This window comes from Lissotriton helveticus, chromosome 1_2 (assembly GCF_964261635.1).
Source record: "Lissotriton helveticus chromosome 1_2, aLisHel1.1, whole genome shotgun sequence".
Classification (NCBI taxonomy): Eukaryota; Metazoa; Chordata; class Amphibia; order Caudata; family Salamandridae; genus Lissotriton; species Lissotriton helveticus.
The window spans coordinates 164,869,174-165,445,889 of NC_136058.1; the positions used below are offsets into that span (position 1 = coordinate 164,869,174).

The window sequence follows — 576,716 nt, forward strand, 5'->3', positions numbered from 1 at the left end:
GAGATTGCGATGGAACTGGAGACGGATTCAACTCCGAAGCCGGTAAATTTTCCGGAGATTCAAAAGGCAAGGCCTCACCTTCAGGATCCCGATCCGGTGAGGGAGTCACCATGCCCCTTCGATGCCTTCTTCCAGATGACTTAGCTTTTGAGTCCGAATCCTTCCCTGAATGATGCCTGGAACTATGTCTCCTCTTCTTATGTTTCTTCTTCGAAGACCTGGAAACATGCCCAGACGTCGACTTCGAAGCCGACCTCGAATGAGACCTCGACCTGGACTTCGAGCACCTCGACTTCGACCTCGAACTCTTCCTGGCCTCCCTACCTTTCAATTTGGCAACAAGCAGTTTGGCCTCACGTTCTCAAAGAGCCTTCGGGTTCATCTTTAAACAGGATCGACAAATCTGGACGTCGTGATCCGAACTCGGGCACCAGATGCAGTCACTATGCGGATCCGTGATGGACATCATCTTCCCGCATGCATTACAGGGCTTAAAACCGGTCTTCTTTGACGACATCTTTAGAAAAGACAGCTACACCAAAAAAGATACAGTAGAAATCCAACAGTAACAAAGTTAGCACGAATCACAACAGAAGATGCCCGAAACCGTTAGCGTCGACGACGCGGAAAAAAGGGAACTGATGTCATCATGCCAACGTAGGCCGAATAAGGAGTCAGTGACGTCAGTCGGAGTCGCGAGCGATGCCGTGCTCCTATGACGTCGTCCACGCCGGCGTGCTGCAAAAGAATTTTCCAAACGTTGCTGACGCAGGGGGATATTCACAAGGTGAGGAATACACTGGCAGATGTATCCACCAGAAATCAAATTAACTAAAAGCATTGACAGAAAACGTGTTATTTCTTTTCTTAAAGAGATTTTTACGAGTGAAGGTCTTCCTGGGTTTTTATTGACCGATAATGGGGTGCAGTTTGTTTTAGGTGAAATGGAGGAATTTTTGCAACACTGTTCCATCAGTCACAAACGCTGTTCACTTTATCATCCGGAAACCAATGGTATGGTGGAATGCTTTATTCGGGTTCTTAAAGTAACAATTTCTATGTAAAAACAAAATTGACAGGACTGGAAAGAAGAAGTGAACAAAAGGTTGACTTATATAGGATCACCCCTCATGCAACTACTGGATGTACACCTTTTGATTTACTGAAAAGGAGGCATCCTAATACACTTGTAGCACCTTTTTTGGCCAATGATGTTGAGTCTAAGAGAAAGAATGTGTCTTCACAAGATCTGTGGAGGTCCAAAGAAGCAAAAAAGGTGATTTCACGGAAACAAGGTTTTGATGCTATGAAAGCTGTTAAAACCACTGTTGTTAATGTGGGAGATCTGGTTATGATCAGGGCTCCAATGGGGCGCAAGGCTTCAGGTTTGTTTCAAAGACCTCACAAAGTTGTCAAAGTGTTAACCAATGCTATTAAGACTGAAGATTCTCATATCTGGAATCTCAATAGGGTAGTTGTCATAAAAAACAATTCTTTGTTGGATAATAGCTCAGTGATTAATCCAGCAAATGATGCCTCCTACTCTCGCAAACATTCTACCAATCTTCAGAAGGAGAGAAGTGTGAGGATTAGAATAAAACCTTCTAGGTTGAAGAACTTTGTCATGAACAATTAATGCTGTTGCTTTCATCATTTTTCCCTACTGCATTTTTAGGGATGCCAAGCTTAGAAAATCTTTTAGGTTCAGAAACTTTGTTTATAACATTTTTATGTTTTAGTTTTGTTTTATGTAGAGAGAAGATGTGTAACATTGTGCTTCTTTATTGTACAACTGTAATGTATATATCTTGCATAGCTTTGCTACCTTTTGAGTAGCACCATGGTAATGGACTCCTGGGTGCTTGAGAAGAGCCAGTTGCATCTGACTCCAGCTGCTTGATGGATGGGACTTTTCATTCTCTGGATTAAACCTACTTCTTTTACATTGCCCTCTTCAATTATTTAATTACTTAATTTTACCCTAACCCAAGACAAGTTGTTTGTTGCACTGTTTCATTCAAGAATATTATTTGTTGAGGAATAAGACCGGCTCTAAATAGTGCCTCTGTTCCCTGGACCAGCCAGTCTCTAGTACCCCAGACAGATTTTTGGTTTATGGTGTCTTTCCATAAGTTGAAACTTTGTTCAGATAACTGGGCAATAAAAGCAGCAGAATAGATCAGTTTGGTGTTTGTCAACATATTTTTCTGTGCTGGTGTAGGTGCAACTTTATAGTAATAGGAGGCTGGGTTTGATGTATTAAACCCTGAAACATATGGAAATGTTTGTACAATTGTTTTTGAACTCATTTCTGCGGTGTCGGGGATTGTTCCCATTGCCGATATGTGAAAACATTCCCAGGGTTAGCAGATTTATGCAGAAAGTAATGACTATAATGTTGATAGCAATACGTTTTCTGAAAGAAATTCTGATGTGTCTTCCAACATTTCATTATTAGAAAAAGCTGCAGATTTCTGAAAATCAGTTTCATAATCCCAATCATCGCAAAATTTACTCGAGGTAATGATATCACTCAATGATATTATAAATAAATGTGGTATTTTTAAAAGTTCAGTCAGACCAAATATATCTTCTGGCAGTCACGGCAGCTGTGGGCGATGCTTGACGAGGGCAACACGTCAGGATTATTCTTACTTGACCTCGGCGCGGTCTTCAACATGGTCTCCCACAAAATTCTTCTCCAACGTCTCGAGGAGATCGGGGTCAAGGACACGACTATCAATCAATCAATCAATCAATCATGCCATTTGTATAGCGCACTACTCACCCGGGAGGGTCTCAAGGCGCTTGGGGGCAGGGGTATGCTACTGCTCGAACAGCCAGGTCTTGAGTTGTTTCCTGAAGGCGAGATGGTCCTGGGTCAGCCGAAGGTGGATGGGGAGGGAGTTCCAAGTCTTGGCAGCCAGGTAAGAGAAGGATCTTCCTCCGGCGGTGGCTCTTCGGATGCGTGGTACGGCTGCGAGGGCGAGGCTGGTGGACCGTAGCTGGCGGGTGGGCGTGTAGCAGGTCAGGCGGTCGTTGAGGTACTTGGTGCCCAGGTCGTGGAGAGACTTGTGTGCGTGGGTGAGGAGCCGGAACGTGATCCTCTTGTCGACGGGGAGCCAGTGCAGGTTCCTCAGGTGGCTGGAGATGTGGCTGCGTCGGGGGACATTCAGGATGAGTCGGGCGGAGGCGCTCTGGATGCGCTGGAGTCTTTTCTGTAGCTTGGCTGTGGTTCCGGCGTAGAGGGCATTTCCGTAGTCCAGTCGGCTGGTGACGAGTGCCTGGGTGACAGTCTTCCTGGTCTCGGTCGGGATCCAGCGGAAGATCTTGCGAAGCATACGCAGGGTGTTGAAGCACGATGAGGAGACGGCGTTGACTTGTCTGATCATCGAGAGGGAGGGGTCCAGGATGAAGCCCAGGTTGCATGCGTGGTCGGTTGGCTTGGGTGCGGTGCCCAGGGCTGGGGGCCACCAGGAGTCGTCCCAGGCGGAGGGCGAAGATCCCAGGATGAGGACTATGGCCTGGTTTGCCTCCTTTTTATCACAACGTTCGTTCCAGGTTCACGCCCCCCCCCCCCCACTACCGGTCTAGGAACTACCCTCTCAGCTGTGGTATCCCGCAATGCTACGCTTTGAGCCCCACGTTGTTTAACGTGTATGTCCGCCCTCTGGCCCTCCTCGCTAAAGATCGAGACATTAAAATGGTATCTTACGCGGACGATACCCAGCTGGTATTTACCTTCTCGAGCAACCCTGCTCTGGATCAAGTGAAATTGTGTGCCGATGTACTTACCATCGCAGACTGGATGACAAACAGCTACCTACAGCTTAAGTCGGCAAAAACTGAGTTACTCTTGGTCGGTCGAGACACATACAAATGGGACTACCAATGGTGGCCTGCGACCCTGAGAATCCCTATTAATCTGAAAAACACAGTTAAAGACCTAGGGATCCTAATTGATTCCGCACTCTCTTTTGAGCCCCATGCAAAAAAAGTGTCTGGCACCTGTTTTGGTCTTCTACGTGGCTTAAAGCACATTCTAGGATTTTTGACGCTGCCACCCGCCAACTGATAGTTCAATCAGTCGTCCAGTCACGCCTGGACTATTGCAACGGTCTTCTGCTTAGCGTAAACAAAACAGTAATTGCAAGACTCCAAAGGGTACAGAATGCAGCTGCACGTAGTTTGTTTGCCCTCCCTAGGAAATGTCATACTACAAACCTCCTTTGTCATTTACACTGGTTGCCAATTAAACAGAGAGTTCAGTTTAAAACTCTCTGTACCACGCACAAGATCGTACATGGCCTGGGCCCCCAGATCCTGCAGGGCCTCTGCACTCCTTATACGCCTCTGCGCACTTTACGCTCCACTGATCATCATCTGTTGTGCATCCCACGTGTTCGCCGAGGCAGAGCCGGGGTCCCTCTTTTATATATCTGGCCCCAGCACTATGGAACTCCATGCCACTGGCCGCCCATTGCACCCTTGATCACTTGGCCTTCAGGAAACTGATCAAAAGATGGCTGTTTACTTCCATCTAGCTTCCTTTCCTCCACTACTGGTCCACTAGCACTGGGACGCCCTGTTGCTGGGGCAGCCATGCGCTTTACAAATCCCCCTAACATAACATATCAAAATCAACCTTGTACCATACAATACCATCAGGTATAGGAACTGCTGTAATGTTCAAGGACGACAGGTCTCTTCTACACACGATGGGATGATAGGTGCGGTTTGACAATCACATTCACTTTTTCTGCTGCAGAGCTTTCTCGAAGATATGTTCCATTAATAAGCATACTAAAAACAATTACTAGGTCTATCCAGAAAAGAAAGAAAAGTATTCCTGTAGATTCCTGGTGTTCCACCCAAGGTGATACCAGGTAAGTCTTTTTAAGAAAGATCAGGAAATCTTTAAATCGCTGAGTTTTTTAGGCTGGCGATGTTTAAGGTTCGTTTGGATCCAATGAAAAGGTGTCAATGAAATGACCAGATACAGTTCGATCAATTTTTGGTAGTTCCGCAGGTTTTGTGGAAACTGTAGCTTGCTCTTGTTGGGGCATGTTGATGTAGATATCCGTGTTTGGTCGAATTGAAACTTGTCTTTCAGTTGAGTTCTCATTTTGAACTTCAGTATCAAGAGGAACGAGTTCCATTCCATTGCTGCTTAGTCCTTCATTTCGTGCAGGTTATCCTTCAAACGTGATGAGTCTTTCTGTTTGAACTTCTTGAATAGTTGTGAGTGGAGGGTGTCTGTTACTTCAGAGTCAACGTGGCCTACTACTCAGTGTCGACCACATAGTGTGGCTTGATTAGGTCAATTGAGATACATCGTTTCTCCTTTTTACCGTCAAGAAGTGGCAGAAGTACTTTTCTTGTTCCTTCTACTGCCAGGACAGTTTGATGGCCCAAATCCAATTTTGTCTGCAATTTTTTCTCTGAACAGATCCCCGACTTTAGGGATCCAGACAGGTCTTGCCCTGACACTTTTTACTTCCCCAGTGGCGTTCTTTTTTGTATTGGCATTACTCTGTTGTGCCCTGGTTTCGTTCAGGTCCTGTAAAACAGCCAACCATTTATGGATGTCAAAAGGTTTTTTATCCACCACTGTGCCTTCACAGTCAAGATCAGGTACCCACATTCTCGTCCCAAATAGGACCTCATAAGGAGTGATATCCCCTTGAGAGCTTCTTGGCTGATTATTTAATGCCCTATGTACTCCATACCGTTATTTTACCCAATTGCCACACAAGCCTAATACTCTAGTTGTTAAAGATTGCGTTAAGTCCCGGTTTTTCTTCTCCACAACCCAATTACCCTTGGGATGGTACGGAGAGGAGTACTGCAATGCTACACCCAGACTTACCATAGCTTTCTTGTAAGCCCTAGAGCTAAACACGGACCACGGTCAGAATGAAGTGTGCTGATTGCGTATGTCCCTATAAAGACTTGCAAATCTTTTATAACAGTTCAATTGTCAGCCAAGCGCTGGGGCCACGCCCATAGGAACCTAGAGCAGGAATCCACTGCAACCATAATACACTTGTAAGCCTCATCAGATTGTAAGGGGCCGTGGTTAGAAATGGAGGTCTCTAGTTGGCAATGGCTGGTGCCAATGTCCAAATAGGGACCCTTCTTCCTAAGTCAGGGCCAGGGGGGCTACCCTCTTTGACAACCCCTGCTCAACCCTGTGGTAACCTAGCACGAGCAGTCAGAGCTATCTCAGAGGCAGTGTGTGAAGCATTTATGACCATGCATAATAAGGCAGTAATGACACCACAAAAGGACACAACTCAGGTAGGTATAGAAAAATAATATCTTTATCTAAGGTTTAACTCAAGACTCTCAAAACGTTTTAACAAATTACAATAGGGACTCAAAAAAGCAATAACGGTTTTAACAAACTACAATGCACGTAAACCAATCGGGACTCAAAAAGGCAATAACGTATTCACCTTAACGTGACACTGACTGAGTTCAAGGCTGGGGCCTATGTGACCCGGTGTGCACCAGATACCTGGCGTTGAAAGGGACATAGCATGCATTTTCTTGAAGAAGCGAATACGGTGACAGGCGGTATCCCAGGAACCACAAGTCTTGGCTGCAGGGGCCCGCAGCGTGCACCCACAATGATTTGGGCACTCGGGGACAGGCCGGCTCTCAGCTGCAGCAGCACATGGCTGCGACGGCCTGGGCTGGTGGTGGCAATGACTCGTCTTGCAGCTCCATGGTGGGCTCACAGCGGCAGCAGCTTTCTTCGCTGCGGCGGCCCATGCAATGATAGCAACAATCCTTGACACTGGTCAACAAGATGCTGGCACTCAGTGGCAGCAGCTCTATCTTAGCTGCTGGGGCCCACAGGTCAAATCCAAATGATGCAAAGCTGGCAAAAGTGAGGGCACTCAGCGGCAGCAGCTCTCTCTTAGCTACGGCAGTCCATTGGACGGCTCACGATGAGGCAAAGTAGACAAAGGTGTGGGTACTCAGCTACAGCAGCTCTCTCTTAGCTGCGGCAGCCCGCAAGAGGACTCACAATGATGCAAAGTTGACAAAGATGATGGCACTCGGCGGCAGCAGCTCTCTCTTCGCTGCGGTGGCCGGCAGGAGAAATGGTGATCTCGACCACGCTGGCACAATGGTGGGCACGCAACAGCTACAGCTCTCTCTTAGCTGCAGTGGCCCACGCAGATTCAGCGAAGGTTCTGAAGGTTCAAATTCAGGCAGGCTCTCAGCAGCATCAGCTCTCTCTTAGCTGCAGCGGCCCACACAGATTCAGCAAGGGTTTCGAAGGTTCAAATTCAGGCAGGCTCTCAGCGGTGGCAGCTCACTCTTAGCTGTAGCGGCCCACACAGATTCAGCTAGGATTTTCAGTCCGCACTCCTCACAGTAGAAGTAGAGGCTCCGGATCATTCGACGGAGGCCTCGCCTGCAAGCAGAACTCCTTGCACAGGAATTCCGACGGCTGACTGGGTGAAGTCTAATGTCCCTGAGACTTCAGCAGGAGGCGCTCTCAATTCAGGCCCTCGGGTAGTTTCTTCCGCAAGCTTGGTGAAAGTTTCAAAGTCCTTTTCTCTGTTCACTTGGACAGAGTTTCGTCTTGGCATCCAGAAGGAACACACTTGGACAAAGTTCCAGAGCAGCATTTTATACCTAAAAAGTCTTTGTTCTTTAAAGTCACAAATCACTCGATCCAGTCAGAACTAGCTCGTTGGGGTCAGGGAGTACTCGGTTTACGAGGCAACATCCTGCCCTTTTAGAATGAGAGAGTCTGCTATCATATGCCCCATGGGAGGTGGAGCCATCATTCACCTTGCCAGGCACGGCCTTGCTCAGATCAGAGTCACCCCTCCCCATGCTCTGAATACCGAGCTCTCTCTCCAGCTAGGTCTTACCCAGCTGGTCCTGCTGCTCCAAAACCAGACGGCCAATGCACATACTAGCAAAGCCTACAGCAAAGCTTAGGCAAGAAAATACCGCGTTTTCAGAAGAGGCATTTTCGAACATGAGATATATAAATGGCCCTTACTAAAAGGTGTATCTCAATGTCCTGAGCATAAATATAGAAAACTCGAAGTTCCATTCAGGTTCCTGGGGTCAGACAGAATTATAGAAGGTAATCCTCACCCTGCCCATTCTAACCTATGAGAACGGGTAGCTTCTCAATAGAAACAGTGAAATGGAGGGTAACTCGCTTTTAGAACATGCTACACAGAACAATGAAATGGAGAATAACCTGCTACTAGAACATGCTTCCCAGAACAGTGAAATGGAGGGTAACTCGCTATTAGAACATGCTACACAGAACTAGGTATTAAAGCTATCCTTATCCATACAGTCATCCTTACACAGGGAGCATTTGCGCTGTGGCACTGATTAGCAGTGGCACGGTGCCCAGAGCATCTAAATCCAGCCAATATAAAAGATAGGAAGAGAATAGAGGGAGGGAGACCCGCGGCAATGATGCCAGGTCTAATAGCCGCAATGGTCCAGATAAACACACACAAGTGGTTTGTCTGATATTGGTATTGGTGTCTGCACTGGATGTGTTACTGTGGAGCCTTTCATCTGCTGACCGATGCCGCATTTCAAGATGTAGTCTTTAGTCTGCCTTCTTAGTCCTGCCCACCAGGGGCAATAGATAACAGAGAAGCAGTAGCAGAAACTCCTGCGCGTGCAGAAAATATACCTTCATGTGCTGCTAGAATGAATCCGAACCTTCAATCCATATTTGTTATTACTCTATTCCCCACTCCAGGAATCTGAGCAAATGGAATATTGTTTGCATCTAACTTATAGGAGTACTTGAGTGGAAACCTTTTCTGTACTCCTGAGTTATTGTGTGTGGAAATAATCGCAACCATTATCGCACTGTCTATTCTCATTTTTGAACGAGTGATTGCAGCATACAGCCACCTTCGCGGCCTCGTCAGCCAATGAATTCCCTTTAAAGTGAACGGCATCACATTGATGACTGAGTGCGTGAATCCCGTGAGCCTGTTAGTTCGTTTTTTAACTCCACTAGCTGTTCTCATAGCCTTTTATGTTTAATTGTGCCACCTTTTGCATCTTTAAACCCATTCTGTCCCCAGTGATGTAAATCTTCATTGTATGACTGTACACAGTAAAAAGAATTGCACACGATGTGTGGGGAATTCTCGATCCGTATTTACCAGTGCCAGTATTAGTGCTTTTAGTTCTGCCAGCTGCGTCGTGCAGTCTCAGAGAGACTGTTTTTGTGCAATTCGGATGAAACTTTCCATCCTTTAACAATAGCACATGCGGTGCTGTATTGCTGTTTACTTCTTATGGGCAGTTGCGCAGAACCATCAGGTAAATAATGTATTCATATTTATCTAGAGGCATTATTTCATTTAGTAGAGTATATTCTTGTTCGTATTGCAGAAAAGGCTTGCGTTTTTAAATTTGGGTCGTACCTGTATTCTACATCTGTTGCAGTGAGAGAATTAGCCCATTGTATCCATCTTGGATGTAAGGCTTTAGCGTTGGGAACGCTTGCCTTTGTTCCAGCCTCTAAAGCTGGAATTGGGGTCAAGACTATTATACGTTTCCCTTGAGAGAGGGCTCTCTCTCTAACTACAGCAGACTACTGCTGTTAGAATTTTTTCTGTAGATGCGAAACGCATCTCAGCATTTGTGTACAAGTGAGATTTATATTCTATTGGTACTGTTTCAACTTCATTATATGTTAGATAGGTGTACCCTGATTTACCCACAACTATTTGGATCACCAAGTTGCGTACGTTTACGCATGTCTGTAAGTGTTTGGAAGCTATCATGTCAGCTTGTAAGGAACGAAGTGTATCTGTGTGTTCCTGTATCCATTGTCTAACTGAAAAGTCAGGTTTTATTAAATCGTAGAAAGGTTTTACGCTTTCTGCGTAATCCAAAATGTATGTTCTGCCAAAATTCAAGAATCCGAAGCTTGATTGTAAGTTTTCTAACGATTTTGGAGGTTGGAGCAGGGCACACTTTTCTAAAAAGTTAGCTGCCAGGCTTTTTCCTTCACTTGAAAGCTCATTTGCTAGAAAAAGGACGTTAAGGTGTGCAAGTTTCGATTTTTTAAAGTTGAATTTCTAACTCTCAGAGGCGAATCCCCAAATTATGGTATTTACTCTGTTCAAGATTTTCTTCAGGTCATCGTCCATTAGATAAATATCATCCACATAGGACAATGCCTCTTCATCCAGGTTCTGAAGTAATTCAGTTACTCTGGCTGAAAACAACCCCGGGCTGTTATTATACCCCTGGGGGAGTCAGCTAAATTGCAGCTGGGATCCTAGCCCTGAGAATGCTGTCAAATATCTGCTCTCAGGTGCTATATTGTGGCAAAAGAATCCATTTGAGATATCTATTGTTGTTTTGTACTTTTTCCGCACAATGTTATTCATTAATGAGACACTGTGTGCATTTTGAACTGCAAACGTCTTAGTGCAAGTGTTTAAATGTCTGTAATCTAAAACTATACAATATGAATTGTCTGGTTTTTATACTGGAAACAAAGAGTTATTCATTGGAGAGGTGCTAGTTTCAGTCACCCCTTAATATTCAAGTGATCTAAGATCTCCCTGACCTGTTTTATAGCTTCTTGCTATATAGGATACAGTCTTTGTGCAGTTGGAGTGTTTATTAGTGGAATAATATGGTGGGTTGAATCCTCATCCCATCCAACATGGTTTCTGTATAATGCTCGAACTTGGGCTACCGCCCACTCCCGCGCATTTGTATATTTTTAAATGTTTGGGAACGTGGTCAGAAAATGCTGGTAAAATTACTGTTTCTCCCCTTGGGCAATCCATGACGAATGCTGGCGGCCAATCTTGTTCAGCTAACAAAATGTCATAGCCAAACATCAGGTTCCCAAAAGAGACCTCTAACTGTCCTACATTTGTCCCCCTCTATTTGGAGCGATATTTCATACAATTTATGTGGGACACTTACCCTAGTTTCAGGTGTTTCCACCGTGATGAAATCATTTCAAGTCCGCTTTCACCAGAAATCCCATAAGGTTCTGGAGAGCTATTGTTACTTCTGCCGCACTGTTCGGCATCGTCAGAGCCCATTCCCAGTTCAATAATCGAGCCCTCAAAATTCTGGGCATGTCTGATCTTTAGACCTGCAACCTTCTTTTTGAACTGTGGTTTTGGTTTGGCTCGATCTTCTTTTTTGGAAGTATAGTCTTGAGTGTGATGCTTTTCTCTGGACTTTGTACGGTCTTCTTGTCTGTCAGACTGCCCTTCCCTCTCGGACTTTTTCAATGAACGCCCAAAGGAACGAGAGGAACGTGTATCAGTATCCGGATACCTGTCAGATTCCCTAATGTTATCCCTATTCCTGTGGAGGAGATATACCTCTGGACTGAGATCTGTTTTCTTTAATATTTACTTTTTTGTTATTGTCCCACTCCTTTTTAGAAGAATTAGGTGCCTGTTTGAAAGTCTTCTTCTCAGGACTACCCATGAGTTGTGGTTTTAATGCTTTTCCACCCTAACTGTCCCTGCATAATTCTGCATACGCATTTTCAATTATGTTGGGTAGTTTGTGCTTGTGTTGTAAAGGACTGAACTCCCTTAGGCTTGGGCGGATAGCCACTGATGCTACCTCTCCTTTAATATTTGCTAATATTATGGAGCATACCTGGGTATAGTTACCTAGTAACTTCAACAGAGCAGGCTCTGCTCCATTCTCATTTTGTATTTGTCTTAATACGTCTGGTACTACTGCTAATGACGGGATACCATGTGTTCTGGTATATATGGCAGCGAAAACTGTACCCCACAAGGTACAATACTCTAGTTGTGGTGTGATCCCCATGGGTAGGCCGATTGCTAGCATTCTGTGTTTTTAATACGGGCTAGTATTTGGTAATACTGCTTCTAGCTGTTTTATTTTCTAAGCTATTCAGAATGGCATTTGTTCATCTTTTGCGGGCATCTTACCCACTGCTGCATGTAATGTTTGTGGTGTATTTTGAACTTGAGCTGTAATTGTTGATACCATTGCTTTCTGCACAGTCAATGTCCTCATGACTTATTGCGTCACGTTTCTATAAAGGTTTATTAGTTCTTTGTGAAATATGAGTAAGTCTGGTTCTGGCATTGTTTCAATGTCAGGATGTGGTGTATAGGTTGCTAATATTGGCCATGTCGCTCCTTCTCTTCCAAGCGGACCGGATTTACTCTTCTTCTTATATGGGATAGGGCACCTTTAAACCAGTGTTCCTGGTACGTAAGTGGAACCTTAATGTCCTCAAATGGACAATATTCCACTGGTGCATCACCTTCTGTGCAGGTGTGAAATGTTTTTGTTCTTTTATCTACTGCTGGGAATGTAACCCACAAATAAAATACCTCTGTTCTGTATGATTCATGTGCCTCTATCACAAAAGCTACTATGCTACCCCTAGATGTTGAACCATGCACAAGCAATTTCAGGGTGACTGTATTTCTAAAATTTGCTGCAATCTGTATTGCGTGTGCATCTTCCTCATCTTCTGAGAGGGGCAGTGCTTGCTGTAGTGGATCTATTTACTCATCAGTCATTGTGTCTAGAACACAAAATAACTTCAAGGAAAATAAGATCAGTTGTTTTGCACAATTTTATAGAAACTTTGTGCCCTTTAAGCTTGATTAACCAACAGCCAATAGGGATTACTGAGAATAGCATGACTGAACTACTCAGATTCTACTGTTAAATAAGTACCCAACCAACGTTGGCGGAGCCATGCCGTGAAGTTCCTATAGAAAATATACAGGATGTGGCCGTTTACACATACACGGTAGGATTGGTGTCAGGCGAACTCTGATCACCCCCACTAGGTATGCTGGCCTTCTTGTACCAACTAGCTCACAGTGCCACTAGAATCTCCTCTTACCAGGCAGAGAATAGTTCTTGGCAACCATCGAACATGACAACCCCGATCCCTCAGGACCGTGGAAACAATGTACTACCTTTCGCTCAGTCACTCGTGCTTACTTAGTTTGTCTCAGAGAGATACACCGAATAAAACAAGCTGGGAGTTTTCAATAATCATTTATTGAACAGTTGTTATGCTGGTGTAGAATTGATGTGCTGCCACCACGGTTCGACAGTATAGTAGATAAATGATTAACAGTACTATGAAAGTAAAAGGATGGTATAGTTCTACTATCCTACTAAAATCATAAATACATTTGAGTATATATATATATATATATATATATATATATATATATATATATATATATATATATATATATATATATATATATATATATATATATATATATAATATAGGAATAGGGGAGTCCGCCAGGGTTGCGTCCTTGCCCCCACTCTATTTTCTTTATATGTTAATGGAGTGGTGGAACATCTTCTCAAACATCCGGCTGATGCACCTACCCTGGCTGGCAGGAAAATCCCTACTCTCCTCTTCGCAGACGACACCCTCCTGATCTCAAAAACACCTGCAGGCCTGCAACGTCTACTCACCAGCTTTAAAGACTTTTGCGACGTGAGGGGTCTCTCTATTAACGTCAGCAAAACCAAGTTTCTGGTAATGAATTCCCGGAAGAAATCTGTCACTCCACCTTTCCTGGATTCTGTTCCACTTGAAAGAGTAAAGGAATTCGACTACCTGGGCATCCGTCTCAGTGACTCAATGAGCTGGCAACCACACCAACAAAAGGCATCGTTGGCCCATAGGAAGGTGGTAGGGGCACTCATGAAAGAACAACGGGCCTCTATCCTCAAACCTATTGGTCCTGTTTTGGACATTTACAGGGCAAGGGGGGTGAGCGCAGCCCTTTACGGATCAGAACTATGGGGTTTCCAGAACACTGACATCTTAACAAGAGTGGAAAATAAATTCCACAGAGACCTCATGGGACTACCGCAGAGTACTCCTGCCCCCCCAATCCTACTTGATGCAGGTACTCGCTCGATAGGTGATCAGGCAAGGTTGCGTCCCCTTCTCCTTTGGGCAGGCATCTGGAGGGTACCCGAATTATCTAGTTATGCCGACGGGCTAAAAGAACTGCTCCTGACACCAGGCTGGACCAAAATCCGTTGGCTTAAAGAAATCAAGCGTCTTCTCATTGCACTAGGTCTCAAGGATGCATGGGATAGCAGATCAGCTCCGCCCAAACAGACACTCAAGTCATTGTATTGGTCAGGGGTGACGAATGCCAGGAATTGCAATCCCCTCCTTTGCAGAACCACTGTTGAATTTCTTTTGCTGAAGGACGTCCCTTGTTACGAATCTTACCTGGACCAGATTAGCAAACCATGGGACAGGGCACTTTACATCAAATTTAGGTTGGGCTTGTTGCCAGTGGGTAAATTGATTGCCAGTTGGAGGTCATCATTGCATTTATCCTTATTTTGCCCGTTTTGCACTAGCAGGCCAGAATCTGTGCCCCACCTTCTATTTGAGTGTCCAGCCTATATTGCCCCGCGTCGCTCCTGGCTAAAGCCTTTGTGTTGGAGTCTTGGAACTAGATCCCATCTTGAGGCTCTTTGTATTCTAAGATCTGACCCCCGCCCTTTGTTTGCTTTCTGTTTAGCCAAATTCTTAGCATGGGCTTGGCGGATCAGGTCCCTTAAACTAAAAACTGTACATAATTAGCAAATTGCACATTCTGTTTACTGCCCTCAGTAGACCCATGCAAATGATATAAAGTATGAATTTTGAATTGTTTTTATATGTACCCATCTTCTTAAATTTTACTTGTCTGTAATGCTTTTTAAGATATGTGCAAAGTATCGAAATAAAGCTTGTTTCAAATCAAATCATATATATATATATATATAAAAAACACATGATAAAGGTGCATACTCCTACTATGCCTCCCTAATTAGATGTACCTAAATGTACCTAGCATGGGTGTAGGTGTTAAGCCAAAAATTCCTCTAGGATCTATTCACCCCCATTACTTCAAGTGAGACTGTGGGACCCTGTCCTGGTCTCGAGCTGGACACCCCGTGAGGGATGTTAGACCACTGCGAGCTCGAGCGTCTGCATGCAGGAACCTCAGCATCTCTGGTCAGTGTGTCGGCCGGAGAGTCTCGGTCTCCTCTAACTATCTTAGCAAGATGTGATGTATATATACCCATGAGTCTCCCCTGGGGTCTTACCTTGCTGGGTTACTGCCGGCCTAAGGATGACACTGGGCATGAACTTTATACATAGATTTTATACAGGAGACGGCAGTCCTGCTGTGCTTCCAAGAACCCTCGTGCATAAAGTACGAGATTTCGAACAAGGGAAAACCCGCGTTCTGAATGCAGTGTAATATCTAGGTAAAAGGTCAGTCCTTGTAAACCGTGACAAGTGTAATGGAGGGAGAGAATATAGGTGAAGGGGAGAGAATATAGGTGAAGGCTAATGAGTTTACTCGTTACCCTATTATTGAACCTATACGGAACATAACACAGAAAATCCTTGCTGCACAAGGGACAAAACAAATCAAACTTTAGACAACTTGGCTTGTGGTGTAACAGTTTTACAGATGCAGCACTAGCCCACAAATGCGTCCCAACAGCAGACTTATAAAGATTTTGTAAAGGGATACCTTACTGCCAAGATGATATCAATGACCTTGCAAGGAAGGTCAAATGAGCTCAACTGCAGCCAATCTCCATGCATGGATATGCTAATTTACGAAGTCACAGCACATTATCCTGCTGCTGCGACACAAGATTCTTCCAAAATTGCAGCCGTCAGCAGAAAGATGATCATGCCCAGTAGGTCTGTGCACCAAATTTTTCTGACCCCATTCAGAGCCACTAGGATGTCTTGGGCCCAGGCATTTCAGATCTTCTTCAGAACTTGGGGAGATGTAGCGGTAGCCATGATAGGCAGAATGAGTCTTTGGAAGATGGCCTTCTTGGGAACTCCCACGAATATAAATGCTGACATTGTACATTATCAGCTTGGGCAAAAAGATTGAGTCCGGGTTCTCCCAATTGATGAAAGTTGCCCTGCACCATCTCTGGGTGTAACTGTCATTTGGAGTCAGCTAAGCGTGTGCGTTTGTCCACCTTGATGCTTAAAGTTTCCACCAGGGGCTTCAACATTAGAGAAACTCCCTGGTGGCTCAGCCACCTGCTCTCTGCTCCAGGGAAAAGCAATAAAACTGTACCATATACAGAATGGCTCAGAAGAAAGGGAAAGTCTGCGGAACTAGGTGGGACTTTGAAAGATGGCATTAGATGAAAAATAATATGAACTTTGTGTGAAAAACTGAACTACAACTACCAAGACGCTATGGGGTAATGGCGCTGTTACATGCAAGCAGTGCGTTCCTACCCACATTGACTGATAAAAGGCTCTGCTGAGCTGCCCCCAAGCTGATGAGCTTTGGAACGCCTGCACACTATGAGTAGGATTATGCCTAAGAAAATTGGCACCATGTCCAGCAACCTGTAAATAGTCTCTACTGGTGTTGGAGGAATTCCGAAACACTGATGTCTAGAGATATGATTTGGAAAGACGGCATTAGCTGAAAAATATTATGAACTTTTTTGAAAAACTGAACTACAGCTACCAAGACACTATAGGTTATCACCTCATGAAAACTTTTCAAATCAACCTTTAGTTTTGTTTTCATTTAGATTGTCCGTTGAGGCTCCTTTATCAAACTTTGAGACTGTATGCCGTATGATTTCAGCATCAAACCCACAAGCAAAGTTTGACGGGGTTAGCTTCATGCAAGTCCTCTCTGGCAGCCAATGTACAAGTTGAAGATAAAGACTGGTAATCTCGGTTTGCAGCATGATGTTGCGACTGAGCCCAGCGCTTGGTAATATCAAGTGGGTTAATGCGTCTCTCGTTTTCTTCTTTTTTTTTTCCATCCAGGTGCAAGACAAATGCAGGATGTTCATTGCGGTGAGGGGGAAGAAAGGATCAAGGTAGCTGGCAAGATAGCGTCCTGACAGCTGGGAAACAGGTAAGGGGCAGGTGAAGAGGCTAAGCGCAGGGGAGGAGTGTGGACGGTTTTTAAATAAGACAAATTATATAAGAACGTTCATAAAGGTCTTATTCTAATAGTTTGTAACAAGGAACATGTGCAGATAATTAACTTGATGAGGCTGCCTACTAGAAGGTGCTTTAGAATGTTCAGAAATGTTGCATTCTAATTGCTATTAGCAAGGAACAGGTGCAGGTGATTAATTTGATGAGGCTGTCTTGTAGAAGATGTTTTAGTATGTTCACAAAGGTCACATTCTAATTGCTTACAGCATTGAACAGGTGCACAGGATTAATTTGATGAGGGCTGTCTTTTGGAAGGTTCAACTTGAGGTCATCTATGCCGGTTGCTTGATAATTATTCTGGTGGATTTTCTGGATGTTTCTGTGGAGCCTGAAACATGATCTTGCATAAGCATGGTAAAACATTTGTAAAAGCTATTAAGCATTTTCAACAAACCAAAGACCACCAGCTGCAGCTAACTATTCAGAAGTGTTGGGAAAAATGATAAGTCATGCCGGTATACTGTTATAGTTAAAAAGTAAAGTAAAGTCCACATTTGTAAAGCGCACAATCACCCGTAAGGGTCTCTAGGCGCTGGGGGGGCCTTCGGGAAGATTAAGCGAGCTATTGCCCAGAGTCACATGGTGCTGGGCTAACCTGCCGCCGGAGCCGGGGATCGAACTGTGGTCCCCAGATTCCAGCGTCAGTCGCCCTGGCCGCGGCGCCGTTAAGAGAGATGAGCAGTGGCAGAAATCCTGATTATAGTGCCTGTGGGCCGGCAGGATGGGGATATAAAAATAAGCGTCCCGCAAGTCTAACACCACCATCCAGTCTCCGGGTTCTGCAGCAGACAGGACCTGCGCTAGTGTGAGCATCTTGAATTTGTCCTTCGGAAGGAAGGCATTGCGCAGGAACAAATATAAAATAGGACGAAGAGAGTCCTCCTTCAGCGCCAGGCAGCACTGGGATTAACACCCAGCTCCTACTCCCAATGCTGTAACTGTGTTGTTGTGTAATTGTAAATATTGTTTTGTCTTTGTATGGTCCGTTCATTGTTCAAAGTGTTTCCATAATAATTCATTAATGAACATATTTGAAAAGAAAAATTTTAATTGAATATAACAGAAATAAAATATTGACTAATCAAAAAAAAATTCCCAATCACTACGAGTGTCTCGTGTGATTGTTTGAATTAATATATTGAATGATATCAGTATTGGCATCTTAGTGGTGTTGGATTATATATTGGCTTAGCCTTACTGATTAAGGGCCAGAACACTTTTATCAATTATAAGTAATCCTCTCTATGGGCCCTTTCGCCAAAGGGACTTGCTCTTCCTGCTGCAAGATGGACAGATGGTGCTCTATCAGCACCCTGATGGTAGTGGAATGTGCAGTGGGGTGGAAAGAAATGGCAGGGTGTAGTCTCGATGTACAATTTGGAGAAAATACTTGTCTCAGGTGATGGTTTGGCACCCTTGGAGGAAACAGCACATCCTGCCTCGGACAGAATGGGTGGGTCCTGGAAAGAACTCAATAAGTGTTTTTTTGGCTGTGGATACTGGAGGAGGAGGGGACTGAGTTGCTTGTTGCCCTTGGGTGTTCTCTTTATAAACAGGGGTCTCTGTCTCGAAAGGGCTGGGAGACCTGTTGGGCTAACGGCACGGTCCGACATTGGCGGTATTGGTAACCCTTACAGTAGCCTCAAAAAAGGCAAACTTGCTGCTGGACTGTCTTGGTAGGGCAGACAGCCCAAGGAACCTGCGGTGGACCTACTTTCTCTAAAAAGTTCCAGGACAGATTACACTTCCGCGCCATCAAATGGCATGGCAATCAGTGATGTATGGCCATTCCGATAGAAGCTCAAAGATCTCATCCAGGTGTGGTGGTAAAGTGCCATACTGGTAAACATAGCCAGACCTAAGCAGCCGGTCATGTACAAGCTTGAGCAAATTACAAATTTAGCTGTGTCATCTCCATCCTGGATAGCCTGTGCCAGGGACACCCATAGGTAGTGCGGAACTGTTGGTAAGACTTGAGCCATGGTGTCCAATCAGGTATAGGGCTAGCGGCTCAAGAGGGAGCTAGCGTTGACTGACCACAGGCCAAGACTCAAGGAGGAAACATATGAGCTTGCCAAATGTCTCTATTCTGTTATACTCCCAATCAGGCAAAGTAGTGGAATTAACCTTACGGGTGCATGTTTGCACCATCAAACTCTCTGGCATGGAACATTGAGTAAGGTAGTCACGATTGCACCATCAAACTCTCTGGAGGGGAATGCTGAGTAAGGAAGTCCGGATTGGCTGGCGAAGGTCGCTGACAATGAGTGACCTGCCTACTGACTAGCAGTCCCAAACATGGTTTTGCCCAGCTATCCAAAAGGGTATCCGTGAGGGCTTAGTTGAACGGCAATACAAGTTGTTTGTGCCTGGCTAGACTGGAGCATCTCTGTCAGAACATCTGCCTTCATCTCCATAGAAGGGAGCTATAGGTCCAATACTTCTGCCACCCTGCACATAATGACAATGGAGGAGGCACCTACTTCAGTGAAAGGGCATGAAGGAGTGACAAGGCCAGTGTCTAGAGAGCTATCCAGGCCACTGGCACCTTGTAGTTCTTCATACCAATTTTCCTCATATCGGGACCAAATCATCCCCTCATCAAATTTGTCAGTATCCAAGTCAGTGCAAAAAAGAATGCGCATAATCTGGGCCCGACCGCGTGGTAAGGATCGAGTATCAGAATGGTTGCTGCGCTCCAGTTGGATTAGCGGTTCAAAAGTGGGTGGTGATGGACAGAGCATCTGAATCAATCAAACACTCACACCCAGTCAAAAGATCTGGGTTTAATCCATCACCGTTCTTTAGCCCACTCTGCCACCCCAGTTCAGACATGGCTATATGCAAATCAGTCTGACCCTGTGCCTCATGAGAACAGTCCAACCCGAACTGCCAAGCCATGCCTTCCCTGGACCGAAAACAAGCTTCCGAGGACCGGTTTCTGGCATTCTAGCCGTCTTCAGCCCGGCTTGCTTGAACCCAGTGGCAAAGTGAGCAAGGGACTCACGTCTGAGCATACCCTGCCACACTTATGGCAGCCAAAAGCGGTACAAAAGGGGGTGGTGATGGACGGAGCATCTGAATCAATCAAACACTCACACCCAGTCAAAAGATCTGGGTTTAATCCATCACCGTTCTTTAGCCCACTCTGCCACCCCAGTTCAGACATGCTATATGCAAATCAGTCTGACCCTGTGCCTCATGGGAACAGTCCAGCCCGAACTGCCAAGCCATGTCTTGCCTGGACCAGAAACAAGCTTCTGAGGACCAGTTTCTGGCATTCCAGCCGTCTTCAGCCCGGCTTGCTTGAATCCAGTGGCAGAGTGAGCAAGGGACTCACGTCTGATCTGATTGATCTGCCACGGGAACTGGACCTTCATTACGACTTCTCCAGTCACGGTGTGGAATCTTTTGATGTTTGGCGATCTACAACTTTGCATCATGGGCTCGTATGGCCTTTGGATTCATCTGGGTGCCGTTGTTACACATCCATTGTGCTCAGATTCCAGGAACCATAGTTATACTTCCTGACGGTCTGCCACAGACATCTGTTTGCAACAGTCCCTACACGGCTTGAAAGCTGCTGTATTGAGGGTTACACTTTCAGGAGCTGATATCAGCGTGCAAGGGTGGCGCATAAATGTGGATCCACTTTTCCTTTCCGGAGCAGGTGACATTGGCGCTGAGATGCAAGACACCACAAACCCACGCACAGGAGTACTGATGTAAAGTGTACGGATGCAGCCTGATACCTGGAGAAAATACACATGGTGAAGAATCTGAGGTTAGAAGTATCCACCAGAAAGGAGGCCATTATACAATTGGAAATGCAAAGCATATAGGTCTGACTTTAATGTGCTACTACAAGCATGTACCAACAGATTAAAGTGAGACCATTCAGTTTTACCCGCGCTACATTGAAAGTTATTATCTAGGTTGTGGAAACAAACAAACCAAATTAATGCATTTATAAAATTGTCATTAATTATCCTATTTACAAGGGTGGAAGAGTGCCCTTTCTTTCCTCCTTGGTACTCATCCTTTTTGTTCATATTCCATATTCTCATTTTGTCCCTTACTCTAATCCATTTCTCAATTTTCAATCTTCTGATGCTTCTCTTGTTTGATCTCCCATCCATTCTCTCCATCCTCAACCTTCTGCACCATGATACATTTTTAGGTCTCGGCAACGAGAACTATTGTCGCCGAGTAAGCTCGCAAGGGAGTACAGAGCGGTGCACGAGCCGACCAGGGTCTGTGGACGCGCACACACAAAGGCAGGCAGGCAGGCACACACCAGACACACACAGACAGACACACGCACGCACACACACACACACACACACACACCCTCCCTCTCTGCCCACTCCCTCTCTGCCGCCCCCCTCTACCCCCACTCACCGGGCTCTTTCCCTCTGCAGCGGGTCAGTCACAGCAGCAGGCAGGCTCGGTGTCTTCTCCGGCGAGCTTCAGCTGATGTGCACGCTCACGCTGCGTCTCCTGCGCGCCCACCACGCTGTTTCGCGCCCGTTGATCCTCAGCTTGTGATTACTACTCCTTCTAACCCGGATTCTAAATTACTATTTCTTGGTTCTCTAACTCCACTCTGTTGATTCGTAACAAACTGATATTCAGCACATTTCACAGTCTCGCTTTTGCTTCTCATAAATACAATAAGATTATTTTAAGCAATGTCTACCCTTCTTTTGGTTCTGTGCCTATTATGCTTCGGACTATAGAGTTTTAGAAAGTGTGGTGGAAGATTCCATGATATCAGTGGTGTGCACAGTGCAGAGTGAGTGTGCAGAGTGCAGAGGAGTGAGTGCAGAGTAGTGAGTGCAGAGTAGTGAGTGCAGAGTAGTGAGTGCAGAGTAGTGAGTGCAGAGTGAGTGGGCAGAGAGAGTGTGCAGAGTGTGCAGAGTGAGTGTGCAGAGTAGTGAGTGCACAGAGTAGTGAGTGCGCAGAGTAGTGAGTGCGCAGAGTAGTGAGTGCGCAGAGTAGTGAGTGCGCAGAGTAGTGAGTGCGCAGAGTAGTGAGTGCGCAGAGTAGTGAGTGCGCAGAGTAGTGAGTGCGCAGAGTAGTGAGTGCGCAGAGTAGTGAGTGCGCAGAGTAGTGAGTGCGCAGAGTAGTGAGTGCGCAGAGTAGTGAGTGCGCAGAGTAGTGAGCGCAGAGTAGTGAGCGCAGAGTAGTGAGCGCAGAGTAGTGAGTGCAGAGTAGTGAGTGCAGAGTAGTGAGTAGTGAGTGCAGAGTAGTGAGTGCGCAGAGTAGTGAGTGCGCAGATAGTGAGTGCGCAGAGTAGTGAGTGCAGAGTAGTGAGTGCAGAGTAGTGAGTGCAGAGTAGTGAGTGCAGAGTAGTGAGTGCAGAGTAGTGAGTGCAGAGTAGTGAGTAGTGAGTGCAGAGTAGTGAGTAGTGAGTGCAGAGTAGTGAGTAGTGAGTGCAGAGTAGTGAGTAGTGAGTAGTGAGTGCAGAGTAGTGAGTGCAGAGTAGTGAGTGCAGAGTAGTGAGTGCAGAGTAGTGAGTGCAGAGTAGTGAGTGCAGAGTAGTGAGTAGTGAGTGCAGAGTAGTGAGTGCAGAGTAGTGAGTGCAGAGTAGTGAGTAGTGAGTGCAGAGTAGTGAGTGCAGAGTAGTGAGTAGTGAGTGCAGAGTAGTGAGTGCAGAGTAGTGAGTGCAGAGTAGTGAGTGCAGAGTGCAGAGTAGTGAGTGCAGAATGCAGAGTAGTGAGTGCAGAATGCAGAGTAGTGAGTGCAGAATGCAGAGTAGTGAGTGCAGAGTAGTGAGTGCAGAGTAATGAGTGCAGAGTAATGAGTGCAGAGTAGTGAGTGCAGAGTAGTGAGTGCAGAGTAGTGAGTGCAGAGTAGTGAGTGCAGAGTAGTGAGTGCAGAGTAGTGAGTAGTGAGTGCAGAGTAGTGAGTAGTGAGTGCAGAGTAGTGAGTGCAGAGTGCAGAGTAGTGAGTAGTGAGTGCAGATTAGTGAGTAGTGAGTGCAGATTAGTGAGTAGTGAGTGCAGAGTAGTGAGTGCAGAGTAGTGAGTGCAGAGTAGTGAGTGCAGAGTAGTGAGTGCAGAGTAGTGAGTGCAGAGTAGTGAGTGCAGAGTAGTGAGTGCAGAGTAGTGAGTGCAGAGTAGTGAGTGCAGAGTAGTGAGTGCAGAGTAGTGAGTGCAGAGTAGTGAGTGCAGAGTAGTGAGTGCAGAGTAGTGAGTGCAGAGTAGTGAGTGCGCAGAGTAGTGAGTGCGCAGAGTAGTGAGTGCGCAGAGTAGTGAGTGCAGAGTAGTGAGTGCAGAGTAGTGAGTGCAGAGTAGTGAGTGCAGAGTAGTGAGTGCAGAGTGCAGAGTAGTGAGTGCAGAGTAGTGAGTGCAGAGTAGTGAGTGCAGAGTAGTGAGTAGTGAGTGCAGAGTAGTGAGTGCAGAGTAGTGAGTAGTGAGTAGTGAGTGCAGAGTAGTGAGTAGTGAGTGCAGAGTAGTGAGTAGTGAGTGCAGAGTAGTGAGTAGTGAGTGCAGAGTGCAGAGTAGTGAGTGCAGAGTGCAGAGTAGTGAGTGCAGAGTAGTGAGTGCAGAGTAGTGAGTGCAGAGTAGTGAGTGCAGAGTAGTGAGTGCAGAGTAGTGAGTGCAGAGTGCAGAGTAGTGAGCGCAGAGTGCAGAGTAGTGAGTGCAGAGTAGTGAGTGCAGAGTAGTGAGTAGTGAGCGCAGAGTAGTGAGCGCAGAGTAGTGAGCGCAGAGTAGTGAGCGCAGAGTAGTGAGCGCAGAGTAGTGAGCGCAGAGTAGTGAGCGCAGAGTAGTGAGCGCAGAGTAGTGAGCGCAGAGTAGTGAGCGCAGAGTAGTGAGCGCAGAGTAGTGAGCGCAGAGTAGTGAGCGGTGAGTAGTGAGCGGTGAGTAGTGAGTGGTGAGTAGTGAGTGCAGAGTAGTGAGTGCAGAGTAGTGAGTGCAGAGTAGTGAGTGCAGAGTAGTGAGTTCAGAGTAGTGAGTGCAGAGTAGTGAGTGCAGAGTAGTGAGTAGTGAGTGCAGAGTAGTGAGTAGTGAGTGCAGAGTAGTGAGTGCAGAGTAGTGAGTGCAGAGTAGTGAGTGCAGAGTAGTGAGTGCAGAGTAGTGAGTGCAGAGTAGTGAGTAGTGAGTGCAGAGTAGTGAGTGCAGAGTAGTGAGTGCAGAGTAGTGAGTAGTGAGTGCAGAGTAGTGAGTGCAGAGTAGTGAGTAGTGAGTGCAGAGTAGTGAGTAGTGAGTGCAGAGTAGTGAGTGCAGAGTAGTGAGTGCAGAGTAGTGAGTGCAGAGTGCAGAGTAGTGAGTGCAGAATGCAGAGTAGTGAGTGCAGAGTAGTGAGTGCAGAGTAGTGAGTGCAGAGTAGTGAGTGCAGAGTAGTGAGTGCAGAGTAATGAGTGCAGAGTAGTGAGTGCAGAGTAGTGAGTGCAGAGTAGTGAGTGCAGAGTAGTGAGTGCAGAGTAGTGAGTAGTGAGTGCAGAGTAGTGAGTAGTGAGTGCAGAGTAGTGAGTGCAGAGTGCAGAGTAGTGAGTAGTGAGTGCAGATTAGTAAGTAGTGAGTGCAGATTAGTAAGTAGTGAGTGCAGAGTAGTGAATGCAGAGTAGTGAGTAGTGAGTGCAGAGTAGTGAGTGGTGAGTAGTGAGTGCAGAGTAGTGGGTGCAGAGTAGTGTGCGCAGAGTAGTGAGTGCGCAGAGTAGTGAGTGCGCAGAGTAGTGAGTGCAGAGTAGTGAGTGCAGAGTAGTGAGTGCAGAGTAGTGAGTGCAGAGTAGTGAGTGCAGAGTGCAGAGTAGTGAGTGCAGAGTAGTGAGTGCAGAGTAGTGAGTGCAGAGTAGTGAGTAGTGAGTGCAGAGTAGTGAGTGCAGAGTAGTGAGTAGTGAGTAGTGAGTAGTGAGTGCAGAGTAGTGAGTAGTGAGTGCAGAGTAGTGAGTAGTGAGTGCAGAGTAGTGAGTAGTGAGTGCAGAGTGCAGAGTAGTGAGTGCAGAGTGCAGAGTAGTGAGTGCAGAGTAGTGAGTGCAGAGTAGTGAGTGCAGAGTAGTGAGTGCAGAGTAGTGAGTGCAGAGTGCAGAGTAGTGAGCGCAGAGTGCAGAGTAGTGAGTGCAGAGTGCAGAGTAGTGAGCGCAGAGTAGTGAGCGCAGAGTAGTGAGCGCAGAGTAGTGAGCGCAGAGTAGTGAGCGCAGAGTAGTGAGCGCAGAGTAGTGAGCGCAGAGTAGTGAGCGCAGAGTAGTGAGCGCAGAGTAGTGAGCGCAGAGTAGTGAGCGCAGAGTAGTGAGTGCTGAGTGGTGAGTAGTGAGTGGTGAGTAGTGAGTGCAGAGTAGTGAGTGCAGAGTAGTGAGTGCAGAGTAGTGAGTGCAGAGTAGTGAGTGCGCAGAGTAGTGAGTGCGCAGAGTAGTGAGTGCGCAGAGTAGTGAGTGCAGAGTAGTGAGTGCAGAGTAGTGAGTGCAGAGTAGTGAGTGCAGAGTAGTGAGTGCAGAGTAGTGAGTGCAGAGTGCAGAGTAGTGAGTGCAGAGTAGTGAGTGTAGAGTGCAGAGTAGTGAGTGTAGAGTGCAGAGTAGTGAGTGTAGAGTGCAGAGTAGTGAGTGCAGAGTAGTGAGTGCAGAGTAGTGAGTGCAGAGTAGTGAGTGCAGAGTAGTGAGTGCAGAGTAGTGAGTGCAGAGTAGTGAGTGCAGAGTAGTGAGTGCAGAGTAGTGAGTAGTGAGTGCAGAGTAGTGAGTAGTGAGTGCAGAGTAGTGAGTGCGCAGAGTAGTGAGTGCAGAGTAGTGAGTGCAGAGTAGTAAGTGCAGAGTAGTAAGTGCAGAGTAGTAAGTGCAGAGTAGTAAGTGCAGAGTAGTAAGTGCAGAGTAGTGAGTGCAGAGTAGTGAGTGCAGAGTAGTGAGTGCAGAGTGCAGAGTAGTGAGTGCAGAGTAGTGAGTGCAGAGTGCAGAGTAGTGAGTGCAGAGTGCAGAGTAGTGAGTGCAGAGTGCAGAGTAGTGAGTGCAGAGTAGTGAGTGCAGAGTAGTGAGTGCAGAGTAGTGAGTGCAGAGTAGTGAGTGCGCAGAGTTGTGAGTGCAGAGTAGTGAGTGCAGAGTAGTGAGTGCAGAGTAGTGAGTGCAGAGTAGTGAGTAGTGAGTGCAGAGTAGTGAGTAGTGAGTGCAGAGTAGTGAGTAGTGAGTGCAGAGTGCAGAGTAGTGAGTGCAGAGTAGTGAGTGTGCAGAGTTGTGAGTGCAGAGTAGTGAGTGCAGAGTAGTGAGTGCAGAGTGCAGAGTAGTGAGTGCAGAGTGCAGAGTAGTGAGTGCAGAGTGCAGAGTAGTGAGTGCAGAGTAGTGAGTGCAGAGTAGTGAGTGCAGAGTAGTGAGTGCAAAGTAGTGAGTGCAGAGTAGTGAGTGCAAAGTAGTGAGTGCAGAGTAGTGAGTGCAGAGTAGTGAGCGCAGAGTAGTGAGCGCAGAGTAGTGAGCGCAGAGTAGTGAGCGCAGAGTAGTGAGCGCAGAGTAGTGAGTGCAGAGTAGTGAGTGCAGAGTGCAGAGTAGTGAGTGCAGAGTAGTGAGTGCAGAGTAGTGAGTGCAGAGTAGTGAGTGCAAAGTAGTGAGTGCAGAGTAGTGAGCGCAGAGTAGTGAGCGCAGAGTAGTGAGCGCAGAGTAGTGAGCGCAGAGTAGTGAGCGCAGAGTAGTGAGCGCAGAGTAGTGATTGCAGAGTAGTGAGTAGTGAGTGCAGAGTAGTGAGTGCAGAGTAGTGAGTGCAGAGTAGTGAGTGCAGAGTAGTGAGTGCAGAGTAGTGAGTGCAGAGTGCAGAGTAGTGAGTGCAGAGTAGTGAGTGCAGAGTAGTGAGTGCAGAGTAGTGAGCGCAGAGTAGTGAGCGCAGAGTAGTGAGCGCAGAGTAGTGAGCGCAGAGTAGTGAGCGCAGAGTAGTGAGCGCAGAGTAGTGAGCGCAGAGTAGTGAGCGCAGAGTAGTGAGTAGTGAGTGCAGAGTAGTGAGTGCGCAGAGTAGTGAGTGCAGAGTGCAGAGTAGTGAGTGCAGAGTAGTGAGTGTAGAGTGCAGAGTAGTGAGTGCAGAGTAGTGAGTGCAGAGTAGTGAGTAGTGAGTGCAGAGTAGTGAGTAGTGAGTGCAGAGTAGTGAGTAGTGAGTGCAGAGTAGTGAGTAGTGAGTGCAGAGTAGTGAGTGCAGAGTGCAGAGTAGTGAGTGCAGAGTAGTGAGTGCAGAGTAGTGAGTGTAGAGTGCAGAGTAGTGAGTGCAGAGTAGTGAGTGCAGAGTAGTGAGTGCAGAGTAGTGAGTGCAGAGTAGTGAGTGCAGAGTAGTGAGTGCAGAGTAGTGAGTGCAGAGTGCAGAGTAGTGAGTGCAGAGTAGTGAGTGTAGAGTGCAGAGTAGTGAGTGTAGAGTGCAGAGTAGTGAGTGTAGAGTGCAGAGTAGTGAGTGCAGAGTAGTGAGTGCAGAGTAGTGAGTGCAGAGTAGTGAGTGCAGAGTAGTGAGTAGTGAGTGCAGAGTAGTGAGTAGTGAGTGCAGAGTAGTGAGTGCGCAGAGTAGTGAGTGCAGAGTAGTGAGTGCAGAGTAGTAAGTGCAGAGTAGTAAGTGCAGAGTAGTAAGTGCAGAGTAGTAAGTGCAGAGTAGTAAGTGCAGAGTAGTAAGTGCAGAGTAGTGAGTGCAGAGTAGTGAGTGCAGAGTAGTGAGTGTAGAGTGCAGAGTAGTGAGTGCAGAGTAGTGAGTGCAGAGTAGTGAGTGCAGAGTAGTGAGTGCAGAGTAGTGAGTGCAGAGTAGTGAGTGCAGAGTAGTGAGTGCAGAGTGCAGAGTAGTGAGTGCAGAGTAGTGAGTGCAGAGTGCAGAGTAGTGAGTGCAGAGTGCAGAGTAGTGAGTGCAGAGTGCAGAGTAGTGAGTGCAGAGTGCAGAGTAGTGAGTGCAGAGTAGTGAGTGCAGAGTAGTGAGTGCGCAGAGTTGTGAGTGCAGAGTAGTGAGTGCAGAGTAGTGAGTGCAGAGTAGTAAGTGCAGAGTAGTGAGTAGTGAGTGCAGAGTAGTGAGTAGTGAGTGCAGAGTAGTGAGTAGTGAGTGCAGAGTGCAGAGTAGTGAGTGCAGAGTGCAGAGTAGTGAGTGCAGAGTAGTGAGTGCGCAGAGTTGTGAGTGCAGAGTAGTGAGTGCAGAGTAGTGAGTGCAGAGTAGTGAGTGCAGAGTGCAGAGTAGTGAGTGCAGAGTGCAGAGTAGTGAGTGCAGAGTGCAGAGTAGTGAGTGCAGAGTAGTGAGTGCAGAGTAGTGAGTGCAGAGTAGTGAGTGCAGAGTAGTGAGTGCAGAGTAGTGAGTGCAGAGTAGTGAGTGCAGAGTAGTGAGCGCAGAGTAGTGAGCGCAGAGTAGTGAGCGCAGAGTAGTGAGCGCAGAGTAGTGAGCGCAGAGTAGTGAGCGCAGAGTAGTGAGCGCAGAGTAGTGAGCGCAGAGTAGTGAGCGCAGAGTAGTGAGCGCAGAGTAGTGAGCGCAGAGTAGTGAGCGCAGAGTAGTGAGCGCAGAGTAGTGATTGCAGAGTAGTGAGTAGTGAGTGCAGAGTAGTGAGTGCAGAGTAGTGAGTGCAGAGTGCAGAGTAGTGAGTGCAGAGTGCAGAGTAGTGAGTGCAGAGTAGTGAGTGTAGAGTAGTGAGTGCAGAGTAGTGAGTGCAGAGTAGTGAGTGCAGAGTAGTGAGCGCAGAGTAGTGAGCGCAGAGTAGTGAGCGCAGAGTAGTGAGCGCAGAGTAGTGAGCGCAGAGTAGTGAGCGCAGAGTAGTGAGTGCAGAGTAGTGAGTGCAGAGTAGTGAGTGCGCAGAGTAGTGAGTGCGCAGAGTAGTGAGTGCAGAGTGCAGAGTAGTGAGTGCAGAGTAGTGAGTGTAGAGTGCAGAGTAGTGAGTGCAGAGTAGTGAGTGCTGAGTAGTGAGTGCAGAGTAGTGAGTAGTGAGTGCAGAGTAGTGAGTAGTGAGTGCAGAGTAGTGAGTAGTGAGTGCAGAGTAGTGAGTAGTGAGTGCAGAGTAGTGAGTGCAGAGTAGTGAGTGCAGAGTAGTGAGTGCAGAGTAGTGAGTGCAGAGTAGTGAGTGTAGAGTGCAGAGTAGTGAGTGCAGAGTAGTGAGTGCAGAGTAGTGAGTGCAGAGTGCAGAGTAGTGAGTGCAGAGTGCAGAGTAGTGAGTGCAGAGTAGTGAGTGCGCAGAGTTGTGAGTGCAGAGTAGTGAGTGCAGAGTAGTGAGTGCAGAGTAGTGAGTGCAGAGTAGTGAGTGCAGAGTAGTGAGTGCAGAGTAGTGAGTGCAGAGTAGTGAGTGCAGAGTAGTGAGTGCAGAGTAGTGAGTGCAGAGTGCAGAGTAGTGAGTGCAGAGTAGTGAGTGCAGAGTAGTGAGTGCAGAGTAGTGAGTGCAGAGTGCAGAGTAGTGAGTGCAGAGTAGTGAGTGCAGAGTAGTGAGTGCAGAGTGCAGAGTAGTGAGTGCAGAGTGCAGAGTAGTGAGTGCAGAGTGCAGAGTAGTGAGTGCAGAGTGCAGAGTAGTGAGTGCAGAGTGCAGAGTAGTGAGTGCAGAGTAGTGAGTGCAGAGTAGTGAGTGCAGAGTAGTGAGTGCAGAGTAGTGAGTGCAGAGTAGTGAGTGCAGAGTAGTGAGTGCAGAGTAGTGAGTGCAGAGTAGTGAGTGCAGAGTAGTGAGTGCAGAGTGCAGAGTAGTGAGTGCAGAGTAGTGAGTGCAGAGTGGTGAGTGCAGAGTGGTGAGTGCAGAGTGGTGAGTGCAGAGTAGTGAGTGCAGAGTGCAGAGTAGTGAGTGCAGAGTGGTGAGTGCAGAGTAGTGAGTGCAGAGTGGTGAGTGCAGAGTAGTGAGTGCAGAGTGGTGAGTGCAGAGTAGTGAGTGCAGAGTGCAGAGTAGTGAGTGCAGAGTGCAGTGCAGGTATGTGCAGTGCAGTGCAGGTGAGTGCAGTGCAGTGCAGGTGAGTGCAGTGCAGTGCAGGTGAGTGCAGTGCAGTGCAGGTGAGTGCAGTGCAGGTGAGTGCAGTGCAGGTGAGTGCAGTGCAGGTGAGTGCAGTGCAGGTGAGTGCAGTGCAGGTGAGTGCAGTGCAGTGCAGGTGAGTGCAGTGCAGTGCAGGTGAGTGCAGTGCAGTGCAGGTGAGTGCAGTGCAGGTGAGTGCAGGTGAGTGCAGTGCAGGTGAGTGCAGTGGAGTGCAGGTGAGTGCAGTGGAGTGCAGGTGAGTGCAGGTGAGTGCAGTGGAGTGCAGTGGAGTGCAGTGGAGTGCAGTGGAGTGCAGTGGAGTGCAGTGGAGTGCAGTGCAGGTCAGAGCAGTGCAGTGCAGGTCAGAGCAGTGCAGTGCAGGTGAGTGCAGTGCAGGTGAGTGCAGTGCAGTGCAGGTGAGTGCAGTGCAGTGCAGTGCAGGTGAGTGCAGTGCAGTGCAGTGCAGGTGAGTGCAGTGCAGGTGAGTGCAGTGCAGATGAGTGCAGGTGAGTGCAGTGCAGTGCAGGTGAGTGCAGTTGAGTGCAGTGCAGGTGAGTGCAGTTGAGTGCAGTGCAGGTGAGTGCAGTTGAGTGCAGTGCAGTGGAGTGCAGTGGAGTGGAGTGCAGTGCAGTGCAGGTGAGTGCAGTGTAGGTGAGTGCAGTGCAGGTGAGTGCAGTGCAGGTGAGTGCAGTGCAGGTGAGTGCAGTGCAGGTGAGTGCAGTGCAGGTGAGTGCAGTGCAGGTGAGTGCAGTGCAGGTGAGTGCAGTGCAGGTGAGTGCAGGTGAGTGCAGTGCAGTGCAGGTGAGTGCAGTGCAGTGCAGGTGAGTGCAGTGCAGGTGAGTGCAGTGCAGGTGAGTGCAGTGCAGGTGAGTGCAGTGCAGGTGAGTGCAGTGCAGGTGAGTGCAGTGCAGGTGAGTGCAGTGCAGGTGAGTGCAGTGCAGTGCAGGTGAGTGCACTGCAGGTGAGTGCAGTGCAGGTGAGTGTAGTGCAGTGCAGGTGAGTAGTGCAGTGCAGGTGAGTGCAGTGCAGTGCAGTGCAGGTGAGTGCAGGTGTGTGCAGTGCAGGTGAGTGCAGTGCTGTGCAGGTGAGTGCAGTGCAGTGCAGGTGAGTGTAGTGCAGTGCAGGTGAGTACAGGTGAGTGGAGTGCAGTGCAGGTGAGTGCAGTACAGGTGAGTGGAGTGCAGTGCAGGTGAGTGCAGTGCAGGTGAGTGCAGTGCAGGTGAGTGCAGTGCAGGTGAGTGCAGTGCAGGTGAGTGCAGTGCAGGTGAGTGCAGTGCAGGTGAGTGCAGTGCTTGCAGTGCAGGTGAGTGCAGTGCGTGCAGTGCAGGTGAGTGCAGTGCAGTGCAGGTGAGTGCAGTGCAGGTGAGTGCAGTACAGGTGAGTGCAGTGCAGTGCAGGTGAGTGCAGTGCAGTGCAGGTGAGTGCAGTGCAGTGCAGGTGAGTGCAGTGCAGGTGAGTGCAGTGCAGGTGAGTGCAGGTGAGTGCAGTGCAGGTGAGTGCAGTGCAGGTGAGTGCAGTGCAGTGCAGGTGAGTGCAGTGCAGTGCAGGTGAGTGCAGTGCAGGTGAGTGCAGTGCAGGTGAGTGCAGTGCAGTGCAGGTGAGTGCATTGCAGTGCAGGTGAGTGCAGTGCAGGTGAGTGCAGGTGAGTGCAGTGCAGGCGAGTGCAGTGCAGGTGAGTGCAGTGCAGGCGAGTGCAGTGCAGGCGAGTGCAGTGCAGGCGAGTGCAGTGCAGGTGAGTGCAGTGCAGGTGAGTGCAGTGCAGGTGAGTGCAGTGCAGTGCAGGTGAGTGCAGTGCAGGTGAGTGCAGTGCAGTGCAGGTGAGTGCAGTGCAGGTGAGTGCAGTGCAGTGCAGGTGAGTGCAGTTGAGTGCAGTGCAGTGCAGGTGAGTGCAGTGCAGTACAGGTGAGTGCAGTTGAGTGCAGTGCAGTGCAGGTGAGTGCAGTTGAGTGCAGTGCAGTGCAGGTGAGTGCAGTTGAGTGCAGTGCAGGTGAGTGCAGGTGAGTGCAGTGCAGGTGAGTGCAGGTGAGTGCAGTGCAGTGCTGGTGAGTGCAGTTGAGTGCAGTGCAGGTGAGTGCAGTTGAGTGCAGAGTGGTGTGTATTGACAATGTAAATGACAATGCCATTTATTTATGATTTAAAGAAAAAAAAATGTCATGAGCAATGCCAATAGCTCTACCTTTAATGATGCCGAGACCATTGCATTGTAAATGCTTGTTTTTAAATGTTTTCCTTAAGACCAATAGGTTTGGCTCCACCCCAGGTCCAATGCCAAGGTATTGCTTAGCTTAGTACATTGCAAAACATGTTGCTGTTCTGATCACTATATGTACACAATGCCAACCTCTAAAGGAAGAATGGCACTTCCAACTTGGCTTGTGTGGTGTAAATACATTTTCAGTTATATGGGGGCTCTTTTTTACACTGAAAGGCAAATTGGTGATATTTACTGCATTGTATGTGGTGTTTCTATAGCACAAATCTAGCCAAGTGGCACCAGAGTACTGTACAGGGTCGAAGGCATGCACAAAGGTATACAGTGATATGAGCGGTAGCTTTTTTTCCTGGATGAGTAATGTGTTGTAATGACAAACAGGTTTATTGAAAATTATCGCTGCTTGTGAACCGATGCCCCCCAGAAACAGAATGTTCGGTTCTAACATCACTACTCTAATTCCAAGATTATAAAGCTCAAGCTCCCATGAACTAATCAATCAACTCCAATTAAAGTTTTGTGATCCTAACATTTTTTTTGTCTCTTTCACCCACAGACTCAGTCCAATACTGTACCATAACTCCTAGCAGATTCCTAACCATAGAAATTCACTCTGCCATCCTCATTATTCCCTCTCAGAGTATCTTGGAGCCCACATCCACTGATCTTTAAACAGCTACTGACCTATTCCAACAATCGTCCGATAACAAACCTTCATCACACAAACTATAATCATAGTGCGCACAGTCCAACTTACTCTTCAACAGCTTGTTCTCCATTTGCTTCCATCTCGAGTCACAACACTATCAAATTAAAATCCCGTAATAGAAATCTGCTAAAGCTCGAAGGCTCTCTACTACTTTTTGGATTCGAAATTCTGACTCAACCTCCAACCACAAACATTGTTGCTTAATCCTCATCTTTGCATCATAGTAAATATTTTACTTTAGTTGTTTCTCACATGCAATGAAACACCATTTACGCTACTCCCATGTGGTAGATAATATCGGGGTGTTTGAGGTTTGCCCTTAAACAATTGAAATTGACTCACTCCTATTCAGTAATGAGGCCGATTCATCTAAATGTATAACCTCACTCTAACCAACTGAAACCACTGCAGAATATCACACATTGTATCTGAGACATTCCTTCAACACCCAATTGAAGTTTCCACATGCGGATTATATCGTGGATTAGTATAGCTATTGAGTTAACACTACACGTCTCACAAATTCCCCCTCCTGTGCTTTAACTGCAAACCATTATATACACCTTCAGTTTTGAAAAAAACATTCCCTATCAAACCCATCCTTCTGTTTGTAGATCTTGCCTGAGCCAACGCATGCGCTGCTCTACGAGACATTTAGTAAGTGGGTTTTTAAAAGTGCTACCCCATGTTTTTGCTGGCCTAGCGCTTGCAGTCATGAGGGCAGCCGCCGGCTTTTACCGTCCGAGGCGCCATCTGGACCGCGATCAGTATCAGTTCTGTTGCTGATCACTTTCACTTTCGGGCGCACACAACTCCCATTCCCAGCTGCACATCTTGTTTTCTTTGCAAACATCCCTCAGTGGTTTTGTATGAGAATTTCACGTTCGCGTGTGCGCCCATACACAGAAATCCCGTTCCCGGCCACACGTCTTCTTTTCTTTGCAAACATTCCTCTGAGGTTTTTGTATGAGAAAAACAGGTTTTTAGGGCCCCAAGGAGTCATTTTGCTCTCTTTCCCAATCAGGAGATATACAACCTGTCAGAAAAATTCTAAAAATTCCCAAAGGCTTTTTCTTTTGAACAGTTTGTGCGTGTTTGTAAGATAATGCGAGGAAAGAAATCACTTTTCATTATATAAGTGCTACTAAACCAAACCTACAGATTAGACATCCCTGACTATGAGAGAGAGGGGGCGGGGGTGATGAGTAACTGAAAAACGTGTAACAGTTCCAAACGTTTGCCATTTTGTAATGTTTCAGACAGTAACAGCACACGGGACCCTTTAAAATAAGGAGTCTCCGAACTGTTTTGCTGATTCATTTTTTTGCTGCATCACGCGTGGTACTTCACGAGTTTCCACACTTCGCGGACGTGATTGCTCCGGGCGAGGCATGCCCAAACCATACGCGATGAAAAGGCTGCTAACCCTAGACAGTACAAGGTGGGACCCTGAGTGACAAGGAAGTAGGCCAAGTCACCAGCCTTGACCCTTGACTTAGATTCGCTGGTTAGCATGTGGAACCTCGCCTCAGGTCACTGGAGTCATGATCTTGTACTTGTGCTTTAAATATCTTCTTGCCTGCTTAACATTGGTCGAAAACCTCTATTCTGAAATCCCTGTTCTTGAAGGTTCTGGCTGTTCTTCTCAATAATGCAATTATTTCATTTATGGCGCATGTACCAATATCTTTCTTTGTTATTACAGATCTCTTTATCGGGGCTAAAAAAACTGATGACAATTTGGAAAACTGGATTTTGTTGATGGCATGGTTCAGCTATGTATTTACTAATAAGATTGAATTTACCAGGAGCCAGAACCAAGAAGTGGATTTTTTCTATCACATGTCCTCCTCACTGATACACAAGACCAGCCCTTTTATTGTACCTCATTGTCACTCAGTGGAACAATGTGACGGCTTTGGTTTTGTGATATCGATCACAAATACTGGAGTCTGGAAGAGCTATTCTTCCATCACTGCTCGAAGGGTGTGGGTAGGTGTCGCCTGCGAGGAGAACAATGCTCCGACTGGCCTTGAGTGTATAACATGGGTATCTCTACCTTTTTTACCGTAGTATAACAGTATACAATATCTGCCAAGGGACTTTGCCTTTGCCTTAAATAAGTAGTTTTGGATCTTCAACAGTAAACTTGCTGATCCAAAAAGAATGACCACATTCTCCTGAGATTCATGGTAGATCCTTGTGTAAAGAACAACATGCTTACAGAGTGTTTTTGTTTGTCTAAATCTGCTAAGATGACCTGCACGTCAATGCAAGTGAAGATTATTCCTTAGCTACATGGTGTAAAATGCTTCCTAGCCTGGCTAGGTATGTCGGGTTTGTAGCAGACCATTCCCGGAGAGGATGATTTTAGAGACCAGAAAGGAAGAGGCAGTTTAAAGCTAAGGAGCACACTTACGCTTCAGGAGGTCTCATAGAAAAGTCAAGTGTAAAGTGCTTGTGGTAGGAAAGAAGCTCGGGCTCTGCTTTTCTTGAGAGTGCAGAATTCATTTGGTGCTTTGTAAGGGCTTCAAGGGGGACGCATGATATATACAACATCTCTCTGTACGGGTTGCAGTAATAAGGTATGCTGCCTGGATGAGGGTGCAGACCTGCATCCCCAGGACTGAACTCGTCTTGTGGCTTGGCCAACAGGTGTCATTGTTCACTGAAGTCTAGGTAAGCAACATATAGATTCCCAGTCCCCTCTAAGAGCAGCCTCTTTACTCTTTCCTCTACCTCTCCCTCTCTACCCCTCTACCTCTCTCCCTTCCTCCACCCTCTCTCTACCGCTTTTCCTCTATCTCTCGTCTTCTCGCTTTACCTCTTCATCTACCTCTCCCTCTCTACCCCTCTAGATCTCTCTACCTCTCTCTCTACCCATCTCTCTCCCTCTACACACCTCTCTCCCTCTACACACCTCTCTCCCTCTACACACCTCTCTCCCTCTACACACCACCCTCTCTCTCTACACACCTCTCTCTCTACACACCTCTCTCTCTACACACCTCTCTCTCTACACACCTCTCTCTCTCTACAAACATATTCTGGTTATCGGGTGTGGCTCTATCCAGTAATCATGCGAAGTGTGTGTAGGATGTGCCACTCTTAGCCTAGTGGTCCAGCTTAAAAATATATCAGATTAGCCCATTTTGGCAGTGCGAGTGGACCACAGGGGTGAGCCATAACACTATATCTATACAGCTTGACCCATAAAGTGACTAATGACTACTGGATTGCATTTACTGATGCAGGCCTTTGCGGAACTTGGGAATGCTTCTTACAGAAACTAGAATATATTGTTTATTAAGTGCATAGCACTCTACATACACTGATGTAGTAACTGCATTCTGGAATTAACAGCAAAACAAAACATTTGGGCCAATAGCCATCTATTTATTGGAAACAGCAAACAGCACATTACAAGAAGTATTGCAACAATCCACATTTTAAAACCTAATTAGGCAGCAGCAATATGGGTTTAAGGAACAGATGATAATGTTGTAAAGTAAACAAGATGCAGTTTAGCAAACTAGTGTTTACAATAGCTACAAAACTATGAAAAATGTAAGCAGACTGAGCAAATAAGCAAAAAAATGGCACATTGAAAACATACACTTTCCTAAGAGAGAACTTGTCGCGGTTATATACATTATACAATGAATAATACAAGTAATGACCCCTTCAATGTGTCAGTTAAATACAGAAAAATGTTCTATTTAAACTTTACCAGCATGCTCATGTTTGAATGTTTGAATGCCTGCACACTGACTGAACAGCCATTTTGGTATATTAGAATTTATTAGCAATATAAAATGGCACGTAGATTGGTGGATATGTTTAGATATCTAGAATTGAATTCACGTAGAACGCACAACAAAGACATCCAAACAGCCAATTAGATAATGCAGTGCAGTGGACTCCATGTTAGATCATCATAGAGAAAAAGGACTAGCAAACAAAGGATTAATTTGCTCTTGCCCAAGATCTAGTCATAAATGTTCCTAATTAAAAGAAAACCAAAATATTTGGCACAGTTGCAGTATCAACCTTTGACACGTTACACCCAAACCCTGATTTCTACAAATCATCTAAACCTCATACCCATGGAAGCCAAATTATTACAGCCGTTACTACATGGTACATTTTCTACAATGATGAAAGCAGACAAAAGTTTTCCAAAAACAGAAAGGGCTCCCTGACCACGATTGTACAATAGGCAAACCCAGTTATTTCAAATACTCCGCAGTGAGAGTATTAAGTGAATTGCTAATCTAAAAACAAACAGATATGCCGCAGGTAAACCACTAAAAATATAAAAGATTTGCATTTAAATAAAAAGTTTAAAACAGATGCAATGTTTATGGAAGAAAGGTTTTTTTTAAACCTTGGTGCCTCAATGCTGTTTTGACACAGCACAAACGGTGGACTATGCAAAGAAAAGATCAGCGGTATGCAGCCTTTATTCTACTTTAGTCACCAGAAGAAAGCATCTGCTAGAAACTGGCCTACAGGTTTCTAAATTAGCATTACCATGTTTAGCCTATCATTTTTGAGTCCAAAGTGCAGGAGTTCACTCTCTGGGAATGAGACATGAGAGTAACAAAATGCGCCATTATGTTTAGACAAACACCACAGGATACATAATTCAAACCCAGGCAGAGTACTGAAAACCCTGAAGGTCCATTTGGCAGCACGGACTACACTTCATGAATTGCTGATAAATGGACACAATCTAAGTCTATGCCAATAATACCAAAATTGGCTACATTACATTGTTTTCATCTGGTTTCCTTTAAATGAGAAAAACTTGAATTAACATTACAATATTGTTATCGTAAATACATATATTGTGAGTTTTTCACACACACAACATATACAAAAAAGTATTACTAACTAAACATTTTATTTTTCTTGTAACAGAGAGCTTTACACTGCTATCACCCATCTTAACCAGATAACCTCCTAGTATATTATTTGTAGGTATCAGATTTGGGCCGTGTGAAACAATTAATAAATAACAGACTTTAACAATAAATAATCATATAAACAATATAATAAAGAAAACAGTGGACTCAAACAAATATAACTAGAAGAAGGTTCATAACACCAGATATATATAATTTTTTGTAACAAAAAGGAATATTCTGCAAGAAGACAGACTTGATGAATTATATTCCATATATACAAACAAATTAAATTTGAAGACCGGGAGCACAAGACTTGCCTTAGGGAGTTGTCAAAGCAATAAGTGTGTTTGCTGCAAAGACGCTCCAGATAAAACTAACATTTTCATGAATCGTTACAAATCCAGAACCTTTATTATATATGGATTTATTAACTGCAACGCTTCCTACCGTACGTATTACATTATCTGCATTTGCAGCATAGAATATGCTAGATCTACCAAAGTTCTAATAAAAGAATGTTGGTGCAATCAAAATTGGAGAAACTAAACAGGTCATTGTGTTAGTGCTCCAAGTCCATCAAACTTGAAGAATGTGCAGGGTTTGGACATCTAACATGTATCCCCGAATTAATTACAAAAGAGGCAATAAGGCACAGAAAAACAAAGACCAGAGGTCAGGAACCATGAACGGTTTTGTGACTGGTCTTAACACAGATATGTTCTATACCATGCTGTGAATTAATCTGTTATATATACCTATTTTTACTATACCATTTTTCATATTACTACTTTTCCTATTAAATGAGCCCGTAATTTTCTACAAATAGATCTAACTTGAGAAAATCACTTGTAAATCTTCATTTGTAAGGCTTTATTTATATGCTAAATCTGGGCAGTATTAAAATTGGGAGTAAAGACTGAAGAAACAATTCATTAGCAAAACTTATATTTTTGAGAGCAGAACTTACGCAGGATTTTCGGAACAACATAAAATATGTAGTCACTTAAAAGATGGTTCCTCATTTAAGGTTTGTTTCATGGCGGGTCTCTGAGGGGATTCCTTACAAAGTCTCGCTCACAATTCAAATAGCCACATTGAGGTAAAATGGGACATTACGATACAGCTAACTGCATAAGTTGGTTGCCTTTGTTTCTGCTTTATCTCTACTACCCTCTCATATAAAGCCGGGAGGCATAAAAAGTAAGAAGTGTATAACTTTTGAAAATCTAAAAACTCTTCAGAGGGTAGCCTTTAATCTGCCACCTCTTTGGAGAGGAAAACATTACACCCTGCAAAAAGAATATAGCTTTCCTGCAGAGCAATCTTATAAATTCTAACGATTGAAAAATTGTTTCTCCAAGAAACTTGACAAATCATTATAGCCACCTGTGATATCCATTGTACACGATTACCTAACAAAATGGGGTTTACAGATCTCGGACATATATAATCTGATAATTAGTGAGCTTTGCTCCAAACTGACAAAAAAAATACCTACAGGACTACTGGGCGAGGAAAAGCCAAAAGGACTTTGACAACGAAGAATGGTCAGATCTCTTAACAACACATAAGTACCTCCATGAAGCACTTCTGAAATGTAGCAATTTTAAGATCCTGCATGACTAACACTGCCCCTCCCTCCTTTAAATTATATCAGGCAAAACTCTCTTCCACCTCACACTGCTTGCAATGCACACAAGAGGGAGGTGACTCTATAAACATTTTACCTGCACTTCTATCACTGCCTTCTGGGGTGAGGTATGCCATACTTTAAAAGCAGGTTGAAAGTGTCTACTTACTGCCATCTATTTGTTTAGCAATTTTACATAATTTTGACAAGGTAGAGGACTATCCACTCATGGTAACATACAACATCCTCCTTGGCATCAGCTAACATTTGTATTATGAGAAGATGGAAATCAAAAACCTTCACAATTATAGCCAACAGGACTGAAGCAATGGGCACACTTGCTTAATTTCAATAAATGATTTATGAACTCAATGAGCAGCTATCAGACTTTGAATCCAAACAGAACCTCTTCCTCACCAACTTGACAGGACCGTAGCAGATATGATAGTGTTATGGTGCTGCAACATCAGAAATCAAGACTACTCAATGGAAGACATATATACAGATTAAACATCATACATATTTTAGATCTTTACTTTTAAGAAGAACATTCTATAGTTTCACAGTGAACGTGTCCACAGAACAAACTAAAAGATGAGTAGAGGGAATGAACATGTGATACACCCCTGCCTTTTTAAAGTTAAACACAAGTTTGCCAGTATTACCTGCACCTATTTGCTTCCACCCTACTATAGGGATATCCAGTTTTTTATTGATACAAATTTAGTTGATATTGTAAAATAAGAATATTGCAGACTGTTTTTATTTGAATATGCTCAGTTATAGAGCTGTATGCTAAAAACCCAGGAAAAATATATTTTTTTAAAAGACTAACATTTAGAATGAAATAAATATTAGGTTTATTTGCTTGAAAGATAATATGCTCTTAGAACTCAACTTTAAGGGTTTAAAAATAAATATTTGAAAGAAGGCGAGTAGCATTAAGATAATGGACATTGGTGTATTGTTTTATCATGTGCTTTTATGTACTGTACAGAAGTACCCAAGGCACTAAACACTAGTCGAGCATAATGGAAGACAATGCATTACATTGCTGATTTAGTTGGTTACATGTAGTGTTACTACTGTGCAGCAAGAAAGTACTCTACTGTTACAAATCAAAATACTACAATCCTTTCTTTCCATTAGTAGCAAAGCTCTGGACCTTGGTGGCTTATTCCGATTCATTGCTTAGAGCAAAGATGGAAATCCACTTCTCCATATTCATTTTAAAACATTTCCCTACCACTACAAAGTAGCCTGTTGATCTAGCATAAAGACACATTAAGAGAAGTAGTTCTTGGTCCACCACATTCCAACTCTAAACCAAAAGCAACACTGGATTTTCGACAGCATTTATATGTGTAACATCAAACTCTTATTTTTATTCATAAACCGCCTCATGCTCTACACTCACACACCTAACTATTAAATGCATAATTAATAAATCCTTAGTCACCATGGATTCAGAATGTCACAGCCCACTACACCTACATCTTTTTTAGCAAGTATTCAACCTTACAGGTCTCCCAGTCCCATACTTTAAATTACCTCTCACAGAAGAAGGATTCTATGGTTACCCAACTGAGACAACCCACAGGTACAAGGTTCAATCTAGCCTCATATTGATTCCAAAAGCACCTTGAGATAGTATTCTATTCAGGTGGCAGTCACTCATAGTAATGTTCAGAGATGGTAGAGCACTGGTAAAGCACAACCCAAATCATGGGCAGACATATTACTAGTCCAATACAGCCTTCCAAACTACAAACTGAAACAAACACCAAAAATCGATAGCACCTATTGGTGCAAGTCCAACCGACAAAATTAATCCAACAGCATTTCACTCAATTTTCTAGTAAATCTGAAAATTTACAGCAAGGATTAGGGAAATTCATGAACCCAAACATTGTAAGAGAGGTTTGTCTCTTAAAAATGAAAAGCAATGGTACTTGGAATTTGACGGCCCTCTGATAATCAAGACCAAAACTAATCTTGGGTAACTGCTAACCCAGACACATTAGAACATCTCAGTGTGGAACTCTTGGTATAAAACCACAAAACTGAAAGTTTCTGATGCAATGTAGAATACCCTTGCACTGTTTTTCTCCCAACCCACATCACCACCCAAAATTATACTCCCAATTATATTTTGTGCACACTTCAATAATGAAAGTGTTCTATTGCAAAAAAAGAGAAAATTCCAAACTAAACTCAGATCGGTGGGCATATGCAAGTAACAATAAATATATTAAGATACTGGCCCCACCAAATACATCATGAAAGCATTCATTAGAACAGAAGCGGCTCCAGCCCAGCTGGAATTGGAAATATTATCTCTAATGAGAAAAGGCAGCAATCATCAAATCCATTCGGTAGTCAACTGCAGCCCTATATGAAAAACATGTTTCACAAAAAGTAACCACAGAAATAAAGCATACAGAAATGAATTCACTACTCATCAATAAAGCGTAAGATGTGTAGGAGAAACTGAAAGCAACCCTGCAGCTAAAAAGACAAAATAACCTTGGCACAGACACCAACGTTAGTGCAATATTTCGAAGATAGATGTGCAATAGTAATGTAATGTAGACTACACAAACGTCTTACAGAAGCAGGATGACTCGATACACATTTGAGGCATTATATTTAATAGAGTAATACCATCCTCCTGAACCAAATTCAATCACAACACCATTGTGTCATGTTACCATGGGGTAGTCTAAACCTGGTGTATCACACAATACATGGAACAGAGAATGGTAGAGTGTCATTAAATTAAACTGATAAAGGTGTTTTCCTACACTTGTATGGGCCAATTGCTTTTTTAGTGTTCCCTTTCATGGAAACATCAACAAATATTCTGTTATTCAATCTGCCCGTGTTAGTCAGGAAGTACCAGCATTTATAAAGTAAAGAAACTTGGAGGTATATTTCATAAAATAGCCAAGCCAATTGAGTGGCAAAAATGTGCACCATCTAATCACTATACTATGGATAAGCCTCTATCTTGAAGTAACCCCTGCTGTCATCACATAGGCATCTTGAGCAACATATGATACATACAAAAGAGTACAAAAACCAACCCAACATAATAAGCCTCAATATTAACAAACATGTACACAACAAACCTATACTAAGGACGCAGACTACTTTCCATTGGATCAAATGACTAATCCTTGCAGTCTGCTAAAAGCCTGTAGCAGAAGGGCAATGGCCATCTATAGCCACAACTGATTCTCTACAGCCCAGTCTGATGTCTGTGATGAAGTCAATCTCAATCAAAATGCATATCAAGCTAATATGGAGTTTGGTTAGTGCAACTGAAACTCCACAATCTAAGACACCATAAGAGTAACGAAATGTTAAGGAAACAACTGAAACATTCCTTTACAAAATAGGCACTTGACAAATTTAGGCACATGTGCATGGGAGCACACTGAGTCTGATGCCTGTAGTACACTAGCATTGTAACTTTTAGATGATGCATTTGTCACCTTTCTTAGAGAGACTTATGAATACTTCAAAATAAAAACCTGTATGGTCTCTTTCACTAGTTCACTATGGAGGCCTATAAAACTGTACTTAAAGGGAAAGCCATAGTATATGTAAGAGGCAGCGAACAGTAGAGTGAGTACCCATGGTTGCACTAGAGAAGCAGATCTAGAGCAGAAAGTTTCCACCTCTAATGCACTAAAATTGCTTCACTGAACTGAGGCAGGCAAACTAGAGGTTAAGAACAAGGACCAGATGAGTTGAGTGACCCGGAGTCATTTACTAAGCAGGTGATAAGTCAGGCAAGCTTCTCCACTGCCGCGCCAGCAGAGGTGGCCTTGAGGACTGTCCTAAGGTACAAGACTCCGCCGGATCCATGTAAATGGCACCTCTGCTTTTACAAAATACTACTAAGATCTCTAGATGGTGCAACCATATCTCCTTGTGAAGACCCTGGTCCTTTATCAGAGGAACTGTCATTCTCTTAACAAGGACCTGCACCGCACCATCATCTGGGTCACTCTGATATTAAGACGACCGCCTGAACATTGTTCAGAAAACCAATATATATCGTTTATCAATCCAGAAGCCAAGATCTTGGCAACAATTCTAGAAAATAGGCTAGTAAAGATGATCTTATCTCTAGACCATTCACTACAAAACAGCTTCAGAGTGGTACATAATATGCGCCACTACCTAAGAACTGTAGAAGAAATGTGTGAACTCTGTCTGGGCCAGAGTTCACACATTTGCTGGTCTCAGTCGAAATAACCAACTTTGGCACCAGATTCATACCCTAAATCCAAGTTTTACGTAATTGCCCTTAGGCTCAGGTCTCGAAAAATGGTGCGTCCTCCAGGTTATTCCTGATTGAAACGTGCACTAGACAGGGTTGTACTTGCTTCCCTATGCTATTTCCCATACCTATTAATTGAGCCACTGTCTCTCTGGATACAGAGGATACAGAAGGATGGCCTTCTGCAGGAATTCCAGTGAGTGGGAGGAACTGAGAAGAGGCTTGCTATATGTGGGCAATATGCTTATTTCCAACTGCTACCCGCGATGGACAGGTCTGGAATTGCTGAACATGTTGGACATGTATGGCAAGGCCTCTGTCCAAGTAGTAAACAGAGATGAGTCAATAGTAGTCCATGCATCTGGAGAGGAAAGTACAAGGGATTTGCAGTCCCAAATAATTGTGCAGATGTACAATTACAAATACCTCAGGATTTATATTACCATAGACTATAAAATATGCTTCGATCTTAATATTACTCTGCTACTCAAAGTATGGATGGAGACATAAGGGAATAGGACAGACTTACCCTATCTAGACAGAGTACCTCATGTAAAATTATTGCACAGCCAAGGTTTATTTATCTGTTTCAGAACTATCAACACAAAATTCCAAGGAGTGGAATGGATCAAAAGGGAAGCCAAACAGGCAAGTGGCTTACCTGTGGCTAGGCTCCTGGCTGTGAAGGTCCACTAGTTTAAAACCCTGTTATCTTCTTGGCATCTCTGCACCTGTCAATGTCTGGAAGGGAAGTCACAGTCTGAGGGCCTATTAAGGGAGTTCCAATTCCACAAATCCCAATTCTTCAGGTGCTTGCAATACAGTACAACGTTTGTGGTGCTCCCAGAGTTCAAAGCCACTGAAGCGAAGATGGCGACTGCCCAACGTCTCCTTCCTCAGAACTGAGAGGGTATATCTTCTCAAATTGACAGTTTTTTTGTAGTGAAACATAAGGCTAATTTGTAGATATATGCTCTTGTAGGAGGGTGACTTGCAAATACACAAAGCAGCAATATGAATGCAGAAAGTGACTGGGTGAATTGAATCAAAAGCAGGAAACACCAGTCAGGAGGATATATAGTTGGGCATTCACGGAGATCTGAATACCAAGAATACAAGAGTACCTAAGATACCATTGTGATCAGCACTGCCATCAGGGATTGCACCTGGAATCATCTACGAATAGTGTCAAAAGTATAAGCGATAGTTATTTATGTATAGACAGGAGTCTGCTGGGAGAACATGGATGCCAAGAAGAAATAGAACAAACACCAATAGTGTTGATCTTTATAATGGCTTACAGTTTCTTGCAGAAGCATGGTTAGGCTGACTTTTATTGAAAAGGGACTAGACAAAGCAGCATAACCAAGGTGGTGTCCCTGTTACAATGAATATTTTTTTTTCTTCTAACTACTTTTTCCAATTTCACTAAATTTGATTTCTTCATAACAATGTTTTCAAAACGGACTCAACAGGGCTGCCCACCCCCCCCCCTCCTATTTTATTTGCTCTTTGTGTCAAGCCATTGGCTGTAAACATTAGTAAGGAAGAAATTCATCTACCCACTGTAGGTACGCCCAAATAAAAGCTATTTGCTGATGATATTATTCTGATATTATCCTGTATCTAAAACCAGATGAGATAAATATACAAAAAGCATTCAACTGGATTAAAGCATTTACTCATGTAGGGGATATAAGATTAATGAAAGTAAAACAGAGATGCTTCTATTTAATGTTTCAGTAGGGATCATCTGGATAGCTTACAGCAACAAGCTGGCTCACAGCGACCTAATCGATATTTGGAAATATTTGTGGCCAAAAGCTATGATCAGCTATTTCAATTAAACTGTACGATGATGCAAAAATAAATAAAAAGCACAAACACTACTGGAAAGATGGTTGTTCTTCTGTTAACTTTGACGAAGATGCCGATCTTACCACTATTTATTTTTCATGATGTACCTAAAAGAGTTAATAGCTCTTATTGTCAGGAACTGGACTCTCTCGTGAGAAGCTTTGTACTGAAGTAGAAAGCCCATAGGGTGAAGTATTCAAATTTGCAACTCGATAAGGCCCAAGGAGGTCCAGCGCTCCCCAAACTGCAAATATATTACAAGGCAGAACTGCTGGATATTTAAGTACAACTGATTGATGGCAAAGAGGTTCTCGAAACTTTTTTATTGAAGATGGTCCCGGAATCAAGACGCAAAATTGCCTAAGAAAACGCAATACAAGTCTATTCAGAAGATGTGCTGCAAGATGGATCAACTTTTTTAGAATAGTCTGATGGCAGTTGGTTATAGTTATCTCAGAATGTAGGAGTATAACTTTTTCGGGCTAAACCAATCTAGGGCAGTGATAGGAGGGTGGAACATTAAAGGAATCAAAGAGCTGAGTGGATTTGTCGTAAGGGGTAATTATATTAAATGGGAAAAGATCTTACTGCGATATGAGGGGCAGTGTAGTCCGCTTTATCTGAGTTTTGGACAGTTCATTCACTTTTTAAATACTACTGCACAATTAACAATTTTAGATCATCTAGCCTGGCAAGCTTTAATCAGGAGTAAGTTTATAGGCATTGGTAATTGGTTGAGGCTGCTCTGCAATCACCCGGCCCAGGATCTGACTGCTGATTTCAAGGGAAATTATTTTGACAAAAAGCAATGTAGGTTGTAAAAGAAGATTGGCAGTTAATAGCAGAACGGGGGCATAAATCCTGAAGAGCAGCAAACTATAAAAGGGTGTTATTTCTGTCCCACTGGATGGCATATTATACACCCCAAGCCCGGCACAAAATGTTTCCCTCAGTCCCTGAACAGTGCTTTCATTGTGATCAGGAATGGGGGGGTGGGGTGGGATTAGCTTCATACGTTCTATGCGAGCCCGAAACTGGCTAAATTATGGGAAGAGTTAATCAAAGCTATAAACAGAAGTTTGCAGTCTAGGGTTGAAATATAGGCAAGTGTAGTGCTATTTGGGACTTTTAAAGGAACCCGTAAGTTAAGTAAATACAGACAGTACTTTACCTCAATCGATTTTACAAACGTTTGCTCCTTAATATTGTAAAATTGGAGACATGGTTGGTTCCAACACTCCAGAGGTGGTGGGCAAAATTGTTTAGGACTAAGCAGTTTGAAGAAGCATATGCAAAGAGAGCGGGAGTGTTAGGAGGTATACAGCTATTTGGCAGCATTTTGGAACACTTTGAACTTGGCTGTGGCGTAAAATCTACAAGTTTATTGTGCTGTGTGTAAAGGGTTAGAGGGTTCAATGGACCATATTATTCATGAGTACACCAGCACCTGTATTCTATCTTTTTTTTCTACGAATTAAAGTACAGTTTAATTAATGATTTGCTACATCAAGGTGGCAGCATCAACCAATAGTTACAGTTGCACACTTTTCTGGACCTAGGTTTTTCGAAACATATGCACCAGCACGTTCTTGTATTACTTTAGGTACAAGTTTGTTGTTCCATTGTTATTTGTTCCATTGTTAACTATAGTATTGTGTAAGAACAAAGCACAAGCACTTTCTGGATTTAAAACACGTTTATGAATATTTATTCCATTCAATGGTACGAATTTTGCCAATTTCAACAGGTTGATTATACCCGTTGAATAAAAAATGTATTAAAAAATGTTTTCGAAATATTTTTTCAAAATACTAATCAAATTGACGCCAGTCTCATTCCCTTTTTGGCACATATGCCAATGAGTGTATGACTGGTGTTTCCTGCTTTTGATTTATTTAACCTGGTAACTTTCTGTAATGATTTCTCTTGGTCACTTGTTATATTCTTTAACCCATTTTCTAGGGACCTCTTCTTACAGCCTGCTAAGATTTCTAGTTACAAGCCAAGGTGATCTAACTATCGCTGGTGTATGTGTAATGTGCAAACTGAATCTTTGCCATAATGTAATGTCAATGTACCTAGCATACAGGGCACAGTGAAGCATGACATTGTATTAACAATATTACTTATAATTACAAACCTTTTATGGGTACATACACTATCTTTCAATGAAGTTGCTACAACATGTATAAACAGACATTAACACTATCCAGAGTGTGCCTTGAACATTGTAAAGGTTTATTACATCATGTGGCTTGTAAATTTAATTCCTTTTCAATTGTAGAATGGGGACTGCTGAAGTGGCAGACAATCCAAATGATGACACGATCCTATAGCAGACACTAGGGGGTCGATTCCGATCCGGTAAAATCCCCGTCCGTACGATTCGTATCCGGAGCCGTTTCCGTACGACTCGTACGGACGCCGTACGACCGGACGATTCCGATCCCGATCGGCCGACCTGGACGCGATTCGTACGGTACACGTCGATTCGTACGGAGAAGCGCACGATCACCTACACACCGTACGGCGCGTACCCCCCATGATCGCAGGGGTACGCGCCGTACCCCTGTGATCATGCGGGGTACGTGCCGTACACCCAGCGTACATGGGGTACGTGCCGTACACCCACCGTACATGGGGTACGGTGCGTACCCCATGTACGCTGGGTGTACGGCACGTACCCCGCATGATCACAGGGGTACGGCGCGTACCCCTGCGATCATGGGGGGTACGTGCCGTACTCGGGGGGGGGGGGGGGGGGCGTTCCGTACCTGTTTCGGCGCGAACTGTGTGTTTACGACTGTTTTCAGCTCCCGTAGGAAAAGGGTCGTACGGTGCGTACCCGATACGAATCGTACTTGCTGGGTCGTAAAAACCAGCCGCGAACCGTAGTGATGTCGCGTACAGCGGGTTCCGAGTGCGATTCGTACGGAGATTTGAGTCGTACGGAGTCCTGTACGACTCGTACGGAGTTCGGCACCTAGTACGGATCGTACTTCATCGTACGTACGGGACGTCTACGGGTACGATTCGTACGGGGAAAAAACGCGCCGTACGACGATTCGGAGCGCATTTTACCGGATCGGAATCGACCCCTAGGAGTTGAAACATCGACACCCATTGTTTTAGACATATTATAATTAGGGCAAAAAGTTTTCCATTTCTACAGATAAATACAGACAGAAAACAGTCTGTTTCCTCTCTGTATTTATTTTTAAAAGTGGAAAAATACAGAAAATCATGTTACTTTTGCATGTCTCGCCATGGTGTCCTTCATGAATTCCATTCCAACAGCTGAGCAGACAGACAGCATGGGAGCTAAAAACAGGATGAGATTTCCTTAATCACAGGCATATGTTAACTTATATTTGTATATAATGTTAATATTTATCTGTGGTTGCAGGGATTTGTTATATTTGGCTGCTTTATTTGCTAAAATGAGACTGGTATTGATGTATGAGTGTATGTTTATCAATTCAATAAATGTGGAAACATACCATTTTACGACTCCATTTATTCTCAAACCACAAAATAAATAAGGATAAATACAACCTGAATGGTCAGAACATAAATCTGGAAAATACAGATGGAAATTTGTTTTTTTTTTAAATACCATACAACCAGGCCTAATTATAATGTTTTACTCTCAGACATATGTACTGTTATAAAAGTGTCAAAGGAACAATAACACAATAAGATATGTTTTCATTATTATATATTGCTTGCTAATCATACACTGGTCACTGCACATTTGCATACACTTGGTGTGTTTTTCATTGTATGCTCCATTTGTCTCCATTTCTATTTATTGCTACTTTTCCTCTTTTTTTTTTTAAATATGGTCAATAAATCAGTATTATTCTTCACCGGCTCCTTTCTTACTTGAAGTTTCCATTTTATTTGATTGTCTTACAGATGTTTATCATGTTAAACAAACTGTCAATATAAATATATTATTCCTTTGGAAACACTAATTTTTTACATGCATAATCAAATCTCATATTGACAACTTCCAGTTAACATATATTTATCCACAGGTACTATACAGTGATATCATGCCCAAAGACCAGGGACTCTTCAACAGATCATCGATCCATAAGCACTTGAGGAGGTACACCACTCAAGACAACAGTCAATGCAGTTGTGACATTTCCATAAGGAAAAGCCACAAATATTTGGACAAAGAATTCTATTCTATTTCAGGGAATTGTCCTCCAAGAATGGTCATTGGCAAAATTGCATGCTGTAGGAACTTGAAAAAAGGAGCCAATGTTGGGACCAATTTCGGATTTTGGCTGTGGTCCCCTTCCTTTTTTTGCCATCGCTCTCAGGAATTTGCTCAGTACCATTTTGTCAGGTACAGGTCTAAGACAAGCATCCTGACCTAATAAAGGTCTATGAAAACCTGGAGACTGTAGGGTAGGGAAAACACATCTACTTTACAGACAAGGAGCCAGTGTTGGGATTCATGTCGGATATCATCAGTGGACTCCTTCCTCCAAGTGTTATGCCTTTCCTTCCTGAAATGTGACCAGTACCATTTAATTAGGTATAGGTCAAGGACAACCAACTTGAACTAATAGGTTTTGTCAAAACCTGGAGCAGTCAGGTTGTAAAAACACAATTCCGTTGACGAAAAGGAGCCAGTGTTGACAGTAAGATCCTTGATTCAGCTCTCACTCACTTCCTCCTCCTTTTGTCAAGCAACTGCCGCTCTCTCTAAAGCCACCAAGAATTCTCCTCTCTTCACTCTACTCTTTGTTTCCCTAGTTAGCAAAGTACATGCACCCACAAGAGAGATCCTGCAAAGAGACAGTTCTAAAAAAAATCAGACCCAAGCATATGCCAAGCATTGTTCTAAAATTGTAAACCTAGTAGCATACTGGTAGGGATCTCTACTCATATTAGACACTCTAAAGATGAAATACATACATTTTAGACTAAGATATTGGGATTGATGCAATTTGAGATATGGATTTCAGTTTTTTTGGCATTCTGTTTTGCAACTTGGGGGCTGGCTTGGGTCCTGCTCCTGGGGAAATGGATGGTGTTTCACTCTTGGTTGGAACAAAGAGAGATTCCAAAAAAAAAACTGAACCAGTTCTACTGTAGCTTGTGGCTTTTGTGTGTTCTGGTCTCTAACAGTAGTGAGATCACAGGTATCTAGTGACAATTTTTGATCAGATGATATGTGTCAGTGGTATTGGTTCTCATCAATGGCGGCTTGGTTTATGTGACTTTGTCCTCCGCTTGGGCAAAGTTTGAGCCATAAGGCAGAGATATGGGAAGTTCTATGGATGGCATAATCTGTGTAGACTCCTGGGATTCGGTCACCTTAAATCCAGGATGGTTGGCTCCTTAACTGTATGAAATTGGGCAAACCTCTAGTAAATATTATACATTCGTCTTCTGCAACCATTGCCGTCACCTCCTGAAGACAGAAGGGAGGCAATTAAGCAAAGTCTTTTTTGACCCTGTAGAACTAAATAGGTGACCTTCTCCTTACTATACCATACTATACAAGATGTCCAAGTCATTGGCTTGATAATGGTTTACAATTTCACTAGTAATAGTCAGGGGAAGAAGGTGACAGCTACACCACGCTTAAACATATATTTATCCTGCAACTGGTGAAAAACAGTGGCAGTTACTTAATATAGACACTCTTGGAAAAAATTCCCATCCCAAAGAATTTAATTATTCATCACCTTTAAAGGGATGAGGCAGCAGGCTTGTGTGTACAGAGAACTAGCGCCGACTCTCAACACTTGGAAAAAGGTGTTTCATAGGACAATCTTGCAACCATAACTCTCAAAATCCCATTCTTGATGTTTAAGGCAACAGACACCTCACAATACTAAAAATTATGCTAAAGGCATTATAATTAGCTCCCGAAAGTACAAAGTGAAACTCTTACAAGAATGAATTTACCAGAACAAACCGTAATAGCTGAGTGTTACCCTGGTATAGCTCCTCTCATGCAACTAAGATAACATCTCTGTTTACAACAGTGCAGCATTATTAGAAAGCTCCCAAAGTTGAACAACATCGCTATGTGCTCTCATAACAAAGGACTGTGTCTTGATGAAGCACATTCATGTATCATGAACCAAAAAAGCGCAGAAGCTGCTGAAACAAAGAAATGATCTCAATCATACAAAGTAACATCTTCATATGAGAAAATAACTCTGTGGTGGAAATCTGCAAAGAGGGTGCATATAAGATCGATGAAGTAAGATTATTAGAAAGGCCACACTAGCAAATATAATATCGGACTACTCAGCAGAAAACATCAGTTTCAACTTATGGCAATCAAATGTTACTATGGTGCAGCAGGTAAGTATTATTATTGAAACCATTTTCAGACATTTCTAAATTCTTAGTGAACTCCTTGTGACATTTAGGAACTGACACACCAACTACTTTAAAATCCATTATTTACTATTCAAGTTGGATTACCAGCCAGGTAGTACCATCCTATTTTATTCACTGTGCTTATAAGCCAAAGAAAACTTACCTACACCAGAGATGGGTCTTTTTCATCCATGCAAAAAACACACAAGGGATGTTCTGCATTCTGGATCATTCCAAACTATACAACATTTGCATTATATTTTGATGTTGGAAATCTGAGGGAATTGGGCATCCTTTCTCTGTAAAATCGATTTGCTTCCCATTTCTTTGGCATTGTTCATTATGTTCTATTTTTGTTCTATACTTCCAGTGAACACAATCTGTAACTGATATGGCGACTGTGAAAGTTGAAATGAGCACAGACTAGACCATGAGACAATGGGAAATAATAACCATAATACAGGATTCAGATAATTCGAAAATACTTTACAGTGGTCCATGAAGAGGTTAGGCTATGCTGAAAAAGTTTAGTAAACTTCCTTGAAGATGTCCAGCTGTGTTGATTACATTTTCATATTGGAAAGCGGTTTCTTTCTAAGATCTTAGAAGTGCTGTACCATACGTGCAAAACTCAAAAAGCAAAAGTGGGCACTAGCTAACAATAAGAAACGTTTTTCCTGTGTCAGAGGTTTTATTCACTTGTGCAACTTTCCCTCTGTATCAATATTGACGTTCACATAGTGATCATTTCACATAAAACATTCCAACTATAACGTCGTAAATTGTAACACTGACAATCCCTCAGATAATTACTTGTGCACAATTATTTTTCATGTTGCAACTTTTTACTGGAAGGTCTTCCATGGCGTGTAATATGTTTTTCTAAACTGTCCAAAATAGACATTACTATACGTTGAACATCGGCATCAGTATGCGGATTTTCCACGATTCGATAGAGGTGTTGCAACCCTTCTTCTTCAATTAACATACTGCAATATCTGGTCGCTGAAAGGAAGGGACAAGAGGCTGATTATAATTTGCATCACTAACAGTCACATATGTCTCCAGTAATGAAATATGCAGAAAGTAAAAGAAAGCTATCCTTGTGTGGAACTCTGTACCTTTTTCAAATTATTTTAGCATATGATATGTGGCTTATTGTCAACTATTGAAAGTACAGTAACCCCCAAAAAATAATAAAACCACTCATTAACTAGAGCATTGCTTTGTCTTGCCGAAAAACCCCTTTCTAACTGACATTAGTAAACAGAAATGCTCAACTACTGTAGTAAGGATCAGTTTTTATATCCGTTTCCTACAAGGTCTTGGTAACAGTGCTGGGCCAGGATCTTCAGTGGTGTTAGGAGCAATGTTCCCTCTAATTTTTATCCTCTGTGGGCGGCAGTTTAGAGTCTATGTGCGCTGCAGGGAAGGCTATGTGCGCCAGGAACCAGATTGCATGTGCGGATGCAGCGTGAAATATCACTCCAAATCTTTGCTTAAAAAAGTGGAAAAACTGTGCATTTCCACACATACAGCACCACGTTAAGGGTCTTAAGGCACGTTTGCAATTTGGATACACACGCCATGACATAAATTGGTTACACAGGCAAGTACACTTTGGGTTTAGAAAAGCACAAGACTCCAATGGTGGTACCATCATAAGATTTTACTGCTGTAGGTGTAATGTTACTTGTTGTATCATATATCTGAATGCAGAGACAGAAAGAAGCAGCAAAACACCAGCCAGGCGGCACTAGCTAAGCAAAGATTTCAAACGTATGTGTTACCTAAAAGAAATGCAGTAAGTCTAAAAGCTTGACGTGTAAAGCATGATGGTGCTCAGACCTCTCCAGGCGGCCCGCTCTGTCAGGGGACACAGGAGCAAAATTATTGGCCATGCCAGAGAATTATTTCTAAGCAGCCCCGGACGGCCTATGTGAGTCTCCTGGGCAAGGGAGAGTGCACTGCTGTATCATGCAGTCAGGAGACAGCAGTGAGAGGGCCGGTAGTCACAAGTGGAGAGTCAAGGTGCCGAGGGGATGAAAAAGAACTACAGAATGAACACAGTAGGTATAACCACCAGTCACTGTCAGTCACAGTATTAATAGTCACAATCAAATTGATTTAATTTTGGGAAAGAGTGCGATATTCTTTCATTAGAAGTTCCCGGCCGCCTCCTGAGGAACATCTTAAGCAAAGCTGTAAGCCATACACAGGGTATGGTAGTACGCCCGACTTATTATCGGTGATGTAAACTTTAGAACACAAGTTTGTGAATTACCTGGTGTGTACTCTAGCACCAAATGGTAACATTTCACCAAATACATTCGCCTTTGACAGAATTACTGATTAACGCGATCCACAGCAGGAACTGAGCTACAATTATGAACTAAATGGTGGGCAAATTAAAAGAAATGTTTTCTTATTGCTTGCTTCTTGGCTGCAGGCACAGAGAGAGTGTGGAATTGGTGTCATAGCGTACACTCGGGGCCAAAATAGCAATGTACTATGTTCGTGCTTACTGTACTTCACAGTTTTGTTAGCGTTGGTGAGTAAGACTATGCAGGATGTCTTACCCAAAAAGGCATTGCTGCTGCTTGGGCGGGCGGGCCCCCAAAAAATAGAACGCAAGGGGCCCTGTAAGAAGCAAAAACTGCTTTGAGTCAGAGTGAGAAACTCCTGAGGAGAACTGCCTGTGGCTCTCATGTGCTCTGACATCTTTAAATTGCAGCTATAGACTTTTTCCCTTCCTCCCCGGCTGAAGCACTAAAACAAGCTGCTCTCAGCAACTGGTGAAAAGCCGCAGTCAGGTAACTCACCTTAGGGAAAAATTAGACATTAGTTGGTATTCAAAGAGTCTGCAAAGGTGGACCTGATACTAAACAGGACTGAAAACAAAATTGAATGTATTCATTTGTAACGTGCCATTTCTGTATATGTTACTTTATATGTGTACCTTAAGTGTTAGTCGCTCATAGATCACCCCCAGAACACTTTTAAACCAGTTTTCTTTTTCATATTTGTTCTTTGTAGTACGTACAGATAAAATGTAAAAATTCCACCTTTACTTGATTTAACTTATTGTTGTACTGTCAGCAACATCAAAGTATCTGCACTGTGTTAATTTGATTTCAGCAAGATGTGCTTAGCCGTATTAAGGCGCAATAAAGTACAGAGGCATGGGAGGTATCAGATGTATTAGGATGATTTCTTTATTTTTATATCTTGTGGGCACACAAATCATACCTGCATCTTAACTTTCCATTTCATGGGTTTTAAAGCAGTTTCAAGATATTGTAGATCTTATTTTTCGAGAGGGTGTAATTTCCATTATTTATCTCTTTCCATGCACTTCATCGCTTGGTTTCATTCTCGAGAAAATGCCACACTAACTGTCAAACATCTGGCACTTGTGTCACTCTTAAGTAGACAGAAAGTTTGGAAATGTGAAATATAATATCTAAAAAAAAGAAATTAGCAGCTAATAGAGAATGTGTTCTTTTCGATGGTTTTTGGTTGTGGCCTCTGCTGGAGGTGAGATTTAAAGCTCTTGCAGCCCATACCTTCACCACTTGCAATTCCACCTTATATGTCTTTGCGGTTATCTTACAGAGCACATTTACCTTCACTCACATCCCCACTAACGGAATGCCATGCAATTTCCTGTGTTTTATAGTGGCTTTAAGATTTCTTAGAGTTTCTCGTTGCTTAAATGGGTGCAATGTCTGAAATTGTTATGTTTCCCTTGTCTTCACTGCTTGATTTTACTCGCGAGAAAGTGTCACTCCTAGCCATTGAATGCAGCTCTGCAAGTGCCATGCATTGCACGTTATACTAACGCATTTAAAGAAACGTTTCTGCATTACCGCAATGCCTGAGATTGTTGCACAATGAATGGCACTTGGCTGGGCTGTCACAACATAAGCACTGTTCCCTCTAGGCCGCGCGCGCGCGCGCGCGCACCTTCCCTGACGTCAGCGCGCACCACCTAGCGTGGAGCGCGCACACAGGCCGTCGCAAGAGATTCGCGCCGCCCGCCGCTTTTAAAAAGCGAGTGGCGCGAACATGACATGCGGCACTTTTCCAGTGGTGGCGGCGGTGCGGGCGTGAGGAGTTGCAGGTAAGGAGCGGGAGGCGGGAGGCGGGAGGCAGGAGGCAGGAGGCGGGAGGCGGGAGGCGGGAGGCGGGGGGAACTGGTGGTTATTGTGGGGATTATGGCAGTGTGGGAGCAGGAGAATTGGCTTGTCAGGGGTTTGAGTATTCTCCAGACTGCCGATAGAAAGCCTTCTTAAAAAGCCTTGTCAGAAGATTAAAAGCTTTTCAAGTTACTGTCCTCGGAAATTTGGCTGACGGAAATGACTCGAGAGCCTTGTTTTAGTGCGTGCCCCTACTGCGAGTCCTACTGTGCTTGTTTAATAAGGAAAACTAGCCATCCAGAGAGGTGTATGTTCGCCATGCTTGAGTGTCTAGCAGCAGGGGCGCGGGCGCTCTGGTGTTTTCCTTTTCTAATTCTCGCTCCACAATGCCGGTGATTGCTTTCGCCGAGAGATGCATGGGGGTTTGGAGACATTTAATTACGGGTCAGCACAAAATCTTTAGGTTCTGTTTTGCCTTCTGCCACGCCGCTTGAATTAAAAATCATTGTCTGCAAATTGGTCGGTGCGTTCATGAAAACAAGGCGCTTGGAAGACACGCCGTGTACACTTAGAATACATAATTGACTGGACTATTATTATGACCACGAATGTACCTTGGAAGAAATGATAACATACTGCAGACAAGGAAAACTTGTTTTTTTTCGGTATTCACTGACTATTATTGGCAATTGTACGCAAGCTACATATGGTAAGTTGACCGCTTTGCCGCTTAGGTGACCGAAATATTTCTGTCTAGACTAGCCCTATCTTTCACTGTTTAAGTATTGCTGTTAATCGGAGCCCGTGAGGGGGCTCTGATTGTCAGCAGTATTTAAACAAAAGGCCACAGCAGACACAAAAAACGCGTGTCACACAGGACAGGAAGGCACAAAAAACGAGTGAGGCACAGGACAGGAAGGCCCAAAAAACGAGTGAGGCATAGGACAGGAAGGCCCAAACAAGCATTTGCAATGCAATAGGTCTCGCAGTAGCAAAGTTTAAAGTTGTTGGTATTGTAAATGGCATTGCTTTTTATCTATTTTGTTTTAAAATCAATAAATATATACAACGTTAATTATAATGTTAGTATGTGGTAGTGGGGCAATTGTGTTATAGGAAATACAGTCCATGCATGTGGGATAAGACGCTATCAACAACTGCCACTCCCTATAGCCATGGATTAATATGATGTTTTGCCAAGTGTGTTTTCTGTTGCAGAACCCATACCATGATTGCCAACTGATGCTGAAAATAGTTCCCCAACAAAAAATGCTGACGACCAGCTTTCAGAATTAAATCAGTTGGATTTGTGAATCGCACAGGCGCTGCATACTGTGTTCTGTAGCTCCTTATATAAGTGGCACATGCTGCTTTCGAGAGCAAAGAGCGTGTGCTCTGACCCGACCCCCCACCCACGAAAGCCTGAGGAGCTTGCCGGGGTCACCTTAGTTGATGAAACAACTAGGACTTCATCGCCAATCACGCCACTGTGTTTGCACACAGCAGCGACACCTAGCAGCCCAGGACCCTCATCGGCAGCACAGAGACAGCTGACATGGTTAGGTGTTTCTGCTTTTATACATCATCCTACCAACGGAGGGCAGTGACAACAGTCAGTAGTTCTGCTAAACCAGCCAAAGTGGGGTAGTGGTGTCCAACCCAGCAGGACTAACAGCAGTTTTACAACCACAGCAATACCTATGCACCCACACTACCACCACAGCGCACAAAAATACTGACCGCACCAACAGAGGGAATGGGTGTGTTGTATACTGGTACACACCCACCACAGAGCACACAAAACAAACAAAATGGCAGCGCCTGCCAGAAGAAAGGCCGCTCTGCATACCAGCAGACTACCACCACATTAGCAGAACTAGGAAAGAGTCTCAGCACAAAGATGCAGGGTATCATGGGTAACCAAAAAGTGTTTATTGTATCTGCTCATAGCATTTCAACAATAAAATGTGTACCAGCAACCAGTTACATAAGAAGTTTTCTTTATATGACCTCAGAACAGGATGTAGATTCTATGGATGGTGGCATACGTGCTCACAGTGATGAACTGACCGGACACGAATCGATACGACCGCCCACAATAAACACACAACGCTATGCCGCAAAAAGGTCTGCACGTGGGTGCCACTGTCAGCTGCTGCCTAGTTAAAGCTGCCAGACTGCACACCGCACACTTCAAAGCAGATCACACGCACCACCTACGCACAATCCAGGCGTCCAGAGACCACTCATCGCTGAAGTGAGCTGCATGCAGGCTGTTTGAGGACACAGTTCATGTGAAACGAAAATGTATCGGAGGGATGCACATTTTCAGGTGTGTGTGTGGGCGGCTGTATTTCCATTTCAATCACTGCCCTAAACACGTGCCTTTCCTTCCAAAAACCGATTCGGTATGGGTATGGTTTTTTTAAAGCCATTGAGCGGTTTACTATATACCAAAAACACATTTATAGGTAGCAAACCGTGCAATTTACAAAATCATAGAGTTTGCGAACAGTAAATGTGTTATGCACCAAAGCCATCAAGTATTCAAAAGAACAACAAATTAGCTACATGTGGACAGACACCCCTTTGCAGGAAGCAGTGAAGGCAGGTCTTATGTTATAAAGAATGCGCGTGCAAAGAGTGCGCTGCCAAATGGGAATTAAGCCATGTGCTACAGGAAAAAATGCACTCTACTACCACACTGCATCTCCTCTCATATCTGAGCTGCGTACCAATATACACACACAACTCATTTTAGATGATCCCTAGCTCAGCAAGACAAAGAGCTTTGTGCGACACCGCAGAAACAGCTTCCCACCCTCTGTTTCGGCTCTGGGATTGATGTGGGGTGGCGTAACATGGGCACGCAGTAAGACAGGGAGGCATTGTGAGCGGTGTCAGGGAACTCTTAACCTTGCTCCTGGTCCCCGGGCACAGCAAGACAAAGGCGTCCACGGCCACAGAGCTGCATTCTGCACCAGGGGCGGCACGGTCAAAAAGAGTCGATGGGTCGCTGCTTGTGTACACAACAATATTCTGGCATGGCAGGGTCCAAATCAAAAGTGACGTCATCTCCCGACCACCGCCCAGACCTCGCAAAGAGTTGGGACATTATGGACAGAGAATTCACCACACGGCCACTGTGACAGAAGAAAACGTGCACGATGCTGGTAGAGAGCACACGCGTCATCTGTGCACATGACATGCTAGAGAGAATACAATCAAAACAGTGCACACCATTTGTTGTTACAGCGCACCCATCTCCGGTGCAATTCCGCGCTGCCCAGAGATCTAACGTCTCCGATATACTGTCTGCGATGTAACCGGCGTCCAATGATCGCACACGTCAAAGGTCACGCTGCCATAAATAACACATTTCTACACTACCCACCCTCAACCGGCTGAGGAAAATACACATCTCCAAGGCACTGCAATTCAGGCAGGCGGGACACGCATTGACATTGCAGGGCCTACGACGTCCCACATAATGTGCATCACTGACGCGCACAGCGAGGGGTCATAAACGACACACATTACTGATGCACCAACACCCAGGCTGCTAGAGAGAACATACAGACACTTGCAGTAACTGACAGAAAATGTGCACACATCAGAAGGCTTCACAAACAACACTGACACAAAACGCAGGTCGATATTCAGAGCCTACATCCACAATGTATGTGCACGATACACATCAGTGCAAACAGTCAATGGTAATACATATCAGAAGCGCGCGCCGCTATGCTGGCAGACAGATTACATCACAGCTGATGCACGGCTCGTGCTGCCAAAAGAAACATACATCCTCACTGCTGTGCACGTGCTGCTTGCAAGAGCGTATGTCATTGCCCTACACAACATGCTGCTGGTATTCTCATCTAACATAAATAAACCCATGCTGCCCGAGAGAACGTACTCACCACCTCGCTATATATATATAACATACATCGCACATAGAAAGGCTAATGTCCAATCACACTCCTGGAGTCAAAAACTGCACAGAACAAGGGAAAGTGAAAGAGCATCCGCGCGTTGTAGGCACGGCGTGAGCGTGCACATCGGTGTGACCTGCAGCTCATGACCGTGGCAGCGCCTGACTAAGTGTTGCTCGGCTGGTGCTGCCCAGGGAGGAGACCGCCAAAGCGCCTAAAGCAAAAAAAAACCACAACATAGTCTCTACGTGCAATACATTTGTTTACCCAGCATGTGCGAATAGCACTTCAGTAGTCTTGATGCCTCGTGACCGCCATTGCAGACGGACCCGGAAGCTCTTGGCCGGCCGGCCAATCCGCTCGCGGCCGACCGGAAGTCCCGCCTCCCCAGGTCCGCGAGCTGCCGGCGCATGGAGCGCCCTGCCGTCCGGTGTAGCCCGGGTCCCCAGGAGGGGGCCGGGGAGAAGGAGATGTGTGGCGCCTGTTGCGGGGCTCCTCTGACCTGAGGGAGCCCCGATTTAGATGGAGACGCGCCGTGAGGAGCCCCGCCGGAAGAGCGCAGTTGGTGAGTGGGGCCCAGGGCTGATGTAAAGTGCGTGCGTGCCTGTTTGTATGCGTGGGGGGGGGAGTGTGTGCGCGAGGGAACGTGTGTGCACATGCGTGACTGTGTGTGATTGAGAGAGAATGCGAGGTAGGGGATAGTGTGCCTGTATGTGTGCCTGTATGGGTGCTGTATGCCTGCGTGTGCATGCGCGCGCCTGTGTGTGTGTGTGTGCGTGCATGCAGAGAGGTGGGGACTGCCTGTGTGTGAGCAAGGGCTTTGCGCATGCGCAGCGGCTTTGCGCATGCGCAGCTACCAGACGCTCGCTCCCGAGGTCAAATCCGACGCTCGTAACACTTTGGTGTCCACTCTCCTGAAAACGGATCACATTAGTTGTCGAGCTGACAGCATTCATGCTTCGCATGAATGCTAACGTCAGCTCGACCTAAAAACGAGTGAGGCATAGGACAGGAAGGCACAAAAAACGAGTGATGCACAGGTCAGAAAGGCACAAAAAACGAGTGAGGCACAGGACAGAAAGGCACAAAAAACGAGTGAGGCACAGGACAGAAAGGCACAAAAAACGAGTGATGCACAGGTCAGAAAGGCACAAAAAACGAGTGAGACACAGGACAGAAAGGCACAAAAAACGAGTGGGGCATAGGCCAGAAGGGCAGAAAAAATGAGTGAGGCACAGGGCATAAAGGCACAAAAAACGAGTGGGGCAGAAGGGCACCAAAAACGAGTTGGACACAGGACAGAAAGGCACAACAAGCATTGGAAATGCAATAGGTCTCGCATTAGAAAAGTTGGGGCTATTGGTCTTGTAAATGACAAATATTTTATTTATGTGTTGGTTTTTAAAATAGCTAAATGGATAGCTTTGCCATTTACAATGCCAATAGTTATAACTTTCGCGAATGTGACACCTATAGCATTTGGAATGCAACATGTTTTCTATTTACGTGACTTAGATGGCAGCTCTGGTCGTTAGGCCACATCTCTAGAGAGCACGAAAGTGCAGCAGGGGAGAGAAACAGAGAGGGAGTAGAGAGTGCAGCAAGGAAGAGAAGCATGGAGAGGGAGCCCAAGAGTGAAACAAGGGTGAGATGCACGGACAGGGAGCCTGAGAGTGCAGCAGGGGACAGAAGCATGGAGAGGGAGACAGAGTGTATCAGGGGCGAGAAGTACGGACAGGGAGCCCAAGAGAGAAGCAGGAGAGGGAGTCTGAGATTATAGAAAGGGAGAGAGTTGAGCATAGAAAGGGAGAAGATGAGTTTGGGAGAGAGGCATGAGAGGTGGAAGGCAGAGCAATGGAGATAGACCAGGGAAAGGAGTAACCATGGGGGAGATGAAGATGAGAGCAACAGGGAAAAACTAGTGGTGTTGACTAATGCCGAAATGGTATAAATGATGCTGTGTTAGTGCTCATTGACAATCGTGTGTACCTTGAGGAGAGATGGGAGAGGGGAGGGGAAAGAAGGGAGAGGGAGGAAAGAGGGGAGAAAGGTAGGAGAGTGTGGTGAGAGAGGAGAGAGGGTAGAGGAGAGAGTGGTGGGAGATGGTAGAGGGGAGGGGAGAGGGGGGAGAGAGAGAGGAGAGAGAGGAGACAGGAGAGAGTAGAGTTGTGAGAGGGGAGAGTGGTGAGAGGGAGGGTAGAGTGGGGATAGAGGGGGAGGGGAAAGTGATGGGAGAGTGAAGAGTGAGGGGAAAAAGAGAAGGGAGGGGAGAGTGATGGTGAGAGGGGAGAGTGGTGAGAGTGCATACTGGTGAGGTGGGATGCGAGAAGATAGTTGTTATAGGGGAGAGTGGCGAGGGGAGAGTAACAAGACGGAGGGCATTGGTGTGGGGAGGGGGGAGGAGAAATGAGACACGGCCGCAGCGCGGGGCCGAGCGGCGAGAGTGCCATTTGGCGCCGCAGACACGCGCGGTTTGGTTCCTGGCGCACATAGCCATGGTTGCAGCGCACAGAGACCCTCCACTGCCGCACACAGAGGAAAAAAATTAGAGGGAACATTGATCACAGCATGTTAATTAAAGCAGTGTTGAGCTGCGTCTTGCGCCGTCTCGAATAAGTGGTTGCACTGTCGTGTCGCAATATGTTTGAAAGGAGCAATCCGGGTTCAAGGAGGCTCAATGGAGAATAGCCTGATGTAGCCGCTGCTTAGAGCGTATTAAGAAAGTAAGTGAGTCTGTAGGGAGACTGGCACATTCAAACAAGCATAGGCCAAACCAATACCTTATAAGTATTTGGGTCGCCTTTGGGACCTTATAAGTATTTAGCCATGAAGCACGTACATTATACTGGGAGCTGCAACATCTACTGGACTTAAATTATTTGATACATTTCACCTTCGGACGGATGGTACTGAAACTCTAACTGCATGTGAGGAGGTAAAGATAACTAATTTTGTAATATGCTGTGAAGTGTACATCTTGCTCACACAGCACCCAGGTACATATGCAGGCCTTTGACGTGGGGTCATGTGCAGTAACGGACGCTGTAGAAATAAAGGCATATAATTTTTTTTAAACTATATTATCTGAGACGGTGAAAGGAGCGGCCAGGCACGGGACATAAACGACACAGCTGCAAAAAAGACCTACAGGCACTGAGAGGGGACATTGGAGGAAGAATGGATGAAGAGAATGGAGGAGGTGAGAGTAGGAAAGAAAATAACAGAAGGGAGAGAGGCAGTGGTGAAGGAAGGAGGGGTAAGAATGGAATGACTGAGTGAAAGGAGGAGGGGAAAGGACAGGGGACACATGATGAATGGAAGAGAGCGAAAGTTGGGGATGGGGTGGGGCGAGACAAAGTAGGGAGAGGAAGATAGGGAGAAAGTGAAGGTGCAGGATGGTGCAAAGATGGGTGCGTCAGACAGTGAAGTGAAAAGAAGACACGTGGAATAGCGGAGAATGGGAGGAGAGAGGAGGCAGTAAATGGCAAAGGAAAGACGAATCGGGGACTGTGAGGAGGTGTGAGAATTGTGTGGGAGTAGAAGGGGCGAGCCAAAAGAGGAATGTAAATGCTGCCCTGCTTAGACTGGTCAGTGAATTTAAATAATATTTGCTGTTGGTAAAGAGCGCGCGTTCTTCGGTGTGCGTTATAAATGTGCATCTCACTTGCACAGTGAAGGAGACGTTTCAAACACGCAGGAACTTTTACACTGACATTAACATACAAGTGCGTGAAAGAAACCCGCAGAAGACCTGAACTTCGGGGTTTGTAGAGTCTACGGTTTACAATGCACATGGAAATGGGCGTATGCATCTGTGCGCCATGAAGAAAGCTAGCGCTGTGGGAACGACGCGCAGACACTGCAATGCGCCTCATTCAGGGGACAAATCTACATTTTATTAAATAAAACATGTGTGTTCCGTTTCAGCGAAGACTTGGCGGTGGTCTCCGCATGCAGGGCCCCAGTGCGCCCCTTCAGACCCTTTCTCAACTTAGAGACATTTTTCTGCACATTTAAATACATTCGGTTGAGCCACATTGCGACCAGATCTGTACATAAATTTCACATGCAAAACATTATCTAAAAAAACAAACTTTTCAACATATTGAAATAGGAAAAAAAAAATCCTTGAGTGATGCAAGAATTTTCGCTTTTACCTGTGCACTGTACATACGCCAATATTGTTCTTGGATGTAAAGTACCGCGAGCGAGTTGGGTTTTGTGCACTTACCCGAAGGGAAACCCAATTTTTCCAAGCGTCACACGCATCAGTCGGACAAGGGAAACAAGTGAAAAGTAAGTATTCCTGTAAATCACAGTGCCCATTATGCGCTGCAATTAATAGGAATACTTTCACCAATTCCCACAATCAGCCTGCAGCCTCTCGCCATTGAGAAAAGACATGCATCAAATCCAAAAGTATGACGTGTGCTTTACACGTCATGCTTTTGGACTTGCTGCATTTTTAATGGATCCCGGCTGCGGGCTGATTGTGGGCCTTTGTGAAAGGATTTCAGTTAATTGCAGTAGTGCTATGCGCTGCAATCTACATAAATAGTTTCATAATGGCTCTATTAGAAAAGAAATGAAGCAAGTCGGAGAGCATGACCTGGAAAGCACACGTCATGCTTTTGGACTTGATGCATGTCTTTTATGAACAGAGAGAGGCTGAGGGCTGATTGTGGGAATTTGTGAAAGTATTCCTGTTAATTGCAGCGCATAATGGGCGCTGTGATTAACAGATTTTCTTTCACCAAGGCCTCAGGCAACAGGGAAATTGCCGTTGTTTACCGCTAGTGCTTTACAAGCGGGCGGCAGCCAGAACGTGTGCGCGCTTCACAGGAGACACGGCGCGCTCGGTGCCTTATAGGTGCACTGGCGCGCAGCTTGCTGGGAACACTGGTTAGAAGTTATTTTGCTCAACTTTTTTTATAGATTGTGTCACACTGGTCAAGATACTGAACATAGGTACTAATAAAACTGAGCATGCGTGACCTGTAGTTAAATCAGATTAGAGAAAGTATTAAGCAATATTTCAGGAAGAAATGGGGGCTAGAAGTAGTGGTAAAAAAAAGTAAACAAGCATTAGAAATGCAATCGGGCTCGGATTTATTTGAGTTTGAGCTAATGGCATTGTAAATGCCAATGTATTGTTGCTATGTGTTATGGAGTGTGTTCATGTGGTGTGTACTGCCAGTGATCTCCTTGTGAGTGTGCGAATATTGCACCACTTGCCTGTGATGTCCTTCTTGTGAGTGTGAGAAGCTTGCACCTCTGCTGCCTGTGGTCTCCTTGTGAGTGTAAGAAGCTTGCACTGCTGCTGCCTGTGATGTCGTTCTTGTGAGTGGGAGAAGATTGCACCTCAGCTGCCTGTGGTCTCCTTGTGAGTGTATGCACTGTCATCGCTAGCCTGTAGATATGCACTGTCATTGCTAGCCTGTAGATATGCACTGTCATCGCTAGCCTGTAGATATGCACTGTCATCGCTAGCCTGTAGATATGCATTGGCTTCACTAGCCTGTAGATATGCACCGTCATCGCTAGCCTGTAGATATGCACTGTCATCGCTAACCTGTAGATATGCATTTGCTTCACTAGCCTGTAGTTATGCACGGTCATCGCTAGCCTGTAGATATGAGCTGTCATCGCTAGCCTGTAGATATGCTCTGTCATCGCTAGCCTGTAGATATGCACTGTCATCGCTAGCCTGTAGATATGCACTGTCATCGCTAGCCTGTAGATATGCATTGGCTTCACTAGCCTGTAGGTATGCACTGTCATCGCTGTCATCGCTAGCCTGTAGATATGCATTGCAGTGCACTACCACTCTGCACTGCCACTCTGCACTACGCATTGCCACTCTGCACTGCCACTCTGCACTGCCACTCTGCACTACGCACTACCATTACGCACTACCACTCTGCACTACGCACTACCACTCTGCACTGCCACTCTGCACTACGCACTGCCACTCTGCACTGCCACTCTGCACTACGCACTGCCACTCTGCACTGCCACTCTGCACTACGCACTGCCACTCTGCACTGCCACTCTGCACTACGCACTGCCACTCTGCACTCTGCACTGCCACTCTGCACTGCCACTCTGCACTGCCACTCTGCACTACGCCTCTGCACTACGCCTCTGCACTACACACTACGCCTCTGCACTACGCACTACGCCTCTGCACTATGCACCACGCCTCTGCACTACGCACCACGCCTCTGGCACTATGCACTACGCACTATGCCTCTGCACTACGCCTCTGCACTACGCACTACGCCTCTGCACTACGCACTACGCACTACGCCTCTGCACTACCACTCCTTACTACGCCTCTGCACTACGCACTACCACTCTGCACTACGCACTACGCCTCTGCACTACGCACTACGCCTCTGCACTATGCACTACGCCTCTGCACTACGCACTAGACACTACGCCCCTGCACTACGCACTAGACACTACGCCTCTGCACTACGCACTAGACACTACGCACAAGACACTACGCCTCTGCACTACGCCTCTGCACTACGCACTACGCCTCTGCACTACGCACTACGCCTCTGCACTACGCACTACGCCTCTGCACTACGCACTACGCCTCTGCACTACGCACTCAGCACTACGCCTCTGCACTACGCCTCTGCACTACGCACCACGCCTCTGCACTACGCACTACACCTCTGCACTACGCACTATGCCTCTGCACTACGCCTCTGCACTACGCACTACGCCTCTGCACTACGCACTATGCACTACGCCTCTGCACTACGCACTACGCCTCTGCACTACGCACTACGCCTCTGCACTACGCCTCTGCACTATGCACTGGCCTCTGCACTACGCCTCTGCACTACGCCTCTGCACTACGCCTCTGCACTACGCACTACGCCTCTGCACTACGCACTACGCCTCTGCACTACGCACTACGCCTCTGCACTACGCACTACGCCTCTGCACTACGCACTAGACACTACGCCTCTGCACTACGCACTAGACACTACGCCTCTGCACTATGCACTAGACACTACGCCTCTGCACTACGCACTAGACACTACGCCTCTGCACTACGCACTAGACACTACGCCTCTGCACTATGCACTAGACACGCCTCTGCACTACGCCTCTGCACTATGCCTCTGCACTACGCCTCTGCACTACGCCTCTGCACTACGCCTCTGCACTACGCACTACGCCTCTGCACTACGCACTACGCCTCTGCACTACGCACTACGCCTCTGCACTACGCACTACGCCTCTGCACTACGCACTACGCCTCTGCACTATGCACTACGCCTCTGCACTACGCACTAGACACTACGCCTCTGCACTACGCACTAGACACTACGCACTAGACACTACGCCTCTGCACTACGCCTCTGCACTACCACTCCTTACTACGCACTACCACTCTGCACTACGCACTACGCCTCTGCACTACGCACTACGCCTCTGCACTACGCACTACGCCTCTGCACTACGCACTAGACACTACGCCCCTGCACTACGCACTAGACACTACGCCTCTGCACTACGCACTAGACACTACGCACTAGACACTATGCCTCTGCACTACGCCTCTGCACTACGCCTCTGCACTACGCCTCTGCACTACGCACTACGCCTCTGCACTACGCACTACGCCTCTGCACTACGCACTACGCCTCTGCACTACGCACTACGCCTCTGCACTACGCACTATGCCTCTGCACTACGCACTATGCCTCTGCACTACGCCTCTGCACTACGCACTACGCCTCTGCACTACGCACTATGCACTACGCCTCTGCACTACGCACTACGCCTCTGCACTACGCCTCTGCACTACGCCTCTGCACTATGCCTCTACACTACGCACTACGCCTCTGCACTACGCACTACGCCTCTGCACTACGCACTACGCCTCTGCACTACGCACTACGCCTCTGCACTACGCACTACGCCTCTGCACTACGCACTAGACACTACGCCTCTGCACTACGCACTAGACACTACGCCTCTGCACTACGCACTAGACACTACGCCTCTGCACTAGACACGCCTCTGCACTACGCCTCTGCACTATGCCTCTGCACTACGCCTCTGCACTACGCCTCTGCACTACGCCTCTGCACTACGCACTACGCCTCTGCACTACGCACTACGCCTCTGCACTACGCACTAGACACTACGCCTCTGCACTACGCACTAGACACTACGCACTAGACACTACGCCTCTGCACTACGCCTCTGCACTACCACTCCTTACTACGCCTCTGCACTACGCACTACCACTCTGCACTACGCACTACGCCTCTGCACTACGCACTACGCCTCTGCACTATGCACTACGCCTCTGCACTACGCACTAGACACTACGCCCCTGCACTACGCACTAGACACTACGCCTCTGCACTACGCACTAGACACTACGCACTAGACACTACGCCTCTGCACTACGCCTCTGCACTACGCCTCTGCACTACGCACTACGCCTCTGCACTACGCACTACGCCTCTGCACTACGCACTACGCCTCTGCACTACGCACTACGCCTCTGCACTACGCACTACGCACTACGCCTCTGCACTACGCACTCAGCACTACGCCTCTGCACTACGCCTCTGCACTACGCACCACGCCTCTGCACTACGCACTACACCTCTGCACTACGCACTATGCCTCTGCACTACGCCTCTGCACTACGCACTACGCCTCTGCACTACGCACTATGCACTACGCCTCTGCACTACGCCTCTGCACTACGCCTCTGCACTACGCCTCTGCACTATGCACTGGCCTCTGCACTACGCCTCTGCACTACGCCTCTGCACTATGCCTCTACACTACGCACTACGCCTCTGCACTACGCACTACGCCTCTGCACTACGCACTACGCCTCTGCACTACGCACTACGCCTCTGCACTACGCACTAGACACTACGCCTCTGCACTACGCACTAGACACTACGCCTCTGCACTACGCACTAGACACTACGCCTCTGCACTACGCACTAGACACTACACCTCTGCACTACGCACTAGACACTACGCCTCTGCACTATGCACTAGACACGCCTCTGCACTACGCCTCTGCACTATGCCTCTGCACTACGCACTACGCCTCTGCACTACGCACTACGCCTCTGCACTACGCACCACGCCTCTGCACTACGCCTCTGCACTACGCACTACACCTCTGCACTACGCACTACGCCTCTGCACTACGCACTACGCCTCTGCACTACGCCTCTGCACTACGCACTACACCTCTGCACTACGCCCTACGCCCTACGCCTCTGCACTACGCCCTATGCCTCTGCACTACGCACCACGCCTCTGCACTACGCACCACGCCTCTGCACTACGCACTATGCCTCTGCACTACGCACTACGCCTCTGCACTACGCACTACGCCTCTGCACTACGCCTCTGCACTACGCCTCTGCACTCTGCACTACGCCTCTGCACTCTGCACTACGCACTACGCCTCTGCACTACCCACCACGCCTCTGCACTACGCACTACGCCTCTGCACTACGCACTACGCCTCTGCACTACGCACTACGCCTCTGCACTACGCCCCTGCACTACGCACTACGCCCTACGCCTCTGCACTACGCACTACGCCTCTGCACTCTGCACTACGCACTACGCCTCTGCACTACGCCTCTGCACTACGCACTACTCCTCTGCACTACGCCTCTGCACTACGCACTACGCCTCTGCACTCTGCACTACGTACTACGCCTCTGCACTACGCACTACGCCTCTGCACTACGCACTATGCCTCTGCACTACGCCTCTGCACTCTGCCTCTGCACTACGCACCACGCCTCTGCACTACGCACTACGCCTCTGCACTACGCACTACGCCTCTGCACTACGCACTACGCCTCTGCACTACGCACTACGCCTCTGCACTACGCACTACGCCTCTGCACTACGCCTCTGCACTACGCACCACGCCTCTGCACTACGCACCTGCACTACGCACTACGCCTCTGCACTATGCACCTGCACTACGCACCACGCCTCTGCACTACGCACTACGCCTCTGCACTACGCACTACGCCTCTGCACTACGCACTACGCCTCTGCACTACGCACTACGCCTCTGCACTACGCACTACGCCTCTGCACTACGCACTACGCCTCTGCACTACGCCTCTGCACTACGCACCTGCACTACGCACTACGCCTCTGCACTACGCACCTGCACTACGCACTACGCCTCTGCACTACGCACCTGCACTACGCACCTGCACTACGCCTCTGCACTACGCACTACGCCTCTGCACTACGCCTCTGCACTATGCACTACGCCTCTGCACTACGCACGCCTCTGCACTCTGCACTCCGCACTACGCCTCCGCACTACGCCTCTGCACTACGCACTACGCACTCTGCACTACGCACTCTGCACTACGCACTCTGCACTACGCACTCTGCACTACGCACTCTGCACTACGCCTCTGCACCACGCCTCTGCACTACGCACTACGCCTCTGCACTACGCCTCTGCACTACGCCTCTGCACTACGCACTACGCCTCTGTACTACGCACTACGCCTCTGCACTACGCCTCTGCACTACGCACTACGCCCTACGCCTCTGCACTCTGCACTACGCCTCTGCACTACGCACTACTCTGCACTACGCCTCTGCACTACGCACTACGCACTCTGCACTACGCACTCTGCACTACGCACTCTGCACCACGCCTCTGCACCACGCCTCTGCACCACGCCTCTGCACCACGCCTCTGCACCACGCCTCTGCACCACGCCTCTGCACCACGCCTCTGCACTACGCCTCTGCACTATGCACTACGCCTCTGTACTACGCACTACGCCTCTGCACTACGCACTACGCCTCTGCACTACGCCTCTGCACTACGCCTCTGCACTACGCCTCTGCACTACGCACTACGCCCTACGCCTCTGCACTCTGCACTACGCCTCTGCACTACGCACTACTCCTCTGCACTACACCTCTGCACTACGCCTCTGTACTACGCACTATGCCTCTGCACTACGCACTACGCCTCTGCACTACGCCTCTGCACTACGCACTACGCCCTACGCCTCTGCACTCTGCACTACGCCTCTGCACTACGCACTACGCCTCTGCACTCTGCACTACGCCTCTGCACTACGTACTACGCCTCTGCACTACGCACTACGCCTCTGCACTACGCACTACGCCTCTGCACTACGCACTACGCCTCTGCACTACGCACCTGCACTACGCACCTGCACTACGCACCTGCACTACGCACTACGCCTCTGCACTATGCACCTGCACTACGCACCTGCACTACGCCTCTGCACTACGCACTACGCCTCTGCACTATGCACTACGCCTCTGCACTACGCACGCCTCTGCACTCTGCACTACGCACTACGCCTCTGCACTACGCACTACGCCTCTGCACTACGCTTCTGCACCACGCCTCTGCACTACGCCTCTGCACTATGCCTCTGCACTACGCCTCTGCACTACGCACTACGCCTCTGTACTACGCCTCTGCACTACGCCTCTGCACTACGCCTCTGCACTACGCCTCTGCACTACGCCTCTGCACTACGCCTCTGCACTACGCACTACGCCTCTGCACTACGCACTACGCCTCTGCACTACGCACTACGCCTCTGCACTACACACTACGCCTCTGCACTACACACTACGCCTCTGCACTACACACTACGCCTCTGCACTACGCACTACGCCTCTGCACTACGCCTCTGCACTACGCACTACGCCTCTGCACTACGCACTACGCCTCTGCACTACGCACTACGCCTCTGCACTACGCACTACGCACTACGCCTCTGCACTACACACTACGCCTCTGCACTACACACTACGCCTCTGCACTACGCACTACGCCTCTGCACTACGCCTCTGCACTACGCACCAGATCTGATGCATGTGATTCTCTACATTGCTGCCCTGCTGTTCATGCGCGCGCCCAGAGCTGAAGGGAAAAAAACAGCAGTGCACACGCTCCCACCACCATCTGCCTTCAAATTACCGGCACCTCGGACAGCTGGTAATTGAGGATTTATGTATTCTTCTGCGCGTTTCCGAACACTTTATGCAGCGCTCTTACCATCTGGATTGCATTACACGGCCACTCTGACACGCGTAAATTACTTATAGCCTATCACGTCAACGCTACTAAATACACAGCACAGCGAAGACGAATCACTAGGCAGATGCCATAAAACACTAAGGAATGTGCCAGCCTGGACCCCTTTCTGCATTGAACACATAAGAGCTCGCAAGCTCCGCCTCCCACTTCGTGGAGGCGTAGGCCCGAGCCCTAAAAACTGGGAAAGACTTCGGAGGAGGGCCTTTCTGGTAGAACGTGTCCGTGTCCTAAATCAACAGCTGAGGTATAACAGCAAAGCATATGGGAGGGAGTTAGGGAAAATTAGGAGATTTGGCTCCATGATCCTAAAACTACACATCAAATAAAGACTGGTCAACATACACATCAAATAAAGGCAGGTCAACGCAGAAACCAAGGCCTCTTACTACATGATGACCATCTGCAATGCTTCCAAAATATCTATAAGGGAAATTAAGCACTGAGTGAATATAAGCTCAATCTCTCCACCTCATCCTCTCCACATAGATACACAGCCATCAAGAGTATCAAGGATAAGCCTGATTAGATCCCACCTACAAATTGACAAACCCAGTTGCAGACATCCCTACGCCATTCCCAGTACCCTGACAGCTAGATCTGCTGCCATCCATCACCCTCACTACTATGGATCTATCCAAGCTACTACACACCTATTCCTTTTATTATACAGTGATGTTACCTCAGCTTTGTAGTAAAGGAAATATCTGGGGAACCTCTAACCCATCTACTAAACATGGTCAAATCATTCCTCATCCAAGGCATTTTCCAGATGACCTTAATACTGGACATATCCAACCACTCATGCGAAAACTTAAATAGGACTTTGAAGATCTTGCAAACCACCGCCAGTGATGCACCTGGCAATCCTGGAAAGGATTACTGCGAAACAAAAATAAAACTCCATTATTCAGTTACCAAAGAAAAAACATTAGAGCCTCCTTTAGGATTAGTAGTCCAGAGTTTGGCCACATTACAGCATTAGAAAGAGCAACAATCCAGAAGATCAACAATGCATTTAAGATCTCTGTGAAAGAGTGATCTCGCTGCACAATGATCAAACTCTCGACAGTCTTTGACACTACTAACCACAGAATCCTACTGGAAAATGTTGTGTTTGGAATTGGCTTTGATGGCACCATTCTACCATAGCTTGAATGCCATGTTATAAGAGACCAGCTGGTCCAGATGAACACATCACGGTCAGAGACGATCTCCATAACCAGCAGCAGTACCCAAGGCACCATCCGCCCATCTATAATTTTCACCTTGTAAATGTGACCCTGGGGTGTATCTGCCCATATACCATGTCACTACATACCCATATGAAGATAAGAGATAACATAGCTATATCTCAGTGTCTCCTGAGACAAAGACATGATTAACTAAAAGACTTATGTGAGTGGGGGCAGCAGGAGAGCCGAAGTCACTGCACCACACCAACCACTGTGGACTTGGCCGGCCCCTGTCCAGGAACGACTCCTGGGATTTCCTTGGCTACCACAGTCTATCCAGTGGACTCATTAAGTTATGGTTTGTTTCGGTTTATGGCTGAGGTTTATGTTGGTTTTCTACTCACTTGCTTAGATGCACATGGGGGACCACCTTGCGCTGCCTGACTTTTCCCTCAGCGCTCCAGGCACCACAGTTCACCTCCTCGCCATCATACATGGGGCTGGTTTACACCTTTGACCTTCTGTTGTCCCTACCCACCATGAACTAAAAGTCATTACACTGAACGTGAAGGGGCTCAAAAGCCCAGTCAAATGCAAGGTGATTCTGTGCTATCTAGAGCATACGAGTGGGGATATCTGCCTACTACAGGAAACTCCCTTAAGCCCTGGTGTGAAGTTGCATCACTTCCCACACCAATACGTCTCCTCCAACCCTACAAAGACGGGGCAGGTGGGTTGCCATAGTCTTCTACTGTCCTTTACGGGGACAGCAGGGGGGCAAGGTTGCAGAATTGAGAGGGTGACTGCTTGCATACCTTGCTTCCATTTATGCTCCCAATAAGAACCAGGAGCAATTCATAACACGGGCTATAACTGACATTAAGGCACCCCCAGACTGGCTGTCCCGATAGGAGGGAACCTCAATCTTGTGATGAACAATGACCTTGATAAGTCGGGACAACGCTATATCCAATCCAGAGCACTCTCACGGGAGAACGAATGGCAGTGGGAGTTCGAACTGTGCAAACTATGGCGTCTGGCCCACCTACGCACTACAGATTAGAATTTTCACTCACATGCCCATGAGATGTATGTTCATCTTGAATTATCTCCCGGGCACCCAGGGAGTGCACACACCGATTGAGGGGTGGAGAGTGAACCCAGTGGTCACGGTCTGATCAAGCCCCATTGATCCTTATGCATCAGGTGGCCCCGGAAACCACTGGGGGTTGCGGAAAACCATACAGCACAGATACAACAGTATGCTACATCACTCGGACGATTACGGACTTCGTAGCCGTTAACGACACAAGTGGCATTCCATTGGCTATCCTATGGGAGAGGCTGAAGGTGGTGGTCTGCGGAGAGCTTATTGCTATCTCCATAGATGACAATCAGCTGCATAAGAAGAGCGGGGGAACTAGGGGGGAGGGTGAGAGAATTGGAAGCCATGCATAACAAGCATTGGCATAGCCAATAGGTCTTGCCTTTGGGAAGTGTTTAGCCATGCAGCATATTATCACCCACTGGGCAGATTTCTGTAATGGAACTAGTACTTATGTAAAGTGCTTTGATACCTTCATTCATGCTACATAATGCAAAAAATAAAAAGGAATGAAAGGAGAAGTGCTTGCAGATTTCTGAGGTGGGGCAGCGAAAAGATACACTTTAGAGTTACACTGTGCCTACCTGCTGTAGGTGTTTGGTTTTTCTCCACAACAGTTAGGATAAAATGCTGATTGCTAACGTTCTTCTGTTTTATTTAACCAGAAGCATGATCATCCGGTCAACAAATGGTTAAGCATCACAATGTAGCTATTTTATTTTTTTTTTGTTTGTTGTTTTCTCTCTGTCTGGGACACTTTTTCTCTCAATGTGTTATGTTAGTCTACTGCAGCCTACCTTAAATAAAAGCGCCGGGACACTCTTTTTGAGTAGCCGTGCTCTCTATAAAAACCATCATAACATAACATAACATAACATAACATTTACTGAAACCCCTCGAGGATTGTTTCCTTCCTCCCCAAGACATGAGTCTAAGATTAAGGAGCTTTAACTACCGTAGCAGCCGCTTGTTGCCTTCCAGGGTAGGCTTGTTGGCCAAGGCCTGCTCATTAGATGCTGCTGATGATACCGCTGAAAAGTAAGATGTCGCCGTAATTGATTTAGTTTCTGTTCCTTTGTGTTTTAGAGAAAATGAAATTGCACTCTTGTGGAGGTGGGGTGGAGGGGACGCGCCGTCTAATGAAAGCGGAAAAGTCTGGAAATGAAACCTGACCCAAAACAGATGACAGCCAGCACGCCACTGCTGCTGGCTCCTATTATATAATGCCAGTACCAAATCAGTACCAAATCAGAAAGCGAGCACAGTATAGATGACATGTAGATTGAAGGCAGTAATGCCTCGTGAAAGTGTGGCCATTTTTCCATGTCGCAGCACGACAGATATTCTCTAGAGTAACTCCAGCGAACAACGCTGTAGACGCTGCCACAGTTATTGTGGAGTGGGCCTTGACGTTCCTTACCAATGGCTTGTTAGACTTGTCATGACAGAAATGGATTGTAGAAGCTATCCATGTAGCAATTGTGGCTTTTGTGACTGCTGTTCCCAATGTAGCTTGTCCGTAAGCCACATACAGTTGATCAGATTTTGTAAAGGTTTTTGTTCTTTGTAGATAGAATTTTAAACATCTCTTGCTGTCAAGAGAATGTAAGGTTCTTTCCGCTCATGTAGTCGGCTTTGGAAAGAAAGTTCGTAACTTCATCGGTTCATTGAGGTGGAACTGTGACGGTACTTTAGGTACGAATGTAGGGTTAGTCCGGAGGGCGACATAATCCTTAGAGAAATGCAAAAATGTTTACTTTATAGTGAACGCCTGAATTTCACTTACTCTTCTAGCAGATGTTTGAGCTAGAAGCAAAGCAACTTTCCATGTCAGAAACTTGAGTTCGGCCTTGTGAATGGGTTCCAATGGGTGTTTCATTAACTGCGTGGGGACCGTGTTAAGTTCCCACTCCGGTAGAGGGGGCCTCACCGGAGGAAAAGCTCAGAAAAGACATTTCATGAATTGTTTGATTAATGAGGATGAACATAACAAAGGAAGCTTAGCATCTTTCCTAAATCTAAAGAGAGCGGCTAAATGGACTTGAACTGATGAAAAGATGAATCCACACCTAGCCAGATGTAGCAGATAAGGAGGAATTTGTTCTGCAGGAGCTTCTATCTGGAGAACCTTGTTACATTCACACCAACAGCCAAAAATCTCTTCCATTTAAGACGATAAGTCTTAATTGTTCTCTGAGCTCGTGATTTAGTTAGGATGAGGGATGTCAAGGTCCTTGAATTCTAGGAAGTCAGGAGCCATGCCTGTAAATTTAGAGACTGAGGGTCTGGGAGAAGCACCTGCCCCTTGTTCCTTGACCGCATTGTGGGTTTTGGAAGAAGACGGATCGGCCGGTGCTGGGATAGCAACAGAAGTTCTTGGAACCAGTACGTACGTGGCCACTGGGGGGCCATCAGGATGAGACGGCAGCCCTCCGACTTCATCTTAGTATTAGAGGGATTGGGGGAAAATTGTAAGCACAAATTCCTGACCATCGCATGGACAGGGCATTCCCCCTTGACCCCTGTTGTGGATATCTGCTGGCGTAATACTGGCATTTCTTGTTTTGCTTCGCTGCATACAAATCCAATGACGGTTTGCCCCAAGCCTGGAACACTCTGCTCGCCTGAGCGTGCTCTAGCTCCCACTCGTGACAGTCTGATAGGGACCTGTTGAGCGTGTCCTTCAGGGTATTGTGGAGACCTCTGACATGCTCCGCTTTGAGGGTTATGTTGTGGAGTGTAACCCATTCCCACAACTCTGGAGCCTCTCTTGACAAAGTTGCCGATCTTGTCCCTCCTTGCTTGTTCACGTAAAACATGCTGGTGGTATTGTCGGTTCGAACTAGTACCGATGAGCCCGCAATCCTTGGAAGGAAAGCTTGTAAGGATAGGAAGATTGCTCGTAATTCCAGGCTGTTGATATGTTGTCTGTACTTTTGAGACCACTTGACTTGTATTTGTAAATCTTGGAGATGACCTCCCCATCGTTCCATGGATCCATCTGTGGTCAGAATGAACTCTGGGACATCCTGCTTGAACGTGAGTCCTTCTGCCAGAATGGTTATCTGTGACCACCAATGGAGAGCATCCACCATGCGTGGTGTGACTTTGATGATGTCGCTGAAGTAACCTATAGCTTGCTGCCACTGAAGGTGCAGTTCCCCCTGTAAAGGTCTCATTCTGAGTCGTGCCAAGGGGATAAGATTTATGGCCGAAGAGCACTTTCCCAGGAGTGAGTCTAACAGAAACTGACTTTCTTTTTGAGACACGAAGTGCTAGCTTCTGAAGACGAAGCGGTCTTTCTTGAGATAAGAATGCCTTGCACTGGACCGTGTCCAGACGAGCTTCAAGGAAACCATTAATAGAAATGGGGTAGCCCAATAGGTCCAGGACCTGGGAATTAAGCAGTACTAAAAAACAATGGTCCGATGGAATAATATTTTCCAAATATCACAATTAGTTCACATTTTATAGTTTACATGATAGAATAATCTCTCAATACAACCAACAAACAAAACTAGTGGCGATTTCATTTATTTTCTACCACTTATAGACAATATAAATGTCATGAATAATACAAAAAGGGTCAAAAATGGTTGCCCCAAACGGAGCGTGCAAAGAAGAGAAAGGTTGAGTGGATTTAGTGATGGAGCAAAAGGGGGAAAATTACACAGAGTGTGACATAAAAACAACTCAATAATTCAAAACAAAGGATCAATAATCATCCTCATATTGAGACCTGTCCATAACCTAATTCAGCAATGTACTTCCGAATTTTTCAAAAGACCGTTATGATTATTAAATCATATGCACGTAAAAAAGGAGTCATATGGGTACAGGTCAATAATCTGTATTAGGCGTCGACGTTTCGACTCGACTATTGGCCAAACGGTGAGTTAAGCCTGGGCCGGGCGAGTCTTCATCAGGACTAGCTGGGCAACCATGTATCTTTGGGATGACCCTATGAAATAAACAAGATTCGTCTAAATTGGCTGTTGTTAATGGATAAACCAATACAAAAGAATTACAGGGATCCTTGGCTTACCCTGACGTTGATAGGTGATTCTATGTCGATATTTTTGTTTTAGATTCAATTAATGAAAGAACGTCCTCCTGAAAGAATATGTAAATTTTCTGTTGAGGACTTGCATTGAAATTCATCATAGAAGTTAGAGGATATTCACTAAAGAGTTATTACCTTCGTGTTTGTATGCCCTCAGGAGGAATCAAAATTGTCCGTCATTACTGTCTTCCCACTCCATTATTCTGTTTCAACATTTCACTAAAAATAATAACAACAAGTCCAAACTTAGTGTCATGGACAGGACTCGACATTATTTGCAATTAATATTGAGGACTCGGCAGTGACCCGAGTAATCTTACAACGTTTAAGGGACCAGTACTCAATGGTAATTCAATGGTAATTAGTTCTGCCCCAGGACACAACAGAATTGGTCTTCTTCTCCCAGTGAGTTTTTTCAAGGAAGGCTTTTTTCACAAGGAAAAGCTGGACACGCCAAAAAAAAAAAAAAAAAAAAGGGGGGGGGGAATGGAACTCCGTCAGGATCGTTAATTGTAAATGGAAACACACCAAGTTTCCAAAGCGTGATTACAGCGTGAATGGAACGCTTACCTGACTAGGTCTAAGTCGGTTCCTGCTTAACGTCTTCACGATCGTACCACCAGCGACAAGGCTTTCACTAAATTCCGACGGTTCGTACGATAGTAAACATAAATGATTCCCCGTGAGGTGGATTTCACCGCCATTTTGAAGTGGTGAATCATCATAGGGCGAATTGAATTTCACCGCCATATTGGAATAGTAAAAGTTGTACCGCTTGACCTCTGTTAACTCATAATCTGTGTACAGAGTATGTCAAGGGGAAAGACTGATTGCGGGGTCGATATCTAGCCAATTAATGTCGTAATGAGAAAAGTATATATTTCGAAGGGAGCAACTAATTCCAAGATTGATCTATGGCCAATTATTGTTGTTGTACATATCTGGGAAGTGGTGAGAGCAATATGGACACTTAATGAAAATTATTGGGCATATAGATGGTACCTGTTTAGGAGGAAGAAATTCCTATAAAACTTAATAGTCAAAATGTTCCTCTACATGTTGATAAAGTATAGGTAGTTCAGGCATGAGAGGCATCGTCCAATCCTCTATGTACTACCTTCTAACACAATACACAACACAATTACAAAAACACAATTACACAAAATTTACAAAAATTACAAAAATTACACAATTAAATATGATTGCAGCACAAGCATGATTCGATAATATCAGCCACACTCGATGGAGTGTGTACAATGTATTACATGGAAATTGGAAATCGTTACGGAGGACCACATTACGTAGACAATAGGTCTACGGATGCCATCCGTTTACTCAATCCTCAATAACTCATCAAAGTAGTCTTCTTTTTTCATGCAGTTGCGCCGCAACCTCAGGAATTGCCCAAATGGTAAATTATCCCTGAGGTTGCGGGGATGATGACTCGTGTATCTGAGGAAAGTATTTCTCTCACTGCACGAAAAAAGAAGACTACTTTGATGAGTCTTCTCTACTACTTAGTAGATTGCTGGAACGGGGGTACCCAATACGACTCTTAAAAAAGGCACGAAAACGTGCGTGGTATAACCATCGGGAATACCTACTTGAGACACAGCCAAAAGAACCTAAGGTGGAACGCCTAGTATGTGTGACAACATTCAATACTAAGAGTAGTGTAATAAAAAAACTGATAAATCGCCATTGGCATTTAGTCCAAGAGGAACTAGGGGGAATGCCACCTCCGCTACATGCATTCAGGAAGGGCAAAAATATTCGAGATTTTTTGGTGCAATCACTTTTGAGGTCACCACAGCAAACTGGTCAGACAACGTTGTGGGGTCTTGCACCGGTGTTGGGACACACCAAATGTGGGGGTTGCAAGGCCTGTGGATTGACGTCAGAATGTACAAGTTTCACACACAATGGGGTAACTCATACTCTAAAGAGCCGTAGTAACTGCAATACGGCAGGGGTCATTTACTCTATCAAGTGTCCGTGTGGGTTTCTATATGTTGGACAGACTGTCCAAAAGGTCAAATGCCGAATTCTCCAACACACCAGCAGAATACGCTGTAAAACACAGGGGGCCCCCCTAGTAGACCACTTCACCAGGTTCAACCATGATCCAAATAGCCTCCAATGGTGGGTGATTGAAAAGGTGATGGTCAACCCAAGAGGAGGTGATGTAAGTGCTGTCCTTAACAAGAGAGAGTGCAAATGGATATATCTTTTGGACACTGTTAAATCTGGACTCAATGAGATGGAGGAAATTAGTAGGCAAGTGTCCCTCTTGACTGTATAATCAGTATTCTTAGATCTGTTGATATACAGTATGTTGAATTATTGAGGATTGAGTAAACGGATGGCATCCGTAGACATATTGTCTACGTAATGTGGTCCTCCGTAACGATTTCCATGTAATACATTGTACACACTCCATCGAGTGTGGCTGATATTATCGAATCATGCTTGTGCTGCAATCATATTTAATTGTGTAATTTTTGTAATTTTTGTAAATTTTGAAAATTTTGTGTAATTGTGTTTTTGTAATTGTGTTGTGTATTGTGTTAGAAGGTAGTACATAGAGGATTGGACGATGCCTCTCATGCCTGAACTACCTATACTTTATCAACATGTAGAGGAACATTTTGACTATTAAGTTTTATAGGAATTTCTTCCTCCTAAACAGGTACCATCTATATGCCCAATAATTTTCATTAAGTGTCCATATTGCTCTCACCACTTCCCAGATATGTACAACAACAATAATTGGCCATAGATCAATCTTGGAATTAGTTGCTCCCTTCGAAATATATACTTTTCTCATTACGACATTAATTGGCTAGATATCGACCCCGCAATCAAGTCTTTCCCCTTGACATACTCTGTACACAGATTATGAGTTAACAGAGGTCAAGCGGTACAACTTTTACTATTCCAATAAGGCGGTGAAATTCAATTCGCCCTATGATGATTCACCACTTCAAAATGGCGGTGAAATCCACCTCACGGGGAATCATTTATGTTTACTATCGTACAAACCATCGGAATTTAGTGAAAGCCTTGTCGCTGGTGGTACGATCGTGAAGACGTTAAGCAGGAACCGACTTAGACCTAGTCAGGTAAGCGTTCCATTCACGCTGTAATCACGCTTTGGAAACTTGGTGTGTTTCCATTTACAATTAACGATCCTGACGGAGTTCCATTCCCCCCCCCTTTTTTTTTTGCGTGTCCAGCTTTTCCTTGTGAAAAAGCCTTCCTTGAAAAAACTCACTGGGAGAAGAAGACCAATTCTGTTGTGTCCTGGGGCAGAACTAATTACCATCGAGTACTGGTCCCTTAAACGTGGTAAGATTCCTCGGGTCACTGCCGAGTCCTCAATATTAATTGCAAATAATGTCGAGTCCTGTCCATGACACTAAGTTTGGACTTGTTGTTATTATTTTTAGTGAAATGTTGAAACAGAATAATGGAGTGGGAAGACAGTAATGACGGACAATTTTGATTCCTCCTGAGGGCATACAAACACGAAGGTAATAACTCTTTAGTGAATATCCTCTAACTTCTATGATGAATTTCAATGCAGGTCCTCAACAGAATATTTACATATTCTTTCAGGAGGACGTTCTTTCATTAATTGAATCTAAAACGAAAATATCGACATTAGAATCACCTATCAACGTCAGGGTATGCCAAGGATCCCTGTAATTCTTTTGTATTATTATATCCATTAACAACAGCCAATTTAGACGAATCTTGTTTATTTCATAGGGTCATCCCAAAGATACATGGTTGCCCAGCTAGTCCTGATGAAGACTCGCCCGGCCCAGGCTTAACTCACCGTTTGGCCAATAGTCGAGTCGAAACGTCGACGCCTAATACAGATTATTGACCTTTACCCATATGACTCCTTTTTTACGTGCATATGATTTAATAATCATAACGGTCTTTTGAAAAATTCGGAAGTACATTGCTGAATTAGGTTATGGACAGGTCTCAATATGAGGATGATTATTGATCCTTTGTTTTGAATTGAGTTGTTTTTATGTCACACTTTCATTTCATTTCATTTCAAAAAGCTTTATTCGATTTTCGAAAAATCATAAAAGCATACAAATAAATTTATACAAACAATTTAAAAGAGTGTTCATATTGACAAAATTTCAAAAATGAGTTTTTTCCAGGAATCATAAAAACAAGGAAATACAATTTTTACATAGCGAACTGTAAGATGTTGACAAAATTTCAGAAATGAGATTTTTCCAGGAATCATAAAAACATGGAAATACAATTTTTACATAAGGAAATGTAAGATGTTGACAAATTACAGGATTTCAAAGATAAATGAAACAGTGCTCCAAGAATTAGAGTCTATTTCAATGCTAGAACGCATGACATCATTTTACCCTAATCACAAAAGCGGCCCATGGCAATTAGCTCATGGTGTTTCTGAGTTTCATCACGGCCATTAAAAAACGAGAGACAACAAAGATAACATTCACATCTTCTAGGTGCAGTAATTTGGAAAAAGCAGCTTTACATGTTCTTATTTCCCAGCGTTTAAGTAAGGGTAAGAGGAATAATTTCCTCGGGGTAATATACAATTTACAGAAGAACATGATGTGTATGTTACTCTGTATAGAGTGGTCATCACATGGGCATATTAACTTCGATGAGGCCCAGTCATTCTGTTTTGGCAGCGTGACCAAACGAAAGAAAATCCCTAGACGCAGCCTGGTTAAAAGCATGCGAGCATAGGTTGCATTTTCAGTCCCTAGATACAATTGCAGGCCTTCAGTTGGGGTAATTTGCTGATAGGTCAGAATGTTATCATTTTGTTTCTTAGTGTCCCATCTTACACTCTCTAAGTTGATCACTAGTAGTTTTTTAAGGGCAGATCTAGTCAGGGTTTGTATAGACTCTGGGTCGTCATAAAATTCCGGATGTCCAATGTTGCAAAACATCGTTTGGACATATCGCAACCATTTGACTCTCGAAACCCCATCCAAGGCCATACAGTCTTTAATGAGGTTTCTATTCAGATTGCAATATTCTGTGGTCCAGATTTTGTGCCAGAGGAGACAGGGTGCCATTTTTATGATATCACTTAGGTATTTAACCCAGAGTTCGATGTGGGTCATGAATGTCGACATAGTTTTTGGAACACCTAATAGGTAACAAATAAAGGTGTTCTCACATGTTTGCATAGAGAGGACATTCTCGACACCCCAAATACCAGCGCCATATGTGGCCGTAGATATGCATTTTGCCTGGTAAATCTGTAACATTTCTCTGGTTGGTTTACCCCCAATTTTGACAGCAAAAGTTCTTAAGGCGCCTATAGCACGGACAAAGGCAAGTTTCCTGGCTGACACTGCGTTTTTCCACCTTCCCCACCTGTCAAACACGATACCCAGGTAGCAAAAGGAATCTGTAATTGCAATCTTCTGCTGATCTAGGTATATAGAACATGCTGGTCTATTTTTCTTTTGAGAGCAGGGCATGGAGAAGGTTTTGGATATGTTCACCTTTAAATTTCTTTTACCCATGAATGATGAAAATTCATTTACAGCCTTCTGCAGACCTACTTTAGTTCTAGACATGATGGCCGCATCATCGGCGTATAAAAGGATGGGTATGGGCCTTCCATTGACAATCGGGAAATCGCTTGACAAAGTTGTTAAAGTGTCTGCGATAGAATTTATGTACAATGTAAAAAGCAAGGGAGCAAGTATGCAACCCTGCCTGACCCCTCTGTTTATGGCGAATTTCTTTGAGCATTGCCCCTGGGTCCCAAACCTTACTCTGGCCCCTGCCTCTCTATATAATTCTTTAATGAATGTGAGAATGGTATGGTCCACCCCAATGTCTTCCAGTGTCGACCACAGCAACGCGTGATCCACGCAGTCAAATGCGGAGCTGAGGTCGACAAAGGTGACAAAAAGGTGCCCGTCTTTGGCCTGCGTGTATTTGGAGACCAGTAGGGACAAGTTTAAACATTGCTCCAATGTCCCCAGACCCCTTCGGAACCCATATTGGCAGTCCGAGATAACCCTCTTCTCCTCTTCCCAGTGTTGGATTCTCTTAAGGACTATCCTTCCAGCTATTTTCATAAGACCGTCCAATAAAGATATTGGACGGTAACAAGCCGGGTCGTCCCTATTCCCCTTTTTAAAAATGGGGACTACGATCGCATCCGACCAGGTGGGAATAAAGCCACACTTATTTCCCATGTTTAATACATTGGTTAACAAGGGGACCCAAAAATCTGGTTCTGATTTATAAACATCCACAGGTGTTAAATCCGGGCCTGGGGCTTTGCCTAGTGGGCTTTCTCTAAGAGCATCTTCCACTTCTGATATAGTAAATACTAATTCAATGGGATAAGGTGATACTGGGGAGGAGGTGGGTTTGCAGTCCTGGGTTGTACTGTCTGTGAGGGAAATCTCCTTTGGCGGTTTCAGGGGATTCACCTGTGTCTTATTTGAATAGAGATTACCATAATGTTCTTCCCAGAGCTCAGCCGTTATTGCCACCTCTACGGAGTTATCCCTATCTTTTAAATTGTACACAGATCTAATGACTTTCCAGAAGGCATTACTATCCTTAGACCTAGCTGCCTCCCCTAAAGATTCCCATGCCTCTTGCTTCAGAATCTCCTTCCGCTGATTAATTGCCAGCTTATAGTCGCGTCTCGCTTGGCGAATTTGTACCCTATCTTTCGGTTCAGCAGACAAGGCTTTCTTTAGATTTTTCAGCATAGAGGTACATCCAGAATCAAACCACCCTCGAGTCTGAGTCCCATTGGATTTACAATTTCTGGTCAAAGCATTTTTTATGTGGCGTTGAATATTAGAGAAAGCAGCCATGATGCTCTCTGCATCAGTATCTTCCTGCAAGCAAGCAAGTATGTCCATAGGGCAGGAAGATATAAGATTTTGGAGGAAGAATGCTGGATCCATTTTCTCCCACTTGATTACATACCCATTAGTTTTAGTTAGGGCAATCTCAATTTGGTATGGGGACCCACTGGATTTCTTTTCCTTGGCGTACATCAAATTTACCCCAAAGCTAATTGGATAGTGGTCAGACAAAGGGTCTTCCCCTGTTTCCCAAAAAGTTACAAAATCAGGATTGGTAGGTGATATGAGGGCAAAGTCAATTGTGGATCCACAACCTCTGCCATTAAACGTTGGGACGAAGGGGACCGGGGGGGAACATACCTGGTTAATAAAACTGAGATCAAAGGTAAAAATAACATTATTAAAAAGGGACCCCACAGTGGAATGGGAGAAGTGCAAGGGACCGTCTTCCCCTACATCTGATAGGCCGCACAAACCTAACCCAGATGACGGGCAGACGGTACAATTAAAGTCGCCCACCCACAATATTATGTGTTCCCCGGAAGCTTGATCTCTCATTTTATGAATGTGGAGGGTCATAATGTTCAAAGTGGATTCCACTTCATTGAGCGGCAAGTTGTTGTAGAAATTCACAAGAATCACCTTTTGCGAATTACCCCATATAAGTGATAAGATTTGAAAGTATCGGTTAGATATAAATATACAAAGTTTGACATCCCCCATGTTTGAGATATATGTACACAGCCCCCCCTTATTGCGCCCCTGAGCTGAGGGCGCCGCTGGCGAATGAAGGGTTCGGTAACCTAGCATGTGTAGTTCCTCCATGAGCCATGTCTCTTGAAGGCATATAATGCCATGATTCTGCACAGTTTCTAACCAAGGTTTGTGGGTGATCTTACTTGCTAGGCCCGCCACATTCCAGGAAAGGAGAGAATGCAAAGGTTTTCCAGATTCCAGAGAGTGTGGCTTTTGTCCTGTATTCCCCCTTATACCTTTCAAATCTTTTAAGTGCATGGGGTCTGCCTGCCGGATAACCTCTACAGGGGGAACGTGCAGTTTAGACGATTTTAAGTCTGCCCCTGTGTCACTAGAAATGTGATGTGGGGGGTTTGGGTTTCCGCTCAGAATGGTCTCCGCTAGGGGATTTAGAGCATTTGTTTGAAGAACAGCGGCCCTGGTTCCCAGTCAATCCACCTGGTCGAGACAGTCAAACCTGTTCCTAGTAGGCGCTCCTTCCCACCAGTTATTAATTGGTTGCCAGCCGTCCCCATATCCTTTCCCTCTGCGGTTGTGGACTACTGACCATGCACTAAACGGGTCAATGATCTGTTTTGGGGGATAAAAGAAGGTTAGGGGTCTGGTGACAATGGAATGATCAATTTCCTGGTTTTCCCATCTTGTGATATGTTGAGCTGTGTGGGGGTCTGCAAATGAAACCACTATGCAGTCCCCCGGGATGGACTTGTTAGTACGGCCCACCCATGGGACTCTCCTGACCATTAGAACCCCTGTCCTACCAGGATTAGGGGGCTGCCTATTTGTGTTGAGCCAATGGATCACCTTATTTTTTAGGGACCATTGGGTCTCCACGGAAAGCGGTTCAAGTGGTGGTACACCCGCCAATATGGCGACATAAGGGCCCGCTTCAGGAGGGAGGTCAATGTATCCCCCCCGGAAATTCTGGCGACCATAATGCTGGTTTGCTATAAGGTCAGTAGGGGGGATGATGGTCTTATTAGGCTTAAAGACCGCATTAGTGATGGATTTAGATGAGGTCTGATTTTCGGGGCATTTTAGCAATGGTTTTGGGTGCCTTGGTATTAAAGGAGGGGGAACATTTAACTTTGACCGTGGTTTGGGTATTGGGTTTGATTTTGGTGGAGGTAAAGGTAGGGGTAGGGGCAAGACCGGGGGTATTATTTGCGGGGGAAGGGAGCTCGATTTTGGTGAAGGGACCGGATGAATTCCATCATCATCAACGTGGTTAATACCCTCAGTAATGTCAGGATAAGTTGACTCCAGGTGTTTTAGGCTGAGGGTAGCCAGGGAGACTAAGGTCTTGTCCATGTCAAGTAAATTATTCTCGATGCGCGAGAGTCTCAGTTCTAGAGGTGATAGTAGCTGCTTTAATGTTGCCCAGACTTTTTTAAGAAAATCCTCGTCATCATCCCCCCTACCAGTTCCCTTTCCGATATTAGTTTGTACTCCCTCTATTAGGCTTTCGCTATGGGTATCGGAAAGGCCATTGGTGTGGTCAGGGAGCACATTTGGTTCAATGTGCACCTCGGCCTCGCCAATCGTGTTGTTATCCTGATTGGACGCTTGTGTGGTGTCCCCCACTGTTAGTAGTGTTCGTCTTTTATTGAAAAACTGGAGCCTTGCGATTTTAGCTTTTCTACGGGCATAGGCAGTTCTTTTGCGAACATAGGCAGATCTTGTGCTATTTTTCTTTTTTGGAAAAGGACCGGCTGGATGTTTAAGGTTTTCAACATGGTCAAAACAGTTGGCAAGGTTAAAGGTGGCCGGGAAATTAGTCACCGTTTCTGCTCCAGGCCCAGTGCGAGTGCCAATAGGCGCTATTCCCTCAGGAGTTTCAGGGGATGTAATGACCGGGATGGGTGTTGGCTCTATCTGGAAGTGATTAGAAGGGGGGACTGGGTGAATGTCAGCTTGGATTAATAGTGGGCGAGGGCCAGGCGGATGTTGTGGGGATACAGCCGACGCGATATTCCCTAGGGAAGATTTTTTAGAATTGGCGAAGGTCTGTGAAAGCCGGCGTGCAGCATCAAGCTCAAGTGACACCCTGGTCTGCAATTTGGAGATTTCTGTGTCGATTGCTAGATTGGTCTTTACCAGGAAATCATCCAATGTCCCGCTGGGCTTACTAAGCCCCATAGCAGTCTTACTACGACTCCCCCGAGTATTCATAATGTATTTATGTATCAATCCCAACAATGTACTTACTTAAAAGGAATGGAAAAGGAAAAGGGACGAGTCAGGGCGCACAGGCCAGGGGGGATGGGCCAGTCCAGTCCTCGGCCGTCCTCGAACGGCCTCAAACGGCCCAGTCTTTGCCCTGTCTTCGCCCGGGCTGCGTCCCGCGCTGCGGGAGTGGTATGGCGTTATGTAGTTGGTGATTGGGGCGGGGGGCGGGCCGGCGGGGAGAGCGGACCGGAAGCTCTTCCTTGGTCTCGCAGGGACTTCTGGGAAACGAAGTCCCTGCACGCTCGCAGCCCCGCCGGTACCTCGCGCCCCTTACCGCCTTGCCGCCTGGGACCTTGCCTGTACTCCCACGACGCTGCAGACAGAGTCCCTCCAACAAAGCGGCATCCGCGAAGCGGGTGCGGCGAGGAGTGAGCTGCAAGTGAAGCAGGGAGCCTCGTGAAGCAGGGAGCCTCGTGTGCAAATTCAAAGTGCGCTGGAACCTCCGTTTAAAAGTAAGTGAACCACAGAGAAGGGGTTGCAGGGACGCTTTTAAAATCCTTTGGTGGGCGGGGGGCGGGCCGGCGGGGAGAGCGGACCGGAAGCTCTTCCTTGGTCTCGCAGGGACTTCTGGGAAACGAAGTCCCTGCACGCTCGCAGCCCCGCCGGTACCTCGCGCCCCTTACCGCCTTGCCGCCTGGGACCTTGCCTGTACTCCCACGACGCTGCAGACAGAGTCCCTCCAACAAAGCGGCACCCGCGAAGCGGGTGCGGCGAGGAGTGAGCTGCAAGTGAAGCAGGGAGCCTCGTGAAGCAGGGAGCCTCGTGTGCAAATTCAAAGTGCGCTGGAACCTCCGTTTAAAAGTAAGTGAACCACAGAGAAGGGGTTGCAGGGACGCTTTTAAAATCCTTTGGTGGGCGGGGGGCGGGCCGGCGGGGAGAGCGGACCGGAAGCTCTTCCTTGGTCTCGCAGGGACTTCTGGGAAACGAAGTCCCTGCACGCTCGCAGCCCCGCCGGTACCTCGCGCCCCTTACCGCCTTGCCGCCTGGGACCTTGCCTGTACTCCCACGACGCTGCAGACAGAGTCCCTCCAACAAAGCGGCACCCGCGAAGCGGGTGCGGCGAGGAGTGAGCTGCAAGTGAAGCAGGGAGCCTCGTGAAGCAGGGAGCCTCGTGTGCAAATTCAAAGTGCGCTGGAACCTCCGTTTAAAAGTAAGTGAACCACACTGTGTAATTTTCCCCCTTTTTCTCCATCACTAAATCCACTCAACCTTTCTCTTCTTTGCACGCTCCGTTTGGGGCAACCATTTTTGACCCTTTTTGTATTATTCATGACATTTATATTGTCTATAAGTGGTAGAAAATAAATGAAATCACCACTAGTTTGGTTTGTTGGTTGTTGTATTGAGAGAATATTCTATCATGTAAACTATAAAATGTGAACTAATTGTGATATTTGGAAAATATTATTCCATCGGACCATTGTTTTTTAGTAGAGCTCCAAGGAAAGGCAGGACTTGCATCTGACGCAACTGGAATTTGCTTTTGTTCACAGTTAGCCCCAGAGGTGTGAAGAGATGGCGACACGTTGAAATGGCAGTCTTTACCGTTTGCTCCGTAGGACCTTTGATTAACCAATCGTCCAGATACGGGAATATCTGGATTCGCCAGGATCGTAACGTTGCTGCTACAGGGGCGAGGCACTTTGTGAAGATCCTTAGAGACGATTTTAGTCCAAACTGGAGCACTTTGAATTGATAATGGGCGCCAGCCACAGTGAAGCGGAGATACTTGCGATGTTTGGGATGGATTGGGATGTGGGAGTAAGCGTCTTCGATGTCAAGAGAAGCCATAAAATCTCCCTTGTTCAGGCAACTTAGAATCTCTGAGAGGGTGACCATGGGAAATCCTTGTTTTTTGAGGAATCTGTTCAGGTTGCGAAGGTCGAGGATCGGTCGCCATTCCCCTGATTTATTTTTGATTAGGTAAAAACGAGAATAGAAACCTGTAAGTTTCTGATGTACTGGGACCTTCTCTATAGCATTTTAAGGAGCATTGTACAAGCTTCTTTGAACAATAAGTGAAGACGAGGGGGAGGAGGTCCCCTGGGCAGAGTGGTAGGTGGCTTGGTGACAAATTCTAGGGTGTGTCCATTTTTCACTAGGTCTAGAACCCATTGGTCGGAGGTAATTTCTCGCCACTTGTCCACAAATGATGAAATGTTTGTGCCCACGAGGAGGGGAGGAGGTGTGATTGGCGCCCTGCTGAGATCACTGTTTTCTGCTAGAGTCTCGCCCTTGGATCGTTTTCGACCTCCCAGGAGAGAAACCAGCCGCATTGGATTGGCGGTACGATGATTGGTCATTTTGTCTATATTGGGGCCGATATTGCCTGTTCTGTTGTGTTTGGTAACCTCCTCTAGAGGAATAACCACGCCCCTTAGCGCCTCTGAATGTTCCATGCTTGATTTGCAAGGAACCCAATATCGGTCTTGATTGCTTGGAGGGCTTCGTCCATGTGTTTGCCAAACAACGATTCCCCGTCGTAGGCCAGGTCTAATATCTTTGTTTGGACTTCTGGTCGGAAGGTGGTGGCTTTAAGCAAAACCTGGCACCTGAGAACTACAGCCCCAGCCAACTGTCTGAAATTTGTATTGACAATGTCCAGAGCGCAATCGATCGTCTCAGATGCTGAGCGCTCCCCTTCTAGTAAAATCTTTCGTGCTTCCTATCTTTTCTCCTCTGGAATAAGGTCAATCATACCAGCCATATCCGACCACATTTGGCGATCGTAACGCCCTATGATCGCTAATGAATTAGCTGCCCTGATGGAAGCGGCGGCCATGGTTGAAAACTTTTTCCAAATCAGGTCAAGACGACGTCCTTCTTTGTCTGGCGGTGTAGTAATAGGCGTTGTAGGGTTCTTAGAACTTTGCTGGGCAGCGTGGGAAATGTCAGAATCCGGCCTGGGGTGTCCGATGAGGCAGGGTGGACTATTGTCCATAGCACGAGACTTTTTATCTATCCGTGGAAGCACCTCAGGCACAGACGCAGGGTTTTTCATAGTCTTGATACCCTTGTTACATATATAATCTATTATAGGAACGGCTTTGGTAACTTTTCTGGACTCCTTAAAATCGTGAAGGAAACATTCAGTTTGTTCCACCGTTACTGGAAGTTGAAACCTAGTAGCAGCCCACTGCATGAGGTTATGAAACCCACCTATATCTTCTGGTGGTGAGTCAGATGGCAGAGGAGTTGGAAGCGAAGGCATAGGGATAAAGTATGAATCCCATGGAACCAAATGAGGATTTTCTGGCAATTCACCTTCTTCAACTTCCTTATCAGAGGAAGTGTCCTGATCTTCAGGAGGTTGAGAAGGTTGGCGTTCCTGAGGAGGCTCTGTAATTGGAGACATTGGTACCGGAGCCTCAGGTGGAGGTAAAGGATCTGGAACCGCCACAGGCTGAGGTGGTGAAATAACCGGCTGCAGGGGAAACCGCTGCTTATAATCAGCCAGCATGGCTTGCAAGTCCTGGATAAGGTTAGGAGGCAGATGGCTGGTATCCGAGCGCTGAGAGTGCCTCTAGTATACTGTGTGATGAGGAACGACATTGTCCTCTTGGTAGTAGTGCTCATTGTAGTCTTCTTCATCTTCCTCTTGACATTTGATATGCAGTTCAGAAGGATGACGAGCTATCCCAAAAGGCCCTTCATCGTTATAATCATCATCCTCCTCTTGGGCATATGTGTCCAGGAGGTCAGATGGAGTAAGAGGGAAAATATTGGAACACTCATGCCTTTGAAACGATTTAAGTTGACAACTTTTTGATGAAATTGGCGTCGAATAAGCTGGGACCTCCACTAAAGCCTCAGTTGGAGCAGGAACAACCATTGTCGATGGTATGGTCGTTGACTGGATCATCTTAGATGGAATTGTCGTCGATGGACTCTTTGCGATCGTCGTGGACGGAAACATCGTCGACGGGCTCGACGTCTATGGGATCATCGTCGACAGGCTCGACATGTATGGGATCATCGTCGATGGGCTCGACGTGGACGGGACCATCGTCGAAGGGACCATCGTCGAAGGGACCATCGTCGAAGGGACCATCGTCGACGGGACCATCGTCGACGGGCTTGGATCTTCGTCGATGGGATACTTGCATCTTTGTCTACGACACTTTAGTCGACGGTGGAAGCTTCGTCGACGGTACCTTTGTCGATGAGTGTTTAGATGACGACTTTGTCGATGAGGCCTTCGTCGACAATTCTTCGACGACGGTCTTCTTAGTCATTATAGAAATCCTTGTCGACAGTATAGGAAAAGTAATAGGAGTAGTAGATATCATCGCCATCGATGAAGGAGCTGAAGACGTGACAGAAATCATCGACGATATAGGTAAAGCCATAGATTTTGAGAAGCTTTATTCACTGTTTTGGAAGATTCCTTCTTAGAGTCCTTGAGAGCTGTAGTCTGTGGAGACTGCATAGGCCCAGAGGAAGAAGAGGGAGACATCTGAAAAGGGCCAGAAGTAGAGTGGGAGGATTTAAGATGTATTCTCCCCTCACTTGAAGAACTGTCCTGTGATCTAGCTCTCTTGCTGGAAGTTGAGGCTGTGTCATCATCTTCGGCCGAAGAAGAGTTAAGCCACAACAGGACTCTTGCCTCCCTTGGAGTTTTGGAAGGGAAGGTACGGCAAATTGTACAATCTTTTGCCTCATGTTTAGGGTAGAGGCAGTAGATGCAGTCCTTATGTTGATCATCAACATGGACTCTCTTCTTGTTGCAGGTTCTGCACGGCTTGAACAAGGCCTTCTTGTCAGACATAGTGAAGAATAAACTGAGTGGCACTCAGGGAGGCTCCCTTCCACACGACGTGCGGTGAAAATCTGAGAACTGGCTCTGCAGAGAGTGTTCTAGAGGGTGCTGATAGCTGATTGGTTGGGACAAAAACTTTGATCCTTTTAGCATAATGATGTAGATAGGCTACTAGGATCTAGGCCTCAGGCCTTTTCTCTAAGGCCTACTACTATAATTTACCTTTGGCACTGCTTTTTTATTTACCGTGCGACTCCCGCCTCGGCGAAGGGGAATAATTCAGACATGTGAATCTCTGAAAGATACCCAAATACTGGATAACAGATGTTTATTGCCAACCAAATGAATATTAATTAGTCCGTCGGCCTCTAGTAGGATGAAAGGCTGAGCAGACGCGCTGGGTTCGAACCTGCGGTTGTTAGGTCAAACATAAGATTAATAGGATGCTTGCCTTAAAGTTAAGATTGCATTATATAATGCCAGTACCAAATCAGAAAGCAAGCACAGTAGAAAACATCAGGAGCCAAATTGAAAGGTGGCGAAAGTGAGTTATCCCAGTGTGCAAGTGAAGGTGGGGCTGGAGTATGCTGCATCTTGGTGCAGAGTAACATATGTTTATTGCCAACCAAATGGATGTTAATTAGTCAGTCGGCCTCTAGCACGATGAAAGGTTGGACAGACGCGCTGGGATTCGAACCTGCGGTTGTGAGGTCAAACATAAGATTAATAGGGTGCTTGCCTTAAAGTTAAGATTACATTATATAATGCCAGTACCAACTCAGAAAGCGAGCACAGTAGAAAACATCGGGAGCTGTGTGTGTAAGCAGAGGCCTCGCTACCTCTGCCGCCAGTGTCAAAACACGATTCTGCTGTCTTCATCCTTCTACAGTTCAACAGCAATTAGCCTAGCATGACAGTGAATGCACAAGTTTCTCAATGCAAACAGAGCATTGGCAGGGCTGTGTGTGTACATGTGGCATGTGAAGGGAGGGTTGGTTAAAAAGAATGTCACAAGAGAGAAGCTGGGTGAGTTAGCACAGCAGCGCGGCGAACGAGCCAATTAAAAACAGATGATGACATGACCCCGAACAGATGGCACCCCTGCTCATAACCGCAAGCTGTAGGCAGATACATTTCCTGGGAAAGGTGGTACATGCACCGGCCTTTGTCCAATTGGGGGCTGTCTTTTTAGTAGGACGCACGCAAAGCCCAATAGAAAAAAAATATATGCACACGAGCGTGTGAAAAGTCCAGAGTGATTCCAAGAGGTCATTTTCCTAGAGCAACGCATGCGTGCTGCGCTAGGCTCTAACTAAAAAGGACTGGGGCCCCGAGGATATGCGAATAGCTGGAGACGCGAGGGAACAGATTGGCAGTCTAGACCTGGATACGGCAGAATATGTGTTGCTGAGCCTGCAGCACTCCTCCTACGTAGGGAGCATAAATGCAACAGCCTCCTAGCCAACAAGCTACGAGCGAAGTGTCAGGATGAGAAGGTGGGTGCCATTCTTCAGTTGGATGGCAGCAAAGTGACAGAGGAATTGGACATTGAAGTCACCTATAGGGACTATTATAAGTCCCTCTACGAAGCACAAGACCTGCAGTCTGCGACTCATGGCCTATCTGCAAGAGGCACACACATCCGACTAACATCCCAACAGGCTGCTTCCCTGGATCAGCCCATTCTCATAGAGGAAGGCATAACCACCATCGCAAGACAGGAGTTCCTTAAACCCCAGTCCCCCCGATGGCTTTCCAGCCCTTTTCTATAAAACGTTTTGTCAGGTACTCTCTTCTATCCTCACTAGACTCTTTAATTTGCTGGTGGATACAGGCAACCTCTCGCGCTCCATACTGGAGGCAACCATTACAATTCTACCCAGACCAAGGAAGGATAGATGCCAGTGTGGTTCATATCCGCCCATTTCACATATAAACTTGGATGCCAAGCTTTTCACCAGCAAGGCTAGGACCCCTTCTGCTGGGCATAGTTAGGGTTTATCCCTCACCCCCAATGGGGCAACACAAAGCGAATCCTCCACCTAGTTTAGGACGCTCCCGCGCCGCACGGCCACCCGCTGCTGCGAGTGCCTCCCCGCCCACCTCTCTGCTCGGCCGGCTGCCGCGCTCTCCTCGTGGTCGCCTCCCGCCTTTGCCTCTGTGCGTCTGTTTGGGTGTTTATTTATTGTAAGTTGCATTTATTTTTCCTTTCTGTATTTTGTTGTTGCTTTTCTCCTTAGTTTTCTGTATTTTGTTCCTGGTTCCCCTCTTTGACTGTTTTCCCCCGTCTCCCCGCTCCCCGCTTCCCGCCACCGCCGCCAAACCCCGCCCCTTTTTACATTCTGTACCCTCCCCGCTCCCGCCTCCCAGCTGCTCCGCCCTCCCTCGCACTTCGCCATATATGGCGACCGTGCGCACGCGCAGCGTTGACGCGCAGCGGGCGCGCCGATTGTGCGCCGAAGGCGCGCCAAAGGTAAGCCCGTCTGCGCCCGTCCGCGCCTGGACCGCGCCCAGTGCCAGGACCCCTGGCCCCCACCGACGGAAGCCGACCCGACGAACCTACAACGCCGCCTAACTCATCGCACTCAACACCGGCGGCATCCCGGGTTGCCACCGAGCCACCCCGAAGCACACCCACGGACCCTTCAGCTGCCACGCCTGCAAGTTCTCCTGCGTCCGGACCTGCCCTGCACCAGCACCCGCCAGGCCGAACACCAGCAGCAACCACCTCAAGTGCATCCTGATCAACACCCGCTCCGTCCACAGACACGCCATCGAACTCTGGAACCTCCTCGACACCACAGCCCCTGACATCGCCTTCCTCACGGAGACCTGGTTGAACGCCTCCTCAGCGCCCGACATCGCCATCGCCATCCCAGAGGGCTACAAGATCACCCGGAGGGACCGCACCGCCAACCAGACGGGAGGAGGCATCGCCATCATCCACAGGGACACCATCCGCATCACGACCAACACCGACGACACCCTAACCACCGCCGAACACCTGCACTTCCAGATCCACACCGACCCGAAGACCACCCTCAGAGGCATTCTGATCTACCGACCCCCGGGACCACGCACACGATTCAGCGAGGACATCGCCGACTTCATCAGCCCGCATGCCCTCCCCTCCGCTGACTACATCCTCCTGGGGGACCTCAACTTCCACCTGGAGAACACCATCACCCTGCTCGACAACCTCGCCAACCTCGGACTCAAACAGCTGGTGTCCACCCCCACCCACCTCGCCGGACACACACTCGACGCCGTCTTCTCATCCAGCAAAGACATCGCCTTCAGCCACGCAACAGGACTCCACTGGACGGACCACAGCTGTGTCCACTTCACCTTCAAACGAACGACGATCCACCACCACCAGCAACAGGTTGCCCGAAGAAGCTGGAACAAGATCACAGCCGACCAGCTCACCGCCTCCCTGAGCCAGCACCCTCCTGCCGGCTCAACGAACCCCAGCCAGGCCGCCGACAACCTCACGAAGTGGATCAGCAACTGCGCGGACGAACTCGCCCCTCTGAGGACCCCGCCCAGCAGACCTGGCAGCAGAAAAACCCCATGGTTCACCGACGAACTCAAGAACTCCAAGAAGAACTGCCGAGCCCTCGAGAAAGTATGGAGAAGGGAACCAACAATGAACAACATGTCCACCCTCAAGCTCGCCACCCGGAAACACCACCAACTGATCCGCGCCACCAAGAAAACTGCATACAAGGACCGTCTGGACAACAACGCACACAACTGCAAGGAACTCTTCAACATCGTGAAAGAGCTCTCCAACCCCAACGCCGGAAACAACGACATCACCCCATCGCAAGACCTCTGCAACTCCCTCGCCTCCTACTTCCACAACAAGATCGCGGACATACACAACAGCTTCAGCATCCAACCAACGCACGTCAAAACCGCAGCAACGCCACCCACCACCACCCTCCGCGCCTGGACCCCGATCAGCACCGAAGACACCATCCGCACGATGAACTCCATCCACTCCGGATCTCCAACCGACCCCTGCCCTCACCACGTCTTCAACAAGGCCGACGCTGTCATCGCACCCCACCTGCGGGACATTATCAACACCTCCTTCGACACCGCCACCTTCCCTGAGAGCTGGAAGCACGCCGAACTCAGCGCTCTACTCAAGAAACCTACAGCGGACCCCACCGAACTCAAGAACTACCGTCCCATCTCGCTCCTCCCGTTCCCGGCCAAAGTCATCGAAAAGACCGTCAACAAACAGCTGGCCGCCTTCCTCGAGACGAATGGATCCCTCGACCCCTCACAGTCTGGCTTCCGAGCCAACCACAGCACCGAGACCGCCCTCATCGCCGCCACCGATGACATCCGCACCCTGATGGACAACGGAGAAACAGCGGCCCTCATCCTCCTGGACCTCTCCGCGGCATTCGACACTGTCTGCCACCGCACCCTAGTACAGCGCCTTGGCAACATCGGAATCCAGGAGAAGGCACTGGAATGGATCACCTCCTTCCTCGACGGAAGAACACAGAGAGTCCGCCTACCACCGTACAAGTCAGAGGCCACCGAAGTCATCTGCGGCGTCCCTCAAGGATCCTCGTTGAGTCCCACCCTCTTCAACGTCTACATGAGCCCCCTCGCGGCCATCGCACGCCAACACAACCTCAACATAATCTCCTACGCCGACGACACCCAACTGATCCTCTCCCTGACCAACGACCCCGCCGCCGCCAGAGCCAACCTGCACGAAGGGATGAGAGATGTAGCTGAATGGATGACGACCAGCCGCCTGAAACTGAACTCCGACAAGACGGAGGTCCTCATCCTGGGCTCCTCGCCCTCCGCCTGGGACGACTCCTGGTGGACGCCCGCCCTGGGCACCGCACCCAAACCGACGGACCACGCACGCAACCTGGGCTTCATCCTGGACTCCTCCCTCTCCATGACCAGACAAGTCAACGCTGTCTCCTCGTCATGCTTCAACATCCTGCGCATGCTACGGAAGATCTTCTGGTGGATCCCCACCGAGACCAGGAAGACTGTCACCCAGGCCCTCGTCACCAGCCGACTGGACTACGGCAACGCCCTCTACGCCGGAACCACTGCCAAGCTCCAGAAGAGACTCCAGCAGATCCAGAACGCCTCAGCCAGACTCATCCTCGACATCCCACGAAACAGCCACATCTCCGGGCACCTGAGAGACCTGCACTGGCTCCCCGTCAACAAAAGAATCACCTTCCGCCTCCTCACCCACGCACACAAAGCCCTACACGACCAAGGCCCGAGCTACCTCAACAACCGAATCAACTTCTACGCTCCCAAGCGCCACCTCAGATCAACCAGCCACGCCCTCGCCGCCGTCCCCCGCATCCGAAGAGCGACAACAGGAGGAAGGTCCTTCTCCTACCTGGCCGCCAAGACCTGGAACTCCCTCCCGACCGACCTACGCCTGACCCAGGACCACCTCTCCTTCAGGAAGAGGCTTAAGACCTGGCTGTTCGAGCAGTAAAGGCAACCCCCCCTCCTAGCGCCTTGAGACCCTACGGGTGAGTAGTGCGCTCTATAAATGTATTGATTGATTGATTGATTGAGTGGACAATGCCAATAAACTGTGGATACTTTTAGCTTTTGACGCTCAAAAAGCGTTCAACTATGTGCATTGGTCCTACCTAGAAGGAACACTGACCCATTCTGCAGTTGGAGACCGATTTTGCGATGGACCCTTAGCAGCTATGGGGCACCTAGGACAGCGTTCTCGGTGAATGGAGTGCTTTTAGCCCCCTTCCCCACTGTAAGAGGTACGAGGCAGGGCTGCCTGGTTTCGCCCCCGTTGTTTGCTCTTTATTTGGAGCCCCTGGCACACAGGGTTAGGGATGATCCGAGAATTACCAGGACGAGGTTTGGAGGTGAGGAACACACTATTAGCCTTTACACGTATGGTGTTATTGTGGTGACTGAGGACCCATTGCAGGGCCTACCGGCTTTCTTGACTGAACTTGAGCAGGGCAGGGAGGCGTCAGGCTTTCACATCAACCTCCTGGTTACTAATGCTGTATTGGACTAGCAGGTTTCTCACTATCCATTTACATAAGCAGACTCTTTGGTGACATACTTTGGAATATAAATAGGCCCCCCCATAAATGAGACAGTGGCTATCAACTGCTTGGCCCTACTCCGACATGTCTGGACGGACCTTGCACAATAGAAACACTACTGTCTTTCCTGGCTTGGAGAGTGAAGGCTCTGATAAGGACTCTCTTATGGACGGCTTTATTCCTGTTTCAGGCTCTCCCACTAACACCCCCGGTGGGCATGTTACCATCATTCCAGGCGGAAATCCATCAATTTGTTTGGGGTGGACAAGGCCTCGTATGAACCACAACCAGCTTCACTGCCTGGTCCATAAATGGGGTTTGGGTGTAAATAAGGTTTTGCACTACTACCAATCCGTGCAAAATCGGTTCCTCCTGGAATGGAGCCAAAAGAAGTCCGAGAAGTAATCAGTCCAGGGGCGGCTGACAGGAAAGGGGGGCAAGGGGAGGTAGACTATTTTGTAAGAAATAGTTAAAATTATCTGCAGTCGCGTTCCAGCCGCTGTCTCTCCTCCATCGCAGGAAGCACCCGGGCTCCAGTAAGCCAATCATAATGCTGCAATGCAGCATTGTGATTGGTCTGAGCACTGTAGTACAGCGCTCAGATGGGGTCAGGGAGCCTGTACATGTTCCTGCAAAGTGTGCAAGACCCATTTGACTGGCCCAAGAGGCCGGCAAAACAGTCATCCGCACTTAGGGAGTGAAAACCACTCCTGCCCCGTCACTTGCTCTGGCAAGCCCTGCCACTAGGAATGGAAAAATAAAAATGATAATTATCAGTTATCATTTTATTTTCCTCTGCACTGCTCTCAAAGCAGTGGGGCAATGCTCCTCCGCCTTAGCGAAGGAGCCACCATTTGAAGCAATGACGTTTTATAGATAGGTCAGTAGCAGGAGACCATCTCTAGAAAATCACTTGGCTTCGGAACAGCCAACGAGCCTTGGGTCTTATTTCATCCCTTGCAACTAGCGCAACACTCTTAAGGTGTGGGACCGGGTCACTACTTGGTGGCCTTTGCCCTTATTTCCATCACCAGTGAAACCAATTCTGGGGAACATGGAGTTTACTCCTGGCCTCCACCCCTCTGCCTTTAAAGCAAGGCAGGCAGCAGGCTGTAGATTGATTGGTGGCTCCCCCACAGCGTCGCCCCACTGCTTTTATCAGTGGGACGCAGAAACCAAAAATGATAACTTTGTGTTATTTTCATTTTAGTTCTGCCTCCTGCAGCTTTGCGGGTAGGTGAGTGGGCGGGCTGCTCTGCTCTTTAAGCAGGGCAGGGGCAGAGAGTTTGCCCACTTAAGTGCGCAATGACTGTTTGGTCAACCCTCTCTTGCCGCCTAAACCAGAATGCTCAAAACCAATCACAATGCTGCTGCAGCATTGTGATCTGTTAGGGGAGCCTGAGAGCTCACCAATTACAACGCTGCACTGCAGCGTTGTCATTGGAAAGTGCGGCCAGATTTCTGTTCCTCAATGTGCTCGAGGAGAGCAGGAGCAGAGATGTCGACCTGGGATCTGGGTTCATGTTTAAGTGATCTGCCCAGAATCTCAGGATGTTGCGCCAAAGCTGAGACCCGAAACGGATCCCCCAGCTACCGAGTCAGCAGTTCTGCCACCTGTGCCACATCCTCTCCTATACCATAGAAGACTTATGCCACAAAACAACCTGGCATTAGGTGACTCTGCTCCACAAAGTAAAACATTCTTACACAAAACAGACTTCTAAATAGTTGGCAAAGCCTTAGATTTATCCCATCTCGATGATAGTAGCCATATCTTGGTTGGCATCTCGGAGAGCCCCTTGAGACTAATGGAGACTATGCTACTCACTGCTGGAAGTCTCCTCAAAGAACAATTTACTCCAACTTTCATAGAACTGGCTCCTAAAATCAAGCTTCCATCACATTAAAGACATCGTACATCACTTACAGAGCTATAATCTTACTAAAGTTAGGTGCCAGGGTTGAAGAACTCTCGAGGATCAGAACACACCATCCTCATAAGAAAGCCATGCTTACAAGAACTGTAAAGAGAAGAAAAAGATGCCTAGATCTACGCTTCTGTATCAAGTGCCGGGAGCAATATCCTGTCCAGATTCTGCTTTGTTTCAGGAAAGAGCTTCCTCTTCTAGCAGCATCTTATGGCAACATGCTGAAGGGTACAAAACAACCTCAGATTGCACTAACCCATCACTATCTATCAAATTCAAGCCTCCTCCATGGTGCAAATACCACATGAACTCTTGTGGATAAGGGTCAATACTTCTCTTTTCTCTTTCCTTTAGCGGCTATCCAAATATTAACTTTCTACCACCTTTAAATTCCTCCCTCTTCACTAATTGTAATAGTCCCCCATTTATGTTCATTGCTACTCTGCTTTCTTTTTTTTTTTTTTTTTAATTTATTTATTAAGGTTTTTTCATAATACGAAATAACAGAAAAAACAATTCATTTATCATTGCACTTTTGTTTTACATCGTATTACGATTGTTGTAGGACATACATCTGATCTAGGTCAGTGATTCAACATGTCATCAACATTCAACCAATATAGTCCCTTCACGGTGGGGTGCATCATACGGGGGTAGCCCCTGTGTTGCGCCGTTCATACTTGTTGCCATTGTAGTTGCGGGTGCGCTTGCTAACGTTGGACTTGTGTGACCCCACTTGTAGTGTATACCTGCTTATGCCGTGCGCAATGTGTCTGTGCTTGAGTAGTGTGTTCGTGTCCCCAATAAGTGAACCGTAACTTCGTAACTTCATAACGTCTGGTGCATAACCGTACACCAATAACTGTGTGTGCTCAGATTAGACAGGGGTTGGCAGGAGGCTTGCATTGGTCGATGGAACGTATTCTGTGATACGGGTGATGACGTTGTTTCCATGTGATGTGGTCATCCCGTGATCCACTACCTAGTGCGCTGGGAGAGGGTCCGTACGCGAACCAGGTCTGAGCGAGCAGTTTCGCCTATAAGCAGGACGCGTCGATACATTGCATGCGCTGGTGTGGATCTAGGTACATTCCTACGTCCTTGAAGTGTCCGCGGTGGGCCCTATAGCGGACGCATGTGCTGTCTGGGGTTGGGGACTTGCCGGCTCGGACTCAGGGGTGGTTACATGGGTGAAGGTATGAAGTAGTTGTGCCGACTCGAGAGAGATGGGATGTTTGTGGGTACCCTTCGCATCTTCATCTCGTAAAACCTCTTCCTCCGCCCTTCCCCATTTTTTCAAAGCCCCTATCCAGGCTGCCACCGGGGGGGCTGCCGGGGCTCGCCAGTACATGGCTATTCCCCTTTTCGCTAAGAGGATGGCAAGGGATAGGAAGCGATGCTGTGTTATGTGAGTTTTCCGTCTACGGAGCACTCCAAGGGCGCACGCCTCCCAGGTGAAGAAGGTTGTGATGCTGGTTGTGGTTCTGAGTGTCTGGTGGACCTGGCCCCAGTATTCCTGAAGTGTAGGGCAGTCCCAAAACATGTGTTTGAAGTCTGCGCTCGATAGTTGACAAAGGGGGCAGGTAAAATCTGTATCTGGATAGAACTTGTGGAGCCCGTGAGGGGTAAGGTAGGCCCGATGAAGGGTGTTAAATTGGATATTACGGAAGCGAGCATTCCTCCTGGATACTTTTTTAGGAAACTCAAGGGCTATTTCCCACTCTTTATCATGTAGTGCCCGTCCTATTTCCTCTTCCCATTTCTGACATAGCGGTTGTAGGGAGGGGAGAATAAGTGTTCGTACTGCTTTGTACAGCCACGTATCCAGGAGGCGCCCTATCCCCATATGTAAAATTGTGTGAATAACCGGGTGAGTCGGTGGTTCCCCTGCTGATGGGTCCCAGTATCTACGGCTAATGTTGACCAGTTGACTGTGTAGTAAGAATTGTCCTGGAGGAAGCCCGTATTGTTCCGATAAGTGGGCGTACGTTTTAATTTGGCCATTCTCAAATAAGGCTTCCATCTCCGTGATCGCCAGGTCAGTCCAAATTTGGAGTGTGTTGGCACTGTAGTACCCGTTGTCCTTGGGGAAACCCACCAATGGGAACAAGGGTGAGTATGGGGGCCGGCCTCGGGACATACGATGGATACGCAGCATACAAGTGCAAGCTATTGACAGCTGCAGAGGCCGCGTGCGTATGGGTCTCGTACCTGGGAGTAGCAGCTGGCGGATGACTGGCAGTGGCGTGCGGCCTTCCGCGGTGACGGTCTCCCCCGTGTGCCGCTCTGCCGTCCAGTATGACAGTCACTGGAACTGTGCTGCGAGGAAGTATGCCTCAAAGGAGGGTGCTCCCAGCCCCCCCTCCGTCGTAGGGATGTATAATGTAGTCAGGGCCACCCGGTGTCGTCCCGCCCTCCCCCCATATCAGCTCAGCAAGCAAGGAGTCTAGCTCCTTAAAAAATGGCTGTGGTGGTATAACTGGGATGTTAGCAAAGTAATATAACATGCGTGGGACCATAAACATTTTGGCCAGTGCCACTCGGCCTATAGGGGCTAGAGGCAGCGATTTCCAGAACCCCACCGCAGAACGGAGACCCGCCAAGGCCCTACGGCGATTCCCATCGTACATATCCGTCAGGGAGTGGTACAGGTGCACTCCCAGATATCTGGGCGCCTCGGCATTCCATGCAAGTGATTGCATCCCTATCTGTATCTCGAATGGGGCTATGTGTGGGCTGAGTGGATACAAGGTGGATTTTTCCCAATTGACCTTCAGGCCAGAAGCCTCCGCGAAGTCATGTAGTGCTTGCCATATGGGTGTCAGGTCTTGGGTAACGTCACGGACATATATCATGTTGTCCGCATAAAGGGACACACAGTGTGTCATGCCTGCCAGTGGAATGCCCACTCCTCCCCCTCCTGGCGTAAACGTATTGCCTGGGGCTCCACCGCTAGGGCAAACAGGAGAGGGGATAATGGGCATCCCTGCCTTGTTCCCCGCTCCACAGCAAATGGTGGGGAAATATATTCATGCCCATCATAACCCTCGATGTGAGATTGGTGTATAAAAGGTTTGTATAGGCTACTAATGTGGGGCCTATGTCTACCCTGCCGAGGACCGCAAACAAGTAGGACCATAGTAATGTGTTGAAGGCCTTTTCAAGGTCCAACATGAGGCAGGCAGCCCGTGGGAATTGCATCTGTGTTTCGTCCTGTATATGGAACAGCCTTCGTAAGTTTTGTGAGGTTGTGCGCCTTGGGATGAACCCACATTGATCTGGGTGGACTAATGGTGCCAAAATTTGAGTGTATCGTTCCGCTAAGATTTTCCCTAATACCTTGCAGTCCGTATTGAGGAGGGTTATTGGGCGATATATTTAGAGGGCAGGGTGGGATCTCTGTGTGGTTTGGGGAAGGTGACTATGATTGAGTCTCGGAGGGAGCCGGGGAGTATTCCTCTGTCTAGTGCAACATTATACATTACTGCCATATGGGGGGCAATTGGGTTGCATACGCGCTGTAATATTCTACTGGGAAGCCGTTCATTCCTGGGGCTTTATTACACGCAAGCGCTCTAATTGTGTGGGTAACGTCCGTAGGCTTAATCCGTGTCTCTAATTGCTTTTTATCTTCCGGCGAGATTTGGGGAACTGGTAATGGGTCTAGGAAATTGGCTCTTGTTTGGTGACAGTCCCATGCTGGGGCCTTGTAGATGCCGGAGTAGTAGCCATAGAAGACATTTAGGATGTCCACTTGTGAGTGGCGGAGAACCCCTGTGCTATCCATCACCGCTGTAATCGGCTTGAGCTCCGTGTCTTGTTTGGCCAACCATGCCAGAAGCGCGCCTCCCCTATTACCTGTTAATTTTCTGTGGTCATCGCGCAGCAAATTGAGGTCCGAGGCCAGTTCACCAAACTTATTCTCCATGGTTATACGTGAATGTTCAATTGCTGCGAGGACTTGGTCTAATTTGGCTGACGTGCCATCCGTGCCCGGAGGTTCTTTTGTTGAGTGTGCAGGCATCTGGTTGAAGATAGTTTGCGGGTCGCCATCGGGGTAGTCGTTGCCACAGTCGCTCTCTGTCGTCCCATGACTTTCCACTGCTCCCGAATAGTACGTATGCGCCTCGGCTGCCTCCGTCTGTTTCCTGGCACGGCCTGTGAGCTGGTGCAGCACACAAAATATATTGGCGTCTTCCCCTCTGGATTTCGTCCAGGTGTGAGAGTTGTGTGGAATATCCGCCCCTCCAGGTCGGGTCAGCGATGTTAGGGAATCCGTTCCTCCGTCGTCTAGGCACCCCAGTTGTCGATGCTGTATGGCGCCACGGGAGACCCCCAGTGGTGATGTCCCCATTTCACGCGAAGGGCATGTGTCCCGTCGCTCTGCGCAACACACTCCTTGCCCTTCGGTCCTCCTGGTTTCGTGGTAGGGCCGCAGAGGGGGGGGGTTCTTCCTCGACTCTTCCTTAGATGATAGTGTATGTCCTCCCGGGGGTGTGGGTCGCTTCAGTCTCTGGGTAGATGGGACCTTCTGGGCGGACTATCCCCTCACTTTGTGGTGGCTCCCCCGCGTCTCCATGACGGACGCCGGCCTGGGGGGGTGGGGGGTGATGTTGTCCCCTCTTCTCGTTAGGGCACAATAGGAGGTTCCTCAGGGCTGGGCTGCCGCAGTGACCAGGCGCCGATAGAAGTGGCGAGGTCGGGTCTCCGTTAGGGGGCTCTGGCCCTGTACACACGGCCTATCACCCTCAAGCCGCAAGGCGGCGGGCTTCCCCAGCCGCTTCTCCCGTCACTGTCCCCGCACACCGTGAGCGTGGCCTCCTGTCAGCAAGCCCCTCTCTCCCAACGGTGATGGTGGAGGCCGAGACCTACCGGCGTGGGGGGTCACCTTGTGAGCTGCACCCCATGGGCTGTCCGCTGCTAGTAGAAGGGGCGACCCAACGACACCCACCGTGCAGGTCACAGCGCCAGGGGCCACACAGACTAGCGGTCCCACCGCGGCAGTGTCTCAGTGCATAAGCGCCGTGTGCAGATCGCGGGTCTTCTTACGCCCGCCGGGCTCGGCCGTCAGTCTACAGTGGGCGCCGCCATTTTCTCCAACGTGGTGGTGCAGAGGCGTTTGCAGCCCGTAAAGGTGTCTGTGTGATGGGCTCTTTCCCCAGATGGCAGCCACGCTGGAGGCCGTTTCCCGGGGGCCGTCCGCCGACAGCCGGATGGCACTCACCGCATAGGACGCCCGGCCGAGGCCACACAGGTCAGTGGTTGTGCGGCGTTGGGGTCTCCGGTCTCGGGTCCACGCACAGGTCCCAGGCCTCTTCACTCCCTCTGGGTCCGGCCGCTAGCGGGTGGTGGGCGTCGTCATGAGCGCAGGAAGCCTCAGAGGCGCCCGGTAGCATCCGCGTCTCGTGCAGGGGCTCCCGAAGCGGGCCGTCCCCTCCCGATGGCAGCGGAGGGGGTCAGAGGCTCACACCCGTAGAAGGTGCGGTGTAGGCCGCTCTACGAGAGAATGTCTGCCAAACTTGGGATGGGCACCCGCCTGGCACCCCCCACTTGGGTCGTCCAACCGGGGACCGCGGAACTCAGCAGCCCCTCACTATGTGCGTCCCAGGACTCGGGGGGGGGGGGGGCGGTCGCAGAACTCCGGGTCTCCTCGCTCTCGCCGGGTCCGCCCTTCACTGTGCGGTGGGCGCCGCCATTTTGATCGTAGGGCTCGGAGGCGCCTGACCGCAGCTACCTCCAGCAAGGGCGTCAGTAGCCGCGTTTTAGGCCTCACACGGCCCGCCGATTATGTCCTGCGGTTCCTGTGCTCCGGTCTCAGCAGACCCCGGGCATTATGTCGGGTTTATGGGCAGTTGGCACGGGCGGCCATGCGGAGCTCTAGGGGATTGTGTCCGCTATCTTGGCCCGCTCAGCCATGCCCCATTGCTACTCTGCTTTATAGTTGTAACCACACTTTATAAATTCCTACATAAATATACACAGAACAAGTTACTTACTTACCTTTAGAAACATTCTCTCAGAGATAAGACAGAACTCATGGATTCCTTACATTTCTCTTTGCAAGAATCAAAACAGACCTAGACATTGGTGGAGACACCCCAAGCCACTTGGTGCCATTTATGTCAGGTCTCAAACTGCATGAATTCACAGGAAGTGATGTTGCAGCCACATAACAACCACTATTTATAATAACAAGAGCAACCCATACGTCCTTGTGAGCTGGGTAAGTACATGAGTACAAAAACAATGTTCACAAGGAACTCATTTTCAAAAATAAATAACAATTTTGGCAGATTAAATAATTGCAATGCTAAATCGCACAATATATGTGATAGATGACCCTTCTATGGGTTTATGAGTCAATCAGACAGTTCATAAAGATATTTCTAGACAAGCTCACAGAAACTTTTCAATTAGTTATACCTAACTTTAACCGATGTAGGCACATTTATTTCACACAAAAGAGTAATATAGCAAACACAATTTACTGATTTTTCTAATATTTTACACATAAAAACAGATTTTGTGACCCAAAGTGTAGTGACCATAACCATATTTACAGTGAACATTAAGTGACATATTCAGACATAAAACGGTTATCAGTAGGTTTCCAAAAAGGACAAAATATGAATGTCAAAATAAAATTTTCAAGCTGTCTCTTTTCGTAATTTCGTCGACGCCGTTTCGACCCTCTCTAGATACCGGGTCTCATCAGGACAGTGTATCTGGGGACTAAACAAGGAACAATATATAACTATAGACGTGTGTAGGGTTGAAAAGAACGGAGCTTGTCATAAGTGGAGCTGATCTTACCGAAAATGTAAGTGCAGATGTGGTGGCGTATCCAACCTGCAATTATGGAAGCACTGATTTAATCTAGTGGATTGGTACAGATAATATATGTCCATTGTGCTCCCCCTGTGCTTAGTGGAAGAATATGAAAATAATGCAGACTCACGGTTTTTAGTCTTGCATCATGAGAGCGATAACGACGGGTGGGGCAATATGCTTCAAGCGTTGATTAACGCTTAATTTTCTCAACCACCTATAACGAGTGGAAAAGTTGGCAGAAATCCCGGATAAAAGCCGTAAACAGACAATTCCCTTGAAATTTTGGGAATACTTACTGAATCGCGGTACGAGTCCAGAGCATTAGCTTATCCTGGTCTGCTCGGCTGCGACGTTCGCTAGTCTCGAGTCGACCGGAAAGCAGGAAATGCCAGCTATTATTGCTAAGCACCAAAAACTACCGCAAAGACAGCCGCCATCTTATAGGGGTCTTTACACGGTCATATGTATTAAGTTATAACAAGGTACTTCATTAATCAAGTGCTTAGGGCCATGTTAATGGTACTCTATTTGAACAAGAAAGTATGACACAGACTTGTATTTACGGGCCAACTTGTTCATGTAATAAAAAGAAACACAATGGATGCAAGTTATTTTGAAATTCCACATTGAATGAATTACTACACTTTCTATATTTTATGAAATTCATGCATATTCAAAATGAGTAAATCAAAGGGTCCCAATGTATTTACACAATCATTTCCGAAGGGATAGTGGTGTAAATAATATATACAATAGGGGTCTATCTGGATGAAGAGCCTCATTCTCTCAGGAGATTAAATGGACATAATGTCAAATTATGACGTTTGTTACATATAGTTTACATGTGTATTAATCAGAATGACAGATATATAGAGAATATGTATATGCAGAGTTAAATTAGACAGAGCCCTGTCTATTTCAATGTACTAAATGGACATGTTCAGTGTAGGCTTATAAACTTGCGCCATTCCTCCAGACTGTTCAGACCCTTACGGATTGAGCCATACTTATCTATCCACTTACATTCAAGAAATTGAAGAATAAGTGACATGTCGACACCTCTAGGGGGCATTTTTGGTTTTTCAATGACTTGCCATTTGATATCGTTGGCAGAATGGCCTTTTTCTTTATAATGCTCTACTAATGGTGCATTATCAACCTCACATCGAATACGGCTTCTGTGTTGACTGATGCGCGATTTCACTGGTTGGGTAGTTTGACCTATATATATTAGGTTGCATGGGCACCACACACAATAGAGGACATTAGGTGTGGAGCAATTGGTGAAATCACGTAATTTGATTTTTACGTCACCATGTGTGAATTCTTTCGTTTCCAAGGGGAGGTCACAGGCCACACAGTTTGTACACTTATAGTGACCTGTAATGGGAGGCAAGAACCAAAGATCCTGAATGGTTCTTTTTTCTGAGTTCTTACTTGTATCAGAGTGCACCAGATTGTCCTTAATGTTCTTGCCCTTTTTGAAGGCAAACATCGGTGTTTCAAGACATGTGTTAAGTGTGCTCAGTGTGGGCCAATGTTTTTTAAAGCTTTTCTGTACTTGAGTACTCATGGGACAAAAGGTGGTAACGCACACACTTTTCTTCATGTTTTCCTTTTTTGTTTGATTAAGGAGACATTCTCGTGGGCTACACCAGGCTCTTTTCATAGATGTTCTTACTAGCCTTTTTGGATATCCACATTCCTGGAGTCTGGAACTAAGTATGTTAGCCTCTCTAAAAAAATCTTCCTTTTCGGTGCAATTACGCCTTAGTCTCAGAAATTGACCATACGGCAAACCATCTTTTAAAGCCCTAGGATGGAAGCTATTATATTGCAGTAAGGTATTCCTATCTGTTGGTTTACGATATAAGGTAACATTAAGATGATTATTTCGACATCTAAACTTCAAATCTAGGAATGGTACCATTTCCTTATCCTTTTGAAATGTAAATGTTAATGCTGATTGACAAGTGTGCAAGTACATTATAAAGTCATTTAGGCGTTCATCTGTTCCACTCCAGATGAAGAAAATGTCATCTATATATCGCCTCCAACTCCTTATGTTCATCTTGAAGGGGTTGTTGTCATTGATGTATTTATCTTCCAGGTCTGCTACATAGAGATTAGCCAGGTTGGGGGCAATATTTGCCCCCATCGATGTCCCAAAACATTGTTGGTAATAAACAGAATTGAATCTAAAATAATTCTTCATGAGGGCGATCTCTAGTAAGTCTGTAATGAATTCAGTGGGAACCCTCACTGGAGAGGGTCGTTTATCCAGGGTTGTTTTGATGACATCAATGCTTTCATGCTGTGGAATATTCGTATATAACAAAATCAATATCCATGGTAACTAAGCATTCCTCCATTGGATTATATTCCATTCCTTCTACCAAGTTGATCATGTGAGTACTGTCTCTGACATGTGGGTAGAGTGGGAACATATTCTTTGATGAAGCTATTGATGTAGTGGCCCAGTGGTTCCATGACTGAACCACATCCTGACAGTATAGGTCTTACAGGTGGGTTTTCAATGTTTTATGGACCTTTGGTAAGGTATACAAGACTGGTGTTCTCGGACATACTTTGTTCAAATAATCAAACTCTTGTTTAGTTAGGAAGCCATCATTCATACCATTTATTGTGATGGATCGTATTAGTAGTTGGATCTCCTGGAGGGGGTCTTTTGATAATTTTTTATAATGAACATTGTTGTTAATTTGCCTCAATATTTCTGCTTCATATTTAGATCTTTCTTGTATCACAATACCCCCACCTTTGTCTGCTGGTTTGAAGATAATATCCTTGTTGTTTCTTAAAATATTTAGCGCCTCCCTTTCGGGTTTTGTGATGTTATAGGGGGTGAATTTTCTCTGCTCCTTGAGTTTCATTACATCTTCTATTACGCATCTTTCAAATGCTATAATTTCCGAGGGCATCATAGCATTTGTCGGTATGAAGGTAGACTTTGGTAGCAAGGTTGTTCCAGAACTAGGTATGATTTCTTCTTTATTCTCAAAGAATATTCTCAATCTTAAAGTTCTAAAACAAATTGTAATTCAGTTTGTAATTTAAAGAAATCAGTTCTTTCTGTCAAAACAAAGGATAATCCCTTACTGAGGAGTGAGAGTTCATGGCTATTCAGAATATGCGTAGATCAATTAAATACTGGTATAGTACCTGATGTATCATCGTTGTTATCTCTCGGTCTGTTATCCAATGAGTTAGCCTCATTCACCTCCATTCTTGTAATGTCCACAACTCTTCTTGCTTCCATATTGGCCATTAGCTCTCTGGTCCCCATGTGTAATATTGGCGGCGCGTTTGTCTTTCTCCTGCAAACTGGTGCCAGACTCACCTCGGGTTCCGATTGGAGCCCCTCCCCCTCGGGCCTGTCCTAAAAAAGGTTGCTGCTGTTGTCTTTGTTGTCCACTGGTACCTTCACCTCCTTCGTCTGAAGATCCCGATTCTACTGAAGAGTCAGAGAATCCAACGAGGTTATTATTCTTGTATCTTCCCCAGGTAACACTCTTCTTGAATTGCTGGGGCTGGGTATAGAAGTCGTCTTGGAGGTACGGAAAGGCTTTTTCTTGGCTATAAGCGTTAATGTCCTGCTGGACCTTATCTGCCTTTTTCCTTAGCTCAAAAATATTAAATTCTTATATGGTCTTATTGAGTTTATCTAGTGCTAGCTTTGATTCTTCAAGGTTGTCACATCCAAAGAGTTCTTTCTCCAAGTTTTCTATTTCTAGTAGTTCTTGTTTACTATGTTCTAGGGCAGTTTCTAAACCCAAAACCATCCAATGGCGAGAGCATGTAACTGAAATATGTGAGAACCCACCTTTGAATTTCTCTGAAGATGCCCGGGACGTTTCTCACTATCAGACCTTGTGGAATGATCTTAGCTCGTAGATAATCAGTTAGCATCCAGGCGTGTAACTCAGTACGGACGGGTTTCTTTTTTTCTCTCTCTAATTTGTCTAGTAATAGAGCCCTAGGGTTAGAACTTGCTTGCTGTGTAGTAGTTAAAAAAAAGTGAGGAGCCAGCTGCGATTTGAGCAATGTATTCTTCTGTATACAGTGGGGCCTCTCTATTTGACATGCTCAAGGATTAAATTCACTTGTACACTAGACTTAATACTCTAGTTCAATGTTCTCAATACAGTAAACAACAACAACAAGGAATACAGCAAAAAAACAACCCAAGCAATGGGTGTGAGCACTATATAGAACAACGCTCTTGCAGGAAACCTGCACAATCAATATTTATAATAACAAGAGCAGCCCATACCTGTTGATCTCCAGTCCTTGTGAGCTGGGTAAGTACATGAGTACAAAAACAATGTTCACAAGGAACTCTTTTTCAAAAATCAATAACAATTTTGGCAAATTAAATAATTGCAATGCTAAATTGCACAAATAATGTGATAGATAACCCTTCTATGGGTCTATGTGTCAATCAGACAGATCATAAAGATATTTCTAGACAAGCTCACAGAAACTTTTCAATTAGTTATACCTAACTTCAACCGAAGTAGGCACATTTATTTTACACAAAAGAGTAATATAGCAAACACAATTTACTGATTTTTCTAATATTTTTTCAAATAAAAACTGATTTCGTGACCCCAAGTGTAGTGACCATAACCAAATTTACAGTGAACATTAAGTGACATATTCAGACATAAAACGGTTATCAGTAGGTTTCCAAAAAGGACATAATATGAATGTCAAAACAAAATTTTCAAGCTGTCTCTTTTCGTAATTTAGTCGACGGCGTTTCGGCCCTCTCTAGATACCGGGTCTCATCAGGACAGTGTATCTGGGGACTAAACAAGGAACAATATATAACTATAGACGTGTGTAGGGTTGATAAGAACGGAGCTTGTCATAAGTGGAGCTGATCTTACCAATAATGCAAGTGCAGATGCGGTGGCGTATCCAACCTGCAATTATGGAAGCACTGATTTAATCTAGTGGATTGGTACAGATAATATATGTCCATTGTGCTCACCCTGTGCTTAGTGGAAGGATATGAAAATAATGCAGACACACGGTTTTTAGTCTTGCATCATGAGAGCGATAACGACGGGTGGGGCAATATGCTTCGAGCATTGATTAACGCTTAATTTTCTCAACCACCTATAACGAGTGGAAAAGTTGGCAGATATCCCGGATAAAAGCCGTAAACAGACAATTCCCTTGAATTATTTGGGAATACATACTGAATCGCGGTACGAGTCCAGAGCATTAGCTTCTCCTGGTCTGCTCGGCTGCGACGTTCGCTAGTCTTGAGTCGACCGGAAAGCAGGAAAGTCCAGCTATTATTGCTAAGCAACAAAAACTACCGCAAAGACGGCCGCCATCTTATAGGGGTCTTTACACGGTCATATGTATTAAGTTATAACAAGGTACTTCATTAATCAAGTGCTTAGGGCCATGTTAATGGTACTCTATTTGAACAAGAAAGTATGACACGGACTTGTATTTACGGGCCAACTTGTTCATGTAATAAAAAGAAACACAATGGATGCAAGTTATTTTGAAATTCCACATTGAATGAATTACTCTTGGATAAACGTACACATCATAATTACAACCATTCATAGATCACAATACATAAAAACAAAATAATTATACAATAATTTAACATATTCAAGTCATATTCATGAAATATTCAGAGTAATACACTTTCTATATTTTATGAAATTCATGCATATTCAAAATGAGTAAAACAAAGGGTCCCAATGTATTTACACAATCCTTTCCGAAGGGATAGTGGTGTAAATATTATATACAATAAGGGGTCTATCTGGATGAAGAGCCTCATACTCTCGGGAGATTAGATGGACATAATGTCAAATTATGACGTTTGTTACATATAGTCTACATGTTTATTAATCAGAATGACCGATATATAGAGAATATGTATATGTAGAATTAAATTAGACAGAGCCTACACTGAACATGTCCATTTAGCACATTGAAATAGACAGGGCTCTGTCTAATTTAACTGTACATATACATATTCTCCATATATATCTGTCATTCTGATTAATATACATGATTAATGAAGTACCTTGATATAACTTAATACATATGACCGTGTAAAGTCCACTATAGGATGGCGGCTGTCTTAGCGGTAGTTCGTAAGTACTGCGATTCAGTAAGTATTCCCAAATAATTCAAGGGAATTGTCGGTTTACGTCTTTTATCCGGGATATCTGCCAACTTTTCCACTCGTTATAGGTGGTTGAGAAAATTAAGCGTTAATTAACGCTCGAAGCATATTGCCCCACCCGTCGTTATCGCTCTCATGATGCAAGACTAAAAACCGTGAGTCTGCATTATTTTCATATCCTTCCACTAAGCACAGGGTGAGCACAATGGACATAAATTATCTGTACCAATCCACTAGATTAAATCAGTGCTTCCATAATTGCAGGTTGGATATGCCACCGCATCTGCACTTACATTATTGGTAAGATAAGCTCCACTTATGACAAGCTCCGTTCTTTTCAACCCTACACACGTCTATAGTTATATATTGTTCCTTGTTTAGTCCCCAGATACACTGTCCTGATGAGACCCGGTATCTAGAGAGGGTCGAAACGCCGTCGACGAAATTAAGAAAAGAGACAGCTTGAAAATTGTATTTTGACATTCATATTTTGTCCTTTTTGGAACCCTACTGATAACCGTTTTATGTGTGAATATGTCACTTAATGTTCACTGTAAATATGGTTATGGTTACTACATTTGGGGTCACGAAATCAGTTTTTATGTGAAAAAATATTAGAAAAATCAGTAAATTGTGTTTGCTATATTACTCTTTTGTGTAAAATAAATGTGCCTACTTCGGTTGAAGTTAGGTATAACTACTTGAAAAGTTTCTGTGAGCTTGTCTAGAAATATCTTTATGAACTGTCTGATTGACTCATAGACCCATAGAAGAGTCATCTATCACATTTTTTGTGCAATTTAGCATTGTAATTACTTAATTTGCCAAAATTGTTATTGATTTTTGAAAATGATTTCCTTGCGAACATTGTTTTTGTACACATAACTCCTGGCAAAGCCAATATGATCTTGCCTTTGGGATCTATTGGCTTTGGCAATTGTTTTTAGCAATGCTGTACAGCATCAGAATGCTGTGCAACTTAGTTATAAAAAATAAATCAACAAAAAAAAAACTAGCAGAGGAGCGTATGGGGAGAGGAAAAGCACCATACGAGGGAGAAAGCACCACAGGAGTCAGGGGGTACAATCGAGAAAAATGTGAGAGGGGATCATAGGACAGATGCACATGACTGCAAAATCGAGGAACACAGGCCAGAGGGAGAACACACATGTGAGATCAACAGGGATTATAGGGGGGGTGGGCATTTGGGGTTACAAGAGTTTCAGCTATTGGCATTGTAAATAATGCCTTTTATTTATGTTTTTAAAACAAAGCAAAAAATAAAAGGCATTATTATTTGCAATGTCAATAGCTCAAACTTGCATAAAATACGAGACCTATTGCATTGCAAATACTTATTTCATACGCTGTCGGCTATCGGAGTTCCAACTGTTTTGCCGGTGTGTATCCTGAGCCGGCGTTTTACAATGATGTTAGGCCGGCTAGCTGTTGCAGTCATTTTTTGAAAAGTTTTGAATTTCTTTCTTACTTACTTTTCAATAATTTTGGCTGTGTTTATTGCTTTTTATTTAATTTACTAGCTTTAGTGGTGCTTTCCAAGATTTGTGAATCCCTGTCCACGACAGGTGACCTTATGTTGTAATTCTCTGCTTACAATATTTTAGGTAGCCTTATCAATGTGTCTACCCCTGAGACTACCAGTTTGGGTTTACTAGGTGATCTACTTAATCATCCTTCATTTTACTAATCTCCGTAGGTGTAACTGGTCTTTCTTGGCCAAGAAATATATATTTCTTCGTTTCACCAACTTTGGTGCTTCTTTAGCTGAAGCTTTCTGGAGAGCCTGGCAGTATTTTTATTCTTCTCTTTTATGTTTTCTTTTTACACTTTTGGTGATTTAAGTCTTTCTTTTCTTATATTTTTATTGGTTGCTTTCTCTTAAATCTCTTATTGATAACTGGTCCTGATGACGACCCTGGTCAAGTTTACCATAGCACATAACAAAATAAATAAGCAAACCTGAAGGTGCCTCACGTGCGTCTTAAAAGCCGTTGCAGGAAAGCATGCTGTGTCTGCAGGAGAACAAAATAATGAAAGAAAATAGAGCTCACAGACTAAATAAACATATAGTGTAACCAGACAAGTTAAAAGTCCAGTCCTCATGGGAGGTTAAAAATATAGACAAAGCATTACTAAAGAGGGCCTAACAAGCCTCTTAACGAATCAGGAGCAACCATTTAGAAAGGACAGTAAAAGGAGCCAATTGAAAAGATGGGCAGAGAGTGGGCGAAGCTTCAAGTCCATACCTGAATACAGCATGCCTCTTAGAGCAGCTCATACACTGCCCAGGCTCGACCTAACAATCCAGCTTTAAGTGCCAGGCCAGGTTCTCATTGAACCAGAATACAAGAAACGCAGGACCGGTTTCGCTCTTCTTATAGCTCATCAGCTGGGTATTTCTTGGCTCCTCTGGTACAGTGTACATGAGACCCACATCTGGGTATACCTGTCCCACTTTGGGCGACACACTCAAGTATACAAAAAGTGATGGATGGAGTCCCTGAATTAATCACAGCCACTGGTAATTACTCGCGCTGCATCCCAGTCCATTGTTATTTTGCACACAATGCTGCCTCAGTATGGAGGTGAGAGGTATGCGTGCACGCTGCAGTACACAGGCTACTATCTCAACAGTTTGGGTGGACTGCACCCCGCCAAGGTAGCTCATCAGGTTAAGATACCTGCTTTGGAGACCAGTGTGCTCATTGCACAGTATAGGCTGCAATCCTAGACAGGAGTTGCCTTTTTACACAAGCACTTCTACTCTTTTCTGAGGGCACGCTGGCCGCAGAAATTGCCAGTTAATGAATGTTTCCATCTCTCCCATCCAAAAAGGTCAATGTGTGTCAAATGGCCAAAGGTTGTTTTTGTTTTCCCCACAATGCTCTCTGCTGGAATATTCAAAGGTTACTGGAGTGGGAGAAGTGAGGCAGGGGTGACTGGGTGACAATCTTTAACTGCCCACAAAAGACTGCAGCCAAGAGAGACATCCTGTGCTTGACTAAGCCTCTCTTCCCTGTGTGTACTGAGACATCCATCCTGTGACTGTCCCAGAAGAGACCCCCAGGTAACCGACAGGACAAACAGAGTCAACACTGTGACTACCACCTACAAGAGACTCCCACCACTGGGGAGACATCCAGCCTGTGCTGTCCAAGAAGAGACCTCGCAGCAAGAGAGGAGACAGACTAAGTCCAAGATGTGACTGCCACCTAAGAGAGGCTTCCACCATTGGAGACGGCTGGAAGACATCCAACCTGGGACTGTCCCGGAAGAGAGCCCTGGCCAACAGACAGAACAAACAGAGTCCACACTGTGCCTACAAGAGACTGCCGCTACTAGAGAAGGCAGAGTAATTTCCAGTCTGTGATTGTCCCAGAAGAGACCCCTCCGCAAAAGAGAAGACAGACTGAGTTCAGACTGTGACTGCTGCCTACGAGAGGCTTCCACCACTAGAAAAGGCAGAGGAATTTCCAGTCTGTGATTGTAAGAGACCTCTCAGCAAGAGAGTGGACAGACGGAGTCCAAAGTGTGATTGCCTCTTACGAGACACCCCCGCCATTAGAGAAGACACATGAACTTCCAGTCTAACTGTGCCAGAAGAGACCGCTCAGCAAAAGAGCGGACAGGCGGAGTCACGACCATGACTGCCGCCTACAAGAGACTGCAGGCATTACAGAACACCTTCCAGTTTGTGACAGCAAAAAAATCAGACCCCTTGTGGGAACAAGAGTATCGTGCCCGCTAATACTCTGTTCCTAGATATTACAGCTGGTGTCCATACTCCTCTGCTAACCTTAACTCAAACCCAGAGCAACCAGTTCGCTAGAATTAATTCTATGGAAAATGTAAATACTTTAATTTTGAAAACAAAATTGTACTATTTAGAATCTGAAGTACAAAACACCATATAAAAGCTAATAAAACAGCAGTAGGAAATATGCATGCAAAGAGCTCCTTCAGACTGAAAATAATCTATTATGGTCCATTCACTCAGCACTCAAACTAACAGGTCTCTCCGATCTCACGTAGCCAGTATAATTGTCAAACTCAGTGGCGCTTGTTTTATTCATAATGACATCACAAAAAGCTGAGCCTTTCTGGTGGAATCTTGAGCCTGGTTGGCAGAATCAGGTCTCTGAAGCAGGCGCACAGCCCACCGACCTAGCCAACAAGTTATATGTTTGCTGTAAAGTGTAAGCTATAGCGTGCGTATAGTACCCCAGAAAATAGCATGCAACTGTACACTCTCATCAAAGACCAGAGGCAGGGGTGCTTCTGTCACACTGGACTCCAACTCACCAGGGAGACCTCCTGGCAACTCTGAAAGTGAGCACAAGAAGTTTTTTTTTTTTATTTGGCGGTTCAAGGGTGGGAAAAAGCTGAAGCAGTGGATGTCTGCATACCTGTAACCCAAGACAGGTAAAAGAGGGCCGGGCACTGTGCCAGAATCCAACCTTCATGCGTACAAGATGGCGCCACAAAGCAGTTGGACGCGTTCACTCGGGATGAGGGAGGGGTTGTGGGAGGGATGAGGGGGTTGTGAGAGACACTTGGAGGCGTGTTTTAAATTTGCATATTGTGAAGCGTTTTTTAATTAAAGAAAAAGAAAAACAAACTCTCTGTACTGGCAAACTACTCATCTCCTGCCTCGCTCCACTAGTTTAAATTAAACAACAACAGAAACAAGCATTGGCCGCACGTGCGCCTCGCGCTTAAAGTAAAAAAAACAAGCCCTGAAGTTGTGTGTGTGCGCCCACGCGCGCTAGAAGCAGGGGGGAGGAGGGGGCCTGCGCGATTTACTTGCGGGAGCGATAATTGCTACCATATGGCAGCGTTCGCTCCCACAAGTAAATCGCCTCATGTGCGCAAGTTGCCATTGAAGGCAATGGGACGCGTGCACGAGTTTGGCTGAAAAGCCATGGCGATTAGAAAAGGTATTTTTGCCTATGCAGCGCATGTGCGCTGCGTAGGAGAGCCCTAAAAAAAGGCAGAACCCTAAATGTGAGCAGTGGAAGGAAACAGAGGGAATGCTCCAGGCAGGCGAGAGTTAAACACAAGATGAACAAGGAAATACTTCGAATAGGAAGCCAAGAAATGAGAGTGACAATAAAGCTAACCAGTATTAAGCAATGGGCAGGGTGTAAGCCGCTGTAAGGTTTTGTTCAGCTCTTCAACTCTTCCAAGAGTAAAGTTTTGACATTCAGAAAGAAAGGGGTCAGAGCCAGGCAACATTTTAATTGGTTCTTGAGAAGTGCCAAGATGGGAGCAGCACATTTTATTCTTATCTGGCTAGGATCATTTCAAGCAATTGCCTAACTAAAGATCATATTAACCGTTGTAAAAGTACAGCATTGTCCCAGCCCTCCGCTATCCATAGATTGCATAGGTGCTGTGGGAAAAGGCATTTTGTACAAGATAAAAAACCCGCCTACAAGGGTTATGCCTGTGAAGGGATAGATGTCCTCGACTGGACCTTCTTTGAGATAGTATAGGGACGCATATGGTGTCCAATTTGAACTCTCTACCTTCCCCGTCCGCTCTTCAACTTGAATTTGGGTTACCCTCTACAGCCGTGTCGTTATGGCTGCTGTTCTGAGGTGGGGGAACAGTTTGATGGGAAGTGAAATGGGTTCTATTAGAGTTGCATCAAAGCACAACATTTTCCATAGTATGGAAGAAAGAAGTGCACTTTATTCTTATTACAAGAAAGAATTAGAAATGTGACATATTGTCCAGAGTGGTGATTTACCGTTCCCAAAACCTTTTTTTATAAAAGTCTGATAAAAAAAAATCATTGTACATAGTGAGTAGGAAAAGGAATATTCTTCTCAGTTCACAGCACGCAAGGACTAAGATCATAATTGACAGTAGCATCAATACAAATCCCCAACCCTAGCTCCTTGGAATCTCCCACATGGTGTATGGAGAATCATCTTTTCATTAAGGTTAAATTTGCTCCCATTACGAGTTATCACATGTATATGGGAAGGCATTCTGAAGAATGGGAAATGTTGCGGTCTCTTCCTTAACCATTTTCAATACTTAAATCATGTCATTTTTGTATGTCCATACCTTCATTCTGCACGTCGCCACTTTTAGAGACTGATCTTTATCAAATAGAACATAACTTCAGCAGTTGAGGCTCGCCAACATTTATTCGCTCCCCCAACTGAAATGGCTTGTACAAAATTGTTCAATCTTTTAAATGATCTTTTAAATGTGTTTTCATTTTCTATGCACATGTGCAATTGCTCTTCGCACGTTATTCTGATTTGAACAAAATCGCAGACTTTATTATGCAGTTGTATGTTTCATTAGCGTTGCATAAGCTGTAACCAATTCTGGGCTGTACAGTACATATACCTGTATTATTGCACTTTATTATTGGAGTAGGCTGAACTGCATATTCCTTCCTGGCAGTAATATATCCTTAAAGCATTGTATCTGTCTCAATCAGACTGTTTTGCGTATTGGCACTTATAGGTCTTCAGCACTTTATTATAGAATGTACTGAATTTTGTATTGGTTCTCCGTATTTGCACATCGTAAGAGTGAGTACTTTACTATAGAGTACATTGCGTTATGCTTGCTATTCATTCAGATTTGCTTTTCTGATGGATATGTACATGTAATTTAGGAACCTACTACTGATTAGATGAAACTGTATATTTCAATGATGTAGTCATATATGATTTTTATGACTGTGCCTTTGCTGGGAATGTTTTTATTATGTTGTAATGATAATAGTTTTAAGGACGTACTTCCTATGTGGATCTCTGTTGAGTTTCAAAACATAAGTAATAAATAATTAAACTGGTAAGCTCAGTATAAGTTTTTTGCAACCAGACAGGTAGCGCTGTCTGCGAGGCTCGACCTAAAACATGCCATGGTACCAGAGATGTTATTTATACACATCACTTTCAGAACCAAGAAAGAAAAAAACTATAATTCCTATCCTTACGATAAGTGTGGAAAAAAAGAATCTGCCGGAGATCATATTTACAATGGAAAGAACATTACCAAAGGAAAGAAAAAAGTTACTCTCCTGCCACCTAGTATTTGAAGTATTGCAATTTATTTTCTAACATGGTTAGGTCGCGCTGGTGTTAGCAGCGCATAGCGCTGCTCCAGCGAAAGACCTATTGTTGTGGGTTTGCCAGGAATGGCTGACAGGGGGTGGTTACGCGCATTACCTCACAGATTTCACCTCGAGGACGCGCTTCAGCTGGCGGGCTTGCATCACGTGTTCAGACTCTCCTGTGCGCTGCAGCTCTGGTGTTGTTAACGCGCCTAATGACTTCCGTGTATCGTTACATTTTTTGGGGGGCAAGTGACACGCGCACAGGAAACTGAACTGCAACTGATTTACATTAAATGTAAAAACACATATTGGACCCACACAGAAGAACAAGGCTTCATATGAAAATAAGTATTTATATTATAAACAGTCATAGCTAAATTGCCAAAAACGTGATACAATAGTGAAAGGTGAAGCAGCATAGTGTTAACTTGATTTTAATGAGCAAAAAGCGCTAAAAGACATCGGTGCAGCAGGTGACAAGCAATATTATTTTTTGGGGGGGGCAAGCGGCACGCGCACAGGAAACTGAACTGCGCCGTGCACATCTCCTGTTCAACATCCACCGCAAGTCAGCTTCTCGCAATCGCGCACACTCACACACACACACACACACTCACACACTCACACACACACACACACACTCACTCACTCACTCACCTGCTTCCGATATCCGCTCCTCATCGCTGCTGTTGGGGACAGTCATTTCTGGAGCGCCGGGTCCTCGGCTACCGATGGGTGGGCGGGGGATACGCGGCCAGGGACAGGACTACTTCCAGCCTGCTAACTTTCTGCTGCGGGAGCGGCGCTGTGGTGCACGGGCGGAGCAGTACGGCGGCTGCGCAGGGTTCTTAGCCCCTGCCCTTCGGCCGCCTCCGGGGCTCCGCCCTGCTAGCACGCCATTGGCTGAGCGCCCCTCAGCGCTGGTTAGACTTTACAAGCGTCTCCCTCAGACAGTGCATTTACTTCGAGTGGTGCAGGAACTAGTCATCAGAGCTCAGCTTGTAGTCACTCCCGTGAGGCAGTTACAGTCCTGCTTTAAACTGTGCTGCTGAGCTTGCCTTCAGCAAGGATCTCACAAGTAGCAGCTTTGGCCTGCAGATTTGTCTCTCGCGTATAGCAAAACGTCTAATTTTAGCCGATTTCACCGCAGCATAATTCTACCAAGGCATAAGGGATGCAAAGTGATACCACTTTACATTTGTCCTCTTGATAATATAATAAATGACACAAAACAGTTGTGTAACTTGGTACAAAATTCCACGATTTCTATGTAAACTCTGCTCCAACTATGTTATTGTTAATGGTCAAAATGAACAGCGATTTAAAGTAGCCAAATGTATATTTTCTGCACTATTTATATATCGATTACGACCAGTGGCGTAGCAGGGTGCGAAGGGACGTACTGCAATCAAGGATTAAAGCGTCCTGATGTCTAGTTGGAGTGAAATACAGCAACAATCTGTCTTCACTAGACCACTCGCGCTTCTAGCCCCTTTATTACGGTAGTTTATGTTACAGTATATTTTTTATTTCATCTAATTTTTCCACCGTGCCTCATTCTTCTGGTCTCTCTACTCTGAGAGTTCTCGCTCTTGGATATGCAAGTTATTCAAATAATATTGCACCATTTAATTTATTTCTGTACATAACGTTTGCGACTTCGCTTTAGAAATCATGTAAACAAAACTAAATATCAAACGCCCAACTAGTTAACTCATAAGGGGTCACAAAAACAGCTTAGAATGGCTGGAGTGCTTTGCTTAGTCAGCAGTAGTTAGCCGTAAGTGATGTGATGCGAAGGTGGGACCCTAGAGCGATCCTTCTTGTTCAGTGTCTGCATTTGTTTAGTTGGTGAAGACCACTGTATTCTTGCACCTTTACTATAATCCTCCCCTTGCTGTGCCAGTAGCTTTTCTTGATAGAGTAGCCTAGATTTCCCGCGGGAGTCCTGCCAATAATCAGAAGGAACTGTTGGGTAGGGATATGTAAATAGGCTGGCCCAAGGCCTTTGGTGAGGTTACTCGAACACTTAAGGGAGGGCGGAATAGATATCAGTATGTCGGCACTCCTAACATGATGCATGGTGTTGACCTGCAAAACATGTGGCGTTCCCCTCTAGGGCTTGTTGCTGGACCGGTGCAGTGTTTGATGCGTCTTTGGGGAGCGAACCTAGGAAAAAAGGCTTTTTATTTATGTTTTAATCCTGTCATCTATCACGCCGTGGCATTTTGAAGCGGTTCCCATTGCTTTTATTGTGCCTGATTAATTGTTTCATAATAAAGGTGGTGACTCAGCGTGGGATGTTTGTAGCTAGAGCACTGTTCCCGGTAATTGGTGCCAGACTAGTCGTGGCAAGACTCGTGCATTCCCACACGGTAGTGAGCATGTGCGCAAGGCTCTACCTCCCTGTGGCTTGAGGCAGGACGTACAGCATTGCCTGCTGGAGGCTCGTGGTACAGCCTGTCCATCAATCAGCACCACCACACCATCACTCAGCGCCACCACAGCACCACTCAGCGCCACCACAGCACCACTCGGCACCACCACACCATCACTCGGCACCACCACACCATCACTCAGCACCACCACACCATCACTCAGCACCACCACAGCATCACTCAGCACCACCACAGCATCACTCAGCACCACCACAGCATCACTCAGCACCACCACAGCATCACTCAGCACCACCACAGCATCACTCAGCACCACCACACCATCACTCAGCACCACCACAGCACCACTCAGCACCACCACAGCACCACTCAGCACCACCACAGCACCACTCAGCACCACCACAGCACCACCACTCAGCACCACCACATTATCACTCAGCACCACCACATCACTCAGCATCACTCAGCACCACCACAGCATCACTCAGCACCACCACAGCATCACTCAGCACCACCACAGCACCACTCAGCACCACCACAGCACCACTCAGCACCACCCCAGCACCACTCAGCGCCACCCCAGCACCACTCAGCGCCACCCCAGCATCACTCAGCGCCACCCCAGCATCACTCAGCGCCACCCCAGCATCACTCAGCGCCACCCCAGCATCACTCAGCGCCACCCCAGCATCACTCAGCGCCACCCCAGCATCACTCAGCGCCACCCCAGCATCACTCAGCGCCACTCCAGCATCACTCAGCGCCACCCCAGCATCACTCAGCGCCACCCCAGCATCACTCAGCGCCACCCCAGCATCACTCAGCGCCACCCCAGCATCACTCAGCGCCACCCCAGCATCACTCAGCGCCACCCCAGCATCACTCAGCGCCACCCCAGCATCACTCAGCGCCACCCCAGCATCACTCAGCGCCACCCCAGCATCACTCAGCGCCACCCCAGCATCACTCAGCGCCACCCCAGCATCACTCAGCGCCACCCCAGCATCACTCAGCACCACCACAGCACCACTCAGCACCACCACAGCACCACCAGAGCACCACTCAGCACCACCACATTATCACTCAGCACCACCACATTATCACTCAGCACCACTCAATACCACCACAGCACCACCACAGCACCACTCAGCACCACCACACCATCACTCAGCGCCACCACACCATCACTCAGCGCCACCACACCATCACTCAGCGCCACCCCAGCACCACTCAGCGCCACCCCAGCACCACTCAGCGCCACCCCAGCACCACTCAGCGCCACCCCAGCACCACTCAGCGCCACCCCAGCACCACTCAGCGCCACCCCAGCACCACTCAGCGCCACCCCAGCACCACTCAGCGCCACCCCAGCATCACTCAGCGCCACCCCAGCATCACTCAGCGCCACCCCAGCATCACTCAGCGCCACCCCAGCATCACTCAGCGCCACCCCAGCATCACTCAGCGCCACCCCAGCATCACTCAGCGCCAGTCACTCAGCGCCACCCCAGCATCACTCAGCACCACCACCGCATCACTCAGCACCACCACCGCATCACTCAGCACCACCACCGCATCACTCAGCACCACCACCGCATCACTCAGCACCACCACCGCATCACTCAGCACCACCACCGCATCACTCAGCACCACCACCGCATCACTCAGCACCACCACCGCATCACTCAGCGCCACCACCGCATCACTCAGCACCACCACCGCATCACTCAGCGCCACCACCGCATCACTCAGCGCCACCACCGCATCACTCAGCGCCACCACCGCATCACTCAGCGCCACCACCGCATCACTCAGCGCCACCACCGCATCACTCAGCGCCACCACCGCATCACTCAGCGCCACCACCGCATCACTCAGCGCCACCACCGCATCACTCAGCGCCACCACAGCATCACTCAGCGCCACCACAGCATCACTCAGCGCCACCACAGCATCACTCAGCGCCACCACAGCATCACTCAGCGCCACCACAGCATCACTCAGCGCCACCACAGCATCACTCAGCGCCACCACAGCATCACTCAGCGCCACCACAGCATCACTCAGCGCCACCACAGCATCACTCAGCGCCACCACAGCATCACTCAGCGCCACCCCAGCACCACTCAGCGCCACCACAGCATCACTCAGCGCCACCACAGCATCACTCAGCGCCACCACAGCATCACTCAGCGCCACCACAGCATCACTCAGCGCCACCCCAGCATCACTCAGCGCCACCCCAGCATCACTCAGCGCCACCCCAGCACCACTCAGCACCACCACAGCATCACTCAGCACCACCCCAGCATCACTACAGCACCACCCAGCACCACCACAGCACCACCCAGCACCACCACAGCACCACTCAGCACAACCACAGCACCACTCAGCACCACCACAGCATCACTCAGCACCACCACAGCATCACTCAGCACCACCACAGCATCACTCAGCACCACCACAGCATCACTCAGCACCACCACAGCATCACTCAGCACCACCACAGCATCACTCAGCACCACCACAGCATCACTCAGCACCACCACAGCATCACTCAGCACCACCCCAGCACCACTCAGCACCACCACAGCATCACTCAGCACCACCACAGCATCACTCAGCACCACCACAGCATCACTCAGCACCACCACAGCACCACTCAGCACCACTCAGCACCACTCAGCACCACCACAGCACCACTCAGCACCACCACAGCATCACTCAGCACCACCACAGCATCACTCAGCACCACCACAGCATCACTCAGCACCACCACAGCATCAGTCAGCACCACCACAGCATCAGTCAGCACCACCACAGCATCACTCAGCACCACCACAGCATCACTCAGCACCACCACAGCATCACTCAGCACCACCACAGCATCACTCAGCGCCACCACAACATCCCTCCGCATCATCACAGCATCAATCTGTGCAACCATTCAACAACAACTTTTTCAAATATGTTCTCTCAATGTTTCAAGCTTTATTACAAATGTCACAAAACGATGTTAATATTTCACTTCTGTTCTTGGATTTTCATCACAATAAAATACACTGAACATAATCTTCACAAAAGCTATTTACAAAAGTTTAAGCTATTGCCATTATACATTACAATCACTTTTATTTAAGTATTAATTATTTTAAAAAATTAAAAGCCATTGTTATTTGCAATATCAATACATCTAAGTCACGTAAATACAAAACATGTTGCATTACAAATGCTATAGGTGTCACATTTGCGAAAGTAAAACTATTGGCATTGTAAATGACAAAGCTATTAATTTAGCTATTTTCAAAACCAACACATAAATAAAAAAAATAATTTACAAGACCAATAGCTCAAAGTTTCCTAATGCGAGACCTATTGCATTGCAAATGCTTGTTTTTCTTCGGCTTTTGGTTTTCGACTCAGCCATTCTTACGTTCCACCCTGAAACGAGACTTTTTTCATAATTATCTGACTAGGTAGTGGAGTATGCCTATCTTACAATCTCTGCTGTCTGTTTTTCATCTGCTTTGTTACTGCTTCTCCACCCTTCCCAAAGAAAAAGAAGGGTCATATATAAAATGCAAGAAGCTGCCAACCGATTGTCATAACCAAGTAACATTCTCATTTTGAGCATGTATTTTGCGTATACAGGAGCTGCACACACATTGCTAAAGTTTGAGAAAGTTTTGCTCTCCCAGCAGATAAATATGACGGCTGCACAATAAAATAAAACATCTGTTCAGCCACCCGGACGCCCGAAGGCCCCCGCCTCGTCTGCTCTGGAGCCCCCTTCCCTGACCATGTCCCTGCACTGCTGTGTCTTTTATGCGAGTCGCTCATCCTGTCTGCCATCTAGGTGTTCTACCGTGCTCTTGCAACCGGCCATTCAGGATCGTGTTTGTTACAGTACTGACGTCTGTGCTATACCCTAGTAGATGCCAACAGAGCACTGACTCGATGAGCACTCTTGGAAAGCGGCATTCAGCACAAAGACGGCGAATGATGCTAATATACCCAACAGTTGCATTATCTCTTTCCACTGGTAGGATTAGCTCATGTAGCAAAGCTTGAAAACTGGTCGATTCTCCAGTCCATGGTGATTCCTAATGCCCTCCAGCAGTCAGCAGCTCAACTGGTATAATTTCCACTTTTTTCGGAATGATTGAACGCCAAAGCTGCTCGGCCAGCTTTATTTCTTTCTGTGCTTGATTGAACCTGCAGAACGGGTGCTCACTGATGTGAATCTGTTGACAGGAAAGGAAAAAGTCCCGAAAACAAAGGAGGCAAAAAACAAAATGTGTCTTGGTAATCACACAATCCTTTCTAATGAAATAGTGGAAGAGACCTTCGGTTTCTGGCTGTTAATGAGGATGTGCCAAGGCCTTCTCAGAAAAGGTGCCTGTACACACAGTGGGCAGGGCAGAGTAGGCAGCCTCACAGATCAGAGGTTTACAGCTGTCTGAAATAGTTACCTACCATTACCTGTTGGAAGAGGGTGACTATATTTGTGGAGAAGTGGTTGGTGGTCCAAGACAGGATGGCACAGGTAATAGTGGCTTCCTTTTTCAACTATCCAGTGCTTTCTTCTAGGGAAACTGGACTAAGGCAAAAATGGACTTTGAGCACATGATCTCAACAACATTAAAAAGCTGGGGACTACCAAGAGTATAATGAGGAAGAATTGAAATCAGGTTCTCCACATTCCGGGCAGAGAGCATTTCTTTTATTCGAAAACCGCAGTTTTTTGCTGGGCTTTCCCTCAAAACTGAACCGCAAGGCATACATACCTTTAGGGCACACCTTTTTTCAAAACTAAAAGGGTTAAAAAAGGGCAAAACTAGTCCTGATACTAGTAAATACTGCATAGAAATGAAATGTTTAAGTGCAACAGAACCAGGCATTGATTCCTGGTAGAAAGATGTGGAAGACTGGCCAGAAACATAGGCATCTATTTTAAGAAAATAGGTAGACATTATAGACTATATGAAGACCTTGCAAACCTTAAACTATACAAGCCTCTGGATAATATGCCCATAGATGTTGCATTAATTATCCAATTTAGCTCAGACATCCCTCAACGATAATGTGTAATTAAGAATACATTACATCACATACATCAGTGCCGATTAGTGTTGATGATGAACATCACAAGAAAGTCAAGACCACAGTGGGCTCGGCGGCGTGGCTAGCTGAGCTGCGGAATGGCCGCCTCTTAAGTGAGCTCCGCCGGCCGGGACGAGATCCTGAATTAATCCTGCTCATGACATTGCTGTGGCGGTGTAACTGGGGCGCCCTAAATTGGGGAGGCACCGGTGTATGTGGCGATCGCGGTTTCATCGCGACAAGATCTTCGCTGCTGCTGATTTGGCTGCGGGACAGAGGGGGCGGTGAGAGCGAGACGCCGACAGCAGAAGGAGGATTGACCGAGCGCCCGTGGCTTTGTAGGCCCAACCCACCAAACGGCGTGAGGACCGTACTTAAGGTGGCAGGTTAATATTGGAGGGGCTGAGGTATGCGCTGGCCCTGAGCGCCTATGAGCGGGTCCCTTGATGCTGGGATAAGCATGGTGGTGATGTGCCAAGACTTGTAGCACGGAGCGGGCAGCGCCATTTTGGAGAGAGCTACTGGCAACAGAGGCGGCCAGCGACCTGAGAGAGAGTCAGCGCTGGAGCAACCATGGCGTGGGGGGAGTGAAGGTTCGTCTCCCTGGGAGCTGATCCTTTCCTAAAAGCGAGCTGCTGCCATTGCTGCTGACGGAGCGGCGAGGTGTACTTTACGGCGGCCGGGAGGGAGGTAGCGTACTCCTGTATTGCAGCATCAACGGCACACGTCGGACACCCCGGGTCCTGGCGGCGTGAGGCTGGGAGGAGAAGCTACGGCGGCTGATGGTGGCGCCGTGGGATTCCTTGAGCCGGGCACAGAAGTGCATTTGGATCGTGACGTGGACGGCTTCGCTAACTGAAGCGGCCCGCCATTTTGCTAGCCGGATCTCTGGCGCGTTATAGGAGAGGAGCCCGACTTTGCCTTCATATATCGTAGATCCGCTGACAAGGTTTGCGGTCCGCCCATTTGACAACTGCTGGTGCTAGATTGCCAATGGCCCCGCTACTTGCAGGAGCTACATGGCCCCATGGACTCTGGGTAAGAGTGGTGTGAGGGGTAGACGTTTTGAAAAGCGTGGAGGCAGCACCAATCGTAAAGTAAATCGCAAGAGGCCAAAATTGTGAAAAAATAGATTTTTCTTTTTATTTTCGTTTTTTCAAAGTGCAAGCTGTCCTGGTGTCTTGGCGGGAAGCTCTAGAAGCCGAAATGATTATGAACTGATGCTAGCCTGTGCTGCAATGCTGCATTGCATGGAATATTTCACAATCTCGTCGTGAGTGCATGAGCTAGGTGGTTGTGGGGCACCTCCCCCTGTGCTGCAGCATAACATCTGCTCTGGTGTGCGTATTTGATGCGGGGGTGAGACTCTGAACTGCTCCTCCGGGCTGCCTGCAACACACTTGGTTTGGTTTGAGTGCAACGTAGATGATATCAGGATAAAGCTGAAAAGCGACCAGCCTAGTGGCAGCTGACATCACTTGCGATATAGTGCTTGTGTTGCTTAACAAAGACAACATGGGCAAAACCGATGCCAAGCAGCCCAAGATCACTTTTGAAAATAAGCGCTCCAACAGGCATGCTGAGCAGGATCCAGATGCGCAGGGGGCTGCGGGTCAGGACGGGAAATCGGATGACCATGGAGAAGACCTCAAGTCGTTAATGCTAGAGATGTGCTCCAGCCTGCGTAATATCGATACGAAATTAGACATTTTGACCTCACAATTAGACTCTGTTAAATGCCAGGTCACCACACATGAAACTAGGCTGGATTGCGTGGAATATAGGCACACTGAAATTCACATGTTCCAAACTGAAACAAAAGAGCAACTACTGCAAATGGATAAACTGCTGAGTATTATAAGGGCAAAGAATGATGATTTGGAGGCGCGGTCGCGGAGGAACAACCTCCGCCTTACTGGCATTCCGGAGACAACCGCTATCTCTAAAATGGAAGTGTTTGTGACAGACCACCTTCATGAGTTGTTCGACCCTCATCTGTCTCCGGTGTTTGTGGTCAAGCGAACGCACAGAGCACTGGGCCCGAAGCCACCTGTGGGAGGGACACCACGACCAATACTGGCCAAGTTGTTAAATTACCAGGACAGAGACTCTTTTTGCGCCTGGCAAGGGAAAAATGACAAATCACTCAAAGGAAATAACATCTCCTTCTATCTGGATTTCACCCCAGTGGTGCAGGCGGCACGTAGGGAGTTTCTCCCAGCAAAACGCCTTCTTATGCAAGCGAAGATCCCTTATACCCAGCAAAACTTAAAGTCTCGTATGATAGAACTGCACATTTTTTCACCGATGCTAAGTCCGCACTAAAATTTGCCAAACGTGTGCGGTAACAAGCAAAAAGCGGCTAGAGTTGGGGGGGACCACAGTGATAACCGGCTAAGTGATAATGATTGATATGTACCAAATGCATTTTATTGTCTAAGCTCTGATATGTTACAGGTGCTCTATGCTCTTTTGTCCATTGTCAGACATAATGGTCCACATACAGTTAGATGTGTTAGAGCTTTTAATGCTGTGTATTGCTCCCCTTCCCTACTGAACACATATAAACATAGGAACTCTCAGCCACACGCTATACCACTACTGGCGTGTCTGCGTTACTCCCGGCCACCCTGGTTAACGGGGAAGTATGCCGGCCTCACCACGGCCTCTCGGGGAGAATCCCTATGCTTGCTTTGTTAACTTCCACGGTTGGAATTGGGTGGGTTATGACACAACCTGATTGGGGGGTTGGACTGGGTGGGGGGTGGGGAAGGGAGTTTGATTTTTCTGTTTTGTACCAGTCTGCATATGTTATATACACTAAGAGGCTACACTGGAGCGTTCATTGTCGCTGGAGGTTGGGGATGAGCACAATCACTGCGCGGCTGTTCTAGAAGCACACACGGTCACCTTTAATATTCTTACATGGAAAGTCAAGGGACTGAATGATGGCAGAAAAGCTAGACTGGTCCACGCTTACTTAGCGAGGCATAACATTGACATATGCTTCCTGCAGGAGACACACCTTAACGTGCAACCATCACAAAGACTACGGCACACTAGATGGGCAGACAAACACTCTGCTGTTTATTCAAATTATGCTAGGGGTTTGGTCGCAAGGGTATAGACTGGAAAGGGGAAACTGCTTATGTTGATCTTGAGGGGAGATGTATCATCTTGGGTGGGCGCTTGGGGGGTAGATCTGTGGTATTGGCAGCTGTGTATGGCCCGAATGTTGATTCACCTGATTTCTTTCGCGATATTTGGTCACGGATAGTCTCCAAAGGCTGCCAGACAATAATTTGGGGAGGGGATTTTAATGCAGTGCTAAGTGATGATTTGGATAGACACAGTGCATCACGACCTCTACACCCACATGCTAGTTTGGCCTTACAAGATCTTATGTCTGAGGGTGCCTTGTTGGACATCTGGAGGGTCAGGCACCCCGGACTGAAGGAGGGGACATGCATTTCTGGTCACCACGCCGCTTGGTCCCGCTTCGATTTTTGGTTGGTGTCATCAGATGTGGCCGCATGGACACTTGAAGTCTCCCACCTGGCACGATCACTATCTGACCATGCCCCATGCCTACTTAAATTATTGGCGGATTTGCCACCACGGGCCTTCACCTGGAGGCTGCCCCCCCCATGCCCTACTAGACGAGGCCTTTAAGGAAGAGATCAGGACAGTTATCACCGATTACTTTGCTCTTAATTCTGGTTCGGTAACAACCGAAGCCTCATTGTGGGAAGCATTTAAGGTAGTAATTAGAGGGAAATGCATAGCAAGACAGGCGGGCGTGCTCAAAACCATCAGTTACAATAGCGACAATTGAGGGTCAGATTAAGGAACTTGAAGGCTGATTTTATTCTGACGCCAGCCCTGAAACGGCAGCGAAGCTGAAGGAGAAGCTTTTAGAATTTGCAGAGGAGGCGCAAAGGGAACTTAAATTCCTGGGGAAATACGCTGAAGCAAGGCGTTATGGCGAGGGGGACAGGCCGGGACGCACGCTTGCAGGGATGGTTCGTAAATCTAAATCCGCTTCATTTATACATGAGATTAAAAGGGTCGGAGAAGATACAGTTAAAGGCTAGACAGGGGTTTTAAAGGAGTTGTACGCATGTTATTCTAACTTGTATACAGCCACCCAAGCGACACACTCAGATGGCTTACAGGAGTTTTTAGATTCCATAGCATTGGTATGGTTCAATGATACAAACAGACGGTACATGGACCTCCCTATCACTGTAGAAGATGTCGCGCAGGTGATAAAGAGTTTGCCGCTGAACAAAGCCCCAGGGCCGGATGGTCTGACGACCGCGTTTTACAAAACATATGTAGAAGAACTGGCTCCAAGATTATTTTTATTAGTATATGATGAGGCATTGGAGACAGATTCTTTCGCCGTCCATGCGAGCAGCGATGATTATGACCCTGCTTAAGCCGGAAAAGGAGGAAACAGAAATAGACTCTTATCGGCCATTGTCCTTCATAAACGTAGATGTTAAAATGTATGCCAAATTGCTGGCGAACCACCTTCAGCCACTGTTCCCAATGGAAGCCCTCCCAGATCAATCGGGATTTATATCAGGGCGATCAACGTCGCATAACCTTAGAACGCTGTTTTCAGTGATACATTATCTCCACCAGAGTGTACATGCTGCAGCCATTTTTTTTTTAGACGCCACTAAAGCATTTGACTCACTTGAATGGCCATACTTATTTACTATATTGGCGCGTATGGGTGTGAGCCCTCTGTTCATTACTCGTATTAAACTGCTATATACTAATCCACTAGCCCGGGTGCGAGTCAATTGCCTGGTTTCAGAGACGTTTCCTATATCACGGGGCACGAGACAGGGCTGCCCGCTATCACCTTTATTGTTTGCGATCACCATGGAGCCCCTAGCCGCCAGGATACGTCAGCATCATACTGCAAGAGGCATAGGGTTTAGTACTCGCCGCCTCTTGATATCTCTTTATGCAGATGATGTGACCTTGTACATCATAATTCCAGCGGAAACTTTTGATCCGGTCCTCCATGAATTTATCAAATTTGGTGGCCTAGCAGGCATTTCTATTAATTGGGCAAAATCTGTAGTTTTCCCACTGACAGATGGCACCCAGGTAGTGTCATCTGAATACCCGCTACAGTGGTAGGCGGAGGGCGTTAAATATCTGGGAGTTTGGCTGAGCCGTAATTTGCAGGACATCTGGAACTTAAACTTTGAGCGAGCATACACCTGGTTAGAGAGTAAACTTGATATCTGGTCTAAATTGCCCCTATCAATCGCGGGCAGAGTGGCTCTATCTAAAATGATTATTTTTACAAAATGTTTGTATTTGTTCACTAATGTGCCAATTCCCCATACGCAACATTTTTTCAGGAATATTCCCTCTCAGATGTGGACCCTAGTGTGGGCGGGTGATCAGGCAGGAGTATCATGGGATGTCCTAACGCTACCATTACGACAAGGGGGCCTAGGAGCTCCGGACATGCAGTTATATGCGCTATGTGCGCAGGCCCAGTTTTTGCATTTTTGGGTACACCAGACACCATACCAACCCCATGTCGCAGTTGAAATCGACGCGGTTGCACCGATCCCGGTGTGGCGCTATATCAAAAAGCGCCGCACCCCAGGGAAGATGTGGATACGGTGGGCTCTTTGAGATGGGCGTGGCGAGAACTTCAAAAGACAGCTAAACTCCCAGTACTATATACGCCTTCCATACCTCTGCAGCACAAACCGATGCTGTCTTATCTGGTAGAAGGTGTCAGTAAGGCAATATCACCCCCCCTGTACCGAGGGAAGATGAACAAGAGGTGCCCTTCACAGAGAGGTTTCTGTATCACAAGTTAAAAGCTGCATGCCGTACACTTTGGGAGGGGTTTCAAGAGGAGCCCCCGACATTGCACGCTTTGGATAATATTTTAACGCAGACCTCGCCACGCAAACTGGTGACGCGCCTATATACCAATATGCAAAACAATGCCCCGATACTTCAGCCAAAATCATTGCAATTGTGGAATAGTGAATTAGGCCCTCCCATGACAGACGAACAATGTGATTTTTGTTGCAGGCAGTTGATGGAACTCTCCCTGAACTATAGATTGCGCCTTATCCATTTTAAATTTTTACACAGATTTTACAGGACACCTATTAGTCTCTACCGCATGCGTTTAAGGGAAGATGAGAGATGCTGGCGCTGCGGGTTTGAACCAGCATCCTTCTTGCACATGGCATGGGATTGCCCAAGATTAACCACATATTGGTTAGATATATTTGATGCGGTAAATCAGATCATTGAACGAACAGATGTTCCCTCGCCACTCTTGGGCTTACTGGGCTTTGTGCAAGACACTATACCCAAAAGACGCAAACTACATGCTCTCCTATTGTTATATGCGCGGAGGCAGGTCGCTATTCGCTGGGGTAGAAAGAGGGTGCCTAAGTTCAAGGAATGGTCGGCGGATGTTACATATGGCCACACGCAGCTGGGAGTATATTGGGACCTTATGCCACCAACTTCGAGGCCAAAAAACATATGGGAACCTTTTTTAGTGGGCACGCACCAGGGAAAACACTACAGCACCTGACACTGAAACGGTGGTTGCATGACATGCCTGTAGATTCAATTGGCCTGGCTTGCAGATGGGAATTGGGGTTGATCTGTTGCCCGCTGGATGTTTGAAAAAACCTGATACGCATCTGCAGTAAGTTGGTCTCCAACGTTTCAAGTCACTTAAATCACTGAACATGGGATGATAAATGCTCCAAATTTGTTGTATATGACTTTGAATCGCCCAACCTGTACATAGGTACTGTTAAATGGAATCTCTTACAGATGTGGCCACACTGTGCAGCTATTGGATATATGTTTTTTGTTTTTATATGAACACGCTGACTGGTAACTGTTTTTCGGGACCTTGTTCTTGATGTCTATGTTATTGTTTTTTCTGTAAAAAAATCAATAAACACAATTTAACAAAATAAAAAAAGACCGCAGTGGGCTCTCCTAGCACAGACATATCCGACACTTCCACAATACGCGCAGTTTGTCTTTAGCTCATGTGTCCAGATTGAACTGATAGTATATTACTGTTTTGCTTGAACACTGAATATAGATCATGTTTTCGCCAATAATTGAGAAGAATACGCTTTCAACTGCAGAAACAAAGATTTATTTTACAACAATGAACAAGGCCAAAGTTGTCAGCTTGTCTTCACCCAGTCCTAACTGAATTCCATTTGACCATAGATCAACATTCTAGGGAAGGCTCCAAAGACATAAGAAGGGAAGGAGGACAGGATTGGGAACCGTGTGAGGACAGGCTACAGATGAAAGAGTAAATCTAAACAAAGACTTGAAATATGTGCATCAAAAATATCCCTCACGGGCCTGTTCCTTTGTATTTATTCTCGGGAAGCAGTGACTTAGCGCTGTCTAGGATCCCATTACTGAACATTGCCACTCAATCCGATTGGTCGAACTGTGGATCAATTCCAATTAATACGGACGTCTCCATTACGGCCTTTGAATTTCGTTGGGACTAATTCATGTACATGGCACACCACTCATTGGTTCCCTACCAATCCACTGGGGGCCCATGCGAATTTTAACTAGGTTCCCCCCACACTCCCCCGTCCTGAGGAAGACCTGTAGCTGAGGAAATAAACTACCCTCATCGCGTCAGGGTCGAAACATCAACGAAAATCCCTCCCATATTCTGGGGCCTGCACCCTCTTGTCTCCCCCCCCCCCCCCCCCCCACCCCCCCACACACCCTGCGAGTCTGGAAAAACTTACAGTTGATATAATCACTGAAATGATAAAGTAGTAACTATGCTTTTGTTGAAATGATGTCAGGGGCTGGCCTCTCATGGCTAAGGATTGTCTACCTTGGCATGCTAAATAATTTGAAAAAACCTGTTTAGAATCTGTTCCTTCTACCTTTCTTTTGCCTCACCGCACGAGCACATTCCTTTGTACGCTTTTTCCAAAATCACCACTTGCGAGTAACCTAATAACATTTATGTATTGTTATAACCAAGAATAAACTGCCACTGGTTCTTTTGGCTTGAAACTCAACCTGTGGGTACTGCCTAATGTTTTTACATGCATTAGGCTTGTGTTTTCTCTTATTTCATTGCAGGTCATAACCGCATAGGATAACTGAACATAATGTTTGCATTTGTTGATGCTTTAAAAATAATTGTCTAGGACCATTTGTTTCCTGTACTGATTGCTACCCAGGTCCTATTGACTATTTGGGTCACCCCATTCCTATTAATGTTTGTTCCATCCAAGAGAGGCAGGGAACTTCCTTAAATGCATAACACCACTGTACCCTTATGAATGGAGACCAGTCAACCACAGTCTCTGAGCCTTAGAGGAAGGTTTTGATCTCTCTTGTAAGTGTGACTGCACATCATCCATGCTGGACTTTAAGTATGGAAAGCCTGTCCAAATGTACCATGTTTGGCCATTTTCTATCACCACAACATATTTCACTCATGCTATTCTCAAAAAGCATGAAAAGAAACTGCCTTTATTCCCCTTGCAGATACTGCCTCTATATCTGAGCCCAATACACCATTTCTGCTTTTTGACTCTATGCACCAAATCTTTTCTTGGTGTGAAAAGACATCAACTACCTCCTCACTTTCAATGCAAACAAATGTTCTGCCACAAAGCAAGATGGATGGAAGTTTAGTTCTTGGCTGCTTACTAAAGCGAAACAAAAGAAGCCACCCAAGTGATACTGTTTGGGGCAATGTGGTAAGATTACAACATATCATGGAAGACCTTTTACTATGGAAAATCTGTCATACAAGCCCTCTGAATGCACTCCTTGATCATATGAGACTCACTTTTCGCTAAACTTTTTGCTCTCGGACAATGAATAGGAGTCTTTTGGTGGCAGGTAAATAAGAAGTTTGGCTCAAAAAATGATCCAATATTAAGTCTTTCTTAACTATTGCTATGAAGGTGGAACATTCATTAGCCTGCATGGATGAACTGAATAGGAATGACTGGGCTAAAACCTCAATTATTAAGTTAGGACGTTATCTGAAAGAACTTGAGCAAAAAGGACACTGTTAAAGGTGCAGTGTTTAGGCCATATGACCAGTTAGCAATAAAGTTTAGCTGTGGGAGTGTTTTTAGAAACAAATGTTACAACAGAAGTCGTTAAAAAAAAAAAAGAACACACAGTTTGAAATGTTAGTGATCCAGGTGCATGGCTATCCTAAAGAAACAGGCATCAAAGAATAGTCCAGGGCTCATGCCCCCAGAGACGTCAATCCCCAATGATGTCCGTTATAGTGCATACTCATTGAATTTGGGGAACCTATAGATATATGTTCTTTAAGATCATGACAGTCATAGGATTCCAAAATTGTTCAAATCCATGACTATTCACACAACTCCAGTAGCTTCTTGATTTCTTTCAGACTTTATTCTTAACCATCAACATATTTCTTTTTTCAGTCTTCAGAAACATGATCTGTAAGATTATTTCAAACGCATGTTCAGGTTCACCTGCTTCCTCAGGGCTCTCAAAATATATTTCTTGGTACTAATTTGTGTTATTATTTTAATGGTTAGCATTAACCTCTTGAGCTTTGCTTTCTGGCTGGTCAATCCTTTCACTCGCCTTTCTGTATAGCACTTTTTAGCAAGCATATGATCCTTCTGACACATTCTAATTAAGGGTTTCATTTTCAGTGTCAAAGACTTCAGCAGCCTGCAACCTTTACTCATTCTGGTAGATCGGAGCATGGCTTCCTTTAATCTCTGGTGAGGTGTTCAATCAACCATTTCTGGGAAAAGTTGATTTGAATGACCCTGATGTAATTCCAGGGGTTACGGTGTCACGACCATCGACCTTTGATGTTACTCTGAAGCAGACAAATTTCAGGGGGCAGACAGCAAAATGAAAGGTGTAGGTTTCTATGAATGGGGAAAGTGTTCCTTGAATACCTCACCAAAACGCTTTGGATATCAAACTGGACCCAAATGCTGTTCCCTCAGTCAGGCTAAGAAGTAACTATGGGCCTGATTTAGATCACGGCGGATGGATTATTCGAGGCAGGTGTGTCAATGGGTAAAATTATGACAACTGGTGAAGAAAGTCTCCATAGTGGCTGTTATCCAAAGCTATAATGTCAAAAAACAATTCCCTTTGGGCGTATACCACACATCTGAATCCACACATTCAGTCAAAAACCCAAATATTAAAGTCCCAACCCTGATAGTATCCACAGTACCATATGAAAGCACCAATAACATGTTATCCAAAGCTGGCACCACAGTTAAAGTCACTACCTAAGGTGAGGTGCAGAGAAGAACGACAAACCACACCAGTATACTATCAATCAATGTAAGCACCAGGTTTCTCACAGAGAGGCATGCACGGATTCAGAAGGGTGCAGGTAAATACAGAGGCTTAGAACAGCCTTCAGCAGCAACGTGGATTTGTAGGCCGAGGTATCTAGGGTATACACTGTGCTCACAGTAGTGAAGTCTTTGCCAGGGAAATATGACGGATCCTCTAAGCGCGGACAACAGCAATAATCAGGGGCGGTGTCAACAATCATCCCTTCTAGAGCAACGGTCATCCTCCTCACTTAGTGTTGTGTTCCTCAATGCATAAGTGGAAAAATACTAAAGTTGTAGAAAGTAAGATTTGTTTCAAAGCAATGAAGATTATCAAAAGTGTCAACATAAGTACATCCATTCCTAACTGAATATTATTTGATCACTGATCAACATTCTAGGGAAGGTTCCAAAGACATACCGAGACTTGGGGGGAGTAAACATAAACACAGACATAAAAGATGCATAGAATGTAAAGTTAAGCCAATGTAATTGAGGATAGGCTAAAAGTAGCATAATGAAAATGTTCTCCCTTCTGAAGTTAAAAATCAAATTCTTTGTGCACAAGATGTTGGAAAAGACAAGTACTTACAATTTTTGCTGCACACGTGCTGTAAGGCCCAGACTGCCCAAAGTTGGACACCAGGAGTACTGAAGCAGCCAAGTAGTGGGAAAAACGGATTGAAGGACCTAAAATAAAGGCAATATTGTATACATTTGTATTTTTGCAGACAAGACTCCAGTTATGGTATGTGTAACTGCATACTTAATATAATCATCACACATCAAAGTGCTACTAATGTTACTTAACTGCAGTTTTTCATCACTGCGCTTACCAATTACCTTATAGCTGGCTGGCAAGGCTTTTTAGGGTTTAGATAGTAATTATTAAATCGTACCCTTGCACAATAACTGCATAAAACCGAAATTTGTAAAGGAAATTACACGTTAAGATATTATTTTAAAGCAACCAAAGCCCAGAAACATCACAGCTAGTTATACATTTTTACTTTAGTGGGCAGGTAAAAAGAAATTAAGATTATAAAGAATATGCTGACAACGTTCAGAATTAATCCTAAAATCACATTATGATATTTACGTTGTGTGGTAATAAGCATGAACACAGATCCTAAATTTTCTTAATTTACTGAACTGTTCTAATCCGGCTATTTCAAATGAAATTATTAAACAATTACTCAAATTAGTGTAAAATAAGGAAATATTTTACCTTCTAAGTATCATTTGAATAATCAACTTGATTTTTCTAATGCAGCTACTTCGACAAAGTAGTTGAGCGCCAAAAACAATATCATAATGGACAGGCCAATTCCAAGAAAAGCCCTCTTAACACAAACAAAGCTCAGTCAGTAACAAATTTCAATTATGTGTCCCAGAAGGCAACAGGGAAACAAGTCGCACTGAATACAAGAACCTTTTCAATCCAGAAAAGCGGAACAGTGGAAGATTAGTATTGCGTAATGTTCCCTAGTTGGTCTTGCGGTGCCACACTGGCCTCAAAGGGGGCAAAAAATGACATGCTTGAAGGCAAGGCAAAAGGAATGCTAAAGTACAGAGGCACACACAATTAAACCAGAAGGACTGGATATCTAAATATGAATTGTGCACATCAAAAAACAATCATCTATGACTTCTTTTTAGCTCTGACGAACTCATGGTATATAAGGTAAATCATTATTCAAAATAGGATGAGGAAAAAAGGCTGAAACTAGTTGCGGTACTAGCAAACACTGCATAGCAATGAAATGTTCAAGTGCAATAGAACCAGGCATTGATTCCTGGTAGAAAGATTAGTTAGAGTGGACAGAAACATAGGCATCTATATTAAGTAAATCGGTAGAGATTATAGGCTATAGGAGGAGCTTGCAAACCTTAAAATATCTATACAGGGCTCTGGATCATGTGCTGCCTTTAGATTTTGCATTAGTATGCAATTTAGCCAGACCTATCCCTCAGCGCTAAGAAATGCGTTACTTACCTGTAACTGCAGTTATCCAGTATTAGTGTCTTTCATAGATTCACATGCCTGAATCATTCCCCGTCGTCGAGACGGGAGCCTCCGGTATATAAAAAGTAATGTCCTAAAGACATACATAGAAAAGAATAGGCCCAAAGGTCTCACCTTAGTAGCCTATCCACGTCCTTTTGTAGGAAGGACCAAACAGAGCAGGCCCCAAGGGTCCCACCTTGGTGGCCTATCTGTGTCCTTTTGTAAAAAAGGACCAAATAAAGTACAACAGCCAATCAGCTACCACCTCCTTCTAGAACCTTCCTGCCAGAAGCCCAAGTCTCTCAGATTTTCGTACGCACCAAGCTAGTTAGGCGTAAACTCATTAGAGAGAAAGGTGAGCCCTGCCAGGGGAGGCGGGAGGGTGCATGTGAATTTATGAAAGACACTAATACTGGATAACTGCAGTTACAGGTAAGTAACGCATTTCTTATCCAGTATTTGGGTGTCTTTCATAGATTCACATGCCTGAATCAGAGTAGCGAGCAATACATTATGCACATTCTGTATGAAGAGCAGGTATGAACATGTAGATAAAACATATCACATGACTACAAATCACCAAATGCAATGGCATATAAATACAGTAAGAGAATGTGCATACCCGTAAAGGATGGAGGGATGTAGTAGGGCTCACCTCACTGGAATAGATGGCGAAGCACTGCTCGGCCCACTGCTGCATCCTTCATCAGCTCAGTATCCAGGCAGTAGTGCCTGGTGAAGGTGTGCGGGGACTTCCATGTCGCCGCTCTGCAGATGTCCAATATCGGCACTCCAGCGAACAGCGCCGCAGACGTGGACATGGCTCTAGTCGAATGAGCTTTGACTCGTGAGTCTAAAGGCCGTCCGGCCTTGTCGTGACAAAAGGTGATCGCAGAAGAGATCCATCTGGAGATGCTCTGCTTTGTCAGGGGCATGCCTAGTCTTGGTCTACTAAAGGCAATGAAGAGCTGGGATGACTTTCGAAAGTGTCGTGTCTTATCGATGTAGAATTTAAGGCATCTCTTTAGATCCAGAGAATGTAGAGTTTTTTCAGTTGGCGTTGTAGGATTCGGAAAGAACGATCTAAGCACCACCGGTTCATTAAGATGGAAGTCCGAAGGGACTTTTGGAATGAAGCGAGGGTTAGTCCTCAGAATGACTCTGTCCTCTCTGAATTGAAGAAAAGGATCCTGGATGGATAGAGCCTGCAATTCACTGACCCTTCTGGCAGAGGTTAGTGCCAGGAGGAGGGCCGTTTTCCATGAGAGGAACTTGATCTCAGCCTTATGGATGGGTTCGAAGGGATGCTTCATTAGTTGATGAAGAACCACATTGAGGTGCCACGATGGAGGAATAGGCCGTGGTCGTGGAAAGGACCTGAATAGACCTTTTAGGAATTGTTTGATGAGTCTGTCCGACCACAAAGATGGGCCTGTAGCCTTTCTTGTGAACCTTGAAATCGCCGCTAGATGCACTTTGATGGAGGTATGCGCAAGGCCAGACTGCGCAAGGTGTAACAGGTATGGTAGCAGCTGCTGTGGAGTGGCCTGGAAGGGGTGCAAGCCTTGATCCACACACCAGGAACAGAATCGCTTCCATTTTAGTGAGTAGGTTTTGTTAGTGCTGACAGCTCTAGCTTTCGCAAGGACATCTCTGCAATCCTGCGGGATGTTTAGATGGCTGAATTCTCGGTATTCAGGAGCCAGGCTGATAACTTCAGAGAGCTCAGGTTCGGGTGGAGAACCTGCCCTTGAGACATCGTGATCAGGGCCGGAAACTGCTGCAGGCGAAGAGGGGGCCGGGCAGAGAGGCGATGAAGCTCTGTGAACCAGTGCTGCCTCGGCCAGGACGGAGCAATGAGGATCAGAGTGCAGGGTTCCGATTTCATCTTCCTGAGAACCCTGGGAATCAGTGGGAATGGCGGAAAGGCGTACGCAAAGACGTTGCGCCATGCGATGGAAAATGCATTCCCGAGGGTTCCTGAGTGGTGATGCCTGCTTGCGAAGCTTGGGCATTTGGCGTTCTCTCTGGTGGCAAAGAGGTCTATGTTCGGGGTGCCCCACTTCTGGAAGATATGGTCCAGCACCTCCCTGTCCAGTTCCCATTCGTGGGAAGGAGACTTCTCCCTGCTCAGTGCGTCCGCCAAGACGTTGTCCTTGCCCGGGACGTACTCCGCTTTCAACACTATGCCATGTGTCAGAAGCCAGTTCCAGATTCTCTGCGATTCTCGAGATAACGAGATGGAACGCGTCCCCCCCTGTTTGTTCAGGTAGTGCATCGTCGTGGTGTTGTCCGTCCTGACGAGCACTGGGGAGTGACGAATGCGTGGAAGAAACGCCTGTAGAGCCAGGAAAACCGCCCGTAACTCCAACAGATTGATATGGAGCTTGGTTTCCTGTGTTGTCCATTTGCCGTTGATCTGGAGGTCCTGGAGGACAGCTCCCCAGCCTTCCAGGGACGCATCCGTAGTTATTACGTGTGGCTCCGCTGGGAGCAGGAACGGCAGACCCTTTGAGAGGTGGTGGAGAGATGTCCACCATTGCAAATGATTGATAATGGGTCGAGTGACTCGTATGCGGTCCTCGAAAGAACCTGTGGCTTGAGTCCATTGCTTTGTCAGTGCCTCCTGGAGTGGGCGCATTTTTAGGCGGCAGTGTGGAACGAGCAGGATGCATGAGGACATCATGCCTAGGAGAGACTTGAACGTGCGGACCGGAAGAGTCTTCCGCGAAGCCACTGCCTTGGCCAAGGAGATGAGCTTGATTTTTCTCTCCTGAGAGGGGAAAGCCTTGACACGGTCCGTGTCCAGAGTCGCTCCAAGGAATGTGATGACCTTGGTGGGTTCCAGAGTTGACTTGGCAGTGTTGAGGGTTAGTCCTAGGCGGTGGAAAATATCCAGACAGGCGCTGGAGGACGAGGCTGCGGCGGCTGCCGTCGGTGCCTTCACCAGCCAGTCGTCCAGGTATGGAAACACCTGGTGGCCTTGTTGACTAAGAAATGCCGCTACTGGTGAGAGGCATTTGGTAAAGATCCTCGGGCCGATTTGAGGCCAAATGGAAGGACCCGAAATTGGTAGTGCTGTCCTGCCACCGCAAACCTGAGGAACTTCCTGTGCCCTTTGAGAATAGGGATATGATAGTAGGCGTCCTGGAGGTCTAAGGACGTCATGTAGTCCCCTTTGTCCAGCAGCCCAAGGATTTCTTGCAGAGTCACCATACGAAACGATTGTTTCTTTAGGAACACGTTGAGTGCCCTGAGATCCAGGATTGGGCGCCATTTCTTTCCTTTTTGGTGGATTAGGAAGAAGTGAGAGTAGAAACCCTGATTCTTGTGGGCCCGTGGAACTCTCTCTATCGCTCCCTTCTGCAGCATGGAAGCTATTTCCTGAAGAAGCAATCGTAGGTGCCTGTGTTATCGCTGGCACGGTGGCGTAGTTGGGGGGATAGAGGTAAATTCTAGGGAATGTCCAAATCGAATGAGTTGGAGTACCCACCGATCCGTTGTTATAGTTTGCCAATTGCGGTGGAAGTATTTCAGTTTCCCTCCAAGTTTTAAAGAATGTAGTGGTGGAGGGGCTAGCGAGGGAGACAAGTCATTGTCTATTGCCAGCAGGTCGTTTTTGGCCTCTTCCTCGGTAATTGGACTTGCCGTAGGAAGACTGTCGGCCTTGTTGAGGTTGTCGCTGCTGAAACTGCGGCTTGGACTGTGAATATGTGTACGAAGACCTATTCTGATAGGAACCTTTGTATGCAGGTTGACCTCTTCCCCGGTTGCCACGAAAGGACTGGGTCCGGAATTGTAAAGTACCCAGAGCCTTGGCAGTATCCGTATCCTTTTTTATGGTGGTAAGGGCTGCGTCAATCTGTTCCCCAAACAGATGCTGGCCATCGTAAGGCATATCTAATATCCTGGTTTGCACCTCCTGGCGGAAAGTGGTGGCCTTGAGCCAGCCCTGTCGCCTCAGGACTGCAGCTCCTGCCAATTGCCGGAAACCAGTCATGGCGGCATCAATGGCACAATCGATGAGCTCTGAGGCTGAGGTCTGTCCTTCCAATAGAAGTGAATGTGCCTCCTCTCTGACATCCTCCGGCAGATCTGCTAGATAGGGTGCAATGTCCGCCCAGAGTTGGCGATTGTAACGTCCCAGGAGGGCTATCGAATTAGCCACTTTGACCGTCATGGCTGAAGTGGTAGTAAAGCGTTTGCCAACGGCATCCAGTTTCCTGCCCTCCTTATCAGGTGGCGTTGATAGAGGCGAGGATGGATTGCGAGAGTTCTTCTGCGCCGCTTGAGTCACCACGGAATCTGGCTTGGGGTGACCTGTCAGGCATGCCGGTGCCGTGGAGGTGGCCTTGTATTTCTTATCAAGCCTGGGCACCACCACCTGTATAGAGGCAGGCGCTTGCATGATTTGTTTGCCCTGCTTCCAAATGTAGTCAATTATGGGGATTGATCTTGAAGTCTTCCTAGTGGGCTCCTTGAAGTCATAAAGGAAGCGTTCCGTTTCCTGAGTTTCCATGGACATATGGAACCTCTTAGCCGCCCGCTCAATGATGTTGTGGAATCCACCGATGTCTGCAGGTGGAGACTCAGAGTTCTGCGGATCCGGAGAGGCTGGAGAATGTGCCACATAATCTTGATCTGCATCCGGGTCCGACTGGTCGTCATCGACTTCACCTTCCTCCTGTTCCCTCTCCTCATCGTCAGATGAGGGAGCGTCCTGAATCGGAACCTGTGTCTTCTCAATGACCAGTGGAGTTGGTCTATGGCGAGATGAAGGAGCTGGCGCCTGTGCAGCTGGAGGTGCTGACGCAGAATGTTTCTCCGGGAACCTTTCCTTATAATCCTGTATGAGGAATTGTAGGTCCGAGACAATGGATGCGGGGAGACACACCATAGGAGTAACCTGTGCCTGGGGCGGAGGCTGGTCCTGTTGTTGTGGAAGGTCTTCCTCCTCTTCAGGTTCCTCGTCCGTGGTTTGGCATTTCAGGACTAGGTCCGATGGACTAGTAGCCTGCGTAAAGGAGTCCTCGTCCGACTCTTGACCTTGTAGTATACAGGCCGGAGGAAGTTGTTGTATCCTACCGGGCGAGATCTGGTGCGGCGTAATAGGCCGTTTAGTAATTTTCACAGTGACATGGCTCACTTGCGGTGGAAAAGCATCCATGGCGTGGGAGAGGAGTGCAGACTCCTTCCAGGGTCCTGTCGACGTCGAAAGCGACGGTGCCATGGTAGATATGCTCGTCGACGGTAATTTAGTCGTCGTCGACGGTGGCTGCGACGACGATGTCTTCTTCGACGTCATTTTCGTCGACGGTAAAGTCCCCACCGTCGACGGTGTACTCGTCGTCGACGGCTTTCCCACCGTCGACGGGATGATCCTCGTCGACGAGGTAGACTTCGTCGACGGCGTTGTCCTCGTCGATGGTGTCGTCGTCGTCTTCGACGACGGTCTCGTTGTCGACGACGAGATCTTCGTCGTCCATGGAGTGACCGGGATGGTCGACGGCGTAGGTCTACTCGCCGACGATGAAGGCGTAGTCCTCGTCGACGAGGAGGAAGCCGATGAGGCCGTCGTCGTCGACGTCGAGACGGTTTTCTGTGCTGAATGCACCATCGACGCCGTCGTCGTCGTCGCCGGGACCAGTGGCTGTTTCCCTGGGACAGGCAGGTCCTTGCCAGACAGATGGCTTGCCCTCCGAGGACTTTTTAGAAGTCTTCATAGGAGGGGTGTCTGTGGGGCTAGGGGAAGAAACCCTTGGCCTCTTCAAGGAAAATTGCGACACTCCAGACACACTCTCACCTTCGGATACCAAGTCATCAGTCTTGGTCTTGAGCCTGTTGAGCCACAACAGAAGTCGACCTTCTCGGTCCTTGAGGGTCTTGTTGGAGAAGGTCCGACATGTTTTGCAGTCCTTTGCCTGGTGGTGAGGGTAAAGGCAATATAAACATTTATCATGTTTATCGTCAATGTGAAGTCTTTTCTTGCTGCAGGAGGAACAAGCCCGGAAAAGACCTTTCTTCTGACTATCAGACATAACTTTAGAGACTAATAAAAGTTGTTTTTTGAAGAAAAAGAGAAATTCCTGAGGAGAACTCAGGTGGAGACTCCCTAGCACAACGTGCGGTAGAAAATCTGAGAGACTTGGGCTTCTGGCAGGAAGGTTCTAGAAGGAGGTGGTAGCTGATTGGCTGTTGTACTTTATTTGGTCCTTTTTTACAAAAGGACACAGATAGGCCACCAAGGTGGGACCCTTGGGGCCTGCTCTGTTTGGTCCTTCCTACAAAAGGACGTGGATAGGCTACTAAGGTGAGACCTTTGGGCCTATTCTTTTCTATGTATGTCTTTAGGACATTACTTTTTATATACCGGAGACTCCCGTCTCGACGACGGGGAATGATTCAGGCATGTGAATCTATGAAAGACACCCAAATACTGGATAATGTGCATTTAAGAATGCATCACATACATCAGTGTTGATTACTGTCAATTACGAACATCACAATGAAAATACAGCATAAGGAGTAGATCTCTAGCCCTTCCACGGAGCTGTATCTGCTTACAGGGGGGGTTACTACTAAGAGATCTGGCCCTAAGATGATATGAGACTTAACAGCCAGAGCGGTCGACTTTGGAACTGGGAAACAAGGTTCAAATCTCAGCAACTGCTCAATATCCTTTGATTCTGGGAATATCAGGTAATTTCCTCTGCCTAAAAAAAGAAAACCAGCATTTGCAAAGCAATAGGTCTCGCATTAGGAAAGTTTGAGCTATTGGTATTGTAAATGACAATTTTTGTATTTATGTGTTGGTTTTGAAAATAGCTAAATTAATAGCTTTGTCATTTACAATTACAATAGTTTTAAACTTTCGCAAATGTGACACCTATAGCATTTGTAATGCAATATGTGTTGCATTTACGTGACTTAGATATATTGATAACAATGGCATTTATTTTTTATACTTAAATAAAAGTTCTTGTAATTTATAATGGCAATAGCTTAAACGTTTGTGAAGATTATGTTCAGTGTATTTTATTATGACAAAAATCCAAGAACAGAAGTGAAATATTAACATCTTTTTGTGACATTTGTAATAAAGCTTGAAACATTGAGAGAACATATTTGAACCAGTTGTTGTTAAATGGTTGCACAGATTGATGATGTGGTGGCGCAGAGTGATGTTGTGGTGGCGACGAGTGATGCTGTGGCGTTCAGTGATGCTGTGGTAGCGCACAGTGATGTTGTGGTGCCCCTGAGTGATGCTGTGGAGATGCGATAGATAGAGGGAGGGAGATCAATAGAGGGAGGGCGATCGATAGAGGGAGGGAGGGCAATAGAGAGGGGTGGAGAGAGAGGGGTGGAGAGAGAGGGGTGGAGAGAGAGGGGTGGAGAGAGATGGGTGGAGAGAGACGGGTGGAGAGAGACGGGTGGAGAGAGACGGGTGGAGAGAGACGGGTGGAGAGAGACGGGTGGAGAGAGACGGGTGGAGAGAGACGGGTGGAGAGAGAGGGGGTGGAGAGAGAGGGGGTGGAGAGAGAGGGGGTGGAGAGAGAGGGGGTGGAGAGAGAGGGGGTGGAGAGAGAGGGGGTGGAGAGAGAGGGGGTGGAGAGAGAGGGGGTGGAGAGGGAGGGGGTGGAGAGGGAGGGGGTGGAGAGAGAGGGGGTGGAGAGAGAGGGGGTGGAGAGAGAGGGGGTGGAGAGAGAGGGGGTGGAGAGAGAGGGGGTGTAGAGAGAGGGGTGTAGAGAGAAAGAGGGGTGTAGAGAGAAAGAGGGGTGTAGAGAGAAAGAGGGGTGTAGAGAGAGAGAGGGGTGTAGAGAGAGAGAGGGGTGTAGAGAGAGAGAGGGGTGTAGAGAGAGAGAGGGGTGTAGAGAGAGAGAGGGGTGTAAAGAGAGGGGTGTAAAGAGAGGGGTGTAGAGAGAGTTAAGGAGGTCCTAGAGAGAGGAGAGTAGAGAGAGAGGAGTGTAAAGAGAGAGAGGGGAGTAGAGAGAGAGGGGAGTAGAGAGAGAGGGGTGTAGAGAGAGGGGTGTAGAGAGAGGGGGGTGTAGAGAGAGAGGGGTGTGTAGAGAGAGAGGGGTGTGTAGAGAGAGGTGTAGAGAGAGAGGTGTAGAGAGAGGGGGTGTAGAGAGAGTTAAGGAGGTCCTAGAGAGAGGAGTGTGGAGAGAGAGAGAGGAGTGGAGAGAGAGAGGAGTGGAGAGAGAGAGGAGAGTAGAGAGAGAGGGGTGTAGTGTGGTAAATAAATAAATAATACCCTATTTTTGACTAGACTTATAGCATAACAGATAGCTCAATAAAATAAGAGTCAAGATTCGAGGTAGTAGGAGTTTCTGCAGGTTTATTACAGCATAAGGACAGGATCAGGACAACCTGCAAGGGAATAGGACAATAAGGCCCGGCAGCTGCCGGGGCTGGGTCTGGGATGAGCGCGCTAACTTTCAATAACAAAACACAGGCATATATACATAGCGCAAACACATAGCATTACATTGCAGTAGGCGTAACAGTAGGTGGAGCAGAAGGCGTGACGCGTAGCAGTCGCGAGAGATAACAGTAAAAGTGGGTGTAACTGGGAGTATACATAGACATGTGATGCAAACGTAACAGAATATGTCATGAATGGGCGGAAACATTGGAGGGGGCTACCTAAGGAGCCGGGACCTCTAACCTAATGGTGCGCGAAAACTGGCAATGACGTGTTACTAGGAGAAGCTGGGGGCTATGAACTCTGTGCTAGGAGCAGAGACTAGAGTCTGAAGGGTCGGAGCGACATGTACCTAAACCCTATCTGGTATCTGATGTTTAGGGAACATGTTGATATAAACTAGAAGTCATGAGGGGAAAAGCTAACTTGATTCTAAGACTGGACCATGCATTATTCTACATGTAGTGCGTGATGAAGAATACTAAATGACCATTAAATACAGTATTTCTCTAACATGGAGACGAGAAGGCTAGACAATGACGGAAACTATTGATGCAGTTCAGTAGCTTAGGAATGCAGAAGAGGAGGACTGAACTGATAACTGGAACTATAACATACTTTTGGCAGACTCAGAGGCAGAGCCAAGCTGCACCGGGCACTGCGAGGCAGGAAGTAAGTGAAGGGTCGAGGATACAGGTGGGGGCTGTATCGCTCCTCAGCGAGGCTTTCAGGAGACAGGAGCTGAATCCAGAGTCCGGGCCCTTTTGAGGCCTGGAAACGGGGACTTTATAATGGAATAACGTGCACACTGGGAAACGTGGCAACATTACTTTACATAGGCCTGATATTCGTAGTATTCACGAGGACTGGAAACTAACATACTAGAGGTGGACACAACTGTAATTGCGTCATTAATCGGACATGGGGAATAACATATGCATATTGGTCATGCACACATAACATATGATGGATGAAGCGTAGGGACACAGAACATGGCAAAATTTACTTTTCCACATTCCCTCCTTGTCACTACGTTTCCATCAGGAAACATCAATTTTCATGATACCATCTATCACTTCATACAGTATCATTTGCTCGTCTCGAATTGTCTTGGAACGGGATTTAGAACGGGGCTTGGGACTAGGAATACAAGAGGTAGCACACATGCTGCAAATCGCAGGGCCACATTGTATACAGAGGCAGCAGCTAAATATGATCGCTACTGCAATACCTAGAAAGGACAGGACTTTCCATCCCCATGCGGAAATTATATTCCAGAACCAACCGGACCATGTCCAGGTGCCTGGATCTTGATGTAACAGATGGGCAATTTTATGGAGTCTGGTTATAGCTGAATAAACAGACGGCGCGTTATTTGGAATGAAAATGCAGCAACTAGATCCGATGACTCTACAGGCCCCGCCCCTATCGGCCAGTATGACGTCAAGGACGAGACGATTTTGTAAAACAACAAATCTCATAGCAGATTGTTCTTCGGTTAGGTTACCTAGAGCAGAGGCAGTCTCATCTACTACTGCTTCAAGAGTTCTTGTTAGCCTACGGATTAGCTTACTGTTTACAACTGTGCCTAAATAAGGGAACACACCTTTATCAATATCAATGAATTGCTCTGCAGCAGTTTCAGTATAATCGACAATCGGGAGGTTTCTCTTGTGTCTGGTATGCACTAGGAAGGAATTCCTATGATAGTCAGGTGGGGCTAGGAAAACAGGTGGCAGTAGGAAGGCAATGTAACAGGTTCTCTCCCAATCGAGGGGCAGACGGACATATGCAGTTTGACCACAAATAAAATAAGAATGACGTGAAGCTTTGAAAATAGATTTCCCACTGTCACTATATTGGACAACAGTAGTACATTCACTATGACCTATGTGTACAGAACCATAACTACGGACACATAATTCGCCTTTGACTGGTAGTACTGAAATAGCAGGTAAGTCTGGAGTAGTATCAGACTGAACATTCAGGACCATGAAATTCGACGAATAATTACCTAAATTATATACTTCATTTTCTAGATCTAAACCTGTTCTGTGGGGGAGACCATGCTCGTCTGGAAAACATGTACTGTTAAGAAAAGACATATCTGTTGAGGATGACGTTAACGTGGACCATGCTCCACACGAACCATTATGTGAGAATGGATAAGGAAAAAGTGGCAGAACTCCCTTCGGTGTCTGAAAAGGGGGGAGTCGACCACACACCCAACAATTAGTAGCATTGCTGGTCTGGTGTGAATAATGTAACATACGGATGAATGTGTTATTGCGCATAGCGAGGCGGTAAGAATATTCGTGAGGAGGCAGATCACTAAACGTGTGCTCTACTGTAGCATTAGTAGACATATTTACATGAGGAACTGGAAAACACAGGAAAAGTGCGTAGCTGGTGCAGGAAATCATTATGCTGAGAAATAATATGAAACTCAGAAAAACGATACATTTGATTGAACTTTGACTGACTCTCTCACTATGGGGGTCTATTTTATACATGTCAGAAACAGTCTAACCGTTTCACCTAGGGGAGGACTTATACAATCAAACTGACTGACTTATTTTACTAGACCTGAGCTTCAACTTATACTCCTGTTGCGGAGTTTTCTCTAACAAGGGAGGGGTTGTAATAATGTCTTGTGCGGGACAGTCCTTTAAAACAATATTCTGGCAATCCTTCGAATCCTGGAAATCCTTGGAAATGTTCTTGGAGACTGATTTCAATCCTTTGAAAAGTTTTACATGAGAAAGGTGGACCCACCCCTTCCTGCCTTCCAACTTGACGGCAGTTCGGGTGGTCAAGAGGACCTGGCGTGGCTCCTTCCAACGTGGTTCCAGCGGACTTGATCTGTCAAAATTTCTGATCATCACAAGGGAGCCTGGAACGATCTCGTGCGGTGCCACCTCGGTATTGTCTGGAAATGCGGCGGCAACCTGTGAACGACATGAGTTGAGGGCAGACATCAAGGAAGCTAGGTAATCTGTCAGCATATTACATGAAACATCGGTAATACTTCGGGGTCTAGGAGTACCCCACATGTTAGGGGGGCGGCCGAATACGACCTCATACGGGGACAGACCTGATCTGGAATGTGCGACCATGCGCATATAAAACAAAGCGACTGGCAGAGCTATTAACCAGTCCACACCTTTGTCCTTACAGACTTTTGCAATGCGGATTTTCAGAGTCTGATTATGTCTCTCAACGAGACCGGCTGCTTCAGGATGGCGTACACAATGAAACTTCCACTGGTACCCTAACAAAAGGGAAACGTGCTTCATTAACTCTGAGGAGAATGGCTGACCGTTATCAGAATATACGACTCTAGGGAGTCCGTATCTAGGGAAAAATTCACGAACCAACTGCTTGGCAGTGGTCGCGGCTGTGTAATCTGGGACTGGATATGCTTCTGTCCACCTGGACAAAGCGCATACAACTACAAGGACATACTTGAAACCTCGACATCGCTCCATTTGAATATAATCCATCTGGAGGACCTCAAAAGGGTGGTCAGGGGGCTGGAAACCACCTTGTTCCACCGGGACACTTTTACCTGGATTAAACTGACAACATATCATACAGGTACGGACTTTCTGCTTGGCTGCAGCTCGTAAATGCTTATTGAACCAAATGTTCTGGATACTGTCTAACATAGCTTTTTCTCCTAAATGGGCTGGACTATGTGCGGTATTGATAATGACTTGAACCATAGAATCGGGGAGAAACCATGTGGCTCTACCCTTCGTTAACCATCCTTGATCTGTCTGAACCCCTCCTTGTTCAGACCATTTCTTGATTTCATCGGGAGTAGCATGTAACTGTATATCTATGACATCTTGTGTAGGGTCCTTAACTGTCATGCATGTAATCGGATCTGGAGTATGTGTCAGATTAACTGGAATGTCTGGAGTCTGTGCTGTAAGCTTGGCTGTGCGGTCTGCTAGATCGTTACCTTGGGAAATAATATCAGTAACTTTCGTATGTGCTTTGCATTTCATGATAGCAATAGATGTCGGTAAATGTATGGCATCTAACAGGGCTTGAATAAGGAGACCATGCTGAATCTTGGTTCCATGAGAAGTCATGAAACCTCTCTCCTGCCAGAGCACTCCGAAGTCGTGTACGACTCCGAATGCGTAACGTGAATCTGTGTAAACATTAACTTTCAGGTTCTTGGCATGTATACAGGCTTGTGTCAGAGCGACTAGCTCTGCTGCTTGAGCGGACAGGGTGTCAATACGGTGTGTCTTGATAACTTCAGTGTCAGTAGTCACTGCATACGCGGCGACTAGTTCTCCTGTACTAGTTCTCATACATGAACCATCCACATAAAGTGTCAGGTCGGGATCTGGTAACGGAATGTCTGTCAGGTCTTGTCTTGGCTTTGTCGTAATGTTAACTACTTCCACACAGTCATGTGGGTCTGGATTTGAATTAACTGATGGTAACAGAGTAGCAGGATTCAAAACGTTGCAGCGTCTAATTTCTATGTGAGGCTGGAACAGTGTCAATTCATAACCTGTTAAACGTGCAATTGTCAAGTGCTGAGTTTGTGTTCGGTTTAAAAGAACTTCTACTGAATGTGGGACTTGTACTGTCAAGGAATGTCCTAAAACTATGGAATCACTTTGTCTGATAGCTAGTGCTGTGGCTGCAACTGACTTGAGGCACGCAGGCAACGCCTGGGCGACTGGATCTAATGTGCTCGAAAAATAAGCACAGGGCTTGTATTGTCCTGCTTGATCTTGTGTGAGAACAGATAATGCTGTACCTTCCCGTTCAGTAACGAAAAGTGTAAAAGGCTTACTGTAGTTCGGTGTGGCTAGAACTTGACTGTAAATACTAGGGCTTTCCGTGAAACCTTGAGGAGCGCGTGTAAACATATAGCTCCTTCCATTTAAACAAAATCCGAAAAGAAACTGGCTGTCTGGATGAATTGGAACACTAAAAAATGCATTCTTGAGGTCTATGACAGTGAAAAACATGGCTTCGGAATCAATGGCTGTTAACAGGGAAGAGATGTCTGGAACAACTGGGTACTGAGGAATAATACATTTATTAAGCTCTCGTAAATCAATCACTAATCGATATACTGGGGGTGCATTCGGATCAGTACGTTTCATGACTGGAATGATCGGAGAATTGCATACATTGGAGTCAGTTTCTACAACTACTCCTTGAGCCATGAGCTCGTCAATAATTTTGGATAAGGCTGCTACAGCCTCAGGTGGCAATCTGTACTGTCTGATTCGGGGTAACACTACACCTGGTTTGAGAGTCACACGATGGGGTGTGATTTGCATGTAACCTACATCGGTTGGACCTTGCGCCCATAAATGCTGCGGAACTTTAGACAATCTTGAATCAAAATCTCGTAATACATAGTGACCCTTAAAGTCACGGAGGAATAGACGTATTCCCTCTGGGGAACAGCAAATAACTGCACCTAACTCTTTCAGTGTCTTAATGCCTAATAGATTTTCTGGACATGACTTAGTAAGTAACAGATCAGTAGTACGGGACAATGGACCTACTTCTAGAGTAACTGGCTTAGATATTTCATTAACTATTGGTTTTCCTGAAAATCCAAGGGAAACATTTCTTGAGCCTGAGAGCGGAGCCCCTGGAACTTCGGCATGACTAATTGTGGTCCTACTTGCCCCTGTATCGATCAGAAACTTTCTATCTTTCCCTAATACTTGACTGTGAACATAGGGACCTTCTTGATCTACAGGTATCTCGATGAGAGGCAAGCCTACCTCCCTCTCTAGGCTGTTTCATGAATATGACTGGTACTCTGGATACTCAGACTGTGCATACTGGTACATCTGTGATGTGACATGCTGTGTTGCAGCAATGGGCTGCGGTACTGTAACTGTCTGTTGTGTATTCTGTAGCTGAGGAATCTGTGAAACTTGTTCTTGTCTCGGCGGACGTGGTCTTTCTTTAGTCTTACCAGTAGCTATGTTGTGTTTCAGAACTGCACACTCGTTTATAAAATGACCTGGCTGTTTACAATAATTGCAGTTCCCTTTAACGGGAGCTGCAGGATGACTGGCTTGATTCGGACCCTTCTTCTGACTGTCTTGAGGAACAGATTGTGCAACTAGCACTTTCATTTTCGTGTCTTTCATACGTTTTCTCTCGTGTTCTTGCTCTTCTCTGATTCTATTCTGGTGGTACTGGAGCATCTGGAGCATCTGGGACGGAGTATTTGCTTGCCAGGTGCTTTCGACTTTCAAAACTCGATTTTTAATTTGCGGACTTGAATTCTCGACTAATTTAGTAACGAAAAGATGAGGGTATGACTCACTACTTGTCTTGAGACCACTGTTGATACTGAAACATTTTTCAAATCTAGAATAAAAATCACTAATGTCTTCATCTTGTTTCTGTTTACAGGCTGAGATTGCATCCCAGTCTTCTTTCCTAGTTGTCAATAATCTGGGTAAAACTTGAATCAATAATTCTGGTAAATCTTTACATTTATCTCCAAGACCGGTACCTGGTACTCGTGCCTTGTCTTCAGCTTCTAGAGCTGCCCAATCGATCTTTTTCTCTCCCACCTCCCATTCTTTTTCCTTTAACTTTTCATACACCCCTGCGGGTAACAGGACCTTTAACATTTTAATGATATCTGGGTAAGTGTATTCTCCCATACGGAGCATGTCTTTTAATTCTCTATGGAACCCTGCTGGATCTTTGTCATGACAGGGAATTAATTTCTTCATTTCAAGAAGTTCCATCTTTGATATTGGAGTGTATACAAACACTCGTTGCATTACGCCACCCGCCCCTTGGACTGGGTGGACTTCTCGTAACGGATTCTGTCTGTCTATGTAGAATGATTTACTTTCTGGGGGTGAGACATGAACAAAATGCGGGTTCAGAAACGTTCTATATTTGTGACGCTGTTCTAGAATGACACTAATTAAATCGGTACCTAGACCTCTCCATCTATACTGGAGTAACTCGTTCAGGATATCATGTAACGGACCTGGATCAGAATGTTGACCCTCGTACAGAGTAATGAGGTACTGGATCATATACATACCCACCAGTCGTTGCTCGGCTGGGGGCAGTTTCAGAAACATTTGTGCCACTATTTCGTCTGGAAAAGTGGTAGAATCAGTAATCCATCGGACTGCTGATCGGGCCAGTTCTTGTTCATGCATAGTACTTAGTTCGCTGTAACCGACTCGTGATTTCAGGATGTGATCGGTAGCTTGAAATACTTGTTCTAGAGAACCTTGTTCTGGTGCTAGATGTTGAAAAATAGACTTGGGTTCTAGACGTAAGTGGCGATCTGGAAATCTGGATTTTCCTACATACGCTATTCTGGCGGGATTCTCGTTCTCTTCCTCTTCAGGATCAGAGATACTTTCTTTCTCGCTTACTTGTGCTGCTTTACGCTGGTCGTGTAACCTTATTATTTCTTTACGAATTTTCTTGTACATACTCTCCATGGCACTGACGGTCTTGTGCTTACCCTCGGCTATATTATCACTCCACCTTGTCAGGATTCTCATTTCGGCGGGATCTTTAGACGGGTAATCTTGTTCTCTTATTAAACAATTGATCAGGAACTTTAATATCATGAGCTGAATCTCGGCTTTCCTTTGAGACATAATCTCGCCAATACTTTCTGGATCATCCCCTGTATGGATGAAACGATATATTCTGTCTAGATCTTCTTTCATATTCGGCAAGGTGACTAGATACTCGGTCACTCTCCTTACACGTAAGGAATATAAAACCATAGTATATTCGCCTGGAACTGGATCATAGACACATTCGTTAAGGGCTTGCCTGATTTCTGTGACAGACTTATTACTTTTAGGAGTACGCTGTGATGCTTGAGCATGTAATTCGAGTGCTGATAAACGCTTGTGTGGCGGCGGGGTTTGAGGAGTAGCTCCTCCTACGGCCCCTATACTAGGGTCGTCTACTGAGGCTCTACGTCCTGGCAGAGTGGGAAATGGAACTGTAGGCTGGACCGGGGGTACCGTAACAGGTACTCCGGTGTCTGGAGAAGCGGGAAGTGCCTGATTTACAGGGACTGGCGGAGCGCGGACAGGATTTGCATATTCGGGGACTGTGTCGTCCAGATAGGACGAAATAAAAATATCAGCTGCGGTCGGTTTGTGACGTAGCTTGGTCGGAATTAATGGCGGCGGGAAATTACTGGGTGCCTCTGGGGTCGCTTTTGGCACACCTTCGGCAAGAAGAGGATACATACCCTTAATGAGGGCATGCCTCTGTCTGTCTGACTGTTCGGCTTTGACTTGTTCACCTATCTCGATTAATTCTCTTTCTTGAGCTCGTTCTTGGGATTCTCTACTTAACTCTGACTTTCTGACTTCCTTTTCCGTTCTTCTATGAGCTTCCTTGCGCCATAACTCGATGGCATCTTTCTGTGACTGTCTGGCTTTCTTTTTCCATAATGCTTCTTCTACTCGCATGATACATTCGGCATCCCATGTACCCGATACGGGCCATCTATACTTTTCTTCTAACTGTTTGGTATACTCTACCCATAAATCTAGATACATTATGGCGCTTATGCCATGTTTCTGATACATAAAATGACCTGGACTGTCCCTAGGCGGGACAGGAACTGCTTCCTCTAACAGACCCTTTCTAGTTTTTAACTGACGTAACTTGGAAAAGAGCGGCATTCTAAACTTGAATCGGAACACAATACAATACACGAAAAACAATAACAATTGGGAAAACAATTCAGGCATACCACGACATTGGAAATACATTAAACAATATCATAACATAACAGTTCGAACAGAATACTACCTGAAAATACTGAAAACAGAAACAGAACAGAATTCTCGAGAACGGAACAGACTAGAGTTACTGGATGCACTGCTGTGACAGTACGGAACATACCGGTCCCATAAAGGAACGCATCAAGACCCGTATCCACCTAGGTGAACACTTCGTTTGTGGGCTTGGGTACCACCAACCCACAGACCAGGAGTCAATTTAGATTGGTCCTGTCTAGATACTACCCCAGCAATGGTACTCACCGGGCAGCACGGAACAGAAGGCCTCAAACGGGACTGGACTACGACGGGCTTCGGACTTCGGACTTCAGTTACGGGTGGGCCTCCGGGTACCTCGGACCTTGGACTCTCGGCTTGGGCTCTGGTCGGGACTCGCCGCGTTCCTCCACCGTCTCGTTTGGATGCTGGACCGCCTCCTCCGTCCCCTCCGTGGGCCTGAGGGATACTTGGAGCAGAAATATCTGCCAGTGCACGGTATGGTTCCGTCACGACTGCAGAGGGTCAGGGGGTCGGCGTGGCTTCACCGACGCGTGGGGAAAGGGCAAGTCCCTGTTCGGGCGCCATTATGTGGTAAATAAATAAATAATACCCTATTTTTGACTAGACTTATAGCATAACAGATAGCTCAATAAAATAAGAGTCAAGATTCGAGGTAGTAGGAGTTTCTGCAGGTTTATTACAGCATAAGGACAGGATCAGGACAACCTGCATGGGAATAGGACAATAAGGCCCGGCAGCTGCCGGGGCTGGGTCTGGGATGAGCGCGCTAACTTTCAATAACAAAACACAGGCATATATACATAGCGCAAACACATAGCATTACATTGCAGTAGGCGTAACAGTAGGTGGAGCAGAAGGCGTGACGCGTAGCAGTCGCGAGAGATAACAGTAAAAGTGGGTGTAACTGGGAGTATACATAGACATGTGATGCAAACGTAACAGAATATGTCATGAATGGGCGGAAACATTGGAGGGGGCTACCTAAGGAGCCGGGACCTCTAACCTAATGGTGCGCGAAAACTGGCAATGACGTGTTACTAGGAGAAGCTGGGGGCTATGAACTCTGTGCTAGGAGCAGAGACTAGAGTCTGAAGGGTCGGAGCGACATGTACCTAAACCCTATCTGGTATCTGATGTTTAGGGAACATGTTGATATAAACTAGAAGTCATGAGGGGAAAAGCTAACTTGATTCTAAGACTGGACCATGCATTATTCTACATGTAGTGCGTGATGAAGAATACTAAATGACCATTAAATACAGTATTTCTCTAACATGGAGACGAGAAGGCTAGACAATGACGGAAACTATTGATGCAGTTCAGTAGCTTAGGAATGCAGAAGAGGAGGACTGAACTGATAACTGGAACTATAACATACTTTTGGCAGACTCAGAGGCAGAGCCAAGCTGCACCGGGCACTGCGAGGCAGGAAGTAAGTGAAGGGTCGAGGATACAGGTGGGGGCTGTATCGCTCCTCAGCGAGGCTTTCAGGAGACAGGAGCTGAATCCAGAGTCCGGGCCCTTTTGAGGCCTGGAAACGGGGACTTTATAATGGAATAACGTGCACACTGGGAAACGTGGCAACATTACTTTACATAGGCCTGATATTCGTAGTATTCACGAGGACTGGAAACTAACATACTAGAGGTGGACACAACTGTAATTGCGTCATTAATCGGACATGGGGAATAACATATGCATATTGGTCATGCACACATAACATATGATGGATGAAGCGTAGGGACACAGAACATGGCAAAATTTACTTTTCCACAGTAGAGAGAGGGGGGTGTAGAGAGAGGGGGGTGTAGAGAGAGGGGGGTGTAGAGAGAGAGGGGTGTAGTGAGAGTTAAGGAGGTCCTAGAGAGAGGAGTGTAGAGAGAGAGGGGTGTAGAGAGAGTTAAGGAGGTCCTAGAGAGAGGGGTGTAGCGAGAGAGGGGTGCTTCCTTGATTATGTTCATACAGTCTGGAGGCAAGTTAAGATATCCGAATTCTAAGACTTCAGGAGCCAGATCGCTAGGTTCATCTGATTGGGATCTGGATGCCTGATTTCTCCATGGTTCTGAGTTGAATAGCTGTGGCGATAGTCGCAGTCTTTGATGGGGAACTACCGAGAGTTCTAGGAGCGTCGTGTACCATGGCTGTCTTGCCCATGTGGGAGCAACCAGGATCATTGTGAGCGACTGTTGCCTTAGTTTGCGTGCCACTAATGGAATCAGTGGGGGTGGCGGAAAAGCGTACACAAATCTGCCTGACCAGTTCATCCATATCGCATTGCCTTGTGACAACGGGTGTTGTCACAAGGCATTTTGAGTTTTCTTTTGAGGCAAAGAGATCTATTTCTGGATGTACTCACTTTTGGAAGAATGGTTGGAGAACTTGAGGGTGAATCTCCCATTTCTGTATTTGTTGGCTGTGTCTGCTTAGTAGATCTGCTATTTGATTGTCTTTCCCTGGTAGGTGTTCTGCGAAGAGAAAGATGTTTTTTGGAATTGCCCACCTCCATATGCTCTGTGCTAGGTGAGACAGCTGTGGGGAGTGTGTCCCACCTTGTTTCTGGATGTAGTACATGGCTGTCATGTTGTCCGTCCGGAATAACACAGCCTTGTTGTAAAAGTATTTCTGGAAGGCTTTCATTGCTAGAAATACTGCTAGCAATTCTAAGTGGTTTATATGAAGGGTCTTTTGCTTGACTGTCCAGAGCCCTTGGACTGTGTATTGAAGTAGGTGAGCTCCCTAACCTATCAGTGATGCGTCCGCTCTCAATACTACTTGTGGAACTGGCTCTTGGAACAGTCGCCCCTTGGAAAGGTTTTGTGGATTGCACCACTACAGAGAGTTGTAAGTGCGACTGTCGACCAACACTAGGTCTTTCAGTTGTCCTTAAGCTTGGTTCCACTGTTGTGCTAGGCATTCTAGCAATGGACGCATTTGAAGTCGGGTATGAGGGACAATGAATATGCAGGAGGCCATCATGCCTATAAGCTGCATGAACACTCGAGCTGGCAAGGAGTGTTGTGGTCGAAATTTTTGAATGAGGGTCTGTATGCTGGCTATCTTGGCTGGATTCGGATATGCCTTTGCCACCAAGGTATTTAATGTTGCTCCCAGATATTGTTGTATGTGGGAGGGTTGCAGATGTGATTTTGGGTAACTTATAGAAAATCCTAGACTGTGCAGCAACTGGATTGTCTGAGACGTATGGTTTGCACACTGTGGGTATGATTTGGCTTTTATGAGCCAATCGTCTAGGTATGGAAACACGTGGATGTGTTGCCTTCTGAGGTGTGCTGCTACTACTGCTAGGCATTTTGTGAAAACCCTTGGAGCTGTAGTTACCCCGAAGGGGAGAACTTTGAATTGGTAATGGTGACCTTCTATTGTGAACCTCAGATATTTCCTGTGAGCTGGATGTATAGGTATGTGAAAGTATGCATCTTTTAGGTCTAATGTAGCAAGGAAGTCGCCTTGCTGGAGTAACGGGAGTACCTGTTGTAGAGTGACCATATGGAAATGCTCGGAGAGTATGTATTGGTTCAGGGGTCTGAGGTCCAGTATCGGTCTGAGCGATCCGTCTTTTTTGGGGATTAGGAAGTAAAGAGAGTATACTCCTGTTCCCTGGTGTTGAAAAGGGATGTACGTCGTTACAACGCATGCTTTTACAACGCATGCTTATACGATGCAAGTTTTACAATGCAAGTCGTTACAACGACTTGCGTTGGGGGGTGCTGGATAGTGAATAGTTTAATTTACTATTCCAACTCCAGTCCCCGAGGATAGTAGGGAAGGTGTTGGATAGTACATTAAAACTATTCCCCATCCTAGAGCGCCCCCCAGCGCAAGTCGTTGTAAAAGTTGCGTTGTAATGGTTGCGTCGTAAAGGTACTTTGTTGTAAAAGTTGCATTGTAAACGCTGTTCCCAGTTGAAAAGGGACTGGTTCTATGGCTCCTTTTTAGGTCTCGACTAGTAACGCGCGAAGCGCGTTGTCGCCAGAGAACTATAGCTGTCGTCTCAGCCGACAACGAGCTGGAATGTGGCTACAAGACCTGGCCGCGCGCGCAGCATTCCCTATGGCGGCGTCGGATTCCGACGCATGCCTTTGGATCGGGTCGCGAGCGTGAGCTTCTACAGTAGACAGCTCACGTGACGTCGCGCGGCCGAATCCGAAGGCGTGCGTCGGAATCGGCTCTCGCAGTCCCGCCCCTTCTCGCCGGACCGGCACTCGCCCTGCACGTCTTGTTCTTGGTATATGGGCAAAAACATGAGTAATTTATTGTATATGCATGCTGTATAAAAAGTCTGCAAAAGCCTTCAGTGTGCATCATAGTGGCTGGTTTAACATGAGATATTCCTATCCCGCATTTGTCCGAGACAAGCCTGAAATAAATTCTCATCCTGGCTCAAATGAAACTGTACATTATGTCTGGCTTCTCCCAAGCCCTATAAACATGTCAGCGGTGCAATTAAAACAATGTTATCCTGCAGGAAGCCGCTTCGTATAGGCCATTTCTCATCAGCTCACCGCCCACAGTTAACAAACAATCCCTTTTATTGTTTGCGTTAATGCAGACATCCCTCTGGCTCGAGTTCCCAGCAGTGATCACGTATGCCGCTTTCATTGTTGGCCTCGGGGAAGCCAGGCTGTGCAGTCCAGGTCCCCAGGGCTCTGTGAAATGTGTTTTACACGTGGACTGCATCCAGTAATAAATTGACACAGTAATGTGATCGTTCTTTAAATGTGGTAGCTGATGCTTATTTGACTCATGGTGAATGTTGCATGTTTCAGCAGCCCCTGTTGCTTGGATGCTTCAAGAACGGCCTTTCTTTCCCCAGCTACTTTTGGAGAAATAGTGTATGGATATAAAATCCGAACTCTTAGCTGCTGTCTATTGTTACCTTGGTCAGTGGTACTCTTGCCATATGAACAGTCTGCCAGATTTTGTTGGAATGTGATAATGATTTGGTATTAATTGTTCCTTTGACTCGAATGTGTATGTAATGCAATTGAGATTTATAGAGCAACTAATGCTCAAAAGAGCTTCTAGGAGCTATGCCATCCAAGGTAGATGAGAATAAAAGCCTCTTCCTTCATTGCGGTCCATACATTTATTCCCCAGAGGTAATTAACACTTACCTACGGATTGTGTACTCACTTTACATTATTTTAAATAAACTGGGGTTGCATTTATGTGCATGTATTTGACCATTCTAATTCCCTCAAATGTAGCCTGGAAGCAACAGAGTGCTTTATTAAGTAATGGGGAAGGGAATGTTTCAGGTTTTCACTCATAGTTGGACGGCTAGAGCTCCGTTCATGATGCCTCCTAAGAAGGGCAGGTTGAGATGATGAATCATATTGAAGGCAGATGAGCTACTTCTGGCGCCTTTTCGAAAATACAGGCAAGACGAAGCAAGTTTAATCTGTGATAAATATAAAAAATGCACAGTTTGAGATTGTTAATATTGTTGTATTTTCCTTTTTGCACCTCTAGATTCCTATGTGCTGGCTTTTTGTGGCACTGCTTCCCGAGGGGGTGATGGTATTTGTTGCCACTACCTCGTATGACCATTTAGCAGACGTTGAAGATACAAGCCACTGTAATTCTGCTAGGGTTAGAGTGGGGTGATATAGTCTAACTTCTGTAGGTGTTTGAGGATTGAGGTGTTTTTCAGTGGAGCTAGGTTGCTGGACAGGATTGCAGACGAGCAGTCATCTGCTACATCCTCCGATTGGCAAAGGATTAAGACTTGCGCAGAGGTTCTAAGGGCCGACTACGGCAGTGTTTTTTTATTATTTTTAGGTCTCGTGGCATTTACCGCGCGAAGCGCGGTCTCGCCAGAGACCTATAGTCACCAGCTCAGCTGGTACAGGTAGGCTTTTTATTTATTTATTTGTTTTCACTTTTATATAGCGCAAACTTTACCCGCACGTATCGGAGCGCTTTAAATCAGCATGCTTATAACAAGCAAGACTAGCACTCTATATTACTGCCAACTTTGCTTCGCATAAGCAACAGCTAACCATTCACAAACAATGTTTATATACCAATTGCAAGTTTTAAAAAAAATTAATGCAAAGCATTGTCATTTACAATGCCAGTAACTCAAACTTTAATGCTGCGAGACCTATTGCATTGTAAATGCTTGTTCTATCATGGATGTGACCTCTTGGTTTAACAGTATGATGTGCTCTCTGTAGGAATTGTGTTAGTTTGCCTCCGACTGGTGTTAAGTGGTCTGGAGGGAGCGTGAACAAGTCACTGTTTGGTGGCAGCGGAGGCTCTGGTGTTGTTGCCGCCCCGTCCTCTGCCCTTGTTATTATTGCCTCTATAACCTCCTCTGTTGGAGCCTTTATTAAAAGTGCTCTGGGTATTACTTTTGAATGTAGAGGAAGTTTGGGATGTGTTGCCTCTCCATGAGCCCCTGAAGGAGGAGCGACGAAAGGAACTTCTGGATTGCTGAAACTGAAGTGCGCCCATAGACTAAGCAGTGTCAGTATCTTTTTTCTAAAATTGTATCTACTGCAGGGCCGAACAAGAAATCTTGGTTAACTGGTTGGTTGAGGATGGTTGATTGTACTTCATTTTTGAAGCCGGAAATACGCAGCCACGCATGCCGGCGTAGTAAGACGCTCGTGTTGATGGACCTAGATGCTGTGTCAGCTGCGCCAAGTGCACGTTTAATGGAAGCGTTTGTTATAAATTTGCCTTCCTGTATTAGGTCATTAGCTTTAGCTTTAAACTGTTCTGGTAGGTGTTGTAGTAAACGCCCCAGTTGGTCATAATGTGCTCTATCGTACCGTGCTAATAGAGCTTGTGTGTTTGCAATCCTCCAGGTATTTGCTGCCTGGGAGGCTACTCTTTTGCCTGAGGCTTATAACATCTTTGACTCCTTGTCAGGAGGGGGAGCATCTCCTGGGGTTAGTGAATTAGCTCGCTTTCGAACGTTTGATACGACTAGTGAGTCAAATGGCAACTGTGACCTAATATAAGTAGGGTCTGCAGGGGCAGATTTGTACTTTTTCACAATTCTGGGATTGAGGACACGCGCTCTGGCTAGGTCTTTAAATATGTCAGGCGCGTGTTTTAGTACACCTTTCAACATAGGAAGTGTACTTACACTTTTTTCTGAGGTAGGAAAAGTATCAAAAAGGATGTCCTCTTCTATTGGATCAGTGTGCATGTCTACGCCATGATATTTAGCTGCCCTATCCACTAGTTGGTTAAAAACAATGGTGTCGGCAGTAGGCGACGGCTTTGTATGATATGTAGAGGTGTAAGGGATGGGTTGTGGCTCGTATGTATCATAAGGATCATTCTGGTCATCCCATGTGTTATCCTGTACATCCTGATCCTCAGGTTCTACAAAATCATCTTGAGGATCTTCCCCCATGTTTTCTGTCTCATCATAACCTGAAGGTGTAGGAGAGTAAGGCACAATAGGCATGTTAGGAAAGAAAGGAGGAGGAGTGAAAGGCCTTGAAGGAGACGTTCCAAAGTCTTTTTTCTTTGTAGGAACAGGGGAAGAAGTGTTATTGTCTAACGGTCTTTTTTTTCTCTTGTAAACTGTTGCGTGTCCAGTTTCAGGGTCGATATGCTGTTTAGATTGTTCTGCACTCACTGGATCAGGATGGAAAAGTTCTTCCTCAACTGTCCGTGGTTTTGGCGCCAATGTTTTTGGCTTAGTCACTTCTTTGTGGTGAGTCTTTGGCTTGGGGGGCCTTCGGCTGTGGAGCTTTTTTCGGCTCGACCGCTGTTTTTGGGTCGGTGACCTTTTTTGGTTCGACGACTCTCTTTGGTTTGACGTCCTTTGTTGGCTGTATTGCCTTTTTTGGTTTGCAGACCTTTTTCGGATCGACCTTTTTTTCGGATCGTCCTTTATTGGATCGACCGTTTTTTTCGGATCAATGACTTTTTTCGGTTCCCCGTGTTTTTTGGGCTCGACGACCCCTTTCGGCTCGAGGTTTTTTGTAGACTCGACGACCTTCGGGTCGATAGTCTTTTTAGTGCGATCTGGTTTTTGTGGATCGACACTTTTTCGGCTTGACGGCCTGTTTCGGGTCAACTGTCTTTTTGGGGTCGACAACCTTCTTGGTTTCGACTCCCTTTTTGGTATCGACGAGCTTCTTCGGCTCGACAACCAATTTAGGTTGTACGGCCTTTTTGGGAATAGTATTGCTCGTCCCAGGGGTATCAGAAGGCTTGAGTTTGGTCTTCGGAGCAGAGCCAGAAGGTGGGGCCTCTGAAGGAGCATGTCGATCTCGGCTAAGGCCTTGTCTTGGGGTGGAAGCGGGGTTGGGGGCTTGGTACTCACAGTTTGCCCCGGTGTGATCTGGTCATCGTGTCCGACTTGTCCTCTACAGTGACAATTTCTAGATCGGAGTCAGCCGCTTCTGGGAGGTCATGTTCTTCTTCGAAAATGTTCTCCTGTTCCGGTGCCTGCCGCTGCATCTCTTGTCTAGCGGCTCTTCGGTTCCGGATACTTTTCTTCGACCGGAACTGAGCACAAGCTGGACAGTTTTCCTCGTTGTGCTCGGGTGATAGGCACTTGTTGCATACTGTATGTTTATTTTGGAGTGACATTGTGGGCACTTTTTAAACAGGGTCCTTTCCATCGGCAGCAGGCCCACGTGTTGTCAAAAAGGCCCAACAGCCCGCGTCGACGACCGGATCGAGATGGAAAGTAATTTCGAGTGGAGGGGTACCGAACGAGAACAATACCGTCGAGGTAGAAGGCCTTTTCGCATTAGAAAGTTGAAACGTTTCGGTTCCGAAGTTGGAGTTGAGGAATAGCATCCGAACCCAATGGCAGAAAAAAACAATCTGACGATGGAGAGGATGCCCATGCGCACTGTAGTCCAGGGGAGGAGTCACCTATCTCGTGATACTTCGAAGACTCTTCCAGGACAAGGTGCAATCATCCAGACCCAACATTAGGCGGGCGATCTATGCAAAGATATGAATTCAGCAGCCCACATGCCTCAAACACATTTTAACATTCATGCCCATCCTCTATCTGATGCCATTATTCCATTCAGAAAGCTGTGTCCTATCCCTTGTTAGATTGCCTCCACACATTTTCCACTCTTAGAGCAGAGGCAGGAACAGTATTGTCCAACCTAGTGATGAGGCACATATAGTAGGCTAGGGTCCTGTGGCTAACTCTTGCATCCATATGCTAGGGCTCTTCATGAAAACTCTCTCATTCCACCCCAACACCAATTCGGTATCTACAGTTGCAGCTTTTGTTCTCCGCACAGTTGACACCGTCAGCCACCTGTACCAAGATTTATCTGCTTATTTATTGACCATCCTAAAGTGGAAGCATACGTTTGTGTTCAGGATGGACAATAACTTTGATCATGTTGCGGAGGCATTCAGAGCTCTACTGGCTATAGAGGAGAGCACCCATTCCATATGCCTGCATATCCTCCCACAGGATTTTCTAAATACGTGAAAGGTTAGACCTTTCCCAGATTCTGCAGTCATACCTCCTAGCCCCCATTTTGCATTCAAAAAAGGTGTCTACTGATTAATCCATGTATCATAAGAGCCGTTGTAGAAGACTTTCCTTTTGACACATGGCTTCCTAAGCACTGGAACTACCTGTTCCTCGACTAGGGCCTTAACAACATTTACTTCTTCAATTCTTTTTGAAGTGTAGTGTAGCTGCCTGTTGGTAACCGTGCCACTAGGCTCTTTAGGTTGCCATGCACTTTAGAAATAAAATAATAATGTATTCACAAGCGACCTGTACATTTGTTTTGTAGTAAAAAGGATAGCTGAACCCTCAAGACACTTACACAGACCGTAATATTTCCTAATTCCCATAAATAGCCCATCATCTACACTTATATGGAGAAAGAACTGGCCAGCCTGTCCCTATTACACAACCATGTGCTATCTTGGGTCTCCCTATGCTATATGGACAGCATGTAGAGCTTTTAATCAAAGATGCTTATTCTTTTAGGGCCAAGTTCCTAATGGCCCAGCGTTAGAGGTGCTACAGAACACTTTGAAGCTTTGGGTGAAGGCAATTATCCCTCTTTTTTCAATGGGTGTTGGCATAAAGAGTTATCTATCTGTATGGAGGAGCAGTCTAATGGCACTCTTTCTAAAGAAAAGTACAAAAGCGATGTAAAATACATTTCAAATGATTGCCCTGCTGGAAATAAACTGAAAGGTTTTTACCAAATTCTTGTTTTGCACATTTGATTAATTGGCTGTCAGGATGGGATATCGTGCATTGGACTTCGGTGGACTTCAGAGAAGATTAAAAAAAACATGCTGTTGGATTGCTGCTTTATTGATTTCAGTAATGTATCTGGTAAGCTTTATTATTAATGGCTCAAAACTTTAGGTGAAGTCAAACTGCCTTGGCATGGGTGACTTGGGTTAAGCAAAAGCCATGTCAGGTATACAAGGATGTTTGGCACCTATAATAAGTTGCAGCAATGTTTTATTTTGGCTCTTAGAACCGACAGGTCTTCCTCCAAACATTTGGCATTCTCCTCTCTTGGCTGCTGAAATGAGTTATTGTTTGCATTAGGACTGTGTAAGTGGTAAATCACTTGAGCTCTCACCTTTAAACATAGTAAAATTGGTTTACACCAAATGCTCACATTCAATTTACTTAGAACCTTGCTAAGTGGTACTAAATTTACCCTGGGCCCCTGTAGATTAAATGCTACAGGTGGGCTTGCAGCACTTATTGTGCCACCCACTTAAGTAGTCCTCTAAAACATGTCTCAGGCCTGCCACTGCAGCCTGTGTGCAGTTTTAAACTGACAATTCAACGTAGTAAAATAAATCTTCAGCCAGGACTAAACCTCAGTTTAATACAAAAAAAATCACCCCTAATGAAGGCAGACCCTAAACAGCTCACAAGGCACAGTGCACTGCATTTCAAAACCTGGACATGTACGGATACGTTTTATATGTCATGGCAGTGAAAAACAAACTATTTGTTTTTGTTGGAAAACGAGGCAGCATCTGTGAGGCCTGCACAAATAACATGACTACATCTGTCCTTCACTGGGAACCAAACATCCAATTGTAGCGCCTGACTATCAGAGGATAGCTTTGCAGAGCAGTCTGAATCTTACTCAAGGGAGTAAGTGTGGGCTAGTAATCGCCATTTGCAGGTGAGCAAAAATAACACTCAATTGATTGTCTAGTCTGTACTTTGCTTTATAAAAGTAAGAGTGCATTAATTAAACACACACACTACTCAATACTATGCACCAATTTACAAATATACATAAGCTGTTGGAATTACTTTGTGACATTGCATAACATCTCCACTCCTCCCGCAGTGGGGGGTGAGGTCTAGTAACACCACTCACATGTATGCACATCCTCTTGCCGCCAATGCAGTTAGTTGATCATAACCTGGAGCGAGGGCCCTGTGCACTGGCACCACCCAGGTGGCAAACCCACCCCCTTATCTCAACAAGCATTTCAAATAGGTAACCCTGCCTTGGTGACACATAACCCGGACTGAGCATGTCCTACACGCCTCTACATCTTAAGGGCTCACAATCTGGGTTCTACACCTAAGCGCAGCAGCAAGAATACATGTTTAAGAATCACTTTAGAGTGACAGTACTCATCACATTTGTGGACCATTACAATGCATTGCAATTACAGCCCCTAAAGGCATCACAGATGAAATCACAGGATTACGCAGATCGAGACAGACACCCTAGCAGGAATGTCTGACAACATAACCTCACTTTGCTTAGGACATCACCTTACACAGGTACTTCACATTACACATGTGACTTTCAGTCCTCTAAAAGAAATAACGATAGTAAATGCATTTCTGGTGCAATTACAGCTCTTCACCTCCAGGGGATGCCCTTCTCCAGACATCCCCAACTCAGCCTTTCACTCCTTGATGCACTTCTCCATACACCTACAGCTGTAGAACGAAGGTTCAAGCCCAAGAGGTGCTAAAATGCTAGCTGAGCCCTTGAGTGGTCATTCTTTTTCAGTCCCTATGAGACTTAAGGAGGGACTTCCATTTTTCGTGCTTGGGGAAACTGCGTTCTCCTGTAGCTCCACTGCACCTTGGCACACATGTAGTGGTGACCCAACACTCCGGGAGCCACCACAAGCAGAAAAACGCTGGGTTCCCCTTTCAGCCGGTCCAGGCCTGCAAGGCATTATGGGGGCTCCCGCATATTTGATGACCGGCTCTCCCGCTATGCCGGGGAGAGCCGCGCTAGCGGTCCTCTGCCGCGTTCTTGGGCCTCAGTGGGGGGCCTGGTCCCACCTGGACCCCCAGGTGAGTGTAAGCGGCTCAAGGAGCCCAAACCCGGCCACTCTGCCGCTTTTCCTAACATTTGAGGCATTCTACGAGTTTCCAGCTATCTGACTGGTAATTGCTTCCCTCATCAGGATTGCATATTGGGCACAGACTGTGAACAGTAGGGACGTATAGTTTCTTACCTGTCGGTGTAGTTTTGCAGCTTGAAGACTTTCAAGCTGCCCCACTTACATTTCACAAGTCTGCCTCCAGCACACTCACAAAGGAACTTAACACCAGTCTTTTGTTACCCTAGACCTCTGGGAGCGTGGGCAGGGGAAGAAAGGAAAGTTACAGAAGTAGATGTGGGGTTGACTATATGTTTCCTTCACCAGGTATAAATAGTGGACTTCTTGAGATACTCATTAGCACACTCCTGGAACTGTGGACATTACAGAAGGAAGACTGCCTCATTCCCCAGAGCACTGCCTTATTGCTTGAGGCCTGTCTAGTTCCTCAGAGGATTATCCGGTTGCTTGAGGCCTGCCCTGCTCTCTGACAAGGAAGACCAGAGACCTTCCCCTAGGGCAACGTGCGTAACTCCAAGGATCAGTTGGCCGACTTCCTGTTCAGACCTACAGGGACACAACAAGCTCCAAAGGCCTCCCTGCAACTGACTAGCTGACCTGCTGCAAATGGCCCTGCCTCAGCCCTGCTGGAGTGGGCTTCTGATAGCCAACAGGTACCTCCATAAAGACTAGTAGTATATCGCTATAGGGGTAATTGAACAAGTGAGACAGTAAGATAGTTTAGGTGCAGTTTTCAATGATAAATGAAGCTGGAAGCCAAAGATAGATAAACCAAACTCACACTGTATGACAGTGAGTGGGGGTAGTCACACATTATTTTAATTCACATTGGGCTGTTTCTGGTGAATCTCAAAAAACAATTGGAGGAGACAAAGAATTATTTAGTTTTAAATACAATATGGGTTGAGCTTTAAGTGTTAGTTGCACTCAATGACTCCCTCAATGGTATGCAAGTAATTATTTGAAGCCCCATATCTTGCAAACCTTCCTATCTTTACGTACTTATCTATTTTCCCCCTCAAAAAAAGAAATGTACAGACGCTGAACATGGTAAGAGCTTTAATGAGTCTTACTTGTCGACTTCTTGGGTTGGAGAAGGAGGACCCAAAACATTTCCTTTATAGCTGTGTATCTTTTGAGGGCCTGCGTAAAGTTTAACTAAATATATTTTTTTAAACCAAACATGATTTGCAGAAAATAGAGTACACTATTATTGTTCTCCTGTTCAACTAAAGCTATGTGCAGTAAACTTGCTAAATGCATGGCTTGCACGTTTCAAAGTTTGTCTTTGATGGGGTGGAATTTTTTTTTATTTTGTATTACAAGCACTACCATTTCTTATATGACAAAACAGTTATTGATTTAATAACATTTCACCTCCTCTACCACATTGTAGTTCCAATGCAAAGGCTACCATTTCATATTGTCTCTAGTTATGAAAGAGACACCTGGGAGATTGTTTCATCTAATAGGTACAAGTATGTGAAACAGTGTCACAATCCAGGGGTCAGAGGGAGTACTGGGCAAAGCGAGTGAAGTGGTGTCTTGAGTAATGAATGGGTGCATGGTGCAGCAAAGATTGGTCCTGGAATTTTGGGGATGAATTAAACAGTGAGTGGAGGACAGACCAAACTGGCACACATGGGGTACAGATGTGATGGCACAAAATGGACTGATCATAGTTGTGAGGTAAATGTACATAAAATGGAGGGTTGACAGTGAACAGTGGATGAATGATGAAAGGATGGATGTGGATAGTCAATAGACAGTCAATGGTGAAAGACTAATTAATGGCTGGTGTACTACTAAGCTGACCAATACAATTAAGGAGACAATCCAACTTATTTAACCCCCACTACAATCCCATCTCCAGTCTTAAAAACTCTGACTTCAATATAAACAAAACACAAACTTTTTTGATGATAAGTGAAGGGACCACAAATGGCCTATTGCCATATTCTGGAGTGTATCCCCAAGAGGGAAATTAATTTTAGAAATTGAGCAGCTCTTTGCCCAAAAGAAGTAAATCGATGCACAATGAGACTTCTGCAAGGAAATCAACTTCACTACATTTAAATCTAGCATCCCTTAAGTCAATAGGTCTTCCCCTGGTAGATGGTGCAATAATTAATTTCTTCCTAAGCGTAGCGGCTACTTGCTCACAATAGAAATGTAAGTTAAAAAACATTGTATATGATTGTACTATAACAACTTTTTTTTACTTTAATGCACCCTACAAGAAAATATGACTTTCATTGGTGCAAATGACACCACATTGTTTATATTTTTAACCGTTGTCTTACATTTTTATAAGTAAAAGGCATAAATCGTATTGACAACTGTATTTAATTATTGCCATGCATGTAACATCGAATTTCTGTACTGTATGCACTTGCACTTTTATGGTCGCAATGACCGAAATAAAGTTTATATGATGATGATAATGCACTATTGGCTTTCAACACAAAGCTGCCTCAAAGTCGGAACTAAAGAAGTGTGAGCCCAAAGAGGTTATACATGTAGGCATCTCTTTCTTACCCACTGCTATTCCCACAAACCCTATGCCTAATAGCGAGAATCATGTAGAAACACTGCCTTGGGAAGCTGCTATCAACCACCAACCAAAAATCTATTGCCCTATAAATTATTATTAAAAGAGCTATATGCCTGCAAAAATGAAATACTGTATGAAGGTCTGTGGAGCCTTTGAGACGGAAATGGTATTTTACATAGCTCTGGATATTTTACGTTTTATTAAAATATGAAGATTTAAGCAGGTTGGGTTTGAGCAAGATTGCAGTCGATGGGTCTTATTAAGTGCTTCTAGGCTGGCTTTTAATTTCGGGCAGCAGTGCAATGTCAATCAATCAGCGTTTTTATATGGTACCGAAAATCCAAGGTTGAACGAAGTACTAATGGAAGGTACAATTCAGAATCACTCAGCGGTTAGGGCTTAGCACTAGGGTGAACTTTCAACTTGAGAACAGATGCTACAGCCCTGGTGGTCCTCCGCCCTCGGGCCACCTTGCAATGAAATAAAGAATTACACTCACGAGGAACGCCCAACAATCTCAGAATTTTTTTTTTGCAAATATTTGGAATCTTTTCAATAACAAGTCCATAGGCAGAAAATTGTTATTCCAAAATAAATGTTCTTCTTCTTTGATTCAACAAAATCACAGTTCTTTTCAACAAGTTCTTGTTCAACAAGTCCTTTTCTTCTTTTACTTTAAAGGTCACAGTTCATTTCCACATATATTTTAGACCAGTACATTCACAAATTCAAATCAGCCGACGCGTTTTGTCCTATGCGGACATTATCAGGTCGCCAGTATTTGATATCTAATACTGTGTTCTTAATCCACTGTAACATTACTTTCAGTATTTCTATGATGCCAATAGGTTCATTCTAAGTTTGGTTTACAGACATCTGTAGACCTTCATTTTTATGTTCTCTACTTTCGAAATTAAAAATTGTAGAGCCAAATACCTCGTGATAATAATCTCTATGTGACAAGATTCTAATATTTATTAAACTTAGTCCCAAGTCCATGTTCTACTTTTCACTTCTGAGGTCGCTTTTTATCTCCATTCTTATTCGTATTATTATTATAGTACTTCCTTCTCCTCCGGCCTGGCCCGATAAATCCTGGTCACCACTGTTACAACAGGTTGCGGCTTAAATCAAAAGGCCTGTCGCCAAATATGTGAGAACAACTAAAGCTTATGCGTACGATACATTATTCCACTGTGGATTTCTATGCACATGTTGATATTAAAGAATTGTTATGTTATGTGGTGGTAAAAGCAATTTTCAACTGGAGATTTATAAAGGTACAGATATTTATTTTCGGAAGTTCAATGAAAATTCTGACACATTATACATTGTTGAAGAATGTATAATCTATGGGTGACTTAATCTATGGGTGGCGCAAACTGTTCAAATCACAAAAATATTGTAAGTGCTGTTGTAATGTGTACAACAGTCTGCTAATTTCAGGAATATGTGTGAGATTTGTTTGCAAGCATGCCTTAACAGTGGCTAAACAACAGATCTGAAGCTGTTGACTAAAAATTCCATGTCAGATTAAGTATTTAAGTATATCACTTTAAATTAAGTAAATCGCCAAACATGCTTTTGAATGGTATTTAAGGTAATTTCAACAGAAACATTGTGTTTCTTATGTACCAGACTACCAGTTAAAAAGATCATATTCTCTACTAGACGTGGTGCTGTCACAGATATGCTTTATGTCCTGCATGTTGCAAAAGGTTAGAGAGGTGGTAGAAAATTGGGTCTGGATGTAACTAAGTAATACAATTCAGTATGAAAAGTGTATAGCAAACTATCACATTCATCGGATGATGTCATCATTGATGTCATCAATGGTGTCATATCAGTGATTTAGGTATAATTAGCTCACTGAACCTTTACTGGCAAATTTCAGTGCTGTTTTGGTTCTGAAGTATTGTAACTTATTTCAACTTAACCTTTGTTTTTTCCAGTGCAAGCACGCTATATAGCTAATTCTATGCTTTAAGACCTTGCTGGAAAAAAAATGGTAAAAGGCTTCATCACTTTCTAGCTCAGCATGGGTGGCTCTATGCTAATCCCTATGCTTAAAAACTCTACTAGAACAACAGATATCTGAGGTGAGAAGATCTAGAGTGTTGGTGGTGCTGTAGGGGTTCCAATAGGGAACTGCTCTCCACTTAAACCTTGGGAAATACCCAGTGTTTCCTGCTTCCTTTTTTGCATATATATGTTTGTTTGTTCATTTATTTTCCGGGATCCCCACACACAGAGTGGACTAGTCTACATGTATGACTTTGGTGAGAATCCCACGATGCAGAACAAATATTTTTTTACGGAGCCTTTCTTTTGAGTCTATGTAAAAACCACAATTATTCAATATTTTGCATACAATGCCACTGATGACATACTTTGGATTGCTTTGTGGGTTGCTGGGAAAGAAACTAAGGGTGGATTCTTGAAACTGCATGCTGCATGGATATATCTGCTTGGAGAATTGCATCAATAATGAAGCCATTAGAGATTCAGTTTAAGAAATTAGGCACCTAAAAACCTATAGAATCAGCAACAACCATTTAGGGATTAATTCTTGCTACTGAGGGGCAGTTATTCACCAGACAGTAGTATAACTAGGAATAATATCCATTTATATTGACACATTTTGAAAGGAATAGGAACATCCTACTATGTGATGGTCGTAGTATGTTGAAATTAAATGTTTACCAAATGGAATTTAGCCAACTCTGAGAAAAATTGTTATTGTTGCAATCTCATCCCTTTATAGACATACTGTTATTGTGAGACTTGTCTCCATATTCTAAAAAACACCCTCTGACCACACTCTATAACCACTAGCAAGGTTGTGGGAAAAGTATGTGCAGGACTTTACTTTTCCTATATTAGCAAAACCAGGGAAAGTCGGGCAGAGTGGAGGTTTTATTAATCCCAAGCGTTTCTAAATTAAGATGTTGTGATAATCTCAACGTTCTTCAACACCAGATTAAATTAGGTTCTCCAGCTACTAACTCAGTCCCACAACACTGTTTTTTTATGGTTTGTCAAAATTCAGATCACATAAAAAGAACCACAATGTAACAGCACTCCCCAATCCTAGTGGCTTTTGTTAGATCTCAAAAGCTTTTTTCAAAAGCTTTTTAACCAGTTAGACTATATGTATATCAAATTCCTATTGAGGAAATGGAAATATAACCCCATATTCCAAAAATGTTTACTTGGTAATTTTGTAGCTCCCAAAACAGGGTCTACAAGAGCGAGTCTTCTAGAGATGGTTATACCTATGATGTCCCTTCTTGTCCATAATATTCTCGCATCAATCAAACCTCTGGAGCACTGGCTAAAAGAAAAATCGATATTTAAGCTCCTGTTATTAAATGTGCATGAGAACATGATCGCCTTTTAGGTATTTGATATTATCTATTTCATGCAAGACCTGCTTAAAGATCTACCTGCAACGGTTTTTGATCAACCAGTATAAATCAGCGGGACTGAATACACTTTGTGCCTAAGCAAACTGCACCAATCTAACCCCACCCACGGGCTTACTTTTTCTTCTATTCTCTATAACTGAATATTTAGCTGTTTCCAGAATATTTTCTTTAAACTAGAAAAGTGGGTAAACTGGTACTAACTTGGTTTGGTAGGCTCCCTACCAGAAAGGTGATTTTCATTCCAGATTGTTTGTTTTACAGAGCAGTCAAATCCAAACACCGGCAAGCAATCTTGAAGGTTGAGAGTAAGCTTTAGCTATATATATGCAAAGAGCAAAAACAGGCAGTTTTTGTAGTCCACAAGAAAGGAGATTTAGTTGTACCAGATGGAGTAAGAGGTTTATTTTTTTAGAAATACCTCTAGTCTTCAACTGGAAAAATCATTTAGCAGAAAATCTGGGAAATTATCCAAAAATGAATTATACCTATGAAAGCAAGGTAGTGCACACAAATGATGTACTGCCAGCAATGCAAAATTATATTAAATATATGCAGATTCTCTGGTGAATAAAAAGTTATGTGTAATTACGTGGGAAAGGGGGCATGTCAAGACAAATAAAAACTATTACTGCAAGGAATAAACCGTAATTTTATTTCAGGTTTATAGTAAACCCTAGCATTTAAGTTATAAAAAACACATAGAAATCAGAAATGGAAATTCCAGCTTTCAAATCTGAGCAGGAACAGCTTGATCATTAATCTGCATAAAACTGCTCATAGAAGATTTGCCCCAAATGGTAATGCAAGCCTACTATGCTTGGTATTATGTTTTCTAGCACCATATATGTTAGCCGCAGACATCAAAAGTATTGTGACACACTGTAGCCCATTCCATGGAGCTGTCTTAGTATGACCTGGTATACACATTTTTTGAAGATGTTTCTCTCACCTGTGCTAATGGTTTATGTGTTATTTTATGATCCCAATAGTTAACGTTCCTTAGATGACATATTGGTGGTACTCATCACAAACCTGTTTCAAGCCACTTGTATAACTGCTTACTCGTGGAAGAACCCTACTACATTCTCTTGATGTATAATGGGAATAATATGTAATGTATTACAGAGAAGATAAATGACTATTAAGGACGTTCAGTTAACAAAATAATTACACTTTGTTCATCTGCCAATTGCTATGATTGTCGCCTACCGATATAGTAATATACCTAACTTGCCGGTCATTATGGGTGGCTCAGATTAAAAGGGCACCAACATATAGCAGGTGAATGACAGATGACATGTAGGATTGTATTTGTATGTGCTTGATTAACTAGAGTAAAAAAAATAATCAAAACTGGAAAATGCTACAGAAAGTTCACTAACTGGGCGAACAGCTAATATCAGGATTTTTACCTTGGAACTTGAGCTGTCAAAAACGATAGTGATAATAGATCGTAAGAAGTTACCTGTATGCTACCATTTCACACTCTGGAGTAGGCCAACTCAAAATTGTAGAGTGCTGGAAAAGAAGATGGTGATATTTAAGTTAAAATACACAAACTCCTAGAAAAAGCAAGAACAAACAAAACTTTCTATAACTAAAAAGGTAAGCCATTACCCTACCAATTGTTGAAGAAGGTCATCCCTCAGAGCGGCAGTAAGCGTCCAGGACTCTTCTCCCCTGGATATTAAATGAGCAATGATTCCTGCTGCAAAGTAACTGACTTCCACTTCAGCACTATGTAATAATCTACTTATGTGGTCTATAAACTCCTTCCACATTAGCTCAGAATGAAGCTCTTTCACTTCAGCAATGTTGTTCTGAAAAGAAATAAGTAATTTACTTGTAATCCTGGTACTCCATCATTAGCCTCCTTGCTGAATACATCAATACGGAGTACCTCTGCATCAGTGTGACATTCTGCAACACATTTTCAAAAGATAATTATCTTCTGCAAAGTAGTTTAATAACTATAAAAACAAAATAATGGCCATCTTTTTTGCAAGACATATCCTTTCATTTTTACAATAACAATTAAGTGATCCTGAAAATATGAGCATTTTCTCTTGCATGGATGGGGGGTGACTACCCCTCCAAGTACGAATAACATAATTTCTTTCTTAAGAAAGTGCCCGGGAGCCCAGCACTGCCCTACAGACATAATTCAAAAGAGAAAACACACAAGATGATGGACGGAATGTTGCACAATGGCAAAACATTCACCCCCAGTGACAGATCTGGGGTTAATCCATCGTTATTTTGCTCACCAAGCCACCCCAGTTTCGACATGGCCATATGCAAATCAGTCTTGACCCTGTCCCTCATGGGAACAGAACATCCCGAACTGCCAAGCCATGTCTTTCCTGGACCGGAATCAAGCATCCTAGGACTGGTTTCTGGCTATCGGGCGTTCTTCAGCCAGGATAGCTTGACTCCAGTGGCTTAGTGAGCAAGGGACCCACGTCTGGGCATACCCTTCCCGCATAGGGTGAACAGCAAAGCACACAAGATGATGGACGGAATGTTGCACAATGGCACAACATTCACCCCAGTCACAGATCTGGGTTTAATCCATCGTTAATTTGCTCACCAAGCCACCCCAGTTTCGACATGGCCATATGCAAATCAGTCTTGACCCTGTCCCTCATGGGAACAGAACAGCGAAGCCGTGTCTTTCCTGGACCGGAATCAAGCATCCTAGGACTGGTTTCTGGCTATCAGCAGTCTTCAGCCAGGATAGCTTGACTCCAGTGGCTTAGTGAGCAAGGGACCCACATCTGGGCATACCCTTCCCACATAGGGTGAACAGCAAAACACACAAGATGATGGACGGAATGTTGCACAATGGCAAAACATTCACCCCCAGTCACAGATCTGGGTTTAATCCATCATTATTTTGCTCACCAAGCCACCCCAGTTCAGACATGGCCATATGCAAATCAGTCTTGTTCTGCATTCTGTCCATCAACTGTTGTTTTTGCATTTGTCACCTCGAGTGGGACGGGTATGCTCAGACGCGAGTCCCATGCTCTCCACGCCACTGGAGTCAAGCTATCGTGGCTGATGACGGCTGGTAGCCAGAAACTGGTCCTAGGATGCTTGATTACGGTCCAGGGAAGACATGGTTTGGCAGTTCGGGCTGGACTATTCCCACGAGGCACAGGGTCAAGGCTGATTTGCATATGGCCATGTTTGAACTGGTGTGGCTTGGTGAGCAAAAAAACGATGGATTTAGGCCCAGATCTCTTTACTGGGGTGAATGTATGACATTGTTCTGCATTCTGTCCATCAACTGTTTTTGCATTTGTCACCCAGAGTGGGACGGGTATGCTCAGAAGTGAGTCCCGTGCTCTCCACGCCACTGGAGTCAAGCTATCCTGGCTGATGACGGCTGGTAGCCAGAAACCGGTCCTAGGATGCTTGATTCCGGTCCAGGGAAGACATGGCTTGGCAGTTCGGGTAGGACTGTTCCCATGAGGCACAGGGTCAAGACTGATTTGCATATGGCCATGTCTGAACTGTGGTGGCTTGCTGAGCAAAAAAACGATAGATTTAGGCCCAGATCTCTGTACTGGGGTGAATGTATGACATTGTTCTGCATTCTGTCCATCAACTGTTGTTTTTGCATTATTCAAAAGAGAGGCAGCACTGAAAAGGAAAGAGTCTCCTTTTTACAATGGTGCCCCTCGCCAAATAACTTCTGCTAGTGGATAGCGTTTGGGCCTGTAAAAGCCAAAGAGCAATCCTTCCATGAGGCACCAGTGACTGCTTTGTTTGGGGTGGCAATACATCTGGCACAAGGAACAACCCAAGACGATGAAATAGTATTTGAAGCATTTCCCTTCCACGTGAGGCTTGATTGGCGCTGGATTACCTTAATCGCCTCCTATTGGAAAGGGAATAGTGCCAATAACATCAGAGAAAATGAAAGCTGTTGTTTTTTCTCAACTGTGGTCTGTGCCTGGGGGCCTGACGGGGTAGACACCATTAGCAATTGGAGTCCCTTCCTATTTCGTAGGAGGCTCTTTTGAATGTATTCTTACACAGGAATAGTGGCAAAGTTCCTCAAAGTTCTAATTTTTTTAAAGAACAAATTATCAAGCTTCAACAAATGCATTTAAAAAAAAGCCAAAAGCAACATATAGCGATGAAAAAACAAATTCAATGACAGTATGGCACTAACACGTTCACTCTTAACATGCCAACCAACACGGATTGTCGGTTGGAAAGAACATGATGCATATTGCACACCCACAACTGTGCAAAAACATGGGCTGCAAATATTAGCAGGTGCACCTTCTGCAGCAGATCATTATTAGTGCATCCAAGAACAGGGAATCACATACAATTTGCAAAGAATGATACTTATTACTGGATGCACAATGTAGCTAAATTTTCTCCCTCGTTTGCGGATATATTTTCCTACCACAAACCGTAGGCTACAACTCCTCTGCAGGGAAAAATTTGACCCTCAATTGTAATCCTGTTTTGAAAGCACATGAGTTAGTCCCTGCAACAGTTTCTGCAATGATGATTATGTTTTTGTATGCAGATATTTATTAAATATTTTATTTATTTGTTATTACCAGTGACTTTTGGCTGTTTTGACTTTGTCTTTTATTCACAGTTTTTATCTCATTCTCACCTGCAGTGCATTCTCACTTTCCGCTCACATCACTCACACACTATCATTCACAGTATATACACATTTCTGAGTACCTCTGCACCCTACAGTATTTGCTGTTTCCTTTTTACAGAAGAAAAGAGATGCGGCATGTCAAGGTTTTATTACTTCCAGGGCCTTTAGTCAAATAATAGGAGTGGCCTCCCAAGGTGCTTGAGAAATAGAGACTAAATCGGAGGATGAGAATTATGGATCAGAGCCTGGAAGTAATATTTCCATTGCTGGAGTTTCATCAGATGGAAACTTCAAGTGAATCCGAAAGGTATGGCCATGCTGCACAGAAAGGCAGTCAATATCTAATGTCCATTATAATTCAACCTACACCACGGACACCATGGCCTAAGCACAATACAGAGTGCCTAAGGGTTCCACGCAGAGCACAGCAAGTGTTCATTTGTCAACACCTGTAATGATTTCAATCTGTAATTTCACCTTTCACAAATGCCATTTATGTAGACAATTACTATGAAAGAACACAGCTCTTCAGTGAGCTGTACAACATTGGCACTTTGGTGTTTGCGACGATTTGAAAGAACCGCAAAGGATTGCCCCACAAGCTGGATTGTAAAAAACACAAAAAAGGTCAGTGCCGTGTTTGCAACAAACTAATAGCAATGAACAGATGGGAAGGGCATGCGCTCACAACAATTCATGATGACAGCACTTCTCCTGCCCGAGTTTGGGGTAAATTGTCAGAAGAGAATAAACCCAACTTAATACCAGATTATAGCAAGAGCGGAGTTGATAAAAGTGACCACTGCTACAGCCATACGATGCAACTCATCAAACTCTCATTTGGTAAAAGAAGTTGGCTAGGCATCTGATCCATTTTGCAGCATACAATGCATTTGTTGCATGTTGTCCCGTTCTCAGAATACCACTGGAAGATAGATGTCTTCTGCAACTTTCAACTGGCTATTATGTACAGTCTCTCTGCTGTAGGTGGAGTAGCCCACATTTCATGTAGTGTGGCGATGGTACAGGACTGAATGGACAACACTTTTGTAAAAGCAATTCAGCAACAGATAGGAAAAGCCAATTTCGAAAATGCAGAGCTTGTATTTTTAGGAAAGTGCCCATTTTTTACATGGTCACCCCGTGTTTTGCCTGCCATTTGATCTGATTTTTACTGGCAACCAGGTCCCCAGTGCCAGATCTCTTTTCCAAAATTGTACAATTGTTTCCCCAATTGGCAAAACTTATAGAACTCCCTGCAAGTCCCTAGTAAACTGTACCCCTGCTGCCTAAGTCGAGAAGGCTAAAGAGGGACCTAAAGGGCTGCAGCACGAAGGGACCCCTCACCAAACGCATACAAACTACCACTGCAGGCTGCGTGTCTTGGTGCCGACAAAAGTGAAAACACAACAAGGCAAACATCCCTGTGTGCCATGCCCATAGACACTGCATGCAATATAGATATGTCACCCCTTGTGACCCCCTCCCCAAGGGAGAGGGCATTTGTTCTCGGGAGTTCAGGAACAAAGTCTGCTTAGGCAGAGGGTGTTTACAACCCCTCCAACAGGATGACCTACAGATTAGCACGTCAATGCAAGGAGCTTTAAAAAAACACCACCGTTGGTATTCAAAAGGATGCCATCCCCGCCTCACTGCCTCCCCCCCTACCCCCGACCACGGCCCATATGGCGCCTGGACAAGGCAGAAATATTAGTAGTCAAAGGCGGGTTCACCCTCAGGCTAGTTCCTAAGGTGGGCTACCTGAAGTGAACATGAAATTTCAGAGTCTGCCATCTTGGTGATGGAAATCTTAGGAACTCTGGGACAGGGATACGTCCATTTCCCATAAGAAGTGGTCATTTAGAGGCAGTAATGACCCCAGGGGAAGGTAGCCCATTGGCTACTACCCTACTGTTTCATAAAGCACCTAAATGCAGTATTTAGGGGAGCACCTGGCACCAGTAAATCATATCCTGCCAACCTGAAAGAAGATGGATGTGAAGAGTCGCAAGAAGCAAGAACAGAAGACCAGCAACTGTCTTGGCACCAACCCTGCCGGCCTGCCTGCTGTCTTTGACTTTTGTCCTGCAGCTAATCATCTCCAAAGACTGGGAGACCAGCCAGCACTTCCCCCCCAGAATCAGGAACTCTTGTGTAGCAGCAGAGCTGCTTCCCTGCATCCTGCAGACACCCCAATAGGCTTGTGAGGACTCCGGGCTGCAAAAACCTGATATCCATTTAAATCAGCATTGTGTTCCTCTGCAAAAGAAGTAACAACTCCAAGGCAAAATGGAATACTCACATGTTGATGAGAACTATCTCAAAACCATGGTCTTGGGTGATGTCTTATCTCCTTATTGAAGTTTTTGACTCCCTCCCAGCCTTAACAGTTACTGGACTCCTGTAGCAGCTGCTACTATGGAAGCTTACACGCCAGACCCATAGGCATCAGTACTTCTTGATCATGACTGGCTTCTCCGATAGTCTCGATGGAAATTCATAGACAATGACAATGTAATCTTGCATTGATCTTGCCCTACCCCAAGCTCAGCATCTTCCATGATATCCTAGTCATTCCCAATATGGCGCTGCATAAACATTGACGGTTGGCTACTTCACTAGCCACAGGCCAAGCTGTGTGTACTTCACCACTGGTGACCACCTACCCTGCGGGCCCTCCATGAATGGCAGCTTGAACTTCACTTCATAGACTATCATGAGCTTATAACATACAAACTCAATGATAAATTACACACTTTCAAGGCAGTGTTGGGTCCCTTCCTCAAGAGTGATACTGCACCCTCAATCTGAACATAACCGGTGACATCCCTCGTTTTTCACTCCCACCCCTGAGGCATCGAAACACTGAGTTTAGCAGACTACCTCCACAGCTGAGATATTAAGCGTCGCTTCTCTTACCTGACTGACATATTGACTTCTCCCTTGTATGACAACCCCTAGCAACCTGCCTACCCCCATCCTTCATTATAGCTCGGATTTTTTTGTGCACTGACTTCGAGAACTACAAGACCCTAGAAACCTGTAGTTCTCTGTGATTGGCTCAATAACACTGACGCACACAACGCTCTCCCACGCCCTTGACACAGAAGCAGGCGGTTACTTAATAAAGGGACTGGACTCGTGCGGCAGTCTATTTCCTTCCGCAGCACAATCCATGTCCAGGCTGCCTTTAATGCAAGGTACGTTTGGCAACAATTTGCCAACTTCATTTTTTACATTGGGGAACAACACGAGTGGGTTTCTCCATGCTATGGACATCACCTACTCATGACGGTTTGTGTCCACGGCGATTGTTTACTGTTAAGGAATCCATGCTGAGGGTGCTAATATGCACGCTCAGCTAGGATTTGGGAGTTCATCTGGACTAATCCCTATGGGCGAGCGCTGAATATAGTGTTGCACTCGACTGACCGTGTGTCACTTTCAGTTACTGGCAGTGCATTTGTACAATCCACTTGGTGGGCTCTGCCTGCCTGTACCTGGTGGCGATTACCCTTATAATTGTGGGTGGTCCTCTTTCTCTTAGTTGTTATTTATGTTAACAATAGTGCATGGGTACGGCTCTTTGTCTGACCTGCACTGTTTTATTTCCTACCAAAAACCTAATGATGGTGAGGGTTTAACATCACAGCTTGTGGATGGTCCTTCGCCTTTTTGTCCTTTTTCTTGACAACACCAAATGGATATGGTTTCTACAGACCGCTGAATAGACTTGGCCCATTAATACTGTGAAGGGCTTCCCAAGTCCAAATACATGATATATACACAAATATTCTCTAGGGGTTGTTGTGTTTGTGTCAACTGTGTTCTTGATTTTGTACTTTCTGTCCTCTGACATACTTATTTCCTGTGACAGCTGATACACAAGTCCTTTGATCACTGTGCGACGTTAGGCCACTTTGTGTTTGTGCCAAGGTTAAGTTGGAGATGTGTACCTGACATTTGCTTGTAAGCACATATTCTACGTTTGTCATAGCCACTTCTGAAAAACGAAATTTTTAATGCTACGTGAGTTTGCTGGTCAGTGTTAACTGCTGCAAATCTTAAAAAGTGAATGAGTACTGTGCTTAAGTGTTAGTAATTCATGCCGACTTATGTTATACCAATATATTTATTTATTTCAGATACATCAACCCGTGGATCCCAGATTAAGTGGAGCCACTTCACCAATGTTTTTTTATTTAGCAGAGCCTTAATTTTTTCGCATTGTTGCAGAAGCTTCTATTAGATCCTGAAGAAGGCAGCCACACATTGAGTGAGGGTATCCAGTTGAAACATGTTGACCTATTTTTCCACACAATGACAAGTTGGATTCCCTCCTGTTGAGGCTTAATTTTACTCCTGGCACAGAGGCGCCCCAATAAAGTTGTTTGCGCACCTTGGAGCTATATTTAGATCACAATTTTCTTGCTCTGCACCCTTCGCCACTCCCAGCTGATCCACGATATTTAGAATAACTCTCTATCAAAACATCCCTGGGCTCCTCCTTCTCAGTGAAGGGGTTATTGCCTGCTTTGAGACTAGATTTTCATTGCAAGGAGGTTACCCTATGATGAAACATGCCACCTACAGGTGAGTGAGGGAAAACTATCCTTTAAAAGGACTACTTTTATAGTACTCATTCCTTTCTGTATCAGACACAGGGGTTGCTTTGTGTGTTATTGTTTACTGAATAGGGGAATCGACCCCTGTGGGTCTTTAAAAACTTCCTCTAGCCTTTATAGTGTTGTGATTGAACCCCTAGTACCCCCAAGTACCTCTGTGCCCTGCCACCCGCTCTTCTTCTCCCAAAATACTTTCTTCTCATATTTTCTACATAAAGGTATTGCAGACTTGTTCCACTGTTCGTTCCTGGAGAGTGATGGGACCCTTTAAGGCTGCTGTTCTGGCGGTTTTGCCCTTCCCAATGCCTAGATGCTAATGTGTTGTATTACCTATTGGAATTTCAGCATTGTTTTGGCAGTTCTGTATTGTGTTGCTCCCCAAGTGTATTCTCTTGCACTGCTAATGAGAAATAAAGTAAGGTTGCAAAAAAAAAAAATTGTTATTTCCATCCTGGGATAGTGGTCTACTCAGAGTTTTTTGGAACAGAAACCCTATCACCAATTTTTTTTCTGCCAAAGGAAGGACTGGGTGTTTGTCTTGAGAGAGAGCAAACGAGAGAGAGCGAGAGAGCGAGAGAGCGAAAGAGAGAGAGAGAGAGAAAGAGAGAGAGAGTGAGCGAAAGAGAGAGAGAGCGAGAGAGAGAAAGAGAGAGAGAAAGAGAGAGAGAGCGAGAGAGAGAAAGAGAGAGAGAGAGAGAAAGAGAAAGCGAGAGAGAGAGAAAGAGAGCGAGAGCGAGAGCGAGAGCGATTTGATTTAAAAATTTATAAAGCGCAACGAATGCCCGAAGGCGTCTTGGCACGAGAGCGAAAGAGAGAGCGAAAGAGAGAGCGAAAGAGAGAGCGAAAGAGAGAGCGAAAGAGAGAGAGAGCGAAAGAGAGAGAGAGCGAAAGAGAGAGAGAGCGAAAGAGAGAGAGAGCGAAAGAGAGAGAGAGCGAAAGAGAGAGAGAGCGAAAGAGAGAGAGAGCGAAAGAGAGAGAGAGCGAAAGAGAGCGAGAGCGAGAGCGAGAGAGAGAGAGAGAGAGAGAGAGAGAGAGAGAGAGATTGATATGGATTGATTCTTGGTGAAGTAGTATCATTGAGGGATTATTCCTGCCACAGGTTGCAGAGTTGGCTCGCTGAATACTTGCAGCTTCAGTAGGAGTTGAAAGAACTGGCTGAGCGTTAGGTGATGTAAACTACTACCAAGCCAGTCCTAAGTGACACTTTCTTAGCATGTCAACAGGAGAGATCAGAGGACTGGAATGCTCATTCATTAAATACTTCTCTGGTGAGACAAAGAGGTCTCTTCGGCACAGGCATGAAAGACCCGACACTTGATGGTGAAACAAAGCATGACAAACAACTCGACATCATAGGATTTGAGTGATATTTCACAGATCTTGACAGAAAGGGCTAATGAATCAATGGAGAGCTCCTCGATGCCGAATAGTGCAATATCCAATAACTCAGTATTGTTTAGTATGGCAGCCATGTGTCATGAAATTGGAGACACAATGCATTCAAGTAGACCTTATCTCTGGAAGGCTGCACTTTGCAGTATATTAGATAAGACCTGCTATCTCGACAAACAGTAGGATACAATCTGAACATGCTCAAAGGTACCCTTCCACAACAATTCATTAGGGTATCAAAGGTCTCCCTAATCCACAGATTGACTGTGGCTTGCTTTATCATGTCCCTCATCTAGAATAATAGTACATCTGGAAATACTCAATCTTCCTGTGAGAGCTCTTGACAGTGGTAAGAATTAAGTGTGGATAAAATACAAATATCTAAGAAAAGAAACTCATCAGGTGTCCCTAGGCAGATTAGAAATGAGTACAAAATGTATTAAGTGGATGTGGGGAGCTGCGTCACAATGTTGGTGTACATGTTTTTGCCTCATGGGTCAGATGGCCTACATCAGGACCAGAAAGATCTCTATGAATTTTATATGGCTTAAGCTGAGATTGAGAATTTGTAGTAATAATGACTCAGCATGCAAACAATCATGCATACAATTTGGTCCTTTAAAAAATCTAAGGATTCAAACTTACTTTTGGTAGAGACAGTGGGCATTAGCAAGTATACTGCTAATATGGCCACCCTGCCCTGCCAAAGTCGCTCAAGGCGACACTTGAGGTCCACTACATTGTTGGCAATTTATGACCTAAAACAACCCTTTAGATTGTTATCCCACTGGTCACAGGGGGGTTTAAACAGCTGAGAGAACTGAAAGGGGTAAATCCACTTTTCAATCTTGCACCAGAATCCGATGCATAGTCGTTCAATATTTTTCGCACCAGGGCTTCATCCTTCCTGCTCACAGTATTGCAAAATGTGCCCAGAGTCTCACAACCAAGAAGAGTTTCTCTTCTAAACTGCCTACATCTCAAGAGGAGAGGATTCATTATTTTACCAGTGCAATACCAACATTCAGCAGGCTTAGAAGGAGTGACTCCTTTAGGAGTTGGGGGTGAAACTGTACAATCAAGCTCACTCCAGTTCATTTACTTCTTGCATTACAGAACCTATACCTGTTAAATATGGTTGACAAAGTTGTACAAGTCAATTTTACACGTATGACAATAGTGTGTAAAAAGATTAGGGGAGAGGATTTGTAAACACTTCCCCACAATGCTGTTTTTGCAGTGAATTGAGTACATGCTCCAAATGTTACTGACATACAAATAAGCACATTAGACCAATGTATCAAACTAAATACAAACACAGCTGCACGCTCAATACACACGAATAGGTATTCATGTCTTACCAGGAGGCCGAGTATTTTCTGTTGTATAGAGGACTCTGATGGAAAAGCCTATAAGAGTAAAACACATTATTAGTTTTTTGGTGAAAAAGTGCCATCTAAAATGGAGCAGCAAATAAAACAGAATGTGGAAAAGTACCTCTAGAACTTTCATAAAGAGCTCCAAGCCTTGGTTTTCAATAAAGTGTCTGCAGGTAGTTGGAGATTCATCTGTAAGGTTCCAAAGTGCACTTAGAGTGAATTTTAATGTTGTATCAACTAAATTCTGATTTGTCTTCTGTTTCACTATTTGAAGAAGTTGCTGGAAAGTAATAAAAAGGACAATAAAGACATAGTTGGGAATAGGTCAAAGCAACAGTAACTTAGCTCATATGCTCATTATAGTTACCAATCTGCTAAGCTTTACAGTACTGTTAGAAGACTAGATACCTGGTTCAAACGCACAAACTAGTGAATCAACACATGCCCCAGTTTAACCCTCGACTGTCTCACCCATTCCGTACCCTCTATATATTTGTCTCAATTAAATAGTTATAAAAGGTAATATCAAATTAGGAGACATGAACCAAGTCAAACCAAGTAATGTAAGTGGATGACACATAAAAGGAAAGCAATTTGATAACAAATGATTTAAAGTGTTGTGACAATATGCAACGAGCAACAGATCGAGATCATTTGTGAATTCCGATCCTACTATAATTAGAACAATGCATCACCATGTCTTTCATGATTGTTTAGCTTCATAAGGAAAAGTAATGTGAATAGCCCTGAGTGGGTTTATGATCTAAAGGAACCCAAAGGGTCCCAAGGGGGAACACACTACCATATCATGAATAACTCAGTGCCAAAGTCCACAGGAGTAACTTCTTTACATCATAATATGCAATGTATGCTGCTGCTGTTCCTTACTATGATTTGTGGCTATGACGAAAAACATTTCTTTCTTTAACCATTTATTTTTGTCTTAAATACAGTTGGGGTCTGGATTCTTGTTTCAGCCCTTTCTTCGCACTAGAGAGGAGCAGGAATATATTCCTGTGCCTGTTTTGGGGAAAGGAACATCCTCCAACACAAGCTTCTGAAGTAAGGGGTTCACTTCCTTTCAAAACAAATCCTGATGATGTTGGAAAGACTTATTTGGCGATATAAAAAGGTGGAGAAGACTTGAACTGGAGTTCATATCTATTCCAAAACATATTCAAGCCCATGTATCTCGTAATATTCTGCCTATCTTACAGAAGATTTGAGATACTTCCTCCTTCATGCCCCCCTCTCCTCCTAAAATACCCTTTCTCCCACTAGAGTGATCAATGGAGTGAAGGGAATTAACACCTCATTGCTTTGGAGGTAGGTTTTCCTGTGGCAGCCAAAGTCTGCTGGCCACCTTTGCCTTTCAAAGGTCTTCTATACTTCTATACTTATAAGGCTGACTTAGTTGCAGTTGATGTTGTGGGTGCCACCGTTCGTTGGATTTTAGGAATAACTCCGGTCACATGGCTAACTGCGTTTCCTTCATTCTTTTTCTTCCCAAGACCTACTTAGGCCTCTAAGGTGTTCATGTCAGACTTCATCCGGGACATCTTGACATCTGGGTGTGATTCGAATATTGAATTGCCAGTGAATGAGAGGTTGAAGGTTCTCTGTTGAGTTTTCTGTTTAAACCCCGTAAACATTGAACACGAATTGAGCCTAAGACAACTACTATGGCACTATCCAGGAGAAGATAAGTCTGAGGAATCTGCTGTAGTTGTAATAACCTAGCTGGACATAAGCAGTCCAACCTGGAGAATCTCTTGAAATGTTGCCTTTCCTTTCTCTGCAGTTTTTCTATAAATCTTTAGAAAGAGATCCAGAGAGATCTGCCTTAGTGGCGGAGTACGGTTGTGGCACTTGCTGCTTTCATTCATGTGGCTCCTGTACCACACACTTTCCTCCCAACTGAATCCATCTGCTTTTTTGCCTTGTGTTGAGAAACAGCAGAAAAAGCAACAATGAGATGTGAAGAAAAAGAGCATCCTTATAAGGTGCTTTGCCGCTCCCCCTTAATATCCTGTTATGGGTTGACCATGTTTCCTAAAGGTCATATGAAAACTTGACCTCTTACTGTGGCATCTAGGGTGCTTTGGAGGCGAACAAGACCTGGGAGCTCTATTGCATTATCCCTTTCATGTTAATTCTCCACACGTGCTGTTTTTGGCAATAGGGGAGTTAACCTGCAGGACCACTGGTGACTTCAGCCGATGTGGTGACACCAAAGACAGCGGAGTAGCAGGTGGTGGTGATGAGAAACGATAAGAGACTGACCTCCTTGGAGAATGAGTAAGCGACAAACTTAACAGGCGTGACCTCTCTGGTGGGAGAGAGTACACTCTAGAGTACTCTGAATCAGAAGACCATGGCACTCTTCTCCTTTTGAGGTGACAGAGCAAATCCATGGAAGATCACCTTGCTTCAGATGCAGTTTGTTTAAACATCGGTTGAGAGGGTCTCTTAGGTTTAGGATCCAGAAGATAGAAACAATATCGAAGGAGGTTTCAACATTGACTTACTGTGTCTTCTCGGTGATGAGGACTTTGACATCACAGTTGTCCCATATCTAGTCAGCAAGCATGCCGCCACAGTACCAGTTTTCAATATCAAACGGGAACATGGTCAGATCTCCTTTCTTCTGCGCTCCTTAGATCTAGCTCTTAGGTAAGTCCCTTGAGCTTGCAGAGGTAGATGGTAGAAGTTCTCATCCCTCGGAATGTCCTGAATCCGCTTGCAGCCTCACCGGCAGGCCGTGCAGTCTGATCTTCCACATGCCCTTATGCGTTCTCATGAACATCTTCTGTAAAAGTGTCCGCAGTCTTGAGTGTGGTGATCCTGTGGTGGACATGTAATACAGAGATCAAGGGGTCCTTTTTCTTGTCTCAGGGCACTTCAGAATGCATTCCCTTATTGTGAATGGAAAATCAAAAGATTTCAGTCAGAGAACACATGAAAAACAAAGGATGTTGAGTAATGTAGCTTAAACTAGATTTCAAATTATTGTTAAGTAAAAAAAAACTAAAAAAGCCCATGCTCAGTGCTCTATGATCCTGTAGTTAGCAGTCAGAAAAAACTGACATGGCATGATGGGATACAGAAGGCAGGGCAAGGCTACACAATAGACTCAGGGCCAGATGCTGGGTTTTGCTTGTGCAGCCTACTTATTAGCTTTCTCCTGCATTCCCTTTATCGTTTCTTTCTGAAAAAAGGTTTTGGCGTGATAATTTCTAGTTACTGAGTGTGGTGACTATTTTCCTATCACTGGATATCTTTAACGAAAAATATTAATTAAATCGGTCATCTCTAGCCTTTTTTTGGACGGGAAATAATAATTTTGAATGCATAAGTACACATTTTGTATCTACCAAGAGGGTCTGTCCATCCATCCATCCACCGCAGTAAGTGCTGGGACAAAACCTAAGTGTTTGTGTACACATCTGATGGGCTATTCATTTCGTATCCTACGCAAAGAGTGGTGAGAAAAACATATACTGATATGTAACACCATCTCTCCTGCCACTTTTGCTTACCATAATCTAGTTTCTTTTACTGTGCCTTCCATTACCCCATAGACCTACTATATTGCATTTTTAATGTGTAGCAATCTGTGCCATATAATGGTTGGATAACTGAGGAAACAAGGCAGAGATGTGCCACATGACAGTGTTGGCACAACATCAAGTCTTCGGTCCAAAGCCTTCATTTAACAAATTAGGGACTTCTGGAAATGAGGTTTCTCTGTTTTTTGCTTTCACCAATTTAATTTCACCAATTCATACAAAGGATTTGCAAAGGAAAGGCAATTAGTGGAAATGTGCTGTAATGGAGCTATCTGGCAACCCGAACACACAAGTGGGCAGAGGTTTGAAAAAAGATGGAAGTGGCCTGCTAGCCTGAATATTTGTAAAGGATGTCACAATTATTTCTCTAGTTTGGAGATTTTGCCCCAAAATAATGAAATGGGTATTTGCAAAACATTAGAAATAAAATGCTTTCACCGGAAAGATTGGATTACCTCCAGGGGTACCTCACACATTTCTGGACAATGACTGGAAAATCAACTTGGGTATCTGGAGATAAGACAGAATAACTACACTATTTGTCTTTCGTCACCAGTGAAAAGGTCTGAAATACAGAGTTTAAGAAGCGTGCAGAATCTGAAAAGGTACTTTTGCCAATCTCATAGCAGTTAGACATTTGAAGGACAAATAGAAAGTTTCATTTAACAGATCACAGATAAAAAAATATTTTATTACATAGGAGACAAAATATCTAAAGAATAAAAAAGGGGTAAAAAAATTCAATTAAAAAGTTGCAGGGATTTAATCAGAAGTAAAAATTCAAGACAAATTCAAAAATAAAATCTGAAAAATATAGACTTATACATGGTATAGAAAAGATTAACAGCAAGCAGAAGCAGTGTTGGAGAGAAGCATTTGAGTGAGCAAAGCCAGTGGCTTCTGAGTTTAAGCTTTCAAGATCTCTTTATGTAGATATGGACTTTTTCCCTTTCTTTTGAGAAATGGTAGACCTGTAAAATGTCAAGGACCTACTGAAACTAACCAAACAGCCTTCAAATATTAGGTGTCAATATCGATTGCAGAATGCAGCCACGGAGTTGGGAACATGGAAGCCAAAAGATATATTTCATATGAAGTTAGTGTGACAGATTCTATTTCTCCCAAAAATGTATTTGTGAGAGGAGTACTCAGAGTGCCATCTTCATCCCTGGAAGATTTTTGATCATTTACAAGACTTTTGTCACTAATCCTCCTTGCTGCAAATATGATTTTTACAGGTTTCATTCCTCTCCCTCTAAACTTGGAGATTTGTTTATAACAGCAGAGAAACGTCACAATTTCACAAGGAACGCAGGATTCAACATTGCTGTCCCCAAACATTTAAAGCTTAGAAACAGTTGCAGTGCACACCATTTTGTAGTTTACACCATCACAATTATTTGAAAGCAGAAGCATACTCTCAGTATTATGATGCAAGTTGCTAACTAGCCTCCGAAGCAAATACCCTGATCACAGCCTATGTGCAAATGGCCTAAATTGGTTGCCAAACCAAAGTTGCCTTACCTTGCTTATGCATCCATACCCACCCTAACTGGAGACACTTTGAAAGATATGAAACTTTTCCATAAGTGGATGAAATCATTAAGTGATGAATTCGCTCCACTGGAACAATTTAACAAGAAGCGTAAAGCCAAAACCCACCAAGACCCCTGGTACACGCCCACTCTTACCCAACTACATTTCCAGAACTACATCTCCAGTGTAAACAACTGGAAAGAAAGTGGAGAAGAGCATATGACCCAGTAGATCAGAACTCTTAAATTAATCAGAAAACAATACCACATACACACTAAATTAGCTAACAAAAAGTACTACTCAAACAAAATTTTGGAGGTGGACCACGATCAGAAAACCATTTTCTCAATCATAAAGTCCTTCACACACCCAAAAACATTGAGTAGAGAAAGCCCCCATCACAGACCTAATGCGACCAGATATGGGGGTTCTTTGAAGGAAAAATCTATAATATACAAAAGGAATTTACTATAATCCCCAAGCAGAATCTGGACTTGGAGCCTGACCCTGCCCACGTTGGTCCTTCATTCAAGGCCTTTGGAATATCTTCACTTGAACAGACACATGAAGCAATAACTGTCTGCAAATAGGGCTCCCCACTTGATGCCTGCCCACCTATGTTTTTTCACCTAATCATAGACATCGTCTACCCTGTGATCATCCAGAAAGTCAACTTCCTGTTAACCACAGGCAAAGTCCCAGATGAATGGAAATTGGCCATAGTTCAACCTCTGAAAAAAACAGAATATTTAACTCGCTCAAACCTCTGACCAATATCCTTACTACTCATATTGGGTAAAATCACAGAAAGACCAACAGAGAATTATCCAACTTCCTCGAAACCAATAAGTTCCTACATCCCAGTCAATCAGATTTCCGCCCTAAGCACTCTACTGAATCCGCGCTATTGGAAATAGTTGACATCTTAAAATCTACTTTAGATAAAGGCAGGAAGGCGGTTTTAATTTCACTTGATCTGTCAGCTGCCTTTGACCTCATTTCACATGACATCTTCCTCACACGGTTAAAGAATAGTGGCATTTCAAAAACAGCACTGGCATGGATCAGATCCTTCCTTACTAACCGTAGGCATGTAGTGGCCTTCGGAACGTTTCTTTCCTCCGAACGTCCCATTACATCTGGCGTCCCACAGGGCTCCTCCCTCAGCCCCTTGTTATTTAACATATACATGGCCCCTCTAGTCTCCTTGATTTCCTCTTTTGATATCGAAGTAACATCATACACTGATGACACACAGTTGATCTTAACTGTGGACAAAGATTCCAACAAGGCAGAAACTTAATTTTAAATTATGCCCAACAGAGGTCATCCAGTGGATGAAGCTTAATCACCTTAGGTGTAATACAGATAAAATGGAGATCTTCCGGATAGGAAAGGACAATCCCTTCGAGCCTAGTGTATGGTGGCTGGAAGACGCACCAGCACCCCCAAATACATTGAAGTGGCAAAAATTCGTACTACACTCTCCTTCCGACCACATGCCCTGGCGGTGGCAGGGACATGCTTCAACATCATTAAAACGCGTACAAAATTATTTGACTTTATTCCACTTCCTGCGCTGAAGACTGTTGTGGTGGCACATATCCTGTCACATTAGACTACTGTGACAGCCTACTCGCAGGAGCAAATAAACAAGTACTCAAGAGATTACAAGTGGTACAGCATGCAGCTGCTTGTCTAGTGCTAAAACTACCAAGTAGGTCTTCCGCCTCAGCTGCCTTAAAAATCCTTCATTGGCTACCCTTTCATAAGAGAATCCTATTAAAGCTTTTTAATCACTTTCAGAGCATTCAGGAATCCATACCCTACATATCTTTCGGCCAGATTCACCCCCTACACCACTGCCAGGATACTTAGATCCTCATCTGCAAACTTTCTTAAGCCCCCCTGCTTTTGGTGCAAAACCAAAGGAGACAAAACTATAGATGCATTAGAAACCAAAGCCTGGAATCTTATGCCCATGCACTTAAGGCTGATCAAAACAGAAACATAGTTCATAAAGGCCTTAAAGACCTGGATATGTGGCTCCTCAGAAGAACTTTGCTCATCGCTCATAAGGGGCCGTTCTTGTCCACCTCTTCCCCCGCATAGCGCCAGGATGCTCCTTTCGGAGTGACAGTAGCGCTCTATAAAGCCTATTCAAATTCAAAAATAGATTGGATATTGTGACTATGCAGTAAATTATAAAGTGCTTTTAGATCAGTTTGTGAATGAATTAATCAGATGTACTAAAAACTATAGATTTGGGGATTTTGTTCACCCTCTGTAACCCTCTGCATTAATATTCTAATAAGGAGCCTGATGTCCAAGTTACTTACCTTCTGTAATGATGTATCTGTAAGAGACATGGGTTAGTTATAGATTCCTTACCTTAGAATTACCTTAGAATTACCCCCAGGCGTCAGACGGGATCCATAGATTTTTCTTTAGCAGTACTCCAGTGCATCAGTAGGTGGTGTCGCATCCGATGTCGGAGTCGTGGTCGCCGGAATGACATTGCAGTGTCTGCCTGCGCGCTGTCAGTTCTGGCACGACTTTCCAAGGCAGAAGAGCAGAGCCATGCAAGATACTGACCATAGATGCAAATAACTGGCCCTGGAAGGGAGTCCATATCTCTAGAAGTCAGTTTGCCGAACGGGGAGGATGGGTGCTGCGGCAAGGAATCTATCAATAACATGTGTCTCTTGCAGATACATCGTTACTGAAGCAAACTAACTTGTTCATCTGAAAGAGACTGTAGTTATAGGCCCAAGAATCTGGCCGTAGCCCTAGAATCCTTAAAGCAATGGAGGGCCGAGTGCGCCTTTTCACCGAAAAGGCGACGGCCATCAAAGGTGATGTCCAGTAAGGTGGATTGGACATCCCCAGAGAAACCAGGCGTAGCACCTCAGGGCTACTGATGTGGAAACCGTTATGCCCAGTGAGTCTGCAGTATCCATCCCACATCTGATGAATTTGCCTGCGTCTCTACCCTCTGCCACTGCGTGTGTGAGAATGGCCCGGGCCTCCGCTGGGCACTGTGGCAGCACTTGTGCAACCGTATCCCATTATCTATGGGTATAACGGCCCCAGAGACATGCGGTATTCACTGACCGCAGCGCTAAGCTGGTGGAAGAAAACATCTTCCGAAGATGGTCCAGCTTCTTGGATTTCCTATCTGGGGGAGCAGTAGGAAATGCGCCCTTGGAGGAAGAGGCTTGGACTACCAAGCTCTCGGGGGTTAGTGTTGGGAGAGGAAAAGTGGGTCGCCCAAGGGCTGTGCGGTGGCGTTCGGCAATCATCCTGTCCGTAGGAGCCCATGTGCTGGGCTCGGACCAAGTGCCCAGAAGGATGTCCGTAAGGGCTTCATTAAAAGGAAGGGACTCCGAAGAGGCTGCCTCCGGTTGAAGCATCTCTGTCAGGATGTTAGTCCTGACTTCCACCGTAGGAAGCTCCAGGCCCAAGGACCCAGCAGCCCTACGCAACACCACTGCACATGATGCTCCCTCTTCCGTAGCCACGGTAGGGGGAGAAAGCATGCCATGGTCTGGGGAGATATCCAGACCACTGGTGTCACCCAGGTCCTCTCGCCAGTCAGGCTCATCAAGTTGGTCAGCTAAAGGGTCCACAGACCCCTCCCAGTCATCATCACCCTCCTCTGGTTGCCAGTCAGGCCTGAAAGGAACACCAGGGATGAACAGAGGCACAAAAGTGCCCTCCGGCGCTGGTGTCAATAGACGTCGGTCCGGCGCCATGTCCAAGTTGGGGTGAGGCTGGGGTCAGTGCCGATCGGGGGCACGACCAGTGGGAGGGGCATAGTTGTTGGGATCGGCACTGGGGAAGGTATCGTTAGGTTGACCGGCATCGATCCAGGTCCAGGTCTGGATCCTCGGCGGGCCTCCCGGTGCCGAAGCCACCAGCATCAAGTCCCAGGGCCCTCAGCCACGTCCATGGGGCCTGAAGGTGCACCAGTTGAGTTGGGCTGCCCAAAGATACCATGAAGCGCTTTGTAGAAAGCTCGGAGCTGGGCAGGGGATGCTCAGGCACCGGGATTAGGGGGTTGGGGGAGCTCAGAGCAGTCCCTGGAGCAGGCTCCAAAGACGGAGATGGAGAACGACGACGCTCTGGGTCACGTCGGCCGACCAACAGGGAGAAGGCGAAGAGTGACTCTGCTTCTTTGCCTTCTTGTGCTTCGACTTACCCGAAGATCTCGAAGACTTGGATGTCGAATTATGGTGGTGGCTCCCCGACAGGTCCAGAGACCTTCCTCTCGACCAGGACCTCGAGTGGCGCGGAGCTAACTGCCAGGCCTCCAACAACTTTCGGGACCGCTCCTGCAAAGAAATTGGATTTGTGCCTGACAGTCAGAGAACGACTTCGGGTCGTGGTTGCGCTCCATGCACCAGAGGCACTTGAGGTGGGGGGTCAGTGACCAACATCAGGCGGTTACAGGCCTTGCACGGCTTCAACCCAGTCCATAGATGGAACATCCCTCATACACCAGGAGTCGCTAAGACTCAAAATAATTTGACAAAAGTCGAGAAAAAGTTAGTAAAAAATTGACTGAGGCGTAGCTCTCTCCGGATCTGCGCAATGCTGGCGCGGAAAAAGAAAGAACTGACGTCAGTGCGCAGGGGTAGCGTCTAAGTAGACACCGCAACGTCATTCCAGTGACCACAACGCCAACGACGGACGTGGAGTAGACTGACGCCACTTCCGACGTCCAGGGGGTACTGTTAAAGAGAAATCCCCGGATCCAGTCTGAGCAATGGGGGTAATTCTAAAGTAAGGAATCTATAACTACAGTCTCTTTCAGATACAGTTATTTTCTCTAAAAACTACTGTTCATTATTTTCTTATAACATTCTGACATCTCTAATGTGAACATTCTGTTACTACTCAGTTGTATATTTTACAAGTAAGGGACAGCACCGCAGTGCCATCACTTTGTGCGCCTTTGCTGGCTCTTCACTCACCTCACTAGTTGTAAGAAAGCCATGTCAATCACAAAGGCTAACTCAAAGCAGGCAGGCTTGAATTGCAGTAATGTCTGTCCGTCCTAGATGCTGCCTGTCTGACTTCATTCAAGAGGTTAATGGGCCACATCCCTGTGGACGGTGTAATTTGCCTTTGATAACCCAGGGTCTCTCATAATATGACTCTGAGCCAAGTACAAACCCATGAGCCACAGACTGTCAGTGGTAGCGATGACACGCAGCTACAGACTTCTCAAGGAGGAAGTTTGGGGTTGCATCACGCTCCAAACTCAACACTCATCAAGTAGCACAGTAACTTATTGTCTAACCCAATACTTACCTTTTTAGAAGAGAAAGTACTTTAAACACTAAAAAAAGAGAGATACTACAATATACACGCACTAATGCACTAACCTGGGGCCATTGTACACAGAATGTAAAGGTCCCTCTTCTCAACCGCTTAATTCTATGTAAAGAGTGTGTGAAGGTTTCAGGCACAGGTGCCATGCTACCTCTCCGGTGTTTAGGGTTTGCGCACTTCGTTTTACAGTTAGTAGTGCCAATGTCAATCTTACCAATGCAAGCCTTAGCACTCTGCTGGTCGCAGCTGGGCCTGCAGCACAAGTCTGCTCTCTCCTCCAGGAGAACCAAGAGCTTGCAGCATCCCAGCTCGTCTTGGACACATCAGCTGCAGGGCTTCTACCATTGAACTGTCTCTTATCAGCATATGGCATCATACCCAGTCCTTGATGGTCACTGGCCCTCTTGCGGGATGGTTAGTAGGGCGGTGTCAGCGATCACTGAGCAGACGTTGGAGCTTCAATGGTGGCAGGGTGGCTTTGGCTCCACCCTCTAAGAGGACACTGTGTCTTGGATGTCCACAATCGGAGTGGTACAGTCCACTTGGGCACACTTCAGCAGTGCCATGGTCCTGCCGCTTCAGAAACACAGAGTGCAGTCTGCTTTGGGCACACTTCAGTACGGTGATGCAGCAAAGGCCATTGCAGGCAGGAAATGACGATGCTCCAAATCAGAAGCAGGTCTGTCACCCTCTCTGAAATCTCTTCTGCGAGGACGGACATACAGCTCAGAGGACACCTGCTTTTTGCTTGCCCTGGCAGTCAACACCTCCTGCAGCGTTGGCTCACTTCATCCTTCTTCACAGGCAGGTCAGCTTACATGCTCTTCAGAACAGGGAGACAGGTCTTCCATCCTGGCAGCACTCCATGTGATGTCCCCTCACCGATGGAAGGTCGACTATCAGGCAGACACCAGCTCTTGTTGCACAATAGCCCTCAGGCTTAGTAGAGGAAGCATATTCTCGGTCTGCACTTTCAGAACCGGTTTGAGCCAGTTCTCCTTTCAGGAGTGCTTTCAAAGCGGTCTTCCACACTAAGCTTTCGTGTAGATTGATGCTTCTCGTGGCATGTCCTCTCCATGTGGGAGCACCCACACATGAGGCATTCTGATGAGAGCATTCTGCACCAGGATATCAATAGCCTCACTTATCAGTGATCAGGAAGAGATACAAACATTATGGCGTCTCCTAAAGGACTCTGAACAACATTTCCACCTTTCACCCTCAACATCTTTCAAACGGCAGGGCTCAGGAAAACCCAATAACAGCTCCTGCAGCAAAAAGACCTAATTGAATTTCTAAACGGAAGTCTTCCTCCCACCAGCTTCAGGAATGTCAGCAATACATTTTTACTGCCTGGTAAAAAAAAAAGTTCACCTCCATCTTGTGCTATTTAACAAAATGGACCAAAATGGAATCAGGAGGCCGCTTTTACTCTGATTCACTCATATATGATGTATGCACAATGCAGGTCTCACACAGATATACACATAATCAAGCAAGGGGAAGTTAGTGCCAGGATGGGATTAGCATGTAGCAGTTGAGCTTCACCCAAGTGGGCCAGTAGGCCTCCACTCCCATGACAGAAAGGTCTGGTGACAACTACAGATTCACGAAACAAAGCACAAGCAGCCACCAACACGCTACATACTAAACACATGACAGGGACAGTAATCCACTGTCTAGCCAATGAGGCTACGCTTTTTGCACCAGTCCAGGACCTCTTTCGTGTCAGGCCTAGTCCTTTGTGAACATGCAGGACTAGCATGGGGCTGGGGCAAAAACCATGATACCAAGTGCTCTGTAGGCCATTTTGAGCAAGGAACCAGGATTGTACACCATTTGTGGAGACATTCCGGATTCAAAGAAATGCATGCAGATGCCGATGGGCTTTGATTAATGCAGCTGCCAAGTCTCCCGACACTTCCAAAAGTCTTCTGATAATGATTAATAGTCTATGAGGTTCAGACTATTGTTGCTTGGCCACCCCTCTGCCTCACTTGAGAGAGGCAAAAACAACAGTTGATGGACAGAATGCAGAACAATGTCATACATACACCCAAGTACAGAGATCTGGGCCTAAATCCATTGTTTTTATGCTCACCATGCCATTCCAGTTTGAACCCAGCCATATGCAAATCAGTCTTGACCCTGTGCCCCATGGGAACAGTCCAGCCCGAACTGCCAAGCCAGGTCCTCCCTGGACTGGAAACATGCATCATAGGACCGGTTTTGGGCCTCCAGCCCTCATAAGCCAGGATAAGTTGATTCCAGTGGCATGGAGAGCAAGGGACTCACGTCTGAGCATACCCGTCACACTCGGGTGATAATTGCAAAAACAACAGGTGATGGACAGAATGCAGAACAATGTCATACATTCACCCCAGTACAGAGATCTGGGCCTAAATCCATCATTTTTTTGCTCACCAAGCCACCCCTGTTCAGACATGGCAATATGTAAATCAGCCTTGACCCTGTGCCTCATGAGAACAGTCCAGCCCGAACTGCCAAGCAATGTCTTCCCTGGACCGGAATCAAGCATCCTAGGACCGGTTTCTGGCTACCAGCCATCATCAGCCAGGTTAGCTTGACTCCAGTGGCGTGGCGAGCACGGGACTCACGTCTGAGCATACCCGTCCCACTCAGGGTGACAAATGCAATTCCAGTTGTAACCCAGCCATATGCAAATCAGTCTTCACCCTGTGCCCCATGGGAACAGTCCAGCACGAACTGCCAAGCCCGGTCCTCCCCATGAGGCACAGGGTCAGACTGATTTGCATATGGCCATGTCTGAACTGGGGTGGTGGAGTGAGCTTAAGAATGATGATGGGTTAAACCCAGATCAGTTGACCTGGGGTGAGTGTTTGATTTGCTACAACGCTCCGCCCATCATCCCCTTTGGTATCACTTGATTAGCACTAAGTTGGCAGGGTATGCCCAGACATGGGTCCCTTGCTCACTTTGCCACTGGATTCAAGATAGCCTGGCTGATGAGTGTTATGAACCCGAAACCGGTCAAAGGATGGTGGTTTCTGGTCCAGGAAAGACATGGCTTGGCAGTTCAGGCTGGGCTGTTCCCATGAGGCACAGGGTCAGACTGATTTGCATATGGCCATGTCTGAACTGGGGTGGTGGAGTGAGCTAAAGAATGATGATGGATTAAACCCGGATCAGTTGACTGGGGGTGAGTGTTTGATTTGCTAAAACGCTCCATCCATCATCCCCTTTGGTATCACCTGAGAGAGGCCACAAGCATGACCGTAGAGGGAGCAGAGAGCAGCACTGAATTGAGTTTGGTTTTCTTGCATTCTGTGATTTATAGTCTCAAAAGGACTCAGAATGACAAACTCTAACTGGGTCACTTATTCATGACTGACGAAGAACAAATATTTACCACATAATAATGTATACTGCAAGTGTACATCAAAAACCACACATCAAGTCACCTCGGGAGGTCTATGACCTCATAATGGCACTTTCCCTATTGCCCCATGTTTCAATATGGAAATACATCTGCTTGGCGACTTGCTATAGCCTCATAATATACAGACACAAGGGTATATATTATCCCACTTATTGCATGTTCATACTATTATTAGAATTCTTCAATGGTAAAGAAAAAAAACCAGAATGTTGTTCTGTAAATCCGAGTAGGGCATACACTAGAGCAACAGTGCTGAAGAGGAAAGTTTAAACATGAAATGCAGCCCATTTATAGCTTGGTGTGAAGAAAGGTACTCAAGTTATGAGACTGAATGGTCCCAGCTGTCCTTATCAGACATCTAATTCTAAATTTCCCTGAAAGTGAGATTAAAAAATGCAGCATGAGTTTGAAAGAATACCGTGCATAGATAATGTACTCACCTTGACAATAAAAAGTTCAGCACCAAGTTGAGCAGTTTGCTCAGTTAACAGCTGAAAGCAAAAACAAAATGTAAAATAAGAATTGGAAAATTCAACAAATGTAATACAACTTAGAAATGATACACATCAGAATGTACCTTTGCAGCCAGGATGGAAATGATTGCTACCGCCATTCTTTGCATAGTTTGATCTTCATGATTACACAACCACTGCATAACAAGTTTGGCAGCTTCAAACCTGGAAAATAGGATTTGAAGATGAAAACGTCAAATGATCTGGAATAAGAAAAGATTACCTATGGCAGAAATATCAGTACCCCAAGCTGTTATACTGGACACAACTGGGAAAAGCATGAATCTAGTCAAGGACAGAAACTTAAATGTGGGGGTGAGAGCTGACAATGCACAATGCACCAGACCCAAGTCCAATTCCTCTTCCCTGATTTGGCTCTAGCTCTGGCAGTACATCCCTGTGTGCCTAAATTAAATTAGAACAAATCAGTCAAAGGAAAGGACTAGTAGGAGGTATTAAAAGCTTAGGAAAGGCCAAGAATTGAACAAATTGTTTGAAAGAACTATCTTGGCAAAATGCAAACCAACAGAAAGCCCAAACCGAATTAGAAAAATAATAAACAAATAACACCATAACAACAAAAACTCAATAAAGGAAACCGGAGATAAGAATGTAATTTTTTTAAAGTTGAAATAGCATCAGAAAGCACACTTCGTCAATGATGGTCAATGGTCTTTGTAGACCGGGACCAAAGGCACAATTTGAGACGGACCGCAATGGAGCATAGGAGGGATGAACTAAGCATGTTCGCCCTGGTAACAGATTTCACCTTCAGACTTAGTCCTTCACTACCCTATCCACCACAGGAGCACACTTTTAAATCTCAAAGAACCTCAAGGAAAGTACTGAGAGACTCGGGGGGTGTCAGGCAGAGTCCAACAAGAGGACGCGGTCTAGGTCCAGTTGCCACTGGTCAGCTGGGTACTTCCAGAAAAAGGCCCCTTGCAGCTTGTTGTTTGCCTGATGACACACAGGAGGTAAGCTAACTGATCCTTGGAGTCCACTTCTTTGGCATACGTACAAGAGGGAGCAGGTCCAATCGTTCAGGGATCCTCTCAAGTCACAGACAGCAGGTTCAGTCTTCTTCTAATCTTCTGCAGGTCCAGGGAGTGTTCTAAAATGGATGCCTCTAGGTGCCACATTTATGCCTTGCACTAGCTACTTGGTGGGAATGACTCGTGGGCACACCATAATCAAAGGAGTAACATTTCCTGGGGCAACCCTACCGACCGTGAGCATTTTCAAGATGGTGAAAGTCTTTGGCCACCCTAAACGTGGGCACTGAGGGGTGCAGTTGTGTCAGGAATATACTTTGGTAATCCTAGTGTCCTCCCACATCAAACACTAAAATCTAGTTTAAGGCAGCCACTGTACCCACAAAACACCCAGAGACAGAAGTCTACTAAGACAAAAGCAGAGTCATTCAGCAACCACACAGTTAAACCACGATAATTGTCTTAGCTTCCTTTTCTCTGCCCCAAGTGTTATATGTGAACCCAGCAGGCCTGTCAAGTGTATTCTCTGGAGTTCTGAGGAACAATCTCTGCCCATTCAAGTCAGCCTATTTTTCGCCCGTTGGGAGACATTTCACATCTATTCACTGACTGGGAGAAGCTGGAGAGTCAATGCAAATTAGCCTTCAGAACATCAGGAAGAGAAAAGGCCACTTCGTAAAAGTTACTTTTCCATGATTTTTATTAAAAATTCAACTTTGCATTGGATTTTTAATAACTTTTAAAAATAGTTATCTAAATATTTTCCTAGCTGGCCCCATTCCAGAGATAAAGTATTATTTTAATCTGTGATGCGATTTTCTACATGAGACAGTTATGTCTGCCACAGTGAAAATAGTTTCTAGGTACTAGTCACTGTAAAGACGTATTACTATTACATTTCCACATGTCCTAGTTTCAAATACCATTCACCCTAACTTGTGGGTTGCAAGTCCTACATTGGTGTGACTTGTTATTATCTGAAAGGAAGGGTTTGGCCTGTCAAAAAAGGGTTTATTCTGGCAGATCGAGTTTCAGTTTATACACTGCTCCAGTCAGGCTAAAATAGTAGGCCTAAAGCCATGCTTGCACTGCCACTATAGTAGATGGCACAATAGGTGCTGCAGCCCACTAACGACAACTCACAGGTGCTGGGTACTGTACTGTACAATATACTAGGGACTTAAAGGTGAATTAATTATGGCAATTAGGGCCAAAGGCCAATTTGACCATGATTAAAAGGGGGAGCACAGAAACTTTACTACTGGTTAGTAGTGGTAAAGAACAGTGTTCTAAATCCAGCAAAAATACATACAGAATCCAGCAAAAGGCAAAATAGGTGAGATGACTGACAGCTAAGATTCAATTTAAAAGATCCTTTTAAATATTCCAGAGGTTAGGTTAGGTTAGGGTAGGGTAAGGTAAGGTAGGGCAGTGTCATCTTAAGGATTTTGTAGGCCTCTGGAAAGAAATATTTTGTGAGCCACTGTTCAGAACAGCTTTGAATTCTGTTGCCAGGCTTTCTGCTAGTTGAAGCCCATATTATGACAAAACAAGCTTTGATTTCTATTACCCATTTTCTGCAAATTTAAGCCTGCATGACAAAAAACATGCAGAGTCACACAACAAATGCTGAAATCTATCTTTCCATGACCCCCCAAAATCTTTAAGATGACAGTTGGCAAATACAGACATAGTCTGAGGTAGAGACAGGAAGAGAGGAGTTGAAATTTTGCAAAAGAAAGAGGTGAAATAGAGAAACTTCACTTTCTCAGGGGGCCCATTGGAGGGTGGGCCCAGGACAACTGCCCACTTTACCCTACCCTAGAGAAGTTTTAAGGCAAGGGCAAAGGTTAGATTTATAATTGGGGTAATATGAGAGATGAGGTGGAGTCAGTCAGGCAAGACTGGTGAACATTTGCGGAATCCCCCATAAATTCAACATAATTCTGATCACAATAAACTAATCTGGATCCCAAAGCCTTGTGAGCAGTTTGTGAGACCTGCAGAACCTTGAGAAGAGTTTCTCAATTGGCCTGGAGGCGGGTCATAGCTAGCTCTCGGCTACCAAAGCCAGAGAGGGGCGCCAGGGGAAGCATGGCTTGCTCTGGTGAAGGACGGGTCCAGCTGAGCCTTCCTATGGCACAATGTGTGGCATCTGCGCTTGAAGAAGTTCCCGGGAAGGTGCTCTCAGTGTTCTTCACAGCGCGGTTGGCTTCCGGCCTGGCAATGCCACTTTGAGACTAAATAAAGTAGGGGGCCATGCATGGTGAAGCTTTTTGAGTTTCAAAAACCTTTATTACTCGCTTGTATATTACAGCATAATAGAATCTTTTAGCAATCAGCTAATTACCAAGTTACATGAACTAGATTTGTCTAAAAAATAAACCCATAGTGTATAATTCACACAGAATCCGAACAATATCGCCCGCCCAGCCCTTTAAACATACATAGTTTCAGCAATACAGACCTCCAGAAATATGGAGAAGTGCAGGGCATGGTAGCACGCAACTCCGAAGACCAAGGGTTATGATTTCACTTGTAGGTTAGCCCGTACTTACAGTTCTTGAGTGATAGGGTTAGCATAGCGTTCCTATGCAAAAATAGGCCCTTTACCCATCCGACCCAGTTCTTTCACCGCTCCACGTCTGTCAACCATCAGGGCTCCGGAGCTTTGACATCATTCTGGGAGGATCCCTTCCCCCGTCTGGGCCCCACCCACCTCCTCCCCCTGTTCCGTGTCCATGTCCACCCATTGTGCTAAGAGGTATGCAGTCAGAGGACCTCATATGTGCTACGGCCGCGATTTCAGGGGTAAAAACTCAGCAAAGCAATTCAAATCCCCCTGCCAGTTGGTCAAGTCTTGTATCCAGTCTTTAAACTTAGGGGCACGGCCCCTTCCCCCACCTAAAGGCGACTCAGCGCTTCGCAAGTAGAAGGCCCATCGCGAGGTACTTTTTGTGAACTGTAACTACATCTTGGGTGCTACGCAGGAAGGCCACCAATGGGGTTGGCCGCACTTGCACTCCTATCATGTGCCACATACCTTCAAACACCTGAGACCAGTATTCCAGCACTTGTGGACCTTGCCATGCCAAATGAAGAAAATCCGCCCCCTCCCCTCCACATCTTGCACATCTGTCATCTTCCCGCAGGCGGAATTTATGAAGTTTGACAGGAGTATAGTATAGCCGGTGTAGGAATTTAAAGTGAATGAGTCGCAGCCGGCTACTAGGTGTAACTGTTTCTGTCTGCACGCAACTAAATTCCCATTGCTCGTCCATCAGGGGCACCTCCAGATCCCTATCCCACTCCATCCGGGCAAGCGGGACATGGAAAGGCGGCACGTTCAGTATGTGTTTGTACAGCAGGGACGTGATGTGTTTGGGAGGTCCGGCGGCAATAGTGCGTGTAGAAAAAGAAAACACATTACCTCTGGCTCCTTCATAGCACTTTTTAAAATTCGTTTTAGCCACAATGCAGAGCAGCTGCGCTGCTGTACAGCATGTCTACAAAACATTGCCAGTAGTTCTCATTAGCAAAACCTATTGACTTTGCCAATGCTTGTTCTCCCTGGTTTTCCGTGCACCGAGAATGGACTTGAGCGCCAGCTCTGAGCTGTCCTCTAGGATGGGTTAGTGTGATGTCACTACTCGCTTGTAATAAGAAATGACAAGCAAGTAGCAATATAATGTTCTCACAATAAAAACATTCTGAGATGAGAATGCGAATGTAATACGTTAAACATTAGGAGCTTAGAAAAACCAGTGTCTCTCATGCATTCTATACATATGCATACATCTTTTAAAACAAGTGCTACAGAAAGATGCGTTGTACTAGCACGCACAGTTGAGCCTATTGGTACGCTCTCTGCAACATCTAAATTCAAGCCTTGGTTTTTCGACAGACACAGCGCCCAAATACGCCTCAAGGTGACAGTGCTGCACTGTACAAATGCTGTTGATTGATCGAGTGCTCATTTAGGGGTAGAAAGTCGAACTTCTTTCCCTATCCAGTGCCTATCCTCCGAATCAAGCACTGGACAAGGACCTCCCAGACCCATGGTGGACAATCTTAGTTTGAAGAAGTCGAAGATCCCTTTCAGTGGAGCGATGAAATGGGGTTAGGGCCTCGAGGGCAGAGGGCATGGTCTAAAGGGGCACATAGATTCACTTGAGTCTGAAGTAACAGTCTCAATCTATAAAGCAACACATTAAACCATAGCTCAGGAGGTTAATGTGCCGACTGTAGGAAAATATTCACCCTTTTGCGATAGATTCCAGTCCCTACAGTCTTTCGACCAAAAGAGTAAATAAAATGAGTAACATTAAAATCAAGCATCCTTAACACCTGTTGTTACAGCGATTAGACACTAGAGACAGGTTAAGGAGCTATAATAAAGACAGTCCTCTGGTGCTGTATTTTGTCCTGTGTCCACCAGTCCTTGTAGGCAGACCCTTCAGTGCAACTGGAGACTGGCCACCTGAAGGTCTGCCTGGCGCGCTCCCCCTAGCCTCGCATTAGTATTTATTCTACATATTGAATGAAATGTTATTAGCGGTCTACTGGCATAGCAATATTTATGTGGAAAGCCTTAACATGGTCCAAGAGGAAGGACCACCGGGTAAATGAGCTCCCAGCATTCATCCATCATGCCGCGTCTGGTGAGGGTGCATGCGCTGCAGTGACAGCTAATCAATCCCTGGCCCCGCATTGAGCCAGGTAAGCAGCACTGTGCAGGGGATCAACCACGGGCACCTTCTCCTGGCACTTGCGCGCACGTGGGCCTGCAGCTCGTGACACCACAGGCGCAGAACTCCCCCTCTACAGGCGAACCATTCCTCAGAGAATCACTTAGGGCCAACTAGAAACTAAGAAATGTAAAGGTATCAGGCTATTTATGAAACATGACAATTGCCTGGTTTTATGTGGTAATTATTTTGGTGACCCCTGTTCGGAACAACTTTTAACTTTATGACCCATTTTGGTAAATAAGGCCCCTGACGCCAAAAAAGAATGAATTATCTGTTCAAGGTTAAATCAGAGAACAGAAGTAAGATGGGAAAAAAGTTCCCCTTCCCACCCTGCCCCTAGGAAAGTGAAGGCCCGGCCAAACTTGGATCAGGCCAACTTGAAGCCCACCTCATTATGACAATGAAAAAACTGAAAACGTTAAGATTTGCCGAGGGTCACATCGTTTGATCTAGTGAGGAAGGCAGGGTTTAGAATCAATGAATTACGTCATATTATGAGAGTGATTCATGCCCAGGTCCCCGTACCTAGCAAACACCACATGCAACAGAAGTCTACAAAAGAGAGCATCACTTCTAGAAGTCATTTGTGTCTCATAGATACCACGAGAAACTGCACATCGTTGCAAATATTGAAAATTGTGGACGAGAAACCTTTTTAAGGATACCAGGAGCGGCGTAGTCAACTTTGTGCATAAAAAGGTTCACTTGACATTTGAACAACAACCGTAACAAGCAAAAGCACGGTGCGATGTGTGTAACCCGACCCACGAGGAATGCAGCCGCTACCCTGCGGGCGGCTCCTCGCTCCATAGAGCAAAACGCTGTGGGAGTGAACATTAAAAAAAAAAAAAAAAGAAGGTGGGACATGCACCCGCCTTTAGCCATTTGTGTGCTTTCATTACTGAAAGACACACGCAAAAGCCGATCCTATGTGTGGGAGGAGTCAGACCCACATGGAGTAGTTGTGCGTGCTTTCAAGAAGCCTCGCAGAGCAGTGCATGCGCGCTGGCTCAGGTTCGACCTAAAAAAGCAAGGTTTATGAACATTCAGCGTATGTTCATATTCCCTGCGAGACTGAAAGTTGTTTTTTACTCCAATATGGTGTTTTTTGATATGCAGCAAAACGTTTGGGACTGGGTAAGCAGGAAAAATCTGGCAGCTGATCATAGGCAGGAACGGACTCAGTTCATAACTGGGATCTTTCTAGGTTTTATAATTTGGAGTGCTGACACATGAAAGGAACACACAGCTTAAATGTTAAATTCGAAAGGACAGGGTGAGTAATCAGTTTCAGACTCTTTCAGATTACATACGAAAGCCTTAATGACAATGTCCATCTCTGGATGGTTTGGCTTTGGGATAAGATTGATTGACTTTGTCATTTATAGGTCATACCAGAACCAATGGTGCCACCCTGTTTACAGGGTGGGCTGCTCCCCACGCAGCACAGCACCAACTGCGTGTCGTTTCCCCCGAGACCCGCTGCTGCCAGTTCGAGGCCTGCCGCTCTCTGCGATCGTTTTGCCGTCTTTTGCAGTGCCCTGCCTGGTACTGTTACTATCTGTACTTCGCCCCTGTTCTGTTCTTCTGCATTTTTGTTGCACTGTTTTTCTCCTGATTTTCCCTAATTGTGCCCTTCCTGGTATTGTTATCTATCGCCACTGTTCTGTTTTTCTGTATTTTGTTGCACTGTTTTTCTCCTGATCCTCCTTGATTGTGCCCTCTTTTTGCCTTCTGTATCCCGCTTCCACCTGTCTAACGCCGCTGCGTCCCCGCCCCCGCTCACCAATTCGCCGCCCGCTCCTGCCTCCCAGCTGCTCCTCCCTCCCACCTCCCTTATTTGGTGACCGAAGGAGCGCCTAAGGCAAGCCCGTCTGCGCCCTTCCGCGCCTGGAGCGTGCCCATCGCCATGTCCCTGGCCCCCGCGAACGCCACGACGCCCGTCACAGCTACAATGCCAGCACCCTCCACGCACTCAACACCGGACCATCACACACCTATTTCCTGGCTGCCCCGAAGCGCACCCAAGGACCCTTCACCTGCCCGAACTGCAGCTTCACCAACATCTGTCAATCCACCCACTGTGAAAGAACGCTATCACCTCAGATGTATTCTACTCAACACCGGCTCTGCCCGCAAACACGCCATTGAACTCTGGGACCTACTTGACTCAACCTTCCCAGACGCTGCCTTCCTGACGGAGACCTGGATAAATCCCTCCTCGGTACCAGACATCGCCATGGCCATCCCTGATGGCTATAAGATCACCCGCAGGGACCACACCACGGAACAGAAGTAGGAATCGCCATCGGCCAGAGGAACACTATCAGAGTCTTGACCAGCACCAACAACACCCTCAGTTCTGCCAAACACCTGCAGATCCACACCGATCCCAACACCACCCTCAGAGGAACCCTCGTCTACATACCTCCCGGACCCTGGCCACAGTTCAGCGACTACATTGCCAACTTTATCCGTACACACACCCTCGCCTCCACAGACTACATCCTCCTCGGGGACCTGAACTTCCACCTAGAGAACAACACCACCACCAACCCCACCACCCTGATTGACAACCTCGCCAACCTCAGACTCAGACAGATCGTCATAACACCCACCCACTCTGCCAGCCACACGCTTGACCCCATCTTCTCCGCAAGCTCACACATCTCCTTCAGCCACATCAACGAACTCCATTGGACCGTCCATCGCTGCATTTCCTTCACCTTCCGGAAACCCACCACGCACCACCGCACTCAACAGTTCCCTTGCCGCTGCTGGAGCTAAGTCACCGAAGACCAGCTAACTGCCACCCTCACCCGGAGCCCACCTGCCGACCCAGACAATGCCGCCCGCAACCTCAGACAGTGGATCGACTACTGCGCTAACACTATCGTCCCGATCAAGAAACCCTCCAACAGACACACCAGCAAGAAAGTCAGCTGGTTCACCGAGGACTTCCAGGCCTTCAAGCAAACCTGCCGTAAACTAGAGAAGAAATGGCACAGTGAACAAACACCGGACAGTTACGCAGCCCACAAAAAAGTCACCCGCAGACACCATCACCTTATCAGATCTGCCAAAAGGGCCTCCTTCAAAGACCGCCTAGACAACAACCCACAAAACAGCAAAGAGCTCTTCAGCATCGTGAAGGAACTCTCCAACCCTAGGTCCAAAACCAACGACATCCCACCTTCGCAAGACCTGTGCGACCTTCTTCCATTGCAAGATCACAGACATGCACGACAGCTTCGACGTCATGAACGCTCCGACAGCCACCGAGACCTCTGACCCCATTGCCACCATCCACACCGATCCACTGCTCTCTAGGACCAACATAAACGACAACGACATCATCAAAATCATGAACACCATCCACTCTGGCTCTCCGTCAGACCCATGCCCACACCACATCTTCAACAAAGCCAGTACCACCATCGCACCTCATCTCCACAAAGCCATCAACATCTCCTTCGAGATAGCAACCTTCCCGGAGAGCTGGAAGCAGGCCAAGATAAACGCCTTACTCAAAATCCCAAGGCTGACCCCAAGGACCTCAAAAACTTCCGACCCATCTCCCTGCTCCCGGTGAAGGTCATCGAGAAGACCATCAACGGACAACTGACCGACTACCTCGAGGAGAACAGCATCCTGGACCGGTCCGGGTTCCGCAGCAACCGCACCACCAAAAATGCCCTCATCACCGCCACTGACGACATCAGGGCCCTGCTGGACAACGGCGAAACAGCGGCCCTCATCCTCCTGGACCCGTCAGCCGCCTTTGACACTGTCTGCCACCGCACCCTACGGACACGCCTCCACGACGCTGGGATCCGAGACAAGGCTCTGGTATGGACCACCTCCTTCCTCTCAGGCAGAACCCAAAGCGTCCGCCTCACACCTTTCCGCTCCAAGGCCACGAGATCATCTGTGGCGTACTCCAAGGCTCATCCCCCAGCCCGACATTGTTCAACATCAACATGGCACCGCTCGCCCACGTCGCCTGACTGCAAGACCTCAACATCATCTCCTACGCCGACTACACCCACCTGATCCTCTCCCTCACCATGGACCCCCTCACCGCCAAAACCAACCTCTACGGAGGAATGAAAGCCGTCGCCGAATGGATGAAGAACAGCCGGCTGAAGCTAACCTCGGACAAGACAGAAGTCCTCATCCTCAGCTCAACCCCCTCGGCCTGGGACAACTCCTGGTGGCCAACCGCACTGGGAACAGCACCAACACCCACCGACCACGCACGCAACATGGGGTTCATCTTCGACTCTACTCTTTCCATGACAAAATAGGTCAACACTGTCTCGTCGTCCAGCTTCAACACCCTCCGCATGCTTCGCAAGATCTTCGGGTGGATCTCCACCAAAACAAGAAGAGCAGTCACCCAGGCCCTCGTCAGCAGCAGGCTGATTTGCATATGGCCATGTCTGAACTGGGGTGGTGTGGAGTGCTAAAAAACGATGGATTCAGGCCCAGATCTCTGTACTGGGGTGAATGTATGACATTGTTCTGCATTCTGTCAATCAACTGCTGTTTTTGCATTTGTCACCCCGAGTGGGATGGGTATGCTCAGACGTGAGTCCCATGCTCTCCACACCACTGGAGTCAAGCTATCCTGGCTGAAGACGGCTGATAGCCAGAAACCGGTCCTAGGATGCTTGATTCCGGTCCAGGAAAGACATGGCTTGGCAGTTCGGGCTGGACTGTTCCCAGGAGGCACAGGGTCAAGGCAGATTTGCATATGGCCATGTCTGAACTGGGGTGGTGTGGAGTGCAACAAAAACGATGGATTCAGGCCCAGATCTCTGTACTGGGGTGAATGTATGACATTGTTCTGCATTCTGTCTATCAACTGTTGTTTTTGCATTTGTCACCCCGAGTGGGATGGGTATGCTCAGACGTGAGTCCCATGCTCTTCACACCACTGGAGTCAAGCTATCCTGGCTGAAGACGGCTGATAGCCAGAAACCGGTCCTAGGATGCTTGATTCCAGTCCAGGAAAGGCATGGCTTGGCAGTTCGGGCTGGACTGTTTCCATGAGGCACAGGGTCAAGGCTGATTTGCATATGCCAAGTCTGAACTGGGGAGGTGTGGAGTGCAAAAAAAAACGATGGATTTAGGCCAAGATCTCTGTACTTGGTTGAATGTATGAAATTGTTCTGCATTCTGTTCATCAACTGTTGTTTCAGCAGCAGGTTGGACTACAGAAACACCCTCTATGCAGGAGCCTCGGCCAAACTCCTGAAACGACTACAACGCATACAGAACGCCTGATCCTCGACATCCCCCGCCACATCACACTCCACATAAGAGACCTGCACTGGCTTCCCGTCAACAAGAGGATAACCTTCAAGCTCCTCACCCACGCACACAAGGCACTCCACAACACCAGACCAGCATACCTCAACAGACGACTCACCTTCTACACCCCTAACCGCCAGCTCCGCCGCCCTCGCCACCGTCCCCCACATCAGAAGAGCGACCTCCGGCGGCAGATCGTTCTCCCACCTCACCGCCAAGACCTGGAACACCCTCCCCCACCCTTCTACGGCAGACCCAGGACCTGCTAACCTTCAGAAGACTACTCAAGACCTGGCTATTCGAGCAGGAGCAGCATCCTCCCCCACCCAGCACCTTGAGACCCTCACGTGTGAGTAGCGCGCTTTACAAATGTTCTGATTGATTCATCATAGCACAACTGCGCTGTTAACTTTGACCCTATCAACGAATCTGAAGTAATAGGGCCTAATGCCCTTTCTGCTCTTCACTTGCATGTGGGTTTGAATTTATATGAATACCACTACCTCGTGATTACTAAAGAATGTAGAATTGTGCAATATAATATTCTCTCATCACAATTAGTTGTCACTGGTCTCTTATAATTTTGACAGTCGTTATGCTTATACACGTCACTTGAGACTTTGATTCCTGGTATAAAAGACTTGATTTATTTTTATTTTGCATGCCTACCCACACTATATGCATGCATTTGGTCACATTGTACGCATGCGATAAAAGTACACTTTGAGATAGTGGTGGAGGCAATTATGTTGCCTCTAACTGTATATCTTTTCATCAAACCCAATATATCTATACTGTTATTTTCTCTAATATTGGAGCCCTCATGAAGCCGAAATGCATGTTGGCTACTGTAACATTAAGCTCTGTGGATATACCAAAATAAATGACTTGTGGAGTCCAAGATTTACATTTTGACGTGTGGAGTCCAGAATTTAAAGGAAAACAACAATGGAAGAGTGAAGGATTATGATTGCAAATTATGCTTATGTACCGACTTGTATGCGCAAACTGGTTCATACAAAATGTACAGGACCCTGTAAGGGGTTCCGAATTTTGGATGTGGGGTTAACATTCTTCCCGTATGAGCACCATTCGGATTACTTTGTATTTTGTTATATTGTGTTGACTGTCAGGTGAGAGCAGAGTGATAATCCATTTGTTTACCCCTCTTGTTGATTTTAGGGATAGAGTTACGCTGACTTCAAGGCTCCAGCTAGGATAGGGTTAGAGTATGAGGTGGTGTAAAAGAAGATGTTCTGGTTTGGGTTGGATTAATGTGTGGTGTCCGCTTTGGAGCAAGGCTCTGTCAGGGTTGTGGTAAGGGATAGAGGAATAACATAAGCTTAGTGAACTTAAGATTTTAAGTAATGGCATTATAAGATTGTACAGGAGAAACCGGGCATGGGCACAGGGCTATTTCTCCCACCCCCCCACCCCCCCGCCACCCCCTCCCCCTTTCTAAAAGTGCCAGACGTGTGGTGCATGTGGAAAAATCTTAGGGTTATGGAGGATTCAAGTGTTGGGGGTTAGTGAAATTGTGCATAGAATCTAATTAACCTTTAGGATAAAACTCACCTTTAACTTCTACATTTTGTATTTTCCACAGACAATACTGTTAAACACTTTGTTTTACCTCCATTTCTTTAAACCTACATCATGGTATTCGGTTCTTTAACATGCAATCCTCAAAAGCAGAGATCAAATCAATAAAGATAACTTTTACAGCATACGTGCATAATACTGAGAAGTACATTTTGCACATAGATTATATATGCAGGTAAGGGACTGGACTCAAGAAATGCAAGCAAGTAGAGTCTTCACTCTTAGATCCATTTGTGGTTCGTTTCATTTTTTGTCATCCCAATTCATCATCTTTATTCGTAAGATGGCACCATTGAATGCCTTCTCCTAAAATATTACATAATCTTTTATTATGTGTACATCTTTTCTTAGATTAATACAGCCCTTATGGCAGAGGCTGGCTGAGTCAAAGCCTTAGTAAATGAAACACGATTACTCCATTGGATGACCTGTAGATCCTTTATACGTTGCCAAGGTTAAATTGAATCCATTTTCAATGTTTATTCTTTGGAAGAGTGCATGCAAGTCTCGCTCCATTTGACTGAAGCGTCACTACCTCATTTTTAAAAAACCTTGAACATGCTAAGCTGCATTTACACTTGCAACTCAATTACATTTTAAAATTATCTACAGATGTGCCATTTTCACTTTCTACAAATCAGTAACTTGTTTAATACAGGAGAGCATAAATCATTTAAATGCTCTACATCATGCTATTTGTGACTATATGAAAAAAAATACGTTTGGAATTTCCATGTGCACATTAGCAGTATCATACACCAATACCCATATGGTTTATACTTGTTTAAAAAAATGTAGGCGCTAAACACAAAAACAAATCAAGAGTTTGCATAAAAAGCTTTAAAAAAAGAAGAATGCAGCCCTTTACATTTGTACTCAATTAAATACCTACCTGTTAAAAGGAACATCTTGCAGTATCCGGTCGCTGCACAGTGACAAAAGGCAGTTTTTCTGAAGCTGTACGATGAAAATAAAGAAAAAATGTTGTGTTAGACAACTACAGTATGAAAAGGGAAGTCCTATAGTATAGCGTGTCAATATTTTCCTTCAAGACAAACACACTGCTATTCTTCATACAGCAGTTGTAATGATTAAAGGCAATGTTTAGAAGAAGTAAACCTCTTATGCACACACCAATGAACAAGTTGCTTACCTTCGGTAACAATATATCTGTAAGAGACATAGGTTAGTTATGGATTCCTCACCTTAGAATTACCCCCAGGCGTCAGTCTGGATCCGGAGAATTTTTTCATCAGAGATGATGTCGCGGTATCTACTTGGAACCAGCCTACAAAGAGCTGATCACCCACCCGGAATTGTTTTGTGTGATCCAGATAGAATGAAAGCGCATGTTTAGGATCCAGAAAGTGGAGCCTCTCCCCCTCTTTAGAAGGATGCAGGGGGGAAAGAAGGTGGGCAAAGTGGTGGTCTGTCCTATGTGGAAAGAGGTAATCACTTTGGGAAGGAAAGAAGGCCTAGTGCGAAGGACAACTTTGTCCGATGAACAACCAGTAAAGGAGGCTTAGAAGAAAGGGCTTGAAACTCACTCACCCTGCGAGCATAGATGATGGCAACTAGAAAAGCAGTTTTAAGAGTTAGAAGCCTGAGAGGACAGTTATGTAACAGCTCAAAGGGAGCGCACATAAGATAGGTGAGAACCAGGTTCAAGTCCCACTAGGGCATCACGAAAGGGGTTGGAGGAAACAAGTGAGTAATGCCCTGAAAGAAGCAACTTACAATAGGGGGCTTGAAAAGAGGAGGCTGGTCAGGCAGCCGAAATAAAGGCCGAAATGTAGCCTTTTAGAGTGCCCAGAGCAGAGCCCTGCTGGGCCAAAGAAAGAATGAAGAGGAGAACCTCTGAAAGGGGTGCAGAAAGGGGATCCACAGCCTTTGCTGTGCATCATGCCATCATCTTGTTCTATCTACAGGCGTATACAGTCTTAGTGGAGGGACGCCTGGTTGGCAAGATAACATTGCAGGAGGAAGGTCGAAAGCTGTCAACTGTCGCCGCTCAATCTCCAAGCAAGGAGGTGAAGGCTGGGCAGGTTCGGGGGAAGGACCGTCCCCTGCTGCTGCGACAGAAGATCCTCCCGAAGAAGCAGTCTGATCCGAGGATCGATGGCCATGAGTAATAGCTCAGGATACCAGCCACAGAATGACTAGGGCCCGGTCACGCTTGATCTTCAGTACTCTGAGCAGAAGTAACAGGATAGGAAGGCTTTTAATCAGTATAAGAACCGGGTGCACAGCCCGTATATACGCACATCAGTCTAGAATTGCTGACTATTCAGGTGCAAGACGGCGAGTGGAAAAACCTTGAACCACTCAATTGAGTAGAAAGAAAACTACCCCTACACGAACAGAATAGATTGCCGTTGCACTCAAGACAGTGTATACAATGTTAAGTAACACAATTCAACCAAGCACATGACAAAATGACAGAATTATCAAAACAAAAGAACTCTCAATGAGTAGATCTTGGAGTCTTTAATGTTGTAAACAGCCAGCCGACACGTTTTTCATCGCATTCGCGATTCCTCAGGGCTAAATGGCTGTAATCCAGTCAGAAGGTCGCTCAGCTGGTGATATTTCCAACCCAGCCGGGCCCTTGACCACAGATACTCAGATCGAGTATCCGATGTGAGAACAATTTTATTAAATGTGCATCAGTAAGTATCCGCTTGACGATCAAAATTGTAAGGGTTTCTTTATAGGTGGCCCACGGCGAGTAGGGTAATGCTCTATTGGTATACGGTATACTTTATTGCCGTGGTAGCTATCGGTGTGTCTTACGCTTCAAGCTCAATCAAGCGGAGAAGCGGCGTGTAATGCGTCCGGATCCGACGGCCGTGTTCCTGTTTTAGCCCTGAGGAATCGCGAATGCGATGAAACACGTGTCGGCTGGCTGTTTACAACATTAAAGACTCCAAGATCTACTCATTGAGAGTTCTTTTGTTTTGATAATTCTGTCATTTTGTCATGTGCTTGGTTGAATTGTGTTACTTAACATTGTATACACTGTCTTGAGTGCAACGGCAATCTATTCTCTCTGAGCAGAAGTGGTATAGGCGGAAAGGCGTACAGAAGACCGCAACTCCACTCACGACAAAAAGCGTCGCCTAGCGAGTGCCGCCATGGAAATGCCAACGCGCAGAACTGCCGACATTGCTCATTCTCTTCAGTGGCGAATAGATCTAACCAAGGCTCGCCCCACTGCTGAAAGAGTCCTTGCACCACCTCCGTGTGAAGACGCCATTCATGATCCATCATGCACCTGCGGCTGAGTTCTCCGCCCTGGCGTTCAGAGAACCTGCCAGGTGAAGAACCATCAGAGATATGCCCTGATGTTGCAGCCATGTCCAAAGGCGGAGAGCCTCTTGAAATAGGGTCCACCACCCAACCCTGCCCGTTTGTTGCAGTATCACATGGCGGTGGTGTTGGCCGTGAACACTTGCACTACTCTTCCCCGGACAGAGGGAAGGAATGCTTTTAGTGCAAGATGAATCGCCCGAAGCTCCAGAATGTTAATGTGGAGTCCGGACTCCGCCGAAGAACAGAGGCCTCTGATTTCCGCCTCTCCCATGTGGACAGCTCAGCAGTGATGTATCCGTCACCACTGTGAACTCTAGTTGGGGAAGGGAGAGGATCTGCGGTTGACCCAATCCTGGTCCGTTAGCCACCACTGCAATTGGCGTGCAGTGCCCTCCAAGAGTTGGACACAATCGGAAAGATTCCACTGATGCTGTGCCCACTGGAACTTCAGGTCCCACTGCAGAGCCCGCATATGCCACCTGGCATAGTCCACCAGCAGGATGCAGGAGGCCATGAGGCCCAGTAACCTCAGGGTTATTCTGACTGAAACCCGTGATAGAGGCTGAAAGATCAGAATCATAGCTGGAATATCCCGGACTCGCTGCTCGGGAGAAGAAGCCCAAAACTGCCCTGTATCCAGAACCGCTCCGATGAAAAGGCGCTTTTGAGAGGGAATTAGGTGTGTGTGGCGTGGTATCAATAAGGGGCCTGAGACTCGATCTAGGAAGGTAGGGTTTTATTTTGGTTAGGGTCTTTTTGTAACGGGTACTCAGTCTGTCTCTCTGAAATCCGGCGGGATCCGTCTTGCAACCGTGGCACCCTCAGGCTCTTCAGGCTCTTAGCGTAGTAGTCTTCCCAGTTGTTGGACTCAGGCACTGGGTGGTCGTCTAGCCTTCTCCTCGGGTGGGTCCCGCAGCAATGAAAGATCAAGAGAGAGCCCGTCAGGGTCGTTGTCCTATGTCTGCTAACCCAAAGGGTACCCGGGGTAGTGAGGGGGACACCAGTGAGACTGTGCTGTATAATCCGGTACCAGTGCAAGGCTCATGGGTGGGGGAATTCGTGAAGGGCTATTCACACTAGGAGGTTAAGGGTAACTATGGACATATATTACAAATAGAGCTGGACTATGGAGTTGAGGTTCCCCGTCTCCCGACCAACCCCGCAAACCGCCGCTGTACCTGCTGCAGCCATACTCCTCCCACGGGAGTGTGGCACGGCGCTCCGCGAAACCGTTGGCCTCCTGGCTTACTTTCCTCGTCCTCTCGGCTCGCCTTTTCCCGTAGTTCTCAGACCGCTCCTCTGCTCTGCCAAACACAGTCGCCTTCCTCCACCTGGGTGTCGTAGCACACCAAACACCGTGTTTCCGGCCCTTTACCCAATCCGGGGCTGGCTACGTCATCCAGGGGCGGGGCTTCTTGCTCTGGGAATCTCCAGTTAAAGGGATAGTTCTCCTGTGTCTCCGTGTCCGGCCCCCTTCGGTGTTCCACTCGCTCTGGTAACGGTGTAAAGAGGGAGGGGAATCAACGTTAGCCTTCCACCAGTCATTAAAGGGGGACTCTTCGTTGATACGGACGGGCACTTTGTTACACTGTGACTTCGGCACCTTGATGGTGAACCCCCGCGAATGCAGGCAGTCGGCCATAGTCTGGAGGTGGGAGACGAGCCCGCCTTCAACAAGCAGTTGTCGAGATTGGGGAAGACTGGACCCCTGATCTGCACAGATTAGCTGCAACCACCGCCATCACTTTCGCAAACACCATAGGGGTGCTGGTAAGGACAAAGGGGAGCACGGTAAACTGAAAGTGCTTGTGGCCTACAGTGAACCGCAGGTAAAGCCGGTGGGCCGGCAGGATGGGAATGTGAAAATAAGCGTCCTGCAAATCCAACACTACCATCCAGTCTCCAGTGTCGAGAGCAGACAGGACCTGAGCCAAGGTCAACATCTTGAACTTCTCCTTCCGGAGGAAGCGGTTGAAGTTCCCGAGATCCAAGATTGGGCACCAGAAAGTAGTGGGATTAACAACCACAACCTAGTTCTAGGCCAGGAGCGCGCTCAATGGCTCCCTTGATCAAGAGAGCCGTAACTTCCTGTTGGAGAAGGGCCAGGTGATCCCCCGACATGTGATGGAATTGAGATGACATGGATGGAGGGGTAGTCTCGAAGGGGAGGGAGTAGCCCCTTCGGACTATCTGCAAAACCCACCTATCCGACGTGATGTTGAGCCAGTGGGGGAGGTGATGGCAAAACCTGCCGCCCACTGGCAATTGATGGGCCTGAAAGGTTAGACTAGGACGCTTGGAGGCCGCTGCAGAGGGGGTGCTGGTGGACTGGCCCATCCGCTGGCCCCCCGATCCACGGCGGTGGGATACAAGTCCCTGGCCAGGCAGAGGCTGGACAGCTTGCGCAGGCCTGTGGTTCTGGGCGCAATGTGGCAGGGAACCCCCTCCGTAGCCACGAAAGGGGCGAAAAGCAGACTGCACTGGGCAGGAGGTGGAAGCGAGGCCTAAGGATCTGGCTGTAGCCCTAGAATCCTTAAAGTGCTTTAGCGCGTCGTCTGCCTTGGTGCCAAAAAGGCAATGGCCATCAAAGGGCATGTCCAAATATGTTGCTTGGACATCACCTGAAAAACCAGTGAACCTCAACCAGGCGTAGCGTCTCAGTGCTACTGACATGGAAATCATCCTGCCTAGTGAGTCGGCGTTGTCCAGCCTACACAGGATGGCAAACTTCGCTGCATCTCTCCCTTTATCAACAGCACGGGAGAGCACGGCCCGACCCGCCTCCAGACACTGTGGCAGCACCTGCGCAACCGTGTCCCACACAGAGTGGGAGTAACGGCCCAAGAGACATGCGGTGTTCACCGACCGCAATCCTAAGTTGAAGGAAGAAAACATCTTCTTCCCAAGGTGGGGCAGCTGCTTGGATTCCCTATCAGGAAGTGCATTAGGGAATGCGCCCTTGAACGTTGAGCTTGGACCAATAACATCTATGGGGTGGGGTGTTGGGAGAGGAAAAGGGGGGTCACCGATGGTCTGGCGGTGGCGTCGGGCCATCATCCTATTCACAGGAGTCCTTCTGTTGGGTTTGGACCAAGAGCCCAAAAGGACGTCCGTGGGGGCCTCATTAAACGGCTGCAGGGGCTCCGAAGAGGCCGCTGCCGGCTAAAGCACTTCAGTCAGGAGGTTAGTCCTGACTGCCACCGTAGGAAGTTCGAGGTTTAGGGCCTTGGCCGCCCTACGCACCACCACTGGGTAAGATACAACCCTCCATCGTAGCCACGGTAAGGGGAGAAAGCATGCCAAGGTCTGGGGACGTATCCGGACCACTGCCCTCCCCCAACTCCTCTCTCCAGTCCGGTTCTTCCAACTGGTCTGCTAGAGGGTCCACAGACCCCTCCCAGTCCTACTCACCCTCTTCTGGTAGCCACTCAGGGCGATAGGGAACACCAGGAGTGAACAATGGCACAAAAGTACCGGTTGGCGACGTTCCAGACGTCGGTCGACATCAGTCCTGCTCCGTGTCTACAACGAGGGGGAGGCCGGGGTCGACGTTGGCTGGGGACACAACTGGTGTCTGAGGCGGTGGAGGTGTTGTCACTGGATTCGGTGCCAGAGCAGGTGTCACGCAGTCGCCCGCGCCGATCCAGGACCAGGCCTGGATCTTTGGTGGCCCTGCAGCGCCGGAGCCGAAGCTGCTGGCATCGAAGGCTTAGAGTCCCCAACACAGTCTGTGGGGCCCGAGGGCGCACCGGCTGAGTTGGGCTGCCAGAAGATGGAATGCAAGGCTTCATAGAAGTTTCAAAGCTGGACAAGGCTCACTCCTTCTACCGGAAAGGGAGGGAAGGCCGGAGTCGACCCAAAAGGTTTCGCGGGTGGAGCCGGATGACTACCTTCTACTTCCCACGTAGGCCGACAGATGGGGATAACGCAAAGAGCGGCGGTGCTTTTTCACATTCTTTTTGTGCTTCGACATACCCGAAGATGAAGACTTGGATGAAGAATGGTGGTGACGACTCCGCAACTAGTCCCATGAACTCCCTCTTGACCGGGACCTCGAACGGCGCGGAGCTGACTGCAGGACCCAGAGAAGCGTTTGGAACCGCTCCCGCAAAGACTTTGGGTTCATGGCCTGGCAGTCAGGACACGACTTCGGGTCGTGGTCGCGCTCCAAGCACCAAAGGCACACATGGTGCAAGTCCGTAACAGTTTGTGACAAGAGTCACAAGCGTTGACGCCGGTTCAAGGACGGGACTTCCCTGTGTGCACCAGGAGTCGAAGGACTCGAAAAAACGTCTACAAAAGTTGCAAAAAGAGAGTCAAAAAGTGACTCGAGGTACCTCTCTGGATCAGCGCTGGCTGGAGTGGAAAAAGAAAGAACGAATGTCAGCACGCGAGGGCGGCGTCTGAGTAAATACTGAGACGTCATCCCGGCGACCACGACGAACACTGAGTCGATCAACGCCACCTATCGATGGTACTGGGGTACTGCAGACGAAAAAAATTCTACAGATCCAGTCTGATGCCTGGGGGTACTTCTAAGGTGAGGAATCCATAACTAATTGTCTCTTTCAGACATATTTTGTTTAAGTTTTATATTTCCTTTGAGCTTGTAGGCAGTGTCAGACACATCACTAGTGTAACTTTGGCCTTAATAATCCCCCTGCAAAATTCCACCCAAACCCACTAAGTTTATTTTTCAATTAACCACCTACCCTAAATAAAGAAAAATTATTTAACCTGCAAATTTCCTACTCCTAGTATTAGCAACCCAACAACGTCACTTGAATTTCAATTAAAGATGATGTATTACCCACATCAGGAGGGTGGTGGAGGGAGGGGCAACAGGTGTTTTATATGAGTTACAGCCAAAACTAGCTCCAACCAAATTTATTTCCAACTAGGTGTTCTCAATTTCACCGTTTTATAGGAGAAAAATGCAAATCTAATAACTCACTTAACTGCATTTAGTGGGTAATTTGTCAACTGTTTAGAGCGTCAAAACTGAAATATACTGTTTGTGGGTAGATGGGGATACAGTGGAAGAGAACACATTAGTGATGATACATTCCAGCTATTTGTCCCTCCCACAGATTGTCAGTCTGCAAGGTACTGGAGTTGAAGGCACTCTCCAGCTCACATCAGAAACCCTAGATTTGTTTTTTTTTAAGTCAAATGTCCTTAATGCTGCAGAGTTCAGCAACAATGTCATTTGATGCCTTGTTGCAGAAAATCCCAGTGTTGTAGGATGGTCCATTCATGTGGACACACTTTGCATTTGAAACAATCTCACACTAGGCCTTTACAAAGCCATGTAAACTTGCAATGTCACCCAAAAATCCTTGCTGGATTCGCAACTATACAAGACAGAAGGAGTCGTTTGTCGATTGCGTGCAAAGTTTGAGTCTGTAAGAATTTTTTGTGAACCTCACAACAGACTTCCCACAAAAAAGCACATGCTTTACTTTCTCTATAGGAAATAATTAAGAATATTACATTTGAGCTTTCCATGTAACTTCCTACACACTACACTGTAGGGTTTACTGATCATAGCCTTCAATGATTAGTTCATATAACACAGTGGGGAGAGGTGGGATGTATTTGGGTGAAATTCCCAGCTAAGCAAATTCCAGGTGTCTTGTACACATTTTCTAATACCTATACAGCTTATTAGATAAACGTGTCCTAGTAAAAAAACACAGCAACTCAATACGTAACACATGAAATTTGCTTTACTGAGAATGGATTTATAAAATGCAAAAAAGTTAAGCATTTACATAGTGCAGAAGACACTCAGTAAAATGGCTTGTCTGCATTTCATTGTCAAATTGCATTGCTGAGTATCACAATTTTGATAGAAGGTGGGTTAAATATCCTCATTTGAAGCCTTGCTATTCAGAATTGATGTAACAAACCTGTTTCACCACACTCCACCAGCTCTGGTTGTAAGGTGTAGAGTAGGTTCATAGGAGAGTTCTGTGTGCTGAGCAAATTCGGAATGATGAACCAGCGACTTTTGGATGAGGAGTGCTGAAGGCCTTAGTCATGCTGCACTTTTCTCTACCAGGCAACCCTTTAAAAACAAAGCTGAGTGCATATAACATGGAAACCAGCTTGAACAAAGACCCGTTTCACCTTCAAGGCCAGCCAACACTGAGGCCCTAATGCAATTTCATGGCTAAATTCAGATCACTGTCCTGACAGGAGTTTATATAGAGATCAGAATTATGATCTGTGTGACAAATATCACACCCTCAAAGTTTCCCTGATAAAGTTCAGCAGGTTTGACTTGCCAGAATTTACTGGGGTATAACAAGCATTTACAATGCAATGGTCTCGGCTTTATTAAAGTTAGCGCTATTGGCATTGCAAATGGCATTTTTTTCATTTTTTGTTTTTTTTAAACATAATTAAATGGTATTGTCATTTACAATGGCAATAGGTGAGCATTAGAGGGTAGTAGAGAGTATTAGCGGACACAGAGCCACACACACACACACACAGTCACACAGTCACACAGTCACACAGTCACACAGTCACACACACACAGTCACACACAGACAGAGCCACACACACAGGCAGAGCCACACACACAGACAGAGCCACACACACGCAGACAGAGCCACACACACACACAGACAGAGCCACACACACACACACACAGACAGAGCCACACACACACACACAGACAGAGCCACACACACACACACAGACAGAGCCACACAGACACACACAGAGCCACACACAAAGAGCCACACACAGACAGAGCCACACACAGACAGAGCCACACACAGACAGAGCCACACACACACACAGAGCCACACACACACAGAGCCACACACACAGACAGATCCACACACACACACACACACAGACAGATCCACACACACACACACACACACAGACAGAGCCACACACACACACACAGACAGAGAGCCACACATACACACAGAGAGCCACACACGCACAGAGCCACACACACACAGAGCCACACACAAACAGAGCCACACAAACAGAGCCACACACAAACAGAGCCACACATACACACAGAGCCACACATACACACAGAGCCACACACAGAGAGCCACACACACACACAGAGCCACACACAGAGAGCCACACACACACACACCCACAGCCACACACACACACAGCCACACACACACAGAGCCACACACACACAGAGCCACACACACACACAGAGCCACACACACACACACACACACACAGAGTCACACACACACACAGAGCCACACACACACACAGAGCCACACACACACACACAGAGTCACACACACACACACAGAGCCACACACACACACACAGAGCCACACACACACACACACACACAGAGCCACACACACACACAATTGAGAGATTAAGGAGTGCTTACTTACTGGGAATCAGCAAATAACAGTGCTTTCGCAAAGGTTTCAAAGAGAATCATCAAAAACTATGCCTTGTTGAGACGCTGCCTCATCCGCTGCAAGCCGATCGCCTGCACGCCCTCTCCCGTCTCCAGAGCTTCCAGTTCCTTAGTAACGGAGGGGGTTCACCACCCACTTGCTGAGTAACAGGTTGCTCCAGCCATTTGATGACAGTGGCTGCAGTTAGACTACCCCAAGCCATCCCCCAGAGCTGAAGCAAAGAGCCCCCGCCGTCCCCCAAGGAAGGTCAAACCATAGAAGCTCAGGCTTTATGGTAATTAATAGGGAGAAATTGAAGATTTGGAACAAGGTAGCAAGGAGGGAGGAGGTCGATGCCAAGAACTTCCGAGAGGGTCATTCTCAAAAGAATAGACCTAGGAAAAGCTCTTGATACCAGTGCCTCCATGTTGATCCTAATCATATAGTAATTAAGCACAGCCGTACTTTTGCAATTAAAGGGAGCAGCCAGGTTAGGAGCAAAAGCGGCAGCCTTATCTGTGCTCCGTGTTACAGCTGCTCAAAGAAAATCGAAAATAAGCCTCAAAACGGTTGCCACTTTCATAAGAATACTCGCTTGCATCAAACGCAATGGCAGAGATGGTATGTCTTACTTTTGAGTGGTTATTTAGGACTTTAAACCCCATTGGAACTCTACTGAAACGTTCCAATCACCTCAGCTTTTGACGACCAAAAAAGCAACGTAACGCTGTAACAAATCCTGACCAACAACAGTATACAAAAACCTTTAGCATATTAACACCATAAGACACCAAACAATATCTAGGCTAGCAAAGGATGCCTCCTTGACGCAGATGTCAGGATGTTTTTAGGCAAAGCTCTAATACACAACCAAGGTAACAAATGAAAGGGGCGGGGAGATAGAAGTAGCAATCATGTTGTACAATCCTGAATTAATCAAAATTAGCAATATAAATAAATTTGTATAAAGTAATCTAATTTTATTTTCTTCAAGATGCATGAGAAGGACATGTAGGTGTTCCATGTGACGGCACAGTGCTGACGATTAGTGACCTAAGAGTAAAGGTGCACAGCTGAATGTAAGAAGCAAACAGAATATTGACTGTTTAGAGAGTTTATTTTGGATGTACTGATTATAGTGTTTAGAGTTCACAGATTGAACGTTAAATATCCAGCCAACAAATTACGCCAACGTTTCGAACTCAGTTGTTACTTGCAAGCAGGGTCTTTATCAGTACAATAGGATAGTATTACCCTCAAGGCTCATAATTACTGCAGTCAGAAAAATGATAATGTAAATCAATAGGTATCCGTTGGCGGTGCAAAGAAATCCTACCAATCCAATACCTGTATCAGCGCCATCGCATTAGCACAAGTGGTAGATTTAATTCTAAGCACTTCCAGAAATAATTTGAAAATGTAATGCAACACCATCAGAGCACAGTACACAATTCACAGAGTTACTGAATTACACCACATTTAATAAATGCACTCACTCCAGGAGCACAGCAAATCCATTGTGTTACTAAAAAGTTTCGAAATATTTTACTGCAAGTGCTGATAGATTTGGGGGTGCACATTTAAAAATGCCATTGCGTGATGTTTTCAAAACAAAAAGATCTGCAGTTATCTAAACTGGTCTTACCCCTTTGCCACCTGTTTCAGGTATGTCTTTAGCTAATCACAGCACAACGCAATGCCATTGGGCAATGAAAGCACTCCATTCCCATTGGTTGGAAGGAAGGCCACCAGTCTCACAGCAGGTTGTGACTAGAAAAACAAGTTTGCAGCTCAAAACATGGGCCTCTTGTGTTAATAATTTATGAGCAGGACGGAGACACAGCCTTGCAATGCCCGGGCGCGTCCTTTCTTGCCGACCAAGACCCAGGTCAGAAAGCACTGGCCAGATACCGCTCCTTCCCTTTTGGAGCCTGGGTCCTACTTCTTCCCAGACCTTCCGTCTCAAGTACCTGAGGATCCAGATCTCCAATCGGGTAGAACTTGACATCCTTAAACATGTCCTCGGGGACCGTCAGCTCCTCCATGGCCTCGGCCCGCAGTTCCGTCCCCCTACCCCTGCATCAGCAGATGCTTCTTCCAGTACCCAAACACCCAGGCCCAGCGTGTTCTTTCTGCGCCACAGACTGAAGAGCCCCGCCCCCTGGAGCCACCGAACCACCAGAGCCAGTTCGCGCCTTGGCCTGTATCATTGTGCAGGCTTCCGAGGGGGAAACGGGCCATACAGCACACCTAAAGACTCACTCGGTACTGCTTTTGCTATGTAGGCACTGTATTTAACAGCGCCAAATAGCTACATATATTGCAAGTCATTTGTGGAAATTATTCATTTTGTGAATGCGTGTCTACTTTTGCGGTACAATAAATAACCCTTCTTAATGGTACGGACGGGAGGAAGATCCCCTAGACAGGAAGAGGAACAAGCGTGAACGGGCACTCTCCCGAACTTCCGGTGTCGGGATGTGCACGCTCACGTCCCGCTTATGCGCCCACGGAGTGGATGGCCGGCCCAGAGGAGCGGTGGCAGCAGAAGTCAGGAGGAGTGGCGGCTGAGGCCGCTGATGCGGTAAGTGGGGCTTGGGGGGCTTTGCACGTGTGTGTGTGTGTGTGTGTGTGTCTGTCTGTCTGCGCGTCTGTCTCTGTGTGTGTGCGTACCTTCGTAAGCGCGTCCACAGACCCTGGTAGGCTCGTGCAACGCTCTGTCTCCGTTGAGAGCGAACTCGGCGACAATAGGTCTCGATGCCGAGACCTAAAAATGTCTGGTCACACTCTCAACCCTAAAACACAGTATGTTGCCATCACTGCTCTGTGTAAGGAAGGGACTGAAGAGATCTGTCAACTATGAGGGCACCCTTGATGCACTCCTCCAGGTTACAAGGGAGGCCCTGGATAGTCAGAGGTAGGCCGAGGCCCCTGATCAGATGCTAGATTAGCATGGTGCCAGGTCTACAATAAAACACAGAATATTAGATACGTTTGGTGTTGGGCACTTAAGGCAGGGGAACAGGTCGTATGCCATATAAGGGGACATTCCCATCCCAACACCACATAAATGCATTTTTGCAACTAAAATTATTTCCATGCTCCTCCATCGAGGGAGATATTGCAGTTGACTGTACCTTTGAATCTAAAATGGATTTGTTTCACTGAAATAGGATGTTTGCTCCTACAAGTGTTTTTACGCTTCTGCTGTTAATGTTGCGGTAATGTTAAATGTTACTTTGAATCTGAAATAGATTTTTTACACTTACATGTCATTTTCAACCTAAACGTGATTTTATACCTAAATGTGTTTTTCTTGTAAATCTGTCTACTACTCCTAAAAGTGTTGCTACACTTCTGCTGATGCTGCACACCTGAATATGATTTTGCACATAAATTTGACTTGCACTTCGTCAGAAATTGCTCCATTAATTTACAATGTTTAAGTCAGATCTTAGTGAATCAATGGAAGATCCACATAATGGTTTACATCCCAAAGAGAACCAGAAAAATGTTCTTTGTGGTAAATAAGTCCCAAATCATCATGCCTGTTTCAACCTTTTCAGATCTGGTGGTCCGATTTGATGACACCTGCACCAGGAAGCCACTAGGATCTATTATGACCGCAAATATTGTGTGGAGTGTGGGGGCACCTTCTCTTTAAGTTTGCATTAAAACTAGCCCTCAAACCTCTTAAAAAGTTGGTGGAGATTTATAAAGCGAAATGTCTATCAATTCAAACGTATGTTTCTGGCCAAGGAGGAATTAAGGAGTACCTTACCATTTAAAGAATCCAGATAGGGTTTCTCAGAAAACTCTTGGCAGTCTCCACAGTATTGAAACTTATATGTGACATGCAATATTAGGACTTGATTACATTTCAAATTATATTAAGCTCTGCAAGCTCCTTTTTTGGCTGTCTATTCAGACTAAGCCAGAAACCACTTTTAATTATAAAATATTGTCATACTGTATGAAACTAGACAAGACAATGAAAATCATATGGCTATTTAACATAAAAAAACATTAGTTACTGTTTGGCTATTCCATAATTATTATAAATCCTTCTTGCAAATAAACATTAAAGACCCGTTTTCTGGCCTGGTATGGAAGTAATAGGAACCGCACCAAAAGTGTCAAACGCACCACATCGGGACGGGAGGAAGATCCCCTAGACAGGAAGAGAAACAAGCCGTGAGCGTGCACTCTCCCGAACTTCCGGTGTCGGGATGTGCACGCTCACGTCCCTCTTATGCGCCCAGGGAGTGGATGGCCGGCCCAGAGGAGCGGTGGCAGCAGAAGTCAGGAGGAGTGGCGGCTGAGGCCGCTGATGCGGTAAGTGGGGCTTGGGGGGCTTGGCACGTGTGTGTGTGTGTGTGTCTGCACGTGTGTGTGTCTGCACGTGTGTGTGTCTGCGTGTGTGTGTGTGTGTGTGTGTGTGTGTGTGTGTCTGTTTGCGCGTCTGTCTCTGTGTGTGTGCATGCCTTCGTAAGCGCGTCCACAGACCCTGGTAGGCTCGTGCACCGCTCTGTCTCCGTTGAGAGCGAACTCGGCTACAATAGGTCTCGATGCCGAGACCTAAAAAACGATCCTGCGAGGAATGCTTCATTTTCCATCTGAAAACTCAGAGTAGGAGTTATTTACCAAAGCTGGTAAGTACCTCACCCTGGAGTAATGGTATTTACCAGGTATGATAAATACCTACTCCTCCAGACTAGTAGCAAGGGCCAAGGAGGTTTTGTTCATGGGCACGATTTGAAATGAAAGCATAGAGTCCATCTTTGTTTTTCCTACTTTAAATAGTGAAGGAAATTTGAAGTGACCTACATTTCTTTAGAAAAATCGCTATTCCTGTAGAATAAACATTGAAGCTTTGAGTATTAATCCACTGAGAGGAAGAACAAGCATTTTAGCAAGGAAAATGCTATGAAATCTGAATACTTTGCAAGTTGCATAGCCTCTGTTTTTTCTAAAAGGCTGGGTCGTAAATCCATCGATGTCCTGTTGGATATCTATAAAGCTAACTGTGTTTTCATTGCCGATTATGGCAGCGAAATGTGGGGCCATACCAACCTTTCATGTAATGAAGAATATGTTTTTAAGGAGACTCCTATGCCTTCCTCAATGCTCCCCTTCATTTATTATTTAGGAGTAGCTTGGGCTAAGCTTTTTGTCTAATACCTTGTAGTTGCAGTCTTTGTTATTGTGGCTGTATGTCTGGTTTAGATTAGAAAAGAGGCTTTATCATTTGATTTTGAAGGAATGTTTGTCCTTTAATTAAGCCTATAGAATTGCAAGGGTAAATTATGCCAAAACATGTTTCGACAGATTGGGACAGCCAGCCCAGAAACCATTGTTAGTAGCGAAGTTGCCTTGAACAAGGCGGCCTTTATGGCCTTGAAATCAAGAGAGCGAGAGACTGGATTGAAATGAATAGGTCCTGAGGAACAGCCTATGCTCTGTTGAAAACCTCCCCGACTTTACAGCCTTATTTATCATTTGGTAGGCCCGATCATTGTTTTTATTGATCCGCTTCAAAACTCAATATAATTCATTATCAGTTAGTTGTACCTAAGGGGATTACTTCTAATCCTATTTCTGTACTATGTAGATGTGATTGCATTTTGACAGACATTATGCACTTCATGATGTTTTCCTCATTTTATAAAAGCTTGCAGGAGTCTTTCATTTTTCCCTTTTTTGCAGGTAACCATTTTAAACAAGTGTGACTGGCTTGGTTTTATTTGAAGCTATTGTCTGATGCACATACTTCTTTTTATCTGGTTTGTTTTTTATCAGTTGCAGTCAGACTGAAAACAATACATCAATCACATTGTAAATATTTCTTTAGAGTGGATGTCGTTAATGGCTTTAGTTTGTTGAAATCGAATAAACATTTTTTAACATAGCTGATTTTAGAGTATCGTGAGACAGGTTAGATTGACCCAACTGATTAGGTATTGTGACAAAAGTAATCCTGCAGGTCCAAACATTTGGTGTATGTGCTTGGCTGAAAAGCCAAGAAGGAAAAGCTACCATCTGTGGGATTCCAGCTGAATGCCTCCAAGTCAGAATTTCCCCTTAACCATAATGACAGAGCAGTACCGTGGAGCCTCTGCAGGCTTCAGATAGCCTGCCTCAAGGCCAGCACATAGAGCTGCTTGCTTGGTGACAGGAGTGCAGACAAAAGAGGGCAGCCTCAATCACCCTAAGTCCACCACATGTTCGTAGGGCACCAGGTGCTAAATCATTAGTAGGCAACCTAATTCTGGGTCAGGATTTCCTAAATAGCAGAGGAGCTACCTATCTAGCGCCTTGAGACCCCACGGGTGAGTAGTGCGCTCTATAAATGTCTTGATTGATTGATTGATCTGTGATCTGTTCAAAGTGATTCTCTGACCAAAGCTTTAGTCTCCATCTGTGGTTGCCTGCCCCATGTATCCCTCTGCAGGTGAAGGGAAGGTGTACGGTTCCAAGGGAGGCTGCCTCCACTACGTGTTATCTCCCCCTGCCCAGCACAACCAGGGTCAGGAATCAGGTGCATATACCCTTGGCCTGAACAGGAAGCAGCAGAGTTGCCACAAGGTAGGGAAGTAAGCCGGTCAGTGGCTCACGGAAGGTCCTTCTGAGCAATGAACTCCATGGCAAATCTGGATAGCGGTTTCCCGGATTGCCAGGTAGGGAATGACCATTTGGTTGCCGACCCGGCATCTGACCATCTGGTAGGTGGCTGGCTGACTGGTTGGGCAGAGTGCCGGACGCTTGGCCAGCCAGCGTTGCTAACTCAGATGTGTCTCTCCTCCCGGGGTCCAGCACAAACACTACATGTTCCCAGGCACTCTTGAAGGCATGTGCAAGGTGCTCATTCCCTTCTTGAGCAGGGATGAAAGCTCTGACCGGCCTCAAGCAGATTACCATTGGGCAGCCTGCAGCATCACAGAGGGCTAGGGATAGGGTCTTGTGGGCAACTGGAGGATTCCACCGGTTACAGCAGGGTGAAAAACTCTGACTGGGTCCCCATACAGAGTTGTGTCAGACCTGGCATCTTAGGCTGCAGACACGGACATCAGTATTCCAAATGAGCAAGGACATCCTGGCGCAGGCCCTGCATGTGCTTTTCATGCTCCGTTGGTGTCTTTGGCCCACGTCTTCAGGCTCAGGAAGATTTCCCTCAAACAGGGTGAGAAGCTCTGGCATTGGCTTGCGCTTAAAGCTCCTGCAGGTCACAGCCGCTGGGTTCAGCTCCATTTGCCAGACTGCAGTGTGGCAAAGTACTCCTGTTGGAATTCCACAGGTCCCAGGCCATTGCTACGGTGTGGTGAAAAGCTCTGACCAGGCCCCAGCTTACAAAGTTTAAACACATCCACAAGTTAAAGCTTGTCAGGTTTGAAATTATCTTTTTGTGTAAAAGGGCACCAGTGATAGTTCATTCTCAAGGTAGATCAAGCCAATATGCAAGTATGGGTGTGCCAACTCAGACCTGCCCATGAATCGCATGCTTTTCTTTTTTTCTTTTCCATAAAATGTCACCAGACAAGCAGAGGCAATTAACATCCCTAGTTTTAATTAAACGGCAGCAGCAAAATGATGACCACTTTCAATAAAACAGATTTGAAAGAACGTCATGTTGACCTCAACTGCCCAGCTATTCATTCATATAGAATATCATGTTAAATACAGACTGTAGCAATGATTATTGCCGATTTGTCAGTACATGGGTTCTCAAAGTGCATTGAAGTGTAGCAAAAAAAGGATTATGATATATATGTTTTAATGAAAATGTTATCCATAAAGTCACTATCAAAAAGTGTTTTAATGTTCAAAGTTGATCCTTATATTTCAGGTGGACACAGCAAATAGACTAACTATTCATTTTGTCCACTATAAGGTGCAGTGCATGTGAACATCACCTAATGAACGAAAATACCTCCACGTATTCACTGTAACCCTGCACTCAGAGTGTGGAAGAAATGGATCATTAAAAAGAAGAGGACTAAGTTGTCCATTACCTGTTGGTGATTTGGAAACTGTTCCATAGCCGCAAGGAGTAAATGGGTTACATCAGCCAACAATTTGACAGGCATCCCTGCTGCCAGATCCTGCTTGGTTAGGTTAAACACACACGCACTTGCTGCCAGCTGCACTGGTAAATTCGAGGGGTGATTTCGCATGCCAATAACCACAAGCTGAAATACAGGCATAAATGCAATAACAGTTTGCTTTTAGTCAAAGTCAGAAATACATGAACGTAAACAATTTAACTTTGTATTTAACAAACAATTATCATGAGAAATGTTTTGTTTCTCCAGAACCTCATGTTTTCCTTTTCTTGAAATAAATTCGAATTCCTGAATTCATGATGTTCTTGTGTCACTTCATGTATATTGCATGTGTTTGCATGAAAAGACATAAAAGGCGAAAACACTAAAAGATAAATAAAACACTATTGATAAATAAAAACCCATTTAGCTCTTCTATGATTTTATAATAATTGTGATATGTTAGAGCTGTATTCTAGAGCAAATTCTAAGGGCAACTGTTGAGTTGTTTCCACTCCCAAACAGGGGATAGACTCCACAGGAATGAGAGAGGAAGGATGGCAAGGCAGCATGAGACGAAGCCAAGAAGATGCAAGAAGCCTTGGGAGCCTAGTGAAGGCAAATGTAATGGTAAAGATGCCTTGAAAGCATAGTAAATGCAAATGCATGTGGGGTATCCCGTGTCGTACCCAAGCATGAGTCTTCCATTGGTAATCTTGAGAGTGATCTAGGCGCCATTGGGTACAATGCAGCAAGTAGAAACTGATGATGCATGACGTAGCATCTGATAAAGGCGGCGTTAATATCCACTCAGCTAGCTTCATTGCCTGCATAAGTCACAAAAAGGTGGCCTGAGAAAGCAGATCCCTTGATTGGTAAAGTGGAAATGCAAAGTTGGCTTGATGTCCAGACTGCTTAAGAACGCCTCAACTGAAGAGGCAAGGTTGGGGTCTGGAGAAAGATCTCGGATCTGATACAACTCTGCTGGACTTCATTATGGAAGAAGGGAGAGTTTGGGAAGCCACTAGGCGGCATATCAGGAATGGGAGAGCTGATGCAGAGCTTAGCCATATGCATATTTTTAAGGTACTCTACTGTGGCAGATACACTTAACTACGAAATGTTCCCACTAAATGCATGAGATGCAGACAGCGCAGTAAGGAAATGGAAGGCAGCACTGCTCCCAATGTACAAGCTGGGTCCTTGGAGCAAATGGTTTTTATGAGCAAAGAGGGAGTGAATAATATTTTCTGGGGGACCTAGGACTACAAGTCTCAAGACCTGAATCCCAACTGCCGGCTCTCAGCTAGGTTGTAGTGTATGGTGCTGGGAACTGTATCACTCAGGTCTCTGGACATTAGCAGCTTTTGTTCTGCAGCTTTTTTTTTACCAATGTTCTGTATGTACTTTTACAGGGCACAATCAAGGAGCAGGGTGATGTACCTTGGCCAGAAAGAAAGCCATAGCCTACAATAATGCTGCTGGTGTTGCCAGTCTCTAGGAGACACCCTCCCACTAGTTCCTTCTCTTCCCAGATTTCCCAACACTACCTCCTAGTTCATGTGGGAGGACAATCTTTACCTATCTAGGAAGTTGCCATCAACACCACACACAGTCACAGTTATAAGCAGGTGGACTGGTGGCACTGGGACAGGATTCTGAGAAACCATGACTGCCCTAGAAAAAGTGATGCCAGCTCTTGGTCGTTTAAGAAATGTCACCAGTGTCAGGGCGACTACCCCAAAGGACTGCAACTGAGTCCTAACCAGAGGAAAGCTGAACAATGGCAAGTGCCTCAATTTACTAAAATATAGGTGCCTTAGGCTGGTCGTGGGGTGGAGGGATCAGATGTTATAACTGAAAACTGGGGGGCGTGAGTCCTTCCTCCAGAGCTTTATGCGATGAGCCACTCCTGAGGAGTAGCAGAACTTTCCATCTCAACTGCCACCTGTACAGCACAAAAACTGAGCTTAGTTGTGGGAGGCTGGGAGATGTAGAGAAGGGGTCACAAGCTACTAATAATTTGGCACAAGACACTATACCGAACAACAAAGTTTACTTGACTCTTGGCAGGATAAAAATTAACAAGGACATGCAGAACAACCGAGCTTTTGGGAGGAAGAGCAGCTTCGAGGACCTAACATTTGCATTCTGAAACTTTATTCCATTGGGAGAATTTAAATTCATGCCTGGCGGGAACTATGGCAGTATTCTACCTCAGAGTGTGAAGGAAGAATAGAGAGAAGGCTCTAACACAATAAAATTAATTGTGCAGACAAACAACTAATAAAGGAATGAGAGAAAAGATTTAAAGAAAATGTGTTTTTTATATTTCATTAAATTAAATATTCCATTAGCCTACTGGTGCAATATTTCCGCAGTGGGTGTGAAGAACTGAGCATCAACATTGTAATATAATTCAAGCTGAACTGGTGATAATGGTCTTGGTAATTACCCAAGAATCATATCACTATAGAGCTTTTGAACCCAATGGTGAAAGTATTTTGGAAATGTAACTTGATTTGATATTATTCAGTGCCCTGAATTCCAAGTTTTAGGCCCTCCACCTAATGATCGTGAAGATTGATGAGACAGGCTTACCTAATCACTATGAATCTGCAATAGACTGCACATAAGAGAAACTGGACTCGCCTCCATAGGTTTCCAGTCACCACAATGAAATGATATTTGGTCCTCTGACCTACGCCCGGGGAGGAAGCCTGTATGTATGTTTTAGTACAAAGGCTCGCAAAATCACACCCTGAAGGAGAGAGATGGGCGGTGTTTAGTTTTGGTGACTGATACTGTCCCAAGCATGTAGGTGTCTGATGGATGCTACCTGGTGATGAGACTTGAAATATATCAGGCGCGGTTCGTCCATTGGGGCATAGCACCATCGCCCGCAGCTCCCTCGGCGTTTCTGAACTTAAGTAAACGGAATCAGTTTACTTAAGTTCAAAGACGCCGAGGGAGAACTGACAATCATGTCAGTCAGCATGACGTCAGACTGCCCTGAGGGGAGGGGGGGTGGAGGGGGCGGTCTGCCATCATGTTGACTGACATGATTGTCAGATGGTGACCAGGGGCAACAGGCAGCAGCACAAGTGCGCATGAGTGGGGACGGAGGGTGAACTTTTTAGCCCGTGCCCAGTCATGCTCACTTGTGTTTGCACTGGCTTGCGCATGCCCATTAGGAGCCCCTCGGTCTCCTAATGGGCATGCGGTGGGCGAAGAGTAACCTGTGCCCCAAGCCAATCCCGGCGCTGCAGCAGAGCCAGGATTGGCTGAGAGGGGTGGTCAATTCACTCGGTTGGTGAAGGCGCCAAGGGGAGCGGAGGTGGTGCGGACCGGCAACCCCCTTCCCCTCGTGACCCCCCCCCCCCTCCTGTGTTTTGAGTTATGTATTTTCCACGTTATGATTTTATGGGTCATACTTTGCTGCACAGGCATTTCCCAGTGCCGAGAGAGGTCAGCGTTTACAGGGTTCAATTACACGAGGTCCTTCTCTCAACTTAGTGGTACAACTCTCCCTGAAGCGGATTTCATCTGTTCCAATCTGAATACAAATAATATTGTGATACGATGTATATGAAAGTCCCCCAGACCTCCTCTGGCTCAAGACGCTAGTTTGTAGGTGGCCATAAGAGGTGCTAAGAGCACAGCAGCCCGAGGCTCTAAAGCAGACGTGGCTATTGATCTGCTTCCTGGTGAACCCAAGGTTAAAATATATTAGTGATCGGTGTTTAGTTTTGGTGACTGATACTGTCCCAAGCCTGTAGGTGTCTGATGGATGCTACCTGGTGATGAGACTTGAAATATATTTTTAGGATCCTTATGACGCAGGAGGAAACACATTAGCATACATATGATGACAGAGAACCCATTGTTTATTGATACATCGGACCAATCAATGCAACAACAGAGGTAAAAGCAGAAGTAATGGGGGAAGAGGGCCATCTTTTACTAGATTGTTCTGATCAAAAGGCACTCATCAAATCCAGGGCGGTACTGGACTAGTATAAAGCAGGCATGTCTCGGAGTACCCAGATTGTACCTCTTCACTGAACTGCCCTGTTGTTCACACGTGCGCAAGGATTCAGCTGTAGGCAGCGGAATGGGGAGTCATTTTGTGTGTGCTGTGAATTACTTAACCTATAAAACATAAGACAGGTCAACCTTGGGTCACACTGGTTACCTCATTCACAAATGACGAGGCGTATGCGAGACGAGTTTAGAATTTTCCTAAATTATTCAGGTAACTATGTGTTGCACAAACTAGACTGGCGTATCTTTCATATGCCTTCTAATAGCAATCACCAGCAGGGGTATTTTTAAGGAAATATGAAACTGTGGCTTATCTCTGGCTGTTACTGCTGGCCATTTGGCAGTATGAAATACTCTTGAGTATGCACTGCCCCTGAGGCTGCAGGAGGTGTGACTGGGCAGAACAGACAGCTTCTGAGGCACATTGACCTTAAGGCGCTGAGCACCGCTCGAAGGCCAATGAATGATTGTTTCAGACGCTATCCCGCATATTCATCAGAGGCAAAGGAGAAACCAGGCCACTGATTTGTGAGACGAGTCTTTGCACATGGGAGCTGTGACGTGGACGATGGACCTTCGCTGCCAAATGTTACAATAGGGCATAAAGACATTTACTGTTTAATTATGTTAATTATGGCGATATGCTTTTATAAGATGCATTGTTATCTCAAACTCCGTTATAAAGTTCTCTGGTTATACTGAATGAGTAGCTACCTACATCATTATCATAAGAAATCTCTTTATTGATGGCATAACTACACTTTCACAATTGCTTTATCACTTCTGCTTTCACAAATTTGCTTGAAAATGCACCATTAGCCCATTCTTTTCTCGAAATTTTCCAGGGGGGTGAACCCTCTCCCCGAACATCCCTTATGGCAGTAGGGCTCACCTGCTACACTCGCTCGCAACTGGCCACTCATCCTGAACATTTGCGCCTCACCAATTTCAAATGTCACCAGCCACCACTGGCTTAATTCCTCAGTAAAATTGTAGCTTTGGGTCTGTGCACCCAAATAAAGAGATGTGCTTAGCTCAACTGAGCAACGGAGTCTCCAGAACAAAAGACTGTTTCATCCTCAAAGGGACCTGCACTCCCAGTCATTTCACACACATACCCTGAACCATGACAACAGAGTCAGGCTGGAATAAGATGTTCATACTACAGAAAAAAAACTAATTTTGACGAGGTACTTTTGCTTTTACCTGGGGTTACTCGCATCACTTACAAATGCAGGTAGTCATCACTCGCTCCATGTAAGGGTACCTTGGCGAGGGATGTCTTGCTATCTAACTAGCAGAAAACAAGAATGTACTGCACCCAGTGGTCAAAAGCCTGTCTGTACTTTCTCACTTCTTCCAGATGAATTCAGAATCTATAAAGATCAATGTACCCTATTTTGCATTCACACCCAGCAGTTCCCAGGGATCTCATGTTAATGAAGGCAAGAAAAGTGCAGACATCCACCACATTATTATTCCAATAAAGAGACAGAGGTTATATTGGAAAGCTGCTGTTGGCACCATGTGCATAGTGTAACACTGGGGAGTAGGAACAAACAAGCTGTCTGAGCCCACGAAAGAGCATGAAGGAAAAGACATCATACAAATATCAAAAAAGGCTCACATGAACACAGACTGCAAAAGAAGCACAGTACAAGTCACACTACTTGCTGGTACAGAGGGACATTTTGAGGGTGTGCATAAGTGCAACAATGGGGACCTGGCATTTAGAATGAACATGCAAATGCAGTAACGTTTCACAGTGCAAATCTCCAGATTACTGCCATTAGAGAGAGTTCGCGGTTCAGCCAGTTGGTGACAGGATACAGATCTGTCAAGAACGGAACAAAACCAGTACTTGAGCGTAATACAAGTTCTCCAGGAAGAAAGCTTTTATGTTCAGCAAATAAAGGAAAAGTTGGTGAAGTTTCCAATTCTTCTCAGAAAGGAGAATTGTTTCCTGCATATCTTCAAGATTTATGTTCCAAGCACAGCAAAGGAGTGACAAACATTTGATTTACGTAGCTAAAAGCCTATTCAGAGATAGGTTTTCATGGAGTTGTAAAACAGTGTTACAACACTGAGGGTTAGACACACTAAGAAATGTTCGACTAGTTTCACGAGAAAGTCATACCCCAAGGTGACCTGGACCCAAATGGTCTAAGACGGTAATGGCGGTTATAGATCTACTTAGAGACAGAGGGGTTCAGCCTCCATTCATGTGGCGGAACAACGCACTGGTAATGATAACACTTCACATAGCAGATGACTGGGAAGGAATGACTTTATGATTGCAAAAGATAATAAATAGATAGATACATACAGACAGATACAGACAAATAGATAGATACAGATAGAAAGACACAGACAAGAAATTCCAGCACTGATCCATTTGTTAAGAACTTTCTTACAGTGATATGGATAACTGAGGGGCAGTCCCTTCTTTAGCCAGAAATATACAAACAGATATTCATGGCCCTGTCAAGGTATGTGGGCTGCATCCAGCACTAAGTCTCCTTTGACCTTCTTTGAGGCCAGTGGCAGAGCTTTGCAGAGGAAATAATTGCTCACATGAAACCAGAAAAAAAGATCATTTTAGGGGGATGATTATTGCTCCTACAGAAAGAGCAAATTATATTAATTAGGACATCTGGTCAAACACTCAGTGCCAAACAGATTAGGTGATCTGGATATCGATTCCCAAATTATTTACAAAGGGATTTTGCTCCACACTAATTCATCAATAAGATGCAGAAAAACTCTAAAGAGTTAAACAACTATAGCAAATATAGATTCCTGTGGAGAAAAAGAGGACCATACATCAAGTGTTATCTGACCTTTAACATTTCAGGGTTTGCTTTGTCCATGACATGTGTTAGACTGAAAAGATGGAACAGCGCTTCTCTCACAAAAAACGACCGTTCACTGTAGCGCCTCAACGCTTCTGCAATTTGAGTTTGATTTGCTTCACCAGACACCTTTAGGAACAAAAATATATGGAATTAGTTACATTTTTAAAAGCTCAATATTTCCATTGGCATTTGTGATAGTAAATTCACTGTGATACATTCTTGTGAACTTCACATTAAATATTTTCAAATCACAAAATCTGAAACAATTATGTTTTAATACAACCTCTCAGACTACTTAGCTATGGCAATGGACCCGTTGTCAGAGAAACGAAGAACTTAGCTGCGGGAGTGCCCCACCTCAGACTATGTTGTATCACATTTCTCCGGGCTATTGGAGCTGTCTGCCTAGGCTTTGGATTCACAGAAGAAGAAAAATGTACAGGGGTCTCGCCAACCTTTCTGTGAGCGTAGTATGCACAGATGGACAGTACGGAGACTAAGTCAAACTTCCCTGACACTCAGTAGGGTACACTCTGATATGTAAGAATTCTTACGTTGGTCTGGGGAGTAAAGACCATTACGATGATATATTTTTACTAGGATTTAGGGTACACTAACAGACTATAAAAGATGCAAGTCTACTCTAGCGAAAATAAGCCAAATATAAGCAAGGGCAAGTATTATGTGAGCAAACATTACCAAACATTTCATTAAAAACCTGCATTTAATTTTCAGCCAATCGCCTAGAAAAGTCAAATTTAAAATACATAATACATTTCCTTAAATCAGAAATGGTGAGCGCACCTGCTGAGTAACATATGTTCAGGGTTCATGAGTAGGGCACTCCGCTAAGAGGCACAGTGCTCACTGGAGATAAACGCGTCCTCCTCAAGCAACTAAAACCTTGCGGGGCTTTATACTCTGCTTGTAGAAAGCTGAGAATTGTCTTTATGTCCATCGCTAGAACTGAGCCCACTACAACCTTGTCTTTATGGCTACTTCCTTTGAGCCAGTGCATTGCATCTATTTATACATCACAGCCTTGCAGAGGTAAATGTAAATGTAAAGGTAAAAAATATATATATGTTGTCACATTATCCTTGTTCATCTTCAATAAATCATTAACACTATCTCATAAGTAGAAAAAACATTTTAACTGTCCTGATGCAGCTAAATAAAACAAGCATTGGCAAAACCAATAGGCCCCGCCATTGAAATGCATTTGTTGACTTTTTTGATTTGCCAAATCTTCTTGTCCTTGCTGAAGATCACTGGCTGTAGGAAAGTGTCCTTTTTGGGTCTCGCTGGCAATGCATCCGCAAGCGGATGCATGTGTCCAGCTGGAGACGTATAGCGATCAGTCTGGGGGGAAGGAGGACAAGAGGGTGTACGAGCTTGTACACGTCCTGCGCCACGCCGTGCACTTCCCTCCCATACTCCCAGCCTAACGTGCATGCATGCACACAGACACACACACGCACTTACACAGACACGCAGACACGCAGGCACCCAGACAGGCAACCCCCTCCCCCCCCACAGTCACACACGCATACACACAGACTCCAATACACATACACACACGCACGCTCACACACATACACAGCCCACATACAAAGACCCTCCCCCCGCCGCCGCCATCGCACACACACACTGCATACACACACGCTCACACACAGGTGCCAAGCCCCACTTACCGCCTCAACCGCCTCTCCTTACTTCTGCTGCCATCCACTCTGTGGGCACGGGCTTCTCGCAAAGTCGGAAGTCCCGCCCCACGACTGCCGTGAGCGTGCACATCCCAAGACCGGAAGTTCGGGAGAGTGCACGCTCACGGCTTGTTTTTCATCTTGTGAATATTATTTTTTCCCCTCCTCCTTTTCAGGACAGCTTTAATTTGACGCGGTGAGCTTTTGGTAACGAGGTAGGGAGGCCGGCCGGCCGGGCCGCCCCGGCCGGATTCATTAATCAATGAAAAGTCCATTAATTTACTGAATCCATCTCTGCTGCAAGTCCATTAATTTACGGAGTTGCCTTAGGATTGTGATAGACCTGTGACGAACGGCTTGCCTACAGAGCCTCGTAGCAGGTGCATTAGCCATATGAGCTGTCTTTGAGGCTCTTGTTTACTGCGCGCACCATAATAGACGCTTTACCAAACGGAAGAGGCAATTGATGTGACGTGTTGGGGCCGCTTGGCCGAGGCACCTTTTGAGCACGGGGGACTGTGGAGCTGTGATCTTTAGCTCTGGAGAAACAATCCCTTTTCACTTTTCTTTAATGCATAAAAAAGCAGCGCTGCAGTCGATTCGCCTAAGATACATTGTCTGCTTCATGTTGCTGCCAGCCCACACAGGCAGCGCATCCTTCAGCTTCTCTGCGTTTCCACGGCCTTCTAGATTCAAAGGCGCCCACTCTTTATCGCTGCGAGATTTGTGAGATGCTGTGGTCCCGAGGAAAGGGGTTAAATCCGCCAAGCTTTTACTGGGAGCAAACTGCACGTGTCGCTGCTTTATTCCGACTGACGCCATGCCAGACTGACCTCCCCTCCCCTCTGACATTCCTTCGTCCTGTATTTCCCTTCTCCCCTTCCGCCTCCTTTCTGCCATCCTCGGGTGCTTGGAATGACCAGGCCAGTAAGATAGTTCAGTGGGTTCAGAACCTTCGTCTGACAGCTGTATGTATGCCTTTCAGAGGTCGATTATACAACTGCAATCTATAGTGCAACAAAGTGTCAAGCCCTGTGATAGTGCGCCATTTACAAGTACTGCCTCGTCATGACGTTATCTTAATGATATACTTGAATGCATTCAACCATTGACAGGCATTGACATGAACACCACACTATCACGCAAGGAAACACACTGGATTAAGAGATCCGTTGCGCTTCTGGGATGCCATCTAAGTCATGTAAATACAAAACATATTGCATTACAAATGCTATAGGTATCACATTTGCGAAAGTTATAACTATTGGCATTGTAAATGACAAAGCTATTAATTTAGCTATTTAAAAAAAAAACAAATAAAAACTTTGCCATTTACAATACCAATAGCTCAAACTTTCCTAATGCGAGACCCATTGCATTGCAAATGCTTGTTTTGCATTGTTAACCCCCACTTTTTGCATGATATCTGATGCAAACTGACTTGATGCGCCCCTGGTCCCTGCCAATCAGGCTCCCAGGGACTGTGATCTTTCGCAAGACTGTACCTTTTTAGCAACATTTGGCACATCTCTGGCCACAGGTAAACCCCTTAAAAAAAGGTACCATGGGTACCAAGGGCACTGTGACCAGGGAAGGACTCGAAGGGCTGCAGCAACTGTTGTGCCACCTAAGGACTGCAGCACATATTGTGCCACCCTTAAGGCTCTGTACCTGAAACCCACACCCTTCCATTGCAGGCTGCGTATTTTAGCGCAGAGAAAAGTGAAGAGTCGACATGGCACACGTCCCTGTATGCCATGCCTGCAACCCACTGCCTAAGGCCTAGGTAAGTCACCCCTCTAGCAGGGTGCACAAGTGGCGTGAGCCCAATGCCCCTACAGTGTGCAAGTCCAGTCTTAGACATTGTAAGTGTAGTAAAGCCATAAAGAGTATATGGTCTGAGAGTTGGCCATTACGAACTCCAGAGCTCCATAATGGCTTTAATACAAACTGGTAAGTTTGGTAGCAAACATCTCAGCACATAAAACCCACACTGATGCCAGTGTGGGATTTAATGTAAAATGCATTCATGGATCATCTTAGAGATGCCCGCTAAAAATTGACCAGCCCTGGTGTGGTTCCTGAATGGCTGCCCACCATTTGCCACCACCAGACAGGTTTCTGGACCCCTGGGTAGAGAGCCTCTGCTGCCTGGGTCCAGAAACAAAGCCTATCCTGGGCAGAGGGGTCATGCCTCCTCCCCCAGGAAGGGTTGTGTCCACGTAGAGGAAGCTTCAAAGGCCTTCTGCCTTTGTAAGCGGTCTCTGCATTTTGCAGCCCCCAGAATCTAGCTCCCATTGGTTCGGACACCCACTTGGGGCAGGAGAATATACAGGAAAACCAAGTGAGAAAGAGTGGTGTGCCCGCCTTTGCCAACCCCATCCCTTAGGTGGGGGAGGCGAGGTGAAGCACACAGCTTAGTCCCCTCCATCTTGAAGATGAGGGGACCCAGCCAATTAGAGAGAGGCTCATACCCCCTCCCACTGGAGGGGGGCACAATAGTGGGTGTACTCACCCCAAGGAAGAGACCTATTGGTCCAGACCTGCACACCCCAGTAGATTATTGCAACCTACGTAGAAGGACGGAAGTCATCGCACAACAGAGGAGACTGTAGAAAAGAAATGACTTGGCCCCAGCCCTACTGGCCCATCTGCAGTTTTCAGAGAGCCTGCGCCAAAAGTAGACTTGACCTGCAGCCAGCGACCTCCAGAACTCCTGGGATGACCGACTGCCTTCAACAAAGACATGGATCTCCTGTGAGCAGCAGCTCTGTTCAAAGGAAACTCCCAAGACAGATTCTGAGCCTGCTGAGGATGAAGACACTCAACACCAGGAACAACCACTGTCCCAGTCATCTACAGACGGAGTCCAAGTGGCCCACCAGTCCCAGCGAGGTCCCCAGCACTCCAGAGTCAGTCCACCATGGTTTGACCCCTCGTAGGAACACCCGAAGTCACCTGCAGCCTCTGCACGGACCCCCCGCCTCCAACCGCGAGTGGCCCAGCAAGGTGAAATCTGACCTCAAAAGACAACTGCATCCTGCTGCCCTGCATCCTGGAGTAGCGGACGAGGTGGCACTCACGTCCCTGAGCCCCCCAACTTACCTGCCCAGCTGTTGGTTCCTCCCAGAGACTTCCTGGAGTAAGACTGCAGCCAAAATCCAAAACCGGGAACCTCAATAGGATTGCTTTGGGCTCCTGACACCTCCCCAGCACCCTGCACCCGTCTGCCAATGCACCGCTAGTGGTGTGGGCTTGGTACTAATCTGGGATCCCCTTTGCCCTGACCGTAACCCTGGGAGCTTGGCCCCCCAAAACTGAGTGGCCTGCTCGTGAGCAACCCTCATCCGAAGCCCCCCCTAGCCCTATTGGCTAGCATCGGGCCCCTGCACTCTGCATCCGGCAGCACTAGTGTCGCTGGTGGTGCAATTTGAGTGCCTAACTGGACCATGGGGAACCTTGGCCCTAACCCCAAAATCTCCTGCTCGTAAGCCGTTTACTTACCTGAGAACCATTAATCCTCTCTTTCCCATACAAACCCATGATACGAATTTTGTTACTAAACATGTGTTGACCTGCTATTTTGTATGAAAAGAAAGTAACCAAGCTTCAACTTAAGAATTGTCGTACTTCTCGGTAAGTGTCAACCTCCAGTGGATATCTCAGCATATCACCTAACATACTGAAAGTAACTGAAAAGTAATCCTAGAGTAATCAAAAGTAATTTTATTGTATTTTAAACTGTTTCAAAAGTAACACAAATCTGTAATCTATTCCAATACAATCCACTTCCGTGTACATCTTTCATTTTGAAAGTATTTCTTACTTGCCTGTGCCAAGTCCTGCTTGGTTCTACAAAATATAAGTATACCATTTTATATTATCTAATTGGTCTGGATTCTGTCTCTTGAGTGTGCGCCTTCAGCCTTGATTCAGTGAATACTATAAATACTTAACACATTCTCCTAATAAGCCTAACTGCTCGACCGCACTACTATAAATAGAGCAGTTAGTGATTATCTAATTTAGCCTCCGGTATACCTCTGGGGACTCCCTGGACTCTGTGCACACTTTGGTATAGTATATACAGAGCCAGCTTCCTACAGCGATTACATTTTCGGTGGATAGCATTGTCCATTAAAAAGGTCTGACAAAAGATCGGAACGATAACATTGTGGTAAACAAATGGATTTATAGAACTGAAACAATGTCAATTTCCAAAGTATCAATAATATATAAAACATAACGCCGCAAAATACAAGGAAGTTTGACGTATATCTGTAATAATGGTGACAGCATAGCAGCTGTTTCTAGTATTCAAGAATTCATTACCATCCCCCTTGACGTTCATTGTGTTGCGCAGCCACGTTTTTTCAGCGCCGTCTAAAGCAATGAAATAAGAACATGTTTTACAGCCCCGTTTACAATGGCACTCGCAGCAAGTCGGCTGAACTTGTTTTGATGTAAAAGCCATCAACACAACAGAGCAAAACAAGGCTATCCATTTAAAAAGGAAGCCGCCCGCAGAACAGTCGTTGCACTTACAGATACTGCAGCTATAAAGCTGGCATTTAAATAATTTGTGCAGGAATTTCCTGACCTTTTGCCAAGTTCCCCTGAAACTAGGAGGCAGCTTTGGTGAGCAAGGCATGGAGGAGATGCAAATAAGTCGTGGATGTGCGGTAGAGAAACAGTCTTTAATATGCATGAACACAATCACTGATTAAATAACTGTAATAAATAATGGCATTACAAAAACAAGCACATGCGCACAATATGACATAACAAAAAAAAAAAATACAAAAGGTTATTCACCTTGCCTTCAAGCTCCTACGAAGAACCCATCAAAAGGGAAACTTCGACAAGGCAAGCAGGAATCAAAGAAAACAAGCATTTACAATGCAATGGTCTCGGCATTGTTAAAGTTAGAGCCATTGGCATTGCTCATGACATTATTTTTATTTATGTTTTTGTTTTGAAAACATAAATAAATGACTTTGTCATTTACAATGGCAATAGCTTAATCGCTCGCAAATGCGAGACCTATTGCATTTGCACCCACACAGAGCCGCCCACACAAAGCCACCCACACACATACAGAGCCGCCCACACAAAGCCACCCACACACACATACAGAGCCACCCACACAGTCATTCACATAGAGCCACCCACACAGAGCCACCTACACACAGACAGAGCCACCCACGCACACACAGACAGAGCCACCCACGCACACACAGACCCAGACAGAGCCACCCACGCACACACAGACCCAGACAGCCACCCACGCACACATAGACAGACAGAGCCACCCACGCACACACAGACAGAGCCACCCACGCGCACACAGACAGAGCCACCCACGCGCACACAGACAGAGCCACCCACGCGCACACAGACAGAGCCACCCACGCGCACACAGACAGACAGAGACTGTGCATATCGCAGCAGGGGGAGCTGTGGCGGCCTGACGATATCGCGCCTGCGCCCGTCATTTCTACGGTACAACAAAGGAAAGGCAATGAAAGCCGGCAGAAAGCTGTGCGACACTGTCAACAACAGCGGCTCTGCAGATTATCCCAAATGTTCCGACACAGATGCGTGCGCGCGAGCACTGTCTCTTTAATAGGGAAGTTCCTCGCTGTACAGTGTCGGGGACTGCTTCGCAGTGCGACGGTAGCCTCGACCTAAAAAGGAGTGGGACCGCTATTGTCAAAGCGGCCCACGCTGACAACGTAAGTTAAGGAAGGAGCGCAGCCGCTATAGTTAAAGTAGAACGCGCTAGCAAAGTAAAGAAAGAAAGGAGTGCAGCCACTATAGTTAAAACGGACAGCGCTGCCCAAAAATGTAAATATCAATTAAAAGGTGCAGGCTGTAAATATGATACATCCTCCAATACTAAGAAAATATAAAAGCTGGCGCCATGCTGGCGCCATGCTGTATTACAGGAAAACCTGTCGTAGGTGGAATAGGAGAAATCATTCAAGAAAATAGTGTTCACAGACTAAATAAAACATACCGAGCAATAACACAAATAAAAGTTCCAGTCCTCAGGGGAGGTTACAAACATAGACAAGGCGGTACTAGAGTGGGACTAACTACTAAACCTAGGCATGATTAAAAAAACAACCATTTAGAAAGGAGAGTAACAGGAGCCAATTGAAAAGATGGGCTGAAAATGGGAGGAGCTTCAAGTCCATACCTGAATACAGCATGCCTCGCAAAGCAGTGCATGCACTGCCCAGGCTTGACCTAAAAAGACTGCTATATGATTTGATGATAAATGCATCCTTAAGGACCATGCAAAAATAACTGAGCTGTTGTCATTGTTATTCACCATGCATGTAGTGTACAATCGCCCATTAGCATGGCACCACAACGCTTTTCGTGGTCCGAGATAACTTCCAAATGGGCCAGAGATATCCATAGGAGGCTCAATAGGTTTCTGGAAATGGGACGTCAGTAGGGTAAGGAATGTGCTTCTTTTAGGGGAATGTGGCAAACTTCGACCCCTATTAGAAGTTGCCCAGTCATCCACTTTTGACTCAAAAGGTTATAATAGTGGTGTAGTGTTACAGCACAGCAGTATTCCTGGATCCTGTAATACTGCATGGAATTCTCAGCACATGACTGCTAAAAGCAAGGCTTGCATTATGGGTTACATGTGGAAATCAGTGCCGTAACATTGATTTTGTAATGTTAGTCCAAATGTACATGACTGTATGACGTATTACCTCAGTTTCTCTATTATAGCACAGAGTTGGAATTTGCAAGAAAGACAATAACGTTTAGAGTGAAAGAGGAGAGATAAAGGAAGGGAGAACAAAAATTGAGATTCAGGATGAAAGATGAGATCGTATGAAAGCTTAGCTTTAATGTGCTATGCAAAATCCAGTTTTTCTGCATGTCTTAAAACTAAGTAATCCAAGTAACCAAAGTTAACTCTCTGTATGCACTATACATTTTTGGATGGCCAAGGTGGAGGAAAGAGTGAACAGGCAAATGAGCTGCTGGGTTTCAAGTGTGGAGTTCCCAGCTTCTTGCTGACAGTCAGTGTGATCCTGAGCAAATTACTTAACCTATTTATATTAGGTTTAATCAATCGTGCAAAGTGCTTAGAATTTTCCAATTTCACATTTGAATAGCTCTAGCCTGAGATTCAGGCTTTATGCTGTTAGACGTCCTTAACAAAAGAGATAACTGTTATCTGATAGCAAAGCCTTTAAGCTAATTCTGCTGTCTGAAGAATGAGCTTTTAAGTTTGGTGTCAACTGAGAGTAGTGCGGCTAAGACCTGGCCCAGTAAGTGTACCTGGTCCCTGTTAGATATGCTATCTCTTGCCAAAGCTTTTATGTTCAGTTTCACCTGAGGGATAGTTCTGTCTAAAGCAAACCCGTGTACAATTTGTGTAACTTGTGAGACAGCGCTGCTGTCTAAAGCCAAGTTATGTGTCTCATGTGGGACGCTGTAGCCTGCCCTAAGGGCCTTCGTGAAACATGAGCTATAACTCTCCTCTCTAAAACCTAACGGCTATATGTCTATATGGTTCCATGTAACCCAGGACACAATATCACAGCTGAGATTTTCCCTCTACTAATCAGGGTATTTAACCTTTTATAATTAAATTAATGCTATTAAAGCAAACGAGGCTACAGAACTGAGGATGTAATTGATGTTCAAGTAACAGCCCACAACTGGAACACAGTGCCTCGTATGAGCTGGAGTGGTGTAGGTAAAACCTGGCTAACCTGAGAGATAGCTGTGCAGTCTAAATCATGTCCGTTAGAGCGTTGCCATTGGACTTGAAGGCTCTCTGTTGTGAAGCCAGATAACTAAGCTGTGTGTCTAGTGGGAAGGATCGTGTGTCCAAAGCATGTGTGTTATGTATCTAGTGCACTATGTCTGACGCGTGTTGCCTGCAGGTGTGACTCGCCATTTGCTGTTTGTTTATGAAGGTGTAACCGTACTGCGAACATAACTTTATTGAAATTAAATTTCTCACGCACCTGGTATTCACCACGAAACTGTATAGTGTGACGTGTGCCTTTCTTCTCTGCTGGCTATGGTAAAAAAAAAATTAAAGTTAAGTGCGCGCGCACTCGAAAACGAAACCTAGCGTGGGGGCGGGACTTCCGTCTTGTGCGCGAAGCCCGCGCCCACGGAGTTCCTGGTCCGAGGAGCAGTGGTTACGCGGGGCTCCCATGCCTGAGGGAGAGCCCCGCGGAGGCGACAGAACCCCGGATTGGCGGTAAGTGGGCCTTGGGGGGGCGTGTGTGTGGCGTGTGTGTGGCGTGTGTGTGGCGTGTGTGTGTGTGTGTGTGTGTGTGTGTGTGTGTGAGAGAGACACAGCGGCGGGGGTGTCTCTGTATGTGTGCGTGTATGTGCGCTCCTGTGTGTGTGTCTCTGTGTGCGACGGTGGGGGGGGGAAGGGAGTGTCTCTGTGTGCGTGCGTGTATGTGCGCTTGTGTGTGTGTGTGTGCGCATGCGTGCAGGGGGAGGTGTGCCTGTGTATGTTTGCGCTTCCCAGGAGACAGCCACGGCGAGCGCGGCGCTTGCCAGTTTCAAATCGCCTCCAAGGCGATGCGCGCGGCCAGGATTGTATCCTGGGAAGCAGACACGGCAACAATAGGTTCTCGGCGAGAACACGCTTCCGCGCGCTTAGCCGAGACCTAAAAAGTAGTGACCAGACACGAACACAAAAGCACAAAGTAGAGAGATACCAGTAGTTAGGCACTGCTCTGTGCGGGGAAACAAATGACAACAAGCATTTGCAATGCAATAGGTCTCACATTTGTGAGAGTTAGAGCTATTGGTGTTGTAAATGATAATGCCTTTTACCCATGTGCTTTTGCTTGGAATGTTGTTGAAGTATATGGTGTGGAGTGGAATTATGTGTGTTGGATTGAAATTGTTAGTTGTGGAATTGTTTGGGGTGGTTTTGTGTGTTGTGTTGTGTGCATAGTGGAATTTTGTGGCATGATGAATAGTTAGGGGTGAGAGGTGCAGAGAATTTATAGACCAGAAGACCGAAAGAGATAGGTAATTTGTACACAGAGTGGTGAATGAACTCCAGTTAAAGGAGCGGAAAGAGTGTGTGTGAAAGAGAGGAAGAGGAGGGAGTGGCTATATACATAAACGACACCGTAAGAAGATGAGGAAAGCGTGGGATCGAAGGCGAAGACACTGAAAAGGCACAGGGAAGATATTGTGCTTGAAGACCATAAGTGAACCATATGAGAGAGGCAGGAAGAGTGCGTGAGAGAGAGAGTGGTGAGAGATAGCATGACAGAGAGGGAGAGATAGAGGATTGGAAGCGGCACCCACGCGGTGGAGGTGAAAGGTGGACTAGTGCACAGCCTGAGAAGGGGAAACATCCTTTACAACGCAACTTTTACCACGCAATGCTTTTACATCGCAACTTTTACAACGCAAACCATTACAACGCATTGCGCTGGGGGGCGATCTAGGATAGGGAATAGATTTAATTTACTATCCAACACCTTCCCTACTATCCACGGGGACTGGAGTTGGAATAGTAAATTAAACTATTCACTATCCAGCACTCCAAAGCGCTATGCGTTGTAAAGGCATGCGTTGTAAAACTTGCGATGTAAAAGCATGTGTGGTGAAAGCATGCGTTATGTCATACATCACCTAAGAAGGTATAGGAAGGCGGCATGTGTGAACAGGCAGTATAGAAAGGAGATAGGGAGTAAGGGAGGGATGAGGGGGGCATTGGGATTGCTGGATGAGAGGGGGTAGAGGCATTGTGAGGGAGAGGGAGTGATGAGAAGGGCAGTGGGTGTGTTGTAGAGAGATGATAGGGTTGATGGTAGTGCAAGGGAGAGATGGGTTGTATTGGAATGATTTGTAGTGGAATTGTGTGTTATGGAATTGTGTGATGTGGAGTTCTGTAGTGGAAATATATTGCATGGTGTGCTGTAGAATTGTGTGGATAGTAATTACATAGTATTAAGTGTAATTGAATGATGTATTGTTAGATTGTGAGTCATAAAGTTAATTATATAGGATTTATTGTGTGTTGTGTATTGGGAAGTTGAATTATGTGATGTGCTATGAAATTTTGTCGTATGATGTGGGAATATGTGGTGTGTATTGGAGGTATGTGGTGTGAATATTGGCTGAAATATTTTTTGTAATGTAGGCTTTACCCTACATTGTGTATTTTACATGTCTGAAGTTTGTTGTGTTTTCTGCACATAGGAATTTGTGCTGGAGGATGTACAGCGAGTACAAATCTAACGCTAGGTACTACTGGCTCTCTTTTGTGCCATTGGGCAAAGCTGAACAGCATGCAGAACATAAATAATTATTGAGAGGATAAAGAAGACTTCAAGTGGGATTCTTCCACTTCCATAAATGTATACTAGAATGGTTAAATGTGTTTCCAAAGACTGGCATAGATGTTCACCAGATCAGATTTACAAATGCAGGAGTGTGCAGTGCTCACCCAGTCCTATTGCCCTAATTATGTCATACTGCCAATTAAAATTAGGTTCCTGACTTTGTCTGTTTTTCTTGTAGGCAGTCATTTAAAGGTTAAACAGCCCAGTGGGTGACGAAAAGATGTAGTGTGATAGATTTTCAAATAAGAATGCCAGCATCACAGTACTAATGAGCTAGCATTAAAACTCCTTAAACATATGAGCACGCTAAAGAGATATTTACTAGAACAATGCGGGCAGTGAAATGCGAAGTGTCTGAAGAGACACTGAGAAATAAAAACAATGGGCTGCTACCCCTCTTTCTGAGCTAAACCTTGGCCTAAAGGTTGGGGTGAATTAAGTGGAGAGCCTGAAATGGGTCCTGCGTTGAATAAGTGCAGCACATGCTGTGGGTGCTGTCCCATGAGGGCCGCCAGTGACACACAGCCACATATAATACTGCACACATGGAATGAAAACGAATAGTGGAGGGATAGAGAAGGTAACCACAGAAACACATTCTAGTGATCCCAATTATGTCACATTGCCAATTTGCTCAATTGTGATATTCTAAAATAAAATTAAGTTCCTGTCTCTTTTTTTGTAGGCAGTTAGTCAAAGGTTAAACAGCCCAGAAGGTGACAGGAAAATATATAGCCTGTTCGCTTTTTTTCCATCCGCGTTTTATAGAGAGCGAACTAGACCTGAAGGTATCAATGCACCACTTGCGTTACAGAACACATTCATTTTTGTTGGACCTTGAGAGATTAAATGATTTGCCCAGAATTACAGGATGTTGAGCATGATTGCAGAGACTCGAACCCAGTTCCCCATCTTCGAGGTCAACTGTTCTGGCCATTAGGCCACATGCTCTCCCCTCTCTTGAGAGCACCAGGCTAATCTAAATAATCAACTATAAACTGTAAAACTTGACAAACAACTATGTTCAGGTGTAGCGAACAACCAACTGTAAAGCACTTCAACGTGTCGTAAGTAGTAAGCGCTACAGAAATGCAATGATGATAGACGGGTCGCAATTAGTTAACTAAAATAGGCAGGGTACGCTCTTCTCGAAAATGTAATTGGCTTTGGCGGCCAGATGCACAATTCTGCAGCCTATTTTAATACTATAGTATGAACTTAGATTTGAATGGCAGGACGCACAGCACTACTAAGAAGTAGAGAAGGGAACTTAAGAACGCAATGAAACAACATGGATTATGTGATGTGGACATTTTGACACGGAACAGACTTTGAAGTTATTGTGTATGGACTCATAAACTTAAAGAAGCACACATAGTCTGGCTAGGCAGGCGAATTGCATCTTGAGCACGAGGGGGGCAGCCACAAGGAAACTTGATCCGGGACCTTGCACAAACGTCAGGTTATAAAGATGGGTGGTGGATGATTTAGACCAAAGAGTATTTTGGATGTGAAAAGCCAGGGACATAAGATAAGGATGCTCTTCGGATCAGTAACAGAACTTAAAACCCCATTCCTGAAGGGTAAATATAAAGACCTTCAAACCTAGAAAATGAAAGCATGGAATTGTTGGGTAACGTGCTACAAAATAACCGAAGCTAAAAATGCAATTGGTCATAACCACTGATCCGAATTCTAAAGGCGCATGCACCACTATCTAGCGTACGAGAAACAACAAAACATCTCCCAGAACTGCCATGATAAAAAACAAATGCGATAACGTGCTGCAAAATGCCAGACTGTACCTAATAGCAGGAACGATAGGACCCACTGGAAGACGGCAGCGGTCTGGAGCCTGCGGGACAGGGGGCTGTTCAAGAGGGCAAACTCGATCATCATACCGCTGGGCTCCTGTGAGGGGAGACTCCAGCTGGGGAGCACAGCTTGTGGTGCCCTTTCTTCTTCCGTGGCCAGCACCCCTCGCTGCTCCTTCGAGGAAGCACTTCCACGCAGGAGATGTACCGAAGCAGTCACACTTTCCACCCACTGCCCTTGCCATTCCGTGCGCGCCCCGAATTTCACAATTCACGCGCTGCCGGCTGGTGTAGCAACGCCCGAGGGTGTGTCTGAGAGCAAAACCGAGATTATCTTTGTTCCCTGTTTAAGGGATTCTCAGGAATACTAAAAGTTTTGACAGAATTACTTCCCCGCACAAAAAAATATTTGCAATGCTATATGTCTTGCATTTAAATGCGAGACATATACAAACGGGCGCACTGTCCCGGCTGCACTTTGAAAGGGAAAGTGGGCATGCGTGCTCAATATATGTAAGGCGTGTCCCTAGGAGAAGCTCACTAAAGGAACAAGCAAAGAAAGGACAGCAATTACATAAGCTAAAGATGTGGCTTCCTTTCTGAGACCGAGTGCAGGAGAAGCCCGTAACCCTTTTTGGGTTTAGTGTCACTATTTCCAACTCGACTTTTAGCGCTATATAAATCTTATTCTATTCTATATAAATCTTATTCTATTCTGCCCGAGAAGGGAATTAAAAAACAAAGGGCCTACACCGACTAATGAAGGAGAGAGTGTCTCGCCCCCAGTAAAACATCCAGTCCAGGTGGGCGGGGCTAAAACTGGACAGGGTGGTAACCAGGAGGGACTAAAAAGCCTCACTTACAATATGAAGCCAGCGTTTAGCATGGAGGATGACGCAAGCCAATAGAAACAGGGGTCAGAGCCTACACTCCACTTCTAAATGTGAACTATACCTCAACAGCCGCCTCAACTTCTACGCTCCCAAACGCCAGCTTCGATCGACCAGCCACGCCCTCGCCGCCATCCCCCGCATCCGAAGAGCCACCACAGGAGGAAGGTCCTTCTCCTACCTGGCCGCCAAGACTTGGAACTCCCTTCCGACCCACCTCCGCCTGACCCAAGACCACCTCGCCTTCAGGAAGCAGCTCAAGACCTGGCTGTTCGAGCAGTAGCGGACCCCCTCCCCCCAGCGCCTTGAGACCCTCCGGGTGAGTAGTGCGCTATACAAATGATTGATTGATTGATTGATTGAACTGATCACAAGAAGCCTCGCAGAGCGAGCAACGCGCATGTGCTGCAGCGCAGGTTTGCGAGACCTAAAAAGGAGGGACAAAGAGGAAAGATCAACCACTAGAAAGCAAGCCTTTTTAAAAGACAATCAAACTCACAAATAATAAGCAATAGGTGGCCTGAAAGCCCACAAAGTGTATACAATATGTCTCAAAGGGACAGTGCAAGCGCTGCCTAGCCTCAATCTAAAAAGGGAACCTCAGACCAACTCTTCAGTTCACTTTCTGGACCTGCGGAGGGACTCTCAGAGGACTTCTGGGTCTAGCACAACAAGTTGTCCACGGTTGGAGCTTTTATCTTTTAGATGTTATTTTTTACCATAAAACTTAAAATATCCATAACTCTGGTTCTGCTGATTGGATTTTTGTTGTTTTGGTGTAAAATACTTTATCACATTTACTCTATTTTTTTTAATTGGTGTGGGATTTTTGTGTTGAGTTTCCAATTTATTACGGTGTGTGTGCTAACACTTTACACATTGCCTCCAAGTTAAGCTGGACAGCTTTTTGGGCCAAGCTGCAAAGGGTTAAGCACAGGGTTAATTTAGTGCCTTTTGTGGTTCACCCTTACAGGGATTGTGGATGTTGCTTGAACAGATATCACCTCCCCCACCCCATTCAACCAACAACCCAATTTCTCACATTCACTATGTCCGCTTCTGAATTAGGAGACCAATAGTTTAGTGCAGAAAGAAAACTAATTACACCTACAGAGGAAGATTATTTCATTATGTTAGTGGAAACCAAGCTGGATATATCATGTTGGTACCTTCAACTGGGCAACTGGCCTAAGACATTGTTTCTGTGATGTACCTTAGCAAAGTGCCTAGCAAGTGAACCAAATGTTACGTGGTAGGTCCATGCCATACACAACACTGAAGCTTATGACAGCACCAAAAAAGGCACCCTAATAATGTTGCAATCTGTGAAGAAATTAGGTAGTCCAAATCAGCCACCAGCTTGCACCCTCAAAACTCAAAAATTGCCAAAATTCAAATTTTCAAAGGGATAATTTGGAAGGAGAAAACACAACCACTTAGCATTTCAAGCAACCGGTTTGGTTTTTTCGAATGGCCAAACACTGAAATGACATTTAGCAAACTGAAAAATTCCCCACAGATTAAAGGCCCGATTTGCATCTTGGCAGGTAGCTTACTCCATCACAACAGTGATGGATATCCTGTCCGCCGAAATATAAATCTCATAAATTATAATGGAATTTATATTTCGGTGGACGGGATATCTGTCACCGTTGGGACGGTATAACCCCAACCGCCAAGATCTAAATCAGGCCCCAAATCTCTATAAGCATGTATGAGGCAGAAATATTTTGACCTTTGACATGCAGATGCGATGATGAGCAATTCCTGACTAAAATTCAAATGCTCAAATGGATGATGAGAACAATTAAGACCTCATGAAGATCTTGTGAAATACAACCATCTTGAAATCACAGATCCCATGTGAGACCCACAAATATCCAAAAATAATAAAGTCATCTTCTTCTTCAACTTCCACAGGCATGCGTGAAAGGCAGCCTACATGAACATTTTTACCACCTGGGACTTGCTTAATCTCAAACATAAATTCTTGTAAATTGGGCTCCAATCTTGTTAACCTTGCTGACAAATTGCTATTTTTGCCATTTGCAAAAAGGTGCACAAGGGGTTTTTGATCGGTCTGAAGAATAAACTTACGAACCCAAACGTACATTTTAAATTGGTCATCCTCATCGCCAATATGTAGATGGGTAAAATAGCACTGGAGCGGTAAGAATTTCAATGGATTTATTGAAGCCAAAACCCCACGCTGCTCGCAGGCATTCAGTCAGGAATCCGCCGCAGCAGGAACAGCCGTGGAACTGAACCGTAGCCTAGGAACCACTGAGGGAACTTTGAATTAATACATTCAAGGCCAAGACCGTGTGTCCTCAACAACCAACATAAAAGAAGTGTACAAATGAAAGAAATGTATATACTAGAAATGTACTCACTACACTATCTCCACGGAGAGCAGTGTTCCACGCAGTTGCCCGCTTTGTGACAAGCCACAGGAAATGCACATGCACCTGTCCTATTCTTTGCAACTTACAATGACTCCTCATCGATGCAAGAGCCCAATTTAATACCAAATGCATGACTCATAAATTCCTTCACAACTCCACTCTCTCCTACCTGGCCCGAAAACTGCAAGCCTTTGGAGCTAAAAGAAGATCAAGAAGCGCGGAGTACCTCCTGCTCACACCTCCAACTATCAGGCAAGAATGCCGCACAAAACTGACATTCTCCAGTAGTGCAACAAAGCTTTGGAACTTCCTCCCACCACCGCTTTGTGAGCTTACATTCAAAAGAGACCTCAAAATCCTTTTATTTGAGACACACTTTGGTTAAAATGGGTACTGCTGCAGCATCTCCTATGTTGACTTGCTCGGTCTTCCCTGGTAGGATAGGTTTGCTCTGTTTGCTCTCTTGGTTACAAGTTACTGATTTACTATGCTAGTAAGCTAACTATTTCTTGGAATTTCCCTGCTGGTATGAACTGTTCTCTGTTTTCCTGGTGCTATTAAGTTGTTTTATGATGTTTGCTTATTAGAACTTACTATCAGCTCTCTTTTAAAAACACTTTAATACCTTTGGGCCAAGTCTGTGCTATATAATTTTTTTTATAAATAAATAAATAAAAATAAACTTAGCCACATCATCACTGCAGACTAATCGATTACACAGCCAAGCAGGGGCAGCACCTCCATTGGGGCGGAAGGGCGTCACCCCACTGCTTTCTCACAGTGCGAGAAACAGAAACATAAAATGGTAAAACTACCATTTTTTGTTTCTGCTTCTTGCACTACGAGAAAGCAGAAGTGCCTGGTTGGGGGCTGGCGGGTGGGCGGTCCTGGCAGAGGGTAAATGTGGCTTGCCCACTGTTGTGGGCCCTGAATGTTTGGTCGGCCCCCTGGGGCAGAAGAAACCAGTCCTGCGCACTCCCCCCTTTCCTCCCTACAGGCTATGGCCTCCCTACAGGCAACCGGCTGGGCGGCGTCCGCACCAATCGCAACGCGCCCATTGCAGCGTTGTGATTGGCTTAGGTGAGGGAGGCTGCCTGTGGAAAACAGAAATGAGGCGGCGGCACATGACCCAGGGGAAGGTACTTTTTTTGTAATGTGAATTACCATTCAGTCCTCCCCAACACTTACCACCTCGTTGTAGCCGTTGGTAAAGGCCTGTTCTGAACTCCACAGAATGGGGGATTCAATGCAGAATTCTGCCAAGTAAATTTAAGTTCACACAATTATTCCCTGGTGCTTAATTAGAATAGAAAGAAATATGTGCAAAAATACTGAGCCGTAGCAGAACATTTGTCCACCTGGAATCTCCAGGCAGATTCCCTCGCCCCTTGTAAGTGGATTCATATTTGGGAAACCATCAGCAACTGAAGCTGATCAGTGGTGATCTGCCTACAACTCTTTAGCCGGGTATTACATTTTACCATGGAGGTATCATCTGCTATTTTAAGGCCAAGTAAATGTTAGATATAATTCCCTCAAAAGGTTGAGCAGCTTCTCGCCAATGAAAAACCATGTAAAGTCAATACTTGGACAACAGTCAAATGGAAAAGGTAGTTGTATGACAGTAAGCGGACTCATAATCACTGCACTTCAAACAATCTCTGTACAAGATGTATATACATACACACACACACACACACACATACTCTTTCTTACTATAACATTTAATAGGAGCTGGAAACACCTCACTTCTAGAACTCCAACCTAATTGCGCTAATGACACTTTTGTTCATATAATTGTCTTACATACAAGTACTGACCTATGTAAGAGATAGATCGGTCTCCACTATTACAATGGAGTTTTCTGGGGATAAGAAGGGAAAGTGGTAAAACGGTGACCTGAACTTCCACACGTCAGTCCATAAAGATGACATACAAGTGGGATTACACATAGCAAGACATAAATGAGAATGCTTCGACAACCAAGAACTAATTTGGTCACTGTACTTTGAACCCATGATCAAAACAATTTATAAGTAAAGGTATACCAAAAACTGAAAAACGCATTTTTTCAAGACACAACGGTCATCTGAGAATGTTAAAAAAAGGGTTTTCAAACCTTCACATTTCCATCTCCGGAAAGTAATTCAGAGTACCCAGCCTCCGTTGCGAGCAGTCCCACAAAGTGCATTCTGGGTCTCTGGTCAATGAACGCTTCAACAGCTTTGTCAGTAACATGTTTTCTACCAGAAATGTCCAATGACATCAGGTTACACAGGATGTCTTTTTGTTCAAGCAGGCGAAAGGCTATGTCGGATGTAAATTGTTTATCATCTGAAATATCAAGGTGAGTCAAATATTTGAGTTCTCGGATAACATCCAAAATTTGTGTGGTTGTCATTTTCAAGCACTTCAAGTGGTGAATGGTTAAAGATTTAAGTCGGTCCTTACAAGTCAGCAGGGCAGAGATATCAGTTACAGATGTGTTTGATATATCCAGACTTTCAAGCTTCGGCAGAGAAGCAACTTCCGCCAAGTCTTCATTGTAGAAGAGAACATTGGTAACGCTCAGTGCACGTAGGCCAGACAACTGGCTGAAGCATCTTTCATAAGGATCTTCCAAGGAAAGCGTTAAAGAGTTCAGCACTAGACATTGAAGGTTTTCCTGGATCCATTTACTACTACTGAGTCCTGTTATAATGTCTGTGATCGTAATGTCTGCATTAACACCTGTAGCATCCAACTCCACAAGCTTGTGATGACAAAATGCCTTTTTAAAGGCCACAGCAGAGATCTTTGCTTTGCGGATACATGCTCGCTTCAGGCGCATCTGGTTACCACGAAAAATTCCTACTGTTACCTCATTTAGCTGTCCTGTAAAAAAAAAATATCATTTTGTTAGATCAGTAATGAATGCTACAGCACAAACATTTTGAAACCTGCAAAAAATGTATTTGGACAATTTCCAACTCTCCACAACAGTTCTGTCTTTCGGACTACTCTAGATTGTACTGTGAAAATGTATTTCATAATATTTACAAAACATTTCAGGAGTTATGTTTTTTACGCAATACATAGTCTATAGTTGTTAGGGGGTATATAAACAGCTAGGTGTGTAACTTTTGCAGTTAATGTATCCGCATTTTGCTGTAACTTAGGTTATAAACTATGTTGGGTGCTTTGCCAAGGAAAATAAATAGTGTATTTAAGTAAATGCTGTTTTAAATCCACTATGTAAATTAAGACTACACTACACTAATGTTTGTTCCCATGCTAAACTACACCCATAATTGATTTATCTAGGTGTAGACTACACAGTCGTTACTAGTAGTAACCCTTTTTCATTTCTCATCAGTATCTTCAACCTGTTCATTTTCCTTAAAAGTACTGAACAAAATGTAATTTTATGCAAACCCCTTACTTCTGACTAGCATCCGTTCGCAGTACCTGCATTTACTTTGCCCCGAACACGGCAGCAAATCTCAGTCGCATAGCATTACTTTTCTGATCAAGGCACATGTTTAGTATGCTTGCAATTCCATTTGCAGAACATGAACAAGCAACAAAAAGAAAATAAGCACTGGCAAAGTGAGTTGGTCTCGTTTATGTAAGATCTATTGGCTTTGGCAAAGTTGTATAGCCATATTGTACAGCAGAGCTGGCTTCCGTGCAGCATGGCTAATAACTGAATGAAATAGAACTAAAACACCACTTTGGGAGAAGACTTCAAATTTCTGTGAAAAATAGAGAAAATTGAACAGACAGAAAAGATCAGTCTTTCATGTACTCTACTTCATGTGATACAAACAAATATGGCTAAAAATCCAGGTTGCAGACCTCAAGCCATAACTGTGCACTGGTTCAATTGTCAACGCCTCTTCACTAAACAGAATTTCCTCTTAAATCCTTACTACACCACAAACAAGAAAATAAAAGAAATTGAAGGTTCGGAGTCATGGTGTTTCTGTAAGCTTTAGCTGCCATTGTATGAAATTGAAAGGAAGGGCGTATGTCTTTTTAGGTCTGGCATCAGCTAAGACTTTTTGATTTTACTAAAATTATAAGTACAATATGTTTACCTAAAGCAGCTTTCAGCTCTCTTCATCCGTTGGGTCTGTTATTGTGTCATTCTCATTTTGCTTTCACAAAGCACAGCAGACAGCATGGGGTAGTGGCTCAGCCTACTTCAGCAAGTGGGCAACTTTACTTTCAGTGCAGGCATTTTGCTCTTTCACACAGAGAGCATTCACACACGGGTAACTCCATTCACAGCCAATATTTGTTTTTATTTTATTATTACGTTAGTGTTTGCATTGAGTCTGGAGCCCATTGTGATAGTAGCACACTTTCAGCCTAGCTCTTCATTTTGTATTTGATGTGAGCATATTCCAGCTTTATCACTTCCTGTATCCTGCTATTACTGTGGTAAATTCCTTTTGCTGTGGCCTTTGTTTACCCGACTGCTGTTATTTCACAGCATAACAGACTGCGTTCATTTTAAATGGTTGTTTATAACAAATAAGTAGTTCCCTTCAATGCCAAGCACTACTATGGAAATGTTTGCTTTTTGAGCACAAAAAATATTTTTGCCTTCAGCCAATTGGATTTTTTTTTAGTTTGATGAAGGCTCTGCAGCTTCCACAAAAATATGTTTTTCAAAAAAAGAACAAAACAACTGCCAAAGCCAAAAGGTTAGCACCTAACAACAGACCTACTGACTGCCAATGCATAACACATGTTAAATGTATGGTGGTATTGCTTCTTCTTCACACTCTACAAGATTAGGGTTCACGAGCTAAGCATCATGTCTAGCCCATCATTTCAGATTTAAAGTTGCAATGGATTCAATAAATATGTAAATTCTGTTTTCTAGAAGAATTCTAGGACCATACTGCAGGATGCCCTAGTGGTTAGATTGTGATAAAGGACCTTGCTTCTGTTCCTCAACAAGATCTGATCCATAATATAGCCTTAAAGTGGTTCAATAAAAAAATAAAGAAATGTCTGGAAACCAATCATAGGGCAAAACAAACAAGCATTTACAATGCAATGGTTTTGCCTTTGTTAAAGTTTGAGCTATTGGCATTGCTCTTGACAATATTTTTATTTATGTTTTTTTTAACATAAATAAATGGCATTGTCATTTACAATGCCACTAGCTTGATCTCTCGCAAATGACACACACAAACACCCACAGAGAGCCCCCCCAATACACACTCAGAGGCCTCCCCACACACACACCCACACAGAGCCCCCCACACACACACCCACACAGAGCCCCCCCCACACCCCCACAGAGCCTCCCTACACACTGCGAGCCCCCCCACACACTGCGAGCCCCCCCACACACTGCGAGCCCCCCCACACACTGCAAGCCCCCCCACACACTGCAAGCCCCCCCACACACTGCAAGCCCCCCAACACACTGCAAGACTGTCAATGACTCGAACTAGAACTAGTAAAAGAAGAGTCAGCACAAGCGCAGATTGATGCGTGTCGACTGAGAGTCTCCACGGATGGGTGGTGGTCGAAAGAAAGCGTCCACAATGTAAGTGTTCAAAGTTTATCATGTAGAAACAGCAGCCAAGCGAAATTGTCGTGCTTATAACCCTCAGTGGGTTTGAAATCGGATAAGTGCATTAGAATGAGGAAACACGTAAATTTGACTAAAATGCGTGCACCGGTATAGCACGCCATTACATGGCGGTGAAACCCAAAACAAACCGCTAATTAGACTGCATAATACGCCACGTTCGTCAACTGACATGGAAGCAATGAACGAAAGGGCAATGGCGATTGGAACAAGCGGGAGGGGGCGGGAAAGGGGGGTGGAGAGACGCAGAAGTGCCGGCAATGCCGGACGAGATTCGGGGGCGTTCAGCGAGGTGAGCACTCGCTAGGGCAGAAAAGCGCTATGAAGCGCTCTGGGTGTCTATTTTTTGGGATTTATCCGGAAGTTTGACTAGCTTTTTGACTGTAATGAAAAGATCCTTACTAGTTCATTGCTTCCATGTCAGTTGACGAACGCTGAACCAAGCGTCAATATGAAAGAATATCCTCTAATAATCTTGGTAAATGGTACTTACAATGGATTAGAGACGGATTTCATTACATCATGCCACTCCCAGAATTCTCTGGAGTCAATGACTCGAACAAGAACTAGTAAAAGAAGAGTCAGCACAAGCGCAGATTGATGCGTGTCGACTGAGAGTCTCCACGGATGGGTGGTGGTCGAAAGAAAGCGTCCACAATGTAAGTGTTCAAAGTTTATCATGTAGAAACAGCAGCCAAGCGAAATTGTCGTGCTTATAACCCTCAGTGGGTTTGAAATCGGATAAGTGCATTCGAATGAGGAAACACGTAAATTTGACTAAAATGCGTGCACCGGTATATGTTATGTTATGTTATGTTACGTTGTTTTTATATAGCGTACGGCTACTCGAACTGGAGTGTCCCGACGCTTTTTTTCCACCAACGGCTGATAAAAAGGTAACACAACACAGTAAAAACAGTAAACCACACAAAAAATAAAAGAACCATTTAATAAAGAAACAGACTAAGAGTTAAAAAGCCACGTCTTCAGGCTCCTCCTGAACTGAAGCAGATTGGGAACGCTACGTAAAGAAAGCGGAAGCGAATTCCACGCCTGGGGAGCTCGACAGCTGAAGGATCTCCCTCCAGCACGAGCCTTCCTTACCCGTGGCACCACAGCTTTAAAAAGGGATTCCGAGCGGAGAGAGCGAACTGGGTGATAAAAGTTCAACCTCCGCTGCAGGTATCCCGCCCCTGATCCATGCAGAGCTTTATGCATCAGGGTCAGGGACTTAAACAGAATCCGCTTCCTAATAGGGAGCCAATGAAGCTTCTGCAGCAGCCCCGAGGCACGGGCTCGCCTACCAAGACAGAAGATTGCCCGGGCAGCAGAGTTCTGCACCACCTGGAGGCGCTGGACCAGGTAATCGGGAAGGCCAAGAAAGAGAGCGTTGACATAGTCCAGCCTCGAACCGATCAAAGCCTGAATGGTAATCCTCCTGTGCTCTTCCGATAGTAAAGGCAAAAATTTGCGGAGCATCTTTAGGATTCCGAAACAGGTACCGGCCAGGCCAATAATGTGGGTTCGTAATGCCAACTGGTTGTCTAACTTGACGCCCAAATTTTTAGCAACCTGGGAGGACTGAGCAGGAGGATTCATGTCGGACGGCCACCAAAGCTGCCAATCCGGCTCGACGACGCAACCAAAAAATAAAATCTCAGACTTGCCCGAGTTGGCCCTCAGACTGTTCCGTTGGAACCAGTCGAAGACCAGCGCCAGGCAGTCCCGGATTCTCTCTCCATCAAACTCATGATTACATGGCGGTGAAACCCAAAACAAACCGCTAATTAGACTGCATAATACGCCACGTTCGTCAACTGACATGGAAGCAATGAACGAAAGCGCAATGGCGATTGGAACAAGCGGGAGGGGGCGGGAAAGGGGGGTGGAGAGACGCAGAAGTGCCGGCAATGCCGGACGAGATTCGGGGGCGTTCCCGGCTTTCGGCTGACGTCGCGTGACGTCGGCAAAAGCCAAAGAATCTCGGGAACGCCCCCGAATCTGGTCCGGCATTGACGGACAGGCCCCTCGTCCAATGGCTAGGCTCCATTTATGGAGCCAGCCAATGAATGACGAGGGCCGACCCAAAGCCACACTACAGTTCTCATCAGGTTTTCGCCTGCGCGAAAAAGATGCGCAGAGCGCATCTTTTCGCCAGGCAAAACCTAAAAATGTTAGTGAACAATGGAAGGGGGGGGGGGTAAAGAGGAGGGAGAGTGTGAAACTGGCTTACTGAAAACATATCAGATTTGAGGGAACCAAGAATCCTGGATGCTAAGGTGGGCCTTTCGTGTTTATTCCGTGGCAAACTGATGTATTATGTAAGATTGTCTTTAGGCCATATTCACATAGGGCTGAAGTTCCAACCAAGCTCTTTTGCAAGTCATCTGCAAAGGAAATATTGTGCGTGTTGTACTCTCAGTAGAACTTGCCCTTGCAAGGAGATCCAAAGGAGCAAGTTGCAGATAAACACATTCAGAGCCTCACCTGAGAGTATATGAGGTTCTCATCTGTTCAAATCTTTATGTAAAACGTGCTGGTAATTGTTTCCATCTGAAATTGAACGAATCACCACAGAGATCATGAAGCAAGGCAGGGTTCCAGGCAAAATAGCTTCAATACCAATCCTTTGGCCCAACAGAAGGACTACCTCGCACACCACAGATCCAGAAAAAAACCAATTGAACCGATCACAATCATATCTTTTAGAATAGTCTCTAAGAGATGGAAACAGGATATAGTGCTTTCTGTGCTACATCTAGGGTCTTGGTCAATAAAGACTGTTGGTGTGCTGCATCAGAATATGTTGTTGCTAAATCCCATGGCGGTGGATTTGAGGTTTTCAGATTAGACCAAAACAGATCACCAGGAACAGAACAGCAGGTAATCAGGGACTGCTCTGGGGAATTGGGGCTGGTCTTGCTGGGTTTGGTGAATGTTCGGACCGCCATTCCTGGCTTGAAAGAATCCACTGATCCTCAAGAGGGCCATCACTAATGCATGCCTGGTGCATTGTAGGGTTGAAGCATCACAATGCAAGACCTGAGCACACCATCATGGGTAGAAGCCTAAATAACCAGCAACCAGAGAGCAGAACAATATCAGGCATGTGGTTCACTCAAGTGGGGCTTTTGATTGCATTGCTAAGAGGGAAGCAAAGGTGCAGTGTACCCTTATTTACCAATGTACACTTTACCACCACTTCGTGAGGTCTATTCCAGGTCCATCTAGAGCACAATTAGCAGAACTTACATTTGTCGTGCAACAACAGATTGAATAGAAAGAATATAGAAAGAAATGATCCCAGCAACTATCGTCCAATCTCATAACTAACCTATCAGATAAATATAATTGAGAAATACATTAGCAAAGAAATTGTTGGCTACCTGGAAAATCACAACATTCTGGAGACTGGACAAATGGGCTTCAGGCCAGCTCATGGCACAAAATCAGCACTTGTTCTGGCATAAGATGAGCGGAGGATAATGGTGGACAGAGCTCAAACAGCAGTTCTGTGTTTTGCACAAATAATCACCAGACACTAATCTTTAGACTGAAGGAAATAGGAGTAGAACGGACATTACTGTATTGGATTGAATCCTACCGGAAAAACAGATCCCAAGCATTTTCACTCTCGCCCTTTCACTCGAAATGTAAAAGAATAGATCATGGGGTACCACAGGGATCTGCGTTGAACTATATACTCCTCAATATATATCTATGACCGCTACTAATCTTTATTAAATCTTCTGGGCTCTCGTTTGTAAACTATGCAGACGATCGCAGCCAAATCTGGCCTAGATGAAGATAATCACACTCCAGCAGAAGGGCTACGCAGATGTCTTAATGAGATGGTAAGATAAATGAAACAGAACTCCTTCAAATTCAATGGAGGACAAACTGAATTTTTTGGTTGTTCTCCCTCCTAAGAGCTGCACTGTCTCCCGAAGGATTTTTGGCCTTGGACTAGCACTGACAACCTTAAAGTAGCCCAGGTAGTGCACAATCTAGGAATATACATAGATGAGAAATTAACTATGGAAACACACATCAACAAAACGGCAGGTACTTGTTTCGGTCTTCTGTGGAACCTCAGGAAGATTGTTCCACTATTGACCCAACAAGCAAGAAAGCTAGAAGTCCAGAGTATAATTCTAAATTGAATTGTCTACTATAATGCACTTAGGGACTCTAAAGTACCTGACAAAAAGGCCATACACAGCACAAACAATTGTGGCAAAGCTTGCACTAAACAAATCCAGATATGATTAATCTTTTTGCACCTTAGGAGAGCTACATTGGCTTCCAGTCAGAGAGGATAATTTTTAAAAATCGATGGATGTGGTCTACAAGGCTCTAAACAGGACAGGCCCACTATCTCTACATAGACCTTTAGACGATATAGTCCTCAGAGGACTCTACGATCTGCCTCTGCCAATTTAGTCTGTGTACCGACATTCAGGAGAGTTAGGTTGGGAGGAAGAACTTTCCAGGTAAAGGATGCTCAACTGTGGATTATGCTTCCCGCTCCCCTTCAAGCTAGGTCGATCCTTTCCGGATTTCGGAAGGGCTTGAAAAAGTGTGTCTTTCCAAAATAGTTGGTGGGGCTATAGCTAGTTTACTCTGAGTATATTGATGCAGAAGAGAGACAACTGCACTGTTGGAACTGCAAGGGTTGATAGCGCCAAGATACCAGTCAGGTGAACTTTGCGCTTTAACAAATTTCTGTTACTTACTTACTTACTTATAATAGGATAAGCTTGGCTTCCAGAGCCATGCATGCGTGGCCGTATAGGAGACGAATCTGTGTGTGCATCCTTAAGCAGATACCCATCAGAAGGTGAGCAGCATGCATATTTGCTCCAGGACACATCCACGGTCAACTGAAACCTAGGTAGAAGGGTTATCAATCTACTCTGAGAACCACATTTCAACATTTTACATTTACAATTTATAGTTAATAATATTGCAGAATTACTCTGAAATGCCATTGTCTGTAGAAGTCGGTCAGCCACTTCCTGTGGAAAGATCGTTGGCTCTTGGAAGCAAAACGTGCCATCTGGTCTTTCCGAGCAAAACTGTTCTAGGTTTGCACTCAAAAATTGTAGGCAGATGTCAAGCAAAGACCTTGGTGATGACTCCTCCTGTTGAGAAACAAAATACAATGGAGCCAATTAAAAGGAGGGTCAAATTAGGTTTCAAATGGAATTTAGCTGCTCTATAATTGATATGGTTAAACAAACAAAAATAAGAATAGTATCACAAATATAAGTAAAAAGGTACAAAAAAGTCAAATGCATCTTTAAGAAAACGGCAATGCCTTCATGTTACACAAGTCCTATAGGTGTCTGTCGGTATAGCATGTACATTTGACATGAACAGGTTTCTCATTAGCTCAATTAAATAAGTTGGGTATTGTATCCGAAGGCTTTATCATTGTAAATATTCTTTTCACTGTTGACAGCCTTAATTGCTGCCTATATGCACATAATAATAATACATTAGTGTGCACAAACTGCCATATTATTGATATTTTACCATATAAACAGAAACAAGTAGTACAATAAACCAGTAAGGTATGGATGTAATTTAATGCCATTACACGGTCTGAAATAAACATTTTCGATTACTAAACTGATTAGATGTAACTGTGGTTTAAGCCGTAGTACTCTATGTACAGATTTTTTTACAGGAGACTACGGAAGATCTGAAAATACCATGGGACCAGTTACCAACATTAAAAATAGAAGTCCTGAAAAAGAGACTTGAGTTTTAAAATTATTACAAAACAAAGATTGCTCCCTTACAGCTCTACCCAGTACCACAGAGTCCAACTTAATCTTTGTAATCCACTCAGCCACTTGGCCACAAAAGGCAAAAAATGAGAAGGGCGGCCGGGGACAAGGTAAACAAGCATTGGCACAGCCAACAGGTCTCGCCTTTCAGACCTTATAAGTGTTTAGCCAGTGCGATTGGTCTTGACAATGTCTTTAAGCTATGTTGTAGAGCATAGTGGCTGCTGTGCAGCATGTTGAAAAGTTATAATAGTAACTTTTATAAGCATTTTTGGTCCCGTATATATAACCAAGACAACATTATGTTCAACTGAACGACACTATTAAAAAAATAATTAACTTAAAAATATCTTCAAGTTTTTTTTGTCCTTACAATGCTGGCAACTTCCTCCTTCCTGTTCTAATGCTGGTTTGTTATAGTTGTTTTTGTTTTTGGGGGGTGGGGACATAAACAACGAGGAGCTGGAGGTTGTGAAAAGGTACCTGAATTACAACACTAGCAGCAGATGGAAACTAGGGCAGAATCAACAGATGCCAGATTCTGAAGGAAGACCGAGGTGGTGCTGAGTGATTGTGAGGTGGTGGTGTGGTGGTGCAGAGGTGATGCTGAGTGATACTGCTGTGATACCTAGGTGGTGCCGAGTTATGCTGTGTGCTGCGTTAAGCTGAGATGGTGCTTGGTGGTGCTGAGCTGGTGCTCAAGAGGTGCTGAGTGATGAGGAGGTTGTGCTGCTGCATTGGTGCTGAACTGCTGCTGAGGTATGGCTGTGGTGGTGATGGTGCAATAATGTGATGGTGGTGCTGTACTGATGCAAGGATGGAGCTGTGCTGGTGCTGAGGTGAGGCTGTACTAGTGTTGGTCCACTAATGAGGAGGTGGTACTGTGCTGGTGCTAAGGTGGTGCTGCACTGGTTCTAAGGTGGTGCACTGATATGGAGGTGTTCATGTGTTGAGATAATGCTGTGGTGGTGCTGTGCTGATACTGAAGGTCGGAGTAGAGCGATGAGGAGGCGGTGCAGAGATATGCGGAGGTGGTGGTGCTGTGCTGGTGCTCAGATTGTGCTGAGTGATGTTGAATTGGTACTGCGATGGTGATGGTGCATTGATGAGGAGGTGATACTGTGCTGATGCTGAGATAGTACTGTGCTGATGCGGAGGTGGTGGTCTGGTGCTGAGTTGGTGCAGTGGTGATGTGCTGATGCGGAGGTGGTGCTTTTCCGTCTTTCTCTTCCTCCCTCTTTCCTTCGGTCGCTCTCTGGAAAAGTCTGAAAAGGAGAATAAAGTGCCAGTGCCCCCCACCAGCTCAAATTAACCAATGGCAGCATTTAATAGTGGCCAGTGCTTGAAGCTGCACCAGTGGACAGTGTAAAAAGCATCTACTAGTGACCAGCGCAAAGAGTTGCACTAGTGGACAGTGCAACAAAAGGGCATTAGTGAGCAGTGTAAAATGTAATCAGCGTGAGGAACTGACAAATTAATTGGTACTGGTGGGCAAACTTAAGCGTACATGTCCAGGGTTCTAAATAAGGCAAGTGTAGGCATATTAGGCATACCCCCAATCCTTCATAGCACCTAGCTGTGATTCTTTTACTGTTGGCACTACAGAAGAACACCAGATTATTCACAGGGTCCGGCCAGGCATCAGCCCGCCTCTCCAGAAGCCATAGCTGACTGCTGAGGACCAGGGCCTTGACGATCAGGAGAGTTTAAAGAGCTCGAAACGAATGGGGAGCTTCTCAGCTTCTGTTTATAGAGCACGAAGGAGAGAGGGTGAGCCATGGGCAGGACTCGGAGATGAGATACAGCTACGAGCCCTGTGTACCCCGGAACCCCAGGCCCTCTCAGCAGGCAGACACAAGAGCTGCCAACACCTTGCAGGGACAGCTTCTACAGATGACTAACCCTGGGGGTGGGGGTAAGAGGGCGTCCCCTGCTTTATGTGCCCTCTCGGAGAACCCAGAGTGGGAAACGTCATTCACAGTGAGAAGAATTCTTTAAGCTGAACTATGTTTTTTTATATTTACAAAATGAAAAAAAAAAACTATAGCTTCAATACCTCCAAATTTCACTAATGCAAGACCTATTGCATTGCAAATGATTGTTTATACCTGGGCAATGTGTAGTCACAGTGCGACTTGCCATAGCAGCTGCATTGAAATGTATTTTTCGTTGCCGGATTTAACCAAGGCAGAAAGGTTTTCACTGGTCGTTCCCTGGAGTCTAGGATGGGATGAGTGCCTGCATTTACGTGTGATCTCTAAAGAAGGTGCAGAAGAGGACCTCTTCAGTTGAATTTTGGAGAACATTTACTATGGCACCTGCATTCAGGAACTCAGATCATCTATTTTGTTGTTATTTTTTTATTTTAAATATAACACGGCAGGAACCCAGCAAATCCAGAAAAAACCGCTCCTTTTTAGAAATTGTGGCAAGCAGTGCCTTATTTGTGCTGGTGTTTACCGCAAATTATGTTTATTGCAAGATTAAAGCGAATGGGAGAAGGTAGGTATGAACAAGTATCTGCAACAGTTTGTTTAAGAGACAGGAAGGGTAAGGTGGTTGGAGAAAGAGGTGTGGCACTCAAAGTGCTTGACTACCGACCCATCCCTGTTTCACCAGTCCACTGTTGCCACTGGGTAGTACCTAATTGTGTCCCGGCTATTTGCCTTTAACTTTTCCCAAGCTTTTCCTCCATTGATAGAGACCTTCTATAGTATATGCCGCACCTCAGTCCCCTCGACCCACCTTGCACCGGTGTGGGCGCGCTGGGGAAGGGGGTAGAAGGAGCAGGGAGTGCTCAGTAACTCCCAACTCTCTCCTCCCCCATCCACCGGTGAGGTGCCTGCACACCCACCCCAGTCAGAAGAGGGCCGAGGGATGCTCCTCACCACAGCCAAGTTATGTTGGCAACCCAAGCCTGTGATAACCCTTCTGCTTTGTTTAACCACTTGGTCCAAACCTGGCTGTGTGTACCGCTTCCCCCAAGAGGCTATGGTACTTGCTATAGAGTTTGCCATCTACTCAGCATTTATAAGGTGACCAGCTACCAGTAATGGACAATGCAACTGCTGTGCCGATCCAAAATTCTGTACAGTCTGATCTCCTACGTCACTGTTAAATCATCAACGTACAGCAGGTTCATGTTTTGTGTTCCAACTTGAATGTGCTCCCTGGACCGCATGTATAACCTGCTGATCTGCACTCCATATGCAGGATGTACACTTAAAGAGCCATCGGAACCACTGCCTTTGCCAGTGGTTATTAGCTATCTACCATAATCACTTGAAAGAATATTTTTTTGTAAATTATTTACTTGGGAAATGCCGTACTTATGCACTTGTCAGTGGTACTCAACCTTTGAGGGCTTTGAAAGGGGTAGTGGCTTTATAGTGTCCCAATCACTCCATTGTGTTCACTCAATGTGCAACATATGTGGCATTTTCTTGCTATAGCTCCCCCTTCAGCATACCCTTTTTTTCACTTTCTCCTGAATGTTATTTATTTTTATATTTCCTTTCCTATTTCCTTCACTCCATGAAATACGCTACACACCAACTTACATGTTATGTGCCTTCCCATTCTCTATATTATTTTAACTTTGTATACCTCCGTCCAATACATTTGCACGAAAAACACCATTGCAACTGAAATGCATTACCATTGCATCCCATAGAGAAAGGTATACAAAGTTCAAATAACATAGTGACATTTGAGGCTGCAGATTACAAAGTTTAGACCATACGCTAGTACTGCAGCCATTAGCAATACAAAATATGACCTAGAGATTCTGCAAGCAGCGTAGGAGATAAAAGAATAATTAAATCATGTTTATTATAACTATGAACAACAAATATTAACCCCATCGCTGGGACGGTAATTCCCCCACGACGCGGAGTCGGAGGGGTGAGCACGGGGCCGCAGAATTGATTGTAGGTTAACCTACAATCAATCCGGTCTCCACTGCTTGTCATACCTAGCTCCCACCTTAATTACCAGCCTCCTTTTGTTTGTAATCCCAAATTAGGGCACCGCGAGTTCCGACCGTGCACTGCGCAATCCAACCTGTTCCGCGCACAACCGCAATCCGGGCCCCACACGACCATCATCCCGGCCCCACACGACCATCATCCCGGCCCCACACGACCATCATCCCGGCCCCACACGACCATCATCCCGGCCCCACACGACCATCACCCCGGCCCCACACGACCATCACCCCGGCCCCACACGACCATCATCCCGGCCCCACACGACCATCATCCCGGCCCCACACGACCATCATCCCGGCCCCAAACAACCTTAAATCTCTGAGAAAGTTTTACAGCTGACCGATGCAGCGCTATAACCTCTCATGCGCAGCAGGCGGCACGGGACACATCTGCAAATCCTAAACTAAGCACCGTCAGTTCTAACAAGCATTTGCAATGCAATAGGTCTCGCATTAGGAAAGTTTGAGCTATTGGTATTGTAAATGGCAAAGTTTTTATTTATGTTTCTTTTTTTTAAATAGCTAAATTAATAGCTTCGTCATTTACAATGCCAATAGTTATAACTTTCGCAAATGTGATACCTATAGCATTTGTAATGCAATATGTTTTGTATTTACAAACCGCGAGAGGACAAAAAAAAAGCTCCGGACCACCGCCTCCTCCCAGGCCTTCAAAAGGGACCTCAAAGTTCTCCTCCTCCAGAGACACCTCCAAAAGTAATTCACGTCCTCTTGCTATTTGTGAGGAAGACTTCCCACTACTGATAATTTCTACTTTCCATGACCATGGAAGTGCCTTCCCAGTGTATGCCTGTGATTGGAGGGTCTGCCTTTTTGCAGTATTTTCCATGTACTGGTGTTCGGTGCCCTTTTGTAACATGCACACACCACTCTGCCCTTGTAACACACGGCTGCTACCTCTCACATGTCTTTACCTTTGATACTTGCACAAGTGCCACCTTGCCCATGTAACGCTTGTTCCTGAGCCTGAGTGTCTAGCACTTATTGCAGGACTATACCTCTAATTATACTCTGTTTTCTCTTATAACTGCACACTTGTCACTTTCATTTCCTCTTGTGCACTTTTGACTACCTCATGTATTTTGGTTGCTCACAATTTTTACTCAAGTATTTTGTTTGCTCACGATTGTCACTATTACCTTTACTACCTCATGTATTTTGGTTGCTCACAATTTTTCCTCTTGTGCACTTTTGACTACCTCATGTATTTTGGTTGCTCACAATTTTTACTCAAGTATTTTGTTTGCTCACGATTGTCACTATTACCTTTACTACCTCATGTATTTTGGTTGCTCACAATTTTTACTCAAGTATTTTGTTTGCTCACCATTGTCACTATTACCTTTACTACCTCATGTATTTTTGGTTGCTCATAGTTTTTACTACCTCATGTATTTTGTTTGCTCACAATTGTCACTATTACCTTATGTAAGTAACGTATGTTTTTGCAACCTGTTCTTTTGTAATGTTTCTCATTATGTTTCATTTCTGTTCCTAATGTGAAGCGCTCTGACGCCTTCGGGTAAAGTCCGCGCTATATAAAAATGCATAAATACATAAATACCGCCATCGGGTAAAGTCCGCGCTATATAAAAATGCATAAATACATAAATACCGCCTTCGGGTAAAGTCCGCGCTATATAAAAATGCATAAATAACTAAATAAATAAATACCGCAAATCACCGCCGTCACTCTGCCGGCCTGCGACCAGGAAGTCAGGCAGGCCGGCACGACAACAGGAAACAGGAAGTAGGAGGGCGGGAGCCTACCCCGCCTCCCACGGAAGAGCCGCGATTAGAGCCGTGTTTGGAGCACCGGAGCAGGCAGGAGCCTACCCTGCGCCCCGGTGCCGAAAGAGGGAAGAAGAGTCCTGCTGCCGGGCCCTGCAGCTGAGGAGAGCCGCTGCACGAAGGAAGCCGGTGAGTGGGTTGCTGAGGAGGGGGGGGGGGATGTGAGTGCGCGCACGGGGGGGGGGCCGCGGGCTGTGTAAGTGTGTGTGTGCGCGCGTGTGTGCGTGTGTGTATGTATGTGTCTTGGAGTGCGTGTGTGTGACTGTGGGGGAGGGGGTGTGTGTGTGAGCGAGTGTCTGCGCGCGCATGTGTACGGCGCGGGACGCGACGTGCGCGTTCACGCACACGAATCCAGGAGACAAAAAGCTCGTACACCCTCTTGTCCTCCTTCCCCCCAGACTGATCGCTATTGGTCTCCAGCTGGACAAATGCATCCTTGCAGGATGCATTGCCAGCGAGACCCAAAAAGGGATAGATGCCACTAATACTTACACTTCAAAAAAGTGTGCCTTCACCAAAGAATCCCAAGTGATGTTTTAAACCGTAAACTGTATTAAAAAAAATTGTGTGGAAATATACATACTTTAACCCCATGGAAACAATTAACACCATGCTGAATGCCACCATGCGCATGCCCCAATTGTGCTTAGACAGACCAAACGTAAACTAAAGACGGCCAAAATAAAAATAAATAGACTTACGGCGCTCGCAAACTTTCACATCTTTCACAATGAAATCGGCAGCATAGCCACATACTTAATCACAATTGAGCCAGCAGAATGTCCTCCAAACCTACTGGTCGTTTATAAACCCACTCGCGTAGGTGAAACCAATCCATTTAAACACCCCCTGCAGTTTAACAAAACGTGATTGTTATCTGTAAAAGCTAATCCTGAATAAACATTCAAGATTGCGTGAACAACCACTACACAATCCTCACGATTTTGGCAATGTGAAAGTCGCTCCCGAGGCTCCGTGTCCCCATTAGTCTCCAAAATGGCATTTTTCGCTATTTTGAAAAGTACCAGTGATTGGTACAGGGAAGGAGGGAGCAGGCAGAAAGAGGAATTTAGACGATATGGTATATGGGCTGGAGCTGCACTTTGATGCTGTTCGAGCCAGCAGTCTGCTAGCTTCGGGTTGTACAAAAGTCAACAAGTTAATGGGGAAAATGCAAGGCTCTTCTGAGCAGCTACGGAAGAGTAACAAATAACGAGACCTATTGCATTTTTAATGCTTGTTACACTTGTTAACACAGTCTGGGGATGAGGTGCACCTCATCATACCAGTGCAACCCCCCAAATATTGCAATAAGCAACTGAAAGATAACCAATCAACCTTTGCAAAGGGCTTTCCGCTCGGCAGAAACACGTTTCTGCGTGTTTAGTAACTTTTGAACCGTTTGAGCTAGAAACAAGAAATGGTTTCTATTAAATCTGCAGGTTATGTGGCAAAGATATAATTATGCGGAAATGGCTGCAGCAGCACAATCACTTAATTTAAGTGGCTCTGGTAATAGGTCATCCATATATAAAGGTAAAAATATGTTGCTTATGTCAAGGTTTTGTTTTAGAAAGCATTTAGCATGAAATTACAGAGAATTCTACGCTCCAGAGTTTCATGTTTGATAACAGGCCTTATGAGCGTTCTATGTTCATGTGCATTTTTTTGAGTGAGCAGGATAATATACACGAAGGCGCCCTGTTACTATTTTAACTATAAACCAAAACTAGCACCACTATTGCCACACTACTTATACCATGGATCAAGAATGATCGCTCGAATTACTGAACTGAACAGTAACTCTCGGGAGATATTTTTATCCGCAATAAATCCAACAATTTTTATTAATTTTGCATCAACAATTTCATATAAATGAACAATTTTTCTTGTTTGAATACGAACAACACATATTAAGCTCCACGTCAAATGTAAAAAAACAATTATTTACACACAAAAAGACAATTTTAAACAAGCTACAAGCTTTCATTCAAACACTCATACATAACAGCACATTGATATACACACAAATACGAATTACAATTATACAGCAATATTTACAAATTCCTGAATTAGAGAAAATAGCATTGGAAAGAGCAAATGAGAAATTTTTAAATGCTTGATAAATCAATGGAATCTTCCTAATGCTGGGTAGAGGGGGTCTACGCGTTTCGATAACCCCTTGTTGTGGGGAAATCTCATCAGGACCAAGTGCCTGTGAATGGAGAACAAGAATGAATCAACCAAGGGGAAGAAAAACCATGTCTCTGACACTTCAGTGGGGGGCGGGGAGACTAATCCTACCTCTTAGGTGCTCGGGCGTTCTCTTGCTTGGAGAAACTGAAAACAAAAATAGAGCCTCTTTAGTCTCTAGTTGGCGGGCTATTAAACTCTCTTCATACTCACACTCATACGTGAATACTCACATAATATTACGCTTGCCGCGATTTAGTCGAAATCCAAGTTTATTCGGATTGGTGGAAGTGGAGATCTAAAAGATTAGAGGGGTATGTCAGAGCACGGTAGCACTTGAGCTCGTTATTACCGTTGCTGAGGAAGGAGGAGGGACGACTTACTTGTGTTCAGCGTGTGCGTCGGTCGGGTTGTGGTTCCCGGGGCTGACGGAGAATCTTCTCGTTTCAGTGTTCTGAAACAGAGGGAAAGCTTGGGTCAGATCTCTGCCTGTTGGGCTCGTGGTTTCGATCTCTAACCGCGCCTGACGTTTAGAATTTACCTGAATGATTCTCATGTGCTGAATTCATCAGGGGGTCCACGCTCTTCGGTCTCTAGCAGCTAATGCAGGGGCCAGTTCCATCCAGTCGGTAGTGCTACTCTCGTGTCTCTTGGTTTAACTTACTTCCTGGTTCCGAGGATTGTGGGGATTGTAGTTTGATTATCAGTCGTCATGGAGACGGGGTTGTGTTTTGGTCTAGGGTGGAGTTGAATCAAGCCAATGTGCAGCCGACCTCGTAGTCTACAGCGGAGGCAGCGGACCGCATTGGACTATGTACATATTCATTGGGTTGTCAAAAGAGTGGGGTATTTACAAGCGATAAATCTCGGAAAGTTCATTCAGACCGCTTGTCGCGGTATTAAATTTGACAATTAACATGGCTTCGTTGCGAGCTAGCTTTTCTTCGATATCACCTCCCCTATAGTCTTTTTCAATTTTTAAAATCACCGTCCATTTTAGGTCCTCTAGCGTATGCTCGTGGTTTGTCCAGTGATTAACTAGAGGAGCAGTTGTAACATTCTTTTTTATTCGTGATTTGTGCTGGGTGATTCGACATCTCACCTCCTGGCTTGTTTTGCCGATGTACAACATGTCGCAGGGGCATCTTATGCCATAAATGACATATCTTGACTTACAATTTGTAAATTTTTCGTGTTTCCAGAATTGCTGCTTATGTTGAAACAAGCTCCCTTCTTCGGTACTAGAACAACAGATGCAGGATCCGCATTTATGGTGTCCTTGGATTGGTGGTAATCCTAGCATCGTGCCAATTGTCGGTATAGTCTTCTTTATTGCTGCGCGCACCAAATGGTTGGCAATGCTTTGGTCTTTCTTGAAGGCAAACAATGGCTTCTCTTTCAATGTCTCATCGATATTCTCAACCAAATGCCAATTTTGTAGGATGGTTTTTTTGAACATGTTGGAATTAGGGCAGAATGTGGAGACACATACTATCCTATTGAGTGTTGGTTTTTCTTTTTTCACTAGGAGTGTATCACGAGGAATCCACCACACTCTCTTCATTGTTCTTCTTAGTAATTTTCTGGGATAGCCTCTTGAAGCTAGATTGTCTGTCAAATTAGTGGCGTGGAACATATATTCATCCTTAAAATGGCAGTTTCTTTTGATCCGCAAATATTGTCCAAATGGGAGGTTTTCTTTTAGATTCCGCGGGTGATTGCTTTTAAAATGTAAAGCCTTGTTTCTGTCTGTCTGTTTTTTATATAATGTGGTCACCAAGCCTCCGTCTGTTGGATATACCTCTACGTCGAGGAACGGCATTTTAATTTTTGAGAAGCTCATGCTGAATTTAATTTCCTCCGTTCTTGAATTGAGCCACTCATGAAATTTTTTAAGATCTTCTTCGGTCCCTTTCCATGTCATAAAGACGTCGTCGATATATATCCACTCCAGCTGGTGATTTGTTCTACGAATGGGTTTGACTGGTACACAAATCTCTCTTCGTATAAAGCCATAAATAATACGGCCAATTCTGGGGCGAAGGGACACCCCATGGCTACTCCGCTTGTCTGGTAAAAAAATTCCCCATTGAAGTTAAAATAGTTCTTTTTTAACGCCAATGTCGCTAGCTGAATGATAAAGTCCGTTGGTACTCTAATGGGTCTGGGTCTTTTGTCCAAGAAAAACTGTATTGCGTCCAGACCGTCACTCTGAGGGATCTGGGTGTACAATGAAGAAACATCCATTGTTACTAAGAAGTCTTCATTTTGTTCGAAGGGAATGGTGGGGAGTTTGTTAATAAAATCAGTTGTGTCACGGAGAAATGATTTTACTTCGGACATAAAAGGTTTCAAAAAGAAGTCCACAAACTTGGACACCGGTTCAAATAATGACTCACAACCGGAGACAATTGGTCTTCTGGGGGGGGCGTTTATGTCCTTATGGATTTTTGGTAAGACATAAAATAACGGTATTCGTGGATTATTGCATTTGAGATATTCAAACTCTTTCTTACCGATAATTCCCTCAATCAAGCCTTTTTCCAGAATTGGGTTCAGTTGTTGTTGCAATTCTGCAGTGGGGTCTTTCGCTATTTTCCTATAGCACCTTGGGTTGTTGAGTTGACTCATCACTTCTACTATGTATTTTTCAGTGTCCCATACTACAATTGAACCTCCCTTGTCCGCTTGTTTAATTGTAACTGTTGTATCCTTTTTGAGATTCTCTAAAGCACTTTTTTCTGCTTGTGTGATGTTAAATTTTGTCCAATTACGTTTTTCTTCCATTTTTGTTATGGCCGATAGGATTATTTTTTCAAAGGTAATGATTTCTTTTGCAACTTTATTTCCTGATGGACAAAATGTTGACTTTTTCCTCAATCCTGTGACCTCCAATGGTGGGTTGTACGTTGTTAGTGCAAAGAAAGATTTTAATTTAATTTTTCGACAAAATTCAAGTGCTTCCATTTTGAGTTTCACGAAATTGGTGTGTCGCATGGGGACAAAGGAGAGACCTTTTTCCAAAATACTAGTTTCTGATGAAGTCAGAACTTTGTTTGACAAATTGAAGATCGGGGAGACTACCAGTTCTTGTAGAACTGGTAGTCTCCCCGATCTTCAATTTATTTATAGTTATTGGATGTGAGGCTTGTCCTTATTGCCAGTGAGCCCAGACCCTGTCTTGGTACTGTTACTATTTTAAAGCACTAGATCAGAACATCTCATATGCTCCTAGCTGCCCTTGTAACATACCACTTTGCAATGAAAGTCATCTGCAAAGCATTTGCGTTTCACGCGTGTGCTTAGATTAGAGTGAACCAAGGTCATCCTACACCATTACCACTAAACAACTACATAACACATAGACATCAGGCGCTTTTTCGATGCACTACAGCAAAACGGAGCACCTAGATCTTTATATTTGATGGGACTGGGGGTAAAATACATGCCGCTATCATAACAAAAGTATATTCAAACTTGTTCATCTGTAAACGTACATCTAATTGAAGGCACACACGACATACGTTATAGTAAAGAAGCAGGTAAAGCAACATCGCAAACTGCCTTCTTTTATAAGCTTCATATAGTGCTATTGCGTTTAGTTTTAAACCCTGAAGATTCGAATATTAATTTTGAATACTTGTAAATACTTTCGATAGTGTCTTGTTACACAGAAGCAACTCTATCAGCTATAATACCTTTTCCATTTTTATATACAAGCTGAAAAGACTATTGAGAAATGTCACACTAGTAAAATGCTAGATCTCACGTAAGAAACATAATAAAGGTGTTCAAGACAAAACATAGGAACTTCAAAGATTTGCACCTCAACTGTAAACCAAGTTAGGGAAAATAACGGATGTCTTTGGTTTGCCTTACTGTGCGCGTACAGAGGCAGGCAATCAAACTAAAAGAATGTAAGCATGGCCAATTTTTGGGGTTTCAGCTACGGCACCTAACCATATTAGGACAAACATACATGCGTAACATATGTCCAGACTAGGGCATCCATGCCAAGTCTCACTGCACAAGCTGAAGAAATGGAGCACTCAAAGCTTCATAGAAAGCAGGACATCCCACCCACCCACTCGCCCAAATCCACCTTTTTGTGTACTCACATGGAGTTTTTCGCCGCACCGGACTGAAAACCGTTCCTCCTGCTGTGCTTTGCTTGAGTGGGCAAGGTCTGTCCGAGCTTGAAGTTTCTGTGTCAATTTTTAGTCTCCAAATACGTGAAACAGAAACCGAAAGTAGCTCGGTTGTAGTTGCCGCAATTTGTTCCGAGTCTGTCACTCACTCGTGATGGGCGAACCCACCCTTAATTGCTGTTGTAGGGCACTCCCCAGCAACAGAAGTACTATTTCCTGGTGCAAGGGTTGTTTCCGTGCAAAACACCAAACTGTTGCCAGTCCCGGCTCGGGCCAGCTATGTGCGCCGCGAGTAGGAAGAGGAGGCGGCGCGGGGGAGGAGTTTGAAAGATGACCCGGTACAGGCGGGACGCGCAGGCCTCTTCTGTTATTGCCTCACGTATGGCCTTTAAAACAGCATTTCCGTTGCTAGGACACGCTAGGACACCAAATGCAACACGCAAAATGGTGTTGGGCTGTCCACAGTCCCTACGGACACTTGCATGCTGTTTGCTATGGACACATGGCAAGAGCAGCCATGTTTGTCCATGCAGACGCGTGCATACAAGCCCTCAGGTAAATTGATTCCAAAAGGTGCTCTCCATGGCGAGAGCAGTGCATGCGCTTCTTTCGCAAGGCGAGACATAAAAAGCACCTAGCATGATGCTAGTTCCACCTTCAGGATTCTACCCCATTAGTTAAAGATGTTCAGGATTCCAAAAAGATTTTTTTGATCCCTTTGCATTATCCTACGACAAGACACGTAATGCCAATTTGCCCAAACTGGGCCAGACGATGGTAAGATGGCATTACCGTGGGGGACACGCACACTTGTCTACCACTACCTTCCCTAGCTATGCCAATGGAGGGGAAAATGTAGTAAAAAACAACAGAATTGGTAACAAGGTCTCTAAAACAGATGCTCTGTTAAGCCACATCTAAAAAAACTAAATTTTCAGTGCCAAGAGGACTAAAATGTTGTATTGCTGCCTGCTTTGCCAGATGTCCCACAACATTCTTACTATCTCTACGGTTATCCTCCTGCGGGACACGAGCCACATGAGAAACAAAGGGACGAGGGGTTATTTTTGGGAGGGTCTGTGACACATTTCCCACTGTCTTGAATGTTTAGCTGATCCCTTACCATGGTTAGGTTTCTCATGCAGACAACTGCTACCTGTCCCTTTCTGGTCCTTCAGTGGTCCCTTAGCAATAGTATATCACACCATATAGGATATAACCATTAATAAATCTTGCAACACTAGTGTGAGCAATAGAGATCAGCTGAACCTCATCTTTGCACACTTAATAGTATCCCTCTGGTGCCTCCCCTGTCCCAGCTGAAGTATTCTGTCATTTTTTGTTTTCCATTAGACTCTAGGTGCATTGACATGGGGGGGGGCGTTAAATGTGGAAGATATGGAGTGACAGACCAGGATATGGAATGCTTTTAATGTACACAGCTTTCATATTGTTTTGTAAAAGTAGTTTTCACATTTTCAGAGGGGAATTTAGAAATAGATAATCAAAAAGCACACGTTCTAAAGAGGCTCCAGGTAGGCTCTGGTTGTGATGGGCCCCTATGGAATTGAAGGGGCTGAAGAACTGAATATGTTACAGAATGAAGCGTTATAGGCTCGCCGTAGCCTGAAAGAACGATAAGTAGGAGATGAAATTGCACAGCAATAGGGTTTAGGCACATCACTTCCTCTGCCCCTATGCACCAGTTCATGTCAGTGCACCAGGCAGTAAACTTCATAACATTACTTCACAGCCGCCTTATGAAGAGACCAAGTCCCTGCCTGCCACTGAGAGATTGAGATTGCAGGGTCTGCTTGCAATTTAGGTGTATCTTCCTCTTCACTCATCTGCAGCGATTGCTGGACGGACTTTTTTCCTTGTGATTATGGCAGAGCTTAAGTAACTGAGAAGCAGTGGGGTCTATTTATTTCTTCGTTTCTTTGAAGTGCACTTGTACACATGGGCTGGCTTGGTTTGTCAAATTACCCATGAAGTGCTGGAAGGACATACCCAAGATCACAGGCCAATATTCAACCAGTGGCCTCCTGAAACAAACATAATTGTGGGAGAGCTGTTAAAAGAATACATTGTCCTCTGAAGCACTCTTCCTGCGATTATAAAAAAAACTCAACGCTGCTCTCCCCAAGACAAACACAAATGAAAAACCACTAAAACTCAGAGACATGCAGATTTTTCCCATGTGGGCAGTGCATGGCCGCAGACCAAAAAATAAACATTTCAAAACATGCACTAACCTGAGCACCCTGACAATGGCAGGTGAATAAGAAAGGCGGCGGCTCTTTTACAGACACCTGAGACCAAGATAATTATTCATCTACTGCATAATATTTAGAGGCCAACAAAACAAGCATTTACAATGCAACGGTTTCGCCTTTGTTCGAGTATCCTCCTTGCTGAGAGCTATCTGAAGCCTAACATCAAGATGCCAAAACAAAGGAGGAAAACAAAGGCCCACAGCTTTGTTCATCCCATGTATGAGAGAGTTAAGAACACACTGTATAAACGTAAGATGTATCTATCTGCATGAGTAATTGCACTAAAGACGATTTAAATGGCACTTTTTTTCTACTCAATTTCTTTTACAGTGCTAATCATCCTAAATTTAGGTTGTTACAGCACTTTACATCGAACACAATATGCAGAGGCAATAACTCACAAAAGTGAGTAAAACAATGCACTGAAAATGTTCCATGAGACAATGAGGGTTATAAGATGCAGTAGTCGCAAATCGTCCATGCAGGTGGGCATGACAGGTTAAGAACGAATAGCCTGGAGAAACACAAACTCGGGATTTTAAAAGTAACTCTGTGGTTTGGGTTTACATTTACTAATAAGACTTTATTAGAACCCAAAGGAATCATTTTTAGCAAAGCATAGACTAATAAAACAAGAACTACAACACCACAGCTTTCCAAGGTCCATATATAGTTCACCTTTCTCAAGCAGAACAATCTACATGAAACCCTGACGCTCTCATGCTCACAACACGTGAATGCACAACACTGCACCATAGGCATACATTTGGAAAACACAGCCTACTTAACAGCACTTCCATCACCATACCAACATTCATCTTAGAACTTTTCAGGAAAAGTTGCTTTAAACATTCTAGCCCTTTACAAGAGCAACTAAGCACAACAGCTATATGCTTGGCTAGCAATGTATATTTACCAACTAAACTGCACATGCAGATCGACCACAACAGTCCATGAAAAATAACTGTAGATCTACAAATATACTAATATTTCATTCATATTTTCAACATGAACTATTAGTAAACAAGGCGTATAACAATGAAACTATATAAATACTGATCACATTACTTTTATCGCTGCAATGTATTTTTTATAATACTTGTATATTGTTTGCTGCGTATTCCTTATGTTCAGCACCCTAAGGTAGCTGTTGTACTTCTGGTCAAGAAAGAAGAAAACAATTGGGACAACCCTGCCCACACCATGCCCCAGAATAGTTTCCTTATTTAATGGCCTGTTATGCTCCTTACAGACACTGTCAATCTTGTTCCTTGTATGGGAAGGTATAAGGGGCCTTTCTAAGAAACTGATGCGATAACGCTGCCTGCACTGAAATTAATCAGTACCCTTTGTGGATGTGCAGCCTCACACCCTCTGGGGTCTTGCTCCTTCTCCTGTCTTAGGATGACTAAGTAAACCCTAACCAGGTCACTGGGGTACGAGTGGTGAGTAATACCGAATGCATAGCTGCCAAAGTTTCAGATTCCTCTGTGTGAAAGTTTCATAATTTAAGTGTAATTATGAGTGGCATTCAACGACAATGAGTGGCATTCAACGACTATGAGTGACACTTTCTTGCAAGCAAATATCGAGCAATGAAGACGAAGGAAATATATAAATATCAGAAATAACACCCATTTGAGCAACGAGAAACTCCACGAAAATTTTTACATTTCTGCAAAGCAACAGAAATGAAAGGGTGCTAACCTAGTGCCCTTGTAAGCTGATAGTACTGTTAAATAAATGTGTAGGCAATAACAACTAAACAGATCTGGAGATGAACAGGGCAGTGGCAGGATCGCTCAAGGGAAAGGGGGGCGGTGCAGATGTAGTCTGGTGGGGGCTCCTTCTCGAAGGTAAACAGAATGCGATATTGAGGGGTGCAGCCACCCCCTAGGTAGGATGAATGTATGGATCGCCTTTTCTACGGGCTCACCAGGAAACAGCTCAAGAAAGCCCTCTGCCCAGGGGCACAACCGCCATAGCTGCCCGTTACCCCAGTGACAACACTGACCCCCTAAACCAGGGGGTGCCTCCCACAAGGGCCCTCTGGCACTACACCCTGCGGCAGAAGCCGCGCACCCCCAGGCAGTACCCCGCAGCCGTTACCTGCTCCGCCGCCCGCCGGTGACACCTCCCTCCTCCCGCCGCTGCTCCCTGACAGCCGCTCTGCCTAGACGTGGCTCTTGGTTGGCGAGCGCTGTGTCCTTTCTCCTCCCCTGGAAACAACACCCCAGAACTAACCTTCACAGTCCGTGCATGGGGCAGTGTAGGGAAGGTGTGCTCCGGAACTATTAGCTAGCAAGAGTGTTTCTTACCGGAGCCCATAGAGCGTAGGACCAAACTTCCGGGTCCAGCAAGACATGGGGAGCAGGCCAAACAGAGCGAGATGACAGACATGGAAACAAACAGAGGACGCGAGTTTTAACCGAGCGACCCGCACTAACATGGCCGCCATCTTTCCACAATATACGTTATATTGTACTTTATCCTATCATCATCTAAAACTCATACAGAACCTTACAATGTTAATTTTCTTCCTAATAAATCTACCAAGAAGCAACACTAATACTTTTTGCTGTTGTGAAATTCATTATAAGTACACGTATTTAAACCTATTAAACAATATCCCGGAAAGGTTCGTAAAACATAATTTCGCCACTATGTAGAAATGTTGACTTATTTAACTAGAGCCATAGATATAACAAGTCAGGTCCCGGGCCGCGCTGTGATTGGCTGCCGGCCCGGGACACCCCCGTGACGTCAGCCAATCACAGCGCGGCCCGGGAATGACGTCACGGGGGTGTCCCGGGCCGGCAGCCAATCGCAGCGCGGCCCGGGACAAAGGGGCGGGGCTTAAAAAAAGCACCAGAAACGCCCCCGAATCGCGTTTTCGTGAGAAAGCGCGATTGACAGCCTCTGCCTCCCAATGGCTAGCCTCCATTTATGGAGCTAGCCAATTGGAAACAGAGGCTGTCCTAACCTCACTATTAAAAACAACAGATTTCGATCTGGGAGGGGCTTCGCCCCTCGCCAGGTTACGAAACCTAAAAACTGAAGGGAAGTTAATAACAAAAATGAGGCTGCCACACGTTGCCATGCAATGGCGAGCCTACCGCGAGGGTTATCTGGTCACCTTCAATTTGATGAATGTTGTATTTTATTACACTAATACTAGTGAGGTGAAAACTCTACCCAGAAAGAGGTAACGCATGTACAAATGTCAAAATAGTCCATTAATACTGCGCAAAAAAAAGTGCCACATAATGCACCGCTTCAGAACCTGCCTGGTTACCCCCTACTGATGCGTTTTATCACCAGTTTATTCTTAACCCTCACTACCTACCTTTGTCTTCATAGCACTTAGATGCTAAGGACAAGCGCCCATTCTCATCCAGTGTTTCTAATGCCTCCCGTGCCCCTGCACTATACATGTACAAAATCTACACATTACACAGTTTTGCCACCCAACTGCATCACTCATCTATCACCAGCTTCCAGGCCCTGATCGCCAAGCGCTTGGAAACCCCGTCTTTAAGCGCTACACAAATACCTTGAAAACGAACACAGGGCTGCTTGTATGCAAGCAGAACTGGATAGTCGCAAAGGGTACGTTTTCTTGAGCCAATGCCTTTAAACTCTAATAAAAAAATAAAGTACACGGTACACGAAATAAACTCAACGTTTAAAAAAGAATAAATGAACTCAGCACTGTTCTCCTAGTAAAACAGCAGATTGGTCAGGGTGAGGCACCTGGATTCAGCCCAACCGGTGCCCACATGGATCAGTGCAAGTTTTTTGTGTGTTTTATGGTTTGTTGGAAACTAATGTTTTTGTTTTTGAGCTTGTAAAGCGTCCATAGGTCTCCTGGCGCTGTATAACTCTGGGGAACCCGTCCTGGCTTTCCCTGTGGGATGGTCCCTTGCTGGGAGTCCCCAAGGTGGAGCCAGGCATCCCCGGAATTGGTGGGGCCGTTGTGGAGATTAGGCAAGCTAATGCCCAAAGTTGCCGAGTGGAACCCCTGATTAGAGTAAGCACCGAAGGTAGAATTATCGAGTCCGCTGACCAAGGTCCACGAACCTGCCGCATCGGGAATTGAACCCTGGTCCCGGGCAGACTTCTGTTCTCGGGCCTGCCGCCTCTAACCAGCGAGCTACACTACTCCACAGGCACTCTCATAGGCACAAAACGACGATCTAAGGGTGTCTTTCTGTGGAGTCAGGTCTGGCTCGGTCACTCCGACTTCCAGGGCTCCTTGTATTCTCCGTTCACACTGTAGGCACGCCGCCACCCCCCTCTGTGGACGTCTTATAAAAAGAGGACGTGGGACCCACCGGTGTACTCAGGCAGCGCCTGACCCGCTCCTGGGGGGCAGCAGGAAGAAGGTGCTAGGGTCCTTGCTGCCCGAATCCTCAGCGCCGAGCCGCAGCCGGCTCCAGAGCTGGAATGATGGCGCTGGGATCACACACTCACCTGCGCTGCTGTCTCCTAGCAGCGGCCAGCCAGGCCCTGAGCAGGTACACAGCAGGCAGCGAGAGCCAGGCGCAGCGAGAAGGTGCAGCCGCCCGGAAGGAGTCACAACGGGGAGTGGAAAGCCAGCCAGTCGAGCAGCTCGGTGCGTTAATACACCGACCGCGGTGATCTGCATCAGACTTGAAGGTCACCGGTCCCAGCCAGCAGGATGGGGTTACCTCAGAGACCGGGCACATGCCACATTATCAGAGCGCACAGCCTTGAGTGGGGGTGGGGTAGGTGGCGGGCTGCTCTTTGGGTGAACCACAACCAGTTGTGTTCTGTGCTGGAACAGAGTTAGTCAGTCGCTGACCTGATAATTTACAGGGACATAGTTATCCGTGTAGCAGGTGTAGCGATGTCGGGCAGACTGTAGAAAGGGCCAAGGCCACCGTAAAAAGGAACCTGTTGCAGGAAGTGGAGTGAGGCGCTGCTTCTAACATCCGGCCACACATTTCTCCGGCCTCTGTATGCCCGCATCCCACCCTGGAGCACCCAAGTGACATGCAGGGATGGCACGTAGGGGTGGTATGGTGCCTCTTGAAATGTTTTTTTCCTGTTTTATATTCTACAAATATGCCTCCAGTATTTTTTTTATATAATAGCGTTATTGTAAATATAATCATACTAATCAGAGGAGCTCTGGCAACCAAGTGCCCCCAACCCCCTCCCAAAAAAGAACCATTTGTGGAAAAATAGATGCCCATGATGCCTTCACGTGGTATTCTCCTTTGAATCGCTAAACTTGACCCTTTAACGTAAAAGAAATATGGAAGCACAAACCTCTAGCACAGCAAGGGTGGGGGAGGTCAAATTGACATGGTATTCATCTAACGATGTGTCCACTATATGTTCAGGTGAAGTGCTATACACGAGTTAAATGAAAAAACAACGAGTGCAGAAAAAGTCTACATCTTTAAAATCCATTCTTTAAAATCCAAGAAGCCAGCACCTGGCTCTGAGCCAAGAAAAAGTGGAAAACAAGCAGATTTAAAGAGAACAAGCATGGTCCACTTTCACTTTCGTGCGTCGCAAAAGGTTTCTTGTCTTTATGGGGCCATGTGTTTGAAACACATGGCCCCATAGAGATAAGAAACCTTTTACTCCAAAAGGAAAGCAGGCGAGCCCGTCCAAGTGGGCCATCTCAAAAAGAGAAAAGTATACATCATACAAACCTCTTTTCCAATGGCTTGGCACCGTTAAGCATAAACGGTGACGCCAGCCAATGGAGAAGAGGGGCGGGGCTTAAAGCCCTTTACTGACGCTCCTTAAAATCATAAAACCTCGCCGAGTGAGCTGCGCATGAGCGCAGCCACGCTAGGCCAGACCTTAAAAAAAAAAAAAAGGAGGGGGTGGCTGTGCCGATTGAAGTCTGCAACCGGCAGAAAGCAATACTTTATAAAAGAGTTCTGAAGAGGATATGGCATAATGGCTGGAACGCAGTTAGAACAAGTGAAATACTTGTACAGTCGCGCACTGTTCGCACGGTGATAAACACCTAAACTAATATTTCAAAGAAATTCACCACAAATTTTAGATTTGTAATCTTTAGTTCATGTGATTCTCTATATATCATGACAATCAAAACAAATATATTTGAACTTTCGTTGCTGATCAATCACAAATCATTGCTTAATATAATGATCATAGTACATTTTATATGTTTTATGCCAGTTATAAGAATCAACATAAATTCATCACATTTGTATTTCATGCCCAATGCATTTCGGTACCAATCTGGTACCTTCTTCAGGGTACAATCTGAGAAAAAAAAAAAGAAAAGATATATTTTAGGTGTTATGTTATGTTATTTATTCTTTTGTATAGCGCAACGGTGACTCAAAAAGAGTATCCCGGCGCTTTAGGTAAGGAGAACTACTTCACCATAACATAACACAGTAAAAGGAGAAAAAAACAAGACAGACACAGTAAAAAGGCTACTGAGAGGCCTACTGGGTGAACAACCAGGTTTTAAGACCTCTCCTAAAAGCAAGGAGACTGGAAGCCCCCCGAAGTGAGAGCGGAAGCGAGTTCCACATCTGTGGAGCCAGCAAGCCGAAGGAACGGCCGCCCAGGCGCGCTCTCTTCACACGTGGAACAACCGCCAGGAATAAAGATTCAGACCTCAAAGAGCGAGCCGGATGGTAAAAGGCAAGTCTCTTTTGGAGGTACTTTGCTCCCACCGCGTGGAGAGCCTTATAGGCCAAAGTCATTGCCTTAAAGGCGATCCGTTTGCGGATGGGTAGCCAGTGCAGCGTCAGCAATAGACCCGAAGCGCTAGCTCGTCTATTAAGACCAAAAATGGCCCTGGCCGCCGCATTCTGCACGACTTGGAGCCGCTGCAACAAGTACTCTGGTAGGCCCAGGTACAGAATGTTGGCATAATCTAACCTGGAGCCTATCAGAGCCTGCACGGTCAGCTTCCTGTGTTCCTCCGACAACAAAGGTAAAAACCTCCGCAGCATCTTTAGTAGGCCGAAACAGGTACCAGTCACCCCGAGGATCTGGGCCTTCATCGTCAGCCCCTTGTCCATCTTAACCCCCAAGTTCTTAGCCATGAGGGAAGAACAAGACGGGGGAAACATATCGATGGGCCACCAGGCCTGCCAGCTAGGCTCCGTGTCGCACCCGAAGAAGAGTACCTCGGACTTATCGGAATTGCACTTGAGGCTGTTCAGTTGGAACCATTTAAAAACAGCCCCAAGGCAATCCCGGATACTCTCCCCATCAAAGTCTCCCCCTCTCTTGCAGGAGAAGAGGAGCTGGGTGTCGTCGGCGTAGGATACGATCCGGGCACCAAACGACTCCGCCAACGCCGCCAAGGGGGTCATGAAGATGTTAAAAAGGGTCGGGCTCAATATAGAGCCCTGAGGGACCCCGACTCCCAAAGGCGGCATCACGGCGGTGTCAGGAGATGTCCAGACCGTTTGCCGGCGGCCAGCTAGAAAGGAGGATAACCAGCTGAGCACCGTCCCCCGAAGGCCGATCTCATAGAGTCTTGCGAGAAGGCCATCATGGGGGACGGTGTCAAAAGCCGCCGACAAGTCCAACAACACCAGCATGACTTTGCCCCCGGTATCCAACACCCCTTTGATGGTTTCAGAAACCTCAAGGAGCGCGGTCTCGGTGCTGAGATTTGAACGGAAGCCAGACTGGGTAGCAGGCAGGATCTCGTGAGTCTCCAAAAAGTTGGAGAGCACTGCCTGAACGTGCTTCTCCAGAATTTTTACGAGAGCCGGCAGCAAAGAAATAGGCCTGTAATTGGCTGGGGCCTTCGGATCAAGACCCGGCTTTTTAAGCAGCGGGATGACCATTGCCTGCTTCCAGGCCGGCGGAACCACTCCCTGACTCAACGAGAGATTCAGAAGAGGGTTCGCCAGTGGATTGATCACTTCCGCTATCTTACCCAGAAGTTTGGCAGGGCAAGGGTCCAGTGGCGACCCAGATTTCAAATTGCCTATAAGCACTAGGGAGGCAGGGGCTGACAAAGAAGGAAACACAGCCAACGTAGCGCCATGCGAGGCCAGAGGGAGCATGTCAACCTCAGATTTAAACGGCCTAGCAGGTGCTCCAGATGGAAAAGAGTCCTGTATGAGTTTTATCTTGCTTGTAAAAAAAACAAGCAAGATCCGCCGCCCAGGATCCTGAGGGCACCTCTTCAGATGTAATCGACCGAGGGGAGATGAATTCTCTCACTATAGTGAAAATCTCCTTGCAGGAGTTGGAGGCCGCTTCAATCCTCCCTGCAAGGTAGGCTTTTTTTCCAAGGCGAATGTCCCGGTGGTAGGCCTTAACCACCGCCTTGTAGGTCAACCTGTCCACACTATCATAGTGTGCCCGCCAGGCCCTATCGGCTACCCTACACTGCTGCCGCGTAGCCCACAGTGCAGGGGTAAACCAGGGGGCCGAGACCCGCTTCGATGTCAGGCGGGGGGGCAGCACCGGGGCAAGATCGTTAAGCCTATCGGAAAGCCATGCTTGCAGGGACTCCAGATCTCTCTCCAGATCACCAGAGAGAGGACAGGGATGATCCAAAGCGGCCTGAGCCAACATCTCCGGGGTCACTCTATTAAACGCTCTAAACACTCGTCCCCGCTGCTGTGGCACGGAGATGGACGACCTGGCAGTGCCTCTGATCGCAAATTTGGCAAGCTGGTGATCAGACCACAGAACCGGTAGGATCTCTTTCACCACAAGAGCGGATGTAGAGAAGACCTGGTCGAGAGTGTGCCCCTTGACATGGGTCGGCCCCTGCAGATAAGGGATAAGGCCCAGCGGAGTCGTAGCCTCAGATAGCTTAATAGCAGCCGGGTCAGACGGATCATCCATCCGAAAGTTGAAGTCCCCAGCTACTATGCAGTGTTCTGCTCTCATGGCCAGTCCCAGCAAAACCGAATCAAGATCATCAAAAAACGTTCCAGGCGGGCCGGGAGGACGATAAATTAATAATCCCTTTACTGATTGGTGCGGCGCTAGAGTGATCGAAAAAGCGAGGGACTCAGAGCCGCGAATGTCCTCCGCAGGCAGGATGGTGCACACCGTGCCCTTCTTCACCACCAGTGCCACCCCTCCTCCCCTTCCCTTGGCTCTATCCTTCCTGAAGATGTTATAATCAGGCGGGATTGCCATAGCCACATCAGGGTTAGAGGAATCTCCCCACCACGTCTCAGTCAACATTAGACAGAGTGGCTTCTCTGTATCGAGAAGCTCAAAGATGTCCATGGTGGTCTGTGTTATTGTGTGCATAATGAATGTATCAACTGCTGGTGCCAGCTGTTTCCAATAGACATACCTGTGTGAAGAAATATATCGCTCTAAGATCTAGGAAAACAAAGAATCAAGGGATTGCTAAATGTAATGTCACGTTAGAAAGCACGAAGAAATCTCAATTGTCATGATCATATGTGTATATTGAGATATATATTGCTGCCGGCTTACCAAAGTGTCCGCAGTGTAAGCAGCTGTAAAAAATGAAATGCATGCCTTAATCAGTACCGAAATCTATCATAAACCGAAGGGAGTACAGTGAGATGTCTCACTAAGGAAACACGACATACTTGTTTAAATGTGCACAAAACTTTCACTCTGTTTGGAAAAAATGCCAAAATCACCATACAGTATATTTATCAACAAACTCGCTGACAGTAACAGATTGCCAAATAAGCCACATACCTTACGTGGTCTGTGTTCGCAGAAAACCTAAAGTGCACAAAAATCCAAAAACAACTATGTAAATAGCTGGCTCAAAAAGTACACGTTGTAATAATCCTAAATGGCCCGATACTGAGGACCCAATCATACCTGTTTTGAGTAGAGAATATTCCGCGTATGAATCACCGCGTTCGCGTAAACAAACTTGAACAAGCCGCCATTAGCCGGAACGTAATATACGTGACTTACGTAAACGATAGACAACGGACTAAGCATACAAAAAACCTTTGAGCTTACGATCATTCTGTGTCCAACATCTTAAATGTGTAGAAAATTACGAACTGAATGGCAAAAAAATGTGAATGACAATAAAAATGCATTGTAATCATTATTTACATGATGTACCACTGTTTAGTGATAGAATGAGATCCATGCAGAAAAGCCGAATCGAGTACGATGACCCGGTCATGTTTAAGCTACCGTAAGAGGGTGATAACACCTAGGGAATTGCCAATTTAAATATTCCCTATCCTGGAAAGTGGACAGACCACTGAATCACTGATGAAACTGCTTCGGAAAACTTAACAAAAGGGGAAGACGATGTAGCAAAGACTTGCTATTAAAATCCCTATGAAACGCTGCTGGCATGTATGTAGTGTACGGGGTAATGCAACATGTAATGTTATTGCCTGCATGTCAATCATGTGTAACAGATGTAAATCACTGTAGAAGATATTTCTGATTAAAGTGTAACAACAATAAGCATCATAAACAAAGTTGATCATAGACAAAGCATCATTACATTTTGTGTATTTGACATGTTAGTGTACACAATGTGAGACTGTACATTATAAACCTGGTAGTTTATGAAATGCTAATTGACACTCTTATTTCTGAAACCTGATGGGAGTATCTAACTAATGTACCTGCCTACAAGTAACACGATAAATCAAACCTATCATTGAGGCCCATATGTACCATGGTATTTAACATTTTTATCCAGTATGTTTCACGTTGTAACAACTTTTGGTGATTATCAATCCCTGCTTGGATATTGACCTTTTCAATAATTAAGAATCGTAACTGTGAGATGGTGTGTTTAGTTTCATTCCAATGGGTTGCTAGAGGTGATGACATTGCTTGGTTGCGAATCCTGCTCTTATGTTCAGAAATTCTGATTTTGATCTTGCGTTCCGTTTTGCCCACATACATCTTGCCACAAGGACATTTTATTCCATAGACAACGTTCTGTGTGTTACAATCGCTTGTATGTTGTAGTTTGATCTGTTTTCCTGTGGATGGATAAGCAAATGCATCCCTGGGCATAACGTTGTTACAATGTATACAATTCTGGCATCGCATAGTTCCCTTGTATGTAATTGTTGTGGGTTTAGCGTTGGTTCGTTTTCAAAAGTTGCCTGAAATTCTTCCCTCTGGTGTAGGCGTGTACAGGGAGATCTTTAAATAGATTGTTGAAGTCTGGTTCCGTTGATAAAAGTTCCCATCTCCTATTTATTATTTGTTTAATAGCTTGGGACTGCGTAGTATATTTTGAAACAAATACCAATTTGGCGTCAGTCTCCCTGGGTTTTGTTTGCAACAGATCTTGTCGATTGAGATTATTCACTCTGTTCAAACTCGCTTGAAGTTCTTCCTGAGGATATCCTCTGGCTTTATACTTTTGCAAATGTTCATCCATTTTTTGCTGACAGGTTTGAGATTCTGAACAGATGCGTTTAATTAGGATCAATTGAGAAAATGGCAAATTCTTGATAAGACTTCTTGGATGAAAACTTGTGTAAGCCAATGCATTATTTCGGTCTGTGGGTTTTGAGTACAGTTCAGTTTGTAAGCCTGTTGGTGTTTTCAGTATCCTTACGTCCAAGAAATCAATGGATTTGGCATCGATTTTGTACGTGAATTGTATTCTTGGATTCACCATGTTTAACTCCCCGATCATTTGTTCTAGGTTACTTGTTGAATCCTGCCAAATGAGAAAAATGTAATTGATGAATCGACAATACATTTTTACTTTTGTCCACCAATGTGTGTTCATCAGGTGTTCTGACTCAAACTGAGCCATAAAAATGTTAGCATAGGTGGGTGCCCCAGAAAAACCCATGGATGTTCCAGTTAATTGGGCATAGTAGTTATCATTCCAAGTAAAGTAATTGCAATAGTAGAATCTTGTTAGTAGATAAGTCGTCCATTTGCAACAATGCCCACTCCACTGACTCTAATCCAGCTGAATGTGGAATTGACGTGTATAGGGCCACCACGTCGATGGTACACATAATCCAGTTTGGCTGAAAATCCTCCTGGGTGACTGCCAGTTTCTTGAGGAAATCAGTGGTGTCCTTTATATATGAAATCCACCCTTGCACAAACTTCTGGAGAAAGTAATCAAGAAATCGTCCGAGGGGGTCAAAAATTGACCCACACCCCGATACGATAGGTCTAACTTATTACCCTTATGTAATGGCTGGAACAGCACTTTGATGGTAGGGAACCCGGTTCGAGCCAGGTCTGATAGTTTCCGAGGGCGTGGAGGTACAAAAGTCAACAACAAAAAGTTAAGAGGGGAAAATGCAAGACTTCTGTGCAGCTGCGGTAAAGAAACAAAAAATAAAAATAAGAGGGGGTGGGGTGCCGATTGACCTACAAAGCATTTCCCTTGAGGGAGCGAGCAGGGGCACCATCTGTTTGCAAGTTAACTGCAAACAGATGTCACAAAAGCTCGCTCCCACAAGGGAATCACCAAATGTGCTCGCGTTGCCATGAAAGCAATGCAAAGCGTGCATGTTTTTGGGGCGAAAAAGCTAATCGATTTCAAGAGGTCTCCTCCTATGCATGCGCACTGCGTAGGCGAGACCTAAAAACAATAGGTGGACATGAACCAGGGAACCTTGTACTACACTTAGGTTAGGTACACTGGGGTAGAACTAGTTAGAGAACGCATCGTATGAGTACTCACATTTTGGCCTGTGTTATTTAAGTATACGAATGTGTGTCATAGCTAAAAGACAATGCTACTGCAGTATTATTTCTTTCTACTGCTTACGCTGTACATTATATATCTCGCATACCGTCTTATGATTGTAACAGCGCATATCTCTTACATGAGAAATAAGACTGTTCAATAAATACTTTTTATTGACACGCCCATCCACTCTTTCTGTGTAACTCTGCATAAACTAAGTATGCACGATTAGCTGAGTGAAACTGTTATCTATTGTTTCCACGAGTCTGAGAGTGTTCCGATTCTAAACTTGCAGGGAAACAAAGTTGTCATGTTTATGCGGTTGCCCGAAACTACTCCCTTGTTGTTTTACAAAGAGTTTCTAGTGGCCTCCGTGTTAGCTGGCACACAAAGTAATTAAGTTTAATATACTCGATGGGGGCATACAGACAGACCTCAGTCCTATTCCAAAACTATAGTGTATATTATTCCAATGCGCAGAGCCTATTAGGGAAATAGGAACTACACTACACCGCAAAGAGGGCTCGTTCTCCAGGTAGATGGTAGGTGGTGTGGAATTTAATAGGATGGGAAACTTTGTAAGTTCCACTCCAAGGAATTCAAAGGTGGAGTATTCTGCCTTACTTAAAGTGGAGAGTTGAATTCCTATTTTGTGAATTATGGCTAGTCTCCCCCCCCTTATCTTTTAGATCTGTCCTGCCTAATGATGGTGTAACCGGGTGGGGTTAGAAGGTCAAGTATAGGGGTGGCATGGCCATTAAGCCAGGATTCAGTGAGGAAAGCAATATCAATTTCTTCTCTGATAATAGATTCAGTGATATCAGTAGCGCGCTTTACTGCTGATCTACAGTTGAGCATGCAAGAGAGGGCAAGTCTTATCCTTAGAGGAAGGAAGAGTTTGAATGGTGGTGAGTTGAGCTGGTGGTCTGGGTTCAGTTATTGTAGAGGGTAATCTATTTGTGCTGACAATTACTGGGATAGTGGAGGGGGTTGGGGCGATTTAGACGGGTGTTTCGTAATGTAGGGTTCACAGAGATCAGTGGCTTCAAGATATGAAAGGGAGCGCTGGGCACGTTAGGGTCTATGGGCCAGATGAGGTAAAGGAGTGAAGGGCCAGGTGATATAATGAGAGACTGAGGTGGGCACACCAGTGAGTAGGGGTATTTTAGCACTCTCTCGGGTGTGATGTATGGGTAGATTGGTCAGTGGAGAGATGTCATGTCTTAGGTGAGCTGCGTTATTAGCCAGGGAGTCAAGTTTCTGTTCCAAGCAGGACAAGATCTGAGCGAAAGTGTTTTTGACATGATCATTAATGCACGAGGGAGGATGTCAGTCAAGTCCTTGGAGACGCTTAGTAGCCATGCTTTAATATGTGCAAGTTCCTTATCATAGGGACTAGGCTTGTGGTTATCCCTTATGGTTTAGGGTGTTGGGGAGTTCCTGTGGCTGCACTGTTTCTTCTAGCTAACCTTAATGATAACATTCACGTATTAAAAAATAAAAAGGAGGAATGGTGAGAAAATCATGTTGGGTCTGCCAATTGTATTTCCTGTTATTTTATTCCACATAACCTTGAAAAAAAGGTGACAACTAAAAGAAAGAGGTTAAAAAGAACATAAACAACAACACAATTAGTGAGTGCCTATCAATATACTAAAATAAAGGGAGAGAACTCATTTATTTAGATATTTGGAGATTTTGAGAGTAATCTCATTAAAACAGAAGTCAAACACTTCGTATTACGTAATGTAAATCAATAGTCAACCCTACTTAAAAAAAATTGATAAATGCATGTTTTGTACGAGATGTTTTTAATGGTAACACATTGTCAAGTACACTCTATAAAGAGCAAATACCTAGCAAGCTAAAATTCTAAGCTATACCAACATAATGCAGCTATGTCGCATGTACAACAGCATCCCCTTTACAAAAAATTAACTGAGATGCATTATGGTATATTCTCTTTATTGATTTCAATGAATGAATTCATACTCAAGGTATGACTGAAATAGCGTAAACCCTTCAACACTACAAAAATTGTATTAATACTATAGCCAAAACGCACATAAGCAAGAGCTCCTCCAAATATTCAGTTATCTGAAGAGAAAATAGTGTTCATGTCTTGGTTTTATTTTCTTGACATGTCAAGAAAATAAAACCAAGACATGAACACTAGACTAGTGATGACAATAATCCACTATACTCATGTCAAGAAAATAAAACCAAGACATGAACACTAGACTAGTGATGACAATAATCCACTATACTCTCGCTAAAGATATGAGAATATAGTAACGTATGATCTGGGGTTGCTAAGTGTTCGGGGTTACCAAATAGAGGGAAAACAGTTTAAACATGCGATATAAATCTAAGTGCAACTGTGAAAAAATCTGGACCTAACGATATGTATTATGATATGTTTTCTAGAAAATATTAAGCTGTGAACGAGTCCTTGAAGAAGGTGCAGAATAGAAAAAAAGCACCGAAACGCCGCGTCGACAAAGTCGTTTTTGTAACAATTTTTTGTTTTATGAATATGATTATGTAATGTTTATGTTTAAGTACCAAATTAGTGAAGTTTTAAATGTTTTTTAATTATTCCTTGAATAACCTTTTTTTAAACGTGTGAATAAAATTGTGTATATGATTTGTACATACTACTACCTAAGATTACTTATTCTAATAAATGTATGAAAATGTTTTAACTAACAAGTATGCCTCATGGTTTTAATGAAATCTTTATGGTCCATACATATTGAGTTGTAAATTTGGTAATCAGCGTAACACTGCAACCCATTCCTTTATTGCAAATCATCCCCCAGTTGGGATCTTAAGCATTATTTACTCCCAGGAGAAGGAACCCTCTTTTTGTTAGATTGTTGACCCAATCCTTTTCCTGCCAGAAAGGGTAACTCCCTATACACATTGTTGAGCCAGTGCACAATTTGCCTTACTCCTCCATTTTTACAGATCTAGTTTTTGTTAGCCTTAGGACTCTGTACTTTTTACCACTACTAACCAGTACTTGAGTCCTTGTGCTCTCCTTCAAACTGGTAAAATTGGCTTACCCCCAAATGGCATATTTAAGTTATTTCTAAGTCCCTAGTATGGTGGTACTGCATGTACCCAGGGCCTGTAAATTTAAATGGAACTACTGGTGGACCTACAGCACTTATTGTGTGACCAGCTTTAGTAGCCTTTAAACACATTCCAGGCTGCCATTGCAGCTGGTGTGTGGCACTTTTAAACTGCCTTTACAACCTGGAAAAATAAAAAGAAAGGTCTAGGTCTGGTAAAAGGTTTAAAACATATGTCACCCCTAGGGTAGGTCCTACATAGCCCATATGGTAAAGGTGCACGGTCTTTAAAACGGGGACATGTACTTTCAGGTTTTACAAGTCCTGGTAGTGAAAAACTTCTAAATAGGTAATTCACTACTGTGTGGCCTCCCTCTTCCATAGGATAACATGTTGTTCCCTTATTATATGTAATAAGTAGTAACTTTCAATTGGGGCTAGGAGGAATGTCAAGTTTGGTATCTATGGAATTGTAATCCAAAACCATCTTTAATGGTAAACAAAGATTTTAAGTCACAATTCTGAAAATGCTACTTGTAGAAAGTTGGCCTTTTCTTATCCTTACCATTTGGTGCCTGTATCCTGGGTCACATGACTAGGTGTAGCTGGCCTTCGTGTATTGCTCCCACACAGTGAGACAAAGGGCAAAAGGTATTTGCAGGACAGGCCATCTGCCTTGATGAGGGGCACCTGTTACACCTGCACATCACAAAGGTTCTGCGTGAGCACACTCACAAAAAGCTTGACATTAGACTTATGGGACTCCAGACAAGCTGGTGCTAGAGCAGGGAGGGAGAAAATTCCAAGCACCACTTGGGGTGGAAACCTCTGGAACCTTCTCCTACTTCAAAGCTAGCACCTGGTATAAATATTGGATCCTCAGACCCAACTCTTCAGTACACCTCTGGAACTGTGAAAGACTCAGAAGGGCTGCTGTCCTGCTCTGCAAGAAAGAATGCTACCCTGTTGCCCGACTAAAAGGACTGGACCTGTATCTTGATACCAGGACCACCAGAGTTACTACAAGGGCTTGTTTGCAGGCCTCCTGATCAGAGCCTGAGGGACAGAAAAGGTTACAACCACCTTGGACCCAGCACTTTGACTCCATCGTTTGCGAGCCTTAGCTCCCTTAAGTGGTGCCACCCCAACCCTGGCCCTGGTTTTGGGCCTGCCCGCTGTAGTACTGTAAGCAGAACAGATGCAGAGCAATGCATCTCCTCGCAGTCGCATCTGAACCACTGAGGTGAAAAGCATCCCGAGCGTCAGGCCTCGCATCGCAGCCCAGAGTGTCCTCTAAACCACCGCTGCATGATGCACCCTAGACATAGCTGTTCGTATTGGAAGCCCTTCGTTAACTGAATCCTCGTGGCAATGCAGGACTATGCATCACCCACCTCAGCTTCCTCGGAACTGCCAATGTATGATGCATCCACAATGCAGGATCTCACAATGTTCCGTAAACTAGGATTTAAGGCGCTTTGCTCAGCGGTCCTAATTTGTTCCTTATTTTCAGGACAAACCACATTGCAGTCGGCCTGAACTTGTGACTTTGTCCCGGTCCAGCGCAACCAGAAAACCACAGTTGGCTCTAAGCACTATTTTCACTTAAATCTTCAAAATTGCAAATCTCCTATTCTACTGATTGGATTGTTGCTGGTTTGGTCGCAAGTACTTTATTAAATGTTACTAAATGTTTCTAAGTTGGTGTGGAATAGGTCTTGTGTGTTCACTTTCTTACTGTCTGAAGCACTGCTTACATATTTTACACATTGCCTCTAAATTAAGCTGGACAATTTTAGGGCCAAGCTACCAGAGAGTCAAGCATAGGTCAATATGGGGTTTGCTTGTGTTTCACCCTGACAGAGATTGTGGCTGCTGCTCGAGTAGAGGGGTTTCACTCTACCCTCCCCAACCAGTAACCACATTTTCCACAGACACTACACAGAACTAGTCCAAAAGCTCATGGGACAGACTGTTTTCTGTAACTTCTCTATTCCTATTATTTCTCAAGAGCTCTAACACATGCAAAAATATAAACAGCGCTGGCCAATATCGTGCTGCAGCCATGCCATCTGACACCTATGTAGTAATAAATTGGCCCCAATACTTTCTTTGCAGTAGAAACCATTTGAAACATGATCCTAGATATAGCTTAAGAGATATACTGGCTTTTCACTCATGTCCCTTGTTCAATACCTTTTTATTTTGGTTGTGAAACTTGCATAGGGTTGTCCACCACATTAAAGAGGAAAATGATTCTGGTGAAAGGACCAGAAGCATTTGTTTTTAAATAAAAAAACGTCAGGATGCAAAGGAACAGCTTCCAGAGTTTCTTTTATGTTTAGCTATGACTCACAACACCCTTATGTCAGATTAAATAAAAGTGATGGCACAATTAGTCCTTAGAGGTGGCGGAGGGGGCTGGTGGGGGAGGAAGGTGGCAGAGAGGCACAATGCTTTCTCTCCAGAACTGATCTGTGTGGGACAGGTGCTGTTGGAAAGCTGGAAAGGAGACAACGCAGCACCTCTCAGAAGTGGATCTCTACTTGGGGAATCACACTGGGGCAGCAAAGAACCCGCTAGACCACCAGGGAAGGCACTTGTGGGAGCAGCATCCACTCTGAAAATTAGCAAGTGCCGGACCCACTCAAATATCTAAAAACAGTCTGTCTGGCCCACCCAAGGGGTGTCTCACCCTCCCCCCGAGTGGCTCAAAAATCCCAGCATAAGAGGAGGGATATTTTAAAATTTCAATATGTGATGGGAATGGCAAAGTCGAGGGTGGGGTGGGGGGTCTTCCTTGCTCAATGACAAGTGCTTTCCCCTCAAAAAGTAATTATGTCCCTCTGTGGGAAGTCTATTACTGCCACATTTAGTTTAAAATAAAATAAAAAAAAGAAAGGGAGGTTAGCCATCGCAGAGTGAATGTGTCCCACACTGGCATTGCACCGTGCCCCTCACCAGAACAGACTTTGCAATCTTTTTGCTTTTAGGTAGATGGGAGGGCGGAATAAATTCCTATCATCCTGCATTCCCACACTTCAACCAATAAAAAGGTACCCACCTTGTGTGGCTTCGCTCAGTGGTGGCTGCTCTGCTATGGCAGAGGAGCAAAGCCATACGGTTTTCTCGCAGTGCGAGAAGCAAAAACATAAGATGGCGGATGTGGCTGCTTTGGTTACGGAGCAACAGGGCAGGGGAGGAGTGGTTTGCCCACTCCTGAGTGCGCAATGACTGTTTGGTTGGCCCTCTCGGGCTGCCCAAAGCAGCCATGCGCACTGCCCTGTTCTCCATGCAGTCTGCAAATGCCAACCCCTCCAGCCACACAGTGCTCAGACCAAACCAAATGCATTAGAGTGTTGTGATTGGCTTAGGGTGGGCGCCTGGCTGCCTGCTTCCTGTTCCGACCTGGAGTCAGACACAGACGAGCAGGAAAGAAGACGAGGCAGCAAGGCAAGTTTTTTTTTTGTTTTTTTTTAAATGCACCACACGGTCGCAGCCCTCCCCCGCGTGCCTGCCCCCTCCCCACTACCCGCAAGCCATGCCAGCCGCCCCTGGCTGTGCCTCTGGTCCACGTCAGATACTAGCCAAACTAGGTAACATGCAAAAACCACATTAGCGTTATCTAGTCACAGTTGTGTTATGCCCTGGCAAGGGTGCAACTATATCCTAGGTGACATACCACAGTTCGGAAACTCGCACTGTATTGGCACGTTCTCAAGAGAAGAAATGATCACTCCCCAACCCTCTAATTGCTGTCAGGAATTGACAAGAAGCGCCTGCCGAAATGTAGAGACTTCAAGTCCCAGAAGGCTTAGCGGGGAAGGAGCGGATAAAATGAACTGACGCGCGCTTCCGCGCATGCGTAATTTTGTATTCTAGAATGCTTCCGGGAGTTTGCAAGAAGAGGGACGAAGACGCAGTGGGACGAAGACGCCGAGAGACGGCGTGTCAGAAGACCGTGGTTTGGGGCGAGGATTCCCCCCCAAGCAGGAGCGGTAACTCTTGAGTTTTGAACTACGATTAAGGTAGGGTGAGAAGAGTTGGGACTCTGCTTTTTCTTATGAGTCAACAGCTTTAATTTGACGTTGCACTGCAATCGGAACAGGGAGCGTTCGTGAAGCAACGGACAGTTCCTTAAGATCCATTCCCAAGGAAGGGGGATTCGCTGAGTACTCCGGACAGAGGAAGGCCGCGCTTTCATAGTTTTTAGTGCACGACATTGATCTGATTGGCGTGTTGATACCCCCGTGAGGAGGAGCGCTGATAGGGCTTGTTAATTTCCTTTAGTGATTGGGACAGCGTGTTGATAACCCCGTGAGGAGGAGCGCTGATAGGGCTTGGTATTATTTCCTTATTTTGTTTGGGACATCGTGTGATTACACAGTGAGGAGGAGCACGAAAATAACATAGGATAATTGTAGTGAATTAACTACGTGACGGCTTGCGAATTCTTGAAGTGAATTGGGGTATCTGGTTTCTGACAATTGAAGAGGCTGGATAGTTCCTCTAACTGAGGAAGGGTTCGAAATAGAACTTATTTTGTTTACCATATTTAAAGGACTGCATTGAAGGTATATATGGTTTAGTGAGATCTAAAGGAGAGTAGGAATTAGACTTGTATGGAGTGTGTTAATGGTGTCTGCTTGTGTATTTCAGATCCTTTGTCCCTGCAGTCCCCTCCCGTCCTTTATCCCCTGCCTGATCTGACTAGAACTCAGTGTCTTTCATTCTGAGTTCAGAACGATCTGGAAGGGGAACCCTTATAGCATCTACCTGATCCTGAGGAGCTTGAGGAACCTGACAATTGCCACACAACAGGAGATCCAAAATCCATGCTGTTGGGGCAGCTCATCTGTTCTTTGCTGCAGGACTCGCAAACCCACAGTGGTTTCAAGCACCAAGGATTTTCCCGAGCAATGGTACACTCATGGACTCCGGATTGTTACTGCTTCATTCTGGCATGTATGAGAATGTATTGATCTCGAGGCCATAACACTAATGTCAGCACCACCTTGGATTAACGAGAGCTATAGAGAAGGAGGAAACTTCATTGCATCCAAAATTCTAGTGGCCGGTGACATCCCTTGGCAACTGGTCACTGTGTGGGCCACCCTTTCTGTCATCTGGGGAACACCACTACTGAAGGAGCAGCATGCCTCAGAACTCAGTTACTTCCCCACGATGGGAGCTGGTTCAGAGCTCCTAGGGAGGTGGCAATTCTGGTGTACGTCTAGCCCTCAAGGCTATTTTTAAAAACAAACACTTTCTTGCAGAGTTTAGTTTTTCTACTCTATGGATAAAACAAACATTTGCCATTATTTTGGTCATTTTCCTAGATCCTTCCAAACTGTGGGAATCTTAAAAATCTGCAACATTTGGCGTAAAAAGGAAGCAAACCTGGCTCAATAGCTGTAAGACATTGGGTTAATGGTTGACTGCAACAAACACAATCCTTGTCAGAGTGGACTACAAAAGTCACTAAATTAAATTAACCCTATGGTAGTTTGGCACAAAGGCCGTACGGCTTAACTTAGAGGAAATGTGTTTAGTATTTTTGTAGTACACCAATAGCAATAAAGTGAAAGCACAACACAAGAAAAATCCCAAACCTATTTAGAAAAACAGCGTAATTAAAAAAAAAAAAAATGATACCAGAATGACAAAAAAATTCAAACAGGCGAACCACGGAATGTTCAATTTAAACGTTTTTAGAGAAGGGGGCGTGGCCGAGCCAAGCAGCAAGATAGCCGCTTGGTAGAGTGGATCTGCCGGCCAAGCAAACTACCCGGCAATTATCCTGATGAAAACTGCCTTGTCCTGGCTCCCAAGGACGAGGCACACATGCAGGGAACGGAGCGGCACGCAGCGGTGGAATTTGTGCTCTGATAGACGGCGGTTTCTTGCTGCAACAGCTGCTGAAAATTGGTGGCCTGGTACCAGCGGTTTGCACGCAGAGATCCTAGGCCGGTACGGAGCTCCCTTTCCGGAAGGACGACCGCCGTGTTCGGGTGGCAGCTTTTTGCCAGCCCGGATTGTGGAATCAAAGCGGAGCGGAACACCCACAAAAGGAGGCAAGCGGAGCAGCAGAGGGGTGCCCCAGGGACTGGACTTGCTGGGAAAACCCTGCCGCATTAACGTGGCATGAGGGGCGGACCCGCCGCTACATCGGGGCCCATTCGCTAAAGACAACTAAAGGGATTGCAGTGGCCCGCGGCAGTGGCGGGCACCACCTGTGGCGGGGAGGGCCTGTGAGGCAGTCTGTTCCCGACAGCGAACGATGGCGGAGCTGCCCTGCGGCGCTGGGTCGGGGTGACTGCTGACCCAGTGCCCCGTACATCACGCTTGACCTGGGCAATAATCACGCAACATTAAGGCTGCGCAGAGGCCTAGAATGAGAGATGGTGTGGAGTGCCCAGGACTGATCCTGCCGAATTAAGGTACTGTGCTGCGTCCATAAGGGAGCTGCTGCAAGGACTGACGGGGGCCCCTCTGCAATTAAAGATGCCTGCTACAGATGCAATATAACTGGGCACTGTGTGCATGACCTACCTCGGTACAATGATTGGTGCGCTCGCATTAGAATCTGAAGCCTGCATCCCACACCAGCAACTATAGTGGTTGGGCTCAGTGGGGATTGACTGACGAAGGGCAAGTGCATCTCAATTCATGTCATTAAAGGAGATAGCGGATTGATCCGCCCCACGAACTGACCCTGGCAGATTCGGCCGTTATTGTCCAGTGACACTGTGTACTCTACCGTTACGCCAGATAAAAGACTACGCATCTGGCTGTGGTGGCTGCTGTGACGCGACCACGGTGCGGCTGACGGAAGGAAGCGGCGCGGATCCCTACGGCTGCCCTGATTGAGGCCAAGCGACGATCCAGAGTGGGCCTGCAAAATTCGACTAGTGGGATGCACTGATCGTGCCGGTCGAGGGCATTGAAGAGGGAAAGGCTAAACAGCACTGACGTGGCCGACGGGTGTTGTCCTGCGTAAGATGCTGAAGGGAGGCGGCATAGCATCTCTGGAGTGAAGTTCGGAGGGCACCATCTTCCTTTGCCCGTGACATAGGCTTGGTGGCTGCGTTGTGGCGGCACCTTCCTCTTTCGAATCACAGCAGAAAGTCCAACTGGGATTGTGAGTAGACACTGGGGAGCAGCATTGAGTCGGGTAGCATAGTCGCTGCTCCTAGTTCGAACCCACTCAAACACGACTGGAGATTTCGCTTACCCTGAATAGTAGTACCATAGCTCAGAGCTACAATGGGGAAGGCAGAGAACAGACAGGCACAAATAACTTGAAAAATGCACCACTAGGCGGTTGGACAGTGAGTTGATGTCACAGACAATTGTCCCAGAAACGCAGCTGGAACCAGAGTAGGAGGATGACATAAAGACCATGTTGCGGGACGTGAAGGCCTGCCTGAAGGAAATAGACTCCAAGATAGATTCCCTTGCTGCGCGAATGGACCAAGTGTCGTGCGAATGGACCAAGTGTCGCACATAGTGGATAGCACGAAGCTAGACTGGACACACTAGAAACTAGGGTCTCCGACAATGATGATCGCCAGGTGGAAACGCAGAACACCTTCTCCGCATGGACAAAGTACTGGAGGTCATTAAGGCGCGCAACTAAGACCCGCTCCAGGAGGAACAATGTACGCATTACTGGTGTTCCTGAGTCCACAAATATACCAAACATGGAGAAATACGTCGACGGTCTACTGCAGGACCTTTTGGACCCGACCTGTCGAGACAGAAACTGGCTCGGTTTGGGAGGGGGGGGTTAGAGTTACAATATCAGACCAATACCAACTCACAGTCTCCTGACTTCCCCCAGGCGGTCCGAACAGCGCACCGCGAGTTCCTCCCGGCAAAGAAATTGCTACAGAAAACTAGCACCAAATACGCAATGCTGCATCCCACCTAACTCTGTGTACATACTGGCGGCAAAGCTTTGTTCTTCACAGAGGCAAATGCTACACTGAAATTCGCAGAACAACACGCACGTCAACAGGGCGATAAAATCTGTGAACTCATCGCAAAGCCAGCTAAGTGACAATGACTAGTGCATATACCACTCAATTCAGTCCCATCTGTGACTTTGTCTTATGTTTGGCTAAATATACAATTGGGACTAACCGTTATAATTTTCCATGTTCTTGATTTTGATCACAAAAGTGTTTTTAGGTAGTCCTCATGATGCTCGGCCACACTGTTGCATTGTGACAGGGCAGTATGCCGGCAACCTCACGCCCCTTCTGGGATGATTCCCTTTAGCTTCACTTCTTGTGGACTTCTGTTTATTGTGGGGTGGTTAGTTTTGGATACTCAACCTGATTTGGGGGGTTGGAGTGGGTGGTCGGTGGGCTGGGTATGTTAATGTTTGTTCTTGTTTTTTGCAGGGCATACCACATTCTTTACTGGATATTTCACGAATATGGAACACTTGTCACTGTCCAAATTTCGCCATCATGCAGCAGGAGGGACACTACAGTGAGTTTCTGAAGGTACAACTCACCAATTGGGATTCTGTTCGCTATAGAGACAAATTTTCTTTCAAGCTAAAGGTCTAAAATTGAGTTGCTTCACTTGGATCGCAGATGGCCTAAATGACCACAGAAAGTCACGGCTGGTGAAATCATATCTCACGAGACATGCTGCTGGGGTGCGCCTCCTACAAGACACCCATATTTGGGGGGGTACTACTTGCGATAGATTGAAATCTAATAAATGGAGCGAGGTATATACATCCGGCTACTCCAACTATTCCAGAGGGGTGGCAACGTTAATTAGACGGGGCCTTCCCTGCCAGACAACCAAGGTAGTCAGTGACCCTGAAGGGCGTTATCTACTATTACTGGGGACATTATTTCAAAAAAGTGTTCTCATTGCAAACATCTATGTGCCCAATGTGGATGATCCCACTTTTTTTCCAGCAGGTATGGCACCACATACAATCCATGGGAGATGCCGCATTAATCTGGGGCGGCGACTTCAACACTGTACTGTCGCTTGAGGAGGACAGGGTCGGCACGTCACGCACATAACCCACAGGCAGCCGCAGTTTTAAAGGGACTGATTGCGGACTATAGGTTAGTCGACACCATCCTGGTGTTCCATCCTAACACTAGGGAGGGCACATGTATTACGCAGCAACAGCAAGCTTGGTCACGATTGGATTCCTGGATTACATCTCAAGACCTGCATTCCTGGGTGACATAGGTGGCCCATTATGCCTGCGCCTTATTGGACCACTCACCAGTCACGCAGCACTGTCTGGTACCCCGTGTGATCACTATTGGCTCCGAGATCAATCCATTGATCCTTAGCCGCGCAGTGGTTCGCGTGTAGATAAGTTAGATTTGCTAGATAAAAAGTGGACTCAGGTCTAGTCTTCTGAGAAGCCGGAACAGGAATCTCCACTACAGAGATTTAAACAGCTTAGTGGCGTCTAGGAGCGCCGGCACGAAACCAGATTGGACCGGCCTGACGATCAATGGTAAAATGGCTGAAGCCTAGCGGCCAGCAGTTTGGCGAAAATCTTGGCGTCTAGATTGATTAATGAGTGGGCGATATGAATCACATTGTTGGGGATCCTAGTCCGGTTTTAGAAGAGTAATTATGATAGCCTCACGCATTGATCCATGAAGGATTTAAGGCTTAAAAAACCTTCAGCAAATAGGAGGATGAAGGCAAAATGTTTAAGAGAAATATCACGCCATGGATGTCAGGTCTAACGGGGTGTGGCTGAGCACGCGATGGTGGCGGACGTGCCTGGGTAGAGCTCCGTAAGAAGCTCCCCTACCACAGGCCATTTCTCCGCCAAAATCATCCGTTTTGGCCTGAAAACATCAGCGAGGGGGCCCGAAGCACCCTTCCCTCGGCTGCTGAAGTTTGGGGCTGACTGCTCCTCCCGGACCTCCTCGGCAGAGAGAGAGAGAACCTGAATGCCCCGCCTGCAGGCACTTCCGGCCGGCGCAAGTAATCACCCAGGGTCGGGCGGAGGTGTGTCTGAGTTAGACCATCCCATCGGATTGCGGAGCACAGGTACCCGAACATCGACAGATCTACTAGCTCCACAGGGGAGTTGGCGCATGAGCTGTGAAGCGGGGAGGATGAAGTGACAACCGCCAGCTGTCCTAACTAGTGAGTTGAGGGCGCTGGCTACTGCCACAGCCACGTGTGCAGTTGACGGAGAGGGCCGCTCCTCTTGGATCGCACCCCCCCTGAACTGGATCACCAGACATTTACCCGCCAACCAACTTAGAGCTCGACAAATCTGAAAAATTGTACTAGTCCTGCAGGTCTAGCAACTTGGAAAATCCCCTCGACCCAACTGCAACCTACTTGACCCCCGTCTCTGAAAACGGAGCAAAAGTGACAAGTTAACAAGATTTAATGGCATCTTTATTGCTCAGTCCTTTTGTGAGCAATAAAAGTGCCTTTAAATCTTGTTATCTTGTCACTTTTGCTCCGTTTTCACAGACCGAGGACAAAAGTTAGTTTGTCTTCCTACTCGCCGGAAAGGGCGAGTAGGACCTAAAAATAGCTCGTCCTTATCCATTCTCCCTCGCAAATGCGAGCGGGCGGATTTGTCGAGCCCTGCAACTACACCGCTAGCCCCTACTTGCGCTTGGGAAAAAGCGCGATCGGTTCAGACCTGGTGCCCCTCCCAGCCGAGACCGGTCCTCTTGTGAGCGTACCTACTGTGTGCCCGCAGGGAGTGGACGACCTATGCTCCTTCACAGTTGAACCGCGTCACCCTTGAGGCAAACCATTCTTTACAGGTTGCCTAGAGAGATTCATCAGACCATACTATTGACTGGACGCTACGGTGCCTCCCATGTCTGGGGGTCCCAAGACAAGAGCTGGAACTGGCGGCCTGCAGGTGAAGGGGAAAATGGCGAAGCAGGCCGAGCTGGACCAAACAGCCTCCAAACTGGACACGATGCTGACAGCAATGGAAAGGCTGGAGGAGTCGATGCAGCTGACCCACACCTCTTTAGAGACTAAAATTGACAGTGTGGCCATAGATCTGACACACCTTCGAGCTGATCACAAAAAAACTCTGAACGGACGACAACCCTAGAAACCACGTTGACAGATTTGTCTCCAAAGATCACTCAGATGGACAAACACGTTCAAGATCTTCTTAATAGCGTGGAATTCCTAGAAGACCGCGCAGAGGATGCGTAAGGGCGGGCGAGAAGGAACAACATCCGCATTGTGGGTCTGCCATAGAGATGGGAACCCAGAGAAGCACCGGAACACGTGGAGCGTTGGCTCATGGACATACTGCCGGAAGGTACCCTCTCACAACACTTTGTTGTGGAGCGAGCCCACCGCGTGCTGACCAGAACTCCCCCTGAATGCTCGAACCCAAGACCCATGCTCATTCGCGTCTTGAACTACCGGGATCGCAACGCCATTCTACGCGAGGCTAGGAAGCTGTCCGACATCAGGGTTGAAAATGCAAAAATCATGTTCTTTCCAGAATACACGGTATTAGTGCAACGCCAACGCCACTCTCTTCTGGCAGTGAAGCAACGACTCCGCCGCCTGGCTCTCAAATACTCCTTACTATTCCCGGCCCGCATGCGGGTGGTGGCTCAGGACAAGACACACTTTTTTAATACCCCTGAGGCAGTCGAGACTTGGCTCGACTCGGGCATTGACAAAGAACCTAGTGTGATGCCCCTGAAGATGCGCCGTGACTGGGGAGCTTGTCGGCGCAGGAGACCCTAGCCGACAAATTTGACGCGCGCGGAGACGGAAGTGGGCGCTACTCCTGAACTTATGCAAAAAGAACAGCAGGAGGCCCTCCGCATGGTGGCGGAGATCAGTGGCTCGCGGACAGCGGACTCTGCCCCGGGGGCTAGCCCTGAAGGCCTTGTGAGTGATGAGTACCGTTATGGATTGCCGGATTCCCAAGTATCAGTGGATCTCCCAGATGTTACACCACAAACTGCTGACACAGCCAACTGAACATGCCCCAGTGCAATCGACCTGCTATTTGGTTGCAAAGGGTATCTGCAACTGACGTGCTGCTGGGTTCAAGAGACGCTGAAGTGTAACTAGAAGGACCGATCTAGCGCTCAGGCGACGCTTGACTCTGATTACTGTGGGTCCGTGTGCCGAACCCAGCATTTGAGACATGTCATGCCGGTGAGCTGCGGGACTACATCAGGGGGGCGGACGTGCCCTCCAGAGGTGAGTGGCTGACTGCACCCTGCCCAGCGCTGCTGCCGACCACTTGGTTCCTGAACTGCTTGGAATGGATACATTCTGCACCGGGAACTCTTGCTGACGATGGGCTACATAACAATGGCTGCCTGTGGTGGGGGGACAACACCCTCACCCCGATTGCATGAACCCTTTGTACAACTAGAGCTAAGAACACAGTGACCCCCCCCCTTGAACTTACGGACTATTAGTGCTCACTAGAGCGTTTGGACGACAGCATGTTCCGCTGTTGACCTTTTGGAATTATGGTTATGTTTCCCATGTTTATGAGAGTGGTGGTTTTTTCCTTTTCCCCTGATGTGTGCTTGCGGGGCTGCGGACTAATGCGAACGTTTTGCTGTGATTTAAGTGGGTGTCTGATCTACTGCGCTGCTGGGCTGGGTGCTGTGGGTGGGTGGTTGGGATGGGACACGGGGAAGCGGAGAATGAAATGAAATGAAAATTGCACTTATATAGCGCATAACTACCTGGAGGCCTCGGAGATGCAATGACTACGGTTACATTTTGTACCTGGAGCGTGCGTGGTATGCACACCCCTTCACGCCATTACCAGGTTTACTCATATCTTAAACGACACCAGGTTCAAGTAGCGTTATTGCAAGAGACCCACCGACTGGCCCGGAGGTACTCACACTACGTCGCAGGTGGAGGGGGCAACTGTATGCCATGGGCTTCTCAGCATATGCGCGTGGAACTTTGGTATGGATTCGCCCTGGGGTCCCCTTTGCACTCACTCACAGTAGAATAGATGCTGAGGGCAGATATGTGATACTTCAGGGTAGGCTGGATGGACAACAGGTAGTCATAGCTTCTATCTATGCTCCTAACACTGATCAAGGGAGTTTCCTTTCGCGATTATCGACAGTGATGGCGCCGTGGCCGGGCGTGCCACTTTTGCTTGGAGGCGACTATAACTGTGTTCTGGATGTTACACTAGATCGATCGCTCCCGCCCTTGGCTAGTGCGCCGGTGGTTGGAGCATCGAAAGCGTTTGTAGACTGGGCGACACAGTGGGATCTCCATGATGCCTGGCACAGTCGCAATCCCAACACGAGAACCTATTCATACTATTCGGGTGCCTATGCGCTACATGTTAGACTAGACAGATTCATGTTGTCGAGCGATTTACTACCCCATGTCAGACACCTGCTATCTGGGTCGCACTCACTCAGACCACAACCCTCACACCCTTGACTTTCCCTGGGAGCGCCCGCACCCGCCGATCCCCACGTGGCGACTTCAGCCGGATGCCTTATAGGATGCCCCACACAGAGAGGCGCTCTCGATTCGCATTTTACAGTATTTTGAGGATAATAATGACACTGCATCCACCCCACCGGTTGAGTGGGACGCGTTTAAGGTGGTCACGCGAGGTCATTGCCTAGGCATGCAGGCGGGAATGCGACGCCAGGTGGAAAGGGACTTGACGAGAGTAGAATCCTCCTTACTGACCGGCGAACAGGAGGCAGCTGGGGGGAGACGATACGAGGTTGGTAATGGCTCGTGAACAACACACTCAACTTCTAGATAGATTGAAGAACTTAAATTATGCTGCACACTCGGCGCACACGCATCACATTGGAGATAAGCCAGTTAAGCTGTTAACTTGGCTGATACGGCGAGACACCCAAACAGCGCCAGTACTGTCCGTCCGCACCACTCAGGACACCATTGTCTACACACAGAGGGCTATATGCGAGGCTTTCACGAGTCATTACGAGAGCCTATACCGCTCCCGTTTGCGAGTCACTGTGGATGATATCTCAGGGTATTTGTCGGAGTTACCCCTACCAACGATTATCAATGCGCAGTGAGAAGAATTGGGCGCGCCACTTGTGGTGGAAGAGCTTTGGAACGTTATATTTTCCCTCTCCAATGGTAAAACCCCAGGTCCGGATGGATTACCTGCGGAGTTCTATAAGGCCTACTCTGCCATCCTCATCCCCGAACTTTTACGGATGTATGGGGCGGCCATTGAAGATGCTGCTCTCCCGCCAACCCTGAACGAGGCAAATGTGTTATATCGCTTTTGAAGCCTGGCAGGGATGTGCTCAACATGGGATCATACAGACCTCTTGCTCTCCTTAACACGGATTACAAGATCCTGGCGTCTGAGCTGGCTCAGAGGTTGGCGCCTCTGGTCCCTGCGCTGGTACATGCCGACCAGAACGGCTTTGTGCCTACCCGCAGCACGTCTTACAACATCAGACGACTATTTTGTGTACAAAGCCTGGCCGTATCCCGATGTAGTTCTCGATCTTGAGAAAGCGTTTGATTCTGTGGAATGGTGCTACCTTATGCAGGTGCTGGAGAAGTTTGGTTTGGGTGCCGCCTACCTTCAGATGGTGGAACTCCTCTACCTGGACCCTGTGGTGCGTGTACGAACAGGCAGGCTTTTCTCCGGTCCGTGTTCGCAGAGGCACTAGACAAGGGTGCCCCCTTTCCCCCTTGATTTTTGCGCTTATGATGGAACCTTTAGCGACGCAGCTGCGTGCTTCCGGTGCAGATTGGGGCATCCCGTTGGCTGACGGAGTGCACTCAGTATCACTGTATGCAGATGACCTACTGTTCTACATTAGAGACCTGAGCTGCTTCCCATGCGCGCTCACTGCCATATTTAGCAGTTTCGGTGACGTGTCGGGACTCCGCGTTAATTGGGCGAAGTCAGGCGTATATTCTTTCGCTGCAGACATGTCGGAGTGCGATATTGTAGTAATGGGCGAGCGGCTCCTCTGGTATCCAACAGTTTTTCGTTATTTGGGGATTCAGATTTATCGTGAGCCCGCTAACCTATTGGAGGGTAACCTCACGAGAACAATTTCATCACTTGCGGCGCAGGTGTCCTTCTGGAACTCCCTTCCGTTGAATGTCCCAAGTCGTATTATGCTTGCAAGGATTGTTGCACTGCCTAGGTTGCTGTACTTTTACGCAAATCTTCCGGTGTATGTACCAACCCGAATTTTCCGGGAGTTGGAAACCCTGACCAGGCGATTGATCTGGAACGCGGGGCGTCCCAGAGTTGCGTTGAAGACGCTCTATGCTGCAACGGAGAGTGGGGGGCTATCTGTTCCTAATCACGAGCTTTACTACCTGGCTGCGCAGTTGCAGTGGGTCACTTATTGGTTGAGTGGGAAGAACTTGAGTGATACTGCCTTGGACGACACAGTCATGACGGTCGCACAGATACACACGCTGTTTCACCCTTTAACTAAGGTCCGCTGCCCTGATCAATTGCACCTTGCGGTAGCGAGAAAGTGCTATGTGAGGAGTCTGAAACTTACACACTCTACCAAACCACGCCTGTTGCTGAGGAAGCAGCAGAACTTACTCACTTGGAAGACATTGACTTTTGCTATTTTGCTATTTTAACCGGCGCTCCGCTGAATTTAGCGCAGAGGCGCGCTTTTAACCTACAAACTTTTCATCTTGTCCTAAACTCCTTTCCGGATCCTGAGCACTACAGGACGCTTACCTGCTCGCTCCTCCTGAGAGCACCGGCGGCCGGCTGGGTGCTGATCGCTTCGGCGGGCTCTCAGTGGCCGGGGGCGCCATCTTGGGCTGGGTTGCTCAGGCGAGGCACCTCATCGCCACACCCCCCGAGTTCCGCCCCTATATAAACGGTCCATCATGTGTCAGCGCAGCGGACGAGCGCAGCGGGCGCGACGAAGGCGCGCCGGAGTTGCGCCTGAGTTAAGCCCGTCTGCGCCCGTCTGCGCCCGTCCGCGGCCGACCGGGACCCGGGCCCACTCCCCCTGGCCAATTTCTCAGGTATTCATCTTTGAAATTACAAACCCTGCGTTCCCATACACCCCTTGCACCTTGCCTCTATTCCTTGCCCCTGCACACATTGTCACGTATCCAACAGTTAGGTCTTTCCTCCCTCCCTTTTCCGGCGGACAATGCTCAGTCTATCTTGCCATCGAAGCCTGAGCGTCGGTCTGCATCTACAACAATTCACAATCTGTGTTGTTACTATCTTAACACCCGGTCCCCGATTAAAAACCAGGTCGACATTTTTCTATTCTTGAAGGAGGTAAAACCTGACATCCTTTTACGATCTGAAACCTGGTTAACCCCTCACTCCCTCCCCGACATTCTTGCTGCACTCCCCTCAGAATATTATATTTTGACAGCCAACCGCATATCCGGGAAGGCGGGAGGTGGCGTAGCAGCTTACATCCTTAAGTCCCTTCACTTCAGGGAATTACCCTCTCTGACCCTCCCGGACACGGAGAATCTGGTGATCAAGTTGGACACTGAAAGTGGGGCCTTTATCCTGGTCTTGATATACCGCCCCCCCCAATATATGGCCAACTATCCATCTCTTTTGGCAGAGCAGCTGGCCTCACATGTAGTCAGCTACTCTAAAACCATTCTAATTGGGGACTTAAACTATTGGTTCAATAGCATAGATACAGACACTCAAGCTGCAGAATTAAGAGACCTGTTCACAGATCTCAATTTAACCCAGCATATCTACTCACCTACCCACCAAAAAGGTCATAGCCTTGACCAAATTTGGACACACAACCTATCACTACTTAACCCTGTTATCAGTCCATGTGTTTGGTCAGACCACTTTGTCATTCAGTTCACGTTAGAAATACGAGGGAATGTTAAGGCCAGATCATTCATGGGCAAAGAATTCCGTAAATGGAAATCTATGGATCTTCCTGGATTCATTGATGTATTAAGTAGATCCATACCTTTGCCACATGACGACCTGGACTATGGCGAAAAACTATTGTCAAACTGGCTACGCCACGCAGCTGACCTTTTTGCCCCCCTGGTACAGGTCTCTAGTATTAGAGGGAACGATGCCCATAAATGGTTCACCCAAGAACTGAGAACTCAAATTAGGGGTACGACAAAAGGAACGGAAGTGGAGAGTAAACTACTCCCCACAAGACAGAGAAGTGTACTGCGCTGCTAGGAAGGAGTTTCAAAAAATCTTGCACCAACACAAAACTAACTACTTTTCTCAGAAAATTTTAACCTCATCCAATAAAACTAAAGATATATTTAACATAGTTAAGGAGCTTTGTGACGATGATAGGACAGCCCCTTCAATAGTCCCCACTCAGAAGTTGTGTGACTCTCTGAATGAATATTTCAGAGAGAAAATTGTCATGATAAAACGCAACATTGCGAGCTCCCCTACATCATCTCCCTTGGATGATATTTTTAATAACCCTGTCACGTTAGATGTCTTCCCGGCTATAGACTCTAAAACTTTTTCCGCACTCCTGGCACGTGTCAAGTCTGGTTCACCCGACGACATTTGTCCACCCTACATCTTTACAGAAATAGGGCAAACTATACCTCAAGGGATCCTTCCATTGCTAAATGATTCACTGGATCAGGGAAGGGTACCTGTAGGTTTTAAACAGGCTCTACTTATTCCCTTGATCAAAAAACCTGGCCTGGACCCCCACGATCCATCAAATTACCGTCCAATATCCTTGTTACCATTTCTTTCAAAAATCCTGGAGGCACATGCTTCTAGCTGTCTCTCTAGCTTTGTTGAATCCACAGGATATTTGGAACCTAATCAAGCCGGGTTTCGACCAGGCCATTCTACCGAGATGGTGACACTGGCGGTCCAGGATGTACTTAGATGCAATGCGGACAAGGATATTCATCAAGCACTAGTACTTCTGGACCTGTCGGCCGCGTTCGACACGGTCGACCACACCATCTTGGTCGACCGTGTCGAGCAGGCGGGCCTCAGAGGCTCGGCCTTGGGATGGCTGAAATCATTTATTTCGGACCGCACCCAGGCAGTGAGACTGGGAACCTTTACAGCCCCTAAAATTAAAAATGAATGCGGAGTCCCTCAGGGATCGTCCTTGTCCCCACTTTTATTTAATTTGTATCTACGGCCCTTGTTGTATTCGCTGAGAAAGTTTAAAGCTTTAATTTTTAACTACGCTGACGACTTGCAACTGATTTTCCGCCTGGATTCCCCTGGCGCTGCCACCGAATTTCAGGAGGCCATGGTTCACATCCAGAGATGGATGAGTCTTAATCATCTAAAACTAAACCCAGGCAAGACTGAATTGATTTTGCCTGGGAAGAGTGAACTTCACTGGGGGCCACATTTTTGGCCTCCAGAGATGGGAAATCCCCCGGCCAAGTCTCATACAGTGAAAAGCCTACGGGTCACTTTTAATGAAGATCTCTCTCTTAAAAGTCAGGTAGGGACGGTGGTATCCTCAAGCTTTTTCCAACTTCGTAAGATCAGGAAAATTGCCCACCTGTTAACTTACTCTGCTCTGATCCAAGTTGTGATCGCTCTCGTGCTGTCCCGACTGGACTACTCCAATAGCTTGTATTTGGGTCTTCCAGTCGGGCAGCTCAAGAGACTACAGCTGGTTCAGAACCAAGCGGCCAGGCTGATCTGCAAGTTACCCAAGTGGCAGTCCATCAGGCCGGGTCTTGCTAGTCTCCACTGGTTGCCAGTAGCGCAGAGAGCAACCTTTAAAGCTGGCTGCATTATCTTTAGGGCTCTACAAGGTAAGGGCCCCGGATTTATTAGCGGCCTGCTTGTTAGGTATACCCCCTCATGGGCTCTTCGCTCGGGTCACAAGAGCTTGTTAGTTGTGCCTCGCATTAGGAAACAACGTTAGGGAGGCAGCTCTTTTCACTTTCTAGCTGCCTCCCTGTGGAACTCTCTGCCACTGACACTGAGACTCCATGAAGACATTCTGGCTTTTTAGACAAGCCTTTAAAACTTGGCTTTTTAGGCAAGCTTATCCATAGTTAAATTCTGTCTTTTCTTTTGCTGTGTTATGTTTCTGCAAATCTTCCTATAGCGCCATGAAGCCTACGGGCGTACGTGCGCTTAATAAATTTTATTTAACATAACATAACATAACCATATGCCCCCAATCTACCACTGCTGGGGACGCCTTGGGAAGGAGGCTCACTTACGGAGCCTACACTAGGCAGTTGGACGGCCGTTGATTTAGATAGCCTGGGCGACTTGTTTACAGAGGGCACACTACTTTCTTTTGCGACCCTGGCGGCCAATACAGGACTACCTGCTGGACAATTCCTGACACACGCGACAGTCCTCCATACATTGACACGTGCCTGGGGAGCCCTAACAGAAGAGCCACCTACGCATCTGCTCATTCAGTTCCTGCATGTGATGGGAAACGGCTCTCACATTGTACATTGGCTCGCCCAAGCATTACACATACACACACAATTCTCATCACAACGGCTGTGAGACAAATGGGCAGTCGATAGAGATCAGGACTGGACTGATAGAGAATGGGCGCAGGTGCTAGCTGGGGCGCAGAATGTTCTGCGTAATGCTCGTTTCAAGATCATACAGTATTATGTTGTGCACCGTGCGTATGTATCGCCGGATAAACTCAATCGCTACTTTGGGCTGGACTCATCGGCATGCCCCAGATGCGGACTTGTAGACGCAAAGCTCCTGCACGTACTCTGGGCATGCCCTTCCCTGCACACTTACTGGACTTCAGTGTCAGCTACTTTGGCAAAAGCGACAGGAGGTAGCCTGCCACACACATGGGAAGTGTGCCTATTGGGCTTGTTTAAGAGGACGAAACAGACGAAGGTTCAGGCGAGGTTTTGAGACCTGGGGCTGATAACTGCAAAACGCCTCATTACCAAGCGCTGGAAGAATGGTGCACCCCCCCAGGCGATACACTGGCGTAACTCGTTTGACAATTGGGCAAGGGCGGAAACTGTAGCATTACATCGAGAGGAGACGGCGGGGCTCCGCATGTATCCCATAGCGCAAGACTGGGATGGTACCCTGGCTAATTACCACCAGGTGTGCCTGCAGAGAGGAATTATTTAGACACTCATGCCATGTTCCGCATAGTACCGGTCGAGTTTCCCTCCCCCAACCTCCTCCTCACCCCCTCCTCTTTCCCCCCCTCTCCCGCTGCATATCAGGCTAGTCGCGCTGACTGGCCCCCACTACGGACATAGCACCATACATACCTGCCCCATGAGCACCACACGTACACACACACTCATTGTTTATCACCACCCAGCCTCTTGTTCCGGAACTCTCAGGTTGTTCTTTAAATGTTTTCGTTTTGTATTAAAGATCTGGATATATATTGCATTACTGATGTACTCAATTTCCTTTGAACTGTTACCATAGCATAGCCCGTGCTCCAAACTGAACAATTCACTGGTGTGTTGCGAGGAAACAGTTGTTGTTTTTTCTTTTATTCTGCGAACTGCCACTTTTGCTCTATATTCTCTCATTGACATAACTGTAACCGATTATGGTGACATGCTGTTCCAAATACTTTGCTTTTATTTCGCTCCTTACAATCGAGTTCATTCATGTGTATGTAAAATTGAAGTGACATGTAACAAACTTTCTGTACTACGGCATGGTTAATTATCCATATGTGCAATGCTGCAAAATGACAAAAAATGCAATAAATATATTTAAAAAAAAACAAATGGATGTCAGGTCTAACAATATAGTTTGTACAAAACAAGTTATGCAAGCTTTTCTAAAATTCAAAAGAGTTGACAATGATGGAGATAGGGGCTAAGTTCTACATATGCTACAATCTTTCTTGATTCTTTCAAACCTTGCATCAAAACAATCCTCAAGGAGTTTAGGGTCTGCAAGTGCATAAAAAAATAATTTTAAACTTTGTGATGTTGCCTTCTTCTTTCTGATAATTAGTTTTAAAATGACATGTGGAAAGGACCCCTGTCCTATCATGTATACTTTTTCCAAAAAAAGATAAAATACTTGCTGTAATTGAATGGAAAAAGGCTAGATACTTAAACACAAGGGAGTGTTCCATTTCTTAGGCCCGTTAACCCCTTCGACGCTCATGACGAGCTCAGCTCGTCATGATTTACGCCTGTTGTACGCTCATGACGAGCTGAGCTCGTCATGAACCGCGGGTTTTCGCAAAAGTCAGCGCACAGCGGGAAAACCTGCAGCGCGCATGGGGTTAAATTCTAAAGGAACTTACCTTTCTTCATTCCACCATTGCTTCAAACTTGTAAACCAACATAATAAGACCACAGACCCCATCAGTAGGTGCAATATGATTTCAGGTGGTTCTTTACAATGTTCATCATATATAAATTTAAAGATGAGCAACTTCGTTATACCATTGTTCGCATTTTGCACACAAGTTGGAGACACAAGTTGTTGCTTTTCCAGTTCAAACCAATGCAGGTAGCATTTCACTAAACTGACTAATTCAGTGACCTGGTAAGTGTACTTTTATCCAGAAACTGGATGTCCTGGGACTGACATCACAACAACCATTTTACTACGAATTACATCAATTTTGTTAAGTAAAAGGTGTCTGAACACTAGTCAATTCAGCATTTTGAAACAGTTTATATTGTTGACTTTGCAGCTATACCTCGATGTAGTCACAGAGAGCCACATCTTCTGGTCCCCACAGCACACATCCAGTTTGAGACACTGTGCCCAGAGCAATGTGCCTTTTTTTAGGTCGAGCCTGGGCAGCGCATGCGCTGCTGTGCAAAGCATGCTGTATTGAGGTAGGGACTTGAAGCTCGGCTAACTCTCCTCCCACATTTTTCATTGACTTGTGTCATTGTCCACTGTAAACTGTGGCTGTTCATTGGTCAAAAGGCTCAGTAGTCCCTCCTTAGTACCGCCTTATCTCATTTTGTAACCCCCCATGGAGACACCCCCCGTTACGTGTGTAGTTGCTCAGTAGGCTTAAATTACAGCCCCCGAGGACTATTTTCTCAAATAGCTTTGTCCTGCCTGCTATTGCAGGCAGGACACGCTCTCACTTAACGCTTTTTTTTATAGCACAGATTTGCAACGCAATAGTTTTCGCATTTGCAAGAGTTTAAGCTAATGGCATTGTAAATGACAATGCTTTTTATTTATCCATTTAAAAAACAACACAAATAAAAGGCATTATTATTTACAATGCCAATAGCTCAAACTCTCAAATGCGAGACCAATTGCATTGCAAATGCTTGTTTGGTCATGGACCACGTTGTAGTCTGGTGGATTTCCATAATCTGTGACATGTCGTGCCTTTTATATTCTGTGGCAAGTTACTAGCTCACAAAGTAGTATCTCTATCATGTCACATTAAATATATTTCTCAATGTGAACTGAACCATGCCTTCAGCTTGTAATTATTCTTATTTTCATCCTGTAACACATGCAGTGGGCATGTTGCTTAGAACAAGTAACCACTGTCAATGCAGTCCAGCAATCAAAAGCGCATATTACATTTTGGTTATCATTCGAAATAATACAAACAGCTGTATTTCCTTGAATCAAATACAACAGTCAGCATAATAAACATGAAGCGATTAGGTTTTCAAAGTATAAAACCTTTTTAGGTCGAGCCTGAGCCTGAGCCAGCTGCAAGACTTTTGTACTTGAGTACGGAGGAGAAGCCAAGCCCCGTCCCTGACCATATTTTTCATTGGCTTGCCTCTTTGTCCTTCGTAAATGATGGCTACATATTCCTTAGTAGGCTTGCTAGTCCCTCCTTAGTACTGCCTTGTCTTCAATTGTAACCGCCAATGGCGACTGGCCTCTTTACTGCGGCTGTTACACGGTATGTGTTTTTAGGTCTCGCCTGTCGATGCGCATGCGCATCGAGCTTGCGAGACTATTGGGGCTTAAACAGTCTTTAACCAACTTGCAAGGAATCGTGGCGATTCCTTGCAGTGCCCGTGAAATTCAAGCTCAATGCGCATTGACATTAAAAGCGCGTGCACATGCCCCCAGCCGCCTGCCTTGCATGTCTTTTCCCTCAGCCGCACTCCTCCCACACCCCGCTCCGCCCCCTCCCCTGTCTGCCGTGTCGCATTTCTTCAGGGCACTTTCTCCACGGCCGCCAGGCCACATCAAAGGCTTCCCCAGCACTGCCCCACCCATCAATCACCATCCCACTGCCACCCCCCTCCCTCTCCATATGGTGCGCTCTGCCTCAGGCCTCTGAGCCGTCCCTACGCTCCTCACCCACCCCCATCCTTCACACCCTTTGTCATTACTTCGGCCCAAGCCTGAGCCATCCCTACGCTCCCCGCCCACCCCCCTCCTTCACACCCTTCGGCACCACTCCGGCCCCGATCCTGAGCCGTCACTTATTCACGGCCGCAGGCCATGACTCGCATGTACTTCCCCGGCTCTGCTCCCCGCCCAGCCTCCTCTCTATCCCTCACTCTCCTTGTTTTGTTCTCATTCTCGCAAGCTTTTACCAAGTCTCAAGGCCGCACTTTCAAGGCCTGTCTCTTTCACGGCCAATGCTTGTTTACTTTGTCTCCCCCTAACCCCAACACTTCGAGGTCGCTGTTATTTTTATTTTTTATTTAATTAGTCGATTCCCGTGATTTGTGTATTTAAATTAGTAGTTTAGGAGATTAACGTTGAGCCAACGCCTAGGCTCGAACTCTGGTCTCCAAGTCTCTGGTCGGTGAAACTGTTTCAGCACAACAACAGCCACGTCACAACCCACCATTTGGAGCAATGCGCTCCCGCCATGCCCCCCACAGCAGTGCCAAGAGCTTGTTAATTCTTAACTAACTGCGCAAATTGCTCTGTACCACAAACTGCTACCCCCACGCCTCAACTCTCCACGTCTGCACTTCTACTCTTCCCTACTCTCTAACACTACACCCTCTCACGCAGGCTCTCCATACTTTCACTCGCTTTCCCTGCTCCTTCACCTGTCGGACTCCTCTTCGTCCTCTCACATTTATACCTGTTTAGTCCCATCTTTCCGGCTTTCCCTTCCCATCTCCTCCCTCTGCCTCATCTCCCTGACTTGTCATTCGACGACCCCCTCACACACAGCCCAAGCCTTCCATCCATCGTACTCGCTTGCTTCCTCCCACCTTCCTCACCCTTTAACAATGTCCTACCCTCCAAGGTATCTCCCACATGCTTTACCTCTTACACTCCCCCTAACACACATGCTCTCCCCTCTTCAATCGGCTCTTCTCTCCCTGTTACTTCTTCCCTTCCAACACCTTCTCCTCCCTTACCCACTCCTTCTCTCGGCCCCATGCTCCCTTCACACTCTGCCCCCCCCATCTCTCTCTTTTTTTCTGCCTACGCTGCCTTTACTGCCCCGTCCTCGCCTTTACGAATTTACGCTGTTTACCGTGTGTCTCTTCTTTTACAACTTATTTGAGTGTTTTTTGTGTCTACACTCCAGGCTTTTGGGGTTCTGTTAACCCAGGTGCGTAACACAGGCACCTGGAGAGGGCCATAATTTGAGCCGGTGGTTACCGGTACGCACATGGGGAAATGCCATTAAAATATAACAGTTACTCCACTGTATGGTCTTAAATGTAAGGTTAGGTGGCTATGGGGGAGAGGAGTCACAAGTGCAGTGAAATAAACTTTCACTTTTAGCTTTCGTGTGGCCGCGCTTGCTAAAGCCTCCTGCCCTACCCCTTCCTTATCCCCTCTCCTTTGTGCCTCTTCCAAGAGCAAGCTGAAACGGGAGGAGATGGACTTGTTTTCGAGGTGCAAATGGGTTTTATTTAAAGGCGGTTCTGTACACTGACTGTCCAGTTGTGCAGTGGGAGAGGTGACATTGTGTACACCGTTGCATCAGCCTTGAAAGTGTGCAGTGTTGAGTGTGCATGTGTTTGTTGCATCCACCACCACCACATCCACCACCACCACATCCACCATCACCACCACATCCACCATCACCACCACATCCACCATCACCACCACATCCACCATCACCACCACATCCACCATCACCACCACATCCACCACCGCATCCACCACATCCACCACCGCATCCACCACATCCACCACCACATCCACCGCATCCACCACCACCACATCCACCGCATCCACCACCACATCCACCATCACCTCCACCACCACATCCACCATCACCTCCACCACCACATCCACCATCACCTCCACCACCACATCCACCATCACCTCCACCACCACATCCACCATCACCTCCACCACCTCCACCATCACCTCCACCACCACATCCACCACCACATCCACCATCACCTCCACTGCCACATCCACCGCCACATCCACCACCACATCCACCACACCCACCACCACTACATCCACCACCACCACCACCCCATCCACCACCGCCACCACCACCGCATCCACCGCATCCACCATCACCGCATCCACCATCACCACATCCACCGCATCCACCACCACCGCATCCACCACCACATCCACCTCCACATCCACCATCACCTCCACATCCACCATGACATCCACCGCCACATTCACCACCACCGCATCCACCACCACCGCATCCACCACCACCGCATCCACCACCGCATCCACCACCGCATCCACCACCACCGCATCCACCACCACCGCATCCACCACCACCTCCACCGCCACATCCACCACATCCACCACCGCATCCACCACCACATCCACCAGACCCACCACCACATCCACCACCACATCCACCACCACCACATCCACCACCACCACCACATCCACCGCATCCACCACCACCGCATCCACCACCGCATCCACCACCGCATCCACCACCGCATCCACCACATCCACCACCACCACCACCCCATCCACCACCACCACCGCATCCACCACTACCGCATCCACCACTACCGCATCCACCACTACCGCATCCACCACCACATCCACCATCACCACCACATCCACCACCACATCCACCACCACCACATCCACCACCACCACATCCACCACCACCACATCCACCACCACCACATCCACCACCACCACATCCACCACCACCACATCCACCACCACCACATCCACCACCACCACATCCACCACCACATCCACCACACCCACCACCACCACATCCACTACACCCACCACCACTACATCCACCACCACCACCCCATCCACCACCACCACCCCATCCACCACCGCATCCACCACATCCACCGCATCCACCACACCACATCCACCGCATCCACCACCACCACATCCACCGCATCCACCACCACCACATCCACCATCACCACCACATCCACCTCCACATCCACCATCACCTCCACATCCACCATCACCTCCACATCCACCATGACATCCAACGCCACCACCACATCCACCACCACATGCACCACCGCATCCACCACCACATCCACCACCACCACATCCACCACATGCACCACCGCATCCACCACCACCACATCCACCACCGCATCCACCACCGCATCCACCACCGCATCCACCACCACCGCATCCACCACCACCGCATCCACCACCACCGCATCCACCACCACCGCATCCACCACCACCGCATCCACCACCACCACATCCACCACCACATCCACCACCACATCCACCATCACCTCGACATCCACCATGACATCCACCGCCACATCCACCACATGCACCACCACCGCATCCACCACATGCACCACCACTGCATCCACCACCACATCCACCACACCTACCACATCCACCACCACACCCACCACCATGTCCACCACCACATCCACCGCATCCATCACATCCACCACCACCGCATCCACCACCACATCCACCACCACATCCACCACCACATCCACCACCACATCCACCACCACATCCACCACCACCACCGCATCCACCACCACCGCATCCACCAACACCGCATCCACCGCATCCACCATCACCACCACATCCACCTCCACATCCACCTCCACATCCATCACCTCCACATCCACCATGACATCCACCGCCACATCCACCACCACATCCACCACCACCACATGCACCACCGCATCCACCACCACCACATCCACCACATGCACCACCGCATCCACCACCACATCCACCACCACCACATGCACCACCACCACCACATGCACCACCACCACATGCACCACCGCATCCACCACCGCATCCACCACCGCATCCACCACCACCGCATCCACCACCACCACATCCACCACCACCACATCCACCACCACCACATCATCCACATCATCCACCACATCCTCCAACACATCCCCCACCACTTTCACCACCACCGCATCCACCACCACCACCGCATCCACCACATCCACCACATCCACCACCACATCCACCACCACATCCACTATCACTTCGACATCCACCATGACATCCACCGCCACATCCACCACATGCACCACCACCGCATCCACCACATGCACCACCACTGCATCCACCACCACATCCACCACACCCACCACCACACCCACCACACCCACCACCACATCCACCGCATCCACCACCACATCCACCACCGCATCCACCACCGCATCCACCACCACCTCCACCACCAGATCCACCACCACCACCGCATCCACCACCACCCCATCCACCACATCCGCCACCTCATCCACCACCGCATCCACCACCACCACATCCACCACCATCATTTCCACCACCACATCCACCACATCCACCATCACCACATCCACCATCACCACATCCACCATCACCACATCCACCACATCCACCACCACCACATCCACCCCCACATCCACCACCAACACCACCGCATCCCCCCCCATCACCACCACATCCACCATCACCATCACCACCACATCCACCACCACCATATCCCCCAGATCCACCACCACCACATCTATGTGTGTGTGTGTGTGTGTGTGTGTATGTCGCTCTGTGTGTGTGGAGGTGCAAATGCAAGGTTCTTGGATTTTCGTCACAATAAAATACACTGAACATAATCTTCACAAAAGATATTTACAAACGTTTAAGCTATTGCCATTATAAATTACAATACATTTTATTTAAGTAATAATTATTCACAAAATTAAAAGCCATTGTTATTTGTAATATCAATACATCTAAGTCACGTAAATCCAACACACATTGCATTACAAATGCTATAGGTGTCACATTTGCGAAAGTTAAAACTATTGACATTGTAACTGACAAAGCTATTAATTTTGCTATTTTCAAAACCAACACATAAATAAAAAAAGTCAAACTTTCCTAATGCGAGACCTATTGCATTTCCAATGCTTGTTAAGTCTCTGGACACACTCTTCTTTAACGAGTTTCTCTACGTGCGCTGCTTCAGCTGGTTGTACATTTGGAGTATCACTACTAAAGCTCTCATTACGCGGAGCCTGATACTTCTAACAGTGGTGGCAACAGGAGTTAACTAGAACATGTAAGGAGTATAATAAATTGTGCTGTACTCATGCCCGTGCTGTTAATAAGCAACGTCTCCGGGGTGTAATAACGGGAAAGAACGTGTTAAAAACGGTAGGATAAATTCACCTTCCGTCTTTAATTAAAAAATAACTCATAATTCATCAACTGAGCCCACGTGTGCCAGCCAAACGCATTGTCCGCATAATTTCCGAATTTTCTCTTGCAGTCTGATATACTTTTGCTTTTCCTGCAGATATATTTTTCACTTTTTCGACCAGCACTTTCCAGCTCACACAAGGCGGCGCAGGGGTCTAGCACTGGTGAAAAAAACGAAATGTTCGTATATCCTTTTTCCTTGAATGTGCTACAGAGAATGAAGTCTAATTAATCCATTTACCGTTTATTGGCAGAGAAACGGGCCAGTTAATCCTGCTCATCACTGCGCAGGCTGAATGGGCTCAGCTCTCCGTGACTGTCACCCGGACTGATAAACCCACGTGCATGGTTGTCCAGAGGTTCAACAAAGTATGATACTATAATGAAGAATGGAAACATTACTCATGCTAAAACCTAAGCTGCTCAAGTTGCCAAGCCCACAAGGTGAAAGGCCTGAGCCTTCTTTTTCTATAAGAAAATTCTATAAAACCGTACTATATTAGAAGCTCCAGCGCGGCAATGTCTGATCCACTTTTCCTGTAACTGAAAAGCACCATGCTGCTTTGTATTAGGCGTAACAAGGGGGTAGCAGTATCATGTTTTCAATACGTCCTTGTCTTTAACATTCTGTTAGCATGGGTGCCACCATTCTATTAACTCTTACTAAGGGAATAGGATACTGCCTTCCGATAGCCTGAATCACAAAGGGCCAAATCTACCTTTACAGCCAAAAACGACTCAGTTCATGCAGATAGGTATCCACATAAAGATACTTGGCAGGTGGATATGGTGTTTTGCCACTGTGTAATTGTACGCCACGAAAGCAGCAAATCCTGCACAATGGGTGGGAGTGGGCAGATTAAGGTATGGATTGCCTTTGGAAGAGTTTGTGAACACCCTCAAACTTTGTTTGTGGTCATTGGGAATCTCAGCATGGAAGGGGAACCGAACAAACCAAACTTCACAGAAGTTCAGGGTAAGGATTTTCCCTTCGGAGAAAAAAAAGTTTACCCTTTGGAGAAGAAACTAAAATAAACAAGCATTTGCAATGCAATAGGTCTCGCATTTATGCGAGTTTAAGCTATTGTTATGTTATGTTAAATGAGTATTTGTAAAGCGTGCAACTGCTCAATAGAGTGTCTGGGCACTGAAGGCGTGGTGACGACGTTGGCCATGTGCTATTGAAACCAGGTTGAATATTATGGCTGGAATATCCAGGTTTTCAGTGATTTCCTAAACGCAAGAAGGTCCTGCGTTAGTCTTTGTTCCAGTGGCAGAATGTTCCACAGTGGAGCCGCTTGTAACTTAAAAGAGTGTCCCCCTATCCGCGCTCAGTGATATTTGGGAGTGTGTGCCAACTGAAGCGTTGAAGACCTTAGTGTACGGAAAGAGCAGTAGAACTGGACTGTCTTCCTGATGTACACAGCACCTATGCCGTGGAGAGCCTTGAAAGCCAGGACCATTACCATAAAATGGATCCTCTTATGACCTGGGAGCCAATGTAGGGATTTCAACTGAGAAGACATCCGTGCCCTTGGGCCAAGCATGAGTATTGCTCTGGCTGCTGTGTTCTGGGCCACCTGCAGCCTTGCAAGTAGATTCTCTGGCAGCCCTAGGTACAGTAAATTTACGTAGTCCAGCCTGGAGACTATCCGTGCTTGGACTACTGTTTTCCTATGTGTAATAGGCAAGAGGGGCAGAAACTGCTTTAGAATTTTCAGCATGCCGAAACAGGATCCAACAACTGTCTGAATCTGTGCCTGCATGGAAAGTTTCTCATCCAGCTTCACTCCTAAGTTTTTCACTGTCTTTATAGAAGTTGTGGGAGGAGACATGTCTACTGGCCACCAGTTCTGCCACAAGTTCCAGGGGGGTGGCCGAAGAAGATGATCTCCGTCTTTTCAGGATTACATTTAAGTTTATTAGACTGGAGCCTGGAGAACACTTCTGATAAACAAGAGTTAATCATATCTCCTTTAAAATCCACTTCTTTATCGCAGGTGAAGAGCAGCTGCGTATCATCCGCATACAATACAATTTTAGCTCCATGACACTAGGCCAGAGTCGCTAAGGGGGCCATATATATATATATATATATATATTAAAGAGTGGGACTCAAAATTGAGCCCTTAGGATCTCCCACCTCCAAAAGGGGGTATAGGGGCAGCAAAAGGCAGGCAAAGGGCATTGCAAATAACAATCAATCAATCATTTGTAAAGCAACGCGCTATATTTATGTTTCAAAACCCAAAACATAACTAAAAAGCATTGTCATTTACAATGCCAATAGCTCAAACTTGGGTAAATGCGAGATCTGTTGCATTGCAAATGCATCTAAAGACAGCTTTAAAAGTGTGTTGCAGAACATCTTTGATTTTCATTGTTATTTAATGGCTATAGCTTGTTTAGGCCAAAAGCCTAAAGAGTGTCTCCCATTTAAGTGCAAGGATAGTGAGGTGCCCATACCCGGCAATTATTGGGCATTTGTGTTCCTAAAAGTGTTACCACATCCCTGTTGCTTTTGGACCTCCATGAGATTTGTGATCCTCAAATGTTCCAACTCTCCAGCTGATGTTGCACATTTGTAACTCAATGTGTTTTTGCTCCTAAATGTAATGCCAAAATGCTGCTTACTTTGCCAAGGATGAATTTACTTCTAAATGTGATTTATGTTCTTAAATGTTTTCCAAACTCATTCCGATGTTTCATCAAGGGTGTTCCCCCCCCCCCCCCCCCATATCATTGGTCTGTCAAACAAATGTAATGCAACAGGGATCCACACATTTTATCTTACTACCTCCTTTTCTCGCTCACTGTACTTGGAGACCTTTCACCTAAATGGGATAACACATTCCTATGACTTGCATCAAGAGTAATTTTTGCACCAAGATGTGATAGGTACGTTTTTTTCTTCTTCTTTGCTCCCAAAGGCATGCTGATAATTTACCAAATACACAAACGTTGATTAGATGAATGCTTGCAATAAGGGTAACCACTGGCAATTTCACTGGGTAGCATGCTAACCCATTGTTCTTTTGCCTACCATGCCACCACAGTTTGTACCTAGCCATATGCAAATAAGTCTTGAGCCTGATCCAATAGGTTTGAAGAGCGGTCTATAGCCAAGTGAAAAAGTGCTGAAAATACATAACAAACTTCATAAAGAAACCACCTAGGATGTGGGATAATATCATCCAACAATATAGAGACTCACCACCCAGATAGTAAGTCAACTGTTTAATTTATTATTCATAAGTCATATAAATATTATATCTTTTTATAACATTTTCTTTTCTTATTCGTATATTTCGTATTTCTTATAAGACTGATTTACAATTCATGTACATACTTTTAAAATCACAAAACAAACAACCAATTCGCATTAGACATGGCAGATGATGGAGGCAATGCCGCTTTTCAAATCAATTACTTTTTCCCTATGTATAGCAAGTGCATTATCATTATATAGGGGTCCCCTTTTTCCTAAACTGCCTGATCCAATAGGACCTTTCCAGTGTGAACTGCCAGGCCTTGTCCTCGCTGACCTGGAACACAAGTAAACCAAGACCAGTTTTGCCCTGATTGGGGCACCTTAGTCGGTTTGGTTCCAGTAACACTTTGAGCACAGGACCCACATCTAGGCATACCCTTGGCCAACTATCATGTTACATCAAACACACAAGAGGTGATGAGAGGAATGCTTGCAGAAAACCTAACCACTGGCAATCGCTCGGGATTCCCACTGGAGCAGATTCAAGACTGATTTGCATATGCCCGAGTCCAAACTGAGGTGGCATTTTGTGTAAAATAACAATGGACTGGGATGCGACCAGCAAGTAATTACCAATGGCTGAGATTAATTCAAGCATTCCATCCATCACTTTTTGTATACTTCAGTGTGACACCCTATGAGGAATAGGTATGCCCAAACGTGGGTCCTGTGCATATGCGCCACTTGTACAAGGCTATACCTGGCTGACAAGACCTCATAAGGGTGATATCAGGCCCAGGCTGCTTATGTTCTGGTTCTGGAAGAACCTGGCCTGGAGGTTCAGTCTAACCTATGCCCATTGGAGCAGGGTCAAGACTGATTTACATATGCTGGGGTCCAAACTGAGGTGGCATTGTGTGCAAAATAACGATGGACTGGGATGCGTTCCTGAGTAATTACCAGTAACTGAGATGAATTCAAGTATTCAATCCATCACTTTTTTGTATACTTCAGGATAATATACCAAAGACAAGTCTGCCTTTTCAACCAAATGTGCATCGACACTGATGCACAACTTTAACACCCAAACTGGTATCTTACTACCACAATGTGTACTGACTGATCTATTTCTCCCTGAATCCTCCGTCTCCCCATTACCACCCCAAATCCCCCCTGTCTCCCACCCTGCAAGCTGCTGCTATTTCACACTTTTGTGTGATCTTATTATGGTCACCAAACCTAAAACAAATGAGGCTTCGTATCTTAGCAGAGTTGAAGGATGCATGCAACAGGACCTCAGATCCCATTTTCCCTAGCCTATCCAACACCACAAGCTGCTACCACAAATACAAAGCCTTAATGTACAGTCTGGAAACCGATGGTGAAACATTTTCTAGAAAAAGGACATAGTGCAGAAGATTTTAAGTGGAGAATCCTAGAGAGAATACATACCCCTGATACTAAAGGCGGTACTGCGATTCGGAAAAAAAGAGAAGTCTTTTGGATTTTTATTTTTAACTCCTTCAGCCAGGGATTGAACAGCGAAATCCCATGGGAACATGCCATTCACTAATAAAATTGCCATTCATTAATAATATTGCCACTGAGAAAGTTTAGTTCGCCCGCCGAAAATGAAGCCCTTTACCAATTGCATGATGTAATGTGCATATAACATCAACCCACACAAAGAAAGGTGCAATTATGTAGACAGAATGGACATTTACTATATAAATAAATATATATGTCTTTCTGACGGATGTACAAGCCTTGCACCACTAGATAAAAATTTAATTTTACCTTTTAGCCGTTTAAGAATGTAGATTAAAATAATAAACTGATAATTCCTCCTTTTGTTTCTAGCTCCGCATCCTATAGATTTGGATGTTACGAGAATCCTAACAACACAAGGAAGATAGTCCTTTTTCTATCTTCAGTTTCGAGCCTCGCACCTCTTAGTAATGGATGCCATGGAATTCTCGAAAGAACTGAAAGAATAGTCCTATCTCTACGAAGGTCCCACCCCAAAAAAGAAAGTCCTATTTCTACTCTCAGTAAAATAAACATTTCTCCAGCTGAAATTTATTTGAACCGGAATGATTAATATAAAAACGCGGCCCTCGTAGACATATACCCATTTATCATCTCTCCCGGTCGAGACGCGAGCCTGCGCGTTACATCAAGGGAATCAGCAGCCCTGCAGCCCTGCCGTCTATCCTCGGGTAAGTCAAATCAGACCTGCCTTGCTCCTCAATTAAAACACAGCAAAAAAATTAAAATACACCTTTTTTAAAAATTCACCTCTTATTATTTTTTCAAGGCAGGGAGATCTTTTTAATAAATAGTAACTGATGTAAACCCTATTCAAGATTCGCCCACCTCCCCGACCGAGACGCGAGTCTGTGCATTTCCTCGAGGGAGTTAAGGAGCCCTGCCGTCTATCGTCGGGTAAGTCCGATTAGACCGACCTTGCTCCCCACAATTAGAACATTGCATGGCATAAACATATGCTCGTCTTAAACCTACCTCCCATGTTTCTTTAGGCAGGGAGATCTTTTAATACATTATACTTGACTCAACCCACATTCGAGATCCATCATTCCTCGCGCTCGAGACGCAAATCAGTACATCACTTCGAGAGAATCAAGGAGCCCTGCCGTCTAAGTTCGGGTAAGCTAGGTTAAACTTACCTCGCTCCCCGAAGTATATCACCACAATGACATATATGTATGCCCTTCCTAAATCTACCTCTTCAATTGTCTTTTTAGGCAGGGAGATCTTTTAATATATTGCATTTCATCCCAAGTCCAGCAAGGAACTTGAAGTTAAAAAATTTTTATTGGGGTAAGATTAACTAATTTTCCGTTGTCTACAAATAGTTTAAAGAAGAACTAGAAATAGTCTACTAGACAGATGTCAGTCTTTATGTAAATTCAGCGGTTCTGCCTTGCATATATTCTTAGTAGTAATCACGCTATTTGAATTAAACAGTCGTGTATCCTGAACAAAATGTCTCCTTTATTGAGATAACAACTAGATGTATAATAGAAAACAGTTGTCTGAAAACATTGAAACTATTTGATATGAGATTACCTCTAATACAATAACACTAAAAGTGAAACTATCGGAACGTAAGAATTTGCTCTACCTTCTAATTTTAAAAAGGAGACGATTGATTCTCCAAGGCTTCTAAGGAAAGATGTATCCATCATAAAAAATCAAATAATTGATTACAATTTTAAAATCTTTTCATTTCAAAGCTTTATCATAGCCTGCCTCAACGTTTTAAAGAGACTGTAACACGAAACCTCAGATCACAGTGTACTATCTCCATTTCACTACTACTTGTAAGTATAAATTCGATATATTTCATATCTAATAGCTATCCTCTGTCTTTCGATTACAATGACTAGAGCACCCAATAAATCATGGTAAATGATAGAACCAGGTTTGTTGATGCTCAACAACTACCTCCCATTAGATATAGGCCTATTTATTAGTTTATTTTCAATCTACCCTTGTAAATGGAGAATAGAGAAGTTCCCATACAATGAATAATAAATAACCCACTCAAGGGAACAGAATAAGTAAGGAAATGAACAAAGACTAATAGTTCTATTAAATATATGATGTTATCTAGAAAAATAGAAGGGTTCACATAATGGCTGAATTATTGATGATAAGTAGACTTATTCTTAATATGTCAAGTTATCTGCTATAAATAATTGTATTTTTGTATGACTTTTTTCTACTCTTTTAGAAATTCACGTGGCAACTCCAGAAGAAGGCGCTGGTCGCCGAAACGCGCGTAGAGAAATATTAGGCCACTCATTTTTTAATTATCTTGAAATTGTTTACATTTGTTCCCCCTTGTTTTAATTTAACCGTTTCCATATTATGTACAAATTACTGTATAAATCACTCTATGTACAATGCATTATTTATGTAATTTTACTTTGTAACATTTTTTGACTAATATACATTCAAACCTGTCTTATGTTACTGCTCATTGTGTTTTTAAATTTGAGAATAAAATTCTGCTTTTACAATAATTGACAGCCTGTGTCCCTCTACATCAATCGTTGTCCTTTACACTTTAGGTTGCCTAGGTTGTTTTTTGTCAAATGAGATTCTTTCCCTGACCTAGGAACTATATTATTATCTATGTCTTCAGGGGGTCCTTGTTAAATATACGTTGTTTCTTCCCACAGCTTGTCTGTGCAGGGCTATCACTCAGAGGGATTGATATTCATTTCTTATTCTTATTGTTCATTTCCTTATTCTTTCTATCCCTTACTTGCACTCCCTCTGCCACGCTATCAATATGGCCCTTCAAAAAACGTTCGGCTTTACTGATGCAGAATTTGAATTACTAGTAGGGACATCATCTTCATTTGTTAACACCACTGGAGACTCAAATCGGAATAATGATGATATGAAAAATCTACTAGAATTAAAGAAAAAACTAAAAAGGATTGAAGCCCACGGTGAATTTATGTTAGCCTACCTACGGCTTGGCATTATCCCGATGGGTCTGAGAGTAAGAAACATCCCTGGCCTTTTTGTCCATCATAAGCCTTCCTAGACAAATGGAGTAGGATCGCCAGTAGATGTTCTAGGGATCTAATGATGTTAATCGTCGAAACATCAAAAGAAATAGCAGCAGAGGTTAGGTCTGAAATCGAAGACTTGGAAGATAAAATCAGGAAGATGGGTAATGTAGAAGAGTCTATAAAAAAGATAGAAGACTGTAATAAAGAATTAGAATCTTTTTCCAGCTACCTAGAAAAAAGAAAAAATGATAAATTACTAAAAGATAAACGGTACGCTACAATTGAAAATACATACCCTTATTTGAAACCTGATTTCTATAAGCAAAATCATTACACAACAGAAACTGGTGAACATCCTCAACAACAACGTGTAAATACATTCTCAGAAACCTCTGACTCTGAGAACGAAACTATTTCTGATTATTACGAACCAGATCCAAACTATAACCAAAACCAAAATAGAGGTATCAAAAGACAGCCTTTTTTAGGGAATCGAGGGAGAGGCCGGGGCCGTCCCAGAGTGCATTTTCAAAGTCAGCCGAGAGGGAATTATCAACCCCAACACCACCACCAGCAGGAACAGTCGCAATTCATTCGCGAAACAAGGAACAGACAGTATTGGAAACCAGGGATGTGATTCCAATCTTTAATTTGACAAACATAAGACTAGATGAACATAGCACTAAACTACTATCGAAAGGCCCATCTTACGTCCCACATTCCACACTTAATCTTTTTGAGTTATACAGTGATATTATCTCTTTTTTTCGCAAAATTCGACTAAAAAAGTTTTTTGCTTCAAACGAAACCATGGAAGAAGTAAATTCTATTATTAAACCACTCTGCCTACCATCTACCTTCAGTCCCTCCCTCGAACAACTAGGACCCGAAGTTGCAACGTTTGAGTTAGTGGTTTTAAAGAAACTAGATCAAGCCTTAAAATTCATCCCTAAACCGATTTATAATCTAGGAAGAGAAGAACATGAGGCCCTAATATCTTTCTCAACCAATAAAGATCTCACAATTAAAGGATGTGATAAGGGAGGAGGTATCGTTATTTTAGACACATCTCAATATGAAAACAACATGCTTCAGATGCTAAACGATCCTACCTTCTACGCCCCTGTTAGAACTCATTCAACACTAAATTTATCCAAAAGAATTATGTCTCTTACTAAATCTGCTCTAGAGAATGGATTTATTACCACAAAAGAATTTGACTTTTTAAACCACAACCAAGGGAAAATAGCATGTGTATACGGTCTCCCTAAGATACACAAAAATGTTCTAGACCCTCCCTATCGTCCTATTGTCTCCACCATAGGTACAGCGACTGAACCATTATCCAAATTTGTAGACAACTATTTACAACCATACATACCAAAAATTGAATCCTACATAAGAGACACAGGAGATATGATACAGAAAACTGAAGGACTAAGTTTTAATTCAAACAATGACTTATTAGTAACTATGGATGTTGAGTCCTTATATAGCAACATCCCCTTAGCTGAAGCAATGAAGACGACCAGTTGGTTCATTGATCTTCACAATATCCCCTGCCCCAAAACTTTCTTGTTGGCCTGCCTAGAAATAGTCCTAACAGAAAATATATTTGAATTTGGAACTAATATCTATCGCCAAATCAAAGGGGTAAGCATGGGGGCTTCGGTAGCCCCTTCAATAGCCAACATCTTCATGGCCGCATTCGAAAAAGAATTTATTCAGAACGAAGTGGCCCCCTTTTTCGAATCCATCTCCCATTGGTCCAGATATATTGATGACATCTTTTTTATCTGGACCGATGGGAGAGAGACCTTAGATGAATTCATTCTATGGATCAATGCGGCAAATCCCAACCTGAACTTTACTTCTCACATCTGTAAGGAAAAAGTGGAGTTCTTAGACATCGAAATAATAAACGATGCTGGAACCCTAAAAACTGACCTACATGTGAAACCCACAGCCAGAAATACGTTGCTTCACTACCAGAGTTTCCATCCGGCTACACAGAAAGACAGTATCCCATTTTCTCAGTTCTTACGGGTCAGACGTAACTGCACGAATCTGGTGGACTTTGACCGACAAGCTCTAATAATGAGATCAAAATTTATAGAAAGAGGGTATCCTCATCGATTAGTGAGACACTAAAAAAAAAAAATACATTTACAATGCAATGGTCTCTGCATTATTAAAGGTAGAGCTATTGCCATTGCTCATGACAATTTTTTTCATTTTTTTTTTAAAAACATAAATAAATGGTATTGTCATTTACAATGGCAATAGGTGAGTATTAGAGAGTAGTAGAGCGTATTCGCGGACACAGAGCCACAAACACACACACACAGACAGAGCCGCGCGCACACACACACACACACACAGACAGAGCCGCGCGCGCACACACACAGACAGAGCAGCGCACACACACAGACAGAGCCACGCACACACACAGACAGAGCCACGCACACACACAGACAGAGCCACGCACACACACAGAGCCACGCGCACACACACACACAGAGCAGTTTGTGTGTGTGTGCGTGGTTCTGTGTCCGGGAATACTCTCTACTACTGTCTAATGCTCACCTATTGCCATTATAAATGACAATACCATTTATTTATGTTTTAAAGAAAAAGAAAATGAAAAAAAATGTCATGAGCAATGCCAATAGCTCTACCTTTAATAATGCCGAGACCATTGCATTGTAAATTCTTGTTTTTAATATCATGAAGACCCTAAAAATTCTCCATAGACTGGGGATGTTCATACTGATATCATGCCTACTAGCATCGCTCACTATGACATACATTTTTTCCACCCCCGACACAAATCAATTTCCCTAACATTATTCAAACATTCTTCAGCGAACAAAACCACACAGTATACGGTCAGCATAAATCAAAGTAGTCCGAACCATAACTTGGATCAAAGCTTCTCATTTATGGAGACAGATCGAAAAGATATATATTTAACCAGATCCTTGGTAAATTGATAATCATTGTAACAATGAATGATTTGATACTTGAAAAAAAACCTTTCTTTTTTTCCCCAAGTCACAGGAGGTTATCAAGTAAGGAGCGCAGGAAAGGGTAAAAACACAGCGGACAGAGGGAGAAGGGTTTAGTGTGGGGAAATAATTGCTCAGTTAGAGGGCATTTGTATTACTTGAGCGACCGTTTTCAAATGGAGTGCTCAGGTAAAGAAATGTCTACATTGAAAGCTCTGGGCAGACATTATCGGCAACTTGTACAGTGTCCCGACGGGAGCAAATAATAATAGGTAAGAGTTAGCTTGAAATCTAGAGGTCTTCTATTTCTACTGATATTTTGACTGCAACCCTTCGATGTCCACTTCCCTACTGGTAAATAATAAACAACAATTAGAAGCTGGGACTTCTATTTAATTTATTTTTTAATCCGTTTAATAAAATGCTCCATATGTATACAGAGATAAATGGTACTGGTAACCAATCTACATATATAAACTGAACCATTTGAACTATTTTGACTAAACACTTGATGTCGCTGGCCGTCCAGGGGCTGTAGCCCATGTGATTAAATGCCGCAGGAAGTTCTATTTACAGATAAGCACTCGTCGTTTCACAATATGCACCAAGGCGTTTTTGCTTTCGGTTACATAATAGGAGGTAGAACATGAGACAGGCTTTCCACCCCCACCCTGCCTCGTAGTGACGTCAGTTCGATCACTCGAGGGGAGAGGACTTAACCCCCAAACAAGAAAGATGGGGCACTAATACGGGGTACACAAAGGTCGATCAACGTGCATAAGAATGTGTTAGTGTCAGCGGTCTTGCTTAAGGGGTTATAGGTGTTTTTAAGTCGGGTGCAATGTTTACGACGAGTACCAACCACTCACGTTCACATATTGCACTGTTCGTACAAGAGACCGTATTTAGACCCCCCATCCCATCTCCTGCCAGCCGTGAAGTGCTGTATTACACGGGCACCCCGTGTGCACCCTCATCTCCCCCAGTTCACTCTGCTCGTCGTCGGCACTTACCATGGACTCTGCGCCGCAGCCCCCTGGGCCCGTCGCCCCACTGCCGCTGCGTAGGTGACAACGAGCGCCGCCCGGTCCGGTGTGCGGACAGCTCCCCCGTGTACCCAGGAAGCGGTGCACCGGCGAGTGACCTAGCAACAGGCGTCAGCGCATCGCAGCCTCGCGGGGAGAGGCGGAGCGCCGCGCGCGTCTCCCCGTCACGCGCAGCCAGGAAGGAACGAAGCCACAGTGCACCCGCCGCCCTTCCCGGAAGACCGGGGGATTCCCGGGAACCACTAAGGTAAACACAGGCGAGACACTGACAAACAGCTGCTCCACCGGACCTGGAAGTGATTCCTCCTCGCTCCCGGCGCAGCACCGCCCTCGCCGAGCTCTTAAAGAGGCACAGGCCAGGCACAACTGCAGCGGCGGCGGTGTACTCGGGTGCCTGGCTCAGAAGCGGGGGTTGCTGCATCCTGGCCAGAGGTTGTCACCGGTATTTATTGTGGAGGTAGTGAACAAAATAGGACAAATAAAAGCTTGTACAAAATGGGCAAATCTCAAGACTTTGTCAAACGCAGGGACAAATCACCAAAAGACCGCATTATTTGCCTTTAAAATATCAACTGAAAAAGGCAAAAGTCACTTAAGCGATTTTAAAGCAGTCTAACCGCTTCACAACGTTAAGTAAATACAGAGGATGGAAAACAAAATTCTCGTTCAAGTGCCCTGCTGCTGACCTTTACATCAGTGCTCTCAAAACTTTTTAGGTCCACAGCCCAATTTTTCAGAATGACACACTTTTGCGACCTCTAGCTTAAGGGGCATGATGATGGTGATTTTTTTTTTATGTAACTAGAGATTTGTGCTGAAAGGGTGGGCCCATTATTTCTAGACACACTGGTGGTTCTTTTTAGCACCATAAAAGTGAAAATGGGAGAAATGTTGTTAGTACACAGTTAATTAGACAATAACTCTCTGGTACATAATAATCCACGGACAACTATATAAGGTTACTCGATTTATTACAAAGCCAACAAGCATTTGCAATGCAATAGATCTCGCATTTATGCGAGTTTGAGCTACTGACATTGCAAATGAAAATGCCTTTTATTTATGCTTTATTTTTTAAAACATTAATAAAAGGCTTTGTCATTTACAATGCCAATAGCTCAAACTCACGTAAATGCGAGAGCTATTGCATTGCAAAGGCTTGTTCCTAGGATTACGCTGGGATGTCCCTACTCTGGCCCCAACATGCTCCCTCTCCTCCATTGTTGGAAGGTTCTCATGTCAAAGACAAAAGGTCCTTGTGGTGGCCCATATGAAGGGGCTTAAAAGTTGCCTCCCACTGTCACTACAGAGCTTGCCTTGTATAGCAGGATAGGGGAAAGTAAAAAAAATAATAGGAATAAGGGGCAATATAATGTTATGTCACGCAGTGTCCTTGTATAGCGTGCATAAGCACTAAATCCGCCTCGGGCGCTAAGTGACAAAACGTGGAGGAAATGAAGAAAGGAGCAAGATAACTTGTTACCACGTCTTACTGCATGCAGATGTCACAGTATACTCCAGTGACGTAACACAAAATGATGGGGCCCCAGCAGAATGTGATGAGGGGCCCTCAACTCTTACAGATCTCACGAGGGATATGACAAAAACATACCATGGGATGGGGGTGACTGCGCGGGGGACCCTGATCTGGGTCAGACCTGGGGTTCCATTCGCACTAACACACAGCAACATCGACACCGAGGGACGCTATGTCTTCATACAGGGCAGACTAGACGGGCAGCAAATTGTCATAGCCTCCATATACGCACCCAATGTGGAACAGGGGAAATTCTTCATGCGCTTGTCGGCAGTAATTGCGCCCTGGCCAGACGTACCCTTGATGGTGGGTGGGGATTACAACTGCGTACTAGATGTCTCCCTTGACCGCTCGTCCCCCCCAGCAGCAATCGCCCCAGCGCAAGCGACATCCAAGGCCCTGACCGATTGGGCGACGCAATGGAACTTGCACGATGCCTGGCGAGTCAGGAATCCCACCGCCCGGGTGTATTCCTATTACTCGGGAGCCCATTCTCTGCATGTTAGGTTGGACCGATACCTGCTGTCTCGCGACCTGCTTTCCTCCGTGACTGACGCTGACTATCTGGGACGGACACACTCGGACCATAACCCGCACACATTGGTCTATGGATGGCGGCGCCCACGTCCGCCAGTACCCACATGGCGCTTGCAGCCGGACCTCCTACTCGACCCGCCATTCCGGGAGGAGATGTCCAGGAGAATCTTACAATATTTTGAAGACAACACCGACTCGGCCTCCTCCCCGAGAATTGAGTGGGACGCCTTCAAGGCAGTCACCCGGGGAGGCTGCCTTAACGTGCAGGCGGACCTACGAAGTCAGGTGGAGAGGGATCTGATAAGGGCGGAGGAGGCGCTACTGGATAAAGAACGGGAGGCGACGGGAGACGATGATTCCCAGCTGATCTCGGCCAGGGCGGATCACGCTACGTTGATGGAGCGCCTAAAGAACATTAACTTTGCGGCCCACTCCGCACGCACTCACAACGCGGGAGACAAACCTGGCAGACTGCTGTCATGGCTGATACGGCAGGACACGCGGTCTGCGCCGGTCCTGTCGATCCGTACGACACAAGGCGTCGAGGTCTACACCCAGACACAGATCCACGAGGCGTTCACGTCACATTACAAGTCCCTGTATAGCACACGGCTGCGGGCCACCGTGGTGGAGATCGAGGACTATCTAGCGACTCTACGGCTCCCGACAGCTACTGCTGCCCACCAAGCGGAGCTAGGTGCTGCAATTACCGGTGAGGAATTACGGGACGTGATTTTCTCCCTTTCCAATAGCAAAGCGCCGGGCCCTGACGGGCTCCCGGCGGAGTTCTATAAAGCCTACTCACTGGTGGTGATACCTGAACTGTTGAGCATGTATAAGGCGGCATTGGAAGATGCTGAGCTCCCGGCGTCCCTAAACGAAGCCAACGTGGTCTCTCTGCTGAAACCAGGTAGGGAGGCGACTGACCTTGGCTCGTACCGACCATTGGCACTCCTCAACACCGATTACAAAATATTGGCCGCGACACTCGCCCGGAGACTTGCACCGTTGGTCCCCACGCTGGTGCACGCTGATCAAAATGGCTTTGTGCCCACCCGGAGCACGTCCTACAACCTACGCCGGTTTTTTAAGATCCAACGGTATGCGACCCCTACCTGGCCGCGTTCAGGGTGCATCGTGCTCGATCTGGAAAAAGCATTTGACTCGGTGGAATGGCCGTATCTCCTCCGAGTCCTCGAGAAATACGAACTAGGCGACGCCTATATCCAGATGGTGGGGCTCCTCTATCAGGCGCCCGAAGTGCGTGTCCGGACTGGGCGGTTGTTTTCCGACAGGATCCGCATTGGGCGGGGTACCAGACAGGGCTGCCCCCTCTCCCCTATGATATTCGCCCTGGCGATGGAGCCATTAGCGGAGCTGCTCCGCGCCTCCGGCGCCGCATGGGGCATCCCACTAGCGGACGGCATGCACTCGGTGTCTCTCTATGCCGATGATCTCCTACTGTATGTCAGAGATCTCACATGCATACCTGAGGCGATCGCGGGCATCTTCCGCACCTTCGGAGATATGTCGGGGCTCCATGTTAACTGGGCCAAATCGGGGACCTTCGCATTCAGTAGCGAGATGCCGCAATGTGAAGTGCGCATGATGGGGGAGACGCTCCGATGGCACCCGACGGTATTCAGGTACCTCGGGATCTTGATATATCGAGACCCCGTGGATCTCCTGGAGGGTAACCTGGTGAGGGCTATATCCTCGCTCACGGCCCAGGTCACGTTCTGGAACTCCCTCCCGCTGAATGTGCCGGCCAGAGTGGCACTGACCAAAATGATAATGCTCCCCCGGCTCCTCTATTATTATGCCAACCTGCCAGTGTATGTGCCAGCGCGCATATTCAGAGAGCTGGAAACCCTCACCAGGCGCCTTATTTGGAACAAAGGGAGACCCCGGGTAGCGTTAAAGACTCTATATGCAGCCACGGACGCTGGAGGCTTGGCCGTCCCCAACCAAGAGCTGTATTACTTGGCGGCCCAGCTACAATGGGTCGCTTACTGGCTGAGCGGCAAGAACCTGATAGACACGGCCACGACTGATACCACTCTGTCCCCCGTGCAGGTGCTCACACTCTTCCACCCCCTAACGCAGGAGCGACACCCCGCCCAAGTCCATGTGGCGATCGCGAAGCGGTGCTTTGTGCGGGCCCTCAAACTTACCAAAGGTACAGTGCCCTACGCCCCGAACCTACCTCTACTGGGAACTCCCTTGGGCACTAGCATACTGTCCTCGACTGCGCTACGCTGCTGGACGGCGGCAGACCTGGACGACCTGAGCGGCCTATATAGCGACGGAATGCTGCTGCCCTTCGGGACCCTGTCCACAGACACCGGGCTACCAGTGGGTCAATTCCTGGCACACGCCAGACTCCTACATGAACTGACGAAGGCATGGGGTGACATGGACCTGGAACCGCCCACTCATCTTCTCATCCAGTACCTACACGTGATGGGCGATGGGTCTCATATAGTGCACTGGCTAGCGCAGGCACTGCACACCCTCACTCAATTCTCCTCCCAAAGGCTGAGGGGGAAGTGGGCGACCGACCGGGGCTCCGACTGGACGGACAAACAATGGACCGCAATATTAGCGGGCGCTAGAAATGTTCCCTGCAACGCGCGATTTAAAACCATCCAATATTATATCATTCATCGAGCATATTTGTCTCCTGACAAACTGAATCGCTATTTCGGACTCACTTCATCGGCATGTCCCAGATGCGGCCTCCTAGACTCAGATTTCCTGCACGCACTCTGGAACTGCGCCCACCTCGCCTTGTACTGGTCAGCGGTCACTGACACGCTGACGGCGGCCTCGGGCGAAACTCTCCCCAAGACGTGGGAAGTATGCCTGCTGGGGCTTTACAGGAGAACCAAGCAAACCAAGCTGCGGGCGCGCTTTTGGGACTTAGGCCTCATTACGGCTAAACGCCTCATTACGAGACGGTGGAAAAACGCCAACCCACCGCGCCCTGCAGACTGGCGCCGCTCTTTTAGCAACTGGGCCAGTGCGGAGAGCGTGTCCCTACACAGAGAGGAGACCGCTGGCCTACGGACATACCCGATCGCCCGAGACTGGGACGCTGCCCGGATCGCGTACCACAGGGCATGCGCCCGGGCCGGTATAGAATGCCAACCTGACACGGACTAGAAGGGGCCCTGTCGCTTGCTGTCCATATAGAACATGGACTTTGCCCCCCCCCCTCCGCTGCCGCGTCCTCCCCCCCCCCCCACTGGTGCCCCCCCCCCCCCCTTCCCCCCCTGCCGCCAGCCCCGCCTACCGAGATCTTCCACAACGAACGATGTCCCCTGCCGCTCCCCGCCGCTCCCCTTCCCCCCCCCCCTCCGCTGCCCCCTCCCTCCCCTCCCCGCCCCCGCCCGGCGACCGCGGCGACACCACATCCTCGATCACCCACGCCCCTGCGCAGCCCACACAGGGTACACCACACACAGCCAGGATTCAAGACACACTACCACATGCATGTACACTAGTCCAGCAGTTGTTGAAATGTTTCTCCCTCCCCCTCCTCTTTTAATTCCCAGTTATACCTTTTGGTTGACGCAGAGACTGTTGATTTTGTACACGCGCTGATGCTCGACCCCCCCCCTCCCTGTTTCCGTATCATACAATGGCACCTGGGTGTTTTCATGTACAGGCAGCGGAAGCCCAGCGATCCATGTAACGGCGGGGGATACAATCCTGCTCCAGCTCGCTACTGTACTGAACAGGGAACATAACTTAATGCAATGACTGTTGGATTTCTTTCAGCACCCTGGTCCTAGCGCAGTGCCATGAGCCACAAGCGCTGCGGCACGAGACATTTACTAGCACCGCTACTTGTGAACTAATGCATTACCACTAGCTACTGTTTATTTTCACTCGCATTCAATTGGCATGTCATTATGTACTGATAGCCGAGTACCGCTTGTAGTAGTGGTTTATTGTTATGACACTATGTGACTGCTGTTTATCTTATCTGTGAAACTAAATAAAGTTTGGGACCGTTGGTCTTAAAAAAAAAAAAAAAAAAAATGGGATGGGGGTGACTGTAGGGGAAGCACAACTGCCAACCGGTTCTTCTCAGAAACACTAGAATTTAAAGCATATATTTCAAGTACTTCCAGTGTCTGAAGCTGCACTGGAACTGTCAATGTGTGCATAGTTCACCCCTCCAACAATTAAACACCCTTCGGCAGAGCATTCTTGGAAAGTAATAGCAGAAGAGATTCAAACTCCCAACGGTCTACACATTTCCACTCCTAACATAGCGCCTAGAGGGCCGCTTGCTCTCTGTCTCTGCATCTGCTAAATCCATCTCATGCTCTGTGGGTGTCCAGGGCATTTTGTTCTCCAAAAATATTTACATCTGCTCTGCTGCATTCTGGGGTCTGACTTCGGATCTCTGATCGAAGGGGGTGCCGGATCCTGTCACACAGTCACCCTAAAAAGGACACACTCCTTAGATGAACACAAACACCAACCCCCAACACCAGTGCTTAATTTGTAAAATATTAAGTCCAGGTGCTCAATTTATTTTAGGAGGCCACACCCATTTCTCCCGGCTCCACCCACCTCCTCCACTGGCACCACCCACCTACTCTATTGGCTTCACTCAACTGGCACTGCTGAAAGCCAGATGTAATACCCAATCTGAATTTCAGCAAAAGAGATTTCCTCAGGTATTTTGATAGGAGGTAACCACCCCTCCCCTGCCTCCCAGACATTTTTGGGAAAAATGAAAGCAAAAGAACAATAAAAACACAATTTTGGAATAAATTGGCGAAAATTATTATTGCCACTAATGCAAATTTTGCAAAGTAACAGAGTGGTTAGAGTTGACTTTACAATTAACAATCTATTTCTACTTAAACAAAGTCAAAGAGTGGGAAAAAAACATAACTTTCAGACCTGTACCATGCTGTTTGCATCTAGCTATTTGATGGCAGTTCACAGCGCTAGATCATGATTGTAACTAATGAACTACACTGTAACAAAAGGATTTCTGACAAAAGCACATTCCTCTGAGCATTGCACATGAAATACTATTCTGTAATCTGCACATTCTTTGCAGCAGGCATATTAACCTCTGCGCCTGCTCTGCGCTACCTTAGATGAGTCGAAACTACTAGTAGACAATACTCCATCTCTCTCCAGCAGCCAGCTGAGACTGGATAAGTCTGCCATAAAAGTGGAACAAGCAAAATCTGTAATTTTTGTTCGCCACAGAATAAAATCCAGTTTAATTTGCTGAAGAAAACCAAAACCCAAGGAATCCAAATTAGAGTATGTCCTTCAAGTAAAAAGCTAGACGGGTTTTCAGAAATTTCAGAAAATGGCGCTCTGCCTGGAGTATACGCTGGACAGTATGTGGAGATGAGTTCTTGAGTGTGGCGCGTAAAGAGCGAACGGATTAACCCAAAAACCGTTCTAAGACAATCAGAGATTACCCAAACTGTAACACAGCAATGCTCTCGCAGCCACAAAAACAGTGTAAAATTGTTTGAACAACGACAATAAGTAGCAATACAAATGAAAGAAAGCAGCAGATCTTTCTGTTCAGGTTCTTTTTCAATGAAGTTTTAATTGGATCCAAGCTCAGCCGACACGTGTTTCATCGCGTTAAAGTGGAGTCAACACGACTCTTCAGGGCTGATGAAAATAAATAAAACATATGTATAGTACATTTCAGTAGGTCACAATTTGTACATGGTTTCATGACATGTACGTGCATGAAAGTGATAGTGACGGATTGTTACGTGCCTTCGTGGTCGTTTTCGTGATAAATAAACCATGCACAACCACAAGCACATCCTGGTAACGGTGGTGAATTGTGAATAGTGTCAAAATTATACTCAGCCAGATGGCGTTTCCGTGTATTATTGGATAGAATACACAAACTCTTATAAGGTCGCATCAATTGATATCTCATGCTCACTAGAAATCCGCATTTGTGGGGTGTCAGGGTGTATGAGTGTTCAAACGCTCTAAGCAATAGGCATGCCAGTGAATATCTCATGCTGTGAGTTGGTGATATGTATCTAAAGAAAATGGCAGTTAATGCATACCTAGTGGATAGCTTCAGGCATCCACGGTTAGATGCGTGATATTCAGCGCGGTAGATGGCGTGTCTACGTTTAGAATGAAGAAAAATATACACATGAATATGTATATATATTACACGGGAGAAAAAATATAGGTGCGGGCAATTCGTGCTTTTCACAGGGTGCACAAAAAGTGGAGATTGCAAAGGCTCACCCTGATAAGATATTGGCGAGTCTGCCAATATAACTAATCGATCAAAAACCTGGTTCCGGGTTCAGGAGTATGTATGACACAGGTAAATACGAAGTAAGCACACAAATTGTTGCACGTCTGAATTCGAGGAAGACTGCATAAAAAAGAAAGAAAAACGGGCTGTTTTTCAACTAGGGCACAAACACCTTACCAGATCATGGAAGAGTAAGCAAAAAATAAAACGTGTAAGAGAAGAACCGACGTGGTACATACCTATGCACGAGTGCGTGAATAGCCGTACCGGGAGGGGACCCGACTGTTGGAGTTGCGAGTTTCAATTATAAGTATAGGTTTCTTCACGGGTAGCTTCAGACTAACTATTGAAAAAATAACATAAAAGGACTTTAGCTTAGGGTCGTCTCCGTGTACAGAAACCTTAAGAATCAAAGGGAAACGCAGGTATGCAGAGTGTTACATCTTTACCTGACAGTCGGTGTCCCTCCTCCGTTGGTTCCCGGTCGCCGTGTTCCAAGGACGGACACGTGACCGGAAGTCGGAGGGCTTGAAATAGTCTTCGCAAGTAGTTGCCTAGACTGCAATGATCGTATCTCGTGTCCCAACGAGACCGCCATCTTGGGAGTGTTAATGACGGTAGTTTAGAGCCTCAAAAGCCAACAAAAAAGGGCGCACAGAATAATGTAATAACCGAGAAAAGTTTGTAGAAGTGGGGGTGTACTTAATTTATCATTCTGGGCAAAAGATGTAACATAATAGTAGAAGCGCAAACCAGAAACTATAGTAGTATAGCCATTACTTACGCAACGATGCTAGCGTGAAGATCATAACGATGATCCCGCGTGTCATTGATGACTAAGTGAGAGTAAGTGGCAAAAGGCACTAGTAACCAAGTATATTTTATTGAGTCGTGTCACCGTTCTCGATACTCGTCACTCATAAATCGGTCAAATTTAAAAAAGGAAATTAAACTCAGTGTTTAAGTCCATTCAAGGATCTCAAACACGAGAGCTTGCCCCTTAATAATCCATAAGCGCCTAACGTAAATGAGTCATTACATGAAGTGATAAAAAATAACTGTAAAAAGATAGAAAAAAAGGGGGAACAATATTTATAACCCAAAAGGTGGTCGTGACAAAATGGTGACCTATGGCTTGAGCACCCTTGAATGACAGACACACAATCCATGCTGTGACTCGTGACATTACAATTCATGGGTGAAATCACGTCATTATGTCTGTCAGGTAGTCAGGTACAAATATAAGGGTTGATGAGGCTTCAGTTAAGAATTGCTTCATAGATGCCAAAATTACAAACATTCACAACGTAATTATAGAACACAAGAAAAGAGAAAACAGCAGTTCAAACCAAAGTAAGTTCATGTGGACATATTTACAATGAAATCGTTCATGCAGTGCCCATTGAGTCAGACGATTCCATCTCCTTACTACTGTTAAGTTTTCATATAACAAAAGTTGTCAGTCAAAGGCAACAATCTGTACATACAGTGGGAAGATTAGTTCCCTAGGAAGAACTGAAGCTCCGGGTCATAGTTAAGCCCGTGTTCCACGCATTGCAAACGCATGATCCACGTGGCCTCCCTACGCCTCAAAGTCAGTTCTCTGTTCCCACCCCTAATATTTGGGGGGATGACGTCAATCCCAAAGAAACGTACCTTTACTTCATCCTCCAATGGTTGGCAAGCTGCCACATGCAGCGCAACCGGGTATTTGGGATCCCTTTTCTGGATAGCCCTTATGTGTTCCGCTAGCCTCTCCTTAAGGGGTCTGATAGTGCTGCCCACGTATATCAAGCCACACTGGCATTCAATAATATATACAACGTACCTGGTTATGCAAGTGATATTGTGTCTGATTGTATATGTAAAACCATCATGGCCTTTGAATGTCTTGGTACCATGTTTACACCACACACATAACGAGCAGAAACCACATTTGTAAAAACCCAGACTACGTGTAGTGAGCCAGTTTGTGGCCAGAGTGTTGTGTGGAACGGTAGGGCTGAGTTTATTCTTCAGTGTGCACCCTTTCTTGTACGTAATGGCTGGTCTGTCTGGTAGCCATTCTCTTAATGTCGTGTCTTCCATTAACATTTTCCAATGTCTATTAAAACTCCTGGAGATTGTTTGATGTAATGCATTAAACTCAGTAATGAGTCTAATTTTTTGGGGAGAGGAATCATTATTGGTACGTTTCTTTAAACAATCTGGTCTCGAGGCACGGCGAACCCTTGTCTCTGCAGAATCCAGAGTCCGGAGGGGATAGCCTCTATTTAAAAATCTGTTTTTCATGTTAGTTAGACAATCGTCAAATTCTCTAGGCTCGCTACAATTGCGTTTAGCTCTTAAGTACTCACCATAAGGTATGGCCTGTATCTGGTGTGTAGGATGGGAGCTGCAGGCATGGAGAATTGAGTTACAGGAAGTGGGTTTCCTATAGAGTCTGCTGTGGAGTTTACTGTCTTTAATGTAAAATTCCAAATCTAAGAATTCCATCTTTTCTTTGCTGAATTGCATAGTAAAATGTATACCCCAAGTGTTTTCATTGAGATAACTAAAGAAAGAGTTCAAAGAGTCTATTGTACCAGACCAAAGAAGAAAGCAATCATCAATGTAGCGTCCCCAAAATAAAATGGAGTCGATATGTTCAGCACCTTTAGGGCCCCAAATGAGATCAGATTCAAGGGCCCCCATGAATAAATTTGCAAAGGAGGGAGAAAATTTCGAACCCATAGCTACCCCCTTTGTCTGTCTAAACCATTTACGGTCAAAGATAAAGTCGTTATTGTCAAGAATGATTTCCATCATCCGTAGTAACATCTTCGTGTGAGCCCACAGCGAAGCTGGACGGTTGGAGAGAATTCTCTCAATTGCCTGCATCCCTAGTTCAGGATTGATGCTGGTGTACAAAGACACCACATCCATTGTAACTATTATAGTTTCAGGTTGCCAGTCAATATCCGACATCATTTCTAAGATATGTTTCGAGTCCTGGATATAGGATGGTAAGTTTTTTACTAACGGACCTATAAAAAGGTCCACGTATTCCGCTAGTCTCTCTGTGGGACCCCCAATGCCGGAGACAATAGGTCTACCAGGCGGGAACGCTAAGTTTTTGTGTATTTTCGGAAGGGTATATAGCCAAGGATAGGTTGGTCTAAAGACTTTCAGATACAAGTATTCGTCATCGTCCAAGAGGCCAGATTGTTTCCATTCAAGCAACAGTTGATTGATAAGAATAGTCAGAGGACCCATAGGGTTCTGAGAAAGTGGTTCATAGCAAGAGGTGTCACTAAGTTGCGTATAAATCTCCTTATTGTAATCCGCCAGATTCATCACAACAACATTGCCCCCCTTGTCCGCCTCCCTAATAATAATGTCCGAATTGTCACTAAGGATAGAGAGTGCAAGACGTTCGCCTTTTGTTAAGTTATCCTTATATTTGAATTTGTCGTTTAAGCTCTTCATATTCAGTTTATCAATGTCTTCCAAAACACGTTTATGAAAATTGTCTATGACATTACCCCCAGATAGAGTAGGGGTCCACCTGGATTTGTTTTTTAGGCCACTGGTCTGACCGTAGTCTGTTTCGATATCTAGTTCTTCTAAAAGCCTCTCCATGTCATATGGACTATCTTCTCTGTCTGTTAATGTAAGAAGCAGATGGGTTGCTTGAATATCTTTAATAGTCAACATTTCTTTGTCACATACAGTAGGAGAAGGTCTAGAATCACCAGTAGCCTTAGATTTACAAGAAAAATACTTTTTCAATTTCAGTTTTCGTATGAACTTGAAAATGTCAATTTTGCTCTGACAGACATCACCAGTACTATATGGATTGAAGTTTAAACCTTTACCAAGTAAAGAGATCATGTCAGGTGTCAAAGGAAAGGATGAAAGGTTGATTACTTGAAAAGTGTCATCAGGGTCAACTAGTTCCTCTGTGTGCCTGATCTGAGTTTTCTTCGATATTCCTCGTTTGAGGCTGCGCCTACCCCTGTGGGTTTTGGGTCTGCGGCGCCCCTGGTGAGTGTTGACCTGTTGCCCTTCCTGATGCGTTCCATCTCTAAAAAAAAGGGCATATTAATGAGATTGGGGTTCTCTGTTCTTTCATTCTCTGATTCTACCAATCCTACAGAATTAACCCCACAAATGCGGATTTCTAGTGAGCATGAGATATCAATTGATGCGACCTTATAAGAGTTTGTGTATTCTATCCAATAATACACGGAAACGCCATCTGGCTGAGTATAATTTTGACACTATTCACAATTCACCACCGTTACCAGGATGTGCTTGTGGTTGTGCATGGTTTATTTATCACGAAAACGACCACGAAGGCACGTAACAATCCGTCACTATCACTTTCATGCACGTACATGTCATGAAACCATGTACAAATTGTGACCTACTGAAATGTACTATACATATGTTTTATTTATTTTCATCAGCCCTGAAGAGTCGTGTTGACTCCACTTTAACGCGATGAAACACGTGTCGGCTGAGCTTGGATCCAATTAAAACTTCATTGAAAAAGAACCTGAACAGAAAGATCTGCTGCTTTCTTTCATTTGTATTGCTACTTATTGTCGTTGTTCAAACAATTTTACACTGTTTTTGTGGCTGCGAGAGCATTGCTGTGTTATGTCCTTCAAGTACATCCCAGTCACGCTCCCTGGTGACCTCCTATAGCCGGTTAACGTCTAACTACGGAGATGCTTGCGCCCCTTACAGGTCACAGGTTCAACTCATAGAAAGATAGGTTAGTTTGTTAATGTGTGCACAGAAGAGACCTCAGTTTTACCCGTGGGGCATGGGTTGCGGTTGTGGTTTTTAGTAAGCTAGTTTAGAAAGCTCCCCCCACCTTCTGTACAGTTCAGATTTGTGTATAATTTGCAGTTTTCAGATTTGGATCCCGGCAAGGGCAAGTCACCCTTTACATTTGCAAAGATCAATAAAACGAAAACCTCACAGATGGGAAATTCCATTTAACATTAATAGCAGCCAATAACAACTCAGTTTGTGGTGCACACTGTATAGGCTGTGCTCAGTAGTATTATGGAGTACATTGTTGTAGGGAAAGGCAAACATCACATATATGGGGCACTCACCATTTTACCATGGCAACCTTTGAGCTCTGCGCTCTGAGTTTCTGGTGCTTCAAGGGTTGCCTGCTGTGTATAGGTTGCTGTCAGACATTCTCGAAAGTGCTTCAGTTTTTATGCTAGGTAATTGTATGTTGTTTAGTGTCACTGGTTTACTCATTGCTCATTCGCCCGCCTGCCTCCACCCTTCTTCTTGCCAGGGCCTGGCATGCTCTGGCTTTCCACGGGAGTGAGAGGAATGCGGCTTGAGGTACTGGAAGATCTGCCCAGATCTGACACAGAGGAGGGTGAGTGAGCGTGGGAGGGCATGGACTGTACGCATGTGCACTCCAGTTATGCATTTCTATGCCACAACTCAGCTGAGGCCTGTGGGTGAAATGAATTCCACATACTAGAGGGCCTCACAGAGGCCTTCCACGTCCCGCCCATGACACAGAAGAGATACCGGCGACAGGCTCACCGGACTGAGAGAAGATCTTAGGTTTGGTGCGGGTGAGAGCAGAAACTGTAGCACCGAAGGATGCCTAAGACCGCAAAAGCAAGCCCGACAAAGGTTAAGATATTTAGCACACTTGGCAGATGCCCCCAAAACATGATTGTGACTCATGAACCCCCACCCTGGCATAGCTGATGAGATTAAGATCCAGGCAGAGTCTAGTACTGACCTCACCCTGCGCTCAAATGTTAGACTGCCACCACTGCATGTAATGCCGCTACTTTTGCATTAAAACAAGCACTAGAATGAAATTCGGGTTTGCACTTTTCCAAGCATGCACGCACCTAAACCATTATAATCAAGACATACTTGCTTCGGTAGCGTATTTTAAACAACAAAACTGAAATAATTACTTACTGCCTTTGTTTAGTTTTATTTATAGGCCTCCTGCTTGCTCCCTTCGATGACTAGCGCTGCAGCTAAGCAATACGGTGGGGCGTGCAAAAAGTGGAGACCCTGATCTACATTTGTCCAGACAACTTTGGCGGAAGCACGTGATGATTCAACGCTAAGAAGGGAGGGCGGGGCTGACGTCACCAAGCCCAGGCAGTTTATGGCGGTGTGTGTGCCGTCCGTGTGCCTCATTAGAAGGCGGAAGGCCCCCGCATCCAAATGTAAATATTTTAAATATTTTACAGCACGGCATGCTCACTCAAGCACCACTGACCGAATCCGGGCAGGTATGGAATTACTCCCAACCGTGGCATGCAATATCACCTATTCACTGGAGAGACCGTTATAGTGTATAGACCCGGCCCTAAGAACTAAGGGCCGGTGCTAGGCACCGGAAATCACCAGCACAAATTAAGCACTGCCCAACACTATTCCAGGTGCGACGTAGATGAAGTACAAGAAGGATGAGGAGAGAGAGAAGAGGAAGAAGATGGCTACCACAGAACGGTTTGGCAACCGGAAAAATGTGCTCATGGCCACGTGTAGCCAACAATTAAAAAAATTTGAAAAATAAAATAAAACACAAGTTTAAAACAAAGCAGGCGCCTCTGTAAGAAGTCACTGTGAAATAAAAAAAAGTGATCGGGGAATTCAAGGACTGTTGAAATAAAAAATAACAAATATAAGAAAAGCTGCAGCAGAAAGTGAGAAATTGAACCCAGAAATCGAAGAGGTCCGTGGTTAAAAATCTGAATACAAAATAGTAATGTGTCTTTCCAAACTAGGCTCAGCCTTTTATCAGAAGAGGGAAGGGGCAGCTTCTATGCAAAGGGTGGATAAGGTGAATGAAACAAAGTGCTGCTGCTGAAAGTGAAAGCATGCCATGCGTGTTGTGCCTGCCTGCAGTGGGAAAAACTCATTATGACAGCCCTCAAGCAAACGATCCAGTCCGAGTGGGCGGGTCTAAAGGAGACCGGGCGGTCACCAAAAAGCCTCACTTTCAATCGGAGGCCAGTGTTTACCATAAAGATGACGCGCGCCAATCGAAAGCCTGGGAGGAGCATCCACTCCACTTCCGAATTCAACTCGATGACAATAGAAAATAACTGGACTTTAAGACACCTCAACAGGAGGGCATAGAAATACAAAGGAATTAGTATGAAGCCAAAGCTACGCATCCAATTTAAATGGTGCAGCATGAACAAAACTATTAATTCAAGGAGTAGGATATGGAGAATCAGAAAGCATGAGTCTAAATTTACCAGCATTGAGGGTTGATGAGTGAAGAGCATTAAATCTATCTCTACTCTATCGCTAAGATGACATCCCTACATAAGCATTTTCAGTGAAAAGGAAAGGTGTTAGTACATGAAGCCTTTCTAAGAAGCCTCTCCACCATCGAAATGTGTCAAGTAGCATAAAGACACTATCGTAAAGGAAAGAGCTCGTTCTGAGATGCTGTATCCAAAGGCAAGAAAGAAGTGGGCACTTTCCAACAATCAGTTATCTACTGGTAGCTTTCTCATAATGCACAGCATGCACGTAGTCCACAATGAGTACAGTCATGCAAGTACTTTTCTACTATGTTCTCCATGTAGCTTCTTTGCAACAATTTGCCCTTGGTTCTCATGACTTCTCCCATGCAAATTTGTCTCCATCCTGATAACCTCCAAACTATTTAACTGTAACTTCTCTCCTTGCCTAGCTACTAAAATAATCACATTACTTTTTCCTAATGAATGCTTCTCCACCTGGAATGCCAACCTGACAAAGAACAGATTCTACAGTGCACATGAAATTCAAACTATTAATTCTAAAGCAAGACTAATATTTTGCCTCTTTGGGTCCAAATTCTTAAACATACAAATTAGTTTTGTTATTTGACCAGATGAACATATAGGAGCCCTGACGACGTTCCCTCTGGCAAGAATTGCGAATGAAACGCGTTGGCTGTGTGCCAGTTTTAAAAAAGATGTATTGAATAAAAAGAAGTAACACTGGAACAAATCCCTGACGCTTGTGTATTGACTTCGCTACGAGTGCAACTTCCATATCCTTTCGTGCATAAGAAATTATTTCTTTAAACATTACAGATTGGCATAACTTTATTGCACTTTAACTAACACTGCTGAAGATTGCAGGAATCTGTTAGCATGAGCTGAAAGCCATTTTGTACTTGCCAGCCATTTTAATTAGCCATGTGCTTTCTCCTTTCCAGAGCCTTGCACATGCTCAGAAAGGCGTAGCTATTAGAATGCACCTGCTCCTATTAAAGAACTGTCAGGCTATTCTTACTGATGTGCTCAGTTTATTCTCTCCTCCCACTTTGTTGAGCAAGCAAATTTTGTATAGCCATATTAGTCATTTTGCATGCTGGTATGTGCCAGGAACCCTCCCTTGGTTTTATGCTGACTAATGTAACCTATGCATATATAAGGCCCTTGTTCTCTGTACTCCTTAGAATGCTTCCTACAGTGGCCTGAGGGTACTGTGTGACGCAATATCCCTCATCTGAGGTGAATAAATGCATTATTTTTATATTACAGCTTCTGTGCCAATCTCTTCTTTGTTGGTTAAAAGAACCAGGTGTATCAGTGAACCCCCTTGGGGGGTTTATATTTCTTCAAATGGCGCCCGAAACGTGGACCTCATCAGAGAAGCGGCTATCCAAGGGAGTGGTCTTGACAGGAGACAGGAATCTACTGAGGAGGACAGGAGAAAACTCTACTAAGGAGGTACCCTGCGCACGGAGATTCTCTGTCTTTGCAGCCCAGTATATTTCTGGTCTTCCTGATTTTGTTCCTCCAAATGTTTACCGCTCCTTACTGAGAACCTTTTGGCGTGAGTATTCTAAAATGACCGTTAGGTCACTCAGATCTTGGCAGTGAGAGGTTGGAGATTTGTGCTTGGTAAGGACGTTTGTTGAAACGCTTTTTGGTTTTGGAACTGTATGGAAATTGGACAATATTTGGAATTTGGATATATATGAATTGCAATTTATATAGCCAGGTAATGAGGAGACATTTCTCTACTTTTTATAAAACTTGAAAGGCACACATTGAGATAAGTACTACTTTGCATATAATATTGCATATGCTGCAATATTTTTGGCATTCCTGTTCTTAGCACACATCGTAGAATGTGTTGCTTTCTTGGAGGTACCATAATGGAACTAGAATGGAATCAGCCGGCTCCCCTAGAGGGGATACTTAAATAGTTTGAAGTATAAAAACGTTTTTCTTCCTTGGTGACTACGTACGCCATCACTCATGACATGGTCAGTGACATCACTGATGACATCTCAAATGACATCACTGATGACATCATCGATGACATCATCCAAGTGAAAATCTAATGCACCTCCTTACACCCTAATATAACCATTGCTACACCCTCTCTAAAATAGAGACTTATCATTTTTGAAACCATGACACATCAATACCAGTTACTACATACTCTCCCACTGATTCCTAAATCTACAGACACATCCACTCATTTACCTATACAGTCACTCATGCATGCAGTCACTCATTAATACAGCACTATCATATATACTGATACAGCTATACAGACACTCACTCAGTGTCACTCAGCCATAGAGGTACTCAAACACCTACTCAGTCACACAAAGAATCGATCACGCTGCCATTTACTCACCTATAGCGGACGGGGAGTAAATGGCAGTGGACTGCCGCCAGACCCTCACAGCCACCCCAGCCTCCAACACCGCCAACGTCAGCACCAGCGACACCCTAAAATGCATCCTCCTCAACGTACGCTCCGTACACAAACAAACCATGGAAATCTGGAACCTACTCGACTCTCTCTCGCCTGACATCGCTTTCTTCACAGAGACCTGGACCAACGCATCCTCAACCCCCGACATCAGCACCGCCATCCCAGATGAGGAAAGACCGCCCCAACCACCCAGGAGAGGACCTCACCATCGCCCACAAGAGCACCCTCCGCCTCACCACCTCCAGCGAAACCTTCCCCTGAACACCTGCACTTCCAGATCCACACCACCCCCAAAGCTACACTCGAGGAACCCTCGTCTAAAGATCCCCAGGCCCCTGAACACCCTTCGCCACCACTATCACCGACTTCATCGCACCCCACGCCATCGCCTCAAACTACATACTCATTGGAGACCTGAACTTCCACCTCGACAACCCCAGCAACCCCAACTCCACTATATATATCCAGTGAGCAGCCTGTGTGCGCCTGCAGTTCAAGGGCAGGAGCGGCGCTTGAAAGCAGTAAATCAAGGTTTCAGCTGTTCGAGACTGTTCGATCCACTGCCCACTGGGGTGTTAATTTTGGAACATTTGGTGACGCACACAGGCTGCTCACTGGAGTATTATTTTCTCGGCCCTACATTGACCAGCAGGCTGTGCGTGAGCTCAGCCCCGCCCACTGAGGAGAAAGTCACTTGATAAGGTGCCGGCAGGTGAGGCTTTTGTGCGCTGAACTTTCCCATGATTAAGTGCTTGAAGCAGCACGAAACGCGTCGGGAAGATGAAAATGGAGGGTCCCTGGCTCACCGCTGCAAACTGTTGCTTTCATCAATAAATGCCTAATACTTACCTCCTGCTGTGTGGTCTCCTACCTGGGACAAACTCTATGTTGGAATTTTGAGCGGCCTGCCCAGCCGCGTAGGAGACCCCGCCGCGCCAGCGGATCTGTGCAGGAGTCAATCGGCGCCTGCAGTTCAAGGGCAGGAGCGGCGCTTGAAAGCAGTAAATCAAGGTTTCAGCTGTTCGAGACTGTTCGATCCCCTGCCCACTGGAGTGTTAATTTTGGAACATTTGGTGACGCACACAGGCTGCTCACTGGAGTATTATTTTCTCGACCCTACATTGACCAGCAGGCTGTGCGTGAGCTCAGCCCCGCCCACTGAGGAGAGAGTCACTTGATAAGGTGCCGGCAGGTGAGGCTTTTGTGCGCTGAACTTTCCCATGATTAAGTGCTTGAAGCAGCACGAAACGCGTCGGGAAGATGAAAATGGAGGGTCCGCTGCAAACTGTTGCTTTCATCAATAAATGCCTAATACTTACCTCCTGCTGTGTGGTCTCCTACCTGGGATAAACTCTATGTTGGAATATATATATATATATATATATATATATATATATATATATATATATATATATATATATATATATATATCCACAAATAATTGGAATGGAGCACTCATGGGATATCTTGCAATATGTATTCACAGCAGATGCATTTCAGCACATTGCCTTTTTCAGTGCCAGTAATTTCATCAACACTCATACACAATGTTTTAAAAGTACCAGGCATCCCTCCCATTGGTTAAGGAAGTGACCAATGAGCATAGATTAGCAGCCGCCTCATCACTTATTGTTTTTATTTGGCCGCCATATTGAGGTGGCAGTTCGAACAAAAGATCTGTTTTTATTTCTCAATAGGTGTAAAACACGATGTTTAATATACCAATGTATCTCCAAATGGGCATAAGTGTAAAGTTCTTATTGGTCTTGTACTTGGCCATTCGGTTCCAGTCCCATTCCTTGAAAGGTGTGTCACTCCATGCGAATATCCCTCGTCAAACCGCAGCACTGAGAGTCTATTTGTTGGTGTCGGTCTATGATCCAACATCCATCAACATGTATTCTTCATGCCCTACTAGGTTGACAGGAAGTACTCAGCAGCGGCTGTTCCGGAAGACTGTAACACTTCATCAAAGTTCATTTCCACCAACTGCTGCCAAACTCCTGGGACGGGTGTTACCAAGAAGTGAGGGTGGACTCAGTGAATAATATCCAAAACCAAACAGAATGGCGCACTCGTTGGATATATTGCAATCTTTATTCACAGCAGACGCCTTTTGGCACATTTCCTTTGACAATGACGTTAATTTCAAAACTCATAGACCGGCATCAACGGATAGACTCTCAATTCTGTGATATATATATATGGGGCACAAGTCCTAAAAAAAGATGTGAGGGTACTAACCAATTTAGGCAGTATGCACATCATGTCAAGTGCCATCACAGTGCATGAAGTCACAATGCATGACATCGCACTTATCATCACAGGAACTGACCTCACTGGAAGTGACATCACAAGAAGTGACATCAGATATTAATACCTCACACTGTCTATCAGGTATATCATGAGTATATTTAAGTGCTGTTGGAAATTGAGTTTCTGATTGGCTAGGGTATGCATTTAAGCCAGGCAGAATCCACCACTCTAGTCAGGACTGGGGATTTACACACTGAAGATAACCCCTGCTCACCCCTTGGTAGCTTGGCAGAGCAGTCAGACGTATCCCAGTGGCAATGTGTAAAGCGTTTGCACAACACACACAGCAGTGACACACTAGGCACACCACAAAAGAAACTCCACAAAAAGTTATATAAAAATATTCTTTGTATTATCCAAACAAAAAAACATTAGATCACAATCACATACATTATTGTGCTACTAGGCACTTCTCATGACATTGCAGGGACTTGCATACATCACCTGGCCAATCGGACCACTGTCATAAACATACCATCAGCGCGCTACAGTAAATACTTGTAGAGTACACTCATTATAGTAGGATCATTGCTGGCAAAAGAACACCACAAATATATTCACATCATGGCAAAAGCTGCGCAGTAAAATACATGAATCATAAGCAGGCCTGCAAAATGAGGATCGCAAAAACAACAGTTGATGACAGAATGCAGACCAATGTCATACATTCACCCCAGTACAGAGATCTGGGCCTAAATCCATCGTTTTTTTGCTCACCAAGCCACCCCAGTTCAGACATATGCAAATCAGCCTTGACCCTGTGCCTCATGAGAACAGTCCAGCCCGAACTGCCAAGCCATGTCTTCCCTGGACCGGAATCAAGCATCCTATGACCGGTTTCTGGCTATCAGCCATCATCAGCCAGGATAGCTTGACTCCAGTGGCGTTAAGAGCACTGGACTCACGTCTGAGCATACCCGTCCCATTCGGGGAGACAAATGCAAAAACAACAGTTGATGGACAGAATGCCGAACAATGTCATACATTCACCCCAGTACAGAGATCTGGGCCTAAATCCATTGTTTTTTTGCTCACCAAGCCACCCCAGTTCAGACATGGCCATATGCAAATCAGCCTTGACCCTGTGCCTCATGGGAACAGTCCGCCCGAACTGCCAAGCCATGTCTTCCCGGGACCGGAATCAAGTATCCTAGGACCGGTTTCTGGCTATCAGCTGTCATCAGCCAGGATAGCTTCACTCCAGTGGCGTGGAGTGCACGGGACTCACGTTTGAGGATACCCGTCCCACTCGGGGTGACAAATGCCGAAACAACAGTTGATGCACAGAATGCAGAACAATGTCATACATTCACCCCAGTACAGAGATCTGGGCCTAAATCTATTGTTTTTTTGCTCACCAAGCCTACCCAGTTCAGACATGGCCATACGCAAATCAGCCTTGACCCTGTGCCTCATGGGAACAGTCCAGCCCGAACTGCCAAGCCATGTCTTTCGTGTACCGGAATCAAGCATCCTAGGCCGGGTTTCTGGCTATCAGCCGTCATCAGCCAGGATAGCTTGACTCCAGTGGCGTGGAGAGCACGGGACTCACGTCTGAGCATACATGTCCCACTCGGGGGTGACAAATGCAAAAACAACAGTTGATGGACACAATGCAGAACAATGTCATACATTTACCCCAGTACAGAGAACTGGGTCTAAATCCATTGTTTTTATGCTCACCAAGCCACCCTAGTTCAGACATGGCCATATGCAAATCAGCCTTTACCCTGTGCCTCATGGGAACAGTCCAGCACGAACTTCCAAGCCATGTCTTACCTGCACCGGATTCAAGCATCCTAGGACCGGTTTCTCGCTATCAGCCGTCGTCAGCCAGGATAGCTTGACTCTAGTGGCGTACAGAGCACGGGACTCACGTTTGAGCATAACCGTCCCACTCGGGGTGACAAATGCAAAAATAACAGTTGATGTACATAATGCAGAACAATGTCATACATTCACCCCAGTACAGAGATCTGGGCCTAAATCCATCGTTTGTTTTGCTCACCAAGCCACCCCAGTTCCGACATGGCCATATGCAAATAAGCCTTGACCCTGTGCCTCTTGGGAACAGTCCAGTCCAAACTGCCAAGCCATGTCTTCCCTGGACCGGAATCAAGCATCCTAGGAATCAAGCATCCTAGGACCGGTTTCTGGCTATCAGCCTTCGTCAGCCAGGATAGCTTGACTCCAGTGGCGTAGAGAGCACGGGACTCACGTCTGAGCATAACCGTCCCACTCGGGGTGACAAATGCAAAAACAACAGTTGATCGACAGAATGCAGAACAATGTCATACATTCACCCCAGTACTGAGATCTGGGCCTAAATCCATTGTTTGTTTTGCTCACCAAGCCACCCCAGTTCCGACATGGCCATATGCAAATCAGCCTTGACCCTGTGCCTCATGGGAACAGTCCAGTCCAAACTGCCAAGCCATGTCTTCCCTGGACCGGAATCAAGCATCCTAGGAATCAAGCATCCTAGGACCGGTTTCTGGCTATCAGCCTTCGTCAGCCAGGGTAGCTTGACTCCAGTGGCGTAGAGAGCACGGGACTCACGTCTGAGCATAACCGTCCCACTCGGGGTGACAAATGCAAAAACAACAGTTGATCGACAGAATGCAGAACAATGTCATACATTCACCCCAGTACTGAGATCTGGGCCTAAATCCATTGTTTGTTTTGCTCACCAAGCCACCCCAGTTCCGACATGGCCATATGCAAATCAGCCTTGACCCTGTGCCTCATGGGAACAGTCCAGTCCAAACTGCCAAGCCATGTCTTCCCTGGACCGGAATCAAGCATCCTAGGACCGGTTTCTGGCTATCAGCCGTCGTCAGCCAGGATAGCTTGACTCCAGTGGCGTAGAGAGCACGGGACTCACGTCTGAACATAACCGTCCCACTCGGAGTGACAAATGCAAAAATAACAGTTGATGTACATAATGCAGAACAATGTCATATATTCACCCCAGTACAGAGATCTGGGCCTAAATCCATCGTTTGTTTTGCTCACCAAGCCACCCCAGTTCCAACATGGCCATATGCAAATCAGCCTTGACCCTGTGCCTCATGGGAACAGTCCAGTCCAAACTGCCAAGCCATGTCTTCCCTGGACCGGAATCAAGCATCCTAGGAATCAAGCATCCTAGGACCGGTTTCTGGCTATCAGCCTTCGTCAGCCAGGATAGCTTGACTCCAGTGGCGTGGAGAGCACGGGACTTACGTCTGAGCATACCCGTCCCACACTCGGGGTGACAAATGCAAAAACAACAGTTGATGGACAGAACGCAGAACAATGTCATACATTCACGCCAGTTCAGAGATCTGGGCCTAAATCCATCGTTTGTTTTGCTCACCAAGCCACCCCAGTTCCGACATGGCCATATGCAAATCAGCCTTGACCCTGTGCCTCATGGGAACAGTCCAGTCCAAACTGCCAAGCCATGTCTTCCCTGGACCGGAATCAAGCATCCTAGGAATCAAGCATCATAGGACCGGTTTCTGGCTATCAGCCTTCGTCAGCCAGGATAGCTTGACTCCAGTGGCGTAGAGAGCACGGGACTCACGTCTGAGCATAACCGTCCCACTCGGGGTGACAAATGCAAAAACAACAGTTGATCGACAGAATGCAGAACAATGTCATACATTCACCCCAGTACAGAGATCTGGGCCTAAATCCATCGTTTGTTTTGCTCACCAAGCCACCCCAGTTCCGACATGGCCTTATGCAAATCAGCCTTGACCCTGTGCCTCATGGAAACATTCCAGTCCAAACTGCCAAGCCATGTCTTCCCTGGACTGGAATCAAGCATCCTAGGACTGGTTTCTGGCTATCAGCCATCGTCAGCCAGGATAGCTTGACTCCAGTGGCGTAGAGAGCACGGGACTCAAGTCTGAGCATACCCGTCCCACTCGGGGTAACAAATGCAAAAACAACAGTTGATGGACAGAATGCAGAACAATGTCATACATTCACCCCAGTAGAGAGATCTGGGCCTAAATCCATCGTTTTTTTGCTCACCAAGCCACCCCAGTTCAGACATGGCCATATGCAAATCAGCCTTGACCCTGTGCCTCATGGGAACAGTCCAGATCGAACTGCAAAGCCATGTCTTCTCTGGACCGGAAACAAGCATCCTAGGACCGGTTTCTGGCTATCAGCCAGGATAGCTTGACTCCAGTGGCGTGGAGAGCACGGGACTTACGTCTGAGCATACCCGTCCCACACTCGGGGTGACAAATGCAAAAACAACAGTTGATGGACAGAACGCAGAACAATGTCATACATTCACGCCAGTACAGATATCTGGGCCTAAATCCATCGTTTGTTTGCACACCAAGCCACTCCAGTTCAGACATGGCCATGTGCAAATCAGCCTTGACCCTGTGCCTCATGGGAACAGTCTAGCCCGAACTGCCAAGCCATGTCTTCCCTGGACCGGAATCACGCATCCTAGGACCGGTTTCTGGCTATCAGCCGTCATCAGCCAGGATAGCTTGACTCCAGTGGCGTGGAGTGCACGGGACTCACGTCTGAGCATACCCGTCCCACTCGGGGTGACAAATGCAACAAGCATTTGCAATGCAATAGGGCTCGCATTTGCGAGATTTGGAGCTATTGGGATTTTAAATTACAATGCCTTTTATTTATGTGTTGGTTTTTAAACAAATAAATAAAAGGAATTGTCATTTGCAATACCAATAGCTTAAACTCTTAAAAATGTGAGACCTATTGCATTGCAAAGGCTTGTTTCTTTTGTAAAGGAATGTCGAGCCGTGGCCCTGGGGCAGAACAGGACGCTTAATTTACAGTGGCAGAAAGTGTAGGGTGATTATTCCTCCTGTGGCCAAGAGGTATGTATTTCTAGACCAGCAGGGCAAAGAGATAAAAAAAATGCAGGAAAGGCATGAGTATTGTTTTAGAAAAGTACCGGCGTAGATAACATTCCAAGAAAAAGACACATGTTTGTTTCAGTAGCTTTTCAGCACGTTCAGGAGGCGCTGGAAGGCGTGTATCTCCTTTTAAGCGCATCTCGCCCTCGCAATAGGCGGGCACTCCCGTGCTCTTCATACTTTCACTCCTTTGCGCATCCATCTCAGCCCTACGTTAAACATGACTTGGGCTGGTTCGTTTTTAGTGCCTTTGATGTTCAGGGGGTTGTAAGACGGGGTCAGGTCACACCACACACAGAACATGTAGCACTTAGGTGGAATCACTGCCCCGCCTGTCACAAGGCACACTTCCGGCTAGATCTGGTTCCCAGAGAGATATGTACATCGTTTGTTAATTGGTTCCCTAAAGCTCCGCTCAAAACACCACCCTCAAAACAAATCGCCATTTGGAAAGGGTGAAAAACGTTTTTTGCGAATCACTGGAGAGAAATTGGCAGAAAAAGTTATAATATTGAAGGCAAGCTTATATATAAGTCAACTTTGAGAATGTTTCACATATCAATATTCAAAGCGCAGTGTGAATATTTCACTCCACAGGTCTCTGCCGCCTCCAATACTTCGCCTGAGGTCTCAAGTTTGGCAACTCTTTCCTGTCACTAAAGGTGATGGAAAACCACTGCTTCACTTTCATTTTACATAAAAAGTTTCCAGTGTAAGACTCTGTTGACTCAAAATGCGATGCTGGCCCTACTTTAATGACTTTTAATGATATATTTATAGCACAGCCAGTCGATGAGTTCACAATCAAAATATGTATTCGGTTTATACAAACAAACCTTAATAGATACAAACAAATAGCATAACATTTCATGTAGGAAATACACTTTTTCATAACTGCACTACTCCAGAAAAAATTAGACAGATAAAAACAAACCTTTGCTTCAGATAACAACAACTAATGGGTTAAATAAATACGATTTGGACCCCATTGGATTCCCGCCCTCCCACTCATATTTTAAGATTAGCATCAGCATCGATTATTACATGGTCAGCGGAAATTTGAGTAATTCAATAAAAACTGCTATAGTGCCTAGAGCTGGAAACAAGCGCTACAACTTCCTTTATTGAAGAGCCCAGCGCAGACTCCCCCATACTGAGCAGTTTTAGGCCAAGTTCTCTTCTTTTCACCCGCGCTTTAGCTTATAATGTTTACAGCTAAAGCGCGAGTGCTGTGATTGTAACAAAAGTAAGCAAATTAAAAAAAATGTCGGGCACACCTTTTTTTCAATTTGCGGACTTTTGTTACACTCGCCGCACTCGCGCTTTACCTGTAAACATCATAAGCTAAAGCACTGGTGCCGTGATTACCTTAAAGTAACGAAATAAACAACACGTTTTTTTTCTCCATTTCTTTGTTTTTGAAGTAATCTCGGCACCCGTGTTTTAGCTTAAGCTGATTAAAGCTCACTACGTTGTCATGCCATATTAATCGTGATGTGACATATTAATCATTTGTGAGGAGATATCCATCTGTATAATTGCATTGCAATTCGGAACTCTGAAAACCACATTATAGCCAGTACTGCGGTCCGCATTGTGTGTAGTTTACAATTTAAACAACATTACACTTTACAGTACAGTTGCGCTGATACAGTTAGAACGATGTGTTATAGTACTGTAGTGTTACCTCAATAAGGACCCTGCTGACCTATGGTGTATTCCTGAATGTATTGCATGAAGACAAGTTGTGATCCTGATCACAGTTTGTACGAGAATTGGGAAAGGATCAAACATGAGGGTGCTCCCATGGCCGCTTCCCTGGATGGGCAATCATACAGAGCAGCACCAGGCAGAGCAGCACATAGCCCCGTGATGGATACATGTCTCAGAGCAGGGCAAGAGCAGCACATCCTCCCAGTGCGTCTGTGCCGCTGCCAAGCAGACTCTACACCGGCCGCTCCAGTGTAGGCCACAAAGAGCGCATGCACAAGGCCCAGCCTGAGGGGGTGGGAGATGGATTTAGCTAGCATACACAAATGACAACGTACAGCCTGATTCACGGTTGCAGCAATCTTGTACTGTTCAAATGTATGTATATAATCTACAAGCATCACTAAACACAGTGAACTATTTTTTATGAAATAGAAATATCAATGTTGATGAGCATGCTTTATTTTTTCAACAAAGATACAGATGTATTTTACCCTATTAATTACAGAGATGATGCAATATGCAAAACAGGGCATGCTTGTGAAAACTGCAATATTGATTAGTCTGTAAAATTAATATTTCTTAATTAAATACTTATTTTTGCCTAAGCTTTAACTATTGAAATTTAGGTTGACCAACGGAAAGCCAGTCCCCTTCCACCATGAACTAAGTTTCCATGTTTGCAGCAGTGACTGTGAGACCATGGACAAGTGATTCATTAGACGCCATGGAGGAGAACAACGCAAATGATTCTACATTTCTCACTAAGAAGGAAATAAAAGTATTCCTGCTGCACAACGAGCGTGTGTGCACACCAGGAAGGAGGGCAGGGGCTACCAAGATGGTGCGAGAGGGAGGAGGAACGTGAAGACAATCATGGGGCAAGGAGCTGGGAGGGGGGCTGGGCACAAAGGAAGGAGAAATGCGAGTCACGGCCGGCCTGGGCAGAAATGCTTGCCTGCGGCCCTGAATAAGTGACGGCGGGGGGGCGGGGCAGCGGAAGCCTTTGATCGTAGGGATGTGGCAGCGAAGCCTTTGATGTGCCAAATGCTGCTGGCAGGGGGAAGGATCGTGCAAGCTCGTCCACGAGGAGCTTGTCACGTGATTCTATTTCTCGTGAACTGTTGGGAATCCAGCTTGAAGAGAGCCAATCAGCTGCCTGAATAGAGCCTTTGGGGAAAGAAGCAGATCAGCGACATAAGGGCTCACCCATGTTTTCTATTTCTGCTAAATAGAAAAGGGGCGAGCCCTAAAAACAACAGTTGATGGATAGAATGCAGTACAATGTCATACATTCACCCCAGTACAGAGATCTGGGCCTAAATCCATCGTTTTTTTGCTCACCAAGCCACCCCAGTTCAGGCATGGCCATATGCAAATGAGGCTTGACCCTGTGCCTCATGGGAACAGTCCAGCCCGAACTGCCAAGCCATGTCTTCCCTGGACCGGAATCAAGCATTCTAGGACCTGTTTCTGGCTATCAGCCGCCATCAGCCAGGATAGCTTGACTCCAGTGGCGTGGAGAGCACAGGACTCACATCTGAGCATACCTGTCCCACTCGGGGTGACAAATGTAAAAATAACAGTTGATGGACAGAATGCAGAACAATGTCATACATTCACCCCAGTACTGCGATCTAGGCCTGAGGATCAGCAGCAAGTAATCTGTAACCACATTTTAGGCCACCATCACATACGTCACAGTGCCACCAGGCACATATCCCACAAAAATTGCATAGGTCCCTGTGCCCCTATTATGTACAATGCGGTAATTGGGAACCCCTGTTCCTTCCACGTAGGTCCCTGGGCCCCCTGCCCACCTACAACAGGGAATACAGTAATTCCTACAGACACTCAAGTGCCCTTAAATGGCAGCCCCTCGGGACAGAGACAAGCAGGGAGTGCGATGTAAATCCACTCGGTAAGTCAGCCCTGGCTCCTCTTAAGTATTCCCAGCTAAGGGCAGCTGCAAACACGCTCTGGCTGGCCGGGTGTCCGTGCTGAGGAAAAAAGGAAACGAGATTCGCCCCCACGGCAGCTGCCCGCGATCATGCTACACTGATGCCTGCCAAATGTGGGGGAGGGTGGGGATTCCGCAGCAGCCTCGTCTGGCTGGGAGAACAATGTGAAGTGGATCACTCACCCGGCAACCCCTCACTGCAAAGGCTCTTCTCTGGCTAGCTGCTGCAGCGGGACACAGAGCGAAGTCTCAGTCGACTTCCCTTTTCTCCGCTCGGCTTTGCTACTGTGGTGTGGCCCCGCTCATAGTGACGCTGGTGTTGCTAGGCAACGCAGAGGACTCCCCGGTCCGGGAATCCTCTCTCTCTCTCTGTGCCATTGGGCAGCCTGGGGACACATAGCAGAACCCCGGCTGCACAGAAACCCTTCAAAATGCTTGGATAAAAGTGGGAAAGTGCTCCCCTTGCTTGAGCTCTCTCCTCTCCAGGTTCAACCACCGCTCTGGGGGAAATGCATCCCAATGTACGCTGCATGGCAATGCCCAGTGTACTGTACTCGCTGCAGGGTGGGCTGAGCCCACTCCTTGGACTCGGGCACTGCTGATTTCCAAGCGCTCACCACGCGCTAATGCCTCTCAAGCACAAGGGCGTAAACAGAGTGAAAGCGCCTTCCATGCGCTTCTGGGGTATAGGACACCTTGCTTAGGGCAACAGCAAAGGTTAGGCGCTCCCCAAACACTTGTAAGGGATAAATCCAGCGCCCTTCATGAGCTGGATGAGGGGGATGCACCACCTAGTCCCCTGAGAAGACTGGGGCAGAGGACAGGGTCCAGTTAGGCCAGCAGACAGGGTCACCCCGCAGAGTGGCAGTCCTTTCAGCCACCCAGCAGGCAGCAGATCAGTCCCTAACTGCGGTTGCTCCTGGCCACAGCACTCCTCTTCCTTCAGTACGGTTCCAAGCACGAGCCAGTTCAAGAAGTTCAGCAGACATGGGGTCACATCACCAATACTTATAGTCCATATGTCTTTGTTCTGCCCCCTAGCACACGTCTCTGAGCGCAGTCCAAACCAGTTCTGGGGCCACCTTAGCATATCATTACAAGTGCACCACCACCTCCATTTTTAGGTTTCGACCTGGCGAGGGGCACGCAGTGCCCCTCCCAGATCGAAAACATTTGTTTTCAGTAGGGATGTTTGGACCGCCTCTGTTTCCAATTGGCTAACTCCATAAATGGAGACTAGCCATTGGGAGGCAGAGGCTGTCAATCGCGCTTTCTCTTGAAAACGCGATTCGGGGGCGTTTCTGGTGCTTTTTTTAAGCCCCGCCCCTTTGTCCAGGGCCGCGCTGTCATTGGCTGCCGGCCCGGGACACCCCCGTGACGTCATTTCCCGGGCCGCGCTGTGATTGGCTGCCGGCCCGGGACACCCCCGTGACGTCAGCCAATCACAGCACGGCCCGGGACCTGACTTGTTTTAACAGTCACTAACCCTAAATTAAGAACCGCTGCGCTTACGCATTAAATGGATATCCCGCCCCCTTTAAGAAGCTCTATAGATGTAAGGGAGATTTGAGACACACTTCAGCCAACTGCTGCCGTTTTCTTACTGGAGTCTACTTTTAGACATTTTGAGTCTTTCTTCCATTTAAAACATTATCAAATGGCATCACAGAGAAGAGGATTGGAAAAAATAACACGATGAAAGCAACATTTTATCACGAGTAAAAAATGGCAATGGATTGATTTAAGAAAAATAATACCTCGAGTGACATTTACTTTGGGGGTGGGGGGGAGATAGCGCTATACGATGTGGCCCTTTCCGAACCCGGCACGCGCGAATCTATTCAATGAAGTTGGTATAAGGTGACTCTCTCACTCTCCTTGCGGTATTAATTGGTAGAAAGTTATCACCACTTCTGGTGAATTCCAGTCTTTACCGTGTGTCAAAGGCGAGTAAACAGTGTGCTGAACATAGAATATTACGGAACACGCTGCCCTAATTTCGTTTTTAATTTGCAGGTATATACATTCTCGCTTGTTCTGCATTGAAAATCAAATTTGTGAATGCAGGACTTCAAGCCAATCACGGCGAACGGGGCTGGTGACTCTAACCAATCAGTGGAAGGCATGGTTTTAACCAGTGACGCAACAATCATGTAGACTAATTCGAAGGATAAACAGAGTTTCATGTGCGAAGAAAGTTGCCCCGGGGTGCAGCTTGTGCATCTTCCTTGGAGCTTCCTGCAGCGGCGCCTCCTCTCCCTCGCCTGCTCCAGGGTCGGGACTCAGGTCGGAAGGGGGCGAGTCCCCTGCCTGGGGCTCCATGGCCGCTGCTCTGAGCACGGACCCCCGTCGGCCGGTGACCCTGCTGCCGCCTGAGGGCACGGACGGGCTGCCCCGCGCCTTCCTGCAGAGCCTGCGGACCCTCTTCGATATCCTGGACGACGGGTGGCGGGGCGCGGTGCACATCGCGGAGATCGAGTCCCGCTGGCAGGGGGCGGACGCGCTGGAGCTGCCCCGCGGGGTGCTGGAATGCCTGCGCCGGGCGGCGCCCCCCCAGCGGCCTGCTCACCTTCGAGCGCTTTGTGCACGGGCTTCGAAGCTCGCTCTCCAGGGCAGAGCTGGGTCAAGTCCGCGCTTCCAACGCCGGGGGCGGCGATGAGAATAGAGGGAGGCCGGTCCTGCTGCGGGTCAAACAGGGCAAGGAGAAGCAGTGGGGGGTCATCCAGCAGCTGTCCGAGGAGCCCAAGGGGGGCGTGAAGAAGCCCCCTCCGCTGGGGGTGCGCTACATGAACGGAGGCTCAGACGTCCTGCACCGGGTGGTAGACAAGCCTCCTAGCCCGCAGGAGGTGGGGCCCCTGCAGCATCGACCCCTCCCGGAGCGAAAGGGCCCGCAGTGGAACCAGAACGGAGCCACAGGTAATTACAGAGACCCTTGCATGAGCCTCAAGCACAGTGTTGTTTTCACCGCCCCTCCACACATCATTCTTATATTTATAACCCATGTAGTAACAATGTACATTTTGACCCCTGCACACAAATTCACACAGGTCTACTGTTTCATTCTTGTTTTAGGAGGATGTTACGGCTTTACAATGTGTCAGTCTTCACTTTAAAACTAGTGCATGTTTCAGTGGTCCCTCTGTGCAGTGCATGTAGAGAAGACCACCCATACCGGGAGCTCTTGGCTGCCCCCCTGTGTCAAGTGGACAGTCCCCTTCTCAAAACTTGGAATTCAAGATAGTGCTAGGAGGACAGTTTCCCCCTGTTGGGTATACAAATACTCTAGTCTAGATCTTTTAGTAGCGCATAACTGACAGTAAGGGTACCTAAGCGCTCCATAGAAAGAAAGGCTAAACTCCATCATACCAATACAATGTGTGCCCAACAGAGCCAAATACACAGGCCCAAGGAGCCCATTAAAGAGAAAAGTAAGGTTTAGCACTGGGCTAGCCAGTATTAAAATATTTTCCTGTACTTCACAGCATATGACTACCAAAGAATGCCACTTTGGGCTATCCTTCTCAATCCAGATAACTGATTAATCCACCACTCAAATTACTTTCGGGGTTGCGTGCTACTCGCCGAAAAAGCGATTCGACGCCTCGTCAGGGGCAGTAAGCGCTATACAAATGCAATTGCAATACAATACAATACCAATAATTTTTAACACTCTGGGGGTAGAGGGGGCACGTTATTACAAGGGGCACATGTCGGAGAGGGCGAAGATCAGGGACTTCTTCCAGACCCATGCCCCCCACAATCCCTAACCAAACGGTACACCCAGCCCTAGGGCGGCCTAGGCAAGAGCCCAGCAATTCACAAGCAGGCACACTTTCGGAATAAGAAAGCATCTCTCCCTCGCACCCACATCAAATACTAGTCCAATAGGGGCGTTTGGGGATGGGTGCATGGTGACATTAACCTAGCAAGACTGCCCTGGCCCATGCCGGTTACAACAGGTTGTACTTCTCTATAGAAAGGGGTCGAACAGACCAGCACACCCTTTTCTGCGCTGAAGTGGACAGGGAGGGGTGCCACCTATTATTGCTGTTCTTTGAGCCAACATAATTTACAATTCCGGGACATGTGGCACCACCACGCATACAAGGTGAAAAGCGGAACCACGAAATGCACAGTGCTTTCAAATATGAAGGCAAGACTGCAAGAGATTTATATCGGGGGCAGGGGCTCTTGGAAACGTTAAGCCTACGGGGGGGGGGGAGGGGGGTAGATGAGACTTCCGTCCAGCCATGGCCACACCTGATGCATTACCAATTGGACGGCGCCATGGTGAAACCTCTCCCCTCACATCCAGTGTCTGGGCTTGAAACGACGTACTTTTACACTAGTATTACAGGTGCGAGAAATGAGACGATGTTGTGGGCTGGCCATGGAGCATACTACCCCTTGTCTAGTGAGTAAGTAAGAAGACGTGAACAAAATGCTGCCTTAATACACTATGCAATCCTGTGCCACTATGGATCTTCTAGTATTGTCTGAGCAGTTAAGAGTGGCACATCGCAGTGTCGGGTGTCCGAGAGATGGTTTGAGCTGTTGACCCATGGGGCACGATTTGTGGAGTGAACACTCCTCGTCCCCGTAGTAATGAGCAATCCAGGAGTAAGGTTAGTGTTTGAGAAAGCAATGCTTGCAACGTCCTGCTGGGGCGCAGAGTGGGTGCTAGTTGAATACCGCCCATATATATATATATATATATCTACCATAAGGGCAGGTGGTGTGCCCCTTTAAACCTGCAGGAAGTCTGGTTAGAGAACACCTCAATCTGCCACACTGACTACTACGTAGAAGGGCTCCAGCCACAAACGAGTCTCATCCTGGGCGCCCCTTTAACACCACATTTCCACCTAGAGAGTACCTTTTTAAGCCCCCCTCTAACTTTTCCAAAGGCGAAACCGTTGCATTGTAAATGCTTGTTTGTGTAAGCCTTGGCACCAGACACACCACATGGGGGCGGAGCCAACATTGTAGAAGGCAAGCACAGCCCTATTCAGGCGCAGGTGCCACACAGTTAAAGCACATGTCCTACCTTTTACCTACACCGCACTCTGCCCATAGGGCTAGCTAGGGCCTACCTTAGTGGTGACTGACATGTAGTAAAAAGGGAGTCGCAGACGTGGTAACCCCTTTACGTGCGACGTCACAGCGGCAGTAAACTGCGCGTGCAGGCCCTGCACTGGCAGAGGCCTGAGCAGTGGCGGCTGGTGACTTTTCAAAGTGGTAGAGCGTAAAAGTTAGGGCCGAGTTTGACTAATGAAGGAAGTCCAGCTAACTCACGGGAGGTTGAGGGGCTTGTCCTTGACGAACCAGGCCTATGTTTGTAAGCAGTCATTTATAATAATTTCATGTTTACATGGTGATGACTGCTACAGCATTGCAGCTCGGTGGATTAATGTTGCTATGAATCACACTTATTACTGTCACCTAACTCTGTGATAGGCTCAGTCAGCTCACCGGAACTTTGAGTGTGATCAGGAGATGGCAAGGAGCTCTCTGCAGCAGATTCATTAACCCACCAAGCAAACTGTAGTGCCACAATAGGTGCTAATATCGAGAGATGGCATTAGAGTTTGACGAAATCAAAAGATATTAGATCAGAAGTTTGGGCCCTCGTATTGTTCACATTTTTGTTTAAAACTTACACCTTTTCTTCTGTGTGTCTCCTAAAATATGATTTTTGTCCAGACCATTTCAACAGGAAAGTACGGTCTTGATCATCAGTACATCTTTCAAAAGTTGGCTTCTATCATTTAGTGTTGCCATATCACTGATTGTTTATTCTTCCTGGACTTTTATGTTACAAACCATTACTATCTGGTACGTCAGACCATTTAATTCATTGAAAGAAGTACAACTCCCAGAATTCTTTAGGTTGTCAAGTGAAAGCCGGAATCTGGAAACATGGTGTCCTCAGGACACAGAGCTTTCTGGCAACTTTGTGGACGTTCTCACCCTCTCTATTTTCTACAAAAACCACATTCAAAGTTTCTGTGAAACACAAATTATAGTCATTAAAAGTAACAGATAAACTCAAATTGAGACTGTGTTTGATCTTGCAGCATGACCTTGCTACGCGGGGTCAAACTGCTTTAAGCTTTTTCTGAAAATGTTTATCTGGAATAACTAAATTGCACTCAGAAGAACCAGCTTCAAAGCACTAGAGATTGCTCTGCAATAGATAACACCTGTGTCTTTGGAAGAGCCTTTTACTAATAAATGTTTTAATATAAAAAAAATTTTATTGACATGCAGGACGACCTGTGCGACACTGGACGACCCATTCTCAAAGCTATTTACTGATGAGAAACCGTACGACAAAAGTGGCACCCTTTAAGCCTGTCATTTTCCCACAAAAGGAAACTTTGCAGACAAATAGGTTTTGGTGCTGTGTAATTGTACAGCTCAACTGCATTCAGTTACACAGTACAAACACTATCTCAAGGGGCACGAGCATGAGGATCAAGGCAGTCGTTCCTTTGGGAATTTATTAAGCTTGCAAACCTGTGTTTGTGACATTCATCTACTCATTTGCGAACCTGTTCTACGCTGGAAATATTCTGATATTTACTCCTGCAAATGGCTGGAGTTCCACACTACCTTCCTGCTTACCTGAACCCCCCTCTGCTGCCCTTCCTTGGGTCTCCTCCGCCGGACCAACCAGCTGCCGCAGAGCCGCCCTGTGAACCCCTTCCCGCCACAGACCTCCGCCGACCCCGCCCCCCCCTGCCCATTTGACGCCCCGCTCCCACCACCCGGCTGACCCGCCCTCCAGGCTCCTCTCTTATGACGTCCCCAGAGCGACCACGCAGCGGAAGCGCGCAGCGGGAGCACCGAATGAGCGCCGAAGGTGCGCCAAAGGTAAGCCCGTCTGCGCCTGGACCGCGCCCAGTGCCAGGACCCCTGGGCCCCGCAGCCACCAGCCCACCCGCCGAACCTACCTCGCTACCGAACTCATCGCACTCAACGACGGCCGAAGCCCGGGTTGCTACCGAGCCACCCCAAGACGCACCCACGGACCCTTCTGCTGCCACTCCTGCAAGTTCACCAGCATCCGGACCTGCACCACGCCGGCACCGACCAAGACGGACAACAGCAGCAGCCACCTGAAGTGCATCCTGCTCAACACCCGCTCCGTCCACAGACACGCCGTCGAGCTCTGGAACCTGCTCGACACCACAGCCCCAGACGTCGCCTTCATCACGGAAACCTGGATGAACGCCTCCTCAGCGCCCGACATCGCCATCGCCATCCCAGACGGATACAAGATCATCCGGAGGGACCGCATCAACCAGACTGGAGGAGGCATCGCCATCATCCACAGGAACACCATCCGCATCACGACCAACACCGACGACACCCTCAAACCCGCCGAGCACCTGCACTTCCAGATCCACATCAACCCCAAGACCACCCTCAGAGGCACCCTCATCTACAGACCCCCGGGACCACGCACACAATTCAGCGAGGACATCGCCGACTTCGTCAGCCCACACGCCCTCCCCTCCGCTGACTACATCCTCCTCGGGGACCTCAACTTCCACCTGGAGAACAACAACGACCGCAACACCACCACCCTGCTGGACAACCTCGCAAACCTCGGACTCAAGCAACTGGTGACCACCCCCACCCACTACGCCGGACACACACTCGACCCCGTCTTCTCATCCAGCAAGGACATCGCCTTCAGCCACGCCACCGGACTCCACTGGATGGACCACAGCTGCGTCCACTTCAGCTTCACAAGGACCACGACCCACCACCACCAGCAACAGGTTGCACGCAGAAGCTGGAACAAGATCACAGCCAACCAACTCGTGACTTCCCTGAGCAAGAACCCACCCACCAGCGCAACAAACCCCAGCCGAGCGGCCACCAACCGCACGAAGTGGATCAGCGACTGCGCAGACGACCTCGCCCCTCTGAAGACCCCGCCCAGCAGACCCGGCAGCAAGAAAGCCCCATGGTTTACCGACGAACTCAAGAGCTCCACGAAGAACTGCAGAACCCTCGAGAAAGACTGGCGCAGAAACCCAACACCGGACAACATGACTGCCCTCAAGCTCGCCACCGAAAACACCACCAACTGATCCGCGCCACCAAGAAAATTACATTCAAGGAACGACTGCACAACAACGCACACAACAGCAAGGAGCTTTTCAACATCGTCAAAGAGCTCTCCAACCCCAACGCTGGAATCAACGACATCACCCCTTCGCAAGACCTCTGCAACTCCCTCGCCGCCTACTTCCACAACAAGATCGCGGACATACACAACAGCTTCTGCTCTCAACCAACGCACGCCACGACCGAACCACCGCCCCCCCACCACCACCCTCCACGCCTGGACCCCGATCAGCACCGAAGACACCGTCCGCACGATGAACTCCATCCACTCCGGATCTCCGACCGACCCCTGCCCCCACCACGTCTTCAACAAGGCCGACGCTGTCATCGCACCCCACCTGCGGGACATCATCAACACCTCCTTCGACACCGCTACCTTCCCGGAGAGCTGGAAGCACGCCAAACTCAGCGCTCTACTAAAGAAGGCATCAGCCGACCCCACTGACCTCAAGAACTACCGCCCCATCTCGCTGCTCCCGTTCCCTGCAAAAGTCATCGAGAAGACCGTCAACAAACAGCTGGCCGCCTTCCTCGAGACGAACGGATCCCTCGACCTCTCGCAGTCTGGCTTCCGGGCCAACCACAGCACCGAGACCGCCCTGATCGCAGCAACCGATGACATCCGAGCCCTGCTCGACAACGGAGAAACAGCGGCCCTCATCCTCCTGGACCTCTCCGCGGCTTTCGACACTGTCTGCCACCGCACCCTAGCACAGCGCCTCAGCAACGTCGGAATCCAGGAGAAGGCACTGGAGTGGATCATCTCCTTCCTCGCCGGAAGGACACAGAGAGTCCGCCTCCCCTTTCAGATCAGAAGCCACCGAAGTCATCTGCGGCGTTCCCCAAGGCTCCTCGCTCAGCCCAACCCTCTTCAACGTCTACATGAGCCCCCTCGCAGCCATCGCACACCAGCACAACCTCAACATCATCTCCTATGCCGACGACACCCAGCTGATCCTCTCCCTCACCAACGACCCCGCCACCGCCAGAGCCAACCTACACGAAGGGATGAAAGAGGTAGCCGAATGGATGAAGGACAGCCGCCTGAAACTGAACTCGGACAAGACGGAAGTCCTCATCCTGGGGTCCTCCCCCTCCGCCTGGGACGACTCCTGGTGGCCCCCAGCCTTAGGCAGCGCACCCAAACCATCAGACCACGCATGCAACGTGGGCTTCATCCTGGACTCCTCCCTCTCCATGACCAGACAAGTCAACGCCGTCTCCTCGTCGTGCTTCAACATCCTGCGCATGCTACGGAAGATCTTCCGGTGGATCCCCACCGAGACCAGGAAGACGGTCACCCAGGCCCTCGTCATCAGCCGTCTGGACTACGGCAACTCCCTCTACGCCGGAACCACCGCCAAACTCCAGAAGAGACTCCAGCGGATCCAGAACGCCTCAGCACGACTCATCCTGGACATCCACCACCGCAACCACATCTCCAGACACCTGAGAGACCTGCACTGGCTCCCGGTCAACAAGAGAATCACCTTCCGCCTCCTCACCCACGCACACAAAGCCCTACACAACCAAGGTCCAGGTTACCTCAACAACCGCCTCAACTTCTACGCCCCCAAACGCCAGCTTCGATCGACCGGCCACGCCCTCACCGCCGTCCCCCGCATTCGAAGAGCCACCACAGGGGGAAGGTCCTTCTCCTACCTCGCCGCCAAGACTTGGAACTCCCTCCCGACACACCTCCGCCTGACCCAGGACCACCTCGTCTTCAGGAAGCAGCTCAAGACCTGGCTGTTCGAGCAGTAGCGGACCCCCCCACTTCCCCCAGCGCCTTGAGACCCTCCGGGTGAGTAGCGCGCTCTATAAATGCTGTGATTGATACCACAATCATTTGAAATCTGCTGGCTGTAACCCCCTGGGAGACTGTTGGTTCTGGCTGTAGTTCATACCGGACACTATTCTCTTGCACTGATTCCACCTGCTGGTCAGGGTAATTCTCCGCGTTGGCTCCATCCCCTACTGGCCTCTATTAAGCCAAAACAAAGACGAGAAAGATAACCCAACCCATGTCCCTGAGGTTAACACCTCATGTCTCGTCTCCATGCTCACTACAGCCAGGGTGCCCAGGACGGCACACACTGACCCTGAGAGCCCTTATGTAATGTCCTGGCCACCAGCACGGCTACACATGAAAACTGCACAAACACACAAATAGCTCCTTCCAGAGCGGTCACGGCTGGTGGATCATGGCAGTCGCAGGCAGGGGACTCACGGGTAGGTGTCACGGGGAGGGGTTTATAATAAAACTTTTTTTAAACTTAACCTTACCGGGTCCTGGGTACCGCGCCATCTCAGCTCCTGGCAGTGCCAGGGTCCCAACAGGAAGCAGCCACAGGCAGCCTCCCTCTCCTCCCCATAGCCAATCATAATGCTGCAATGGCAGTGTTGTAATTGGTGACGCGCAGCAGAGAGCGCCCTAGCCGGGCCATTTTCTCTATGTAGGATGCATGCAGCAGCCTACATAGAGAACAAGCATTTGCAATGCAATAGGTCTCGCATTAGGAACGTTTGAGCTATTGGTATTGTAAATGGCAAAGTTTTTATTTATGTTTTTTTTTTAAATACCTAAATTAATAGCTTTGTCATTTACAATGCCAATAGTTATAACTTTCGCAAATGTGATACCTATAGCATTTGTAATGCAATATGTTTTGTATTTACATGACTTAGATGTATTGATATTACAAATAACAATGGCGTTTAATTTTTTTAAATAACTAATACTTAAATAAAAGTTATTGTAATTTATAATGGCAATAGCTTAAACTTTTCTAAAGAACTTTTGTGAAATTATGTTCAGTGTATCAGAGAGCGCAATAATACGTCGCGCCGCCGGCCTGCGACCAGGAAGTCAGGCAGGCCGGGCGGGACAACCGGAAACAGGAAGTAGGAGGGCGGGAGCCTACCCCGCCTCCCACGGAAGAGCCGCGATTGTTTGGAGCACCAGAGCAGGCAGGAGCCTACCCTGCGCCCCGGTGCTGAAGAAGGGAGGAAGAGTTCTGCTGCCGGTGAGAGCCGCTGCACCAAGGAAGCCGGTGAGTGGGGTTGTTGCTGGGCTGCGAGGGCGGGGGGCATGTGTGTGTGCGCGCGTGTGCGGCGGCGGGCTGGGTGTGAGCGTGCGTGCGTGTGTGTGTGTGTATGTGTCTTGGAGTCTGTGTGTATGCGTGTGTGTGTGTGACTGTGGGGGGGTTGCCTGTGTGGGTGCCTGCGTGTCTGTGTAAGTGCGTGTGCGCCGTGTGTGTGTCTGTGTGCATGCATGCGCGCGCGAGAGGCTGACTTGCAGTGAAAGTCGGACAGGGGATGTGCACGGCGCCGGCCTGGGCGTGCGCGCCCACGAGTTCAAATCCGCGAGGGAAAGCGCGTGCACCTCCCCTGTCCCATTTACAAAGTATACTAAAGTATACTAGAGGTCCCTTCGCTATGCTCGACCTAAAAATGTGACAAGAACATTCTATCCATCTTGAAACAAAATCTGTCAAACTACATTTTGAGCCAGTGATTAGTTAAACAAAAAATTGTTGGTTTAGTGACAAATATCTCTCGATGTCGCTTTAAAGGTTTAATTAATCAACGTAACTGCTTCAGTTACAAAAAAACAACTTATGTAACTGATAGTATATACAACTCACGAGTCACCCTCTCCTTCCTTTTAATGGAGAGGTGAGCTGGCCGAGGGGGGTTTATCACGTATCTCATCTTTCTTGTTCAAGGGTACCTAGCGACCAGAGACTATCGTGACACTAACCCATGCCCACTGGGCATTCTGCAGACCAGCAGATATTTCAATACAAACATATCAAGTGTGTATAGGCTAAATATACATTCACGTCGCACCTTTCATGAGCCCCAACACTCAAAATTCAAACCAACGAAAACTAAACATTCAAACTTTCTAGACCTTTTTACTTTAGTTATCGTGCTGTATGGACGACCGTTTAAAAACAAACGCTGCAAAGTATTAGAAACATACTATTTTTTTTAAAACACATTACCCAGCCCAAAGAATGTATATTTCATTTCCAATTTTGAAAAAAACCTATTTGTTCACCTGTATCATGTGTCTGTTCTGATAAACGGTTACAGACAAAAAATGACGAGAAACAACGGTTATTTCATGTGCAGAAGTCACGTTTTTAATGGAAATAAGTGAGCGGCAGAGGAAGTGAAAGGCATTTAAATGTAAAAAAAAATAATCTGAAAACGGCCCCACGAATGACAAACCTAGAAGATTTCATTTCTCCATCAACCCAATTCACTTAACACAAAAGTATTGTGCATCTAGTTCGTAGCAGCATATGCATTCAAAACTACTTTATTTCCTGCACTGACTCATACATTTGGGGTTGGGGGCGGCGTATGTGTCACAGGTTGGGTTCGATTTCTTTCTTTGCGGGTGCAAGGCAGAGTGACACACCGCAACGTGAGAGGCTTGACGAAACATTTCTGTACACTGAGGCCGACGTTAGCATGACTGACTTCAAAGGATTAAATATTTTATGTCCTTATTTATACATGACTAACAGCTGAAAATGGGCATAGCCACAAAACCAACGACTTCAACATTCATAAGTTGGAAAACACGTATATACGACTGCTTCAAGCTTTCTTCAGTTTCCTTTGTTAGTGGGCACTAAAGCAGGCAGGGAAATAACCCCCGGACCGGTCAGTAAAGCAGGTGGGCACAAAGATGCCTACATTTACCTATCTGATACAGAAATGACAAGAGTGGTATGAAAGGGCTGATGACAAAGAACATACGCGCGCTCTGGAGGTATTGGAGTGACAAAGGCCCTGATGAAAGCTACTCGGAAGGAGACGAAATATAAAAGAGAAGTCAAAACGAAACCTAAGAGCCGCGCGCGTGAGCTTCTACCGTAGACAGCTCACGTCGCGCGGCTCTTAGGTTTCGTTTTCCAAAGCGCATGCCAGAGTCGCGCTCGCACACATGCGCGCTCACGAGGTCAAATCCGCGAGGGAAAGCGCGTGCACCTCCCCTGTCCCATTTACAAAGTATACTAAAGTATACTAGAGGTCCCTTCGCTACGCTCGACCTAAAAAGGGAGAGTGCGCATGACTGAGTTGGTCAGCCCTGGGGCCAATCAAACAGTCAGTCCACACAACGTGGGCAAGCCACTCCCCCTGCGCTCGAGAAGGACCGCCCATCCGCCCACCCCAACCAGGCACTCCAGGCACTTCTGATTTCTCGCACTGCGCAACTGCCCAACTTCTTGGCAGAGTAGAAATAGTGGTTGGACGAATGCACCTGCTTGCACCCCGACTTATATTATGGGACAACTGGGATATCAGACCCGACGATAGTGTCTGTCTTGAGAATATGCCAATGCTTGTTCATAATGGACCTCAATCTGTGTGAGTCCATGGAATATGGCGTTATTAATCGGAATTTGCCACCGTCTACACTTGGTCCACCCCTTTTGTTAAAAAGCGTCCGTTGTCCCATTGATAACTTTTAGAAAAGCTAGATCATTACGAGACCACTTGGTACACAGCCATCTTGATCCAATGGTGAAACAACCTGGGACGCTAAAGGATGCGAAAGGATTCTTCCCATGTGGGAGATGCAAGGCTTGCGCCTCCAGTAAACGCACTTTGTCATATGAAGTAAAAGGCTGTAAGGGAGGAAGGAAGATTAATAAGTTTATGTCATGTCACACCAGCCATGCAGTGTACAGCCTTAGCTGTCCATGTAATTTGAAATACATAGGCAGCACCATTAACCCTGTGAAACTCAGAATCCTCGAGCATATGCGAGCGATCATGAACAAGGATTTTCCCTATCCGGTCGCTCTTTATTTTGCTATTAAACACAACAGCGATAGGAGTTAAATATTTCTGTTTAGATCATGTTCCTGAAAATATAAGGGGAGGAAATAAATTACAGAAACTGAGGAGACTGGAGTCACGCTATATAGTGGACCTAGAGACCCAGGCGCCAGGAGGGCTTAATATCGGGGAAGAAATGGCGGCACATCTTGGTTGAATTATGTTTATACTGAGACAAAAGAATCTTCGACTGTGAAAGTATTATTCAACTTGATTTGCCCTCCAGGTACGATTCAGTGTACACCTTTGTGAACTTTTTATTCTGTGTTTTATTTAGTAATTTTCTTTCTTGAGAGAGCTCTAAAGGTGATAATCATGTGTGTAACTTTGGGAAAAGAAGGATGTTTGAAGTGAGAACCTGCATAGCACAGTGGGGCGGACTCTGCAAACATATCTCCCCAGGATTTGACTATTATATGAGGACCCAGCAGCCATTGGGCTGCAATTGCCGACCCACGGCTTAATTGAACTAACATGCACTATGTGGTGCGGTAGATTCATTAAAAGTACGGCAGTACAGAACACGCCGTACCTTTTTACTAACGTTACCTGTAATTTATAGGGGTAGACGTTGTCCTCGTATATGCTGTCAACAGGGGTAGATAGGCGGAGAACACGCACCATAAGATTTAAATTTTAGGACGTGGTATAATTATGGCAAGAGGGAGGCAACCTTGATCTGGTGGTTGCCTGTGTCGATACACGGCAGGATTAAAGCAAAAACTGTACATGAATTTGAAACAGGATGAAAATGCTTATGTTTGCGCCAAAAAACATATTCAAAGATGGCGCCCATTGACAAATGTATAGCATAGTCCCTTGTCTGTTGTTACCACGCCTTACAGGTTCTTTAAAAATGGTGCCGCGCAATACGTTCCCTTATGACACCGAGGAAGGGACGCTTTCCGAAACGCGTCTGTCTTGCAATAAAGTTTGTTGAAAAGCTGTAAGAACCCGTGAGTGCTGCTGTTTTCTTCCACCTAGATGGGATTGTGAGAAAAACTGTGGAGCAGTGATATATATATATATATATATATATATATATATATATATATATATATATATATATATATATTCACATATATCCAACAAGAAGGACGCACACTCAGGAAGTAAACCAGGTACGTATACCTAACGTGTATGTGCTTAATGTCAAAATTTGTTACATGCAGTATGTAATATAAACAAATGATAAGCGCATGTGTACCTAGTAAAGTAATTAGCCATCTGGAAAGGGACAATGTTTGATTAATATCATGCACTGCCGCCATTACACCTTGTATTATTTCTGTGTCAGGCGAGAATACGACAGTCTCATTAATGGACACAACTGATGCGTCCTAACCACTTTGGTGTACACAAAAGGCAACAACAATCTTGAGGTCTGTACATGCCTATTGCTGCTGGTCACAGTATTTAACCACTGCACTTATCATTTGTTTATATTACATACTACATGTAACAAACTTTGACATTAAGCACATACACGTTCGGTATACAATACATACCGTACCTACTTTGCCCATTTTCAAATGGCCGCCGCAGTTATACTAATTGTAACGTCATGTAAAGTCCGTCATTACTGTTGCGTAATTGTCTAAGTAATGCCTCCTCACTTACATGCTCTCTGTGTGAACAAAACAGCTTGTCGAAACACGTTGCTGATTAAACCGTACCTGGTTTACTTCCTGAGTGTGCGTCCTTCTTGTTGGATATATGTGGATTATTAATTTTGCCGGGAGGCTTCACCAGGGTGACACACCACCTGTTTACGGGCCTGAACTCTGTTTTTTGGTTTTATATCTATATATTACCTACTGGCGGTCGCCAGTTGGTAGTTATAGTTAGGACCTATTTTACATAGGAAATCCGCAACATTCTATTTGGAGTAACTTTGGCGCCGGTTGACGAATCTTTGTGAAATTGTTAAAACTGGTGGGGCGCTGTAACGCCAGGGTAATTTCTAGCCTATTCTTAGACTAATAGTGACTATAATCTACTAGTATTTCAGTCTTAGTAACATTTTCGTTCTTTAATAGGGCTTAACTATGCGCTTTGACAGGGTCTAGTGCCTTTTTCCCGTTAGTCAGGCCTGCAGGCCCGAAAACCATAGAGCAGCCATCTTGGATGGCTGCCTCATCCATTTTAGATAGCTGCCTCGTCTGTCCGAGGCGCTTGCAGAGCAAAGGTAATGTTTAGAATTCAACTTATTATTCGCTAGTGAGGAACCGGTCAAGACCGGCCCTTATCGAAAGAATGTATTTTGCTCTTTGGTGGAAGACGCAACATGCAGGTGGCCACTGCGGAAGGCGTGAGAAGCCGGAGACTGGTACAGGAATTCGGTGGGAGTCGGCCTAAGACTGGAAATTTCCGTAGAGAAAGGGAGAGATATATTATCAAAGAGCAAGTAGCAGACAGGGAGAGAGCAACGTGTGGAGCAGACAGATGAAGTTGGTCCAAGAGCTGGTGATCAATTGCTAGCTTATAACGAAGAGGAGGAAGAGATCAAGAATCCTGTAAGGTCAACATGCAGGAGTGGTAGAGACAGAGACTGAGTTCAGAAGAGGGTTCGAGTTTCGGAACCAAGGCAGCGTAGACGAGGCTTAGCGGTGCAGACGTGTATTCATGAGCCATAGTGGGAGAGCAGAGTCCCGAGCGAGTGAAGACCCGAGAGGGAGAGAGGGATCAGCTCCGCTGCTGAGATTCAAAGACGCACGTATAAGGTGAGTCGTTCTGAGTTAGTGTAGACTACATATAACCATTCATTTTCCTCCCTTTTTAGGTTGTAGATGGTGACTAATTTCAACTATGTCTAAATCGCTAATGCTATTATGTTTGATGGTAGAATAAAGATATAATGTCCAATACATATATTTGAGTGTTGTTTCCATGACAGGACTAACCTTTCTTTTTAACCAGGTGCTGATATACTAGAAGGTTGAGGGAGACCCTTCTAGCAGGTAACTGAGAAATGGAGGACTGGGTATTTTATGACAGGAGAGAACTCCCAAATGAGATAATCAGATAACTCTTCTAAATTAGGAATAGTACATATCGCCGGTGCACCTTAGGTTTACCGCCGATCCCTATAGAACACCCCACTGGGAGACAACAGGTTTACCAGCGGGAAGCGTAGGTGATATTGATCCTAAGAGTTAGGGACTAAGTCGACGGATGTAAAACAATGAATAATAATTAAATAAGTCGAAAGACAGAATAAAGATAATTAAATAAGTCGAAAGACAGAATAATGAATTAAATAAGTCGAAAGACAGAATAATTAATTAAATAAGTCGAAAGACAGAGAAGATAATTAAATAATAAGAAATAAATAAGTATAAGACAAGAGTCAAACAAGATGAGGTAAACATAGGATAAAACGTGAGAGTAGTTTTAATTGTACAGGCTTGTAAATAGCTAATAATCACCTTCTCAGGCAAGTCCTCCAAATATCTTGTAAATAGTGACCTGAGAAGAGTGTGTTTGCGTGACGACTGGGTTAGCCACGGTTGGTGGGCTACCTGTTATAAAAATCCGAGCGTTACAGGCGCTCTGGTCTGCTCATATCCTGAAAGTCTCGGGGTGATTCGTCAAGCGGGGGGCGAGAAAAAAGGGGGGCCCCAAAACGTGTTTTCCCAATGCAAATTCCCATAGGTACTTTTAGTCGCAGCTACAGCCGAACTGCTGAACGGAATTACACCAAATTTAGCAGAAAGGTAGACCTTGGTTCATAGTTGTGCCTTTTGCTTAAATGGTGTAAATCCGTTCAGTAGTTCCTGAGAAAATCACAATTAAAATCACATATATATCTATGGCCGCTCAGGATCAGCGCACCCTGCCGAGCACGAGTTGTATACTAATTGGCTGTCAACACTCCAAACCAGGAAATGTTGGCAGCCATCTTGTGCCTCAGTAGAACCAAGGCAAAGAAACCTAAGAAATAAATTTGAAAAACGCGAAACACAGGGTAGAAACACCCTGACCCCCTAGGCCTGCTCAGGGGGTGCCCCAAGGACCCCCAGGACCAAAGAAAGAATTTTTTTCAAAGACAATCGGCGATATTCGCGCACCCAGCGCGAATTTCGGACGAAATTTTAAAAAAAATGATGTGCGGGTATCCACGCTTCCCTGTTAATTAGCCCCGGGGGCATGATCAAAAAAAGTGTGTGGGGGGGCCCAATCCCCCCACACTGCCCCAGGGACCGCCTCCCCCGGGGCTTTATCATAATATAGGCGGGGGGCTCACACCCCCCGGGGCTTCTTTAAATTAGGTGGGGGGCTCTCAGGCACCCTCAGCTCCGGGGACCGCCACCCCCAGGGCTACTTTAAATTAGGTGTGTGGGGGCTCTCAGGCCATCCCAGACCCGGGGACCGCCACCCCCAGGGCTTCTTAAAATTAGGTGGGGGGCTCTCAGGACCCTCCAACCCCGGGGACCACCACCCATGGGCTTTATTTTTTTAACTACCCTGTGTGGGGGGCTCTACCCCCCACACGCCCCGGGTACCGCCACCTCCCCGGGGCACTAAAGATTCAAATTAGAGGGTCCGTGACAGACCCCCCAGCCCCGGGGACCACCTCCCCAGGGCTTTGTAAACTATGGGAGGCGCCCCCCCTCCTGGAGCCTTGTCGTGGCCCTGGGGACCACCACCCCCAGGGCCGGCTCCTGCAGTGTCCCGGGGTGCCCACCCCCGGAACACTGTACTTTTCAATGACAGGGCGGGAGCCTCGCGGCTCCCATCCTGTCATTGCAAACTGCTTTGCTTCATTAAAGCGAGAGCAGGTTTCCCTGCTCTCGCTTCAATGAAGCAAAGCAGATTGCTTTTCCATATGGGGAGCAGCATGTTAGCTGCTCCCCATGTGGAAAAGCAATGCTGGCTCCCACAGGAGGCGGAGAGCTCACTGGGACCGTGGGGGGATTGGGGAACCCCCCACAGTCCTCAACAAGAGGCCAGGCCCCCGGGGATGGGGTCCCCGGAGCCAGGAGTGGCCCGGGGCCCCCCTCCCCCCAAAAAGAAAAAAAACAAGGCAGAGCCCCGGTGGATGGGGTCCCCGGGGCTAAAAAAAAGCCTCAGTAGGGGGGCCACGCAGCCCCCCTCCTTGGAAAATAATATCAAAGTTAAGTGGCCATGCCCTCCCCAAAAGTAGAAATAATAATAAAAAAATAGAAAGGCTGGCCCCGGGGGATGGGGTCCCCGGGACAGATTAAGGCCTCGGGAGGGGGGCCACGTGGCCCCCTTCCACATTTTTTAAATGTAAAATAAAAAATTAGGGGGCAGGCCCTGGTGGATAGGGTCCCTAGGGCCAAAAAAAAAGAAAAAAAAGGGGGGCTACAAAGCACCCCTTCTTAAAAAAAAAAGTCCGGCATTGCCCTGGAAGCCACGCCCCCTCCTTTCATCACTCCGCAAACGCATCCCCTGGCGCGTTTGCAGAGGGGGAACAAATTCCCCTTGTATACTGGGGGTCCCAGGGGGCCAACCAGCCCACCAGGAACCTCCAGGATGCGCCAGGGGGCTGCGTTGCAGAGAGGTGTTCTGAGGCCATGCCCGTTTTTACACCTCTATGCAATGCAGCTATGTGGCGCTTAATGGAGGTAGCTGGTGGGCTAGTTGCACCCCAGGGGCCCTCAGTATTCAAAGGGAGTTAATCCCCCAACTTAAAACGCGCTACGGGGCACGTTTACACAGTGGTGAAGGGGCGGGGCCTGAGTTCACATGTGTGCAAACACACCCTGTGGTGCGGTTTAAGTTGGGGAATTAATTCCTTGTCAATCCTGAGGGTCCCTGGGGGCCAACTAGCCTAGAAACAGAAGGGGGGCAACAAAGCACCCCTTCTTAAAAAAAAAAAGTCTGGCATTGCGCCGGAGGCCACGCCCCCTCCTTTCATCACTCTGCAAATGCAACCCCGGCGTTTGCAGAGGGGGAACGAATTCCCCTTGAATACTGAGGGTCCCTGGGGGCCAACTAGCCCACCTGGTACCTCCAGTAAGCGCCACCAGGGCCGGCTCTAGGCTCACGGAGGCCCTGAGCAGGGAGTGTAGGTAGGGGGCCCGAGGCCGCCAAATCCCTGCCAGGGGCCACCACGCAAATATGTATCTAAGGATATATATTGGCGTGGCGGCCCCTGGGGTTTGGCGGCCCTGTGCAGGTGCACAGCTTGCACATGCTTTAGGCCGGCCCTGGCGCCACGGAGCTGCGTTGCAGAATATTGTAAAAAAGGAGCGTGGCCTCTGAACACCTCTCTGCAACGCAGCCCCCTGGCGCATACTGGAGGTACCTGGTGGGCTAGTTGGCCCCAAGGGACCCTCAGGATTGAGGAGGGATTAATTCTCCAACTTAAAATGCGCCACAGGGTGTGTTTGCAGACATGTCACCTTAGGCCACGCCCCCTTCCTTCACCACTGTGCAAACGCACCCGTGGCGCGTTGTACGTTGGGGAATTAATTCTCTTTCAATACTGAGGGCCAAATAGCCCAATAGGTATCTCCAGTATGCGCCTGGGAGCTGCGTTGCAGACAGGTGTTCAGAGGCCACGCCCCTTTTTACACCTCTCTGCAACGCAGTTCTGTGGTGCTTATTGGAGGTACCTAGTGGGGTAGTTAGACCCTTGGGACCCTTAGGATTCAAGGGGACTTAATCTCTCAACTTAGAATGGCCCCTTGGTGCGTTTACACAGTGGTGAAGGAAGAGGACGGGGCCTGAAGTGACGTATGCAAACACGCCCTGTTGCGCGTTTTAAGTTGGGGAAAAATTCCCCTTCAATCATGAGGCCTCCGGGGGGCCAACTAGCCCACCCTGTGCTTCCAGTAAGCACCACTGCGCTGCATTGCAGAGAGGTGGTCTAGGCCATGCCCCTTTTTACACGTCTCTGCAACGCAGCTATATGGCGCTTACTGGAGGTACCTGGTGGGCTAGTTGGTCCCTAGGGACCCTCAGGATTGAAGGGGAATTATTTCCCCAACTTAAAACGCGCCACAGGGCGTGTTTGCACAGTGGTGAAGGGAGGGGATGGTGTAGGTAAGCGGCTCTAAATATACTGGACCGAAGTAAAATCAGCCGAACTACGAATTCTGATTTAGTCACCTGTCATCAGGAGAGACCTCAGGGTTGCATCTTTGAGCCCAGTACTGATCCTGAAAAGTAATTCTAACCGTACTTACCAGTAACTTGAATTTCCTTCCATAGGCTAACATTGACTGGTTTCACTTGGAAATTCTTGTAAGTGTGGAGTTTTGGAACTTTATAATATTCCTCTAAAATCAGCTGAACTACAAATTCTGATTTACTCACCTGTTATCAGGAGATAACCCAGTGATGCATCTTTAAGCCCAGCACTGACCCTGAAAAGTAATTCTAACTGTACTTACCAGTAACTTGAATTTCCTTCCATAGGAATCCATTGTCTGGTTTTCACCAGAAAAGTTTCTAAGTGTCGATTTTCACAAACTACAAATATTCCTTAAAAATCGCCTGTATGACTTAAACGCATTCTTTCAACTGTTTACAGGAGATACACCAGTGCTGAATCCAGGATCCACCACTGAGTAAGAAAAAGTAACGATAACACTACTTACCTGCTAAGTGAATTTCCTCCCTCAGGATAACATTGGTTATTCTATGTGAAAAAGTTTCCAAGTGTCAACTTTTAAAATTCAATAATATTCCTTAAAAATCACTACTGTAACCAAAAAGCTTTTACTCAACTGTTTACTGGAGATGTCCCAGGACTGAATCTAGGATCCAGTCCTGTGGTTAGAAAAGTAATCCATAAATTTAACTTATTGCATTTAACTTGAAATGTCCATTGAGCACTATGTTGCATTGTGTTTGAAATTGTGTTGCCCATTGCAACAACTGTAACTACTGTACTTAAAAGTCTATTGCCTGGGGCGTGGCCAAGATGGCGGAGTGAAGAGTCGCTTCCTCCGTGAGCTCCTCCGTCCTCACCCCATATGGGCCGTTTCTCGCCGCTTCTCTCCCCCCCCAGACCTACCTACGGGGGCGCGGGACTCCAGAAACGCACCCAAGCTGCCTCAAGGAGCCGAATCTGCTGGAATCGAGCCGGGAGGCGCAGGGGGGGACCGCACAGGCAGCGGCGACGCGACCCCGGCGCGGGCTGCCGCGCCTCACCGAAGAAGAGCGGAGGCGATCCCCGCCGACATCGAGGGGACCACAGCGGTCCTGTAGCACCAGGCCGGAGGCGGCCTTACGACATGTGTCCCAGAATCAGCAGAGCGTCGGAACCCCAAGAAGACCGCAGCGGCCCCGTGGGCCCGCGCCGGGGACGGCGGAGGCGAGTTTACCAGAGGGGCCGGGACGCGCCGGTGAGTGCTGACGTCGCTGTACGGCTTAACTTGCAACCCAACGCGATCCCCCGTGCAGAGCCCCGGCCCCGACGTTGCCCAGCGGACCCCTCACACCACCTGGAGACTCCCAGGCTCCGCCCAGAACCCCTGCAGCCTGTGTCGGACCCCGAACTACCCGAGGCCGGGGACTGGGCCTACCAGTGGAGACAGTGGGACTGCGGCCTCCTAGTGTGGGCCTGAGTAGCGGCCTGGGACACCCTGCGCCCGAGACAGCTTTGCCGCAACGAAAAGTGGTACTCAGGAAGCCTGGGCCTGACGGTCAGGTCACGAAGAGCGGCCACCTCATAGACGCTGCAGAGCACCCCTCATACCTGTCGGTTCTGCGGCCACACGAGGGGTGAATCCCGAGCTCGCGCACCGAGACAGGCCCCCGGGTATAGCACACCCGAGATTGAGAGGTTGTGGGCGCGCGCCTAGGGCACCAAAGACAGCGCCGCGCCCACGCACTTCGGACACAGCAGTCCACAGGCCGGGAGACCACACAACCTGCCACCTAGTTTCCTTCCTTACTTCGCCAAGCGGGAGTGCCGACGACCCCTCCACGGGGGGAGATGCCAGATCATACTTGGGAAGCCACTAAGCCCTAACCCGCGTACTAGTCACAAGATGGCGGGCCAACGGGGAAAAAAGGGGGAACGCACTCTCCCCGAAATACTGACCAAGATTCAACCCAAAGGGGACAAAGGACAGCTATCGCCGGATGTATCCAAATTGCACCAGGAGGGCCGGGACGGAGACATGCCTATCACTAAATCATTCTTGGAATCCCTCTTCAACTCACTTCGCGAAGACTTCCACACATTGAAACACGAGGTGGCAGGGGAAGTCCAGGAGATTAGGAGAGACGTTGATGGCCTGGGCGAGCGCGAGGCCGCCATAGAAGAATCCGGCAATGCCAGGGATGAAGAGATGGAAATGCTACAACAGTAGGTGGTGCTTTTAAAAGAACAGCAAGTTGATCTCCAAGCCCACGCAGAGGACTTGGAAAATCGGTCCCGGTGGAACAACATCGGGGTCTGGGGTGTCCCACTCAAAGAAGAGGGCAAAGACATCACGGGGTTCCTACAGGAGCTATTCCGGACCGTTTTGGGTGAGCCTGCAGACTTCTCCATTAGAATCGACAGGGCGCAAGGAGTGGGCCCGCAGCGGCGGGCGGCGGCGCCACCTCCTGATATCTTGGCATTCCTCCCAAACTACCCCCTCAAGGAGCGTATCCTCAATGAAGCACGGCGACAACAAACCCTGCATTTCCTAGGCCACCGGGTGGCTCTATACCAGGATCTGTCAGCCATCACGCTCCAGAAACGGAAAGCCTTCAAGCCAGCAACTGACTTTCTACGAAGCAAAGAGGTTCCATATGCTTGGGGCCACCCCTTTCGCTTGATCTTCCGATGGAACGGCACTCTGCATCAGCTATGCTCCCTTCAGGATACATGCTCTCTATTGGGCATCAACCAGCCTGAAGATAGCACTCCGTCAATACCGCCTGGACGATCAGCCCGGGATGGATGGCAGCAGATCGTTCGATGACGTCCTGCGAGATCCGGTACCCGTCCCGATGCACAGACTATCAAAACTGAAATGGACAACGCCATCCAAGAGGTGGCCAAAGACACGGCCTCACCGAGCTGATTCGCCTCCGGGGGAGAGAACTTCAGCATCTGTCATTTTGCAGGTTCCTTTCGGGGACACGGGGGGCGAAGTGGCCAGACGCCCGCACAGGTAACACACCACAGACCTGCACAGTAAGGGAGCAGGCCTGGGACTTTGACTGGAACTATGATTTCACACAGTTGGGGTAATTGGGGGGGGGGGGGCGGGGAAGGTGGGTCTTTGGGGTGGGGGGACCAGTTGGGTTGGGTTGGGGGGGAGGGGGGAGTTGGGGGGGAGATGGCGGGAGGGTAGTTGGGACGCAGTTGGGGGGGAGGCGAAGCTTGGGTTTGGGGCCAGGGGGGGGGAGAGGGGCGGGGGGTCCTCCTTGTCCACCGATATTTGAGTTTCTTTTTCTTCCACGTGTCGGGCTCAGTGCTGTGCAGTCCCGGCTAATTACTTAGGATGACTCGCCCATTGAATATTCTCTCCCTTAATGTGAGGGGACTTAACAACCCGATCAAACGCAGGGTGATACTTTCCCTTTTGGAGCACTCTGCAGCGGACATCTGCCTCCTACAGGAGACGCATTTGATGCCGAAAGATCACCATCGTCTTAAGTCTCGAGCCTTCCCCTTGCAGTTCTTCTCGTCCGCATCTAAGAAGGTGGAGGGAGTGGCGATTCTAGTGTCCAGATCCTTTGGGGGGCAGGTTCTGCAGAGGGAGGCGGAGATCAAAGGCAGGTTGCTGATACACAGCATTCTACTTGTGGGGCAGGCAATTTTAGTGGGCACCATATAAGTACCCAATGAGGGTCAGGAAAAATTCCTACACACAGCATTAGAGACGGCCACGGCTAACACACAACCACACTTACTGCTAGGAGGCGATCTCAATTTAGTATTCCACAACACGGCGGACTGTTCCGGCCAACGTTATGGGCAGGTGGGAGCACTCTCCAGGGCGGGCCACACTCACCTCTCGGACCTGGGCCTTGTTGACCTGTGGAGGCACTTCCACCCACAAGCCACGGCATACACCCACTACTCGGCAGCCCACAAATCCTACGCGAGACTCGATTATTTTCTGTGCTCCTCACAGTTGGTGCTCCGAGCGAAAGACGTAGACATCCTCCCGACCTCCCTGTCGGACCATTCCCCGGTAATGGCCTCATTACTCTTTCCATACGCGCCTGGTCCGCAGCGACACTGGCGCTTTCGAGACGCCTTGCTTCAGAACCCTGCCATAGTAGAGCGGATTAAAGCCGCCATCACCCAGTTTCTCACCCACAACGCCAACACGGATACTACTAAGGCTACACAGTGGGCCGCACTCAAGGCGGTCCTACGGGGAGAATTCATCTCTATAGCCGCAGCCAACAACAGAGAACGCGCTCAGAAGAGGGCGGAGATAGCCCAACGTGTAGCGGAGCTGGAGCAGATGCACCAACGCACGGGGGCGGCCCGGGCGTGGTGCCAACTATGCACGGAGATGAAAATGTTGGCGGCCCTGGACCAGGATGTGGCGGAATATGCTGCCCTACGCCTCCGGCATTCGTATTATACTGGGGGTGATCGCTACGGGAAACTCTTGGCGAGTAAGCTGAGAGAGCAACGCCACAGACAGGGCATACGAACCATCCGGTCCAGTCAGGAAGACCTCGTCACCGACAATGTCCACATTGCCGCGGCTTTTGGGGACTTTTACGAAACCTTGTACACAGCGGACTCGCTTGACTTACAGGCGGGCCGCGCATACCTGGGAGGTGCACCCCTCCCGTCTTTGAACGAGGCACAAGCAGAGTTCCTTGATTGGCCTATTGGCCTGGAGGAGGTCATCTCGGCGATATCTCGCCTCAAACTGGGGAAATCACATGGCCCAGACGGCTACTCAGCGGCCTTTTATAAAACCCTTTGTCATCAGTTGGCCCCACTGCTACGGGACCTTTTTAATGCCTTCGACCAGCCCGGCGCAATTCCCGCGGACCTGCTGGTAGCAGCAATAACGGTTATACTTAAACCCGGACAGACCCCACCCGGTGTAGCTCCTATAGGCCGCTTTCACTTTTAAACATAGACCTTAAGCTCTACACGGCATTCTCGCGAACAGGCTGGCACCATATATTCAGCAGCTGGTGGAACCTGACCAAGCAGGTTTCATTCCCCAACGGCAGACCAGCGATAATACTAAACGGGTCCTCCACCTCATCGAGGCCGGGTCGCGGACGAGGCCAGACTGTATGCTGCTTACCATCGACGCCGAAAAAGCATTCAACAGGGTGCACTGGTCCTATCTGGAACTGGTGTTGCAACACTTCAGTGTGGGAGAGACCCTCTGCAACCGCATACTGAATTGCTATCACCAGCCTAACGCCACAGTCCGGGTCAATGGGCACACCTCCCCGCGCTTTCCGACCAGCAGGGGCACCAGGCAAGGGTGCCCTCTCTCAGCGATCCTTTGTGCTCTATACATGGAGCCATTAGCGCAGCGGGTCAGGCAACATAACCTCATCAAAGGCATCCCCTTTGGCGGCGACGTGCATAAGAATAGTTTATATGCGGAATATATTCTGCTCCCCCTTACGGAGCCGATGCAATCCCTCCGAGCGCTTTTTATTGAACTTCACACTTTTGCGCTGGCCTCGGGGTTTAAAATGAACGTGGAGAAATGAGAGGCCCTGAACATCTCCCTGTCGCCAGGGATACTCACCGAGGCACAAGGCGAATTTGATATGCAATGGTCCGATACCACTATCCCCTACTCAGGAGTCCTGCTGGCCCCAACCGTTCGGGCCACTGCGGAAGCAAATTACGCCAGGCTCCACTCGTGCCTTAGCGAGGAACTCAGGAGATGGAGGCGTCATTCGCTTTCCTAGCTGTGGCGGATAGCAGCCACTAAGATGACCCTGCTATCGCAAATCCTCTACGTGTTTCAGACTCTCCCTTTGCGCCCCCCAACAGGTTGGCTTCAACGGACTCAGTCCGACCTGGCACGCATTATCTGGAATGGTCGCCGTCCATGCTTCAAACATGCGATTGCAATACTCCCTCCCGCTCACAGCGGGGTTGGGGTGCCTGACCTCTCTTTATACTATCAGGCGACACAACATCGCACCTTGGTGGAGTGGCACCAGCTGGAATCGGGCAAGAACTGGCTTTTTCAAGATCAGGCTGTGGCGGGCAGGCCCCTTCAGGGGGTTCCCTTCCTACCGCGGTGCCACCGCCCCCCCCAATCTCTACGCATCACAGATCACGAGCACCGTTCTAGATGTGTGGGACCGAGTTGCGGTCCGTCACGAACTTACTTCGTTCCCTCCCCGATTACTCCGCTTTTCGATAATCCCGACTTTTCCCCGGGATTGGACCACAAGGCGTTTGCGATCTGGAGACTTTCGCCCTGCAGAGCTCTGGGGCACCTGTTCGATCTAAACAGCATCCTCCCCTTTCAGAAGGTGAAGGAGGACTATGGCATACCAGAGTCCGACCGCCTACCCAATCTGCAGGTCCGACACTGGGCCTTACAGCCGGTGATCAGACCGGGTGCACAGCGCCTCCTCACCCCGTATGAAAAGTGGTTGGTAACACGCACCTCAGATAAGAAACTGATCTCCGACTTGTACCGACACCTCCTCCTCACAAACATATACACATACAATGCGGGAAGGGCCAGATGGGAGCGGGACCTGGGGAGACAACTCACGCACAAAGAATGGGGAGGCATATACCATAGAGCCAAGCACTCGGCCTAGCACACAGGCCTCACCGAAACCCTGACCAAAGTGGCCACCTACTGGTACCATACACCGGAACGCCTTCATCACTGGGATCCTCGCATTAGTGATCGATGCTGGAGGGGGTGTGGGGAGCTTGGCACGTTAGAGCACCTACTGTGGAGTTGTGACCGTCTGCAACACTACAGGAGTTCAATCCTAGATGAAATAGACTCACATTTGGATACCCAACTTCCCAGATTCCCCGCTTATGTTCTGCTTGGACTCCCTAATGCATTGATGTACCCCTTGAAGTCCAGGAGAGGGAGGCTCATAGCGATTGCACTGGGGGCAGCCATTCAGAACATATTGGCACATTGGAGGGCCACTCAACCTCCCCCGCACACAGGTTGGCTCCACAGGCTGTGGATGATACTGGGGATGGAGAAGTTGTCATTGGCAAAGGCGGGGAAGGGAGATGAGTTTGCAGCACTTTGGCGGCCATTTTTAACTCTGCTCACAGGGGAATTTAGGGAATTGAGCTGCCCCCGCTACTTGCGCTTGCTGCGCCCAGCAGACACGCCGATCGAGGAACAAAAGGCCCAGCCGCGCAGATGCAAGATGCAAGGCTGATGATCGGCTTCCAGCCTTCCAAGGGGGGCGTGGTGATTCCCTTTTACCTTTTCCTTTGCTTTGTGGACAAGGAGGGAGGGTGGGGGGGGTTTGGACTTGGTTTCCCCGTTGCAGAGACTCTACGTGTATGGCATTGTCAGTATCTTCGTTACCGCACACTTTGGTTTGGGTCTTATAAGCAGAGATCAGCACTGTTCCATCTGAAGGGGAAATGTGGTATGTTTGTTTTTTCCTGTTTAAAAACTCAATAAAAGATTTAAACCAAAAAAGTCTATTGCCTATTTGCAAAGTGTTTAAACTAGAGTAATTCATTCCGAGAAAGTATATTTTGTAATGTAATGTATAATGTAATTATAATGTCATTTAAAAAATAAAATATCTAAAAATAAATAGTTTAAAACAACACTAAGCGACTCACCTAAAACTACCTTAAATCCATCCACCTATCGGCCGTGGAACAAACTCAATTTGGAACACTTGGAAACATAACTAACATCCATTATAAATCTGGAAACCATAAATTCTGTTCAGAATCTATATGAGTGGCTACAGGAAGCTTTTGACATCCTGATACCACTCAAAACCACACACCAGAACAAAAGAAAAAAGGCGCCTTGGAGAAAAATAGAAATAAAAGACATAAAACAACAAATTAGAAAGCTGCAACGTACCTGGCTCAAAACAAACGCCAAACAAGACAAACTTCACCTACAGAAAATTAACAGATTATACAAGTTGGCTATCAAAAATGCTAAGAAAAGGTACTATTCAGACAGAATTCAAAACGCTAAATGTGCAAACAAAGAATTCTATCAAATACTCAATGAATTTCGAAAACCAAATTGCCTAGAAGGAACTCATCCTGTTACTTAAGATTTCACAGACAAACTGGCAAATCATTACACGGACAAAACAGACACGTTAGACTCATACTTAAAACAGAAACAAAGCACCAGCACTAACCCTTGTACAAAACAACTATCAAAAAATCTTCTAATCAAGCCTCTCTGTTCCTTCCAACACATCTCACACGATGAATTTATGGACCTGGTCAAAGCAAGCAGGCCTGCCGGCAGCCCTTCTGGCCTCTGTCCGCCACAAACTTTCAAGATAATTCTTTTAACAACCTCTGCTGCCATTCCAGTAAGAAGAATCATCAACTATTCCTTAACTACTGGAATATTTCCAGAAGAACTCAAAAAGTCAGACATACGCCCTTTACTGAAGAAAACAAACTTGGACCCGCTGAACCCTGACAACTCCAGACCCATTACAAATAGACCTTTCCTGGGCAAACTGATAGAAAGAGCAGCGATCGCTCAGATGTCACAATTCATTGAAGAGAATGACATACTTTCAGATTTCCAAACAGGATTCCATCCGGGAAGAGGCACTGAATCTGCCCTCCTTGCCATCTGGGATAACCTAAAGAATACAGCTGACCGCAACGGGGTTGCTGCGCTACTCCTCTTGGACCTCTCAGCTGCCTTTGACACGGTTGACCATGACACTCTGAAACAAAACTTTATGAAGCCGGCATAGAGGGAACTGCTCTAGACTGGATCGCGTCCTACCTTCGAAACAGAACTAATGTCATCCATACCCCACCTTTCCCGTCCAAACCGTACTCCACAAAAGCAGGGGTCCCTCAAGGTTCTATAATCTCGCCCATGCTTTTCAACATCTACATGAAGTCTTTACCAGTACTGATCAATAAATTTCACCTCACGTGCTACAACTATGCAGATGACGCGCAAATACTCCTTGAACTGGAATGCCCCAAACACATTGGAAAATCACCAATTTTCAGCTGTCTCAGTGGATGACTTGGAGCCATCTCAAATTGAATGCTTCAAAAACTGAAATACTCACGTGTGGCGATTGGAAAAATTACAACCCGCTTGCCGCATGGCCTGATAAACTGGGATCACTGCCTAAAGTATCAAAGGATGTAAGAAACCTTGGAATGACCATGGACTCCAAGCTGTCGATGAATGCCCAAGTGGATAAACTAGCAAGATCAAGCATTGCTACTATAAAAACGCTGCGACAAATTTTCTCTCATTTGGGATTTCCACACAAGGTCCAAGCTACCATCTCCCTTGTTCTATCCAAACTCGATTATGCCAATAGCCTCTACCACGGATCACCTTTAACGACCATGAAAAGACTACAACGGATTCAGAACTCGGCTGCCAGACTACTCTTGCATATCAAACCGCGAGACCACATCTCCCCTGCCTTGAAAGCCTTGCATTGGTTAAGGGATGCCAGAAGATCCACGTTCAAGCTGCTTTGTATTACCCACAAAGCAATACATGGAATAGGACCACTCTTCATCGGGAATAAAATCATCAAACACATTCAACAAAGGAACCTCCGCTCTAAAGGAGCATCTCGCCTCAAAATCCCTCCATACAAGAAAAAAACCATGGGTGGCACATCCTTCTCTGTTCAAGCAGCCAAACTATGGAACTCTTTACCCCCAACATAAGATCCACCGACAACCACCTTATCTTCAGAAAACTACTCAAGATTTGGCTCTTCCCCACCACCATACGGAAACAGAAATTTACAGCATATCCCTCTGTATATAAGCATTTGTTTTCACTATAGATATGTACCTATCTTTGTGTATTACTTTATAAAACATGTAAAATAATTATGTTGTTAAGAGAAAAGATAATAATAATAATAATAATAATATTAATCAATAATTAAAAATCATCTTTGGTCTACATGTACATACTTCCATTGTGCATCTATGTACCTTCCATGTACTTCGATCTGTGTGTCTGTTACTTTTCTCCTGAAAAAGCATATCCAATGCACTACCCAATTTCTCATCCTGTGCCTCTATCAATATATTTAATCTAAATATACTTACTTCCATTATGTACCTATATACTTCCAATGTACGTATGGATCTATATATTTAACACTTTCTTCTAATTTAGCATTTCCAATGCACTAGCCTATTTCTCAGCCTATACGTCTCTCAATATATCTTCTAGCCCAACCTTCTGACTCATCTCAAACTTCTTTCTACTACTACTTCCAATGCACTACCTTATCTCTCATTCTAGTCATCTATCAATCAGTGATGTCACTGACCATGTCATGAATGATGTAATATGTGACATCATCAGCAGTGGATTGCGGGCATGCGAGTTATAGTTAGTACAACTAACTATAACGAAGGAATTTCACTGGTTTTGTACGAGTGAAATGTCCAGTTAACTATAACACCCCTAAAACCTATGGTTTTTTCATTGAATATATATATATATATATATATATGTACTCTCTTGGTTGCCCAGTGTTGAGGATGCACTCCACTTCAGGTAAGTAAATACTTTATTAAGCAAACCAGGCGGCTTCTCATCCCAACTGTAATGTCCTTCAGCCTGACGCATTTTTGAAGCATTTCCGCTTCTTCATCAAAGGCTAGCATCTGCAAACATTTGTAATGGGAACCACGTTGTTCTCTGCATACTCCTATTTTATTGGCCGCTGGTGTGCCTCACAATGATGTCTTTATCCACAAGGTACGCTGGGACACGTAGTTCATAATTATGCAAATGTGTACCCTCCGGTGGGTTTGTCTGCCAATGCACAGTACAGGACACATTTCAACCCTTCAGTGGGTCTTCTGAATGAGACTTCGCCTGTTTAATTTAAAACACCATCCATGCCTGCAAGTCAAGAGGAATTATTCCACTTGTGCAGATCCGTTTCCATTCCTCGGGCGGTGAGATCAACTCCACGGCCTGGAACCGCCGTGCTTACATGTACTCTCCTGGTTGCCCAGTTTTGAGGACGCACTCCACTTCAGGTAAGTAAACATACTTTATTGAGCAAACCAAGCGGCAGAATGCATATAGGTCTGTCCTAAATTGGGCCATCAAGTCTCAGTGATTAGTCAGCGTCATCACGCTAAATGTTCATTTCTTGGCTCAGTGTCCACTTTTTTAACATATGTTGGCCGCTGGTAAGTACGTACTTGTACTCACAACCCTTATGGTCTCCTCATTGTGGGGCTCAGGGCCCTTTTGATTTCAGTATAACCCATGAGTTATGATGGTCAATTGTCATTCTTATATTCGCAGTCAGGTCTCTTTTCGTGTCTTCTTCCCTGTATCTTGATTACTTTTTTCGCTCTCTCCATGGAATTATTTATTGATTGTATTCTTATTGATGAGTTTTTTGATTTTTCAGGATGCGCTTTGTAGGTGTATGTACAGTTCTTCATCCCCGTTAAGCCCCATTGGGTACTTGGATTTAAATCTGTTAATCAGCCTTGATTCCATACATCTAAGCTTCAAAGTCCTATTTCCTCCTCTTTCATTGGTGGGTATAGTTGCTAGGCCACTATACATCATGTCCTGCCAAGTCTTTCTCTCATGTGTTGTCATATGTTTAGCTATGGCATATGTCAAATCCTTGTTTTGGATGGCCCGTATGTGTTCAAGGATACGTTTGTTTACTGGAAAAATTGTGCTGTAAATGTAGTGTTTGCCAGAATGGCATTCCAGTATGTACACCACATGAGTGGTTTTGCATGTTATGGTGTCTTTGATGTCGAATATTTTGCCTTGTGGGTCCTTGATCATCTTCATATTTTTCCCGATTTTGCAGTCTGTACATTGGCTACGTTTCGTGAAGCCTTTTTGCATGCCCTGTAGCCATGTGCTTTGTTGTTTGATTTCAAAGTGGCTTCTGACTAATTTGTAAGATAATGATGGCGCCTTTCTATAAGTTATTTGAGGATGATTGCCCAATTCTTTTTCAATGTCTGGATCTTTACTTAAGATATTCCAATACTTCTTGAGGGTTTTGCAAATTTTGAAGCTCTCTTTGCTGTACGTTAACACCATTCTTATTGGTGCTTTTTGTTGTTTCTCCCTGTTTGTATCTTGTTTAGTTATCAATGTCTCAGCTCTAGTCAGGCTTCTTGCTTTTAACTCTCCTCGTTTGACATCATTATATTGGTAACCGCTCTGCAAAAAACGTTTCTTGGTCTCTTTGAATTTCTGATTCATCTCTTGCGTGTTTGAACAATTTCTTTTCATTCGAATAAATTCCCCTTAGGGTATGTTTTTCTTGAGTGTTTCTGGATGGGAGCTCTTTCCGTGTAGTACGCTGTTTATTGCCGTGCTCTTGCTATGAACAGTTGTTTCTATTTGGTCTTCTTTTACATATACTTTTGTATCCAGAAATACAATTTCACTCGCACTTATGGTATGTGTGAATTGCAGTCCAACATCATTGTTGTTTGATACATCAAAAAACTCTTGGAACTCCTTTTCAGTCCCATTCTAGATTAGAAAGAGGTCATCTATGAAACGTAGCCAAAGTACCACTTTGGTTAGTGATGGTCATTTTCCTCTCTCCAAGCTATGGTTTTTCCCACCAACCCATTACTAGGTTGGCGTAGCTTGGAGAGAACGAAACTCCCATAGCAGTACCACAACATTGGGAGCAGAAGTTCTTATTGAATAGAAATATATTGTTCCTTAAGCAAAGTTCTATCATTTCTATGACCATCTGACAGTGTTGACATTGTTCTATTGGCTTTTGTTTTAGAAAGTATTTGATCGATTATAAGCCTATATCATGGTTGATAGACGTATAGAGAGACACTGCGTTACCTGCAGATAGTCCTTATTCCATCCTGTATTCATAAGTATTCTTAGGAAATCCCCAGTATCATTTATATAAGATGTAAGCCTGGGTACTAATGGGGCTAGAAAATAATCCAGATAAGTGGAAATTTTTTCATAGAGTGACCCACAGCTGGAGATAATGGGTCTCCCTGGTGGTTTGATTAGCGTTTTGTGCACCTTCGGAAGGAAATAAATGGTTGGTATAATAGGATCATCGTTCTTTAGACATTGCACTTCCTGGTCACTGAATAAGCCCTTCTCCTGCCAGTTATTTAGCTTCATATTGAGATCCATGATCATGTCATTGATGGGATTTTTCTTGAGCTTTTCATAGTTATTAGTGTCATTAAGTTGACGCAGAACTTCCATGACATAATCCCCTTTGTCCATAATAACTATGTTCCCTCCTTTGTCGGCGGGTTTTATCTCTATTGAGCTATTGTTCATGAGTGACTCTAATGCCAGCCGTTCTTCCTTGCTCAAATTTTCTTAATTTGCTCCATCCTTGACATTACTCATCTTTTCCAGTTCCGTGGCTACTAAATCATAGAAAGTGTCTATCTTATTGCCAGGATAGAGTATGGGGCAGAATTTGGATTTATTTTTAAATTTGGTAGTCAGATGTTGATCTGTTCTGATTCTCATTTCTTGGAGGATTTTTGTCTCTGGGATGTTTCCTCATTTGTTTCATTTGCTAGGCCATACGCGGTCCTTAGATTTGAAATTTCCGCAATCGTGAGCTCTTGTGTCTGTTCTTCAATAGGATTGTTGATCATTTCATTTTGCGATATGCTTTGTCTCTCTTGTCTGTTGAAGAATTTTGCCAACTTGAGTTTTCGTACATATTTGCACAGATCTATTTTGGTTTCTACTATGCCAAAGTGCTTTTCAGGACAAAATGTCAGTCCTTTATTAAGTAGGCTTTCCTCAGCTCTTGTCAACACATGTTTGGAGAGGTTGATGTTTAGGTATGGAACTGTTGACTCTACATCATCTATATCTTTGTCACCCGATTGCGCAGGTGATATCCTTTTGTTTTTTCGCGTCGTTTGATTTTGTTGTCTGACAGAGTCAACAGTTCCATACCTAATCATCAACCTCTCCAAACTAGTACATCTGTACGGTCGTGTCAGTCATCTTATGTTCAGTTGACAGTTTAAATAAAGTTCAAAAGAAATATATTTTTAAGCATGTACAGTCGTGCTATTTTGTACAGCTTAATTTAATACTGCATAGAGATACAGGAATAAATGTATAGTACATTGGCCATCAAGTCATCATGTGTGTGGGGCTAAGGTATAAGAGGTTGCTTAGAGCCAATATGTTTTATATATACAGACAGATTAAACAAGCAGTAAAATCATGGCTGCCTTCTTTAAGTCTTGAAAGAGAGACAACCTCAAAGGAGACACTAAATCGCACTGTATCAATTCTCATGAAGTTTTTTTTTTCAGTGGCAGCAGGGGTTAAAGGGCTTGATAACGCCATTAAAACAAGCTAGTAGAAAAGCAGACTATAAATTACGTACGAATGATTACCATGTTGCAGTTTTTCATTTGTAACGTATTCATAGTTATAATCAGTTTTCAGTTGTTCTGTTACGAAGAATATATTTGTGTTTGTCTAAGCGCAGTATCATATTGATTAAATGACCTATTTTCAAGATGGCCGCTATGCTTGCAAAATGCTGAGAGGTCACAGGTTTTCACTTCCGGTTTGTCGGCATTCACGGCTGCATGTCCTTGGTTGTACAATCTGTTACTCTCGTTGCGTGAATCGTCTGAGGGGAGATGGCTGGGCTGGTAGATTTCCAGAACGAGGAGGAGGTGCAGGAATATTTGACCAATGTGGGCACGGAGTATAGCTACCAGTGCTACAAGGAGAAAGATCCAAATGGTGAGGCACTGGCTTGCCTGTTAATGGGAGGTGCAGGGGGTTTGGGGAGCCGAACTATCTTGGGGACTAAAATCGGATCCGTCTGGGCTACGGATTGATTTGTCGGATGGAGGAGAAGTGGTACACCTGTGTAATGGGGAGAAACTTTTTGAGTGTCAAGTTTTTTGTTTGTTTACGAACTGTCATTATTTTGTTAAAAAACTGGGCTTTTGACGGCACGTGTACTCCTGATTTGCAAGGAGGAGCGGCAGACGGGTCAAAGACCTGAAACGTTTGCTGAGGAAGACAATGTAGACGCTTGTTTTTGTACGGGAGGGAAAGTTTTGTATTCTCAGAGCGATTACGTTTCCTATGTACACTGCATCAGCGGCAGCAAGCGCTATATAAATGCAAACCTTTTCCCTCTTTTATCCCTCTACTATCCTTCTCAATCCAAATAACTGACTAACATATCCATATGTTATACATTAAACCTAGAACTATTGGCTTTTCAATGCTTGTTAATTTTTTCTCCCTTCACGTCCATTTTATGCAGCTGATTGATATATAATGTACTCAGATCATAATAACATTTGAATTTACATCAGTGAAGCAATGATGGCTGAAACACTTCACGAACAGTAAATAGGAGTAATGTGAGTCCTCTGTATATTATGCACGCACAGAGTTAGGAATGCTGTAAGATTGCAAACTTTTTTAAATTGTACTATTTTTCTAGTACATAATGAACACACATGTGCTTCAGTACACTTTCCCACCTGCCTAAATTACATTCATTAGGGTGTAAGTTAAGCATTGAAAATATTATGGCAAACACTTTCTGAAATGTTTGTTGATTCCCAAAGAATCATGTCTTTGAATGTGCAAACCAAATGAATATTGCATGTCCATAACTGCTCACCTGTAGACTGCTTTAGCAATCTGCTGCAGACAACTTAACACACCGTACTCCACAGAGCAAGCTTTCGTTCTTATATGTGCTCATGATTGGATCACTTTCTTGTCTAGCCTAGTTGGTTTCTGTTTATTGGATGGCTTTCTTTCCTATTTTTGTGTATGTCCCGTTCAGTTAGTATTTCTTCTTTACCTTTGATTTTGATCAGATAAAGTGTATTCTTCTATTGCTGATGTTGTTGAGCAACTTTTTTTTCCACACTCACTTCTTATTTAGTACTCCATGGTAATGCATGTTCTGCTTCTTCTGCTTGAGAGCACTTTTGAGCTGTTTCTCTCTTCCCTTTGCCCCGTCTCTTTCCTGCCTCTCATTACTCATCTGCGACTTGCCTCATGTTGGACATGGTGGTACCCTGGAAATTTGTCCACAGTGACAAACCTCCTCACCCCATCCCTCCCTACCCCCACCCCTCCCTCACACTCCGTTCTATTATTCTTCTGTGGCATGTCAGGTATCAGATGGGTGACCTGTAGATTCCCTTCGTGTAGTTTGTGCAAATTATCTTGTAAAGGAAAACATCTTTAAAGAGGCTTAGGGCTTGCCTATTATTTAACATTTCTTACCATGGTTTGGCTCCCACGTCATTCTTATTTCCCATTGGTCATTGCCTCCGGCTTCCTCCTTTATCTTTGTCTATGTCCCTGCCCTGGGAGCATGGAACAAGTATAGCTTCCCGTCTGCAGACTGTGTCCTTCCTTTGGCCCCAGTCTCCTTCCTTTGGCCCCAGTCTCCTGCAGGTACTCTTTTGTTATTTTTCGACATGCACTCTTATTGAGAGCATATCTGCTGTCCCTCTTCTTCATCCTGGCCCTCGGTTGTGTTCCCCCAGTCTCTGCTCCTCTCCCATTCACTGTTCTTTGTCACCCCATCTGCTCTACTCCAATTTGCCGTACTATTACACAATTCCCCCCTGCCCTCCGATGTGTTACCCACCCTCGTGTTGCATGACCCACCGCCCCTCCAGCCCATCCGTGCTGTTTTTTTCCATGTTGCACAGCAGTGCAGGCTGCTGTGCAACATAGCATAAAGGGAAAAAAGTACTATGATGCGGACAATGCTGGCTGTATCATGGTGCTTTTTAAAAAACTTAAAGCAATGTTGCATAAAAGCCTGCACTGCAAAACAAGCATTGGAAATGCAATAGGTCTCGCAGCATTAGAGTTAGTGCTTTTAGAATTGTTTATGGGTTTTTTGTTGTAAATCTTTAGCATTTTTATTTCTTGTAGCCAATGCTAAAGAATTACAAATCAAAAAAGCATTGGCATAGCCAATAGGTCTCGTATTAGGAAAGTTTGAGCTATTGGTCTTGTAAATGACAATTTTTTTATTTATGTGTTGTTTTTGAAAATTTCTAAATTAATAGTTTTGTCATTTACAATGCCAATAGTTATAACTTTCGCAAATGTGACACCTATAGCATTTGTAATGCAACAGGTTTTGTATTTATGTGACTTAGATGTATTGATATTACAAATATCAATGGCTTTTAATTTTTTTAAATAATTAATACTTACATAAAAGTGATTGTAATTTATAATGGCAATAGCTTAAACTTTTGTAACTAACTTTTGTGAAGATTATGTTCAGTGTATTTTATTGTGACGAAAATCCAAGAACAGAAGTGAAATATTAACATCTTTTTGTGATATTTGTAATAAAGCTTGAAACATTGAGAGAACATATTTGAACCAGTGATGCTGTGGTTGCGCTGAGTGATGCTGTTGTTGCGCTGAGTGATGCTGTGGTTGCGCTGAGTGATGCTGTAGTTGGGCTGAGTGATGCTGTAGTTGGGCTGAGTGATGCTGTAGTTGGGCTGAGTGATGCTGTGGTTGCACTGAGTGATGCTGTGGTTGCGCTGAGTGATGCTGTGGTTGCGCTGAGTGGTGCTGAGTGGTGCTGAGTGGTGCTGTGGTGGTGCCGAGTGGTGCTGTGGTGGTGCTGTGGTGATGCTGAGTGAGGCTGTGGTGGTGCTGAGTGGTGCTGTGGTGGTGCTGAGTGGTGCTGTGGTGGTGCTGTGGTGGTGCTGTGGTGGTGCTGAGTGATGCTGTGGTGGTGCTGAGTGGTGCTGTGGTGGTGCTGAGTGATGCTGTGGTAGTGCTGAGTGATGCTGTGGTGGTGCAGAGTGGTGCTGTGAGTAGGTACTTCTGCCCTGGCAAGTGAAGACAGAGAACGTTACCTCTTGTGTGAGAGTGAACCTCAGTACCATGTGAGTGAAACTGATGCTATGAGTTCCCTGCATGCATGAGAAACGTGCACTCTCGGCTGCCCTGGCTGCCTCCTGCGTGTAATGATTGTACAGTGCACTGCTGCGTCTGTGGACTTGAGATAGGGTTTAATTAGAGGTATGTGAGCTGTGTGTATATGGTCTTCTTGGACCCCAAGGACCGATGGAGGCACAAAGTGAAATGTTATTACATTTTCTAGGAAATATCAAAATACCCCTCAAACACTGTTGCACATGAACTATGATATGAGCTCATGTCAGTGCCAACATAGACATGCTGGATGATTGGAAGGAAGGTTGCGGGAGGGGGGTTGGATGGGGTGACAAATATTGAAGCCAGCTACATTCTGTTCTGTCACTGCCTATTTCGTTTTGTTTGTTTATTTCGTGTATGTAATGTGTGTGTGTGTGTGTGTGTGTGTGTGTATCACCTATTTACATTGCCCTGTGATTATTTATTTTTCCTTGTGCATTTCGTGTCTTTATCTTTCATTTTGTGTTTCTCATCTGTTTGCACTGATTTGTGGCTGTCCGTATTTGAGTCTGTGTTTTGTGCCTATATGAATCTCGGTGTGAGAGAGAGGGTGGGGAGGCAACGAGAGAGAGAGTGCGTGCGTGTGTCTATGTGTGTGTGTGTTTGCATGTCTCTCTTTCGGTACCCCGGAAAGATGCAAACAGTAATTGGCTGCCTTTGAAACGGAGCCTGGTTGTGGAGTGGAGGGAGGGGGTGACAGCTGGAGGTGCGAACCAGCTGTAATACGGGAGAGCTGAGGGGGAGGTGAGGGGCGTGAAAGGAGCTAGGCAGAGCATGGCGAAATGGAGAGACTACAAGATTGTTTAGCGAGGGAAAGAAAAACGCCCGAGGGGATTGGGTGGGTGTTCTGAATTCGGTTTTCATTTGAGAAACTCGGATCACTGCATGTGGTTTTAGTGTTGTGACCTGGATAAGAAGTGTGTGGGGTGGGGGCGCTCGAGCGCGGACTGTTACATAAAAAATGCTGTGGGTCTTTAATATAGCACACATCACAATCTGAATTGCCTACTAGTACTTGAGCAATGGCCGGTGCTATTTCTCCACATTACGTCACTTTTTATATTATCTTAAGAGTTAAAAGTAAGAGTCCACGCTTCAGGAAACAGGACCTGCTGCCTGTAGGTTATACATTTCTCTGAAGAAAGCGCTCAACACCATCGACATATACATACAGATTGCAACTCCACTCTTCAGACGCCTGCCGGACGCACTCGCGCACTTTATGAACACCGGTACGGTTGGAGAGTCCCCGCCACAATCTGGTAGGACAGTTGGTATGGAGGCCCTGGCGACTGACCCTACCACTCCCACCCAGTAATGGCCCCCCAAGCATGCCCTGAGGTGTGAAGATGGTCTTTGAAGGCCGTTTACAGTCTTCCACATGGTTTTCTGGTGTGAGAGCTGGCGACAACTGTTTTGGGGTGCCATAAACTCGCCCGTGAGGTGTGAGCTCCCCCTCCCTGTGGCTTTCTTTCATGGAAAGCGGACTCGCAGAATCCCTCGCCCCGTTCAAAAATATTTCTGCAATTTTTTTGGTTCTGGCTGGTGGGGCCACAGCCATAAATGAAAGATGAAGGGAGAGACTGCGGCATGGAGCGCAAGGCAGAGGGGGGCTGTAGAGGGGAGAGAGCACGCAAGGGGGGGGGGGGGGCATACAGTCAAAGAGAGAGAGACCGGCAGCAGACTCAGGAGAGAGCACGCGCACGGGAGGGGTAGAGGAGAGAGACAGTCAAAGAGAAAGAGAAGCTGAGACAGGCAGTCACAGAGAGAGGCAAGCCAGGCAGTGGTTAGTGAGAGAGGCAGAGACAGGTAGTGGAGTGAGATAGAAGCATAAAGAGAGGAGCGAGGCCAAGTAGAAAAGACAGGCAGACAGAAGGTCAATGGAAGAAAAAGAGAGACAGGTAGTCAAAGAAAGAAAGCGAGAGACATTCAGCTCAAGAAAAAAAATGTATCTGGGAGACAAAGAGGGGATTAGTGGAAGGGATGCGATGCGGGGAGACGACATTAGCATTAGTGGGCTGCAAGCACGCGCACACATCAAGATTAGGCGGGAGGGGGTTCGAATCCCGGGGATGTAATGAAGTCTTGTCTGAGGCGGAAGGTGACGTGGATGGAGGGGCTCGGAGGTGGGAGATGTAGGAGACGTGCGTTTTGGGTAGTGCGCAGTTTGGTAATGCCTCCATTGCGTAGTATAAAAACAAGTATGCAACGGATGGTAACTTGAGAGCCATGTGAAGGTTTTGAAGCATTGCAGTGGCAAGCTGGCTACTGAACTTCGAAAGTATTACAAGGAAGGACGCAGCCAGGCCCGGGGCTGTTCACGTGGGTGCAGAGGGAGGGGGTGGGCTGCCTGCTGGCGGGAGGGGGTTCGAATCCCGGGGATGTAATGAAGTCTTGTCTGAGGCGGAAGGTGACGTGGATGGAGGGGCTCGGAGGTGGGAGATGTAGGAGACGTGCGTTTTGGGTAGTGCGCAGTTTGGTAATGCCTCCATTGCGTAGTATAAAAACAAGTATGCAACGGATGGTAACTTGAGAGCCATGTGAAGGTTTTGAAGCATTGCAGTGGCAAGCTGGCTACTGAACTTCGAAAGTATTACAAGGAAGGACGCAGCCAGGCCCGGGGCTGTTCACGTGGGTGCAGAGGGAGGGGGTGGGCTGCCTGCTGGCGGGAGGGGGTTCGAATCCCGGGGATGTAATGAAGTCTTGTCTGAGGCGGAAGGTGACGTGGATGGAGGGGCTCGGAGGTGGGAGATGTAGGAGACGTGCGTTTTGGGTAGTGCGCAGTTTGGTAATGCCTCCATTGCGTAGTATAAAAACAAGTATGCAACGGATGGTAACTTGAGAGCCATGTGAAGGTTTTGAAGCATTGCAGTGGCAAGCTGGCTACTGAACTTCGAAAGTATTACAAGGAAGGACGCAGCCAGGCCCGGGGCTGTTCACGTGGGTGCAGAGGGAGGGGGTGGGCTGCCTGCTGGCGGGAGGGGGTTCGAATCCCGGGGATGTAATGAAGTCTTGTCTGAGGCGGAAGGTGACGTGGATGGAGGGGCTCGGAGGTGGGAGATGTAGGAGACGTGCGTTTTGGGTAGTGCGCAGTTTGGTAATGCCTCCATTGCGTAGTATAAAAACAAGTATGCAACGGATGGTAACTTGAGAGCCATGTGAAGGTTTTGAAGCATTGCAGTGGCAAGCTGGCTACTGAACTTCGAAAGTATTACAAGGAAGGACGCAGCCAGGCCCGGGGCTGTTCACGTGGGTGCAGAGGGAGGGGGTGGGCTGCCTGCTGGCGGGAGGGGGTTTTGGCAAGCTGGCTACTGAACTTCGAAAGTATTACAAGGAAGGACGCAGCCAGGCCCGGGGCTGTTCACGTGGGTGCAGAGGGAGGGGGTGGGCTGCCTGCTGGCGGGAGGGGGTTCGAATCCCGGGGATGTAATGAAGTCTTGTCTGAGGCGGAAGGTGACGTGGATGGAGGGGCTTGGAGGTGGGAGATGTAGGAGACGTGCGTTTTGGGTAGTGCGCAGTTTGGTAATGCCTCCATTGCGTAGTATAAAAACAAGTATGCAACGGATGGTAACTTGAGAGCCATGTGAAGGTTTTGAAGCATTGCAGTGGCAAGCTGGCTACTGAACTTCGAAAGTATTACAAGGAAGGACGCAGCCAGGCCCGGGGCTGTTCACGTGGGTGCAGAGGGAGGGGGTGGGCTGCCTGCTGGCGGGAGGGGGTTCGAATCCCGGGGATGTAATGAAGTCTTGTCTGAGGCGGAAGGTGACGTGGATGGAGGGGCTCGGAGGTGGGAGATGTAGGAGACGTGCGTTTTGGGTAGTGCGCAGTTTGGTAATGCCTCCATTGCGTAGTATAAAAACAAGTATGCAACGGATGGTAACTTGAGAGCCATGTGAAGGTTTTGAAGCATTGCAGTGGCAAGCTGGCTACTGAACTTCGAAAGTATTACAAGGAAGGACGCAGCCAGGCCCGGGGCTGTTCACGTGGGTGCAGAGGGAGGGGGTGGGCTGCCTGCTGGCGGGAGGGGGTTTTGGCAAGCTGGCTACTGAACTTCGAAAGTATTACAAGGAAGGACGCAGCCAGGCCCGGGGCTGTTCACGTGGGTGCAGAGGGAGGGGGTGGGCTGCCTGCTGGCGGGAGGGGGTTCGAATCCCGGGGATGTAATGAAGTCTTGTCTGAGGCGGAAGGTGACGTGGATGGAGGGGCTCGGAGGTGGGAGATGTAGGAGACGTGCGTTTTGGGTAGTGCGCAGTTTGGTAATGCCTCCATTGCGTAGTATAAAAACAAGTATGCAACGGATGGTAACTTGAGAGCCATGTGAAGGTTTTGAAGCATTGCAGTGGCAAGCTGGCTACTGAACTTCGAAAGTATTACAAGGAAGGACGCAGCCAGGCCCGGGGCTGTTCACGTGGGTGCAGAGGGAGGGGGTGGGCTGCCTGCTGGCGGGAGGGGGTTCGAATCCCGGGGATGTAATGAAGTCTTGTCTGAGGCGGAAGGTGACGTGGATGGAGGGGCTCGGAGGTGGGAGATGTAGGAGACGTGCGTTTTGGGTAGTGCGCAGTTTGGTAATGCCTCCATTGCGTAGTATAAAAACAAGTATGCAACGGATGGTAACTTGAGAGCCATGTGAAGGTTTTGAAGCATTGCAGTGGCAAGCTGGCTACTGAACTTCGAAAGTATTACAAGGAAGGACGCAGCCAGGCCCGGGGCTGTTCACGTGGGTGCAGAGGGAGGGGGTGGGCTGCCTGCTGGCGGGAGGGGGTTTTGGCAAGCTGGCTACTGAACTTCGAAAGTATTACAAGGAAGGACGCAGCCAGGCCCAGGGCTGTTCACGTGGGTGCAGAGGGAGGGGGTGGGCTGCCTGCTGGCGGGAGGGGGTTCGAATCCCGGGGATGTAATGAAGTCTTGTCTGAGGCGGAAGGTGACGTGGATGGAGGGGCTCGGAGGTGGGAGATGTAGGAGACGTGCGTTTTGGGTAGTGCGCAGTTTGGTAATGCCTCCATTGCGTAGTATAAAAACAAGTATGCAACGGATGGTAACTTGAGAGCCATGTGAAGGTTTTGAAGCATTGCAGTGGCAAGCTGGCTACTGAACTTCGAAAGTATTACAAGGAAGGACGCAGCCAGGCCCGGGGCTGTTCACGTGGGTGCAGAGGGAGGGGGTGGGCTGCCTGCTGGCGGGAGGGGGTTTTGGCAAGCTGGCTACTGAACTTCGAAAGTATTACAAGGAAGGACGCAGCCAGGCCCGGGGCTGTTCACGTGGGTGCAGAGGGAGGGGGTGGGCTGCCTGCTGGCGGGAGGGGGTTCGAATCCCGGGGATGTAATGAAGTCTTGTCTGAGGCGGAAGGTGACGTGGATGGAGGGGCTCGGAGGTGGGAGATGTAGGAGACGTGCGTTTTGGGTAGTGCGCAGTTTGGTAATGCCTCCATTGCGTAGTATAAAAACAAGTATGCAACGGATGGTAACTTGAGAGCCATGTGAAGGTTTTGAAGCATTGCAGTGGCAAGCTGGCTACTGAACTTCGAAAGTATTACAAGGAAGGACGCAGCCAGGCCCGGGGCTGTTCACGTGGGTGCAGAGGGAGGGGGTGGGCTGCCTGCTGGCGGGAGGGGGTTCGAATCCCGGGGATGTAATGAAGTCTTGTCTGAGGCGGAAGGTGACGTGGATGGAGGGGCTCGGAGGTGGGAGATGTAGGAGACGTGCGTTTTGGGTAGTGCGCAGTTTGGTAATGCCTCCATTGCGTAGTATAAAAACAAGTATGCAACGGATGGTAACTTGAGAGCCATGTGAAGGTTTTGAAGCATTGCAGTGGCAAGCTGGCTACTGAACTTCGAAAGTATTACAAGGAAGGACGCAGCCAGGCCCGGGGCTGTTCACGTGGGTGCAGAGGGAGGGGGTGGGCTGCCTGCTGGGAGAAGCTGGGCTGCCTTGAAGGGACAGGGGCAAGTGTGAAGTCACAAAACAAGTGAAAGCGGGATGTAAGTAGGGGGGAGGAGAAGTCTGGGCAGGCAGGATGACTCAGGGGAGGGGGCGGAGCGGGGCAGAGCGGCATGTGGGTGTGAACAAGCCGGGCCTTTGAAGTGAAGCTAAGCTTCACTTCAAAGGTGTCGGAGGAATGCGGGCGGCTGTGCACGCGCTTTTAAGCTCAATGCACATGCGCATTGAGCTTAAAAGTCACGGGCACTGCAAGGAATCGCCACGATTCCTTGCAAGTTAGATAAAGTGTGGATGAGCCCCTATAGTCTCGCTTGCTCGATGCGCATGCGCATCGACAGGCGAGACCTAAAAATGGTAAGAGGCGAAGGCTTTTGGCTTTGCCAATACTTGTTTAAAATCATCCGGCACTGGCAAACCCACAGTGTTGCTTGCAGAGCATTGGCAAAGAGAGAAGTGATGGCTGCCAATGCATGTTTTCCTCCGCCAGGACAGAGCTTTGCAGACCAGACTTGCAATTCTAGCCTAAATTAATACTTTCCCTCAATTGATCAAAACTTTGTCTGTTTTTTACAGGCTGGCAACATGGCGATGACTTAAACATGAAATATTTAGGGCACAGTCTAATGCCTTAGCATCACCAGATATAAATAAGGCAATTTGTGTAGAAAAGCAAACGGCACAGGTTTTAATCCCTTGAAGCCTGTAATGTTGTAAAACAATGCGTTCCAGGTCTGTGAAACCTGTGCCTAATGAAAAGAAACACCAGTAGGAGGAGGGTACATTCTTATGTGATTCTTGATTATATGGCATTGTGAGACTTGAGCAGAACAAAAGTCGGTTGACATGGAAGCCTTCTGTTTACTACTCCAAATGAACATGGATAAATCCAATGTTTGTGTAATATGGTAAACAGGAGAGTTCCTGTATATATTTGTTAATTACTTAGCTTATTTCTCTTCAGGTTGCCATCGACTGGCTGAGTATTTTGAAGGAATAAAGAAGAACTTTAACTCAGCAGCCAACGTTTTGAAGGCCAACTGTGAACAGAATCAGCACGGTGAAAGCTGTTACAAACTTGGAGCGTATTATATAACTGGGAAAGGTAGGTACACACAGTCCTTTCGGGGAGTGCAGGCAAGACATTGTTATGAGCCTGGCATTGTGCATATTAAGGGAAATGTACTTGATCAGTATTTATGAATTTATTTGTGGAGCCTCCTACAGTGCACACTATACTACCTTAAGGCCACATCACATGGTTTTATGCATGGTTACAGATTCACAGGAGATGCAATAGTGCAAAGCAGGGAGGGTTATAGCAAGTTGACTCGGATAATAGTAGGGGTTTTGTTTTACTTGTTCAGTTTATCTGCTGAGATGTGGTGTATGTATTAAGGAAATATGTTGGATGGTAGGGGAAGCAGAGGGTGTGCATAATGTCTGTTAGTGTGAGTCTGGCCTCACTTGCACTCTGTCTATTGGAGGCATAATTCAGCCAGATCAGGGGTCTCCAACCTTTTCTGTAATAAGAGCTACTTCTGCTCAATGAAAATCCTCCTCAGCTATAATATTAATAATGTAATAGTGACCACCCAATCCAAGATTGTCAGCGATGATCACATCATTGCTTTGGGCAGAGTTTCCAGCAGGAATGTAAACAAGGTTTTGGCAATTTGAAATTACTGTACATGGGTAATGCATAAAAGCAAAAGATGCAATACACTTGGCACCAAGGTAATATTATGAGTGATAAATCTCTTCAACTCATATAATAGCTTTAAATATGTTTTGAAAATCCAACCATTTTTCCAGGAAACATCAGCTTATGAGTTTTGAAAATATACAGATTTTCATCTTGAATAAATGTTTAATTTTTGCGTACATATTATAATTCAACCAAGCAAACCTTTTATATAAGTAGGCTGGTCTGCACACAGGAGAGCTACTCACAGATAGCTGGCGAACTACTAGTAGCTCCAAGCTACTCTTTGGAGACACCTGAACCTGATACTTTCTGAATGATTTATTTTTTATCGTGAGGTAACGGGTTTTTAGGAACCCGCTGGTGTCAGGGGATAACACCCGAAGACCTCTGAGTTCCCTTGTTCCGGACCACAGAAACACGTAGTCTTCTAGTCGCAGTCAAAGATCAAGTTTTATTGGTAGCTACCAAGTAACACGTGTCCCAGAAGTACACCACACAGAGAGTAGGTTCTTGGGAGACTGTTCGTTTTTACAGAACCAGCCGTCTCCTTATATATCAAATATATGGCTTCAAGCAAGAATTCTTGAGTTTATGGTATGGCAACACACATATTTCTACAACAATACAAAGAGCGAAGTCATGTAAGCAAGCCCATATTTTAGATGTCCAGTTTGCTGATAGATTACCCAGTTGGATCGGGAACTCCCATCAGATATAGATGAACCACCAATAAAGGAAGGTACAACCCAGCCATAAAAGGGCCATAAACAAGATACGGGGACAGGTGCGTGTTTGAAGGAAACATGGGCTGTATGTAGTGAATGGTTCGTGGAATGTTATGCGTAGATGCTATCGTATTCGGCCACTGGGCGAGGAGCTGCCTAAACAGGTTTGGCCGAAGACAGTGGAGTCAGTTGGGACAGGTCAGGGGAAAGTCACGAAAGGTGGACGTGTCTATTTGGATCAAGCTCGACCTTTAATTGACTTATCATGAGGGCAAGATGCAAGATGGATGCCGTTCACAAAATGGAGTTTAAGGGATGGGACGGAAACTGTGATTTAGGGGTGTTGGCAACCCTCGATTGTAACGCAAATACATAGGAATGATGGCTTAATCATTATCGGTTCGTAGACACCAAAATCGTCTCGGTACGTTGAGGTTTCGTGACACGGGTATTGGACCTCGATATCGGGAATAACCACAGGGTCCGGATTTTGGGAACCACAGACCCTCCTTTTGCCCTCATATAAGGCAATAACTCATGCTAATCTGAGTCCAAATCGGTATGAAGAAATTCGTGGAGATGTTGCTGGAGCATCATTCTGCTACTCAGCTCGTCCTGTGACACAGGCTTCCGTACACACGAGGTAGCACAGAGGCCACATAGTGCAGGAGCACACTGTATACACAAGCAAAACATGAACAGAAGTGCCAAGATCATCCCGATGAAAATCAAAGTTTTCCATCCCCAGGCAGTGATCAGTTCCCAGAACCACCCCAGCAGGGACCAATCCCCTTTCTCAATGTGAAGGGAACCAGATATTTCGTGTAGTTTGGAGATGGCCTGGTATACTGTTGGTGCGTTATCAGGGATGAAAATGCAGCAACTGGATTGGATGACTCTACACACACCACCACGATCGGCGAGTATAATGTCTAAGGCAATTCGGTTCTGAAGGGTCATAAGTCGATCCGACTGAAGCTCTGTTGTCAAATTGCCAAGTGCTCCGGCCGTTGTGGTCACGGCGGATTCAACTATCCTCGCTAACTGGCGAATATTCCTGCTGTTCACCATAGGCCCCCAAAATGGCAGAAAACCCTTTGCGAAGTCAGCGAATTCCTGACCCGCAGTGTCGTCTTTACTCACGACACCTCTAGCTGTCCTTGTCCGGTGGTAATCTGCTCGGGCCGTGTAGGTAGGAGGCAGCAGAAATTAAATAAAACATATACCTGAGAAATCAGGGGGCAACCACGTGTAGGCTTGGTCGTGGCAAACGAAATACGTGCCTTTAGCTGCCAAGAGTATCGGGGAAGTTCGGGAAGCAAATACATATGTTTCCGTGCAAATGCTCTTTCCTAACTGTGCTGTGGGGTTCCTACCAATACCCTGTAAGCATAAGTGACCTCGGTGGGGAACTATACAAACTGGGCGAGATTTCTGTGCTGCCTGGCTCTTGACCAGGTAAACCCCATGTTTGGTCACGTTCCAACGGGTGTAGGGACTCAGTTCATCTTTGGGGATTGTCAGATAGGTGTCGATATCCCTACTCATGTTCCTTATCCCTGCAATTAGTGCCTTGTTACTGGAGTCGCTCGCAGCGGAACGGGTCGGGTATGGTTCTAGGGCGAATAGGAACATGGTCTGGAAAGCCCACAGAGAACCATAGTAGCTAAATGGCAAAACGAAGTATGGGATACCCTTATCGGTTGTGTGTGGCATAAGTCCGCATATCCAACAGTTTGACGTGTTCATTATGGACTGGTGTTGGTGTAGAAGCTGGGTGAAAGAGTTGTTTACAAATTCGAGTCTTCGGGCAGACTCGTGTTCCGGTAAAGGGTGAAAGTAGTGTGGAGAAATAGTGGGAGGAGGTGGTGTCTGGGTGTCATTCGAAAAGGTAACTTTAAATACGAACAAGGTATAACCAATAAAAAACACAAGTATGCTACATAACATTAAAACACATAATATCAGGAATCTTCTTCTGGACAGTATCGTGCATAACTGTTTTTCGAAGTTCGTGAGTCTGACAGGTCTCTCTACCCTTGGAAACTCCATCCTCTAGTTGCTGCCCGCGGTGGTTGATTGATTCTCCCAGGGAGCGCGCTCTGCTCAGTCCGGGGTAACTCCCGTGGACCAATCAGAACCGTGGACCTAGAACTTCCCAGTTGCACTCCCCAGACTTCAACCGCGACCCTAGCAGCAGAACCGGATGGCGGTTCGAAAAATCAAAAATGAGCTAGTTCCCTTGGGACGAGAGAGCTGAAAATTCAAAAATAGTTCTTAGGGGAGAAAAGGAAATTACATTAGATCAAGCTTTTATTAGTTCTTTTGTCTAGACCGCAGGTTGTATCGTCGTTTCCCAGGTACGGTGTGATCTTCAAACAGCGTTTCAGGTTCAGTAGTGTCCAATTGCATGGATGGTGACACAAGTCCTTGCAAAATATGATCACTCTTCTTTTCGGTGCTAGTTTCTTTCAAACGGGCATCGCTGAAAGGGATGAAGCGAGGTACGGATTCTGTCTCAGAGTCAGCAAGTCCTTTGTTGACCCACCGGTCGTATGGAAGGGGTAGAGGGACCCGTTTGCAGTGGGTCCCATGTACCCAGTTCTTCTTGCCTTCATCCCGAACAGCAGATCTTGTTGAAAGGAGTACCAGGTGCGGTCCGGTCCACCTCGGTTGTCCGTTGTTGGTGCGCTGAAAATTCCGCAACAAAACCCACGAACCGGGTTCGATGAGGTGACCTGGATCGTCAGAGGCTGGTGGAGAAGAACTGTGAACCTGTTGGTGTAAAACACGCAATTTAGTTGTCAATTCGCACAAATAGTCAAGCAGTACGGGGTGCTCTATCTCGCTCAGTTTCTTGGGTCTTGGCACGCCCCAGACGTTGGCTGGGCGGCCAAACACGATTTCATGGGGGCTAAGTCCTAACCTGGAGTGGACAGTCGTCCTGGTTGACAAAAGTGCTAGAGGCAAGGCATCAGGCCATTTAAGACCTGTACTGGCTTGGATTTTGGCTAGTTTGAGTTTTAGAGTGCCATTGTAGCATTCTACTAATCCAGCCGATTGGGGGTGATTCGCAGAGTGGAATTTTTGGTGTATGCCTAGACACTCACACACTCTCTTCATCACGCATCCTACGAATTCACTTCCGTTATCACTCCAGACAATTCTAGGCATACCGAATCTAGGGAAGAACTCTTTGACAAGGGCTTTGGCAGTCGATAAGGCGGTGTTGTCCTTAAGGGGGTATGCTTCCACCCACCTTGAAAAGGCGCAAACAACAACGAGAACGTATTTCAGGTTGTTGCACCTCTCCATGTGGATGAAATCTAGCTGCAAAACCTCGAACGGGTACGTTGGAGGCGCAAAATGACCAGCTGGAGTTGGCGTTCCCCTACCGGGATTGTACTTCAAACATACCATACACTTTCTGACCACGTTTTCTGCGTACTTTGGGATATTGCTATTCTGCCATACTGGGGCCAATAGTTTACATATTCCTCTCGAATTAATGTGTGCCATTCCGTGAGCCATCGTTACCACTGCAAGTACGTATGCATTAGGTAGTAACCATCGCTGGTGTTCCGATAGTTCGACCCAACAACCATTCGCATCCAATCTACCTGTGCTTTCTCTCCATTCATTCATCTCGTTCTCAGTGGCCTCGGCTTGTATTGATTTTACGCTTTCAATGGTGTCCTCACACATTCCTACATCAGCAGTCCATCTAGCGGGACCCATGACATACATCCGATTCATTGTGTTCCTTGCAGTTCCTTTCGCAACCTCATCTGCAAATGCATTTCCGCGGCCAGCATCATCCTGAATCTTTCTGTGTGCACTACATTTTATAATGGCGACTTGTAGGGGCAAGGTGAGTGACTCAAGGAGCTCATTAACTAGCTGGCCATGTTGTATCTTTGCACCATGGGACGTAAGGAACCCACGTTCACGCCATAATCTCCCAAAACTGTGAGCCACACCAAAGGCATATTGGCTGTCAGTGTACACATTCACTCGCTTTCCTTTCGCCAGCACACATGCTCTAGTAAGCGCTATCAACTCTGCAGCTTGTGCAGAACTGTGGGGAATGCGTGCAGTCTCTACAATGGTGTGTAACGTCGTTACGGCATATGCTGTAGTCGTATCACCATTCGGCAACTTGAAACATGAACCATCAACCCATAGAGTATCATTGCATTCGGGAAGGGGAGTGTCCTGTAAGTCTACTCTCCCTTTTGTCTCTTCCTCTGTCCTGAAACAGCAGTCATGCTTGTCAATCTTGTCTGTCTCTGTCGGGATGGGTAATAACGTAGCGGGATTGAGTGTATCACACCTCTTTATATGGATGTGACTTGCTAGCAGGGTAAGTTCGTAACTGGATAGTCGAGCGCTAGTAAGGTGTTGTGTCTTTGTCCTATTTAGTAAAATGTCTACTGCATGCGGAACCATAACGATCAGAGTGTTATTCATGACTAATCCAGCAGACTGTCGAATGCAGACAGCTGCTGCGGCTGTTGCTCTTAGACAACTTGGCAGTGCCTTAGCCACTGGATCCAGAGTTGCCGAAAAATACGCGCATGGGCGCTGTTTGTCCCCAAAGAGTTGCATTAAGACTGATAATGCACAACCTTCTTTTTCGTGGACATACAATGTAAAAGGCTTACTGTAGTTGGGGTTTCCCAACACAGGAGCCGAACACAATGCATCGCGCAACTCGCGGAAACTCGTCTGACAATCTTCAGACCAAGGCATAGGTTTAGGCGTGTCTTTGCGGAGTAGTGACAGTAAGGGTTTGGCTAGTAGTGAGAAATTCGGTATCCATTGTCTACAGTACGATGTAATGCCCAAAAAAGCTCGGACACCTCTCAGTGTCCTTGGGGCACTTAGTTCTGTGATTGCCTGTATTCTTTCTGGTGTCAGTCTCCTTCCCTCCTTCGATAAGATGTGACCTAGGTAGGTTACTTCTTGTCGACAAAATTGCAGTTTTGAAAGGGAGACTTTGTGCTTCATGTCACATAGGTGACGTAATAGCGACAACGTAGCTTCCTTGCAAATCTCTTCAGTGTCTGCAGCGATCAGTAGATCGTCTACGTACTGAATCAATGTTGACCCATCTGGCAGTACAATTGTGTCTAGTTGTGTTTTCAGAGCCTGACTGAATATTGATGGACTTTCGCAGTAGCCTTGAGGAGCGCATTTGAAGCGGAAGCTTCGTCCTCCTAAATTGAAGCCGAAAAGGTCTCTACTCTCTTCGGCGATCGGGATGCTGAAGAAAGCGTTCTTCAGGTCAATCACTGAGAACCAAGCTGCTGAAGCTGGAACCATTGTCAATAAAGCAGTAATGTCGGGGACGACTGGAAACTGCGGTATAACTACCTTGTTTACTTCTCGGAGGTCAATCACAAACCTATACACAGGGGGCTGTGAAGGATCAGTACGTTTCAAGACCGGTAAAACTGGACTGTTACAAATGTTTCCTGTTGTTTCCTCGATAACATCTTTATCGACCAAATCATAAACGATCGTTAACAATGCCTGTTTGCAGTCGTTAGAAATTTTGTATTGGGGAATACGTGGCAATCTGACGTTTGCTTTCAAAGTTATGACATACGGTGCTATCTCTAAACGACCTACATCGTTGGAACCATTAGCCCATAGTATATCTGGAAGTGATGACAATTCGGTTGGGATACCTTCTTTTGACAAGTACATTGGAGAAATGACTTTTCTCCCTAAAGTAAGCTGTACTCCCGAGGGAGAACAGTACAAAGTCGCGTACAACCTCTTTAGCAAATCCAATCCTAACAAATTTTCACCGCAACCTGTTGTAAGAATGAGGGGTGCTTCTAATTCACAGGGGCCAACAGAAACGGAAACAGGACTAGAGATCGGGTTTCTAACAGGGGCGCCAGAGAAGCCTACTGAGACATTCATTTCGCCAGACAAAGGTGCGCCAGGAAGTTTTGAGTGCATAATAGAACTTTTTGTAGAACCAGTATCCAGCAGAAATGGCTCTGACACTCCTGAGGTAATTACCTCGACATAAGGTCCATCCTGATCTACTGGAACTGAAACAACTCCCTCTCTTTGTCCATGGCTGTCCTAGCGATCGTTACCCTCATTGTCGTGTTCGGTGTAATAGTCGTCAGCATAGTACTGAGCTGACTTGGACGATAAATTACCCTGTTGATCAAAGCTATTCATTGATTTCTGAGGTGGAAAAGAAGTTATATTCTGAGTGAAATTTCCACGGCCTCTACCTCTAGAGGCATGCTGAACACCTCTTTCCCTTACACCTTGTGCACCGTTTAAACGTCGGGCAAGAGCCGGACAATTATTCCTAAAATGGCCCTCTTCTTTGCAATACGCACATTGATTCGGGCCATACGTAGGACGCTGATGGGAAAGCTCGTTTCCTTGCGCGTCTCTAGAGTACTGCAGATTCTGTTGATAATTAGGCTGGCTAGCCATACGAGGCTGATAGGCCTGTTGGAGAAGAACTTTAGTTTTCAAATCTTTCGTCTTTTTGTCTGCCTTGTCTAACTCGTCTTTACGCCTATTTTCATAGTACTGGGCTGTTGCTAGAATCTGCGCTGACGTAGAGACAGCCCAAGCACTTTCTGAGTCTTTTAGTTTAGCACACAATTCAGGAAGCAAATTGTGTACAAACTTGTCTACATATGTATACAGCCTGACACCTGAATGGCTGCCAGGTCTCTAAGGTGCACAACTAGAAAGAGAATGAACTCTTACTCCATTTTAAACATTGTCATTTATAAATTGACTTGTATTATATCTGTTTTTCATTGACATATTTAACATAATCAAGTTTCAATTCATCAAAATGTCAAACAAATGAATAAATGCACAACGTCACCTCTGGCCCAGCACTGGATAGAATCAAGGCACTCAATAGCACAATTAAGATTCCAGATAGTTGAGCAAGTTCCGCAAAGACTGGGTTTTGATAATGCAAAGATCCTTCTCCAGAGGGAAGCCTACTGGATACGGAAATTACAGACCCTGGTCCCACTAGGACTGAATGACAAGATGGAGATGATATGCTTTCTATAGGTAGACATAAAGGTGGACAGTTCTGAGACACTTGGACTTCAGACCCGCGACACAGTAAAATTTGATTTAATAGCGTAACTAGTCAAAGACGCACTCATTATTAAACATATGAATTATGTTATAACATCACATGCTAGATAGACTGGAGCACGTACACATAAGATTGTAAATAGACAGGTAACCGAATGGCATTATGATAATTGTTTAGATTGTGGAACTAGTAGAACTGTTTATAGTGAACTTGATTGCAACTGGACAATATTGCTATAAGGTGTGTAGTATGTAATAGGTATGCTGATATTTTACATTTCTTTTCTTTCTTTCTTCCTCTTCTCTTTTCATTAAGTTTAAAACCTAAGAACTAATAACTTAAATAATTAATATGGCACCAATAATATTCCTAACATGTTTCAAAATGGCCGCTATATTACTAGCGCAAATCAACTAGCGTAGTCTAAGTGTAGTCCTATCACCATATCGGTAGCGAGTTGGGAGTAAAAATAGAAAATGGACCAAATGCGCGGTCTATGATCCCAGCAAACCAACGTAGCAAGCAAACCAACGTAGAACCCAGCAAAATAGACAGAGATCGAAACACTCGGTAAGATGCTTATGCAAATGGTAGCATACTAAATAAATAGACTATACATGGTGTGTGATATTCACCACAAATTGTTACTAATAGAATGTCAAACATAATTATTTCAGTTAAGAGTTTGACACAGCCACCGCGGAACCGAAGCGCCAACGTATAGGACCGCAGGTAATGATTCAATTTGCTGATAGAGCACGCCAGAGTTGATATCAGTTAAAAGGGTTCGGATACTAAATCCACACGTTTGAACTTTTAAATAGGTTGCTGGAGTCAGCAGGGTTAACGAGTGAAGAAAGCTTCATCGCATTTCTTCTAAAGGTAAACATTGGTCTCTTTTTATTCAATAAGCTGAATATTGTAGAATCGAAATCATTTTGAGTAATAGTGGTCCCTTTCTCTCGTTTTTTAGTACAGTTTAAACTATTTGGGTTGCAGAAGCGAGACCGACGCTACACGCATAGGCTCGCAGGTACCATTTATTTTGAAAATGTCTTTAACCTCAACAAGCTGCATACCATAAGTGCTTGGCATAATTATCATTTTTTCATTCCTTCTTGTTACCAGATACAATATTAAAGACCTTATGACTTCAGCAGGTATGCTAAGGCAACTCAAGCGTTTGAATAAAACGTATATGTGATTCAAAGCAACAATTTCATAAATATGACTTTTTATGTTTAACAATTAAATTTAATGGATTCTCGCTGAAAGCGTTAAAGTACGCAAGTCAACAAATTGTTTTCAAACTCCTTATAATTCTTCAAATAGTCGAATCTCATTTAATGAGAGATAAACTAAAATGTACTAAATAACACTAGCTAGCAGTAGTAGCTGAAAAACTTGTAAGCACCGAGAGTAACAAGTTTCCTTTTTCTCTTTTCTCTTGTGTTTGTCTTTTTCCTCTACTTTTCTTCATTTAGACTCCCGACGAAGGGGCCGTAAGGTCCCGAAATGCATTGGGTCATTGTATCTCATGTCATGAATTTGTTATGATCATTTAATTTCATGTTTGGTAGTACATTTATTAATTTGTTTGACATTTTGATGAATTGAAACTTGATTATGTTAAATATGTCAATGAAAAACAGATATAATACAAGTCAATTTATAAATGACAATGTTTAAAATGGAGTAAGAGTTCATTCTCTTTCTAGTTGTGCACCTTAGAGACCTGGCAGCCATTCAGGTGTCAGGCTGTATACATATGTTTGTTTAGGTGTAGCAGGCACCAATCGAAGGTAGCACACGTATCGAATAAACGATATTAAATTTGGATTACGGAGTGCAGCACCCACACACATCCATAGTTTCAAACTTGTCTACAAACAGTCTTTGGCCACCCTCGGTAGCCATATCCTGACCACTATGGTCAGTGAAGGTTTCCTCAAATCTCGTGAAGAAGTCAGACACATTCTCGTCTTTCTTCTGCTTGCACGCGGATAGCTTGTCCCAGTTTACACGTACTTCAGGCATAATTGTCTTCATGTATGCGATAATTCTACCAGGAAGTTCAGCTATTAACGGCTCAGGCTTGAAACCACCGATTTGTCTAGCATCTGTAGTCGCAATGTTTGCCCATGAGTCACCTAATTCTTGGTCATGATCTGTATGACGTATCTTACTCCATAAAGGATGTGGAACAATGTTCCCAAACAACATGTCTATATCCGCTAAATTCATTATACATGAGCTTGCAGTTTGGGACAACTCCTTATAATACCCAGTCGGGTTTTTACGGGGATCGGGTAGTGTCTGCTTGAGTGCTAGAACTTCGGATCTTTTCCAGGGGACATGTACCCATACACGCTGGAAATGAGGCAGAACCGGTGGAACTGCGTTTGCATCACCTTCCCTCCAAACCGGAGGAACCTCTCTCATAGGGTACTGTCTCGCTCTTTTCCTACTATACGTACCACTGTCAGAGGATGACCCAGAATTACCACCTGTACTTCGATGTGATAATAATATCTCTACTGCTCTTTCAACGTCGGGACCAACTATCATACCCTCCCCAAATTTAAATCGTAACCTACACAACTCCTGCAGGTTGCTCTTCTGACCATTATCTTCCAAATCCTCACACAGGAAAACACACATCTGCTCAAAGACGTATCTTTGCGTTGGTTCATCCCATTGACGGAAAACGTTCATGACAGACTCTACATTATATCTCGCTGTATCCATAGCCCAATTTCGTGCTAACTTATTCAATGTTTCCCTTTCCTGATAATCAGGCATTTGGCTTCGTAATTGTCTTCGTTCCGTGTTAGGGGTCGTTTTAGGCGACCGAAAAAGTGGTGAAGGAAAGTTAGTAACAATGCTGGCCATTTTATGCCAGACGAAAGGTGAAAGTGGAGGAATAGCTGGTAGTAGAACAGAGTCACGCAAAGCAGAAACAGAAATGTTCGTAGAACGAGTATCAGAGAGACTAGAAGGTGCGCTAGGCGAAATTTTAGAAGGAACGGTAGGAGAAATAGATGTGATCGGTGAGCCTTGAGGAGGCTGTGCCAAAGAAACAGGAGCCAGCTGAAGAGTAGCTGGTGAGTGCGGTAAAGGAGCCTGTATTACAGCTACCAAAGGTGCAACGAAAGGTTGCGGAGGTGCTGTGGCATTTTGTGCATAGGGTGGCGGAGAATTTAATAGGTGGGACATCAATGGATCTTTCTCGGATCCTTCCTGTTGACCTTTTCCTCTATTTGGCAGCATTGGGTAACATTTATCTATCGCTAGTTTCTTGCTCCTAAGCATCTGTTCGCTCTCCTGCTCTTCCTCGTTATCTCTGTATGCAACGGCAGCTTGCACCATTGACATACCTCTTTTATTCTTTTTTGCTAGTCTTATTTCTTTCTGTTTGGCTTCCTTGCGCCATAAGCGGAAAGAGTCAAACATTGCCGGCCGGGCTTTCTTCTTGAACAATTTGACCTCTAAGTTATCTAATATTTCTTGTTCGAAACTACCATATTGGGGCCATTTTAAAACACCATCCTTGCGGGTGTATTTTATCCATACCTCGTTATATGTGATAGGACCTACGCCGTGCTTCACATAGAGTTCATACATTGGAGTTCCAATTGGAGGAACCGGACAAGAATCTTCCAACTGGGAGTCCTTACTACAACCAAGACAAAACAAGTTTCCAAGTTTCCAAGTTTGCTAAAACCAGGCATCTTCGCTCACTGGTCTAGCTTCAAACTTCAAAGGATTATCTGTTACGATATTTCTCGTGAATACACGAGTCCTTCGGCTTTGGGGCTTGCAAGTTCCAAATCAAGTCGTATCTCAAGGATACCAAAAACTAAGAACAAACTAAGGACTAGGAGACGCTCCACTTATACTTAACTGAAGTATTTGAAGATCGATGACGTCGCTAGAAGACTCGTCTATCGTTTCGCTCTACCAAGGATCACTGGGTCCAAAACAAGGCGATAGTCAGGGCAGCAGTCCTTCGTAGCCATCGGGACGCGGGGAACCTCGCAGCAAAGACCTTCGGAACCACGTCGACATACAGGGGTCGCTGAAGTGGCTGGCCGTCCTCCGGAATTTTCACACGAAGCTCCTCACGAACATCTGGCTTGGACCGTCACCGCTTGATATCGCCCCACGTTGGGCGCCAACTGAGGTAACGGGTTTTTAGGAACCCGCTGGTGTCAGGGGATAACACCCGAAGACCTCTGAGTTCCCTTGTTCCGGACCACAGAAACACGTAGTCTTCTAGTCGCAGTCAAAGATCAAGTTTTATTGGTAGCTACCAAGTAACACATGTCCCAGAAGTACACCACACAGAGAGTAGGTTCTTGGGAGACTGTTCGTTTTTACAGAACCAGCCGTCTCCTTATATATCAAATATATGGCTTCAAGCAAGAATTCTTGAGTTTATGGTATGGCAACACACATATTTCTATAACAATACAAAGAGCGAAGTCATGTAAGCAAGCCCATATTTTAGATGTCCAGTTTGCTGATAGATTACCCAGTTGGATCGGGAACTCCCATCAGATATAGATGAACCACCAATCAAGGAAGGTACAACCCAGCCATAAAAGGGCCATAAACAAGATACGGGGACAGGTGCGTGTTTGAAGGAAACATGGGCTGTATGTAGTGAATGGTTCGTGGAATGTTATGCGTAGATGCTATCGTATTCGGCCACTGGGCGAGGAGCTGCCTAAACAGGTTTGGCCGAAGACAGTGGAGTCAGTTGGGACAGGTCAGGGGAAAGTCACGAAAGGTGGACGTGTCTATTTGGATCAAGCTCGACCTTTAATTGACTTATCATGAGGGCAAGATGCAAGATGGATGCCGTTCACAAAATGGAGTTTAAGGGATGGGACGGAAACTGTGATTTAGGGGTGTTGGCAACCCTCGATTGTAACGCAAATACATAGGAATGATGTCCTAATCATTATCGGTTCGTAGACACCAAAATCGTCTCGGTACGTTGAGGTTTCGTGACACGGGTATTGGACCTCGATATCGGGAATAACCACAGGGTCCGGATTTTGGGAACCACAATCGATCACTGTGTGCTTGTCTGGCTGTGCTTCCACGTGTGATTTCAGGCCATTTTGCTGTGGCCCTTGCATGTCCAAAATCTGCCCCAATAGTTCTATCATAAATTTCTATTGATGAATGGTCTACCATTTTCTCTGTGGATCCTTGCTGGTGAATGTTGTTGGACCAGCTTTTGCAGATTATCCAGTCCTTCTCTCCAAAATGTCATAATAATCGTACATCAGACCTTGAACTTTGCATGGGACTATGAGGAGTGGGACATGCAAAATTTTGAATTTTCTTGCTATGTTCATGATGGCATTCATGCCCCTTGGTACAGAAGCTTGTCCTGGCAAGACTCAAGGCTCTGGCTTTCCATTTCTTGTGATCCTTGACCTATTTTGGGAAGAACAATAATATTCTGAGGATAATCTTCAGGCATTCCAGTCACCGTTTTAGAAATGGAAACATCAACTTTGCTTTTTCCTAAAGGATTTGGATTTTACAGATGCAGCTTACTTGAGATGTAGAGTTATACAGATCTACATCCCTCCTGATGGGCGTAGATACTACGTGGGACGCTACATTGTGAACACTTTGTTATTCTTTCTCTCTCGTGCAGTAGATGGAGATGACACCTGGAGGCACCATGATCTGCTGGGCTCTGGGGCTGATGACATCCCGTATTCAGGTTGTTGTGCCTAATCTCAGCATGTGCCACACCTGGATGTAGTCACATCAGCACCATGCACAGTGGTGCTGGAGCAGTGGTTGTCAGCAAAGACTTTACAGATACGATGTTCCTTTTATCTCCCTAACCAGAGGTGTCCATAGAGTTAAAGTCTTCTTTGTCTGGCTTGACAACCTTTCTGGGTTTATTGATGAGTCAAAACATCTGGTCAGTGAAAGCCCTTTTGTGGAAGACACGGTTTTATGTGATGTACCATGAGGTTACTACCTCTGCCTCATTAGTTACCTAAATAATACCGACTAGTTTTGGAAATGTACAAATTTATATTCGACAAGAAGATCTCCTTGACTTTTTTTCTCCCGGGTGGCCTGAAGAACAGCAAGGTGGATTTTCTATTGGGAGTTCACACAAATCAAATCATTAGGTACTCTTTCACAAGTGGCGGCATCTAAGAATGGGTGGCACAATATATGTGCCATAACTTTCTGAATGAATAAAAAAAATAGACGCCTCAAAGGTACACTTTAAAGCTAGATATACCTCGCAGTAATAGGATCAGTTGGATCTGCCACTACAGAAATCACACAGGATTGCAAGGAACAGCTAGCCAGTACATTATCAACTCTAGTGATAGCACATCAGCATCAGAAAACGTGCACAGGGCAGTGCATGCACAGGAAGAATGAACGTTTACTTTTTCAATGTCTTTCCATTGCTTATAGGGGGCATCACATACAGCTCAGTGAAGGAGTTCACCTCCCAGCTTTATACAAAATGAAGAAATGTTTTTGCAGACTATCTTGGTCTGGAGGTGATAACGTGAGGTGCCAGGGTCATCAGAATAAACTATCCTCAATAACTCAACCTATTCTATTGCCTCTTTGTCAGAAGATATATGTTCATCTTGTTCATGTACAGCCTCTTTATTATGACGGTACCTCTCCTCTTCTCCGGGTACTTAATGGTGGAACTACTTTTTTTATTGATGCAATTCAAAGCTTGTGGAGACAAGCAGATGTACTGAGAGGTGAACTGGTCATCTACATTGGACGTAGAGTGTGAACGAGAGAAGCCTTGCAAGTGCTTTCTCCTTAACTGGGCCTTGCACTCCAGAGGCAGAGAACTCATTATTACGCAATACAGATTTAAAAACCTGCCATGGAGGTTCTTCCCTTATAGAAATCGTTGTCCTAACAATAGCCAATGACTGCCCTTTGTTTTACATCTTTGTTCCACCAGAAATCTGCCGCTTTGTGTCAGCCAGCAGTGGAGATGGTGTAATTTAGCAGTTCTTAAACGTTTGACATCCGAGGACCCCAACTGAATCACTAGTGGAAGCCAGGGGCCCCTGCCTAAACAATTTTTAGAACCTAAAAAAAGTACACCAAACTACAGGAACAAGTATACATCAAGCAAATACACTAATTATGATTTGTTTTCTTTCATTTACAATCAAAAATCTAAATTATAATGTTAATTGAAAGTTTGGAGCTATTCAGAATTTGGGTTTGTTTAAAAAAGGCAAAGCTACATACTATGCGCCACCATATAGCTTTAATTTGCCTTTAATGCAGCCTCTTTTTGTCAGAGCATGCTAGTGCTTCTATTGAGGACACTAATCATCCTTACTACTTGTGCTGCTCCCACGAATGAATCTACGATCTTAATAAACTTAACTCTTAGCCTTCAGTTTCAAATTCCTTAAATTTACAGAGCATTTTTAAATGTTCAATTTGTTATATATATACACACTCCATTAATCCCCCCAAAATGACATTTTCCATAGATTTACTCACCACCATCCACTAACAGTGCCCCAAACCTCTTCCTAGCCCCTCTCTCAAATTCCTTGAATTTTTGGTGATATGCCAACTTGATCAGCCGTGTCTCTGAGATGGGCATTACACACAAGGCCAAAGAATTACTGGCCTCTTTCCTGGCAAATAGCTCCCAGCTTGTGAGCCTCGGAAAGTGCAACTCCCCCTCTTTCACACTCCCATGTGGGGTGCCACAGGAATCTTCCCTCAGTCCGACACTATTATATATATATTTGTCGGACCTGGCCAAAACCATCAAAACCCATGGGATGGGGCTAACCACCTATGCCAATGACACACAACTGGTGCTAGCTATTAACAACAATGGAGGAGAAATAGCGGCCAGTTTTCAAGCAGGTATGATCGCCATGAGCTCCTGGATGGCCAAAAACTGCTTAAAATTAAACTCTGATAAGACGGAGGTCATGATCTTCGGCAACCTAAACCCCACATGGTCCCCTACATGGTGGCCTACTGAACTACCCCCCCCCCCCCCACCTCCTGTACAGACAGTAAGAAATCTTGGTGTCCTCTTCGATGATAAACTCTCCTTTGCAGCCCACAAAAATGCCATCACCTCCGCTGCTTTCTACACACTAAGAATAATAAAAAAACTGCTACCATTCCTTCCCCCCAACACAGGAAAAACCTTGATAAGCTCCCTGGTAATGTCTAAAGTAGACTACTGTAACGGATTACTCCTGAACGCACAGAAAAAGGTCATCTGCAAACTACAGCTGATACAAAACGCCACCGCCAGGATCATTACAGGCACCCCTAAACATAAACCCATTTCTGCAGTGGTGAAAAAGCTACACTGGCTCACAATTCCCAATCGCATTAAATTCAAGGCACTATGCATAGCCTACAAAGCGATCCATAACACAGGTCCCATCTATCTAAGGAGAGCACTGTCCACTCATACACCCCGTAGAAATCTACGATTCTCTTCTGCCAATCTCCTGACGATAGCCCCTACATACAAGGGCTCCTGGGGAGACAAAAGATTCACAGTAGCCACGGCAAGACTATGGAATTCGCTTCCCCCACAAATCAAAGCATGCCCAACGTTGCTCTCTTTCAGGAAGCTACTAAAGACCTGGTTATTCACTCAATAAACTGCACTCCACCTTACTACCTCTACGTCCTCCGCGCCGAGACACCCACGGGTATTTGTGGCGCTCTTCAAATTGCTTAAAATAAATAAAATAAATGTCTTAAAAAATATTGTGTATGAGTGTTTTACATCACTCACGTATATCATGCAAAGACAATGATTCGTACAAGTGTGTAAATCAATGTGTAGGCAATAAGGGCTACACTGTGTAGGAGTTTCATATCGTCATACTGGCAAGCATTAAATGTTAAGAGTGCTTGGCCTGCAGTAACACAGTCAGAATTGAAAATGTAATGCAGTGGTTGTGGTTGCTTGCCATAGTAAAAATGTTTAACACACAAAGGCACCCTTTTTAGCAATGCCGGAATAAAAAAGTATTGAAGGATTAAGAAAGCAAGTTTCTATACCAATGCCTTGATGTTTGTGTTAAGACGTTTGATGCTGGTTACTGTGCTATTAAAGAGGGATTGTACCAATACCTTATTATGTCAGCCTGACAAAAACAGGCCATGCAATAAACAATACATAATCAAGCAAACATTAAGCATTTGATAATATTTAAAAAATGATTAAATGCAAATAGAAATGTAAAAGAAGTGGCACTGCTAGAAGAGTCGGCTCCTTATTAAAAGACAGCCATTAATAAAGTGCTGGTGCATGGCTATGCAGCCATCTAGAAAAGTGCTAATATTTATGATAAGTGCTTTGACGGCAACCCAGCCGAATAACATATAGTTAATTACAAAAAAGCTACAATTAAAAGTTGTATATAAATCATCCAAAAACGAATGTTTAGGGACTCCTTGCTACTAGCATGCAAGTGCTTCTGGTTGCAGAGGTCAGGGCAAGTTTTGAATCACAAAGTGCTCCCAGAATACATAAATCACCATTTCCTGGTGCAAACAGACAACAACTACATAACAAACTTTATACAGTGTGATTACACAAACTGGTAGTGATGGATTTTTGTCAAGAACCCTGTATTTCACAGTTGACATGGTCTAGTGATCTTGCCGCTCCCCAAGCCATATATATATATATATATATATATATATATATATATATATATATATATATATATATACATATATATATATATATATATACATATATACACACACACACACAGGTTATGGGGACATTATAGTTAAGCTCAGATTCCACTCTTACAAAACCCGTGCTATTCAGCAGTTATCGTTAGCTGAGCTAACTATAACCTACACCGGGGGTGTGACCTAGCCGTTGACCAAGATGGCCGCACGGCTGAAGCTGTGGCGCTCTGTTTCACAAAAACTACAAAATCCTGTAAAATCTATCGATGGAGATGGTGTGCTAGAGCCGCCCGACACCGCGGCGACACTACCGAACTCTGCGAGGGCGGGTGAGGGCGTGTGGAGGTCCAGCCGGTCTCGGAGGCCCTGTGGCGACAAGGGCCGCGAGCGAGCCTGAGACAGGAGCTAGGGTGCTCCTCTGGGCTCCAGCTCGCTTTAAAGTGGCGCTGCTCGAGGTGCGGGGAGACGCCCCCCCCTGTGAATCGCTGCAATAGACGGCGGAGACCATTGATGCTGTGCCTTAGGCGGATCGACTGGCCGGGCTATGGTGTAGGCGTCATGGCGAGTGGGCCCGGGCAGACTGGACCCCCATTCATCTATCCTCCTGGGCGTAGCGCCACCTCCGTGAGTACCTGCACCAGCCTTGTTTTTTACAGGCCAACACCCTGTTTCACCCCCTCTAAGTTGCTGCTGAATCCCGCAAGGGTGGGCGAAGACACGTGAAGACCCAGCCGTTCTCGGAGGCCCTGCGGCGACAAGAGCCACAGGTGAGCCTGAGACTGGAATAGCAGAGCTCCGCTGGCCCCCTTGTTCACTGTAAATGCTGCTGCTGGAGGCGTGAGGAGACTCAACAAATAACGGTGGCTGTACACTGGGTGAGGCAGCCGGGCCGAGTTGCGGTGTGTACGGCCTAATGAGCCAGCCAGACCCATACTTCATCTTTCCTCCTATTGTAATCTTGGGGCATTCATTTATCCTGGTGCAAAGCACTCTGGACTCCGGAGGGAGAGGCCCTGGCATTGAAGGTGTAATCTGGCGGCATATGCTGGCTGAAATTCGAACTTTTGCATAAGGAGCTGGGTCTGAATGGGACCACTTACAAAAAAATAAATATTGGAAGCTCTCACTGCATAGCTAAAACCCGCGGAGGCAGGGGCTGAGAACAGTACAGATTTTCACCCTCTCAGTTTTCATGTTGTACCTGCAATTACTGATTACTCCTCTCTACTAGAGGTGTGCGACCCTGCGGTCTTGTAGGTGGCCCCTCGCCGCTTACTGAACAACTAAATCTCGCTCATTGCAGACCGGTGTGAATGCAGCTCGATACTCTTTCACTCTCCTGGTAGCCCCCTACACACCCGTGCAGGGGTATCACCGAGCTTACCTCCCCCCCCGTGGCAACAGTTATCCATATACCTACCTTCGGTTGGTTCGACGATCCTGCCTCATATCCCTGCTGCACCGTGGAGCTGAAGTCCGACCAGAACGCTCAGCCACCCGCCATGGAGGGCGCGGCGGCTATAATGGCAGAACTCTGTGCTGGGTTTAATGCGATTGACTCCAGATTTGACTCCCTTACCTCCTGGCTGGATAGGATGGGGGAATGTATTGATGGGCATGGCACCCAGCTCGACGAAGTGGAGCAACGTATTTCTGTACACAAGGACCCTGCTAAAGACCCTACAAGCCGGTTGGAGATAATGGAGCGGCTGCTGAAGTGCATCGCCAGTAAAAATGAAGGTTTGGAAGCTCGGTCACAAAGAAACAACATTCGTATTTTGGGCCTTGCAGAATCTACCAACACTGGGCGCCCGAGCTATTTGTCGAATCGCTTCTGGTCAGTGTTTTTGGAGCGGATAAACTGTCCAAAACTCTCATTGTGGAAAGAACGCATGGATCCCTAGGTCCTCGCCCTCCTGCTGGGGCACCTCCGCAACTGATAATCACCTGTTTGCTCAACTACAGGGACTGGGACACAATCATCTGCTTGGCCCGAGAAAATGCCCCGGTGCAATATCAAGGCTCCATACTCTTTCTATCCAGATCATATGGCCGCAGTCCAAGAAGCCCGTCGTAAATTCGCAGATGCTAAATAGCAGCTCCGCACACTTGGTCTAAAATATGCCATGCTATACCCTGCACGGTTGCGGGTCCTGGTGGGCGACAAGCCTTGTTTCTTCGATACATCAGCTGATACCCTAGCTTTCTGCAAACAACAACAGAACAACACCCGTAGGAGACCTTCTTGCTCTCTGGCCGCTCCACCCCTGATCAACAGATGGCTGCGAGCACTGAACTTTTCTCTTCAGGGTGATGCATATACGAACTATCTCACCACACTAGACCTATGTTCACCCGACCTTCAATCAATCAATCAATCATAACATTTGTATAGCGCGCTACTCACCCGGAAGGGTCTCAAGGCGCTAGGGGGAGGGGGTCCGCTACTGCTCGAACAGCCAGGTCTTGAGTTGTCTCCTGAAGGCGAGATGGTCCTGGGTCAGCCGAAGGTGGATGGGGAGGGAGTTCCATGTCTTGGCCGTCAGGTAGGAGAAGGATCTGCCTCTGGCGGTTGCTCTTCGGATGCGTGGTACGGCGGCGAGGGCGAGGCTAGTAGACCGTAGCTGGCGGGTGGGCGTATAGAGGTCAGGCGGTCGTTGAGGTACTTGGGGCCCAGGTCGTGGAGAGACTTGTGGGTGAGGAGCCTGAACGTGATCCTCTTGTTGACGGGGAGCCAGTGCAGGTCTCTCAGGTGGCCGGAGATGTGGCTGCGTCGGTTGATGTCCAGGATGAGTCGGGTGGAGGCGTCCTGGATGCGTTGGAGTCTTTTCTGTAGCTTGGCTGTGGTTCCGGCGTAGAGGGTGTTTCCGTAGTCCAATCGGCTGGTGACGAGGGCCTGCGTGACCGTCTTCCTGGTTTCGGTTGGGATCCATCGGAAGATCTTGCGAAGCATGCGTAGGGTGTGAAAGCATGATGAGGAGACGGCGTTGACTTGTCTGGTCATCGAGAGGGAGGAGTCAAGGATGAAGCCCAGGTTGCGTGCGTGGTCTGTTGGCTTGGGAGCGATGCCCAGGACTGGGGGCCACCAGGAGTCGTCCCAGGCGGAGGGCGATGGTCCCAGGATGAGGACTTCCGTCTTGTCTGAGTTCAGTTTCAGGCGGCTGTTCTTCATCCACTCGGCGACGTCTTTCATCCCTTCGTGCAGGCTGGTTCTGGCGGTGTCGGGGTCTCTGGTGAGGGAGAGGATCAGCTGGGTGTCGTCGGCGTAGGAGATGATGTTGAGGTTGTGTTGGCGTGCGATGGCGGCAAGAGGTCTCATGTAGACGTTGAAGAGGGTGGGGCTGATTGACGATCCTTGCGGAACGCCGTAGATGACTTCGGTGGCCTCGGATTGAAATGGGGGGAGGCGGACTCTGTGTTCTTCCGGCGAGGTATGAGACGATCCACTCTAGTGCCTTCTCTTGGATGCCGATGTTGCTGAGGCGCTGTATTAGGGTGCGGTGGCAGACCGTGTCGAACGCTGCGGAGAGGTCCAGGAGGATGAGTGTCGCTGTTTCCCCGTTGTCGAGCAGGGTTCGGATGTCGTCGGTTGCTGCGATGAGGGCGGTCTCGGTGCTGTGGTTGGCTCTGAAACCGGACTGCGAGGAGTTGAGGGATCCGTTCGTCTCGAGGAAGGCGGCAAGCTGTCTGTTGACGATCTTCTCGATGACTTTGGCAGGAAAAGGAAGGAGCGAGATAGGGCGGAAGTTTTTGAGGTCGGTGGGGTCCGCTGTTGGTTTCTTCAGTAGGGCGCTGAGCTCGGCATGCTTCCAGCTCTCCGGGAAGGTGGCGGTGTCGAGGGAGGTGTTGATGACGTCTCGGAGTTGGGGTGCGATGGTGGAGTTGGCCTTGTTGAAGACGTGGTGGGGGCAGGGGTCAGTCGGAGATCCGGAGTGGATGGTGTTCATCGTGCGGGCTGTGTCTTCGGTGGTCACCGTGGTCCAGGTGCGGAGGGTGGCGGTGGGGGGCGTTGGTTCGACGGTTGGGTGCGTGGGTGGTGCGCCGAAACTGTTGTGGATGTCGGCAATCTTGCGGTGGAAGAACGAGGCGAGAGAGTCGCAGAGATCCTGTGAGGGAGTGATGTTGTTGTTGCCGGTGCTGGGGTTGGAGAACTCCTTGACGATGGTGAAGAGTTCCTTGCTGTCGTGGGCGTTGTTGTCCAGTTGTTCCTTCAGTGATTTCTTCTTGGTGGTGCGGATGAGCTGGTGGTGCTTGCGGGTGGCGTGTTTGAGGGCGGTCATGTTGTCAGTGGTCTGGTCGAGGAGCCAGGCTTTCTCGAGGGTGCGGCAGGTCTTCTTGGAGTCCTTGAGTTCGTCGGTGAACCAGGGGGCCTTCTTGCTTCTGGGTCTGCTGGGAGGGTTCTTCAGTGGTGCGAGTTCGTCGGCGCAGGCGGTCAGCCACTGGGTGAAGTTGAGGGCTGCTTCGTTGGGGTCCGTTGTGCTGGTGGGTGGGTTCTGGCTGAGGGAGGTGGTGAGCTGGTCGGCGGTGATCTTGCTCCAGCTTCTGTGAGGAACCTGTTGCGGGTGGTGGTGGGTTGTGGTTTTTCTGAAGCTGAAGTGGACGCAGCTGTGGTCGGTCCAGTGGAGTCTGTTGGAGTGGCTGAAGGTGATGTGCTTGCTGGATGAGAAGACGGGATCAAGCGTGTGGCCGGCGTAGTGGGTGGGGGTGTTGACCAGTTGCTTGAGTCCGAGGTTGTCCAGCAGGGCGGCGGTGTTGCGGTCCTTGTTGTTCTCCAGGTGGAAGTTGAGGTCCCCTAGGAGGATGTAGTCGGCGGAGGGGAGGGCGTGTGGGCTGATGAAGTCCGTGATGTCTTCGCTGAATTGTTTGCGTGGTCCCGGGGGTCTGTAGATAAAGGTGCCTCTGAGGGTCGTCTTTGGGTCGGTGTGAATCTGGAAGTGGAGGTGCTCGGCGGCGGCGAAGGTGTCGTTGGAGTCGGTCGTGATGCGGATGGTGTTCTTGTGGACGATGGCGATGCCTCCTCCGGTCTGGTTGACGCGGTCCCTCCTGATGATCTTGTACCCGTCCGGGATGGCGATGGCGATGTCGGGGGCCGAGGAAGCGTTCATCCAGGTTTCCGTGAGGAAGGCGACGTCTGGTGATGTTGTGTCGAGCAGGTTCCAGAGTTCCACGGCGTGTCTGTGGACGGAGCGGGTGTTGAGCAGGATGCACTTGAGGTTGCTGCTGGTGTTAGGCTTGGCGGGGACCTTCAGCTGCCTCTCTAGGACGGCCTCACAGCGATGTCATCTCCTAATACTATTAATGTTTTTGTGATCCTCGTTTACAAGTTACATAACTTCGTGAATAGGTGCCAGACATCCGAGGTGTTGCCCGTCCCCACCGGATGATTCCGAATGGTTTGATTGTGGGACTTTTTCTTTTTGGTTTGAGATGTTGGGTATTCGCTGGATCCTTATGTTCCTGTGTGGGAGGAGGGTGGGAAATATATTTTGGGGTTTTCTTCTTTGTATATTTTTCTTTTAGGTTCCTTTCACCCTTTCTAATTCTTTTGTATTGTCTTTTTCCCTCACCATATGCAGCACACCCTTACATTACAGTGGATGTACGCTCGTCTACATTCTTCCCTATGGCGCTGAATTCTGACACGACTATGGAGGCTAAGTTGCTTACCTGGAATGTACGGAGACTTAACAATCACAGGAAATGCAAGTTCATCCTAACCTACCTCCGAAGGCACAACATCAAGATGGCGTTTTTACAAGAAACACACCTCCCCCTGCAAAATTCCCCACCTTTCGCTTCCTCCTGGTGGCTCCATAGATATTTCTCATGCTGCAGCACTTATTCTCGGGAGTCTGTCTCCTTATTCATCACACTCTCCCCTTCATGCACAAGCTCACAGTATCTGACATGCAAGGGCGATACCTCCTACTAGAAAGGCAGCTCCCTGCGTGCAGGTGCAATCGTTTCATCTGTTTCCCTGCCAGCTTCCTCTTGCTGGAAGCAGATTTATGTTTGCTCTCACTTGGTGGGAGCTGTCCGCTCCCGCCATGCGAAACTAACCTGCTATGTCCTGGGGTGGACTCCCGGGACATAGCAGGAGTTGGTCCTGGAGGGGTGGCGGTCCCACAGGCCATAATTGACTCTGGGCTGCATATGGCCCTGGCAGTGGGCCAAGCGGCCCAATGCCATGTTAAAATTTGGGATTTGGCTCTGGGGAGGTTGTGATCCCCGGAGCCGGTGATCCAAGTGGACCCCCTCCATATTTTTTAATTTAGCTCCAGGGAGGTGGTGGTTCCAGGGGTTTCAACCAGCCCCAGGAGGGGGGACCGCGCTGCCCCCTCTCTGGGCCAATTTCAGACCAGATCCCCATCCTGCGGGGCCCAGCCATGTCTCCCTGGGTGCCCTGGACCCATCCAGGGTACCCAGTGTGTATGTTGGGGACCCCGAGGGGGGCCTCTAGGCCCCTGCGGTCCCAGCCGGGTCCCTGCCTCCTGCAGGAGCCGGCATTTCCCCCACACATAGGGAGATGCTACAAATGCAGCTCCCAATGTGCAGGAGCAATTGTTTCATCTGTTTGCCTGCATGACAGCGGGCAGGGAAACAGATGAAAGCTCTGCTTCCAGCAAGCGGGAGGTGTTTTACTGCTCCCACTTGCTGAAAGTAGAGTTCGGTTTGCTCTCGTTTCGCGGGAGCGGTCGGCTCCTGCCAAGCGAAAACAAACTGATATGTCCCCGGGGGTGGGCCCCATGGCTCAAATGAGCCCATGAAAGGGTGGGTCCACATGGCCCCCTCCAATAAATGAACCAAGCCCAGTGGAGGTGGTGGTCCCCGAAGCTTAGAGAGTTTTGGGAGGGGGGGGGTGGAGGGGGAGGTGGAGGTCCCTGTGCGCTGCCCCTCTTTTTAATTTTTTTAATATAAGTATGCCTGCATTTCACCGGAACCTGGCCCACCCAGGGGCTATAGTGTAAACTGGGTTGGGAGACAGTTTTTTCTTCCAATTTTACAGAGAATTGTTCGATCCATCTGCTATTTTTTGGCAAGATTGCAAAAAATAAAGTGTTTTTAACCATCAACGGGTTCCCTGTGGGACCCCATCACCACACCTAGGGGGCCAGGGTATTCTTACCCTGCCCCCTTTAATTTATTTTGAATGTTTTTTTTGTGGGACTCGGCTGAAGCAGAGTCCCAAGATGGCTGCCAACACTTCCTGGTTGAAGTGTTGGCAACCAATCAGATTTCAGCAAGGGATTGTGAGATCTGCGTCGGATCGGTGCCCCTACATATACAAATTTGATTTTTGTTTAATATCTCTAAAACTACTGAACGGATTGACACCAAATCACAAAAGCACACTTTCCGGACCAAGAGCTAGCTTTTTGCCAAATGTGTCAATTTTGGTGTAATTTTGTTCAGCTGTTTGGGGTGCAGTCATGGTCAAAATCTCTTTGGGCATTAACATGGGGCACATGTGTTTTGGGATCCTACTTTTTTCTCGGCCCCCCATTTGACGGATCACCCCGAAACTTTCTACATAGCCGCTGGAGTGCGCCTCAAATGTTTTGGGAAAATGTTATGGATTCATAGATATAGACAAATCTAAAAACTTGGAACTCTTTTCTGATGGAAACATGGTCCTACCTATAAGTACCCACTGGCGGCTTCCAGTTGGATCAAAGCATCTCTACAGTGTCATATACCATGAGCAATTACAGATTCTATTCCCCCTCCCAAACTCGCATCAGCAGGTGGATGAATTACTTCCTCCTTTTTTACAGGCACTAGTGTATAGTTTCACCGGCAGGGTGCCTAATCTAAACACCCAATCTTTGTTTCCTATCCCCTGCAAAATGGTTTCGTACTTCTTGAAATCTGTTGGATTTATACTTTATCAACTTTACATGGAACCGTTTTATTCAGACTTTGGCTTTTGTCTTTCTCGTCTTTATTTGTGTTATTTTCTGCAGCAAGCATTTTTAATAACTGGTTAAAAAAATATTAAACTATCACCTAGATCCTCTACCATCTCTGCCCTCCCCTACCCCCAGAGTACTGGAAATCTAATCATTGCAGTGGTCATTTATACTTTCTTTAATCATTTTTTTGTGAATTTGACATAGAATTAGACTTTTCAGAGCTAGGTAAAGCCAGATATGGTTTTAAAGTGAGAATGGGTTTAAGGATCTGGAGCTGGGCTACCTTTTTCACTTTCATATTGTTGAGGATGTAGAGCCAAAACTTCTCCTTTACCATCTGGCCTCTTGCTGCGGTCATCCTTTCTGGTTTGAAACGGCATTCTGAGCAGCCAATGGCTACCATATAATTTGTACCAGGGTAGTTTGACTAGCTTGGCTTGCTCCCAGTTTCCCCAAAAAATATCCAAGTAAATCCTGAACTCTGATTTTGTCTATGTTCTTACCCATTATTGGAAGGCCGTAAATCTGCATGCTGCTCAACAGACTTTTGGCCCAGCTCATGCCTCAAAGCATCCATTGGGGTCTCCGGACCAAGGAGAGAAGTTGACATAAAAAATGGTACTCGGCCCTTGCCAAACCCTTGGTGTTTTTATAGCCCCAAAGCTCTGCTCCATAGAGTTCTGCTGCGAGGGCTTGCACTTGATATACCTCAGAGGCGGGGGCCAATTAACCAGCTGCCCTGGTATTTGTCAAAAGTGAGGACTCCACTGGTGACTGATTGCAATTTATGCAAGTAATGAAAGGATTTCTATGACAAAATCATGAATCCACCTGTTTGTTTGCTTTGCTGCAGGCACATTTACCCTCTTTGTTTTGTGATGAGTTAAAACTTCCACACTCAGACCTCTCCAGCAAGTATATCAATCACCACAGTTTTCGACACGGTGTCTCATGACACCCTGATCAGCCGTCTGGAGGGGATAGGAGTGGATGGAATGGCCCTATCATGGCTAAAAAGTTTCATTTCCAATCGCTACCAAAATGTTCGCCTGGGCTCCCATTATTCCATCTTCAGGGAGCTCACTAAGGGGGTTCCACAGGGCTCATGCCTAAGCCCCACATTATTTAATGTGTATGTGGCCCCCCTGGCGAATATTGTTAGGGAACATGGGTTCACACCTGTATCTTACGCTGATGACACCCAGCTATTATTCCCATTCCAAAATATGACCCCTGCAGTCAAAAATTATTTTGCTGCTGGAATGAGAGCGATAGCTGGATGGATGACCTCCAATTGCCTACAATGTAATGTGGGTAAGACGGAGGTCATGCTCTTTGGAAATGCCCCACTCCTTTGGTCACCTGAGTGGTGGCCTCCGGAACTGGGTACAGCTCCATGTCCAAAGGAAAGCGTAAAAAATCTGGGTGTCAAACTTGACCAGTCATTGGTGCTTAAAGACCATGCCATACAGGCCACAGGTACTTGTATGAGAGTGATTGGCCTACTCAGAAGGGTTTTCCCATACTTAGCAGATCATCACCGGAAAACACTAGTGCAGACACTAGTGATCAGCAGATTAGATTACTGCAATGGGCTATTGATATCTGCTAACGAGGAACAGATGAGGAGGCTTCAAGTAGCTCAAAATACAGCTGCTAGGCTAATTCTCAATGCCCCTGCCAGAACGCCCTCTCGCCCCCTACTAAACAAGCTACATTGGCTGCCCATTCGTTTGAGAGTACAGTTCAAGATATGTTGTACTATCCATAAATGCCTGTATGGAACTGGTCCTAGATATCTGACTGAAATCTTCAAACCTTACCAACCTGGAAGAACCCTACGATCAGAAAATCAAGCTCTGCTCCAGATCCCTGGGATCAAAAGAGAAAGACAGGGAGGTCGAGCCCTTTCATACAAGGGCCCTACTCTCTGGAATTCACTACCTATCACTCTTAGACTAAACCCCAACCTTTCTGCATTTAGGAAATGTCTGAAGACATATTTATTCTCTACTCAGTAATCCTAGCATTTCCATACAGATACTCGGTTTTGGCTCTACCATCGGAAAAACAAAGCGCGGAGATATCTCCTTGGAGATCGAATTCCTGCGCTATAGAAGAACCGAAAATAAAATAAATGAAAATAAGTTGACATTTGTATTATCCCCTGAAAGGTGCAGGTCACACAAAGAACTCTACAGCATTTGCCTTCATCCTCGTATGATCTTTTAAAGTGAAGTACCCCAGAGCTTGGGTCCCATTGCGGTGACATCGGTTCACAGCACTGGCTCAATCTATTAACATTATTGCGTTTTCCAATCTAGATAGTTGCGGACAGCGGCCACCCTGAGTAGGAGTCACGGACCCCAGGGGTCGGACGGACCACAGGTTAAGAATCACTTGTGTAATCTATTTGATCCTCGTACCCTGGCTTATACTTCTTCTGACACCGCTAGAGAGTGATGCACAACCATTAAAATCCTGTGAAACACAGACTTATTTGGTCAGTGGGGATTGTGATGCACTGAGCAGGGCCTCTCCCACAACAAGATTGATATCGACCAGCTCCCTATACAGAACCATTCACGGCCCTGGCAGTAGGTGTTACTCGTGCTGCTAATAAGTGCAATTTAAATTTCAATCTGAGAACTGCATTTTTTTCTGGTCGGACGGCTTAGTTGGTTAATGCCTTCATTTCAGATGTCCAAGTGTGTGTAACCAGAGGGTCACAGATTTTATTCTTGCTTGGGGAAGCCGAAAGTCTAAAATTCTTTTAATGCAAGCAATTCTACCTTTTCAAGTGCAAATGAAGTTCCAGCTTGTGAAGAAAGCACAGTGAATATGTAAGACATTAGTTCAAAAATGTATGAGACAATATAAGATGGACTCCGCACATTATGCATAGGCCGCTGAAGAATATTTATATTCTAAGTGCTTACAAAAGTAATGTTATGTTTTAGTAATAAGCAGACTGTATCTAGCGTAAATCATTTTTATAGGTTTCCATAAAAAGAGCACACTCCAGATTCTATTAGTTAAAGCTAATACTGGCTCCTAAGAAACCTTTAGATTTGCAGATAAACCAACTGAACACATTTGCATTTCTTTCAGGTAGCTGGCACACTGGAGACCGTGATTGTTTCTGTTTTTTTAATCTACCTCTCAGTAGAGAAGCGTCTGGTTTGTCTGCTTGGAGTCTGCAGACTTGTGCGGCACAGAGGGATAGTTGATGGAGCGCAACTTGTGAGGCCCAAGGGGATAGTCTATAGAGTGCATCTCCCAGTTTATACCCCCCCCCCCCCATTTTTAGGTCAGGCGTTAGCCAAGACCCTTTGAATTTAATTATAGAGACTTTCAACCAGCCCTCTGCATCTCTTGATTTCTGGTGTCATTCTCATTTTTCTTGTGTCTACTACAGCATTGGAAAATGGTAAACCCACTTCAGCCATTGACTAACTTCACTGTGAGTGGCGACATTGTGCTCTTTCATAAGGAGCACACACAATGTAGCTCCCTTTTGTGTCAGAGACTACTTTGGCAGTGTGTTCTTTGAGAGTACCCAAAAATATATTTTGTCATTTTATATTGGCAAGGACCCGACTGCTTCCTCAACAGTATTTTATAACCAGCATTTGCTATGCAATAGGTCTGGCATTTGTTAAAGTTAGAATTATTGCCTTTGAAAATAAGTGTTTTTTACTTTAGTTTTTTTATTTGCGGTGGAGTTTTTATATGTGCACAGCACTGTTGCCAATGGTACAAAAAAGCAAAAGTAAAAAACATTGTAATTTTCAATGCCAGCTGCTCTAACTTTAACAAATACACCTCAGTTCAGACCCAGCTCTATGCCAATCAGTCTTGACCCTGTGCCTCATGGGAACAGTCCTGCCCGAACTGTCAGGCAATGCCTTCCCTGAACCGGAAACAAGCATCCTGGGACTGGTTTCTGGGTAACACCCTTCATCAGCCAGGCTAGCTTGAATCCAGTGGCAAAGTGAGCAAGGGACCCACGTCTGGGCATACCCTGCCAACTTTGGGCAAACAAAGCAAACACAAGGAGATGTTGAACGGAGCTCCGAAACCTTTCAGACACTCAACCCCAGTAACAGATCTGGGTTGAATCCATTATCAATCTTTAGCTCACTTTGCCACCTCAGTTTAGTCCCAGCTATATGCCAATCAGTCTTGACCCAGTGCCTCATGGGAACAGTCCAGCCTGCATTGCCAAGCCAGGTCTTCCCTGAACCGTAAACAAGCATCCTGGGACTGAGTAAAGAAAGCACTGTCAGCCTTGCTTAGGACCAAGCATGTGTCCTGCCTGAATCGCTGCAAGAAAGTATGGCTCTGAGGCTGTAATTAAAACCTAGGGAGTAACAACACATGTAACGGGGGTGTCCTCATGGGAGGTTACAAGAAGGGAAAAGGCGGTACTAAGGAGGGACTACTAATTCTATTGACCAATGAAAAGCCACCATTTACAAAGGACAGGGACAGGAAACAATTAAAAAGATGGGTGTAAAGTGGGCAGAGCTTTATGCCAATATCCTGAATACAGCATGTCTTGAAGAGACAGTGCAAGTGCTGCCTAGGCGAGACCCATGAACCATTGCTAAAAAACAAGCGTTGACAAAAGATGGAAGCGAAAACGAGACCAAGTAGCTTTTCCGGTACTTGTTTTAATATAGATTCTGACTTTCATGCACGAACCTCCCCCCCCCCCCTGCGGCTTGTACTTGTTATGAACATGACCATTTTGAAGTTTATTTAGCGATGTTAACTAAATTGCACTATGTTAATTCAGCCCTGGTTGGCTTTGCAATGATATTATAGCACAGCAAAATCTGCTTAAAAAACAATTACACAATTGCTTTAAATGAAATAAAATTGATGGATCTGTCCCCACTTGTTAATATTATTTTTATTTACGAATAATAAATTGTGATAAATTAATTGTTGTTCTGTGATCCATAACATTATCAGAAAAGCATTGGACAAAGAGCACGTTTGTACTGCTTCATACATTGTTAAACTACTGACATGAGGTTTCTTATGTGATAACCTTTTAACTACAGTTTAATCTGTGAATTATGCTGTTCCTTCTAAGCATGTACCAGTTGTTAAATTTGTAATGCCGCCCTCTATTGTATTTTAACAGCAGTATATCTGTTACTTCTACCATATTGTGATGCCTATTTTGATACATGTAAAGTGATGTGTGCGTTTTGTGCTCCATTTCTTTTCCTACTGGCATATGGGATAATAATGAATTCTGTTCATTCGTTTGTTGTTTTTCATAGTGTCAACTTGCAGCTTAAGCAGAGTTGAATTTACGTTGAAAATTATGGAAATTATCTTTGCAAATGTTTTAGTTGCATACAGAGTCTGTTTTATAACTTCAGCCAACTGTGTATCCCACAACTATCCTGTGCTTTTTTCATTCTTACAGGTGGATTAGCTACAGATCTGAAAGCAGCATATGATTGCTTTTTAAAGTCCTGCAAGAAAGGCGGAAAGAAATCAATCGAGGCATGCCACAATGTTGGCCTGTTGGCACACGATGGAAGGGTATTTGATGGAAAGCCTGAGCCAGCTATTGCCAGAGACTACTATACCATGGCCTGCAATGGCAATTTTTCACCAAGCTGCTTCAATCTCAGTGCACTGTACATCCAAGGCGCTCCAGGGCTACCAAAAGACATGGCCCAGGCTCTGAATTACTCCGTTAAGGCTTGTGATTTGGGACATATGTGGGCTTGTGCAAACGCCAGCCGAATGTACAAACTCGGAGACGGCATAGATAAGAATGACGCCAAAGCAGAAGCATTGAAAAACAAAGCAAGAGACCTGCACAAAGAACAGGAAGCAACCAAAGAAATCACGTTTGGAGAGTAACACAAAAGAGACTTGTAATTTATGCACTTAATGCCAGTTCTGAAATGGAGCCCAGGGACGTTTGTAAATGACCGAACTCTTAAGAACTGCATCTCCCGAGGTTTTTACAATGATTATTTTGTGTCTTGAGGAATCTGGGATCCTGTAGCTAATTACAAAGGGAATGTACCGTTTCAGATTTAGGACCAGTTTGAGATGCACCGAGTGAATTTTCACTTTCTTTGGCATATTCGGCTCTTCCCAGGACTGTATTTGGCCAGTTGATGAGAAAGGATTGTCAATTTTATTGGCACTTAATATTTCATTGATATTCACACAACTGAACTCCTGATATTAATGTGATTTATAATTTTAAGTGATTTTTAAAAATGTAATTTAATGTAAAACGAAATCACAAATGTCTACATTATGAAAACGTACAGGACAAACACATTTTGTCACAGCAATAAAAACATGACACAAACCATCTCGATTAAACTTTTTTAAGGAGAATAAAATAAGATCTCCAATGTTATTCTTCCAAACAGGCCACTGAAATAATGTAAGGGGAAGGAGAAAGAGTGTCTCCAGGATCCATAATCCTTTTTCACAGTTGATCTTTTTCAGATTCTTGTCAAACAGTGTATCTTGCCTCTGAATGGAAGATTAACATCAGACAGGTGACACTTGAGAAAAGCGGAGTCTATTTCCCTCCATATGAAGACAATGTGGGGAAACATAGCACATTACTCTGAGCAGCCCTTCCCCCATCCATCCCGCTTTTAGATATGGCTGCTTTGGGTTGAGCGTACCAAAGGTCTTCCCCTTATGCTTCATCCCTGGAAGGTGCATGCGAGTTTCGAGGACTTTGGAGACCATCTCTTTGTTTAGTGCTTGAGGTTCTTTTCTCCTCCTCAACATTCATTGGCGTAGAATGGGTACATGTGTACTTTTCTGTCAGGAAAAAGAGGGCACGCTTCCTGGCTGCTGCTCTAGTGGCCATTTCTCTGTGCTTGAAATTTGTCAGGTTCACCAGCAGCGTTCCTGGCCCTGTTCAATTAACCATTGGGGCCCTTGATGGAAGCCTCTTGAGCCTGAGCACCATAATATGACGAGGAGTAAGTCCCGAGCACCCCATCCTGCAGGAAGGAGTGCAATTCAATGAAGGCTTGTACCCTCTGTGGTCGGAGGTGCCAAGTAATCCTCACAAATTAGCTGCTAATCACATTCTCAAGAATTCCTACTTTCAGGCTGTGCTCTTTTGTTGATGTGAGTTACATCGCCCTCAGTTGTCACCATGCGGCTCTTCATTTTCCCAGTTGCTTACTCCAGATTTTCACCTCTTTGTGGAAATTAGACTTCTGAAGATCCTGCAGCACTCCCATCATGATAGCCTGTCCTCTTGAGAAGCATACTGTACCTGAGGTCCCTTTGTGATGTTTTGTTCTTATGCCTTGAACCTTCGACCTTCGTGCCAAAAAGTCCAGTTCCTTGATAGTAGAGTTTTTGTCACCTTTAGTCCCATCTCACAGGGTCTTTCCCACTCCTTCCATGCAGGGCTCACCCGCACCACCCTGGCAGGTCACTCTCCTGTGCTTCAGCAGCTGTCCTCCTCCTGCTCCAAGGCGGATAAGCTGAGGGAGTTAAAAGCTTTCCTCTCATTTGTGCTTGTCGCTGCTCACAGAATCACTTTATAATGCAAAGCTGCCATGCTGGGCTTTCTCTTAGATACAGGCCAGCAGGGTCTCTGCTGGGCCTGCTAGTTCCATCTCGGACCCCTGAGAGTTTGGGCATGGTGTCCAGATCAGCTGCCTCTTTCACTACCTTGGACACTTCAGCATAATGACCGCTCACACGCCCAGAACTTCAGTGAAGCCACCAACATGGAGCTGCATTGAATCCCCCAAGACTCGTGGTCATTGGACCCCATCTGTACCGCTTCCTTGTGTTGATTTAGAATATGCTTCTGTGAGTGTTTTCCCAATGTCCAATAGATAAGACAGACATCTGTCTGAAGTCCCATCAAGCATTTCCATTTCTATGCCAAAGAAATGGTAATATGGCTTGAAACAGTGAGTCTACCCTGCAAACCCCCCTCGCCGGCATCTTGACTATAGACTCATGACGCAAAAAAGACAGCTTTTCACAGTAATACCTCAATCGTTAAATCACTAGATGTATACGTTGTGCATCAGTTGACTTTAACAGCGCTTCCAGTGTGTGTTGTAGGCAGTATTTCGTAAAGTATTTTGCTCAATTCTTTCACGGCCCTCTCCTTAGCAGCTGGATGAAAAGTATATCTCGGGTAAGAGAATAATAGTGCAGAAGTATAACTTGCTCACCCATTTAAGCTATTTGCAGACTGTCAAGTACACATTTCTTGTCAGTCATTCAAAAGTGTTAAGGGCAGCAGCGGGGAACGGAGAACGAGTCGACATTACCTGGACAGTTAATTGTGTTTTGTTTGTTATAAGTTTGGTCGAGTATCAATATATGCCATGTATAACTTGATGTGAACCAGTTGAGATATGCTTTTCGTACTTTTAGCAGAAAATGCATGTAAATAACAGCAAAACTGGTTCATTTGTTTTCAGGAACACTCAGAAATGACAGTTTTGATTGCTGGTCAGACTTTAGTAAAGGAGTGCATCAAGCAAGGAACAGTGAACATGGTAATAGTCATCTACTGTGCTCTCATACCAGGAGAAGACCAGTTTCTGCAGCTAGTCGAGCCAGGTTGTAGTCCTTGGGAGATTGTTACTGCTTCTGCATCCCAGCTCCCCAGCTTTCAGTTTGGAAGGTGTGATACTTTTCAGTGGGTGGCCTTCACCACCATGGTAATATGCCAGAACTTCCACCCGATGGTAATCAAAGAATGTTATGTTCAGACCTCAGGATCCATCATCCTAACAAGATCTGCAATTGCATCCCCTATAACATGATCTGGAGTCATCGTTGCTTTTTTTTGCAAAGCAGGAAAAGGTGTGTAGCGTGTTCTGTCCCAGCTCGAGTACTTGAAATATTCGGCTAGTGCCTGTTGGCAGTGCAAGCCTCCTGTTTAAGGGGTAGCTTCACAGTTGGTGCAAGCCCCTGCTTTTGGTCTCTTATCTAGCTCAACCTCTATTTAGCTCTTAAAATAGAGATTTTTAACTTTGTCTTGTTTTCTTGTACCTTTACTTCAAGAGGGTTAAAATGATATTTTAGCTGAATTGGGACGCACCTCCTGCATCAGCATTGTTGGAATGCATGTGACCAGTGGATTACGTGGAATTTATAAGGTGGGGGAGGGCGGTGTCTCTAAAAAGGAACGTCTCAATCACGTTCATTTTCCTCCACTTGTTTCTGCAGTCTCTCACTCTGTTAGACTTAGGCCCTTTTTCGCTCCACAGTTTTCTGAAATCCTGTGCCTGCATCTTATATGAGTTTTCCCTTTCCTCATCAGCACTGTCTTTTTGTTCTCTCATGGACACAATTATTCACCTGCAAGCATTGCTTTTTAGGTCTAGCTCTCGAGACCTATTGTCGCCTCTCAAGGGAGACAGACCGGTGCACGAGCCGACCGGGGGGGGGGGGGGAAAGAGAGAGAGAGAGACCCCCCCCCCACCCCCACAAGCCCCACTTGCCGCCACTGCTGACTCTGGGCCATTCACACTAGGCGGAGCACTCAGCAGCCACCCTGCATAGCAGAGTATAGGGAAAATATTGTGCCAATTCATAGCTCTGTGAGATATTCATTGTAGTTAATTCCTCATCACTGCTACCGCCACAATCTTCTTGTGAATAACTGCATTGTGTCGCAAAGTCTTTCGTGTAAGAGCATGTGTGATGTGTTGTGTGCTTTGACTGATGGTGTTCATACACGTCACAAACATTGGCACCGCTAATCTGCCTTTAATGTGGTAAAAACATGCATACCGTGTTAGGCGACGCAATTGTGTTCATACGAGTTACCACGTTAAAGTCGGACCTGTTAACTTTGCCATGATGATTGCAATTGAGACCATATATGCTGCTGCGTGTGATTTAAGGACACTTCCATAATAGAAAAAACACCAATATCAGATTTTTTTATCTACTTCAATTTTTGGATGTCTTTAAAGATAGAGGTTATATAGTGGAGCTGGATGTAAATCCTAATCCTGTGCACTAAACAGAACTGAGCTGTTGAACGCTCTCTCAATGCATTGTAATCACTATTTTTGATGCAGAGCGATGTGGTAGTGGCCTGATGTGCTGATTTCTTGGAGCTAATTACTAACCATGTGCTCTTGCGATTGTCTTTTCGCTTACTATGTGGTTAAACGTTTACTTTGGCTATGCTTCATCATGCAGCTGCAAGAAGTGCTATGCAAAACTCCTTATGGGGGTCTCACTGGTTAGTCGCTTTTTTAGGAACAGGTGCACGATCGAAGTTTTGTTTCCTATTACCATTCTCATAAGGGCAAATAAGCATTCATGTTCCAAATTTGAAGTGATAACACTTCAAGTTCAAGTTCAGTAGTATGACGTTTCGTACTTTATAATCGGTGCCACTCGAATGATGCCATTTTGTGGTAGAGTATAATTCAGCATAATTAAGGATTTGATGCATAATCCATCGTCTGCTGCATAATCTGCAAATTTCAACAACAAATTGTTTCTAGCGGATCAGAGGTAGCTAAAAATATAGCAACTTGTAATGCTGCTCACTGGAAGGCCGTTCGCAAAGATTGACTGATCACCTTTTTGTTGGCTATCGCTGCATTGCTCTGTCAAACAGGTAGTAATGAGGTGAAAGATTTGTCCACAACATTGGTGTTTGAAAAATAAAAGTTTACCAGGTAATGCTCTGACACAATTTTCCTCATATCGTCCCATAACTTGGTCCTAATCTACTACGCAATTCCAGTGGCCTCGTTTTTATTATGCTGGATTTTTTTTGTCTCTTGCCACGCAGAATCTGGCACCGAGTAGATTAGGCCCCACGCATAATATTGCAACTATTGACTGTTATGCCCAAACATTGTTTTGTTCACATATTCCCCTGTATGCCATCTTGTCAAACGAGGAGTTGCTGTTTTAATCTCCTAAGTGCATTGAGTTGGCGGCTTGGAATCTCTCCGTTGCCCAAAGGTCCTGAAAATAAGTTACTTGCATTCCCTTCAGTGACTCCAGGGAAACACTGATTTTCTTAATTGAGAGGTATACAGCAGGCGCGTTTTCTGGGCTTGCTCTTGAGTGGGTGAACACTGACTTTGCTCTGGCATCTCGCATTTGCTTAGGTAGAGCACACATTCTTTATTTTTTTTGTATTTCTTTTTTTACTGTTCAAACGTTTACACTTGTTAAACTTGTTCTTTGCCTTTGTATTCTGGAAAATAGATAGTATGAAATTCACGTTGACTCATTCGCTTGTGTGCACAATTTTCAGCCCCTGCACAGTACCTATGGAGTAAACTATGGAGTTGTGCAGATTTTGCGCTTTCACAAGTGAGCTCGCATTACAAATCAGTTTTGCTGGGAAGCTTTTGTGAATTTGTGCATTCTGGTACATACAAAGTGTAATCTCGATTATGTTCATTATATTTACCCCCAGGCCCTCCGCCCTTTTTTCTGCACTTTTTGAGGGTGTTTCAAACTCATTATTGGGCTGTGATGTGTATATAGTTCTTGAGAGCCCAAAAAGGCTGACTTAAAGTTCCGAGAAGGGACCTGGCTGAACAAAGGACTCAAGAAAGAGAAGGCATTAGGCACTGTCCTGCCAAGAAATACCGATACAGTGGACAGAGCAAGTATGTGGTATAATGCTGCACATTTTGTGGTGGTATTACTTCATTACTTTCTTTTTTATACATTTACATTTACCTCAGTAGTACCAGTTTAACACACAAATACAGCGATAAGCAACAGTAAAGTGACCAGTCAACATTTTCAAGAGACCTTCCACTCTGAAGCAAGACGTGTCGTTGCATTTTTAGTAATGTTTGGGCTCGAATCGTCTTTTTTATTAGCCCATCAGCTGTTGCATATTAAACAGATCTTACCTGGTAAATCCATTATTATGTATAAAACAAGGCGGCTGCAGAATCGCATAATTCCAGTGCCTGTTAATATGGTTCTATGTTGCCATCTTTGGGTTCTAGTGGCGATTTCAAATCGCTTTGCCTTCAATATTAGACCATATTACATGGTTGCACATTATGTATGCGTCTGTGTGTATTTACCAATTTAAGCACTGTCTAAAGGTGTCCTACCAGCAGGGAAGCTTTGTGTGGGAGAGGGGTAGGGATGGTTGAGTCAGAAATCATTCTACATAGGGTGAGGCCCATTGCAGACCAGAGAGTTCATGGAAGTGCATGTTTGCCTTTTTTAGGTCTCGCTGAACCAACGCGCATGCGTTGTTATGCGATAGTATAGTAGGCAAAATAAACTCTTGAAACCGGCGAGGATTGTCCCCAATGCATGTGAGGTACTCAAGCGCGACGCTTCCCCAGCGTTTGCTTGGCCTCACTTCTCAATCACACCCCATATGGCGATCTGTTCACTCGGTCTTGCGCCCATTACCTGCGTCCCTATGTAAACTGACTGGCTTACTTACGCGTGTTCACCCGCCTGGCCCAACAGCTGTATGGCGGTATTACGTGCACATAGCTTAGACATCAGGCCTTACAATGCTTCGCATCTGAAAGTGCCCCCACAACCAACCCATTTTGCTGGTTGTAGTCTTACTATTCACACCTGTACGCGGGGCTTTAAGTGGGATGAAAAAACTGGGGGGGGGGGGTCGTCACTCAAGGGAGCGTGGCTAATGTAATTGGTGGCGTGGCTTACAAACTTAAACTAAAAATCTGTGCTTAGCATAGTGTGCCGCCTGACTTATATTTTGCTGTTTCGGTCACTGCATCCAGATATATGATACAATAAGTAGAATCATACCTACAACAAGCCAGGACCATTGCCTTTGTCAATCGCTGTTAGTTACATGAGGTAAATAAGCAGCAACTATGGCTTGTTTTGAGGGGGTAGGGGTCTTTTTAATTTTTTTAACAGGACTGCCGGCTGCTACATAGTGCCTACGGGCCTCTCACCTCCCTTTTTGCGATACCGCACACTGTCTCTTTTATTTTTAGTTTACTCATGACTGGGGTTACACAGTGCTACATAGCTACTTCACAGCGCTTTGTCAAGATGGTGGCCGCCTTTCTTTCGTTTGTCGCTGTTGGCACACAATGCAATGCTCTCAAAAGGATGTGAAAACCAGAACTGGGGGCAGCTGTGTTGATAAGCTATCTCTGCTCAAGGGTCGGCTTGACATGCTCTCTCCAACCATGAGTGTCTGCATGAATTGCACGATCCTCTCTCCCACCGTACTTCCCTGCACCTCCCTCATGTTGCTGCTCCCAGTCTTAGAAGCCTCTCGTGTTTTCGCTCTTTTTTTGGGGGGTGCCAGGGGGGGGGTAGGAGGTTGGTAGAGTCATTTTTTTAACAGAAGTACCGGCTGCTTTGAAGTGCCTACGAGCCACTCGTGTCCCTTTTTGCACTACTGCAAACGGTGTCTTTTATTTTTAGTGTACTGGCGGGGGTCTACATAGCTCCCTGCAGCTCCTTCACAACGCTTTCTCAAGATGGAAAATCACTAAAAAGCTAGGATCAAGGCAGAGTCAGGCTAAGTGTGAGGAGGGTTCCAACACAACATTTGTCATGTACTATTACCCAGAAAAGCAAGATAAAATTAGAACCAAGAGTGATGCGCTATGAAGCACCGTTTAGAAGAGAGAGAATTATAAGTGTCAATAATTTTATGCTATTTTTCACGAGCATTTGTTGACAGGATAGGAGCACGGAACTTCTCCCTTCTGCCATTCTAATAAACAAAAATAGTACAAATCCATGCTTCAAAGCTCCGTACAAAGGTGAGTTACCACCTCGGTCTGTGTTCCAGACCCTTTTATTTGATGACCTATTTGCCTTGTAGAAGTTGAAGTCTGTGTGCTCCCATTGAAGCAATTGCACTGAGGTGCCTTTTTCCAGCAAACTGTAACAGAAAATGCCAGAAGTAACAGGTTCATAACTTCTGTTGTGTATCTAATTTTAAGTTGGTGAAGAGGGATCCACCTGGAAATGTAATTCTTAGGCCCAGGAAAAGCAAACATTTATGCTGGCATATGGATTCACAATAGTAAGTCATGTTTCAAATTACTTCGTTTAGAGAGGTCCGGCACACTGGTGCGGGAGGAGCAGCCGAGAGACGATTGGATGCTGACGATAGACATGATATAAGTAGCCTTTCTTCTGAACTTTTATTTTTGTGGCTTGGGCTCTGACAAGGCAAGAGGGAGAGAAGTATGGTTGTTGTAGAAGTGACCTGTACAAGTCACAATGGTTTGATTTTCTCCTTTACCTGCACTTCTTTATTTGTTAATTAGCGATGTTAAATTTAATTCGCTCCTGCCATTGCTGCTCCATCGCTTGTGTTAGTTCCCTTCCTCCCAGCTGTTTCTGTTTGCTTTTTTCACACCCACTGCCACACCATCCCATCCCCTGTCCTGCATTCCTCCCTTGACCCTCGCGTTCCTAGTTGTATACACGTATTTACGATTTATGTATGATGTTTTCCTATATATGAGGATAGAAAGAGAGGTAAAGCTGTCTCTAGGCCAGATCTTAAAAACAGTGTCAATTGTTCTGCTTGTCAAGAACCCGGATAATGGGCAACAATAAAGCAGATTCGAGATAACCTCTTCCACTAAGTAACTTCGAGTAAATTACAGCCACCACATTATCACTCAGCACCACCCCAGCATCACTCAGCACCACCACAGCATTACTCAGCACCACTCAGCGCCACCCCAGCATCACTCAGCACCACCACATTATCACTCAGCACCACCACATTATCCCTCAGCACCACCACATTATCACTCGGCACCACCACATTATCACTCAGCACCACCACAGTATCACTCAGCACCACCACAGTATCACTCAGCACCACCACAGTATCACTCAGCACCACCACATTATCACTCAGCACCACCACATTATCACTCTGCACCACCACAGCACCACCACCACAGCACCACTCAGCACCACCACAGCATCACTCAGCTCCACCACTCAGCTCCACCACTCAGCTCCACCACTCAGCTCCACCACTCAGCACCACCACTCAGCACCACCACATTACCACCCAGCACCACCACAGCACCACCACAGCACCACCACAGCACCACTCAGCGCCACCCCAGCATCACTCAGCGCAACCCCAGCATTACTCAGCACCACCACAGCATCACACAGCACCACCACAGCATCACTCAGCGCAACCCCAGCATTACTCAGCACCACCACAGCATCACTCAGCACCACCACATTATCACTCAGCACCACCACATTATCACTCAGCACCACCACATTATCACTCAGCACCACCACAGTATCACTCAGCACCGCCACATTATCACTCTGTACCACCACATTATCACTCTGCACCACCACAGCACCACTCTGCAGCACCACAGCATCACTCAGCACCACCACAGCACCACTCAGCACCACCACAGCACCACTCAGCACCACTCAGCACCACTCAGCACCACCACAGCACCACTCAGCACCACCACAGCACCACTCAGCACCACCATAGCATCACTCAGCACCACCACAGCATCACTCAGCACCACCACAGCATCACTCAGCACCACCACTCAGCACCACCACAGCACCACTCAGCACCACCACAGCAACACTCAGCACCACCCCAGCATCACTCAGCATAACCCCAGCATCACTCAGCACCACCACAGCATCACACAGCACCACCACAGCATCACACAGCGCAACCCCAGCATCCCTCAGCACCACCACAGCATCACTCAGCACCACCACAGCATCACTCAGCGCCACCACATCACTCAGCGCAACCCCAGCATCACTCAGCGCCACCACATCACTCGGCGCAACCCCAGCATCACTCAGCGCAACCCCAGCATCACTCAGCGCAACCCCAGCATCACTCAGCACCACCACAGCATCACTCAGCACCACCACAGCATCACTCAGCACCACCACAGCATCACTCAGCACCACCACAGCATCACTCAGCACCACCCCAGCATCACTCAGCACCACCACAGCATCACTCAGCACCACCACAGCATCACTCAGCACCACCACAGCATCACTCAGCGCCACCCCAGCATCACTCAGGATCACTCAGCGCCACCCCAGCATCACTCAGCGCCACCCCAGCATCACTCAGCGCCACCCCAGCATCACTCAGGATCACTCAGCGCCACCCCAGCATCACTCAGCGCCACCCCAGCATCACTCAGCGCCACCCCAGCATCACTCAGCGCCACCCCAGCATCACTCAGCGCCACCCCAGCATCACTCAGCGCCACCCCAGCATCACTCAGCGCCACCCCAGCATCACTCAGCGCCACCCCAGCATCACTCCGCGCCACCCCAGCATCACTCCGCGCCACCCCAGCATAACTCCGCGCCACCCCAGCATAACTCCGCGCCACCCCAGCATCACTCAGCGCCACCCCAGCATCACTCAGCGCCACCCCAGCATCACTCAGCGCCACCCCAGCATCACTCAGCGCCACCACAACATCACTCAGCGCAACCCCAGCATCACTCAACGCAACCCCTGCATCACTCAGCGCCACTACAGCATCACTCAGCGCCTCCACAACATCACTCAGCGCCTCCACAACATCACTCAGCACCACCACAGCATCACTCCGTGCAACCATTCAACAACTGGTTCAAATATGTTCTCTCAATGTTTCAAGCTTTATTACAAATGTCACAAAAAGATGTTAATACTTCACTTCTGTTCTTGGATTTTCCTTACAATAAAATACACTGAACATAATCTTCACAAAAGTTATTTACAAAAGTTTAAGCAATTGCCATTATAAATTACAATCACTTTTATTTAAGTATTAATTATTTAAAAAATTAAAAGCCATTGTTATTTGTAATATCAATACATCTAAGTCACGTAAATACAAAACATGTTGCATTACAAATGCTATAGGTGTCACATTTGCCAAAGTTATAACTATTGGCATTGTAAATGACAAAGCAATTAATTTAGCTATTTTCAAAACCAACACATAAATAAAAAAATTGTCATTTACAAGACCAATAGCTCAAACTTTCATAATGCGAGACCTATTGCATTGGAAATGCTTGTTCTCTTTGACGCTATCAGTATTTCAGCAGCGGTACAACTCCTTCACACACTTTTACATAGAATCACAAATACAATTGACACACCTGCCCATCGATGTGCAGGTAGGTCACGGACTGGATATACATGCAGTCTTAATGACTCACTGACAAGCCTTGTGAGACACTTGGTCGCCTTCAGCTCCAGAGGTCTCTATCATGCTCCGTCATAAATACCCAGCCACATTTTGAACTTTCGCAGACATCCATAGTTCACAGTATGCACTATGCAGGAGTCATAAGTGGAAAAAACACTTCAGGCTCTAAGGTTATGCACGAGGACTTGGAATATGTGAAATGAAAACGTGGACTGAATCACTGCCATTGATTTGCCAAAGAGAGTGAAAAGACAGCTGTGAAGTGGAAGGAGAAAATGTGTGAGATATGCAGACAGGGAAAAAGGGGTGCAACTGTCTAACAGTCAGGGCTCGAGTCGGGGTACCACGCGGGTGGACGGCGTCCCCCCACTTATTTTACTGGGAGCTCGATAACTGGAGCAAATGGAGCTACACATTCACTCTTTGGCCTCTCTGGGGCGCGATCCTAGCTCATTCAGAACGCTGCTCATGCGCTGGCTTCCCTGATGCAATCGCCTCTAAAGGGCGAGCGAGGGGAGGCAATGAGTCTAATGGTGTAAGCCACCTTTTGTGACTTCCTGTCGTGACATCAGCGTCCCCCCACTTCTTTTTTTAGGACTTGTGCCCTGCTAACAGTTTAAGAGACTGTACAGGGATGTGGTATGAAGGGGAGTTATTAGGACTCTCGAAGAACACTAATGTTTAATTCACAGCTTCATATTTTGAGAACAGAAACAACTTCAATCCTAATTACTCACAACAAGATCGTTGTGAATCATGGATTTGCTGCAACTGAGAAACAGTGGCAAAGCCAATAGGTCTGACTTGTTTTAGACTATTTTCGTCGTTGTGTTGTATGTCTGGATGTAAGAGTGGCACCAAAATACTGGTCAGGCTGAATGCAATGTGAAGCACAGAATCACTGGCGACCCTCGCGCAGCAGCGCCTGCAGGTCGCGCTGCGCGTGTTGACGGCAGGGCCTGTTTCAGGTGAGGTGCTTCCACCTAAATCACACAACAGCCTCTGTACTGAAACTTCAGATACTGCAGTGTCTGCTGCTTGCGTTGTTCTGTTTTTAACTCGCCCATTTGATTATCCAAGGGGTGTTAATGTTAGCCCATTAGCAGGAGATGATTGCATCTGCATTTGAAATGTTCTAGTTGCCCTCCTACCTCCTGGGCTGTTAACCCTTGATTCCCTGCACGAAAAGAGAGAGCAAGCCAGGAACTTCTTTTTATTTTGCATTTCAGACTTCACAGTTGGCGGAGACGCGCGAGCGCGTTTACCAAGATGGCCGCCGCCACCGGAGCTCCGTGATTCCCGGAGCTTTTAGCCCTAATTAACGACGATTTACCGTCCAGAACCCAGCGAAAATACCGGCGCTTGCCTCCTGAAGCCTCCACCTACCTGTGAGTTCGTTTCTGAGCTGTTTAAACGACGGATGTATTTTTCCTCTCCTCACAGACTTCTGCTTCATGCTTCTCATCGAGGTAATGCCGAGAATGTGAGCCTGGGGGCGGAGAGTCATTTAAGAAAGAGGCTGGCTTGGGCCTAGCTCCGCCTACAGTTCTGTTTAGCTGCTGCACCTGGGTTTTTTCAGTGTTATTTGACGCAATTGTCCATATTTACAATACTTTTCCTCATATTTTGAGGTTATTTGTTTCAATCTATTTTTCTTCATATTCAGACATATTTTTTCACCTCAAAATGGATTCAAAAAATCCTTCAGCTAATAAAAGGAAGCAGCAGGTTTCTCCTCCTCCCACAAAATCTAAAGTGGTGGAATCCTCAGAACCTTCTATGTCTTTGATTTTGGAGGAAATTAAAGCCTTGCGTTTGAATACTGACTCCATTGCTTCAGAGGTTAAAAATGTTCGTAAAGATATGGCTTCTATGTCCATGAAGGTGTCAGACAATACCATTAAAATCCAAGATAATAAGAATAAATTGGAGGCTTTTACGCCTTTAATGACTAGAATTATGCCAATGCATACTCAGCTGTTGGACTTAGAAAATCGCAATAGGCAATACAATTTGCGCATCTTTAATTTGCCTGAAGAAATTGAAGGGACCAATTGTCGCCTTTATCTTGAATCTCTTCTGCCTGGTCTCCTGAATATCAAGTTTGCAGAAAAATTTGAAATTGATAAAGCTCATAGAGTTCCGTCACATCGTAATCCTCGTCATTCAAAGCCAAGGCAGATGATATTTAAGGTCCTGCGCCATCATCACCTGGTCCTTATTCGGAAAGCTGTTCGTGAAATACCATCTTTGGTGGTGAATGGAACCAAAATCTTCATCCATCAGGATTTTGCTAAAGAAACTGTGGCTATTCATAAAGAATTTTCATCTCTTCGTCCGCAACTGAGGAGCCTTGGTTTCAAATATGGACTATTTGATCCTTCTATAATGCGAGTCTGGAAAGACAATGTCTCTAAATCTTTTCAACGTCCTGAAGATCTTCGTCTTTTCCTTGAACAGCAGGCTCCTCCATCAATGGATACACAAGACCCTAATTCTTGACTTCATCTCGCTGGCTTCTTGTGATAGGTCTATTACTAAATTTCTTCATGGGCTCCAACGGTAACTGGCCATGCTTGAGGAACGGGTGTGCGTTTCCTTGTCTTTATTTATGTGGCATGTTTGTACCTTACTCTCTCTTTTTTGTTTCTCCCTTTCCTATCTTTCAATCAGAGTTACTCTATTAACCTGTCTTATCCTACCTTCTTCTTGTTCCTATTCCTGTCTTTTTCTTCTCTTTTATCCTAATGGCTAACATTCATAATATAAAAATTGTTTCTCTTAATGTGAAAGGTTTACGACATCCAGTGAAACGTTTAAAATTTTTTAGATTATTTAGGTAATTCTAAGGCTGACATCTGTTTTGTCCAAGAGACTCATGTTGATGATAAAGTTTTAAGTTATATGAACAAAAAGTGGGTGGACTCTATTGTTTCTTCACCTGCTGCAGGTAAAAAGAATGGGGTCGCTATTTTCTTTGCCAAAAGGTTGCATTGTCAGGTCTTGCATAAAATCTCAGACTCTGATGGAAGATATATTATAGCTAAAGTTAAAATTCATGATTCTATTTTCTTTTTGATGAATGTTTATGGTCCTACGTCAGAGGATCCTGTTTTTTGGACAACTGTTACGTCAGAAGTTTTAAAGTTGGGAAATGCTCCATTGATTTTTGGTGGTGATTTAAATATTTTTGTAGACCCTTTGTTGGATAGATTATCTACGTCTCGATTTCGACCGTCCAAGACTTTTCATGCCTTTAAGACTTTTCTTCAAACTACTAAATTAGCTGACATTTGGCGATTACACTATCCAACTGGTAAAGAGTTCTCTTTTTTCTCCAACCCACACAACTCCCATTCCAGAATAGATTATTTTTTCCTTTCCCCTTCCCTTATTCAATTTGCAAATGATCCTATCATTGGTACCATCGACATTTCAGATCATGCTATGATTTCTTTTGTATTAAATGTATCATCTTCGTTTTCTAAGCAGTCAAGATGGCGTATGAATTCTGACATTGTCCTTAACGATACTCATAAGCCTAAGTTACTCCAGGCTATTCAGGAATATTTTACTTTTAATTCAGAAGGGTCTACCTCCATTACCACTCGATGGGATGCATTTAAAGCTTATATTAGGGGTACCACTATCTCTATTATGGCTCATGAAAATAAGAAGTTTAATTCACATATTAAATCTCTAGAAAAACAAATAGCTCATTTTGAGCGTTTATTTATTTCGTCTAGTGATCCCCAATATAAAGTAAAATTACAAAAGCTGCGGTATGAATTCAATGCTATTCTCAGTACTAGAGCTGGGATACAACTCTCTAAATCCAATGCCAAATTTTGTTTTAATACCAACAGGTCTGGTAGACTTTTGGCTAATTATCTACGTATTAAACGAGATAAAACTCAGATTACCTCCATCAAATGTCCTCAAGGTAAAATTGCTTTTTCTCATAATGAGATTGTTAATGAGTTTTTGAATTTTTATTCTACTTTATATAATAAGCCTGATTATTGTGATGTTTCTTTAATTGATTCCTTTTTACAACATTCTGATTTACCTCACATTTCTGCCTCTGATAAAATTAAATTAGATTTACCCATTACTAATGAGGAAATTCTCTCAGCCATTAAATTGCTTCCAAAGAAAAAATCCCCTGGTCCTGATGGTATCCCTGCAGAATTTTATAAAGAGTTCCAACATCATCTTTTACCTTTTTTGAACCAGATTTTTTCTCATTTTTCCTCATCAGGTACTATTTCAGGTTCTTTTTCTGAAGCCTTAATTGTTGTACTTCCCAAACCTGATAAAGACCCTACCCTTGTTGCTAATTACCGTCCCATCTCCTTAATCAATCAAGATTGTAAACTATATGCTAAAATTATCGCTTCCAGGTTAGCCCCTATCCTTCATTCAATTATTCACCCTGATCAATCTGGTTTTATGAAAAATCGATATTCTGCTAATAATACGAGAACGTTATTACATGTTATTGAGCAAAGTTCCTCTATCCTTAACCCTGCTGGTGTTATGGCATTAGATGCTGAAAAAGCTTTTGATAAAATCCATTGGCAATTTTTATTTAAAACTTTGTTATCCTTTAATTTTGGGCCTTCCTTTATTCGTATGATTTCTGCTTTATACTATGCTCCCACAGCTCGACTATTTATTAATGGCCAGATTTCTAACCAATTTTCTCTTTTCAGAGGAACTCGACAGGGTTGTCCCCTCTCCCCTCTTTTGTTTTTACTTGGTATAGAACCATTTCTTAATTACATTCGAAAATGCGAAAACATTCAAGGGATTACTGTTTGTGATATTACTGTAAAAACTCTAGCGTATGCTGATGATGTGTTATTATTTATTAGTAATCCTGTTTCCTCTGTTCCTTTTCTGCTTGATATTATTTCTAAATACTCTATTGTGTCAGGTTATAAATTAAATGTTACTAAAACGGAATTTTTTCCACTCAATATGTTGTGTACTCCTGATATGCTACCCTCACCAGACATAGTTTGGCAAAAGAGCAAATTGAAATACCTTGGTATATTATTTTCATCATCCCTTCATGCTACCCTAAAATTAAATTCTGATTTAATTCTCGAATATATTAAACAAAAAACTTCCAAATGGTCCTCCCTTCATCTTTCCTGGTGGGGGAGAATGGAATCTATTAAAATGACTATTGCACCTAAAATATTTTATTCTCTTGCAATGATCCCAACTCAATTCCCACTCAAATTTTATAAAGATGTTGACAAACTTTTATCAAAATTTTTATGGAATAATAAGCCTCCCCGTATTGCTTATAAAAATTTAAAAATTCCCAAATGTAATATTGGTTTTGCCCTACCTGATTTTCTTCTATATCATAAGGCATTTATCCTTAAACAGAGTTCGTTATGGTTTAATATAGCTCCTAAGATTAATCCCCCTATTTTGTATCATATTGAGACTTCCCTTGTTAAACCTTTTCCTTTATTATCCCTATTAACCATGTCTCCCGTATCTAAAATTGTACACTCTTCTTCCATAATTAAGTCATCAAGATTAATTTTTAACGATTTGGACTCCAATTTTGAATCCCCTTTACTTTCAACGGTACATTTGTCCTTATGGCATAGTGCCTTGTTAAAATTAAATAGGAATATTTCCTTTTGGTCTTCATGGATTGCAAAAGGTATTTTTTATCTTGGAGATGTTTTCATGGATGATGCGTTTATTCCATTTATTCAACTCCAATCAAAATTTAATCTGCCTTTAACTGATTTGTCTAAATATCAATTTCTTTGTAACTCTATTTTAGATTCTTTCCCAAATGGCATTCCTTCTAAATCGACAGCTGATTTTATGCTATATGTTAACACTGTGTCTTTATCCCCTAAAGCGGTGTCTGTATTTTATAAGAAACTCACTGTAGCCTTAGGTTCCAATATTGATACAATTTCCACCTTTTGGAACAATGAGTTATCTTTATCTCTGCCAAATGATTCCTGGTCATTAATATGGACTCTTTCTATTTCTGGTTGTTTACCAGTGTCAATTTATCAAACTAATGCTTATATTTTATTTAATTCCTTATGGACACCACTGCGTTTATTTAAAGCTCATTTATTACCATCTAATGTATGTTGGCATTGCAATTTGCATCCTGGTTCCTTACGTCATATGTTATTTGACTGTCCGCTTATTTTGAAATTTTGGTCTGAAGTATGGACTGTTATACAGAAAATTCTACCTATTTCTGATTTACCCTCTTATACTTTAATCATATGCAAATCTGTTGTGTTGAGTGTACCCCTTGATGATAATGAAGCTAAATTATTTAATTTTGTGGTATCGGCTGCATTAAAATCCATCACTTTTTGTTGGAAGGATGTTACTTCCCTTTCAGTCCATGCTTGGTGGTCTTGGATTATCTTTACAAGAAGAGGTGCTCAATTGTCACTACAAGGTGTTCATCATAATTCTTCTACTTTTCAATCTTTCTGGTCTCCTATAGATTCATATGTACAGTTATAACTATTGTTGTTCTTTCCTTAATACTGTATCGTATTGGTAACTCTACTTGTGTAAGTATTTATACTATGAAATGTATATTCCCCTTCCCTGCTCCCTTCCCCTCCTTATTTTTCTCCTTAGAATGTCAAATTTTTTCTTGCGATGTAATTTATTAATGACTGTATTTTTTATGATTAGTCTTTTTCGCTTCTTTGTACTTTAATGAATTCCTTCTTCACTTTTTTGTATGTACTTATGTGCTTCATCATTCTTAAAATTTCAATAAAGTCTTACTGAACAAAAAAAAGACTTCACAGTTGGCACTATGATATATAATCAGGGCCACTGGAATCGACCGTTTCTGCAGCTGTAGCATTTCTACACAATAGATTATACTCATTTGCCACCTAATGCACCATCCACTGCATAACTTGAAGATTTTGCAACAAAAAATGTGTTTGCTAGTTCAAACTGATGAAAAGTGCTACATATAATTCTGTGCAGTGGCAGATCATTTGCAAAGTTTAATCTGTCACCTTTCAGTTGCTGGGTGCATGTTTGGGTGTTAAACTGGTATTGGTGCAACTACTAAGTGTCTGGGCAAGGCTGCACTACCTAGTATAGCTAGCATGGTGCACTAGGCTGCAGCATGCTAGGCATACAGCTAGTAGTCTCTTCCACAAAAATTGTCATTTTTATGTATCTCACACTGTCCTCTCTTCGCACTGCTACTCTCTTGGGCTCTTTTTTTTTATTTGCCCTTTCCTAATTGCATGACCCTCTCCCTTTCTCTTCTAAAACCTCTACTTCCCTTTCTCTATCCTACTTCTCGTCCTCTCTCGCACTTTGTATTTGCACACCCATTTCTGTATTTCCTCGAATTACCTGCTCTCTATCCTCTTTTCCCTCAGTCTTGCAAGACACACTATTCTTCCCCACAGTTATCTTTCTTTTTTGATCTCATGCACACATTACTCTCATTTTCATTTGACATCTCTCCTAGTTTCTCTCCCTTCTCACACCCTTCTTTCAAAGACCCTTGTTTCTGTCCCACACACTCTTTTTACAATCCCATTTTCATTTACTTCTCTCAATCAAATCGGATTCGTAGAGTGTGGTTAGTCACCCGCTAGAGTATCCAGGCACTAGGTTATTGCTGAGATCAGTCCAAGCCGAGTTTCGAGTTTCTTTCTGAATTCCGGCAGGGAGGATGATGTACGGTGGTGAAGAGGAAGGAGAAGGATGGGCCGCCATTGTAGGTTTGGTGGGTGAGGGCGAGGGATGCGGAATGTATGTGTCTGTAGGGTTGGTGGAAGTTCAGTCGCTGGTTGATGTATGCCGGTCCTTGGTTTTGGAGAGCCGAGTAGGCATGTCAGCATTTTGAATTGGCATCTTTTCTGGATGAGGAGCCAGTCGAGGTTCCTGAGGTGAGGCATGATGTGATCCATTTGGGGAGGGTGAGGATGAGCCTAGCAGCTGAGTTCTGTATCATCTGGAGTCTCTTCAGGAGTTGGGTGGTAATTCCTGCATAGAGCGTGTTGCTATAGTCCAGCCGGCTGTTGACTAGGGCTAGGGCTTGAGTGTCTGTTTACCTGGTGCTGACGGAGAGCCATCTTATGATGAATGGCATCTCTCACAGACACAAGCACACATTCTGTTCCCTTTTTCAAATCCTTTTTCCTCGCAAACCCCTTCCTCCCTCACGTTGCGACATCTCTTGTTCCTGTCATTCTCTTTCTGAGGTCCTGTTTTTCACAAGCACTTTCACTTTTTCACTCTTTCTTACACAAACACGCTCAAGAATGGATGTGGTTTTTGTGGTCCCTATAACTGCTTTGGATATTGAAAGATCATTTGTGGAAATTATGCTGGTCAAAACAAAACTGTATCCCCTCATTTGGCAAAAACGACTTATGTGCCCTGCTGTTAAAGTCTGAAGAGAAAACCATATGCATGACTGTGGTTTTAAAAGAAACATGGCGCCTGGAAACATGGATATTTAGTTATGAAATTGGAGCAAAATGAAAGTTCAGGTTAATTTACAAATTGCTTTAGTGTGTGTTGATTGTTTGGTTTTTCACATATTGAGATGCAGCTTTTACCCTGTAGGTCAGTATTTGGAGCAGGCCTAAGTAACTACACTTTTTTTTTTTTTTTTTAAAGACTTTAGCGTAGCTTTATTAAAACCTCAGCCACAAACGTTCAGAGTCAACTGACTCAATTCCCATCAACATTCTCGAATACAGAAGGTTCACAAAGAATCATGAGACGTGTAATTTAAAGAAACTGTGGAAATAATAAGAGAAGCACAGTAACTACACTCTTGACAAAAAGATTTGAGTGTCAGCACATCAGACTCCAACCCCAGCATCTGTGCAGCACCTGTTGAGTACCCGTTCACGCACCGAATTATGTAGGCGCCACCGCTTGGGAGAAGTGTGGCTCAGTGGTAAGAGCGGCAGACCCTGATGCAGAGGTCTGGCCCGGGACCAGGGTTCAATTCCCGCCTCGGCGGCTCTTGGACTCAATTTCCCCGGACCTGATAATTCTCGCCTCGGTGCCTAGTCTAATCATGGGTCCCACTCTGTGACTCTGGGCAATAGCTTGCTTAATCTCCACAACGGCCCCAGCAGCGTCTGGATGCCTGGCTTCACCTTGAGGGTGCCCAGGAGTGGACACTTCACAGGAAAGCCAGGATGGGTTCCACAGCGGTATGAATACTAAATACTATACATAGGTAATTACGGTTCTTAAACCACATCCCTTTTACAGAATCTTCCTTTTTCATCCCACCTAACGGCTCACTTGCTAAATTGACAACAATAAACGAAAGAGGGACCCTGAGAAAATTGAATGAGTGGGGAAGACATCAGGGAAATAACAAGACTAAAACACACAAAAACTCCCCTCACATATATGTCGAACATTGGCAATAAGCCCATTAATTAAAGGCTCCCACCGACCAAGAATATTTTTATAGAAGAATTTTTAGTTCATTTATTTATCAAGATACATAAATCTTCATATTTGTCTATGCATTTTTCTTCATTTTCATATATAATGCACAAGACATCACAAACATTCATTAAAACAAGACACAAGCCCAGCACAATGATATTGTAGGGTACCTGTGAGTAAATATACATGTAACCACCCCAACCACCACATAAGGAAAAAAAACAACAATAACTAACAATAAGCTGAACAAAACAAATTATGACCAAATACAGTGCATGACAAAAACAGACAAGAAAAAGAAGCGCTGACGCGCATTTTGGAGATCCTATTTTTTTCAACAAGCTCCTTCAAGTTGGTACCGGGCTTTGACAGTAAAACATTGGCCTGTGGAAGAAAAACATGAAATTAATATTTCGAATAAGGTAATGTTGTCATTAAAAAGGGAGCAACTAACCATTCCAAGAATTCAGATAAAAAGGAAAAAAGTTTTAAGGCAAGAAATATTAACCACCACCATATAGGTGTATATACTGTCTGTCTGTATATACTGACTGTCGGGAAATGTACTAAAATTGTTTGAATCTTTTCTTCAGAATAGAACGCAAAGATTCTTGGTCAATCAATCACTCTCACCATCATGCCCTAACTCAATTGGAGTCCCTCAAGGTTCTACATTATCTCCATCACTGTTTAACCTCTACATCGAACCTCTCACAGAAATCCTTCGAAATTCCAAAATATCCTATCATATGTATGCGGATGATACGCAGATTTACATCAAGATCTCGTCCAGAGAGGACATCATGAGAATGAATAATGCCCTAAAAACATCATTACAATGGCTAACTGATAATCATCTGCAACTAAATGCGCAAAAAAACAGAATTCTTACTAATCACACCATCGAAGAAACCCACAGAAGTAAAAGAATGGACCAACTTGATCACAGCATTAAACTGCACCCCCACCCTAGTTGGATCAGCGAAATCATTAGGAATCATTCTTGATGAGAACCTAAACATGAAAGCCAACATTAAATCAATGACAAAAAGCGCACGCTATCATCTGAACTACATCAGAAAAATGAAACCATTCATATCTAAGGCGGATCTCAAATTGGCGGTACAATCACTAGTTATCGCAAGGATTGAATACGGATGCACAACGCTAGCAGGTCTTCCAAAAATTTCAACAGCACCTCTAAAGGCATGTCTCAACGCAGCGACAAGACTGATCACCGGATCGAGAAAGTTTGACCACATATCACCACACCTGAAGTCATTAAACTGGCTACCTTACGAAGCCAGAATCCAGTTAAAAATGGCATGCATAACCCACATAGCACTACACCACAATACACCAAGTTACCTTGCCCAGAAAATCAAAATATCTGGAGGAAACAGACCAGCCAGGAGTGCTAAGCAGCTAGTGTTGAGACCAGCCATCTTCAGAAAGAAAAAAACGTACGATAGAGCCTTCTCAGGAGCAGCCCCGAGGATCTGGAACTCACTTCCTCCAAACATTAGAAAAATTACGGACACAACATCCTTTAAGAGGGAAACTAAACTCTACTCAATGAGTAAGTTCCTTCCATAAGGCTTGACTCAAGAAACTAGAATACATCAACAAGGACTGAAAGATACACATGAAAAGAGACTCTTGGGAGATATTATTTCTATTCGAAAATTATATTTAGCTAGATGCTAATCTTTATCGAACACACTATATGTATTTACTGTATATCCTTTAATGTATATTATCAGTCTAGGGCTGCTATATATATATATTTTGCTATATATCCTTTAATGTATAATATCAATGTAACTACCTCAAAACATCTACCTTGAAATTGTACCTACCTACAAGGTGAGAAATCTTCCTGAAAAATACTTGTCGTTAACCATCTCATGTAATGTGAAGCGCTCTGATACCTAAGGGTCTTGTTCGCGCTATAGAAAACTCTTAAAAATAAAAAAATACAAAAAAATATACCGTGACAAGATAAAGAGGGAAAGAAGTGAAGAAATTAGAAAAAAATATTGGAAAAACATTTTTTTTCCATTTTTTTTTCCAACGATGCCTGCCCGTCAATGCTCAGAATTATGTAGGTGCCACCGCTTCGTAATTACTGTTCTTGGACTACATCCCTTTTACAGACTCTTCCTTTATCATCCCACCTAAAGGCTCACTTGTTATATTGTGCTGGCTTGATTTATTTTCGTCGCTTCCTTGCTACGGATCAAGTACATGTTCACCAGAACGCACCCGAGCCGTACATGCGTGTTTGTTAGAGATCGATATATACCCATAATTACAGCTGACATTTCAAAACATAAGCTAAGTTCAACGTTATGTAAATTGTCAAAAAATAAACCAAATGCTTGACTGTGGAACAGGCGCGCCACCATGTGGCAAGTTCCAATATTGCGCTAAAGTTTTCAACATTTTATGAGGCCGATTCACACAAGACTGTATATTAGATCATGTTGAATCTTCACCGGCTGGATCTAACCATATTATCTTCAACTTGCACTGGACACGCTCTGGAAATGTCTGAAACCGCCTGGTTGATGCATTTGAGCAAATCTTTGTGGCTTTAAAGAGGTGAGCACCTACGAAGTGTATCCAAGACGCTTGACATATGTAACTAATAGATATGATATAGAATCTCATGTTTGACAGGTGCATCAATAGTTTTGACAAAGAATTACGTAAAATCAGTTGACAGCAAGGTATTTATTCACAAATTTTGTAGATATTATCTTGCGCCTTAAACAATACAACGCTTGACTAAGTACATTTATAAGTCTCACCGGGATTGCTTGTTATTTTTGTCCTTTCCCTATAAGTTATCACGTTGCCCTCCGGACCCAAGATACCATTTAATTCTGACCAGTGTCACTAAGGGGTCTTCAGGTAAATTGCGTAGCAGCCTTGACGTGTAACAGCTAGTCAGTTACATTTTATTTTTTCAGTCAGAAAACGCCAAATGCATAGGGTCCAGGTTCAATATCCGTTTTTATTTGCTTTGCATGGGCTCAGCACTGTCAGGTCCTTGCCCACATAAACAATTAGGAGGAGACAGGATGCTATTTGGAACAGATGTGGAACAGAGCAGAAGTTGTCAATCAGTCGAAGCTAGTTGTTTTCTCACACTCCTTTGCCCCCCGTCGCTATTCATAGCAATCTGTGGGCCCTTGGAGCAATTGGCAAGCCTCAAGTCTGAAGGGGACAGCTCTCTGTTACCCCAGACTAACTCCTGTAACCCACGAGTACCATCCTTTTCTCCTCACCTGGGGTACCTACCTGTTCCCCTACATCTTGACGTATAAAGTCTGCTAGCAATCAGTTATCACTTATAGGTGCCTTGGTCACTCGCCCACGCATGCCACATGTGATGCATGGTAGGCCTTGAGGTACCAGTACATAGAATGCTGCTTATGATTGCAGGCAAACCTGTTAGACTTCTCCCTTCCATCTTCACCCACCCCACATGTGGGGCCTACAGGACTTTGGGTCCTAATAGGGAGCAGGCCAGTTAGGAGTGAAGGGAACTTTGTAGACCTCATTACACAGCCCCACACATCTCACATGTAATGTCTGCTGGGATTCAGGTCGTTGGCTGGGCCAGAGGAGAGAACAACACCGGGACGTAGCGAGGTCGTATAACAAGGTAAGTGTTTTTTTATTTAATTTTTAAAAATGTATTTTATGTATATAACGCCCTAAATCACCGACATGCATTACATTACCGTTTTAAAGTTGAGCATTTTAATTTAAAATGATAATGTAATGCATGTTGGCATGAATTTAGTTTATATACGTTTTCCCCAATTCGCCCCCCCCCCCTCCATAGCTGGCAGCTGCTACTTATACTTTTAAGTTTTACATGTCCTAGTAGTAAAACTATCAAAGTGATTTTTCACTACAAGAAGGTCTATATCTCCCATAACATTGGAATTATCTTATAACATTTCACAAGTGTAATTTCCAAATGGGAAGGATAAAACCCTCCAGCCTGGTTTAGCTGGAATCCCAATTTAAAAGCACAACTTATGGTGAAGCCCAACTTTAAATAATATTTACGAAAATGACACTTTTAGAAAGTTGGCATTTTTTTTACTTTAGCCATTTGGTGCCTACTGCCTGTCTCTGACCACATGTCTGGGGTGGGTGATAGTTGGGCTTTGTGTATTCCCGTAGACAGCCACACACAATGGGAGCTTAGATGTGACTTGATGGGCCATCCTGACTGGGTGGGAGGGAGGATGTGGATCCAGCCTCACTTACATCTGAATAGTCCAATTCCTGTCCACACACAAAGATCTGCATACCCCCTGTAGTGAGTCTGAAGCCAGGATAGGAAAGGCAGGACCTCTGTGCACTTCAAAGGCCTGTCTTTGAAGACTCCCCAACTTCAAAGGCCAAACTGGGTATAAGTACTGGACCTCTGACTCCACCACTTCAGTACACTTCTGGACCTGTAAAGACTGCCAGAAAGAAGGACTGCTTGTTGCTGAAATTATGCCACTTCTGTACTTCTGTTTTGCAGAACTCTTGTCTTGCTGTGCTGACTTGCTGCATTTCTGCTCTCTTGCCTGGGTGAGAGGACTGGACCAGCATCACTTGAATCCAGAGTGACTTCAAGAACTAGCTTGCTGACCTCCTGTTCTGACGTCTGAAGGACATACAAAACTTCCAACCAATCTTCTTCTACACCTGGTCACTGCAATCTGCAAGTTTGGTGCCAAGTGGTGCCATTTCAGTCCTGGACCCATGGAACTAGGTCTAAGGTGTTTCTTCAGTGAAACTGATGCGTCTTCTGCTGAGCGACTCGTCCCCTAGCAGAACCGACACATCTCCTCAGCTGAGCAGCACATCTTCAAGCGGAACTGATGCATTGCCTCTGTTGCGTGGATAGGAACTGTCGCAAAAGACATGCATCGCTGCTGTATCCTGCATCTGGGACCAATGAATTGCCTTCGGAACCGACCATGCGCAATGCTTTTTCTGGCGCTCAACCCTCAAATCACTCTTCAGCGGCCACTTTGACGACTACAACAAACCTACACATTGCAGCTTCAGCGCTCATTAGAGCAGAAACAATGTCTCAGCTGTGCCTCGCATCCTTGGCCCTGGCCTTTGTATCGTAAGCCCCATTGAAAGAATCCTTGATGTCGACGCATCAGGACTTCACACCTCAGCCTCATCATATCTTGGATCTGATGCTTTGCCTCTGCAGCGCAATGCATCTTCGACGCAGACTCCTGCATGCTCTGCAACTCTGATTAAGGTTCAGCAGGCCTAACTGGGTCCATGTAGTCGACTTGTGCTCCATTGTGGTCGGCTTGAACTTTTGACTTTGCCCTGGTCCAGCGCAACCAGATAACCCACATTAGCTCTTCATGTTTTTTGTGCTATTTCTTATTTTAATCTTTAAAAAATCAATTTCTCAAGTTCTACGGAGTACATTTATATAATTTGGTCTTGTTTTATTTATTACATGCAAGTCTGTTTTTCTAACCTAGTGTGGAATCTTTTCATGTGGTGTTTTCACTGCTTTACTGTTTCAAGCATTGCACAAATAGTTTATGCATTGCATCCACGTTGAGCCTGACTGCTCAGTGCCTGGCTACCAGAGGATGAGCACAGGTCAATTTAGGGTGCACTTGTACCTTAACCTGAGTAGGATTGTGGTTACTGCTTGACCAGGGTTTATACCCCAGTCAACCAGGAACCCAATTTCTAAAAATTCCCAAAGAGATAAGAAACCTCCCTTGAGTTGAACCACTTACAATTTTATAGTCGGATGTAACGTGACATTAAAACAAAATATAAATGACACAGGTGTGTACATGTGAGTATCCATGTAGTAAGACCATTTTTAATTATTATATTCAATCACTCTTTATTTCGACAATAAATTGTCATAAAAGAACACTACATTAAAACAGTATAATAATACAATGAAATAAAATCTTTAGGAACAAGACAGTAATAAAACCATTTCATAGCAATGTGTATTTCCAATGAAACAGATGACCCGGCTACCCTGTTGTTTCTGCTACCAGCCCCAGTAGAATTCTGTTATGTACATTCTATGTCCTAGTTTACAGATTAGCCACAAGTGCCCTTCTGGTGTTCCACATTGCTGCTATAAACTTTGTAACAGCAAAGACCACAACCGGAGAGAGATCAGTCTTTAAGATTCTAAACACCTGGAGGCAGTGGCTTATCCCCAAGTTTTTACATATTGGGATGATCCACCTCCGTCTCGAATTTAGATAAGCAGGACAAAAGAAGACAATATGTACCTCATTTTCTAAAGCTGCAGTACACCCTGGGCAGTTCTTCGGCGATGGTGTGCGCCAATCAGACGTAAAAGATCTGATGGGTAGCGAACCAGCTGGACCAATTGTTTTCGTGAAATGCCAGCGCAAGTATTTTCTAGGTCCAACCACATTGAAGCAAGTCCAAGGTGCTCGAGTTCCTTCCTGAAATATTTTAGCCAGGGAAGCCGGCCCGCATTAGGCAAGCCCAATACTTCCATTAACTCTTGCCTATATTCAGACAATTCTGGAGTGACCCAGAGTCTCCTCCAGAAAGTTAGAGGTCTAAGGGCCAGCTCCTCCTCAATAGGTCTGATGCCAAGGTCCAGTCTTAGCGGCACTAGTGGAGTGCTCACGGGCAGAGCTGTCAACTGCCTCAAGAATCTATTCTCAGCAACAGTAATTGCTGAGCTAGTCTTGTGGCCCCACAACTCAGCCCCGTAGGGCACTGCTGCGCGAGCCCGCAGTTTGTAAATTTCTAGTGGGGGACCAATTGGTTTGTACGAAGATTTATTCAAGAGTTTCAATATGCCCCCGGCTATCTGGGTCATTTTAAGATGCTGTTTCAATTGATATTCGACGCAGGTGAATGATTCATTGAGGGTGAGCCCGAGGTAGTCAAAGGTATGGAGCCTTTCTAATCTGACACCATCTATCATGGGGTTTGAGCGTGTTATTGTAGGGGGGTTAAAGATCATGTATTTGGTTTTTAAGATGTTAATTTCCAAACCCCGTTCTTTACGAAAAGAAACAAACCCGTCTAAGACATGCTGGAGGCCCATGGGAGTTTTAGATAGAAGCAGCGTATCATCTGCAAACATGATCGCTGCAATCAGAGACCCTGCAAGCTTTGGGGCATCACTATCATGTACAGCATCCAGATGTGCGATTACCCCATTGACATAGAGGCAGAACAGGGTGGGTGCCAAAACGCACCCCTGCCTTACCCCCCTGCCAACGGGGAATCGAGCTGTCAGGGAACCGTTGCTACCACACCTGACCTGTGCATAATTCTGGGCATGAAGTCGTATTAACATATTCAGGAGTGGGGGAGGAATACCAAGCTCCTGAAGTATAGCCCATAACTTCTGGCGTGGGACCAGATCGAAAGCCGCGCGTAGGTCTACAAAGATAGTGTATAATGACCCACCCCCAATCTTGACAGTTTTCCAATAGAGCATGTAAAGGCGGAAATTCTGGTCCGTAGTGGAATTTTTTTTCCTGAACCCTGCCAGGTAGGGGCTTAAAATGGAATACTCCTCAATCCAGTCTAAAAGACGATTTAGGATCAGGCTTGCAAAGAGTTTTTGGGGCACGTCAATGAGGCTGATTGGCCTATAATTGGCAGGGAGCGGGGGTGAGCCCTTCTTGAAGATAGGGACAATCTCTGCCCCCTGCCAAGTACTGGGTACCTCCATACCTCTCCATATAGCATTGAAAATGGCCATCAGATAAGGGGCCCATACCACCGGGTCATGCTTTAGAAGGTCGCCCGGTATTTTATCCAGGCCCGGAGCTTTACTTAAAGGAAGGTTGAGGATAGCTGTCTCCACCTCTCCCCGTGTGAACTCATACTCAGTTGTTCCTCTCTGGTTATTAAGAGCTAGACTTATCTGATTCGGTACGCCCTCAGGGGCGTCCGCCCAATAGAGAGTGCAAAAATGCTCTTCCCACACCTCGGCAGCTATGTTAGGGACCACAGCCTCAACTTGCTCTACAGACCCAGTATTTACAATTTGCCAGAATTTCCGGGCGTCTCTTCCAGCCAGACTTGATGTTAAATTGACCCAATGATCCGCCTCCCATTCTGCTTTGGCGTGGTGTATTAATTTCCTGTATGCAGCCCTTTTTTCTTTAATCAGAGCATTATTATGACTAACTTTCAATGCATTAGTGAGCTCTAATTTGGTCCTTCTGCATGCTGGGTTAAACCAGGTAAGTTTTTTGCCTGTTTTTTTCCCATTTCCCACAGGGTTCAGGATCTCAGCTACACTTTTAGTCAGTTTCTGATGGACTACACCAAGTTTGGCAAATACTGAATCAGAAGCAAAGTCCGGGGACAAGGCAATCACAGCTTCCAGTGCTGTAGTTACTTCTACGTATATACCGGCCACTATATCAGGGCGGGTTACAGCCCTGTCTCATCTGATTCTTCGCCTGTTACTAGACAAGAGGGCCCGGTTGTCTGATCCTCTCCCTCCCTTGGGACTGTCTTTAGGGCGACCCGGGCAGAACAAATCTAAAATCAAGGGATCATGATCACTTTCGGTCCTGGCTACCACCTTGAAGTCAATGACCTTATTCCATGCACAGGTTTCGACGAATATATAATCCAGTCGAGCCTCTTGGCCGAGCCGGCGCGGCCATTGCATGCCCTTATTGAGTGGTTTAGTGTCATGGCTAACATTTGTACTGCAAGTGGTGCCCATGACTTAGGCGTAGGACCCACCACAGGGGGGATTTGCCAATGGTCATCCTCTTCAAGAATAGCACCATCCATCAGATCGTTCAACGGCTCGAAGTGGGAATTAAAATCACCACCTATCACTAGGGTGGCCCGCTGGGGGATCCTAGTTAGGAACGAGGAAAGTTCCTCAATGGTTTTAGACTCCGCTGTAGGGCTGACGGGTCTGGAGTAAACGTTCACCAAGACAAGTCTGGAGGCGTCGGACCAGGTCAATAATATACTTTGTACATCCTCCGATGTTGTCTCCATAATCCTGGCACTACACCCCAGATGAGTTTTCACCCCGATTGTCAGCCCCCCGAAGGCCTTCCCCTACCCCCCCACTTTGCGGGTATAGAGAAGGATGCAAAACCGCTCCTGAGTTGCTCCCCTCTTGCCCAAGTTTCTTGGAAGAAACACGTATCGCTTGAGTCAATGAAAGTACCCCAATCTGGACAAGCCAGTTTGTTATGTAGCCCTGCAATGTTCCATGACAGGATTTTAAGCGATGTTTTACCAGCAGTAGCCTGGGTAAACGACATAGTGTGGTCCCTCTCCCCATTTAACAAAAGCACTGAGTTCGAAGTACCGTCCCCCCTATCAGGTGATACAGACATGAGCCCACACAGTTCCACCTGCGGGTCCCCCAAACCAGTATTCAACCCATTCCTTTCTACACGGGTGGACTGTAAATATTTGTGACTTAATGAGCCATCCCGTCCTCCCCGTCTTTTTCCCCAATCAAGTCAGACAACCTGGTCCAGAGAACTGAACCTGTTGCCGTGAAAATAGTTGGGGTACGTGGGTGTAGTGTAGTGGTTGTACCTGTGCCCTCCCATAAAGCTCCTAGCGCCCACCCTAGTCCACCCTTCTTCACACCAACTTGGGACTGGGTAGCTAGGAGGTGGGTAAAAGAAGGACAATGGACGAGTCTGGATTGAGGTACCGGCAGTGTCTTCCACCCAGTTGCAGATGCGTGTGACTATACCAGGGTGCCTAAAATTAACCAGGACACAATCTCCCTTTATATGTTTGGTTGATGGACCCCCCCATGGTACTCTTCTAACCATAACAATTTCGGCTGAATGATATGGTGGGGCCGGTCTGTAAATATTCAACCAACTAACCACCTTGTTTTTTAAAGATGAGAATGATTCTGGGGTAGAGCTGCTGAGCTCAGGGATGCCAGTTAGTACAATTACTAAGGGGGCCGCTTCCGGGGGCAAGTTAACTACCTTACTCCTCCTTACACGGCCCCCATCTGCTATGGGGCGCACGGGTTCCATGCGACCCGGGGCAGTGGTTCTGGGGGGTTTACCGCTAGGCACGCCTAATGGTGCCAGTGCTGTCACAGGATTATTTACTAGGGGCGGATTTGTAGTGGGCACGGGCACGACCGCTGGAAGAGCCACTCCCAACCAAGATCCTGGCCCTGCTGTACAATTGGAACTAGTTTAAGATGGTTCGTCAGCTCCCCAGTGGCCAGTTCAATAGTTGAAAGTCTACGCTCAATAGAATTTAATCTGTCCACTAGAGGATTGAGCAAAGATTGGAGGGTAGGGCACAACACAGGGATCAGATTGTCTGTCCCTGACTGCGCCCCATCCCCAAATATATATGCAGTGGGTAGGGATAACACAGGGTCCTGGTGGCATACATTGGTATCAACAGTAGTTATGTGGGTTACCTCTGTACTTTCGGCCTGTGCCAACAGCTGGTTTACTTCAGGAACCTTATCAAGTTTGGCCTTTTTCCCACCCCTTGCCTGTGCACCGTGTTTCCTTTTGGGCACAGCCCCTTCCCTCACACCCTGCGACTGTCTACATGTGAGAGACAACCCGCCCTCTGGAATCCCTGTGTTGGTGATAGCCACAGAAGGTGGTATTATTGTCACTTCAGGAGTGGTTGGTAAAGGAGCCCTAGCAGCTCCAGGACTATTTCCAAGATCTTGTAGAACATCCCTAATAGTCTGATCGATGCTATCCAATAGGACTGTGGAGGATCCCCCCTCCCTTTCTGGCGTTTTAGCACTCGCAATTAGCCCAAGAGAAGATCTCCTAAGGCTATCCATGCCTTGTGAAAGGCGACTCTCGACCACAGCAATTTCTTTGGAGAGAACAGAATCCGCTCCGATCAGAAAACTGTCCAGAGTACCTGCAATCATAGAAGTTAAAGCAATGGCCTTACTCCTTGTCTCACGACCCGCCATAGTTTGTAACCGAGTCACCCTTGATCCTGTGATGGGTATGAGTTCCTCTTTTAATCCAGGGCCAAGAGGGTAGGCCCGGTCCGGTCCTGCACGGTCTGAAACGGGCTAGAACGGGCCCGCCCGGCAACCCACCTGCGCGCGTCCCGCGTCGCGGAAGGTGATGTCGATTTTAACTGTCCTGGCAAGGGGCGTGGACACCGGGGGAAGAGGCACCAGCTGTGGGGAAGTGTGGCCTGCTGGTCCTTGCAGTCCCCCGGTGTTATGTACAACAAGCAAGCAGTCACCCGCACAGCACCCGTAGAACAGAGGCCAACAATCCCCAGTAAAGTTCAGGGCACACGTCCTTAAATGAGTCACAAATCACCTCCAGTTCGGTTTGTAGCAGCGGCCAGAAAGAAACGCTGTGAGCGGCACTTTTTTTAATTATTCACTAATGCTCAGTGTTGACTTCTTTCCTTCGCAAGCTTGTGTGTTTTGTCCCCCCTTCTCTCTAGGGGTTATCAGGAGTAGCGTGAATCTGGCTTAGGTGTCGTTAAATCACCCCCAGTTTATGGGGAGCTCAGCCCCAAGTCTTATCTCTGTGACTCCAGCAGCTCCCGGCAGGCATTTGAAAGAGCTTTTGCAAACCATCAGTGGGCCATGGAGTTCTTCTGCTCTGGTTGCAGGGCCAGGTTTGGCATAATGCCTGCCCAGATTTTCTCCTGCAGGTGGATGGCGTGGCTCTGTCATGACTGATTCAGTTGGATGCCTGACAATCGGGGATCCTGAAGAAGAAGCTGTCTCGACTGGACCATAGGTAGGTGCAGTCCCAATGGGGTCCCGGTTCAGTCAGCAGTTGTAGTGGACATCTGGGCTAACTGGATAGCTTGTGTAGCCCCCCGCTCCCACTGGGCCTTCAGCACATCAGAAGATGCAGCCTTGCTTGGCCCTCCAGCAATTTGGCGGATGTAGTCCCGCATGGGCCTTCAGCAATTCTGAAGATGAAGCCCCAGACAGGCCTCCAGCAATTTGGAAAATGGGTCTCTGCTGGCCATGCAATTACAGCCCTGACTGGGCTTTCGACAAACATAGGGTTACGGTTCCAGCAAGAAATTAAAGTGAGAGACTTCGATATTCCTTTGGCACAGTGGCTTCCTAGATAATTCTGTTTAATCTGCTTCTTCTGGGAGCCCCACAGCCACCGGTGACACCAGTAGACCATGTTCCTCCCTGGCAGTCTCTCCTCCAGCAGGGCCAGGCAGACTTCTTCCCTCTGTCAGGAGGCAGACAGGCCTCTAAGTACTTCAGGGCAGGTGCACAGATCCTCCAGTAAGAGATCCAGATTTCAGGTGGTGTCACCTCTCCTCTGGGAGGCTAGCTGTCGGGCAGATACCAACCCTGGTTGCACAGCTGCCATATGAGTACTGTTTGGAGCATTGAGGACTTTATAATGGAACAAAGTGGTGTGGTTTGGGCCCCATATTTATACACAACTTTCAAACAGAAGGTCCACCATCTCAAACTGTAGAACTGGTTTGGAATATGTAAGAAATTGGGTAATTAGTTGATTGTGGTGACAAACACAATCCTTGTCAAGATGAATCACAAGAGTCCCTAACTAAGCCTGTGCTTAACCCCCTGGTAGCTAAGCACAAATTAGTCAAGCTTAACTTGTAAAGGATTTGTTCAGTACTGAAACAGTTATTGAAAACACAACACAAAAAGAATCCCAAGCCAACTTAGAGATGTAGAGGATATTATAATAAATATAAATAAAATGATTCAAAACAACAAAAATCCAAACTGTAGAACTAGAGTTATGAGTTTTTAATGGTAAAAATAGTGCCAACTATGGATATCTTGTTATGCCGGACCGAGAGAAAGTCACAAGTTGAGGCCAACTGCAATTGAGTACAGGTTGGTTATAGGGCCAGGTGCGGCCTGCTGGGGGTTGTCCGTTTGTCCATGGTGCAGGACTGTGCGGTCTTGTAATTCTTGGCTCTGCATCGGGCCCATCAAACTGACAATCAGGTGCTGCATGGTGCTACGATCTGAGGTTCTGTGTCAGGTCTGATGAAGCTGCCTGTCAGGGGCAATGAGGTGAGGCATTTATGTCGTCCCGTGTCTGATCTAGTAAAGCCCATCAGAGGCTGACTAGTGCAGGGATGCAAGTCCCTGCCTCATTCTGTGCAGATCTGGTAAAGGCAAAAATCAGGAGTTGCGAGATTATGTGATACGAGCCCTTGTGTTGGTCTGCACCATGCTGCATTGGATCCGGTGAAACCTTCAGATGAGCAGGGAGGAGTACACCGATTCCAGTCAAGGGTCTAGAGCTCACTTCCACAAAGGCCAGCAGAAGGGACCAGGTCAGGTCCAGTTGGGTCTGGTTTTCTGTAAATTTGTTGTGTCCCTGTAGCTCAAACAGGAGGTCAACAACCTGACCCTTGGAGTCTCTTGGTGGTTCTGTGTTTCTGGTAAACAGGTCGTTTTCCTTCTTTAGGCAGCAGGGCAGTCCTTCTTCAACTTTTTAGGCCGAGGAGTATTCTGATTTCAGGTTCTGAGGGCACCTCTTTTAAACCCAGTGACAGCCTGTGGGTAGGGGCACCCGTTTGTCGTGTCCTAAAACTTGTTTGGTCAGTCCTGCCCTATTCCATTGGGTTGGCTCCAATCTGCGTAGTGGAAAAATGTAGGCAGGCATAGGTGTGAGCTGCATTTGTCAGTGACAGGATAAGCATCTTCTGATGTGGGGTAGGGGCTGGGTACAACCCGCAGGCTACTGATTGAAGCTCAGGAAGGGACTGGGTACAATCTCCAGGGGGCATCCTATTCAGGATAGGAATGCCCTTCACCCTACCCAGGTCCTTTGTGCAGTGTCTGAAAGAATTACCAGTCACACCAATGGAGAGCCATTAACCCTGTGTTAGTCTATGGAAGGTTAGCTTTGTTACAGTGAAAGATGACTTTGGAAGTTTTTCCCTGCCAGGGCATATAAAACGTGAGCACACATGTTGTGGTCCTGCTTTTTTAATACCATGCACCCTTATCTTTCAGCCTTTAGGACCTGCTTTAGAGGACCTTATAGTATTTAAATGGAAGGTCTAAACCCAGCAAAATGTTTGTTTAATAGTGCACTAAAGATTGCAATGGCAGCCTGAGACATGTTTTACTGTTCTCCATTAGTGGGTGGTACAATGAGCCCTGCAGTCTACTAATAGCATTTAATGTGCATGCCCTGGGTACATGCAGTACTATTTACTAGAGAATTATACGTACATTAAAGGTACTAATCAGCTGTAAACGATTTTACTAGGTTAGGTTAGGAAAGGATAGCACAAGCACTTTGCCTGTGGTTGGCAGGAGTAAAGTGTGCAGAGTGCTAAAACCAACAAAAATGGGTTCAGCAACAATAGGGTAGTGAAGGCAAAGCAAATTTCCAACAAACTAGGTTTTCTTTGAAGTGTATTTTCCACTCTTTTCTCCAGGCTCAGCCTTTGTGTAGAGTGATGCTACTCACAGCAAGGTCGCTCCACCCTGCAGCACCCACAAATGAGACAAAAGAATAATGAGGTTTCCACATCTGTCTGTCATCAGCCCAGCTGAGCCCAGTAATCAGAGAAAGATAAAGGGCAAGCTTCCTCACCTTTCACAACCGAGTCTGCAGTCCCACCCCTCACTCCTACCATCCAGCAAATAGCGGTGTTCAGGGACACTAACCATCAGCGCCTTGCTAACCAAAAGGTCTCATAGAATATCTAAAGGAGCCCTTTCTTTACTTTTCTCACTTCAGTGTCTAGGTCTCCTCCCTCCAGCTGGAGGAATGTAAGCAATATACTTCTTCTTGTACAAGAGTACATACCTCACCCTCCATCTTGTCAGAACTGGACTGATCCGGTCTCATCATGTCAGGCAGATGTAAATTAAGTAGGTTAGCAATCAAATTAGGTAATATTTTTGTATTGCAGTTATTCAGTGAAGGACCGGTAGGAGTCATACCTGTATGGAGGTTTCTCTGGTTTCAGTAATACTATTATCATTGCCTCTCTCATTGTAGTTGGAAGACTTCCCTGCTCTCTTGCTTCGTCATACATGTGAGAAGTTGGCCAGGCATATGCTGTCCACTATTCTAGTGGGCACCTTGCACTAGTCCAAACGACCCTTATTGATGGTAAAGTAAAGTAAAGTCCACATTTGTAAAGTAGGTTTAAAGACTATATAGAAAGCTATCCTAGTGGTAGCTGTGGAAAGCCTTGAACGAATGTAAAGCAGCTTGTTTTACCAGTCTATAATCTCATGAATGACCAAATGAAAGGAGAACCACACCAGGTATATATATAAAATATATGTATTCATTCTAAACACATCCCTCTAGTCTCTTTATGAGGTTAGAGGCAGAAGTACATTCAGCAAACTTAATTAGCACACAGTAAATTAGCACAATATACGTTGAGCCCTAGGGGCGTACCAAACCATATATTAAGCAAGTGGTATAAGAACCATGACTGACAATGTACAAGGCCTAGAGCCTTTAGAACTGCTTGGGCCACCAGGAACCACCCAAGGTAGTGACACAGGGGACCCACGGGAGACGCGTGCAGTGTCTAAACACAGCCGCGAATCACCATTAACTTCTACGGGGAAAGTCGCGGTTGGAATTTTAAATAAAAAGGACACTTGGAAGAGGATTTGGAGCAAACCCCTTTAGAACTAGGCAGTTTCTAGAGTCAATACCCACGGGAGCACCGGAGTACTCGAGTTACCTCACCCAGGGAAGCCGGGTGCATAGGTGTCTTTTGATGTTGGGTTTCGTTGTCGTTTTCAATGGTGATCAGCTGCAAAGTGCTGCTGGCGACCAAGTCGAAAGTGTCCGGGTGGATCCAAGGGTGGATCGGAGATCCAAAGAACCTGAAAGCAGAGGGCAAGAGTCTGGGTCACTTGCCGGTGACCAGGAAGGCGATGAGCCCGATGTTGGGTGATTTCAGGTGAAGAAGGTGAAGCTTGACTCTTCAGCCACGAGGAGCAGGAGGCGTCGACGATGACCAGGAGCTGGATTCGAGCTGTCCCACAAAGGATGTAGAGTGCTGCAGTGTCAGTATCCGAATTGGACCGAACAAGCCTTGGCAACAGCAACCCATGCAGAAAGCAAAGATTTGCTTCGGTGCATACTAGCAAGGTCTGAGGGACTCACCACTCGGTGGGGAGTAAGGGCCTGTCTGGAGCAAACAGGAAAGCCCAAGAAACAGAAGAGTTACCTTCGTGGGGACCCACCAGACGGCAGACCAGGGATCGCGAAGGAGCCTAGAGCGGAAATGCTAGAAGAGGGCCCACAGAACACCCCTAGAGTGTAGGCCCACAATCTTCGGTGGAAATGGTGCTCAGGGCTTGGACTACAAGTAGCCCAACGCACAACTTCGGGAAAGCTCGGGAGGTTGATGCACTTGCAAATGTGCCCGGTGTCCAGGAGTTCCGGTTCCGCGTCACTTGTGAGGGCTGCGGGTCTCAGCTTTGCTGGGATCTCGTGTCGGCCTCTGAGATGTCTGGAAGTCTGTGTCCTGAGTCACAAATCCGTCGGGATCCGGCGGGAGCCTTGGAAATGCAGACTGGCAAGATGCTTCTTTGGTGCCTGTTTGAACAGGGGAGTCACTTATTGACCCCAAGGGAGATTCTTCCATCTTCTAGTCGAGTAGCATGTCGAAGTTCCAGGATATATGTTGCAGAGTTTCGTTCTGGTGTAATCTGAAGTCTTAAGGAATGGGATCCCATACGTATACTAAGGTAGGGGGTTGAACATACTCTGGGGACCCACCTATGGGAGGGTCTGGGAAGAGGGGTGGTTACACCAATTCCCTTTGTCCAGTTTAGTGCCAGAGCAGAAGCTGAGTGCCCCTGCAACCGATTTGAACTGGGGTATGCACAGGGACACCAAGTGTGCCCCCAGCACTGTCTGAAAAGCATTCTATGAATGCACCCACCCAGCCCTAATGCACTAAAGCCTGTCTGGGAGGTGGTTAAACCTCCCTGTGACAGGAGACCTATTGTCCCGGCCTCCCCGGCCGGAGTTTTGTCCAGCAGTAGGAGGTCAGACTCGTGTTTGTGGCTGCTGCATCCATTTTGTGATGCTGGGGCTCTTTTAAACTATTACCAGTTAGGTCAGTGTGTACATGTCTTCTCCCTCTAGAAGGGTGAAATTCTAACCCCGCTGCCAGGACTAGCGGGGGTAGTATTCCAAAGTGTTTGACACCAAACACACCATTTTCCATGCAGCCCTTCCAAAGTTAGCATTTACCGCGAGGTTACAATGCACTTAAGAGTATGTGGTCTGGCTGCATCACAGAACAGCATCAGAGAATAGATTCCAAAAGCTGCAGAGGGGTCCTGCTCATGCATGGGCACCCTCTCATACAAAACCAAGCACTCCAACTTCAGTATTGATAAGGCCTGCCATAGGAGTGACTAATAGGTTTAAATGTGTCAGTGATTAAAGGTAGATACAGGTAACCTATATCTTAGTAAGGGGTGCATGCACCACCTTACCCAGGCTGCAGTAGCAGTCCTGTGGTGCCATTTTGGAAGGCTTCCCAGGGGTGGCATAATACATGCTTCAGCCCCTGGTAGGCCTCTGGGGTACCTATGCCCTTAGTACCTAAGGTACCATATACTAGGGACTCACAAGGGTAATCCAGTAACCAATCCGGAGTGTACCTTAAGTACATGCTATCAATTTTAGAGAGGAAGCAGCAAGGCTGGGGTCCTGGATAGGAGGGCCCTGGCCAGACTAAAGTCGAAAAACAGTGAAACACCAGCAAAAAGTTGGGGTAACCATAGTAAGCAGATCCTACTCTCCTACAAGACATAGCAAGGAGCTATGGCGTAAGGATGTCTATATAGTGTTTATTATATTCAGCTGAGAGGCATCAGACCCGGTGCTTTACCAGTTGGGAGCGCTCCTATCACTTTATAAATTTTGTCAGGCGTGAATGGTTGCATCAGCCATAACTTCTGTGCAACATCCTGCCAGATCAAGGCGTTATCCGCCAGGTAGTCAGCTATTTGTGATAAGCATTGTTAGTCCTAATGGTATATAAGTCTGTAAGGTATGTGGCAAAGGTATACAGTGTGTGTGCGTTGTTTTCATGGCTATTACCTTTTCGGTCATGAATCTATAGCACCAGTGTATGGTTGTATGTTAATTCAGGGATCTCCAGAGTCAGCAGCACTGGGAAATGGTCTGATAGCGTACGGGCCATATTCCTGACCTCTTTAAACCAAGCTCCCAAGTTAGGCATCACTAGCCAGGAGTCAAAATGTGACACTGCAGAATAGAATGTGCCCTCTTTTCTCGTCCGGTGCCTATGCCTCCAGTTATTGAGCAGGTTATGCGCCAATATTATGGACCACATTTGGTGTACAGTTGCGTTTTACCCTCCCACTGTTATTTTCGGTCTGTCTATATCCTTCGGCAGGGCACAAATATATCATCTCCGCCCTAAATCACTCTGCAGCACATCGTCCATCTTACAGCAAAGGTGGATGCAGTGTTTGGAGTAAGGTGGGTTTCCTGCAATAAGGCCATATTAATTTGATGTCTCTCTAGGTTGCCTACTACCTGATATATTTTACGAGGGTTAAGACCCCGAATGTTCAATGTGAGGCAGTTCAATGAGCTTGCCATGTGTTTGTCTTGTATATCAGGTGGATGCATAATGTTATGATGCCGAGTGTGCGGCTATGATTGTGTACTGTCCTGTACATGTCCTTTCAATGACTTACGCTCAAGTTCTGATATTGTCTATGCAGTATAACAACCAAAACAGATATCCCAAGCACCCCCACCCACTCCGGCAGACCAATTCAGGCCATACCCATTTGAACCCGAGAACCAACTTTCAAACCACTCAGTGTGTTGAACAGCACCGATAGGGTTCCAACAGTTATACCATGAACAGCATTACCCATGGAGGCTCCATGAGGGCAGGCGGTTACCCCAAATGAAAAGCATCAGGGGGCCAGATAAACAGTATTTGCATCCTAAATGCTCCTGGAGTATGAATGTATGGTGCAACCTCTGAGGACCATCATGCAGGTCTCATATGGTACACTGATACTTTCAGCATTAGGCGCATGCTGATGAATTTTTACAGCCACTCCTGGGCTCTACAGATCCTATATGGAGGTTGATGATAGTCACTCTGATTCATTGGGGGTGCTGTGGTGCTTGGTGAGCCCTTTTAGGTGGTTTTTCACTAAACCTAAAGCATGGCGCAGTGTGTTAGAAATATGTTGTTTTTCGTTCAGATTCACCTTTAGTCTCGCAGGGTACAGCATCGCATTGGCGTGGGATGTTTGCACAGAGTAGTTGCTTTTTCAGTAGAAGTAATTTCCATTTTGCTTCTTTGACAGCCACCATGAAGACTAGGAGGCAAGAGATGTCTTTTAACACATACAATATGCATCCTTTTTCAGGCGCCAACCTAAGGGCTGCCCCTGCTTCTAAAGTTGAGCTGGCATGCAATTATGGGACGAGCAAGGGCCCATGGGGAGAGGTCTAGCGATCATCCGTCTGTATACAATCAATCAATCAATTTATTTTATTATGATTTGGAATTCCGAAGAATTCCACATAACATTACAGTAAAACATTAATTCATAAAAAACAGTATTAAAAACCCAAGAGGTTACACCCTGTAATTATTCTACATTACACACAGTACATAATACATTTTTCATTAAACCCCTAACTTTAATTACGAATAAATGCTGTGATAAACAATTTTCCTAAAATGACCTCATCCCTAAAGGGACTAATCTCTTTTAATCATTAAGTACGTCACTCTGGGGGACTGACATCTTCTAATCATTATCTAGTAAGGAACAGTATTGGCTGACTCCCTAATTTAATGAAGCGATCTAATCTAATCTACAATTGTATTTGGGCAGCGCATGGTTAAGAAATTATGTATAGTTCATCCAATGTACGGTTAACGTTAATCTAAAATATTAATTAAAATCTTTTTTTTTTTTTTTTTTTTTTTTAAATCTTATTTTTGGGAGCTGAATTTTAAATGAAAATAGCGGCCGGTTTTTATAAAGTGCCATGTAAAGTGCCCATGCAATCTACATTGTGCTGACGTAATAAAACCTTAATCTTTATCCAGGGATTATACCTGATTCGACCCTTTTGGCTTTAGCCCAAGATTAATAAACTCAACTACATTTATACAATTGTTATCCAATATACAGGCAGCAGATTAACAAAAACAAAAGCAATTAAAACATTTCTTATGTCGAGAACAGAGAACAGTGTTAACAACAGATGATTTTGTAAAGTGCTACTGAAGGTGCAAGTATATTAAGATAAAGTGCTAGTGCATAGATGCCCTGATCATGGACAGAGCCCAGAATGATTATCTAGCATCAATATAACCAAAATAACTCGGAAGATGCACAAAACAGGATTGTTAAACACACTAATAAATAATTGTTACTTATCGTATGTTACAACGAGTTAAAAATGCTTCAGTGCTCAAAAGTGCTAAGACAAGGGAAGTTATACAAGGTACTACATAATCCACTAATCACCCTACTTATTGACTTCTAATATACATTTAAAAATTCTTTAAAAAGCAGAAAATCTTAAAAACATATCTGTTCTGACGGGGGGTGCAGAAGAAAGTTGCGTGCCTGTTCTGCTGTTGAAATATTATAATGTAAAAAACCATGCCTTAGAAATGGGCACACAATCAAAACATGATTGAAATCTTGGATACCACCATTGCATAAATCACAAAGTCTTTCATTTTTGGGGATACCCTCCCAAGCTCCTGTTACTATCCTCAACGGCAACAAATTCATTCTGAAGAGTAGAATCACTCTGCGTACACCATGTTTCAAGTTCCAAAGAACATACGGCTGAGGATTTTTAATAATTGAGCTCTCCGCTATGTAGTCCAGTCTGCCATTCCCTCTGCATATTTTCAGATCTCTTTCTCGTGAGATCACATATATGGATTTTTTAATTAATTGCTTTAATGCTATTTTGTTTAAAACTGCTGCCCCTGCTAAGTCTAAACCGAAAATGCTTAAAGCTTTTAAATAGTTTCTAAAAATTACACTTTTACATAATAAATTGCCAAAAATTTCCTTGTGCAATGCTAGCCTTAATAGATTTTCTTGACCATTTATCAAAGCGTTACACCACCTTAAAGACCCTGCCAATGACAAAACATACGTAGAGAGAAGGCCAAATTCGAGCCTAAGAGCCGCGATTAATGCAGCATGGCTCAGGTTACATATTTGACACCAAATTTTACCTTCCACTTTCTCAAACTTAGCCCACTCACATTCGTCAATTGTTTCACATGCGTAATTCAAGGTCGGCGAAATCTTTATTTTGTACACTGCAATAGTATGTGAAAAATGTCTTTTCCCGCATTGCTTATACAAGTGGTTAATTGCCGATGCTTGTGAAATAGCTTTACTTTTGCAGTGATCTAAATGTTTGTTAGCAGAGCACCTATTTGTAAAAAAAAATCCTAAATAAGGATAAAATGTCACTATTTCCATATTTTCATCCCCCAAAAACAATTTCAGATTTGATCTAACCTTACAGCCTTTCTGACTAAAAATCATCACCTTACTCTTAGAAGTATTTATTTAAAAAAAATATTCATTAGTGTACCTGACCAGCTCCGTCAGACGTCTTTGCAACCCAATTGGAGTTAGGTCCATGATGATTGCGTCGTCAGCATACAGCAAACAACTTAATTTTAGATCACCCACTTGTGGAGGGTCCCCTTTACTCTCCCCTACCCGGCTTGGAAGGTCATTTATGTAGATTGAGAAGAGTAAAGGGGCCAAGAGGCACCCCTGCTTCAACCCGTTGTGGGTGGTGATTTTCTTTGATAGGCCTTGGGTCCCCCCTAACAGAACTTGAGTCCAGGTAGAAGAGTGGAGAGCGATTATTACTCTAACCAAATTCCCTGGGATCCCCATCCTTATCAATTTCCTCCACAGCGTCCCCCGATCTACCCTATCAAACGCTGTGGAGAAGTCAATGAAAGCTGTATACAGCGGAAGCCTTCGACCCACAGGATATTTATCAATTAGGGTTTGCAGGACGGAGATGTTGTCTAAGGTGCCACTATTCTTCCGAAAACCTGACTGTTCAAGGGGAATTAGATTATTACCGAATACCCACTCTTGCAGGTGGACAAGGATGCTTTTTGCAAAAGGTTTTCCCGTTGCGTCCAAAAGGGAGATTTGTCTATAGCTTGCAGAAGAATTTTTAGGGCCTTTCTTATATAGAGGTACTATTATACTGCCCTTCCAGGAATTAGGGATATCCCCAAACTTATAACAATGGACGAACAGGGGATGTAACACCTTTGCCCAATCGCCACGGACCTTTTTTATTATGGCTACAGGGACATCATCCGGCCCCATTGCCCCGGAGTATCTCGCCCCCTTAATGTATCCCTCTAGTTCACTCATTATTGGTGCTTCTACCTCTTCTACCGAAAATGTGGACCTATTGAACCCCTCAACCCCAGCATCTATAGGATTGGGGGCGTACAATAGGGATATATAGGTAGACCATTCAGATTCAGAGATCAACATGGGCTGAGATTTTACTCTACTGTCACAGTATTTGGCAATCAATGCCCAGTACTTTCTAGTATCCCCCGAGAGTGCCACTTCCCGAAGGTTAACCCATTTTCCATCTTCAGAGGCCCTGCGATCTGCAGCTGTTTTCCTTTTCCGGACCTGTTTTAGTCTGTATATCTTTTTTTGTCTTGACGGCCATGGGGCTATAAATTGGGATCTGATCAACCCATTTATCTTATTATTAAGAGTTTTAATTTTATTAGGAAGTGTTACTTTGGGGGCGGCGCTATCACCTTTCATCTTTCTTCCCAACTTTCTGACAGCAGTCATGACTCTTTCATATCTCACGATCCGTCTGAATACTCTTTCCACTGTAAAGAGCAGTGAAAAGGCTTCTGAGCCAAAGATCGACAGAAGCAGTTTTTCAGTATAGTCCTCCATTTTGCTTTTTTTTTCTTCTGTAGCAGTTATTTTATTGCCATAAAATAAGTAGCAAAAATAACATTAAATATAGTGTCATGCAAGTACAGCATAAACCCATATTACGATACAGATGCTGTTTGATGGATTCTGATATGCCCTGTGTACAGAGGTTGGTATGCTTTGAGCATGCTTCCAAGTCCTTATTTATGGCCACTATTACATGTAGAAGTTTTTCCATGTTGAGCAATATCTCCCCATTGGTATTGCTATCCTCAACCTTCGAGATTCTCTGTACTGCCTCTTTCAGCTTGGTATCATACATCATTATCTTGTGTGTCCATTTTTCCATCAATGTAAACCAGATCATCTTGCATGGTGCACATTAGCGTCTTCAATCAACGCCCTCCTCCATCGAGTCCAATGCGGCGCCCTAGCACTCTTTGGGTTTTCTGCCCCAATGACTCTCAGCCCACGGCCAGGTTCAAACTATAGCTTCAGTTGTCTGACATGTGATTTCCCCATGTTTTGTGATCCAGGCGTGAGAGCTGACCCTTCCTGCAAAACCACAGATGCACAACACTTACCAATGAATGTCTTCTGGGGAGTTATGATGCAGCCATATCATATGGGGCCAGGTCAGCTCTTCCTCAGTATGTTGAGTTCACCTTGCTGTTCACTATGAAGATTGGTCACAGTAGCTTGTGATGAATGAGTTGCTATGAGGGAGTCGGGTTCTAGACTTTCCCTCTTGGCATGGGTGTGGATGAGGGTAACACAAGCAGCAAGATTAGCTGTAGGCGCAGCTCATCAGCAGTCTCTGTCTGTAGACGCATATAAGTATGGGGTCACCTTTACCAGGGGGACATGCAGGCCCTTTTAAAACTCTAGTGCAGCAAGTTATACTGGGACATTCATGCCCGCCATCTTGTATTGGAGGCCACGCATTCAATACCACAAGGGCTCCTTCAGTTGGGACTTACTGTGTATTTTGGAGTCTGGACCGCTACTGCTTGGAGACTATTTTCAGTGCTTCACCCAACAGTCTCTATCTGTTGTATAAAATCACTGGCTGTGTCTCTCATCCACCGCTGGGCAACTGCCGCAGCAATGCCAAATAAGCTGTGTGTCACTGTTTCATTCAGAGGCTGAAGGGGCCTCCAGCTGCCCTGCAACAATGTCCACTGTGCAGCGGGTCAGCAGTCTCACAAACGCTTTCCTCTGTGAGTGTTCATCACCAGCAGAGCCCTTCTGCTATCTTTCTACCAGGGCCCCTCTGAGCATTGGTCTCCCTTGATCACACGAGCCACTGACTTACCTCTAGAAAGTGTCAAATTTGAGTGTCGCTGGGCATGCAGATGGAAGACTCACCCGATGAGGTGGCTTGTGGCAGATTTTTTGCCCAGCTGCAAGAGCCTCACACCAGTGTGCTCATTTTGCAAATTACTCTCTGGTGCCACACACAGGAAAACAGTTCTGTGTGATCTTTTTAAATTGGGATGGGTCAGCAACACTGGGCACATTAGAATACGTTAGAGGACAATCCCTCTTCTAATCCCCTAAATGATCCTAGGCAAAACATGATCCTCCCCTACCTGGAGGAGAACCTCTGCCCCTCCAATTGTTCCTTCTCTTCCATCCTGTTGTCGCTTTTGTTTCCCTTTGCAGGGGCTCCCCACCCTCTTCACTTCACTTTCTACTGCATGTTCTGCAATTTCAAAGACCTTGGATGTAACATTCTCTTTCTTTCTTTCTTTTTAAAAGCCATGCAGAGATTGGCAACCAAGTACTCAAAGTGGCATGATGGCGTAATTTCTGGAATTTCGCATAACAAGAGTAATGCGAAATTCCCAAAATTGCGTGCATTACGTACACCAGCATAATTTAAACTTTGCCCAGGCCTAGTAATGCATCAATGTCACTACTTTTACATCCATTGATCTCTCACTTCACTGTGTGACCCTAAACACAACAATTGAATCACATCAGACTAGTTTGGTCTAGGCACTTCAAACAGATTTTGCAATTCTTCACAGCACACGTTAGGATTTTCTCGAATATTGAGTAAATGTTTCGTAATGTTCATTAAGTCAGAAGTGGTCCAAGGGACATGGGCGGTGACCCTACCTCCCGAGGTGGGTAGTCGCTCAACAGCACAAGGATATCAGTAGTGGGTGGGGCCTTCAATTTTTGCATCACTAGAATGAGGAGAGATTACTGCCCTCTCTCTCTGCATTTGGTTTCTAACCACTTGGTCAACTGATGTTCTTAAACTTTTGCTAGTTATGATAGGAAGGGGTCTCTATGGCCAGCTAAGACTGAATGCATTCCCGGACTAGAGCGCTCGACAGTAGTGGAGTCTCTGTCTTGCCTGGTTCTTTGTGCACTTCTGTTAGGTGCTCCACTGTCAGTCCTGTGCAGTGCAGCTCTCACTTGTGCATCACCTCCTTGTGTTTCCATTCACCGGTAACCTCACAGGTGCCACTCCATTTCCAGGTACTTCTACAGCTACAGACCGAGCCACACTGGCCAGCATGGCCAGCATGGGGAAAATATCCAGCAAATCCTCCTCCCTTGGGTCCTCGCTCTGCTTCTTATCTTGTAGTTAAGTGATCTGGCAGAATAAATAGGGAGGAGTCGGGCCGTAGGAGCACAATGCTTAGCTCTGTTGCTACGGTGGTGTAGTTGGCATTCATTTTTCTCCTGTGTCTGTTTCATACCACTGACTAGGAATCCATGCTTGCATTTGATGGTCTTCACATACCACTGTAAAACAGTGGAAATTGTGCAGCTCAGGGTTGTTTTTAGGAACTTTTAGCTTCTTTTGTATGTTTCAATCCTCTAGATCGGTGGTACCATATTCAGAAAAGTATTTCTTTCCATCCTTATTGAGTTTTATTCACTCTTTCTGAAATTAGCATGTGCAATTTACTGTAATGGCGGCATAGATTGTGGGAGGAGTTCCTTTTAGTGGGGGGCGGGAGGTGGTTCTGACCCATCACTGGTCCTTCATTCACACACAGTAAACAAGAAGGTGTCTGCTGACCTTGTGCCCGCAGCTCTTCCCATGGGGGCGGGGGGTGGTTCGGACCCATCACTGGTCCTTCATTCACACACAGTAAACAAGAAGGTGTCTGCTGACCTTGTGCCCGCAGCTCTTCCCATGGGGGCGGGGGGTGGTTCTGACCCATCACTGGTCCTTCATTCACACACAGTAAACAAGAAGGTGTCTGCTGACCTTGTGCCCGCAGCTCTTCCCATGGGGGCGGGGGGTGGTTCTGACCCATCACTGGTCCTTCATTCACACACAGTAAACAAGAAGGTGTCTGCTGACCTTGTGCCCGCAGCTCTTCCCATGGGGGCGGGGGGTGGTTCTGACCCATCACTGGTCCTTCATTCACACACAGTAAACAAGAAGGTGTCTGCTGACCTTGTGCCCGCAGCTCTTCCCATGGGAGCGTGGGGTGGTTCTGACCCATCACTGGTCCTTCATTCACACACAGTAAACAAGAAGGTGTCTGCTGACCTTGTGCCCGCAGCTCTTCCCATGGCGGCGGGGGGTGGTTCTGACCCATCACTGGTCCTTCATTCACACACAGTAAACAAGAAGGTGTCTGCTGACCTTGTGCCCGCAGCTCTTCCCATGGGAGCGTGGGGTGGTTCTGACCCATCACTGGTCCTTCATTCACACACAGTAAACAAGAAGGTGTCTGCTGACCTTGTGCCCGCAGCTCTTCCCATGGGAGCGTGGGGTGGTTCTGACCCATCACTGGTCCTTCATTCACACACAGTAAACAAGAAGGTGTCTGCTGACCTTGTGCCCGCAGCTCTTCCCATGGGGGCGGGGGGTGGTTCTGACCCATCACTGGTCCTTCATTCACACACAGTAAACAAGAAGGTGTCTGCTGACCTTGTGCCCGCAGCTCTTCCCATGGGAGCGTGGGGTGGTTCTGACCCATCACTGGTCCTTCATTCACACACAGTAAACAAGAAGGTGTCTGCTGACCTTGTGCCCGCAGCTCTTCCCATGGGAGCGTGGGGTGGTTCTGACCCATCACTGGTCCTTCATTCACACACAGTAAACAAGAAGGTGTCTGCTGACCTTGTGCCCGCAGCTCTTCCCATGGGAGCGTGGGGTGGTTCTGACCCACCACTGGTCCTTCATTCACACACAGTAAACAAGAAGGTGTCTGCTGACCTTGTGCCCGCAGCTCTTCCCATGGGGGCGGGGGGTGGTTCTGACCCATCACTGGTCCTTCATTCACACACAGTAAACAAGAAGGTGTCTGCTGACCTTGTGCCCGCAGCTCTTCCCATGGGAGCGTGGGGTGGTTCTGACCCATCACTGGTCCTTCATTCACACACAGTAAACAAGAAGGTGTCTGCTGACCTTGTGCCCGCAGCTCTTCCCATGGGAGCGTGGGGTGGTTCTGACCCATCACTGGTCCTTCATTCACACACAGTAAACAAGAAGGTGTCTGCTGACCTTGTGCCCGCAGCTCTTCCCATGGGGGCGGGGGGTGGTTCTGACCCATCACTGGTCCTTCATTCACACACAGTAAACAAGAAGGTGTCTGCTGACCTTGTGCCCGCAGCTCTTCCCATGGGAGCGTGGGGTGGTTCTGACCCATCACTGGTCCTTCATTCACACACAGTAAACAAGAAGGTGTCTGCTGACCTTGTGCCCGCAGCTCTTCCCATGGGGGCGGGGGGTGGTTCTGACCCATCACTGGTCCTTCATTCACACACAGTAAACAAGAAGGTGTCTGCTGACCTTGTGCCCGCAGCTCTTCCCATGGGGGCGGGGGGTGGTTCTGACCCATCACTGGTCCTTCATTCACACACAGTAAACAAGAAGGTGTCTGCTGACCTTGTGCCCGCAGCTCTTCCCATGGGGGCGGGGGGTGGTTCTGACCCATCACTGGTCCTTCATTCACACACACTAAACAAGAAGATGTCTGCTGACCTTGTGCCCGCAGCTCTTCCCATGGGAGCGTGGGGTGGTTCTGACCCATCACTGGTCCTTCATTCACACACAGTAAACAAGAAGGTGTCTGCTGACCTTGTGCCCGCAGCTCTTCCCATGGGAGCGTGGGGTGGTTCTGACCCATCACTGGTCCTTCATTCACACACAGTAAACAAGAAGGTGTCTGCTGACCTTGTGCCCGCAGCTCTTCCCATGGGGGCGGGGGGTGGTTCTGACCCATCACTGGTCCTTCATTCACACACAGTAAACAAGAAGGTGTCTGCTGACCTTGTGCCCGCAGCTCTTCCCATGGGAGCGTGGGGTGGTTCTGACCCATCACTGGTCCTTCATTCACACACAGTAAACAAGAAGGTGTCTGCTGACCTTGTGCCCGCAGCTCTTCCCATGGGAGCGTGGGGTGGTTCTGACCCATCACTGGTCCTTCATTCACACACAGTAAACAAGAAGGTGTCTGCTGACCTTGTGCCCGCAGCTCTTCCCATGGGAGCGTGGGGTGGTTCTGACCCATCACTGGTCCTTCATTCACACACAGTAAACAAGAAGGTGTCTGCTGACCTTGTGCCCGCAGCTCTTCCCATTGGGGCGGGGGGTGGTTCTGACCCATCACTGGTCCTTCATTCACACACAATAAACAAGAAGGTGTCTGCTGACCTTGTGCCTGCAGCTCTTCCCATGGGGGCGGGGGGTGGTTCTGACCCATCACTGGTCCTTCATTCACACACAGTAAACAAGAAGGTGTCTGCTGACCTTGTGCCCGCAGCTCTTCCCATGGGGGCGGGGGGTGGTTCTGACCCATCACTGGTCCTTCATTCACACACAGTAAACAAGAAGGTGTCTGCTGACCTTGTGCCCGCAGCTCTTCCCATGGGGGCGGGGGGTGGTTCTGACCCATCACTGGTCCTTCATTCACACACAGTAAACAAGAAGGTGTCTGCTGACCTTGTGCCCGCAGCTCTTCCCATGGGAGCGTGGGGTGGTTCTGACCCATCACTGGTCCTTCATTCACACACAGTAAACAAGAAGGTGTCTGCTGACCTTGTGCCCGCAGCTCTTCCCATGGGGGCGGGGGTGGTTCTGACCCATCACTGGTCCTTCATTCACACACAGTAAACAAGAAGGTGTCTGCTGACCTTGTGCCCGCAGCTCTTCCCATGGGGGCGGGGGGTGGTTCGGACCCATCACTGGTCCTTCATTCACACACAGTAAACAAGAAGGTGTCTGCTGACCTTGTGCCCGCAGCTCTTCCCATGGGAGCGTGGGGTGGTTCTGACCCATCACTGGTCCTTCATTCACACACAGTAAACAAGAAGGTGTCTGCTGACCTTGTGCCCGCAGCTCTTCCCATGGGGGCGGGGGGTGGTTCTGACCCATCACTGGTCCTTCATTCACACACAGTAAACAAGAAGGTGTCTGCTGACCTTGTGCCCGCAGCTCTTCCCATGGGAGCGTGGGTGGGAGGATACTGAAGGTAGGATAAGGCATCCCTCTGTTATTTTTTTAGGTGATGTCATGGAGAGGGAAGGAAAGGTATTGTATACTCACACCCAGAGATCCCCTTGCATTGGGCCGACTGGTTGTGTTCATGGGGGAGGGGGGAGGGGGGCAGGGGATCAGCGAAGAATCTTGGGTAACTGGGTCAGAGTGTCTCTTTCTCACACACATTCATCCTTCAAAGGTCTGTGCTTCGTAACCTGAAGTTTTGCCTGTATTCACTATTTCTGTACTATTCCTAGAGTCCCCTCCTTGCTCTAAACCATGGATTGAATGCGTGAAGTAGTGTGGCTCACTGGTTAGAGGCGGCAGACCCGAGAGCAGAGGACGGCCCGGGACCAGGGTTCGATTCCCGGCGCGGCAGGTCTCTGGACCAGGGTCAGCGGACTCGATAATTCTCTCGCCTCGGTGCCCACTCTGATCAGCGATCACACTCGGCAACTCTGGGCATTAGCTTGCCTCATCTTCACTAACGGCCCCACCAGACCGCCGGGGATGCCTGGTCTCACCCTGGAGATACCCATTAAGGGACCATCTCTCAGGGAAGCCAGGAAGGGTTTCGCAGCGGTCGAAGCGCCTTGGGACCCTACGGGTAAGTAGTGCGCTATATAAATGCCTATACATTTACATTTACAATGCATACAGTCTTTGTTTGCCACAGGACTCCTCCCATTCCTACCTACCTGGCCAGTCTAATTTTCTGTTGTCCCCAAGCCAGATGGCACCTTTAGTGCACATACAAAATGAAGCAACACGTGCAAAGCATGCAAGCACAGCTTGGTCAACATGGTTAAACTTCACCTAAATTTAGTTCAACATGTTTCCACTGGTCGAATCACTGGGTCCTACGCTGGGGCATTCTCCACCCCAGTTCCCCTGGAGACATCACTCCCTTACCTCTGGTGCCTGGAGCCATCGAGTCGCGTTAGGCCCCATGCCTGACTGTTTTTTCGAACGAAGATGTTTCCCAGCACACAATGCTGTAAGTTCAATGAAAGAAAACAGACACTCAGGATAGCACATCGAAGGCTAACACATGTTTACAGCAAAAATATCCAGCAAGAATTAAATAAGCAATGGCAAAATGCCAAATAAACAGACCAGAGCTTTACCCCTTAGTCAATTCTAAAATCCATACATTTTGGTGCTTTATTTATACAGTTTTTCTCCAATGCAAATGACTGGAAGCAGGAAAATGTGACGGGCGGAAACTGTAGAGCAGGCATCAAACTGTTCTGTAGAAAGAATGTGATAAGACCTTGGGTGATATTAACTGTTTTCTTTGGTATAATGCTGACTTCACTAACCTCTGCCATTCCCGCATTGTTGTGCCAACTTTAGAACGCTGCTACACGTACTAGGATGTTTGAGTTAAAATGTGCAATGTACAACACAGGATAACATAATGGCTGTGGATTCAAAAGATGTGCGCATCTGCTTCAGCGAACTTTAAGTAGGTATAAAAACAAAATCGCAATTAAAGTGATCACTATTGTCGGCATTGGTGGAGTGAGGTGGTGAGCATCTCGCTAGTAAAAGTTGTGACAGAGTTCTTTTTTGTGTTCTTGAGAAAGGGAAAGGAAACTACAGAAGTTTCAGTACTGGGCAGTGATTGCAGTAGTTCAGCTTACTTAGCCCCTTCGGCGCTCGTCATGAGCGTAACCTGCGCTACGCTGGTGGGCGGGGGTGTAGAACATGATCACCAAAGGTGCAGATGCACTTTACATGGGAACAATAAATGTGACACAAGGTTATACATAAAACTGGAGTTAGTGATCGACGAGGAGGAGGAGGAGGTGTGAGTGAGCCAAGCAGGTAGTCAGCTGAAAATTAGTGCAAAACATTTAGACAAGAAATTATACATACAACTTCAAAAAGTCTAAGTAATTTTCAAACATGCCAAGGGCACCACAGTTAGATCACAAAGAATATATGGACAATACAATTATTCTCCGCTCTTCCAAGCACTGAGCTAGCAGCAAAGGAATTTGATACCATGCATTGATTTTGAAAAAAGAATACATACATGTCTCTATAACCACTTCTTGTTTCTAATAAATGCTACTCACACCTGCATAGAATGGTAGTGAATGCATTGTCAGAACTGAAATGTTCTAAGTGAGTTTGTGGGTGAAACGAGCATGCAGTGAATAGAATTATGTGATTTCAATAGCCCCTGTGAATTCCGGTCTCCTTTGATTTTTTTTTTAACAACCCGGCTGCCTGCAGGAAGCTCTCCAACCCATTCTTTTTTGCTCACCAAGCCACCTCAGTTTGGACTCCACTATATGCAAATTAGTCTTGACCCTGCACCACATGGGAACACATGAGGGGCAGGAGGACCAAGACTGATATAGGGTTGGATTGCTTCCCCGAGCTATTGCCAGTGGTTAGACGTATTGCAAGCGGCCTCTCATCACCTTTTGTGTGTTCTATGTACCACTCTAAGTAGAAAGGGTATGCCCAGATGTGGGTCCTGTGCTCACTGTGTCACTGAAACTAAGCTGTACCCGGCTGATGAGTCCATAACGAGGGCAAAATTGGTTCTGGGCTACTTGTGTTCCGGTTCAGAGGGAACCTGGCTTGGCAGCTAAGTCCGGACTATTCCCATGACGAGCAGGCTCGACTGATTTGCATATGGCTGGGTCCAAACTGAGGTGAGCAAACAACCATGGTTTGGAGTGCTACTCTGAGCTATTGCCAGTGGTTAGACTTATTGCATGCAGCCTCTCATCAACGTTTGTGTGCTTGATGAAAAATAATCCCCTGCCCCCAAAAAGTAGCGTCATTACAAACCACCAGCACAAATTTAGCACTGTGTCTGTGCCCTTAACCCAACCTGAAGATCTCTTATAGAGTTGCTGTCTTCAGTTGTATCGGGCAGTGTCTCATGCTGCGCAGTCTCTTAGTGTCACATTGCAACTGATAAATGATAATTGTAATGTTGTACACAGAAAGTCCAGGAGCCAGGTATACAAAACAGGATAGCTTTATTCAGGCTTAAGTTCCAGGGTAAATTCAGGATAAGAAGATGAGCAGATGGAAATGTAAAACCCCACCAGGAGCAACCTCCCTGTCACTCAGCCTGCCTGCCTTCAACTGCCACTCTACACTCAAGCCAGGCACCCAACATTCCACGAGGTCACCAGGCATTCCAACACACATGCCAGCTGAGCAACAGGGAAGATACCAACAGAGTAATGAAAGGCACAAGTCACTTATAACAAGTAAGTATTACTTAGATCACTGTTAAACATTAGCACTCCTTCACCTCTTCACATCACAGTCAGTGCTTTAGATGAGCATGAGGCACAGTTGCCATGGCTATCTTTTTCTTGGTCCTTGGTCTCACCTATCCTCCCTTACATGATCTGTCTCTGGTAGGTAAACATAATCACAAGCTAAAATTTATGACGCTAGAGTTTGGCAGTAACATTATTCCCCTTATATCGTTGCCTTTTTAGTTAATCACTCTTAATTTAGATTGACTCCTTATGTTCACTATGGCACTGCTCACTCAACGCATTCATTTTATTTATTGTGATTTCTATATAGTGTAGACTTGGCCCGGAGGCATCAGAAAGCTTTACTATAGAGTTGAAACAGATCAGTGTCAAGTGGGGAATACAAAGAATTACCACAGGAGGAGGGAGCGTCAAGGTAACACCTTAGGAGGGTGAGCGCACATACCAATAACATACCATAGCAATGAAGGGCACGTGGTATCAACCGATGGGAGGGACGCTGTATCATGTGAGGTTCAACAATAGTTGATGCCTGGTGAGGCTGAGGTGCACCCAAACAGGACATGTGGCGGCAGGGGGAGTTGTCCTGAGTGTCGTTCACAGAGGAGAGCTTTGAGGTCTTTTTTGAAGGCGCTGTGACGTGGTCAAGCGGAGGCTCTGAAGGAGGGAGTTCTATGTAGGAAATGGCTGATTTTCAAGTTCTTCCAGGGTGAAAGTATATCACAGAGAAACTGAAGACACAGGCCCGTCTTGCAGCAAATGTATTCTTGTAATAGATTTTTCAGCATCCGAAAACAATATATTGCAGAACCAAATGGATGCCAAGCCATATCTTCACCTACAATGTCATGAATTTCATTCTTGTGCAATTAAGAAAGCATTTGTAATTGAAAATGAATATTTCTTTCTGATTGCATCTAGGTTTCCCAAGTTCAGTTGGTGACTAAGACTTGAGAAATACGAAATCCGTTGGAATACCCTGTCTACCAACCTCTAAATAGGCCTCTATGCCTTTCAATCTCCCATGTTTCCCTATGTCCGTTTGTCCCAGACTATGCCTGTGTCTTCTGTTTTCATTGTCCCCCTCCTTTTTGTAAACACCATTCTTGCTTTTTTCTAACTTTGCGTTCTTTCATTTTCACTTCCTTTTCTCCCCCTCTCGTCACCTTCTTTCCTCCTTGTGTTTCACTTTTCATCTTACCTCAATATTTCTTTTAATCTTCCATTTTGCTCTTTGTTTTTCTCTGGTTATCTCTCTTTTATTATCTTCCTTTTTAAAATGTCATCTTGCTGTTTGCTTCTTCCTTCAATTGCAATCGTTCTTTTAAAGCTGAGCCAGAACCCGCCAGCCAACACCACTGACACCAACGACGCAGCCAACAACCTCGCACAGTGGATCACCAACTGCGCCGACGACCTCGCACCACTGAAGATCCCCCCAAGCATGACCGGCAACAGGAAAACTCCATGGTTCACAGACGCCCTCAAAGAATCAAAGAAATCCTGCCGAACCCTTGAAAAAACCTGGCGCCACGAACAAACAACAGAAAACATGACTGCCCTCAAGATCGCCACCCGCGAACACCACCAGCTGATCTGCACCACCAAAAGGACATCCTTCAAAGAGCGACTAGAGAACAACACCCACAACAGCAAGGAACTCTTCAACATCGTCAAAGAGCTCTCCAACCCCTGCGCCAGCAACAACGACATCACACCGTCACAAGAACTCTGCAACTCCCGCGCCACGTTCTTCCACCGAAAGATCGCAGATATATACACAACAGCTTCGGACCCCAGACTCCGCCTCCAGCCACTGAACCAGCGACCCCCACCACCACCCTCAGCACCTGGATCCCCATCAGCACGGAAGACACCACCAACGTCATGAACTCCATCCACTCCGGCTCCCCCTCGGACCCATGCCCCCATCATATCTTCAACAAAGCCGACACCATCATAGCACCCCACCTCCGGAACGTCATAAACATCTCGTTCACGTCAGCCACCTTCTCCGAGAGCTGGAAGCGCGCAGAGATCAACGCCCTTCTGAAGAATACCGTATGCCATCGCACCCTAATAACCCGCCTCTTCAACACTGGGCCCTAGACTGGATCACCTTGTTCCTCTCCGACAGAACCCAGAGAGTTCGCCTCCCTCCCTTCCGCTCAGAAACCACCGAAATCAGACAAGACGGAGGTCCTCATCCTCGGACAATCCCCATCCACCTGGGACGACTCCAGGTGGCCATCAGCACTGGGCTCCGCACCGACACCCTCGGACCACGCACGCAACCTGGGATTCATCCTGGACTCCTCGCTCACGATGACCAAGCAAGTCAACGCAATCTCGTCATCATGTTTCAACACCCTGCGCATGCTCCGAAAGATCTTCCGGTGGATCCCCACCGAAAGCAGAAAGACGGTCACCCAGGCCCTCGTCACCAGCCAACTGGACTACGGAAACGCCCTATACGCCGGAACCACCGCCAAACTTCAGAAAAGACTACAATGCATACAGAACGCCTCCGCACGACTCATCCTCGACATCCCTCGCCACAGCCACATATCCGCCCACCTCAGAAACCTGCACTGGCTCCCCGTCAACAAGAGGATCACATTCAGGCTTCTCACCCGCGCACACAAAGCGCTCCACGACATGGGCCCCGAATACCTCAACAACCGCCTCTCGTTCTACACTTCCAGCCGCCAGCTCCGCTCCGCCAGCCTCGCCCTCGCCACCGTCCCACAGATTCGCAGAACCACCGCCGGAGGAAGATCGTTCTCCTACCTGGCAGCCAAAACATGGAAGTCCCTCCCCGCACACCTACGAACGACCCAGGACCATCTCACCTTCAGGAAACACCTGAAGACCCTCCCGCACCCTCCCCCCTTTCCAGTGCTTTGAGACCCTCATGGGTGAGTAGCTCGCTCTATAATGTTTTTGATTGATTGATTGATTGAAAGCCTTATTTTACTTTTCCTTGTTTCTGTACCCCTCACCTGATGCCTTAATTTTCCTGTCACTCTCCTTATTTCCTTTTTTTTTAATAAATTTTTTTTATTGAAAGTTCATGACAATATAATGTACTCTATACACAACAGTAGATATTAACACAGGAATATGAATATACAAACAGGAAGATAAATACACATAATAAGAGTAAAAGCTCAGCTGTTAAAACATAGGGCCATAAATACTATAAATATGTTAGTAATGTCAACATAGGTGTTAGAAGAACTATAGACCCCCATTTTTTAGCCGCCTCCATAATGCCACGGGCGCCCAGATCCTTAGTCCCATTTCCCTGGATTTCACTCCCTTTAGGGCATACAACTCTGACTCGATGTTATGGATCCCGAGCATCCTACACATCCACATTTGGAAGGTTGGGGCCTCAACATCCTTCCATGCAGCAGCAATTAATATTCTAAAAACAGCTGTTGATATAAAAACAAGTGCCTCGGACTCTGTACTTAGACCCAGTTTAGCATCACACCCGATTATTAAAAGTGTAGGGGATAGGTCTATTTTGACAGCTAGCAGCCCCTCTAAGAACTTTTCGATTTCCTTTTTAATAGGCCCTAATTTCCCACAACTACAAAACATATGTAGAGCATCAGCAGGCCCATTTCCACATCTAGGACAGTTGTTATCCGCTCTCTTTCCCCATTCATACAGTTTTGCCGGCGTATAGTATAAGTTGAAGAGAGTCTTAAAGTGCTGTGCTCTTAGATTTGAGGAGCGTAGGAACCTTTTATCCATTAGGATAGCTCTAGCCAAATCAATGTCAGGATCTCTCAATTTATCAACCCAGGCAGCCTCTGTCTTGAGCATGTCATCGGGAAGCGTTTCCAAGAATAGCCCGTACATTGACCTGATGCTGCAACCACCTCCCTTCATATAATCTAATAGTGTACAGTCTTTTGATATGTTTATGCTGGGTCTTTTTGATTTTATTGTGTTGGCCAACTGCATATATTTAAACTCTTGGCAGCCTTGAAGTGAGTATCGTGATTTCAGAAGTTCAAGGGGCCTCAAAACATCCTTTATCATCACTTGACCTAGTGTACTGATTCCCTGTCTTTCCCAATGTCTCCAAGGGCCATCTCTACTTAAGTGCGGGAATAGTCCTGATTTCCAGAGTAAAGTATGTTTATTAAACTTTGGAATGCTCTGATTCTTCTGTACAGAGGACCATAACCCCCAGATGTCTTCCAGTATTTTATAGCCTAATGCCTTATAAAAGCGTTTATCGTATTTCCTTAGCAATACCCCGTGTGCTTCACTCCCTAGAGCCAGCTGATAAATAGATGGAATATCTCCCTGACTGTGTGGCATATCATCAGGAAAAAAGAGTATAGCCATTTCTGTAAGAAGGCAAGACCAATTGTAGAACTTAAGATTAGGTATTCCTAACCCACCCTTTTCCTGGGGTAGAGACATGAATTTGATTGATCTCCTCACCTTGCCATATTGCCAGACAAAGTTCATAAAAATTGCCTCCATTTCCTAGATCAATGTGTCGTCTACTTTAAAGGGGATAGACCTACATTTATATAGGATCTTCGGGAACATTGTCATTTTAATAACATTGACCCTACCTATGATTGACAGATGGAGGGTATCAATTCTTCTTAAGTCCTGTTTCATCTTTTCCAGTAATGGCAAAAAATTGTCTTTGATGATTTCCCTTAGCTGGGCATTAATTGTTATTCCTAAGTATACTACTGAGTCTACGTATCTGTCATCAAGTTTGACTATATTTCTTGAACATAGTACCTGTGTTTTTGCCACATTAAGTCGATATCCAGATAGCCTCCCAAAGTCAGATGTGATACTAATTATTCCCCTCATGGCACTGTCGGGATCAGTAGTGGTTATGGCTAAGTCGTCCGCATATGCGAGAATTTTGGTGTGAAATCCATTAATGACAACTGGCTTTATATTAATGTTGTTCTTTATCAGAGTAATTAGGGGATCTATGTATAGTGCGAAAAGAATGGGTGAGCATGGACACCCTTGTCTCGTGCCTCTCGTAATATGGATCTGCCTGGAGCTTTCGCCCATAAGCTGGATGCTAGCAGTTGGATTAAAGTACATAGCCTTAATTGCCTGCAAGAATCTGGGACCAAATCCTCTATCTGCCATCACTTTCCAAAGAAAGCTCCACCTGACACGGTCGAACGCTTTTTCCGCGTCGAGGAGGATCATTGCAGCCCCCGCCCCCCCCACCAGCAGCATGGATGTCAAACAGGGTTATGGCTCTTCTAATATGGTCAGTAGTATCCCTGCCAGGGACAAAGCCATGCTGCCAGGGAGAGACGAGAGTCGCAATAATCCTCCCCAACCGTGTAGCCATTATTTTTGCATATAATTTGTTATCGCTATTTATTAACGATATGGGCCGGTAAGAGCCGGGACTTTCCTTGGGTTTCCCTTTTTTATGGAATACCACTATATTGGTTTTGGTCCAAGATTCTGGTATAACCCCAGTATTTATAACCCCATTGCATAAATCTAACAGAAGGGGTGCCGTTTCTTCATTCAGGTGTTTATAGACCTCCAGGGGTATGGCATCAGGCCCTGCTGCCTTACCTGCTGATAGATCTTTTAGTGCCTGAGAAAGCTCATCCATAGTGATATTCTGCTCCAATGATTCACTCTCGCTAGACGTGAGTTTAGTGCCTGTATCCTGCCAGTTTATACCCGGATCATCCATATCCATCTCTTCCTTATAGAGATCCTGATAAAACCTCCTAAAAACTTCAAGAATTTCAGTTGGTTTATTATAAATCTGATCACCTTCTTTAATTTCAGTGATAGTATTTTTTGATGTAGCTTGTCTTATCCGTAGCGCTAGAGCCCTACCTACATTCTCCCCTGTTTCATACATTCCGGCTCTACGGGTCTGATATTCTGCTGCAGCTTTTTTAGCCAATTGCCGTTGGATGTCTGCCTTCATGCTATTTAGCCTTTCTAAGCTCTGAGTACCCTGAATCCCATGGCAAACGTCTCTCCTGTGTTGTTCCTCTGCCTCCGCCAGTTTAGCCAAGAGACGCTCTCTGTCTTCCTTAGCTTCTTTCCACATCCGACCCGAAAAGCTAATTGTCTCTCCCCTCAGGCCAGCTTTGAAACTATCCCAGACCATGACACGGGATGCACTGTATCTATTCGCATCAAAGAAAGACTGGGACCAGTTCTTTATATGTGCTAAGTAATTACTATCCGCTAAAAGCTTTCTATCAAAAGTCCAGGGTCTGATTTTCTCCCTTTGTTTATTAACTATCATGGTGAGAACAAGGGGATTGTGATCCGATATTAACCTAGGAAGCATTGCAATTTCTACATTAGGGAGACAAGTTGCTGATATTAAAAAGTAGTCCAGTTTTGTATGTTTGTTAAATGGGTGTGAGAAGTATGTAAACCCGGGTTCATCTTTCTTTAGGCTACCCCACACATTCCTCAGCCCATAAGATTGAATTATAGAGGATACAGCCCTGAATACCCGGGGCTTACGACCGATATATGGGGTATCACCTGTGAAATCTGCTGAGATGTTGAGATCGCCGCACATTACTATAGGTGAAGGCCAGTTAGTAAGTTCCCTCTCTATGTGATCCATCACCCCCGGGTCGTCCAGGTTAGAGCCGTATACTGAACATAGAGTTATGCCTAGTTTCAATTCGCATATTGCCCATCTTCCCAGTACATCGGCCTTTGATTTTTTTACTCCTCCCAGACCTACCCGGCCCATAATAGCTACCCCCTTTACCGTTGATGTCTGTGAGGAACAGGACAGAATTTCATACCCCCTTAGATTTAGCCAGTGTTTCTTTTTCCAAGGTAGGTGGGTCTCTTGTAAATAAATAATGTCGGCCCTTATTAATTTTACATACTCCTCAAACCTTCCCCTCTTTTTCCAATTATTCAGACCGCCTATATTAAGGCTAATTACCCTAATCCTTGACATAGCCCTGTAGGGAACAAAGCCAGCACGCTAACCAATCGCATTTCCTCCTAAGCTTTTCATGAATATGCATATCCACTTTGAGCATCTCATTTATATTAAGAAACACATTTATTGCATGAACTTTCTTTTTCATTTTTGCTTTTTCCTTTCCCCACCCCCCCACTCCAAACCTTGTCCCCCCCTAATCCCCCTGACCCCAACCCGCTCCCCAGTGAAGCGCGCAGACTAAGTCTGTGCGTGTGATGGGTGGTAAGTGGACTGTGGCAGCGTCCCTACCGCTTTTAAACTTAAGCGCATTTGCGTGTAGCTCGCATGCTTTGCGGCGCGTGAGCGTTTTAATGCTTTTTTAACTCTGCACATTACTTTCTCCTCACCTGGCTGGGAAGCTGCTTGCACAGCGTGTTGTCAGCATGTTGTCTGTCCCTCCACACTTTGCTCGGCTGAGCTTCGTTAGGCGGACTACGGAGTGCTGGACTCGCCCCTCCCTCCCGCCTCGGTCTGACGCCGGTGATTAGCGCCGTTTGAGCAGAGGGCGTGGAGGGTCCGAGCCAGGCACTTCCGGTAAGGAACAGCAGCGCTCTAGTTGTTGGGACGCTGGGGGGGATATAAGGCACTGGACACAGGAGCCTTGTGTGGTAAGTGGACTGTGGCAGCGTCCCTACCGCTTCTAAACTTAAGCGCATTTGCGTGTAGCTCGCATGCTTTGCGGCGCGTGAGCGTTTTAATGCTTTTTTAACTCTGCACATTACTTTCTCCTCACCTGGCTGGGAAGCTGCTTGCACAGCGTGTTGTCAGCGTGTTGTCTGTCCCTCCACACTTTGCTCGGCTGAGCTTCGTTAGGCGGACTACGGAGTGCTGGACTCGCCCCTCCCTCCCGCCTCGGTCTGACGCCGGTGATTAGCGCCGTTTGAGCAGAGGGCGTGGAGGGTCCGAGCCAGGCACTTCCGGTAGGGAACAGCAGCGCTCTAGTTGTTGGGACGCTGGGGGGGATATAAGGCGGATGTGCTGTCGTCAGCGCCGCGGACGAGCGCAGCGGGCGCGACGAAGGCGCGCCGGAGTTGCGCCTGAGTTAAGCCCGTCTGCGCCCGTCCGCGGCCGATCGCGGCCCAGGGCCAGACCTCTTGCCTCTTCTTCCTGTCAAGTCTGCTGGAGTCGAGATGATTTACTTCTCCTCCGCAGAGAGCTGCGTGGGCTTTGCCCTCACAGCATTGAGGCAGGGAACACTGCGGGCTGCAGCCACTGTGATTACACCTTCAACACAGGTAAGGCACTAACTGTAGGCCAGCATACTTTGGTATGTGGTCTACTAAACGTACGCTCCCTACGAAAACACTCCCTCGACATTCATGACCTTCTTACTGGGAAACAATGGGATCTGTTTTTCCTTACGGAAACCTGGCTTGACCAAGACTCCATGCCAGAGATCATTGAGGCCATTCCAGAAGGTTACTGCCTGCAAAGGCTAGACCGAATACGGGGGAGAGGGGGCGGCATAGCCATTGTTGCTCGACAAGACTATCAATGTCAGCTAGATCGCACTGTGATTGACGACAGTGAGGCTGGCGCCTTTTCCATTTCTATTAATGGTTGTTTCACTTTGAAAGGCCTGTTAATCTATCGCCCTCCAGGCTCCACTGCAGCCTTCATTGAAAAGCTAGTGGAAGGCGTTACAGAAGCTGCTTTACGCTCAGACAAATACCTGATCCTGGGGGATCTCAACTTACATCTAGATACCCCCACGGACAGGGTGGCGAGTGAGCTATGCCATACGATGGCCAGCTTACAATTCGAACAGAAGGTATTGCAACCCACCCATAAGTTGGGCCACCTTCTAGACCCAGTTTTTGCTAACTGGAACCAAGTGGATGCCCAAGCCCCGATTCCCATTGCATGGTCTGACCATCTCCTCGTCCCCTTTACCATCGAAATACAGGGACCACGTCCCAATGACCGTCCCGCTGACAAACACCCTAGGCGTAGATGGACAGCGTTCTCCCAGGCCAAATTCAACCTGGCGCTCACCGAGAAAGGTCATCCTGGGGGTAATGGGGTTGATGAAATTAATTCCAATCTTGACCATCGCATTTTGGAAGCCCTGAATCAGGTGGCACCTTTGGGTATGGCGAAATTAGGGGGCCGAGTTCAACGATCGGCACCTTGGTACAATGAAGATCTGCGAACGGCCAAAGCAACATGTAAACGTGCCGAAAGGCAATGGAGGATAGCCTATTCCACGCAGGCCAAAACAGTTTACATAGATTGCAGACGTGCCTATCACACGCTGATTAGGAAGGCCAAATCATTGTACTACTGCAATAAGATAGAGGAAGCAAAGCAGTCCACCAAGGAGCTTTTCTCTATTTATAAATCTATTGCAATAGGAAAATCCGCCACAGTGCCTAAGAAACTCTGCACCACGGAGGGCTGCAATCGAATTGCTGAGTTCTTTGCAACTAAGGTCTCCAATATTTACAATTCCTTCCCCCAGAGGACAGACAATGGTCCTACCCCCTCGGAATTCCCAAGAATGAAAGGGGAACATCAGCTAACTACTTTTGTTACTCCTTCCACTACGGAGCTTCTCCGTATTTGTGGATCCATAAAATCCGGTTCCCCTAGAGATCCGACCACTCCCAGTCGGCTAAAGGATAGTCTGCCAGTACTGGAGCCCTATGTGCGTCAGCTACTGGACATCTCCTTTGAGTCTCAGGTGGTCCCGAAGGCCTGGAAACAGGCAGTGGTACTTCCTCTGCAAAAGAAGATCAACGTTAGCTTCGAAAAGCTGGATAACCTCCGTCCTATTTCCCTCCTTCCCTATATGGCGAAGGTGGCGGAAAAAATAGCCAACATACAGCTTATGCAGTTTGTGGGGATGGCGTCGCTTCTCCACGACTCGCAATTTGGCTTCCGCCCCCGTCATTCGACGGAGTCTGCTCTCCTCGTGGCAGTGGAAGCACTCAGACAGGGAGTAGACGAGGGCCAAACGATGGCATTGATCCTTCTTGACTTAAGCGCAGCATTCGACACTGTAGCACATTCCACCTTGCTACAGTGTCTGAATGGAGGAGGGGTGACAGGAGCTGCGCTTGGTTGGATCAAGTCCTTCCTTTCTGAGAGGTGCTTCCAAGTCAGATTGGGTGACTGCTACTCTAGGGAGATTGAGTTGGGCCAGGGCGTACCTCAGGGTTCGTCCCTGAGCCCAACTCTATTCAACATCTACGTCTCCCCCCTGGCGACTATCGTGGAGGGGCATGGTCTCCGCTTGGTGTCCTACGCCGATGACACGCAGTTGGTCATCTCCCTATCGCGCGCGCCCGGACTTGCGGCAGACATCTTCAGGAACTGCATGAAAGATCTTGCTGCCTGGATGTCTGCAAACTGTTTAAAGTTGAACGGGAGCAAGACCGAGGTGCTCGTGATGGGGGGTGCACCGTCTGCGTGGTCGTCGGCGTGGTGGCCACCTTGTCTGGGGGAAGTTCCTGCTCCCTGCCGTGAGGCAAGGAACCTTGGCGTGTGGCTGGACAAGGACCTTACTTTCGGTCCACAGGTCGGTCGGGTGGCAGGGATATGCTTCAGTGTTCTGAGAGCCCTTAGGAAAGTATTAGATCTGCTTCCCATCTCTGCTCGTCAGACACTGGTGCATGCCTTGGTCACCTCCCGACTTGATTATGGGAACCTGCTCTATTTGGGGGCCACAGGCAGGGTCATCGGCCGCCTGCAGGTTCTTCAAAATGCGGCAGCGCGGTTGGTCCTCAGACTCCCTAGGAGGTCATCCGCCAAACCAGCCTTACGGGCCCTCCACTGGCTCCCCATTGAGAGGAGAGTGGAGTTTAAGGCCCTTGCCACTTGTCATCGTATCTTGAGCGGCAAAGCACCTTTTCCGCTCCAGAGTCTAGTATCCCATTATGAGCCTGTACGCAGTCTTCGGTCCTCGCAGACCGGGCTGTTAAAAGTTCCAAGAATATTTAAAGCTCGTATGGGAGGTAGATCCTTTAGATACCTTGCTCCCAAATGCTGGAATAATCTTCCGCTGGAACTTCGGCTTGAACCCTCCGAAGTCCAGTTTAGGAAAAAACTTAAAACGCACCTTTTCAGCAAATAGCTTGTTTGGGAGGAGGGGGGACAGTCACTCCACTTGTCATAGCGCGGGGACACGCCAGTGGCGTAACCAGGCGCTTAATAAATGCCCATTAATAATAATAATAATAATAACCCAGCAGTGGACACTATGCGGACTACTTATTAGGCCTCATCCTCAACCTCATAAAAGGACCATGAACCACCTTATCGTGACACCCTTAACTCTATGAAACTTAAACTTAGGCTCAGACTTAGGCTCAGACTTAGACTCAGATTCGGAAGTCATGCCCTGCCCCCCGCTAAGCTATGTAAGTTATGTACCAAACTACCATTGTACCATACTATATTGAGTCCAGAAACTCCCGAGCTTTGATTTCCGAAGAAAAGTACATGGTCTTGCCTAAATGAATTACTTTTAACTGGGCAGGATTGATAAGATAGACCTGTACTCTTTTGTCCTGGAAAGGCTTGATTAATTGTCTTAGTCTCCAACGCCGTTCAACGGTGGAGTGACAAAAATCAGGCCTTACGAAGAAGGAGCCTCCCTCGAAGGTTCTTTTGGCATCTGGCCTCGCTTTCTCTGAGATGGACTGGCGCAGAAGAAAATTACCTATATAAATTAGAATAGCTCTGGGTTTGTCACCTTCTCTGGCATTCTGTCTCAGTTTGAACGGTGTCCTATGCGCCCTCTGAATTTCAGTGGTCCAATTCCACCCAGCGATATCTGGGAAAGCTTTCTCAAAAATTTTGACTATAAAGGCTTTAACATCCTGCCCTTCGATCCCTTCCGGAATCCCAAGGACCCTAAGATTATTCCTTCTTTGCCTATTTTCTAGGTCCTCCAGCTTCCACTGGACATCAATTGCTTGTGCTCCAAAACATTCCATTCTGCTCGTGGCGGCAGCAGCCTCTGCTTCAGTGGCAACTATCCTTTCTTCTAGATTTGAGACCCTATCTCCAACATTCACACAGGCTTTCGAGAGTTTCCTGACCACTACTTTCATCTTTCTCATTGCTGCTTGGGCCTTAAGGCTGTCTGCTCGGGTCTCTTCTCTATGTGCAGTTATTCCTTGATGGATTGATTCCATCATTGCCATCATTGACATCATTGACAGTTGCGTAGTCTCATGATGCTGTGCGTGATCCGTACCCTGGTTAGAGTTTCCTTGTAGGGATGTTGTTGGAGAGTGATCCCATGTTAATTCTGGTTGACCCCTTTGAGAAGGCATATTTTTGATAGTAGTTGATGGCATCCCTGCCTCACTGTCACTCTCTGTTTCTGGGTTGCTGCAGTCGATATCAGAGCTATGAAGCTCCTCATCCTCTGACCAGTCGGCCTCCTCTGTTACGGAGAAGAAACATTCACTGGGAGTCTTCTCCTTTTCCTTTTCGCCATGTATGAATCCAGAATGGTTAGCATTTGCATTTGCCGTTAATCGACCAGGTTCATCCGGGGCCATGGTAGACCTGATAGCCTCTTTCAATGCTTCACCTGTTGTTGAACCTCCTTGAGTGACTCCGCTGTTAGTTGATGGGGGTATGGAAATAAACTCTACCATCCCTTCTGTTGATGAGTTTAACATGTCCTTAGCTGATATAGGGGCTGTAAGCTCACTGTCCTCATTACCGGGCCCCTCGTCATCCCCCATAGTCACACCAGCTGGAGGAACCGGTTGTGCCATCAAACCCTGAGCGCCACTCAAGTCATTGCCCACGGCTCCAACCTCCTGACATGGCTGATGCGACTGCAGCTGCATTTGAGGCTGAGGCTGTTGAGGCTGTGAGGCTGGTTGTAGCACAAACTCGATCTCTGATTCGGGTTCAGGCTCTCCAACTTCTTCGGTAACCGGTAATGTCGCCACCGGTAATGTCGCCACTGGGGCCGCTAGGGCCGCTGCTGTAACCGGTTCCATTTCTTTCAGCTTTTTTTTCCTTTCATTGCGGTTCATCATATCTACCACACTTATAGTCGCGGTGGCTGTGGCTTGTCTAGTTCTAGCAGAGGGGGGGCGCATCTCTTTGGGGGTATTCTGTCCTGAGGACGGTTGTTGCTGCTTTGCCCGACCCCCAGGTTCCGCTTCTAATGTTGCTCCCTCAATCCCGGTGTTAATTACAGGCACAGTGCTCATAGAGATGTCTGTGATATTGCCTGCTATGCCGGCATTATCAGTCGCATTTTTCTTTTTTATAGCAGCTTACCTCCGGTGTTGGTTTTGGGGGCCATCGGTAAAGCAAGTGCCGAGAGTAGAGAGAATTGCTGTTTCGCCCTGATCAGTCCCCTATACACGCGAACCTCACAGCCTCTTGGTTCCGCTCTGCCTAAGCTGTAGCCGCGGCCGCTGCCGCCTCTGCCTCCGCTCCGCTCACCAGATCCCGGCCCTGTGGAGCTCCGCCTCCTGACTCCGCGAGCTCCGCTGGGCCTCACAACCAACCTGGATTCCCTCCATTGCGGTCGCTCACCCTGCACTCGGCTCGCACATCTCCCCGCTGCCTGCCTGTCCTGAGACCTGCTGCCTGCCTGCCCTGACACAGCGCATTGCGCAGTTTATAGCGCTTGGTATCGTTACTATTCCGTTTTCAAGTGCTGTATATGTTACATTGTGTGCGCTTGCTATCGTGCTATTTGGCATTTCATTAATTGCATACCTAGCATTGTAGTGCGGCTGATTGATTTTACATAAGAAGCGTGACTAAATACTTTCATTGGGAACCTTACACGAACTCGAACTCCGGCTCTGCCCCAGTTTCGATTTTGCTACAGAGCGGCCATCTTATTGTTTATTTACTTTTGCCCGTGTCTCCTCCCCGCTCCCCGCCTCCCAGCTGACCCTCCCACACACGGATAGTTTACTCTCGCCCCGTCCTCTCTTTCTCTGTGACCACCTGGATTCCCTCCATTGCGGTCGCTCACCCTGCACTCGGCTCGCACATCTCCCCGCTGCCTGCCTGTCCTGAGACCTGCTGCCTGCCTGCCCTGACACAGCGCATTGCGCAGTTTATAGCGCTTGGTATCGTTACTATTCCGTTTTCAAGTGCTGTATATGTTACATTGTGTGCGCTTGCTATTGTGCTATTTGGCATTTCATTAATTGCATACCTAGCATTGTAGTGCGGCTGATTGATTTTACATAAGAAGCGTGACTAAATACTTTCATTGGGAACCTTACACGAACTCGAACTCCGGCTCTGCCCCAGTTTCGATTTTGCTACAGAGCGGCCATCTTATTGTTTATTTACTTTTGCCCGTGTCTCCTCCCCGCTCCCCGCCTCCCAGCTGACCCTCCCATGCTCCGCCCCCTCCACTCTCCATTTATGCCAGATGAATCAACGCGCTGCGTCCTCGCGCTGCGGCCTCGCCGAAGGTGCGCCAAAGGTAAGCCCGTCTGCGCCCGTCCGCGCCTGGACCGCGCCCAGCGCCATACCCCCTGCCCTATGCCGCTCCCAACCCCCCAGAGTAACTTATGATGCCGCTACTCTCCTCGCCTTCAACGCAGGATGCACCCCACTATGCTGCGTAGCTACCCCAGGACGTACCCACGGCCCATTCTCCTGCCTCTCCTGTAAGTTCAACTGCTTCAGGACCCTCACCAAACACACTTCCCCCACACTCAGCTCCGATCCCAACGACTTGAAATGCATCCTACTGAACACCCGCTCGGTCCACAGACACGCAACCGAACTCTGGGACCTAATCGACACTGTGTCACCTGACATCGCCTTCCTCACTGAAACTTGGATGAACGCATCTTCTGCCCCCGACATCGCCATAGCCATACCGGACACTTACAAGATCATTCGAAAAGACCGCACCATTAAAAAAACTGGAGGAGGCATCGCCATCGTCCATAGAAACACCATCAAAATTACAACCAGCTCTGACGACAATCTTGCAACCGCCGAACACCTCCACTTTCAGATCCACACCGACCCCAGGACCACCCTTAGAGGAACCCTCATCTACAGGCCCCCAGGCACCCGTTCTCAATTCAGCGACGACATCACTGACTTCGTCAGCCCGCACGCCCTCGCCTCCGAGAACTACATTCTTCTAGGAGACCTCAACTACCACCTTGACAACATTCTCGACAACAACACCACCACCCTCCTGGACAACCTGTCCAATCTCGGACTCAAACAACTTGTTGACACCCCCACTCACACAGCCGGACACACGCTCGACCCTATCTTCACCTCCAGCAAGCACATCTCCTTCGATCACACTACAGCTCTCCACTGAACGGATCACAGCTGTGTTCACTTCAGCTACAAAACAACCCTGACCCACAACCGTCCACAACCCATTCCCCGAAGAAATTGGAACAAAATCACCACCGACCAACTCCTCGCATCCCGCAGCCATAACACTCCCACCCTAACAACGGACCCAGACCAAGCGGCCACAAACCTCAGGCAATGGATTACACACAGTGCGGACGAACTAGCACCCCTGAAAAAACACCAGTTGAAATCATTCAGCAAAAAGGCTCCCTGGTTCAATGATGACCTTAAAAAATCCAAGAAGACATGCCGCACCCTGGAGAAGAATTGGAGAAAAGAACCAACCTCAGACAACATGACCTCCCTCAAGACAGCCACCTGCAAACACCACCAATTGATTCGATCCGCCAAGAAATCAGCATTTAAGGACCGTCTCGACAACAATTCTCATAACAGCAAGGAACTCTTCAATATCGTCAAAGAATTCACCAACCCTCCCGCAGCATCCAACGACATCACTAACTCCCAAGACCTCTGCAATGCGCTATCCTCCTTCTTCTACAACAAAATTGCCGACATCCACAACAGCTTCAAGAACACTCCCAATGACCAACTTACCCCACCCCCTTCTGATCCCACCCCTCCAACTAACTACCTCAATTCCTGGAACCCAATCACCATTGAAGATACCATTCGCCTCATGAACTCAATCCACTCTGGCTCACCTTCTGACCCCTGCCCCCACTACATCTTCAACAAAGCTGACTCCATCATCGCTCCCCAACTCCGCGATGTCATCAACTGCTCCTTCAACTCAGCCACCTTTCCAGAAATATGGAAACACGCCGAACTCAACGCCCTTCTGAAAAAACCAACAGCAGACCCCTCAGAACTGAAAAACTACCGACCCATCTCCCTCCTCCCTTTCCCGGCCAAAGTCATCGAGAAAGCCGTCAACAGCCAACTCGCAGCATTCCTTGAATCCAACAACTCCCTGGATCCCTCACAGAACGGCTTTCGAGCCAAACACAGCACCGAGACCGCCCTCATTGCGGCGACCGACGACATCCGAGCACTCCTGGACAACGGTGAAACAGTGGCCCTCATTCTTCTCGACCTCTCCGCCGCCTTCGACACTGTCTGTCACAACACCCTCATACAACGCCTCAACAACATCGGCATACAAGGAAAAGCCTTGGACTGGATCATCTCGTTCCTAGCCGGGAGAACACAGAGAGTCCGACTCCCCCCTTTCTACTCAGAGCCCACCGAAGTCATCTGCGGCGTACCTCAAGGCTCCTCACTCAGTCCCACCCTCTTCAACGTCTACATGAGTCCCCTCGCCTCCATCGCACGTCGACACAACCTCAACATCATCTCCTACGCCGACGACACCCAGCTGATACTTTCCCTCACCAAAGACCCCAACACCGCCAAGGACAACCTTCACGAAGGTATGAAAGAAGTAGCCGAATGGATGAAACAGGGCCGCTTAAAACTCGACTCAGACAAAACTGAGGTGCTCATCCTTGGATCCTCCCCCTCAGCTTGGGACGACTCTTGGTGGCCTTCCGCTTTGGGATCAGCGCCCACACCCACTGACCATGCACGTAACCTTGGCTTCATTCTAGACTCCTCTCTCTCAATGTCCAGACAAGTCAACGCCGTATCGTCCTCCTGCTTCAACGTCCTTCGCATTCTCAAAAAGATCTTCTGCTGGATCCCCCTCGAAACAAGAAAGACTGTCACCCATGCATTGGTCACGAGTCGACTGGACTATGGCAACACTCTCTACGCCGGAATTACAACAAAACTGCAGAAAAAGCTCCAGCGCATCCAAAACGCATCAGCGAGACTCATATTAGACATCCCGCGCCAAGAGCACATCACCGGTCACTTAAAAAACCTCCACTGGCTTCCCGTCAACAAAAGAATTACTTTCCGCCTTCTTACCCAAGCACACAAGGCCCTTTATAATCTAGGACCAGAATGCCTCAACTCCCGACTGTCCTTCTACTATCCCACCCGCCAACTAAGATCATCCATTCAAGCCCTCGCCGCAGTCCCGCGCATCCGAAAAACCACCATGGGTGGCAGATCCTTCTCCTTCCTGGCTGCCAAGACCTGGAACTCACTCCCCACCCACCTACGCCTTACTCAGAATCACATCTCCTTCAGAAAAGAACTGAAAACCTGGCTATTCGATAAACAATGAACCCCTCCCTCTAGCGCCTTGAGACCCTCTGGGTGAGTAGTGCGCTATATAAATGCCTGAACTTGAACTTGAACCCGATCCTTAGGAGTAGTGAAGCAACAAACCTCCGCAGACCGGGGGGGGGGGGAGTACCCTGTGACGAGGATCGGCGAAGAACATCCAGGTGACTGAGCCGCCAAGCCGCTGTGTTGTGCTGTATCTAGGCGCCTTTTCCATGCGATCACTCCACGAACCCTCTCGGATCCCTCACTGACTGCACGGTAAGCTCATGACGTGTTTCGGGATACAAGATGTAGAACAAGTGTGTCGAGGTTACATCGAAACTGTGTCCACACTGCTGATGCTGCCGCTCAGCCGCTCCTCACGGCCGCCATCTTGCCATGTGATTCAGATTCCGCATAGGAAAGAATTATCAATCCACTCTCCTTATTTCCTATAGCATTATTTCCAATTTCTCTTAAATTTTCTCTCATATTCTATTCTTCTTTTCATCCCTTTCTTTTATATTCTTCGTTCTTTCTTTCCACGTATTTCAGCCTTTCCTTCTTGCCTGCTTGTTCTCCTTCCATCATTATTCCCATTTTCCTGACAATTTTCTTCTATCGTTCTTTCTTTTGCCCCAAACTTTCTGTTTATTTTTCTTTACTGCTTTCCACATTTCTGTCCTTCATTCAGTCCACCTTTGCTTCTTTCTTTCATTACTTACTGCATACTTTCCTGTTAGGTCTAATTAATGTACTTCTCTTTTTCCCACTTTCCTTTTCTCTTCTTTCTATCTTTGTTATTATAGTTTGCTATTTTGTTGTTTCATTCCCAGAACTGCTAAATTGGTCCACCTAAATTCATTTACAGTAGCGGCAGTTCTAAAAGGTCCTTCGCTTAAGATGCTGGCGTGAGCATGACGCTTTGCGGTCTGGAATAGATAAACATGGAATGACCTTGCATGTAAAAATGCTTGCATTCTTTGTTGAAATAAAAAGTCGTGAGGGATTGACGTCAGCCGAAGCGGATGCTTTTGTCCTGCTAGCAAGAAGACACCACAATTATATACCGCTAGATGGCAGTCTTAGCCAGTTGTTAGGCTCGCTGTAGGTAAATTCTGCTGTAGAATGCCTTGCAAAATGGAAAATGTCTATAAAATAGTTTTTCATTTATCATTGTTAAAGGCTGAACAAATTTCTGGTGAGTAAGAATATAACATGTAGCAAAACTTTGCGGAAAAAATCGAAATCTATAAAAATAACCAAACATACAGAGCTTTCTCCAAGATCAGCAAATCAATGGGCACACGTGGTCCGTACTTGTTTATATTCCTAGTTATGCTTCAGGCCTCTTTCTTTCTGCTCTTTGTCACGCTGACCTTCGGGGCTAGGTCCATGCTGTATAAGAACCGCAATGAAACAAAATACAGTACATTCAGTATTATCCTGAGACCTGAACATATGGGTATGACAGCCTGAAGAGTTGGAAATGTTTAATTATTTTTAGTGCACTAAATATCATCATCATCATCAAAGCTTTATTTCGATATAAATATATCTGAAAAGCATTTTACAGATTATATAAAAAAAAGCACCATTTATAATAATTGCACAAAGAAATCAGATTAAAAATCCTAAAAGACATCTCTCAAAGGATGCAAATTACTTTACAGAACAGTGGAATACCTATTCTAGGTTTAGGGCAATTCGTAAGTTACATTCCTGAGAAATTCATTTGACATAAACATTCCTAAATATGCTCAATTGTATAATACTATAGAGTTTACAATGTGCCTCTTTTTTCTCTCTACTATTGTCCATTTGTACATTTTCAATGTGTTTTGTCATCACCCCTTCATGCATTCCACAAGCAGTTTTCTTCTATCGTTATTTAATGCACTTTAGAATGAGTCCCTGCGTGGTTCCTGACATATAACATCTATCAGTAAGTAGGTGAGGGGGTTTTCAGCAGAAGGAGTGAGAATATGTCCACTTATATTATAATAATATTCTGCGGGGCAAAGTAAAACAAGCATTGTCAAAGCCCATAAATCTCGACTTTTGCCTACCCATGCAGGACTTTGCCACTACTTTTTCCCATGACAGAGGAGCAATGGAGTGTAAGATGGGGCACAATGTAGGACGATGGGGGAGGGGGAACGGGGAGTGGGGAGGGGGGTTAGGAACAAACAAATAAAAAGAAACAGCAAAAAAAGCCGCGGAGAGTTAGGAAAGCCGGAAGCAAGGATGAGATGGGAAGGGGGAAGGGCAAGAGGCAGAGGCAGAGGGAGCAACAAAGATCACACGGGGGAGGGTCAGGAATTTTCAAGGGAAGAAGCACACAAGGGGGAGAAAAAAAACCCACAAGCATTCCTATGAAGTACGGAAATGGGCAGCAATCAATTTGCCTCTGGCTTCTCCAAGGCCAGTAGTCAATCTCTGTGAGACCGGTTATACAGCGTCACATTCGGCGATTGTTCAGAGAGCTTTATTTTCACACTACAAGTTTGCCGACTCATTCAGGTGAAGGGCTCAGGCTCGCTCATTTATTTCATAATAATTGTCTCTGATTGTGTCATTTTGGGTCAAAGTCATAACACTGTTCACCCTGCTTTAGTTAGTTATGTAAGATATGATCTTCCTGTGATTTAAAGAAGGGCTCTGTGATTTCATCACACATAATATATTTTTTACACCAGACATTCTGTCTTGAACACAGGCTATCACACCGACACACCTACACCACACATGCAGGATTTAATATGCCTCAACTCCTCGCCAACTGACAACGAAGCAGCAGGCATGTGCCGAGGAACCTCCACGGGCTGTCAGTAAGAGCGTGGCTTAAAGGAAGATAACAACAGGAGGAGGCCTAAAAGAGATCAGACAGAAGGGACATGGCGAGTCTAAGCCAAGACCTGTCCCCTCAGCCCCTCACCCCTAAGGGGCTCTTATGTGGACTGGAAAGGCAAGGGCAGGTGGAGCTTTGGGCAGGAGCTCCGATCCAGTCTGCAGCACGTGACAGAACTGCCCACTCCCCTCCCCTCCAACAGGGTAACATGTCGGACAAGAAGCAGACCATTACTGGCCGCATGGCTATTTCCAGGTCCTTAATAATGGTGTGTGTTGCCATCCAAATGAACCTTTAAGAAAGGAAGATTGAGTATAAATATTTAGGGGCAGATTTACAAGGTCTGCCGCATCTCTGCAAATAAGCAGGGATGCGCCAGAGCACTTGCAACACGCAAGACCACCTGTGCGCCACCACCGATGCGCACGGATGGGCAGATGGGTGTCGCATCCCCTGGCCTAAAGGCGGTGCATTGCTGGAGTCGGGTCGCAAGCGTGATGCGGCTCCAGCAAGACTCGGGGGCGCCCTATGCCTAACATGCTGCGGCACTCCTTACTCCTGCTTCAAGCAGGTGCAGGGTTTTGACGCAGCATGGCCGTAAAAGTGACTCAGTGAAATCTTGTAGATTTTACTGTGTCACTTTTACGAGGCGTACCTGCGAGGGAACGCCCACCCTGCGCCGGAACGCCCACATGAAACCTGACACAGGTTTCATGTGGCGCAGGGCTTTACAACGTGACGCATCTCCCTAGATGCGTCACGTTGTATATACGGCGCAACATGGCACATGGCGCATGGTTTACGCCGCCGCTGCGTCACAGAAGTGATGCAACGGCGGCGTAAATGTGCCGCAAGGGACTTGTAAATCTGCCCCTTAAAGTTCCAAAATTCTGCCTTGCATGTTACATTCCGCTGTTTGCACTGGGTGCACAACTAACTGTTATTTTACCAAGATTGTAACTTAGCAAAAGTATTAACCTACTGAGTAACCTTATTTGTAATACTAATCATTGTCCTGACTTTATGTGCAATGCCCTTGAGCAGGGACATTTACCCTCCAAGCTGTTTTATTCGGGGTTAAACCTGTGGCCAGAGATGACACACTGAACCCAGACTCTGGCAGGTGCATTTAGCAACCATGATTTACAGCGCGTCAGAGCTACAGTGCAGCGTCAAGGGCTATTATCAAAATGAATCAATATGCAGTGACATACTACTAAAAGCTTACCTTCCTCAAGGTGGGATGGGGATCATTACCTCCTCATTAAATGTCCTCCTCGGCCCAGACCGAAGTTTATGAGACGGTTCCGACTCCGACAGAAAGTTATCCCAGGCCAAAAGATTGAAGGTCTCTGAAGCCTTCTTCTATTTCTATGCGCCCACCATTATACTCCTGCACTCCCCTCCCACTTCCTGTATATTTTCCCTTCCTTCCACAAAGAAGGTAAGCCACGCAGTTTTTCTGTGTTTTCTGATTGAGATTCCAAGATGCCTTCATTCCTAGATGTGAAGAGGTCTTTTTCAATTTATCTTGACCGAACTGAATTGGGTGAGTACAGCAAACTCCACCCACGCCTTGCAAACTCCAACTTAGCATTGACGACACCCTCCCACCCCCCCACCCCACCTAACAAAGACCATAATCCAGCAAGAACAATACAGTGAGTAACGGATGTTACCTGACTACTGCAAAAAATGAATAAAAACTCTGCAAGTTAGAAAACATAGTACTGCCATTGAGTGCTATTCCGTTTCATCCATGCTTAACAATGACCAAGCTGGTCATTCAGCTGTAACATTCAGCACCCCCACCCATGTTTACAGGGTATAGAGTCTACTATCAGGGCATAGAGTCAAAGAGATTCAACAAATCCCAGTCTTGCCAACAAACATGGTAATTTAAACAATACTTGCGATACGTTGGCTTTGTGACTGATGAAGAACAGAAACAAAGAATCAGGCACAGGATCGCAGACTAATGGAATCGTGAGGTGGGGGGCAAGGGCAGGGCTGAACCAGACATCTCAGTAAGTCAGTCCAAAGTAGCACAATGAGGGTCATGTTGATCCTCGTTACCTGCTGCGCCACTGTCCGCCTCATCTAGTCCCTCAGTTTCCTAACTGCGCCCGGCCGTCCTGGGAAGGTCCTTCAATGCTTTCTGGAGCGGTTTAGGGTTGAGGAAAATTCTGGAGCGGCCGTTCATATTAACCCTCAATCTGGTGGGGTAGAGCATAGCGCAGTCGATGTTTTGATTACGTAGGCGCTTTTTCAAAGGAGCTAATTGGCTTCTGGCCTCCTGCACCTTCTGGTGAAGTCCAGGAACAGGAAGGTCGCAGATCCCTCGAACTGCAGGGCACCTGTTGCTCTTTCTTGCTACAGGGCAGCATCCCTATTCCTATAATTTTGGCTCTTTGCAATTACTAGATGTGGCGGCGCCCCCAGGGGGGCCTTGGGCCAAGCGATAGGAGTATTCGCTCAACCACGAATATGTCTGAGGAGATTTCTCGACCTAGAAGTGTGACCAGCAGCTTTTCAATAAACACCTCCATATTGCCGATTGAAGTGGATTCCGGCAGCCCCGTGATGCGTACATTGCTCTTCCTGGATCTCGCCTCCATGTCTTCTGCCTTCTCCTGCAGCAAGGCTAGTGTTTTTGCAAACTGCTTTTGGGCTGTGCCAACCTCCGACTGTGCCTCCTCAACCTCAGTGACTCTTCTCTCAGTCATGTCGATTCATTCAGCGTGTTTGTCTAGGCGTTCTAACATTCTGTCCATCCGGTATGCTAGGGCCATCGATCTTACCGTCAATAGTAGAGAGACTTTTCTGCATTGCCTCAAGAATCTGTTTAAGATCCCCCGCTGCCTCCTCCGACATATCATCCCGTTCCGCTGTGGGAGGGGCCTCCTCTGTGTCCCTAGATCTCAATTTGTGCTGCTCAAACTGCAGCTTGGATTGGGTTTTGTCCACCTTGTCCATGCTGAATTACTGGGGTAGAGGGGATCCAACACCTCCTAGTCCAATTTCGCTCTAACACCAGTCACAAGGACAGGAAACAGCACAGTCTTCTCACTTCACGGACGGAGGCCCAACACACTCGTAGGAGACACTGGCCCACTGGGCACATCCGGCGCTCGCAAAGTGGGTGGCGTAATCAAGGAGATCCCCCCAGTGCAACAGAGTTGCAGTACCCACCACATCTTTGCTATGTAGAACGTTCAGGTAGGATATTCCAGACGAGCAGGGTGCAGAGGCCAATCCAGGCTGAAGACAGGGCCACGTGGGGCAGCAGTGTCGTAGCAAGCCCAGGCTCAATGAACTGTGTACCCAAGCACCTCCAGGAGGACACTCATGTTAGGCCACCTTGCCCGTATGTCAGGTTAATGGAGCCCCGCGACCCTCCACCGGAGTTCTCCGCACCCTAGCTCGGCCGCAGCGCTCCGCTGCGTGACAGCACAAGAGTCCCAAACAGGTGTTCAAGGCAGGCAGCAGGGCATCCAGTGATAGTGGCAGGCAAAGCCGGACATATCGCGCTACTCAGCCGCGCAACTCCTAGGTCAGCCACAGCTCCTCCCAGTACGGCCGGGCGGTGTCTTCAAGCTCGTGACCGGTGTCTCGGTCCACTCAGCGATCCACAGGGCCACAACGCCACTCCAGGCAGGCACGCTGCAATTGCGCACCAGTCTCCGGAAGCCGACCACAACCCCGTCAGCCGCCAGACAGTAGCAGCTACTCCGCATGCCAGCCGCGGCCCCGCCTAGACACGCACACAGGAGCAGTCAGTGCGGCGTCCGCCCTCAGCTCTCCAGTGGGCTCCCTTGGGCTCACAAGGATGGTCAGGGCATGATGGAGCCCCCGCAGGCACGCCAGGGTCGTGTATGCAATCAGAGGCACAACCTACCTCCGATCCGGCTGCTCTCAAAAGGGCCTAGGCGGGGGACCCCACCAGACAGGTCAGCCTGCGGGCCGCAAGGGTAGGCCTCAGCCGCCCCTGGTGTCACCAGCGCTCGGGTTTCAACAATAATGACGTCAGGCTATGGCGCTGCCTCGGGCTGCCTCCTACCGTCAATCAGAGCTCACAGTGAGGGCATGAATGCAGGATAATTGCCGGATTGTAGCAATGACTCGCGGAGCTCGCTCAAAGTGCGGCCATCTTAGGCTCCGGCAAGCTCCGTCCCCCCAGGAGGTTCAAGAGTTGGAGAAGAAGGGTGCCATAGAGATAGCATCGGAAACAACACCAGGGTTTATAAGCAATTTATTTCTAGTCAAGAAAAAGGACAAGGACATGAGGCCAGTCATAAACCTGAAAGATTTGAACGAGGGGTTGGAATACAACCATTTCAAGATGGAGGTTATCCATATGTTGAAGGACCTTTTAAGAAAGGGAGATTGGTTGACCCGCTTAGACCTAAAAGACGCATATTTGACTGTCCCTGTCTCCCACCATCAAAGGGATCTTTTGAAATTCTAATGGCAGGGAACAATGTGGAGATTCAAAAGCCTCCCCTTCGGTTGAACATCAGCTCCATGTTGCTTTACAAAGGTAATGAGACCAATAGCGGCATGGTGCAAACGATGGGGATTAGGCAGATCATCTACTTAGACGATATCCTGATTATGGCTCAAAGCAAATAGACAGGAGAACACCACATTGACAGTTCGTGTGATAGAGGACTTGGGGGTTGTAGTAAACAGAAAGAAGTCATGTTTGGAGCCGAGTCAGGAGACTGTTTTCTTGGGTTTTCAGATTTGAACTGTGTGTTGAAATTGCCAATGGAAAAGGTGAAGATAATTCGCAAGCAGATCAAGAGAATGTTAGCAAGCCAGCGGGTAACGTTGAGACAGAAAGCGAGAGTTCTGAGTCTCCTTTCAGCTGCCATTCAGGCAATCATCCCAGCTCCCTTGCATTATCAAGCTATCCAAAGACTAAAAACTATGTATTTGCACAAAGGGGTGAGATATTCTCAGAAAATTCAGTTGGACTTGGAGACAAGGGAGGAGTTAAGGTGGTGACTGGAGAATCTGGAGGCTTGGAATGGAAAGGCGATTTTCGGACCGAGCCCGGATGTGTTAATAGAATCAAATGCCAGTTTGCAAGGTTGGGGAGCAAGATGTGGCTCTCTGACAACTGCTGGGAGTTGGACAGATCAGGAGAAAGAAATGCTCAACAACTATTTGGAGTTGCTGGCAGGTTACTTTGTGATAAAGAGCTTTGTCAAAGAGGAGAACAGCCATTACAACGCGGGGATTACCCCGCACTACCATTACAATGCGGGGATTACAACGAAAGTCGTTACAACGACTTTCGCTGGAGGGCGCTGTTGGATAGGGAATAGTTTAATTTTCTATCCAACACCTTCAACGTGGGCTGGAGTTGGAATAGAAAATTAAACTATTCCACTATCCATGACTTTCGTTGTAATCCCCGTGTTGTAATGGCATGCGGGGTAAAAGCCCGCGTTGTAATGACATACAACCGTCACAGATCAGGCGAAAGGTTGTGTTCTCTTAAAGATGGGCAACATTTCTGCAGTGAGATATGTAAACAAGTTAGGGGCTCCACGTTCAAAGGCTCTAGAAGATTTGGCAAAGGAGTTTTGGCATTATTGCCTGAGCAGAAACATTATGAATCTAGCGTAATAACTTCCGGGAATAGACAATTCCATTGCAGACTGGAATTCAAGGTAGTTGGTGGATTTCAGCGATTGGAGGTTGAACAGGGAAACTTACAATTCTATGGACAGGAGATGGGATCCTCTGGCAGTGGATTTATTTGCAAACAGGTTGAATGCTCAGATTCAAGGGTTCTTAAGTTGGAGGCCGGAACCAGCAGCCGAAGCAGTAGATGCTTTTCTGCAGGTCTGGGGCAAGTTACAAAATTACACATTTCCCCGTTTGCCTTAATTCAAAGGGTGTTACTGAAAGTAGAGAGGCAGAGAGGTGAATTAGTGCTAGTGGCTCCTTTCTGGACTTCCCAGGTTTGGTTTCCCGACATTTTGGAAATTTCTTATTGCCGACCCGGTACGTCTCCCAAATGTCCTGGAATTGTTGACAAACCCATCAGGGGAGTAACAAGTGTTGGTTCTTCAAGGCCATTTAAGCTTGATGGCGTGGCTGATTTCGGGAGAGCCTGACATGTGTCAGGCTTATCATTGGTTGCTTTGAAACTCATTAAAGAGTCTTGGGCTTCAGGGACTTAAAAAACGTACAGGTTGGCCTGGAAAAGATGAGTTTGTTGGAGTTCTGCGAGGGGGGTGGATCCTGTTTAAGCACCTCTGGTGGAGGTAGTGAATTATTTGACAGGGTTTTCCCTTGAAGGAAAATCTTACAGTGCAGCTAACCTTGCTAGGTCTGCCATCTCAGCAGGTCATGATTTAATAGACAGTTTGCCCGTGGGTCAACATGATATGGTTAAGAGACTTTTGAGAAGTGTAAGAATAAAGGCTCCTCCGAGGGTGAAATATTTATCCCTAAGGGACGTTGACCTAGTCCTTAAAGAGCTGTTGACTTGGAGCGAAAATTAGTTTTTAGACTTGACGGAATGCTCTCTGAAGCTGGTTGTACTATTATGTTTGGTTTCTTTTAGAAGAGTTTCTGATTTTAGAGCTCTATAAATTTCAGGGCGTAGCTTTGTACCAGAGGGAGTGCTTCTACGTAACTAAGAGAACAAAAACCATGTCACAAACTATATTTTACTCTTTTTTGGACGAGTGTAGAAAGTTGTCCGTGGTGAGATGTTTACATGAGTATGAGAGAAGAACGGAATGTTTGAGATGCAGTGCCGGCTCCAGGTTGATAATTTCTTTCAGGACCCCGCATAAGGCGATGTCTGCACCTACCTTGGCTCGCTGGGTCAGAGAGGTCATGAGAAGAGTGGGGATATATTTATCTAGGTTTTGAGCTCACTCCGCTAGAAGGGCTATTGCTTCAAAGTCCCTACTTTTGGGTGGAGGTTTGCATGAGATCTTGGCTGCGGCCGACTGGTCATCAGATTCCGTATTTAAGAAATTCTATTTTAAAGCTGTGGCTTCTGCTGTAAGGAATATTATGGTAAGGCTTTAAACATGCATAATATTGGCCTCCGTGCCTTGCCATAAAATTCAGATTCTCCACAGCTAGGACGGGTAGAAAATCATGATTTTATTAAAGACATGGAGGCTGATATTATCCCTCCCTTTTAATTCCCACCCTTTAATAATTTGCTTGTGATTCTTTTCAGAAGGAGACTTCAAGAAGTAATTGGAAAAGAAGAAATGTAACTTTATTCATTCTTTTGGGCATTTATGAATTGGTTTATTAAACACTTTTTATTCACGGTTCGATGTGGCGGAATGTTCGCAGCAAAAAAGAAGGAAGATGGCTGCCACACGCAGGATGAAATAGACGTTAGAATGTTAGGTTTACTATTCTAAGGGGCATATTATCAAGGGGGTTTATCTCCGCTTTTTTGGCTTTAAAAGCCAAGAAAGTGGAGATAAAATTATCTCCCTATTACCTAGCTGTCGCTAACACCAGTTAGCGACAGCTAGTAGGAGATAGCGACCATCTTGGGCCCCACTTTGCATGTCAGAGAAATTTATCACTAATGACATGCAAAGTGGGCGTGCCAAGATGTTAGTGACTGGAAACAGTCGCTAAAATCGCTATCTCCTATTACCAACTTTTGGAGATATTTGCGCTAAGCGCGAATATCTCCAAAAGCTAACACCTGCCCTGAGCAGGTCTTAGCCATGTTATTCAATGGGAGGTGGATAACATGGCTAAGAGCATTTGCTCGGTAATGCCTGAATATCGCTGACTTTTCAGCGATATTTATGCATTGTGGCCGATTTGTATCGCATTTGCGATAAACCTTGGTAATACCAAGGTTTATCTGCGATAAAAATCGCCGCAGGTCGGCGATATTTTTTTGTCTCTAAACAAGCAATAGCGATAATTATCGCTATTGCTTGGTAATATGCCCCTAAGTTCTTTTTAATTGTTTTGTAGTTGCTGCTGTGAGATAGCAATTAAAGAGATTTATGCATAATATCAGCCTCTGTCTTTAATAAAATCATGATTTTCTACCCAACCTAGCTGTGGAAATTCTGAATTATTTCTATATTTTACAACTGAGCAGGCAGTCACAGGTGCAGTTATCTTTCAGGCACTGGGGTCATGATTTAAATGGTACAGCAGGTGCAGTGGCTCTTTGTGAAAAAGTTGTTAGAACTCCTCTAAACACTATATTTATTACTAAACAGACAGTCACAATTGCAGTTACCTTGCAGTTCAAAGGAGCTTGATATAAATGGTGCAGCAGGTGCAGTGGTGCCGGGGCCAAAAGTTGTCATATCTCCTCTAAACATCTAATATTGCCATATTTTACAACAAAACAGGCAGCCATAAGTGCAGTCACCTTGCAGTTAAAAAGGACTTGATTTGAATCGTGCAGTAGGTTCAGTAGCATTGGGACCAAAAGTTCTAGGTACCCCACTAAACCCAGATTATTGCTAAATTTTACTACTAATCAAGACAGTCACATATGCATTTATCTAGTCGGCAACAGGTTCATGATTTGAATGGTGCAGCAGGTGCAGTAGCACCAGGATCAAAAGCTCTCGGCACCCCACTAAACACCTAATAATGTAATATTGTATTCCTAAATAGGCAACTGCAAGTGCCGTTACCTTGCAACCAACAGGGCCATGATTTGAATGGTGCAGAAGGTGCAGTAGCACCGGGCCCAGACGTTGTCAGAACTCCTCTAAATACATACTATTGCTATATTTGACTACTAAACAGGCAGTCAGAATTGCAGTTACCTTGCATTTAAAAGGGACTTGATTTGAATGGTACAGTGGCACTGCGGTCAACTTTCTAGGGACCCCACTAAACCCAGAATATTGTAAGATTTTGCTACTGAACAACACAGTCACAAGTACATTTATCTTTAAGGCAATACGTTCATGATTTGAATGATTCAGCAGGTGAAGTAGCACCAGGACCAAAAGCTCTAGGCACACCACTAATCACCTAATATTGTTATATTTTACTACTAAATAGGCAGTCACAAGTAGATTTAACTTGCAGACAACAGGGTCATGATTTGATTGGTGCAGCAGGTGCAGTGGCACCGGGCCCAAGATTTGTCATGACCTCCTTGAAACACCTAATATTGCTATACTTTACTACTATACAAGCAGACACAATTGCAGTTATCTTGCAGTTAAAAGTAACCCTGGGTATAGTACTATGCTACGCTAACAGAGCATACGTAGTTTGTGCACGTAGCACAGTACAAAAACTAACAACTAAATCAACAACATCCTCAGATGCTTTGATAAAGCAATTTTACATGCTAAAAAGCATATAACCAATTCACAAATGTGAACTTTTTCCCAATAAAAACATAAGGCAATGAGAGAGGTGATGATTTGGGGTCCCCCCTAACCTAGGGGGAGGACCAAGCAGATGCCTTGAACACAAAGAGCATAAACAAAAAGCACATCTTGTTGAACTTCAGTGGTGGTCCCATCCTCTTAGGACCAACCCAAGCACAGTTATTGGCAAAAAAACAATCCCAACCAAAGGCCCTGCAAAGCATTATGGGACGAGATTAGCAGTGAGCAGTGAATATTATAGTATCCAATATCAAAATAATTCTACAAAGAGCTGCAGTTCAACTAGTCGCTACTAGATGTCCCTCACGAGTCAAATTGAAAAGCATTGAAATTATTCTTACATCAAGCTGCAGTTCCACTAGTCGTTACTAGATGTCCCTCACAAGTCAAATGCAAAACCATTGAAACCCTTTCATCAAGCATTTGCATTTCACTTATGAGGGACAACTAGTAACGACTAGATGAACTGCAGCTCTTTGTAGAATTACTTTGATATTGGATACTATAATATTCACTGCCCACAGCTAATCTCATCTCATTATTCTTTGGTTGGGATTGTTTTTTGCCAATAACTGTGCTTGGGGTGGTCCTAAGAGGATGGGACCACCACCGAATCGTTCAATAAGATGTGCTTTTTGTTTTCAAGGCATCTGCTTGTTTCTATCTCTAGATTAGGGAGGATCCCAAAATCATCACCTCTCTCACTGCTTGCTAATTTTTAAGTTTCACTTTTGTGAAAGTACTATATGCTCTTTAGCATATAAAGATAGAGATACTTATTTTATAATAACTGGCACTGTGCAAGATGCCATTTGCAATTATTTCACAGTGCAGACAAGTACACAGTGCCATCAGCTACGCTACGTTTACTACGTGTAGTTCAAAGTATACTACGTGCAGCTACATGTAGTGCTTCTACGCACTCTACGCCCAGGGTTAGTTCAAAGGGGCTTGATTTAAATGGTGCAGCAGGTGCAGTGGCACCGGGGCCAAAAGCTCTAGCGACCCCACTAAATGCAAAATATTATTAAACCTTACTACTTAACAGGCAATTACAAGTGCAGTTATCTAGCAGGCACTTGGGCCATGATTTCAGTAGTGCAGTAGGTGCAGTGGCACTGGTGCCAAAAGTTGTCAGAATTCCTCTAACCATCACATATTGCTATATTTAACTATTAAATAACCAGTCACAAGGCAGGCACTAGGGTCATGATTTTAATGGTGCAGGAGGTGCAGTGACACCGGGGCCCAAAGCTTTAGGAACCCCTCTAAACCCCAGATATTGCAATATTTTGCTACTAAAACAGGCAGTCACAAATGCAGTTGTATTGCAGGCACTAATGGCATAATTTGAACGATGCAACAGGTGTAGTAGCACTGGACCCAAAAGTTGTCGGAACTCCCCTAAACATATATAATATTGGTATTACATCAATCACTTCTATTATTTCCCTCTTTTATTTTATTTTTCAAAATGTTGCTATTACCTACCCATACTATACCACTAGTAACAGCACAATATAGTGCCTTTTTGTACATAAACAAATCATAACACTTTAACAGACTTTCCATAACTTATATTGTACAACTATTCAGCAAGAAACAGCTTATTATTAATCACATAGGCGAAACCTAATGCATTTACCAATAATTGTGGTAATTCCAGGCGCAGTGTTCTCACCCCATCACACTATGATACTGGTATTTAAGACCATAGTAGACAAACAAGGGAAAGACAAAAAAGAAAGGAAAAAGGAAGAAGGTGAAAACTTACAGAGTAGAAAAGCTTGTAGTGACAAGCGAGAAATTAACTTATGTCTAAACAACAAGTAAAATGGCAGAGATGCCTTGGTTGCACCAAAAAACTGTCAAAATACAAATGTAAACATAAAGCTAAACTATCTCAAAGTAGCGTAGCATATCTCAAAGTATATGTAGCGTCAGTCACCAGCAGGAGTCTTTTCTTGTGAAAAAGAGGCTGCATCTCTGCTCTTACATGGGGATCTGGACATTCAGTCTGTAGATCAAACGTTAATGAATAGCCCTCACCATTAGCTCTTTCAGCCAATCTTATTGAGTCAGAGCACAGTGAGTTTCCATTTTAGAAATCTGTAGAGTTTATCATTTGTCAGGATAGTAGGGAATCACTGTCTCCAAAAGAGAGGCCTGAGATGTTTGATACATGGTGGAGCAGTGCCAGCTCCCCAGATTTCCTAAAGATATTGCCTCAAGAGTTTGTCACGGCGGACTACATTCAAATCCAGTTGTGGTACAGGGTGGGGCAGGACCATGGTATGTGTACAATGTCACTTGCAGATTGGCCACAAATACAGCACAGGGAATTGGGGCTAAGCTTAGTGACATGCATGTGTGTCTGGGATCAAATCCAGAAATGCAGTATTTTGAATCAATAAACCTTCAGTCGTCTTCCATTAAACTTTTGTTGTGTAGCAAAAGTAAAGCGGGCAGTTCACTCCAGGACACAGTACACATGCCACAGAGACGGACTTGCTGGAATGGGGATGTAGGAATACTTCAGTGGGTTTGTCAAGTAGCTTGTTTAGCAGGGAACTATAGACACCAGAGACCACACTCCGGCCCTTGCAACATATGTTAGTACATTTCAAGACAGGGTACAAATGTAGTGCTCAGGGGAGTGGACCTAATCGACTCCTCAATCAATGTAAGATTTGCATGTATCTGCATTATTGTGCTGTGGAGAGGTGATATTCTTCTCATAAATCATGAAATGAATTGTTGTAGTCAACATTTAGCAAATCTTGTAGAGGGTTCATGCCCAAAGTAGGCCACTGTGTCCAAAGGAATGTATAGCCTTCAATAGGCAAGTGTGCATTGTTCGAGACATTTGCATTTAAGTGCAAGAATCTATAAGTATGCAACATATTTTAAGCAATTTGGACACACACATACTATATGCAATTGAGAATAATGTGGCTACCCACAGAGTCCACAGTTGGTACTTGGCAACTGCTGAATCCAGGTCGGCGTGCCCTCCTTAGTTGGATTTATTCCCAATCTAATTTTTAAAAATGTTTTTTTTTATTAAGGCCACAAAATGGGCATTAAGTATGGCTGGATACAGAAAAACTGAATTAATCACAGACCATGCATGAGTTTTTGCCGCTAAAGCAGTTTTATCCGCATTGAAGGAATTAACTTTGTTTTGTTTTTTAGGCTACATTTATAATTGGGCATTAGCAGTTCATTAAGACCAATCTGCAGGCCAATTTAATGTAAACAAACTGAGATATAGGATCGCCAGGTAGCAGTATAGGCAGATTGAGTTATTTCAAACCTGCAGTTGTTTGCTAAGGAAACAGGGTCAGATGAAAACATAGAGTACGTGCATTTGAGAAATGCCCCTTGTGACACCATCCACTGTCTATGGAGGCCAAACTCCAATCTTATTTCAGTTTGACCCTCTGACCTGGGGATCCCCAAAATTGCTTTATAAGCCTTGATTACTAATAGATCCAATAACTTCACGTCTTTCCCCCTTGAGACAGGGGAGCCATATGTAATAGTTGGCTGGAGCTTTCCTCTCATGAGTTTAAAGAGATGATCATATGATTGGCAACTCAGTGATTCATACAGACATTTAAAAGCATGGATTAAGGTTACAGTTTTTGCCCTACAATCTTTAAAATGATTCTTTAAAAAAACTCTATTATAAAATAAAATCCCTAAGTATATATAGGTTTTTACAACTTCAATTGGCCCACATCTGGCCCTCCATGAATTAGTTTTTAGTTATACTGGACCAATTTTCATGATTTTAGTTTTTTTAACATTCAGTTCCAGGCCATTCATTAATATATTCTTAGAAGCAAACCATGTGGCTGACCCTGGTTAGGCACCTCAGTTTCGCAGTTAATATATAAATCCTTGTTGTGTGCGAAACACGTCCGAAGCTTGCCACACGTATGCTCCACTGTTCAACAGATACCAGAAGTTTTGAAGAAAGGGCCGGTGCACCAAAGAGCGAAATTCCCAAAACTTCCAACATCTCCAACAATTGAGTTCTTTATTTTTTCAGTTCTTTAAAAAGCCTCAGCCAATGCGTTTCGTTCCAATGGAACTTTGTCAGGGCTCGGTGATCACTTAGGGTTCAATAAAAGAGGTCCCAGATTAGAATATACGAACGTTATCCTGGTCTCCTTCTTCTTGATGGTCTTTCTATACAAAGAATAGTATCATCTGCATATTGAAGATAGCTAATTTGCATCTCACCTAATCTTGGAGAATGAGCGTTAATGGAATCCAAATGCTGCAGGAGATCTGATAGAAATAAATTAAAAGGCAAGGAGCGAGGACGTAGCCATAATAGATTTTATTTTTTATGATAAAGTCCCACCGTCGCACAGCCTGACCTGGACTCAAGTATTGGGATAAAGATGAATTATAGCCTCTATCAAGTTCTGTGGAATGCCCCAGCCAACCATTTTTTTCCATAATAAATCGTGTGTAACTGAATCAAAGGCTGCCTTTAAATCTATAAAAGCGATATATAGATTTTGTTTTTTTTAAACTGCCTGCTCTGCTAATAAAGTAAGGGCCAACAGGTTGGTAATAGTAGACTGACCCTTGTGAAAACCTGTTTGAGTGGAATTATACCTTGCTGTGTTGCGCATTCTTCAAGGTCTATCAGCCCTCACCATCGTCCCCCGCATCCGAAGAGTGACCACCGGCGGCAGATCATTCTCCCACCTCGCAGCCAAGACATGGAACACTCACCCCATTCGCCTCCGACAAACTGAAGACCTTCTACCCTTCAGGAGACTCCTCAAGATCTGGCTCTTCAACAGTAGCAGCCCCCCCCCCCCTTGCGCCTTGAGACCCTCACGGGTATGTAGTGCGCTTTACAAATGCTATGATTGATTGAATATATATTCAAGTCACAAGCACTGTGGTAGGTTCAATGAGGTCAAAGTGAAACTCCCATTTCCATAGAATAAGACCTGCACCTCTAGTGACTGTGCACCCTGCACTATTGGTGCACATCTAGTGACAGTGCACCGGGTACGAATATAATCTACATGTCTGTCACAAGGCACCTTCATAGACACCAGGGCCTGCAGCTCAGATTAGAGCAGAGTGGCATTATGACTGTCCCAATAATTTAACATATCACTGCATAGTGCAGGACCTTGAACTAATATCCTAGTACTGAGACATTCTCACTTGTAGTGTCACTCTACGAAGATTTGTAGTGTAGCTTCATATGTCAGAAATAACATATCCGCCCCACGGGCCTCTGTCTTTGCATCATGCATGCTTCAGCACGGAGTCCTCTGGCAATGTTCCTGCGGGTCACAGGTTCAAATCTATGCCAGCGACTTTGCTAAGGAATATACGTATGTAACCTGTTTCCGTTTGTATAACCTAAACGTTACAGCCCCTCATCCTGGCAAAATAGAGTGTCAGGTTATTGCACCTGCTGCAACATATCTGTGTGTAACTGTTGGACCCGGCCTCGTGGCGTGGTTCTTCTCTGTCCCTCCACACCCTGTGAGCGTAGGCCTGTACCCCGAGTCCCCTTCGCAGCCTCCCCGTTAGTGTAGCCTGCACCCCGAGCCTGGTCGTCCAACTCCAGTTAAGCCTAGATCCCCCTAGAACCTCGACCAGGCCTGCCCTTTTCCGCTCCACGCCCGGCTCCGAGCGCCTAACCTTGCATGCCCCACAAGGCCCGGACGCTATCCTCCCTTCCCGACATCCCTGTCTCCCTGGGCCTAGCGTTACCCCGGCCCCGCGAACCCCAGACTCCAAAGGCACGCCAGTCCCGGCTGGGGGGTAAAGGGCTCCCCGAGTGAGATAAGCCAGGGAGTTTCGATGGCACCTCCGGCCTCCCCTGAGAGTCTGGTATCTGTCACACCTTTGGCCCTCCCCGGTGGGCCAGTTTCGATCACCCCTCTGGCCTCTCTGAGTGCTGGCTCCAGGCCTGCTGGGCGGCTGGGAATTCCCGGACGCATCTTCCAAAGAGATCAAAGAGCCAACCGCCGGACCTCGCCAACGACCAGCCCCCCGGGCAGGAGACCTCTGCCTGCGAGGGTCCGGAGATCAAAGAGCAAAAGGACTATAACTGGGCCCGCCCGACAACTAGCGGGCAGTTGTATCTTGGACCTGAAGCCCTGCTGATCCGATCGCGGCTGACCCTAAGAAGACTCATCCTGAACCTCTGAGCCCTGCTGATGTTGTCGCGGCTCAAGCTGAACTTGTAACCATCGGAGCCCTGCTGACGCTGTCGCGGTTCAAGCTGAACTGTAACCATCGGAGCCCTGCTGACGCTGTCGCGGCTCAAGCTGAACTTGTAACCATCGGAGCCCTGCTGACGCTGTCGCGGCTCAAGCTGAACTGGTAACCATCGGAGCCCTGCTGACGCTGTCGCGGCTCGACCTCTAAGACCACCCGAGCCCTGCTGACGCTGTCGCGGCTCCTCACGAACTTCTCCAGCTCGAGCCCTGCTGACCTCGTCGCGGCTCGGGGAGTACTCTGGTCCGGCTGGACCATCGAGACCACCATCACGACCGAGCCGACTCGACGGAGGTGAGGCAGCCAGTACGACCATCATCCCGTATCCCCCGGCTCGAGGATTGAGAGCTATGCGTAGGGTACGCCTCGTACTGACCCAGAGACTAAAAGACTGTCCCGCTTCCCCCTTCCTGAATCCTCCAAGACTTTGTGGTCCCTCGACCACTGTGTACATAAGAGTGCTTCCTTCGTTTATTGCTTATATAAAGAACTTGTTACTAGAATCCATCGGTGTGGTGTCTGTTCATAGTGTGGTGTGAGCTCAGTGTGTACGATCCTAGGCCCGAAGTCCTCCCCGGTGAGGAACTCACAATCAATGAGCACAACCTGGCCCTCTGAGATCGCCCCTTCTAACATTGGTGGCAGCGTCGCGATAAGAACCTACGTCTAGGGATCGTACGGCACTGACACACTACCCGAACGAAGAACAACCATGAGCATCACCAACGACGAAACCACCTTCCAGATGGAACTTCTGGGAGATTATACACACCGGCAGCTGAAGCAGTTTTGCATAAATCGCCAAATCCCGACAACGGGACTAGACACCAAAGAGGACTTTCAACAAGCTCTAACAGCCTGGATGGAGACCGGAGCCCAACCTCCAGCACCGACAGAAGCCGATGGAGGGGGAGCCCCCCGGATCGAAACCCACGCCCCAGAGCAAGAAAGAGCAGAGTCCCCGACGCGGACTCACAGCACAGAGAGAGGTCTGTCTCGAGAAGAGATGACCGACCGAGAACGCAACCGAAGCCACGAGCTAGAACTAGCCCGTTTGAAGATGGAGGTAGAACTCAAGCTGGCCGAGAAAAAGCTAGCCATCGAGCAGCTGCGGCTGCAAGGAGAACTGGAGGAGAAAAAACTCGAGCGAGAACATGACAGAAAGAAGCTCCAGCTGGAGCACGAGCGCAGCATATTGGAAATAGAACTAAAGGCCCGGAACGAAGACAACCGAACAGCAGCAACCCGAGAGTCCATTCCCCCGGTGGAACCCAAGGTCCACATCCCCAAGGAGGTGGTCAAAGAATATTACAAAAACGATGACATCCAGCAATGGTTCAAGGCCTACGAGGTCGCCATGACCTCCCACCGAGTTCCGCAGAAAGATTGGGGAGCCGGGCTGTGGGGTCGATTCCTGAGTGAGGGGAGAGACACCCTACTCGACCTACCGTCTGCCGAACAGACCTCCTACAACCACATGAAAGAGGCCCTCCTCACAAGGTACGGGCTCACCCCAGAAATGTACCGCCAACGCTTCCGAGAATGCAAGAGGATCCCCGGCACCACATGGGTAGAATATGTCAATTTCTACAGCCGGGCCCTGGAAGGGTGGATCAAGGGCAGCAAAGTATCCACCTTTGAGGGACTCATCGACCTCATTGCGTATGAACATTTGTCCCTGAATTGCTTTGTGGAACTCCGACAGCACCTCCTGGACAGCAAGTTGGCTGACCCCCGGAAACTGGCCGTCGAGGCCGATCGCTGGGTGAGCACCAGAGTATCCCGGGGGCCCGGGGGAGACTCTGGCCGAAATGAACAGGGATCTTCCCGCCAGAGGGGAGGGGGAAGTCAGAATAGACAGAGTGGATCCCAGGTCGGGTCCCCGCGCAGTCCCCCCAGAAACCAGCCTGGCACCTCGCCTCCCACAGCGCGCGCAGGGTTCCCACCAGCTAAGCCAGGGCCCCGGGTCAGCCAAGCCTGCTTCCATTGCCAGCAACCAGGGCACTATGCCAATGACCCCCGATGCCCTTTGTCCAAGAAGCCCGCCTCTACAGGGCCCCCAGTGCGCCACATCACCTCCGTAGCCCTAGAAGAGGAGGGGGAGGAAGAGTTCGAGGGAGCGGACCCCGCAGCGATGATGTTAGTCTCCCTGGGTGATAGGGAGATGGTCACAGGAGCCCCCCTACCCGACAACACAGAGAAATACCGACAGCAGGTGACTGTCAATGGCCACCACATAGGGGCGCTCCGAGACACTGGGGCCAGTATCACCGCCGTCAAACGGCACCTCGTCACCGAAGCCCAGATTGTTCCCCACATCTCCTGCAGGGTGATCGCAGCCGATAACTCCGTCCGCACCTGCCGGATAGCTCAAGTCCCGTTCGAATGGGGGGGCGTCTCCGGAGAGTTACGAGTGGCGGTCCGCTCAGACATGCCCGTGGACTGCCTGCTCGGCAAGGATCTAGAGACCTCCCCATGGCAGCGGGTTGAGAAAAGGACCCACTTGGAGATGGTGGACCTGCCCGAGTGGGCCTGTGTGAGCACCCGGTCGATGACCGCCCGAAGGACCGCCCCCGAAGGGGCGACCGTAGAGGCGGCACCGGCTACCCCCGAGGACCCCGAGGTCCTTGAATCCCCTGAGACCCCTGAGCTATTCCCCGGGGAGAGCTTCTCCCCCGACGCAGGTCCCCTCGGCCCTGGCGTCGAACCGACCCCGAGCCTGGACGACCTTCCTGAGCTGGCCCAGTGGCGCCAGGAAGGAGGACCGTCCCGAGAAGAATTCTGCCTAGAACAGACCTCCTGTCCATCCTTGGTTGGGCCGCGGCAGCAGGCCGCCGCCCAGGCCGCCGGTGACCAGTCCGGCTCCCACTTTGTCTATTGGGAAAATGGCCTCTTGTATAGCGAACAAAAGTCCGCCGAGCTAGGGTCAGCCCGAGTGCTGGTGGTACCCCTACGCTTCCGCGGCTTCCTCCTGAACTTGGCCCATGATGTGCCCCTGGCGGGACACTTGGGTCAAGACAAAACATATCACCGCCTAGTCACCCACTTTTACTGGCCGGGCATGCGCTCCGATGTGGAGGCCCACTGTAAGTCCTGCCCCACGTGTCAGTCCAGCGGAAAGAGCGGGGGGAAGCGCAAGGCTCCCCTCCAACCCTTCCCCATGGTCAGTCCCCCTTTGAAAGGGTGGGAATCGACATCGTGGGCCCCCTCGACCCCCGGACCTCCTTGGGGCACCGCTTTATCCTTGTCTTGGTGGACCATGCCACCCATACCCCGAAGCCATTCCCCTCCGAACGGTGACCGCCCCCGTAGTGGGGCGGGCCCTTATGGCCATCTTCTCCCGGGTGGGATTCCCCCGAGAAGTCGTCAGCGACCGAGGGACCAACTTCATCTCCAAATACATGAAGTCCCTGTGGCAACAATGTGGGGTGACGTACAAATTTACCACCCCATATCACCCCCAGGGTAACGGTCTGGTGGAGCGATTCAACCGGACCCTCAAGGGAATGATCATGGGTCTCGAAGAGCCCCTGAGGCGTAAGTGGGACGTCCTCCTTCCCTGTCTCCTTTTCGCATACGGCGAAGTCCCCCAGAAGTCCCTGTGGTTCAGCCCCTTCGAGCTCCTCTACGGGCACCCCGTCAGGGGACCCCTCACCCTGGTCAAGGAAGGGTGGGAGACGGCGGCCCCAGAGCCCCCTCCCGATGTCTTTCGATACATTCTGGCCCTCCGGAACCAGACGAGTAAGTTCAGGGAACTGGCCGAGGCCAACCTCGAGGCCAGTCAAGAAGAAATGAAACGGTGGTACGACCAGAATGCCACTCTGGTCGAGTTTCAGCCCGGACAACAGGTCTGGGTGATGGCCCCCATGGAGCCCTGTGCCCTGCAAGACAAGTGGACAGGGCCCTTCAAGGTGGTGGAGCGAAAGAGTCAGGTGACCTATCTCATCGATGTAGAGTCCCCCAGGAACCCCTTGCGGGTCCTTCACGTGAACCGCCTCAAGCCCCACTTCGCCCGGTCCGAGTTGAGCTTGCTCCTCGCCACGGACGATGGGGAAGAAGAAGAAACGGAGCCTCTCCCTGATCTCCTATGTGCGAAGGAAAATGATGGCTCCGTAGAGGGGGTGAGTCTCTCCTCCTCCCTCTCTCCCAAGCAGCGCGAGGACTGTCGCCAGTTGTTGGGACAGTTCTCGGACCTCTTCTCCCTCACCCCCGGCATCACCAACTGGTGCGTCCACGACGTGGACACCGGGGACAGCCCACCGGTACGGCACAGAGCCTACCGTGTCCCTGACAGAGTCCGGGCCTGTATCAAGGCCGAGGTATCAAAGATGCTAGCTCTCGGGGTGGTCGAAGCCTCTGACAGCCCATGGGCTAGCCCCGTGGTCCTGGTTCCGAAGGTAGCCGCCCCCGGTGCTGTCCCCGAACTGAGGTTCTGCGTTGACTACCGCGGGCTCAACACAGTCACCAGAACTGATGCACATCCCATCCCCCGAGCAGACAAGCTTATCGATCGCCTCGGGGCTGCTCGCTTCCTTAGCACGTTCGACCTGACCAGTGGATACTGGCAGATCGCCCTCACCGAGGGAGCCAAGGAAAGATCCGCGTTTTCCACCCCGGATGGTCACTACCATTTCCGGGTGATGCCCTTCGGGATGAAGAACGCCCCCGCCACCTTCCAGAGACTGGTGAACCAGGTACTGGCGGGGTTGGAGGAGTTCAGCGCTGCGTATCTGGACGATATCGCAGTGTACAGTTCCCACTGGCCCGAGCACCTCCAGCACCTCTGGGCGGTGCTGACGGCCCTGAGAAGGGCCGGTCTCACAATTAAGGCGAGCAAGTGCCAGATCGGACAAGGGTCCGTAGTCTACCTCGGGCACCAGGTCGGAAGCGGCCTCGTAGCCCCCCTCCAGCCCAAGATCGATGCCATCGTGGCCTGGGAGGCCCCCACGACCCAGACGGAAGTGCGGGCGTTTCTAGGGCTCACGGGGTACTACCGACGGTTCATCAAGGAGTACGGCAGCCTCGTAGCCCCCCTCACGGAGTTAACCTCCAAGAACCAGCCGAAGAAAGTCAGCTGGACCTCTGCCTGCCAAGAGGCGTTCGAAACTTTAAAAGACGCCATGTGCACTGCCCCCATCCTACAGGCCCCCGACTACTCACGAGAGTTTGTAGTCCAGACGGACGCGTCCGAACATGGCATCGGAGCAGTCCTGTCCCAGGTGAACGAGAACGGCCTAGACCAACCAGTGGCATTCATTAGCCGAAGGCTACTCCCTCGAGAACAAAGGTGGAGCACCATCGAGCGGGAGGCCTTCGCGGTGGTTTGGGCCCTGAAGAAGCGGAGGCCCTACCTGTTCGGTACTCACTTCCGGGTCCAGACCGACCACCGACCTCTCCGGTGGCTAATGCAGATGAGAGGGGAGAATCCCAAATTGCTGCGCTGGTCCATCTCCCTCCAGGGAATGGACTTCACTGTTGAGCACCGGCCTGGCTCTGACCACGCCAACGCAGACGGCCTGTCCCGATTCTTCCGCCTCAGCGAAGAGAACCCCCAAGAGGATGGGTAGTTATCCCCGCCTTCAGCTGGGGGGGACGCGTGTTGGACCCGGCCTCGTGGCGTGGTTCTTCTCTGTCCCTCCACACCCTGTGAGCGTAGGCCTGTACCCCGAGTCCCCTTCGCAGCCTCCCCGTTAGTGTAGCCTGCACCCCAAGCCTGGTCGTCCTACTCTAGTTAAGCCTAGATCCCCCTAGAACCTTGACCAGGCCTGCCCTTTTCCGCTCCACGCCCGGCTCCGAGCGCCTAACCTTGCATGCCCCACAAGGCCCGGACGCCATCTTCCCTTCCCGACATCCCTGTCTCCCTGGGCCTAGCGTGACCCCGGCCCCAGCGAACCCCAGACTCCAAAGGCACGCCAGTCCCGGCTGGGGGTAAAGGGCTCCCCGAGTGAGATAAGCCAGGGAGTTTCGATGGCACCTCCGGCCTCCCCTGAGAGTCTGGTATCTGTCACACCTTTGGCCCTCCCCTGTGGGCCAGTTTCGATCACCCCTCTGGCCTCTCTGAGTGCTGGCTCCAGGCCTGCTGGGCGTCTGGGAATTCCCGGACGCATCTTCCAAAGAGATCAAAGAGCCAACCGCCGGACCTCGCCAACGACCAGCCCCCCGGGCAGGAGACCTCTGCCTGCGAGGGTCCGGAGATCAAAGAGCAAAAGGACTATAACTGGGCCCGCCCGACAACTAGCGGGCAGTTGTATCTTGGACCTGAAGCCCTGCTGATCCGATCGCGGCTGACCCTAAGAAGACTCATCCTGAACCTCTGAGCCCTGCTGACGTTGTCGCGGCTCAAGCTGAACTTGTAACCATCGGAGCCCTGCTGATGCTGTCGCGGCTCAAGCTGAACTGTAACCATCGGAGCCCTGCTGACGCTGTCGCGGCTCAAGCTGAACTTGTAACCATCGGAGCCCTGCTGACGCTGTCGCGGCTCAAGCTGAACTGGTAACCATCGGAGCCCTGCTGACGCTGTCGCGGCTCGACCTCTAAGACCACCCGAGCCCTGCTGACGCTGTCGCGGCTCCTCACGAACTTCTCCAGCTCGAGCCCTGCTGACCTCGTTGCGGCTCGGGGAGTACTCTGGTCCGGCTGGACCATCGAGACCACCATCACGACCGAGCCGACTCGACGGAGGTGAGGCAGCCAGTACGACCATCATCCCGTATCCCCCGGCTCGAGGATTGAGAGCTGTGCGTAGGGTACGCCTCGTACTGACCCAGAGACTAAAAGACTGTCCCGCTTCCCCCTTCCTGAATCCTCCAAGACTTTGTGGTCCCTCGACCACTGTGTACATAAGAGTGCTTCCTTCGTTTATTGCTTATATAAAGAACTTGTTACTAGAATCCATCGGTGTGGTGTCTGTTCATAGTGTGGTGTGAGCTCAGTGTGTACGATCCTAGGCCCGAAGTCCTCCCCGGTGAGGACCTCACAATCAAGACTCGGCAAGTTCTGTGGGAGAGGTGGGTCTTGGGGTGTCTAGGTGAGCACAACCTGGCCCTCTGAGATCGCCCCTTCTAACAGTAACCAACAAGTCGCATTTCCAATGTGAGCAAGGTGGGTTCCTGTATCTGTTGCAGAGATGTGTCTATAATACGAATGAAAAAACAACAGTTGATGGACAGAATGCAGAACAATGTCATACATTCACCCCAGTACAGAGATCTGGGCCTAAATCCATCATTTTTTTGCTCACCACACCACCCCAGTTTGGACATGGCCATATGCAAATCAGCCTTGACCCTGTGCCTCATGAGAACAGTCCAGCCCGAACTGCAAAGACCATGTCTTCCCTGGACTGGAATCAAGCATCCCAGGACCAGTTTCTGGCTATCAGCCATCATCAGCCAGGGTAGCTTGACTCCAGTGGCGTGGAGAGCATGGGACTCACGTCTGAGCCGGTCCAGGGAAAACATGGTTTGGCAGTTTGGGCTGGACTATTCCCAGGAGGCACAGGGTCAAGACCTATTTGCATATGGCCATGTCTGAACTGGGGTGGCGTTGGTGAGCAAAATAACGATGGATTAAACCCAGATCTGTGACTGGGGGTGAATGTTTTGCCAATCTGCAACATTCCGTCCATCACCTTGTGTGTTTTGCTGTTCGCCCTATGTGGGTATGCTTAGACTTGGGTCCTGTGTTCACTACGCCACTGGAGTCAAGCAATACTGGCTGATGACGGCTGATAGCCAGAAAACGGTCCTAGGATGCTTGATTCCGGTCCAGGGAAGACATGGTTTGGCAGTTCGGGCTGGACTGTTCCCATGAGGCACAGGGTCAGACTGATTTGCATATGGCCATGTCTAAACAGGGGTGGCGTTGGTGAGCAAAATAATGATGGATTAAACCCAGATCTGTGACTGGGGGTGAATGTTTTGCCAATCTGCAACATTCCGTCCATCACCTTGTGTGTTTTTCTAATACAAATGTGTCAAGATGTGTTTTACTGCTTGTAATCCGCTGGCCACAAGATCTAATTCAAATAAGATATCTCAGTGGTTTAGCTTGCTGACAAACACAAGGTTGTGTCACCCACTCCTATTGCGACCTTGAATCACTGCTAGGTCGCCTTTGGCTTTTCATCCTTCTTTGGTATACAGAATTAGAACTAGTATTCCTCCAAAACTTCCTTGGACAGGATCAGACTCGCATTACAAGCAACACATTATCTGTCATGACGTTCTTCTCAGAATAACTCAGTCTTACTCTAACATAAGTCTAAACTTGTAACTTTCAAATTGTGATGGAAAATGTACCATTTGGCCCCATTATTTCCAAGATTTTTTTTCTAGAAATGGACGCAACCCAGATCACCCTTTGCGTATCTGGATTTGCTCTCTACGCTCACTCACGCAGAGTAGTTTGGGGTGAAATGTGCACCCCATCAGTTTCAGAGGTCACCAGTAAAGAGTCACTGGCTCTAAACGCCTCCTTTTGAAGAGAAGGGTGGAGGGTTGTGTGGGAGGGGAACATATGGAACACTCTGCTAAATTGTGCACCCATTATGGACATGTTTGATGGAGGCCCTCACTTGCACTAACTCATTAAAAAAACACGGACATTGATGCAATTTCTATATACTCAGAATCGCAGTTTTAGCATTTCTCAGTAAATTGCAAAGCTTGCATCAGGGTAGTCAGCGAGCTCCAAAAGAAAGCCAAGGTTATTAACAAACAACCTCTACGGAACGGGTCCAGCTCTCAGCCAAATTGATGTTATTCAATCTGCAAAAAACATCTGCGCGTCACATATTTTTATCTGCAATTAGCGGCCGCCCTGCTTTGAGCCTCTCGCCGCCATGGAAACAGAACTGTGGCTGAGGCCTACACCGATAGAATTCCGGGTCATTCATGGATCGAACGGTGGGCAGTACAATAAGTAATATTCTGCAAAGAAATGGCATCCTTTAAAGTACTTTTTACAGGATAATTATTGTTGAAATTTACTGAAGTTAACTATAGATGAGATCAGCCGCGGCCTGTCCTTACCGGCAGAGGGGCCCGCCACCACAACATTTTTTTGCAGACATGATGAATGCCTGTCAGGCTGAGACAGGCCCTCTTTATGTTAAGGTCTGACAGCCGGACGCTAGACATGTGCTAAATGCGCAGGCGCCTGGCTAACCCAGCTGAATTTTGCTAGACTGAAGATGTCACAGCGTCTGTGGGCATGACCTCTTCAGCCTGGCAAAGCGCTTGGAGAACCTCCCCCTCATGACAAGCGGAAGCATCCCTTGTGGCCTCAGACCTGAGCGCATCAGTTTGATTCCCTGAAGTGCCCATGGCTGAGTGTCTATCACTGACACCTGGTCACAGAGCGGGTTCAGCAAGTCTCACTGACCCCATTCCAGTCCTTGATGAGGTAAGGACTGCCGCAGGGGCATAGGAAGGGGGTGCAGTGGGCTGCCCCGGGTGTCATCACTGAGGGGGGTGACAAAATGGCAAAAATATGTGTTTTAAACACATACTTTTGCCATTTTCTCAAGTCTGGCGGTGATGAGAAGTTTTCAGCACCGAGTACCACCTGACCTTGCTACGCCACTGGACTGCCGCCTCTTCTCATTAGGGGGTACCAGTCCCATTCTTCCTGGAACCTCTGAGACTTCCCTCCCGAGAAAGTTTGGTGTGTTTCTGCGGCCACTCCTGTGTACTAGGCTAGTGATTATTTTAACCTGTTATAAATTTATTTCTAAACTGAAAGTAATATGCATTTACACAGACAACATTTTTTATTAACCATTTAGTATCAATATATTAAAGACATCAAATGTCAGAGAAACTTAGGCTGAGCTTGATAAAATATTCTGATAGGTATTCAAATAGGGTTCAATTACTGTACATCTTAATATGAATATGTAATCTGTCTCTAATTAGAAAGGTTATAATATTTTTTGTGTAATTTACAGCTTCCAAGATGTTTTCCAGTGACATGTCCCGTATGAGCCGCAATCAGAAGTACATCAGAATTTGCTTTACTGCCAGTACGTGTTTCTCTTTCCCCTTGCCCCCGGGGGTCCTTTAGTTCATTTGTGTAGCTTGGGTGAACTACTGTAGTATCTGGTAGGAGAGTGGGGGCATTTGCGCTTTTTCCATGATACTCCTCAGGAGGTGGATCAGGTGAGAACTATCACAATTATTCACATTCCGTTTAGGCATGTGGTTAACAAAGCCCGTTCCTCTACCATGAGGACCACTATTTTCACCTTGCACATATTGGACATAAGTGCCTTGTCCATTGACACTACCACCAGCATCGAAACCGAAACCCAGAAAACGAAGAAGCCAAACAGTGTCACTTCCTGTGCGCACCCAGCTGCACATTAAGTGACATCTCTGGTTTCCTGCCAAAACGGTCTTTAAAAGAAGAAGATAAGCAAAAGGACTAGTATCCATCATCTATCTGCACAGGAAGTGACACCACTGAATTCTCAACTTCCATCTGCACAGGAAATGACATCACTGCTCTCTCTTCCAGGACTCACTTAATGGCCGCTGCAGCATGGGCGAGCAGCGTATGTGAGCAGCAGGAGTGTCACTTGCACACCAAAGGCAAGCTGGTCTGCCCCCAGCTATGCCTGGACCGCACCCAGTGCCAGGAACCCATGTCCTCCCCCTTCCTGCCACTTCACATGCTGCTGCCTCTCCGCACCACACAACACAGAGAGAGAGTGTTCTCCTGCGCTTCCTACAAGTTTTCCAGGTCATTGAGAAAGCAAAAACCTCACTTAGAGGTGGCAACATTTCAGTGATCCTTCAAACCCTAGAGTGCAAATGGATTGAATAGTCTTGAGGAGTGGTGCAAAATCATTAGCTTGAACTGAGTTGTTTTCCTGATAAACAACATACTTAGGCAGGATACTCTGTTCTTTCTCATTGGTACCTTGAACCCATCATAACAGAGTTTGATATCTAGATTAAGGATACTTTTCTCAATAGAGCTCCTGGGTAACACATATTGTGATCATAACTCCACCTGTGTAAATGTGTAGCATACAGTAAGCACACATACAGCGTGCTTCTATGAGTTCTACAATGCTGTTTTTTTCAAATTATAGATTGAACATCACACTGTTTTATATTTGTATCATACGTGGGATCATTGGTCTGTAACCGACTGGTGCCCAAGATTGAATTGCATTGGTCCATATTACGTATATATGCCACGATTTTAAGTGCATCGAATTATGGTGGCATAATTGAATAAGGAAATGTGTAAAGATATCTCCTTTTTGAAGAAATAATCCACATTGCATTTACCCCACAATAGAGATTTGTTTATAATTATCAGTCAAATTATAACTAATTCATGCTATTGGCACTTTTTAACAGAGCTCCTTCCCACTTGTACATTACTGAGTAATTGGGGAACTCATCTACAAGAAGCACCTTTAATTCATTAGATGCTCTGTCAAGGGTGCTTCATGTAATACTCCTTCCCTTTACCATGGCACCAGCAAATTCTATGACCACTGCGGTTTTGACTGGAACATTGCAGGTTCCCTTACTAGTGGCGTACAAAATCCCCCTTTGTCTACACCATGGGTACTCACAAACTTTCTCTCGGGGGCCAAATTTACAGTGTGGTTTGTGGCCGAGGGCCGCACCAGTGGGGGCGTGGTCAGAGGGGAGGGGGCGGGGCTAAAACAAAAAGAAAACTTGTGACCATGAGGTTGCACACAGGTCCCTGCAGCAGATGCCTTCATCCACTGAGCCACCAGACCCAGCATACATACATCTCTCTCTCCCTCCTGCCCTCCCTCTCCATCTCTCTCTCTCCCTCCTGTCCTCCCTCTCCCTCCTGCCCTCCCTCTCCCTCCTGCCCTCCCTCCTGCCCTCTCTCTCCCTCCTGCCCTCTCTCTCCCTCCTGCCCTCTCTCTCCCTCCTGCCCTCCCTCTCCCTCCTGCCCTCCCTGTCCCTCCTGCCCTCTCTCTCCCTCCCTCTCCCTCCTCCCCTCCCTCTCCCTCCTGCCCTCCTGCCCTCCCTCTCCCGCCCTCCTGCTCTCTCTCTCCCTCTCCCTCTCTCTCTCCCTCCTGCCCTCCATCCTGCCCTCTCTCTCCCTCCTGCCCTCCCTCCTGCCCTATCTCTCCCTTCCTCTCCCTCCTGCCCTCCCTCTCCCTCCTGCCCTCCCTCTCCCTCTTGTCCTCTCTCTCCCTCCTGCCCTCTCTCGCCCTCTCTCTCCCTCCTGCCCTCCCTCTCCCTCCTGCCCTCCCTCCTGCCCTCTCTCTCCCTCCTGCCCTCCCTCTCACTCCTGCCCTCTCTCTCCCTCCTGCCCTCTCTCTCCCTCCTGCCCTCCCTCCTGTCCTCTCTCTCCCTCCTGCCCTCCCTCTCCCTCCTGCCCTCCCTCTCCCTCCTGCCTTCCCTCTCCCTCCTGCCCTCCCTCCTGCCCTCTCTCTCCCTCTTGCCCTCAATCCTGCCCTCTCTCTCCCTCCTGCCCTCCCTCTCCCGCCCTCCCTCCCTCCTGCCCTCTCTCTCCCTCTCTCTCTCCCTCCTGCCCTCCCTCCTGCCCTCTCTCTCCCTCTCCCTCTCTCTCCCTCTCCCTCCTGCCCTCTCTCTCCCTCCTGTCCTCCCTCTCTCTCTCCTGCCCTCCATCCTGCCCTCCCTCTCTCTCCCTCCTGCCCTCCCTCTCCCTCCTGCCCTCCCTGTCCCTCCTGCCCTCCCTCCTGCCCTCTCTCTCCCTCCTGCCCTTCCTCTCACTCCTGCCCTCTCTCTCCCTCCTGCCCTCCCTCTCCCTCTTGCCCTCCCTCTCCCTCCTGTCCTCTCTCTCCCTCTTGCCCTCCCTCTCCCTCCTGTCCTCTCTCTCCCTCCTGCCCTCCCTCTCACTCCTGCCCTCTCTCTCCCTCCTGCCCTCCCTCTCCCTCTTGCCCTCCCTCTCCCTCCTGTCCTCTCTCTCCCTCCTGCCCTCCCTCTCCCTCCTGCCCTCCCTCTCCCTCCTGCCCTCCCTCCTGCCCTCTCTCTCCCTCTTGCCCTCAATCCTGCCCTCTCTCTCCCTCCTGCCCTCCCTCTCCCGCCCTCCCTCCCTCCTGCCATCTCTCTCCCTCTCTCTCTCCCTCCTGCCCTCCCTCCTGCCCTCTCTCTCCCTCTCCCTCTCTCTCCCTCCTGTCCTCCCTCTCTCTCTCCTGCCCTCCATCCTGCCCTCCCTCTCTCTCCCTCCTGCCCTCCCTCTCCCTCCTGCCCTCCCTGTCCCTCCTGCCCTCCCTCTCCCTCCTGCCCTCCCTCCTGCCCTCTCTCTCCCTTCTGCCCTCCCTCTCACTCCTGCCCTCTCTCTCCCTCCTGCCCTCCCTCTCCCTCTTGCCCTCCCTCTCCCTCCTGTCCTCTCTCTCCCTCCTGCCCTCCCTCTCCCTCCTGCCCTCCCTCTCCCTCCTGCCCTCCCTCCTGCCCTCTCTCTCCCTCTTGCCCTCAATCCTGCCCTCTCTCTCCCTCCTGCCCTCCCTCTCCCGCCCTCCCTCCCTCCTGCCCTCTCTCTCCCTCTCTCTCTCCCTCCTGCCCTCCCTCCTGCCCTCTCTCTCCCTCTCCCTCTCTCTCCCTCTTCCTCCTGCCCTCTCTCTCCCTCCTGTCCTCCCTCTCTCTCCTGCCCTCCATCCTGCCCTCCCTCTCTCTCCCTCCTGCCCTCCCTCTCCCTCCTGCCCTCCCTGTCCCTCCTGCCCTCCCTGTCCCTCCTGCCCTCCATCTCCCTCCCGCCCTCCCTCTCTCCCTCCTGCCCTCCCTCTCCCGCCCTCCCTCCCTCCTGCCCTCTCTCTCTCCCTCTCTCTCCCTCCTGCCCTCCCTCCTGCCCTCTCTCTCCCTCTCCCTCCCTCCTGTCCTCCCTCTCTCTCTCCTGCCCTCCATCCTGCCCTCCCTCTCTCTCCCTCCTGCCCTCCCTCTCCCTCCTGCCCTCCCTGTCCCTCCTGCCCTCCCTGTCCCTCCTGCCCTCCTATCCCTCCTGCCCTCCAACTCCCTCCCTCCTGCCCTCCCTCTCTCCCTCCTGCCCTCCCTCTCCATCTCTCTTTCCATCCAGCTCTCCCTCTCCCTCCCCCTCTGTCATCTCACTGTGTGTGTCTGTCTGTGTCAGCCTTCAGCCCGGGCTGCTACAGCTTCCTCAGCGCACACACAGAAAGATCCCTATCTGGCAAGAAGTTTCTCAGACTAAAATTGCAGTTTGCGCACGCCCTTCTGATAATTACAGGAGTGTCCACACGACTGTGAGTGAATGGACACCGCATCAGGGTGATTAAGGGGGGTGGGGGGCAAAGAGACAGCCGTCCATCAGTCGCACCAAAGTACTTAGCAGGTCGTTAAAAGACCATTTACATATTATTGAGGCTTTGCTGTAGTGCCCCTGCATCTCCACTCTGACAAACATCTCGCCCGGCTCCACAGAGCAGAGGCGCTAAGGGGTGAAATACAACAAAGCCTCTGCTCTGTGGGGGCCGGGGGAGCGGTGATTATCAAGGTCTCCGAGCCCAGCACTGCTGCGGGGTGTTTGCCAACACTAATAAATTATTTTTTTAAGCACAGGTACGATTGTCTCGAAGGTCCGCGGGCCGCCAAGGAAGGCTTGCCGGGCCGCATCCGGCCCGCGGGCCGTACTATGAGTACCCCTGGTCTACACTATATAATGTTTTATTTTTTATTCACACGCCATAGAGCACGATCTTGAGTAGCCATGCAGGTTGCTTTAATTCTACTTACACAGTTCCGTATACCCGGAAAACCCATCCCATCATGGCCGCGTTTCTTCCCCCATGTTTTAGACTGTCTACAGTGGTACCGCTCAGTAATGCGGCCGTGGTTACTGAGCATGTGTCACAAGAGTGATGCACTCGCTACGTGCTCCTTCCTGAGAGTACTTATTTTAGATTGTATTCAGCGCATTTCATTCCTGTCCGAATCCAGATGGACAAACACATACGAGATTTAGGTAAGCCTCCCCATTCAGGATGCTACCTTATCATGGATCAATGATCATGCTACGCAGATCCACTGACAGAGTCCTGGAAGGTGCAACCATACACCATTAGGCTAAGAACTCCCGCTGTGTGACATTTCTAATTCCCACACTTGTATTGAAGTGTATATTAATGCGCTTCCCTGTCCAAATAGGATACTAGCCTCATTGGCCACAACCGGTATAATAATAAGACAATTGATTCCACAACACTTTCAGCCAATTCTGAGTGCCTAGCGTACGCCCACCTTTGTATTTTCTAAATTCACAACTCTTACCATTCCCTTCTTTCATTTTAATTGCATGTCGCGTTCCAGTCCCCAGAATCCCCTTCCTGAAGAGACCCCGTAACATGAGGGGATCGAAACGCCATCGACAGCAAAGGAAGGGGGAGCCCCCGAACGCTAGAAATAAATTCTAGAATAATGGATTAAAATCATATCTCTCAAAGGACCTCCCTTACTATTCCAATAACCAATTGCTTCTTTTTACTGTCACCGTAAACTATGGTCACTACACTGGGGAACATCAGTCACATTTTTTATCTTGTATATAATATGAATACACAGTAGAATACTTTTTCTCAGTATTGTTTTTGCAAATAAAAATATGCCCATCTTCGGCTGAAGTGGGCACAACAGAAATTCTGTTGTTTGTGGGCTTTTTCTATTCTGCGATTGACTCTTTAGTACAATCAATGAAATTATATCATTAGAATGTTACACTTATTCACTCTAACTGCATTTTCAATTTAGTTGCAAGAAATTAATACTCCTTGCGCATTTTCATTTTTTTGTTGTAATGAGTTCCTTGTGAACAAATGTTTTGGCTGATTAGCTATACCCAGTTCACAGCGACATATGGGTCCCTCTTGTTTTTGTTATAATTACTCACCAAACATGCCACAGCGATCTGAGATCTGCTGAATAACAACGCACTGGATCTACGTTTCCTTACAAAAACCTGGCTGAACCCTGCATTGTCACCACAGCCACCCCCTACAAGATCACCAGGCAAGACTGAGTTCCCGAGCCCAGAGACAGAATCACCGTCATTCACAAGAATATCATCAGCTGCACCTCCCCCACATCATCTTCTAACATGGAACACCTGTTGTTCAAGCTACACATCCCATTCCACTTCACCCTAAGCAGCGCTCTCATATAGAGACCACTGTGACCACGCACCAACTTCACAAAACCATCACAGACTTCATCGCAGCATTTGCCCTTAATGCTAGTAATTACATTCTACTCCGAGACCTGAACATCCACCTGAAAGACCATGCCATCCTCAACTCTAAAGCACTGGACTGCAGGGCTCCGGGGCTGCAGGGCTGCGGGGCTCTGGGGTTGCAGGGCCCCGGGGCTGCAGGGCTGCGGGGCTCTGGGGTTGCAGGGCCCGGGACACATGGAGCCCGTCCCGGGTACTATGCCACGCCGCGGGCCGGAGGAGGGAGCCCCGGACGCCTGGGAGGTGTTGCCCGGGAACACAGCCCATCTGGTCCCCGGCAGGGAACCGCCCGCCCGGGAGGGGTCCCAGAGTACCTTGTCCCTAGTAATCCGGAGGAAGGCTACCCCTCTTTCTGGGAACAAGTGCACACCGCACGGCTCAGGGGACCCTAGGCGCGAACGTGCCCGACCTCCTGGAGCCCTGGCTGGGAACCAGGAGGCGAATGGCACCTCATCAGGACTTCCAGGGAAGCCCGGCCATCTGGTCGCCCCATTGGGAAGCATTGGGTGCGACCAGATGGCCGAGTGGAAAGGTGCGACCAGATGGCCGGGACCAACATGACGCCAATCTGCCTGCCCGAGCCTCTGTGGGAGGGCTCCCGCCTGCCCTTCCAGGGCTCCGGGGCCGCAGGGCTCTGAGGCTCCAGGGCTCCGAGGCTCCAGGGCTCCAGGGCTCCGGGGCACCAGGGCTCCGGGGCTCCGGGGCTCCAGGGCTGCAGGGCTCCGGGGCTGCAGCGCTCCGGGACTCCAGGGTTCGGGGACTGCAGAGCTCCGGGGGCTCCGAGGCTCCAGGGCTCCAGGGCTCCAGGGCTGCAGGGCTCCAGGGCTGCAGGGCTCCCGGGCTGTAGGGCTCTCGGGCTGCAGGGCTCCGGGGCTGTAGGGCTGCAGGGCTCCCAGGCTGCAGAGCTCCGGGGCTGCAGGGCTCGGGGGCTGCACGGCTCGGGGTCTCCAGGGCTCGGGGACTGCCGGGCTCCGGGGCTGCAAGGCTGCGGGGCTCCGGGGTCGCAGGACCCAGGACCCATGGATCCTGTCCCGGGTACTTTGCCACGCCGCAGGCCGGAAGAGGGAGCCCCGGACACCTGGGAGGTGTTGCCCGGGAACACAGCCCATCTGGTCCCCGGCAGGGAACCACCCGCCCGGCAGGGTGTCCGGGCATACCCTTGTCACTAGTAATCCGGAGGAAAATTACCCCCTTTCTTGTAATCCGTGCACTCAAGGTGACAGAGGGGACCCAGGGCGCAAACGTGCCCGACCTCCTGGAGCCCTGCCTGGGATCCGGGAGGCGAACAGCACCTCATCGGGACTTCCAGGGAAGCCCGGCCATCTGGTCGCCCCATAGGAAAGCATTGGGCGCGACCAGATGGCGAGGCGTGAGGGGCGACCAGATGGCCGGGACCGAAATGACGCCAATCTGCCTGCCCCGAGCCTCCGCGGGAGGGCTCCCGCCTGCCCTTGCAGGGCTCCGGGCTGCAGGGCTCCGGGGATGCAGGGCTCCGGGGGCTGCAGGACTCCGGGGCTGCAGGGCTCCAGGGCTCCAGGGCTCGGGGACTGCAGGGCTCTGGGGCTCCAGGGCTGCAGGGCTCCAGGGCTCGGGGACTGGAGGGCTCCGGGGGCTGCAGGGCTCCGGGGACTGCGGGGCTCCGGGGACTGCAGGGCTCCGGGGGCTGCAGGGCTCCGGGGCTCCAGGGCTCGGGAGCTGCAGGGCTCCGGGGCTGCAGGGTTCCAGGGCACGGGTACTGCAGGGCTCCGGGGGCTGCAGGGCTCCGGGGACTGCGGGGCTCCGGGGACTGCAGGGCTCCGGGGGCTGCAGGGCTCCGGGGACTGCAGGGCTCCGGGGCTCCAGGGCTCGGGAGCTGCAGGGCTCCGGGGGCTGCAGGGCACCGGGGCTACAGGGCTGCAGGGCTCGGCGACTGCAGGGCTCCGGGGCTCCGGGTCTGCAGGGCTCTGGGGCTGCAGGTCTCCCCGGCTCCAACCGGCCTGGGGAGATCAGGGAGTCTGCCCAGGCATGAGGGACCCCTGTCCCGGGCACACGGACCCTCAGGACGCGCCCCCATTTTCCACATTTTGTTTCTCCAAAATTCTGCGTAGTGTGCGTAGTGGCGCTACGCAAACTATGCCCAGCCCTAGTTTTCATCCTTTAGTGCCCATGGAATCCAGTAACCCTCTAGCGGCTACTGCCGACCCTTCCAGTGTACAGATTGGTTCCAACACTATGAGACCTATACCTCTGGTAAGCACCAGTTCGGATCTGCGAACATGGGAACCTCTTGTGAGAGGACCGAGTGGTACGTCTCAAGGACCACGTACAAGTCAGGGAACACCTGAGAACCAGCATGTTTTAGATGTTGCAGACTTGTAGTTCTGGTTGAGGGAGCATAATAACAGCATAGGGAGCCAGAATATTAAGCTGAATACCATCAAGGCTGTAATGAAGGTGAAGCTAGTGGCTATGGTGAGAATGAAAGCGGAACAAGATGAGATCATCAGTTGGAGTCTAGCTCTAGATAGAATAGAGACCTATGAGCCAGATCATTTGTTGTTTATGGCTAAGGACATCACCTGAGGGCAGGATAAGCACATGAGTAGTTGTCGGATCTGGTTCAGAGGATCGTTAAGAAATATTTAGGCCTGGACGGAATTTAAATTATGCTGAAGTAATCGGAATAATTCTAGTAATTCTGTCCTACTCCTTGATGCAGAATTACTGAAAATAATGCAATTACATCCGTTCGCATAATTAAGAGTAATTAAGGGGAAACAATCCTATTCAAACACATAAAATGATGGCTGGAGTGCTGAAACTTTTCAACAACTCTCCCCAGTCACAAGTCTGGGTTTAATCCATCGCTCTTTTGCTCACTAGGCCCCCCCCAGTTTATACCCAGACATATGCAAACCATACTTGACCCTGTTCCTCATGGGAGCAGTCTCGCCTGAACTGCCAGGCCGGGTCCTCCCTGGACCCGGAACAAGCATCCTAGGAGTGGTTTTGGAGTTTCACCCCTCATGAAAAAGGCTAGCTGGAATCCAGTAGCTCAGCGAGCAACAATCCTATTGCAAGAGCACATTTAGCAAGTGTGAGTAACTGTTTATATTCTGTTGTATTTAGCGCTATTTTCTTAGCGCAAAATGCAGCTTTACATCCATTTTGGATTGCACGCAATTCCTGCACAAATGCATGACTATTCTTCACAGATTAGTCTTGTGTACATAACAAAGCGTCTCAAAAGGGGAACAGGCAAGAAGTCGAGGATTTGAGTCTGCGCAGACTCACCCTCAGACTGCTTCCCGCGCGTGGTGGAACTTTCAGGAAAGAAGCCACTGCATCAGGGACGGGGCTGAAGTCCCCAGAGACAGTCCATTACTGCAGTGCACTGTTGCTGCTTGTCGGTACCACCACAGTAGCACTGAGTTGACTGCAGGGGACTAAAGTGAACGTGGGAGTCACCAGCAGCCCAGGTAAGGCTCAGGCGGGCATTTTTCGAAAGTTTAAGGTAGAGCCGTGGTGAGGGAGCAGACTCCAGTCTCGCCAGCCAGGCAGCCGCGGTGCGTCCATTGGGGCGTAGGGGCGTAGCCCCACCAGCCACCATGGACACGCATCACGGCGTATATCTTCTAATTATAAAAGCCGCCGGCGAGAATTGCGCAGGGGGGGTGGCCTGCTGCAGCTTGAGTGACAGTCCACACTCAGGCTGCAGCAGACCCGACCGTAGTGCGCTGTGACAGTCCCGCTGGGGAACTTACAGTGCGCATGCTTGGGAAAGTGGGCAACTTTCTCAAGCATGCGCACTGTAAGTACCCCAGCGGGACCCAGGGGTGCTTGTTTGCTGCCACAGCCCGGGTTTCCAAAGGGCAACAGGGCGAGCAGCGAATGTGACCCCCTAGCCAATCCTGGCGCTGCATGCAGCGCCAGGATTGGCTGGTCCATCGCGCAGCATCCATCATTGGATGCCGCGCGTGGGGGTGGGATATCCTGATCCTGTCAAGGAAGGAAGATAATTGCGTGAAGGGCCTCTTAAAAAATATTTGTTTACGTGAGACTTTGTATGTATTACTATGCCAGTGAGGCTGAATCTATTAAATATGCAAGTGCTAGAGAGGAGAACGTCTGTTACCGGCAAGCCACTTATTCTGCACCGGAGCACAGTGGAATGCCAGGCAGCGGGTCCGAGCGCCAGTCAAAAGCGTGAAATAAATAACTACCTGCGCGCGGGCCCGCTCCGTTCCATGTTATCTCCTCATAGATGTAAGCGCCAGCTCTTCCGGCTCCCAAAATAGAAGCCACTGTCCCAACCCTGAGTCGGAAAAAAAAACAGAACACACACAGGTAATAATTAAAAAGAAATGTCTACCGACTCGGCCGGCTCTCCGGAAGGGGTAAGATGGCTTCACCTGCCCCCAAGGGCCCGCCAGTCCGGAGCAACGCGTGCAGGGGCGCTGGAATCCTCTGCTCAGGTTACGGGCGAGGAGGATAAATATAGCGCCTGCTCTGACCTCACTGGGCCATCGCGCGCAGCAGCATTCCGACAGTAGTGGGGTTTTGGAGCATAGACCAAGCAGTCCTCCAAATCACGGCTTCCAAGGCAAACAATTGAATCCCAGCGATAACAGAAAGACTGTGCAAAGGAAACTTCATGCAGAAATCCACAGCTCGCCTAATGACAAAATGAACACAGATCAGGTAAAGATACGGTGCAGTAATGGATACTGGCGTCATTATAATAGATGTGTTATATCGATTGTTTCGGCGACTGCTGTAGTGTGTTTTTATGGGAGAGTGTCATGCAAAAACCTAATTTAAAACCATGAAATCGAAACCGGGTCCGAGGACTTTATTAGTATATTGCCTGGTTTAATCAAACCAAAATGCATTTCCCCTTCCTAAATAATGCTCAGTTACTTATCAATCATCTTCACTACCCTTAGTCCACTCGCCACAGTCATTAGACCCCACCCTCCCTCCTATTAGCCCTTTAACGTCTATAACATATACATTATATTCACGGCTGGGGCTTGAGGGTCAAACAGGGGGGGGGGTCAGAGGGCAACAATCATGCCCCTTGATGTGTGGTGTTATCTTTCAACCACAGTTGTGCTTAGCTTAACGATCACTGGCCCCTGCTACTTCAGCCACAATGTGCAGCACTGCTTCTGCAAAGCAACAACAGGCAGAGTAAAGTTCCTTACCAGGAGTGACCCGGCATAACATTTACAAATTTAGGCTGCTGTGATTTGGGGGTTCACCATATGATTTGGCTCCACTGACCCTGCTGCTCTCCTGCTGCGGAACACAAGTATAAGATCTTGTGATAAAGCTTTGTGAGAAGTCAGATGCAGGTGTTAATCTGCACAGTCACTCACCATTTCAATCATCCACTCACCTCATTCATCCACCCAGTTACTGATTCATCAACCCATGTATCAACCCTTCCATTTATCCACTCAGGCATCTACTAAGCCACCCATCAGCCCATTCACCCATCCTTCGATCCACTAATCCACCTATCTGCTTATTCGCCTATCGAATCACTCACTCATGTACCCACTCATCCATCTACGCATAAACCCATTCACAAAACCAATATAATCACCCATCCACTGAAATGCACTTACTCGCTATTCCACCCATCAACCCCCCCGATCCGCCTCTCCCCCGCCGATGTGGAGTGTGTGCTAATGTCACACTGGAATAGGATGGGCGCAGACAGCCTGATAAGTGAATCAATACCAGCACGTATGAGTTTCACTTTGAGGAGCTCCGCATAAAAGAGCAAAGGGTCACTCAGTGCCACTGAATGGTTGTTATAATGTTAGCAGATTGGAGACTAGAGGTGTGCAGAAATATTTTGTGGTAACAGTTATGTGATGAAGTGGATTGGTAAGGAATACGGCAATACTGTGTGAATGGATTACACCTAATATTTGTTGTAGCTTTAAAAAAAAGATCTAAAGCTTGTGGAGAGCTGGCAGGGGTGGTGTCACCAGTGAGAAGTATGAGCTGCACCAGACCAGGAGTGCTAGGAGTGCAGAGTGACTAGGGACTGCTAGGGAGTGCAAGGGAGTGCAGAGTGCAAGGGAGTGCAGAGTGCTAGGGAGTGTGAGGGAGTGCAGAGTGACTAGGGAGAGCAGAGTGACTAGGGAGTGCAGAGTGACTAGGGAGTGCTAGGGAGTGCAGAGTGCTAGGGAGTGCAAAGTGCTAGGGAGTGCAGAGTGACTAGGGAGGGCTAGGGAGTGCAGAGTGCTAGGGAGTGCAGAGTGACTAGGGAGTGCTATGGAGTGCTAGGGACTGCAGAGTGACTGCAGAGATTAAGCTAATGACAATGCCATTTATTTATCTGTTTTCAAAACCAACACATAAATACAAATGTTGTCATTTACAATGCCAATAGCTCTAACTTTTCCAAAGGCGAAACCATTGCATTGTAAATGCTTGTTTCAAGCTGCTTACAATGGCTTGCTTGTTGAGAATGTTACATCAAAAAGTCTAACATATTTTGTAATTCAAAGTTGACAATGTGGTAGTGGTTCAATGACATTTGTTGCTGCAGCATGGACGGCAGGGTGGAAGAAAGGGCAAGGCATCTAGGGTTCCAAGGGGTTGAGATGAATAAGCAAGTTGCCGCTTATGTGTTGTGCTCATTCACCCTATTTATCCAAGACTCTTTATAAGACACGTTCATGTAAAGTGAGGTTTATTTAGGCATTAATGGTAATGTAACAAAACTGGTGCTCATGTAAAACGCTCTGATACCCGATGTCTCGGGTCTATTTCGCTATATAAAACAAAAAATAGAAAAATCAGTTGTTGGCCTATATATGGAGGTGCGTTGGCAGTCTGGCAGAGCTAGCCTATGTTTGTGGTCCCAGTAGTGAACAGGGCAGCAGGCGGCAGCGCTGAAGGTTAATGTGCCTGTTGCAAAGAACATGTACCTGATGCAGATCACAACATGCATATGATGTAAATAGGTCAGTGAGTCACTGCTTTTGTCAGAGAGATCGTTTTGTTACTTGCAGTTTGTAAGTTTTCAAATTTGCTTGAAAATGCACGATTTTTCTTCTCTTTTTTCAAAACCCCCTTATGGGTTTCGGGCTCGCTCGCTCGCTATGGTGCAGTATGCAAATCAGTTTACGCCTCACCACATTTGGCCCCTGAACAGTAACCTGTCTCCGAAAAAGTACCACCTTAAATACCACGGCAGGGCAAAGGGCTGATAATTGACTTGAAAAAATACATGATTCTTGCACAAAAAACACATTATTTCAGTTCAGTAAATATGCTGTGGTGTTGAAATGTACTGCCAATGGTCGGTGTTGTAATTAATCTTGTGTGGATATCTAGAGAAATGTCTTGGGATACTGGATGCACTTCAAAAGGCCCAGGGATACCATGGGGGTATCAAGGATTGCCTAACAGTCACAATGCGACTAAGTGAGGGATACGGTCTGGGGTGGATTTTGCAGTAAAGTGAGACGGTTTCTAAGTGATGTTTGTGTGTGTTTTAGTTTTGGCTAGTATTTTTCTTTACCTGTTAGCATTTTCTGTGTTTTTCCCTGCCACCCACCTAGGCCCAGTTTTAAAATAGATGTCCAAGGTCTCCAATGCAGTAACAGAAGCACTACATACCTTTTGGTAAATTGTCAACTAGGGTCCTCACTACATTTTGCATTTCAGATCACCTGTTCCACTTTGAGAACAGTTAGGAGAACAAAAACAGGAACATTCTCCTTGCATTTGATTTTAGAAGGTGTAGACAAATACAGAGGGCTACCTTGGGCTTGGGCAAAAGTACTGGCAGAAAGTGGATATTTTTCCAGATTTAAGATCCCGGGCTAAGCTTCTAAATGCTATCAAAATCACACAGAGGTCTGGTAGCCTGAAAATGAGGGTAGTGGTAAGTGCATATTTTTGGTATTGATACATTGGACAGGGCAACATTTCTCATTTCATGTGACTAACAAACACAAATATGTTAATACTTTATTATTTCCATTATTTACTGTAAACGTGGTAAAGGTAAGGCGTGGTTCCCAATGCTTTGTGAAGGCTGTTTCCCAACTGCTATGCAACTTCTTCTACTCTTAGAGCTGAGATTTCCATGAAAGTCTTATAGTCTGAATTCAGCAACTGAGCATAATAGGACCGAATGTATGAAGCTCTGTGGTTATACTGAATAAGCTGCTACCTATGTTATGCCATCTATTATTGTAATAACTGCACTTTCACAATTGCTTTATTAACCTTTCTGCTTTCTCAAATTTGCTTGAAAATGCACGATTTTTCTTCCTTTTTTTCAAAGTTTTCTTGGGGGGGGTTATCCCCACCAAACCCCCATTTGGGGTTCAGGCTCGCTCGCTACGCTCGCTCGCTACGGTGCAGTATGCAAATCACTTTGCGCCCCACCACTTTCAAATGCCACCCATCGCCCCTGCAGCCAGGGTGGGTACGTTTTTAGACCCGAGGTCTTTGATGGCGCGGGCCGATGGAGGTAACACGAGCAGGTCACAGTGTTGGTCCTGGGCAGAGGAGAATGTGCAGCAGTTGGGGAGAAATCGGGGACCCGGATCTGCTCACTCCCTCCTTTCAAAATAGCCAAATGTCTCATTAACCCTACAGTTTTCAGTCGATTAAAACACTACAGCTGCCTTCTGGCATGCTGTGCCCACTACTCCTAGGCCCCATTTTACAAAGTCATGTGCACCTAGAACTCTAAACAGCATACTCGGGCATTTTCCCTACATGGCACAGTTTAGTTTGGCAGACTCACCACCAAGAGCAGAGTCATACATACGGCATTCAGAGCAGTACATAACCCAGTGCCGAAACGCCTCTCAAATAAAATGCACGTGGCGCTGTGAATTAAACTGGTATCTCAGGCCCTGTGGGTTACACTGAGTGCACCACATGTTTAGTCTGGAGTACCATAAGTGCACCAGACACTGCCTTTGGTGTGTGCTGGGTTCAATAGGAGCTGCATGTGGGTTACACAGTGTGCACCACGAGGCGCAGTGAGTTAAAGCTGGTGCCTCGGGCCCTGTGGGTTACATTGGTGCACTTATGGTACACCACACTCGGCATGTGTGGTGCACTCAGACACTGCCTTTGGTGTACACGGGGTGCACACTGGGTGCAGTAGGTGCTGTATATGGTGTACACTGGAGGCCATATCTGAAGTGGTAGAATGCACAGCAATAGACCTTCCAAGTTTTGCGATGTTCAAGGAGTGCTTTCCTGAAAGGTGCTCCCTGCGTGAGCGTGAATGTATATGCAAAAGCTCGTGCCTGGCCAGGTTCCCTAACACAAGATGCACAGCTGCACGATACAATGAAGTTCAAACGTTATCATCCATGTTTTCATCCAATTTATTCCATATGTAATCAAAAGTAACCCGAATATCATTGGACATTTTCGTGGTTTCCTCTTTACCACATTTCCGCATGGTACCTAGGATGCTGCTCACACCAGGGTACACCAGTGATGCAGGTGACACAGGATGCAGCAGCGGGTGATGTGGGTTCTGGGTTCTAGGAGCTGCTCTACTTTAACATTTTTCGTTCAGAAATCGATCAGTGCTATTGTCTGTAAAATTCAAAACATGAACATAGGTTTGCATTCGGGCCCAGAGGGACCCAGTGAGTGAGCCTCAGTTGTGGCTTCCCTGGCCTACCTTAACTGGTGGCAGGGGTCCATTTCCACTGGGGTAACAAAAGTACTCAATTCAGGCCTAATACCTTGGTAATTTGGGGTAGTTGCATTTCTGGATTCAGATTTTAAAACAACGTGTGAGACGTGGAATTCTCTCAGGAATCCATTGGCCATAGCTCTGTTTCAAGAATACCTTGTAAATAGGACATTTAATACAGAGAACATTATCAGGATAGCCTCATTAGTGAATTATTATAGAGCAAACGTTTGCTTAACATAATTACATTTCCTTCAATAAAAGTATTTAGCATTATTAACTGTGCATTCCCTTCATTGTAAAATAACCCGCTTTGCATTCCTCTAAGCATGATTTACCAGAGGTTTGCAGAAAAATGAATATGCAGATGGTAGAGTTGGGCAAGTGATGTTAATAAATCAGCTGTGCAAAGGTTAAAGAGTTTAGGAACCAGCACACACCATTGCTTCAGGCCCCGGTTGGCTGCACTTGGGGGCCGATTATGATATTGGTTTTCCCACATACTCCGGGCCGGCGGAAGCCACCGCCGGCCCGGAGGATGTGGGAAAACCGCTGCAGACTGAAAAAAGACCCCCGCCATATTAGGATGGCTGGGGGATCTTTTTTCCGCCCGCAGCTTTTCCGCCGCGGTCGCCTTCCGACCGCGGCGGAAAAGCCATAACATGGCTGGCGGTGTCTATCAGACACCGCCAGCCATATTATGATGGTGTAGAATGTATGCTTTTCCGCGGCGGCTTTTCTGCCGTGAAAAAGCATACGGACCTTCACTTCGGGGGCCCGTAGCGGGCCCCCTGGGTGAAGGGGGTGTGGGGGGGTGCACATGGGGGGTACCTACGGTACCCCCCTGCATTTGCGTGAACAAAGCAGCAGGCACCGCACGGTGCCTGCCGCTTTGTGTACGCAAATGCAGTGCATGCATTTTTAACATTGCGGCGGGTGCAGCTTGAAGCTGCACCCGCCGCAATGTTAAAGATAGAGGATGTGACCGCCACCCTGGCGGTCACATCCTAATCTGCACAGAGGGAACGCCGCAGCCCATGCGGACGTTCCCTCCTACTCTGGGGTCGCGGACGGACTCAAGTCCGTCCGCGATCCTAATCGACCCCTTGGTACGACCCCATGTATGTGCCGACTTTGATTTTTTCAAAATTTCTGTACTTCGTGATATGACACCCTACTTTTAACTTCTTTCATAGTTTTTCGTGCATTCCACAGTATTTATGCTTTGAACAGTGGAATTCCATTCCACAATGCAGCTTTTTTCCCCCAGTAAGTTTCAGAACTAGTTTTTTCTTGTGCTTGTTCGGCTCACCAGGGATGATTTTCACCTCATCTGTGAATTGCATTTTTTGCTTCTTACCATGAATCCATTATTGTTCCTGGTTCCCATACTGTGACATGTTTGATCCTCACTTACTTCTCCAGGTGTGGTCTCTTTCGTGTAGGTTCCCTTCTAGGGAAGGTTTTGGTTTTCACTGTGACACAAGGCAATTTTGCATGACAGTCACGGTTGCATTGGGCAGTCAGTGTTTGCACTTATTTTTTCAACAAACGTGCACATTTTTAACTGCTTTCATACATGGTTGAGCTTCTGCAACAGTATGATTTTGTGGACATAGGGAATGTTGCAGAAGTGTGCATATGCACATATTTAAATGTATATAATTTGAATGGATTCTGCTTGAGGGAGAACATAACAATTGTTTTTTTCTCATAAGAACTGTACAGGTCCACAGGTGTGGATTTGGTTGTATATACGTGATTTTATTGAGATGGTGTGATGTGTTGTGTTGTGTTCAAAATTTTGTACAAAATAATAATGATACTCATTTTAAATAACGATTTACTTGTTAGAATAGGGATGAAATGCGTTTTCTTAATGCAAGGAGAAATTGCTGATAAAAAGCCAAAACTTTAAAGTTTTTAAATATTCGATATGTAGTGCCTCTTTTGGGTTCACCTGAATTAGGATAATGCCTTGATGTTGATCATTAATTGCAGATTTAATACTGAAGCGTTCCTGGTAATACAGTGCATCTCCTGGTAATTCTAAAACATTTCTCCAGAAAAATTAAATCCGACATTACCAATTGTTATGCTCCATAGTAACTGAACTGAATGCGATATGTAATGGTATTACCAATTCAATAAAGTCCACCGTATTTACCATCAAGTCTGTAATTGAGACAGTAGGCTTTAGGCCCTGAATTTGAATTAGGATTGTAACAACAGTGGGAACGGCCAAGCACGTAATAATTGCTGACAGACTTTCAAAAGTATTTAGGTTGGCATAATTGGGTAATAACAAGTGGAAACATTATTTCCACTGGTAAATGTGCAAGTTTAAGTTTTCTTCAACAGCAGAAAGCTTCCAGAAGCGTCTGTAAGAATTACTGGGTGACGCATGGTATTTTTGGGCTACTTCCCTGAGGCATCACTGCAGAATTACCAAATGTCTAACCTCAAAAGTGGGCTGCAGAATAAAAAAAAGTTGACCTTTCCAAATTAGTTGGAAGAGGTTTCTGTGACCTCAAATTACCTTGAAAATACACTATTTGTTCACTCTTTTTTTCAAAATTTTCTTGGTAGTGGGGGGATCCCCCCGAACCCTCCATAGGTTGTTTGGGCTTGCTCGCTATGCTCCCTTGCCACAGTGTGACAACTATTTTACGCCTCACCACTTTCAAATGTCACCAGCCGCCACGGAGAATCTTCACACTCTCCGAAAAGTACTTTTACTTGTTTACTACGCAAATCCTGTTAGATATTTTGGCACATTTTCAACTGCTTACCTAAACTATCAATGGGCAGGTCATTGCCATACACATTTTGAAATAAGCATGTGACTTGCCCTGATTAGGGGGAATATTCTGTTTCTACTCTCTGTTTAACATAAGCTTTACGTTACTACTATCTCTCAATTTAAGATCTCATGAAGAAGTAAACAACTGGAGCAGAGGGCTTGAAGAAACAGGAAACAAGCAGCACTGATGATTTCCTGAGGTGGAATTAGAAAGGACAACAATGGAAATTGCTGATGTACTCTTCTCAAATTAATAAGAGAACTTTTGCTTTTACTCTGTATTGTGACATGTAGTCAGTCCACAAACTCTTATAATCAAGCATCAAGGTTTTGTACTAATTCCACCGACAAAATGCACTTCTGAATTTTGTGTTCACAAATTTTGCACACTCGCTATATTTTGATGCAGAACTGAGCAATACTTCTCTGTTTTGTTAAACTAAGCACCCTACACTCCGATAAATAAAAGTTGTCTTCAGCCTAAACCACTACACAAATGTTTCTCTCTGCAAAAATAAGAGAGAATAAATTACAAGAGAGTATTTGCTGTTTGATTAATTAAAATCATTATGGTATATGTAGTTACAAAAGTTAAAAGCCCATATGGGAAAGTCACAATCCAGTCCAGAAAATCCTCTTCATCATAAACTTTTTATCTGAGGCGCCTCATATGGAAAGACCCAGCGGTACCAAGGATCATGGATTTTGTCATCTTGCACTTGGAAACGAGTGTGACTGTCACCCAAAACCCTACACACTCCTGGGAGGTCTTTGTTAAGGCCCTGATTTCAGCATTTCTAACTAAACTCCTCACAAAGCAAGCCCGCAGCCCGGGGGTGCTGAATGGTTCTCCCATCAGCTGTTAACAATGAAAATACAACTTAACAGAGAGATCAGACGGTCTCTAACATCGGCCCCACAGAGAAACAAAAATCAAAATTTACTGCAATGAGGCAAGCTTATAAAAAAGCGATCTGGGCAGCTACATAATTTCCCGATGGGCATCTGGATTAAATTGCTCCCAACGAGCAAACAAGAAAACTCCAAACCCTTTTGCGCTGAAATCAATACACTAATTAATGGAACCCATCAACATTATAATGCAGACATCACAGGGTCTGCTTATATATCCACAGTTTACGATCTAGTAGAACCAAACCAGCTTTCGCTATTACAAGTGGCAGAACAATAGTCTAAACCTCCTCACACCATCCAACCTCCTAAACCCTTCATCCTGAAGGTGCTTCATCAAACTTTGAGCTTAGGTCAGAGGAGGCCCCAGGGCCTATTGGCCTCCATAATGCGTTATTAACAAAAGATCCCTTCTTTTGGGCCCCGCATTCAACACTATTGTTTAATCATGCATATTTAACTAACTCCATTCCAGACTTCTGATGTGACAGTATATCCCACCCAATTTATCTGGGGGCACTCAAATCCTACAAACTGCAGACTAATTGCCTTAATTGACATAGAGGCAAAACTTTATGCCTCAAAATTCCTCTTAGATTTGGAGGCCTGGGTAAACCAGGCAATCATCATTCTTAAAACACAGACTGGTCGTCCGATCATGCATGAGCATCATGACTAATCTGCTGGCGGTCACCCTCCCTGCAGAAAAGGCCAAGTCAAATTCATCTTCAACTTTAGAGGGAGTGGCCCAACCATGCAAGGGCTGGGTGGCAACACAAACAGTGTAAAGTAATTTTCCCTTGGACTTATTATAACAAATAGTCATTCAAACTCATACAATACTTCATCCACTCTTTTGCCAAAATGAGGGATCTCCCCAGGTTACACATACAAACCCATTGCAAATGTGACTCTAAAATTGTGAAGACAATATTCAAATTTATTACGTAATTAATGAAAATTATTAAAAACACAATAATGAAAAACTCATTTCACAAAAACAATCATAAAAAGTTAAAATCATTTACAAGAAAGAGACAAAATCAAGTGATTCATTTAGAAATCATCATAAATCATTAATCCGTTAGAATCTTGAACACCACGTCAGGCTAATATTAGCGAAGGACAGCACATTAGTTCCTCGGATTTAATAATGACAATAGCGTCAACACGTTTCGGTGTGCTGCTCGTTGTGCACCACCTTTTTCAAGACAAACAACTCGATAGAAATTGTTCATAAAAGATGAATAGGGAATTGATAAAAACTGGTAGTTCTGTTAATCAAAAGAATTGTCAAGCTTTGTGGGGACAACACATTGATATGTACTTTTTATGTTTTTTAGATTATATTTGACTTTTAACATTGAGAACGGAAAAAAGAGAGACAACAACGTTTTTTGTCTTGAAAAAGGTGGTGCACAACGAGCAGCACACCGAAACGCGTTGACGCTATTGTCATCATTAAATCCGAGGAACTAATGTGCTGTCATTTGCTAATATTAGCCTGATATGGTGTTCAAGATTCTAACGGATTAATGACTTATGATGATTTCGAAATGAATCACTTGATTTTGTCTCTTTCTTGTAAATGATTTCAACTTTTTATGATTGGTTTTGTGAAATTAATTTGTCATTATTGTGTTTTTAATGACTTTCATTAATTACGTAATAAATTTGAATATTGTCTTGACAATTTTGGAGTCACATTTACAATGAGTTTGTATGTGTAACCTGGGGAGATCCCTCACTCTGGCACAAGTGTGGATGAAGTATTGTATGAGTTTGAATGACTATTTGTGATAAGAAGTCCAAGGGAAAATTACTTTACACTGTTTGTGTTGGCACCCAGTCCCTTGGATGGTTGGGCCATTCCCTCTAAAGTTGAAGATTACAGATTACGAGTACAGCTTGTTGAGCTCGGGAGCATTGAAGTGGTTAAGGATTGCTAACCGACTTTCAATAATCTGAGTCTGGTCTAGAGTTTATTCAAACCTACAGACAATATGGATTCCATTAAGACATATGGATTCAGTGAGGAACACTTCAATAAAATTATTAACATGAATACCAATAAAGGTAACAAAGTCACCATATTGTCAGGGAACAACGAAAAATGGGGAAAGATTTTAAACTTAAAGAAAAAACTGATCCGAACTGAAATGCACACGGAATTTGTAATTGAGTATGTTAAATCTGGTGTGGTCCAAATAGGTTTACAGGTAAAGAATGAGCCTGGCCTCCTTATTGAGACTAGGAAGTTCTTGGAGAACTGGTTCCATATTTCTAATCGGTGCAGTCGGGACTGGATCCTACTTTTTATTGAGACCGCCCAAGAAATTATCATTCTAGAGAGGGAAGAGACTGAAAAACTCGAAGCAGAATTGAAGAATAACACAGCCCTCGAGGAGGTAAAGAGGAAACTAGAGGAACTCAATATTGAAGTAGATGGCTATAGGTATTATCTGCAGAATAAAAATACAAAACAACTACAAAAAGATGTGAGCAAATATACAATTGAATTAAATTACCCTTTTTAAAATCAGGATTATAATCATAAACAGAGACAAGAGCCCAACTGGGATAGAACTCCCTCCCAGAGACCGACTTATAGGAGAGGTGGTCCCAAACGTACTACATTTTCGGAAAGTTCAGGCTCGAGTAGCGAAGAGGAAGGAGCAGGGAGACAGAATCGAAATATGTACCATCAGAAGTCTGACCACGCTGGGGGTCCTTCTACTTCCTCCTCGTGCCTTTTTTAGAACAACGCCCCAGAGGCACGAGGAGACAGAACAGGAACTATGGCAGGGGACAATATATGAGGAATCCTCAACAGGAGGAATACCTCAAAAATCAGGAACCAGCGATATTGGCGATGAACAAAATGTCAATAATTAACCTCTCAAGTAGGGCTTTAAGCGAAATAGAGATTGAGGTCCTTGAGAAAGGGTTTACCTTTGCACCAACACCACACATCAATAAATTTGATTTAGAGAAAGATTTAAAATCCTTCTTTTGGAAGATTCGGCTAAATCATTTCTTTCAGAATAAATAATATTCCCCAGAAGAGAGTGTCTCAGGGCTTAGACCCAAATCAACCTTCACCCCCAACTTGAACATGGTTAATAAGAATGTTAAGGCTTTTGAACATATAGTGGAAACCAAAATAAGGAACATCTGGGACAACCCTCCACCGAGTAACAGCAATATGAATAAACAGCAGAGAGATGCAATTTGTGTTCTCAAAAAGGACCTTCAGATTACCATAAAGCCTGCTGATAAGGGTGGAGGGGTTGTCATTTTTGACACACAAGATTACGAACAAAGAGTATCCAATCTCTTACATGTCCCAGAACATTATATAAAGGTGCCCATGAAAAATTGGATTAAATTGAAGGACAAGGTTTTGGACGTTGTCACGGTTGCCAAACAAAATGAACTCATTACTGAGAGTGAATATAGATTTTTGTTGCAGAATAGTGCCAAGATACCGTCAATATACGGACTCCCAAAAATTCATAAAAGTGAGGACAACCCATCCCTACGCTCTATTGTTAGTTGTATATGTTCCCCATTGGAACCTCTCAGTAAGTATATAGACTGTTTTATGAAACCAGTGATACAGAGCCACAATATTATATAAAAGACTCCACCCACATGATCAGGATAGTGGAGGGACTGAGTTTTAATGATAGGTCACAATTATTGGTGATATTGAGGCCCTTTACACCAACATCCCCCAGGATGACACGATTGCTGTGATTAGGCACATCCTGGAGGATGTTGGTGTAATGAGGGGAGCTACTGCAGAATTTATAACTGAATGCACGAGCTTGGTTTTAAAAGAGAACGTATCTCTGTTTAAAGAAGATTTATTTCTGCAACGCAAAGGGACCAGCGTGGGCGCAACCTGCGCCCCAAGTCTGGCCTGTGCATATGTGGGCCACTTTCAGTCCAGACATATATTTGATGAATCCGCCCCATTCTATGAAAATGTGTCTAACTGACACAGATTCCTAGGTGACATCTGCTTTATCTGGACAGGATCTGAGCAATTACTGATGGAATTTTTGAGCTGGATCAATTTAGGCGATGCCAACTTGAGACTCACAGAACAGCACAGTAACAGTACAGTGAGCTTTTTGGGCCTTAATATAAAACATGTAGAGGGGAAACTAGAAGTGGAGCTTTACTCAAAACCAACTGATAAAAATACTCTTCTCCACTATTCGAGTTATCACCCAAAGTCACAAAAAGATAACATACCATTTGGACAGTTCCTTCGTCTTCGAAGGAACTGTTCATCTCTCACTGATTTTTACAAACATTCTGATCTTCTTAAACAGAAATTAAGAGATAGGGGTTAATCCAAAAGACTAATCAATCACTCTTTCAAAAGAGCAGCATTCTATAATAGGGAGAGTATGTTGGACAACCCTCAAGGAAAGCAGAAACAGAATGCCACTAGTGACAGAATTGTTTTTAGCAGTCAATTCTCTAGTCTTAGCAATAAAATAAAGAATATCATTAATTCAAACTGGGCACTCCTCAACAATAATGAACCCACCACCATAGAGCGCCCGATCTTTGTGTTTAAACGCAACGAGAATTTAAAAATGAATCTGGTACATACATATCGGGAACCAGGTGGTGTTAGACAATTAAATTTAGAAGAAAATAAAGTGACAGGAAAATATAGGTAAGGAAATTGCAATAGCTGTGAGCAATGTATTGAAGGCAAGAGTCTCACTTTCAATAAACGGACTATTACAGCTAAAGATTTAAATAACTGTAGCAGTAAAAATGTAGTCTATTTATTGATATGCCCTTGCGGATTGGGTTACATGGGGAGACTTGCCGTGAGCTCAGGACTCGCTTAACGGAGCACAAAGCAGCAATCGGGAACAAGAAGGTAAACGCCCCCTTGTAGATCACTTCATGCAGCAAAGCCACACTTGTGAGAACATCAAGTGGTTTATTGTAGAAAGGATTAATGGTAGTAGACGTGGTGGAGACATCACAATTAAACGCAAACAGAGAGAACAATGGTTTATATCTATTTTCAACACTTTGAGAGAAGGGTTAAACTCAAAAGAAGATTGGGAATGGCTTATAAACTGAACCAATTCCCCGCAGCGTGATATGATCACCTTGGCCAATTGAGGCACTGGAAGAGATTGTAGGGTCTATCTTAGAGGGTCTCATACTGTTCTCGGGGCTGGACATTGTTATAGTGTTAGTCGTCCGGCAGCCTAATACAATTGACATGACAGCTTGGGAACATTGTGACGATCTTAGATTGTAAATAATCAGTTCACCCCTTGATATTGGACTTTGGGGGATCTGGCACGTGAGCCTTTATTGAGATGTGGGCAAACACTACGATCAGTGTTTTAAGGACTAGTTATATGAGTGCCATTTCTGGCGTCTTTTACATAAGGTTGCAGACTTATTATATAGGTTGCTAAATACGATATGCATAAAATATATAAAAGGGAAAAAGTATTTTTTGATATGCATATATATCTTATTACCATATTAGCAATAATCGGAGAAATGGAGTAACTCACATGCAACAACCCCCTCCTTCCTTTTTATAAAGAGGTTGGCGATAAAGTATAAACATAGAAGTAGTATTATTGTGTTTTTATCCAGGAGCCTAAATCGATATCGATTAATTTGAGAACCGCACACCATTGTGTAATTTAAAGGCATGAATGGTTAAATGTCCTGATGATGATCCCGGTATAGTTGAAAGGGATCGAAACGCCGTCGACATTTCACACTGGATGATTTGATTTTATTATTTACTAAATCACAACAGTGTATTCTCTGTAAATATTTGTCTGCAAAATCTGGAATATATGCAGACTGCCTACGCTTGCCTCACTTGTCTATATATGTCACAAATGTCTTTGTACAGTAGTAGGACACAGGCTGTGTCCCACTTTTGATATTGTATTGAATTTACTGACTATATCTACATTCTTGTTATTAAACCCTGTCCGGCTGGACAGACTATATGGATTTCAATTTTGATCTATATGATTCTCTATTATTTTGCGCTCGTTAGGGACCATTGTTCCTTGAAATAATGTCACATTAAGCAAGGCTACTTCCCCGGCCCCCTAGAAAGTACAACGAGTTCTCTAAACAAATCCAAACCTCCAGCAACCTGGGAAATCCCCCTTGCTTTTGTTTTGATTTCATCCTAGAACTCCTGTAAAGCACTGTAAGAACGGCCAGTTCTTAGTGACATCTTTATTGACGTCTTATGTCCAACCTTACGTCAAACCCGGCACCTTTCAGGTATAAATATACCAACATTGCCTTAAGCAAACACACGGTGGTGGATTTGGAGCAGAGCAGCTAACTACTTGCCCGAGAGCCCAGCTGATGCGAGAGCCCACGGACGCTGCCCCTCCTCTTTGACGCACTGAGAGAGACGCTGTCTTTACTCCTGCCGAGAAATCCAGCTCCGGTGCTTCCAGATACCTTCGCGGGTTACTGGTATATCGAATCCTGAGAGAGAGATACCAGACCTCCTGCTTTCTGATACCCAGGTACGGAGCTGACTAAAACCTTAGAGAGAATTCTTGACTCAGATTCTTGGCAAAACCAACTTAACTTAAACTGCTACTTACTTACTCCTTCCCACGTATTAGGCTTAGGTCAGGTACACCGGGGTAGGCATATTTAGAAGCACCAGTTGAGTACGTTAGTAAATGTATATAAGTATGTATATATTTTATCTATTTTAAAGTATCTCATGGCTAAGAAACCATATCAATGCTTTTACAGTATTATTTCTTAATCCTCCTTTTACTGTACGCACTTTACTTTACTATGAGTATTGCAATTGTGGCAATTCATTTCTCTTGTATGAGGAAGAAGACTGCTCAATAAATAACAACCTTTTATTGAAAACGCCCGTCTTTCTTTTGTCTGCACTCTGGTGAAACTAAGTATGCACACTTGACTGAGTGAAATAGCTGTCTATTGTTTTCACACGACTCTAGAGATACACTCTTATTCTGAGAGAGCAAAGTTGTCATGTTATATGGTTGTCAGAAGCTAATCCCTTCTTGTCCATCCAGGGAGGTTAAACTCCTCCTCGTTTATTCGAGAAAGTTTCTAGTGACCTCTGAGCTAGCTGGCAAAAAAACTTAAGTCTAATATAGTCAGTAGAGACCTAGTTGAACTCAGTCCTACGTCTACACTGCTGAATATATTATTCCAATGCGCAGAGCCTATTGGGACTGTAGGAACTACACTACATGGCGCCCAATGTTTGGTAAGGCGATAAATCTAACGCAAGACGTTAGAGTAACTCAGTCGTGCTTTTTCACACAGACCCTTTTTCCCGTAAATACTCCAAAAGACGTCTGGAGTGGGTAAAAGGTTAAAATCCACCGGAACTTAGTAGAAAGAGATTTCTATGTATAGTTTTTGGTATAGTCAACGTTGAAGGATACAGTGTACCAACATATTGTGCACCTAATCTTTGTTTCCTTGAAACCTGATCTGCAACCAAAAAAACCTTCTGTCAGTAAAATGCCTGACGGAGACGAAGAAAGAGATGCTACAGCGTCTAAACTGTTGTTGGAAGACACAACTCTCCAACAGAATGACCCGAATGCTATACTCGTTTCGGTCAACATAAGAAGAACTATAACTCTTAAACTTATAGAAAATGGACTAACACCAAGAGGTGGAATAGTCGTATTCGTGATAGAGGCCCATGAATATCGGCAGACAGAGGTATTCTATTCATGGATAAACTTTCCAGCAGCAAACGCTGTCACAAACGACTTCCACTATTACAAAATAGAGGAACCTCCAGATGAGTACACTCCTTTCGAGGAGGTGGAAATCCCATTAAAATACCAAGAGCACCTGCTCTGGTTTAAAGGCGCCCTAAAATATAATAATCACATCACCAGGCTCGGTCCACTAGGTAGACCAGGAGCAACGTGGCCGGTTTTAGCCAGCCACAGACCACATCCCGACATTGAAAAAATGTCAGTACCAGAACTTTTAGCACAGCTAAAACAACTGATTAAAATACATAGACAGTTAGTCCAATATGTAATGCGGACTGCAACAGTCCAACCAGCTATTAACATTCCGCAGCTGACCCCTCATCAGGGGAACACAAACAAAATTACACGACAGAATATACAATCATGTCTTGGTAAAACACCCGCAAAAAGGGAACAAATTCCATTCTGGTTAGCACAAAAAATCACTCAAATAGAGGCAGTATTTCCGGATACTACCCCTACTGAGAAACACAGAATTCTGACTATCTGTCTTCCAATGGGGATCGCTCCACATGTGGAGGCCTGTGACACTTGGGGCACAGTCTTTGCTTCCATTTACACAAAAACACATGGTGTTCCATCCATGGCGGAAATACCAGATGTACTAAGACAGATTCAAAATGAATACGGTCCAGAACCTGCTTTAACTCTGGGTATGAAATTACTGAAAGACTTCAAGCAGGTCTCAGCTATATTATTAGCCAAAATGAAAGGAGAAGCAGCATCTGTGGCGATCCGCCAGAAATTGAAAGAAACAGATATAGCAGACCAACCAATTGAACTTGCCAGAATCATAGAAAAATCCTATGAAGAACTTGGAGGAGATAGTTTGGGTGGGAAACCAGTAAAGCCCCAACTAACTGAAAATCCTGAAAAGATATTTATTAAAAATAATCTAAGAGCTGGGATGGAAATAAACAATCCACTCCCAAAGAAAAAGATTCCAGTCCAGAGGTAGGTCTCCTCGGCGGAAAGAAAGATCTCCGGACCAAGGACACAAGTCTCCCCAGAGGGAGCCCTCTGAGAAAAGATACAACCTTAGAAACAGGGATAATCTAAAGAAACCTGATAGATATCAAGATATCGATATACGTCCCTCTCGATCATTTCAGACTTCCTCGCAGAAATCGGAAAGAAGAGGACGGTCAGAACACAGGGAAGAGCACGTCAAGTCCAAAGACAAGGAACCTGCTCATCAAAGTAAAAAATTACAATTTCCAAGAAAGAAGGTAGCCAGTATTAAAATAATCAAACATGCCGAGGATACTGTGGACACAACTGAAAAACGGAGAGTGGGCCCAGACAATGCTAGACAGCGCAGCAGAAGTGACCATAGCTCGCAAGATCCTGATGAATCATCTGGAGACAGTGGACACGAATGAATACATTCAGGTGGAAACTGCAGATACCAGAGTTAGCCAACCTCATAAAATATACGAGATAACATTACGTATAGAGGGAGATAAGACTAGGAAAGTAAGGGGTCTATTTTGGGACAACCTTTCCAAAGGCTATGATATCCTTTTAGCTGAGAAAGACTGGCCACCAGAGTTTGTCAGGGAGTGCCCTCATGGCGAAGAAATGATTATGCCTGCCATCTCAAATCATATTCCAATACATAAAAAATATACATATGCAAGAAAATGGGTAGTAGCCCAAGCTCCTGCATTATATAAAAATCATGTAGGATGGGATGAGGACTCTCCTCCTCACAAAATCAAGTTAAAATGTCAACCAACTGCACAAAGGCCATGCCCAATTAAGCAAGAAGCTAAAAAGAAAGTCAGGGAGATCTTAGATCAACTTGAATATCAAGGGGTGATTGAAACATGCACCTCTCAAATGAACAATCCTTTGTTTCCTGTCTCCAAACCAGACGATTCATATCGTCTAGTTTTGGACTACAGACATCTTAACTCCTGCTGCAAGACAAAAACTCACACAGTGCAGCACTTATGAATAACATCGTGCGCAAAAAATACAAAACAACATTAGACATCTCTAATGGATTCTTTTGTCAAAACATTGCACCTGAAAGCAGGTATTTGCCCGCTTTCTCAATAATGGGGTCGCAGAAATTTCTGTCGACTCCCACAGGGATTCAAGAAATAGCCCAGGATTATTCTCAGCAAGGGTAACAGAGTTACTACAAATATATGATGATGAGGCATTATCTTATGTCGATGACATCTATCTCACAGATGACAACTTGGATACTCACTTGAAAAGAGTAAACACCATAATACTTGGGTTTGCAGCTGAGGGTTACAAATTCAACTTTAAAAAGTCACGAATTGCCCATCTAACTGTCCTGTTTTTAGGATATGAATTATCAAGTGAAGGCAAAAGCCTAGCAGACAATTTCTTAGAGAAATGCGCTGTACTCCAAGCACCAAAAACGCTGAAGAACTTACAATCAATACTAGGTTTCCTGAATTTCGGAAGAACTTACATTCTAAATTAAGCAG

At 46.3% G+C, this 576,716-nt stretch overlaps 3 protein-coding genes across 3 annotated transcripts; 1 reads left to right on the forward strand and 2 right to left on the reverse strand.

Moving 5' to 3' along the window:
* Window positions 1–48,987: 48,987 nt before the first annotated feature.
* On the reverse strand, window positions 48,988–340,646 carry ZYG11B (zyg-11 family member B, cell cycle regulator). The gene is made up of 14 exons (XM_078670550.1): window positions 340,307–340,646; window positions 269,064–269,229; window positions 260,612–261,366; window positions 241,296–241,436; window positions 234,382–234,558; window positions 216,550–216,614; window positions 203,059–203,158; window positions 202,922–202,972; window positions 188,737–188,898; window positions 188,601–188,648; window positions 178,206–178,403; window positions 178,049–178,101; window positions 139,612–139,709; window positions 48,988–52,849 (listed from the first exon to the last, which is right to left on the reverse strand). The coding sequence occupies exons 1-14, from the start codon at window positions 340,307–340,309 to the stop codon at window positions 52,668–52,670; spliced, it is 2,199 nt and encodes a 732-aa protein (XP_078526676.1). The 5' UTR covers window positions 340,310–340,646; the 3' UTR covers window positions 48,988–52,667.
* LOC144807809 (uncharacterized) lies at window positions 164,141–168,813 on the reverse strand. Its single transcript, XM_078673461.1, has 2 exons — window positions 166,855–168,813; window positions 164,141–166,809 (listed from the first exon to the last, which is right to left on the reverse strand). Exon 2 carries the CDS (start codon window positions 166,514–166,516, stop codon window positions 165,137–165,139), a length of 1,380 nt encoding a protein of 459 aa, XP_078529587.1. The 5' UTR covers window positions 166,517–166,809; window positions 166,855–168,813; the 3' UTR covers window positions 164,141–165,136.
* A 64,338-nt stretch (window positions 340,647–404,984) lies between the features above and the next one.
* On the forward strand, window positions 404,985–447,857 carry COA7 (cytochrome c oxidase assembly factor 7). The gene is made up of 3 exons (XM_078673462.1): window positions 404,985–405,170; window positions 415,281–415,421; window positions 446,946–447,857. Exons 1-3 carry the CDS (start codon window positions 405,065–405,067, stop codon window positions 447,389–447,391), a joined length of 693 nt encoding a protein of 230 aa, XP_078529588.1. The 5' UTR covers window positions 404,985–405,064; the 3' UTR covers window positions 447,392–447,857.
* The last annotated feature ends 128,859 nt before the right edge of the window (window positions 447,858–576,716 follow it).

Coding starts and splice junctions, on each gene's coding strand:
- LOC144807809 (XM_078673461.1), bottom strand. CDS start 166,516: ATGCTCCTTCAGAGGCCCCACCTTCTGGCTCTGCTCCGAAGACCAAAC.
- ZYG11B (XM_078670550.1), bottom strand. Junction 203,159..216,549: donor CAAGATGTTCCTTTTAACAG/GTAGGTATTTAA, acceptor CCTATTTTCCAG/GTTTGAAGCTGCCAAACTTG. Junction 52,850..139,611: donor GCACGTGTGCAGCAAAAATT/GTAAGTACTTGT, acceptor CCTTCCTTTCAG/CGACCAGATATTGCAGTATG.
- COA7 (XM_078673462.1), top strand. CDS start 405,065: ATGGCTGGGCTGGTAGATTTCCAGAACGAGGAGGAGGTGCAGGAATAT. Junction 405,171..415,280: donor CAAGGAGAAAGATCCAAATG/GTGAGGCACTGG, acceptor ATTTCTCTTCAG/GTTGCCATCGACTGGCTGAG. Junction 415,422..446,945: donor GTATTATATAACTGGGAAAG/GTAGGTACACAC, acceptor TCATTCTTACAG/GTGGATTAGCTACAGATCTG.